Here is a 566,257-nt window from a genome sequence, read left to right on the forward strand (position 1 = left end):
TTTCATCTTTCAAAAGTGTACAAATCTAATTTGAAAATGGCATGATGTAAATTCAATCAAACGATGACTGACTTGGCTCTTTTTGAGCTTTGTTATTATAGCATTGAACTTCTGCAAAACTCTCTGCCGCACTAGGTCACAGTAATACATCATCAACAAGGCACAATGAGGGTCCCAGAAATTATCTATAGAGCCCTGTGCTTTTTCCCCAAGGTGCCTTTATTTCCGCCACCTAATTTGAGAAACTGCCGCTGACGTTGCTCTGTCATAAATTCAGACCCCATTGAAATAAGCACGCCTGCTACATTACTATGCAGCAACCCGACTTTCTGTTGTAGCCTTGTGACTAAGGCTGCTGACTTCATTCTTTGGTCTCCCTGATACACAATGAGCTTCCGAATCAAAGCGATGAATGATGAACCAGTGCCTTTTTACAGGAGATACTTCGCTTCACGGTCACTGACTTTTTGTACATTTTATCTTTACTGTTGCTATGCAACAAACTCTAGGTAACAAGAATCATTTTGTCGAACAGGCCATTAAACTGCACGAATGACGAGGAATGTCCAAATTATGAATAATTAGACCAAGCAGTAAAGAAAACAGAAGAATGCGTGAGCTGACGGACGGGTCACCCACATGACATATAACTGACAACTCCGTCTGTATCTCACATAGTCTGGGCTGGACTTCGTTTTAATGACATCTTTTCATTCAGACCAGCTTGGGCCGGTTTTTTATCTGAAGAATAGAGCGCGATGATATGTTAGGATGTCACTGCGCCACAGGCAATTTATGATATGGCACAGCTAGGAGTTGTCTTGTGTGTATGTGCACAAAATGACCGTATCTTTGTCCCTCGAGACGATGTCCACACCCACTGCCTGACCCATACTGACCCTTTAATCAATTTAGCCCCATTTCCTGATGCCAGCGGCCCTAAGAGATTGAGTTATTATACAGAGTGCTGGTTAGAAAGTATTAGACGGAGAAAAAAGAAACCAAAGAGAGATGGAGACAGCCAGAGAATGAGAAATGGCATATAAATCAGTTCTTATTTCGGTAGACGTGGTCACTCGTTGTTGACATTTCATTAATTGCTATCCACACCGCTGTGTGCAACCTAAAAATACACGACATATAAAAATATATGCATCTTCCTCTCCAAAACCCCCCTCCGTTAACCTTCACCCATATCAAAAGCATAGTTCTGAGTTTACGGTGTACCATTAAGCTTTATTAAAACCACAGGTGATGTTAGTAGCACGTAGATTTAATAGTTGCAATTTTCTACAAGCATTTGTTTAAACGTCTAACGATACCCTTAAGTAAGTGTTCTCATGCAAACAGACACTCGAGGGGCTGCTAAAACACTCGTGTGTGTGCTGTCATGAAGAAATGGGATAAAAAGAACACTGGTGTCAGGAATCTTTGCTGCAGTGCTGGTGTATAGCGAGGGATAATCTGATCCGGCCCTCGGTAAGCGTTTCTTATACGGACAGCACTCCTCAGCAGAAGCACCAGCAGAGCCTACTGCTTGTTCAAAGCCTCATGGGCGCATTTTTTTTTTCCTTGACCTGCAACCTGAGGCTTATTTGCCTAGATTTTGCTTCGTAGTTATAATTCTGTGATCATTTAGTCATAGTCATTTAGTCTTAATGTTGTTCCAAACCGAAGAACCTTTCAGCTCTTAAAAGAACCGTAAAGAAAAGGTTCCATCGATCCCGCTCTGCGGAACTCAAAGGTAATTCATATAAACTTCTCATTTTATATCCATTCAGCGTTTTTCATTTGGACCCAATCGACTTCTACTGTATTCACAAACACAGTTTTCCAAAACTGTGTATCGCAGATAAAATAAAGTCATGTAACTTTTGGAATAAGTACATTCCTATGCTTTTAACAATTTGAAAACCTTGTGGAATTGGTTTGTCAATATTAGTTCTTTTCAGGTTAATTCTCTTTGCTTGTTTTTGACAGCTTGTTCTTTGGGGGATGAGAACCTACACAATGCTTTTATGTGCCTTTTGCTGCGGTCTGCATTCTGGATTCTGTTCTTTCGGGTCATTACGTGTTATGATGTGTGACTCTAATGGGGTTAGTTGCTATTGGGAAGGAGAAACATAGAGCAGTCATTTCCCATGAGACTCCTCTAGTACGCGGGCACACTGATGAGAGAGAAAGAGAGAGAGACATCTGCTCACACATTTCCTACATCCCATGTGCATTAAAAGCACAGATATTCTCTAAATAAACTAAGCTTGCAAAATTTAGTTCAAACCTCCCTGGTGCGCGTTCACATTACCTGTGCTGTTGCAAAGCTGTTTATCGTGTGTATTTTTATGCAAATGTAAATGCAAATATATAGATTTGAGTGGCTTCAGTGATTGGAATAAATCTCCATCCCTCCTGATTGGAGAGAGGTTTTCATACAATGACTGATGATTAAGTCAGCTATCAGACATAGACTGCCAAGCCAAGCCAAAAAAACGAAGAAAAAAGCCTTTTTCTTTTCCAATGTGAAGACTGGCTAAATATGACACAAAGAATTTACATTTGGCAAGTTAGTCAAATGATCCTATGACAGCAAAAATTTGCATACTCAAAAAACCGAGGCTTGTATAACTGCACTTGTAAAGCATGCTGTATATTTACACGAACATATGTTTAGGAAATGTGCACAATCTCACACAAATATATTTTTTCACATAAACAGGACTCATGCCCATGTTGGTATGTTACATTTTGTCCATTAAATGCGATGCAAAAAGTGTAGAATTTTATCCTGATCGGATCCTTAAAGTTTAGTCATTGTAGTCAAGTTTATTTGACTTGAACTTAGTAGTAATTTAGCACTTTGAAGGTAAATTTAGATGTTACTACATTAACGATTTTGTTGTTTAAGCATTATAAACTGTGTTTTACAGTGTCATCCTCACAAAGCTACTTTGAACATATTGAACATACGGAGATAACAAGTCAAAATGGTGATCTCAGCTTCAATTTAAAACTTCAACAGGACCTTCATCCTCATCGAGAGACAAAAGCGAAGGAGCACCGGTCGGGCTTGCGCCACTTCTAAAATTCATGGAGCCGTAGAGTCTGGCTTGGTGCTTGGAGTAAGCAAATGCTTGTCTCCTGATCATCTCCCCTTTATACATGGAGATCATCAACAGGGTTGACAGTACCACACCACCGAGTGTGAGGAGGCACAGTCCTGCAATCACACACCTGTCCAGGTGAGCACCCACCCGGGCGTTCTCTCTCTCCAACCGCTCCATCTCCCGGGCAGAAACGGTATCGGGATTTACTTTGACGTCACGTGGGACCGTGTAGGAGATGACAACCAAGGAAATCCCAGTAACTAGAAAGGTAACAGCACCTATAAATCCATAATCCACCGACTTTTCCGATGAATCCACCATGAAATCGTCAACAGACAGCAGGGAGCACTCTGGGCCGCCTTCTTGGAGATCTTTGGAAGAATTCCAACTGAAGTTATCATAGTTGGTCTCCTCTGCTAACAACTGACCGTCTTTGTGGTCAGTAAAGTCAGCCACACCGGGAAAAGCTGTTTCGTACTGCTCATCGTAACATACCTCAACTTCTTCGTCAAATCCCCATTCATTGAGTTTGCAGAGTCGTCCAATTGGCAGCGTCGCTGTCCATGGTTCTGAAAGCCTGTTCGCCTCATTAACATTCTCCTCCAGATATGCCTGGCAGCACTCTTCATTGGAAAGGGCCCTTTCATCTGCACACACTGAATGATGACTTTGCTGGTGTTTTAGGGACCATTCAAGGTGATCGGTCTGGACAGCGTCTTGACCACAAAAGAGGACTTTAAGATCTGCCATTTGAACTTCTATTCATATGATCGTCTCATAGCATGCTGGCTGTAGCATCCCTGCAGTATGACGAGGAAGACAGCAATCTATAACAGGCAATGAAACCATTTCATTTAAAAATATTTGGAAGAAAAAAATGTCAAAATGTTAATGCCAAAACTATCAGGTTTCATTGTTTACTTTTATATATAACATCTATAGCAGAGAGAGAGAGAGAGAGAGAGAGAGAGAGAGAGAGAGAGAGAGAGAGAGAGAGAGAGAGAGAGAGAAATATCTGACCAGATGGAAGAGGTTGCAACACGTTTCAGTGTAGTTATATTGTACAGAAAAAGATATAGATGAAAAGATGTATAGGTTAGATTTTGCACAACGCTATCCGTTATGTTTTATACGTTTTTTATAATACATTTACGCACGATATTTGAAATGTCAAAATGTTTGACAGCACTGATTATACTTGACATTTACATTGTTTACAAATACGTTAAACGGTACATTTCTAAACTACTTTAATTCGAGGCAGCAAATAATGCGTATTAATATTACATTAAAGTTACATTAGAGATTCCGCTTCAGGATTCGGCGTAAAAATTGATCGGCGATATTGACAAAATTGAAGTAGAGGAAATATTTTCAGCTAAAGGGTGAATAATTACTTTTGATTATCGTCATTAGGATTTAGTGACATTTTCTTTACCGCGATGTTCCTAAAAGTGCGTTTTAACCAATCAGCGATACTTGCCATTATTAATCTCAAGGGCTAAACGCCTAAACACCAGCACCGAGCAGAACAGTGAAGCGTTTCCTGGTTTTCAGCCTCAAAAAAAGTAGTCAGCATGAAAAGCACTCGGAAAAAGATGTTGCCTGTGTTATGTCTCAGCTGTTTTGCCGTCTTTTTGTCACCTTAAACTTACAGAAAATAAAGGCATCGCCTACCTTCTCGAAAGCAGCGCCTCGCTGGCATTCCTGCAGGGCTCGCGCTCCGTTAATTAAGCGAAGCTCGTTCCGTTCCACCCGCGCGCCGCGCTCAGGTCGCCTCGACGCTCCGCGAGCCTCTAAGACGAGCAGCTCAGACGAGGAGAGACGAGGAGGAGAGGTGGAGAGGAGGGAAGAGAAGAGAGGGAGGTTTACTAGTGTCGGGGGGGAAATGAAGTCTGATCAAACACTTTCACGCTGTTCTCCTCGTCAAATTTATGTGTGCGACGCGCCCTATACAGATTGCGTGCCCAAGCTGTGTCCTAAATTAATTATCCCAGAAATAAACATCATTAATACATTCCTGAAAAATACAATTTAGAGTCTTTTATTGCTTTTTCATGACACATCAATAAGACCTATACCTTAAGATTGAGTCTTCGTGCAAAAAAACCCTGCACGCATTATAGAGACCGGGGCTAGTTGTCACGCATTTTATGCTCAATGTTTCTTATGAATATTTTTTATTGTCAATTCCTGGCGCAGACCTTAAAGCATTGACTTTAAAAAGTTGTTTCCAATGTTATTGCCAAAAACGATTCTTAAAATCTGCAGATTAGAGAACTCACTTTTTACACAGAATATATATTTTTGGTTTGTTGTACTCTTTTTGTATAGATGCGAGACTTTTTGTCGTGGTCCAGAAAAGTCCATTTCAACCATTTTGGCATATAGAGGGTCATGTTGTCACGGTACGTGGGGTACGTTGTTAACAAAGGAACCAGATATAACAGATTTTAAGATAAATTAGTTGATTTCATTCAAGCCATAAAAAAATACTAATACCATTTAATCAATGTAAATACATTAATTTATAACGAAACCATTTCATGGCAAAAATAGGGGAAGTAGCTCTTTAAGGCAACAACTGCAGGATGCCACTTTTTACAGTGCATTACAAAACACAAAACAATTAAAGAACAACGATGTGACATCCAGAGGCAACGTCAAAAATAACATACATGAACGCCTATGCATTATATACGCACTTTATGACAGTTCATCAGAATGGCTGTGGTGAATTGCGATAAGTCATGTATTTTTTTCTGAACAAGCACATGACTTCAGAAGCCCGTGATGACCCTTGCTGTTCACTGACATGATGCCAGCCAGTGTAGCGTATGTTTAGGTGGCCATAGGTCATAATCAGAGCGCGCCTCGCTGATTTCTCAGCGAAAGCTCAACGTGTACTAATGCAACATTCTGCAAGCGCACTGAATTAAACAAGACTGGTGACATCAGCTGGTTAAAACACATGAAAGACACCGCCGCGCTCTAGAGGCTGGAACATTACTAGAGCGTAAACTGTGAAATTGACATTTATGAGAATTTGCCCCCTGTGTGTTCAGATCTTAGGTCTCTCTCTACCATGGGCTACACATTGCATTAAGATGACTCGAGAAAGGAGCAGCAAGCGCACTGAGATGTCTCCATAAGTGACAGCTGAGATGGCCTCCGTTCAAAATCAGCCATGAGAGCTGCAATGCTCACAGTTCAGTCGACAAAGCGTGAACATCGTAGAACAGCGTGCTATTGTTCGCGCACACAAGCGGGCATTACAGCAAGAGCTTCATCTCGCGTTTTCGACAACCGTGATCACATGAACACCCAGAGAAGAAAAACGAAACAAACTTTTGCGTGGAGAAATTCAGTGCTACATCACATGGACGCTCTGCGGCGAATGGGTGTCAAACAGCTGATAAAAACATCACTGTAACTTCATTTGGTCGACTGCACCTTGAAAAAGTGAAAAGTGATGCGTTTGGTAAAACCATTAAACCAATGCTTCAGGCTAAAATGTGAGTGCATTATCCATATTGACTCTTCATCCAGTGGAAATACTTACGTCAAAAACCAGAAGCATATTGTTCAGAGCTGTTTAGGCTGTTACTGCTTGTTTTTCATGGCAGCATTAGCTGGAAGCTACAATTTGAAGCTAAAAATGTATTTAACGTCCTAAGCCTTTTACTTCACAGGACATTAAATGATGGACTGGAGTCGTGATGTTTTTATCAGCTGTTCGGACTCTCATTCTGACGGCACCCATTCGTTGCAGAGGATCCATTTGTGAGAAAGTGAGGGAACTGTACACAAAATTGGCAAACAATGCAACCGTATTAATGTCCCAGTGCATACTGGGAGCATGGCCAGAAAATTTTCAGCGTGAATTATGATTGTTCATAAAGGAAAAGCAGCATTAATTGCTGAAAGCTTGCAAGCGATCCAAGAAAACTTTTTAAGGGGGGAGGGGGTTATAGTTCAGATTATTTATTTGATCTAAGAATAATCATTTTACAGAACATCGACAAAAACATGTTTGCCATCTGCGCACAGTATGAAACGTGGAATTGTCTCTCAGAATATGAAACTTATCATACGCTTGACACTTTTCAACCAGACAGAGAATTTTATATCTAGCAGCTACTGTCAGTTACATCGTATTTGAGAGCATAAACCTAAGGATTGTTTGGAACTTGTAAGAGTAAGATGTGACACTTTATTTCCCACTGCGTTGTGTGTTTTGTTTATCTGCCGGCGTCTGATGTGGCATTTCTGCTGATGGATCTTTTCTGTAATAGGGCCTGTAACGGAGCACGGCTAAGAATAGCTATGGAGGAGCCAGCGTGAGACATTTAAGACTGCAGCCCTTCTGTTCGTAAGGGACATACGCACAAAAGCGACCTTTAGTCTCTGGAAAGTTTTGACATCACCAGATACGTGTGTGTGTGTGTGTGTGTGTGTGTGTGTCTCTCACCATGGGAAGACACACGCTGGAGGTTTTCAGAAAGATATTGTGGGCATGCCCTGATTTTTTTGTTTCTGAAAAATATTTGTTATGACGGATTTGAGACTGATAAGACAAGACACATTCACTGTAGGCCTACCCTAACCCAAAGAGCCACGAGTAGTCTGAAGTACGCTACATGCATCGCTAATAGTTTTGTACAGTGCGCATATTTATTTATGCAGAATAGGTTCTTATGCAAAAGTTCTCCTACAGGTGCAGGCTCATTAAAATTAGTTCTTGTTCTAGAATCCTTTGCAATTTTCTAAATGAAGTAGCGGGTTTGCTTGGGAAGTAACATAAAATGTGCCCAAACCATGTCCATGAGGGTTTTCTGTAAGATTTGCTCAGTCAGATTTTGTCAGAGAGCATGTGCAGAATAATTTTCGAGTAATGAAAAGTTACATTTTCAGTATATACATAAAGCACTGTTTTTTTCACACCTATCATTATATATGGTTTTGTATCATTCCCATTTTATTTATTATTATGCAAAAATTACCTAGTTATTTAATTTCGGTAACATTTTATTTTACAGTGCCCTTGTTACACGTTTCATGTAGCCTACTAACTATAATAATAATAATAATAATGCATAATTGCATGCAAGTAACCGGAAAACAAACCCTAATCCTAACTCTAACAAGATAGTAGCTGATTAATATTACTCAGTACATAAATGTATAAATACACTGCAACAAGAATACCTTAAAATAAAGTGCAACCTTAATTTCTAATAATATACAGTATACTTTACTCATAGGCCACTAGGAGGAGTATGTTATCTTTTCATGTATATGTGCATAGCTCTAAAAAATGCTGGGTAATTTTTTTAATATAAAATGCTAGGTTCAATCTATTTGGTAATTTGAATGGGTTGTTTTTAATATTTTTACACAGGTGTTTTTTTTTAGGCTCAACTTGTTGGGTTCAACTTGTCTGACAATTTTATTGCATATATATAATTTTAATTTATTTTATTTATTGCATATATAATTTTTTTTTTTTTTTACCCAGGTGCTGGGTCGTTTTTAATGTTGGGTTATCTTATATACCCAACCACTGGGTTAAGCTTGTTTCTGACAAAACAACCCAGCTGTTAGTTTCAATCAGAGTGTGGGCTTTTTGCGTCCTCTACAGGACAGAGCGGTTCTCAGTGCCATCAAGATCGAGATAGAAGTTTGTATACATTTTATGCAATTCAGTCTTTACTGTTTTGTAAATTATATTGTTTTTTACGCGACGCAACATAAGGACGAGATACGGAACACTTTTTGCCTTGCGTCACGCAACATGGATTTTATAGTACTGAGTTTAATATAATTTAATCTTAAAATATGTTTGCAAAAGAGTTTAAAAGTAATATTGCAAACTATGCTATATTCGCCCAAATAAATATAACTTGTTGTGTATTTTGTCCATGTGTTGTTTAATATCTGATTATTGCTATTGCCTCTAGCATTTCTGCGTGTGATTTTTATTTTACATTTTACATTTCTATTTTAAGCTAGCAGTTAGTCGATTTAAGAAAAAACTAACAAACAAAAAAACATTTAAACAAAATAACCAAAGCATGTGTTCTGTCCGGTATTTACCCAGTGCTGGGTTGCCAAATAACCCCACACAAACACACACACACACACACACATTAAAGCACACATTTAATGACTGTTGTGGGTCCATTCAAGTGGATGCAGCACATAGTTTAAATTGAACCAACTACACATTTTTTTATGTCAGGTACAGTGTATTATAATATGTATAATGAGACATATTATATTCGGTTTGAAAGTTCAGTTAGTTTAAATTTCCATTTTAGTGCGAGCGTTTGGATTTATTGTGCGAAGTTTTCAGAACGAACACGAACACAGTCTGCTCTGTTGCTCGAGCGTTTGTTCATTATGTGCATCCCCAGCTCAATAACATAAACTTTAGTTAGACGACGATAAGGTAGGCTACATGATCATCAAGTGCATTTCTTGTTGCTTTAGCTTGGTGTGCAAAGGTTTGGTTATGAGGCTGCGGAGCGGTTCTTTTATTTTACAAGCCCTCAGGGTTTCCCTTAGAAAGGAAAAGGGTTGAAACAGAGAGTGCTGTTAATGCCTGGCCTTGAGTCATGACTCTGGCGGGACTCTGCAAGACCATACAGCCACTGGCTCTCTGCTTTTGTCTTCGCTTATTTCTCTAGGAAATGGCCCTTAAAAAAGCCTTTAACTCCAGCACCTACTCGATACACTCGGACCGGTTTTACAACCCAGCCGACGGCTGCTGAATTATAGGAACAGTAACATATTCGGCTATGGGAGTAAAGCAGCAATGTAATAAGAACGTGAATTTGGAATAAGTGCGATAATATAATTTAAAATTCAATATTTAGTATTATGTATTTCTAACTGAAACTTTAACATTAAAACAGCAGTAATTGGATCATCAAGATCATCTCTGGAAGGTAAATAGAAAATATGCTCACTTGAAGAAAATATTGCCAGAACTATCAGACGACTTTACAAACTACCAATCATGATCAAAAAAGGCAAATAAGGGTATGGGAGGGAAATAATTCAGATAATAAATACATACAGTAGGTAGGACTGTGTAATTAAAAGACACAATATAATTTATACTATCAGTTATAATTTTTTCCCTCTCTCCTTTTTATGCATCGCACCATATACTAATCTAGTTTACGCCTAAACTATGCTTACTCTGAATATTGTTGACTCTTATGACAAACTGCTTATGGTATCCCTCATTTGTAAATCACTTTAGATAAAAGCATTTAAAGATAACACAGACATTTTACCCACTGAGTACCCGAGAGAGCAATCTGAATTGTTCATTTTAAGATGTACATTTTGGCAAGAGCTTTTTGTGAATTTTAAGCATTTTGCAAGCTCAACACCTAGAGTTTACACACACTTTAAAATCGATTGCTGCTTCTCAGTGTTATCAAATAGAAAGGGGTATTTTGAAATTAGAAAACAAAAATCTACAGAAAACATAACATAATTCCTCAAATCCTGTCGTTCTCATTCCAATATGATGTCACTTCCTGGATTATGTCACAATATCATTAAGGAGATGACAAACGAGAAAAGTGAGGTATTATTTATTTTTTTAAGAAATGAATTCAGCATTCCCTTATGCGTATGTTTCTTTTTTAAACATTTTTATTACGAAACAGAAAGCAATTTCTTGATTCACTGGCAGTTTGTCACGTTAGATGAGCGTGACGCCCAGTGGCTCTAATCAAAGTGTTAAAATAATTTTTGGAATTACTTCCACTTTCACTAATTGTTGCAAAAACCTCATATGATTTTTAAATCATTAAATCACGAGTTTATAAAGTATATATATGACGTATAGCTGAACAGAAGCATTAAAACAAAGTATTTTGTGAAATATGACATAAATTATGTTTTCTTTTTTTTTTTTGCAATAATGTGTTTAGCACATCTGCATAAACGTGTGCGGTCTGATTCATTGGCTGTTCCTTCCTTTGACACAAGGTAGCAGCAAAGCACAAAAGTGGAGCCCGACGTCTCCATCCAAGCGCATTATGCTGCTTTGTCAAACACTAAACATCATTTGCATTGTAAGTAGTCTTCACTTCACACATTTTACCAGAGAGACGTAGTTTTAATCCGCATAGCACTGGTCAGTCCGTGATAGCAAATATCAATTCATTTATTTATCTCAAGCTGTTTTTTGATGAAAGATCTAAGAACACAGATCAATCGGTTTTTTACATAATTGCGACATTGTCCCAGTGGTGCCCCTCCACCAGCTAATTGGGTTGTGAACTCCTCTCTCGGTTTCCCTTGGAAACAGACCCCTAAATAAATGCTGAAGTGGCTTGGCACGATAAGGTCTCTTCTGTCTGTATGCCATAACCACAGTTGGTGAGGAGGAGAGCTTTTCTCATGTTCATAATAGAGCAACTGTGCTGTCCCACATGAGTCAATTACTCTTATAAGGATTTAAAGAAACCTTGCGTGGCTGTTAAAATAGCTGCCAAATGTTGCTGAGTTAAAAAAAATATATATATAAAAAAAGAGGGGAAAAAAAGGAATTGTCACAGGCACGTCACGGTATGTTACATAAGCTAATGTTGTTATTTTAACTATTTGTTCTCTGAGACAATGCACTGAGGGACGACAACGACGTGGAAAGGATAATAACGCTCGATTTATTGGTTCAAATTTGCCATGCAGACTTTTGCTCTCACATGCACCTGCTAATAATTCAGTGAAGTCACATGATTAAATTTCAAGGGTCAAATTAAAGACAGTGACCTACGGCTCAGAGAAGTTTCGAGCATTAACACCGTCATTCTTGTGTCACCTGGAAACAGTTCCTACCTGAGCCAGATGAAAAGATCTCTTGGTCGGCATAACACAGGCCGAGCTATTTCCTTTCCAACAGAGTGCGCCTAAAATGAAATGAATTGAGGTTTTGACCAAAGAGGAGACGGTTTTCTTCTATGAACTCTGGTCAAAATGTCCTGGTTTGTTGTACCAAGATTTTACTTTTATGTGAATGCCGTTTGATCCGTGACAAGTAAAGGCGGTTGCCTCCTCAGGCCTTTTTACTTTCAATTTAACTATCCTTTCTTAGCATTTACGGATGCATTAATCTTCATAACGTTAAAAAGAAGCTGAGAAATCAATACTCAAAAGCTTAAGCATTTAAGTTAAGTCTCCATTAGCCTATTAAATATTTATTTAAAAATGCCTGGAAAACATAAACATGCATTATAGCGAATTAAATAAAATGCGTGTAGGAATCAGACGTTGGTAAATTTCACAGCATGTGAAAAAATATGACAGTTTAAGCACCAAAAGCATTAGACTTTTTTGAAAGTTGTACATTGGAACGCCTATAAGGCCGTTAAAATAAAGGCGCTTCACGATGCCATAGAATAACATTTTTACCTAAATGGATTCATAAAGGACTTTTAACATCTAAAGAACCTTTAAAAAAGATTTTTGTGGCGAAAAAAAGCTTCTTCGGCTTATAAGAAGTTAAGAAAGAAATGGCTCTCTCAAGGGCCTTTGACTGAATGGTTCTTTCTGAAACCATGGTTCTTCCGTGGCATCGCTGTGAAGAACCTTAACCACTTTTATTTTTTAAGAGTGTAGTTAGGTTATATAAATCATCTGTAATATTTTGTGTTTACTAAATAGACGCTTGCAATGCTGCGTTAAAGTAACCACAGCAACACGGGCTCGAGCATTCTTTTCTTTTTATTTATTTATTTATTTATATTTTTTACAAAATAGTAGCTTATACGCTTATTTAACTAAGATGTAGGCTATTATATAAAAAAAATGTAAACGTATCTGTATTTAGTCTGATAGATCTGATGGATTTAAATATTATCTTTTAATCAAAACGTGTGTGACACATTTCAGTGCCACATGGTATTAATCGACACGTGCAGTCGTTAATAAAGATTAATAAATTCACCAAGGTCATAAGATAGTGTATACTACTCAAAATATTATGCCAGGTTTCATTTGGCTGAATTGTACGCGTGCACGAAACGCCCCCTTTTTCTGAGCACGCAGCCAAAGCGAGTCTAAATTCAGCACCACGTTCAGGAGATCCATCATCTGATCTACAGCATCAGCGGAGAGCACATCTGTCTTCGGTCTCTTCCATCAACTCTGGAGATCGATTATGTGATCTACGTTGCGATTTCATATTGTAAATTAATATGAATTAGTTTTCGAGACGCGAAACAGGCACAAGCGAAGTTTTAAGAAGGATGAGTCGCGTTTGAACCTTCAGAATCCGACTTTTTTTAAAAGAACTTTGGAGGGTTTTTTGAGAATGGAGAACTTGACGGTGTTCAACGATACTCTGGAAACTTGGACTGACCGCAGCGTCGAATACAAGGCGATCAGCGTCCTTGTAGTTTTCCTCATATGCGCTCTCGGGATAATTGGAAACGTGATGGTCATCCTGGTGGTCCTCACCACCAAACATATGCGGACCCCGACCAACGGCTATCTGGTCAGTTTGGCTGTCGCGGACCTGATGGTGTTGATCGCAGCCGGTCTGCCGAGCATAGCGGACAGTTTGTTCGGTTCGTGGATTTTTGGGCACGCGGGGTGCTTGTGCATCACATACTTCCAGTATCTAGGAATCAACGCATCCTCGTGCTCCATAACAGCGTTCACTATAGAGAGATACATCGCTATATGCCACCCGATCAAAGCGCAGTTTTTATGCACCCTCTCGCGCGCGAAGAAAATAATTTTCGGAGTTTGGGTTTTCACGTCGCTTTACTGCGTAATGTGGTTTTACCTGTCCGATATCCAACAGGTGCTCTACAAAGATGTGACTATAATAACGTGCGCTTACAAAGTGTCCAGAAACCTTTACTTACCCATATATTTTTTCGACTTTGGCATCTTTTTTGTTCTGCCACTCACTCTTGCTACTGTCCTGTACGGCCTTATTGCGAGAATCCTGTTTCTTAATCCTCTTCCGTCGGACCCCAAAGAAGACAAGAACGGGCACGAGAACTTCTCTAAAGCCCAGAAGAACAAGATAAGGAACTCCAGCCGCTGCTCCAGCACGACCGCGGCGTCCAGAAGACAGGTAGACCGACAAAACCTTCAGAATTAAAACAACAACATATGCTCTAGTCGATAGTCTTGAAAAGAAAATTTACTGCTTTTGAAATAAATGAAATAAACTGATTAAATCCAGCAAAAAAAATCTGCTCTATATACATTTTAAATCGTTTTTCAAGTCCTTTTTCAGGTTGGATGAAATGATAATGAGGTAAATCATTTATCTATCCATCCAGATAGATAGAAAGATCTCCGTTTTTAGAGATAGATAGATAGATAGATAGATAGATAGATAGATAGATAGATAGATAGATCGTTCTGTTTAGATAGATAGATCGTTCTGTTTAGATAGATAGATAGATAGATAGATAGATAGATAGATAGATAGATAGATAGATAGATTGAAGTCAGTCTAGATAGATGTCAGTCTAGATAGATAGATAGATAGATAGATAGATGTCAGGATAGATAGATAGATAGACAGACAGACAGACAGATAGATAGATAGATAGATAGATAGATAGATAGATAGATAGATAGATAGATAGATCGGTCTGTTTAGATAGATAGATAGATAGATTGATAGATAGATAGAAGTCAGTCTAGATAGATAAATAGATGTCAGTCTAGATAGATAGATAGATAGATAGATAGATAGATGTCAGGATAGATAGATAGATAGATAGATAGATAGATAGATAGATAGATAGACAGACAGACAGATAGATAGACAGATAGATAGACAGATGTCAGTCTAGATAGATGATAAATAGATAAATAGATAGATAGATAGATAGATAGATAGATAGATAGATAGATGTCAGTCTAGATAGATGATAGATAGATAGATAAATAGATAGATAGATAGATAGATAGATGATAGATAGATAGATAGATAGATAGATTGATTGATGTCAGTCTAGATAGATAGATAGATAGATAGATAGATAGATAGATAGATAGATAGATAGATAGACAGATAGATAGATAGACAGATAGATAGATGTCAGTCTAGATAGATGATAGATAGATAGATGATAGATAGATAGATAGATAGATAGATAGATAGATAGATAGATAGATAGATAGATTGATGTCAGTCTAGATAAATAGATAGATAGATAGATAGATAGATAGATAGATAGATAGATAGATAGATAGATAGATAGATAGATGTCAGGATAGATAGATAGATAGATAGATAGATAGATAGATAGATAGATAGATAGACAGATAGGTAGATAGATAGATGTCAGTCTAGATAGATGATAGATAGATAGATGTCTAGATAGATAGATAGATAGATAGATAGATAGATAGATAGATAGATGTCTAGATAGACAGATAGATAGATAGATGTCAGTCTAGATAAATAGATAGATAGATAGATAGATAGATGTCAGTCTAGATAAATAGATAGATAGATAGATAGATAGATAGATAGACAGATAGATAGATAGATAGATAGATAGATAGATAGATAGATAGATAGATAAATAGATGTCAGTCTAGATAAATAGATAGATAGATTGATGTCAGTCTAGATAAATAGATAGATAGATAGATAGATAGATAGATAGATAGATAGATAGATAGATAGATGCCAATCTAGATAGATAGATAGATAGACAGTTTATAGAGATAGATGGATGTCAAGAACACGTTTCTAACACTATTACTGTGATTACTGTGAAAGGTTACAAAAATGCTGGCAGTGGTAGTTGTTCTGTTTGCTGTACTCTGGATGCCGTACCGTACTCTGGTGGTGGTGAACTCCTTCCTGCACGAGGCCTACCTGGACACCTGGTTTCTGCTCTTCTGCCGCACATGTGTCTACCTCAACAGCGCCATCAACCCTCTTATCTACAACGCCATGTCTCAGAAGTTCCGCGCCGCCTTCCGAAGGCTCTGCCGCTGCGGCCGAAACGCCCAGGCCAACAAGGCAGCCTATAGTGTGGCACTAACCTACAGTGTTGCCAAGGAAACGTCAACGGTGGAAAGCACAGGGCATTTTTCAACCGAGATAGACGATTTGACACCGACAGAGGAGCTGTTTCCTGATAAGAAGCTTCTGTATCCAGAGGACTGTGACTTTAGGAAGGAGACTTTCAGCCAGGCCTGATAAACTCACTACAGCTACACACACCATAAATCTCAGAATACCAGATATCTGACGTAACAATACATACTCAACTGCAGGGACAGCACTTTGAAAGTTTCACTTTATCTTGATTTAAAAGAAAAGCATGCTCAATACAGTCGAATTTATCTTCCTGTCTCGTTCACTTGCCAAAAAGAACGTGAAATCAAACCACTTAATTAAAATCGCAGTACACTGCATATGTAATGCGGGGTAAACTGAAGTACATATTGATCTAAAAATATCTTTAGGGATTGCCCTTGTGATTAATGTGTGGCCTTTTCCCCCTGCAGACCCCTGGGGGGAAAATGCTGAAACTGCTTTATTCTGCAGTTGCAGTCGTTTCAGGAATGTTCAATAAGAGTAAACTTAGTTTACATCCCACTGTATAGAAATATATATATTTATATAATACAAAATGCTTTCAAACTGCATAGCATTTTTTTGATATGTGAAGATCATTGGCATTCTGATATCCCACTGAAGAAAAATTTGATTTGAAGTTTAATGAGCTGCTTTTTTATGTTAAGGTAATGCAAATAAGCAAATGAACGAAGAAGCAAATGTATGAACAAAAGATGAAATGGGTATAACATTTTTACATCGACGGCATTGATGTAAATTATTTTTAGGCGAGTCATTCTTAAAGCTCAATGTGCCATTATCTCCACCAGCTGGACAGGGTTGCCAGGTGTGCGAAACAAAACCACCCTAATTGCTAATCAATTACCTCCAAACTGGTCCAATTTTACGTTTTTTCCAAGCCTGTTTTTCAGTATTGTCAGATTTTTTCAGTAAATCACGTCCTGGGGGAGGTGGGATCACGCTGCAAAAATTTTAACCCCCGATTTTCGCTCGCTGGCAGGTTTTGCGAAATCACAAACAAAATGCTGGAAATCTGACTGAAAATAAATCAGCGGTAACCTACAACTAATGAGACGGCGACATACATGGTAGCAGGACGTTCAGGTACGAGTTATAGACCACAATACCAGCAAGCTCTGTCGATTTGGACCCAAGAAATTGTGAAATATGCACTTTGTTAGTAACATTTTCAGTCGTGCACATAACAGCAACCGAAAGCTGTGCGAAAACTACAGTGATCCGATGACTTTGAAAATGGTGCAGTGTGGACACGTCATAAAAAACAGTAAAAGTAGCCCGATTCTGTGGGAAATTCAGACTTGGCAACACTGCATAATACTCGTTTCCTCACACGTTGTTGCCAAACACCCCCTTGATTGCCATTGGTCATATAAAATAAACAATCTCGCCCCAAACTCATGCTATTGGCTGATAAAAGCATGCAGATAAAACCTTCAGAGAAATGGCCGAAAAACCCCAAAACAAAACACCACTGTGTGTACTCTGCCTTACTTATGTTTAACAACTACTTAGCATAAAGAACATTTATTGAGCTTAAACTGAAGATTATTAACATTACTAAGTAAATGAATGTTTGAAAAAATGTCTAAAAATACTCCTCATCCGATGAATGAATCCTTTGTTCATTCTCTTGTATCATAAATGGGTAGACAGCATACGATTGTATTGGTGAACTTCATGCTAGTCGATAAGCTAAGATGGTTTGTACATGGTTAAATGTCTTGTTTTCTTCATCTCTGTCGCAACTGACCGTGCATTCAATTATTCTGCATTAATATGTCGTGTTTTAGGTTTTGAATATAATATCTTAGTGTTCTTGATGTAAAAAAAAAAAAAAAAAAGGTCTGTTCCGTTTTGATAGCTAGTCAGGTTTGCTGTCCGGGTGTCAAAAAATAGGCTATTTTAGTGAATTAAATAACTCAGTTTAAATAGGTTCTTACGAAGATACAGTCACACGAATGGGTTTGAATCTACACGCCGAGATGGTGTTCTGAAGTGTTGATGCTTATCATTTTAAAGCTCTTTTCCGCTCGAAACAAATGTATAAATTGTTCAGTATGTTTAATTGTGCTGTAATTACTGTCTCAGTTTGGTGAATGCTTGCCATTAACGTTGATACGCCTGATGCTGAATCACTCAGTCAAACGCATCCATATTATAACTATTGATATTTTGCATTTGTGTTATTATCCAGGGGTTAATTAATGCCGTTACATCTACATCTATTTTAAAACATATTTCTGAATAAAATAAATGTACCGGTTCACGAAAGACTCATTATGTTCAATTCATTATAACTCATTGTCTTACAACAGCGGAGGTTTCTGAAAATCTTCCGATTTACATGAATTTAGCGAACAGTACTAAATAACGCTCTGTGTAATGCTGCACTGATGTCTAATTGGGCTACTTAAATGTAATTATTCTCTGTCTAGCACATTTCTACTGCCGCACGAAGTTAACTTTCAGAAATCGCTATACTGCCAAGTACCGGCATTCACGCGAAACACTCAGCAATTCAACATTGTGGCAAACGGATGAAAGGACGAAAAAAAACAAAAACAAACGGTATTTAAAAGACTGACCACTGTCTTCCTATACTGGCGAGATCAGCGGAAAAAGCACATCAAATATTAAATATAATTAATTTAGTGCAATGTCACCTTGACACAAGGTGGCAAATGACATACGACGTTGTGCTATCCGTCCTTCATTCTGTATCTTGGGAAAAAACACAACCAGTGCATTATCAGATTACATTCTGGTGAATACCCTAGAGACGTTCATCTGTTTAAGTGGATTTAAAAAGGGACCGTCTGCAATATAGGCCTGGGTAGGGTTTTGGTCAATTCAAACTGAAAAAAGAAAACGGTGCTCTCATACCTGAAACTATTGTGGTTTGTATTGTTTTTCAAACTATATCATACAAAAAGCCGTATTTGATAGGACCGACAAGTAAATTAAAAGAGGGGAATTTAATATGCGAATTTAAATGATTATTAAATAAATATTAAATATTGAGCCTAAGCTATTCTGCTTGTTGCAGATCTTTTGGAAACTTAGCTTTTTGTTCATGCTAAAGGTCAAGGCTATTTTACCTCCTGCGAGCGATACATTTTCTATTGGTCCCTTTAATTAGCTATATATATATATAATAATATTATATCCCCCGTCAGGTTTAAAATTTGTGTCGTTGCGTAATGATAGTAATGGACCAATCATCATTTAAACTTCGAGAAGTTGAAGTAAATTCATTGTCAGATTATTCAACTCCGCTGAATAAAATAAGACAAAATGACTTTAGCCTAATTACAAAGCATTACGGTGTTTATGCAACCGTGACTGCAACACAGATATCACGCATGCCGTCCATTTGATGTCTGGACTTCACCTAAACTGAAATCCAGTGGCAATTAAAATTGAAATGTAGACTGCAAACACAAAAATTTAATCCTACAAAAAAAAAAAAGCATCATAAGGGCTTTTAAAAAACCGAAGAAAACTGGAAAGCTCTGAAGTTAAACTGTTAGGCTGTCTTCAGTTAGAACAGAAAGAAAACAGAGACGTGACCATCCAAAAATATGAAAGTTATTTATAAGTAACAGTACCAGTTACATAATAATAATAAAGTCGGCTTGGTGGAAACATTGGACTTTAAACATGTAATTTAAAAAAAAAAGTGGAAGTGAAAATAAAGCATTTTGTTGCTTTTAAAAGGGGACATTTAAGCTTTCTGTACACCAACCGATGTGACAGGACAGATCCCTGTATCCCTGTGCACAAAAGAAGACATTTTATTGAGCAACACAATCACTCTCAGCATTCCCCAAAAAAATAGGGTCCCATAATGATGAGCCACTCTGACGTCATCTCGCTTCCTCTCCACTTTCATTTGTCATTTGTGATTCAATGAAAAAAGAACTGTAGTAGATAACTAGCTCATGCTGTGCATTCCAACGCAAAATCTAGGACAAAAGAAATCCACACACGCTCCAATAAAGCATATATAAGCCTCAAAAAATCTGAAAATTACACTCATTAAAGACTAGCTCTAAATATAAACCTACAACCAGCAATTGTGCAAATTGCTCACTATAGTCTCTCTAACGGCTTTCAAGCTTGTTGAAAGAGCCATAATTTGAAACGTTCAGTTTGATATGATTATCACTGTGCTGTAACCTATCTGCCCTAGACACACACCTTCTGCCACTGTGTGCTGTGTTCATTAGAACAGAGACAGCCTCATTTTGTCATATCCCTTCACTTGGTGACTTGCAAGTTGTTTCACAAACCCTATCAATTTTTTTATTTTTTTTTTATTTTAACAATTCAATATAAGAGATAAAATAAAAAATAAGATAATAAAAATTAATAAATAAAATACAATAGTAAAAAAAAAAAAAAAAAAACATATGCATAGGGACATTAATGCCGGACTACGTCCAACAAGGTGCTATTAAAACATTAAATAATTTTATCAGACAGAAAACTGTGCCAAAGCCCTCAGCTTTGTTCAATGTCATTGTTCCCCTTTTCTCCCCAGATGCAATTATTCACAAAAGATGGATGTGATCAGTTGCAGGGAAAAAAAGGACTGTAATTATTAACTTGGCTTTGGTGTCACCTCTAAAACCTGTGATGAAGTAGCATTCTCTCTTTTTACCACAGAACAAGACCTTATTTTATTACACAGCATTTTCAGTCTGAAATTAATAGGCCAGAAAATAAGTTGTTCTTGAGATTAATACATCCATTACATCTCCTTTTCATACCCCATTTATCCCTGCTTCTTTCTTTTCATCTTTCTCATCAAGTCACGGTTTTTCCCTCGCTCTTTTCTGAAAGCATCTCACATCTAAAATAACTTTATTGTGACACGCAGTTCTATAACCCAGAGCTAATCAGTACAAAACAACATTATTTATTAGACGAGAAAGACCACCAAATAACTCAGAGGCCTACTGGACTAGAAGATTCTTGGATATGATTGCTTGGATTTCTGAGTAAATTGGTCATAAAATATCAAGACAAGCACGGTCTGCTTAAATAAGCACTTCTAAAAACACTCAGAAATTTCCACAAGAAGAATTGCTTAATATAAAGCATGGCTCAAACAAAAGATCTCAGAACACTTAGGCTGTGACTTGGCTTTAGTCAAATTTTTATATTTGCACAATGTATTCTTGATCATTTCAAGAGCGTTGTTTAAGACTGCGTTGTGATCCTTGAAACAAAAATTCAAGCAAATGCAAAAGGGCTCGCATACTTTTTCCTTCGCAGTATGATCAAAGATTTTTTGATCGTGGTTATCGAAGATACATTTGAAGAATAATACAGTAAGGTATTATTGACAATATTACAGACAGTAATATTAAGAAGAACCGTTATTAATAACGGAACACCAATAACCGTGCACCAAATCAGCATATTAGAATGATTTCTGGGGGGATCACGTGACACTGACTGGAATAGTGTGCTTTGCCTAAAAGAAATAAATTAGATTACAAAGCACGGTGTTCTTTTAAAATGAACCTATTTTTAAACATCGGCAGGCTGTACGACGTTAATGCTGTTTTGTCACGCCAATGCGAGTGAAATATGGAATTTAATCATATTCAGAAGTCTTTACAGCTGCTCTGGTGTTTATAGCGAGTCCCTGAAGCTGACAACGCCATAAAGCATATTGTCTACCAAGGTTATTATTTTATTAACATCTCCAGCACCTCCCTTTGAAACTTCACATTCAGAGTGAAACCATGCAGCCATTCCACATGCAAATAACCTGTTTCGAAACCGATACACACAGACATGTAGCAAAACACGAGTCCAAGGGTAACCGATGCATCCCAGAAATCCCCAAAATGCCATATCGACCGGCCCTCAGGCCATGTCGGACACTTGTGCAGTTTAACGGTTAATTTTTATAGATGCTTCGGTATAAATACGTTATCAATATTTCTGTTGGTGTTGTTACTGACGCACTTCGCCACGCGCCACTCTGCAGACGAGCGTTTACTCCTTCAGGACTGTTCGGTAATAATAAATGAATGGAAAAAAGCGTATACTACAGGTGCCGAATTCAAAGAGGAAAAACAACAGCACACGAGCTGGGTTTATAAATATATCAACACCTGAGAGAGCTCGCTCGCTTATTAAAAAAAAAAAAATCAGTTCGCGCCAATCGCGGTCGCGCAGCGCGCGCAGTTGCTTTTTCGCAAGACAGCGACCTCCAAAATGGGTTCCGGAGAATAATTTAAGCAAATGTTGTAGCCCGTTTCCTTTGCTTCCAGCGGCTGCTTTTCTGTTTTCCAATGTCTTGTGACGTCAATGTCTACTTCTGGACGGCCGTGGTTGCTTTGTTCGTGGTAGGAAGGACTGGAAACGGTAAAGAGAATAAGGCTGCGTTCTTATGAAACATCCTATTTATCTTTCTCGTGAGGTTCATGAGATGGCACTTGAGAAGATAGCGAGATTTCTCTACCACAGAAAGAATCTTTTGAATCACGCCAGTGCGCCTTGAAAAGACTAAAAGAACACAAATACACTAAAGCACTTTCCATTTCTCTGAGATTTTGCAGTCCCAGTATAATTTTAGTTTTTCCAACAACCGTACAAGCTGTCAAATGCTATTGTTTTACCAAGAAATTGGGAAATTTGAAATCTTAAATATAGAAAACTGATCACATTTTGTTAAAGTTGAACATGAACAGCTATTCGAAGCCCTTTAGATGTTCATAATATGACATTTCTTAGTGAACCAGTATATTATTCTGTAAGAATAGAAAGATCAGCAATTGATTTTAATTATCAAGACTTGACTGGATTGTAAAAATTGACATTTCATATCAGAATGAAGCTAAACTACTGCTTAAACGGCTGCATGATATAAATGAATGCTCATATTTACAGAAAATTTGGAATTTATTAATCGGTTATAAACGATTGCGTTTGCAAACAGCCTACACTGATGTAAAAACGTCACCCGATGATGACCTTCCACGTACGCCGCAGTCAGAAAGCGACGTCTCCACGAGCGTTAGAAGAACTCACAGATCATTCTCTCAGCTGTCCGGTGATTCTGGTGCAGATAATGAATCCAAACATCACAGGCTAATTTAATCACAAACACATGATTTAATCTGAGGCCTGAACAAATAAGGTTCACCCCACAAAACAAAACAGCTGAGACAGATCTATCTCCCAGGCACATCTCTATGGATCCTGACAAATTATATCTGAAAGGGCAGTAACACAGGGTGAAAAACAAGCATGCGATAGCCTGAACAGACATAAAGGAAATTAATTGCAAAACTCAAGAAAAGCACAACAGACTATAAGAATATGTTGCTTGGTTGTTCTGTTTACTGCTTTAGAAACGGTGATGTTTGATTAATGTTAAAATGTTTCTACATATTTATTCAGCCTTTCATTTGATATGTTTATCTATATATGCTATTTATCAAATTAAAGTGTGTGTATATATATATATATATATATAAATATGCATGCAACCTCATATAATGCTTAATACTGTATACATACAAATAAAACGCTGATTAAATATATACCACATACAAATAAATGAAATGGATATATAGCCCATTTTTCTGTAATGCGTCACACCTGCCTGTCCAATTTTGATGCCATCTCATGGCATTTGGTATCTGTTGGTTTTGACTGCTGACTCATGTCTGGTGAAATAATTGCTTTGTCAAAAAGGGTCGCAGGTTTGTTCTGATGGGGTCACGGTCTGGGAGGAACACAACAGGGGTGAAATGTAAATACTTTCAGTCTCCTGCACTGATTGTGGTCAAAGTGTTAACAAAAAAAACATTAAGAGTGAAAAACAGACAGGGTCTTACAGATGCTTATTTATTTCATGTATCAGTTTTACATTGTAATGGAATGCAATGTGACATTCATGCTATAGATCGTGTCTCTGGAGGAACATGTGAACATGTTTCGAGCTTAATGTTTTATATATAAAGACAAATACTAACACACAGATACATTAGAGAAATTCATACCAACGTGGTCTTGAAATGTTGCCGTCATGTACTGGATAAGTCGAATGTTCGCCAGTGACCTTAAACGGCCTCGGGTCAACCTTTGAGCAGAAGGGTCAACTCATCCAGCAGAAATATTGGAGAATCTTAATTGTTCACTTTGAGCACAAACAGGTTGTTTGCAGTAAGGACGAACAGTCTTTCGTTAGTGGCCCTGAAGCCAAGTACGGGGTCATTGGTGTCCAGGTTGGCTACCTGTTGTTTGGCAACCTGCCCGACCTGCCGACCCTGCTTCCGGTTGAAGAGCACCGTGTCCACCGGCGAGGGTTGGCGGTAAATGAACACGCGCCTGAGACACTCGCAAAGAGCAGCGTAGGAGAAGTTGGGTGCACAGGTTGCAAACTTTTTATCGCGTTTTGAAGCCTGAACATAACCTGAAAAGAAATAAGAATGACTTTCTGTCCAAGAAGAACTGTCTCAACGCCTAAAGACCCATTCACGCCAAACAAGATTAACTATAAAGAAAATGACATTAGCATATAATCTGTTTATTCCAAGCACACGTGCATCTGCCTCTTTCAATTCTCGAACTGGTGTGGAATCTGCTATTTTTTAATATTTAGAATGATTTTCAGAACTATATCTGTATAGTTATCGCTGCTTGGTGTCCACACTAATGTGTTTTCATTTGAAAATGCATATTTTTGGAATTCTGTCCATGATGATGCAGCAAGTAAAATTGAGCTTTTTGAAAAACGCTCTTTAAAGTGAAAACGCTGTTGAAATGTGGACTCATTTTTAGTCACGTGATGCATAATGTACCAATAGATAGGCACGTTTATACCGGTATTGTGCCCGTTATGTACTATTACCTTTCACGCTATTGTTAAAGATTTTTCATTTGTCATATTACAGTCTTGCAAAGATGACAAAAAATTCACTCGAAATTGCGGCAAAACAACGTGAATTATGAGATATTTTCGTAAATGAAATCTTGCCGGAAGAATTCATTAAAAATGTATTTTGTCTGTTCCGTCTGTATCAAACTTTTATGCGGGTTTTACAGACTAATGTTTTCTGATGTTGTAGTACAGAGGAGAAACATTTGGAAAAATCATAAATTTTCATTCATATTTTTAACTGGAAACGCAAACATGCTTTATTAAAGCCCTTTCAGCTCCGTGCGCTTTCTCTCTCTCTCCATCGCCGGCTGAGAACCGCAGATGACACGGTTATTTTAACAACAGAAACACAGTGAGCAGAAAAATTACAGATAACTTCCACTAAAAACACAGCAGAAAAAAAAAAACAATGCTGCAAATACAGTCATTTGTTTCACTATCAGCCTGAGTGTGACTAGCTAACCAGATGTGACAAGACCTTTCTAACATTAAGCATTATTAAGCTAATCTGTAGGCTAAGAACATATTAGAAAATATATATTTAAGAAAATTGTTGTTAGATGGCTAGCATGGAATGAAAATTTTGAAACGGTTATCTGTCTTTTCTTTTCAAGATGAGAACGTTTTGAATATTGTAGCTACACTGTTTTAGTAGGCTAGATACTGCTGATTTTTATGTAGATTATTAAAATAATAGTAAAAGTTTCAATATTTTTTGTCACATCTTTTAATCTAAATTTTGGCTAGACCTTCGCTTTGCAGAAAATATAGAACTTTTATTAATTGCTGGTGATATATCCTAAATAAATATTTTATTTGTATGCTTTTCTAATACCTGTGTCAAGTACTTCTTTATGTGTCACGGTAGAGCAGACGCTTATTATAGAATTTGAACATGGTAATGGATTAAAACATAAATTACAGGCTGGATGCACCAAATCTTTTTTTTTAACAAAGTAGATCAGATTATATACTGTATATTGTCTATAGCCTATAAAACAGCTTTGTAAAAATAAGGATTCTCCAAATTGGATTTTTTTAGCAAGCCATTAAATGACTTGAGACGGCTCAGACTTCAGACTTGACTCTAAGTTAAAGACTTGTGAACATCTCTGGTAAAACCACCATGAGAGGGAAATGTAGGAGCTTAACATTTCACATTATTCACATACAGCTGGCCTTACCGAGAGCGTTAAATGTTGAAATGTGCTCCCATACGTCGCTGTCCTGGTTGGGACGGGGCTGCCAGAGCAGAGCGTCAACGTCGTGCCGTAAGCAGAAAGCGGGCGTCTCAGAGGGGTCGATGTGAACAGAGAAAAGGAACTGGTGGCTTCCAAGGCTCACCTAAAGTACAAGAAAGGGCATGCAAATAATTTTAAATGATCAGTTATATAAATATTGACCATATTATACACCATATTATCCTTTTAAAAATGTAAATGCATATATACCCATATACATATATACACACACACATACCACATAGATAGATAGATAGATAGATCTTAAAGAGGCAATCACACAGATAATCTATTTCTATCTCTCTACATACATACATACATGCATACGGAACTAGATTCTCTATGCGATTGCCTCTTTAAGATTTCACATCGTATCTTCTCAGTAGAAATGGAGATGAATGGACATTGAATTCTTTTGAGTCTGTTTTTTCATTGTACTGTCTGCCTATTATGCCATCATTCTAGCAGAATACGAAATGAGAAAGGAAAAGATCTCTATGCATATTCTCATAAAAGAGCCAATTATGAGGCGCCCATCTGAAACGACAGCAGGATTGAAACGTCAAGAGTAAACAACAGCAATGCAAGACGGTGGCAGCTGTAAGTCAACCACCATTATCGTCACAGACGTGATGTAAAACGTCTCTTACTTTTTATGAATCACGACCGTTTTCATGTTGTACTGAAAATAAGTGTTATGACTTCTCAGTGACGTCTTTGCACCTCTGCGCTTTACACTTAGCCTAAAATCCATTTGGCAGGAGCTGGCTGCCAACACCTCCTTAAAAATGCCATTTTCGAAAATCTCATCTTGCTCCGCTCACTGCTAACTGCATATTAAATTCAAAGTAGTGTGCGGCAGTCGTTATTCACAACTGGTGGCAGCTTCGCATGCTTAAATGCATCTTAAAATGACCACCGCTGTCATTTAGACATAAACCACGCTAAATTACCTTCATAAACCTGTCTTTAAGAATTGGTTTGATTGCTTGATTTCTCAAAAATATGTATCAATTTAGAAAATAAGCGATGCTACATTACAGTAAACAGGTGGATGTCAAAACTGTTGGACATATCCTGCATAAACAGGAAACTGTGACGGTAATGTATATACTCCCTATGGCTATCAAAGATTAATCACATACAAAATAAAAGTTTTTGTTTGCATAAATATACACCGAACACACACATATATTATGTATACATAATTGCACAGACATACAGTAAAACTGCAACTTTAACGGCCGTTTTTTTTTTTCTTTTCAGTATTTAGATTTTTTGCATCCTCAGGTTAATCGCGATTAATCATTAATCATCAGAATTAATTTTTAAGTCAAAAAAAAGAATGCACTGAATTTAATTGTCTGTTTTAAATAAATGCTGTTCTTTTAATAACAATAATTAAAAACAATTAAAATAAAATAAATTATGTTTTTTAACACTGATTAAATATGGTTGTCCTCACAGACATAAAAATTGATTCACAAAATTTTCACATTGAGAAGATAGTCCATATATAGTTAGACTGGAGTATTTCGTTAATGAATTGTAACAATATTTAGTCAGCATTTCTCTGTTTTTGGATAAATAGGTCTTAAAGCACAATGCTGCTGCTTACCTATTTGAACAACCTCTGCAAAAAGAAATTGCGCACAAAGTCAACTTTTCTAGACTGTAATTATGAGGAGATTTTGTAAGGTGTCTTTGTATTGGTTATGAGAGCGAATGTGACTGACCTCATTGATGTGCACGCTTATGGCATCAACAGCAGCACGCAAAGAGAACAGGAGGACCGATAATGAAACACATCTTAAAATAAAGGCCCTTTAAACCTTTGTTTCATTATGTTCAGAGTCACACAACTGTTTGGTCTCTCAGAGAGAGGTCGAAATGTTTATGGCTCTCCACAAATGGGCACCTGGCTGTGCCAGAACTGCTTCACAAGAACATAGTCTTATGTTTAATACTTGAACACGGCAGTAGTAAAGACATCAACGATACGTTTTTTTATGCTGGCCTGAAGTTCAGATTTTTACTTGGCGTGCCAATATTTTCACTGAACAGAAAAAAAAGCCAGCTGGAAAACCTTGGTGTTAAAATTAGTTCAGCACACACACACCTCACCCCGAAAATCATCACAGTTGTTATTGTAATATTATTTAGATATTATACGTTTTTATAGTTGTTATGTAATTGAAGTTAGTTATTTTTTATTTTTATTTAATTTTAGTTAATCATTTTATATAAGTATATCATTTTAATTTAGTTTAATTTAGTAAATTTAGTTTTTAAAACAAATATTTTTAGTGATTTTTGTACTATTAAGAATATGGTATACATGTTTAAAAAAATTCCCTGAGCTCTATAAATTTAAAGGACAGCTAAAGGGTTAATCCTTTATTTAATCACGCCACCTGCTACAAAGATGCAATGCATTGCTACAGATCCTATGGCAAAAAAAAAATTACAATAAGCATCCATCAAACACATCTCCAGCATCATACTGTCTATATTTAAAAGAAAAGCACTTTGCTCGTCTTAAATTGTGGTGAGGAGCTCTTGAGATACACATCATTCACATATACAGTAAATGTCAACCGTCTCCTTCACTTGTTGCGGCGGTGGCTTGAAAGACGAGTGTGTCTCTCAAAGGAGAGGTGCCACTCTACAGGAACAAAAAATGAAAATACAAGTTCTTTCAGGTCTGTTCCTGCATCCAGCTGAGGGACACAAACACGCAATCTGAAATCTCTGAAGAGGTCGACATGGGAAAGCCTCTCAGAAACAGGAGAGAGGCGGCTTTACAATCTGTGAGCGAGTGCACTCAGAAAAAGGTCAGTGCGTTTCACTGCATCAATCTAAGTGATTTAGAAGTGAGAGGAAGACAGGAAATGATGGGGGTGATTCTACATCTGAAAGCCTTTACAAGGGCTGCATGTATAGACAAAATTGAAAAGCAAATAAAAAGCCATAAGATGATAATGATTGATTATTTATTATTATTGTTGTTACTACTACTACTACTAATAAATGCAGAATAAAATGTCTTGAATTAAAGTTTCTGCCAAATGAACGTAAATAGTTACAAATGATTGCCCTGTGTACTTTAAGTGTTAAGCGGACTTCCAACCATTTATTATCTTTGCTTTATCAGAAATATTATGAAACATTTTATATTATATTACATATACATATAAATATACACATACACACACATACATACATATATATATATATATATATATAAACATACATACCTGTTTATACACACACACACACACATATATATATATACATATATATATATATATATATATACACACATACATATATATATATATATATATATACATATACATATATGTATGTGTATATATATATATATATATATATATATATATATATATATATATATATATATATATATATATATATATATATATATATATATATAATAAAATATTGTGAGATAAGAAATGCTGAAATATTATTCGACATAGAATTTATTAGTCAATGGCTTTTTGGCTACGGAGGCCATTTTTCAGAAGCTACAACTGATGCATGATGGCATTAGATTTATGTTTGGTTTCACTGGGTATTAAAGGGATAGTTGTATAAAACAATAATGTAATTATGTACAATAGTTCATTTTGGACCATAGGCTTATAGGTTTCTCATTTTAATTCATGTAATTAACTAACTATCCTAATTAACTACTATATTTTACGTATTAAAAACTAAAGAACTTCTGTCTTTCATAATCGATGAAGTCTTCATATACTCAGATGCATTTAGGCTTAATTCGAATAGGTACAGTATACACTAAATGAATATAGAGAAATGACTTGTTCAGCACAGCTGCACTTATAATAAAAGCCACTATTTGGGGACTTTATCCCTTGCAATTAAATGCTGAGATCTCCGGCATGAAAGAACTGTTAAAATCAATCATAATATCGTTGACTTCACCTTCAGGCGCTTCACGTTTAGGTGATTGATCCTTTGATTGCTTGTAAAAGACACGAGATTGTTGTCGAACCATCAGGTGCAAGAATGTTACTCGCAGCCCGAGACGCCAGAAGAGAAAAATCAATATTGTGCTTCTGCACTCACTCTCTTACAGCACGGCTTATTTCAAGGCGCATTACATCTCAACATAACAGCACGGATCCTGAGCCTCTTATGGGAACTTAAACATGATAACGGCCCAAAGCTATTTAAACGCTCATCTGAAAGCAATTATATTTTTAAAGTGATTGTTCACCCGAAAACAAAAAAATCGGGAATGTTGGAGGAGATTGACCGGAAGTAAAGAAATCGTTGAATGAAGACATTGTTTTTTGTCAGATATCATGTTCTCGGGTAGAGAAGAGTCAGCCGACTCGTCTTATAGGTGATACGCTTGGTACTAATAATAAATCAATAATAAATGAACAGATCTACCAACCTACTAGATATTTAAAGCTCAAATTAGGCTTAATAACGTAATATGTTCATTATACTAAATTAATTTGGTTTAATCACGCTGTACTATACTTTTCAAATTAAAATCGAAACATTAAATGCTACTTTTTAATTTTACTGTTATTTTTTTAAAAGCAGTCACAGCAGCTCATCTGTGGTCTGGCCAATAATTTCACACTTAAATAATGATATTGTGAAATATACCTGACCCACAGCCTATTGTATTGCTATGGCCTTACCACATGGGTGGGCTTCAGAGTGGCACCATCAAAGCGCATCAGCGTAGAGCTGTCCTCTGGAAACATGTCACAGTCCTCCAGTTCCTGGGCGTTGCAGGGAGGCTTGTCCTTCTCTGGGTTTGGATTCTATTAAGACAAAAAAAACCTTTTTCCAATGTGTGTTTTTGCTACATTTTAAGACTATGATAATCAAAACAGAATGTGAAATGCATTATTTAGTATGTGAAAATTATGTGTGTAAATTTTAACTAAACCGTGTTTTTTAAATCCCTCTAAAGTTAGTGAAAGAAACTCACCAGGTCTTCAGCAGTGAGATACGAGAGTCTCTGTTGAAGCTGTGACTTTTGTTCATCGCTCATTAGGTATTCTCCCCTCCGGTCTCCCAGAACCACCTCAGACCACAGCGGCCCTTCACTTCTCTTCTGTAGACTGACCTCCAAACTGCACAAACAAAAACGGTCAATAATAATTCTAAAAACCTGACCGAACACAATTTTCATAGTGTATCACAAGGTTATAATGTTAACCCTTTAAGCTCTGTGCACAAGTACTACTAAGGATGGACATTTCCAATCCATCCGATTGCATTTGATAAAAACAATTCCTTTTATATATTCCATTATACTGTACATGCCTCATAATGAGGACAGCTTTGGGTTCCCATACAAATGCAAATGACGGTTACATTGACTGCAAAAAAACAACAGACAGGATCCATAAACGCACGCATAAACACTCAAATCCGAACTAAGACAGCGTCCGGCTCACACACTCAAGAGCCCAAGAGGGGCCATCAGGGGCCTCTTATCGAAATCAAGGATCTGGAAACGCAGACGAGAGGACGGAGAACAATGCAGAGGGAGGGCTTGTTTGAGTCTCAGGAGGAGGTGGCAAGTGACGAGACGTGAGGTGACGCTTATTAAAAAGAGGAATGGGCAGCGGATGAAGGGAAGGATGTGGAAATTCAAATCAGAACAACTAATGCACTAAACACGTTTCCGAGAAATGACTACTTCGTAAAACCGACACGTGCGATGAACGCGTACAGAGGCACAGTGGCAACTCGCACCTCTCATGAACATACAACACTGTGGGCGGTTGTTCTCCATATGCGTTGCCTCGGTTCAGCGCTTGCCAGAATCCTCTTGTGCATGTACACAATATATTTAGTCTTTGCCAAAACATAATGCCGAACAACAACAGTTCTTAAGCTTTATGTACATTCAGGAAACTGTTAAACACACTGTTGAACTTTCAAGAAAATGCTGTCATTATTTACTCACCTTCATCTTGTTCCAAAACTGCACAACGTTTTCTTCAGTAAAACACAAAATTTCCCGTCTGCTCCTTTCCGTTTAGAGACCAAACCTCATGCATTTGGCAACAATGAGCTTTTAAAAATGTATTTTTATTTAAACCAAATAAAGTCAACCGATGTTTGTCTCAGCAGCTTTGTGAATAAGGAAGAGAAAACTCTTGGCTAAAAGATTTTAGTGTTATTTAGGAGAACTCTTAGTTGTAAGACAAAATGTTTGGTGAATACGGGCCATGGATAATAAAAATTAAGTATTTTATCCAGTCAAGTCAGTAGTTCAGACTTCATGAGAAATTTTTTTTGTGGTTTTTAAAAACTGTAAAACTTTATTTTTATGTGTGCTAAAAAAAATGATATTTTTTATGTAGCACCGTAAATGATTTGCAAGGGAAAAATAGAATTTCCTACAGAATTAACTACAAATTATTAGTTACCTTGAAACAAAGGAAAACAAATTACTACAAAACTAACCAATAAAACAAGATCATTATGTAAAGTAAAAAAGGACACAAATGAATAGATTCTGCACTGAAAGTCTTAATGCATGGCCACAGTGTCTATGTTTTTTTATGGATTAAGTGGGGCATCTTAAAAATGTCCTGTATCAGCATTTTTACTACATCGTGGATATGACTGCAACAAATTTATTTTGATCTATTCTTTTTTTCATTTTGGCGTACTTTCTGTACACCAAATATAAATGACTCTTTACTCCAGACATTGTGCAAAACATCTCCTTTTTTGTAAACTACAAATAAAGTCACAAAGGTTTGGAACAAGTTTAGGGTGAGTAAATTATGACGTTACGGAACATCGTAATTGATGGAATTTCAGGGTAAATTCACAAGGTTCAATTCTAATTTGAACTCTATACTGTTGTAATTTTAACTTCCATCTTTTCACCTCTTATCATCTTTAATGGTCCAGGTGCTGGCCTCGGGATCTACAGGAGCGAACAGCTGCCCATCCAGCAGCGGCGCATGATCTCCTACTCCAACGCGTAGGCAGTCCACAGTGAGCTTGAAGCGGATGTCATCTTTGGTGGTGCCTTCAGGTAACCGCACATTCACAGTCACATCCTCTTCTGTTTGCTGCCAGAAGTAGATGGGATCTGTGAGCAAAACAATGGTGAAACATGATTCAAAGCAGATGTTTATGAACAAATGCATTGTGAAATTAGAAAGGCTTGCACATGATTTGTTTGCTTGATTAACGGGTATGAATCCTTACAGGTATGTCCTAAAGGACCCTCTAAACGATAAAATAGTAACGGTAACATTACAAGACGTTCGGAAACATCACTGAACCATCTGTGTAATACAAAGTATGATGAGTTCTGAGAGTTGTAGGTCAAGGTCACAGTATTGTACAGCACAAATAACCTGTTTAAATGTGAGGGCTAAAATCTGTAAATTTTTATAGAAGCCATGTTAAGCACATTAGTGGAGAAAAAGCTTTATGTGCTATTGAGTTTCAGCCGTGCAGTGACTACATACTTTATCAAACTGGTACCGTATCTGTAAGGTTATAAGTTCAAATCCCAAACATGGACTTTGCAATAATTAGTATGCCATTATGCAAGGCAATAAACCTCAGATTTCTCTAGGAGGAACAGTTTGGATAGGCAGTACATTGACAAATTAGTGATTAGACACGCTTAATGACACCTCAAGCAATCAGAGTCGATTTGATTTTCGGCTTTCCCAGAGATACAGCTGCAAGCAGAAATTAAGATGGTCAAACTGTAACCCATTGTGGGTAAAGATATATAGATTTGTTTGTCTACAGCACCTCCGGTGGTGGTTTTAGGAATGACTTGGTATTAATTTACAGCTATTTATAAGATTTTAACCAAGTTTTGGCTATATATAAATACACACACATACATACATACATATACATATACATATATACATATATACACATATATATATATATATATATATATCTCAGATATATATCAGTATATTAGAATTATTTCTGAAGATCTCCTGAAAAGCTTTGAATCACTAGAAGTAATTAGTATTATAATAATATATTAAAAACACAAAACAGTGAATTTAAACTGTAACAATATTTTACAATATTAATGTTTTCAATGTGGTCCCATAAAAATATGTATTTCTTTTTTAAAGAGAAATGTCCACTAAGTGGCGGTAAAACACAGGTTTAATACATAAACCCTGGCACTTTTATTATTACATTGACATAGTGGTAGTTCAGAATTTAAATATCATGTTGGAAATATGCCCTCGACCTACACTACAGTGTTAACAAATGCAAATATGATATAAAAATATATTTGTTGTTACACAGATCAGAACTGATTTGTCAAACTGTAGTTCCATGAGACTTGAACCAGTGTTCCTCGCCTCTCAAGTACATCTCTGTGCTCCGTGATCTACCAAACAAACCATAGATATGAAGCTGGACATGTGCGACGCTAACGTTCTCTATTAAGATGTGGTTTATTCAGCGCAGCATTTAACTGATTTTTATTAGCAGACATGACTGTGTACATTTTCTATTGATCACACCGTCATCCAGATAATGCAGTCGAGTGCACTTAGCATTTTAAAGAGCTGATTCAGGTGTCTGGATCACAGTGATGAAGTGATGCTGCACAGTCTGAGTAAAGACTGCTAGAGCACGATTGTCTAACTGCAACATAGGGAAGAGCATGAAGCAGATAGTATCCGGCGCAGGTTTTTAGCCATGTTTCCCCATTTAACCTACAAATCGGGTGACACGGTGATAACATACAACACCATAAGCAAGCTCAAATTCATTCAACGTGAAAACATAAAAGTTTGCGGCAGTTGATCTCTTAACTCAAAACTAAGGTAAAAAGAGAGGCGGATGAGGAAATAAAGGATCTGAGACATTCAGAGAGGTCGGAGTCTCACCCACTCAGTCTTAGCTGTGCTGGCAAAACCTTATTAGTAAAATTGGAGCAATTTTCTCAAGCCATAAAGCTGCTTTAGAGTGCAACACTCATTATCTTCTTTTGTTGCAGGTCTAGTCAACTTGCAGCCCAACCGGAATCTTGCTGAGCAAAACAGGATAATGAAGAGAAGAGCAATGATGTTACGTGACACTGCTAAATCACTCTGACTCTGTACATCATGGAAAACAGGATTCGGCTCTTTTTGAGATACAGTCATTTGATATACTACGTAGACATGATCGTAACTTCCTCCTAAGTCCACCAATGGACAATAAGCGGCAAAAATATGTTAATATGTTAAAATCATATTTATGGTTGTGATGTCACAGCCACGCGCACATGAGCACGTTCATGTTAACATTTCTGTATTCAGTAACTTCTTTCGCGCTTATGATCGATAATGTAATCACACGCATCACTAGATCTGCAAAGAAGTATTAATAGAAGTAAAATAGACTTAAATTCTTAAGGAACAGAAATGGTGAAAAGATATAAAAATTTTATTATAATAGAAGATGAACATGAATAAGTGAGCATAAATATAAAATATTCTAAAATATGGTTTGTTTGTTTGTTTGTTTATTGTTTAAGATCACAACCACAGGTACATTAAATATGTTTGCCTATGTTTTGATAATCACATGACCAGTAAAGAGTTTATTTAATCACAATAAACTTTATGTACAAAATAAAAATCTAAGAATTGTTTTTAATTGTAAGCATTAAAGAGAGGGCAAAATATAAAGAAATATTTAAAAAAAATCATGCCCATTTAAGGGTGCAAAAAATTAATGAATTAATAACAAATTAAATACTTCAGGAAAAAATGAGTCAAATATGGCCAATTTTCAAGAATAATTCACTTACAAAATAAATGGTCATAGAAAATGAACCATTTTTAGTGCAAAAAATACATAAAAAAAAAAACTTCAGAGAACAATGAAATGTAGCCAATTTACAGGAATAATTCGGTCTAATATTAATATTAGAAAAGTAAATTATTAGAATATGAGTGCCAAAATCTTAAATTGTATTGATTCTGAATGGCTTAGAAAGACTTGTAATTCTCACATCATTGATTGATTAACCCTTTCATAACAGTGTTCACAGTAAGATTTGGTTTCTTCATGCACCCTTAAATCGACGCACCATCAACAGAATATCAATGTCTGGTGTGCCTATGCCCATTAATAGTCTTTTGTGGCTAAGCAAGGTCGACCTCTCTTTCTGAAACAAGCTAATGCACCTCCATTTTATCCACCTACCAATGGAGTCTCTCAGTACTCTCAGCCTCTTAAAATGGGAGAGAGAAAAAGGAAGAGGATGAGCCGGGAACACTCCTTTATTTCTCAGGGGAAAAAAAAGCTCAAAAAGGATGCATAGGACACAAATGGCCTTTATAAAAGTTCCCTTTCTCACAGGTTCTCATATGACTAATACAGGTGTTACAGAAAAAAACAGGAAATGAGATAAAAGGATAATGAGTTTAAGTATAAATCATTTCCTGTCGATGTTAAAAGCTTATTAGCTGGAGATTTCAAATATTGAGTGTTTTAGCTTTGCCAGAGAGGAAGTACACGAACATGTCACTTCAAAAAAGTGGGAAAAATAAGGAAATAAACAAATACTGGACTTTAAGGACTCTTCTATTTTGAGGCAATTAGCACTTTCTAAAGAAAATGTCAAACGCTAATGAAAATGGGGCACTAGTTAAATCAATATGCCAGACCAGTTCCATCATAGACTACATAAATGCACCGCTTCTAACAGAAATATAGGATAACAAGACATACATGCTATTAATTCATCACAGAAAAGAAACTAAATGTATTTTGTACCAATGTTTCAATCAGCTGAGCTGATTTTTACAAAAACAAACAAACCTACTTTACGTAACCTTCCTTGCCAAAACTGAAAAAAAAAAAAAAAAAAACAACTGCTGACCACGGCTGTGCAAGAAGCACATGGTCCTCTCCAGTCCTCATCAGAGTCTATTCGAGGAATTCTGTTTGAATGATTCGTTCTGATGTTTCTATGGATACCGCTAGCCTGTGAAACACTGTATGAAAGTGCGCTTCTTCAAGACCGCAGCACTTGAGAGTTTCCACGCTGACTGGTCACTGCTTCGAATGCCTTTTCTTGCAGGCTTTCAGAATTCAGTGGTGAAATTTTACTTTCGAGATGAATGTTTGGGACTGGTTCAAATCACACAACATAAAATCTGAAGTTTTGTCTAGCTTGAATGATATACGTTTACGCCGATACGATATTCAGTTTTTCCGTCCGTTTCTTCTCACCTGAGTTCTCCACCTCCATATCTTCAGCGAGTGGTTCTTCAAGTGGAAGTCCATCGATCTCAGTAAAAGCGAAGGGTTTTTCCGAGGCTACTACAATTCCTTTACCCTGAGGCTCCACCGGCGTAGTGTGGGACAGACTTGCCCTTCATCGTCCTCCTCTTCCTCACACCATACTTCCTGTCCTCATCTGCAGGAAAAAAAATACTTTTTTTCAGCATTCTGCAGTAAACTACTTTGGTTTACCCATGCAGACAAATGACTAACTCGCTCTCACCCTGCCCTGCAGAGTTGTCCACAGTGATCCACTCCAGTGAGATTGAGAAACCGCTGCCTTTGGTGTCAGACGGATCTTTTTGGACTCTCAGAAGCAGCACTTCAATAGTATGGACATGAGAGCGCACGTGAGCCAGGCTGTGAACGATGATGAACGGCTCTCCGAGACGCTCGCTGAACATCGGCTGAGAGTGAAATAAATCAGTATACATGCAAAATAGGTAGTGCTTTTCATGCCTGCTTTCTGGAGAAATACAATGCGTTTTCCAAAATGATGTGTGAAAATAGTAGACGCCTTAGGCCAACAATTATAGAGTATAATAAGACTTGATTAGCCAAAAAGTTGGTTAATTTTGCCCCTACCTCCCATTTAATGTGAGAACTCTCTCCTCTCTTGCTGGTGCGCAAAAGGGTCAATTTTCCGGTTCCGTCAGAGAGCGCAGCCCAAGTAGCGGAGGTCAGGCTCAGAGAAGCACACAACTGCTCCCCCTCAAAGGAACCCGAGTCTGATTCGAAACAGAACATCTCACGAGGTTTGCCCAAAGCGGTGTCCTGGAAAAACATCAGATGGACACCCGTCAACTATTCAGTCTCATCTACTCATCAGAAAAAAACGGGACTAAAAAGGACCTTTTTTTTGTAGGCATGATTAAATTGCCGGGAATGAACGACAACTTTCTTGTTACCAGTTCAGACGCAGGTTAGATAATGCAAGTCAATAAAAGAAAGCAACATATCCAAAGTTAACAAATAACAAATGAGACATCAGCAGAAGAAACAATTTAGAAATGAAATTTAATTAGTGCCACACAAGCCTGCGTGTTTCTGAACTTCAAAGCCAGCAATCTGAAAAGGATTACAATGAACTTAATAATCATCAATTACACTCTTTATAAAGGTAGCAATTTTTCCAAAGAATTGGGTAGCAGTCTGCCTTTGGTTGCCATGGAGCTCCATGCACACATTATCAGTGATCAGTCTCAGTTTTCACTTCTTTCCCAGAAGTAAAATGCCCCCTGTCTAGTACCTTTGAGAGAACACAAACAGTCCCCAAGGAGAGATAATTGCAGTATGTTAACTGTAATTATAACGCAACAGGCAGATTTTATAACAAGTAATTTCTTAACCCAGCATGTTGAGAAAAAATGACATCAAATCATCAGCATTAAAGTTAAACTAGCTCAGAACAAATATCCTGTAGAGTCGCTGCGTTTCATCTTACTGAAATTTCCTCTTATGCATTTATTTGATTCCTTTTAGAATGTACTGCAATGCATCCGAAAAAAACAAAAAAAAAACAGCTGAAATTAAGAAAATTTGCATTTTGTTTTGCATACTGAAGTTGGGATGCATTGACATCTAAAAAAAATATACTATTTTGTCTAAACACAGAGTAATATAGAAAATTTTGTCTTAATAAATTAAAAATATTTTTTATGTAGGTAATCTAAAATATTATTCTTATCAAATTTTACACTAATCATTTTTAATTTGGAAATGTGTTTCATCATTAAAAATAAGGTTAAAGCTATGGTTGCTCGCTTGACTATTTGGCCTTTTATGCAACAGAAACTTCCACACGTGTGGTACATACGCCAAAAATAAAATAAAACATTATATGCAAGTAACCAATATTAGCAAATTAAGCATTAAGGCAGTACTGTGGACAATGTGAATTGTGTTCTATCATTTATAACGTGACTGCGCTTTTAATAAAACAAATTATTAAAACAATAATCATTTTATTTATTCTTTTGATACTGTTAGGATCGATGTTTGATAAAAATCTCAAAAGATCTAAAAGAAAATGCCTATATTGACACTGCTAGAAACCGTTAATGCCCTCTGCTGGTTGAGGAAAAACTAAACGCTGTATATCCTGGTCCAAAACTTTCTTTCACGTAGGACAGTGGTAGACAATTTTTTTTTTTTACTTGAATGATCCACCCATTTCCCATCACAACATTCATCTTCATACTGGCTAAAATGTTTCATTTTGTATTCCGTAATTATGTTTGTATTCAGACATTTTAATTAACAAAAACTGAGTGTGCGGATATATTAAATTAACAAAACACGATACGCTTTGACAAAATATAAATAAAACATCAGTTAAATTTTTTTTCAATTAATACACTGCGAATACAATTATATCACATAATTTAAATAACCCTGTGCCCTCTCAAAGCACCTTTTTTCTCTCTCTGACGTTTTAATTAAATTTAGCACTAGGAACGCATGTGGAGTAGTGGTCCAAATGTTTATGGAATAGAAAAAAAGTGCTCTAGGGTGGAAATATAAGTTCTAAATATATGGCCCTTTTAACCAGTAATTTCATAAACAGGATTAACAGACTCACCAGTGTGACTGTTAGATTGAGAACCCGGCCCTTGGTGTCCACAAAGTAGACACTGTCTTCACACCAGGGGTCGATATGGAGGTAGTTGTACATACCAAATGCTTTCACGTGATCCAGAGTGTACTGACTGTCTTTCAGTTTAACCTCAGCCACAGCTGAAAGAATACACGTACATTACTAACTGGGCAAATGACTTGAAGAAGACGTCCAAAACCACAGATGATGTGATGTTCTGTGGCCAAAAGACAGCTTTAGGCTAACGTTAAAATTATAAATAAAATGCACACATTTGGGATTTCATGAGTAGCAATGCACATGTTGTAAAACTGCATTGTTAAGACTGTTACAGTGGCAGTGTACTTAATAGTGTAGTTCACAACAGATATTTGATTTTTACGCTACGGATTAAATAAACGCGTGCATAATACATATATTCAGACAATAACAGGTGAAATTGTTTTTTTTTTCTCACCTACATCCAGTTCTACATTGTAAGTAGGAATAGAGTCCAGTGAGAGCCTGTAACTTTCAAAACTGGGATCTAGCAGCTCTCTGTTCACCTTCAACGAGCAGTTCGGTAAAGCCATATTACATTAAAATTATATTTCAAAGAGGCAGTAATCAGTTTGAGGACTACAATAAAACCGAAATTTAACGTTTCTAGTAACAGGAAATAAGCTTTAACTGTAATGCACGCGTTTCCTACGTGTCGACCCGGACTAGTTTTCAAACGGACCGACCGGGCGGAACTCTGGGAAATCGAGTCTTTGTTGGATCCGTTTTCAACGCAGATAAAGAGTTTAAAATGAAAAAAATAAAATAAAATGCAAAATTAAACTGTTTTTTTGTTTAAATTTTATCTTTCAAAAAAGATGCGAACATTACGAACAATTGCAATTATTATTCATTAGCCTATTTTTAAGGTAGCCTATAGTTTATCGGCGTGTTCAATAAGAGTAAAGCAGCATAAACATTGACATTGGGTAATTTTAAAAACCATTTTAACGCAGGTATTTGGTGGCTGTCATAATCTCTAAAAACTAAAACCTACATGACAGGTGATTTTAAAAAAAGGCAGCACTAACCGCAAACAAGAAAATAATGGCAAGCCTATATACACGTATTAATCAAAATTATATTATTTATGGAAATAAATATGCTGCATAAATCTGTTGCATGCTTCACTATTCAATATTGCCCTATATGCAAAGGAAAGAGTGGGCTATAGAGAACAACAATGAAAAAAAGTTCACATTTGGATACACAAATAGCATGCTAATCACTGAACGTTACCATAATTCTTCCTTATCTCCATAACAAATCTGTCCATATCTTCTACATTCCATCTTGTTTTAGGTCATTCAAATGAATCACGTCTAAGGGACATCAGTTTAATATTCAAGTTTAGCCACCATATAAATATCTAAGTAATGTGGACTCTACAGCACAGAGGTCACCGCGTATTACAAAGGCATTGTTATCTGCGGTGCTTGTTAGGGAACACTGAAAAAGAATGAATGTCTCTCTTGCTTGTAGAATGACAGCAATGCGTGATCACCTGACACACAACGGTGAACGAGGAAAAAAAAAGAGTGTCTTCTTGCCACCCCGTGGGCAGGTAGTATAAAAAGAGTGCGCTCTTCTTAACAAACGAGCCACTCTTGCTTGGATTTCAGAAGAGAGCTTTAACAGGTAGAGTCTCAGTTATGATCAGTGTGAATTTAGAAATTGTTCATAAGTTCTATAATTTTGCAATTGAACAAAGCATTAATTCATCTTTCATTATAAACGGTGTTTACTTATAAATTCAGGATACGAAAAATGTTGCCTGTATTCATTAGATGGGCATAGAATAGCTTGAAAGCTGCTCTGTTCAAAATCGCAAAGCATTTGTTATGAAGTAAATGTAATATTTTTTTTTATTTTAAAATAATTATTTTTGTATGTGCATATCGTTTTTTTGCCGTAAGCTCATGTGTTTTTGCTTTGCAGCGCGCGCCGTGAGTCTATCAGGATGAGGCACGTGCGGCCGCAGCTTCGCCTGCCGCTCACTGTTTGTATTTTACTGTGGACTTCCACAGGTGCGAGTTTTATGCACCTCTTGTGTTATTTTAGTAATTTGAACGTTTTTGCGTATTGATATAATTAATGTCATCCTGAAAGCGTGACAGAATATTTGATCGACTTTCCTACTAATCTCCGTCCTGACAGGAGCGCAGCGTGTCAACAAAGTGACCCCAAAATACGGAAGCCTCAACGGCGGAACGAGACTGACCATAGAGGGTCAAGGTAGCCTTTAAAATAAAAAGTGTTCATTCTTAAACAAAGCTCGTAATTCTGTTCTGGTTCAGTACATTTTGGTTATGTTATAGTTTACGTCTGTTGGTGATTTTGTTTCAGGTTTTGCTCAAGCCAGTCAGTTTAATCTTAACGCCAATGACCCAAACATTGGCAACGCAGTGACACTGGTGTCCCGCACCAGATCTGTTCCCTGTGATGTCGAGAAAGACTCCACTCACTCCACTCAGATCACGTGTTACACAAGGTATGCAATCAATCACGTAACCTTATTCTAAATATTATTTAAAATACTAATAAATACTACTTTTATCTCGACTGCAGTCATTGCACTGTATACACTGTACTTTTGACACACTCGACTGTGAATACCAGGGGAAAACAGGGCTGTAAGTGATCCTGGACCTTGAAATTGGGATTTATGCATAGATACAATCATTTGAATATCTAAAATCTGAGGGTGCAAAAAACCCAAAAAACTGAATGGAAATAACTCTTGTGTGAGAAATTCAAAACCTGAAAGACTTGTTTTCTTCTGTGAAAACCCAAACGTTTTGAGGAATATCCAATCTACGTTTAAGTAATTTAAGTTTTCTGAACTCATAAAAGACATGTATATGAATCAGACCAAAAATAAAATCTTCATTTGAAAGTTTATCATATTATCAAAAAAAATTCTGTCGCATTTTTACATTGATCGTAAAACATGTTCATTATAGCAGTTCGCCGAAAAATTCTAATCCTGTCATCATTTGCTCACCTTCGCGCCTTTTCAGACCTGTATGATTTTCCTTCTTCTGTGGAGCGTAAAAGATTTTTTTAATCATAAAATATTTCTTTAAACGTGTGCTCTGTGTGTCTGTCTGGGATATGCAAATATTAGTTTTTAGAAACAGCTGTACTGCGCAATGTGCTGTAAATAAATATCTTGTGTCAGAGCCCTTGCAGAAGACGACTACGAGGTGCGGGTCAGCGTGGATGGCGTTCCAGTTCCTTCAAGCAGCATTTGTAGTGGATCCCAGTGGAATTACTGGTGCACGTTCTATGTAAGGCTTCATTGTGCTGCCTAATAAGACATATACTCCAATCCTCGCTATAAAATGTTACAATATATTACAAAACCTTTTTGTATTACAGCCCAGATTATTCCGTACACCCAGCATTCAAAGTATCCGCCCGCTCTCAGGTCCACCAGGTGAGCCTGTTTTGTTTTTATCATTACTCTGCCCTGCTTTGGTTTATAAAAATGACACCTTTCATTAATAAAGTACTGAATGAACCTTAGGGACTGTGGTGACATTGCGGGGGAGAATCTTTACTGACGTATATGGAAGCAACACGGACAAAAGTTCCAATGGCTTGGATGTGAGATTTTTAAGGTCTGGAAATATTTAATACAAAAATGCTGCTCGATGCTAAATCCGTTCTGCGCCTTGATATGAGGTTTGCTTGTGTTTTCCACGAATAGAGCGTACATGGGAGGCATGCCTTGTGAACTTCTGAAACCCAATTCAGATGAAAAGTAAGCATTTTTGATATCGGTTGCAAACAAGAGTCAACTTTAATATGAATGCACCCGCCATAAATGCACATTATCTATTTTAGGTATGGGCTTTATTTGGATTCTGAGACCAGCCAGTGGGGATACATGAGTTGTAAAATGACTGGAACGTATGTTGGTGAGGACACACGAATGTTCAAGAGTTATTCGTTCACTAAAGAGTTTTGTTGGATTAAACATCATTACCTCGGTTTTCAGGTCATCACAACCTCAGTTACATTCTAGATAGCGAATTTGGGAGGTGAGAAGAAGTTTGATTTTACTTAACAATTTTATTTGGTGAGAAGTCTTAGTATGCTGTTGAAAGAAAAGCACATAAAATACTTTTTTCAGGAGTTTGCCAGACTTTGGGGTTTTCGGCATCTCAGGGCTGAACCAGATTGCCATGTTCCAGACATATGCAGGTTAAAAAAACACTTAAACAATACAACATGTGATGCATGTTGAAACTTCTTTTTTTTTAACTCGACCTGTGTTTGTTGGTGTTTTTCAGAGGTTACAGGAGTTTTTCCCCCCGAGGGCGGCGTATTTGGTGGCACATTACTGACCATTCAGGGACACAACTTTGATGAGACTGACAAGCCAGCTATGGTCTTAGTAGGAGGTATGTCAAATTAATAATTCTAATTATTAAATAATTATATACATTAAATATACATTTTTTTTTTTTTTTTTTTTTATATATACTGTTTTTTTTTCCTTAGGTCATGAGTGTCAGATACAGAGTGTATCAAATGAGATAATAACCTGCATAACTCCTGGTTATGAAAGGACCAATATGACAGTGTTTCCTGGTGAGAACCTTATTTGATATTCAGATCTCTTAGGGTGACAGTATATTTCTGTAACAACCATTTCCATAGTGTTTGCACGACAATGCAATTCTGTATTTTACACGTGAGAACATCAAACTCTCAGCCAAGACCATGATTCTTGTTTGTCATGTAGCTGACTTACACTGCAGTTCAGAGCCCATTACATATTTTACACCAAGATGACCAGATGAACAATTGCTTTGATAATGCCATAAATCCATCTTAACATCATCTTACTGCAATTACTGTTTCAGCTAAACAACAAAGTACTGTAATATTTTTTTTTGTTAAATAAATACATTTATAATATGTAAATAAATTATACTTTATAATATATTAATAAACTATTAATATATATAAAAAAAAAATATATATATATATATATATATATATATATATATAGAGAGAGAGAGAGAGAGAGAGAGAGAGAGATAGATAGACAGACACATATATTATGTCCAAGACTTTAAGTCACTTGGCAACTGGTTTATATAGTATAATATGTAATATAATAATAATTGTGTTTCTCTTGTTTTTTCTCGTTTATATGCTATTTATGAAACTGCACATTTAACATTCATCTTTTAAACCAGCATGTCCTTGAAATGATGATTAAATGAATATGTTTAAAGGCAGCAGAGGATTTAAAATGGAGATGTGGAACAATTCCAGTCCGTACTATCTAGAGGACGTCCTGAGGTATAATTCCAGTAGGCCTGGGTATTCTGTTCAGTGGGTGGATTCGCTGTCCTATGTGTGGCCCGCTGAAATTGATTACTTTGTGGTACGACTGAGTGGTTTCTTTGTTCCGATGGAGACCGACAACTACTATTTCCGAATCAAAGCCGACGATCGGTGCCAGTTTTATTTCAGCAAGACAGGTCTTCCCCAGGATAAGGTATCCGAATGACAATACAATCAATAAACCATTTCATCATTTCAGTAGTTACCAATGCAATTAAGTAGAGATTAGTAACATACAAGCCTGTTTTAATAAATGCAATATTTGCATAAACTGCAATGGGGTTTTTTTTCAGGTCAAGATTGCATATCAATCTTATTATACAAACAGTTTCTTCACCTACAACACCCAAATGTCACAGGTCATGCGCTTGGAGAAGGGAAAACCGTAAGAGGAATTTTTTTAAATAATACATAATGATCAAAAAGTCATTAATATAGGATTTTTTGTTCATTTTTGACTTTTTTGTGCAATATCTTGGATCTAACATCAAAAACATTTTGCTACAGGTACTACATTGAGATTCTGGTGCAGGAATATGCAGGAGCAGCATCAGTGGATGTGGCCTTTTTCAAAGAGATCAGTCCTTTCACGGCCCAGCAGACAGTAGATGCTGTTAATGAGAAACAGCAGATCAATGCATACTATGATGTATTACCTGAAAAACAGGTAAATGAGCCCACAGGAAAAAAATAAACTAGACAAGATAGAGGGAAGCCTAATTCTTTGTTGTTATAGGTGGTCAGCTTCCAGGGCTGGACGCCAGTAACCCCTGTCAATGAGGTGCAGACTCTGAGGATCAGCAGCAACTGCTTCTCTCTGAGCAGCTGCGAATATACATACTACGCCCTAGCATATGGTGGTCTTAATACAGGTGCATTAGTTCATGTATAACTGTTAATGTGTGTTTGAGGAAATTACATTTTTTTATTTTTTGAAGTTTTTGCATACGCTCTTCTGCATTTCCTCTACTAAGATGTGTTTTTGTTCGTGTGTTTGTAATGTTTACTTGAATTGCTTTTCATATTGCAGGTCCAATCCCAGTTAGTGCTTCAGCGATTGAGTTTCAGAACGCTCTGAATGACCTGTGGACGATTAAACCAGACAGAGTTACAGTCACAAAGCAACAACTGGACACTGAGACACTGTACAACGTGACATTCATCTCTAACAGAGGTGAACATAAAAAAAAAAAATCACTGCTATACTATATTACTTCGGCATCTGACTATGATGATATGTGCTTTAACAACCAATTACAGACCTATGCTGAATATTGGTATAAAAAAATTAAAAAATAAATATATATATATGTTTATGTATAAATGGTTCAGTTAAAACCTAATGTGTTTACTTAATATTTGGCCAATTATAAGACAAATAAGCATCTTTCTGTATATTAAAAATAAATTAAACTGGGCAGTGCATGTAAAATAATGTAATATGCATGTTTGTTTTTTGAAGATTTTTATCTCTACATATATAGACTAGAATTTATATTGTAAAATATAAATTATAATATAATTTATTGTGAAATATGGTGATTCTATTTTTAATGTGCAATTTTGGTTTTCAGAAGTATGTAAAACATCATTTTAGATTACATATTTTATATGTTACATATTGTAGTTATAATTCAGCTTCTTATTACAATTATGCTTTACCTTTTTGTTATGTTGCATTTCACTTTTTATGTTGCTTGTGAAGTTAACAGTATTTTTCTATATGTCTTCTTAAATCTTGAAATGATCTCAGGTAACTTTAAGGCTCTTGAATACGTTATCATGGACTCAGATACGAACATTACAGTTAGTGAGAATGTGAAAGGGCAAGCCAGCCTGGAGACGTTCACACTGCTGTGGGGTGGCGTTCCATCCCTCCCTCTGCCTTTCAATGCTTCTGGAACGCAGGTTTTTCTTAGTTTAATATTTCCTAACATTTACCATTGCATAAAATCTTAGCTTTCTTACAATATTGTGTACAAAACATTCTGAATGCTCTTTTGAAAAATGTCTTTTCTGCATGATGGGTTGCATTTGTTTTTCTTTCTAATTAAAGGTGCGTTCAGCACTAGATGAGATGGTCACAGCTAAATGTCCAGCAGAGATGCCAACAACGGAGAACACTAATGTGAAATTTTTCAGAGATTATGAGTCCACCACCACAGGGGTAAGCAAACCTACAAAAGCGCAAAATCGTACATGTTACAACCTATCACAAGCCAAGTTAGTCTCGCTAATGTGAAGTGACATTATGAAGTTCTAACAAGACAAACATCAATTGTTTTATTGAATGCATCACCTTTATGAGATTTTTTCTTGTTGAAACAGTTTTCAGGGGATCTGAGCCGTAGAGGAATCCAGGTCAATGATTCGGAGGCTTTCTGTGGCCGCTGGTCTCTGAAAAACCCAGAAATTCTGTTCAATGCCAATGACACTACAGCATCGGGGACAATCTATAGCCCAATCCCACTACAAACATACAACACTGTAAGCACCATCGGACACCTCAGTATCTCATCCTCATTATTACATTTTTCAAATATGAATTTTGATTTACAGTACATTTTTTTAATGTACACGTCATTTTGCATATTTATTGTAGCTCTGCTTGGCCTACAAAGGGCCTCTGGTGAATGAACTGGGAGTTTTGTTCAGTTACCAGGGGAATACTTACCGGGAGGAGAACATACGTATTTCTGTGCTATTTGACTCAACGGATGAGTACGTTTAATCTACTGAACAAACATAAAGTAACCTGATGTGTCTATGCAAGAGCAAAATTAAAGCAATGTCAAGATCATAATGTTGAGGGTATATAGTGATATTATAACTTTATAACATTGTCATTCTCAGGTGGAACTACAAGTGTGTGGATCTCCTGGGCTCCATACAGGCAAACTACATAGGCGTCAACTACAGACTTCTTCAGTTCAGTGTGTATGGAGTGGCCGCTAACTCAGTTTACTTCATAGATAATGTTCACGTTGGACGTGCATTGCCTGCTTTGGATTCTAATGGTAAATAGGAATAAGTTATCCATTTCATTCTGAATGATGGAATTAAGAAAAGAGCGAATGAATGTAAAAACACTGGAAAATTTAATTGATTCATTATATATCTAGTGAATCTGCAAAGCTTTATTATGCAATAATTTTATTATTAAAACCTTTTTATTTATTTTGTAAAGTGCTAAAATTGAATATTCTATTTTCTATCTTCACATGTTCAGTTGTAATCCATAAAAGAAGACCACCTGCTCTAGCCAGTTCAGGACTTTTCTTTTCAAACATCTCTGTGAGCAAACAAGCAAATGCTTCACAAGTTAGCTACGAGATCACAGCAACGCCTTACAACTGTGGCTTTGGTGTTCCACTGTTTGAAATAGGATTTCTGGAGGTGAGTTAGTTCACATGAAGAGTTAGTTCAACTGAAACTCATTTATCAATGACTGTCTTGAAGTGATGGATCTTCCTGACCTCTCTGATATGATAGGCAATGGGTGACAACAAAATATCTTTCTAGAGTTTATCAATATATCACTGCGTTGTTTCCTGTTGATAATTGTGTTGTTGGGTGATCCATGTAAGCGTTCTCAATCTTTGTCCCAACAGAAAATGCCAAACAGCACAGGAGACCAACTCATGCAAAGCCAGGGGAGCACCACAGTCACCGTTATGCGCCCTCAAAAAGCCAGCCCACCTCTTACAGGCACATTTGATGTTGAGTTCTTTGGTCGACGCGTTGAAGGTAATCATCTCGTCTGCGGTTTACCGGCTACATTCCTATGTAGCTACAGAGTATTGCATGTTTCAGTCTTGAAATTAATTTATTTAAATAGATACATACCCCACAATCTTTCAAGTGGTCAAATGTTTTTTCACTTGTTTGTTTCTCAGGCCTGGCAGTAGACGTCAGCGCAGCGGACCTGCAATACGCTCTGCAGGGGATCCCAGAGCTCGGCCAGCTGCAGGTGCAGAGATCTGGAGACTGCAGGGGCTACAGCTGGAACATCCAATGGCTCACCATGCCTGGAAATCAGCCTCTGTTAAAGGCAAGAAGGATTGCTGATTCAGATTCAGAGGGCTGGTACAATAAACCAAGGTTCCCTATGTCTGCAGGGCAACTGCTACTGAGAAATTCAAAATGGGAATTTAAATAAAAGTGTTTAGTTCAACAAAATTAATGTGCAAAATTAAAATAAAGCTAATGTATAAATGTAACATTTTAAAATATACTTCAAATATATAATGTCAACTTGTTGTGTGACACTTAAGATTGTATGGCTGCTAAAAATAAGAAATAAAAGATATAATGGAGCACTGTTTTTTTTTTCCTTTTTAACAAATCTTATCAACCCCAGATTTTTCAACAGTTGTGTACATCTTAATTCTCTCCTTATTTTATACTCGGCTGAACTAACGTGTTTTAATCATTTTAACCAGATCAATGCTTCCAATGTGGTTGGTGTGAACCCTTCAGTGACGTCGCGCAAGATTGAGAAAGGAGGCATCTTCAAACAGAGAATTATGGGAGACCTTCTGCGTGTGCCTACAAATAAACCACAGGTGCCTTTTTTTACTCACTGCAATAATCATGTTTGTCCAACATACATCGGTCATATAAACGAAGCTTGTTTTAAAGGCTTTTCCCCATGTTATCTGATGCCGTGTAGCGTGCAGATTTCAATAGTGCTACGTAGTGTGTCAGTGGAAGTGCGTGTTTGGTTGTGTTGCTCTGTTTGAATACCAGGGGATTGTTCAGGGGATTTTGCATGTCGAGAGGATTGTGGCTAAACCGAAGCATGAAAGGTTCATTTGTATTATTACAGACAGACAGGTGTGCATTCTGTAGGCTGAATGTGCATGATCCTAGTCAATCATTTCAATCATTTTAACAACAAAAGCACTGAACAGTATAAAGTAGAAGAAGACAGTGATAGGGATGTATAATGACGGGATAGTAATATTTTAAGGTTTAGGTTATATTCCTAGTAATATTTTATTAATTATATAATTAATAAAAAATCCATTAGAAAATACAATCCATTACATATATGTGTATGTATATACATGTACATAATATCATTCTTATATTAATGAGCAATTTTGCATTTGTTTGCTAATTGCACTTAATGTCTATTTAATGTATTGTATAAAATCTAGATCCTTAAGGAAAAACCAGTTGCAAAACACTGCTTTAGGATGTATAACAACTGAAATGCATATTCCTGTGCTTGTTATCTTTAAGGTGGAGGTTTTCATTAACGGCATCCCATCGTGGTGTTCAGGAGATTGCAGTTTTACCTGGAGTGAGTCAAAGACCCCAAAAGTCACCGGGATTTCTCCTACACAAGGTGTGGAAAACGGTCAAGGCTCACATAAAAGCTATCATCTCCTTTCATATTGGTATTTAGTAGTTTGTGCTACTAACATAATTTGTTGTTCAGGATCCAGCGGTCTGGGAACAGTTCTTACTATAAACGGGTCTGGTTTTGTTGGTGGAAACGTCACTGTAAAGACTGGAGATGTGGAATGCTCTGTTCTACAGGTTACCAGTAAGTCAAACCCAGCAATGTCACCAAATATCCCTTTTTTCATATCCCTTTTGATAAAATAATGCAAAAAAAAAAAAAAAAACATAATATAATTAGTCATTTTTAATAATAATAATTTACTCACCCTCATGTTGAGTCAAAGCTGTTTGGCTGATTTTCACTGTGGAACACAAATTTAGACATAAATGTCGTACAGTTACTATGATATGATAATAAGACTTTCAAGGATTAAAAAGGCAAATTAAAAAATTTAAATCCATATTTTCACAAAAGAAATTATGCTTACAGTTGTGATGTGATGATTTAATTTAAGTGTAATATTTAATTATACCTCTGATCACGTCATTTATTTGTGTTCCAGACACATCTATAACCTGCCAGGTCGGTCCTGCAAGTGCAGGCATACAGCCAGTCTCTCTGACTTTCTCTTTGGTGGGTAATGCCCAAAGCCACAATGACAACAGCTTTAACTTCACACACCTGTTAGGAGTGACCTCTATAAACCCCACTACAGGAAGTGTGGCAGGTACGCATAGCATTACACTTCTCTGTGCACAGTAATAAATATTTTGATGTATATTTACCGAAGTTTTCATTGCTTGCATATGTCTTCCATACAGTATTTTCCCTTTTTTATTAAATGCTTGTTATTTTCTTCATTAAAAATTATATTAGAAGAACAATTTGAACAAAGATGAAGTGGTACATTACTTTTAACAGTAACACTTTACGATAAGGTTTAATTTGATAACATTAGTTCAAGTATTAACATGAACAAACAATGATCAATACATTTATTACACTATAAGCTCATCTTCGTTAATGTTAATTAATAACAACGCAACGATTCATCAATTCATGTTAACTCACAGTGCATTAACTAATATTAACAAACACAAATTGTGATTTTAATAATGCATTAGTCAAGGTTGAAATTAACTTTGGGGAAAACCCGTCACGCACGTGGGGCTATATGACCGAGAGAGTCCTGCACGGGTCCTATTCGGTAAACGTACACCAGCAGAACAACCGATCCGTTATCTAACAGCAGCACTCATTTAATTTTGTACCAGACCAGGGCTGCGATTTTCAAAAGCATCGTTAGCTCAAGTGCGTCGTAGACCCACTGAAACCAGTGGAGCCACGATTTAGTCATTTATATGATGCTTTTGCTAAACGCAGCCAGAACCGTTTGACAGACCGCGAGTCGCGACCCGAACCACACCCGCGTTAGATCAAACCAACATTAGATAAGTTAGTGCTTTGAATAAGAAAAAAAACACACACGCAGCGCAACATAAAAGGAAACAAAAACGATGAGAACGCACTTTCTGTAAATAATGCAAATGTCTGCGTCATGTGATCACTCTGTCGGGCTTTCGATCAAACGTGCATTGGCTAAATCACAATCATTCATATATGAGCTGTATTTTAGAGAAAATTTTAAAACGATATTAAAATAAAACTAATTAAAAACTAATAACCTTGGTTTATTCTTAGGCCATGGTAATTAATGCTGTTAACTAATGTTAACCAGTTAACCTTATTGTAAAGTGTTCAATAAGGGTTTGTTTTGTCCAAAACCTGGTTACCAATGTTATCCCAACATATCTTAAAACATTTAATTGATCTTTTTCTATATGTCTTCACAGGAGGGACAATTCTGACAGTATCTGGCTTTGGATTCAGTATTGAAACTGCAGTCACCATTGGCACTCAGCCATGTTACGTTTTGGAAGTGGAACTTTCCCAGCTGAGATGCATAGTCCCAGCTGTAAGTGCAGATCTTGATTACCCATGAAGGTTTCTAAAAGCAGGCAAAATAAAAATCCTAAATAACAGTTATCATGAGTAAGATTTTATTAATACTTCAAGGTGAAACGTAATTTCATTTTAAAATTCCTGCATTCACATCTTCTACAATCTGACAATGAATCTAAACTTTTATACTTCCATGAATCTTTGTACAACACAGGGATCCGAAGGTGATCAGAGACTAACTCTAACCATGGCAGAGATAACAGCAGTATCGGATGGCTTTTTCACATACAGCAACGAGTTGACGGCCAACATCACATCTGTGAGCCCACAAACTACAACAGTATTTGGTAAGGTATTAACATTTATGCATTTTCAAATGATTTTTACCAAACTCAGTGCAGATATGTTTATAAAGTAGACCTGTTCCCCTGGGAATAAAACCCATGAGCAAGAAGCTGGGACATTTTACTATAATACATGGCAAATAATAAACCCAGACAGTGACATACCCAGACAGTACCCAGACTTGCTTTAGATGTTCAAATATGTTTTTCAATACCTATTCATTTTGTCAAAATTGGTGCCCTATATTTGTTTGCATTGTATGTTTGTAAAAAGCCAACAGCTGATTGTATTCTATCTGACATTAAGCTGTAAAGTGATACTCCGTCTGTTAAATATGTTCTATTTTTAGAATAGAGTTCTCTTGCCTTTATTCATAAGAATGCAGAGTATAAATAAGGATCACTACGCTTTCAGTCAGTTCATACAAAGATTAATCCTTTTGACTTTCAACATGTAATAGCACTTCAATTATGTGTCACTCAAAAAGTAGTCAAATCCAGTCTGATTAGACTTTGGACATGGAAATAATGTCATAATTATATGTACTGTACGTGCAAATCTAAAATTAACTTAGTAGCAACACCTACCAGCACAAAATCTTCTTGGCATGAACATATAATTCTTCTATAAACAGAATTAAATATTCATTCTTACAGTTTTTGTCTCGCTCCCTAACACACATACACGCACAGCATGCAAACCTATGCCTAATAAATTGTATTAATAATATTTATTTCTAATGGGGAAAAACTTCAAGAATTTTAGATGAAGACCTGATGCTAAATTTTCCATTGAAGACGCCCGAGTCACAACATGTTTCTTTAGCAACCGCCTGTATATATTTTGTTTGGTATCTGATTTGAATATTTGAATCAGGAACATTTCTTAGATCAGAGAAGGACAGACTGTGACTGCAAAGTAAACCATGTCTTGTGGACTTTTTTTTAAATAAGGTTACCAGCCAACTTTTATTTACTTACTAAAAACATTTTTACTCACAAGTAAAGGGAGCAAAAAAAAAATTAAAACTCACAAAAAAGTCTCTATTTAGAACAAGTGGCAGATAGTGTGCCAGTCTACAATTATGTCTAAAAACAGGGCCAAGCTTCAACTAGTGTATTTACATATACAAATAAATACTGGTAAGCTTCTGTTGTGAGACAAGATAATGAAGATAAAAGTCATAGGATACAAACAAACAGGTAAAATCACATTCAAGTGTCAAGTGTCTTTCTTCATCCCATTGTTCTGATCTGCATCTTGGTTACAGCTGTAAACCCCATACGGCCTCCAGACAAACCTCTTTCCAAATCTTTTGTGCTGGCCAGATAATTGCACTGGCTTTAGCTTATGTCACGCAATCAGAAAAGCCGGTTTGGCTGCAGTGAAGGACAATCAACGGCGTGACGGTTCTTAAAAGCTGCTCTGAACACTTCAGACAGTAAACAGTCACAGCAGTTTCGTAACCTCCTCATCCCCTCACAATCTGCAATTAATTTTACTTTATTTTCACTGTATCGTTTGTTAAAAAGGACGCAGAATTCTCACCATCTTGGGCACAAATTTTGGATCACATGATAATGGCAGCTCTGTTCTGATTGGCGAGGCCAACTGCGAATTACTGGAGTGGACCAATGAAAAAATCAGCTGCTTGTTACCCACACTCCCCCCAGATGAGTACAGCATCTACGTGAGAGTTGGAAACCAGGGTTACCCATTAACAAGGTCTAATATCACTTTCTGTACTCTATAACATCAGATTTACTGGCACATACATGACCCTGGACCACAAAACTAATCTTACGTCACTGGGGTGTATTCATAGTAATAGCCAAAAATTAAGTTAGTTATAGATTTTTCTTTTATGCCAAAAATCATTAGGACATTAAGTAAAGATCATGTTCCTTGAAGATATTTTAGTAATAACCTACTGTAAATATACAAAAACATAATATTTGATTAGTAGTATACATTGTTAACAACTTCATTTAGACAAGTATTTAGATTTTGTACCCTCATATTTCAGATAGCTGTATCTCTGACAAATATTGTCCTGTCCTAACAAGTGAGACATCAATGGATAGCTTGTTTTTTCTCATTTCTTAAAATTTACCTTTACGACTTATTTATTGTGGTCCACGGTCATATATATCATGCTAAAACTGTGGAAGACATGATATTAAAAAAGTAAAAGTAAAAGAAACTGCACATTTACCATGAAATTTTAATCTTAATATAAGCTTTTTGGAGTTATTAAATGCTTGTTTTCTTTTGTGTGCAGTGCTGGTGTTAGAACCACTATACAGTATGTTCTAGAGGTGTCTGGTTTCTCTCCATCTCTGGGGTCTTTGTATGGAGGAACCACCATCACTATCACCGGCTCCGGGTTCAGTCCTATCGCAGAAGATTACAGGGTCACTCTGGGTAAGACAAGAAGACCACAACAGAAAAAATGAAACAGCATTCTTTAAAACATTCCCTGTGTTGACTGTGTAATACTTAGATTTCAACATTTTTCACAACTCTTTACCGAAACCAATCATTTCCACATCATTTACTCCAGTCACGGTTATGACTCTGTGTGTTTCGTACAGGAGACAGACAATGCAGAGTGACAGCTGCTTCAGATCGTCACCTGGAGTGTGTGACCCAGTCTAGAGATGAAACATTCACTGTGACTAACCAAGGTTTCCACCCCGGTAATATGTCTTTAACTCTTATCTCTTGTGCCGTCACGCACGCAACACCTGAATACATCAGAGAAATGGAAACAATGGCTGTCAACATAATGGCTGTCAACATAATGACTGTCTCATCATGTCAATGACTTATCAAATACTCGAGCTGCCGGAAAGCAGCATTCTTAAGAGCACTGTTTTGAGTTTTTGGATCTTTAAAGAGATATGAAAATATTGTTGACGTGCTATATTTTATATGATAATCTATATTTAGTCAGGCACAGAATTCACACTGAATGGAATTCTGCGCTGCCTCTTGGGCATCTGACATGATGTTTCTGTTACCAGTTGGAATTGCAGATGTATTTAATGTTCTGTTTTAATTACCCTGCAAGAGAAAAGATGTATTCAAATTATTATAAGCCATAAAAACAGATGCGATTTAAACTTAATGAACATGCAACAGCAATAAAATCCTAAAGTGATGGAAATTTATTACATTTTTAAATTAAATAAAAAGGGATGACAAAAAACATTTTAAAGTAATAGAAAATGCCATCAAAATAAATAAAATATTAAAGGCTCATGAACAATTTAAAAAATATATAAATATTAAAGTAAATTTCCTGATGACATTTTTTTATTTTAATGTGCAACCTAAAACATATATATCTAATTTGATAAAGTTATGAAAATTACATTGTTGGATCCATATATTTTGTCATTAAGTGTGCATTTGTGACTGTGTAGCATAACACTTGCAGAGAGCTAATTACATCATATGTGCTCAGTGTATGGTCAGGGTTACGCCTGGAGCCCCTCTGCGTTAATAGTCTCAGTGGGGGACACAGTGGTTTGGCGCTGGGATGCGCCAGCTTTTGTGCCCGGTCTGGGCTACAGGGTCTTCAGTGTGTCCAGTCCCAGCAGCACAAACTATGATGGCGTCGCCTTCAGCAGTGGAGATACCCAAACTGCCAAAGGTACAAACAGCAACAACTACTACTATTCGTGTGAACACAGCTCCTACTTATTTACATTAAGCATTACAAAAAATACACATACTATTTTTGCCATTCTAATTTACATTGAGTAGGACACAAAGCCTCACTGTGTTTGAAATAATTAGCTTGAATACCATTTTGAAAACGAGTCCTTCTTCAACATTGTTCATTTTCTAGCTCTTTTTAAAGGAATAGTTCACCCAAAAATGATAATTCCTCCATAATTTACTTACCCTCAAGCCAACCTAGGTGTATATAACTTTCTTCTACCAGACGAACACAATCTGAGTTTTTTTTTTTTTTGCTCTTCCAAGCTTGGTAATGCTGATAGTGGCCATTATATTGAAGCTCGATAAATCATGTATACCTGTCATAAATCTAACCTATACACCTCCAGGAGGTTAACATGTCATTTGAAGCAGATCGATGGGTTTTTGTAAGAAAAATATATTTTTTTAATTATTTGCTATACTGTATGCACATTCACAAGAGAGTTGAGATCCAGACTCTTGGCTGACCATTGACTCGACGTATGACGTAAGCTGCATTTTGTGTAGTGAAATCCTCAAACTATGGTCCAGATTCATGATTAGATTCACTGAAGTACTGATATTTTTATTTATTTATTAGTCTAAGGTACTTTTCCTGGACACAAATGAGTGTTCTGTTCTATATACTGTCACTTTGGAATAATTTGTATAGTAAAAGTATGTATACAAATAGATAGATACAAATGAATTTAATAACAGTGTGCAGATAATATTTTGAACATAAATTGTAACTTTTTAATTACTTAATAGCCAGCTTGAAAGCTGTCTGACTAAAGTATTTCATTGTTGTGAAGTATACATTACTTTTCTTGTCATGTTTTCTCTGAAAGTGTTTGGCTTTTCTTTGTCATGATTGTTGCTTAGATTTTGTAATGATAGTGTCTTATTTGTGAGAGCGTCAGATTTCATGAAACATAAACTCGAGGTGTCTGCTCTCTACTTAACAACGTATAATTTAAAAATATTTTGCAGTTTACAGTTAATTTGTTAATTGTCTTTTGCCGTAAATGTGTAAGATTGAATTGCTATAAAGGGACTCCAGACAATTGGAGGAGTTGGAGGTGTGGTGGCAGTTTGTTTGAGGAACAAAATCTAATTCTACTGTTTGTGTTTTACCAAAAGGTTTTTTTGCCTACCGTTTCACGTCTCCCGGAGTTTACTACTATAGCAGTGGTTACATCGACTCTGGAAACCAGAAGACACTTCAGGGAGTGGTGACTGTTATGCCACTGGAAGACAGCACTGTTGAGCTTCAGGTGTTTGTGACAGGAATAAAGGCCTCTATGAATATAGGTAAAACTGAAACACTTTGATAAGTACATAAACACATACCACTGCAATCTGCAGCTTAACCCACGGCAAGGAATTTGTAGGTAAATTCTTCCTAATCATCTTTTGTGTCCTCCCTAGTTTCACAACAAATCAACTCATCTGACTCTGCGTGTGTGGCCAATTCTGACTGTTTCCAAGAACAGCTGGAATTTAATGTGATTTCAGACAGTTTCTATCATTTTACTTCCTGTGCCAGTCCCACTGTGAACAACATTACGCCCGACTATGGCACTACTCATGACGTTATCAGAATCAACGGCTCTGGCTTTAGCAGCATTAACTGTGCAAATGAGGTAAACTAATTTTACCTTTTTGAAAAACCCATCCTAATTAAGATTGACAATTTATAAAGATCAATAGATTATAATTCAATACAATTAAATAGATTTTTTTTAGTAATCACACCTAATTATAACAATGAAATAGTTATTTATATAAAATCAAAATGAAGAAGAAGAATGAAGAAGAAACATTGCATAAGATTTTAAGACTTGTTTTCGAAGAATAATTTTTTTGCTTGTTTGAAAAAATCTACTTTAAAAACACAGATTTTCAAGATACAATCTTTGATAAGTCTTAAAGTGTAAAAAGACAAGCAAATATTTACTAACATGACAATTTTTTTTAGAATCAAGATTAGTTTTAAGTACAAAGTGTTTCAATGATTTAAAGAAAGATCTTTCTTTTGAGAGACACACTGCATGAAAGGTCACTGTCAAAAATCCATAATAGGGGCAATTAAAAATCCAGGAGACTTAATAATTAAAATTAATTCAGTCTCTGATATTAATGTCAAAACAATATGCATATTGTAATAGGTAAAATATTTGACCTTTTTTTTTTTGGTGACCAAAGGTAAAAGTTGGTGATTGTCCATGTAACGTCATCAGCAGCACCTCCACTGAGATCCAATGCCAGCTCAGTCCTGACAGCGGCGCACCAGTTGGCATCCCATTACCTGTAACTGTACAAGTCAACAACCTTGGCACTGCCATCCTGACCATGCCGAAAGAGTACGACCGCAGATTTGTTGTTCTACCAGTGATAGATTCCATCTTTCCATTGGTGGGCAGCACTACAGGCCACACACGCCTCTATATCTCTGGTTCTGGCTTCTCAAGCGGTTTGATTACAGTAGCGGGCGTTGCATGCAATGTGGTTTCCATGGACTACTCCCACGCAGTGTGCGATACCTCACCGTCTGAAGTTCGCAGGGGAGACGTAGTTTATGCCAGTTCCATCTCTTCCACATGCAGTTTCGATTGTAAATTTGAATATTCCGACTCCATCACACCATACGTCTCTGAGGTGCTGCCTAACTCAGTCAGTGGAAACGCCACCGCTGTAGTGATCACCGGCAGTGGGTTTGGAAACCAATCTGCCGATCTAATGGTATCTGCAGCCAGCATCCTTCTGGAAGTAATAGAAGCCACGGATAGCAATATCAGGGTTTTAGTTGGTGCCCTTCCCGCTGGTACAAATGTCCTACAGGTGGTGGTGATGAGCAAAGGTCTCGCCACAGGAGATAAAACCCTGACCAGCATAGCACAAGCTAGCATCAACCCAACATCAGGCAGCATTGCCGGAGGAACGCCGCTCTTGATCACGGGAAATGGCTTTGTGTTGGGAAACACAACTGTGAGGCTCAATAATTCCCTCTGCAGGATTTTAGATGTCACTCCAGATACAGTGAGGTGCATGACACCTCCTTTGGCAGAGGGACAGGTGCAGGTGAACATTAAGGTGCTTGATGTTGTGTATCCAACTCAACGTTTTAACTACTCTAAGGGACAAACTCCAAGCATCACCTCTGTTAGTCCTAGAACAGGTATGGGCAAGCATTTACTATCGATGGCATATCTTTGTAGACCAATCCTGGAAGTTAGCATAACCTTTCAAAAAATACTGGATTTTGGATTATTGCTGAAAATCAGCTGTTACCAACAAAAGTTTATGATTCGTTCACATATTGTTCATCATAATATAATTCAACTATTTATGAATACTATTGCCAAAAGTAAAAAGCTAAACGTTGAATTTAAACATGCTGCACCACTGTTGCATGTTAAGCTTCCTTAACTCTTAATTTTCCATGTGTGAGTTGCAAGAATGTCATTATAAACACAATGAGGCTGTAAAAGCAAACTAGGGAATTGATGAATGTTCGCTGTGATAGTTTTTAATAAACTCCTATTTGACCACTTGTGAGGGGATATGATGTATTTTATGTCATAGATTAAAGCATGAAGGATACTGGATATGGTAAAATGCTAACTCGTTTCCAAGTTTTGGCCTACAAAGTCATGTCTGCAGCACAGTACTGAACTATTGAATATCACAACAGATCGTAGTAACACTACCAACATAATACTTTCCTTGCAGGTCCGGTTGGAACACAGATCACCGTCTCTGGTTTTGGATTTGGCACAGATGTAACTCTCGTCTCCTTAGAGATCGGTGGTGTGCTTTGCAGTGTGTCATCTGTCACAGATACACAGTTGCTGTGCAATGTTGGGGAACATGCAGGAGGAACGTTTCCGGTCAAGTTTTACCATAATGTCAAGGGTTATGCCGTGAGCCAGTCTGTCTTTACCTATGAGCTGCTGCTGACAGGAGTTACACCAAATGAGGGTAATTAAAATCATTTAAGCTAAATCACAAATCTAGGGTAAAAGATTTGCTAATATGGATGGAATATATATGTAAACATATGAACATATGAATATATGTTACATGAACATTGCTTAGTTGCTGGTTCTAGTAAATACAATTTAAATCGATTAACTTTAATGCTTAAGGTGACAAGATTTAATTTGTGACATATTTCACCTTCTCTGACTCATACATTTAAATATCTTTATGCCACTGTACCTTTAAGATTTATTTCATATACTCTTAAGTCCCAAAGGTAGAATAGCATATTGCCTCTGTTAATGTATTCAATGGGATGTCACAAAAAAATATCATAGATTTCTATTAGGGCATTTTGCTTCTTGATTTAAATAGTAAATGTAGAAAAAATACTTCGGAAAAAAAATATTTAAATAATTGTAATTTATTTCAATATACTTTAAAAATTAATTTATTGCTTTGCAGAAAGAAAAGGATCTTAGAGATACATATGTTTAGTTCTGCACAATACATAATTTGAAAAAAATATCTGGGTCATGAAGCAAAACTAGATGAGAAACACTCATTTCTACACTTGCTATCATATTCAAATAAGACTATAGAGTAACAAGACACTACAGGATACCTTTTCTCTGTTTGCTCTAGGAAGTTATGCCGGAGGAGCTATTGTTGCCATTCAAGGTTCTGGATTCGACCCAAACAGCACCAAAGTCCTCATCTGTAACAGAGAATGTAACGTGCACCTGCAGAACTCCACGTCTACCCAGCTCAACTGTGAAGCCCCACCCAACAATGGTATGTATCCTTTAAAAAGTATGGCGTGTGTGTCTAGAAATGTTCAGTTAGCAAATCAAAGACTAATCTATCATAGTAGGTACTTCAAAGTCTGAGCAAACATCCCAGTATGAAGTTTTCTCTCTAAAGTAAAACATGCCAGGAATGCTTTAACTGACAGAAGTCAGTCACTGAGAGACAATAACGAATGTGACAAGCTCAGGCCGTCAGGTCACAGGTGGATAGACCTGAATAAAGACTGTATCTTAATGACTGCTTTTGTCTCGTACAGGAACTGAAGCAGAGCGTGCCTGCACAGTCATAGTGATGAATGGAGGCGACGCTGTCAACCTCACAAACAGTTATACTTACAGATCCTCTCTGACACCTGTTATCACCAGTGTGACACCGCGCAGAGGAGGAACCGCTGGAGGCACCACACTCACCATTACCGGCTCAGGTTTCAGGTGCAGAACGGACCAGAAATGCATTGTACTAAAATTGATTGTCCTTCAATCACGCTTCAGTATACAATGTTCTCTGTGGCGTTACTGTTACAAATAAAATACTGTTACAAAAAACATTTCAATGCTCAGTCAGCACTGGCATTAGTTTAGGGTTGTTTATATACTAGTCTAGTTTTTAGTAATATATTTTATTTATTTTCTTATTTTAAAAGTAATGTTTAGTCATTTATATGTGCTTTGATCATTTTTTTAATTTACTTTTTATAGTGGTATTTAGGGTTATATTATTTTAATCTTTAGCTTTTATTTATTTTGATTCATTTTTGATGAAGCAACCTAATCATTCTATAGAATTTTATTTAAAAAAAAAAGTATTAATACAATGTGTTAAAACAAGTATTAAACCACAAAATTATGTCATCATTTATTCATCCTTATGTAATCCCGAACATCTGATTCCAAATGTGACGTTAAGGAAACATTAACATTGAGATTAACATTAAAAGTGAATGGTGACAGAGTATAGCACAAAAACAAAATAAATAAATACGTACATACACGCATCAAAGACGAACCATAAAAATAATAAATGTAATACTGCTTGAAAATTTGTTCTTGCTTTGCCCCAATTTTTTTTAATTATTCGCAATTTTGTTGTTTTTTTTTGAGACAAAAATAAATATTAGCGTAACAATCTTGTCAGGCATATTTACAACAAAGCTAATTTTATGACAATGTGACATGAATTACTTTCACCACAAATACTAATTATTTATAATAATTTTTTTATTTGCCACTATCCTAGGTTTTGCCCCCATTTGTAAGATGTTTTTAACTACTTAATTTAAAACACAATAAAATTTGAAATGCTTTCCTATTCTTGTATATATTTTAATATGTACAAGTCAGAATAAGCACATTGTTAATCTAAATATTATGTTACACTGAATAACAATGTAACATTATTTCAACCAAATTTTTACATTTTATTCTCCAAAAACTTGAAAGTAGACACTTTACTTACTTTTTTGCTATCTATGGATATAAAATCACTTTTGTGAATTTCTTTTGATATGGACAGCATCTTTGACTACCATACATACATACAGTATTATGTCCTAAAGAGTTATAAAGCCTCATTTAAATGAAGAAATAATTACAGAATTTTCCACTGGAAAATTTCAATGGGGTTTCTCTTCCTTGTCTGACCTGTAGCTCAAATGTCAACGAAGTCTCTGTCACAATTGCGGGGTCTGTTTGTGACGTCCAGTCAGCCAGCGAGTCGCAGATCATCTGTGTGACCAATGCTCAGTCCAGATCCCAAGACACTCAAGTGCGAGTTCAGCTGGGGAACAGAGGAATTGCCCGAATGGTAAAAATGCCATAAATACAAATATTACATCAATAATTACAATAAAAATATTCAAAATTGAAGCATCTGCTTGGAATTTTTCTCCTCTCTCTTAGGATAATGCGTCCTTCTTCTACATTGACGTGTGGTCATCTCCCTATACATGGGGTGGTCTCCCCCCTCCTGAGGAGGGCATGTTTGCTGTAATCACTGCTGGTCAGACCATCCTCCTGGACACCAGCACACCAGTCCTTAAGATGCTTCTCATCCAAGGTATGCTCATTTAGGCAAACATCTTTATAAACAAAGCCTTGATAGACTCACAGTTCTGTGAATGCCTGTTTTCTGTTTAGGCGGTCGATTAATTTTTGATGAGGCAGACATTGAGCTGCAGGCGGAGAATATTCTGATCACAGATGGTGGAGCTCTGCAGATCGGAACAGAGCAGGCCCCCTTCCAGCATAAGGCCATCATCACACTGCATGGACACCTGCGTTCTACAGAACTTCCTGTCTATGGCACCAAGACCCTGGGTGTTAGAGAGGGGGTGCTGGATCTGCATGGTGTGTACTATAAATAAACAGCACTACAAACTAATTTTAAGTGAATTGTTATATTGAATGTTTCTAGAACATAACTCGAATAGGTATAACAATTTTATTAAATGTACAAGAAATTTGTTAAAAAACTGTGTTCAGCAAGGATGCATTATATTTATCAAAAGTGATAGTATAATGTAACAAAAGATTTCTATTTCAAATAGAAGAATATTTAATTGCAATAATTGTTCATTGAAGAATATTTAATTGCAATAATTTTTAAGTTAATTTTTTCAAACATATTACAGATCCCAACTATTTTAAATGATGTGAAAAATGCATATTATACTGTAAACTGTATTTTTTATTACTTTTTTGTCTGTAACTTGACGTATTGACAATTCTCAGAGCTACTGGAAAATTTGCATCTAAAAGGTCACAATGTCAGAAACACAATCTTTTTTAGAAAATGTAAAAGTAATCTTCACAAAAATAGCGATGACCTACATATCACTACCAGAAGGCTCAGTTAAGTCAGAAAGCCCCTTAGGTGGGCTTCACAGAAGTGCTCAATTTCCCTGATATAGACACCATAGTGCGTAATCACTCCCCTGCAGTAAGAGGTTTTGTTCAGAGCTTAACTACAATCTTACTTCTGTAGGAATCCCTGTCCCTATGACATGGACTCGCCTTTCTCAGACTGCACAAAGTGGCTCCAACACGCTGACGTTGATGGATGTTGTTACCTGGAAGACTGGTGATGAAATTATTATCGCTTCCACGGGGCACAGGTACAGATCGTCGCCCAAACCTGCAGCAAAAATTGGTTTCAGGTTGATTTGACTGAAGCTACTGATTTACTAGAAAAACTGAACTAAATGTAGGACCAAGGGCAAGGAAAAGTGCAGTTGTTCTTTATAAATGGTATCAAAAGAATTTATTTGATTTAAAAGAAACAAAACTATAATTTGTAAATTTGTAAAACTTACTGTTTTTGCTCAAATTGCAGGTACTAAATGCTCTTCTAATAATAGTGATGTCATTCTAGCATATGTTGTTTTGATGGAATCCACAGACACAGCCAGATTGAGAACGAGCTGAAGAGAGTGGCCTCAGTTTCAGCTGATGGAAGGACCCTCACTTTGACCGAACCCCTGGAATACACTCATCTGGGTGTATCTGTCACACTGCCTGATGGGACAGTTTTTGAAGCGAGAGCAGAGGTGGGCCTTCTTACCAGAAACATTGTTGTCCGTGGATCCAACAATGTGGAGTGGAATGATCAGATTCAGGCTTGCCCTGATGGATTCAACACAGGTTTGAAAGTTGTTTCTCAGCTGTGAGTGGAAATACAGACAAATAATCATGTCATACACAGAATTATGTCTTCCTTAATTCCTTACAAGTCACATGAAAGTCATCAAACTTCACACATCAAACACATGACCCAATTTTCTTTTTTTCCTTCAGGAGAATTTGCTACCCAGACTTGTTTCCAGGGTAGGTTTGGAGAAGAAGTAGGAAGTGACCAGTTTGGTGGCTGCATCATGTTCCACGCACCACAACCAAATAAAAATCTGGCAATCGGCAGAATTGAATATGTTGAGGTGATGTATTGAAACTCTTCGAGACCTTTAAAAGCATTGTTGTCCCAAAAATTTCAATTCTATCATCATTTCTCACATTATTCCAAACCTATTGTATATGTGGAACACAAAAGAAGATATTTTAAAGAATGTTGGTAACCAACAGTCAGGTCTACAAGAACCTACAATATAATAAAACATGTGAAAGGTTCTTGTAGTCTCAGGTAGTCCCAGTTTCAAGTCCCAATTACTTCTATAGTATTTCTTTTTCCATGCAATGGAGATCAAAGAGACCAAAATCATTTGTTTACCAACATTCTTTAAAATATCTTGCATTCCACAGAAGTAATGCATCAAGTAAATGATAACCAAATTTTCACTTTTCAGTAGACTATCTCCTTCAAGACATTAAAAATTTACAAAAAATGTAAATCGTGGCATTATGTTTGTTATTGTCCTCCTCTAGCTCTTTAATGTTGGACAGGCTTTCCGTCTGGGACGCTACCCAATCCACTGGCATCTGATGGGTGATGTTAAGTTTAAGTCATATGTGCGGGGATGTGGCATCCACCAGTCCTACAATCGTGCTGTCACCATTCATAACACCCACAACCTTCTGGTGGAGCGTAATGTCATCTACAATATCATGGGTGGGGCCTTCTTTATCGAGGACGGCATTGAGACTGGCAACATCCTTCAGTACAACCTGGCGGTATTTGTAAAACAGAGCACCAGTTTACTAAATGACGACGTCACTCCAGCTGCATACTGGGTCACCAACCCTAATAACACCATTAGGCACAATGCCGCAGCTGGTGGAACGCACTTCGGCTTCTGGTATCGTATGCATGATAATCCTGATGGCCCTTCATATAACCCCAACATCTGTCAGAAGAGAGTACCACTGGGACAGTTCTTCAACAATACGGTGCATTCTCAGGGCTGGTTCGGTTTGTGGATCTTCCAAGAGTTTTTCCCCGTGCGTACTGGCAGCTGCAGCTCCACAACACCGGCACCAGCAGTCTTCCGCCGGTTTACTTCCTGGAACAACGAGAAAGGTGCAGAGTGGGTGAATGTAGGAGCGGTTCAGTTCAGCGAGTTCCTGATGGTCAATAACGAGAAGGCAGGAGTGGAGTCCAAGAGGATCATCCAGCAGTACGTCAGCGGATGGGGATTGGATGGAGGGGCTGCTGTGGTCAACAGCACCATGGTGGGCCATGTGGATGAGCTGGGACTGGGGAGCAGCTACTGCACCGCTCGTGGTGTTGTCCTGCCTCTGGATGATGGTATGAGCGTCATCAACACCAAGTTTGTGAACTTTGACCGTCCGTCGTGTGCTGCAGTCGGGGTGGCAGAAATTGTTGGAACCTGCATTTTCCGCTGTGGAGGCTGGAGCGCGAGATTCAGTGGGATCCAGTACTATCAGTCACCCAACAAGGCCTGGTTCAGATGGGAGCATGAGGTGGCACTAGTAGATACTGATGGGTCATTAACAGGTAGAGAAACATCAGACATTACAGTATTTAGATACATAATTTGTGAAAGATTTTAATGGGTTCTTTATTGGCATGGTGCAAACAGCTTCAAAAAAAGTATTAGTAATTAAAAAAAGACTGAATATTTATTTATATATATTGTGTTTCTGAAAAGGCAATGTTAGTTACAAGGTGGTAGCGTGGACTAACTTGCTCGACCCAAGACGCTGCTTCCCAAGAACAGAGTGGAGTGTTGGCGTTCCTGCTGGAGTATGTGATAACACCATTAACTTCCACCGCATGGTCGTCGTCAATCCCTCACCGCCTTCACTTGTGTCTAAAGATGTCATTCTAACCAACTCATATGGTATGATGAAATAATAAACTCTGGACAATTGAGCTAATTTAAATGTGTATGAAACTCAAAAATTGATCTAAAGCTAAAAAATAACAAAAAATTTCATTTGAGGGAATATTGTTTTTTATGTTGAAGTGAGCTGTGATGTTTAGAAAAACCTTCTTAGTTCACTTAATCTCAGTATCATATCTCTCTTTAGGGACATGTGTGCTTCCTTTTCTCAAAAAACTGGTGACCCACACATTTGGCTGGATGGCAATGGTGCCCACAGGCCAAACATACAACTGGTACTTTGATGGTGCATCCCAGATAACCAACATTTCATACAATGGAATGGTCTACGGCTTTCGGGTAAAGTATGCACACTACACAATAATCCAGTATACATCTTCAAAATAACTATTGTTCCAATAAAGCATGATTTGCGATAAAATTAGCATTTTATATTGTTAAGATATTAGATTCTTAAAATGATGTAGATATTGTCAGTTGACATGAACAAACCCCTGACTTATTGCATTACTCCAGAAGGCTTAAATGCTAAATGTAGAATTTGTGCAATACACAACATGTTAATCTGACTCTTTCTTAAATGCAGCCAGAACATTATGTAATTATCGACCACAACCTGACCCAGACACCTGACCGGTTCCGCATCATAGATGACAGGAATGGCTCCTCCCAACCTCTGAACCCCACTGCGAATGTAAACGGGGATTGGTACTTTAACAAAACATCCAAAGACGTCTATTACATGGGTAAATTTTTTTTTGCTTTTTTAGCCATGCTGTCTTTCTATTCTATCTTAGTCTATTTATTTCAGTAGTAGTAAGATTTCGAATTTTGTGTCTACAGTGTCTGGAAGAGACCGAATTGTTAGCCGGAGGAAGAGGAACAGTGTGGACCGCTCAGTTGTAGACAGATCGCTGGACTTCAGAGTATATCAATGTTACTATCCCAACTGTATCCAACCACTCCCTGGTCCTGTAGTCACGCCAGCCAATACATCCAACACAACCAGCCGCAGGCCTGCAAACTATGTGTATGTTACCACACACTTTCAGCATTTTATTATTATATATTTCATCTGTTTTCTTTGCTAATAAAATATATCCTGCTTGAGTCAGCCTCTGGTCAAATACATCATTTTGGAGGTCAAGCTCAGTGAACAACTTCAATGTGCCACAAGAAGGCTCTGATGTGATCATTCCAGCTGGTAAGCACCTTTAAAGGTCACAAAGTTCATGCAAAGATAAAAAGGAAAAAATTAAATTATTTTATCAAAACCTCTTTCTGTCTAAAAGGCATTTGGATGGTTGTGGATGTTGTGGTCCCCTCCCTGAACAAGCTGAAAATAGTTGGAGTTCTGGAGATTCCGGACATAAACAATGGCACCTCCACCCGCAGCGTTTCTCAATACAACAACGTTGTTCTGAATGCCACATATATCTCCATTCAAGTAAATACATCAAAAACTACATTCATAGACATACATGGTATAGATATTTTAGGCTCATTACGCCATCTAGAACCAGACTCCTCATGTGTAATAATTTTGTTAATTCTGTTCAACTCTCTCTGTACACGTTTCGCTCAATCAGGGTGGACGTCTGATTGCTGGCTGGCCTGATGAACCCTTCAGAGGTCAACTACAGATCATACTGAGAGGAAGCCATTCCACACCAGACTGGCTACTGCCATCTGGATTAAACCAAGGCTCCAAAGTGCTGGGTAAATGAAGTCAAAGTATCTTGTAAAGATATCTTTATTGAGCATATTTGCATTAGAGATGTTCATATTAATTGACTGCCAACTTAGAAAAGTGTTGATTTCAGTAGAAACCTTGTCTTTTAGGTGTGTTTGGATCTCTTGATCTGTATGGCATGCCACACAATGTGTATCACACCAAGCTTGCTAGCACGTCCCAAGCAGGAAACAGCACTATCTCACTACAGGAATCTGTGGACTGGAAGGTCAGACGCTTTTTAAAAACAGAACAGAGAGATCAAGAAACCACTGAACCTGCTAGTGTGATTTGCAGATGCTATTTAGATTCCAAGATTTGTTTGTTCTCCAAATCCTTTTTGAATAAAACCACTCTTGTATTACCTCCAGGTTGGGGATCAGATCCTGCTGTCCACCACCAGCTATGACCCTTGGCAGACAGAAATCCGCACTATCACTGTGGTCACAGATTATGGCCGCACGCTGACTCTGGACCAGCCTTTATCCTACACACACATTGGTTAGTCTATATTTTTAAATTTTTTATCTCTTTTGCACACCAAAACTGCATTTATTTAATCAGAAACACAGTAAAATAATACTATTACTGCTATTTAAAAAACAAATATTAATATATTTTAAAATGATGTACATGTCTGTAATGACAAATATCTTTGTCAGAAATCGTTCTAATATGCTGCTTTGGTGAATTTGGTGATTTGGTTTACAAAAACATCTTTTTATAATTTAGCAAATTTAAATGCTTTACTGTCACTTTTATTTGATTAATTTAAGGCATATTTGCTAAATAAATGTAATAGTTTATTTAAAAATATCTTACTGACCCCAAACCTTTGTATGGCAGTATGTCATTATTTAACGGTACTAAATAAATGCATTATATTTCTGGTCATATAGGAGAGAGCTACAGTGTGCCAGGTTCTTCCAAAAGTTATCAGCTAGCAGGCAATGTGGCTTTACTGACAAGGAATATCAAGATCATTGGACAGGAGTATCCAGAAATGAACACAGAGTCTTATGGAGCCAGAGTTCTGGTGGGAACCTACTTTAGCGGAGGAATTGATTTCAGAGGTATAAACCGCTGGGCCTCAGTCTTGACGTACAAGCAGGACATATCCTACAAAAAAACCACTCCACTAATGGAAAAAAATAAGAGAAAGAATTAAAAAAAAAAAAAAAAAAAAAAACTGTTTTAAATATGAAAGTATAATATTTGCACATATCATCATTGGCTAACCAGCCCTTTCTAGCACAGCATAAGGATTAAAAAAATCATTAATGCTGATGATATTTGCGTCACAGGAAAAGCCCAGATCAGAAACGTCCAGTTCTACCACACCGGGCAGGAGGGATGGAACGACATCTCCGACCCACGATACTCTCTGGTGTTTTATAACTTAGGAGGGGTGAGAGAAAGTCTTAATCAGTACATGCCCATTCTTTATCACATTCACACATATTCCTGTCAAATACTTTTGTCACACTATATTTTTAGGTGGTTGGTGAATCTTACATCAAGGGATGTGCTTTTCACAATGGCTTTGCTCCTGCTATTGGTGTTTTTGGGACAGATGAGCTGAGTATCGAAGACAACGTGATCCATTACACCGTTGGAGAAGGTACGGATTCAGAGGCAGCTTCGCTGTTCAACGTTAACACAAAAAGAAAATGCTATTAAACAAAAATGTAACCACTTTGCAGCAGGGTGATAGAATTTAGCATGATAACTATTCTTTCTGCAATTTCTATTCTAACTTCCCAGGAATCAGAGTCTGGGGTGACAGAAATGCAGTCCGGAGGAATTTGGTCACAATGACACTGTGGTCTGGATCATATAACGGCAGAGCGGAGGAATTCAACTTTGAATGGAATGCAGCCATCGAGGTATTCTTTATAGAAAAGTACTGTAATCAGATGGCAATACCATGGTACTTCGTTATATAACAATACAGAATGATTACTATATACACGTTTACTATATTATTTAGATGGTAATTCAAGAACACCATGGTGCATGTCCAAAAAACAGCATTATCATGGTATATGTCTGAAACCATAAGTGACAAAAGATACAGACTTCTCTGACATATAATCATCAGTGGATACCAGATAAAGAATTGATGCATTTTTGTTCATTTTCTAGGTGAGTGAGGCAACCAATGTGATTCTGCAAGGGAATATCGTTGCTGGCTATGAACGCGTGGGATACCGAATTGATGGAGAACCATGTCCAGGTACATCAAACTTAAAAGGAAATTAATTGAATACTTTTCTAGACAGCGACAGTGTTCATTCCAAAGCTTAAATACTGCTTTAATACTCATTATAGATACATTATTTTGATACTGATAATGTCTGTATGGTATCACCAGTTACCAAAAAAATGGCATATATTTAAATTCTGTGGTATTTTGTCTACTTAAAAAAAAAAATTAAATACTTAAAAACTAATATTTTCTTAATTGCTACATCACAAAATGTATTAGTCTAGATATAGTATGTACAGCATTAAATGATGGAAAAAGCATGAAAATATAATCCGTTAGCAGATAATTAAGCAAGCAGAAAGTTTCACATTAGCAGAATATCATACTAATACTAATATCTTCTGCATCCCTACTTATGAACCTTTCATATTTAGTGTTTACTGATTCAATTATTTCAATAATATCAAAAGGATCTCCAAATTCAGTGGCACAGTGGAGTCAGAACGAGGCGCACGGTGGTCTGTATGGAATCTACATGAATAAAGATGGACTTCCTGGTTGCTCACAAATCCAGGGATTCACTATCTGGAGAAGCTTTGATTTTGGCATTTATGTCCAAGTATGATAAATGATCCACAAACTTCATACCATAACTCTGGTGAATATTATTGTTTTATAATTAATGTTCTCTCTTCACCTCAAGGTATCCATGAATGTGTTCATTTCCAATGTAAGCCTGATTGATAACGGAATGGGAATCATGTCTCTAACCTACAGTCCTCCCTCTCTCAGCCACGAATACTCGGACAAAACCGTCCGTGTGCAGGTGAGGAAGCACTCTGATGTCTTCAGTCAAAACTAAGAAAGCATTCTTTTAGTAATCTGTTTTTTTTAAATCATCGCTCCAGGGTGCCCTGATTGTAGGCAGTAGCCCCAACTTCAACTGTTTTGATAGTCTATCCTCAACTGCGACCTACGTTGACCTCAGCAAAAGTCACAGGGCCCCACGTCCTCCTAATGGTAAAATACATCATATAGAATCATCCATTCACTCCAGAATAAATTTAAAACAGCTGATCCATTTTCTGAACCAATTATAAATGCATTTATATTATCAACAGGTGGCAGGTCTGGAATTTGTTGGCCGACGTTTGAATCAAACCATAACAATGGCCCACAAAAACCTCTTCCTGGACTAATGAGCTACAATGCCATAGCTGGTATAATGACGGTCTCTGGTGAGTCTCAAAATGTGTATGGATCTTCAGTTATCTACGGTTTATGATAATCTCATACCAGTAAGTAATTTAATTTTTCTCTTTCCGACTCCAGACACCACTTTTGTTGGGTTCAAGAGTGTGTGCTCAACAGAGAGAAATTTCATGTTCATGACCAACCCGGGAAATGAGGATCTTCAACATCCAATCAGTGTTGAGAGGATTTCCCAAATAAACAGCACAGAGGACTCTCTAGCGTTCATTCATCGGCCTGATCTGGGGTAAACTGAACATAGCTATAGGTTTTCTCTCACTCAGAATTGAACATTGATACCTTAATGCAGTAGCATCTCATGATGAATATGACAATTGTCACCAAAAATATGATCAAATCATATCATTATATATGACTATTTATAATATTACAATATAATATATTCTATATGCTGTCAACATTTTTATTAATGGAATTAATGTTTTTTGTCTTATGCTCACCAAGACTGCATTTGTTTGATTAAAACTACTACAAAAACAGTAATATATTTATATATTTATTATGTTATTTATTCCTGTGATGGCAAAGATTATTTTTCACAAGCCATTATTTCACTTCAGTGCCACACAATTCTTCCAAAATCATTCTAATATGATAATTTGCTGTGCTTATATGAGAACGGAATCTATTTTGCCTAAATATTAATGACAAAGTTTAGCTTAAAATGCACACATAACATTACTTTAAGAGTGATTTATTTCTTTCTCTTTTATATCAGCAAGGTGAACCCTTCGGACTGTGTGGACATGGATTGTGATGCTAAGAAGAAGACTTTTTTGAAGGATCTGGATGGCAGTTTCCTGGGTGCCGTGGGAGCAGTGGTGCCCCAGTCGGAGTATGAATGGAACGGGGATCCCAGGCACGGGCTGGGCGATTACCGCATCCCCAAAGTCATGCTCACCTATCTCAATGGCAGCCGGATACCTGTGAATCAAATCGCACCTTACAAAGGTACATCTGAGGACAATTTATTATTCACGCTGCTTTAAGAGAGAGCGTTCTGAATGATAAGCATTGCTTCTAGCATTAACATTGCTGGTTCCCCCGTGTAGGTGTGATCAGAGACACTTGTGCGTACATGAGCACCTGGCAGAGCTACAAGTGCTTTGGGCTCAACTACAGAATGCTGGTCATAGAAAGTCTGGATGCAGACACTGAAACCAGGCGTCTTTCACCTGTAGCCATCCTAGGGGACAAATATGTGGATTTGATAAACGGTATGACTCATAACGTCCCTTGTACTGCTAATTTAACATCTACCAGAAGCAGAGAAATGTGTGTGTGAATGAATTTTACAAACTTACTGTAAATATCTCGTCACAGGTCCACAAGACCACGGCTGGTGTGCCGGCTACACGTGTCAGAAACGTGTATCTCTATTCCACTCCATCGTTGCCACCAATAAATCCTTTGACATCTATTTCACCAGCACAACACCACAGAAGCTGAGACTTATGCTGCTAAATGCTGGACCTACAGAGGTTAGTCAGTAAGATGAATTATATAACACAGGGTACACTAAATTTAAAACAATAAAAGGCCTAGTAAGAAAAAAAATATATATATAATTTTTTCTTATTTATAATTTCTCATGCGTGTTATTACATTTACATTTTACATTTAGTCTTTTTATTTATTATCTACATTATTAAAAAAAGTTTTTTACATTGTATTATTTCTAATTATTTAAATAAATAATAAACACATATACATATAAATGTATACAATATATATATATATATATATATATATATATATATATATATATATATATATATATATATATATATATATATATTATTAATTACAAATAATCACATCCAAAATAAAACGATTTGTTTACATAATAAATATACACAGTACACATAATATAGTATGTATATAAATAAAATATATATTTAAAAATACTGACATATATAAATATATATGTGCATGAATATATATATATATATATATATACACACACACACACACACACACACACACACACACACACACGTAAATGAATTGCTGATGTGATTAGACACTAATATAAAGATTATCTGCAATTATTGTATATTTCTTTCTCTTTTTTTTTTTAGCTTATACAGTATTACAATAGACACTTTATTCAGTATACTAAAGCACTGTATTGTACACTAATCTTCTTTTGTCCTCAGGCTGTCAGGGTGGCTATATTTTACTCAAACCCTCAGCGGCTGGATGTGTATGTAAACAATAATTTGATTGGTCCAACAAATGCTCAGTGGAATGCAGACAAAACAGACTACACACTGCGTGAGCCAACTTACACAGGTAAAGCACAGCATGAAAACTGGTGTTAAACACCACCCCCTGCAGGATAGAGGACCAACATTTTGTCAACATTTTTGCACAGATTATAATTCATATTTTACATCCTCTTAACACTCATCAGGTCAATACGTCCCTGATTTCAACTCCACTCACGGCTCCAACTTTTTTGACCAAAACTACAAAATGATGAACATACTTCTTCGTGGCTCAGAGCCGGTCCAAATCCGCACCTCTCCGGTTCTGTTCCTGGCCTTCAATCTCCCAGCCATGACCGAGGAGGAGTTCTTCGGGGATAATCTGGTCAACAATCTGGCTTTATTCCTGAAAATACCCCCAAATAAGATTCGAATCACCAAAATCGTCCGTGAGGGAACCAGCGCAAGACGGCGGCGCTCAACAGGACTGACGGTGGAGGTGGAGATCAGAGAGCCTCCTATCCAGAACTCCACCAGCAACAGCACTGGTTAGAGCCCGCATCTATAATAAATACTGTGTTTAGTCTCAATACCATGTCTGAAATTGTATATTCGTATACCGTCTGCAGTACAAGACCAACAGTTTGAAGTCCTGAAGAACATTGCTGATGATCTGGGCCGCGCTGCTGTCTCTGGCAATCTGAGTCAGTCCATCGGCTTCAATGTGTCGTCCCTGGGCATCATCCCTCCTCCTCCTTCTTCCAGCGACCCATCCTGGAATGATGTATGATTTTATTTCATATTTTCTGATAACAAGCGCCGTTTCAAAATTGTAAGTGAGACATGTAACACAAAGTTTAAATTAGAAGTAATATTGTGGGTTATTCTCAACTAACCAAGCAAAAAAAAATAAATACAATTTTTCCAATGAAAATGACATACGTACTGTATATATAGGCCAAAATTATTCAGACCCCAGATACACTGTACACCAGATTTGTAATATTTTTCCTAGTTAGTGCAGGATACTATAGTTTATTCATATAAGTGAGGATAGCTGAAGTAAACCGTGACATGGCCAAAAATTCTTCTTAAAGTGGAACTGTGTGAAAATTAAAATTGATAAAAATGTATTATTACTACAAATTATTCAGAAACCATGTTGTGTTTTTCTTCGATTGCTTATGCAACCTTTTTACACAAAAGACTGAACAAAAGTAATCATTGCAAGCTAATAGTTCATTAATTGTGTACTTAAATATAACGGCTGACGTTGCATACCTTTTTACCAAGATGAATTTGTTCTGACAGTTTAACTCGGGAGTTCTTGTCATATTTCTTATTTTGTCATATATATTACCATTTTCTAAACTATAGAGAATAAACTGTGATATTGTGGGAAATGTTGAAGGTGTCTGAGTCTGTATACATTTATGTAAAATACCTTTTTATAAACTTCATGTGGCTTTTCCCTTATTTTAACTGTGTCTCTCTCTTTAAGGTGGCCACTCAGGAAGTGACCCGTGAAGACCAGCAGGTGGCGGTGGTGAAGACGGTCTCGTCCCTGAAGGTGGTGGTCCAGCCTGTGGCGGGACTGTCCCCTGGGCCCCTGAGTGTGCAACCCAGCATTATGGCTGTGGACACAGCGGTGAGACTTCTTTAAGAACACCCGAAACCAGTTTCCAGGCAATTACTAGAAAACTGCACCTGCTATCGAACCAGAAGAGCATGTTTGCGTGTCTGTTTTCAGGGTGACTGCGTGTCTGTGGGCGTGACGACTCTGACCATGTCAGCTGTGCTCAAAGACGCTAACGGAAATCCCATAGAAGGCCTTCAAGGAAACACCACCATCCCATTCAGTGGCTGCTGGGCCAATTACACAGATTTGGCCATCTTTACAAGTGGTGGGTTGACTTTGTTGCACAAATTCAGTTTTTTGGGGGGTTCGCTGTCAGCTGTTATTATATAAGTAAGTGTTTACAGTCATTTTTCTCCTTCTGCCTCTTTCAGGCGAGAACTTGAAGTTGGCCTTTACTCTGAATGATTGGAGATCTGAGTCCAGATCTTTCTCTCTCAGAGCTGCTACAACGCCGTCTTCTGTGATCGTCGTCACGGAGGATAACGGCGGCGGTGGCAGCATCTTTGACTCCAGTCCAGCTGTCTCGTCGCAGTCTGTGTATCTGCTCATGTTGTTGTGTGGTCTACTGCTTCTGCTCATGAGACCCTAAATAAATCACAACACAAAGTATTCTCCTATAAATATATCTATAAAAATATATGTCTTTGTCTATAAACTGCTATTGTTTTTCGTGTGATCATGATCTGTAAGCCACAACTATAAATTGAGCACATTGATTTATAATAAATGTAGAACATGAACAACTTAACTAAATTAAATATTTAAATCTGTTCCTATCAACATTATATCTATATGCTTAAGCTAAATTTCAAGTTCTTGCATAATGTTTTTTTCTATATAAAGTAACAGTGTGAAGTCAGCATGAAATGAAAGGTGTAATAGTCTTTTTTTACCTACTCTAAGATACTGTGCATCCAAGTAAAACTGCATCTGAATAAGAAAAAAAACAGGGTGAGAATTGATTGTATCAGATTATGAGAGCATGTGAATTAAGAAAAATGATATGCACATTATATGAGGTATAATAAACACGGCAATGTTACATAAAAACAAGAATTCTCAGTTTTGATTTCATAGTGATTTTAAATGTCAACAATAATATTCAAAGCTTATACACATACATGCATAACAGGGCGATTCTGCCCTTAAAAAAACAAATATTCCTTTATTTTTTAAACACATAATTTCTCTGATTTATAATGACATTTTATTTCTACATATAGACATTTTATATACACATTAAAACATTGGAAGGATGCGTTGAAAGAAAGAAACAACCCGCTAGAGGGAGATAAAGTCCACAGAGCTCAATCTTCACACTTACACCTGCCGAACTTTGGGAGGGAAACATTCACATTCGTAACGAACGTAATAAACACAAAACACGTGCAAAATTCCGCAGCTTTTATTTTGTAGTTTTTTTTTCGTATTGTACGCAGCAGTTCCATCCGTATTTAAAACGCTATACTTTACCTTGGTTCTAAACCAAAGCAATAAAACATACAACACTGATCTACGTTCTGCTGTTAATCGAGCATATTAAAAATGACTCCGACGTGGAGGACGGTAGCATCATCTGAAAGCTGAGCAGGAGGCTGAGGTCTTTGAGTTTTAGCTGTTTGCATTGAGTTGAGCTAATAATGTCATGACGGTACTTAAGGAGGCAGTTCTTCAGAGGAGCTGCTCTCATTCTGCGCTCCTTCACACACACACGCACACACTCACACACACACACACACACATGTGATGTGTTCGTGTTTTTCCCCAAGCAGGTCCTTCTTTTTTTCTTGTGCATCTGCAAGATGCGTTCTCGCGGAGTCTCGGGGGTACTTTTGACTTTTACGTTACTTTTGCATTTTCTTTGTGTTCACCCCATAAATCCTCTGTTTCCAAGCGCATCCAAAGGCATGAAAGTGTCCAAGTCTGTTCCCGCTGATGGCCACAGAAGGGTCAGACACGGCAAAAGCGCACCGTCGGCATCATCGTTATCAGGAGACGTCCAGTCACAGCGGGCGATCAAGGACACGATTGAACCTCACGACTACATGATCTCCATCTACAAGACCTTTTCCGCGGCCGAGAAACTGGGACTGAACGCGAGTTTTTTCCGCTCGTCGAAAGCAGCGAACACCATAACGAGTTTTGTGGACGAGGGTCAAGGTTAGTCGTTTCTTTATCCTTTAATATCACGTTTAAATTCGTAATAAATCATTTTTGCTTCGAGTTTGTGTTTCCCTTTTCGAAGTAATTACAATACAGGTGCTTTTGAGAAGGAGGAAAAAATACGGTTTCTAATTAGACAAAAAATATCATTCTATATGAATGAATGGGTCACTGAATGTGTCATATGATCCTAATTAAATACCATCTTATTAAATAATGAACTAGAATTTTTTTATCATTAAAGAATAAGAATCTAATTAGTATCAAAACAACTTTTGACATATGATCCAAACTTAATTTTTTACAGTGATCATTCTTTATTCTTCATTTGTTCCTAAAATAATTATATTACAGATGCATTGAGAAACCCAATGTGTCTAATGTATGTGTGTATATTATACATGCATTACATATGACTTTTTTAATGTATATGTATATGTATGTATGTACAGTATAACAATTCATTCTTTTTTAATCTATAACATGGAAACAAATCTATCAAGAATAAAAATAAATAAAAAACGTCAACATTTCTTAGCTGATTGAATCATTCTTCTACATTTGGACGTTTTATCTCCGTTTATGCCTCTGTGAACTGACTTTGTATCTTTGTTCCAGATGACCTTTTGAACTCCCCTCTGTGGCGGCAGAAATACTTATTCGACGTATCGACTCTTTCTGAAAACGTGGAGCTCTTGGGTGCAGAACTGAGGATATACACAAAGATCTCCGGAAGCTTCCGAGCGTCTGAGACGGGCCCGGTGGAGATACAGCTGCTCTCCTGCCAGTCGCACGCCGTCCTCGACTCCAAAACCTTGGATCTGGAGGACGCGCATAAACCGAAATGGGAGGTTTTTGACGTATGGGAGGTTTTTAAGGAACGTCAGCGCCACTCCCACGGGACGCGCTTCTGTTTAGAGCTCAAGGCGACGCTTGATAATCCCGAGAGGGAAATCGACTTGCAATATCTTGGATTTCACAGACATGGCCGGCCGCAGCTAAAGAAAGCCATATTGGTCGTTTTCACAAGGTCGAAAAAGAGGCAAAGCCTTTTCTACGAAAAAAGGGAGAAGATTAAGCTGTGGGGTTTGGATAGTCTTGGGAAGGTGAAAGGACCTCACTCGAAGTCCCGACGGAGAAGACGGACCGCTTTACCCAACCGCCATGGAAAGAGGCACGGCAAAAAATCAAAGTCTAGGTGCAGCAAAAAACCCTTGCATGTGAATTTCAGGGAGTTGGGTTGGGACGACTGGATCATCGCTCCCTTAGACTACGAGGCCTATCACTGCGAGGGCATGTGTGACTTCCCTCTCCGATCTCACCTTGAACCGACCAATCACGCCATCATACAAACTCTCATGAACTCTATGAACCCCAGCAACATGCCGCCCAGCTGTTGCGTCCCATCCAAACTCAGTCCCATCAGCATCCTGTACATAGACGCAGGAAATAACGTCGTATACAAGCAGTATGAGGACATGGTGGTGGAGTCCTGCGGCTGCAGGTGATTGTGAAGGTCAAACTAACGAGGACGTGAAAAAAAAAAAATGTCTGACTTCACAACGGTACTGGAGTCCTCAGCTGAAATGCATTTGGAAATATGATTTTGGACTGGAATCGAGCACAGAAATACTGCTATATCAGCCTTAGTTTTATTTCGCTGGCCATTTTCATACTTAAATTGTATTTTATGGATTGATGTGTAAATGTTTTTCGTTTTTTTTATTTGTACAGGTACAAATTTTAATTTATGTTCAGTTACACTAAATTATTTTCTCATTTATTCAGTAATAATATTTCACACATATAAAATAAGCTATTTTAGTTATTGTATCTACCTCATTGTACAAAGTATGTTACAGTGTAAATGTCTTCCTTTGAGAGATTAACCTTATGAAAGGTTTTGTAAATAATTTATAAAAAAAGTATGAACCATATTATTCCTTCAATAAAAACACAAAATGTAATTTTGTCTTGAATTTTGCCTTGTTATTGCTTGGATTCTTGCCTAAGTATAACAATGAATTACTGTCAGATGTATAGTAATTAATGTTTTTAATATTTGAATGTTTAATAATTGAATAAAGAATTTTAATCTATATATTCAAGTTCGAAAGGTTGGGGTAAGCAGGTTTTTTCTCTTCTTTTATTAAGAATTTAATACTTGTATTCAGCAAGCAAACACTTATTGATGTTATAAATGTTCTACTCAAAGAATCCTAAAAAAAATTGTATTATAATTAAGAAATGTTTTCTGTATATTAGAATGACTTTTGAAGGATCATGACGCTGTAGACTGGAGTAATGATGCATTGCCATCATAGAAATAAATTACATTTTAAAATAAAACTTATTTTAAGAGTAATATTTCTCAGAATTACTTTTTATATTTTTGATCAAATAAATGCAGCCCTTCTGATTTTTTCAAATTCCCCCAAAAATATATCCGACCTCATGATTTAGAAAAATAACATCCCAATAAAAGCATGAATAATAAATAATATTAAATGAATTTAGCTATGAAAATTATGCTTGAAAGCTGATTATAGCATTAATAATGTATACTGTTAAAAAAAAAAAAAAAAAAAAAAAAAAAAAAAAAAAAACAACATTCAAAGAGCAAACAGCTTATCGACTGGCACAATACATTTTAAGAGAAACATTTGTATCTTGTCTACTTCATAAAAAGGTGCATATTACACTTGTTGGGTGCGTATTAAGGGAATAAAAATGATGTACTGTTGAAAAGTACTGTGTCACAAGCTAAAGGTAAAGATACGCCATGCAAAAATGCTGAGAGTGGTAGATTATTAACAGCAGTGCTCCCGATTCTCATCTTTCTACACCAGTACTGGTATGGGATACGCAGTAAGAACACTAACTGACAAGTGAGACGGGACAGAGTAATTCAAAACTGGGTCTACTCAAGAGAAATATCCAGCACCCTGCTTTCCTTTATGCCAGCATGAGATACAAAGATCCAAGAAATCAGTGTACCTTCACTGTAAAGAGCTGAAAGGAGATAATCGCAGTGTTTAGCAAAGGTGAAAACGGGGTCAACAGACACTCAGGACAACCTTCCTGGGTGGCCTGTGTGTCTGCGTGAATAGAGAGAAACACGTACACACGCACGCACACACACACACACACACACACTCTCACATCTATTGGTAAACCGAGAAACAGTTGAACGGATCTGACCCCGGTACCAAAGTTGCATTCATTCTCTGTCTGGGAAAACACAATGACAAAAACCGAGGATGCTAACTTAAGATTAGGCTTGCTTTTACCCTGAGGTCAAAGGTCAAGCATCCTTTTGTCTCTGGCCGCTGTGTGCGTTTAACACATCCAGTAAAGAGAGAGGAAGCAATCAACGCTGCAGAACAAGGGAAAGGAATGAGCGTGATGCTATTACACCGGCTCTCTTGTCAGTCCTCGCTCGCCCGTAAAACACACGAAGATATAAGACAGCTGCTGGACAACAATGGACTGGAATGCCGTGTGGCTCTAAAGGACATCTGTGGACGGACCGAATGCTGTGATTCAGTGATGTTATCAACCCGCGTTCTGACATTCATTAATCTGCATTTGTTAGTACAGTCGTAAAGGGGTAGTCACTAAATGGACACTGACATTCTTTACTCATCCTCATTTTGCTTTAAAAATCATATCGTTCTTCATGTTCAATCTCATTAGTAACAGCAGGTATTAATACATTTAGTTATACATACGTTTGTGGGTTTGCACACACATGGAAACATGCATTATAAAAAAAAACTCTAGAGGTGTAGAAAGATCACAAAATGTTGTCAGTGTTATTGGGTTTATTCTATGACATTAAAGATGTACACTTTCAATACATTTATTTACCTATTTTGACATTATAACATTCATCCTGTTCTGGGGGCAAGTGACTTAAAGCAAGTGACTTTCAACAAGTTTTCTGCGTTTGTCAAGATTGTATTAATATAGAAATACAGCTGACAGTCTCACTTAGCCTGGTTTAACAAGTGACACAGACACTGTGACTGCTGTGTTTGTCAAGACTGTTTGCACTAATTCAGTCCTTTGTCTTGCGTGTTTAAAGAGACGCCATCTTATGTCAAAGAGTCAAACGCTAGCGACCTACGAGTCAACTCAACGGATGGAGAGCTGAGAAAAGACAACATCAGAAAGGAAAGTGGAACGGTGAGTTTAGATGATCGGGCAACACTAAAAGAATAGAAGGCTACAGGTTAATCTGCTCTACTTAGCCTCTGTACACAAACGACTAGTGAAGGATTAGCTCGGTTAACCCAACGCACATTAATCAGACAAGTTAGTAGACTGTCAGATGATCCTTATCTTGATCTCAGTGTCACTGAATAACATTCATTTGTAACGGGACATATGAAGACTTTATTGCTACGTAACGTAAACACAATTTTATGATTTTATATTTATATTTTATATTTTATGATTTATATTCGAGCGAGTTGGCTTAAAAATGAACTAACACACTGCTTATAGCGTTGCAAATAATCAAACATTTTCTTGAACGCTAAATAAACATAAGAATTTGAATTAGGTGTGAAGGTGCACACATTGGCCCAGTTGAAGATCCAACTTAACTTTGAACGAAAGTCCTATGAGGAACAATCAGTGCTTCTAACTGACCTTCATAATCTCCACAAAGCAAGACCAAAAAAAGATTCTCGGTGAGGTTCTGCAGGTCACCATCGACCCACCGGCTCTGCACCATCTATACAGCGACGTGGAGATGTGCAGATGTTTGAAATAGGTAGCGCTCAGGAACATATGGCTTTGGTTGAGGCTACCGCGGCGCTTCGCATACTGGGTTTAGTTATACTTGGATTAGGCTACTTAGTGGACGACTCTGAGTCAACGCTAGACAGGTCTGACCCCGGCTCATGTGTTTTGACTGAATGATAATCAGACCTCTGGACTTCTTTTACACATTAGAAGCAGAGCTGATATGACAGGGGCTGCAGTGTTCCTTTACAGTGGTTCGGTGGAGAAAATGTGAAACAGATGAGGGGAGTCTACAGTGAGGCTTTCTCTCTGCCTTAATTAAAAGTGCCTGTTGAGGACGTTCGGAGAGAGTTCGGCTCCCAGATCATTGCGCCATTTGCACATCAAAAGGAAATGACACTGGACACGGGGTTACCCATTAGCAGAAGAGTTTTATACAAAGATCACAGGCTTTCATTTGGCAGTAATGACCTACAGATTGTCTATCCCTAAACGTCCTTCACCTTGTCACAACAAGGCCCAATCGCAGGTAAAACAGCGGGTTAACCAACTCAATGTCCTTTCATCCAACAGCAAGGCCTTTCTGTTATGTCATGGCTGGTGAGAGTAGTTGTGCAGCCTTCTAATGGCAATTCTTAGTATATACTCGACAGTTCAGACTCCCTGAACTCAACAATATTTATAGTACAGGTCAAAGCTAGTGGTTTTCCCTTAGGATTTGATCAAATCCGTATTCTTCAAACCAAATGTTACTTTCTAAAAAGCTGACCACTAATGAGTTGCACAGAGTCCAACAGTAAACATGAGAACTGGTGAGTCACTGGTTCTGTTCAGAATGAAAAACTGCCTGTTTTTTTAAAGAGGTCATATGATGAGATTTTAAGTTTTCCTTTCTCTTTGGAGTGATACAAGCTGTTAGTACATAGATAAGAAAATTGCAAACCCTAAACTAAAAATCTCTTTGAAAAACAAAGAGATATTCTTGTCCACGGCAGCCTTAAATGCATCATTTAAACACGCCCCTACTTCTCTACATCACAGTGTGCCTTATTTTCAAAATGTTTGTTCAAAGAAAGAAGGCGGAGCTATTATTCTCACTGTAGTGTCGTTGCCTGCCCCATGTTCTGGAGACACGGTGCTTCGTTGTGTTAAGTTAAAGTAATTTTCTGTGCTTCCAAAAGAGGACACAACAAGAAATCATGGTTGAGTTGTATTTACAACACTCAGAACAGTTCAACAAATATGAGAGTGTGTTAAACGCATTTACAGAGGACTGATTCCTGAACCTGTAGCACTTGTGATTCACAAGTTAGGTTTTCTGCTAACCTGCTAATTACTATTCAAAGGTGAGTTTTGCACAGTGTAGTGTATTGCTTGTTGTTTGTCATTTCTTCGATCATAAATACAGACATGGAGTAATGTTTATGAGCCACAATGCAACGCGATATCACGTTATGCGCAACATATCCTTCACACACAATTTAAGGTATTCGGCCAATCACAACGCACTGGATAGATGGCCAATTAGAGCACAACTCACTTTTTTGGAAGACAGGGCTTAGAGGAGAAATACACACGTACACACACACGATTGAGTTATGCACAACAGTCGTCTTGAAAATGTAGCATTGTAATTCCAGTATGTGTAGAAATGTCAATAACGTAAACTTAATTTTAGCTGAAATTTATCAGAATAGACAGTAATCTACATTAAAATATTACAAATAAATTAGTGCTGCCCTGATTAATTGCATACAAAATAAGAATTTGCTTACATAATGTATGTGTGCACCATGCATATTTGCTATGTTTATACAAAGACACACATAGCATATATAAAATTATTTACATGTATCTGCATGTATATATTTATACATTTATTTTTTTATTGTGCAGCACAATTGGCATCATCATCATCATAAACATCATGACAATAACATATCTAACTGACATTCTTTCAAAAACATTTAAACACTTTTAAGTGTTATTATAATTAAGTGTTATTATATTATGGCTAAATATTAATAGTATACTATTCCAAACATAACCATGTCGAACAAGAATTATTTTCTTGCATACCAAAGTGACATTTAAAAAAATGTCTCTAAAAGCTATATTAGCATCTGTGGGCACTATTATAATATCCTTTGATCAGCATACAAACCTTCAAGATGTTAGCATGAATTACATGCCACGAAAGTAAAACGGAACTTTATGGTCAATAAAAATCAGCAAAGTGTTCATTGATTGTGAAACCCTCAGTCCTCTGGAGGAAACCCAAAACCTGTCCTGTTCTTCTGAGCCAGTCTAGTGTCTGAATCCAGGAGGAAAAGGAAATGTGTTATGACATGAACAGGGTGGAAAAGGAAGTGTTTTTGCATTGAATTAAATAGGGGGAGGGGTTTTAAAAAGTTCGATTTACCTACACAAAGATCTGTATGTACACATACATACACAGACACACATAACGGCTGGCTAATTCTTTTCTAAAACCTGCTTTGTCAGGTACTTTAATTCCAGGTGTGGAATTTCAAGATTTTTTTTTTTAGGCTCCTAAATTTCTAACGCATGTTCATTTTTTCTCTCAATAGAAACCCCATCGTACAATAAAGGTTCTTTAGTAATACGAGTCATATGTTACGTATCGACTTAATATGTAGCAGCCTTCTCTGATACTGTCTGGGTATCTCTGGCCATCTTATCTAGAAAAATACACTGATAAAAAAGAGCAGATCTCAACAAACTTGATAAGTCAAGAACACATGAAAAACATGCTTCCAATTACAGCTCGCCAACTGCCTCCAGAAGGACATTAGTAAGGAAGTGTACAAAGGATGTGATAAAAAGTACTTTAACATCTTGAAGTTAGAAATCCTGGGAAAAAAACTAAAGAAAAGAGAGAAAATCTTGTTTTAAGCATGTTTTACATATAATACCACCACCTCTGTTTTAGATTGCAGGCTGATCTGCTAAAAATTCAGACAATTAAAAAAACACCCTTTAATTTAAAATTAAATAAAAATTTTATATTTTTCCGATGTAACTATGTAACTTAACACAGGGGAAGATGACAAACCGTCAAGATACTTTCTCGTGCTAAAAATAGCCCTATAAAACACTAACATAAATTTCAAATATTGTTCTTCAATGCCACATTATTATTGGTTACAATGACATTGGTGTCAGCCAATCAGCAACATAAAACGCTTCCAAAATGAACTTGAAAGGCAAGTGTATTACACAACATCTAGTGCGTGCACATGCACACAGCCAGAGCAAAGACAGAAACTATTTAGCATGCTAGACTGACCACAAGGTTCAGGCTCACCCAACTAACCTCTAGGTGTTGATTGCTCAGGGGGACCTGATCCTGGATCAGGGAGGCCATTCCCATGAAGATTTAAGTATACACTTGAAAGCCGCTCCAACAGGTCGCTTGTAGAGGGTCAGGGGGTCAATTGCCTGGTGGTGCTTAATGGTAGCAAAAAAACGTCAGTCATCTTAAATGGGCCACAGTGAAGCTTGTGGCCCGCAACCGGAGGAATGCATGGAATCCTGGGGGTTAAAGTGGTGCCATGAGGTGGCAGACACCGACACGGGGCTCTGGAAGCTGGATACAATGTCACCGCTTCACCATCACTCAACATTAGCCACCGCTCTCTCAACACCTTGTCCCCGCTGTGGGTATTAACTGTTGTCGGTTTACAGAGAAGAGGGGGGGCGGCCTGATGCTCATCAAAGCGGCGATCATCTTTAGAGCCGAATATTAAAATTTACTGATGTGAGTTTTATCATCAAAGAGTCATAGCTAGATCTATCTTTGCTACTGAACTACCTGAAGTAATTGACTTGTGCAAAGAAAAACAAAAAAAAAAAAAAAAAAAAGAATAGCGCTCCATTTTGAGTTGAGGCCTGAATACAAAACAGGCACTCTGGAGGATTACCTAATGTTATTTTCGCCTCTGTTATTTGAGTGCTTCTCAAAGCTGTGAAAACATATGTCATCATGCAGCCGGGGCCAAATATTGTAATTATTTTCCAGAGAAAATGACAAAAAATTATTTTCAAGTTTGGTCACTCTGCATAAGCGATCATTTATTCGGTCTCCTTATGCTTTCACAAAACGGAAATGAAACATTCTAGAACTTGACATGCGCCTTAAAATCCTTCCTTTGACATCACATTCTTCTTCAGCACTTCAGAGGCCGTGCGCTCACCTGGTCCGCTGACACGGCCAACATGTTATTTCCTCCCTGAGCTTAAACTCATGATCTAACGACCCGCCTTTGGTCCAAAGTCAACACTGAGCAGAACTTGTCAATCATTTGATCCACTTCATTGGCACCGAGGCTTGATTGGGCACAATTAGCCCTTAGAAACAAATGACATCAATCTGCCCTGGATTTCCATTGAGGGAGGCTGATTATTTGCTTTAACCTGGAACGCTGATTTCATTTTCACCCCTCTGTGTCCCCTGGGGGATTAACAAACATTGGAAAACATGTACGACTGACATAAGATCCTTTGGCCTTAGCTAGAGAAATTTTCAAATGCAATTTGGCCAAACCCGAAGGGATTCCAACCACACAACAATTTTGGCACAGCTAATACACTGCCTTGAGGTTAATTTCATTTTTCTACGAGCCGTGTAACACAGAGGTACAGATTGTCAGTTTCCTGTCTGATACGTCTACATCAGACAGACCAACACGTTATTCACTGCTGTGCAAAGCAGCATCCATCAAAGTTAACTTTAATGCATTAGATATTATAAACTAACAATGAATAAGAATTGTATCAATCTAGGCCCATGTTCATTTATAAACACATTTTTTAATTTATTAATGTTTAATTTAAACTATTTTTTTGTAATAATTTGAGAAATGTAAATATATAAATTATCTATTTCATATTAAAAAAAAAACATTGACCAATCTAGGTTAATGTTAATTTATAAATACATAGCAAAACGTTCAATTATACAGTTTATTATTATTTTAAATATTTTACTAAAATAAATTTTAAAATATATAATAAAAATCGAACGATATAAATGTATGAAGTAATATTAAACTACATACCAGAATTCAGTAAAAAATAATTATAATAAAAATAGTAATTAATTAGTTCATGGTTCACAATGTGCAAACTAATGCTGAAGAATTGCATTTGCTAAAAAGTGCATATTTGCGGTGAAAAGCCCCCAAATTTAATTTTTAAAAAGCACTGAATAGACAGAGGGGAAAAAAAATTGTTAATTTTGATCGTATTATGTTCTTAAATTAATCACATTAAATTAGCAGGCCTAATTTAGAAGAAGCCCTTAAGAAACTAGGAAAAATCCAAGTTTAAACTTACTAGCCGTCATGCAAACACTCAGAAGTTTCATGTTTATGTACAGGGAATTACTAATGGACCATGGTCCATTAACTATGTGGATTTATTTCCAACCACGCAGTGTTATGAAAAGGCCAGCACAGAGGCTCTAAACTCAGGCTGTGGTGCTTTTTCTGTTAGACAGCGAGACTACATTTACAATATTGACTCTTTGGCTGCGTTCTGTTACAGTAAAGAGAACGTTGGGTTACGGTAGAGACATACCAGAGTAACTGTGAGTAAATAGAAACATGCAGGACATTCACACCGTGCTCTGAAATTGTGGGCAGAGTTCCCTGCGGACAAACTTTATGATGAACAGCAGCTGTTACACATGTTTTGCACTACAGACTGCTTAAACGGTTGTTTTTAATTGCACGAGCAAAATTAGTCCGGCACATCAAGCGATAATTTCATATCCAAGACAATAAAGTCTATACAATACGCCGGGAAAACTGAATGACTAGAGAACACTAACAAACATTGTGCTGACGCATCAGTACCATTTGGTGAAACTTCTACGTCATTCACACTGAATGCTGTTAGAAAGCAGCAGTCACGGGGCTCGCTGTTTATTGGGTGATGATGCTCGGGCCGAGAGCGGGAATTATGGCGATGACCACACCCCCGGCCTATATGAGGGTCTGTGTGTGGGTGCACTGACCCAAGGTAACCCACGGCTGTGTTCTGAACTCTAAAGGGGAGGCAGATCAGAGCTGGTAATCAGAAGCTCAGCTGTAAAAGTCCTAATGAGCCTCAGAGGCAGCGGTAAAGCAAAGTGAAAGTCACCTAATGAGCCAGGAGTAATCTACGTCTGTCCCATAATGCCTAGCATAATAAACTTTACTTGACTTAAGCTATCAGCCTGCAACGGAAAAACGCGAGTCATGTTTTTGACAAGCGAACATGCTTATAATGCATGCAGATGTTACTTTATACGTTCGATTTTTCAGAGTACAATAAACGCATTCCACTCGTACCCTGCTAGCTTTAACCACTAGAGAATTGGATGCTCGCTCTTCTTTTCCCAGAACGGTCTCCTCCTGGGGTAGCCAGGCTCCAAGGCAGACAAGCGATCTAAACTATTCTTTTATTCTGCGCTTAACCTCCACTACGACAATAAAGCTCTGTTTGCCTATTCACCCGCCTCAGCGCTGAACCTGATAGCACTTCAAAGTCCCGCGCTGGGGACAGCCTTTAGATGCTTCAGGGTGCTGCTTTTCACTGGGCATTAAATGCCAGGGCTGCGTTTCGCCGGGTGAAGCATTAAAAAGACACACGAATGTCTTTTTACGAATGTAAAAAAAAAAAAAGTACAACAGACAGGGGCCATCAAAGGCACTTTAATAATAAGAATAAGATCCTAAGGACCTCTCTGAAGTCTTCACAAAAACTATCACAAAAAGGATAGAGCTACAAAAATGGAACGAAATTATGCATACGTAAAACTATTTCACATAGCCTACTATTTTTTTTAATAATTTGAATAGTGTTTAGCATAAAATGTATACATTGCATTTAAAAAAATAATTATACAGCGCATACTCTTTTCATTAATCACAATTATCATTTATCCAAAATGACTTAAAATCAATCAATTTATACACGATGCCGAAATTCAAATATACTCGACAAATACATGCATTAGCACACAAAAATGAAGCAGCACTTGTCTCTGAGATAGGAGAGAGGTACCTCAGACAAAAAATATTACAAATCACAACTTAACATAATAAATAACACCGTTCCTTTATTTAATGGAAACGTCAACGCTGGCTTGTATGATGTAAGAGCAATCGGCACGCTAAGATAAAACTCTAAATAACTTTGTGAGCAGTTGTTATGAATATTACATGATCTTTCGATTACACCATGTGGCTGCTGTTGAGACTGAGCTGCACACCATAGCAGACGCGCAAGCATCACTGGTCTGCGTGGCGCGGGCGCCCTCTAGTGATAAAACACAATGGCAACTTAATTTGCCCCGTCAATGTCTGGCTTCACTGAAGGGGGCTAACATTAAAAGATGACAGTCGGTGCAAACCTGTCGGTTAAAACAAACCTGACTGGGACTGTGCTTGAGGCTTGTCTGTGAAACCGGGGGCTAGTTCACAAGCCGCTTTAATAATAAAATACCATAATAAGACCGTATCTTAAACCAGTCTTTTATTATCACCATGAAAAGGATGGAGCTGCGAAACGGAACCGAAGTAGACTATCGAAGCCCATCCGTCTGGAAATGGAGATTCAGTTCATTCAAGTCCAATTCAATATGGCGCTTCAACTACTGACTGACACGTGACAGTGTTTTTAGACTCACGTTCGGTCTGTAAGAAGCATTTTGAAAGCTCGTTTGATCAATTCAGTCGTCCGTTTGCAATCTGGCACGACATATTATTAATATTGTCACAAGAAAACATTACGCTAAGCCTGTGAGGCGAGAGAGAGACGTATGTTTGTGTAGCCTCTTCCCATGTTCCCATTAATTATAAACTATACTGAAGAACTTTAGGAATACAACACAGGCCTACACGAACACCTGCAGCAATGACCAAAAACCGTGGTTTAAAACTCACCGTTCTGTAATCGATAAACACTGTCTGCACGTTGCTTGTGCAAAACTCGAACTCTGCGCGTCTGAAGTTCGGGACTTGACACGTCACCGAACAGGTTTCACTGAGGTCGCGTGCTTCTGGTCTCAGAGTCCAGCAGAGGGCAGTCAAACACTACACCTCGCCTGCTCTGCGTTTTATTGGCCCTTGCACGGTATCGATGCTATTGTTCTATATTCATTTGATATTGTTTGTTTCAGGTCGCATCGCTGCGAAAAACCAAAATAACCTATATTTAATTTAAAAATTAATAAAATATTTTATTATGATTTGCATTGTTATTTGCGTGATTTATTGAGATTGGCTGATTGTACTGGGCGAATGCGCTTCTCTTTTACGCTGTAGGTTGTTTTTAAGCTTTTTGTTCATAAAGCTACTGTTGGTTGGTGTAATTCTTAAAAATATCCACATAGCTCACGTCTTTTATATTACAGTTGACCTGGAGGAGATTTCAGTCACTAATATACAGAGCTCGAATATGATGTGGATAAATGGTAACATTTAGATTGCAAAGAAAACTGAACATTAGTTTGTTTTTCTAAGATTTTTCTTCTAAAAAACATTTTTTTTAATTATTTAAAAAAATAAAAAGCATCTCATTGCAAAGCTCTTTTTTGTTCTTCTCACAAGAGAAGAAGATCGTCAATAGGGAGGTTTTTGTACAGCATGTTTTCACTGTGTGAACACTGCTTTACCACTGATATCATGGTAACTCTGACAGTAATAATCTCCTGCATCTTCAAGCTGGGCATCGTTTATAGTCAGACTGAAATCAAGACCATTTCCTCCAGAATGAAAACTGCCTCCACCGCTGATTCTAGATGAAGCGCTTGAAGGCTTCATTGTTGTAAAATATACGAGGAGTTTGGGGCGTTCATCCGGCCTCTGAAGATACCAGGAGATGTAGTAATCTTTAGACACTGAACCCTGTGGATACCTATAAACTACAGTGTTGACCTTACAGTCAACAGAGACTGTTTGACCGAGCTGAACTGATTTAACCTCAGACTGAGACACAGCTACCTGCCCCAGAGAGCCTGTGAGAGAAAGAAAATATTAAAATGCTTCCATAAGAGCGGAAGAAAAAACATATTTTAGCATGATATAAAAAAATGAAATGACCTTGGATGCAGTAAACCGCCCAGACGAAGAGAATCATATTGGTTTGTGTTTTAGAGAGCATAGTGTTGACAGGACTATAAACACTCGGAGCACTGAGGCGTGAGCTGCCCATGCAAAACATCATTACAGTGGAAAAACCCTTCCTCAACTCAAATATCACGCTCGCATATATACATATACCAATTATAAACTAATCGTATGGTTTAATTAAAATTTGAAATCATCTCAAAAAGCCTTGAGGATTTTGTGTACAAATTATTATGGTGTATTTTTGTTGGAGGAACCAATCTGAATGTTAGAAGTAAGTGCCCAATTAAATAAGATGGACCTAAATGGATTACATAGCAAAGTAGCATATTTAGAGATTATTAATATTGTTTTGGTTTAATACTGACTCACCCGATAGGTAATACAAGATTGTACTATATATAAAAGATAAACAAAATATAATTTTATTGACTAAATGCTACTATTATCTTACATTAAAGTATTGATGCGCTTTTTTTGTTCTTGATAGTGCAGTAATGTTTGTATTTAATAATAGAATTCTATAGTATCTTATAGTTGTCTAGTAGTATATTTGGGACATCATTCAAATTAAACTGGTTTGATAATACAGCTTTATCTTAGTATCAGTTGTGAATAGCGAACGGGTCAGTGTCAGTTTTAGTGCAGGAGGTTTTTGTTCAGCTGTTGATAGGGTTTCTATCACTGTGGTACACGTTCGGTGGAGGCACAACACTCTCGGTTGGAAGTAAGTCAATCTCTTTCTATTTTTGAAATAAAACACTTAATTAAAATAGCAAGATATGTTTTTTTAGTATGTATAACACACTTAAAAAATAATACCAATAATTAATATAAGAATAAATGATTGTAAAGCTTAGTTCTAGTCTGACAAACACATGCACACTTCACTTATTTTTTCCATAGACCACTTTTTTATAATCATTTTAGAAATATAGTAAAACTTATTTGAAAACTTAAATTAAATTATTGAAATTTATTTTTGAAGTTATTTTTGATCATGACAATGATTTGAGTTTATTTTTTGGAGTTATTAAAAATAAAATGTATTGTTTAATAATTATTAAATGTTAAATGAATCATTCGATGTATTTAATGATTTTAGAATGCTGAAAACATTTAATGACATTAATGATTTTTTTCATTTGTTTTTGTAATTAATGTCTCATGTCTTCATCTGATTTTAATCTTTTAATCTACCAGTAACTGTAAATAGCAGTGAATTTTTAACAAGAAAAAATAATCCAGAAATGTACTATCAACAATTTTTGCTTTGCAATAAAAGTGTCTGCCAAATGAATAAATCTAAAATTATATTATGATTTTATCAATTAATCACGTTTAATCGCAAGCAAAATAAATGTTTTTGTTTACAAAATATGTGTGTATACTCTGTATATTATGCATATATTAATACAAACACATGCATGTATTGTATAGAAAGATATGCTAAAATATTAACTATATTTATATATAATATGAAATGTAGCCTTATTAATATATAAATGTATATACATGTAAATATTTAAAACATGTATACTGTATGTGTGTCTATTTTTATATACATAATAAATATACATGGTACACATATAGTATGTAAACAAAAACTTTTATTTGGGATACGATCAAACGTGATTAATCGTTTGACGGTTCTAGATTTTACATGTATGTACTCGTTTTGATACGTGTGAGAACCACATGTCCTCACTTATATTGTAAAATACTTTGAAAACCCACTAGTGAGGATGTTTTATTAAAAAGTCATGAAAGTTATAAATCAGCGAAAATATTTTTTTATTTAAAGCATTAGGATTTTTTTTTTACATCTAGTGTTCTACACTTGTTTCCGTGATGGCAATGTTTAGGTGTTAGGGTTTAGTCAGGTGATATTATATATCTGTATATCTATATATATGTATAAATATTATAAACCTGGTATAAAACCGCTGCTCTTCAGATGTGCTCGATTAAGTGTGAAACTCTTAAAGGGAAGTGAGTGACGGAGGTGTTTTTGTCTCTAGCCGCCACTGTTCCCGCTCTCTCGGTGCTGCCTCCCTCCAGAGACGAGCTGCAGCAGGGGAAGGCTACAGTGCTGTGTGTCCTCAGTAAGGGATTCCCCTCTGACTGGAAGCTGAGCTGGAAGGTGGACGATCGCGGCAGGAGCTCCGGTGTCAGTCTGAGTCCCGGTCAGCTGCAGAAGGACGGACTGTACAGCTGGAGCAGCAGCCTGAGCCTCAGTGAGAGAGAGTGGAGCGGAGCAACAAGCGTCAGCTGTGAGGCCACGCACCCGGACCAGAGTGTGGTGACAGGAAGACTCCAAACACAGCAGTGTGAACATCAGTGACACACACACACACACACACACGCTGTCCTAAATCAAACAATGCTTAGCAACTAACTATTCATGCTCTTAGAATATTGTTCAAATATTCTTATCACTTTTAATTTTACAACTGCAACTGTTTTGTTTATTATTATTTCTGCCAAATAAAAGCGTTTCGACTCAAATATGGTGCTGACTCTTTGCTTTGACATCAAAAATAAATATATCACATGCATTCATTGTATTAAAAATGTATTTGTTCTTTATTTATAAAGGGTATATATGATGAGCAGCATAGGATATTTTGATATATAAAATACTGAATGCAATTAAAATAGCATTTAAAATAATAAAGACATAAAACAAAAATTTACATGATGATATATAAGGTATCTAAGAAAATTAATTTCTATGTGTAATAAGGCATACAGTTGGAAAATATTCTAAATAAAAATGAGCTATTCTGCTGTTTCTTACATAAATTTGTTGGTTTGAATGATAAATGATAAAATGCATGAACTATGTGAGTGCTTGTGTCCCATTGTCTTTAAAACCTGACTAAAACTGTAAAAACAAAGCGATGTTTCGGCAGCGGGGTAACAAGTTATTTCAAGCTGAGACTACTGTTGTTTTTTTACGGTGAAGGAGGTTTTTGTACAGCATGTTTTCACTGTGTGAACACTGCTTTACCACTGATCTCATGGTAACTCTGACAGTAATAATCTCCTGCATCTTCAAGCTGGGCATCGTTTATAGTCAGACTGAAATCAAGACCATTTCCTTGTCCACTGCCACTGAATCTTGATGGAATTCCTGTTTTTTTTTCATTTGTATAATACACCAAGAGTCTGGGAGCCTCTTCAGGCTTTTGGCTGTACCAGGATATATAATAACGTCCTTTAGAGACTTTGCCTTGCTCATTTTTGTAAACCTCAGTATCAACTTTACAGTTAATAGAAACAGTTTGACCAAGCTGGACTGATTTATCCTCAGACTGAGTCACAACAATTTGTGCAAAACAACCTGTTTAAAACAAACGATAACAGATTACTGTACATTAATTTATTGCGTAAATATTTTTTTAAAAAGTTGACGTGTCTGTTGCGGCTTTACCATGCATGCTGTAGAGTATCCAAACGATAAAAGGGAACAAAGTCATGTTGGCTGTAGATCTGCTGTCAGGAACAGAAGCTCAGTGAAGAGCTAAGCAAACCTATAAACATTTTTAGATCACTGTCGCTGTCTATGCAAAGCACCTTATATGACCAGAAATTTATAAAAACTGTTCCTTATTTTACAATTATCCAGCTGTAGGCTGGACACGGGTTGCAATTTCATGCCCCATATTTGTTATAGAGCCAAATGAAGTGTTTAAAGTTTAAAGGGAGTGCATAATGTGAAAAGAATTAAGTTAATTATGCAAGTGTCGTACTGTATATTTTTGCAATAATATTGTCTATGTAATGACACACAATTTTTTTCCCTTATAACTTAAGTCAGCATTATGTCTGTGAGATTCACAATACACTTTAAAATGGTTTATTATATTTATGTGAAAAGTAACATTGTGTCACACATTTGGACTCTTTGCTGTTGTTTTCTTGTCCCATGTGCTGTGTTTGCTCTACCTTCAGTTAATTGTCTAATTGTATTCAGGTATGTCTTGTGAAATTTAGTCATTTACTTTGTCATAGAAGTTCCTGTTTGTTCAGATCGTCTGTTCTTGTCTTTAGAAGCGTCTTTGAATACGTGTGGTGCCTGCCAGCCTGTGTCCAAGCACATTAATAGAGAGGCGAAGGGAAGGAAAAGATGTGGTAGAAAAGTGTACAAGCAATAGGGATAACCTCACCTTGTGAAAACAAACCCATTCAAAAATGTGGACTGCAGCTGGAGATGTATGCAAGACATGGGTTTCAGCTGTTCAGCTGTCGCATTCCTTGTGTCAAGCCACTCTTAAACAACAGACAGCGTCAGAAGCGTCTCGTCTGGGCTGAAGACAAAAGGACCGGACTGCTGCTGAGCAGTCCAAAGTTACGTCCTCTGATGTAGGTAACTTTTGCATTTCCTTTGGAAATCAGGATCCCAGAGTCTGAAGGAAGAGAGGAGAGGTGCAGAATTTACGTTGCTTGAGGTCCAGTGTAAAGTTTCCACAGTCAGTGATGGTTTGGGGTGCCGTGTCACCTGCTCGTGTTGATCCCCTGTGTTTTCTGAGGTCCAAGGTCAACGCAGCTGTATACCAGGAAGTTTAAGCTGTATACCAGGAAGTCCATAACTTTATGGAGGTGCAGATTTTATCTTCCAAAAGGACTTGGCATCTGCGCACAGTGCCAAAGCTACCAGTACCAGTTTAAGGACCGTGGTATACCTGTTCTTAATTGGCCAGCAATCTCGCCCGATCTTAATTGTGAAGAGGAAGATGTGATATGCCAGACCCAACAATGCAGAAGAGCTGAAGGCCACTCTGCAACCTGGGCTCTCCTAACACCTGAGCACTGCCGCAGACTTCACGGCTCATACTTTTCAGGTTCATTTCAGTTGGCGAAGATTTCTAAAAATCATATCTTTGTATTGGTCTTGAGTAATATTCATATTTTTGGAGATACTGAATTTGGGATTTGCATTAGTTGTCAGTTATCATCAAAATTAAAAGAAATCAACATTTTAAAATATATCAGCCTGTGTGTAATTAATATAATATACAAGTTTAACTTTTTGAATGGAATTCGTGAAATAAATAAACTTTGGTATTCTAATTAGATTGGTGTAGATATTTCATTTAACCTGAAAATATTATGAACACCAAATAAATGCCTGCGTTTGAACTGAGCTGAAAGCTGTTTTGACGAGCTCAGATGTGCTTCGTTAACTTTTCAGGTGCAAAGGAAGTGAAAGACACTTAGAGTGACTGACAGATTATTTTAAGAAGAACGAAACTTCTTAGTTTCTGTCTTTTCTCTTTGCTTGTTTAATGTAGATACATGATTTACCAGTACCAGCGTTCTGCACGTGGACCGCAGTTACCATGATTTTAGATTAATGCAGATACAAAGCAGCCAAACTAAATATAGAATGCAAAACACTTTCAAAACACATCCAGTTATATCTTGGAATTTACCTAAAAAAACTGCTGCTCAACAATTCATCTTTTATGCTGTTGGTTAATTGTTAATATGTCTGTTTTAATTCTACAACTGCATTATTTTATTCTTCTATACGTCAATCATTTTATGCCAAATAAAAGCATTTTGTCTTAAATATTGTGCTGAATTAATACTAAAATATGAAATGCTGTACCACTTCTACCATGTTTTTTTAATTTTTTGATATTGTGATGGGTCATGTTTATCTCAGGAAGAGTACAGAATTAATAAAAATAATAAATGCTGGATTAATCACATTATGGCCGTGAGCTTTTCTTTATCATCAGTGAGTCAGCAACATCTACAGAAGCTTTTTCAGTCATAAAATCGTGAAGTCACAGATCTATAAAGACCTCCAGAGCACTGAAGCATTCGGTTCAGTGCAAAACTGTTTTCGTTGCTAATAATAATAGTCAGAAATGTTTGTTGAGCACCAAATCATATTAAAATAGTAAAATACAGAAATAAATGAAATGAATACATTTAAAATATATTGAAAAAGAAGATATTTTACATTGTAATAACATTTCACAGTATTCCTGTCACAATCTATATAAAAAAACACACACAGCTACAGTGCTGTGTGTGGAAATATGATAAGCATAAATAATTATCCAGAATAATTATCATATTTAAAGAACCAAGGGCGTAATGGACAAACAACATTTTATTCTTTCTTTAAGCCTGCTTTAACACTATTTTGCACAGTTTTTATTAAAAGCATGTTATTTTGTTGTTTTTATTTTGCCAAATACATGCTTTTTAAATCATTTATTTGCCCTTATTTAATTTTTTTTCTTTCCTCTGTCATAGTATTTCATTATTATTTAATCATATTTTTATTTTATTGGTTCACATGCTTGCAAAATTCATATGAATGTTTAACGTCAACACCACAAGAAAATGAACAGCTTATATATTTAATTTAATATCAGGGGAAACCTGTTGTGGTTGTTAACAAACACAAAATAAAACCAAAATCATCCTGGCTTATTTCATATCGAACTGGGACATTGATATTGTTAGTTAAAGCATCATTTGCTTTGGCCGTGATGAGAGTGCTTTCATCGAGGCTGGATGGATTTCATAGGATTGTAGTTTATGTGTAAACCTGACCGACACGTCCTGGTGTTCATATAGAATGTGGAAAGTGTGATAATAATGAACATCAAGAGCATTAAAGAGCTTCTCTGTGTGTGTTTGTGGGAAAAGTCAGTGAAATGAATAATGATCTACAGGTTTTTGTATGATGATTTCACACTGTGTGAACACCCAGTCTGTGGTGCCAGAGACTCCCTTGTCATGTTTACTCTGACAGTAATAAACTCCTGAATCTTCAGGCTGGACTCCACTGATGGTCAGAGTAAAATCCATGTGGTTTCCACTTTCACTGCCACTGAATCTAGAAGAAACACCTGAAGCTCTGTCTGATGTGGCATAAATGAGGAGTTTAGGAGGTTCTCCAGGAATCTGATGAAACCAGGACATGCAATACTGAGAGCTACCTGTTTCTTTAATACAGTTCACTGCTGGTTCATGTTTACATTGAATAGTAACAGTCTGATCAGGCTTCACTGCTTGATCTTCAGACTGAGTCAGAACCTGCCCTAAAGAACCTGAAGACAAAAAAACAGAATAATATGAAATTGCTAATCACGTTTTAAAGTCTCCTGCCAAATTAAAAAGTTTCAACGTTTCTTATTATTGCACTACAATATCTAAGCATTTTTTCAAATTTAGCTTATCAGTTAATTAATGTACACTATATGGAGGAAATTAGGTCTAAAATTCTAAACTTTTTATCTTGGATCTGTGGATTATTTTTGTTTTCTGTAGATCATCTGATAAATTTCTACTTACTGCAGAGGCATGTTGTGAGTGTCCAAATAATGATGGCTATTAAAGTCATGTTTGCTTCAGGATCTGTCAGTCATAAAAACATACATAGAGAAATCTATAAAGACCTCCAGAGCACTGAAGCATGCAGTTAAATGCAAAGTGTCTTCACAATGTAAATGATCTTTCTGAGAACAACAACCTCTCTTTCTGTCAAGGAACATATTTCAGCTGATAATTTGGCTAAACCAGATAATTGATTTAATTTGATTTAATGATTGCTTCCTAAAGACATGCACTTTTTGTCTACAACTAGGGTACAACATGCAGACGTCAGTTTTTATAGTTTTTATAAACCTATAATTTCCCTATTGCTTAGATCATATTTTATGGCAGGATATATTTATTTAGCCAGAACCAACAAATGACTGTTACATATGTATATATTATGAAATGAATTATACTGCACATATAGAATATTGTGGTTATAAGGAGCATAAATACTTAAAATTTAAAATGTAAGACAATTATGTTAATGCTAGTATTGTCTAATTTTATGTTCATGTTCATATACAATAAAAAGGATGTTTTTGTATCTGCTGCATTTACACAGTTATTGCAGACTTTAAATCTGTTTTTGAAAATTCTAGAATATTGAGTGACGCATTCACGCATTCGAAACTAAATAATTAATCACAGAAACATAGTAGATTAATTATACATTCTGTTCCTGAGGAATTAATTTCTTATTTAAACGTGTACATAGTTGCTGAGTGCATTCACTTTGTCGTTAGACTGAGGAGGTTTTGCATGATTTTGTCTCACTGTGAGAACATCTTCTTCATCCTTCATCTCCTACATTCAAATGGGTATTCTGCAGTATCATATAAAATATTTAGGCACAAAAATAACTACAATATGAAATTAGATAGAATGTAAAATTCATCTGCATTTAATAGGTTTTGGCCACAAAGTCATTGAGGTGAATAATGATCTTTAACATCTGCAGAAGCTCAAAGCTGCATTGCTGCAGTCTCAACCACAGAGGTTTTTGTATGATGATTTCACACTGTGTGAACACCCAGTCTGGGTTCTTTGAGTCTCCTGTCTTACTGTGTTTACTCTGACAGTAATAAACTCCTGAATCTTCAGGCTGGACTCCACTGATGGTCAGAGTAAAATCCATGTGGTTTCCACTTTCACTGCCACTGAATCTAGAAGAAACACCTGAAGCTCTGTCTGATGTGTAATAGATCAGGAGTTTAGGAGGTTCTCCAGGAATCTGATGATACCAGGACATGCATCTCTGAGAGTTATCTTTTGGATTCAAACAATTTAATGCTGGCTCTTGTTTGCAGTGAACAGTAACAGTTTGACCAGGCTTCATCATTTGATCTTCAGATTGAGTCAAAATCTGCCCCACAGAACCTAAAGAGAAAGACAGAGAACATGGTAAGCAGCAATAATATTAACATATGTAAAAGTCTAACACTTTATAGTTATAATGTATCTACCAGACTGAGATCCAATATATCCTACTCTTACATTACATGTACGGTGTTGCACATTTTCAATATGAACACTACTAATGAATGATAATGTAGACTCCGACTTGAAGATCAAAACAAAGTTAAAATAAATTCAAAGTTAATGAATAATAATACAAGTGTTCTCAACAGCTGGGAATCTGTGGATTGCTTAATTACTATATCGACTGACAATATAAATTACTGTATACTTACCGCAGATGCAGGTTATGAGCGTCCAAACAATGACAGATATTAAAGCCATGTTTGATTTTTTATCAAGAATGCAAGCTATAAAGATCTATGAAGACCTTCAGAGCACTGAAGCATTCAATTCAATGCAAAACATCTTCCGTCCACAGTGATGATATTTAATACAGCACAACTGTTTTTGTCATTGATAATAATAATTAGAAATGTTTGTTGAGCACCAAATCATGTTAAAATGGTATAATCTTACCTATCTACCTTTTCTTCTGACACTTTCAGAATGTTACTAGTTCAGGTACTGATCAGTAAATAGTGTAAATTATTCACTCATAAAGACAGTCACTTCTGCCTATAGCCTAATTGTGCTCCGATTTTTGTCATAATTTATGTCTAGGGTTAAGATATGGTTCTTTGGCATACGTATGTTCCAGAGCCAACACATGACATTATGGCTAATATTACGATTTAAATGAGATATGAATGCTTATGTTTTATCTTTTTTTAATATAATTTAAAAGAGAATTTTCACGTAATTTGTAATTTTTGTATAATGTGGTAACATGATTTATGTATTCATGCTGCTGCTCCTTGAAGGTATTAGGATCCTACCATCTGTGAATTTAAGCAGAACTGGATTACAGTTAAGACAGATTGTTACTTCTGTTGTTTAAAATGCTACAGATCGGCAGCTAAAATGACACTTAAAAACTCATGCTTCATGTTTCAGTATCATTGAAAATGAGACTTTTCATGTTAAAGTCTAATTAATTCAACAGTGTGTATTATCTCATGGGTGTACTATCTATATATGCAAATATAATGAATAACTTATCTGAACTGACCGATATTGTGCACTTCTCAGTGTTTTTGTAATTTTTATCTTTTGTACTAGTGTATTTTTAAAAAATATTTCAAAAAATCTGATCTGTAATATGATCACAAGCAATAATTTATTTATCTAATTTGTAAGACATGATTGTTTGTATATTCTTGTTTTTTTATGTGTTTCATATGAGAAATATACCAACAGTATCTTCCTCTTGTTTTAGACGTCACTTTGGACACTAAACAAATATAAAAACATAATATTTAAATATGCTGAATAAAATAAAAATGCTTTTACAAATCAGAATCTGAGAGCTAGATTTTTTGTGAGTAGTTATACGTCTTGTTTTTCTTTTTGTTGTTGTTGTTTATTTTTTTATTAACCAACTGACAATATAATCAGTATTTTAAATATGGTGATAAAAATGTTACTAAAACAATTGTTCATTGCAAGTTGAACAAAATCTAACAAATTCTAACAAACCATATTTAGGTTGACTAAAATCTGATTAATTTCAGTCAAGAAATGTGTTTTTACGGGCCGCTGCTCTTCAGATGTGCTCGATTAAGTGTGAAACTCTTAAAGGGAAGTGAGTGACGGAGGTGTTTTTGTCTCTAGCCGCCACTGTTCCCGCTCTCTCGGTGCTGCCTCCCTCCAGAGACGAGCTGCAGCAGGGGAAGGCTACAGTGCTGTGTGTCCTCAGTAAGGGATTCCCCTCTGACTGGAAGCTGAGCTGGAAGGTGGCTAAACCAGATATTGTTGTTTGAATGATTGCTTCATATACAAGAAGAAAGATTTATCACTCTTGTTAACCTGGAATTATTTGTGAGATAGTTTATGGCAGGATATATTTCTTTAGCATTCACAATGAATGTTCCTGAACCAATAAATGATGTTCACCCAGGAACAGATTAATCATGATGTCTCTATCAAATACCATTTTAATACCAACTACTCTACAAAATTAAATAAAAACTGTTATATTTGATAATTACTTCTATAAAATATTTTGATGTTCATGTAAAATATTGTGCTTATGTGGAGTAGCAAGAACATATACGTTTCAAAAGGGAACATTATGTCTTGAAATGTAATGTGTTTATACAGTTATTACAGACTTTGAATCTGTTTCTGAAAGAATTTCCAGAATTGAGTCAAAGATAATTGACATGGGGTTAACGTTTCTTCATTTCATTTCTTTTCAACTGAATAATGACAGTTAAAATGTCAAGAACAGATTGAATAATTTAGATCTTAAATGCAGTTTTAAGTTTAACTGTTAAACCTAAAATGATTGCACCTTGCCTGAAATTTTTATGTTTAGGATTAAAACAATTAAAATGATCAATTTGAGAATGTTTTGTAGCAAACAAAGGCAGAATATGTTTCATTCAAATTGAATTCATATACTGAACTACTAAGTCAGTAAGACTATTAGTAATTTTGATATTTACTTGTCAGCGTTCACATATTCTCAACGGCGTCTGACTGAGAGGTTTTTGTACGATGCTGTTTCACTGTGTCCACACTTCATCACCGTAATACCCCATACAGTAATAATCTCCTGCATCCTCAGGCCGGACTCCACGGATGTTCAGTGTGAAAACTGGTTCTGATCCACTTCCACTGAACCGATCTGAGAGACTCCAGATTCAAGTTCACTGCCACCATAGATCAGGAGTTTAGGAGCTTCTCCAGGTTTCAGCAGATACCAGCTCATATCATCATCAACTCCGCTGGTCCCAGTGCAGCTGATAGAGACAGAATCTCCTGCTTTAACAGACAGAGACTCAGGAGACTGAACCTCTCCGTGAGACACTGAGAGAGAGAGAGAGAGAGAGAGAGAGAGAGAGAACAAAAATAACATTACAATACTTTCAAATACAAGCAAAGAGGCATTGGTGTCTTCTATAAAAACACTGAATAAAAAGCAAAGCACAAATTCTTGAAAAATAAATTGCACAGGTTTTTTTTTTGTGTCATAATGTAACAATCTATTTTTGTACCTTGAGCAAGCGTCCACAGCATTATAATATGATAAATCATTGTTTGATGTGTTTGCGTGTCGGTGTCACACACTAATAATCATCAGCAGGGTTTTAAGTGCAGTGTTCAGTTAATATGCAAAACACACTGAAAGACTCCTTCAAAAGCATCCTGGAATTTACCTACAAATGATAAAAATACATTTGCAGCATTTTGTTTATTAACAATTCATTTCTGTTTTGATGCAGCTGAATTAGATTCAGATGTATTGTGTGTAGTATGTTTTAGTGTCTTAAGAGCAGAGTCACTGTTCTCGTTGATGTCAGAGTCAATATAATCTGACAACTGACAATATAATCAGTATTTTAAATATGGTGATCAATCATCTTTATTAATGTTACTAAAATAATTGTTCATTGCAAGCTGAACAAAATCTAACAAATTCTAACATACCATATAAAAACTATTATAGGTTGACTAAAATCTGATTAATTTCAGTCAAGAAATGTGTTTTTTACGGGCCGCTGCTCGATTAAGTGTGAAACTCTTAAAGGGAAGTGAGTGACGGAGGTGTTTTTGTCTCTAGCCGCCACTGTTCCCGCTCTCTCGGTGCTGCCTCCCTCCAGAGACGAGCTGCAGCAGGGGAAGGCTACAGTGCTGTGTGTCCTCAGTCAGGGATTTTTCATTCATCATTTCATTAACTTTATTTATAAAGTACATATCACGCAACTCTACAGAAAGCTGCAATCAAAAAGCGTAAAAGCGTCTGCAAAATGACTAAATATAAACGTAAGATCTTAAGGCTCTAGTAGAATTGTTCTTGGAACAGGCTTCTGTAACGATTTAATACTCAATTGGTTGTCAGTTTAAAGCGATCGAACCTTCATCTGCCGGTCAACAGCATAGCGACAGCATTTTATACCATCTGCAAGTGCTTCGGACAGGACTGGCTAATTCCATAATACAAAGAGTTCATTTAAATCTCATTCATAGCGATCACTGGATTCATGTGGAAGCCTCACTGAGATCCATTCTGATGTTTATTGTTAATAAAATATGTAGAATGTGTTGAGGAGTGCGAAACAATAATGAAAATCAACTGCATGCTTAAAGAATCTCTGTTTATGTGTGTGTTTGTGTGTGAAGTCAGTGAGGACAATAATTATCTTCAGCATCAACATCTGCAGAAGCTCAAAGCTGAGGAGGTTTTTGTATGATGATTTCACACTGTGTGAACACCCAGTCTGTGGTGCCAGAGACTCCCTTGTCATGTTTACTCTGACAGTAATAAACTCCTGAATCTTCAGGCTGGACTCCACTGATGGTCAGAGTAAAATCCATGTGGTTTCCACTTTCACTGCCACTGAATCTAGAAGAAACACCTGAAGCTCTGTCTGATGTGTAATATATCAGGGGTTTAGGAGGTTCTCCAGGAATCTGATGATACCAGGACATGCATTTCTGAGAGGTATCTTTTTTAACACATTTTACAGCTGGATTATGGTTACAGTTAATAGTGACAGTCTGATCAGGCTTCACTGCTTGATCTTCAGACTGAGTCAGAACCTGCCCCAAAGAACCTGAAAAGACACAGAAAACACTGTAGAGTAATATCAAACTGATGAGCACATTTGAGTAATAATATCAATGTTCATTAATAGATACAGTACACAGAATTTCTATGTACTTACTGCAGATGCAGGTTGTGAGTGTCCAAATAACGATGGCTATTAAAGTCATGTTTGCTTTAGGATCTGCTATCATGAAGAAGAGCTGTCAGTCATAAAATCATAAAGTCAAAGGTCTAGAAAGACCTTAAGAGCACTGAAGCAGTTTAATGCAAAGTGTCTTCACGATGTAAATGATCTTTCTGAGAACAACAACCTCTCTTTCTGTCAAGGAACATATTTCAGCTGATAATTTGGCTAAACCATATATAGTTGTTTGAATGATTGCTTCATATACAAGAAGAAAGATTTATCACTCTTGTTAACCTGGAATTATTTGTGAGATAGTTTATGGCAGGATATATTTCTTTAGCATTCACAATGAATGTTCCTGAACCAATAAATGATGTTCACCCAGGAACAGATTAATCATGATGTCTCTATCAAATACCATTTTAATACCAACTACTCTACAAAATTAAATAAAAACTGTTATATTTGATAATTACTTCTATAAAATATTTTGATGTTCATGTAAAATATTGTGCTTATGTGGAGCAAGAACATATACGTTTCAAAAGGGAACATTATGTCTTGAAATGTAATGTGTTTATACAGTTATTACAGACTTTGAATCTGTTTCTGAAAGAATTTCCAGAATTGAGTCAAAGATAATTGACATGGGGTTAACGTTTCTTCATTTCATTTCTTTTCAACTGAATAATGACAGTTAAAATGTCAAGAACAGATTGAATAATTTAGATCTTAAATGCAGTTTTAAGTTTAACTGTTAAACCTAAAATGATTGCACCTTGCCTGAAATTTTTATGTTTAGGATTAAAACAATTAAAATGATCAATTTGAGAATGTTTTGTAGCAAACAAAGGCAGAATATGTTTCATTCAAATTGAATTCATATACTGAACTACTAAGTCAGTAAGACTATTAGTAATTTTGATATTTACTTGTCAGCGTTCACATATTCTCAACGGCGTCTGACTGAGAGGTTTTTGTACGATGCTGTTTCACTGTGTCCACACTCCACCACCGTAATACCCCATACAGTAATAATCTCCTGCATCCTCAGGCCGGACTCCACGGATGTTCAGTGTGAAAACTGGTTCTGATCCACTTCCACTGAACCGATCTGAGACTCCAGATTCAAGTTCACTGCCACCATAGATCAGGAGTTTAGGAGCTTCTCCAGGTTTCAGCAGATACCAGCTCATATCATCATCAACTCCGCTGGTCCCAGTGCAGCTGATAGAGACAGAATCTCCTGCTTTAACAGACAGAGACTCAGGAGACTGAACCTCTCCGTGAGACACTGAGAGAGAGAGAGAGAGAGAACAAAAACTAACATTACAATACTTTCAAATACAAGCAAAGAGGCATTGGTGTCTTCTATAAAAACACTGAATAAAAAGCAAAGCACAAATTCTTGAAAAATAAATTGCACAGGTTTTTTTTTTGTGTCATAATGTAACAATCTATTTTTGTACCTTGAGCAAGCGTCCACAGCATTATAATATGATAAATCATTGTTTGATGTGTTTGCGTGTCGGTGTCACACACTAATAATCATCAGCAGGGTTTTAAGTGCAGTGTTCAGTTAATATGCAAAACACACTGAAAGACTCCTTCAAAAGCATCCTGGAATTTACCTACAAATGATAAAAATACATTTGCAGCATTTTGTTTATTAACAGTTGATTTCTGTTTTGAGGCAGTTGAATTAGATTCAGATGTATTGTGTGTAGTATGTTTTAGTGTCTTAAGAGCAGAGTCGGTGTCAGTTTTAGTGCAGGAGGTTTTTGTTCAGCTGTTGATAGGGTTTCTATCACTGTGGTGGACTTTTGGTGGAGGCACAACACTCTCGGTTGGAAGTAAGTCTTTAACATTGAAAAAAATCTGTTTTACTTTGTGTAACATGGCCACAATCGATAATTAACTAATTGGTCAAATGTTTTGAAATTTTGTTGAGTTTCACTTGAGAAATGTTTTCAAATGTCAGTTGCATTACTATATAATTGGAATCTAAACAAATATAAAATCCAAAAATTACATATCAAATTGTAAATTTTAATCTTTAATGATTGTCTAAGGATTTTCTAAAATTTATTTTGGACATTTTAATACAGTAACCAAAAAATGAAGTCTGCGTATGTTATTACAAATCAGAATCGGAGAGATAGGTATCTAAAACCGGTATGTAAATATTAGGGCTGGTTATATGTTATACATCATTATACATTAATAACGCTAGTTAAAAAATATAGCTGTTAATTGTTAACAAATGTTCAGCGCAGATCCGTAAAATTGTGTTTCAAAAAACTTTTTTTAAAATGTATTTTTGTATTAACTAAGATCGATAAATGCTTTTGCACTGTTTTAATGCTAGTTCGTGTTAACTGAGGTAAAACTACCTCAGAAAACCTCAGTAAAGTGTTACCATAGCGAACGCTGATTATCTAAAATCTGAATATTAAGTAAATGTGTTTTTTTACGGGCCGCTGCTCTTCAGATGTGCTCGATTAAGTGTGAAACTCTTAAAGGGAAGTGAGTGACGGAGGTGTTTTTGTCTCTAGCCGCCACTGTTCCCGCTCTCTCGGTGCTGCCTCCCTCCAGAGACGAGCTGCAGCAGGGGAAGGCTACAGTGCTGTGTGTCCTCAGTAAGGGATTCCCCTCTGACTGGAAGCTGAGCTGGAAGGTGGACGATCGCGGCAGGAGCTCCGGTGTCAGTCTGAGTCCCGGTCAGCTGCAGAAGGACGGACTGTACAGCTGGAGCAGCAGCCTGAGCCTCAGTGAGAGAGAGTGGAGCGGAGCAACAAGCGTCAGCTGTGAGGCCACGCACCCGGACCAGAGTGTGGTGACAGGCAGACTCCAAACACAGCAGTGTGAACATCAGTGACACACACACACACACACACACACACTGATTATAGGCATGCATAATCATTTGTGCACTTGTGAACATAAACCTGATTCCAATTTGCTTTGCATGATAATCTTTTTAATGCTTGTTTAACGCATATGATCAAGTCTGTTTGCTTTATTTTTGAACGTTAAATAAAAGCTTTGTGACTCATTAATTGTTTCAATTATTATCTGTTCCTTCAATATAGTACTTAATTAAATGTATTTTTATGTCGTTATCCTATTTTTATCATTTACACGCGGTTGTGGTACAGCACTGTTCAGTGTAAAAAATAAAATAAAATAGTTTACGCAACATTACAAATATAATGTACATCTTTCAGGACGGCACATCTGCCTGTCAACCACTAGATGTCGACATTGCTCCCAACAAACATGTCATTTCAACTAAACAAGCATCTCACAGGACAGAATGATCCTGGATCTCCTGTGTGAAACGTGGCAGAAGATATACTCCCCTTAAAACTAGATCCTGAGGCTCGTTGGTCTAGGGGTATGATTCTCGCTTAGGGTGCGAGAGGTCCCGGGTTCAAATCCCGGACGAGCCCAAGCTTTTAGTGTATAAAATAAATTTTACACATTTACAGTTTAAAGTTCTACGTGTCCGTTTATTAGTCAAAGGTAGCTCCTTCCCGTGGTTTTCCAACAGTTGCAAACTGTTTGGATCATATTTGACCTTATAACATGGGCCAGGTGAAACATAATAGTTATTGTAAGGCTCAAGAGGAAACGTTGTTTCTAACCTTGACTTTCTAACTTCTGTCTTTTTAAGATTTGAACATGAAAAGTAGGGCTCGTCCGGGATTTGAACCCGGGACCTCTCGCACCCAAAGCGAGAATCATACCCCTAGACCAACGAGCCGGTTCACACAAAGCTTGAAGTACAGTCCTGTGAACGTACAAAGTCAACTAGCGCTATTAAGCAGAATATTAAGTTATACTGTAACTAGTCTATTACACGACATCTCATGCATTCAGTTAGCCAGCCTTTGTCCTAGTCCATGAACAAAACAGCACAAGTTTTAAACGTATTTATGCTATTCTCTTATATAGCTTAAATCACGTTTTAACGCACAGGTAACGTTAGCCTAAACTCGCTCTCCTTTGAGCCAGGATTTTTCGAAAGTTATTTTTTTTTAATTTTATAATCACACCTGGGCCACGCTGGTCTTCGCGTTAACAACTCGGTTACGTTATGAAACTAATATTTTAATAAAGCAAAATCGTTTAGCCTATGTCTAAACACTTTATAAAAGAAAAACGTGGCTCAGTTATGCGTAGTTAATTATATTTGCAGTCATATTTTGATGTCATTCAGTTTTCATAACACGCGGGCATCAATCTAATTCATTCGCAGCATTTCAAGCACTGCTATAATGTCGCAAACTAATTATTACATAATTATTACATGGCTGGTATGATTCGAATTTGTTCCAAAGGGCGCCTGTGTAACTGCGGGGTTACGCCACCAGATGGCGCCATTAATCAGTAGACGCCGTCAAACTAATCATCCCAGACTCACTGTATAGGAGATCCTATGCAACGTGGCACATCATTTTGCCCTAAAACTTCAAGGCTCGTTGGTCTAGGGGTATGATTCTCGCTTAGGGTGCGAGAGGTCCCGGGTTCAAATCCCGGACGAGCCCGTTTTTGCATACTTCTATGACCTGATATTAACCACAATTGTATTGCAACTAAATATTACCTATCTCCTGACAAGCTTTAATCGCTTAAACTATATATATTTATCATGCTTGCACACCACTGGTTGTAATCTTGCTTGTTGTAGACCGTCCAATCACTTTGTATAAATCTAAACCAATAATGAAATAAAGACAACAGAAGACATTTTTAATTTAATACTGTAATATATACTCTTTATAAAAAGACATTTGTGACATAAAAATGAAAACACGATATAAGCTAAAAATATTTCACACTGGTACAAGTCAAGAGGGAATATGCATATTTGCACTTTATGCACAACATCTTCATTCTGTTTTGGAGCGCACCACATTTATATAGTCATAGATGGTGTTTTAATACAGTGTTAGATCTACTACCTCTCCTTAGGCTTCACATACTTAGAGCGTGACTGTTTCCATCTTTCTTATAGACGAAGCTGCATATGAGCCAAACACACATGTGAAAGGATTTCCAGTCACCTGTGTTCCCAAAAAAAAAAAAAAAAACAAATATCTACCAAAACGACATAATCAAGACTGGGGGAGTTGATTTCACATGCATGTTGACATTTCAATATCGTGAGCCACACAACAGCACGAGTCTGACGAAAAGAAGCGTCATCTAAACACTTCCAGCTCGAGTTGGATGGAACTGATCAGCGTATTCCAGTTAGAACATACTTCGTTTTCAGGCGTCCTTGTCTAACTCAAGCCAGAACTGTGACTAAACGACCAAAATCTAACATGTGATGAAAAGCCAACCGCGATCCCTGACGCTGAAGCTAGTACTTTTCGTAACAACTGACAAAATCGTTTTAAATGCATGAAGCGGCAAGGAAGCGGTAACGTAAGATAAGGCAGATCGGAGTCGTAGCTAACGTCTGAGATGAAAACGCGTTCTTAAAGCGTTTAAACGGCGCGACTCGCGTGTGAAAATCAAAAAAGGTGCTTGCGTGGTATCGTAAAGTGTTTGACAATCGCAGTGTGCATCGCGCACACCCTCGTCCTAGGCGCGTGTGGTTCTAGCTCAGCAGTATAACAGTCAGCTGTCAGAGTTAGCATATAAAACCGTAGCTTAGTCTTGCTGGGCCAGTGTTGGAAGGGTAACAAGGCGGACGTCAGGGACAGACAGGAGACCGCCGAAGTAGCGCCGCAGGTAACCGTACACCGGCCTTTCGCCGCTAACCTCCTTTTGCAAAGCTGGCACGGGAGATAATCTCCTCGCCGCATTATGTCACGCAGCCCCGGAGGATTACAGACACGCCTGAGAGACGTGACTTCACCAAATCCTCTACGGAAGGCCGAAAACACGCATATTTATTGTGTCGTGTGTTAAAATGCATACGTTTTTGGCCCTTTTGGCCCTTCCACAGTCGCCGGGCGCTCGGTCCGGGCCCGGCCTGTCACTTTTAGGGGTTTGACATGTTTAACATGGCTCAAGAACAGCACAGTGATTTGAAAAAGGCAGTTGTTAAGCTTCGGGGCTATGCTAAGAGCTAGGTACGTTCGCAAAAGTAACACGACCTGGAGTTAGCGGAGGAAACGGGTAACAACCCTCTTGAATTGTGCTCAGGGTGGGATACATCGTGGGTCAAGTTTCAGTGGCCTTTTAAGGGCCGAGTCAAGTTTTTGACGGTTCCAAATATAAACTACGCACAATCAATATGGCATTTCAGCGAAATACGTGCCTCCTGACAGGAAAAATTGCAAATTCAGTGGACTCAAACAAGCCATCGTCTTCCTAAACAGAACAAGAGATCTGGATTAAAATGATACGGATGATTCTCAAAAGATTGTGGTTCCTCATTGTTAACCCTCGCGCCATAAATTGAATTCTATGTTTCATTAATTAAGATTTAAAGGGACAGCTTACTCAAAAATAAAAATTCTTATCTACGCTGTTGATTGATTTTTACCGTAAGGACAATAATTCTTCACAATATCAGAAGTCACAGACGTTTGGAACGAAACCAGGATGACCATTTGAACAAATAATGGAAAATTTCATTTTGGGGCAAACTGTCCCTTTAAACTACGATGCGTAGTTTGCAGTGTAATATATGACATAAACGCTTGTCTGACGGTTTGTAAACAAACTGAATATCGATCACGGTGAATCATATCCACTTATAAAGCCAGTACATTGAGAACAGTGGAGTTTCGTTATTAGTAGGTGACTGTCAACAAGCTTTGTTTTTTAAAGTACGTATCCTGTTGAGTGTGCGACAGACGAAGCTCGTCGCGGAGCTCAAGTTTAAATTTAACCCAAAACATTCCTTTAAGGCAAAGCTTGATTAGAACTCCAAACGTTAACAAATTCTTATGCTGCTAAAGCACAGCAATCAAGTATCATTTTTTGAAGTGCAAGTCTGCTACCCCTTGCGGTTAGTCCCTCCTCGCCCGACATGCATGAAAGACCGGGTTACATTATTTGGCTGAGGATGTGTCACCTCACATGGTCATTACTGTCATCACCGCAGCACTAATCCTATCATTACACAGGGAATCCCCAGGAAGAGTTTAGAAGAGGACAAAAAAAAAATTGAACGGTGAACCGTAGGAGGAAGGCAAACGGGTAACAGTTGTTGCGGTAAGCTCAGGATGAAGCGGATCACCTGCTTTCAGCTTGAGAGTGCAAAATGTTCAGGTAGGAAATAACATAGTACATATCAATCGTCATCAAGTAACTTTTAGCAATGCAAGTCCCCGCAGACACACACCACTCGAAGCGACCGTCCAGATCCGCTCAGTTTATGGGGGGTGTGTCTTGTGTCACGTCCTGAATGATGAAAGTGTCTTGATTTCAATGAAAGTTCACGAATATCACCACAGAGACTGTTTTAAAAAAAAAAAAAAAGTTGTTCTTCTCCGATAACGATTCCCAAACGTTTCCATGCTAATCCCAGAGCAGTGGGTCGTGCCCGTGGGTTGCGTCAGCTTATGGTGAAAATGACTGGAAATTATTATTTTGAAAAAAGCATCCAGTTTCTCAGTTATTTTTTATGCGCGTGTGTGTGTGTGTGTGTGTGTTTGTGTGTGCGTGTCGTTTGTTAGGATCAGGAGGGGGTCATAAGGCCACCATGGTGCAGGGGTGTTTGAGTTTGCAGGGCAGGACGCCCCTGTTGAGCTGGTAGAACTCTACCAGATGGATCAGGTCTGTGAACTTGGTAGAGCCATCATCAAGGCTAAAAAAGACCTGGCCGTCCTCCTCAAACTGCCAGAGAGAGAAAGAGGCGCGAATACAAATTCATTACAAAATGCGCAAACATTATCTATGCAAAAGGGTAGTGTTAATTATTAGGGACTCACAGGTAAAATCTGGAAGTGTTTAATCTTCTGATGATGGCACAGCGTGAGAACAAACGCTTTTGGGTTGCTCTGGCTGTCTCTCAACAGGAATAACCTGCGAGACGCAAGACCGATTAATTCACTGGCCACTTATAAAACAGAAATTAATACTTCCTATAAATGCGGGAAGTGTCATACCCATCAACTTGGCCTTGCTGCATGATCATCCTGTGGGACTCCTCTCTCATAATGCGGCCATGGAACCATAACTGTGTCCTGTGGATCACTGAGGACATAAAAGCAAAGCCCACGAAATATTGTCATTTCTATTAATGTACAACTTAAAAGAAATCATGCTGAGGGGGCTAAATAAATGCTCCAAGACCCACTTGAGCTTAATGGCGAGGGATGTAGAGGACTGGGGCTTCCCAAAACATTCATTCTCTGACTCCGTTTCTGTACAAAGATATTTGAAATATTGTTATAAATGCATGGAGAAATTTCTAATTTAGTATACGTGCCATCTAACTACTCACTCTCCAAGTGTGTCCCTCTTCCATGGCAGCGCTCTGAGCCTCCACAGGGTTATCAATCACACGACCGGTCCTTCCTGAGAAATCCATGGCCACCAGTGAATTCTCGGACACGCTCCGCTATAGTAAAAACAACAGTACACTCGAGCGCTTATTGCATAAGCCTTCATTTACGCGTAGAAATAACTCCTACAGGTTGTCCTGCTATGATCAGCATTAAACCGCTCTAATTAAACCGCTAAAGCCTTATTAAATACCTTCTAGATGAATTCCTACAGCAACCCCTGTGTTCATACATTTCCCCGCATATAATTCCCAATGCAAATCGGCGTAAAGGAATCTATAGCCACACGCTTCATTAGCACGGTTCATACTGTTATGAGCAGATTAAGTCAATTCTCAGCATGAGCGTTCATCAAGAGCACGTGGGGCGCATGTAACACGAGGTGAACTCACAGAAGCATGAAAGCAGCACATTTACACCATCAAGTACACTAGAGAGTCAGCACGGAGAAAGGCATTGATGAGTTTCTTACCACAGGTGTGGTGAAGTTTGATATGGCAGTCTTTCTCTGGTTCGGGCTCTTGTAGTTCTGATATAGGAGAATTCCAAACTGGGGGGAAAAAAAATTAAAGCGTTGGTCTAGGTTAGGACAAATGGACAAGAGTGTTTCTGGGACATAACTGAGGGACAGCAATTAAATAGCAAAATCTAGAATGTTCACTAGTAATAGCTCATAATAATAATAATTATAGTATATAGTTTTATAATTAATTGCTAAATTAACAAATAAATAAAATCTATATTTAATAAAATAAATGAATACAAAATAAAAACATTTAATCGGATGCAAGATTAAAATAAATACATTATTCAGCCAGGATTGTCAGTATAGACAATTATAAATGTACAAAACAAAATTCAACAAATGTCAAATAAACTTTTTATTAATCAGAGAGAAAAAAAAGATGGTAACAATTTATTTTTGCTTTATTACTAGCTTATCAACATGCAAATTGCTAGAATATTGTCCATTTATAAGTAATTTAGCACATATTAATGCCTTATTCTATATCCCTAATCCTACCCAATACCTAAACCTAACAATTACCAAACTAATTATTAATAAGAAGCAAAAAAAAATTTAAGCAGCACTACTATTTTAAAGAATGATACCACTGAACAAAAATTAACAAATGAGCATTACCATTAGATCCATAAATTATACCTTGAGCAGTCTGAAAGCAGTCATCCAGCAGGTTCGGCTCTGCTCGTCCTCGGCACACAGTATCTTTAACTCCTTCAGTTCTGTCCTGCCCTTACTGGGCTGTCAATCAAGCAAGACATCTACTGTCAAATCAAGGCACTCCAGTTAAAAAGGACTAGCATGCACTGTACCAGGTGAGGCACGGGTAGTTATTTATAGGGGAAAATCATTGATTTTGAAATTGTGCCAGCCATGCCCCCTCTATTTCCAATGTCAAAGATTGACGAACCGACATCCTGCTCACCTTAATGCAGAACTGGTAGTCTGTGGGTGCGTTGTGCATCTTTCTGCCCGTCGTCACAGTGAAAATATTGCTCTCATCTAAATCTGACAGTAACTGCAGGTGCCTCGGCTCCTAAATAATCCAAAATTACAAATTAAAAATCACAACAACTCCCGAAGACAGACCTACATAGTGATAGTTATCCTGAAATCCTTCATTTGCCATTATTCTTACTTAATCTGATATACAAGTCTGTGTGTTTGTTTTCACATTACAAACTGAGAAAATGTGAAATTAACAAATGTTTCTTTGCTTATGATATCTGAAAATTGGCAAATTTGCATAAACATATCTCCTTAGCAATTTTCAAAAATCATGTTTTTCATTGTGCATTCTAATTAATCTGAATCAAACGGCAATAGAAAAAAAAAACTAACGAAATAAATCTAAATAATAACATGGTAACATAATAAAAACAATTTTGGAGGGAAAAAAAGTTTTTGGAAATTAACTTAAAGCCTTTTCACTCTGAACGAGAAAATTCTGCCAAAAAGAGCGTAAATAATACTATTTAACAGTGATAAAATACAATTAAGCTTCTTATACATTACAATAACAATACAATATTTATTTATTATTTAAAAATAATAATACTTTTTTTTTAATTGCACTGTATATTTTTACATTCAAGTTTAGGAATAATAGATTCATATCGGCTGTATATATGTTCACAAATACATGTAACATTTACAGGCTTGAATTAATATTCTATTAAAGAGATGCTTGCCTTTGACATTCCTTTAGTAGAGCAGTACAATCCAGAACGGCGCAAGAACATGTAAAGCTTTTTCCAGGACTTGCGGCCCGTTTCTTTCATATAAAGGAAGCCCTGGATCTCTGGACAGCTGCTGGAATTCAAGAAATTCTGTAGAGGAGGGGAAAAAAAAAAAAAAGCAGAGGACCATCTGGAAAATGAGTTTTTCAAACCTGGATGCCTTTCATGCTTCAATAACGCGGCCTCTTTGCTATCACAAGACATGAGTGTGCATTTCAAAAGCTCTTTGAATCCACTAAAATGCTCATTCAGCTGCAAAAGTGTGACGCGCGGGGTTCATAATGTGGGCTAATCCAGATTTTGCTGTGTCACAGATCCATTTACATCTCTTCCTCACCTGTAAGAGCTGGGACTGCGGGATAGAGCCGTTCGTTTCCTGACACCACGCTACCATCTGCTCCGGAAAGAAGTTCTGTGAGAGGAAGATAAAGGATGAGAGGTAAGAAAAGACCGAACATATGCCAGCAGTTTACAAGAAACGTAATGGAACAACAAGTGCGTGTATGAACTAGGGTTTGAATGATTAGCAAGGAAGCCATATATAATTAATCTCTTTTTAGGATCACCTGACCAAGATCAGATACCTTTCTTAGTAGGCAATTACATAAGGTGATTGTTATTAGACTGAGCACAAAAGAAAGGAAAAAAAAAAATCAACCTGTTAAAAAGGATTAAATATGCAACTTTTTTTTTGTTTTGTTTAGTCAAGTTTTAATTGAATATTAACTATCTTCTACTGCATAAATATTTATTATCAGTAGTAATGTATGAACAAATTGCATGATGGAAATTATAGTTTGTAACATAATTTAGCGGATTATACTGTACATATTAGGCTATATATATATATATATATATATATATATAATTTTTTTATTATTATTACACACACATACACACATCCAGATTACATGTAATCAGTTACTACCTGGTACTCTGTGTGTGTGTGTGTGTGTGTATGTATATGTGTATATGTATATGTATATATATATATATATATATATATATATATATATATATATATATATATATATATATATATATATATATAATGTACGTATACACACACACACACACACACACACACACACACATATATATATATATATATGCCATGCCTCTTACAAGTTGAGTTACAGAAACATGGTAATTTACACACACACACACACACACACACACACACACACACACACACACACACACACACACACACACACACACACACACACACACACACACACACACACAAGCTGAAACTCATCTAAAGCTAATTTAGGTGAGTTGCACTAAGCACTTGCCAAAGCCATGGATTACCAAGAGCAGGTTAAGTGCTCTGTCAAACAGACTCGGACTAACTGGTCCAAAGATGCCTCAAGCGCTGACACACTGTACATACCGTACTAAAGCACAGGCTCAAATAAGATTAAGTTTTTGCATGAACATTTTTTCCAAGCGTACAAAAAGTCCATGGCTTACAGAGCAGGATAAAATGTTTCACAATGTTCACACCGTAAGACGCTTATACGACACCGCTTCAAATGCACTTGTCAAAATGCCATCAGTTAAAAGGTGTCGAGTACTGGCTTATAAAAAGCAGGTTACTTGCTTAGTGAGGTGGAACACGTACAAGCTCCACTAGAATGGCTGAAAATGGATTAACACAGAGGTTTTTCTCGCATACGGAACACAGGAATGTTGAAACTTCACGTTTTTTTAAGATATTTACATATTTAAGGGATTTATAGCTTGCAGGCCATGAATCAAGTGTTCTTAGCGAGATATTTGCGGATAATCAGACTTTAATTTCAAAGGGTTTAAGCTTGAAGTGGTGGTCTTGAGAGGCGAGGAAACGCATGGGTGGGCTGGAGGAGAACGGTTGCTCCCTGTGACAACTCACCAGTGGGTTTCTGAAGAACTCGTATTTGGCGTAATTCTTCCTGAAGAAAAACTTGCTCTCTGGAGACATGCAGGCCTGCACAGGAACAACTAGTTCGTGATCTTCCAGGCACCTCTCTGTATTCAAACACAGATGACATCAAAACGGTGTTAGTTACTGGTTAGTGAGGTGCTACATCCATCCAATCTATCAAAATTCTTATGGTATCATATTTTTATTGTGTTTTATTCCATTAAAGTTAGCATATTAATATATATTATATGCTATGAATATAAAAATATATAAAAATTCAAATGCATGCATGTATATAAAATATGTTTAAATATATTTCTATATGATCTAATTTATTTAAATATAAATATATACATGTAAATATTTTCTCAATATATGCTGCGTGTGTGTCTTTATATTATTATATACATAATAAATATTCACAGTACTCGCACATATTATGTAAACGTTTGATAGCACTAATTATATATATATACACAAACACACACCCACACACACACACACATATTATATACATATACATATAAATATACATATATATGTGTGTGTGTCCGAGATATGCCGGAATCTGTTGAACACTTGAATGTAATATTTACATTCATGGCAGAAGCTTTTATCTAAAGTGTCTCGAAGTGAATTCAAGCTATACATTTTTCTCATTATGCATGTTCCCTGGGAGTTAAACCAACGACCTTGGCATTGCTCAGGCTTGCTCTACCAGTTAAACAGCAGAATCAAACATGTTCAAAACTGTCAAACGTTATATTTCCATATCCAGCATTACGTGATGCCCCTATAATGAGAAAACAAGCCACCTTGTGTTGTCTGTGCTCCTTAAGAATAGCAGTGCTTGTATGTCAAAGACAATAAAGCGCTGGCTCAAACCCCATCTAATGTATCTGTTGTGTATCTGATCCCTCATCCTCTAATTCGCTCCTCCGAGAAGAGAACAGGAGGAGGAGAGAGAGCATGACTCTGTGTATGAAAAAGAAAGCGAGGGAAAGCGAGAGGCATTGCAGAGGGATGAGGTCATGTATTTAGCTTGATTGCACCGAGGGCTGATGGCAGCGAAGTCAGCAGAGTCTCTCTGCTAATGGCTTACGTAAGAGCAACGTTTCTAGAAGGTTTCCGTAACGTTGACGCCCTAACGTCTACAGAAGCGAACACATCCAACTACACCACATAATACTTGGCGTCTCTAGAGACGTCAGCTGACCAAAACAGACCACACCCTGTGATGTTATGACATCATAGCATGTGATGTGCACAACCGGCGTCTATGCAAAAGTCACGACTTTCCTCGACGGCATTAAAAGTGGCCGAATTAAAATAAAGAGCCGATTGTGTCAGGCCCAAATTATTTCAGAAGCTCAATAAAGGGCTTTTTAACACCCCGCGAGAGCAGCGACTGCATCTCTAAAGGTCAGGCGGAGTTAAATCTGTTTAGTATGATTTAGACAAGGGTTAATCTGTAATCTGCCTGAGAAATAGGCAGCCACACGTGTCCTCATTGATTGCCTGTGAGCTTAAGCGCTAGTTCCTCGCAAACCTTGTCTTTTCTATGCTCATCTCCTCAAAACTGTCCGCGTTGGGAGCGCTTTTTCTTTCCTTCGGGTTATGCGTTCTACGAGCCACCGTGCATGCAAAATGTGCAGTCGTGCATGATAAAGTCGCTTTTTTGCGAGCCGAGGTGTTAACAGGAGAACAAATATGTGTGCGTGTGTGTGTGTGTGTGTATACATATATATATATGACTGACTCTGGGCTTGCTGTAAGGTGATTTCCTGTTACAAGAAGTGTAGTGCACTGGGAACCCAGCGTCCCCGGACAGAACAGCCTGTCCTCTTAGACTGGGTGTGTGCCGCATGCACAAGCCATATGGACTCAGAAAACTAATGTATACGTATGTTTTTATGTTGGCTTACCCAGACCAAGCAGGGAATGATGCTCCACTAAAGACCAGCAGTTGTCATCCAGGCAGTGGTTCTTGTAGACCAGAAACTGACACACATGTCTGGCCGTCATGTCGGCAGGGACTTCCACAACTTTTCCCACACCATCCTCGCCGAAAACCTTGATGATCTGTTCGAGACACACGCAGAAAGTCAAATACAGATGCGCAAACACTGCTTAATGCGACCTCAAGGCGATGTTCTCCGCAAGTCTAATTTGTCGAACCACAAATTCACACGACGCTTGAGCCGGGATAATGACAAAGCTTGCGGAATCGATTACTTCGCCTTGTAATGGTCTAAATTATGTGCGTCACATACAAAGCTTTCAGTTGGTGAAGGATAAAAACGATGCTTGATGGAGGAAAAAAAAAAAAAAAAAGTTTATTTAAACTTCAAGTTTTTGTTGGTGCAAACCATGCATGTCTCTGTTTATGTGGTCTTTAGATCAATCCACATGGACTCTTATCGGGGTTTAGATGGAGTCCGGCGCTCATAAGCATGACTGACTTGAACACGCACGCACAAGAGGATATACTCCATTAAGAGGCAGAATTCACGTGAATGCCAAAGCCGACGGACCAGGTAAAGAAAAAGAAAGAGAAACTCGGTAATACTTGCAGTGAACGTGCACACAAAACAAGAAATTCTATAAATGCATTTACATGTGCAAGTGCACAACTAGGCATATGCATTCATGCACAAAAACATTTGCAGCTAATTATTATATATGCACTTAAAAAAATAAAATACAAGCACAGAAGAAACTAACAGTAGTGTGCAATATATGCACAGAGATGATCTGCAAGACTAAACTGGAAATGTTTTAGATTCACATCAGGGTTTTTTTTTTTGGTTTGTTTTTTTTTTTAGGAAAAAGTAGTTACTGTCAGTCTTACCTCTACTGCCTGATACAAGCAACAGTCCGGCGAACACGATGGCATTTTCACTCTGAGACAACCTCTACTCACTCACGCAGCGAGAGAGTGAGTGAGAGAGTTAGAGTGAGTTAGAGAGAGAGAGAGAGAAAGAGGGAGGAGAGAAGGGGAGGAGGAAAGAAAGTGAGAGGATGAGAGGTTTGAGATGAGACCAAGAGAGCTGCTGAAACAAGAGAGCGAGAGAGAGAAAAGAAGGGAGAGAGACTCAGCTGACAAGCAGCTTGTGTCTTACAATACTCTAGTGGATTAATCTGAGAGAAAGAAATATAGAGAGATGACTAGGGCTTTAATCTATCAATTAAATTCATACGACGGGTTTCTTTATTCCAAATATACATTTTATTCTTCATAAAACAAAGCGATATATGGGACAGCCTCAACAAAGAAAATGAAAGGGGACTGAGGGGCTGTCTTGCTGTCGAATCAATCAAATTTATTTGACATCAATGACGGCAAGCTTCCTAGATAATGTGACTATGATAACTGTTTTTAACTGTCGTTTACACATGAAAAGTATTCTACAAACCCTACAACTGATTTACAATGAATGAAATGGAAATGAAAAAAAACAGTGTGTGTATTACTATATATTATATTGCTAGAAGATCCTTAATGCTTACAAAATAAGAATGTAACAATGAACATTAGGCAGCAACAAAGCAATTAAATGTATGAAATCTATAAATCTATACTTTTAAATGAAACAAATTAAATTAAAAAAGTGCAAAATTAAACTTACTAATATTTGTATTATGTATCAGGCTTTTGGGAAACTCACATTAACAACAATTCTTTCTCTATATACGCCCTTCCATCCCTTCCTCTCTTCTCTTGCCTTACCTTCCATCATCTCTCCCTTTGTCCCTCCCTCTCTCTTTTCCACAACCTTGCTCTCTCTTTCTCCCCCACATCAAACTTTGCCTTTGCTTCTGTCAAAGTTTCAAATTCTCTCTGGTTCTCAGAAAGCCTTGAGACAGAGCCCCACATCCAGCTCTCACGACACACACACACAGAGTGAGATTTTGTTCTCATTCTTTTTTTTTTTTTTTTCACTCCCATTTCCCCCCTGAAGTTTGGCTTTGAACTCCACAGCCAAAGAAAACCTTTCTCTCTCTTTTTCTCAAAACTCAGCATATCACAACTGGAGAGTGTTTCTTAAACACACACAACAGAGGCCAAGTCCCAGAGAAATCCCTCCTCCCACAACACTTCCTCAGTAAAACTAGCGATTTTCTTTGTCATACTTAACATTCTCAATATCTTACCATTTATCGCTATTTAAAGAAGTTTGTACGTGTTCATTTTAAGTGCGGTAAAGAATAAAAACAAAATCAAAAACACACACCAATCTGTCCTCTCAGACAGAAGAGAACGGTGTCATGTAATCTGACTCGACACCATGAAGAAAAGGATGTTGGGGGTTGAGTTATTGGCAAGGCTATTATAGCAGTGGAAGCTGTTTGCAGGGCATTGTTTCATTGCTCATTCTTAGTTATAAGTGTACCATTCAACCGCTGCAAATGCTATTTTCTACCAGCTTTACGATGCAAGAGTTTACCCAATGTTGTTCAAACGCATCCTCACAATCGCGTGGTTACGAGTAAACGTTTGCTCTGTGCTGCTCCGTCCCGCCTATGTGGGTCACATGGGAGGATCTTTAAATGTTAAATAAAGGTTTTGCAAACATTCTGAGGGTCACATGGCAACAAAGTGTTTGTTTGGAGTTAATAGAGGGTTGTTCAAGTATTGTTCGCAGTTTGTATAACGAGGGTAGAGGTAATCCAAAAATAGAACAGAGGTCACGGTATATGGCCAGTACTTCTAATACATTAGGCTGCGTGATTATATATGCACAGATATGGAGAGAGTTATATACAGTTAAATATAGTTAAATAGACAGAAATACAGTTGGATGGGTAGATGGACAGATATACACAGTTATAGTTAGACTATTTGTGTCCAGACGTATACAGATAAATATTGTTAGACAGCAAGGAATATGGTGAGTTAGAAATGTATACAGTAAGAAACGTGTATAATTTTGTAGTTAGACGGGTGCATAGTTAGATACAGTTTAATATGCTGTATGATACCTAGACCAGTATATAAACACAGGTAAAATTCAAATAGATAAACAGGTATACAAGTACAGTTTTATGTAAATACATAGCTAGAGCCAGACAGACAGATAATAATACAGACAGAAAGACAGATGGATAATGAGAGACAGTCAGATAGCAAGAAAAACAAAGAGATAGGTGGATAGTTAAAGTGACGGACAGACAAAGAGATGGATAATAAGAGACAGACAAAAATAAATATAAACATTAGATGGACAAACAAATAGACAGTCAGATAGTATGAGACAGACAGATAGATAGATGGATAGTGACAGACAGACAGACAGATAGTGACAGACAGATAGATAGACAGACAGACGGACAGTGACAGACAGACAGACAGATAGATAGATAGTGGCAAAGACAGATAGACAGACAGACAGACAGACAGACAGTGACAGACAGATAGATAGATAGATAGATAGATAGATAGATAGATAGATAGATAGATAGATAGATAGATAGATAGTGGCAAAGACAGATAGACAGACAGACAGTGACAGACAGACAGTGACAGACAGACAGACAGTGACAGACAGTGACAGACAGATAGTGACAGACAGACAGACAGTGACAGAGAGACAGACAGACAGATATTGTCAAACAGACAGAGAGACAGACAGATAGTGACAGACAGACGGATAGTGACAGACAGACGGACAGTGACAGACAGACGGACAGTGACAGACAGACAGTGACAGACAGACAGACAGACAGATATAGAGGCAGTAGACCATAAAAGATGATGATAGAAGATGAAACAGTGAAAAAAAAAAATAAATAAAGTGCAATGTCAAAAACAAGTCATACTCATAGTATTTGAGAAAACGCAGACGATGCAGACAAACACATAGATGCATGCATGCATATGTGGGTGAGAAACCACTTAAATTGCCTGCCCACAGAATACAAACACTCTTAACCAAGACCGGCCTCCACAGTGAAAGATCAAAGACATCAGAAACAAGAAACTTTCACAACTGAATAAGAGACTGAACATCCAGAAATGGTCCATCTAACTTAAATAGCCATCCATTTAAATGGTAATAACGTTGAAGTAATGTACAACTAAGCATGATAAAACAGTGTCTAAGATAAGAGTAAATTAGAAAAGTGCAGGAGACTATGAGAAATCTGTGGCTGTCTGGGAACACGGCCCCGCAAGTTCATTTGTAAACAGACCTGTGTGCTGCAATCACTCACCTCACTCTTATTACCTAACTTGACAGAGCAAATTTGATTTTAACCCCACGCAAGCCTGACGCACACTCAAACGCAGGCATTATTACCACCCGCAGTTTACTGAACTCTTGGTGACCCTGCCTTTCAAATGACATCACAAACATACTGTAAAAATCCACATTCACACACAGAGGCAAAAAATATAACCTGCCCTGACACACACACACACACACACACACACACACACACACACACACACACACACACACACACACACACACACACACGCCTTTGTTTAGAGATCTCAGGGGATAAACGTCGCTGACAGCTTTGGAAGTTTCGGGTTTCATGGAGAGGAGCCAGTCTGTGTGTGTGATACAGAGAGAGAGAGATATGTTTGTGCAACCTGATGTGTTTGACAGTTTATCAGCAAGTGGAAACAACCCCAGAATGAATAGAGGATAAAAACAGAGATGAACAGGATACATGATGACACAAGATTATATATGAATATCAGAAAGTAGAGCGCAACACTTAGTTTGTGCAGGTATTTCATTTTTTCAGTTTAACCATGTTAAAAATATTTAATGCAATTAACGCAGGCTAGGGTTGGCCATCTCACTCATAACTCTAATTTCTCAAAAATAATTATGTTTATTTTGATGTAGAACGTCTTTACGACCACATTAAACTGAGATGTCTTATTTCTATTTGCTTGCTCGCATTTTTGCTGAAGGGCAAAAGGTAAATATGACTTATTATAGTGGGATTATGTGAAGATTATTTTAAGATTATTTTATTTTTATTTTATTTTAAGTTTACCTATTAGTTGTTATTTTGAAGCTAAAAACATTTTAAAATCGAGTTAGTAGAGTCAACATTAAATATAGTCAATTAACAATTTCCAATAGAGACATCAGCAGTATTATTTAAAGATTGAATGAATGTGAAATTATTGCAATATAAAGCTTATTTAAAAGAAAAAAAGTAAAATTGGATTTATTTTAATTTCAGAAAAAAAGTGCAATTAATTAGTTATTTCTTAATTTACTGACTAAAATAAGCGCAAAATAATAATTTATATAAATTCTAAATGTAAAATACACAAGTTTAAATTCAGAATTAGCATTAAAAAAAAAAGAATGAACACATACAGCATAAACAAACACTTTTTTTATCCCATGGTTCTCAGTGTCCAACTCGCTCCAAAAAAATATCAAGCACCAGCAATCATCATGAGTCGGTACATTGTTTCTCCTGAAATGTAATTTTCCAATTAACTGACATCAAAAAGACCAGACATAAAGATACCACTCAAAAAGAATTAGGAATCAAGAGGGACAAGGGTAGTTTGAGGAGAGGATTATTTTCTCATGCTGATGTTTTCAGTAATGTTGGCTCATGTCATCTCTCAGGGGTTTGTGTTGCAGTCAGCTGACTGGCCAGTGTGTGTGTGTGTGTGTGTGTGTGTGTGTGTTTGTAGTGTGTCCAAAGGCTCTGGCACACAAACCGAAGCAAACTGGTGTTGAGTGTACACTAGGGTGGAGACAGGATCCACACGCACAGACATATTCAACTCCGCTGCGGCGGTGTCTCATTTCACAGCACAAATCTTTAATGGGTCACCTGGGAGGAGATTTTTGGCAAAGGTTCTGCTAAATGGGGCATTTGAGTTAGTTTGACTGTGTGAACTAAGAATACAAAGTGGTTCTCACAGAGCGTGACTCAGGAGACAGGTAAACAAATAAGTGGATTGTCAGTGGTGTGATGGAAAAAAAAGAAGTATGAATGCACATCGTCATACTTAACCGCATGAAACGAGACAGAGAATGTAAAGTCCTCTCACCCTTTTTTTTAAATATATAAAGAGAAAGTCAAAGTTTCTTTCTCCATACAAATCATGCTTTAGAGGTTTAACAGGTAGCAAGGTATAACAAAGAATCCATGCTAACTCAATAAGAGAAGTGCATATGTAACACAGCTAATTCCAAAACTACCCTGATATTGGGTTTTAAATTAAAAACGACATTTTTGAAGATAGATATACCTAACATACCAGGCAGTCCAAATTAATGTTAATTAACATGTAATAATCCATACATCTGAACCTTTTATAAATTGAAAAATACCGGAATATATTGTAAAGAAAATGGATTAACAATTCCTAAAAGTTCAAAGTTAGAAAGCTAAATGTTAATAACGAGACAACGCTTGAATATGAATCAACCGATACTTATTATCTTAAGTGTACACGTATAAACATACTATTACTATTTATTTTTTAATTCTCATTATCCATAATGATAAAGCACGACTATTTTTCAGTACCTAACAGGGTCATTTATACTCACACTAATGCATATTTAACATTTAATAAATGCTGTGAAAGTTTATTAATTCATGACAGTTATTGAATCAACTAATATTAAATGAACACAAACACACCTATGGATAAATTCTTTAAAACTGAAGACAAAATTCTAAATGTCCCGTTTAATTCAATGTGCTACTTATTTATAGAACTTTTCCAAACTATACATAGCATATATCCATACATCCATGTACATAAAATACACAAAATTATGCTATCACTGCACGCATATAAATAGGACCGCCTCATTAGCATCTGCCTATTATGGAATAAGAAAGGGTGTATAAACAATCACATTAAACTTCTCATAGCCTGACAATGCCACATTCATTAACCGTCAATTTAATGCACTTCTGTTCCAGTTATTTTCTGCTGACTCACTGGGATTTTAGGCATCACACCCAGTAAAGCTCCTTAATGACATTTACCATTGTTAAAAATGCTACATAAATACATGTGAATTAAACCGAGTGACCTTTGCCACTTACAGTCTAACCTTAAACACATAAACGTGACTGACCCTGCCTCAAATACTGAACAGCTGCGTGTGGCAGGTAAACAAGAATCAGAAACATATAGGTGGCGTTTCAATTGAAAGTTGTTTAACAGCGCTCATATAGAAACTATAGCACACACCCAGGTATTTATACGTGAAAGGAAAAGGTCACATGGTAAATTCTGTGGAACAAACTTCTTAGATATCCTTCTTTGATAAGTTTTGGATGGATGCAAAATGGGACAGCGCAAACAAGCCAAACAAAAGACAAGCCATTCGCGCAAACACGTGAGACGAAACGTACCATCCAAACAATCAGCCATTGCGTATGCACAGAAATATTGCGGAGGCGAATTAAGCATCGTATAATATCATACACTCTCTTTGCAACGCGAGAGCCACTTGAAGGAAACAAAGACGACAAGAGAAATTTGATTTTTTCCAATCAGACAAAGCATTCATGGAAAATTTTGTCAGCTGACCGCAACGGCCTGAGGACAAGATAGACTAAAAAAAGAAAAAAAGTGTAGTCCCATGCTGCTTGAAGCAGTTGAGTTCAGTTATAAGTTAACAAATGTCAGCCTATCATCAAAGCAAAGCTAGTTTGAGGGCGTTTAAGCTTGTCTGAACCGTAGTTTAGAGAGTAAGCGAGGACACGGTATACAAAAGGTTCCTTTTACAACCTACATGTGGTCTTCTTTAGAAGTCAGAAGACAAACAATGAAATTCACAAGGAATATCTGATTTTAATATCTAATTTGTGATAGTGTTATCATTGTTATTTCGGGCAGTTTGGAAAAATCTAATTCGCAAAAGATTTTTCTTGTAGAGTGTACCGCCATATTTTAATATCGTTGTGACAGATTTGATTTTCAAGCTAAAAATAATTACAGTGCGAGAAGCAGAAGAAAAACACAGTTTTCTCCATCTAAATACTGATAGAACAGCTTGAAGATATTCCGGACAACCAATTCTTGATATTTACTGACTTCAATCTCAGATCCTAGTTTGCTGCTTATTGATAGTTAGTAGGTAGTTGGTAGTTGTTGGTAGGTAGTGATTAAGTTTAGTTATTGGGTAGGATTAGGAATGTAGAATATGGTTATGCTGAATATGAACTTAAGTACTAACAAAAAGCTAATAATAAGGATGCTAATAAGCAATTATTTAATTGCGAGAATTGGTCCCTATGCTAAAATGTTAGCAAGTATTCAATAAAATTATACTTTTTTTAAGCTAGTTGCCAATACGACATCCCTTGTGTTTCATCTTTACATATTTTTTTAAGTTTTTGTAATTTTAATATTTTATATTAAATCATTAACAAACAACTATAATAGCATCTCAAAGATCCTAAAAAAGCACTTATTTGTACTAAACTTTACCGTGCTGTATATTACACAGCGCTCCAGCTCTGATCAAAAACACCAGAACGAGATAATCAAGATTCTCAGGATTACCAAAAAAAAAATAAAATTACAGGGCAAGTGAGTTTGCTCGGGATTGGAGCTAGAACGATGAGCATCATGTGACCAGTGCCAACTAATAACGTCAACAACAATAAAACCGCTAAGCCATCATCTTTAACCTCATAAATATCGTGCTGACTTCTCAGGCCTCGTTTAAAGCCAAAAATCAATGACGGCGTTTGTCTCTAAAGATAAACACGTGCTGTAAAAACGAGATAGGCTTGTGTGACGGTACAGACGGGTCATGTGATATCATCGCTCTCGAATAGTAGCCAATCAAACAGCCTGAACATTCCGTTCTCTGTCAGCAAGCAAATCTATACCTACATGTAAATATATGACCTGAAATGCTCCATTGAATGCGGCTGTATTGTTTTGAAAAATCCAGACGGGCTAAAAACAAAGACGGCTAGTTCAACAAACACATTAGGTGTCACTGTCGCTCACGCACAAACACACAGATGTGTCTGTGTTGGTTTTGTGTATGTTGCTAGCACTCAATCACTTGTCACTTTATGGTCTGACTTTTACGAGAGTCTTCAGGGCCTGGTGTCGTTTCGCACTGTACACAGACTCACAGACACGCACCCCCTGCGGCTCCGCGCTCTGGCTCACCGCCATTAATCACTCGCTCGCAGGATCCAGCAGAGGTCACGGCAGGTTCAGCGCTTGAAACTCGAGTTACTACATCAGAGATGGATCACTCATGCACAGAATGCCGTATTAGTATTCGTACGTGCACGAGGGGGGAAAGCTGACACACATAAATAAAGAAAAGAGTAAATAAGAAAATCGAGTGAATCCTAATTAATCCCACTGTGGCGGACCTGTGAGCTCTTGCTGTTTTAAAGAAACACACATACAGAACTTACACACAAACTTGAAGTTGATATGCAGTCAAAATTGACCCCATTTATTTTCTTAATGCTTGTTTTGGGTCTTATGGGTGACTTATCAATGCATATCATTCTGAAAAAATGTACATTTATTTGGGTATTTGGGAGACGCAAAGCAACCCCCAGGGCATTCAAAAAAGTATGCACTTTTATCTGTACGTGCATTCTATGGGACTCAAACCTTCAAAAATAGTGCTATGTTCTAAAATAAAAACCCAAACACACATATACACTTACAGATATACATACATAGAAATATATTAATATATTATCTATATATCTATATATCTCTATATATATATATATATATATATATAAAGTTTTGAAAATCATTTGATTAAAAATGGGAGTTCATAATGAATCGTTTTAGCCCCACCAGGAATACTTCAGCAGAGGCAGGGATGCATAAACCCCTACAAAATTGTACCCTGCGCACCCCGTACCCACACACACAACGGTTAGTTCTACCTCCTTACAAACATTTTACATGTCTGTTGCTAAACATAATTCTTGAAAAGTTGTGTTGGTTTACCATTTTGCTACTTATCGGACACAAATCACACACAAGGGCGGCCAAGTACATTTTGGGGTGACAGTAGACTTGTAAATTCATGCAATATATACGAATGCATTCACCTGTCAAAAAAAAAAAAAAAAAAATTCAGTCTGCAGTTGCAGATGCAGGCAGAGTGTAATCTTGTCTAGTCTTGTGGGCAGTGCCAAAAGAAATACAAAGACGCTTAGATAAACGCACATACAGAAAGACCTCTGTGCAGCACGCACAAGAAATTGCAAAAGATTCCATCTTTGTGACGCATATTGACAGATCTCAAGCGCCTGATTATAATCACACTAACGCTCTGTCAGTATCACAAACACGGCAACAGCATTTATTCCATTCCCACGCTAAGCAAGAGACTACATTAGGCAATGCGTGTCGTGCCCATGTCATGCCCGCCAATGCCTGAGCAGTTCTGTCTGATGCCTGCCGGTCAATAAGGGTCAGACGATCCTCGTGAGATCATTAAGAAACCACATGTGTGCATAACCCATCTACAGCATTCTTCAGTAGTATTATCATGTCCGAAACAATGCCCAAAAAGCGCTGCCAACCGTAATAGGCCACGCTTACTGGAAGTGTGACCTTCAAAAGTCTAGAAAACATCATAATCTGGTATTAACTTCTGGGAACAAAGTATAAACGAAGTTCAGAAACATTAGGGCAGGGTGGTTTAACAGTATATACTGTGTGATAGTGCAAATATCAACAAGTGGAAGTGACTGCTGTACATAATTCAGATGTAACTGCAAATCGTCACGTTAATATTAGACTTCTATTAGACATCTGATGTATATCAGCTATTTGACTTGGAATATGGCTCACAATCAGGGTCTAGAGACTGTTTATAATATCATTTTTCTGTTTTTACTCACTCGAGTGTTACATAATGTGAATGTTTGTGCACCGATGCCAGACGTATTCGTTTGTTAATGAATGGTCTTATCTTTTGGTCTGCGTCCACGAATTTCAGCATAAAAAGTAATAAATCACAGAATTCATTGGATTATTTACAAATTGGCAGCACCACACGGCTGTTGCATATATAAACCCTTTTTTAATTTAATTTCCAGGAATAATAACTATAATGTAATATACATGTTTCCATTATATTATTTCTAGAAATGTATTGATCATTCTTAGAAGGAATCAAAAACTATTCTAATACCAGACATCTACCTCTATTATTTTATTATGTATATCCATATACGGTACAATTCAAAAGTTCAGGGTCAGCAAAAAATGCTGTTCTTTTAAACCGTATTAGTCACAGAAACCTGAAAAGAATATCATGCCTTCTACAAACATTTAAAACAGCACAACTGTTTTTATCTTTGATAGTTGTAGGAAAGGAATCTTGACTGAAGTAACGGTGGCAAAATATTTCTGCTTTGTTAATTTTTTTTAATTTAAAACATAAATATATTAAATACGCAGTTATTTGCAATTGTTCAAGATATTATGGTTACTGTGATTTTAATCCAATAAATGCAGCCTTGGTGAGTATAAGAGACCTTTAAAATCTTTTCAACCCCAAAATTTTGAACAGTAGTTAATTAGAAGCAAGCGAACACTCTGCTTTTCTAATAAATAGCATGCATTAATAAATGAAATGTGGTAAAACTTAATTGCAGTACCTAAATCAACCTGACAGCTCAGAATGTCGTATATGTCTTGATAACGGAAATCATTCCTCAGCAGACTGCCTTGAGTTCAACCTCAAAGCTAAAGCTGCATCCTGTTTTCAGATTTTTTTTGGTCGTTCTAGACTCACTCAAAGAGCAGAATCAGGGAGGAAGCAGAAAAAGGGAGGAAGAACATGTTTGCAAACAATTCCAAGTTGCTCCAAACCATAGTCTTGACAAAGAATCTCTTCCAGCTGAACTGAACCATGTCATGCTTTGCGTTACTGCAGTTGGCATATCTGAAATGACTCAAAGTCAAAAATTAAAGAAAGGTGCATAGTGCGTGTTTCAATCATCACTTATACTACATAGCATAGCAAGTACATAGCATGTTCTCAGCATTTCCACAATAGGCGCTATCAGGTATCATGTATGGTCTTTATAGTGGACCAACAGAGAAGCACACACTGTACAGTCAACATCTTTGCAAAGCACATAGAAAGTGATTGGGACTTAAATTTAGCTTAACAAGCAAGTAAAACAAAATACATAGCACACAAATAGTGACTGATGCATATAAAATTTAAAATTTTACATATCAAAACTGAACAAGTTATTTTAAAAAAGGCAACATTCAGCTTCATCTGGATTAAGATTTTCAATGGAGCTTGTAGCAGTGTGTTCTGGGATCAACTTCGGAGTGAAAGACAGAAAGAAAGACTAAAAAAAAAAGAAAGAATTCCAGTAAATAAATAAATTAAAAAAAAAAGAATGAAAGAGTGATAGTGCAAACAAGAGAATAATAAATAAAAGAGAACAAAAAACTGAATGAATAAAGGTTCAATCCATTCAATTTTCTTTTTTTTTTTTACCCAGAAATAAAATAACTACAGAAAATGTGGTTTCTTCTTTAATGGTTTAAACATTGATGAATATGATGAATAGAATAAGCAGTAACAAACAAATTATGCATTATTCAAAATTCTTACTTCATTAAAAATCCTAAAAATGACATAAACCTTGTTTTTTTAAATGTATGTAAATGCCAAGTTTCTATGCAGATACTAGCACACGTTCTACAGGAGAGGGAACAAAACGAATGCAAAAAAAGGTCATTTAAACAAAGGCACTTTGGTGAAGGGGAATGTACTTAAGTGAGGCTTAAAATACAAAAAAGACCAAACTAAATGAAAGACAATGAGAAAACAAAACAAAACAAAAAAACATGAAAGAGAAAAAAAAATTAAATTACAACTGAAAGGAATGAAGGAGGAACAAACAAAAGAAACAACTAAAAGAAAGAAATAAAAAGACAAGAAAAGGATAAAAAAGGCCACAGGTGATTAAACAAGACAAAATGGTGAGAAATAGAATTTAGAAAAGAAGTGATGGACAGACTGTCCTCAGGGTGTTGACAACAACCAAATGATCATATTCACATGAAAAGACGGAAATAGATGCAGGCAGCACGTACAGGACGTCACAAGATGTCACCCCACCCGAGGTGAGGTCAGTCCCAGCGAAGAACTGGAAACACGGGGCCATCCCACAATGACACTTCACTTCTCAAAGCTCCAGGAATGCTTCAGGGGGAGAGGACTTACAAAACATGTGCTCGCACATGCCAACGAGCATAAATAAAACTTGTTATTTTTTTTCCCTTTGGAAAGGGAGCTTAAGGCAAGGCATTGTGGGAAAGGACAGAAAGGATAGGAAAGAGGAAGGAAGGGCTTTGACTGCTGGCACAGACCTGGACAAATATACACATCCACACACACTCGCAAGTGGAAACGCAAGCGGCGTGTGAAAGGAAAGCAACTCTCATCTCCAAGAAAAGAGTCTCCGCTCAGAGGATGCTGAGGAAAGATATGATGGGGGTCGAGGGCCAAAAAAAGAGACTGACACTTTTCCGTTCAGGATTTCACGCTCGTGACAATGCTTGACAAACGCACATATTATCTTGCAGGGGTGCTCATTATACAACAATAGCGCACGCTCGAAAAGTACAGGCTTTACAAACAACCCCTCTGGCTGACCCAGAGAAGTCCGAAGAGTGTGCGTGGGGTGTACAGGAGATTAAAGAGTACGACTGCAACCTGATAAGCTTGTAAGAGTCATTAGTTCTGTACTAAAACCTAGCAAGCTGCTCCACTGTCTACATTGGCTGTTACCTTCTAAGGCAGCATCCAAGTTGAAATTCAACCTTGTTTAGTGACTGATTCGAAGCAATCCTTACGGGAAATATAATGCTCCTCAATATGCGCGCTCGGAAATCTGAAACGCACTCTGCAATTTTAGTTACGCAAGATAGATTTTTTTTTAATCATCTTAGCTCACTTTAAAGGGGTAGTTCACCCAAAAATTATAATTCTGGATTTGTCTGAAAAAAGAAAGAAAGTCATATACGCCTAGGGCGGCTCGAGGGCAAGTAAAACATAGGCTAATTTTCATTTGAGGGTTAACTAACCCTTTAATATATGCATATTAAGTTTTTTAAATAAAGGTTGAAGGAGTGACTATATATATTTCTTTAAATATATATACAGTAAGTACATGTATATACATGTCATATATACATGTCATCATCAAATGCCAAAGAATCTCCAATTATTTTAGTTTCTCTTAACTTTAATGTAGACTTTCAGGTTTCTTGTATGGGCATATGTGAACGCATAAGAGGATGCCAGACATACTGGAACAGGGAAGTGAGATACCTGCAATAAATCACTCATGTAACACCTCATGCGTGTCTGATGGATAATAGCTACAGGGCTAAGAGCACAGTGTCTGTTTTCAACTCTTACATGTGGTTCAGATGGCTGTGGCAGAGATCCAGGACTCAGCACAGGAGATCCCGAGGGGCTGCAGAGCTCAGGGAACGGGTTCGGAATAGCTGGCAAAGATGCCGGACGAACTTGCAACTCTTCTTCTTGAAGGCGCCTACAAAGTGACACGGAGAGATTAGCAAAAAAGATTGTACTAGTACCGAACTCAAAATGACTCAAAAATACAAACCATCCCTAACACTAAAGCACCCAGCATCTCGTTTCATTAAGATCTCATCGGTTCATTAACAATGCAGCATTCTCGATATGATCCCTGTTTTAATCAATATGAAGCCGGGCAGGGAATTAAAGCCCCGAAGTTCCCTGAAAACTTCGTTGCTGTAAAGCGATAGGCTAATGAAAAATAAATCAGAAGAATCCACATGAAATTCTCACCACCGCATTACAGATTCTACTACAGAATATATGAATGAAACCGAGAGATTTGAAACCCACTTAGCCAACCGAGAACCGGTTCATGAACTCTCGTAGTGTTCGGCAGAGTTCAGCAGACAGACACATAGACTGCAGATGCTAAACTCGTCTTCGGGTCTTTGATCTACATCAATAAGACCGGGAATAATACATGACTGCCTCAGCGCAGTTGGAGCGACCATAATAACTGAGGGAATAACTGAGAGAATTTTTAAAATCCGAACCGTAGCAGGGGGTGGGACGTTCAGGGTTCATGGCCGAGTCAGAACGAAAGAAGACTGTGTGTCTGTGTGAGTGTGTAGAGACGGGAACCTCTGAGTGAACCCATCTCGGTGTGTGTATGCGTGTGAAACTACACCCCGCTGTCATGGAGATCAGAGAAGAGCGGATGAAAGACAGCAAACGATACAGAAGCCCTGCAGAAAGGTGAGGTGTAAAAGAGCTGATTAGAACAAGCAGTCTGAGAGGATTCTGCGGAGAGAACGGATTATGACTATGAACAGAAAGATGACTTTAAAAAGCAGAAAGTGTATGTAACATATAATTAACAGTACCTTGGAGGAGAGTATGAATATGGTTTCTTAAATCCAGATCAACTGATAAACAGGACACATTAATAATAAATAAAGAAGGAATATATTATTTAGTATATTATTTCTTATATATTTTGTCATTTGTATAATGAATAATTAACTGCAGTAACATTTTGCCACTTTTTTTACTTATTAAATCACCCATTAGAATAATTACAATGTGCGATGTAAGCAGGGTTTATTGATCGTAAGCGGCAGAATTTTACATGTACAAATAAAATCGATTTAAATTAAATGCAGTAAAACGATTTTTGATATGGATAATAATAATAAGAAGAAGAAATTATTACACCAGTACCAAATCAGCATATTAGAATGACTGTTAGAAGACTGGAAGAACGACGATGCAAATTTTGATATTATAATTTAATTAATAATATTCCACAATATTTCTATATGTTTATTAGTAGCAAAGACGAATAAAGCTTTTATGTGTTTGGAACGATATGAGAGTGTGTGATTAATGACATAATGTTCATTTTGGGGTGGAGTGCACTACCCTTTAAGGCTCGATTTTCTGGAAATCCTAAGGTTTTCATTAGCATACACTTAACTGCGTGCATATACATTACCTGACGGCCTGTATGTGCATTGGCTGTGATCGCCGGAGCTTTTGGGCAGGAGAGTGGGGGGCGGTCACTTTATTACTAGGGGCCCGTGGCAGTGGGGCCACTCTGTTGCCATGGAGTCCACTGCCATCAGTGCTGTGCAAGAGAGGGGCCGAGTCTGAATGCTGGGTCCCACAGGTTGCATAGATGCTCTCATAGGAAGAAAGAGAGGCCATGTCATTCACCAGGGCCTCCAGATCTACATCATCCTCTGAAGTAAAAACAAAACACGCATGGACAGAGATTGAGTCCTAGATCATCCACAAGCCACAAAATTGTTTCAGCAGAAGCCACAACATTAACAAGTAGCCGCAGAAATACACTCAATTTAATTACAATTGGATGCTGCGATCAATCATGGGTTATTATGCATATTAACTGAGAGACTGTGTGCAATTATACTATTAAGCAGAACAACAAAAATATATTATGAAAAAAAGAAATAAATGATGGTCATGCCTTTTTTTTTATAAACTCTGGGAAAGTTTTTTTTCTTTTTGAATAAGAATTGTATTCAGCGAGAATGCATTAAATTAATCATACTGATCAAGGTGAACATATTAGAATGGTTTCTGTAGGAAATTGGAAACAGACATTTTAAACTGTAATAATATTATTATTTCACAATATTATTTTTCCCCAAGTGTATTCTTGCTTAAGAGAGCATTTTTTTAAATCTTGAAATCCAAACTCCAGAAATGTAATATGCATTATACATACTGTAACACCATATACCGTCAGTAAAATAAAAAAATAAATAAAAATAAGTTATAAAAAGTACTTATATATTCTAAAATAAAACATCCCATTGCAGTGAACCAATTTAACTTAACCATTAAATTAATCATGTCAGGTTTTTAGGGAAAGTAAGGCATTCTTCACACTGGCACCACGGTTTGACTGTCGGCTAGATTGTGGAATGCTGTTTTAGCGTCACGCCAGGCATAATGGGATGCATGTCATCCAAAATTCCATTTTTGACTTGCAGAACATTCTTCCAAAAGTCTTGGGGATCAGCCAGGTGTTCTTTGGCAGATGAGAGATGAGCGTTTATGTTCTTGGTTAGCAGTGGTTTCCACATTGCTCCTCTCCCAGCACACATTTCTTTGGAAGAGTTTTTTAGGATCCACTGTGGCTTCCTGGATGATTTTAAGCTGAGCCTTTGGACACACTTTGACAGATCGGCCACAGAACATTCACCACCATGTCCACTTGTTTTCCATATGCATTATGGTTTAGTGGCGTCCCAGAATTTCAGAAATTGATATAACTTTGCGTCGAGGTAAAAACTTTAGTTACTAGTTTTCTGCTGTGTTTTGAGCCATTTTCTTTGTTTAACTTAACGTGTATGCATCTTGAGACGGTGTAGCATTAAGGATCTGTGACATACTGGTCTCATTTTAAAAAAAGTATTTGCATAAACTATGAAAACAATGGACTAAATGTACAATGGCGCTAACAATAAATAGCCACAAGATGGCAGTATCAAATTAAATGAGTAAACACCAAAGTGGTCAGCGCTTTGGTCACATTACCCAGTGTTCCCTGATCTGATTGAATCCCTCTAATCTGAGCAATTCATCTTGAGTCAATGACCCCGCAACGTTACTCGCTGACATATCCAAAACCAAACAGTCCACCAATTTTCCTCACACAGAAACACATAATCACAATACATTCTGTTCTGTGGGAGGAACAGCAGGTGGTTTGTGGAATTGCTCTGTAATAACGGTACATGCCTGTTAAATGAAGCAAGCAGGACAGGTTCAGTAGTTGGCATGTGCATTTTAACTAACATAGTTGATGACTGGAATGCTCTAACCTAGTGATTCTCGACTGGCTTTGGACCTCAAACTGCATTTTTTCATTAGCGTTTAACGTTGTTTTTCCCCTGCCGTCCACAACCTTAACAAAACAGCACTGAGACACGCTTTTGGGTCATGACCCATTAGTTGAGAAGCACTTTGTTTAATCAAGGCCCATAAAAACCGAGCTTTTAAGGCCCTAGAGTGATTTCTTCAAACAACCGGTGCATTTAAAAGGTTAACAAATCATGCGTGATGTAATGCTAGTCCAGTGTGGGTCACCAAAGTGTTTTTTTCTTCATCAGTGTGAATGGTTGCCACTGCCGAAACATGCTGTCCTATTGTTAAGCTAAGGATTTGTAAAGCAAAGAGAAGGTGGCGAGATGGCCACACCATCAGACACAAATACACAGAGACGTAAACGTTTATAGACTAGCTAAAAAGGTTTTGTAACAGTAACTGAGCAACAGAACCACTTCTCTAGTTCATAAAGGGATTCAAAGCCACACCAAGTACGATAACAATATAGTAGGGATGTAACGATATTATCGATATTGTGATAGTCTCGATATTATCGTGGTCACATGAAGATAAGTCTTCTGGCAAAATGTATTTAAAAGTTGTGTTTTTAGCCATTATGCTTTGGTCACAGTATCTGTCAGTTAAAAGTGTAGTTCTGACAGGTAGCAGTTTAAATGCAGTCCAAATTGATTTGCCTTCTGTAGGGTAAAGCAAAAATAATATACCTTATTTCAAAAACGGGTCTCAATCAAAAGATCTGCTTCTCACTTTCTCTTGAGCAGCAGCAGCAGCAGCATCTGAGCTGTGCATTCCTTACATACCCCAGACCCACACACTTCCGCGTGTCCGAATTTAAGTGTTCGTGAACGTAAGGAAAGAGCTCAACGAGTGTCCTGTGTGCAAGGGAAGTCTTCTCAAACGCAAGCACGCGCATAAAAACAGGATGAATGAGGCTGTAAAACAATCAGATACTGCAAGCACAAGATCTTCGAGAGGTACAACGAGTACAAGTGTCAAACGTCATCTTCCCGTTTGCCGCTCTCAATGCTAAATATGCTTTGAGAGCTGTTAAACGTTTTTTCCCCTCACATTTCCAAACACTCCCTTCCTCTTTTCTTCGTTTCACATTCCTTAAACTACAGTCACGTTACTAACAAACACTAACATGAACAGAACATACCACGGTATTAACACGTAATGTTGCTTATTTAAAAACGACTACCATGCTACATTAAAAACGCTATTACCATAGTAACAAAAAAACAATACAGTTGTGGTATGTATATTTTTGCACGTTATCGTGGTAATACCATGTTTTTTGTGTTAGCAACATCACATGCATGCACTGTAGTGCACTCTATAAATGGCGAAGGACAGAGAGGAAATTGTTAAAAAAAAAAAAAGTGTAGTTATTTCTTTGCATATTCTCGTAGTTTCATAAAATGATGTTTTATCCACATATAGCACATGGAATATTTCAAAAAAAGTTATGTTTCTGTGCCTTTGCCCTGTCTACAGGGTCTGTCTATGGAGGGTCAGAAAGCTCTCGGATTTCATCAGAAATATCTTGATTTGTGATCTGAATACCGACGAATATCTTACTGGTTTGGAATAACCTGAGGGTGAGTAATTAATGACGGTTTTCATTTTTGGGCGAACTATTCCTTTTTAACATGTTGTTACAGATTGTTGTAGCGCCTCAGTTCAAGGGTCATGTCAACCAATCATATGTTCATGATGGACAGTTAAGGCAAGAAATGAACATTGGACATCAATACAAACTATTTCAAGTCCAGGAAAGTTGATCTACTCTAGGTATGTTTGTCACACAATATGAATTCTAGAATACGATTGGTCAGATCACCTGTTGGTCAAGCTTCATTCAAAGGGTTAATTCAGTGGCCAGGTCTGACAAATGCTCCAGAACATTCCTTACAACTGTAAGTTTATTCTGGTTTCTCATTTATATTATTAATCATTATTATTATTATTAATCATCAGTTATTATATTAAGATACAATAAAACAAACAATGGCAAGCAATACAGTGCAAATAAGTAGACAATTACCTACAAAACTATATCATTCATTAGCACTTCATAAGGAAGATTCCTAGCCAGCAGTGATTTTTTTTTTCTTTAAACAGGATACAAAGATCTCTTCAGAGGCTTATACAGACTGACTGTCTCTTTCCTGTTGTTTTTCTTTCAGCTCTCTTTCCTCACTGTGGAACTGAGTTTCAGAAGGCGGTCCAACCTCATATGCCCAGCCTTCTCTCTCTCTCCGTGTACTGAATATAGGTCACCTCATATAACTCCAGCCTCAACTTATAGAGCGCAAACAGGCATGTAAGTGCAAGCATGTACACACCGCTCCACCCAACCAGGGGCTGGCCACAGATGACCAGAAACAAACATAACAAGAAAGATTTATAGGCTTTCACACTGTGTGTGTGTGTGTATGCGCGTGTGTGTATCCTCAAGTGTGTGCATGTGTATGTTTGGGATGCAGGAGCACTGCCATCCCTCCCTGCCCAGTAGGAAGCTGGCTTAATACACAGACTAAATAATATCTTCTTTAGCATCTATAAATGCAGAATAGTTTGTGTGAGGATTCAGAGCACAGGGAAAAAATAAACTTCTCATAAACAATAAAAGTTAATGAAAAGTCCCCATCAAGACAGTGCTTACAAATTTGTCCCAAGAAGTTGATTAAATATGACAAACTCTTGATGACGCTGTCATATTATTACTGTAAAATGTAAAAAAAAAACAACTAATATATATATATATATATATATATATATATATATATATATATAGAGGGAAATTATATATAATGTTAGTTAGGTAGTGTTAGTTGCTGTAAATTAGTATTTATAAATCTCTTTACAATTTACAAACAATACACAACCAAGAAGATGTTGCATGTTTCAGCATTTCTGTGGTTTTCTGAAAAATCTATATGCTTCAGGGTAGTGACACGTTAAAGCAAGGCAGCATCTGGGCATCTGGAGAGCAGCGCAGGACACAGACACACACACACAACAAGATCCACGGCCAACAGCCTAGCTCACGGCTATAAAACGGTTAGCGATTCGGGGAAGGCCCTGGCTTGCACAGCTCGTGGAGGATATACAACCCTAAATGCACACAACCACCGCAGCTACAGGAGGGGTCGCCAGTAACCTCCATGACCTTACAGAACCCAGTGACCTCCACAATGCTACAGAGGACGAACGCTGCCTGAGCGATCCATTTAGATGTTGCCACTAAAAAAAACTGCACCAGAAGTAATTGAATGTGCAGGAATAAAACAAAGGAACGACCCTGTAACCCACCTGGGTGGTTAGGAGAATTCCGATTGGACGACTGCTGGAAGCTTGAACCGATGAGATTTGATGGTCTGTGAGAGGGAGTGCGGTCAACATTGTCCTGAAGAGAAAATTGGAGAAGGTCAGACAGTTCAAGCAGGAACATAAAATATATATATATATGAAGAGATGCATGTGAGATGATGTCCCAGCCACTTTATTCCATGATCAACTGCCCCCAATACTTGTTTTAGGCTATAGTGTGCTTCTTTTGATGCAATCATTTATCCCAAAAATTCTGATTTTTTTCATCACTTGCCCACCCTTCTGATATTGTTGCATTATTAATTTTCTCAAGTAAAAAAATAAAAGAAACACTTAAAAAGCTTTGTACAGAAAGGAAAAGCAGAATTATTGTGAACAAAAATATATATAATGCATGTCTTTGACAGTAGCAATTACTTGAGTATGTGTGTATGAAAGTCCCATCCATCATTCCCAATGCATCAACATAGAAAGCAGAACAAAAAAAAAAAAAAAAAAAAGGCAAACTAGAGAAACAGCTCTATAGCTTTTTAAACCGCACACACAATCTCACACCATATAATTCAAAGCAGAATGCAGAAAGCTGGGAGAAATAGTCCAAGAAAAAAAAATAATAAAAATAAAGCCACATTTTCAATTTCCAGTTTTCTAGGAAACCTAAGAACATGGAAGCCGAGTTTCCAGGAACTAGCCTCTGCCAGAGGTCCCCATGCTCTCTTTTCTGCCTGCCTTCTTTCTATTTCTCTCTTCTGCGCTCTCTTCATGCTGCACCAAGCCAGCCGGCTCTCAGAAAAGAGAAAAACATCTATAAAAACGAGAAGGGAAATTTACAGCTCTGAGAAAGCTTCTTTAATGCTTTAGCCAGTCTACTGTTAATCCTGCACGGTGTTAAAAGAGCAAAAATAAAAGCAGTGCAACAACACCAACAGAAAGTATTTATCCACTTTTATAAACTTCTTTAAGTAGGATTTAATTTGGGCCACATTACCTGAATTTTAAACTGTAATGGCTTTTTTTTTTAAAAAACATACTTTTTACTCCCTTCAAGAAAGCTCAAAAGTGGAACGCACCAGGATCTGTAGCAGGGGATGACAGAGGAATGCGAGAGGGTGTGTGTGTGTGTGTGTGTTGTACTTGGATGGGCTCCAAGCCTTGTGTCCGTTATGTAAACCTTAACCTCCCAGCTGATTCCAAGGGGCAACAAAGGCAGCGAATTTCCTAGAAAGACAGGTCACGTGACCCGTGTAGAGCCTTGACTACTGACTAGGCTAAAGAGTGGTTAGAAAGCCGAAGCATTTTGGAGCTGACCTCTAACCTCGAAAGCTATAACTTGGCCATTCTAGGCACTGCAGAGATACACAAACGCTTTGACAAACATAAACACAACTGTTCAACTTTCCCATTTGGCTCTTGGTGACCAGACTCCAAGCTATAAACCTGAAACACAATCCCAAGTCTCCTTTTGACCTACGACCTTTGACCCTAATCGTCAACCTCATTACCCGCAAGCAAATTAAGACTTGCAACTCTCCACGTAACTAATCCCTAACCATAACTAAAAAGGAAGAGAAGTAACAGACATAGAGAACAAAACATATAGAGAAATTCCGGGCAGGAACAAAAGAAAAAGAAGAAAACAAAAAAAATAAGCTAATAAAAATGTCATTGCAGTAAATGCACAATATTAAAAATTCATATAGATCATCTAAATACATAAACAATTAATAATAATAATATCTGTAATTAGATAAAGAGTATTATACAGACATGGAGGACCAAAATTATTTTAAATAAAAATATTAAACAAATATTTCAATTAGATTTGGCTTATTTCCAATCCAATCCATTCGATTTTTTGTGTTTTATTAATGATCTAATTAGGTATTTAACAACTTATTTAAAATGTTTATTGAATGATTACATTTTAAGTCATTCAAATCACATAAATAACTAAATGCTAAAAAATTTTGAATAAGGCCCCTTTAATGGCTTAAAGAGAAAAAGAGCAGAAGCACAGTGCAAGCCAGGGTGCCTGAGTTGTGTATGCCTGAAGTGAATATTTGGGCTGCGTTGCCCCCCTGCTTGGGAAGATCCAGGCCAGGTGCCTGTGGCTCTGAGAAACCCCCTGCAGTGTTATATACAGCAACAGACAGAGGGCGGCCCACACCCCTGCCTTCACTGTATACACTCAAGCTCTGCCACGTTCACAAGCACCAGCCACTAGTACAGCCATCCCTGGTGGGGGCAGGGTAGAGGGAGGAGGGTCTGAGGAAGAAACAGTTTTTGGAAGTGCTGGATAGTTTAGAAAAGTTAAATGAACAGAATCATATTAGACAGCGAGACAACAAGCAGAGTCAAATATAGAGAGAGGCTGACTGCATAGCCCGGGTATAAATAGCAACAGCCGCCACTTTGCATGTCAGCATGTCAGCTGTGCGGCACCATGGCAACGCCATGGCGACAAAAGGCATGCGGACATGCCACAGAACCCTTGAGAAAGCGCTGTGCCGAAGCAACGAGTCCCCTCATTCTGGTTCAGGAGGATTCGTGCATGCGAGCATTCGGCATTTCTGTGCAGATTCCGCTCGAGGAGTCATTACAGCACGGTCAGGAAACACTGACACAGTGCCCTGCTGAACTTGAAAGCTCTGTAGACTCCATTGCTTCGGAAGGAGCAAATCAGATACCGCTAAACTAAGCTTTACCTGGTAGTTCGGATGATGGAGGAAGTAGTCTGGGCATCCAGCTAAGGCCATACTCGGAGTCCCTGCAACTGCTTTGAGATGTCACATGTACCTCCAAACCCCTGCGCAACAGCCTGAGAAAAAAATTATATTTTAATAATGCAACATATTAAATCCCAAAATAACTATGATGACCACTTTGCAACATTGATATGTGTTTTCTAATCGAACCGTTTAAGGTAATAAATCAAACTTTGGTTTCAGTTTCTTCTAAAGTTGGACTTACTGAACCAATATGTAAACAAACTGAATCAGGAGTCAGAGTCAGGTGAGTAAATGATTCAATGAGTCACTCATAACACAAAACTAATTTATCAGATTAGTAAGAGTCACTACTGTTCAGTTAACAGTTAAGACAAACAAAACATTTTGGTAAAGAGACTTTCTCTCAGTCAAAAAGATTTTTGGCTTTTGGTATGAACATGTAAGGCTTAAGATTATCTATAAGCTAATGTGCTTAGCAATGACTAAACAAAGACTGTAATGTTTTGAAGGCTTATTTCTTGTAATACCGAATTTTGTCAGTCACTTCCGCCAATATGGATTTTAAAAAGCAGGCAGGACTTCTTGATATTAAGCGTGTTCAACCTGAAGCGGCCTTGCAGCGATCGACTGTTATATGACGTTAAAGCACCAAAAGAACAATTATAAACAGCATATAGAACCGCAATACTTTGATGTTATACACCGACCGGTCACAGCAACGCCACTTCAAGTCGAACACACCTATTGACTGCTTGACTGACTTCCTGTTTCAGTTCAAATGAGAACCTTTAACAACCTTTACATAAAAATGTCACAATTTAGAAGCAATAATAGGCTATTTCGGTCCTGTTTTGAACTGTCCTCACCAGAACGCAGTTTAAAAGGCTCCAATTTAATAAACTCCAGTGAAATCGGTTTTATCAAAGTCTCTTTTCAGCTCATTCATATGCTCCCTCAAGGTAACTTATAGTAAACTCTTATAGACATACTAATCAGTCTATGTGGTACAAGATTGAAGCATTAACAGTTTGTGACTGTAATACTTTGTCTGCTGTAGCACTTTAACAGCCAGCTTGTTTGACACAGCATGCTACATGACAGAATCTACTACTTAAAATAGCACTTCACCATTTCCAACTTATCTCAGGAGAGCTGGGCGATGGGGGCTACGCTGTGGTAACACTTAAAAAGTGAGCAGGAATGAAACTGATTGGGAAAGAATAAGAGCAAACTGAAATGAAGTTTTGATTTCCATTCTGGAACGTTTTGATTCCAACATGCTTGGAAGCACTGAAGCATTTTTTGACAATGTACTTTAGCACCACATGAAAGTCCAAACTGAGGACCAGTAAGCCCCAACGTGTGGTGCTCAACGCTGGATTCAAAGCTCAACCCTGGAGCAGCTGAACAGCGTGAGCACAGCACCAAAACCTCAAATTAACATCCAGCATTGAAAGACCGTTCAGGCCTGCTACGCATCAATGGCCAAGCTCATTATACTGACAGAGAAGAAAGGCGACACACATTCGCGCACATACACAGATTCTTGCTGATGATTGAGACCGCACTAGGTTGTCACTGTTAGAAGCATTCAGGTGCACTGGGTTTAAAAATGACTAGTCAGCGGGGTCCCCGAAAGACTTGATTCCTAAAGAGGTCATATGATGCTATTTCGAATTTTCCTTTCTCTTTGGAGTGTTACAAGCTCTAAATGCATAGATAAAATACCATAGATAAGAAGTTGCAAAGATTTAAGTTTTCAATACCAAATCACATTTCTTTATAAAAGTCGCTGTGTGTCGTAGTGAAAGTGAAACTACTTGCTTTGTGCAGGACGCAACAAGAAATCAGTGTTTAAGTTGTATTCACAACACTGTTCCAGAACAGTTCAACAAATATTACAGTGTTCAATAAAACCAGAGGAGCAACCTATGCTGGCTGTGCACAGAGACTATAAAGTGAGGCAATACTAACTATTCAAAGACAGTCTGCGCTTCTAACTTACAACCTTTAAGTAAGTTACATTTGCTTATTACAAGAACCTGCTACTTACTATTCAAATGCAAGTTTTCGTCAGTGAAGGGTAACGTTAGTGCTTGTTTTTCACCGTTTCTCCAGTAACGAATGCAGACGTGGTGTTATGTTTATGAGATGTGATCGCAACGAGTCACGATGCAACGGCACGTATAAGGACAGTACAGTCATTATAATCAGCAAGTATGCACTGTATGCAACATGCTCATTTGTAAGGTGTTTTATTGTTTTGGTGTCATGGTGCTGGGACGCAGCATCACGTTATAATAAGGGGTGTAACATTTTCTGTGAGACCCTTGAGGTGTTTGGCCAATCACAACGAACTCGGGGTGGCTGGCCAATCAGACCACACCTTGCTTTATTACAGCAATGAACTTTGAACCCGTTTCAAAAGGTTGAAACAATGTACAGTATGCGGAAAATAATGTGTTTTTTGCACCTTAAACTGCATATATACATTGCATTACACCAAATACACAAAATAATGTTCTTTTTGTCATACGACCCCTTTAAAACAAATAAAAATGATTATCTGAACATGCTCCTCACTTTATTAATATGTAGGGCTGGGCAATATATATTGATGTATCTGCACATCTCGCGAATGCCGGTTCTTTGATTAGCGGTAAATCTCCATCAACTGTTCTGAAATGGAGGGCCAGTTAATACACAGAGCCATAGATCACCGACAAGCTTTACACAGATCACAACCAGCTTTACTAAAGTGATGCGCATGAATATATCAAACAATATATAATTGCATGGCCCTATTGATATGCTTTCACAAATGGTGGCACACACAGCTCACAGACACAATACATCCATCTAAATGTGTTCTACTGTAGTGGGGCTTTAAAATGGATGAGTCGAAAAAGCAGATCGTCAACCATCTCGCTTTGCCTGCACTCAGAGAGCATGGTATTGTCTGAAGTTCCTAGGCACATCGTACATTACACACTAAACTCATGTGTCATAATCTGAAAACCACATGCACTTGGTTGACAACAATGAAGCCATTTTTAAAAGCAAAAACTAATGAATCTTGTGAAATCGTTATGGTTGAGGTTTTAAAGCCTGCGTGAAGACCAGATGCATGACAAATTGACTTTCCATAACTGTCTCTGCGCTTTAAGTTCACCAGGATTGATTCTCTGCATCATCTGGTGACTCGAAGAATAAAAAGAGACAGAATCCCCGACTTGGTGTTGAAATCCACTGCAAAAGAAAGTTCAAGAGGTTCCAGTTCGTTTATCTTCACCTCCCATAGTTTTGAGTGCTGATTGACAGTGACTCTATTGTTGTCAGTTACGTAATCCAACCTGTTATTGTTAAGATATCAGACACTACATAAAGCTGCCACATACCGATATGGTCCACCAGTGTTTTGGGTAGCACTCCGCACAAGAACCGACAAGAACCGTTGAGTATAGAGCAAAACACAACCAGATTTAATGAAGATATATATACACAAAGCTGTTAAAGGGGGAAACTCATTGTGTTTAAGAGATTGGTGAAATTCTTATCATGGAGGCAAATTAAGAGATCCCACCACTGCCTTAGGTATTTCAAGGCCTAGATTATCATTCCAAGTGTGTCCTGTTCTCGTCCTCCCTTTAGTACGTACATAAACAGGTCAAGTGCCCCTTTTTTCTTCATAATAAAGTTGCACCATTCTTTCTGGAACTCTCAATTAGGAGAACAAGACAACCACTCAGTAAAAAAAACCTACTTTTTCTATATCGAGTCACCCACCACCACCGGATATTGGCCTTTGCAAGGTCAGCCAGGTCAGATGGATCCAAAAACAATGATATAAAAAGTACCTGGAGAGCTTCATATCTACTCCAACTCTAGCTATAGTTCATGCAAACAAGTACTGTAATGCATCCTGGGAAATGCCAGGACACCTCATCCAGCTCCCCTGTGCATTCTATTGTACAAGGTTACAGCTGGGCTAATCAATATGTTGGCGTGAAAAGTGGTACACATGTGTAGAATTTGGTGACTTCAATATCCACTTGGATGATAATGCAGAAGAAAGAAACATCCAGAACTTTTTAGCTGTACTCACAGTAGTGTATCTGTCTGTTATGTGAATGAGTAATCAATTCTGGCTGTTGATGATTAGCCAATAACCAATAAAGGACCTATATTTTGTTTAAATAAAATAAAAAATAAAAATCACACATTCTCACATTCTTCCTCTGGAAGTGGTCGAAAATAGACAAGCTCTAAAACTTTCAACACAGAGTCAAATTAACAGAGTCTTCCACTGCACCCAAAACTTTGAAGGAATGTTGCCTGATTTTCTACACAAACGGTTTGCTACGGTTCACTTTTGGGGGGGTTGTCCATTGGGAACAGTATCTGGTACTTTTTTTAGTAACATCTCGGCATACCGTACGGTAACCAAAACGTGACATATACTCTATGCTAAGCACTGATTGGCCTGAGAGAATCATCAATACCCGAGTCACTGAACTTGCAAGCAGACCCGCTAGATTTCAATCAGAACAGCAAGAGAAGGTATGAAAGCAACCGTTTTAAATGAGTGCACCTTCTTTTAACAAACAAAAAATGTTTTGTGCTCTGCTAGGAAGTAAAGACGCTCCTCTCGTTGATAGCCAAGAATCAGATCGAGCGAGAGCTTGATGGGGCAGTGCAGAATTGAAGCGTTTTCCAGGAATCATGGCAGTAGAAGCAGCTATAACGACATGTGGATAATCCCACCCACTAAAGCGATACTAAACTGAAGTGGAAACGCAAACTGAACAGAGCCTTGCCATGCCGTGCTGTACTGTACTGAACTATTCAGAGAGACATACCACGCAGCTGCATGTGTTGGCTACCGGTAGTGGTCAACCAGTATATCAACCAAAATTTGGCATTTTTCAAATATCAGCATCAGACATTACATTTTTCTGTTTGACTTTTATTTTCAAGCAGTTTTTTCACTGGAGATGCATGATCAACAAACCTTAAACTTGTGATTTTTAATTATGCTGTGCTTTATGTGTTTGCCCACTGTCATATTCATGTTATTTTCACTGTGTGCTGTATGTAATATGAGTGTTACTTTGGCTTTTTTCGAAAAACAGAATTTTCAAAGCACACAAACTACTCAGAATACTGAGTGCCCTCTTGGTTACAGTATTTATTTCACTTTTTTAAATATTTATTTGTAAAATCTCTTTGTCTTATGTTTATATTACATATTTATATTTTAATCCATTTTCAAATTATTTCAAAATTTCTTAAATATTAATTAAAATTAAAAAAAGTGCCACCCTGCTTTCTAAGATATCGGCATCTACCTTCAAAAAACCCATATCTGTCGACCACTAGTTACTGGTTACAGTTGTTTTTTTTATAAACAATTTTACACAGACTAAAGAGCAAAAAAATTACATTTGCTACAGAAGTTATTCATCTTTGTTAAAAAAAAAATTAATTTACTCAGGTTTATGTTAGCCTGAGTAAAAAGAAGCAGTTTATAAATTAATTATCTAACGTTAAATAATGAAGCCCTAATGTAAAGTGTGACAGAATAATACATTTTTAATATAAGTAGCCTATTGGGAATAAATATTGAAGTATTTGGCGCTGTGACGAACACCACAGCAAATAAAAAAATCTGAAATGGCATTCAAATATCCATTAAAAATTTGGAATCATATTTAGCAAATTATTCTTTTTAGTATTTTGAAGTGCCCACAATATCATTATCGTGATATATCACATTACCGAATACCGGCACATGCCTAGAAAGAAAGTTAGAATGTTGGACTAGCAACCATCAGAGCTGATCCATTCATAACAGGTCGCAGAAGAATACAGTGGACAAAAGAGAGGAGTGGTGTATTGTGCTGTATTGGATTGCATGGAAGGTCTTTAAGCTTTGGAAGCCAGCAGTGGTGTGGTGGGGAGATCAAAAGAACTAGTGCCCTGTGACGGACTGACGGTCCATCGGAGGCAGCTGGGTATGTGTGTGTTCCAAGACTCCAAAATCAGGTCAGAATCTATCTAACATGGACCACCCGTGTGACCACACACAAACAAAAGAGCTAGCGAGAAAAAGAAAGAAAAAAATCAGACTGGAGACAGAGTCTGAAGCGCAACGCAGACCGACACAAGTTCCCACTAACTGTCTGTGCAAGTCAGCAGAGTATGATCAGTTATGACAGTTCATGTGTAGTTTTAGTGAAATTCTGCTTTAAATAAACCAGCTTCGGGTTGACTGAAACCACTTTTGCATAGACTTCAGCGAGTCTGACCAAAACAAACACAATGGGTCTTGGATCAGTCACCAATAGTTAAATTAAGAGCACATGTAACACTACTCTCGCAGGCAAAATCTCTAATAATAGTGCAGAAACTTCTTTCGCATCATTTCTTGCTGTCTCTCTCGCACGTTTTTTTTTTCAACAAGATAACTGCTGTTTCACAGTACTGCAGAGTGCGCACGGATGCGTTTATTTTTAGGCTGAATACTTACATTTGGTGCGAAAGATTGAGGGAACATAGCTAGATGAAGTAGGATGGTAGGAGCCAATTTCAACATTAGAAGTTAACTGATAGCACTTTATCTTCCAAAATATGCAATCAAATTGAAAACTTTCGGTTGTTTTGTTGTCGCAAACCGCTGTGTGAATGCTCCTCAACGTCATATCGAGATACATCTCAAATCCTAAACTATACACCTAATTATACAACTATACATCTCACTAATCTGCCATCTTGACATAAAGATAAAACCATTGCCCACAACTAAGAGGATAAGCATAAGGAGAAAAAAGGTACAATCAGGGCCATCAGAACCAGAATATGTTGATGTGTTTGATGTTATCAAGTGCCTCCTTTTCCTTACCTCCCTTAGTGAACACTAGATGTATGAAATTGTGAACTGAAATGACACTAAATTGAACCCTCTAGCCCTGGAGGCGGCAATTTGGAGTTGTCGTCTTGCTTCATTGCTTTTTGCAGAATCTCTGCCAAATAAAACCCACACATTTCTAGTTGAGATGTCTGTGAGAGAGGGAGAATGACAAACTCATATATGTGTGCCTGAACATGCCTTTAAAAATCCAACCCCTGCACTCGGCCAGTCTATTGTTAGAGAACCACTGAACAACTTCCCTTCCTTCCTTGACAAAAGAAAACAGATACACCTTCTTTGTGTAAGTGCGTGTGTGTGTGTGTGTGTGTGTGAGAGAAAGATAGCGTTCTCGCACAAGAACATTACATAACTTTTCTGGACAATTTCTTTGGACAGCTGTTTGAAATGAAAAACAGCTCATTTGCATGTGAGACATGCAAATCAAAAATGAGCACAATCCCATAATGTAAGATTAAAGCATTTGCAGTTTTTAGTTTATTAGCACACCATAGAACATCAACATTAAGCATTAGGCTCTCGAATAAGATAACTGTTATCTGAAAGCCAAATATAGCCTATGGTCCGAAACACATGTAAACATAAGGTAAGGCCAATTGTGCAACATTGTGCAAATGTGCATCAAAATTTACAATAGGAATCTTAAGGCCTTCCCAGAAATCATGTCAGATTTCAACATAATTTAAACCAGAAAGTAACGTAATAAAAATCCATCCCATAGTTTCGTTTACATAGGCTTTTTTGAAGCGGCATGAATGCAATCCAATAACTGAACGTAATGCATTAAATAAGAAAAACACTAAACAAACGCGGTAACTTCTAACTTATCAAATTAAACTCCATGTACAACTGCCTAATGAACAGCCAATCATAAACTAACACTCTCACAAGCACCTACCATAACGCAGCAACTTTTCTCGCTTCGTTTCAAACACGGCGAAAGTAACAATTGCTCATCAAATTAAATCAATAACCGCTCCGGTTGATTCAGAATCACAACAAGGAACCGATTCACAGGAGTCGTTCGCTTTGAAATTGCTACACGGCTACACGGTGGCGATCTTATGCTGTTGATTCATTACAAAGAACCGAGTCTTGGGAATCGTTCGTTCAGAAATGCGACTGCAGAGTAGTGCTGAATGTTCTCGATTCACTAAAAAAACGACTCGCAAGATTCATTCATTTGAAGAACCGGAGTACCTTGTCGTTTTTTTAAATTCACCAAGTTAAATACTTTTTTTGTGTTTTGCGCTGTTTTAATAGTACTGCGCTTATTAGTACTGCGTTAAAATCTGTACGGTCCGCATCGTTCGATGTCCTTTACCAGATCATGAAAAGCACACCATGTAAATCATTCTCTTCCAGTATTTAGTCTTTTTTTAAAGAACCGGTTCTCGATTGCTGAACCTAAAAGCATCCACACTAAGATCGACCTAGAAGTAAATCTAAAAATACATGCACTCTTGAAGTTGTTTGTAAACACGCGAGCGCAAACTTTACCGGTATTGGCTGCAAACCTGACCGACTCTGTGATCGAGACTAGTTTCACTCATAAAACTTATATGCATGCATGCATCTCATTCATAAATGGCAAGTTTACTTTAAATCGAGCCTATTGTGAAACTCCTTTGCTGACGGGTATGTTTTGGCAGCGAGTTACATTACAAAACACTAAATAAATGCGCGTTCATACATTGCATCCGCGCACGGAACCATATGTTCTCAAAACAGCCCCCATCTATCCATACAATCTGGAATACTCACCTCCAAATGGGTATTCTTCACGGGGAAAGAACGGCGAAGTGGAATCAAAAGAAAGGGTATTTAACCGGATTGTTTTCTGCACACGTAGGAATGGCAAAAAGTGCACAGGGTTAAACGTCTTCGTTGTGATCCTGCATGTTGTACGAGGTTAGAGCCGCGTCCGCACAAGTTGGGCTCAGCTGACTGCTTCAAACACACGAGGGTTAGGAACTCTTCCAGCCCCGCCCCCTTTACGCGCAAGACACACCTCCTTATTACAAGCCGCCTATTTTAACCCATTGTTCTAAATTTCAGGCGTATACCTTCAGGATGATCTATGACTGGCTGGTTTTATCTGTTTGAGTATCAGCTACAGCACACCATGCATAACACACATTCCCAATGAGAAAGCGGCTGAAAGTATTGCCACTCGCCGAGAGCGGTATATTATGGTGAATTATGAGGTGAACTATAATGTAATAATAATGTTCCGTTCACTGTAATCTCGCGCCGCGTTAAATGCTCTAGCTATCTTGTGTGGGGTTTGTTTTCATTCGGAAAATCGTTCTTAAAGTTACAAAGATTTCGTTCCGGCAGTGTGAACTGACTCGATTTATTTCTAGTAAAATAATAAAACTTCTTTTTTGTTGTTTCCACATGTGCATTCTTCAGTTTACGCTGTGCCGCGCGAGACCAATCCAGTTTGATTGAACGAATGACTCACACGAATCGGTTCTTCCTATAGAATCAAACCCGACCGTAGAAGAAATGATTCACTGATATGAGTCGGTTCTTTTTAGTTAATCAGTAACATACAGCAATAAATCAGATTCAGATTTTATTAGTTCAATTAGTTACTTTTTCGTGCATTAAAAGCTAGTAGCACAGCTCGATTCCTTAATGTCGGTTTTCTTGAATCAAAGAGTTTACAACACAGGGTGTAAATAGTTTCTATATAAAAACGTGTGGTAAAAACGTTTTTTTTTTAAATGAATGAATTTTTTTTTTACATTTATTTACTGGCACTGGATGGCACTGTGGCAGTGTTTTGACAGCATGGATGCTTCAGTGTTCAGTGCATTGGATAACCTTAGCAGCGTAATGATTGTTCGGCTGATGAAATTATAGACAAAAACTCAATATAGTAGTTTTGAAAGTTGTCGACAATTGTGTGAACTGTGACCTTTATACAGTGCGTGCCATTAAAAAAGACTATATATCTATCCCTCTCGGTCTCCGTGTTAAATTCGGCTTCTAATCTGACCCGATATACTTAAATCGAAATCGAAGTTCGTTTTGTCAGTTCGAAACGGCTCACCATAGCAAAGTTTTGGGGGGTGCGTTTTGACTCCTAAATGCCTCAGAGCTATTGGTCAGAGGCCGTTACGCAATCGGTGGGTGTGTTCTGAAACTCCACCTTCTTTGACGCGGGATTTTTTCCCCCGGTTCGTTTCGCAATTAAACCGAGGTCAGGGAAAGGAGTAACATCTCTAGGTCACTATATATATATATATATATATATATATATATATATATATATATATATATGTGTGTGTGTGTGTATATATATATATATATATATATATATATATATATATATATATATATGTGTGTGTGTGTATATATATATATATATATATATATATATATATATATATATATATGTATATGTATATATATATATATATATATATATATATATATATATATATATATATATATATATATATATATATATATGAGCTGCCACAGATATATCCACACCTTTACGATTGCTTATAGGCTGCGTGTGAGAGTCGCGTCATGTTTACATTAATCTATCATGTGTCACAATGTTCGGAAACAGTATACCGTCTCCCAGCCTTTTCAAACTTCTTTTTGCCCTCAAATGAAGGACAAAAAAGAAGTTTGTTTGAAGTATATCGGGGCCTTTAGGTCTATAATCATGTAAGGTCAACCACAACACTGTTATGTGATATGGCCTCATATTCTCCTCTCTTTGAGCTGAAATTCCCATCACATTCTACCAGTACCTTCTGTCTGTGTATTACAGCACATCAGACCTACATTACATCTGATGATTTATGATACTGCCTGGTAATCAGGTTACATCTTCTAAACATCTGCCATCTCTCTGAAATTGCTATACAGTACAAAAGGCTTTCATCGCTTCCAAAAGCTGAAGCGTCACACAATAGAGACCAGAAAAACATTTCCATGCAGGAGCGATGGACACCGGGTGTTGACAGGATCAGGACAGGAGGGTTTGCTTTGGATTACATAGCTATCTCATGAAACGTGGTCCTCTGCCAAACCTGGCAGGACACAGCTCTGAAATTCCAGGAGAAATGGTTATAAGATTCTCCTATGGGACCAATACTCAAAACCGAGGTTGCACAATTCAGATAGAGATAGCATCATTTCTGCCTGGTGAAGTCTCATATAGGAAAGATATTTGAAGATGTATTCTTTTTTTTTCTCTTGGTCAGTTATATCAGATATCGGACATCTTCTTGAATGACACAGAATCATGATGGGTGGCTCGATCTTACAATACAGATACTTAAGATACTGATGGCTTCTAAATGAAATGAAAATATTTTTCCTTCTCAAGCATAAACACCATGTTATATCAAACAACATGGACCATAAAATCCTGATGGATGGATGTAAATGCAACCATAAAACAAGCCATCTCTTTTATATGTTCTTTTATATTTTGTCTAATTGGTCAATAAACAGTTTGATTTTTAAATATTTTTTTTCATATCATATTTCAAACTTTACAGGGTTAATGCATTAGAAGTTAGAAGTGGTATCGATATAAGAAATAACTGGTCTTGGTATTGGATTGGAAATAAAATGTGGTTTTACTCATCCCTAACATAAAGAGTCATTGAAAGTTCTCTAAATTGAAATTTCCCAATGAAAATCTCCAATGAAAATGGTTTAACCACATAAACACACTCATTTCCTACATTGGGAAGCCACGTTATGTAAAAATTCCACTGGTTACTTTTGACAAATGTTTTGTGGACCCTGGTTCTCTTTTTCTCCTCCACGGGAATCGGAGAAAAGCTTAAGTGAGTGACTTTCAGCGTTACCGCAGAGGAGAGCCACAGTTACCTTCCCCTGTATACACAAATTACACATTAGCCATGCTTAAGGGTCTGACAAGAAAACATTTGCACTACTTTAACTTTCTCAAAAACGTTGACTGGTAAGCCACAAAGGGCAGTGCATTACCAGAGCTATTCAAACTATTTGGGGTGGTCAGTGACCCTGAGGGATTTGTGTCAGCATCTACAAAGCTGTGAGGTATGCTTGCACATATGGATGTTGTGGAATGAAACATACCAAGAGTGTTGCTATGTGTTACTAGCAACAGTTGTTACAAAGCCCAGCCTTCAGCCAAATATTGGCACGCTGGTGAAGTGTGCTTCTCTGGATTTATTGTTTGACATCTCGGCTGAAGGTTTTCAGACAGTCCAAACGGCTAACAGCACACGAGTGACTCGATGCATTCAAGTCGTGAGGGAAAGCTTCTGTTTAGATAACATCCATCCTAAGTCCTAATGCAATTGATTTTATTAGCTGTTCTGACTCTCATTCTGACTGCACCCATCACTTCGGATCAGAGAATTTCTCCATTGAAGAAACAATGTATCTTTTATGACCCGAGGGTGAGGAAATGTTCAGCAAATTAGGATTTTTTGGATGAACTATTACTTTAAAGGAAGTTCGTAGTTTACTGCTTGTAATTACAAATTTGTGGTGGCATTTATGTGTGTTTAACTCACCTTTATCCCTGAGATTTCAAGCTGGAGGCATATCAGTGAGAAAATATGGTAGATGCAATGGAGTAGGTATCTGTATTGATGGTAAAGTAGTTGAAATTAATGCATTTTTTTAAATTTACAACAACACTAGTACGGACAAAATACGGTAATATTCCGTAAACTATTCAGATCATGAAAGGCATGACCAAAGTGATTTGAACGGACCGTTTGATTATGCACCACTGAACTTAAGCATAAAGTTGATTAGCTGTAAAGATTCAGCGCTGCCTACAATCAAAAGGTAATGCAAGCATGCACCACTGCCTTTAATCAGAAGAATAATCTTCAAGGGCCTAATATAATCTCTTTATTCAAGTTTTAATTAGACATTAGTAGTCAAAAGGACTTGGATGCAAGTTAGTGAGTAACTAACTGTGCTGCATCTAAAAATCCCCTATCAGTGTGTGCTGACACACAAAGAGGTTTCTATCTGCTTTCTGGCCACCCAGCTCCAGACTGATCGCTCTCCAAAATTCTTCCCTCTCCACTAAAGTTTATGGGCTTAAAAATGTGCGGCATACAGCGTTTCCTCCAAGATACAAAACTACTTGGAATCCGTTAGGAGATCAAAGTATTTTTAGCCGTTCCGCTAATCCACAGAACATGATCTTTCTCTCTCTAATAACTTGGAATTCTTCTCATTCCTGTTGGTGTCTGGCAGAGGGAAACTCAGGAGGCTTCAAACCCACATTGTTCTTGTGCTCGGGGCGCGAGGCCCGCAGAAATGGAGAGCCGAACGGCCGAGGCCAGTGTTTGACTTGGCTTGTGAAAGGGAGACACTGCACCACCCTGCCTGCCATCTGGCTAAACCGGGCCTTTAAGAATAGAGTACTGAGAAACACAAGAACACCATCACTGTTTTTCTGACAGGACTGTAAAATAACACAACGCACTTTCTCTTGCACCTGCAAGTCATTTCACAATATGACTGAAAAAGATGCCATAAAAAAAAAAAAAAAAAAAAAAAAGGGAGACTTGTGCAACAATCAGTTCAGGAATTTAATTTTCACCCGAAAGGAAATTCCTCCATGTATTACAGTCTCCAAGACTAATTTTTTTGCTGGTGACATATTATCCATCTTTGAAGTTTCACAACGAGGATTTATGGCAGGCTTTGTTGTAGTTCTGGCTGTTATTTTACATATTTAATCCAAGCCAAGTAATCATATTTATCATAGGACATAAATCACCTCTTATAAACTAAGCATATTTCATTTTTGGAGCATCAAGAGATTTTTTAATTATACTTATGGAAATTATATTACAACAATATTCTATAGTTGTGCTTGTTCCTAGATGTTTATAATAGATAAATGCATCTATGTAGGTCAAATGATCTGGTTGATGAATTATTGTGTTTAATAGTAAGTACATTTTTTATCCAAAAAGGGAGGAGCTTTCTCCAACCAATATATAGTAATATTTATATTAAAAAAACGTTTGATACAAAAAAATAAACCGTTGATGCAATGCACTCACTAAAGAGCAACAATTAGTAGGTTTAAGAAAAGATAGATTAAATTAAACAGGACCGTATTGTAATCGAATAAAACTAAAGTCAAATATCACATTGTGTCAAATCAGCAATTAAAACTCTAGTTTGGGAATTTTGTTCATAGATTGTTACCTGGATGTCTGATTTGCTCATATCTGTGACAAACAAACCCTTTTCCAGAAACTTTGCAGCTGGTGATTTCACACAGGAGGTTTCCCGTTCCTTCCCCACAGCTCACTCCGAGATTATCAGCATGTAAATATGTGTGACTTTGCATGAACTCTCTCACGTCATTCACATAAGCACAGGATAGAAGGTTATCGCCTGTTATTTCCTTGTTCTCCACCGCCGACTCTCGCTGTGCCTGACCTTTTGGCCTGGTGTTCTGACCAACTCTGACACGTCCTGTATGCCACATCGTTCAGTGAGCTCACAACAACAACACAAGTTATAACATAAGTTATATAAGAACCGCATCTCACAATTCATTCTAATAAAACTATCATGTTAATTAAGTCCTGTGATTGGTTTATCTGGATTTTTACAGCTGACATTTCCGTATGGACCGCAATGGCGCCTCTCTACGGTTGAAATACATTTAAACTTACACTACGTAAATGACAATGCATCTAGAAGGATTCTGTCTCCAGTTTGATTCAATGTTTGTGGCCTTTCAAGCAGCAAAAACAGAAAACAACTGCAATTGCACAAACCTAATTAATAAAAGGACATGGTATGAATGCGTGAAGGCATTAGAAATAGTGATATAACAATAAACAGTAGTTTGGGTTGGGTTGTGTGTATAATACTACAACTATTGCTAAAAAGTATAATATTAATAGTGTGTGTGTTTGTGTGTGTACATACGTGTGTAAAGGTGTGTAAATATATCCTTGTGGGGACTTAAAGCTGAATGCACACAGACTTACGGGACTCATGTCACAGTGGGGACCTAAACAGATGGGTACAAAAAGCTTACGAATCATACAGAATGAGTTATTGTTTGTTTGTATTTTTGCAAGTGCAAATGCAGGGCAGGTTTACACCTATGGAGAGTTAAGGATAACCTGTGTGTGTGTTTGTGTGATATATTCTATAACTATTATTATCCACTTGCAAATACATTGTGTGTATTGTGTGCAAATGTAACTGATCTTTCTGAGATGTATAAGATGTCACGATGTTGCTCGTGTCATGCAGCACACGTAGCTGGGAAATAGTGCTGAGGCAGGACAGAACATTCTAAAGAGCTAGACGTGTCTTTCCCAGAACACTGTGTACCAATGCATGTGTGTGCTTGTGCAAGCGAGCGAGATAGTCTTTCAAAGTTGTTTTAGTGAGATATCTATCCCCAACACTCCCTAAACAAAAGCTATACGTTTCAAAATATAACTCGTAACACTTGATACAACGGAACAATCACACACGCTAGCAAATCTCAACCGGGGGGGGGTTGAAAATAATGGCAGGACAGAGGTTCGGTAAACAGTAACACCAGATAAGGACTACGCTGACGAAGCTACACTGATTAGAATTTCCCCATTTCACTCCTTGTTCTTCCTGTCATCTAATGAAATGCATCACGCTATCAACAGCGGGACAGATGGTTGGAATTCATTCGGAGAGAGATGAAGATGTGTTTCTCTGTATTAATCAAACATAAATGAACAAAAAGTAAAAGAGTTATAAGCAAAACAAATCGGATGTCACGGTGTCGTAATGGGGTATATATTGTTCATCTCATTCACAACAGCCGTTTAACTGTGTATTGTCTGTAAAAGGGTTTTGTCTATACACCTGGTCAAGCCCATTAGTCACAGAAACATTCAAAATGATCTCGATTTGTAGCTCGTATATTATTTCTTGAGGCAAACGCACAAGCAGGCAGAAAGCAGGCTTATGTGTTGTTTGACTAGATCTAGATCCCACTATGGTCTTGTCTTGGCATAAAACGGTCGCATCTGTTTCACCATTTTCTTTCAATGTGTTAGTCACAGGTTGTGACCCCATTTCTCCTCCCTCACACTAATTTATCGTCAGACTCGCCATTTAACAGAAGCTTTTTAGTAAAGGTCAACGTGTCGTCTTTGCTGTAAACGCGACACCACCTGAGCCTCGTAATGCAAAAAGAAAATGAAGAAGTCTAAAGTGTTGGAGACCCTATAGAGAAGAAGTAAAAGAAAAACAGTGATGCGACAGAGACCTCTAGTGGACGCTTCAGGCACATTCATGACGTCCAGAAGCATTGCGTGACTACATTTAATGCACCTTTTTATATAGATCTGTATTCAAAAGCCTAAAGTATAAGAATATTAAACTATGTATCTAGTGACTGTAGAAGTGTATGTTCGGAATCTTTATAAACATTTTATATCAATTGGCTAGCAATTGTGCTTTCAGCTCTGTAACATGTAATGTGTAACTGTAATGCGGTAACTCCTCATCTTTGTCAAAACGAACATTATTTGGAAGATACACAGGATTTTCCCTCTCGCTGTAACTAAAGGTCGAACAGATTATATTTAGATATAACCGTGTAGATGTCCCCAACCATGAAAGGTTACTGAATTACAATTGGCCCGCTCCTCATGTATATTAATGAGTAAGTACCGGAGAACGATAGTGAAAGGTAAGAAACATGACACGACAATCCCTTAAGTTAATACTATAATAAGGATACCTTCTTCAAAACAATTACGAAACTCGTGAATGTACAAGTTATGTTTTGATTGTCTTAGATTTATATGTGTGTGTGTGTGTGTGTGTGTGTGTGTGTGTGTGTGCGTGTGTGTGTGTGTGTGTGTGTCGCGTCTCTCCCTCGTTCCGTGGATATGAAAAATTACTGCTGGTATTTACTTGCCTTTGACAAGAATGTATGTGTCTCAATGGAGGTGAAAGTGTATGGAATTGCCACTTTTTAAGTTTGGCAATACACTGCTATTTAAATCGGGAGGGTTTGATCAAAGGGGGACGCCAAATGTGCGTCGTTGTGAGCATACTGGGACCAAAAACTAGGCTTTAAAACGAACTGGCTAACAGTTGTTCAATCCGAAAGGGTCTTCTAAGCGGCGAAGTAGGCTAAAAGAGTGCATGTTGAGAAACGTAGACTACATATTACCCTATCCTTGGTATACCATGACAAGAAGAATGGTGTCTGAAAAAAAGCATTGCAGAAGTAGAGAAAGCACGTAGCCTATGTTCATAATTAAGGACGGATGATAATCTACATTTGTTCATGATGTGCTATGTGTTGCGTTGCATTTGAAATTAGTAAATGTTATCAGTAATCAGACATCAACAAATGAAGAAAAAAAAAATATATATAGCTTTATTATTATTAGGTTATTTGTAGGCTTTATATTACAAAGTAATATAAAACTTAATTTTGAATTTGTAACACTTCATCATTTTTATAACTTAGTTGACATGTTTCGATTGGATTTAGATGGCTACATTTGAAGATTATTGTGGAATAAAAAAGGAGGACTTGGAGGATATTAAAGATTCCATATCTACTCAGGATCTCCCATCAGCGATAAACACCATCAAGGAATACCTCAAACAGCAGGATCTTGTAGAACTAAACATCGGTGTGACGGGAGAGTCTGGCTCAGGAAAGTCTACATTTGTCAATGCGTTCAGGGGTTTAGGAGATGAAGAAGAGGGCTCTGCTGAAACCGGTGTAGTGGAGACCACTACAGAACCAAAGGTTTACCTTCACCCAAAATACAAAAATGTAAAAGTGTGGGATCTTCCCGGCATTGGAACACCAAACTTTAAAGCCGATGAGTACCTTGAACAGGTTGACTTTAAGCGTTATGATTTTTTCATAATAATTGCGTCAGATCGGTTCAGAGAATGCCACACTCAGCTGGCCGCAGAGATTATGAGGATGGGGAAAAAGTTTTATTTTGTTCGTTCCAAGATTGACTTTTGCATTACTGCTGAGAAGAGAAAGAAGAGCTTTGACCTGAAAAAGACTCTGAATGCCATCCGAGAGGACTGTGAAAAGGGTTAGTTATTCCTATGTTATCTTTAAAATTATTATATTAACCCTGAATTATTTTCTCACATAAAACAATAAAGGATGTATATTTTAATTATTAATACGAAAACATATAAAAATATATTTTTTTGACATTTCATTGTTTCCTGTCCTGTTTATGTCTAGGTCTGAGAAAGATCGGTATAGAGGATCCTGTCGTGTTCCTGATTTCTGGCTGGGAGCTTGGAAAGTATGATTTAAATATTCTACAGGAGAGGATGGAGAAGGAGCTTCCACAGCATAAGAGACGGGTGCTGATGTTGGCTTTGCCAAATATTACGCTGGAGATTAATGAGAAAAAGAAGAAAGCTCTAGAGGAAAACATCAGTAAAGTTGCCTTGCTGTCTGCTTGTGTGGCAGCTATTCCTCTCCCCGGTCTTTCGATCGCTGCAGATATAGCCATCTTAGCAGAAGAGCTGAGAAGGTACTACCGTGCATTTGGTCTGGATGATCCTTCACTGCAGAAGCTCTGTGAAAGATCTGGGAAGACAGTAGAGGAACTGAAGAGTCTGATGAAGTCTCCTTTTCATCAAGGGATAAATCCAAGTTCAATATTAACCTTGCTGGGTGCTGCATCCCTTCTTATATCAGAAGATGGCATTGAATTACTTGTGAGCTTCATACCCATTGTTGGCACTTTGGTGGCAGGAGGACTGTCTTATCTGACTGTCTCGAGAATGCTAAAGAAAGCTCTGAATGACATAGCTGAGGATGCTAGGAATGTCCTGATTGCTTTGTTGGAAACTGAAGTGTAACTGTAAAGAAAATTATAATATTCAACCTCATTACAACTATCTGTTCTTGGGGTCTTTGAAGAAAAATATATAAATTGTTTATCACATTTAATGGGAAAGTGTCATTTATAATTTATGGGTTACACTTTTTTTAAGGTGTTCTTGTGACAATTTAATTATACATTTAAATACCGATTAATATTAATTAACTAACTTGATTAACTTTACAATATAGTTAGGTTTGAATTAAGGTTACTTGCATGTAATTTGTTGTTATTATAATAATAAGTGCATGTAATGTGTAACAAAGACACTCTAAAATAAAGTGTTATAAACATTTTATATCAATTGGCTAGCAATTGTGCTTTCAGCTCTGTAACATGTAATGTGTAACTGTAATGCGGTAACTCCTCATCTTTGTCAAAACGAACATTATTTGGAAGATACACAGGATTTTCCCTCTCGCTGTAACTAAAGGTCGAACAGATTATATTTAGATATAACCGTGTAGATGTCCCCAACCATGAAAGGTTACTGAATTACAATTGGCCCGCTCCTCATGTATATTAATGAGTAAGTACCGGAGAACGATAGTGAAAGGTAAGAAACATGACACGACAATCCCTTAAGTTAATACTATAATAAGGATACCTTCTTCAAAACAATTACGAAACTCGTGAATGTACAAGTTATGTTTTGATTGTCTTAGATTTATATATGTGTGTGTGTGTGTGTGTGTGTGTGTGTGTGTGTGTGTGTGTGTGTGTGTGTGTGTGTGTGTGTGTGTGTCGCGTCTCTCCCTCGTTCCGTGGATATGAAAAATTACTGCTGGTATTTACTTGCCTTTGACAAGAATGTATGTGTCTCAATGGAGGTGAAAGTGTATGGAATTGCCACTTTTTAAGTTTGGCAATACACTGCTATTTAAATCGGGAGGGTTTGATCAAAGGGGGACGCCAAATGTGCGTCGTTGTGAGCATACTGGGACCAAAAACTAGGCTTTAAAACGAACTGGCTAACAGTTGTTCAATCCGAAAGGGTCTTCTAAGCGGCGAAGTAGGCTAAAAGAGTGCATGTTGAGAAACGTAGACTACATATTACCCTATCCCTGGTGTACCATGACAAGACGAATGTTGTCTGAAAAAAAGCATTGCAGAAGTAGAGAAAGCACGTAGCCTATGTTCATAGTTAAGGACGGATGATAATCTACATTTGTTCATGATGATTATTATAGATTATTAAGTTCTCATGACCACGTTTTAAACTACAAAAATATTTAAATGTAAAATGTAAATATATATTAAACAATATTAATATAAATAATAATCCTCTTTTTCATGATGTCCTGTGTTGTTTCTGTGTAGGTCTGAGAAAGATTGGTGTGGAGGATCCTGTTGTGTTTCTGGTCTCTGGATTTGAGCCTAGAAAGTATGATTTAAATTTTCTGCAGGAGAGGATCGAGGAAGATTTTAAACAGTGTAAGAAACGTGTGCTAATAATGGTTTAGAACAGCTTTAGAGAAAAACATTGTAAAAACCAGCAATTAACAGAGAAACCACCTGCTTTTATAATTAATTCATTTTCAGTATTGAGAGACATTTATGTAAATACATGTAGTCTGCATATTTGTTTATACAGTACTCGATGCACAAACCTGTATATATATATATATATATATATATATATATATATATATATATATATATATATATATATATATATATATATATATCTCTTCTGTGACAGATGTAAACCATAATTATTTTCCTTAGTCTTCTTTCAATGTTGATCTATTCTTATGTCATTTAAGTAGGATTATTTATGTATGTCATGTATGCAATATATGCAGGTGTGTATGCACAAATAGCTTCAGAAAAAAACACAACAAATCCTCTTTGTTTGCAAACGCTTGGCCTATAAAGAATATTCGGAGTGTGATTCTTGACATTAAACTTCTGAAATATTAATCAATATTTACTGATAATACCTCAATATTTACCTCAGTGGTTCTCACTTTTCCAAAGCTTTTTTAGTTTCTGATTCCTAAAGTTCGGAAGATCAAATACAAATGCAAAATGCATAAAATAAAATTGTAAACAGTAGGCAGCTGTGTTTTCTTCATAATTTTACAGCACGAGTAGTAGCAGTTGAATAAAGACTTAATAAGGGCATTTGGATTATATATTTTTTTCTTACATTTGTATTTAGTTGCTTAGTTTCGGAATGCTTCCAGTCCATTTCACTGATTTACCAATCCTGTCAAACTCTATCTTTTCAAATCCTCACCCCTTCATCATGGAACCCACACGAAGAAGTTCGGATGCGGCTTGTATGCAGGTGCGGCTTGTTTATTTTTTTATTTTTTTTTTAAATAGAGCGGATGCGGTTTATATGCAGGTGCGCTTTATAGTCCAGAATTTACGGTACTCTTTGGTTGACTTCTAAGTGGAGTAAATTATTTGGAAACAGACCCTCCAGAGCAGTAGGCGGCGCTGTGGCGCCAAACGTGTATTCGCGCTCTCTCTGGACACGTCATGCTAGCGGAAGACTAAAATCATCTGCGCGTGCGTTCCGCTGTCTTCGTAATTTTCAAGCTCGAGGCAGTGGACGAAGGTAAAGTGGCTGTTAAACATTCTTATCTTTTTGTGCGTAATATTGTGAGCATGACCATTAATACACGTTCTGTTTTTATTGCGTGTAAGCAAGCAGTCGACGTTGGCAGTTTAATAAACTAAAACGAATGTGAAGTACACGTAATCTCAGTTTACCTTAAACGATTCTATTAGTATTCATATGCTCTCCTATTTACCTTCTGGAGTGTAACGGTTTTATTCTAGCGCGTTAAATAAAACTAGGCATTACCAGACATTTCAGTATTGACTCTGATGTTTAGTAGGTTGTGTGGCGATTTATGTACACGTAAGCAGACTCGTTGAGCCGTTATTACGCTTTTAAAATATTACATGTCTGTCTTTAACACGTGTAAACGTTTAAGAACACGTTTCTGAATTGTAGAACCGGTGGTTTGTTCTCAGCATATGCTTTGTATTTGGAAAATTCATTCATCCGTTCGTTCATAGCTGCACTGTAGCACAAGTTAGCATTTTCATATAGCCTCTTATAGACTGCTCTCTGTATTCTTATTAGTATTATTATCATTAAACGTGATCTAACTGTAAGAATGACTGTAGATTAATCTGTTTTTACTTTTCGCCCTGCCTGTGTTTTAGCACATCACACAGTTGCAGTGTACTGCAGATGTTAAGTTATTTGTTGAAGTGTGTGTGATGTTTTTTTTTTTTTCCTCTCTGTGTATCCAGTAATTACAAATGTCCGTTATCCTCATGTACTTTTGGGGGCTGTTCTGTTAAACACGCCACTTTTCCCCACAGATGAGGCTGCTCTGTGTATTTGCTCTGGTTGCTGTGCTGGGTCTGGTGGCAGGAGAAGAAGGGGCTCGTCTGTTGGCTTCCAAGTCCCTGCTGAACCGATATGCCGTGGAGGGACGAGATCTTACCCTGCAGTACAACATCTACAATGTGGGCACCAGGTATCGTTCTCTTTTTGAATTTACCGCATCAATAGTTAATGAGCGTAGAGTTAAGTATAAACCCAAGGAGCTGATGGAAATATTTCAAAGCTAGATCATAGCTGTATTTACCCTTTTTTAAAATTTCTTTCTAGTGCTGCTCTGGAGGTGGAGCTGTCGGATGACTCGTTCCCCCCTGAAGATTTTGGCATTGTCTCCGGAATGCTGAACGTGAAATGGGATCGTATTGCTCCGTATCCTTTTTCAAAATAAAATATTACATATACATACTTCCAAGCAAATGCTATATATAGATGCCACTTTTTCACTTTACTTTGCTAAGAAGGAATTCTGAGTGGACTCAAATCCTGGTTTAAACTTTTTCAATCACTTATCTGATAACACTTAACATAATCAGTCCTGTATCAAAATCATGGGATGCTTTAAACTTTTGCTCTTCGGTACGTATTCCTTAACTCATCCTCTCTCCAGTGCCAGTAATGTTTCTCATACAGTGGTTCTGCGGCCACTGAAAGCTGGGTACTTTAACTTTACCTCTGCATCTGTTAGCTACCTGGCCCAGGAGGGCGGACAGGTTGTGGTAAGTCAGGTCTTACGATATCCAAGTTTATTTATTCATTTGACTTAATTTATCAATTTACTTTTTAAAAACCAGTCCATGTAAATGTAGTTACTGGCTGTTAAGACTCTTTTTTGTGCATCTCTCAGGTCGGTTACACAAGTGCTCCGGGTCAGGGAGGCATTCTTGCCCAGAGAGAGTTTGACAGGCGCTTTTCTCCACATTACGTAAGTGACTCGGCAATGCTTTCATATGGAGAAAATGAGTCTTCGATATATGTTGTCTTATGTCAAGTGTTTTTCTCTCTTTAATAGCTGGACTGGGCAGCTTTTGGTGTCATGACCCTTCCCTCCATTGGCATTCCTCTGCTCCTGTGGTACTCTAGCAAGAGAAAATACGACTCACCGAAGAGCAAAAAGAACTGAGTTATCTAATACAAGACAAAAAACAGATCAGGGATCATTGTGGGAGTGGAAGGAGGAGGGGTATTAAGTGAACGGGGTGGGTTGACAATGTTGTTTTTGAATAAATTAAGTACCCATATTGGGGTAAATGGTCCAATGATTTAATCTGTTTTTAAGTGAGGTTGGCCTTCATCAAAAAATTAGTTCCAAGTATGAGAATTACCAACTGCTTTTGATATTTAAAATGGCCATTCTAGGGTCGCTTAAATTTTTTTTTTTTTTTTTTTTTTTTTTTGTAATTATTCTCAAATGCTAAAGAAAAGTACAGCTCTTCATGATCAATGGGGGGGGCTTGTTTGTGGAAATAAAAAGGGTTTTACAGAAATGCTCTTATTGTGTGTCTGGTCACTCACTGAAATGCTCTTTCGTCTGTCTGTTCTGTGATGTTCTTCTCATGCAGTGATTTAATGTATTCTTGTACTTTTATGGTGATAATATCAGCTAAGAGCAACAAACTTTTACAAGGAAGGGCAGCAGTTCACTTAATAAATCAGTGGTTGTAAACCCAAATAGTATTTTTATTTTTTTTATTAAAAGTTATGAAATTATTTGCTGAGCAGGTACATCTTTAAACGAGTGGCTGGAAAAACTGTATTTCCGATACAATTTAAATAGATCAAAAACATCTCCATGGGGAGGTCACTATTAGGAAGCCTTATAAATGTATGTACAGGTTATAAGCAATGTAATGTTTTGGTACACATGATATATGCCATGCTAATATTTACCATTATGCATTTTTTTTTTTTTTTTTTATTATACGGAGTGTTACACAAAAGAAGCTCTTGGAGAATTCAGGTCTACACCATCCTAAGCTCAGCGTTTGGGATTCGGTGGGGGCAGACATGTTCTAGAGCTGCTTGGTCTTTCTGGGATCTGCTCATAAATGGAGCTGGAGGAAGCATTCATATACGGCTGATCTGAATGATGAAAACCGGAGTGTTGAGGTTGAGCTGTCTGAGGGGAAAATCATAAATGTAGCATTTGTATAACACTATACTACACAGAATATACAAAAAGAAATATCTCAAATATTCTCGTGAATATCACCTGCCCGATGAGCTCGGGTCGCAAAGGAGCAGATCTCGGGGGCGGTCTAAGAGGAAGACTAGGCCCGGGTCTCAGTACAGCAACGCCTTCTTGGGCCCCTTTGATGTTCACCTCTGAATACAGGTGATCCTTTGGAAGGTTCACTGAAGAAAAGGTCAAAACATGTATCAATTAAGTATTTTCATGTTTTACCTATGTTTTGTTTTAGTCACTATTTAGTGCATTGTTCTTTTGAAACCATTTCAAGTCATTCTTATATTTGATCTCCAAGACGGGAAATGTTCCGAGCACGTTCGTTTCCCTCATTTCTCACCTTCATCCCCCGCCGCCTGCCTCCTCCACCCGACAGCATAGCAGTCAATTTCTTCTGGACGACTGCGTGTGTGGGGGGTCTCTTCGTAAGTGTGCATTGGCTCCAGTTTCCAGTATTTCGGGTCTGCTGCTGTCGTGTCGAAGTTTGGGATGGATGGAGGGGTAAAGGCTGCTGTTGCTCCCTGAAGGTCAGGGTGGGCAGTGAGGTTGGGGGTGTTTTCTGATAATAGTCTGGGGGGTTTGTTAACTCGAGCATACTGGACATCCACAAGAGAAACTTGATCTCCTTTTAGATTAAGATTTGAGGGGCTTTCAGCAACGTCAGAACTGCCATTCTAGAGGGAAGAAAAGATCGAACTTAAAAAAAAAGTTATAATTAAACTCTTCCTCTCTCTACACTTAGAAAAGTGAACCATGGTTTAGACATTTATTTTTACCATTGTATAACCGGTTTTACTACAAATACCATGGTTAAATTATGAATACTGTTTCAAAAGCATGGCTAATTTATGGATACCATGGTTTATCTGTACTGTAGTAACTATAGATTTTATAGGTGTTTTATTCGTTGTTTTTCATTGATTTATTCATCATTAGCTATAATTGTAATGTATAGTTTAATGCGTTTATTGTTTCTCTGTCTATTCTTATTATATGTATCAGAGATAGATGAGTAGATCAGGGCAGCTAACAAATAATAATACAAATCCAGTTTATACCTACCTTTATTTGGTATGAACATTTCTTTATCATATTAACTTCTGCTATGAAAAAGTCAATTAAGTTGCCAGACTTCTGCTCAGATGTGTCGTAATTATTATTTCAACAGGTGAAGACTTATTCGTTGTTATTGTTGATTTATTGCTTATGGATAATAAATTGCTTATGTTTAATAAAGCAAAGCTAATTTTAAAGGCTTAACATTTTTTTCAGTTTCATCATGGCAATGCTGAGAAGTCTTTTGCTTCTTTTCCTTGTGTTCTCTATGGGGAACGCAGCAGGTAACTGCATTTATTTGTAAAAAGTCATTTTAAAGCTTTTCTGCCAAACCTTTGATGGTTTGTAGGTTTATGGAGAATGATAGCATGTATGATATTCAAACAACTAATATTATATAATATAATACTAAGTTTTTGTTCTGTTTACACTTTTGAGGTCTCGGTTAATAAGGCAGTGTGGAGCTTGTAAAATACTAACAAAAAGAGGATGCGCAACATAGAATCCATTCAAAATAATACTCTGTCCACAGATATGACTTTTTTTAAAAAAAAGTCTATACGATTTTAGTGTAATAACAAAGTGTAATATGAAGAATATGGGAAGGAAAATGTTACTTTTTGTTTTCAGTGCTTGGAATCTACTCACTTCAAGGCCAGGAGGCTCTGTTTCAGTTCCACACTTGCATTCTGGCAGCGAGAGGGTCTTTTTCAGTGGTTTTCTCACGACTGCATACTGCACAGGCTCTTCTGTAGCAGAAGTGATCTCACTGGAGGGGTTTGTGTGTAAGGAGTTCAGAACAGCTGGGCCGATGGCCTCGGCCAGGTTTGTCTGCTTCTCTCGATCTGTTGCTTTTCCATTTTTCTCCTCTTCCTCATCTTTCACCCTCCACCTATTAATTTCCTCAAAACTCCCATCAGGCTAGATAGCAAGAAAAATAACGGGATATGAAGTAAGATGACAGGAAAATAATATGTAAAATCATTTTTAATATCTCCTTCTCTGTATTAAAAAAATCACTGATACACTGTTGCACTTTACTTTGCATAAGACTGACATGACACATGGTTTTTTGTATGTTTATGACAACTGTCATTATGTGTAAGTTGCTCAGTTATGTCATTTTTAATGTAAGGTTGACATTATTTGAGATGTCTTTATTATGGGGTAAGGGTGGGGGTAGGGTTATTTTAGGGTTAGGTCAAATAATGTCATCTTTGCATTAAAAATGACATATCTGAGTGAATGACGCTTAATGACAGTTGTCATAAACGTGCATTAAACCCTCGTTCATATTACGATTATGAAGGTATCCTGTCAGTCTTATGCACAGCCCTTCAAGTAAAGTGTTACCAAAATCACAAAGACTGTGTGTAACCTACCTGCATACAAGGTACAGTCAACATCTCATTAAAAGGCCCCACAGGATTATGGGTGTAGTAGCTGATTAGCTCATCCAGGCTTCTATGATGGCTGTGTTCTCCAGCAATGAGATATACACTACCAGATGATCCATACTCCTCCTCTTCAATTATGAAATGACGACATCGGTCTTCTCCTCTAGAGGTTTTAATGAAATAGAGACGTTGCCAATACATACACTGACACCACAAAGAAGTTGAACACACTATTATCATTGCAGCTGTAAAAAACACTAGTATTTTACTGATGTACTTTATAATACAGTGTTTTAAAACTGTTCAAGCAAAGTCATTTTTTAGATTAAAATAGTTGGTCAGGTTTTGCGAAAAGAAATATTCAAATTGGAAAAAAATGGCACATTGAAGGGAGGTTTTGTACAATCTTGTCTTGTACGACGGTTGATTTGGCTCATTAACTTATTTTACATAGAACAGTTTTTAAATCCTACAAATTATAATTATTAAGATCCATTTACGCTAAGGATGGCAGCTGTAACTAGACAGTGTTATACAGTTTTCTAATTCTATGACAATAAGTCCAGCAACAACAGCAATCTGAAACAACATCATTGAACTATTCGATAAGAATACCGGCAGCCAGTTTAAAAGAAAATACAAAATTTAAAGCGGACAACTAGTATGGATGCTTGTTCTTTATAGTTATGTACTACATTTTTAAGAATGACACTAGGGTTTGTGTGTGTGTGTGTGTGTGTGCAAAAACAACGTACCTGTAAGACAGCACAAAGCCAATCTTTGACTCGCTGAGCCTCAACAGGAAACAGCCTTGCGGCTTATCCTGCAGCAGCTGTTCTGCTTCCCTGAGAGATGCGTTGTGTGAAAATGTGAGTATACGACACTGTTTCACATCTGTGTTTGTGCAAGGTTGCTTGTGCATCTGTTTTTCTGTTATGTTTTTGGAAGAATATTTAGATGTGGCTGTAACCTGCGTGTAGCGAAACCATGGAGCCAGCGAGGAAGAGGCTGTCCGGGCCTGTGCAGTCGAGGCAGCTGCGTTCTCTCAAACCACAGCAGAGTGTGAGCGCGCAGAGACGGAGACAGACACTCCAGGGGCCTCAAGGGACCCAAAACCAGAGCAGGATCTATCCGCTTCACTGTGGTCTTTAACAGAGGGAATCCAGGACGACATTTAGATGTTCAAATGCAGTTTTAAAACATTGAAACGTTGGGTTTTTCGCAGTGCATTACAATGTTTTCGTGGCTATACTGAAAATTTAAACGGCAAAAATCTCATCATGAACATAAACATAGAAATAGACTTCCAAAAAATAATTATTTGTAGATAATGTGAATAAATGCTTCACAAAAATTCAAATCAGCTTGGTGCGATTTTGAAAATGAAAATGAAATGCAAATAATATTTGCAGGGAAGATCACTCTGGTTAAAGACATTAAACATCTCACGAAATCTAACCAGCTACTCTCTCACTGATTATTTGAGAAGGCTTTAAAGTATACTCTTAAGACCCGATGCCTTTACATTGTTTAGAGTGTTAAAAATAATCTGCAAAAATTAAAATAAAAATGATATTTCAGTTAAGTTATGCTACGTTACAGTTTGAGGAAATCGGGACTCAGTTTCTTTAAAATAATGAATGTTATAACAGAATTATTCGATATACCATTTTTCTTTGGCATGTAAGTGGTCATAAACAGGTTGTATATACAATGAATCTATAAACTCCATCTAATTTGCATATTAATGTGTTTTAGGGGAAACATATCATCAAAAAAGAAGTGTAATAATGAGAGTAATAATTGACAAGGTTTTCATAATAACATATAATATTTAATAGAATACTGAAGTATAATTTCTTTTGTAATGGCTTCCAAAATGCGTAATAAATATGCTTTTAGTCCCTTTGTCCTCATATGAGAACATGTATAAAATCAATATCCTGTCTTGTACCAGAAAGGCTAGTTTTGATTTAAAACCTCATAACATTTTCCTGAAGAGAGTCTCAGAGAAATTCACTAAAATATAATTTCCTCATTTGAGGCTGCAGGGTCTTAAGAGGGTAAAAAACAAAAAAGCGTCTGACCAACCGATCAACCTGCTATTTCTTTGCTTCAAAAGGCTCTTTAGAGTTAATGTAGAACGGCTGAACCGCTGATAGAAGTGTTTTTGTTTTGAAGAAATATAAGCTATATAGATCTGTGGTACTAAGCTATGCCATGTGTTGACAGATTCACCTCATTTTCCTTCTGCTGGCCCTGGTCTAATTGCTCTGTCTTTTGTTGTGCTGTGGAACGAATCTTTATGCTCCGCCGGGGTTTTACTGGCGGTTTCTTGGTCGTGAGATTGTTCTCTGGATCCAGAAATGGACGTGGCTTTGGTCTTGGGTAGTGGGCAGAAAGATCGCTCAGTCGCTCCTCTCTCTGCTGAGATTCAGCATCTGTACACAAATAGATTCAAATACATTCAAAAGGCAGTTAACAGTCAGGTCGAAGGTTGAAGGCACTGCTAAGAGAACCATTTTAACAAATTAAATGTTGTTCACATCCATTTTTCATTTAGGCTGTGGGTGAGTTGTTTAATACTGTCCGCTTTAACGATCAAATTCAGAATTTCATTTAATTTTATTTGTTAAAATGCTTCCCTTAACAGTGCCTTCAAACAGCCTTTTGAATGTATTTATCTTTAAACGCATTGGGATATTTAATATTAACCTGTGGGTGATGGTATCTAAAAATGAACACAGATGTCAGTGTGTAAAATTTTGGAGTTGACATACAGTTAGAGTACAGTCAGACTCAAAATAACCCTGAACGGAAATGTCACGTTCTCTACACGCACGCCAGCAACACAGAATATACTAGATATCAAACAATAAAAACCACCAAAACAATATTATGTATGTATTATAATATTACAACATTATATAGAATTCTGTTAAAGGACTGTAGCCTAGCCATGCAGTCAGAATCAGTTGATGTCTGAGCATTATATTATAGTAATATAGTAGTAAAATATCGCGTAGATTTAGATTTCCATTTTATACTACACAGAGTCTAATTTCAGTTTTTTTAAGCTAACTCTCAATTCTATATTAACTCTGTATTGCCTATAGTGTATTTTAACATACTGTATTAAAACTAAATAAGCACAGCTTACACCATATAGACTCGCTTCATTCTTAAACTAACCCTAAAAATACATTTACCTTCCTTAAACGATTCATTAAATACGTATAACCATGTCAAAATAACTGCTGTTTTGACATTTAAATGAATATCGACATTTTAAAAGTATTTCCAGTCATCAGAAGAAACAAGCAAGAGCAACTTTTCTTAAAACTATCAGGTTGTGTTTTTTTGCAAGGATAAGTTCAGAAGGTGTAGAAAATTAGCTGACCTTTAATCTTTTGGTAGTCAAAGTCCATTCTCAAGCGCAGGATGTAAAACGCTACCTCTTCCTATCGGTTCTTGAGTGTTTCTGCCTCATCCTGTTTAAATGCATGTGCGAGGGCGAGAAATAGAGAGCGGAAAAAGGTCACATAGAGCTGATAGTGTGCAGATTTCATTTTGAAACTTCTTGTGAAATATTTAACTGATGTACTAAAGCTCAAATGAACAATCTGACGATCTGCTTTTGAAAGGTTGCCACGCACTGGAAGAAAAAAATGCGCAGAAAGCAAGTTGCATCATAAATCGCTTGCAAATTGCACAAACAATTGCAAAGAAACAGAAAGGAAAGATTTAATTTAAAAAAATAAACATTGCAAAAAAAAAAAAAAAGCAGAAAAACACTCACAAATTTATATTTTTTTAAATCAATGAGTACATAAATAGGACATTCTTTAAAACAAAAGCTTTGAAAAAACATTTATTGCAAAACTGATGTGTAGAAGTGGAGGACTATTTTAATAATGTCATGTTGCTGCAGTTTTACTGGGTGTCTGTAAATTTTATTTGAAGCTTTTTGAATGCCTGTCTATTAAACAAAACCCATGTTGTTTAAAACCGTCTGTATGTTTCCCTCTTCAACACAAATTGTGATCATGTAAATTTAGACCTGCGTATCCTGTATATGTGCATATCCTTTTTATCTTTGTTTATGTTTGAACACAGTGAGTGCGTTGTTAGGGTGAGACAGAGAGAGAGAGAGAGAGAGAGAGAGAGAGAGAGAGAGAGGTCATGCATGTGTGTGTGTGTGACAGAGAGAGAGAGAGAGAGAGAGACAGAGAGAGAGAGAGAGAGAGAAAGAGGCAGTTGCATCACATGACTTGCTCACCACACAGGATGAGAAAGAACGACCACAAAGAAGGTAACGAAAAAAAAGAGATGACAAAAGAAGTGTACAAACGGTAAGTAGAATACTTAGCCCAGTCACCACAGGCCGTTTGTTACATTTTATGAAAATGCCACATTCCTTTATACAGTATTTTGAGATACATAATCAGATTTCTTGTGTGTCTTTCTTTTTTTGTTATTTAGACCTATATGATTTTAATTGCTTTTTATTTTAAGGTTACTCTTTTTTCAGTAATTCTCATTCAACACGATTCTTACTTTTGTGTCCATTGTTCTAATTGTATTAGATTTTGTTTCATACTCTTTCCAAACATTGACCAGCTGGCAGTTGCGGGACACGTCCACTAGATGGCGTACATTACAAGTACATTAGCGGTGAAAATGACATTCGGAATGAGCCAGGGATGAAAATGATCTGTCGTTCGTTGCACTCGACAATAACCACTGACAATTACTCATGCAAAAGTCATGCATACCATAATATGTACATTGGCTTAATTTGACGTGACTTTCATGTAGCTACATTATAACACACTAATCTGATTAAAAACCTTTGCTTTGGAAATCCAGCCATTAGATCTCAGCTGAGCCCGCTTTAATTCCTGAAGTATTGCAATCGCCTTAACTACACCTCTAATAAGTGTGCGACTTCTAACTCTCATTATCACAAATAAGAATTTTTGTGTTGCAGAAACTGATTAACTGAACCTCAGTCTCTCAACCGTGAATTCCAGAGGTTTATGGAGCTGCAGAGAGAGAGAGAGAGAGAGAGAGAGAGAGAGAGAGAGAGAGAGAGAGAGAGAGAGAGAGAGAGAGTTACCTATGATACATCCACCCCCGTTTCTCCTGAGGTGTGTTGTGGCAAGCGGTTTTTACATTTGGTACTTAAAACTCACTAGTGTATGTTAGTACAAATATATGTTTAAGTAATGCAGCGGTAATCAATATATGGTGGGATCTCACTATAAACTGCTGGTTTCCTCTGGTCAGATAAATAATGGCAACTTGACATCTCTTGACTAGTACTACTTTCTAAGTGATTATTTTTCTGGTAGTAAAGAGCTTTGTAGTAAAACCGATTAGAAGCTGATTCTGTTTCCCTTTCTAGTCACTGATAAGAAAACTACTTCAGTTATTTTCTGTAAAATGTTTGTTTTAGTTTTGTTTATTTTAGTTATTCTCTTGTAATATGTATTTACATCCCTGATACCCATTCCAGTTTTCATAGTATTAAGTACTACAGTTCATTATTCAGATACTTCTAACTCTTCAAACCGTAACTATTTATTTATTCAGTATTTATTCAGGCTTTACGACCTTTTTACGGTATAGACACAATCTTTCCCGACAGCAGTTTTCATAGGCCTAATACAAACAGCTAAGTAAAGAATAGTCTACTACTGCCTGTTGGTTAGATACTACTAGTAAAGCTAGTAGAATAAATACATTCTGATGACATAGTTGTTATCCGAGCTCCACATGTAAGTGGTTTATATTCACTTCTGGAACAAGTAGGCTAGTTTTTCTTATTATCGGGATTGGTATTGCTTAATCGAAATTGTGAGAAGTTAGCAAAGTTAGTGTAGAGGAGTGTTGTTAAAACGGCTTGCCACACGCGGGCACTGCACCGACATGGTCAACACGAGCGTTTCCTCATTTCTGTACTAGCGCGTCCGCAGCGAGCAGAGCTCCGGAGGAAATACCGTCCGTCAAGCAGACACGACGCGGCTTCGTGACGGATCTATGCCAGGTACGTCCCGTAATTCAACCCATTCTTCAGGTTGCAGGGGGGGTTCACGCAGTCTCTTCTGTACCAAAGCGGGGGAACAGGATGAAATAAATCGTGAGCGTGTGTCGCAGTACATGATAGAAGTTACCAGTACAAGTAACTGTACATTCGTTTAGTCGTCGCGTCGCGGTCGTGACACCTCGGGGCTTTCTAGGTGCGGAGCTCGGACGCGCACGCGGCGGAATATCGAACTGACACGACGCGCGAGAACGAGGCACGAACAAGTTTCCACACGCAGGTCTCGAGCGCGTTCTGCACTGATCGATTTGGCTTTGCTGTATGCAAATACTGTATATGTGTTGCTCGAAATGTTCTGTCATGGTCAGAAAAGCGAAAACCGGCGCTTTAAACGTTCACTTTTATTCACGTTTGCTTTTAAAATGCCTCACGACCGCTGCAGCGTGAAAAGAGTGTTTCCAAACCGGCCACAGACTTCACTAATGAAATAACCAAGAAACACAGACTGTTGCGTAACTAGTTAGTGATATCCAGTTGGTTAGCACCCAGATGTATCTGGCTAGGAAACCTCCCAGGCCCCGGGGGTGTACAATTAGACCCCCCATCTTTCGTCTGGATTTAGGGTTTTTCAAAAAAAAAAAAAAAAAAAAAAAAAAAAAAAAACAAGAAATGCGAGTTTCTTTCTCCATATTTGGTTTTGCGCGTGGATTTAGGGGAAAGCTGCATTGGAAAGTAGTAGGCGTTAATGATTGCACGAGTGTGTTTTCCTCACGTTGTAAAACAAGTTGTCCGGTAACGTAACGTGATTTATATGATAACATCTGCTTAACTAGTCAAAGTTGCATTTTAACATTACTCACTCGACATTCAGGTTATACTGGGAGTAAAAGGTAGATAATTTTGCACATTACATGTAAGGAAATCAATGTTTTGTATGTCACTCCATACATTGTGTGTCATTAAAGTAAAAAAAAAAAAAAAAAGCGCAGATGTATATCTTGTCCACTCCTTCTTTCCCCATGATTTGCTTTACCCTTTTCTCCCTGGTAGTTTTTCTCATTTATGTTGTTCTGAATGTGTAGCTTTTGGAATTTTGATCTTGATTAAGCATGCAATCATTATTTTGGGCGTTTTATGGCTGGAGATCTGAACCTAGATTCAGCAGGACGGTTTCAGGTTCTGGAATGGCTCTTCTGGTCCTTTCTTTGATCTTGTACAGAAGGCAATGAAAGCAAGCTCACGCTCAAATTTCAAAACTCGGTCGCTTAAACCCGCAGGCGCAGTCACACATTTGACTCAGCCGAGTTTACAAAATAAAGTTGATGGGAGATATAGCCTATGCACGTTTTAAGATGCAATATTGCGAAATGCTTTGGCGACGCTAACGTGACAACCAAACCCAGGCTGAAACTAATTGATGAGCTAAGTTTTACTGGATGTGTGTAATTTGACACAGCTGAGTGAGCGTTGCTCCAATGAAGCGAAAGGGAGGTTTTTTGTTTTGCAATGATGTCTATTGTTCTGCTCTGTGGCTTTTTCCCTGGTATGTTACTGTAGGAAGCTGAAGTGAGATGGGTGCGGTGATATTTTGGAAAAGAACTGTTGATCGATGCAAGCTTTCCGTCTCTGTTCCGCTCCCTCTAAACACAGCTGATGTGCTCTTTAAACAACGCAACCGACGTGTGCTCTAAACACTTTGAATGCTTTGTCAACTTCAGTTTGTATTAATCGCCGCAGAGCAGAGCAGATGGATTCTGCAACACGAGATATGCGTGTTGTGATTTTGTGTGTGTGTGTGTGTGTCTTCGAGATACAAGTGTTTGATTGTATCTGTGTTATGTAAAATAACTTTTTTTCAAAACATACTCAGATAGTCCCTTGTTTGTTTTTTCCTCTTTTTGGCTGACTGGCTCTTCCGGACACTGTTATGAACACTGATTAAAAACGCATTAAAAAGAAAATGTTTTTTGCTTCGGAGTGAAACTAACAGCCGCAGTGTTAGACAGCCTGTTGCTAGGGTGTCGCTAGGGTGGGAGTCCTCCGGCTAGGGTGTTCTTGGTTGTTGCCGTTGCTGTGTGGTTGCTAGGGTGTTTCGGTTTGTTGCTCAGGCATTTCAGGGAGGTTGCAAGGGAAATGCTATGTGCTCGCCATGCCGTTTTTGCTAAGGCATGCTGGTTGGTTGCTAGGGCTATATTCTAGCTAAGGTGCTCTGGGTTGTAAAGAGGACATTTCTGTATAGATGCTAGAAGGTGCGTTCCGGTTGACAGGGTCCCTATGCAGCGTTCACTGCTTCTTGCTCCCTACGCGTGGGATATCTGTTGAAGTGGACTTAGCTGACAATAATCGCTCATTCGGAATGCCCTGCAACGTCATCAAAGAAAATAATAATATTACATGAATAAAATTGCCATTTATTTTACTTTCAAAATGTAAACACATATAAAATACATGTGCAATTATGTATATAATAAATATAGTCAAAAAACATTTATGTTTAGACTATTACAGGTTTCATCTCATTAACTCATTATTTGGTTTCACTTATTCATACAATACAGTATGCAAATGTAACTCACCGCCATTCATAATACTCTAGTTTCTATAATGATAACATTTATTCTAATCTCTCTATTGCAGATCCTTTAAAAACGTCTTTCAACGGCTCTGCTCTATCGTTAGTTCTGACTGCTGACGCGGTATGCAAAGACAGTTTTGTGATTTTTCCACTTCCTGTGAAGTGACGTATCGATGTTCCCTTATTCCCTACGGCGTTCGCAGTGCCCTTTAAACTGAATGTTTGTTCTCTTCGGAATGGAATCTCACTTAAGTCCACTTCACAGTCCACTTATGTTCAAATGTAACGCATTTAGAGTGTTCTGGTTGCCAGGGCATTGCTGGGTGGTTCCTAAAGTGTTCTGGTTGCTAGGGCATTATTGGGTGGTTGCTAGGGTGTTCTAGTTGCTTGGGCATTGCCAGGGCGTTCTGTGTGGTTTCTAGGGCATTGTTAGGATCTTCTTGGTTGTTGTTGCCGGGACTTTAACGTATGGTCATTTAGGTTTCTAGGGAATTTCTAGGGTTGTTGCTAATGGGATCAGGGTGGTTGTCAAGTGTGAAATTTGCTACGTCAGATAGAGTTTGTTCAATAAAATAAAATAAATAATAATAGTCGTGCTTAGTCTATGAGAGAGAGCCTACGTGTTTTTTTTTTCTCGTTTTGAATTAGTGTTCGCTCACCTTAAGACAGATTTGTCCGGCTTGTATTCAAATCAGATAAACCGCCATTTGCAGTCGCTCTCACATCCCACATTTTCCACATTCGCAGCACGTCAACGCTATTTACGTTGATTGAAATAATCTACATTCAATATCGCACCATTTCGATTTATATCGCACATTTTCTCCTCTGAAATGAAGAGATGATATATTGTACGGGGGAACGGGCAGACAGAAATGCCAAAACAAGACCTTGTTTGTCTTATCACATAAATAATCTATCTCCTCCCATCTCCTCCTCATTCATTTTCTCATTTTTTTCCGCCCATAGTGACGAACTGTGTAAGCCATTGAAAACTAATTACACCACAACTCAGTGAAGAGAATGGACTCATTATTTAAGAATGCGTTAATATAATGATGGAAGGGTAACTGAGGTCTGGGCAGCTTTCCACACTATGTTCATGCTCTACGTTGCACATTGTGACCCATTGGTTCGTCCAAACTTGGCTGAACTTTAAAGGACTTATTTACATCTGTTTGAATCGCTGGAGCATTTAGCGCAACATTCTTTCTCATGTATGAAGTTCTAAGATATCAGATGGGTTTACCCTTTGGGGACTCGTAAATGATTTCCAGATATCTGTCCTTTACTCTTCCCAGCTAGTATAGTTGTGACGTGAGGGCTGCCTTTGAAGTCATGAAAAGTTGAAAAACTGAATGCAAATGGTTATGCAAGTTTAGTTAAATTCTAAAAGAAATGTTAAAAGAAACGTAAAAGAAATAGGCCACTTACTACCATCCTGTGTTTTATAGGTGTGGACCCAATGCTAAATCCAGTATGAGCGCTATACAGTAACCCATAGCTTTCCTTTGGACATTGACTGACAGAGGACACTGAAGAGACAGAGAGAGAGACAGCAGCATGGCTGTCTTCAAGCTGGATAATGTTGAAGACCTTTATGAGATCGGAAATGTTTTGGGAAGGTAAAGATATGCGCAGCTTATTCTTATTCTGTTTACTGAAAAAATGTATCAGATGACAGTATCATGGTATATACTGTCCAAAAGTATTATTTTTTTACATCTATCCCTATATAATGTATACTTAAATTTAATATGGATCAATTAAATAGACAGTGAAATAGCAAAAACCTTTACATTGTTGCAAAAAAAGAAAGAAAAACCTAAGAAAATCTAATTATTAGAATGATTTCCGAAGGATCATGTCACACTAAAAGCTAAAGTAATGATGCTGAAAATTTAAATTCTGAAATGATCAAATAAACTAGATTTTAGTATTGAAAAATGTAATAATATTATACATTTTGTTGCTGTATTTTTGCATAGAATAAGACCCCAGATTTTGAATGCTTGTGTATAGCAAAATATTAATCTTAAAGCAATATTATAATTTCATATACATTGTAATTAAAAACAGAAACTTAAAGACACTTCAAAGAATATTTCAGTATTAGCATGGCAATTACTTTTCTTTTTTAATGCGGACTTTAATGCAGAAAAAATTGTAGGTAAAAATGAATAAATAAAATAAAAAAATTAAAATAAATAAATAAACAAATAAAACGGTGAAAATTAAATAATTTACAGTACCATATATACTACCATTTTTACTATTTACACTGTACAGTAGGTTCACTATAATTTCATTGTACAGTATATATGATTATCGTTTTTTTTACCCTTTTTAGGAACTCAGTTGAATACTTAGTTCTTATCTTAACACGTTTTCATGTGTCCTCTGCTATCCTAGTGGTCATTTCGGGCAGGTGCGTGAGGTGCGGGAACGAGTCACTGGTGCTCTGTGGGCAGGGAAGTTCCTCAAGCTGAAGAAAGGGGCAGGAAGCAGGCTGGGCCTGGAGAGGAGGAGTGTGGAGAAGGAGGTGGAGATCCTGCAGGGCCTTCAGCATCAAAACATCATGGCTCTCAAAGATGTTTTCGAGAGCAGGGCAGAGGTCGTCCTCATCATTGAGCTGTGAGTATGTGTAAAGATATAAAATTATGGAGTAAACAACACGCCTAAATGAAGGTGTGTTCAATAAAGGAAAGCTGAATCTATATTGAAAATAATGTAATACAATTATTAATATCATCGTAATTCACCCAAAAATAAAAAAAGCAATATATTTAGCATGATTTAAATAACTGTCATTAATAAATAAACTAGACGGTTTCATGCGGTTTCAACTGTGCATTACATGAGAATCAGTTTTTCATTGTTCTTTCATCTATGGTTCATTCCTTTTTCTTGTCGATCTCATCTTTTTTTGTATGTAGCATAAAGGGTGGTGAGCTCTTTGATTTCATCGCTGAGAAAGAAAACCTCACAGAGACGGAAGCCATTGAGTTCATGAAGCAGATTCTGGAAGGAGTCAGCTACATGCACCAAAAAAACGTTGCCCATTTTGACCTGAAGGTAGGAAGATTTTTACGCCAGCCTCCATGGAAGTCAGAAAACCAAACCAATCAACCACATGCACAGTTTCAACTGACCTTCGAAAGTTAATTTTGACTCTGTGTTGCGAACCTGTCACTTCCTATAAAGATCTCAAAAGGGTAATGAGGAAGTATACTCTACCTTTCTCACTCAAGCTGTCGCCTCTGACCAAAATAAATTCGGCACTTCGAACGTAATACTTTTTTATATATATTTGTTATCCATCTATACTAAGAAATCAAACCAGCATTTCACTGACCTAAAAATATTAGGATGAATTTGAACACGGGTTTAAAAAAACTGTACAAGCTAGTTGTGTATAAGGCAAAAGGCATGTTCTTATCCTGCTCCTTGTTCTTCAGCCAGAAAATATCATGCTGTCGGACAAACACGCTCCCCATCCAGACATCAAGATCATTGATTTCGGCATGGCTCATCGCTTCATTCAAGGAGAAGAGTATAAGAGTTTAGGGGGAACCCCTCAGTATATTGGTGAGTGGTTCAATCTGTGTGGTTTTGAGTTCAAGTGAATGTATTCATCTAAATGGCCGTAAACCTACGGAAATATGCAAACGCAGATCTGAATGCTTGTCCAAGACCACAAGCATGAGGTATACTCTATTATTGAGGCCGGAAAAATAAGAAGATATTTTTTTTAATGCTCGAACAAGGCTGCATTTATTTGATAACTGTATTATTGTAAAATAGCATTTCAATTTAAAGTAATCGTTTTTGGTAAAACCTGTCACCTGTCAACTATTAACTACAACTTTTCTCTCTATAAATTCTTAATTTGCTGCTTATTTATAATTAGTAAGGTAGCTGTTAAGTTTAGGTATTGGGTATAGAACAAGAACATGTAGAATAAAGCATTAATATGTGCTTAGCACTAATAAATGGCTAATATTCTAGTAATATGCATGCTAATAACGTGTTACCCCCATTTTTTAGTTAAATATATTTTAAAATATTTTATTTATTCCTGTAATGGACTGATACTTCGGTCTTCGATGTCGCATGATTTTTCAGAAATCATTTTGATGTGTTTGTTTGCTGCTAACGAATAATGTCTGATCATTAATAATGTTAGAAGTTGTAGTGCTAAAAGTACTTAAAAAAAGTAGTTCTTTTCTAGTAGGAAAAGTAGTTCTTCTGTGCATCAGGTTCTAGTGACATGAACAGCTGAAGACAAGACAAGAAAGAGAACTGTTTTTGTTTTCTTCGGTTAAACCACTGATATCACATGGACTGTTTTAGCGATGTTCTTACTAACTTTCTGTTGCTGTCTATTAGAGAGTCAGAAAGCTCTCAGGTTTCCTAAAAAATATCTTAATTTTCATTTTAAAGGTGAACAAAGGTTTTATGGGATTGAGCAATTAATGGATAATTTTTATTTTTGGGTGAACTATCCCTTTAACTTTCATGTATGGCGGTAACAAACCTCCGCACTCAAGGAGGCGACAGAGTTAGCTTCAAACTTTTGCACTGTTAAACCAGTTTTGATATTATTTAAGCTGCTAACAATAAATATGTCAACAGTTGAGTGTGTGCTTTATATTTATTGACTGATAATAATAGTGCCTGCGTTTACATACCTGTGTACAGAATGTTGGTGAAGTGTGTGTGTGCTCGAGCGAGTGTGTGTTTGTCTCTACACCTGCTTCTGTTTCTGCACGCATTATGTTCCAGCCTTTGGCAATATGCACGATTTTTATTTCTAGCTGTCTCCATGGAGACCAACTTCAGATGAAATGGCAAAGCTCCGTAAGTTCAGCTGAAAATTGAGTGGACAGGAACAGAAATAACTATTGTGAGATCACACATGTAATGTCACTGCTGATGCACTGCAGAAATGTCCTTGAGTCATTTAACAGCTCATCAATTCCTTTAAACCGAAGTGAAATGTGACACAATCACACACTTTTAAATACTGACCTTGACATAATGCAGATGCACACATATTTAGTCAAAGTGTGACCCCAAACTGTGTACTTCATTTGACTAGAGGCCAACATTGTTTTTTACAACCGATACCAATGGTGATTATTTTTAATGCAAAGTACAATTAGGTTTAATTCTGATTTTGGGCAAAATAATTTCAACAGTAAAAATATGCATATAAAAATGTATTAATAACAATATATTACATAAAACAATGTATTTTTAAAATAATAATAATAATAGCAAAAATAAAAATTGTACTAGTTGTTGTCGTCAGATGTAAATACTAGTGTCTATCTAATATTAAATAGTAATAGTAGTACTTAATAATAGTAAATCATTATATGATAACATCAGTATTAATTAACTTTACTATGAGATGTGAACATATTAATGATATTTCCCATAAATTAATTAAAGATAAAAAGATTGAGATATAAACTATGTCCAATAAATATAGCTTTACCCTGCTGAATAAATGTATAATAAATGTGCAGAGAAAATAGTGAATATTGGTATTACACAAATCAAGTTTTATTTCTCCATAAGGGCAAGGCAGAAGTAGTATGCCACTTGATATTAAGCAGACCCTCTTGTTTAAAGTGACTAGCACTTTACTTATCATGAGGACGTCCTTTGTGAACAGCTAGAGCTCAAGTGTTTTTCTAAGCACGTCTGCTGATTGGCTGAATCGTGAATTCAGTAACACTCCGGTTCCTGAGTCAGCCCTACTTTAGGATGAACCTTTTTATCTGCCAAAATCCTCAATAATTAAACTATCACCACCGATTTGTCATTCATAAACACATTTTCATTTGATAGACAAACAAGTCTGTACACTTTAAAAGGATAGTTAACCACAAAAAATAACTCCCTAACATTTTGTGTTCAAAAGTCATGACCATGAATGAGTTATGAAAGCATTTTTTTTTTTGTTATACTTTTTGCTGGTTTCCAGAAGACGCCTTCATGCCTAATTTGCTTGCTAGTCAGCTGCTTTAAAGCATCCCCTGCTGGGTTTTGGGCACCGTGGTTCGTGTGAGGACAGAAACATGTGCTTCTGCTCTCAAAGAATGCACTTAATGCTGCCATTTTGTCATTTTGACATCTCAAACTCTGCTTCCGTCTGGCCAGAGCTCTCTGATACGTTTGATTAATGCAATGAAGTGACTTGACGCGCACCGTTGCAACTGAAAAAATGCAAAGAATTCGTGAGAGCCAACAGAGTTTTCATTTTTGCTTGACGGGCGCATTTGTTTTTCTCCGTCTGTTTCAGGCCCTGAGATTATCAACTACGAGCCTCTCAGCACAGCAGCAGATATGTGGTAAGTCTAACCAAGTGAAATTAGCAATACAAACACTAATACATACATGGAAATACAGTGTTAGAGTGCATAAGGGAGTTCACAGGCGTGTTCAGACTCGATTCGTCTTTCTCTGACATCCCCCCGGTGCTCATTAAAGTGCGCATCTGTCTCAGCGCGTATATGTTTTTTCACGCAGCTGAATATGGACGTCAAGTGCGAAACATTGTCGGAAGGCAAACTATTTTGGCGTTTGACAAAAAGCAGTAGCTATCATCTGCTGCGCCCGAGACAGCAAATCAAGTCTGGTTAGCATAATGTTAGCATAACACGTGTTCGGTTTACATTTCATTCGTTCCTGAAGCCCAGCTGGTACAACCTGGCACAAACAAAGCAGAGGTCATGGGTTCGATTTCCAGAGAAAACTGATAAAAATGTGAAAATTGAAGTCACTTTACGTGAAATCATATGTTAAATCAATAAATGTAAATCTTAGGAATTATGCTTTGAAATTTTATGTTGATTTTAATAAATAGATTCTTAAATGATATGTATTTATTTTTTAATTGAGGTATTTAGTTGTGTCAAATGATTAATCACAATCGCATTGAAATAAAAGTTTTTGTTTGTAATACATGCGTGTGCATTTATTATGTATTAATAAAGACACACACATACAGATACAGCATATATTTTGAAATTATTTTAATGTATTTACATGTATATATATAATTTCTCTTATATACTAATACGTTTAAAACATAAACGTTAAATATATTTTTAATACGTGCATTGGTGTGTATTTATGTATACATAATAAAAATACAGAGGACACACAATATATTATGCAAACAAAAACTTTTATTTTGGATACGATTAATCGTTTGACAACACTAAAAATAACGTGTTTCTGATTTACAATAGTTTGCTAAATATTTTTTTCTGCATTCAAAACGGCTTAGAATTCCATATACCACTTTTAATATTCAGTTAATGACGATTAATCGTGTTCTTGTGATGCTTTTCAGGAGCATTGGTGTCATTACCTACATTCTGTAAGTAATCTTCCTTCGTTAATCAAATGATAACACTCGAATCCTTTAAGAATTAGTCTGCAAACCAAAGTCCTGCTCCAAATATTCAGACATAAATTACCTCTGAAATAAAGCCTCCCTGTTAGACAAGCGGTGTGCTTTTTCAGGTTTATAGGTCAGGTCCTGTGGGATGAGATCAGTCGTGTCAGAAGTGAAGTACACCAGATACGGAGCAGATAACCAACAGACTAGTAATAGCCTTTATCTTCACGCAGGGACAACAAAGTTGCTCGTAATGGTGGTGTGCATATTTTTTTTAAATGTAAACATATTTTTTACACCCTGTTTCAAAGAGAAGGCTTAAGTACATTAAGCTCGCACTGACTGATCTTAAAACATACCAGTGCCTTTGTCTCGTTTGAAGAGGCACACCAATAATGTTTTTTTTCCAAGGCATGTTTATAAAAATGACTTAAATGTCCTAATTATGAAACCGGGCCGTAGTGTCCTAGACTGCAGAGATATTGCAGGAAAAAGCCTGTAGAAACGTTTGGTTTTTTTATGGAATCTATGAAAGCGAAGGCATTTCTTAATCATGTGTATTTATGGCATCAGTTTGAGCGGCCTGTCACCGTTCCAAGGTGAAACAGATGAAGAGACGCTGAGGAACATCGTGGCAATGAACTATGAGTTCGAGCCTCACTACTTCAGCCAAACCACCAACATGGCTAAAGATTTCATCCAGAAACTACTAGTTAAAGACCAGAGGTAATTTTAATAATCAGATTCATTTTAATCATTGGGATTACAAATCGGTTTCCCAAAGCATTTTTTTTTTTTGTAGAATATTTATTCCTTTTATTTTATTTTATATTTTATTTTATCATATTAATTCATGTTTTAATTTTCGAATATATATTTTCATCAAAGGTCGAAAGACTCCCTTGTTGCTCTGCTTTGAGAGAATAATATAAACTGTATTTCAGATTCAAGCTTTACGTTTTACACATTTTTAAAAAATATTTTTATACTACCTTTGTGCGTTTGTGTTTAGTGAAAGAATGACAGCAGAAGACTGTCTCATTCACCCCTGGATTAAGGTGAGATGCGTGAACTCAAGCCTTTCCTCGTATTACATCATTTTTTATTTTACCTTGATCGTTTCACTGTTTCCACCTCTATTCCTCTTTCAGCCTCTCAATAGAACTCAAATAGCCAAGAGAAACCGCTCGTCCATTAACATGAAGAACTTTAAGAAGTTCAATGCAAGGAGGAAATGGAAGGTTGGTATTCGTGTCACTGCTGTGTTTTTTTTTTTTACATGGTCAGAGACACCTGCTATTGGCTGGAGTGTGTAGACCGTCGTTACCCACAAACCAAAACCTTTTTCTGTCACTACTTGTGTGTCTCACTGCATGCATTGTTATTTATGTCTTTTTTTCTCCCTTTGCCTTTTCTCCTATCGCTGCCTCTCCTGTAGTAATAATATACATCTAGTTTTGCTGTTTGTGTCATATCAGCCTCTTATTTCTCATTTCAGTGCCTTTTTACATTAATCGGCAGCTGCTTTTATTCAATGTTATGATGCATGCTCTTTTTTTTTGTTGGGATCTCAATGTCTCTTAAAGGGATAGTTCCCTCAAATATCTGTTATTTATTTCTGTGCAAGAATTTTAGATTTTTTTTTGTTCATGTTTCCAAGTTGTGACACGGCACTCTAAAAAAGCAGCAAAAATGACTAAACCGTTCCTTTAAGTGTCAGAACCGGTTGCTAACACTACCTTAGGTGACTCAAATGACTCACTTCTCTAAACGAACAGACCTATGGGTAAAGAGAGACACCTGCTGTTCAATGAAAACACTGAGTCATAATGCAACTCTGTCATAATGCCCTTTTCTTCTATCTGGGTTGTGCTGAATATTTTGCACAGATATTCTGTAACATTTCTTAACTATTACCAAACTGCTTGTTTTTCTCATCACACAGATGTCCTTTAACATGGTTTCGGCTTGTAATCGTTTTTTCCGAATGCAGCTACTGTGCAAAGCCCGCGGTCCGGAGCAACAAGAGCTGGTAAGAATAAGATACTTTCTGAGAAGTACAGGCTAAATATGCTTAACGCTTTACTTTTCCCGTTTTTTTTCTAATCAGAGGGACTGTGAGAGCGATCAGGAGGACACCGGCACAAAACCCGCCTCTCTCTTACGCAGACGTCTTAGTAGCAGTTCATAAATCTTACCGGGAGAGGGAGATCTCCCTTTAATGAAGCAGCGGCGCTCATTTAACCTGCAGTAGTTTGTTCTGACAACAGGGGGAGTCACGGGGCTGCCATCCACAAGATTTCTTTCCCCATCCAAAGGCCTTGAACCTCAGTGCATGCAATTGCCCAATCACCAGCTGCGTATCCAGTTACAGTGGATGACGACATCTGAAAAAGGGATGGGGGTCAGGAGATCATTGCGGGTTTTCTATGCTAATATGCAAGCGTGTTCATGGAGTTCTACCTCTGATAGAATGAGTGTGATGCTTCTACCTGAAGTGCTGTTGACGGGAGGGTCAGGTGTCTTGAAGGAAGTTCCCACAACATTACGTTTTACTCAAACTAATAGGGTTTTTTCTGATTTATTTTAGTAGGACATATACATGGGTTGGTAAGATTGCCCAGAACGAGTTGAATATTATCAATAATATATTAAACCCCTGTTTATACTTCCAAAAAATGCATCGCTTTGTCAGTCAAACATATTTAGATTTAAAATAAGTATCTAAAACAATGCAGATTATTTAGAAATACACTGAGTGGGCAGTCTTTCACATTACACTACAAATGCAACATGGTCACACACATTTCTAGACTACCTCTGAATGTGGTTTGAGTGAATCGATCATGAAACATTTTGAACCCCATTTAGTACTGACAGGTCTTAAAACCAGTTGTAAACGGGGTCATAGCTTAACGTACTTCAAGGAAAACAAGCAAACCAAATTATAACGGAGCACTTTTGGGCTGAGTGCCTTAAAATACATATTTTCTCAAAAACATGGCATAGACCAATAGATGTTCTGTCCTAAATTAGACTACCAGAGGCCAAACCTTATTTCCTTTATTGATTCCATGAGATTCAACCAGTCGCCTTTTACTCTGTATTGCTGAATAGTAGTTAAAATATTAAAGCGCAAGTTTAATATCAATGGCATCTTCGTTATGGTCATCTCTGAACAACAACGGTATTCATTTACGACAGATATGCACTGTTATAACTGGTATAAATCATGTTTGACATGTAAAGCAGTTAACAGTTTTACAGCTTATTGACTTTCCGCTTCGAGTTTAATCAACAGAGATTTCACGTGAAGAGCCTCTTTAAATGTACTTGAATGGTGTCATGCAGTGTTGAGCTTTATGAAACGCTGCTTGAGTTATTCCAGACACTAATTGTTGCCTTTAATTTCAGAGTCTCAAGAAACTATAAGTTAAACTGGTCTTTTTCAAAGGATACCGGTCTTCCTTGTAGATTTAAAATCACTGTTCAGTTTGAGAAGTCTTCCATTATCTAGACATTACAACATTTTACCCTCTTACACTCTTGCCTATAGAACTTGTAATGTGAATATCGCACAAATTATATTATATATTGTTGTCATGATATATTTTGTATACTATACCTGACTTGCAAGAATGTTACTGTGTCTTCTGTTATGTAACATTTGCCTGAGGGTTGCAATTCCTGTAATATTATTTAGGCCTAACATCGGAATTTAATGTATCAAATATGCCAACAGACCACTGTTTGTATCAGTACCATTTTATTTTTTGTTTTTTTATTATGTTTATTTATGTTTTTTTTAAATGCAGCATGTCAGATTAGTGAGTGAGATTTCTTCTGAACGAGTATGTATCGAGTTTTCTTATGCAGTATTTGTGTCTTACTTTGCGTTTGTGTATTTGTGAACGACGATTTGGTGCGTGTTTGTTTTTTTATATATAATTTGATACTATTGTCTTAGTTATTAAAAAGTTAAGCAAGTTTGTGCATGCGGTTTTACAGTTTAATGTGCGTCATTGGTTTGTTTGATACTGCTTAGTGTAAATTAAAAGCAGACTGTCTTTTAATATGTCTGATCAATTTTTCTTTAACGCGTCATCATTTTGGTTTACAATTTAATTCAATTTAATTAACTTAAAGAAAATCAGCAAACTGGAAAACAATAATAGCAATAAAAATAAAATTGTGTAGCTCTTTACAATTGTGTGAAAAATAAGGAAAATTCAATTGGTCAAGAATGTATAGGAACTCTAACAAAAGCTTGATTAATGAACAATTATTAGATTATGTTTTTTATTAATCTCATTAGCAAGATCATATATTTATATATTCTGTTTTAAACACTTAGGCGTAAATTATGTCCAAATCATATGGTGATGTAAAGTCATTTTTATTACATACCTTTTAGAAACATACAAAACAGGGAAACGATCCATGAATAGAAAGAAAAATAATAATTCTAGATTTGCGAACATCAGAATATGGTATTATCTATACGGGGTTATTAAATGCAGAAATAAAACTACAACATTTTAGCAAAGTTGTCACAGTGCATCAAAACTTTGTGTTATTTGTGAGATAAATACAGCCCTGCAGAGCGCACCTGGGTGATGTCGTCACTGCGGTGGGCGTGGCCACGGCTCCGGTCAGAGGCCGCGAGAGCGAGCGCAGCGATTCATGGTGAACGAGCGCGTGATGATGTACTTTACCGGAGTTTGTCCGGTAATGTCATGAGTGAAAACGTCTCGGAAACCGTCGGGTCTACGGCGCTCACAGCGCACGAACACGCCAAGAGGATTTTAAACGTTTTAAAGTAAACCGCGAGGAGTGTCTGGATGAAACTGACAAAAAGACGTTAGGATATAATACAAACGGAACATCACCGCAGACGGGTAAGTTACTAAAAGTTATTAAAAACCGTTGGTATTAAGTATGAGCATACATTGAGGCAGAAAAGAAAGAAAGAAAGAGTGAAAAGAAAAAGAAAGACGTTATATTGAAATCGAGTAGAAAAGACCGGTTAAGTGTTTAACAAGTGCCTAGTTTAACGACATTACAAGCTTAATAAACGAACACGAAAATGTACACTTGCTTCATTATATGTTTTTATTTATCCGAAGAGTCACAAATGTAAAATGTGAAAATGTTTAATGATAGCTCATGTTGTTTTTAAACGCTTAATTGTGCGTGTATGCAGTTCTGTATTCATCCTGTGAACAATGACAGCAGTTAAGAGTAAAGAAAAGGATTAGGAGCAGGAAATGCTATTTGGACGTTGAGAACGTGTAATTGAGTGTGCGAGAGAACGCTCTTTGTGTCTGGCCCTATATCTGTGATCTCCAGGGGCCCCTGTGCTACCTGAGACCTTTGTGCGAGTGCCTGCTGGGTTTCTTACCTATGGAGTTCTGTTTAAAAACATGACTTCACGGAGAGAGAGAAGAGGGGGAGAGGATGAGCAAAGAGGATTGACCCAAGGAAAGCAGGGGTTAGGGGTGAGGGCCACACAGAAAAGATCATGCTGAGTAGGATCAGGATCATGAAAGTGACAGATGAAAACATAACTTCAAAGACAGCTTCGTTTATATAGAATTATTTTATTTATTTTACGATTATTTATTTAGTAGTTTGCTAATATTATTTTTCCTTTTTTGCAATATATAATACTGATGCTGAGCTATAAATAGCAGTGAAATTACATATATGGCCGTAACGAAATAGGAAAACATTAAACGGAGGTCAGCGAACCCAGTGAATGTGTGTGGCCCGAGTCTGAAGTGTGTTAACAGCGCAGTTGTTGTTGTTAACTGCGTCATTACGTGGGGGGAAGTACCATAGAAGTCGATGTGTCGTAAACAAGGAATCTCTCGTCTTTTTCACGCTGCAAATATGACGGGAATGCTTTTTTGGAACTCTAACTTTAAATCGGTCGCATTTGATCCTGCTGACCTAAATGAGATTCTCAGGAACGCTCGGCCTGATTGCAAATGCCTTGATTCCTTACTTTTGAAGCCAGTTCATTCCCTGCATTCAAGAGTCGTAGCTTTTGATCTTTTGACCTTGTAGAGTTTGTTGGCGCTTCGAATGATTTGGCAGTGACTCGTCATGTTATTTAAATATGATCCGCTGTATATATTTGAGAACTTGAGGTGCTTTTCGATTGTTAATCTTGAGCTGATCAAAGTCTGCCGTAACAGGAAACTCTTAACCTCGGCAAACGGAGATCTAGTCATTAGTAGGAGCTATTCAGCACGCTAAAGAGTCCTGTGTTAGTCAGAACCCCCCTCTGAGAATACATGCGGCCTTCTTCACAGCGAATAAGAAAAGGAAGAGGGGAGAAACTGAATTGGGGTGACAAACAGGAGGGGGTGGAGGGCATGTTTATAGTCACTTGGTGACTGACAGCACACAAGGTGGTTGGGGGGGGGTTATTCTGAATTGTTTTGCTCCCTATTGTTTATATCAAAGATTAAATGTGTGTTCAAAAGAATCGAATATTTTGTTATTTACTCAACCTCACGTCTTTCCAAAATTTTATGACTTTCTTTTTTTTTCGGTGGAACACACAAGAAGATATTTTAAAGAACGCTGTTACTAAACAGCTTCGGATCTCATTGACTTTCATGTAAGCGAAACTAAACAAAACCTGAAACTGCTTGATTACCAACATTCTTCAACGTATCTTTCTTGTTCAATGGAAGAAAGACAGAAAGTAAATACAGGTTTGGAATGACATGAGGGTTAGAGTGCTTTAAATAATACCTCGTATTTAATATAAGGGTCAAAGACGAAAAAGAGTTTAACCGTAAAAATAAAAAGTGTAATACTGCTTTAAAATTGCAATTTTGTTATTATTTTTCTGAGCCAAAAATATCACACGTTTTTCCCTGATTTACTCCCGGTGTACCCACTAAAATGTCATTCAGTGCAACAATTTGTATAATACTTTTACCCCAAATACTAAAGTATTTCTCATTTCTAATTTTGGTTTGTTTTTTTTTGTTTTTTTTTTTTTTTTTAAATTTGCCACTATCCTAGGTTTTATCCAATTGTAAAGAAAGATTTTTTTACTCATTTAAAACACAATTAAATGTAATATGGTTCCTTATTATTTTATATATTTAATATGTACAAGTCAGAATAAGCAAGTGGTTTGAATTTTTACATAAATATTGTGTTACACTGAATACGTACTGGAAACCTTAAAAGTAGACGCTTTACTTACATGTTCTCTATGGACATAAAATTACTTTTGCGAACATCTTTAAATAATAGAGGTTTGCAATGAAATGGGGGTAAATAAATGATGAGAAAAATTTAATTTTGGAGTGGACAGTCCTTTTAAAATAGAGCAGTGTAAACATTATTAAAAATATGATTCTTTCAGAAAAAAGAACTGAGTGCAAAATTACAATCTGAGTGAACTGTCCCTTTAAAATATGTAATGCATTGGCTTCTTGGCCCTGCAGATCACAAAACAGTTCAGAGGCTCCACTGACATGTCAAAAGTGCGTTTGCCTCGGTGTTGGATGATAAAAACTAGTTGCTAATGGTGACAACTTTCGAGTGAGTCATGAACTGAATGCAGCGTGTCAGTGATGCACCTGCAGTCAGCGCACACACTAACACGCTCGCACACAGCTGCCGACCTGCACTTCACCCTTACTCATTGTACACTGTACTTTCTCCTATTGTCCAGCATGTTTGCTTTTTGGGAGAGGGATCCAATGTGAACATGACATCAGTAGATAATGAAAGAAGGGAGGGGAATATCAAAACATGGGCTGCAAGAAAGTCACAGGGCATTTAGAAGAAAGCTTGGAAAGAAAGCTGTTGCTTTTCAGCCATCGCAACAGAATGTTACGTGATTCTTAGAGAGTAATGAACAATACATGCTTTGTTTTACTAGATACAGGTTTTACTTTGCATGTAGGCTTTTTACTTTTGAACTTAAGGTCATTTGTTAGTAATACTACTAACATAAAATAATGCATGTTCTTCTTGATCTAACAATAATAATACTTCTTTCTTCTGCTTTTTCTTTGTCATTTTATGCCATACATTTCAAAGCATACATGCTGAACAGTTTAGTTTTTTTCTTCATCAAACCCCCAAAATCCTAATAAAATCTATATTTACAGTGGTTAGCATTCAACCAGCACTGCTACATCGTTTTAGAGGCAGACTATTTGTTTTTTTGACCAATGGCTGGACTGCAGCGAAAACAGTTATTATTCTTTCAGCCGTGTTATTGCAGTGCAGAAATCACACACTTCACCTTTAAAGACATCAGATATGCTCAATAAAAACTCTGTGGTCCTCTTCCACGCCTCTGTTGAGCAATGAATCAGTAGGTAATTTGATCTATCCATTGTTTAGGACTCTAAAGTTAGGGTGGAGATAGAGAGAGGAGACGGAAGGGGGTGAATGTATGCAAGAAAGAGTAGATGTATCAGTAAGAGGACCGGGAAAGAGGCCCAGGAGCGGCGGAGGAGTGAAGCAGGGGTCGGAGGGTGTATAAAAGACAGAAAGTTGCTGTTCTTGTGTGTCTGGAGGAAAGAAACGCTGGCTGCTTTCGCGGTGACATAATGTGATTATGTTATTATCAGTAATCTTGTGATGATCTTGTGGAATTTTAAAAGCTATGACATCTGTGTCAAGCAAAATAATCCAAAATAATGCCACACCTGCCAAAGGTGAAAATTTAGCCGTGAAATATCAAAACTGTATTTTCCATTATTTTTATTAATAAATATTTTTATTGAATAAATATGTTTAATTATTTCATGATTTTGTCTTTGCATGTTTGTGACTTTAGGCATCCTGGATAAACCAGATTTTCCGCTAACATTTTCTTCTGTTGTCATGAATTGGATCTTTTGAACCGGATCACATGTTCAATCGATGCATGATTTGATCCATTTCACTAAATACAATCGATGCTTTCATGAATCGACTTGATTTGGTTCAAGAGTTGAACTTATTGACTCAGTGTTCCAGTTTCAGTAGAACTGCCCAGAAAATCGTCACTAAATGATGATTTTAATATAATCCACAAGTTGTATGGGCCACTTTTAAGATCATTTTATGGTGCTTTTGTTTTAAGTTAAAGTCATTTAATTTAGATTAACATGATTTTGAATAAACGGCATCCCTCCTTTAAAAAATGGCATAAAACAAAATATGCTGTTTTTGTTTGACCTCTTCAATCTCTATAGTCCCAATCTGTACGTTGTTCTTACTATGATACGTTCACTTTCTCTCATTGTACACGCTTGCACACAAAGGTGTGGAGCAGGTGGTAACGGCCTTATCTCGGCCTGTTGGCAGACTTTGTGTTTGTGACGTGTGCATTCATGGACAAATTATTTGCACAGCATTACTCATTTTTAATGTCTGCGGCAAACAGGAATTCCAGAGAGACACAGAAGCAATTTTACCTGAGAGGAAATGGTTTTATATGCGCGTTTCACAATGCATTCCTATTCGAATAGGAATAAAGAAAAGGATGGAAACGGAACCACTCCAGACGATTTCAAAACAGTGTTACGTAATAAGCGACGACCATAGAGACTGAGGGAGAGGAAAGGAGGAGGAAGGTAAACTGAGAAATAAACAGGCTCTTGGAGTGAAAGCATTCACTAAAGCTGTTCCCAGACCATCGATCACTTTCCACAAACTCCCTGTAACGCTGTGAGGTTGCGACACGTTTTTTATGAATTGTGAAATGGCTTTGCTTTTATGATGGGATGAATTCCCATCTTTTTATTGCAGTTGTAAACTGAACTGTGATATGATATCAGATAACAGGTTTATTTACACCTCAAAAAAGTTGTTACGTATGCTAGAAATACTGGTAACTGGTTTTATGAAAGTCAAAAACTTTTTATATGACCGAATAACCTGACTATGGTTACACCAATAATAGTAATTTTTAAGGTTAAATAAGCACCTTATGGCAAGAACAGACTTTCATCTGGAAAGAAGATTTTCATCTGGCGGATGATAAACACACCAGATAAAACTGCATAGAATTACACTGTTGGCGAGACCTGAGTCATACCTCATGACTTAAGGGTGGGCTTGTTTGACTTTTCGCTTGAAAGCAGCCACCTAGCATCCAGCATACCTTAGAAACCGGATAACAATGCAGTAAAAACTAATCAGCAAACCTCAGCAACCATATAATGCCCTGGTAACCATTCATAGCTTTGTGCACCACTCACATTTACTCTACCTGCACATTACAGGTGCTTTACACTATGTCAGCGTTGAGGAAGCTCCTTTGAACCTGAAAAGTTATTCAGTATTTTTAAATTGAGTATACTATAAACTACAAACAAAATAGTACATTAAAGTAATTAAGCAATGTATATATTTTTAAAAGTAAAAATATAATATACAGTGTGTATAAAATCAGATAATTAGTTTATCCAACTTTATATGCATACTTACAGTGTAGTATATCACTTTGATATTTAGGTGATGTATAAAGTGCTATTAGCTTCCTGGTTGCTTGTATGTTCACAAAATGTAAACTGTATTATTGCTTAGCTCTACTGCTAACTGTGGCTATAAGGCTGTTAAAGAGATTGTTCACCCAAAAATTAGTTTCTTTCAAAAGAAGATATTTTGAACAATGTTTGTAGGCAAAAAGTTGATTATAGCCAATTACTTGGCAATATGTTTTTTTTCATGGCTACCTTTATTTGTTTGGTTACACACATTGTTTAAAACATCTTATTTATTTTGACACTTGGCAGAAGAAAGAAACTTTTTTTAAATGACGTGAAGGTGAGCAAATGATGACAGAATTTTCATTTTGGTGTACATTATTGCAAATTATATATATGGAAAACGTCATAATTGTGTATAAAGCTGCTTTAAAGCAATTTGTATTGTCAAAAGTGCTATTCACATAATTTATTTATTCATGCTTTAGTGCTGGTTTGGATATGTAACCGGTGTAATGGTTATAACGTAAAATTATTATTATTATTTTAATTCTTGAATCATTTTCCCAAGCTCATTTTTCAGAAATAGTAATGTCATATTTTGATCTGTAGGGGGAGCACTGAAGCTATAATCTGAGTATGGGCCCTGAGGAGCTGCCAGACCTTATGGACACGGTATGAATTTGTGCATATGTGTGTCTGTCTGAGGAAAGAACCATATGTGTGTTAATTATGTAGCATTGCGGTTTGTTCTCTCACTCATTACACCCAGATGTCGAGCACTCCTCCTCCCTCTCCTCGTCCTGCATGTTCCTCGTTCTCACCTCCTCACTGCTTTCCTCCGGTCGTGACCTTGCGGTCCCCTGCCACTCGTCACCTGGTTCAGCTCGACCCCTGGAGGAGACACAGCTGGGAACCTGGAGCTGTGGCACAGGGATATCCACCCAATGACACACGCAGGTAAAAAACACATTTAACTTTTGTGACGCTTTAGAATGGTGCGCTCTAGAAAAAAAAAACTCGAAACTGTGGCTAATTTGACTTTATCTGTACTGACATGTATTGATCATGATGGCTAAACTTTTATGTAATTTTTGTGTAGTTAAAACATCATAGAATTCATTTGTAAAATTATAAATATTATAAGTCTTTACTATTTTTTACAGTACAGTTTAATGTATCCTTGCTGAGTTAAAGTGTTAATTTCTTCAAAAACAAAATCTTAGGGACCCCAATGTTTTATTAATTGTGTAATATAAACTTCATATGTTCTTTCCAGCAAACCCACTAAACTAAATTATTATAAATTATAATTATGCTCACTAAAAATGAACGGTTAACCCTGTAGAATTTCAATTTCACAGTTTATTTTATGTATAATTATTATTATTTATTTATTTTTTTACAATAGTCTTTTACAATAGTCAATAGTGCTTCCTTTTTTACAAAAGGAAGCACTAGTTGCATCAGAATTGTACTACATATGTATAAATTAATTAAAAAATACACATAAATATATAGGCTTCCTGGTATTTGGTTTTAGTCTGCTTTTATTCCTCGCTGTGCTGTATTACCCATTCTCTCCCAACACATTCGTCCATGGCTGTCCTGATATAGGGCCTCTACTGTGTCACTCTGTGGACTATTATTGTGAGATCACCACCAGCCAGTGCCAATGTACTCAGTGAGGAGACAGAGAAAGAGACACACACAGATAAGAACACACACAGAAATACATAGGTCTCTCCAGTAAGGATCCAACATTGCACTGCATCGCGGGTCATTTTCAGATTAGCGTTAAAGCTGTCAACTTTAAATCGTCCAAGAGAAGAGGAAAGAGTGAGATTGACATTTTTAAATCTAAAATGTTATGAGTTTGTATGCGTGTGTTTACATATGTGTAGGTTTGTTTATGTTGTTGCAAATGTCCTGTAGAACTTATCATTTGTGGCACTTTGTAATGATAGTTATCAGACAACAGGACAAAAACAAGTCTGACCTTCAATTAGTTATCTTGTTGTATCATGTTACGGAATAGCAATGTATGTGAATTTAATATTCATTCTCCATCTTCTTAGTGTGAGTCTTGAAGATCTGGACCCGGATGAGATGTCCTTAGTGCTAAATGGTGCACTGAGGTCAAAAAGAGCTCGAGAAGCCCGCAGGTCTGTCACTCAAGCGTCCCTGACGTCACTTACTGAGGAGGAAGTTGGAGCAGAGAATCAGGAACATCACCGATCAGCGCTGGAGGTCAGAACACACACACAGCTTCTGTGAGCTACATTACTACTACATACTTACAGCTAGTAGCCACCTTCTGAGCCTGCTGAAATTAAGATGGAGCATCAAGGTATTTCACTGTTGGAAAATTGCACAACAAACAACTAAATGAAGAGTTTTAGCCTCTGTTTTTGTACCTTACTTGGAAATAACTAGACATTAAGTTAAGGACTTCATATTCTTATATCCATTCTTGCACTGCTGTTCAAAAGTTTGAGGTCAGTAAGATTGCTATTACTTGCTTGCTTATTTATAATAAATTATATTTAGAAATAAATACTTAGTGATGCATGAAATTGTTCGAAAGTGGTAATTCTTTTGTGTTTTCAAATAAATGATTTTCATGGTCATAAAAAAATGTTTCATCATTTTAAAACTATCAAGCAAAAATATAATGTTAAAACCACTATACATAAAGGAGCACAGGTTTTTTCAGTATAGTGATAACGAATGGTTCTTGAACACCAAATTAGCATATTAGAAGGATTTTTGAAGGTCTGTGTAATGACTACCGATTATATAATAGTAGTGAATATGAAATAATTTACCTTTAATTAGATCACTGCTTTGTAAATCTGTCCTTCAGGAGCAGTCCAATCAGATGCATGGCTGCAGTGTCTCCGCCCCCAGCCTGTGTATGATGCAGCAGATGCCTAGAAGCTCCGCCCCTCGCCCGCGCTCCTACTGCCATGGTCAGTTCCGTGGGTTTGGGGTTTCCAGCTTGTTCGCAATTCAATTCAAACGAAACCATTCATTTATATTTCCTGTGTGTTTCTTTCCCTCGCTTTTAAATGTTACATTACTGTTCAGTTTTCCCCCTAAAAATAAGTGTTCAAATATTTTGTTGCCTATGCTTCTGACTTATGACAGTTCTGCATGGCTCTGAAATTGAAACCGATATTAAGACAGCATTACGTCATGTGCAATCCAAGTTCTGTTTCCTCAAATCAATGAGAACACTTTTCTTGTCTTGTTCGTTGTGATCTAGAGAATGTTTCATACCAGACTGGAGGATCATCTCACAGGTACGTCTCAGTCCTGGACAGTTTTTTAATTATAAATTTTACCATATTCAGTTGTACATATCCATACTTTAAATTTCTGATACAGTATAGACAACGAGTTTGCTGCTCTGGGCTGGGACATAGACAGAGGGCAAATAAAGGCTGAGGGGCACGAAAACAAAGGGGACGCCTCAGGAAATCGCCTGGAGAGAACACTGAGCTTCCTGCGCAAGATGACTGCTAAAAGCAAGGTAGGGGCCCAGCTTCCTGTCCACTCCTGTGCTTACTGTGTCAAAAGGCAAACCTACGTTGACGACCAGTAGCCTATCATTTCTGGTTGGCTGTTACTTTAATCATTATTTTAGTCATCAGACGTGAAGTGTTAGCAGCTGCATATGGCATATTGCTTGTTTTTGTTCAAGAAAGAGAGGGCACTGTAGTGAAACTGAAAGACAGTCCCATTCCAGTCCAACAGAGGGCAGAGTGAGGCAGGCTTGCTGAACAGGAAACTGGATAATTAAGCAAAAACTCTGCGTCTCCCTCCTCCACTTGTTCTCTGTAAAAATGTACTCTCTGCTAATAATACTCGCTCTATACTTTTATTAAGCTCTCAACTGAAATTCCACAGCTTGGTTTGTGCTCAGCTTCAGACTGTCATGAATCACAGGAGCCTGGCAAACACTGACTCACTTTGTAGTCAGCTAAAATTTCTCAGAAAGTGCCACAGAGTCTGCAGGTTTGACATTTCATCAAAGCCATAATCATTGCTTTTATTAAATTTAGATGTGTTGCGTGCCTTTTTGTGTTTGAGAGACAGCCTTTCTGCTCTAGAACGCAAAAGATATTTTGAAGAATGTTGGTAACTATTAACAGGTAAATATATAATAACATTATATGGACGAAAAGGCAAAGACGTATCTAAAATACTGTGTATTATGTTGCACAAAATTTTGAGGGTGAACTATGTCTTCAGGTTTTAATTAATTGATGTGATATATGGGGCTGGTATAAGAAACACTCTCTGAATCATCAGAAAGTACTGTACAACATTAGTTGTAGAGTGATATGCAATATTATTGGGAAACCTATATGACAGAATGAATAAATCCCCTTTTGTAGTTATTGTAAGAATGGATGGCAATCAAAATACTGTCTTTGACCCAGTTCACTACTATGACACATGAGGAAGCAGGATTTTATGGTCGAGTGATGACAGGTCTGAAGATGACATTGTTTTTGAATCAGTATCGCGGAGCTCGTGAAACAAAGTCCTCGTTTATTCCCATTAGTGTTAGTCATGTTCATAGACTGTCAAATCTTTAGAAGTCTGCTTCAAAGTAAAAAACAAAGTAATTATGAGAACATTAACTTAGAATTCCTAAAGAGATTTGATTTTTGTTTTTAACTGCATAGCCATTTAAAAGTAAGTGATTTTTCTTTTTTTGTTTTTTGAAAAAAATATAGTTGTAGCAGTAATATATTTAAAATTATTAAAAATTATAGTATTTAAAAAGTATATAAAAAGCTGAATTTTCAGTAGTGTGTGTATGTGTGTGTATATATATATATATATATATATATAGTTTATGTTTTCATTTTCCCATTGCAGACATATATAAAATATTAACGTTTTTATTATTTGCAGTTAGAGGAAATTAAGTCGCAGTTTTGGATGAAAGATGCAATTACCTTTTTTATTATTTATTTATGCCTGACAAGGAAATAGGCTTTCATTTATAGTTTCCCATGTGTCGGTTCAAACCAATATAAACTTATAAGGCCAAACTCTTTACTGAGTTATCGTTTAAACTCTTATCATCACAGCTAAAGGTCTGTTTGAATCGCGGGTCTTTCCATGACATCACGCCACTAAAAATCACACACGCTTTCTGTGTAGATCTTGAGGGAGCGTCGACAGAATTGGCACTCGTGATTAGTCGTCCACTTTAGGGAATAAGATTTTCATGCCAGGCCCGCAGGCTCCAACACAAACAGTCCAGCAAAAGATGGGAGGATTTTTATGAGACAGCCTCTTTCTTTATAAAGCAAGCTGGAGCGTTTGCTTAAATAGTCTCGTCTTGTTCCTAAATAGTTTTTCAAAACCACATTACCAAATTTATTGTACAGTCTATAGTACAGGCTTCTCTCTAAATATGTGTTATTAGTAACACGCTTCTGTCAGAGGTTTTGATAAAAAAAGTTTTTCTGAATTATATGGTCATGTGTTTGATAGATCACAACCATATGATCAGCTGGGAAGCACAGACGTTCATGTGACTAGACTTCCTTGGACGCGCTTTCTGCTTCTCTCTCTCTCTCTCTCTCCCTTTCTCTCTCTCTTTCTCTCTCTCTCTTTCTCTCTCTCTCTCTCTCTCTCTCTCTCCTTTTTCTCTCTCTTTCTCTCTCTCTCTCTCTCTCTCTCTCTCTCTCTCTCTCTCTCTCTCTCTCTCTCTCTCTCTCTCTCTCTCTCTCTCTCTCTCTCTCTCCTCTCTCTCTCTCTCTCTCTCTCTCTCTCTCTCTCTCTCTCTCTCTCTCTCTCTCTCTCTCTCTCTCTCTCTCTCTCTCTCTCTCTCTCTCTCTCTCTCTCTCTCTCTCTCTCTCTCTCTCTCTCTCTCTCTCTCTCTCTCTCTCTCTCTCTCTCTCTCTCTCCCTTCTCTCTCTCTCTCTCTCTACCAGTTCCAGAATCTTACATGCGTGTACCCACACAAGGGTCCAGTCAGCTGTTTGAAGCCTGATCTGACCCTATACACACACAAGGAAGAAGCTTGTGAAAGGACAGACCACAGGCACAAACTAAAAGCAGCATGACCGGGTTTGTATTTAACTCCGTCAGCCTTTAGGTATTAATTCTTTACCGTTGAGAGGAAACTTTTGGATTGTAATTTTTAGCTTTTAAAAGTGATTTGAAAACTTAAAGATAACGATTCATCCTATTATAAAACATATTATTTGTAGAGAAAGCTGTGCAGCAAATATAATATGGTAATCATGTATAATAAAGCTCTTTCTCGTTGAGTGGGACCACCACAGTGCAGGCGTGTGTGTGTGTGTGTGTGTGTGTGTGTGTGATGATTATTAGCTGCAAAGTAAACAGTCTGGCAGAGTCATCTCATCGTCTGGCCTATTTCCTCCTCCCATTATCTTTAACTCTCAGCCGTCCCCTCTGTTTTCCTTGATCGTTCAGTTGCTCTTTCTGTCCCTCCACTTTTAAACTCGCATAACTTTCTCTTTTCTGTGCCACTTTACATTTACTTCTTAACGGATGAACGAATGAGCATTAAACATTACCATCTTCCTTTTTTTAACACAGCGCCATAAAATGCATTTAATAAAAAGGAAATTACCCGGCGAGTGGACACCTGCTCTTGAAATATTACTGTCAGGATTTTTTACTGGCAGTCATTTTTCAACAACTGTGTCTCCCCTCACTGTTGGCTGTTTGCTGCACTGCTTACTCCAAGCAGTTGGGAGACTCATAAAAAAGAGCCTTAGGGTGGAGCACAGGGCCTTTTTTGAGGTTATAAAGCCTTTGCACTTGTTTGGCAGCTCAACAACTGGAGCAAACATCTGTGAAACATGTCAGCAGGAGCCCCTCCCACATATATATATTTCATATATATATATATATATATATATAAAAAGACAAAACTGTTACGCTGAATGACATTTTAGTGGCTCTTTTCTGTAAATCAGAGAAATATTTGTATTTTTTGCTCAGAAAATCTTTTTATATTTACCCCCTTAAAAAAGTTTTTTCATTGACGGGGCAACAAGAACAAAATATAGCTTATTAATTCTATGATTGATGCTGCATCTCACTTAGCCAAAATTAGAACTACACTCATGAATACAAATGTGCACACACACACACACACACACATTCACCTTAAGGCATCACGTTGTGTTGTGTGACACAATCTGTGCTGAATGACAGGCCTCGTGGGCCTCAGCCTCCAGAACCTGGTCATTATCTCTGCAAAAACACACAGACACACACAGTCCTCACTATAACTCCGACTGTCATAAACATGCACAGAAAAACACATTTTCCCTTCTGCCGCAGAAAGCAGCTCTGAAGAGAGCCTCCTCTATAGAGTGGTAACCCACAGCAACGCTCCCTCTCTCTTTCTCTTTCATTCTCTCTCTTTCTATCCATCTATTTCAGTGTAGAGTCATGGCCACATCTAACACCCACTATCATTGTAACTATCAGCTTCAGTATAATGCAAATTAATTCAAAATGCATACAACACATAAATGAGCTCCGTTTCTTAGATCTTTTAATCTATAGCTATGTAAAAGCACAAAAGAACCTGTTTGCTGGATCAGAAGACTCTGAGATCCAGCGGTTTCGTTAAATTATCAACTTAGATGTTTAGATGTCTTAGATGTTTCTCTTAAAACAGGATGAAATTTTCAAGTTACATTGAGAGCAAATGTATGCATAAATGTATATTTGAGTTCATATAGAAATTTCTGGCACAAAATGACATTTTACTAAAGAGCAAAAGCTGAAAAGCAGCAGACAAGCTTTCAGTTTGTTCTCCATTTAAATCTAATTCTCGAAATGTATTGTTTGTTTATAAAAATTTGTTTTATTCTGTTCAACTGAATAAACAGTTTAACCCTAATATTTGTTTAATATCTTTTGCCTCCAATGTAGTCTATCTGAGCTTATTATTATTATTTTTTATTGTTGTTATTATTATTATTATTATTATTATTATTATTATTATTATTATTATTATTATTATTATTATTTAGATTTGAAAAGAATTATGCAATGGAAAAATATAAAAGTTGCAGATTTAAAAAAATTAAAAAGCAATTGTTTGAAATTAATAGGTTATTTATTTATTTGTTTGTTTATGTATTTCCTAAATTTATAAAAAGTCATTTGTAAAACGGCAAAAATAGCTTAATTAAGCTGTAATCAAATAATCAAAAATCAATGTAATCAAAATAGCAAAAAATAAATTAGAGATAACATAAATATATCTATATAAATTTGTATTTCTATTTTTTTTAAAAACATTGAAAGCAATTGTAAAAAAGGCAAAAACAAGTAGAAAGTGGAATATAATTTTAAAGCAAAAAATTGTATGCATGTATTATTTGTTTATATTTATTTTTTCAAATATGTTGAAAGCCGTTGTGAAATTGTTTTTTTAAATAAACTGAAAGTAATTAAGTGAAAGCAAAAAATATATAGCAAGTTAGAGATATGAGGTATTATTTTATAATTGATGTATTATTTATTTATTTATTTTCTGAGATCAAATTAATTATGAATAAAAAGTTTGGCCTATTAGATCAGTGAGTGTAGTCCGTGTACTTGTTGAACCAGCACTGATTATGAAGTGGCATCTCACTTATTTTGAATTTGTTAGCATAGCTTGCAGCGACTGCTCCAGTAACATCAGCATTATCCGAGTACGGAGGCAGCCCTCCAATACTTACTGAAGAGAGAGAGTATTCATCATTATCGATTTGGTCAGGAGTGCTGCAGGGGCTGAAATCTGACTGCTAATAAACAACGTAGCTGGTCCCATGCCACATATGTTATTAACAACACAAGGAAGAAAGCTTGTGTGCATGAAATTAAAGAAATCGTGAGTAAGAGGGAGAAGGAGAACAAGTGTTGAAACACTTGTGTGGAAGTCCGCCCACAGTGCAATCTGTCCTTCCTCAGAGACAGTGAACCAAAGAGCAAGCAAGAGAGAAAGAGAGAAGAGCTCGTGGATTTCATAGAAAGAGACGTCATATACTCATTTTCTGTCAGAATAGTGATGGTGATGGGTGGAGGGATGGCTTTTTGAGAGGTGAATAGTGATGTAACTTGATTTTTTTACTAAAGGTCCACAAGCATAGTACATTAAGGTTTTTGAGAATTTATATAACCAACTAATTTAATAAAACCTCTTTATTCCAACACGAGCTGGCTTTGGTGTAACGGTCGAAACATTTTTAACAAATAAAATTCATGGTGTACAGTTATAAACAATGCTAATCTAAGTGCTTTCATTTATACTATAGAAAAAGTGTTTTTTTTTTTAAATATCTATTGTATGTGTGTGTTTATATAGCTTTGTATGTGTGTGTATATATATATATATATATATATATATATATATATATATATATATATATATATATATATATATATATATATATATATATATATATATTATAGACAGTGCACACAAATATATTATGTAAACAAAAAAGTATTTAATATAAATTTTATTCAAACTTATTTAATAATAGACCTATTTTACAGAATTTATATATATATATATATATATATATATATATATATATATATATATATATATATATATATATATAATCTCAACTCTCGACCCCAGCAAATCTAACTCTCTTATCTGTTCCACAACCAGATTATGTAGACCAGATTATGTCGTCTGAGCTACAGTCAGTATTGTTTGATGAATCTAAAATGACTGGATGGGACAGTACATCTGTTGCAAGATTTGACCTGCTTTAATCTTGCTTTAATCTGCTGAGAGATTTGTCTAGCTTTAAACCATGCAACATATTTAAAAAAGAAAAAAGGAAAAACATTCAACCAGTCTTTTGCATGCTTCTGTGAGTGTGCCCGTATGGTATAAAAAACCCAAACCTTGCCGCCCACTGTAAACTTTCCAGGCTCCCCTCATAACCCAGCCAAAGTCTAAGTACACTGTTGGCATGGCGACAGATGTGGCCAAGGCGGGAAAAGAATCTCCCCTCCTCTCCCTTCGGCTCTCTTCCCAAAAGAAAACGTCCACCATTTTCTGCCTTTCCGAAGCACAGAGGTAATCTGCAGAGGTGTGTGGAGAGCCGCTCTAATACCGCAGCGTTTACAGATATCGGATGCATACTCACCAGTCTTATTTATATGTTGTAACTAAATGTCTTCATTATTAAATGTTCATTTGCATAATAAATTAACTATCCATCGTTTCATTTTCATTTAAGATAGTAATTAGTCTGATTTCACTGAAGGGTGTTTTCCGTCTTTCTTGCGCAGACCACAAGCTTTCCGAACATTAGTCTTAGCTGCTACTAGTGGTACAGTCCTCTCTGAGAAATGCTGAATAGGTGTTAGTGCTGAAGTTGACGTCATTGTACAGCCACCGGGTTTGAGAGGCTCCAGTGCTGTTGTTGCTTTAGGGCCATCATTACATCATGACAGATGGTGGCATCTATTGTACTTAAACCACACAGATGTCTCCAACTTGTGACAGGCCTAATATTAATATGCAGATTTTTTTTTTTAGCATTTTGCATAGACTTAAACTGACTGGTGTCGCCATAGCTATTAATAATCTACTATGGGTGTAACACTCACAAAAATGACCATGAAAATTCTATATTTAGAAATGCACATGATTGTTATTGCATTTATTATTATTATTGTTGTTATTGTTATTGACACATGATTGCTGATATGTGAGCATGTCAGTTTTACAGTTTAAGTTAATACTTGTGTTTTTCCTTGACTTATTTAGAAATATTAAGATAAGGCATTAAGATAAGAGACAAAATACCACTCATTTTAATTAAACCATACAGTGATTATGTGCTGTTAAGCGGTCTGAGATACAGTCATCTCGCGCTTCCTGAACGAGGCAACACCGCTTCACTAAAGGGGAGGAGAGAAATAAAGAGAGAGAGAGAGAGAAAGAGAGAGAGAGAGAGAAGGAGAGAGAGAGAGGCTTATTTCCCTCAAAGTTACCGCACCGCGCTGTTCTGTGAATGTATCCTGCCTTTTAAAAACGCTGCTATTAGACATAAACGGCGCCAAAGGAAACTTTCATCTTAATTAATGGGATATACATATGGTTTTGCCGTAAGAAGATTCGTTTTTCGTTGTACTGAAGACGATTAGAATATCGCAATGTCTCGAGTAGCGGATTTGTCGAAACTTCGCCAGGAGAGGATGAGAGAAATCAGTCAGAGGGTAAGTGAAACGACGCGACCTCGAGGACTATCCGTGTTTAAACTATAACCTCTCAAGAATGATAACTATTCAGACCTTCTGTTTGAATGTTTGACTTTTATATTTGTTCGCCGTGCTTCATAGGGGATTTTTTAGCGTTTACGGGGACTATACGTTGTAAGTCGATTCGGTTCTTTTCAATCCAACTTTTTTTGTATTTTGATAATACATATCGTTTTAATACATGCGTTGTTTCGGTGCAAAAGCAGTGAAACACTACTTGTGTTTTTGTGACTATAAAAATACATCAGCTATCAGCATACAGGTTGTATATAAATCAAGGAAATATGATGCAATCTTAGGTATGTCGCAAAGGCAGCACAGAAAGTTTAAGGCTGCTCATATGCTGCATTTATATTTGCACAGAAGCCAAGCAGCATCAGATCTACTTCTGAGAAGTTAAGGTGGGGTGCAGCTGGGTTAAACTTTAATGCAGCTTTTATGTGTTTACACGCAATTTGAAGCGGCACTGAGCAGTCTTAGCTCTAGAGACACCTTGAGTAAGGGGTTGTGCGTTTGCTTTTGGCACTGAATGTGCACCTTTTTTTGTCCAATTATTAGCTTCAGTACGAGTTTGAGTTGTGTAGGTGTTACTGAGTGGGAATGTTGAACAACAGACTGTGTGTGTGCGCGCACAGAGAAAAATTCAAGAGAAGGAGAGCCAAAAGAGAGGTTGCCATAGAAATAGCACTCAGTTAAAGCATCAATTCCAGGTTCACGTCCGAAGGCAAGATTTTTTAAACAGTGAGATGTGTTATTGCTCACACGTACACGCATACACCATCTCACCGCCTCTTCTTCTGTTAAATGGTGATGTCATAGGTCAAACTGATGCCTAACATCAGTTTAAGCATTTTCAATGTAACCAAGAACAGCGGCCAAGGCCTTTCCTAGAATTTCTAAATTGATATAATCCACCAGTCTATGACCCTTTGGTGTTATTTGCGAAATCCAGTCCCATCAGCAACCCAAGAGCAGTTGCCACACTATGCGGGGTAAGTTGTCACATGGAACCCGGTATTAAAAGCAATTCACAAAATTCTAAAAATACAAAAATGTACACCGTTTCTCTCTAATTAAACAAAAACTTACACTCTCTGTGACAGTTAGCCACAGTGTCCCGAGTATTTCCGTCAACAATCCACATCAGTCGACTGCTACTGTCCTGTATTGTAGTTTGCTTTTGTGTAAAAATGTTTGCGAAGAATGTCAGTGTCAACTAATCAAGTCATGGTTCCCCATAGGCCGGCTGTATCCAGGCCATCGGGCCACAGCAGGCTGAACTAAATCTGGAGCTGGGACTATTCGAACTAGAGCACCGACGTTAAGTCCTGCCAGTCTCAGCCCATTTCCTTGACGGGAGATGACACCAAACTTTAGACAAGCTCGTTGAACTCAGACAACAATGTGCTCAGGGCACATAGCGCTCGTGCTTTTGCACAGAAAGTTTGATTCAATGTCAACTTGCAAGTGAACTACGACCACGGAGGTTGTTTTCGTTTCGCACGCTCGAATAAATTTCAGTAGCCTGACATTATTTTTATAAACGCAGACTTCCACAGAGTCATAGTGTCGCTAAACCACATGGGTTGTTCTCAGATTTAGCATGAACTATTGCGACTTCCCAAATCTTCAGAGATGATCGCATATACACACAGCAAACAATGCAGAAACATTCTGGAGGGGCTGGTTTTGAGCAGACTAGGTCATTTTAGATTTTGTAATTTGATAGCAATATCCTGCAGGTTGTGGACCGCTATAGACACACACACTTAACACACTAACCGGTTTTTAATACATTTTCTCTTGCTTACTTCCAACACATGTCCGTGTTCCTATGGCAACCTTTACTCATGCATCGTGCAGATTAGAAAGAGGAAGTGCTCTCTCATTATTTCCTGCTTTGCATGTCAACAGAGAAGCCAATTTTCAGAATAAGCGATCGCAAAACAGGGTCCGGTGTCTTCAGAGATGGGAAAAAATGAGACAATTTTTCATCAGAATTCAGCTGACATTTCAAATTCATTTTTAGAATCACTCGTCCACACGTTTAGCTTTCTCTTTCCTTTATTTTAGCAAATTAACCCGTAATAAAACGTACGTAAAAGAGGAAGACGGTCAGCCTGTGCTGAGTAAAGCTTCAGTACTAATGCTTATGATCAAGAACATTGCAGAAGTACACATTTGATGGGTTAAACTGAGTTTATAGAGTTGCACTGGTAATTGAACTAAATTAATGCCTGAACTTATTAAATTTGCCTAATTTAAAGATGTGTTTTTGAGCTGTAAATGCCATATAATTACTTTGGAGCCACTGGACAATTATTTCACGACAGTGGGGATTGGCGATGGCACCACAAAAACAGACACGGTCTTAAAGTAAACTCTAGCAAATATCCTGTCGGCATGTGAGCGTCAAAGGCAGCAGAACATATAAATGGGGAATATTTCATTACACTATGGAGGATGTTTTGCTAGTTGCCATTTCAAAATATAACACAGCTGAGCTGGTTCGCTAAAAATAATCTTTTCTATGCTGTACCAGTGAGCAAAAATGGCAGGGTTAAAACTAATACAGAAACTATTACGACTGTTAGAAACTATTTTCGAAAATGGAAAACAAGCTGATATAAAATATAAATGTTAGTTGGATAAATGAGCTGGAATTTAAAACTGTTGCTTTGGTAACTCTTTTGACAACTTTTAAACTCAAATAAGTTTAAGTAGTAGTGGCATTACCAAAACTAAAATAAAAATAAACTGTAAAAATAAAAAGTATTATTCTAACACCTGCCTCCATTAAATGCCAATGCACATCAATTGGCCAATTAGCAGATTGGTTGAAAAAAAAAAACTCTCAGAGAGTGAAAGAGAGAACAGAAAAAAGAAGCAAACTAAGCATGTACCCAGCAAAGACACACAAATAGATGAAGTAAATCTCAGAAATGAGAGCCATTGTTTGCTCATGTGACTTTTTATAGTGGCTGATAGGGTTCATTTGTCTTTCCCTCAAAGGCTGATAAGCAAAGATTACCCAGTTCACAGGCATGACTGTGCTGTATGTTTTCATGATGAAATCTTTTACCAGTGAAAACAGGCTTTCTAGACATTCAATATGGCCATTGTTGTAAGTATGTGTTCTTCCGAAACGGTGTCGCAAGTTCTCTTTTCGGTTGTCGGTTGTTTCCCTGAACTCAGCCTGTACCAGTTCGGCAGATGAATCGGTTACACAATAGAAACCGAGCTGCAATAGTGTCATCATTGTCCGTTTGTGTGAGTGTCGATTGTTCTTTGACCAGCTCGACGTTTGTTTGATTGTTGGGTTTTTTTCGTACACCGATAATATACTAATTCTACTCTGTCGGGATGTTTTAAATATAAACGTATATAATGATGCCGGATATGATTTATTCTGTTTTTGTGTTTCGATTAGAATAAAGAGAAGGAGCGCATGAGGGAGCGGGAGAGAGAAGCCAGAGAGCGAGAGGCGCGCTACAGTAATGGCCACCTCTTCAACTCTCTCACCGTGTCTGGAACCACGCTCTGCTCGGCCTGCAACAAGAGCATCACAGCTAAGGAGGCCCTCAGCTGCCCGAGTGAGTCACACACACATATACATCACACTCAGAATTCACAAAGTGCACCGGTAATCCTGTCCGCCAAGTTTAAGCAAATAATTGCGATTTAGCAGTTGCTAGGCTTTTGCCAGTCTGGGGGGCATTTACACAGCACCATTTTCAACCAAATATGGAAAACGTTTTATACATTCGTTCACACGACAATAGCATTTTTGGGGTCTGAAAGCACAAGGTTTTGATAACGGTTTCAAAGCGCAAGATTTTGGGTTGGTGCCAATATATCCTTGTGGGCAGCGTGCTGACGCATAGCGGCATTGCACTACGGGCGTCCCGAGTTTGATTCCTGGCTCGTGGACCTTTCCTGATCCCACCCCCTCTCTCTCCCACTTCACTTCCTGTTATTACGCAACTGTCCTATTAAATAAATAACTAAATAAAACGCCCATAAATAACTAAATAAAAACAAAGTACTGGATTTTGAAAATAGTACTATTATCATCTCTGTAAACATTAATTTGTGATATTGTTGATATTGTTATACACATGCGTATAATAACGTGCATGCAGTGACATCGCCAACTACTGGTCTCGCATGAATAATACTGCATTTTTATTTTCAAACAAGCTGGTGTTTGCTCCATCAGTGATGATAGGATGTTGTGGATGTTTGTTGCCATGTGTTTTACTGAGGTGTTCTGGGCAGCTTTAGCATGTGGCTATGTACTTGCATCTTTTTGCATGCTCTTATTCGGTTGCTAAGGTGTTGAAAGGCCTGCTGGTCTAAAAAGCTGATTCCTGAGTCTAAAGCAGAGGTAGGCAACTTTCTTCCTGGAGTGCCAGAACCGACATTACCTGCCCCCTTGTCTATAGGATATTTTAGTTTTTTTCCCTCATCTGTTCACATTGTTATTTTAAATGTGGCCGATATCAGATTTAAAGTGTGAATGGGCAAAAGACGATGCAGACGGGTCTTCCGGGTTTTCACAACAAAATCCACCCAATTGCTTCTCAAAACTAATCCAAAACTAATCCAATCATGTTCAGGGGGATAAATATTGCTTTAGTGGGGTCACATCAATCCACAAAGTTGAAAAACAATCCACGGCAACAGTAGAGAAAGTATCCCAATTCCACAGGAAAACTGTGGATTTGGCAACACATATGCCGTGTGCTGTCATACAGAAGTAAACACAGAAGACATTAAGCTATTATACATTTTCAGTGTGTCCTGCTGCAGAAGCCAGTCTTATGTGCAGACAATAGGAAAGAGTTTTTAAACTTTTATGACATGAGCCCTCATGTTTTGCTTGTATATAATGTTGTCAGTGTAATACTTATTAGTTTTGGCACATCACGCTTCCACTGATTACCTTTCCCAAGTGCCTTGATAACTAAGGCATGTAAAATCTTTAAATTATCTCCCGTAAATGTTGCATGAATTCTGACATGACCGTTCAGACTACGGTCGCATTGCAAACAGCTCACCTGTATCGGATTTAGCACCACATGTGGAAGTGGCACAAATCGAAATTAGAAAGATCAGATTCTACATGTTTTGCAGTGTTCACAGTCATGACAAAAACTGGTCGCAGTCACACATGAACAAATAAAAACCTCATTTGCCTGAAGTGTGAATGTAGCCTTCGATTCTGATTTTGGCCACTTCCCTATGTAGTACTATGTCTGATTCAGGTAAGATGTTTTGCAAGGCGACCACAGTCTGAACAGCTTTTACAACACACTCGTGATCTCACACTGTCGGCATTACAGTTTTGGGGATTAAAACATATATATAAACCCATAATATACTGGGAATAGAGAAGCTGGATTGGCCTTAAACATAAACAAAAAACGATGAGAACGTTTCTATAGAATATATAGGCATTGGAGGCATCATTCATTTATGACTATCTTATGAATACATATTTAGCTTTGTGCTGATGTTTAATGCTTACGGTTATGGATCTGAACACACCCCTAGTGATAAGTATGAGCGGTAGTTATTGTGATGGGACACTAACTATAATAGCATTACCGTTCTTGATTAATGTATGCTTACATCCTCTGTTGATGGAAATAGTGAGAATAAATGCTCCTGACGAAGCCTTAGGAGGAGCTTGTTTGCGATCCTGCCAATCACAACGCAGAGGCTATAAAAACAGCCACTTACCTCACTCCTTCCGATGATTTTTCCGGCTTTCTTCCCCCATCCCAAGTCCCCCGCTTTCTTTCCATGATTGTCTCCAGGACTTCAAGCCTGAGACGAACATAAGCCTCTTTATTACTTACAAGCCACACCTGTCTGCCCATTCCCTCTCTCACAATTCACCTATGTGTTGCAGCACTGAACTGCTGTCTTGAGACTTATTACGTGGTGGAGAGTATGTGGAATATTTTTAGTGGCGGGTTTACCACAGCATGCCAAGATAACACACACACACACACATGTTCGTGCACATCTTGAAGTTAGAGGTCTGGATAGTTTCTTCATGGCAGGCGTTTTCACACACACACACACCCACCCACACACACATATGTGCCTACATATAAAAAAGCATGCAAATTATATTTTATTTGTGTTCATTTTTGAGTTTCAATTCAAGGTGGATGAACTTATGGTTATTTGTCATATACTTCCAGTGTTTACATTTTCTCCTTTTCCCCTTTCTTGTCAAGGAAGAGTTGAAGTACTAAATCAAACTTTGCACAGACAGGGGCATTAGTGAATTATCACACTAGTCTCATTTTAAAATGCATCATGTCGTATACTGTCCAATGAAACGCTTTTTAATTTTAACAATTTAACATGCATTAAACCCGAACAACTCTAGTGCACGCTCACACCCTTTCCTGTTTTGTTGAGCTCATCTCTCATTTCTTGTTCTCTGTTTTACTATTGTTTTGGTTTCTTCCTTATTTTGTCATCGTGATAAGATTTCAAGACCAGACAGCAGGAGCCGCTCACTGATAAGCTGCTCCGTGCTCGGCTGCTCTGGTCTGGGTATTGATTGCAATGAGAGCTTGTGTGGGTGTTGGAACATGTAGTTTGTTCCTTTGTACACAGCAAGAGAGAGAGCAAAGGCCATTGGAATCGAACACCTTCGAGTGGGATCAGATTTACACTAGATCTTGAAGCGAGTTAGATAAATGTACATGCTTAAAGATGCTGTTTTATGTAATGTTTCGTAGATGAAAAATGTGAAGGAAATATGGATGTGAAAACTACGCAGGTTGCCTGAATGACTTGCAGAGTAATCGTTTTAAGGAAGCACTATATAAAGGGCTGGTTTCACCTCGATCAGATGCACATGTTAGGGGCGTTTACGTCAGAAATGTTATCGCGATCAAAAACAGCTGGACGAAGCGCAGCGGAATGGAACGTAGCACAGGAGTTGCAGTGTGTTTTAATATATTTTTAGCTCGATACGCCCTCTTAAAAACAAAACTCTGCTAAAGTGAGTCACAACTGCACAAGACATCTGTGTGCATAAGGCTACAGCAGGGAAGGTTAAAGGGCATGGATTTCATGATAGAAATGTTCTGTCAGCCGAAGTGTGTGTCTGTAAATATAAAACACACACACTAACATATAGACTATTGTTCAATAAAGCTATAATGAAGTTGATGCTTTTATTCAGCAAAATAAACTAGTTTTTATTCTCCTTCAGTGCAATGAGATTTAATAAAGAGCAAACTAAGAGCTGCTTCTTAATTCTCGATCGTGCCTGTGTTAAGCCTTGCCAACACACCCCATTAGCAATCAGTTATTTTTAAAACCAACTTAAAATGGACATTTCTACTGCAATTTATGTCTACTTTTATAAATTAAACGTTCCTCTTCAGAGCTTCATCTCTAAGGTGCTCTGCTGCTCCTTGGGTGATTATTTTGACTCATGTAGGTGTGTGTTGGGGGGCATTCGGGCCAGGGAAACCCCGCCGGAGACCCCATCCCGCTTCCTTCCCAGCCACCCTCATAACAGGAAGCAAAGCCATTCTGAAACAATAGGGGTTCGGAGACAAAAGCAATATGCTGTAACCAGAGAAAATGTTCAGTCTAGAACAAGCATTTTAACACAGACATGGACAGGGGTCAAGAGGGAGAGAAAGAGAGGCAAAGACTGGGTATGTTACATCTGAGATTTCTTTGATTATTTGCTGTAATATTGAAGAGGAGGTTAGAGTGTGGATTAGAGGATTTGTTTTTTGTATTTCCTTGCTGGATAAACCATTGTAAGCCGCTAGCTTTGTTTGAAAACTCTGTGGTTGGTTTCTAGCTGGTTTAAACTGATAGATCATCTTAGACTAACAATAAACCAGCTACTTATCAGTCTGGCATAGTCAGTATTATTAGTAGGTCAACCAGCTAATGGCTAATTTAGACCAAATAGAAATCAAATTTATGTGACCAAGGAAAGATCACAGTGTTAAGTTTTTATGTACATGTGATTGTACTGGCTGATGAAGATGAAATAACGCTGGTTTTCCTGCCTACTCTTTTTTTCAGCCTGTAACGTCACTATCCACAACCGCTGCAGGGACACACTACCAAACTGTGTGAAAATGAAACAAAAGGTGGGATATTATTACGCACAACATTGCTTACTCGGACCATAGACATCTAGACACTGCTTTTGATTCATGATATGATGCAGAAGAATTGCATCTAAATTGGATGAGTTTTCTCATGAAAAGGATTTAATGTAAATATGCCCTGAATTTAATCTGTCTGTATGTGTCGCAATAGCAACAGAAAATGGCACTGATGAGGAACAATTCAGCTTATCAAAACGTGACACTGAGGAATAAAGGTGAGGATGTGATGGAAACAAGTGCATTGTTTACATCCGGTTAGTAACATTTTTCAGGTAATGTGTCTCCTGTGACTAGATTAATTGAGTACTACCAGGTATAAACATAAATATAAACTCTGTTTGTTCTGCCCCTCTGAAGCCCATTTAAAGGAAAGGCCGAGCTCTGCCATCTACCCATCAGATAGTCTGCGGCAGTCACTACTTGGGTCCCGTCGCGGGAGGTCTTCCCTCTTACTTTCCAAGAGCGTCTCCACCAATAACATTGCAGGGTGAGTGACTGAAATGACAGATGTGCTCTAACCTGTGAGGTATACTGACAAATCACTAAACGAACAAGTCCCTAGTTATAAATACTGTAAAAATGCTATTTAAATTACATTAATTGTGAAAAATATATGCAGTGTGTATTTATGTATATATATATTTTTTCTATCTTTCTCATTTTGTGTGTGTGTGTTTGTGGCTTTTTTAGTTTAATGTAAGCAGTTTTGTTTGAATGTTATACATTAGTCATTATGTTCACTTTATTTTATTCATTTAATATATTTTTATTTTAAATTTGTTATATGTGAATTTTTTTTTGTGTGGTGATTATGATGCCTGCCTCTCATTTTGTTGTTTTTTTTGTCTTGCTTTTTTTGTCTTTTGCATGTGATTGCATGCATATGTATACATCTGTTTGTATGCATGCACATGGTCCGTGTGTGTGTGTGTGTGTGTGTGTGTGTGCATGTGCAAGTAGGACTCTGAATGATGACTCTCCTCTGGGGCTGCGCAGGATCTTGTCTCAGTCCACAGACTCACTCAACTTCAGGAGCAGAACCATGTCTATGGAGTCACTCAATGATGAGGGTAAGCAGTGCGACTGTTTCCAACATTAATAATAAGAAGAAATGTTATCAAATATGTGTATTATAATATCTTCCAAAAGGTTAATGTGACACTGAAGATGTTTTTTATATTAAAATAGAATTTTACTGCATTTTTATCCAAATAAATGCAGCCTTGGTAAACTTTGAACAAATTTTTTAATGGTAACGTGTCTTATAAAGAATAAAAAATATATATATTTCCTATATTTTTAGGAAAATTAGAGCTGCATTTTTTTATAGACGTGGTTGGCTGCTGTTCAGTTCCCAAATTTTACATCTGATCAACCTGTTTGCCTTTAAACTGAAGTTATAATACAGAAATGGCTAATGTTATTCTTTCTCTTGCTTTTAGGAGAGGGCTACTTCACCTCTCTGCTGGATGATCTAGAGTTCGAGGGCCGGGAATTTGAAGCAGATTCCTGGAGCATGGCTGTAGATTCCACCTACTTGCAGACCCACCGTAAAGATGTTATCAAGAGACAGGACGTCATCTATGGTTAGAAAAAAACGCAGATCCAGAATCAAAGCATGTTTATGACTTTAAATGGGCCTTTCACTCTGAAACCTGATAAAGATGCTATCTTACTGCTCTCATGTAAACGTTAATTCCAGTCCAGACACTGTATTTATTTTTTTAAGAATGAAAACGAGGCGTTGAGATATAGGTCTGCTCAAGTATGCTTTAAATGGCCTGTATTAAAATTCTTTACTAATTTGTTGAAAAAAATGAAGCACAAAACAACATGCTATAAGTTAAATATAATGTTGAGATTTGCTTAAGATCACATTTAATAATGATATTAAAGTATTATTTAAAAAAAAGACCTTTAAGGGAGTTTAAGATGACTGAAAAGATTATCTAAATATAAAAATGAAAGAAATGAGCATGCACAATGTTTTGTTGGCTGAACAATCGACATCAAGTACACAGATGGTAGTACAACAGATGGAATGAACTGTACTTCTATGCCCTACTACGTTTTCCTTCACATTAAATTTAATATGTTATCTACCCTAAAAAAAAAGGACATTCGTTTAAGCTACGTCCGACAAAGGTCCATTAAATGTTGTATTTTTCGTCTTAACAACCTCCCCGATGTTGTTTCAGAGCTGATCCAGACAGAGCTCCATCACGTTCGGACGCTGCGGATCATGGACGGTGTGTTTAGACGGGGCATGCTGGAGGAGGTGCAGCTGGAGCCGGGGGTCGTGCATGCGCTGTTCCCCTGCCTGGAGCGTCTGTTGACGCTTCACACACACTTCCTCACGCAGCTCCTCGCACGGCGCGCTCAAAGCCTGCAACCTGACAGCGCAAACAATTTCACCATCACTCAGATCAGCGATTTGCTAATACAACAGGTAGGAGTGCGATTGTTAGTTTAAGTGGGTGAAACAGGGAATAAATGCATTTGGTTACATTTGGCCTGCCTTTAGTGATTTTAGATGAACGCGTCTGTTTTAATTACCAGTTTGAAATGTGCCATAGAAATTACAGACGTCAATTAAATGCATTAATGTAAAAAAATAAACGGTTTGTCATGAAGCAAGCGCAACAATTTGGAATGGGTCTGTTTTAAAAGTGTTTAAAAGCGAAGCGTATTTCATTTCAACTACTTGGTTTTAAATGAGAAAAGCACAGTGTCATGATGGTGCTGAAAAGTCAAAAAGAAAGAAAAAGTGACAAATGGAAATTGAAACGTCATTCTCTCCGAGAGTATAGGAGTGGGAGGCTGAAAGCTTTCAGGTTTCAAGGAGCAAAATGTTCAGAGTGCACTGTCTTTTGTGTGTACGTCAGTTCTCAGGTCAGTGCGCTGACGAGATGCTGAAGGCGTATTCTGAGTTCTGCAGTCGTCATATGAAGGCCGTCAAACTCTACAAAGAGCTGCTGGCCAGAGACAAGAGACTGCAGCTCTTTATACGGGTAAGAACAAGAGAGGCCTACGAGGGTGTTTGCCATCCGGGTGCATTTTGTGTTTGCATAACCGGGTCAGGTGTTGTCTCGTGTGTTGCTAGTGGGAGGACAGAGTGGTACTGAGTGATGAATGATGGTGGGCGGGTGCATTAATGGTTTAAATGCCTGCAAACTCTCATAGAAGTGTGAATCATCAGATTTCCAGGTATCATGATTGTGTTTGGCTCGTGGGCATTATTTTAGCTGTAACAGCTTAGTATGTGACTGTTATGATAACAAAAACAGTGACATGTCACCATTATCCTTACCTAAGCAAAACACGTATTGAATGTGCTAAGTTAAATCAGAACAGGGGTGTGGAAGGTGGAGGGTCGTGTGTGCACTTTCTTGTCAAAATTTTGGCTTTTTTAAATTGTTATAATTTAGGGATACACCAGCAGCAAACATACGTCCAAAACTTGTCCGTGCCTGATATAAATAACTTCCTATCAAAAATAGCATAAAAGGCTATTTTCATTGAAAAACAAAATTCTGACCAAAAATAAAATATATACTAAATTGTATATTGCTACATTATTTATATATTTCTTAAATTTTACTAAAAACTATTTTGTCTGATGCTATTAAATAATAGTATAATATTATAATAATACAATAGTATATTAATATACATAATAATATATTAATTTATTTTCTTGCCATATTGGAATGCAAAGGCTTTTTCTTGGCAGTATCTAAATATTTTAAAACAAAAAATACTGGCTAAAATGAAGTTTGTGTACAATATTGTATGTCATCTAATTTATAAAATAAATGTAAATTTGTTATTAAAAACTACAAGTGAATTTAGACATTACAATATTATACTGTGCAGTATAAAAATGTATGTTCACTTTAACACAATATTAATTAACAACATGTACTTACTGTATGATTATGGTTTGGTTTAGGGTTACTTGCATGCAATTATGCATCATTTATTGTTATTATATTAGTAAGTAGATGTAAAATGTAACAAGGACACTCTAAAATAAAGTATTTTTCCAAAACCTTGTTAAAGATTTCCAGAATTCGACATAGAAATATATATCTTAGTCATTAACTATTTGCTTGGTTAGCTTTAAGCTCGCATAAATTACTTCTAGTCCATTAGATGTGATGTTACGATATCGGTCTAAAATCAGTTTCCTGAGCAGGTGCATTCATACACAAATCTGGCTGACCAGGCATGACAGCTGCTGTAGATTTTGGACACATTTTTAGACTGTGTGTGTAGAAATAGAGCACACAGAGCCAGACTCCATTACCAGTCTGTTTATCCTTGTCTTTGTCCCTCTCAGAGGGTGAGTCGGGGTCCTCTACTGCGCCGTCATGGGTTCCAGGAGTGCATCCTATTGGTCACTCAGCGCATCACAAAATACCCCGTCCTGTTGCAACGTATCTATGACAACACCAAAGGTATATAGACATATACATGTTACATATACAGACATAAACATATAGATGTTGCCAGTGTTAATATTGACTGTATTTAAAGATATGATCTATCTATCTATATATCTATATAATAAGAAATATGTATTATATACATATGTGCCATAAACTGCACCTGGTAATGGACTTTAGACTGACTGTTGTATGTACCAATGCAGACAATCCAGATGAAGCTGCAGGTCTGTGTCAGGTGTTGTCCTGTATACGGGAGCTGCTTTTTTCGGTGGACCAGCAGGTGTTGGAGCTTGAAAGGACACAGCGACTGCAGGAGATCCGATCCAGGGTCGACCCACGGGCCGAGGCCAAACTCCGCTCTGGTGCCCTGTTCAGACCGGCCGAACTGCTGCGCAGGCAGCTGATACACGAAGGCACACTGCTCTGGAAAACGCCCAGCTCTCGCCTCAAAGGTAGTGGAGACCGGCTGTTTATGAGGAAGTGTTATGTGATGCGTGTCTGTGCGAGAGGAAGAGAGACACACATGCTATTATATTAACTGACAAGTAATATGCTGTGGTTGTTTGAATGTTTTTTTTTTCATGTTCTAGATGTTCAGGTTATGCTGATGACTGATATTCTAGTATTCTTGCAAGAGAAAGATCAACGGTTCATCTTTGCCAGTTTGGTAAGTCGTCTTGTGATACCTCCAACTGAGGGGAGCAGAAATCTGTACAACACTTATCTCATTTCTTCTCATTCTCTCTGCAGGATAAATCTGCTGTGGTGTCACTGCAGAGTCTCTTGGTCCGAGACATAGCCAATCAGGAGCGAGGCTTGTTCCTGATCAGCAGCGAGTCCAGCCCACCTGAGATGTACGAGCTGTACGCTGCGTCTAAAGACGACAGAAACACTTGGATACGGCTCATACAGCAAACCATCAGCAGGTGCATGCACGCAAATACATCAGTCCACAAAATACTCAAAGCTGCCGGTGGACTTTTCAGGCATCTCCGTTTTTGGAGTTGAATGGAAAATCCCATGAAAGCACTTTTCTGTATTGTTCCTTTGTATTTTCTTTTGAATCAGGACATTTCGAAGGAATATGTCAGTTCTGTGGAATGCTTGACTTGCCAATAGCCTTTTGTTTACGTTACAGCTCAGCAAAAAACAATTTGACAGCTTTCAAGGGACTCCTTCCCAAAAATATATAGAAAAGATACCATTTAAACTAAAAAAGGAGTGATATTACAGAGGCAGTAATGTTAAATTCAGTAATAATGTTTTTATTAGTAAGCACTAGTCTTATTATTAATATTTATAATTACTTTATGTTATTATTAAATGTTATTTTATTTTTATATTAATATTCATAATATTAAAAAGAATAATGATGTTCTATTAATCCGATTTATATTATCATTAAACAATATTATTAGTTATTAATAAATATTTATATTTATGTTATTTTTTTAATCATGTTTTAGTCAGCTTTTTTTTTTTTTTTTTTTTGCTAAAGTCTCCTGGGAGTCCCCGGACTTCAGATTTAAAACCCCCTAGTATACAGTGACGCTTTCAAAATGAATAAATTCCAACCACTTGTTTCGGGAAAAAAATTAATTAGCAAAGAAAGTACAGGCATTAGTAAACTGTATAGAATGACTAGTATTTTTGGTACATTTTCCCGGAAGAGAAAGACTGTACGTTTTTAATTAGTTTATTTGTTAAATGCGGGGACGCTAGTGTGTAGATGACTGCGGAATTAATGGGCATCTACTAAAAGTCACTAAACTACCATTTCTAATGGTCGTTCTTATTTACCTTCATTGTTTTGTCACACAGCTGTCCATCAAGAGAAGAATTCCCTCTTATAGAAACAGAGGACAAGGCACTTCTGCGAAGACTCAAAGGTTTGCTTTAAACGCTAACGCACACACATTCATGCTCACGATACTGCGACAAACGCGTTTTCATTCAAAAAAAATTTCCAAAGATGAATCACTACAGTGGGATAAGCGTTGAAAGAAGCATTTCGGAAAGCTCACCCATCTGTCAGATCAGTTGGTTACCTATCACAAGACAGTTTCTCGAAACAAATGAGCTAGCTCGTAAAAAAACAAGTCTTGACATATACAGATTTTTGTGCGTTTTGACATCTTTTACGCAGAACTTGAAGGAGGAACAAAGCCACTATCTGGAGTGTAAAGAAGCTGACGTTGGTGTTTTATTCAAACAAACACTTTGTTCCTCCTGCTCTGTGTTTCAGCTGATATCCAGCAGAAGGACAGGGAGGTGTTAGAGCTGCTTCAGGAGCGGGTCACTCTGTTCTCTGACTTGGCGGAGGTCATGGGAGGTTATGAGGTCATGCTGCCGTCCTGCTCCAGAAACCTGTTCAGAGCCGAGTCTCCTCAGGCGCCTCGCGGGGAACAGCTGCTCACACAGGCCATAACTGAGGGTAAGTCAGACAATCAGGGCTAAAGAAGGGCGTTCCACCTGTATGAGGCTGGTTTCACCCTCTAGTGTGTATTTATTTCACCGCCCATGTTAATAGGTTTAAGTATTCTCATTATGAGTAAGCAGTGCATGGCCACAGAAAAGAAGGTTAGAGTCCAATACGGCTTACATGTGTGGCGACAAGGCGATTTCTGTATTATATTTTATTATTCATTTATTTTTTTCAAATCGCACAACCACTTGTTTCATGTTCAGATATTCAAATAAAACCTTCATGGCATCTAAATAAATAATAGACTATTAATAGAATATAGTTTTTTTAATCACTATTTTGGAAAGTTCACAGATTAGTTTCTTTTTAAATTGTATAGAATAATATTAAATGTATTCAAAATAATTAAATAAAATATGAACACGAATAAATAACAACAATAAAATGCATCTTTGTTGCCTGTAGGTCTCTGTCTCTTTGTATTTAAACAAAAAAATATATTTTAGAAAGTTCACAAACCATTTTAGCTAAATCTTCTGAGCTAAATCTTCTGAGCTCATTCTCAGATCTTCAATATTATCTTGTAAGATGTCATGATGTACTTTTTCTCACTCTCTGCAGTGGACAGATTGACAGAGCTGTTATTAGGATCCAATTTCGAGGTTCCTCTGCCCTGCAGTTCCAACGGCCATCACAACCACACTGGAGCGCTAGTAATCAGTAGGTGTCAAATGCACAACACGCAGTATATAAATCAGTGTGCTTTTAGCGTGTCTGATTGGCTAAATGCATTTTTATCTGACCATTGTGTTTCCTCCATTCTTCTAGATGGACAAGAGGCATTAGTCAATGGCTCTCAAGAGAACCAAGCTGCTCAGGTACACGAAACTAACTTTGTTTTTGTAAGAAAACAGGCTTATATATCTACGTTAGTGAGTTGCTTATCACGCTTCTCTAACATCCAGCATTGCCTGCTTTGTAAAATGTAATAATTATGCACATAGTAAGATGGTTCAGTGCTATTGCTGAGTTTTTATGTAATGCTGAAAAAAAAAATTAGTCATTTTTTCCGAGCCCATCTGAAACTCGCAGGTTTCCATAGCAACCTGAATCTACCAAAAACTCTCCATCACGACTCACCACTGGTGCTTGAAAGCTCTGCCTCATCTCTCTTTTCATCGACACATTGCAAGACAGTGCTTTTCAACGTGTGCTGACGAATGAAAGCTTTTTGAATATGTTTGCTGGTTCAGAATTTTGATTGTGCGAATAATGCGAAACATTTCCACTTCTCTACAGGATGGTAATGGGAATCAAATGGAGGACAAGACACCAAGTGAGGTACTGACATTTAGGCTTAATGTGTGCTGTGTAGGGAAGTGTCCTGATGATAACTCATTATTTAAACTTTAAACTGGAGTGACTGGCAAATTAATAAAAACAAAGCACACTTACACAATAGCTTGTGATTAAAGCTTAGAATACGGAAATTGCTTTTAATTTACTTTTAATTAAAAAAATGCCTCCTATAAGTATTACAGGGACACCCTAATTTTCATGCTTATTTGAACTATTGTATATATTTATATTATTGTTATTTTTATTAATATGTATCTGATTGTCTTTGTCTTTAAGGAGGTGTCACAGAGACTGGTGAATCTCAGTATTCAGTTGCACGCTCTCCAGGTATCTGTGCATTGCACATTAACGCATTTATCAGATGTTCTTCTAAGCACTGACATACAAACGGGACACAAAACGAATTGTCAGTGAAAGCAAAACCTCATGCTCTCCTAGGGTGTGGTGATACGACAGGACTCCATCTTAGAGCTCTGCTTACGAGAGAACTCCGTCTCGCCGGTCACCGCGGGGGCTCGTACGGTGCGCTCCCTGTCTCGGGATGGAGCGAGTGACGTTGGCTCTCTGGGAGAGCTGGCCCTGCTTCAACGGCAGCACAGTCTGCTGCAGGAGGAGCTGGGACGCCTCCGGGGAGCCGAGGGCAAACTCAGGGACAGCGAGAGAGCCAGAGCCCAGCTGGAGAAACAGCTCAGGGATCTCAAGACCAATAGCGCCGCTCTAGGGGATGGAGCCAGAAGTGCAGGTTCACAGGTGACTTCTGTCAGGACTTTTGGAATGTTGATTCAGTTTTGCATTCAGAAGCAAATAATGTCACGTGACGCATGCTAAAGTATGAAAGTGCTGCAATCTCATTCGCTTCTTATTTTCCGCTTTAAAGGCCCCATCAAATCGCAGAGAGAGCGATACCGACCCTAATACTGACACGCCATTGGCTAGCCAGGAATCAATGGACCAATCAGACGGCTTGCAGGAATGCAGTGATGTTGAAGTGGATGTGATATCTGATGACGATGATGACGACGAGGTGGATTCGAGGGTGTCTGCCCGTTCAGAGAGTCCCAGAGGTCTGTAGAATGACACCGAATGACATTAGATATGAATACATATACACAGATGTAAATATTTAAAAAAATCTTTATTTATTATTGATCTAAAAAAGTTATAATGTATAACACAAATAAATGAGTATAAACAAATATAATATGTATGTATTCATAAGTAAAAATATCTAATATTAATATATATATAATTATATGAATATACATATTTCATATAATTTTAGACAATTTTATACATGCACACAAATTATATATATATATATATATATATATATATATATATATATATATATATATATATATATATATGTATGTATATTTAAGAAAAATGTTATGTTTATATATTAAATATATTTATATATATAATGTAAAATATCATATAAATATATAAGTGTACACAGAAATATTTTCAAAATATATACTGTGTGTGTTTATATATACATACTTAAAAACAGTATACATATGTGAACAAAAAATATTTTGAATGTGATTAACTGACAGCACTTACACTTATACAAACAGATAGATAGATAGATAGATAGATAGAAATGTATTTCAAATACTGTACTAATATATATATATATATATATATATATATATATATATATATATATATATATATACACACACATATATGATTTATTATAACAACAGAGTGTAAATATAATAATAAAAAATATTATATTGCTACATATCGAATAAATCTGTAAATTGAAATTATTATATGAGGGGAAGAAAAGATACAAGAGATTACTGTTTGCCAGGGAGTTTGTTGCTCTGATATTGTTCCTTTTTTTACATGAAACGATTACATATTTATCAGACAGTCTGCGTAGATGTGCTTCACCTAGAACGCTGTAAACTTTGGCCCTTTGTAACACTAACAGCAGCCTACACACTATTATGCAACCAATGTGAAGAACACACATACACATGGAATTTATCACATTAAACCTTCCACACTCACCCACACACACACACACACAAGGTACACAAACTGTCAAACACACACTAAACTCTGTCAGACAGGAGAACCTCCTTACACATAAATGTAGAGTTCTTTCAATTTAGTCTGTTATTTGTAGGCATGTGTGTTATAGGTGGATATGGCAATAAACTGTGGGTTGAGCGTCTCAGTAAACTCACTCAGAGCTTTAGTGTGTCATTCACTTAAACATACGGAAGGCTTGACTTTTAAAATCCTAAGATCATTTCAGTCTTTCAGTGAAAGGGTTTCTCAAACAGTATCGTTTTTTTGTACAGCAACTGAAACTTTTACTCATTAAGGATGCACTAAATTGTGATAGTAAAAATATTTACATTATGATTTTGATATCAAATTCTTTTTTGTTAATTGTCTGTTCGTTAAAGAATCCTGAAATAGTGATCAGTTTTCAGTAAAATATTTAGCGGCATCAGTTTTCAGGATGAATAATGAGAAATGTTTCAGCAGCAACTCCATTTATTAGAATAAACTATATCTATATATTACTAACCCTAAACCTTTATATACATTTTTATTTCTTAATTCTTTTCTTTTTCTTTTCTATTTTGTGTTATTTTTAATCTATATAAATATTAACTACCTAGCTTTTGCATATTTTCACTGAGGATCTGACGTGATTTAAATCATGTTAAGAGGTTGCAGTTCCTAAAGGTTACAGGCTAACTGCCCGATTTTACCTTGGATGTTCACTTTTGTTGATTTTGAACACATTTACGGAAGCAAAGATCGTTTGGTAGAAATCCAAAGCAGAAAGCTCAAACCTGCCTCGATGTCGGAATACAGCTGGATTTTTCCCAGTTCTTTGACTGAATTGTATTTTCCTCTTGATCTTCTGCAGATCTGCAGGACATTCCTGAAGAGAGTGAATCTGCTACAGACCCTCGGGATCGTGACGCCTCACACTGCTAATGTTTTCTTCAATCTCAACCCAAGACTGGCCTGTTGTCTGAAGGAACAGACTATAGACTCCATGAGCAGGTCTTCCCCTGAACGGGGACGTCTCACGTAGTTTATGAATATTCATTTCATTATATACATACAGTATTTAGTTGTATCCAGTAATTTCGCTTACAGCTTCTGTGTGGCCGTTTATGACATGTTAATATTCGACATGTCTTCTCCTTGAAATCCAATCATATGGCTTTTGACATCCACGGACCAATAAGGATATGCCAAAGCGTCATGATGGAGATGGAGACAGGAAAATAATGGGACTTTGCACTTGATAGCGGCATGAAAGGATCCTTTAAGAGTAAGCATTCTTGAAGGATCTTAAGATCGATCAAATCATAATGATCCAGCTCAAGGGTACCAGCAGAAACCATTCAAAGTGATGTACTGTATGTGGAAAAATTCATTATAATGCTTCGTACCAATTCTACACATGCTGGAGCACGCAAAACCAGAATAGAGCTTCTGTTTTGTTAAGTTTTTTTTTTTTTTAAGTGATAAATGTCTGTGAGAGGTCATTGTAAAAAAAAATCTTTCTTGCTCTTTATTTTAAATTTATTTATTTTCTTTTGTTTTTAATGGAAAGTTAAATTGTCTTTTGAACTCGTTGAAGCAGTTAGAAAGAAGCCATAACTTGAAATACACCGACATAATATACTGGGACCAAAACTACTGGCTACATAGCAGGAAAAAAATATTTTCAGAAACTTAAGTGATTTTTTATGAAGGAATTATATTGCCGTTTATAGCAATATATAGAAATATATTTACACCTATAGCAAAGAACTTAATAAACCCAGGAAGGTTATTATGATTGAGTATTATGATATTATAAACAGTTCCTCGGCCCACAGTGTGTGTTAACGGGGAATTTTTTTTTGTAAATAGAAGATTTATTGACTAAAATAAATCAGATCGCCAAAATCTGCCAGTAACACCGACAACTTTTGATGTGTCTTACTACAGTTTTGCTTATGTTCCAAATTTTGTTTCAGAATGTTTTTTTTGCAGTTACTTGACTGTGTGCCAAAATTTGCTTGGCTGAATATTGCTGAGATATATTATGCTTTTACTTTAGTCAGTTCATCATTTCAGGAAGCAATGTCTTAGAATATATCGTAGGATGATGTTCTTCATGTTTTGAAGCAACTATAAGAAGCATAGGATTTACGAAGTCACACATCAAAATGTTTGTATGGAAAATAACGACAGAAACATTGTTGAAGTGTTCAAACGGTGTTTCAGATATACTAAAGTGGATATAAAATACCGTCGAAGAATTAAAACCGTTGATATACAACATGACCGGGATTGGTTCGTTCTCTTTCGTGTGTGTGTGCAGGTAAATCAAAGTTGAAGGTGGGAAAAATGAAAATTGTCATAATTTACTCAACCTCATGTTGCTCCAAATATCTATAAATCACAGATGAAGAAATCTTTAACCAATTGCTAATTGCTTGAAGCCATTGACTTCCGTAGTATTTTTCATACTTCATACTATGTAAGTCAATGTTTCCCAGAAACTGTTCGGTTTCCAATATTCTTGAAAATGTATTCCTTTATATTTAACATTAAAAAACTACAGGTTTGACATAACTTGAGAGCAAGTTAAACACGACAGAATTTCATTTTTCAGGGATTGTCTCTTATTCAACCAAGTTCCTCAAAAGTCATTCTCACTACAGTCTGACAATTTTAAGTTGTGATTATTGGTGGCAAATTTATATATATTGTAGGAATTGATTTATTAAATTAGATTATTTTGAAAAGCTAGTCCTAAAGGTCCACCCTTAAAACTAACCACCAATGAGCCAAAAGCAAATAAAATCACATGAATATGAGTTATAAATATAAAGTTATAAATTATGATTTGCCATGAAAGTGTGTTTATACGAAACCTTCATATCTATGCGTTTACGTGAATCGTTAATTGACCTTTACTCGATCAGAATGAAGTGTTCCAAAGCTGTCTTTGTCATTTCCAGATTTTTGTTTTCTGTACATTTAAATTCTTATGTGCATTTACGTATCCGTCCTGTCTAGCAGCTAATCCACGAAACAATGTCAGCCAAGAGACAAGTATTATTAGCTTGGTGGCACAGGCAGCATAGCTGGCATTCAGACGAACGCGCACACACACACACACACCTCATCCATCACTTCACTGTCCTAAACTAAAAGAATGTGTTAAAAGAATGAATAAAATTACAGAAGAAATCAGAGCACTTTAAAAAGTGATACGCTGACTAGCTATATGCTGTGCAACAATCGCCTTTAATCACAACATACCGGAGGAATTGTGTGGTGCATTATTTATCATAGATTGTTAATATAAAGAGAAGAAGAGAGAAAGGGAGAGAGACTTATTTACACTTTACATTTGTGCATGGTACACAATATAACTTATTTCTTTCTGAATACACAAAGTAATTCTTAATACAACTCAGTTTTATCTGTTCTTAAACAATAAGTTGCAACCTTACACACACACACACACACATCTCTCTCCTGATTGAAAATAGTCCAGAACCTGACACCATCATTGTCCCTTTACATCAGCAGAGCTCAGTGGAACTTACAGTTAAAGACACACATTCGCTATTAGAAAAATGTGTTTTCATATTCAAATTCATATATCATACGTATAGTATAGAACACTGATGGATAAATGAGAAAATGTGAAGAATTTTGACAGAACTGTGTGTATAATCACAAACAGAATGATGTACAATCGTGTGAAAGAAATTGTATTAAAAAAAAGTGAAAAACAAAATCAAAATGATGTTAAGAAAAATTCAAAATGATGCTTTACAGTTTATTAAAAACCCTTATACTTACTTTTAATGAAATAAGCCATTTGCTCTATGCTTAAATATAGACATAAAGAGATAAATCATCTAGATGGCGGCGTGTTTGGATTGTTGCGTTCCAAAGGCAATCTTACCACATCAAGTGTGTTTCCCCAAAGCCTTGTTATACGTGGTCAGGCAAGTTAATGATAGAACGGTGTCTCACATTAGGAAAAAAAAGCTGTTAAGCGATCATTGTGGCGACTGACGAGCCATAAAGGGAACAGTGCAGCTGGGGATGCGAGAATGTAATGTACACACACACACACACACACACACACACACCTGTGCCTGTCACAAACACAGGGGCTTTGTCTTATAATAGCTGAACCCTAGCTCTGTCCACTGGCGTCCATTCTCGTCTTTGTTGTGTCATATCTTCCAGGTCATTCTTTCAGAATAGAATCATCTATCAGAAGAGAATGATGAAAACAATGGATATACAAGAAAAAAAAAAACTAAATATGCAAGTAAAAGCTGTCTGGATTGAGTTTATAGTTGCTGACAATTTTATTATGCTGTTTATGATATAGTTTAATGAATTTTAATAATGATAAGGTCCTGAGAACCAATATTACATCAATACATCTTCGCCGCTTTAGACCCATACAGGACTTATGACTGTATTAGGTAAGCTATAATGAGTGTACAGGTGGGTGGAGTTTATTAGAAACTGGGCGGGGCCTGATGCCCCCAGATATAAATGCCCTCCCACTATCCCTGGCTGAGTTTGGTCTCTCTCCACTTTACTCCCTCTCTCTCTCTTTCTCTGTCTCGTTCCTCGCTCGACCAGCTCCCGTTCCTAAACCACTAGCCCTCATCTACTGCACTGCCACTTTCTGTTTCTTGTACCGTGAGCCCCACTCACCGACACCAAGATGGAGGCCATCAAGAAGAAGATGATGATGCTCAAGCTGGATAAGGAGAACGCTCTGGACCAGGCCGAGCAAGCAGAGACCGACAGGAAAGCAGCAGAGGAGAGAAGCAAACAGGTGAGGTGGAGGTGGAAAGGTCAAAGGTTGAGAAAACTTGTATTGACTAAATAGCACAAGCTGGAGATGCTTCATTTCAGTGCTGATGTTAAGAGTTTTTCCATTTGGGGGACCAAATGTTCAATAATTAAAGATGTGGTTTGACTGCTAATGCACCACAGGACCACTTTTTCCATTCTGGACCGAAACCGATCTAAATATGAGACAAAGATCACTTTACAGTTTCACCCAAAAATTATTTACTCGCAAACCTGCATGACTTTTGTTCTTCTGTAGATAACAACGTAAAATACTACGAATATTGATTTCCTAAGTATTGATTTTCGTTCAGTCAAAAACATTTGGCTACCTACAGTCTACAGAACGAAAGTCATACATGAGGGGAGAAAATAATGCAAGAACTGTCCGTTTAAGAATATAAGGCAAATATATAAGGAATCATCCGGCCAATTCTGTCAACTGTTTTAAAACCCTTCTAGTAAAACAAGTGCCCACCACCGAGGCTTGATATGTGAAGTCTTAAATACTGATCCCAGCGCTAAGTAGCAGTTGCAAGGTTGTGATCTGCCACTGAAAGAACGCAGGGTGGATAAACAGAGTCTTAGCAAGAGGTGGAGAAGGGAGTAGAGGAAAGGCCTGAGGATGTGTGAAAGTCTTGGGTTGCCTGTGAGCGTATTTATATTCACATTTAGACAAGTTGTAGCTTTGGTGAGCTCCATATCTGAGCTCATCACCTCAGGAAGGTGGGCAAAAAGACACTGGAAAGTGTTGCTTCGTGCCAGCTTCAGGCAGAAGTGATGAGGGCATGAGGGTATGTGTGAATATGTATTACAGTGGATGATTTCATAGCGATAATATTTCTCTCCCCCTCTCTTTCTGTCTCCTCCACTCTCGTATTTCCTTTCTTTCTTTCTCCCAGCATGAGGATGAGCTGATTCAGATGCAGAAGAAACTGAAGGGAACTGAAGATGAGTTGGATAAATACTCAGAGGCCCTGAAGGACGCCCAGGAGAAACTGGAGATATCTGAGAAGAAAGCTGCAGATGTGAGTGATTGACAATCACAGAGCACCGCGTCGCACACAAAAGACAAAGGCAACACTTTAAACTTCATCCTGGGATTCTTGTTGGTCCCTCCCCTCCATTCCTCTCATTCTCTCCATTCACTCCTCCACAGCTGAAACTATCGCTACCCCCTTTTTTGACTGCGATGTCAGTTAGCCAGACTAACTTCTACACATAACTGCTTTCATACCGTCACAATTTTTTTAGAGGCAGCATATATACAGTGCAAACACTGGCCTAAACGCCACATAAACAAAAACTAAACAAAAGACAGATTTTATTTTATTAACTTCTGGCAAAAAACACAATGTCATATAGCTAGCAATTTTGTTTCACGTTGTGTGTATGTACCTGCATGTGTTCGATTCGCTAAAAATAGTCAACCCACTGGGAACAAAGTGCTATCTGCAAAAATTCAAACACAATTCAGAAAGAAATGATTTGTACAGAATCAGACCACGCTGCTCTGCATTGGTGTCGATTCACTAAAAACAATCAGCTCTAAGAGTAATTTCTTTGAAAACCGTAGGCCTACTACACTTACAGAGCCGCATTTTGTCGAGTCACTAAAAAGAACCGGCTCGTAGGAATCATTCGTTCGAGAATCGGACAACACTGGAAGCGCTACACGTTGTTGATTCACTAAAAAGAACCGGCTCATTAGAGTCATTCGATCGGGAATCAGCTACACTTAAAGAACGGGTCACTTGTCACTTGTTTGGAAATCGCCACACTTTATTTTGCGCTGGAAATTCAGTAGCTAGAAATATTTTAAATATTTAAAATGCTGTTTTGTGGTAGGATATTTCGTTCACACTGATAGACAAATTAACTTTGGAGAACTGTTAACTGAATGTCATTTAGTCCCGGTATTTTCACTTTATTTTAGGATGGTTCCCAACTTATCCATAACTTACACATGAGGTGATAAAACGTGTGGGCGACATTCTGCGTACTCTTGTCTGCAGGCCTCAGTGAGAAAATTACTACCTTGAGACACCTGATTTAGCAGCAAGGGCTGTAAATCAGTGTTTGTGAAAGGAACAAAATGAGCAAAGAAAGAACGCTCAAGAAAGAGCAAGCATGAACATATCTTAGAGGTTTAAAGCTTTTTGAGTCTTGCATTTTTTGTATTATTCTTCTGGGGTGTTTATGAAAAATACTAGCTTTAATCGACATGAAGTAGCCTATTTGCAAATGATTTCATGCATATGCATCTTAAAGAAAATGGCAATTCATTGTTTTAACTTTCTTGCAACCATCGTGTAACTTGACTCCCTCTTTGACTGCTAAACTAAGGCTGCGGCATCACGCTCAACTCTGTTACACCATGTATGTCTATCTGTTGCCTGTCGTCCCTTTGTTCTAGGCTCCAGATATAGCAGGCACACCTGTTGTCATAAAATTCGGCCTTCAGAAGATGGACTGAATACCACAGGCTTTGAAGGCTGTGTGTAAAAGAGAGAGAGGGGAAGAGATATTGAATTGTTTTATCTACAGAATGAAAAAAAGTACATGGAACTGTCTAAGTTGCTCTGTTGGCTGGTTGTAGAGAGGTTTTGACCTTTTTTAACCAGTTCGTTGACCATCCAAGCCAGCTGAATACTAGCTTTAGTGGTTTGTTCTTACAGAGAGAGAGAGAGAGAGAGAGAGAGAGAGAGAGAGAGAGAGAGAGAGAGAGAGCAGAAAATGATTTCACGTCAGTAGCTACCATAGGGAGACCCTCAGTAATATAATGTTGTCATATGAGGAGGATTTATTGTTCTGAATCTGGCAACCCCTAATCACACACGCAGCATGAGAACAGTAGCTCCAAACAGAGGGCGAGTGTGGGTTGCCTCTATTACAGCTGTCGCTTTGAAATCTATTTTCATCCCAACCTTGAGTCAAAAGTGTACCACCAAGCTACCACTTGCCGCGCTACCCCACACAGTTAAAATGAGTTTTGCAATAAACCCAGTTGGATTTAGTGGTAATTTGGAGTCCAATTAGTCACTCATCATCATGCAGCGTGACAGACAGGCCGACCAGACACAGTGATCCGGTTTGAAACTGGGGGTGGATCCTTTAAATAGAGCTCTGAGCAAGCAGCCTGGCAGTGTCCAGAGCAGTCATAACGAAAAAGTGAGAGGTTGAGGATAGATACAACCTTTGTGCAGAAATCTATGCATACGTCCAACAGAACGTCGCCACAGTTCCTTGGGCTTTCCAAATGCTTAAGTAAATATGTGTACAGCTGCTGCGGAAGGATGAGTGGGTCTTACCGCGTTGATGTAAGTGAGCATGTGTTTATGGTCGGGGTTAAGGTGCGTCTTTGTGAGTGCGTCTTGAGGTCAGAATGTCAATCCTCGAGCCTCGTCACCTATAACCTGTAGTCTTAACAGGCCATTAGAGACGTCTCAGTTTTTCCGTCAGCCCAAACTAAGACAAAAACAAATGACCTCTGCTCTCAGTAAGAGTTAAAACGCTCAGTTCTGACACACTTATACGTCTTTCATCTCAGTCCTTGTCACAGCAGATTAAATCTTAAACAACCAAACAACCACAAAAATAAATGAAAAAAAAAAACACACGCTTTATAAAAACTTACTTGATTGTGTAACTGTTTTTAGCATTAATAAGAAAAGTAACTATGCAAAATAAATTACCTTAAAACATATTCAAAGTAGAAAACAGATATTTTGAATTGCAATATATTTAATCAGATAAATTCAGCATTGTTGAGCATAAGAGACTCTTTCAATACTTCAAAAATCTCCTTTCCCCAAACTTTTAAACATTCTCTCCCCAAATATATATATATATATATATATATATATATATATATATATATATATATATATATATATATATATATATATGTGTGTGTGTGTGTGTGTGTGTGTATTATATATATATTAATAGTATTTGATCATATGAGTGGGGCTTCATTTTGTGTCAATCTAAATAATCTGGCGCCATCATCTGGTGAGAGATGGTGGCAACGTAAAATAAAAAAGGGCTCGTTCCAAATTATGGAGCCTGGAACATGTTTCAGTGTAGGGAGGCAGGAAGGGTGCAACAGGAAATGATGATGCAACATGATTTTGCGGTGATTTACTACAGCAGAAAGATTGAGGATCAGTCAGCATTCCTTTAACATTGATCAGAAGCTAAACCGTCAGGGTCCGTCAATATTAAATGTCTTTGAAGTAAGAATTACAAAACCAACTTATAAAATCATTGCCTTGGGCGTACTTTAAACAGTGTTCAGGACACAGCGTACAGATAACAGAAAGACTGCACAGACGGACATGCAGCGTTACTACAGTCTTGTTCGGTTTTGCCCGGGCCTGTGACTTCAGCTTGTTCACTGGATTCTTGTTTATGACCTCATGTAATCCTCTGGATAAATTCTTTAGTGCAATCTTTCAATACTCTTCAATCGAAATCACAAAGTCAGACTACTTGAATTAACAGAAAGATACAGTTACACGTTGTTCAAATCTCTCTGTTTCATAGATAGCTATAATACAACTTAACACAGTTCAGCATAGATAATAATTATAATAATTATGACGGAGACATATACTAAAAATCTACTAATATGTTTACTCCCAGTATTGGCAAATTTTCCTTATATACCTATACGCAAAAAGAAATTTTGATAATTGATTCATCTTCACTGCTTTGACGCAAAAAGTCAATTATCATTAGACTAAAACAGTAAAAACATAACACAATAATAAAATATACGATTGAAGTGTTTATAATAACTGATATTATGAGTAATCATCGATGTAGCAAAAGAGATTATTATTGTTGTTATTATTATTGCTACTAGAATTAAAATGGTAATTTCGGTCTGAGTATTAGTTAACAATATAAGTCAAGTTTCTGTTTATCAATGTCCACACTTGTGTTATCACTTCTGTCAGACGTATTGACTCTTGAAAATATATGACTGGGGTTTTGTCGTTTTTCTGAATCAGGGTTTGTTTGCTCAAGAGCACAGGAACTTACCGCGACTCCAACAATAAACGTAATGACTAGTGAAGGATCTGTAACACTCCTTGTTCTCAATTGCAGCCTGAATATGCCAGACATAATTCAGAGGATGCTGATTCTGAAGCATCACAGATGACACACGAGAACCGAGTTCAATGATGCCGCTATTGTCTAGTTGCTTTACAGCTGATTCAGATCAACTGGTACTGAACTAAAACGAACTGCCACTGAACTGACTCAAGCTGAGTAATATTGTCTTACATTATTGTCTTTTAGGGCTGCTTTTACAGCAGAATTTAGATTTGTATTATATTTGATTTTGGCATCATTCTGTTACTTCCCTTTTTAATACCGTAAAGCTGCTACAAACAATTTGTATCAAATAAGTCGCTTCATAACCAAACATTATTACTTTTTAAAAGTGAAAAAGCTTATTTTAAACCATTTAAAACTGTCCCCCCAGCAGGCCCGCCCCCTACCGAGAAAAACCGAGCTACAACGAACAAGAACGGCCAGGGCAAATCTAGACTTTTATTCCAGAATACAAGAATTTAAGATAATCATTTACTATTAAATAAATAGAATGAACTCGAAAACCTTTTAAAAATTCCTAAGATCCCAATGACCGGAACACTGAAAGGTTTCCCACTGATCTACGAGCACATTCCTGGATTTTAAGGAGTGGTCTGGAATGCCAATGATTTATTTGCTGTACGTCATCTACCTGGCCAGGACACGTGTAAAACAAGGGCGGCTCTTCCGTAAGAATTACGCAGACCGCGCAACAAAAAAAAAAAACCCCGCTGACCGGAGATCAACCGTGAACCCTTTCCGCTGGGACGTGCCTCTGCGCCGCCGCTGATCCAGAATCAGCCGACAACACATTTCTCGGTCCTTAAACCGTTGGGGACTGGGTGGGGTATCCGGAAGTGAGACGAAAAAAAGGGAAGAGTTCAGGCAACTGAACAAATTGGGTGAAGAGAAAGCAAGGGGAGGGCAGAAAGACTTCGTGACATTAAAACTCATTCATTAATTCGAATAAGAAACCGAATGCTTGCCTTAACATCAAAGCGTTCAACGCGTCCTCGCTCGCGCTAAATTCAACTTTCATAACCTCCTGGCCGAGATAATACATCTCGTTCCTGGTTTTTTCCTCTTTTTACGAACACTATTATTTGTATCTAGTAAAATTCAAGAAGGCGTCGGTCCAATCAAAGAGACAAGCGCGTGAAGCATCTGATCCTCACGTTACTTCCACTCGCTCTGCGTTTGACTTGTTGGCGGGGCGTTGGTGCCTTGGACTTTTTTTTCTTCTCCTCTCTCTTTCTGTCGTTGTCTTCTTCGCGGCTCGGTCCACTACGCTGCTCGGGAGGAATCCGATTCATTCGACTACACTACTCCTAAAGTAACACGTTAAAAATGGCCGGATCCAACAGCATCGATGCGGTGAAGAGAAAGATCAAAGTTTTACAACAGCAGGCAGATGAGGCAGAAGAAAGAGCCGAGATTTTGCAGAGACAGGTCGAAGAAGAGAAGCGTGCCAGGGAGCAGGTAAGTGTATCGATGTATCCACCGCGATGCCTTTATTCGGGTCAAATCGTCTAATTTCGCTACGTTGTATCGCACGCATTTGTGCGGGGGTCGTGCGTTTTTACTCTCACGCCCAGGTTCAACGCCCTGTGCGAAGAATTGCGCGTTTTGAACTTATTTCGATATCTAATAAGCAATAAGCATGCGTTTGGGGTGGTCTGCGACTACGATGCGCTTGTTGTACCACCTAGTCTAAGAAAATATGGGCCGGTTAGATGGATATCGCAAAAGCTAATGCGCATACTGACTCGTCTCGCTGAAGATTTTCGTTTGTACACGCGTTTGTAGTTCGTAAGAGAAATGCAAAACCCAGAGCGAGATGTATTGGCGTGTGTAGATGTAAAAATCGTGCGATGACATGTCACTTTGCGTGCTTGGATGTGCTAACCTCAAATGGGTTTTAGCTCATCCTTAGTCTCACATTGTTTGCTGGATTTTTTTGCGGGTGAGGCCTAAAGGAAGTAACAAAACGCTCTCTGCTGAATCGTTAGTTTCTTGGTCGTTCCTGTTAAGAATCGTTCGTTTGTGTAATAATGTGATAAAATGGTGCTTTTCGCGTTATCTGTACGTTATCATTCGAGCGCGTTAACATCTGGGTCATCAGGTGCTCATCTCGGCACTTTGAGTTGTTCACGCGTGTCACTTGGGCTGTTAGTAGCTCGTTTTAACCTTTGGCGACTTTTGCGAGCTCTAATTGAATTAGACACTCGTCTGGCTGGGATTTATTTTACGTTTTATTTCGCTCGAAGACGCTTATCACTCAACCATGCCTTCCGTCTCATTGGCATTGCGTGAGATGAACTCACCCCACAGACTTTAGATTCCTCGGTCCTTATTAGGAGCGAAACTCCAGTGTTTGTTAGCGGTGTCGTCATATCCGGAAGCCGTGCACGAGCGCCGTTTCTCAGCTGACGAGGCGCGGGCTGAGCGCTGTTTAACCTGGTTTTGCGCCTCAGGCCCACCGAGTAAAACTTGTTAGTGGTCTTGCAGTCGGCCATGCAGATCTTTAGTATTATTCTTAAAATGATCCTTTTATTCAATAAATTTGTAGAAGTGCTTATTAATCCGTAGTGATGAATGAAATGCACAGTTGCTTCCTATACAAAAATTACCTCAGGATTCGTAGCCTCTGACATGATATTAAACTCTTCTTGAAATAAATGAAAGAATCTGACATTGTTCAAAAGAGTTTAGGTACATATTAACTAGATAAGGCTGTGGCCCCAATAGGCCTTCATGCACTTAAACTCGAGCCTATTCCCATGATGTTTTTGGTTGTTATAAGGTTGCTAGGGTGTAGTGTCTTGTTGCTAGGGTGTGGCTAGGAAGGTGCAATGGTGTGGTGAATGAATGCTTGCTATCGGAGTCAAAAAAGCCCACTACTACACCTCTACAATATTGTGATCCACGGATATCAGTTTCCTTTATGGCTGGGGGATTTATGCCCTTTTTTTCCCCCTCCATCCACTGGTTGAACATTAGAAAGTCATAGAACACCTTTCCTCAGTAAGCAGCACGTTTGGAGGCATCATTCATGTCCATAAATCAAAGAGTGCAACATGTTGAAGTTTTGTTTGGAACAATTATATTAATAATCCCCATCCTTAGTCAGTGTTGTTAATAGTGCCGCCTTGCTAAAACAATTTTAGTCACTGTGTACACTCACTCATCGCAAAATAATTGCCCATTGCAAACATAGTGGTGCCTCTCCGCTTAAGCAGAAGCTCCCAGATGATTCCACCACAAAATTTTTCCATTGTCTCATTTGTTCCAGTTTCTCTTTTTGACGTTTGTCGCCAAGTCGTCTTGTCCAGATTATCGGTGTTTCCCCACCAGCGTTTCTTATCTCGCACCCCTTCACGCTCCCCGTGTGACCCTTGAAGATCAGTGGAATAGTGTATCTGTACTAATCTGTTGTGTTTGCTTTGTAGGCTGAGGCAGAGGTGGCCTCTCTGAACAGGCGTATCCAGCTCGTTGAGGAAGAGTTGGATCGTGCTCAGGAGAGACTGGCCACAGCCCTGCAGAAGCTGGAGGAAGCTGAGAAGGCCGCAGATGAGAGCGAGAGGTATGTCCGCCTAGTCAGGCACATGCATTCAGAGTGATGATATATCTTAATTTTTTTCCACCTCAACTTGCCCTACTTCTGTTTAATTCGCTCCCTCTCTATGGAATAGAGGGATGAAGGTGATTGAGAACAGGGCTCTGAAGGATGAGGAGAAGATGGAGCTCCAGGAGATCCAACTCAAGGAGGCTAAGCACATTGCTGAGGAGGCTGACCGCAAATACGAGGAGGTAATTTAATCAGTGTTGTTATATACTGTTTGTTAATATTTCAATTAGATTTCCAATTTTTTTGATTTTCAAAATTTCTAATTAAATTCCCAATAGTAATTAATTTCAGATTTTATAGTTAACAAACCTCTTTTAAACGCTTATTTAGCTACATCATATTCCTCAAATTTAGACTTAATATTGATTATAAATGTTTAAGTAATTGTTCAATAGCTATGAGAAAAAACAGTGGAGTATTGATGTGTGTTACAGGTGGCACGTAAGCTGGTGATTGTTGAGGGAGAGTTGGAGCGTACAGAGGAGAGAGCAGAGCTTGCTGAGAGGTTAATTTCAGATTCAAAATATACATGCACACAATCAAACACTTATTCGGAGTACAGACCACACATACTGTCCTCTTTAGCTCATTTTTATTTCTAAGTGTCCATTTAGTCCCATTAAAACTCGAATTCATTGTGTTCTCAGCGTGAGAAAATGCCTCATTTTGCATGACAATAGGAATGCTCTATCATAACCATAATCCTCCTTTGTGAGTGTGTGTGTGTGTGTGCGTGCGTGCGCGCGCGTGTGTGTGTGAGTGAGTGAATTCATTGGCTTGACTCCATCTTAAATTCATATGCCCCCCTCCCTTCTCATTTGTGTTTGGGCATGTGTGACCTTTGACCTGACATACCTTCCCCTCCCCACTCAAACTAACAGCCATGTCAAGCAGATGGAGGAGGAGCTGAGAGCTCTTGACCAGACACTGAAGACTCTTCAGGCCTCAGAGGAGAAGGTATACATGCCAGTTGCAAAATTCTGTGTTTATATGTCGGACACTTGCGTGTTTGGAGATGTGGGGTGTACAGACAATCGGGAGAATGATGCTTTATATCTGGATCTGAATTTTGAATACTTGAGTGAAAAGTGAGCAAGCAAACTAGCAAGGAACAAGAAAAGAGCCTAAAAACAGGACTCCTCCTTCCAGCACTGGTCGTTTTTAATCTTATGCTTCTACTGTTTTTCCTGGTTCAACTTTCCACTCTATCCCTTCATCTTTCCATCTTCCTCCCACTCATCTAACCATCCATTTCCAGATATCATTCTTGCGTAAACCGCATGAGTTGTTTACTTGATAGTGGCATGATGTGCATGTTTATGTAACGCGCTTCAGTCGCTGTACGTTTTCGTCTCATCTGTCTAAAGCCAAAGCGTATGTTCATGTTCCAAAACAAACTGCTCAAAGCAGCTCATGACAGCTTTCAGTTTTAGAATCACACTACTTTTGCCTTCTTGACAGTTCAGATCTGTTCGCACCACCACACAGTAGCGTATAATCTGAGGGTTACTAGATAACCCAATGTGCTTGGTTCAAAACCAAGCACACTTGGTATAGGAAAGCACAAATGTATTACTTTTTAACACGCATTAAAGCCATAATGTAAACAAAAATCGAATGAGATGAAAGAGAGCACATGAGATTCTTCGTTTTTTTTTGTTTTTTTCCTCTCCCTGTTTTTCATATAATGATGGTGAATGATGTGGGCTGTAAGCTTCAGAAAAAGAAAAACTAAAATTGTTTATACAGTGTGCACTATATTCTTTGAATCATACATATGCCATTGAGGAACAGCATTTAAATTAATTTGTCATTTTATTTAATCAAATTCATTGTAAAATTAATGCAGTGTAAGTAACTTTTTTTAATTAATGTAAAAGTAGTGTTTTTTTTTTAAATAATACTTATAATAATTTGTTTTATTTGCAAAATATCATATTTTAGAATTTTCTGAAGAAGGTGATACTTGTTTTAAATGACATGGTCAAGTAAACAACAGTATTATTTTTAAATGAACCTTCTCTCACAGACTCTCTCTTCTGCTGTTCATGTGTTTTAACATCATCTCTATTACTCTGCCACTGCTCCTGGCTTGTCTTCATGTCTTTCCTTTGCCCTGTGCCCCTTTCTTTTCTGCTTCCTCCAAAATCAAAATGGCTACTCTGTATATAGCAAATGCGCTGAGCTGGAGGAGGAGCTGAAAAATGTCACCAACAATCTTAAGAGTTTGGAGGCCCAGGCTGAGAAGGTAGGGAGTGTGTGTGTTTCTTTCTGCACGATCTCTGACTGGTTGCAGTGTTCATCCTTTTTTTTTTTTTTTTTTTTTTTTTTTGCCTTTAACTGTCAAAGGAACCCCCACAAACGTGCCTTGCAAATTGCCTTCTAGGCAATCAAATATAGGCTTTCTAATTACCAAACCAGTGATCTAACTGGTCATGTGAGCATAACATGAACTGGTTCATTTACAAATGCCCTTTTGCCTGGTGTATGGCTGTATAATATCATCTGAAGCAAAAGGCCAGATATGTCAGACCAGATTACAGCGGTAAACCATTCCATCGACAAAAAGCTGTAATTGGCCGAAGGGATACAGTGAAGACACCCTCTCATTTTCCATATCCATATAACCAATAGGGGAGATGACTTGAAGCACTGTTGCGTAATAAAATGAATGAAGTGTAACCATTTCGGTTTCTTGCAGAATCAAGCGCAACCGGTCTTGAGTGCCTTTAGACTAATAAAGCAGAAGTGACGCTAATGAATGCTGTGTTGCATGAGATCAACTTATGACAGAAACACATTCATTTGCATGTGATTCTGCTGCATGCTGTTACAGTACAGTAGAATTTTAGATGGAATATTTTACTGGATCTCATTATTTAATTAGTATGCAAATGAAGTATCAGGCATTTATAATGTATCAGCCTTAGCATAAAAAAATTTAATTAAGTGTGTGTGTGTATTAAAAATCACACACCATATGAGTCCCTCCACTTTGAATTCTGGCTTTTGATTCCCTTTCTATCATGCCTGGTGTTTTGTTGATGTTGCAGCTGCATTCCTGCACACATGTCCTGATCTGTTTAAAGCTCTGGCAGCACACAGCGGCAATCTCAGCCATCGTGTCACAAGCCTTGCACAACAGCAGCAGGCCAGGACTCGGCCAGCCTGCACAGAAATTCAGATTCGAAAACATGCCTCGCAATGTCAAAACATAGCGGCTGTGTTACTTTTCACCCTGAGAGCTGCATTAAAGCAGTTGTCTGAAGGGTGCCAAACTCGCAGGGTGGGTGTGTGTTTGCATGCTGAGTTGTAAGATTCTTAGAAGACCCCTCCCTGACTTATTCTCCTCTTTTTCCTTACAGTATTCCCAGAAGGAAGACAAGTATGAGGAAGAAATCAAGATCCTCACTGATAAGCTGAAGGAGGTGAGAGAGTTTGGTTTCTATTAGGGTGACAAAGTTACTAATTATCTGTAGTTATTTACTACATTTGTCCTGATAGCTAGTTTATTCAGTTCAGTGACTGGTCAAACCAGTTGAAACCTTTCCATCAGCACCAGCACAGATGTCCATATGCAGGGAACAAACATTAATCCCATAATCATGCTTCATCAGAAATGGAGAAATCAGTTACTAGGACTTCCCATTACATTTACATTTATGCCATTAGCAGATGTTTTTATCAAGGAGCCAACCATTCATGTTTAGTGCCAGGTTTATATGACCCAGGTTAAACTAAGTGTAGTTTCAGTGATCTTAGTTGCTGTTTATATATATATATATATATATATATATATATATATATATATATATATATATATATATATATATATATATATATATATATATATATATATATATATATATATATATATATATATCTCTCGTACACACACACAAAATGGGTATTGCCTTTTAAATTTTACTCAAAAGGTAGAGTAAAAGTTCATGACCTATTTTGTATTACAAATAAAAAAACAACAACAGAACATCAAATGTATTTTAAAATTTGCTGTCTCCAACAAACTAGTAGTCCTGCCCTATAATTGTTTGTTATATTGCAACATTTGTGGCATGTTACATTTTCTCTTAATTTTTGACCTGAATGGTTGACCTGAATATTTTTGTTTTAATAAATGTATTTTCATGTAGTTTCTTTGAGTTTTCGGTAGCTTTTCTGTTTTATTACTTGCGCAGGTTTTTGTTCATGGTATGATCACTCATGTATTTCTCTGCTAGGCCGAGACCCGTGCTGAGTTTGCCGAGAGGTCTGTGGCCAAACTGGAGAAAACCATTGATGATTTGGAAGGTATGATTGTTGTTCTCTTTAACACTTTCCTTCTGTTAGGATTCCATATGATCTTTTTTTTTTCTTTTTTGGTCATACTCTATTCATAGCATTATCTCGGTGTCCTCTTCCTGTCTGCTTTGACGTTCATAATCTTTATTTGCCTTTTTTTCCCCCTTAATATTCTCTCCCTCGTCTGTCATCTTTCTTCCTCTTCCTCCTTTCTGTGTGTGAACAGATGAGCTTTACGCTCAGAAACTCAAGTATAAGGCCATTAGTGAGGAGCTGGATCATGCTCTCAACGACATGACCTCTATGTAAATATAGGCTTGTGCATGTGTGTGAAGCTCTGCTACTTACGGTTTGCTTTTGCTAGGTCAGCTGAGTTCTGCTGCAATGGCAGATTTCGAGTCTCGTGACTGAATTGGTAACCTAACCTTGAGCTTCCTAATCTCAGATAGTATACTTTTACTATACAGCATAAAGCTCAGCCTGCAAGGAGTTAATAGTTTACAGGAGCCATTGTTTCGAGTTTCTTTTGCGTAAATGTCACAACACGGCCAATAACTTTAATATGGTTCTAACTTGTACTAATATGCTTACAGTTTTAAGTGGTTTCGTATAATACTACAGAGAAAGGGGACATTTTCTCTCTATTCAATCTGATTTTGCTGTGCCTTTTTAACAGCTTAAGAGACGCAAGATGAACCAACTCAGTGTTTGAATACTGAATAGTGTTGATATGCAAATGTGGGTGGACATATGCTAATTTGCTAATAGTTCCGACCTTGTAACCATGCAGCAATATGAATGGCCCATTTTATGACTTGCCTTTCTATAAATTGGCCTTTCGGATTGTGGTAGGATTTCCTGTTGTAAACCTAAACCGATCTGTTTTATAAAGATGATTTTTTTTTTTTTTAATGCTTGTTAACAATACTAAGAATTAGGCATAAATTGGTGTTTTGAAAGATAAAGAGCTTTGGCTTTTATTGACGTAAGAATTAACATTTGTTCTTAACACTCGCATGTTCAGTTTGTGGCTGTCGTTAATCTGAAACGTAGAAATATTGTCATGAGGTGTTCACCGTTGGTGTCTGTTTACAGATAAAGAGTTTCTGGACTTTTCTGCGGCTGACTGTGACTTCAAGAAATTCTTCTCCGTCTTTTCTGACTGTCCATATCTGTTGCTTACTACTTCTCTGATCTCCTGTGTACACTTCCGTTTTCATGTGTTTTTCCATGCTCCTGTGTCTATAGTTTCAGTTTATATATTTAAGCCCTGTTCTGTTTCTGCTTTCTGTGAATTTCTGTTCTTTAGATATTCATTATCTACCCCGACATCTTCCTCTTATCTGGATCTGACTGTATTTAGAGACTTGTGTTGTTCACTGGTTTTGCTCTCTTGTGACCTTTGCTGTATTTTTCATGCTTTGTTGTGTCCGTGTTTATTGAAGGGAGGAAAAAAAGCTCTGCTCTCTTTTGAATATCTGCTCGTCTCTCTTTATTACCATGGGCTGGTGTTGGGCAGTCAAGCATTTGCCAATTTTTAGATGGCACATGAATATCCTGTGGTTGAAAGATGAAGTTCTCCTTCGCTATGTTGAGATATGAGTAAGATTATCACTGGTGCATAAAGCCACATATTTGAAGGTCTGGGAAAAAAATCTTATGAGACTTATGAGCTTTAACATTAAGTTTGTGTGCAAGTGCACAACATAAGCCAACAAGAAGTTCTTAAATCAATTATGCTTACTATAACACTTCATGCAATGGGTTTAATGTATTAAGACGCACAGCTTTTCACACAAACATGTTTTAATTCAAAAGGGATAGTTCAGCTAAAAATTAGGTCATTAATTACTCACCTTGTCATTCCAAACCCATTAGACCTTTAACACAAAAAGAACATAGAACACAAATTAATATATTTTTGATGAATTATGAGAGTTTTTGATGGATTATGAGTGACCATTCATAGATGATCAAAGCTCAGAAATGTAGCATTATTAGAATAATCGGTGTGACGTCAGTGTTTCAACCATAGGTATATCAAGCAACGATAAAGCTTTTTGTGCACAGATAACAAAAATAATTTGAACAATTCCATCTTCTCCACATCACCCTGTAGCACCATTTCAAAGAGTATCATCAAAGACCATAGAATACCCAAGACTTGTCGCTCGTATAGTTCTGAATGGGGAAAATGCGATGCTTAAAATGGCCGATCAATCACAAGAAGCCCCGCCTTTTAGATAAAATCTGATGATAAATGATCTGTGAAGTCGGCACATCACCTCATCTGCCATTAGAAGTTTCAGTTGCTATAAAAACAGACGTGCACCTGGGACGGCTGATCTTAAATGAGCTTTTTATAACGCTGTTTCAGCAAAAGAAATGACAATTATTTCACTCTTGGCGTCAGATATCATTAGTGATTTCAAATATGCAATTTCGTGAACAGTTTGGTAGAATTTATTAGAAAACATGGACACAGAGTGAAATGTCTCAAAGAGACTTTGGTATCATATTTAAACAGTGTAACTTGATACAGAACAGCATACTCTTTGATCTAAACATAAACAGTGTGTCTTGTATACATGTTTACGTATGTGATAGTCTCCAAAATGGAGCTATAGTCTTTATTTTTGTTTTCATCTTGCACAAAAAGCATTCTCGTAGCTTCATAAAATCATGGTTGAACCATTAGATTATCAATGATCTTGTGTAAAGATCCTTGCTGTCTATGAAGGATCAGAGGGCTTTCAGAATGCATCAAAGAAATCATAATTTCTGTTCCAAAGATGAACAAAGGTTTGGAACGACATGAGTGAGTAATTTCAGAATTTTAGGTTTTGGGTAAACTATTCCCTAAACTATTTTGCAGTAGGAGTATTAAAAATGTATAAAGAGAAGTTGAACAATGACCATTTTTTTGGAGTTCTAGTGGTTCTTTTAAAACTTTTCTCTTTTTAAACAGAGGGGGAGCTAGAAAAGCAGATGTAGTCATGCAGATATAGTGGTTGTTATAGATTATAGATGGTAGGGGGCAGGCAGCTGGACTTTACTTTAGGCTAGAAACATTGATTCTTGCTGGCCATTCAGATCTGTCTCCCTTTTCCAAAAAGGCCATTTTTTTTCCATTTTAAAATGGACGCTGGCTGCCAAAATGGCTGAACAGCCGTCAGCACTTCAGAGAAGTGATTCGGATCATTCAAACAACAGCAGTGTGATTGTTTTACCGAGGTGTGAAATTAATAAAGTAAGGAGTGTTTTAGCCATTCAAAAAAAAACTATCCAGTGGCCTTGTTGCAAGTGACTGGAAAAACAAGTCCATATTTTTCTGAGGTCTCAAAAGATGGCCTTATGCCAAAGAGCAAAATTAAAAGCCTCTAGTTCAGCTGCGAGGTCTCTAAAAATTGGTTAATCGTTTAGTTATGTTTACAGTGCTGCGGTGAAAGCAAAGAATTGACATGCCAGTGTTGTGCAATTTTTAACACTGTGGGATACAAAACCAACATAGTTGAGATGAATGTTATCTACAGTCTCTGTCACCATAAATCTAAATGATTTCACAAGTAGTATTTGTTAAAACTGAACAGATATGAAAATTATAATGCTAATACAGGGGATTTGTAGTGGTAGCTCAACATTGAATATATACAGTTATGTTATGGTCTTAAAAAGCTCTAGAATTTCCAACCTAATATGGTTGCTTAGAAAATAATTAAGAAAGGTTTTCCAAGGAAGTCTTAACTTTTATTTTTATTATTAATAATAATAATAATAATAATAATAATAATAATAATAATAAAGAAAATCACATACCGTGTTAAATTACAATCTGACTTTCTCCGTCGGGCTATTTACTTTTTTTTTTTTTTTTTTTCATTGCAGAGAAACTGAGAGATGCTAAAGAAGAGAACATCAAGATCCATGCCACTTTGGACCAGACCCTGAGCGAGCTCAATAGTTTCTAAGGAAGACCCGGAGCAGGAATAAAGCCTCTTCTTCCCTTCCTGACACCCTCATCTCGTTTGGTTTCTTTGTCTCTGCACATCTGATTCTTCTGTTTTTCTGTTTCCCATTTCTTTTCTTCTTTTTTTTTCTCCTGCTGGAGGACGGTCTCACCAAGCCAACCAGCAAAAATGTGGTGCCTCTCGATGTTTCAAACCGACTTTAATCTTTCAGGAGCACTTATTAAGCTTCACTGCTCATCTCCTCAGAAAATCCCAAGTGATTTCAGGAATGATCTACTATGGTATTCCTAAAGTGTCAAATTGTATATGCTAACCTTAGGGTAGCGGTTTGTTGCTTTGGTTCTTGACCAGAGCTTTACGATTGTGGCAAGTTTTTTTCCACACGTCAGCCAAAAGTCTCAATAAATATTTTTCATTTTACTGTATGCTGATTACGTAACATTTTGTGCCATAACAGCCAGTCTCAGCTTGGCTTTAGATGCATTTTTCCCCTGATGATCATGTGACACAAGATGTTTTTTGCTGGTCTTGTTGGAGCCTGATCCACTGCTCTCCTCTTACCTCTTTACACTCTACGTCCTGCACAAGTTTCTGCTGCCTGTTTGTCGGCGTCACAGGTTTTGGGACCAAAACCACATCATGTGGTCTGTAACAGTATGCACAACAATGCCGCGAGGACCTTTTTGTTTTTTTATTATTAAAAGCATTTGCTTCCAGTTGGAGTTTGAGTAATATATGCGTTCTTTTTTTGGGGTTTAATCCCTCTGCATTTTAACACACAACTTTACTTTGCAAACCACTATTTGATATCCTGCACTGTTATGGGCTTATGATGGACATCTTTTGAGCAGAGGAGACCAACTCGTGGTCTCTTCAGGTGGCCTGTTTTGTTGTTCCTCAGTTTTATTTGCTTTAAGGAGCCATATTCTACCCAGGGAAGAAAGGTTGAAATTTTATTTTATTTTTTTTTTACAGTGAGTTCAAAGCAGTGGCACTGCCAGATTCAAAAGGTCCAAAAGCCGTGCAGATCTAAATATGTATTATGAACACAGTAAATGGGAGCGATATGTAACACTTAATAGTATAAAGATCGAAAGGGGTGAATACATAATTTTAACTGGAAAAAGCCCACAATGATGTGTAATCACTTTGTTACTGTCTGTGTCTTGTGTAACGATACCCAAAAAAATTTTTGTTTTTTTTTTTTTTTTTTTTTTTATAAATAAAGACCATGATTTTTACTGTCACTGAACCCCAGGATCTGGGTCTCTTGGTTTTCTTGCACATGCATGGTCGTTTTATTTTATGCAGCGTTTATCTGTATTGTGGTTCTTAGAAACAAAGGCCAAGAAACGCTTTCTCAAACAGTCACTGATATTTATTGAGAGACGGAAATATTTTGTGATGGACATAATTGCTGTTTGTTCATCATGGGGAATGCTAGTTTCAGCTTTTTAGTTTTAAGTCATTATAAGCAAAAATGCTAATTTTTAGATGTGTAAATGTGTGTGCACTCTTCAAACGTTTGGGTCAGTAGGTTTTTTTTTTATTATTATGATTGAATAATCCTAAAAATCCTCTGCAACTATTTTAAGCAGCGATATGAGATGTTACTTGAGCACCAAATATGTATTAAATTGTTCACATGACACTGAAAAGTGAAGTAGCAAAATGGCGTCACAGGACAAAATTACACTTTTAAATATGAATAAATATAACAGTTGTTTCAAATAAATAGACTAATTAAAAACATCTTAAAGACCCCAAACTTGTGACCAGTGTGTGTTATGCGTTTCATGAACAAGCTGTATGTTTAAATTAGTGTTTTGCATGCGTGAATGCAGTAATGCAGTCTAAAAGAGCAGGTCGTTCTCTGATTTCCAAAGGCGGTTCTTCCCCCCAAACAGACAGGGAAGTTTATGGTTGGCCTTCATCACCACAGCAACCGTGCAGGAATCTGGTTTCCTAACGGCTTCGCACCAGGGCGGGTAATCGACTGGCTGCTTCCCGCTAGAGGACAGTAAAGAACAATGAGCTTCAACACTGGCTGCGTGCATGCGCTGAGCGCGTGGAGTCGTGTCGATGTGCGCTTCTGAAACTCACTGTTCACAGCAGCCCACTCCGAACGGCTCGAAACACACGCACTGGAAACAGTCGTCATTTACCCAGGCCTCGCCGATGTCAAATACGCGGCCTTTGTGTTCACAGCTGGCTGCAGCGAAACGGTGATCATTAACGCTTTAAAGTCAAGACTCATATTTAGCCCGACCTGTGCCGCGTGGCGTCGTCCGGTTTACCTTTTGAGTTGAAGTAGCATTCTCCGCTGCTGGACGCTCCGTGACAGAGCCGGAACATGCTAGTCGCGCAAATCACAGCTAGTAAAACATTCATCACGTTTGTCTGCATGTCTGGAAGAAAAATGGAGGGTAAATCAGAATGAGCTACTGATATAATTATTTTGATGACTTTAAAACAATATAAGCCGATTTCACTAATAGGATACTTCAACAGGTGTGCTATTAGGAGTGATTTAAAAATAAAGTGTTTTTAATCTAAGCAAAGGTAGTACAAAATGGATCATTACAGGGCATTAATAAAATATATATATATATATATATATATATATATATATATATATATATATATATATATATATATATATATATATATATATATCATGTCACATTATTGTTACATGGTGGATAAAAATAGTTTATGGTTTATTCCATATGCAATGTTTACAAAACAACAAAGTGAGAAAGAATTGTTTTAAAATCGATTCCTATTTATCACTATTTATCTTATTTGTGTTCCTGAGTTATTTAGCATAAAATGTAATATCTAGCTATGCATTTAGAACACATTACCAACAGATATCAGGGAAGCCAGATATGATTAAAAAGAAAGCTAATAACTTTCATTTTATCTTTTGTTGTCATTATGAAGTGGGTTTCATATTTAAATGTATTTTATTCATTTTCACATAAGCTATTTGGTGAACGTTATTAAGGTTTTTTTTATTATTATTATAAAGCACTTTGTATATTGTCAGAAAATAAAAAGGGATGTCTTTTTTTCAATAGAGTACCCTTATGGTAGTAATATATACTTTTATGATACTGTTATGAACCCCTAGGAGTAAAGAAGGTACAAAGGTGTCTACTGCCGTTGGACCTAAAAAGTACAACTTTTGCATTTTTTTTTCAGAGACCGTATTAAAGGTGATATAGAAATAAAGTTGATTATTATTTCACATATTGTGCTCTTAATAATGTTAATAATCACATCAACACTTTTAGCGTCATATAATACAAAAAGAAAGCCAAATCATGATCTACCTTTCAGGATTCTTCCCGGTTCCCTCTTTTCTCGTTTCCGTCCTCTGTCCTAGTCTGGTGTTCTCTGTCTGGAAATGTGTTCATGTGTTTTGCCTGATGCTCTGTCACACAGCAGCTTTATATACCTACTTCTCTCTCCTCTCATCTTCACCTCTCCCCCACTGTCATTTATGTTTATCCTCACTCTATTCTTTCGCTCTTTTCTTTCTTTCTGTGCACACAGAATGTTTTACTGCTGATAAGACGGGTGAAATTAAATTGCCTTAATTACTAAGTTTTCTATTCTATTCTATTCTATTCTATTATTATACACATTTCTACAACCATTACCATTGGCAACACTTATATTATTATATATTATGTAACACTATATTCTATATATTAATATATCATTAATATTATCAGTAAATGGCAAAAGAAAAATTTTAAAATACATAAATTGGCTTTAGCGACATTTTTTATATTAGAACGTATTTTAGAACGACAGCTGCCAACATTGCATATTTGTACTGATGTACAAGTCTTGTTATTATATTATATTATGTATTTTTATTACCTTAATTGCCAAAAAAAGGCTTTAGCCATGAATACCTGTACTATATAAGATCTGTTTCAGTATTAGTTAAATGTCCTTTATAGCTTTTTCATTGCTTACATAATTGTAAAAAAGATGTCTGCACGTTGCCTTTTCAGAGGTCAGAGGTCACATTATTTTCTTGGATGCTGATGTTATTTGACTTGGTATTGGAGAGGTCACTCCCCGGACTGTGTTTAATCATCAGGCCTGACGTCACTGTATGACTGTGCACGTGTGTTAAACAGCATCTGTACACATGCTATTAGCTGCACGCGCTCAGATAACACGCTGCTGTGTGTTCCGTACACATGCACACACATGCAAACATGCCTGCAGAGCGTTTGACGTCATCGATCACTCTTGCAACCTCTGCGCGTCTGACCGAATGTATTTTTTTGTCATTCATTAGCGAACGCGGAAATCTTTCTGGATGTGTATTGTTGTTGCGGCGAGATGTGGAGAAACTCATTCGCTCAGGAGCTTCAGATAACCGAGTGTGCGGAGATGTTTGGGAAGACAAGATTGTGTTCGTTCAATTGTCCTTTATTGTCTGTCTTGTCTCAGTCTTTACAGCACCGCTAATGCAAACACACCTGCTGTGCAGAATTGTTGTGCGCACACATTCACGCTAAACTCTCTTGCTACAAAGCTATTACGAGCGTAAACATTTTAGACAAGTGTTCACTGTGCAGAATAAAATGTTCTTCGAATAGAACCTAAAAAGGGGTAATGAATGTTTTAGAACTTAGAATCATTTAATGCTACCTTTCAAAATATTAAGACTTTCAATCAAAAAAAATCTGTTAATGAAAAAAACTCAAAAAACTGCACTTTGGATACACACTAACAAGTTTTGCCCTGACTGATAATCGAATTATTATCTTTTATTGGTTTGCAGACTTCCACCGCTGCAAGCAAGGTAGGTGCCTTCAAAACAAGATGTGTGTTTTTATTTTTTTAATTTTATTTATGAAAAATAAGCATGTGCATATCTTTTCAATAAAATGTTGCATTCGGAAGATTTTATGTTTTGAGATGTAAAAAAAACAACAACAACATAATTTAGCAGTGCTGACAACCACTGTACGATGCAGAACAAACCAAAACTAAATACTTCTGAATATTCATAACCTAAATTTTTTTACAGACGTCTGAAGGAAATCGAAGTGAATGATTTATAGCCTGCATATAAATTAGATCACCACTGACATTTTAAACTACTTTTCTGTAATGCACTGTCACGTGACATGCGCGATAATTCACGTAAAAAAAAATTATTTTGAGTTGTGTTTAAGCATTTAGTAAACTGTTCTTTCTGTCCTTGGTTGCTTTTCTACAGTGGTACAGTAAGAATCGGTCATTCGAGACGAGACTGAGAAGAAATATGTGTTTGAGATTTGAGTTACAATGTTTGTAAGGAGGCTTCGAAAGGATAACTTGCATATTAGTAGTGAGATACAAGTCGTTCACATAGTGAACTTCAGCCATAGCATTACAACAACTCCTTAAATGTGTTTCCATTTTTTGCACATTTGAAACACTTGTGTTACACCGTTTCCCAGTTTCAGTTAACCACTGTTCAACTTTCACAAAGGCATTATAATGTTTAGAAACTGAATCAAACCATTCATTTTGTTTGGTTTGTTCCTCACAAGGAAGCAAAGGTAATACATCTCTGTGCAATATATCAATCAATCAATCATTTTTATTTATATAGCGCTTTTAACAACACAGGTTGTATCAAAGCACTGAACAGTATAAAGTAGAAGAATACAATGATAGGGATGTATAATGACGAGATTGAACAATTTGTTATCTGTAATCAATTGGACGATAATCGCTAGAAGTTAAGTGTCCCCAACAAAGCAAGCCAGAGGCGACAGCAGGAAGGAACCAAAACCCCATCCATACAGAAAAAAAAAAACCTCGGAAGAAACCAGATTCAGTTGGAGCCAGTTCTCCTCTAGCCAGACGCCCAGCACTTAACCTCCAGTTCAATTTTAAACGCAACTGTGTCAGATAGTGTAAATGACTTAGTGTGTGTGTGTGTGTGTGTGTGTGTGTGTGTGCATCAGGATCTGGTGATCTGTCCACGAAGCACTTCTAGGTGTTCTGGTCTCTGATGAGGATAATCTCTGGGTGCTGATCCACCATCTAGTCTGGATACAAACTGTGAAACAGATTAAAAAAAAAACAAGACTAATATTAGCGTAGATGCCATTCTTTTTACGATGTCACAAGTTTTATGAGTAGTGTTCCCGGTTCCAGCTGATCTAATTAATGCAGCCTAAAAATCCTTTAATGGATTTGAATAATAAAAGTATGTTGGTGTGCTATGTGTAGGCTAGGTTAAAAAGATGTGTCTTTAATCTAGATTTAAACTGGCAGAGTGTGTCTGCTTCCCGAACAAAGTTAGGGAGATTGTTCCAGAGTTTAGGTGCTAGGATCTGCCGCCCGCAGTCGATTTTGATATTCTAGGTATTATCAAATGGCCAGAGTTTTGAGAATGCAGTGGACGTGCAGGACTATAATGTGATAAGAGCTCGCTCAAGTATTGAGGAGTTAAACCATTCAGGGCTTTATAGGTAATTAATAAGAATTTATGATATATGATATATAATTTAATGTTATTCATTGTGTTCACAGATGCGCTAAATGGTGTTTTAGAAGCACAGTAATGTGACTGCAGCCCTTGGTAGGAATAGTCTGCTAAATGTTTATATGGATATCTGTTTTTATAATGTCACATCTTTCCACGCCATCTAAAGGGGACTAAAGGGGAGATGAAAATGTTAGCATCTCAAATATGTAAGGAGTACAGGCTAAATAATAGCATTTTAAACTTACTGTTTGAAAATCATATATACAGTATACACTATATTTGGACTGATTTTAAGTTTGTCTACAGATAGATGAGCAAACTTTCTCTGATCTGAGGACCAAACAAAGCACACAAAATCCTTATCCCATCTGCACTGTTATTAATATGCACAGCAATGTTCATGGCCTAAAAGCAGGTTGTATGTGTTTTCTCTGTTTGAGACTTACTCTGTTCTGTTATAGAAAAACGATTAGTTCCGTGGCTTTAAAAAATAAGAAAACATGCGATTTAAAATCTCGCCAACATCTATTACTCTGGTGTCCATGGCTGAGCATTAGTGAATACCAGGCTGCTTTAAAGGATGGAATACCACACGTTCACAACATAGTGAAGACCGTAGATGAAGTGTGCTAGAAACTCACAGCATGATCTTATGTATTTCAGAAAATCTGAACGAAGAATAGAGAAGAAAAAGATGACTGTTCAAGATGACACACTATATATCTGTAGCCTGCAGTCTTGCTGGAGTCAGACATGTGACATGTGTTTTCTTTTTATGAGCCTAATGTTTAATGCAAAACTCACTTTATTTCTAATGCATACTGTAATTTGTTTCTGTAATTTAACCTGTGCTCAGAAGAGTCAAAAAGAACAACTTTATTGGCTATTTTATATGCTGATGATTCTTACTTTTAGAGCATTCGTTCTTTAATTAGGAGATATGGACTGTCATAGTTAAATGCTTAAAGTTACTTTGTGGATCTGGGGGACAACAAACAACTTGACAACATGACAGGTGAGCAAAAAATCTAATACTTAATCTCTTGGAGATTACCTACAAATTTCTTAAAAGAGGTAGTATGCTGATTCTGGGATCGCCAATAATGCACCTTTTTTTTCCATTGCTGTGCAAAGAGAGACAAATTGACCTCATTGTCTCACTCGATTTCAGTGAGAATGACCCATTCAAGGTAGAACAACTGTTATTAACCTGCATAGTGCATAATTACTAACAATATCCCTTCTTCCATGCCTACGTACTCTTTAACATTCTGTTTTAATTCAGTCACTTTAATACAGTTCTTGCCCAATAGATGGCAGCAAAAAACAGGTGGTTAGAAAGAAACAGCTTGTTCACTTGAGAGTCTCAAAAATCAACATATAAAAACATTTTGTGGAAAATATGTTTATATGGAATTGTTTTTTTTTGTTATTTTATTATGGGTGCCTATTATATGCCTATTAATGCAATTCTTTAGCCACTAATGTCTCTGAAATAAAACGTTTTATTCAAGTCATATCAAAATATGCCTTTGGCATGAAAAATGATTCAGCCTTCATCCAAAGCACACGTTCAACAAAAACATATGTGGCTCTTTACATTGCAGCTTTTTTTTTTCTTGTATTTTCATTGATTAGTGCATTGGTTTTTCATTATATAAATCAATTGTGATGTTACACTTTAATCAAATCCAATGTTTTTAACAAAAAAAAAATGATTCAAGGTAAAACGTCTTTGGTTTTCTCCATACATTAACATACACATTTAGCAGATGCTTTTATTCAAAGCAGTTTACAGTTTACCAACAATATATCAACCAATTTATAGCAGGTAATCAATAATTTTATAAAATAAAAATTTGGAAGGTTACATCAGAAAGGTTACATGCATATAGTTCAGTATAAATCCATCATTTTTAAGCTGTCAGATGGGTGCTAACCTGTCTAAAAGACAAGACTTTCCTTTCAGAAAAAACTTTTTCAATTATGTAATCTGCTTAATTTTAGAAATAATTTAGAATTCCTGTTATAAAACGCTGTCTTGAAATCAGGCTGCTGTTGTTCTTTCACACTTTAACTTCAACTGCATTTTGAGCGCAAAGATCCCTGTAATGAAGAAAGAAAAGGCAGATTTTAAGATGAATTCAAACTAAGATCAAGATTCATTTAATAGCATTCATATTGTGAATGCATTCACATCTGTAGGAAGAAAAAAGTAATTCTTCAAAAACTCACTTCATGGTAGGTTCTTTCTGTAGGACTTCTGAGGTGATATTCACAAAAGCACAGACTGGACTTTGGTTCTCGATCTTCTGTTTAAGACCATTAATTTCCTCGACCCATTTTGTCTTTTCACCTCAAAAGATCAAGAAAGGAATATAAGCATCCATTTTCTTTGTTGGTCTATGTTTGCAATCTAAGTGAAGATTTATATTAGTTTCATTTAAAATGTACTGATGCTCTAGAAGGCAATGCAATTATGAATCATCCAGGTAACAACACACTGCATTAAGATTCAAGGGTATGCAAACTTCTGAACGAGTCGTCAGTTATGATTTTGTTGTGTGAAATAGCTTATACAGCACTAAATAAAAGTAATTATATCTGTTAAAACATTTTACATATTCTGGTAGGGAAATGTCAACATATGAGGAGAACTGTAGGTGTATATATTTATTCACACAGTATGAGTAGGTTTCTAAACGTGAAAATATTGAATTGCCTTAATTTTCGGTTTAACTATATACGGTAAACATATAAACATACCCTCAATCTCACTCTTCTCCTTCTCCACGGCTGCAATGTCGGTACTCAACGCCGCCTTTAAAACACAATAAAGATATTAAGAAATGATAACAGAAATAAACTACAGCACGTGTTACATAAAAACCCCCCATTTTGTCTTAGCATGCTACATTTCCCGTGCACTAAAGCAGATACCAAAAGAAAACAACAAAATAATTGAATATATATACACACAAGACTGACTAGTAGCCTGTTCTTTTGAATTGGCTGACAGTAATGTTGGTTATACTCGTCTGGTTACTGTCAGTCAAGCAGGTCTTGTTAAACCTGCTTTAAATCTGAGTGCCATGGTTTCCACAGCCCATATCAAACAATGTAAAAATACTTCACAATACTGTATCATAATGCCATATGTCATGTACATTTTTCACTCACCTTTGAATCCGTGCACGCTTTAACTTCTTTGTCCTTTTCCTCCTTAGCAGAGTTCAACTTCCCGACCTCATCCTGAAGTTCCTTGACTTCCTTGTCCACGTCGTCAAATTCCTTCTGTGTGTGTTCAACTGCTAAGCCATAATTTTTTATATCCATATCTTTTTCTCTCACTTCTGCCTCTGAGAACTCTACTTCATTTGTTAATGTGCTCACCAATTCCTTTTTAAAGTGTATATATCCAACCAGGCCCATGATCAGAAATATTATTAAACACAGGTTTAGGGACCAGCATGACTTCCTCTCCATTGTATATGTGTCCAAAATCAGCTTTGTCAATTAATGGGTTTTATTCTCAAATTTCCTATCAGTGTTTTTCTTGTGTCCGTTTTTATATTACACTAATCTCTTTTTTTCAGCCAAAGTGACGTAGGCCTGCATGTTATAAAAATGGGTGTTCGGTTCCTAAACGACAATACAAACAGAAAAACGAGGTGAAAACAATTAGATTGCAGTCTTGAAGGCACATTTAAAAAGCTAATTCACAACCATGACACATTTAATAATATATATATATATATATATATATATATATATATATATATATATATATATATATATATATATATATATATAGGCCTATTGAATAATATTATTTGATCATTATTATTACAAATGGTCTTAGTCACAGTTCCTTCCCATACCTTAGATATTTATTTTACATAATTGTTGATAAGGCTGCCCTTTGTTGGCTAGCTAGTCTAGCTAGTCTCCCAGCCTCGTCAAACTGTAGTTCTCTAAGTAGGTCACAACGTTAATATGCAAAACATACCGTTTCTCGCTTATTATTTTGTTTAGTATTTTTGGCATACAGTTAACTCGTTTGATAATTATTGACTATCAGTGGCGTGTACTTGTCCTTAAACGCTAATAGGAAAGTGCCCCGCGGAACTGAACGCGCGAGACTCCCGGAACCCCGCGATTTCGCCTTTTCCCGAGTGAAGTCTGTGCACGCCGTTGTACGCAAATATCTCAACATAGAAAAGGCTATGTTGGTTCAGATTTTAGCACTGCACATCCCAAAGCATGAATATGTAATTCAAATGAGTATTAGAAAATAACTGGACTCACCTTTGCCAGGTATATAACAGAATAAATATAAAACAACAAAAAGACCAAGAGTAAAACAACAACTTTTCCTCTGTACGCCCTTATTCCTCTTACATCCTAGTACTATAGGTTCATCGTTACCTTGCCTTCTCAGTCATTCACAGATGACCAGTTTGACCAGTTAAGCAAGAAGTTTCATTTCGGTTTTCCCCTCCTCACTATGAAAAGCAAACATTTCAATAAAGGTCACGTTTGATTATCACTGCCACGAAAAAACACATTTGATCATAATATAACAGCTTTCGCTTTTTTTTATTGCTGTGCTACTGCTTTATGTTGTTCAAGTCTGACTGGATTTTGTTCGCTGGAACAGTTTGTTCTCATTTGTATCGCACTTTTTAAGTATTTTTGCATCGCTGTAGCCCGTAAGCTGGCTGTAAAACATCTTTAAACTGTAATAAGAGGAAGGAGGAGTTAAGGAGGAGTTGTACATATAATAAAAACACGTGGTCGTGTATATGGACACAAGCGGGTATGAACAACGCACGTTGTGTGACACCTTCAGCCTTTTACTGTTCTGGTCTTCCGCGTTTCCTTCAACGGCAGCTGGCACGCTCAAGGAAAACGCTAGAGAGACTTTCAATGAAATTGCAGCTCAGGTCTGCCCTCTTCTACAAGTCACAGACTCCATAGAGACGGTCAATAAACATGTATGTGGAGGTTTAAAACACGCATGGAGGAAACCAATGCATGTAGCGCATATAGCAATGCAACCAAAACCTATAAAGCGGTTAATCATTATCAAGATAATAATTTATTATGAGAGATAATTATTTTAATTTCTTCTAATTTATATTTTATTGCGTATTCCATTCTGAAAACGGACAAGGCAAGTCAAATACACAATTTGTCTGTTGCTGGCAAATCTTTTCGTCCTATAAAAGGCTGACAGGTAAGCTGTAAAGTAAAATGTAAAGTTCATTCAACTGTAAATTTGTAGCATAGGGATGTAGAACAGACTAGTTTGCTGTCGCGACCCCAACTTCGTAACACAATGACACATTTGCATTGCTCAGGGCCATTGTGGCACGCTGTCTCAAAGTAGTAGGCATACTGGTTCAGATGTGAATGCTTTGCAGTTGGATCTAAAAACATACCTTTTGTCGTTTTGTAACACGAAACGCATCGCATTCTTTGTCCCTACAGCTTGTGGCCCTAACTGGTTCTCCTGACTCACACAGCCTGGTATGTGCTGTGTTGATCTGCACCACACCTTGTTTTGCTGTTTACTGAATTCTCAAACTGCTATCAAAACACCTTTACTAAGGGTGTGTATTAAAGTCTGGATTTTATGCTGCATTCCTGCAGATAAGGGTTATCAGTACCAGACTGAACTTTACCGTGACGTTGTCCAATGATGTGACATCTGATTATTATTCAAAAGTTTCAGCCCTAGTAACATGTTTATTAAAGGACAATAATAGACTGTGCCTAATGTCAGATGAATGTTGACAGTGGCTTTACCCCCGAACAATAACATTAAAGTTCAACTGTCTGGAAATATCAGGGTGACTGAAAAGGTACATCAGAAGATTTTTCACTCAGTGTTATTGAGCAGATGGCAGTCACATTATGTGAGTTTAGCATATCTGTATTAAACCAACCACAAACACCAGTGTAAAAGATTTTATTGTCTGTATGCAACCTAACCTAAAAATTGCCAGCGCAATATTGCACCACTAGAGGGCACGTGAATCCCACCAACCATCACATTAAGACATTTAAAGGGTCAAATATAATCAATAAAAGGTTAAGCTCTTATAAGTACAAGATCTTGCCATTCCCAGTGTGCTATATTCTGTGTATATAAAGACTAAAAGACTAACACAAGAATGATATATCAATACAATTTGTGGTGCAGGTTAAAGCCAATTTAAAACAGTGTATAATCAGTTAGTGTTTCTTCAGATTCACATAGTTGTCATTTAACTATCGTTCTTTCATTTAAAGAGACAATTCACCCAAAAATGTGAATTATATCCTTGTATTCTCCAAACCTGTGTTAAGATGATGCTAGGAGAAGAATTGTTAAACAAAATTATTATTTAGGTTTTCTTTGTGGACAAAATGTATTCCTGTAGTTTTATCAAATCACGGTTGAACCATATTTGTCACATGGGTTATTTTAACAATGTCTTTACTATATTTCTGTGCTTTAATCTTGGTAGTACCCTTTCTGTCTTTTAAGGTTTTAAGGGCTCTTCATTTAAATATCTTAATTAAATCTTAATTAAAAATATCTTAGAAGAACAGAGGTCTTAGGGGTTTGGAACAACATGAACGAGAGTAATTAATAACAGTATTTTCATTTTTTGGTAAACCTCCCTTTTAAAATAGCTTATCTATATTGACAGTTTTTTCAGGTTAATTGGAAGATATTTCTTGGAGGAAAGACTTTTTAATTCAGTGTATTGTCCCAGTATCAAGATCACCCTGATCTGTAAATGGATTTAGTTTGTTCATGCTTCTATTTGGGTTTCCTACAAAAAAAAAAAAGTTTCCAAAAGTTGATATGATCCATTTCTGTGGTGAGATCTTAACAATGCTTTTGATCCAACTCTCACCATCTTCTAAATAACTCTACACTTTGTTCACACACATGGACATACATATTTATTGTAACTTGTTGAAAAATCTTAATAATGACAATTATTCTGATTAAATGATATCTGATTATATTATGTGTGCATCTGTAAGATGTAGGCTAGTATACTTTAGACAATAACCAACAAAGTCATAAAAAAAAGTATTGCTGGGCCAAGATTAATTGCGATTCATTGTGCTTTCACACTGGAGTCTGAAACTGATCCTTTTCTATTTACTACAAACACTGCATTTATACATTATTTCAATTTAAAATCCAAACATTTTCTGCACTGGCATTCTTTTTTACACCGTATGGTAATACAATCTCCTAGTGTTTAAACCCAATAAATATAAGCAATTTTTTTTACTTTTACATTTTAGATTTACATATTAAGTTGCTCAAGTGGCAAAACATTTCAACTATAATGTTAATATAATATGCTGTTCGTTTTGGGTAATTCTGCAGTTAAAAAGAACTTTGTTTTTCCTCCACAAACTGTATTTATATGATCCAGCATGTCATAAACTCACTTTATATTATTGTACTCTACTTCAGTAATTTTGCATGTCAAGTAGCATCTCATTTTTTTTATTCAGTCTAGTGAAAAATAAGGGCTGCAACATGAAAAAAAAAACCTAAATCTAACTTCTAATCTAACTCATTCATCAATGTTTACAAGAAAACCCCAAATAAAAAAGTAAAAAAGAAAAGAAAAACATTCAGCGTAATAGACGCCCTAAGTACTACTTTTTAATACGAACTAAAAAGATACAGAGAGGAGACTGGTCTACGACTTATAACATGTGTATCACATGATATCACCTGTTTCCCTCATCTATCGACCTTGAAAAAGCCGGATTGATTGGCCATTGCATTCATAAGATTGTGATTGGTTATAATGCAGAACACTGTAACACTGCGCAGCGGCGTTTTGGCCAAGTTTGTAGTCAAAAATATTGCCGATATTACGTCATTGATGACCGTGATTTCTGGAATTACGTCGATGATTCCAATTTCTGTAATTTCTTTTGGAATAAGGTAAGTACACAGCTGCATGAAATATATATCACTGCAAGTGGATTTTTCTGCTGGATATATTTTATATTTTATCGCTAAAATCTTACATATTGTGTCTTTGACAACAATAGATAAAACAACAAAATTAGTGGTTTATTTAGCTATTTCTTTCACAGCAGTAGTTCATTTGTTCACTGTTTCATTAATGGGAAATTTCACAAATCGGTAATCTGACTTGGAGGGAGTATTGATCCCTTACACTTCAAAGAATTTCTCACTACTCCATGCGAAAATTGTATTTGTCATGCTTTGTTTAGTAGTGGAATACATCAAGATATTTTATATTTTTCTAATTGCACTTCTTTACGCACGATTGCATCCCGTTATTATCAGAAGAACTGATTGGTTTGCATTAAGCCATGGGAGTACTTCTCTCATTAACTTGAGCAGCCCTCAAGAACATTGCTGCTTTGACTATCCGCTGTTTTGACGTTTGAATTAGTATCATGCAGGAGTTTATATAAAATAAAGGCAGATAACATTAGGCCCTTATCTCCTTTCTTCAAGCTCTGCTTGACCCACCAGCTTTGACCCGCCTCTCGTTCCTCTTCTCTTTTATATCCATACGCAACCTCGCAGTATTTTATAGCTCCCAATCAAGACCGAAGAACAGAGTGCAAATTTGCAAAGAGGAAAGAAGGACCTTTTCTTTAATTTCTTTTAAAAAAAACAGTCATGGTTTGGAAAAGCGCACTTGCTGCTTTGATTCTTCATCTAATTTCATTGTCAGGTACGTGTTTTATTTCTGAAAACGCTGTCTTCTAATTTTACAGCATCTGCTAAAAGAATAAATGATAGATAGATATAGTTCTCTAACAGTTTCCATTGTGGCACGTATGTTGAGGCTGTCTCCACCTAACGATTTTCTGTCGTCTCTATACAGTCCCGTCCTAATAAAAGTCATAAAAAAGATATGTTGATTATGCATTTTCTGATGCTTCTTGTAGTAACACATTTAATACAATGACTTTTTAATAATACTTATATGTCTTTATTCCATGAAGGGGGACAGATCATTGATCCTAACTTACTGATAGAAACATCCTTCCCTCCAGCCAGACCTTCGTATAACAATCTCAACGCAGCCTGTCTTTACGGAAACGGTCGTCCCCGACATCCTGCCTTCTGTTTCCCTATGAACAGTTACGCGTACACTCAGCGCGCTGGCAAAGCAGTGAACAGAATAGAGTCTTGGTTGGGTCAGTGTTGCTATGCCGGTTTGGCCTTTGGAGCTAGACAGATCCTCTGCTGCGCGAAACAAGCAGTGAGTACACAGAATGAGAAATGTGAACCAAACTGAAGTCATTTCAGAAACTCAGAAACATAATCATGTTTTTTTTCTCTTTGTGTTTGCAGTGGAAAACTGCCTTGTCCTATTTCTGCATTGAGGAATATTCCACTATGACTTTGGTTCATGAGTGCTGTGAGAAGAAAGGAGAAGAACGGTGGAAGTGCTTTGAAAAACGGGCTCCTAACCCTTCCTACCAACCAGTGTGTGGGTACATCGCTCCCCCAATACCACCAGACGATATTTTCACCTGGGACCCCAAAACATGTTAAAGATCTTATTGCCATGTGTTTTTTATTTCATTTAGCAGCACACAAACTGCGTCAATTAATCAACTGTAAATCACAAGAGTCAGAATATAGCATCAGTACTTTTATTTTGTAATACACGTCAAAGTTGAAGTTCAAAACAAAGTGCGCAGAGTGAAGCCAAAGGGGCCGAAGGATATAAAGGATTGATTGACATTTGATTTTTGCTTTGGGAAAATAATTTGTGATATTTCATTTCACATTGTCTGCATGACAGATGTCTTTGGGGGAAAAGATCACGAATAAATCACAGATCATAAATATAGCTGCCCTTCTGTCTGATTTTTGGGGTAATTTATTTTTCCAAAGAATCATTGAAATCATATAGGTTTTGTTACTGCCTTCAAAAGTGAATGAAACACAATTACCAGAAAGAAATTGCTGTCCTTAGATATCTTTTTTTTTTTTTTTTTTTTTTTTAATAAAATATAGTTTAATACTGCTGTGTATTTTTCAAGTATTTATATAAGATTGCTTTTAAATGATTCCTCATTCAATAGAATACCAAAGATCAGTTAGTTATAGTTCTGGCTCTAAAAATCGATTGGTTCATATTTTCTTTTCCAATACATTGTGCATAATTAGTAATAGATGTCATTATTTATTGACCATTAAGGTTTTTTATCACAACTGTTGTTATTGTACAAAAAAAAAAAAATAGGCTGTGCATTTCAGGTCATTCAGGTAATTTATCGTTCGGATTTATTTCATAAGGTATAAGTTTATGAATGAACAAATATGTTTATTAAGGCCAGAGAACAGTGATTTAACCCTAAAACAGGCAAGGGTGAAAACGAGCAACAAAAAAATAAATAAACAATAATAATTTCATGTTAGCTTTTATTTTATCTTGACTACAAATAATAAATAAATAAAACGTGAAGTGAATTTTTGTTCGATTTTGAAGACGTGTTTAATCATGGTTGGAACTAAAAACATCTAGCTTAAATATATTAAGATGTAGTCAACTATACATAATAATAATAATATATATATAATAATTTGCACAACTCAAATAGATAGTGGACTGTGTAAGGGCCGTTGCCCCTGGAATATCCTCTTGATGAAATTTACTATCCCCACCCACTCCTCAGAGTTGTTTTTAGCAAGGGGCTCACCCTTTTTTAATTTTATGTCATTTCTCTGATTACTGTGTATTTTCTGTGATTTCTACACCCCCATAACCACCAGGGGAACACCAAACCCTCACACACACCACCCCAGAATGAATAATAATGAAATAAACAGAACAGAAGCAGAAATCCTTTTTTGCACCCTAATCTGTACATCCAATTTACCTCAGGGAATAGCATAATTAAAATAAAAAACAGCACAAATAACGCATGACTTAATTTTTCAACCTCTCAGGACAGTTTTCACAATTAATGCTAACAGTTGGGGGCTATTGCATTTTTTTCTGCTGAAAAGGGGTAGGTTTAATAAATGCAAAATTTCTCAATTTTTTTGAACGTAATTTAGGTCAAACTGACAAAACGAGCACAGAAAGTGTCATAGAATGTCATATGACCCCCACACTCCAAACAAGCTCATCTATAATAACGATAACAGTAGGCCTATTGGATGAAGAATATTTCCTCGCGCCTCCTAAAAAAGACTAAAGAATAGGGATTCCGTGGTGCACGTCGCCTGTTTAAGGATTAATTGGACATTTGGACTAGTCTGCAGCAGAGCCGTCTATCTGTTCTGTAACAGCCCAGCGCCCCCTGTAGTGGAGAAAGCCGGTTTGTCCAAGTTCAACGGCCACCGCGCCCAGCAGGACAGTGCGGTGCAACGACGTCACTTCCGCTCGTTCGGGAGGCTCGAGGAACGAGGACTCTTCCGTGCGTTTCAGCTGGTTGTTTACTTCGGATGGATTCGGTAAAGTAATAAAACTAAGAAACCGAGTGCCTCAAAGATTCGCACGAAGCATCAAGCGGTTCGAAACGTAAATAAAAGCCCCGTTTTTGATCCTCGAGTGAAAAACAAAGTGAATAAGTTGAGGTAAGTTAAGCGCTTTTGACTGTTGTTATTATAGGTCTCTAGCCAGTAAACCTTCAGCATGCAAGCGGTTTTTATTTATGTTTAGCGATTGGTTTAAATGAGAAACTAAAACTACGATAGGTATTGTGAAGTAACGTTAATGTGGGACTAACTACCACGCTGCTGTAGTACATGTCAGGGTGGAATATTACCGCAATAAGTTAAGTAACTTTTGTAATCTTTCGTCAGTAAGTTTTTTTTATATATATAACAGGCTTTATCTGAACATGTTCCAGGGCTGTGGGGCTTAAACCACAAGTGAAAACAAACAGGACCATATGAAACTTCCGCCAGAAAATGGCTACGCCGGCTGTAGTGTCCACGGATGGAACGAGCTCCAGTAAGACAGCATTTTATTTCCTCTTGGTGTTCATGGCAAGTTACAGATCAAGTTATTGTGCTTTGAATTTCAAAGAATAAATCGGATGCAAGTCAGCTTTGTGTTTTAAAATAAGAAACAAATAACTAGATTTGCTGAGCCCTTGAGGAAACGGTGGCCACACAGAGCTTTTTATAGTTGTTGTTGTTATTATTATTATTATTTCCTGGTGAAGATTTTGATGTGTGCTGGCAGGACTTAAGTTAGTTCAATAACTAACAATGTTCTTTTTGCACCTTTCAGTTTAGCACACATGTTAAGTTTCTAGTCACTACATTTTAACATGCATGAATTTTGCAGAGATTCGGTAGTTCCCTAAGCTTATTGGGGAAAAAGCACAGATAAAATATACATTTTTGTTATAGATCCCAGATGCTTTTTAATAAAATGAGATACAAAAATGGTGCTCACTTTAAGTATTATTTCGTTAGTATGGGAGCCTGTTTCTGTAATTTATGTTTTATCCCACAATTACTTTTTTAACGACATAAGCTATGAATTTAAAGATATAAACTCTGTTCCCAGAGGGAAAAGTATTCATTGTGAAATACAAAGACAATTTACATTCGTGAAAGTCTCATATTTAACTTTTTATATTTTGATTTCACGGCAAAAATTGCCTTCCGTATTAATGATAGTAAAGTTAGAAAGAACTACTGTTTTTTGAACTACTGTTGTCGCTCTTCAGATCTCTTTATTTTGGAGGTTTTTCCAGCAGAGAGGTACATGCATGTAAGCCGTTTGCATATGAACTCAATTTAAATATCAGTGTTGAAGACTCTGTAGTAGGCCTGTGACTGCCTGGGTTGTGCTTGTCTTTGTTATTTTGAGCGTAGTGCCACCGCGCACTCAGCTGGTGTGATTGGGTTGCAGTGTTTTCTTGAAAGAACAAAGGAATTGAAACCCAGGTGTCTGTGCATACTGCATGATTACATTCATAGCTGTGGTTAACGACACATCTCAACTCTGTGTGAACAGCTTTCTTTGGCTTTAGCATTTGCATTTATTTTGCATTTTATTTGTATTGTAGTTTTTCACACAAAATAAAAAAAAAATCGTTTAAGTAGTAAATGAGTTCGGTTCTTTCACAGAACAGTTTTGGAGATTTAGCATTACATTAATTGCTCATCGACGGGTCCTGTCTGGGTGAATGGGCGACGTGAGAATTAGAGTTCAAAAAGCTGTTAAATCACATCATAATCCACAACTAGTCAATCTGGTAAGGTCTTGTGAAGTGAAAAAAACCTGCTTGTAATAAGAAAGTCTATGAAGATGTTTTTAACTTGGATTTTGATCTGAGAAGACTTTTTCACTAAAGGACTTGTCATTATATTATATTATGCACATGCATTAACTGATGGAGTGGAGTGGGTTATTGTGATGTTTTTGTCAGCTGTTTGGATAATCTTTCTGACGGCACCCATTCACTTCTGAGTAAGTGATGCAATGCGGAGTTTTTCCAAAGCTGTAAAAAAACACGAAAGAAACTTATCAATACCATGGATGGGTAAGTAAATTTGAAGCACATTTAAAATTTGGGGTTTATGCTTCACGTACTTGACGTTTGTGCTGCACATTCTTGAATTTTTCATGTGCAAGAATCGTTAAGCTCATTATAATATAGCTAGCTACAAATCATAAGTCAGTCAGATGTAATGGCTTTTTCCAAATTTGTGTGAAACACTTTTTTTTTTGTACTCAGGTACTCCTGGAAATCGAAAAATGGCTTCCTCGGAGGTAATTATATGCTTCTATTGCTTTAACGATAGTTTCACATTCACTTATCTCCTCCACTTTTTGTGTTTTGGTTTTTTTTGGCCAATTTTATTTATGGCTCCACACAGCAACTGTTTTCCTAATTGGTGCTAGCAGACAACTAAATTGTCTATAAAGTGACTCTCATTCCTCTTCTTTTATTTATATTTATTTATTGTGAATCAGCATAGCTTTCGACACAGGACTTGATTTACATCCATTAAAGTTTTCACAATATATCCTGCATGTCTTGTGCCACTTATGTTACTTCATTCTTGAAATTGAAGATTTCTTTTTTTGTAGTTGCATTAAGAATAAAGTGCTTTCTGTTTTTAAAATTTATTTTGAGCTTAAATCCATTGATGTTACTTTTTAAAAAAGAAATTAAGAATATATTATAATTGTCTATCAACCAAGTACAGAAACCTACCCTAGTAAAATGAGTGATGCTAAAATGTGTTGTAGAATCATATTGTTGGATAATTTGTTCAAATTGATTTTAACATCTTAAACGATTTAATAACTGAAATGTTTTTCCTCTGGTGTTTTTGCCGTTTGAGTTTACTGAGCAGTTATGTCTTTTAGCTTCTCAGCATCTCTGGTGCATCCCAGACGAACAAAAAGACCTTGGGCCACAGAGGAATTGACCCCACTGGGGAAACCACATATAAAAAGGTACTAGCTGTGGATATCTAGGTTTTTTATCCTCATTTTGAGTTCTGCTACATATACACTGTAGGTATTTAAAAATAGAAGTTTGTAAGATATGGGTTCAGATCAAACATGCACATTCCTGAATCTGTCAGATCTTCCTGCAATACATAGATTGTGTTCACTGTTCTTTGTATGGCACCATGAAGAAGATAAAGCCTAATAAATGGGCAGGTACATACAGATAAGAGCAGCGGGCCTTGAGTTATTGCTAATTCCTTTCACTTTTATTAAATTACCCGTGTCTTTTGTAGGCCTTCAAACAAGACGCATGTATCAATGTTATATGCAATTTTAAAATGAACCCCCGGAGCCTTAATATATTTTCTGTATTGCACACTAACAAATTCTTATCCTCCACTTCATGTGCCCTCCATTGGAACTCTTTAGACCACATCATCTGCTCTGAAAGGTGCAATTCAGCTGGGCATCACGCACAGCGTGGGAAGCTTGAGCCAGAAGCCAGAAAGAGATGTGCTCATGCAGGACTTCGAAGTGGTAGAAAGCATCTTCTTTCCCAGGTATGTGTGCATGCGTAAAAGTAACCCTGAAGAACCTTTCATTAGTAGTCGCACTGTGCACATAAATGTTTGTTGTTTGTCTCCCTCTCAGTCAAGGCAGCAACTCAACTCCTGGTCATCACCACGGCGACTTCAAGTTTAAAACATACGCTCCCATTGCATTCCGCTACTTCAGAGAGATGTTTGGGATCCGACCTGATGACTACCTGGTAAACTTTTTTTGTTGTTGTTTTATAATAGACATTGGAAATGTTTTAGGGAAATTATGAATATTAATTTTTCTAACTGGTCTGAAATATTGAATAAGCCTAAACTTGCTGTCGTGTAGAGTTAAACTCGTGAACGATTCATTATCACATTATTCTGAATCAAAACAATATATAGAAAAGCCAAAAGCGCTTCTCAGTGACGCTGCATTTAGTTGCATGGACACATGCAAGCCTCTAGTCATATATTAACTGCTGTGCATGTGTGTGTTTTCTGCAGTACTCTCTTTGTAATGAACCCCTTATTGAACTGTCTAATCCTGGAGCGAGCGGGTCTCTCTTCTACGTATCTAGCGATGACGAGTTTATCATTAAGACGGTACAACACAAAGAAGCAGAATTTTTGCAAACACTCCTGCCAGGTTACTTTATGGTAGGTGTATATTCATATACATTTGTAAAAAAAAAATTTTTTATCATAATATTAGTGCAGTAGTTTCCACTACATAATTCACTTTTCATCTTCTAGAACCTGAACCAGAACATGCGTACGCTGCTTCCTAAGTTCTACGGCCTCTACTGCGTTCAGGCTGAGGGGAAAAACATCCGAATTGTAGTGATGAACAACCTGCTGCCTCAAGCTGTACCCATGCACCTTAAATTTGACCTGAAGGGATCGACATACAAGCGACGCGCTTCACCGAAAGAAAGGGCCAAGAATTTGCCTACGTGCAAAGACCTAGACTTCATGCAGGACATGCCTGAGGGCATATTGCTGGAGAGTGACCACTATAATGCTCTATGCAGGACTATTCAAAGAGACTGTCGGGTAAGAGTGTGTGCGTTATAGACTAACATTATAGTAAGAGGAAAAAAGCTTATTCCAAATTGTGAATTGCCAAAGTTGCTCTGCCTTTCACATGGTTCATGTGTGGTTGTAGAATAACATCTTGCATCTGCTGCATGTGCCTCTCTAAATTTCCTGTATGTTTAGGTACTGCAGAGTTTTAAAATCATGGACTACAGTCTGTTGATGGGTATCCACAACTTGGACCGGGCAGGTGAAGAGGCATCTACTGCAGTTCCTGATACCCAGAAAAAGGCACAAGGCCAGAAGCCCCTGTACTGTACAGCCATCGAGTCTATTCAAGGGGAAGCCAAAGGAAAGTCTTCACCACAGCCATATGAAAGGTTAGTGATTCACCTTTGGCTGGCATCTTGGATCTGCAAAATCAGCACAAGACTGTCTAAATGCATATGGCTGTAGAGCCTGTTTTACAATAGCATTCAAAAGTTAGTGGCTGGTAAATATTTTTTTAAAATGGGTTTTGTTATGCTTAAAAAGACTGCATTTATTAACAGTAAAACAGAGCAATTTCAAATGTAAAATACAATTGAATATATTTTATGCAACCTTTGTGTAGGGAAAATACATAATGGGTAACAATATTATAAATATTGCAATAGCAAAGCTGTCTCTATAATTTATCTAACCCATGAAAATCCAACATAAATGCTCCTAGTAAATATCTGTTATTAAAGCATCAGCACTCAAAGAGCAGTTATTTTTATCTAAAGCTTAGGCTGCTGCGCACATTGTTTGGCATGGCCCAATGCCAGCAAATAGTGCTGCTTAATATATAGTATAATCTCTAAAAAATGTACACCTCAGGTCATCGCAATTTTATAAGGCTCCATTATTATATCAATGAATACGAGTATTGAATCATTCATAATGTCTACAATTTGTGTGTTATAATGAAAGTATTTATGAGCACGCACATTTCATTACTGCACTCATGACTGGCCATTGTGTGCTAGAAATCAACATTGTTCAACTCCGCATACACATTCAATTTAACTGTTAATATTATTATTATTATTACTGTTGTGAAATTATTACTTGTGCCAACACATTTGTTAATGTGAGATTTATTGATTTGCAGCATGGGGGGTATTCCAGCATTTAATTCAAAAGGAGAAAAGTTGCTGGTTTTCATCGGCATCATTGATATCCTTCAGTCTTATAGGTAAAACGTATTTGCATATCTTTGCATTTTTTTTCAAAATAAATTCCTATACTTGGCTAACAACTGTGTGTTTAGGCTTGTGAAGAAGTTGGAGCACTCATGGAAAGCTCTGCTGCATGATGGGGTATGTGTCGCACTTTATATCAAACATTGCATGAAAACTAACTATACAAACATGTTTTACCCATTTTGTTTATTTTTTATTTTTCTTTCTCCGTTATTTTGATGTTCCCTCTGCAGGACACTGTATCTGTGCACCGACCGAGTTTCTATGCAGATAGATTCCAGAAGTTTATGTGCAGTACAGTCTTCAAAAAACCCACTAGTAAGTTCGATAGTGACATTGAAACATCTGCAATGCATATATTAAAAGGCTAATGCGTTAAAAAAATGTGTATTCTTCTATTAGTGAAAACCTCTCCCTCAAAGAAAAGTCGAGGAGGAGCCGTGTCTATTGGGAAGAAGTCAAACATTTCAGTATCTGGACTATCACAACAACAGTCCCTTCCTGTAGCAGCAGAACAAACACAGCCACAACAGACTACAGCGCAGCTGTGCAGCAGTGGAGCGGTGTCCCTCAGCCCAGACACTCAAGGAGACGGCGGTATGAGAAGACATTGAGAGATAGGAGGGAAATGGGAAGGATAAACAGGATTGCCTACCGAGATAGCAGTTAAATGAGCCTTTCAATGCTTGTGCTTTCCAATATCGTTCTCTCTCGATAAGAATATCTTCTAAATGCCTTAAATGTAAATCATTAGCCATGTTTGAGATCGCTCGAGAGTCATTCCATGTCAAGACAACCAAATTTCAGAAACCTCCCCAGCTCAAATTTTTTAACATTACTTTTTTTTTTTAGATGTTCTGCTTTAAATACAATATGTATCAGCTGTATACATATATATCAGGCTTTCATCACTTAAACAAACATTAGCAAAATCATAAATATGAGCTGGGGACCTCTGCTTGAGTCGACATGGTATAACCCTCAAGGATATATTAGAAGACCGTATTAAATATTGGCCTAAAGAATGAACCTGAAATGTTGTGCATCTCTATTTGTGTTGTTTTCATGATCGCCAATGACCGTTTCCTCCTGTGCAGAGTTTGCTTTTTGCATTCGAGCCACTTGAGGGTCTCAACTCTTAAGTCCTGGGTTGCTCAACTTGTCCTTGAGAATACGGAAGGCATTGTTCATGCTATGCTTGTTGATTTTTAGTGCTAACAGAGGTTGCATGATAACTTGATAGTCAGATGGCCTTTTGTGGCGATAGCAGAACAAATAATAGCTGCTAACGTCTGCCCCCTACAGCACATGCACGGACAACGTCAGCATTATTCTCATAATTTCATAATTCGTAATAAGTCTATATTGTCGTCGTTTATTTCAAATAATTACTGATTAAGGAGTGCTTACCCTTACTCTCTCGTCTTTCCTCAGGTGTGCAGATAGCTCGTCCTGACCTGCTCCCACAGCAACTAAATGAAGATGAGATCACTAGTAGCTCAGCTGACACGACTCTGTCAGCAACCTCTCCTCTAAGCTTTCGACCTTCAAACACTGTAGCTCTGAGGTAAGCGGTTTAAAAAAATCGGTTGAATTAAAGAAAGCAAATAAAGTGAATTGTGTGAACTGCTGATGCACTGATTCACACAATATAAACATTTACGTACTTTTCTATTGATCCAAGCTGATTTCATTCCCAGTTATAGCAGTATAGCTGCCCAGTCGTCAGGGGAAAGCTCGGATGTGGAAGCCAGTTCACTCAGTGAGATTGTTCCTCAGACAAGCACGTCAGAAGTAAGGGACATTTTTGTTCTGGGCTGCAATCTGTGCATGCTAATATTGATACAGTTTGATTTTAAGACCGTTTTGCTACAGTATTGGGTCACCAGTAGATATATAATGTAAAATTTGAAACCATTTGGGCAATGCTGCTCATATCATGCCAACAAATATGAAATGTGAAAAGTTTCCTTTGTCCTCAGTGCATGCACATTTACAAATTCCTGATTGCACTGTGGTCTTTGCGTCATTTAATAGCTTTTGTGTGCCGATAACGGCAAATGAGAGCTGCTGGATTATTATTTTAGTCATTCTACTCCATTCCGCGGATGTTTAATTATTGTTTGTCTTGCTGTTGCAGTGAAAGACTTTGGGGTGAACAGGACAAAATAAAGCCCTCGAGGACAAAGAACTCTCTTTTAAAGACACGAGAACAGAAAAAAAAGACCCGGGGAAGTGGAAACCAGAGAATCTGGAGAACAAAATAGAGCAGTGCACATGTTCATAAAACTGTAAAAACATAAGGATAAAGATATTCTTTCCCTTTTTTATAAATGTGTTTTTTGGGGATGTCAACAGCACAGCATCCAGTATCGCTGCTATGAAATGGAACCAAAAGAAGATGCCACTGTAGTACCTCAACAGTGTGATATCGCTGTTCTCGAACAGTGCCATATTTACAGGAACCTCCAGAACCCGACAATGTTCACAGCAGAAGCAAAGAGACGAACATCGTGTGACCAGGTCTTTTTGAGTACATCTGTGAGATTTCTAGTGGACTTCATTTGACCATCATCTTTTTTTTTTTTTTTTTTTTTTTTTCCTCTTAGTTTGCCAAGGAGACAAATCTACAGGAGTCATATTATATACTTTTACAATGGGAAGAACGGAAATCTGGTTGATTGTGAGTTTTTAATGCCTATTTTAAAGACGTTTTAGGAACATGGCAAGATTATCAAAAAAAAACCGTGTAGGATGAGTCGAGCCAGATCAGATTGCCTGAACAATCATGTTATAAGACACTTTCAAATCTGTAAAATGTATTTGACTTGTTTTTATGAATTGATTCGATTGCAGTACTGTGATATTGTATCGGATATTTAAACGTGCCTTAATCACAAGAGTTATTTTGCCTTGTCATGAGCAGGAAGCCTTTTACCACGCATGATGACTGCGAGTTAACTCTGCACAATCGCATGGTCTCAAGTATGTAAAAAAAAAAAGTGTCTGCTGATGTGACTTATATAATTATTTTAAAAAAATAATAATTTGGAGCATACCAAGAAAATGTTTCTCTTAGTTTTATTTGCTTTGCATTGTTTGCAAAAAAGAGAAACGTACAAAAGCAAACACAGGGTAAAAAGATGCCACATATAAAAGACCAAATTCAGTATTTTAGCATGCAGGGCAATATTTTGTTTCTTTAGCATTGAATTAAAAAAAAAAAAAAGGTACAGTAATACTTCATACCTGGCAGACTAGCTACTGTAAAACACAGCATCTGTACTGTCTTCAGTATCTTTTTATGTTTACATGAACTGGGTAAAATAGGAACCTATCTTAAGGCCTTGGTTTTTTGTAAAGAGAGATTAAATCAAATTAAAATAAATCCTAAACCAAAACATTTTTTTATTATTTTTGTATTTGTATTCATGCTAATCTGTAAGTCTAAATGCAGAGATCTTGGTAATGAAGATGCAAATGTTTTTTAATTTAGATGGGTAGAGTTAAGGGAACATTGCTGGATTTTTTTCTGTGACTTTTTTTTTTTATAAACAAAAGAAACATTCCTGTACAAAGTCATATATTTATTTGGATGTTTGCATGTAATTTATTTCTTTCTCAACTTTTTAAGTGTCTGAAACTCAATGGCTGTGTAAATTTTTTAAAATTTTTTTTGGGAGGGGATGCTGAATGCGTTTTTTACTGTACACTCACGATCTGGGATTCTTGTGCAATTGCTGTTTATTCTGAAAATGCTGCCTTCATTCATATTGTCTTATTGAACTGAGAAATGGTCTTTAGTAGCTTTAAATGAAAATATTCCCTATTCACTTTTGCAATGACATATTCATGTATTACTGCTCACTTTCAAAGAAGATTAAGATCGGGGAGTAGAAGATATTGCAACATTTCGTGCTGTTTGCGAATGAATGAAATAAACAACACTGAAAAAAGCAATTGAGTGTCTGCTTACATTAAGTGCAAATAACCTGCCTTGTTTTTATGCCAACCATACGTTCCTGGAACATTGCAAGATGGGTTTTTTTAAATAAGCGTAAAATAACCTATAGAAAGTTCTTGGAACCAAGAATTTTTGGTAGGAAATTGTCTTAAGATGCCGTTTAATAATTTGAAGGAAATTTACATACATTACAACTGCATATAGTTTTTTAGTAATACTCAGGTGCAGATAATCGCTGCCACTATTTCCACTAAGTATAGATAATATCTTAAATTGTTATGGTTTACATCTGTATTTAAATGGTTTCAAACCTTTTTTCTGTGAAAAAGTTTCACATTAATTTGTGTGTAGTATAACAATGAATTTGAGTAGTTACTGCTTGTTGTCCCTAACATTTAGCGTTTTCCCTAAAATATCCTGATGTGTTTTGCGTAAAGTTTGGGACAACATGAGGGTGAGGAAATTAGGACAATGTTTTTCAGTCTTTTCAACTAAGTCCTCAGCAACGCGAACTCCCACCACATGTGGGCGCTAGAAAATACTTTTCCACACCGAGTCCGGTGACAGAAATATCGACGAAACTGTCAGCCAATCAACGTCGCTGTTGCAAATCTCGTCAGCATCCTACATCTGTAAGCCAATCAGCGACGTCGTGACTTTGGGAAACAGACTAGAGGATTTTCAAGATGGTGCTCGAAAGTACTATGGTCTGGTAAGAAATAAACAAAAGCGTTATTTTAGACGTATTTGCGCTTTCCACACAGTTGATGCTCCTCGTAATTACTGTAAATACCTATATATTTTTTTTTGTTTTGTCACACTTTCGAGACCTTAAACGAGATGTAGATAATTGAATAGCCGGTTTCTGATTAGAATGACATTCTCCTGAGTCATTATTCAGCACGTAGCATTACAATAAACAAAAGGACCGCGGACACAAAAACAAATTTATGACGCTTTACCAATAATCACTAACCAGTGATCTCAGTCTGATAGCGTCTTATTTAGTCTTCTAGGACTGTCATTAAGGGCTGTGTCTCAGACATAACGTTAGTGAGCAGAATTGCTTGTATAACGCCCTCAAAAGATGGGTATGTATAGGCAGCTTACTTGATTTTGATTCACGGATGTTTATCTAAAACAGTTTTCCACTGCTGGGATCCAGTTTACTTGCTCTGGCTGTTGAGTTAATTAAACTAGTGCTTGATTTTTTTTAATCTCTTGTAACTTGCAGCACTCAGGTTATGCACTTAATGATTGTCTCCATGTCTTAAAAGCGTGGACAACAGTGAATACATGAGGAATGGAGATTTCCTGCCCACCAGATTACAGGCACAGCAAGATGCTGTCAACATTGTCTGCCACTCAAAGACCCGTAGTAACCCAGAGAATAATGTGGGTCTAATCACAATGGCAAAGTATGTCGCTTAAGTATTTTACTTCATACATGTATGATCTTTCAGACAGTGGGGTTGTTTGTACGTAATGTATCTTTTGGTTGGGTGCAGTAATTGTGAGGTCCTCACCACTTTAACACCAGACACAGGCCGCATTCTCTCAAAGCTTCATGCGGTTCAGCCGCTGGGAATAATCTCGTTCTGTACTAGCATACGAGTGGCACATGTAAGTACATTCATAGACAGTTGGTACATTCTTTGGGGAATTTCCTTTAAAAAACGATAACCGGCTAACATTTACGTTTGCGTATGTCTAGTTGGCACTAAAGCACAGACAAGGCAAGAACCACAAGATGAGGATTGTCGCTTTTGTGGGCAGCCCAGTAGAGGACAACGAAAAAGATGCAAGTTTATTTATTTTTTTAATTATTATTCATTAATGACAAATGCTTTTCGTCTTTGATTTTTAGTCAATTGTAAATAGTTTGGGTAATATAATTTGCTTATTTTTTTCATCAAATCTTTTCCAGCTGATAAAGTTGGCAAAGCGGTTGAAAAAAGAGAAGGTCAATGTAGATGTGATAAATTTCGTCGAAGAGGTAACCGGCATGAAACTTTAGACTACTTTAAAATCTTTCCTATTTCCTTACTTGGATTTTTCACTTTCTCTCTGTTAATCAATCTGTTCAGGAAGTGAACACAGAGAAACTGACTGCATTTGTGAACACTCTGAATGGAAAGGAGGGCACAGGTTCTCATCTGGTCACAGTGCCCCCTGGGCCCAGCCTGGCCGATGCCCTTCTGTCTTCTCCCATCTTGGCTGGTGAGGGTGGTACCATGATGGGCCTGGGTGCAAGTGATTTTGAGTTTGGAGTAGACCCCAGTGCGGACCCAGAACTGGCCCTGGTAAGATACAAATTATTCTTTTGTATAATTGCTCAGAAGAACGAGTCCATAACTTTACCTGGTGAAATGTATGAGGTAAAACTAGTGATACTAGTATGCGGAATTATCATGAGTGAAACATATATATATGTCGATTCCTTCAAAATGTGTGATGACCAAAACTGTGATGCTTTAAATTTGTTTGTTTACCAGCAACTTTATTAAGTCAGAATCTTGTTTTTGCATTTGCACTTTGTTTACATTGAAAGGGGAAAAATGTAGTTGCTCTTGATCCACAGGCTCTGCGAGTATCAATGGAAGAACAAAGGCAGAGGCAGGAAGAGGAGGCTCGAAGGGCAGCCGCTCAATCAGCAGCTGAAGCTGGCATTCCCACCTCAACAGCTGATGGTACGCTTGTGCATAAATGTTTGAAATAGTGAAGGATGATAAGCATAGTGGCTGTGGGCTAGTACTGGGTAGATTGCAGGTTCAAAAATGTTGCCAAAGGCTTTCGTATTAGGTCTTAATGGTTAGTACGACTGTTAGCCCCTGCTGGTAGATGCTGGTACTACACAATCTGGCAGCATAAAGCATTTTTATAACCTTTAATGGTGACTTTAACATGATCTTAGTTCTGAATAACATTTTCATGTATTAATTTGTGTAGCCTGTTTATTAAAATTGACTTTTTAAATTGACTTTTGGATTATTAAACAGATAATTTGTCAGTAAATGATCAAAAAGTATTGAGGTAAAGACTATTTAGCACTTTTCGTCCTCCCCTTCAGAATCAGAGGAAGCTCTTCTGAAGATGTCTGCCTCTCAGCCTGAGAGTGGTGTGGCAGCACTGCCAGACTTCAGCAGCATGACAGAAGAAGAGCAGATAGCCTATGCTATGCAGATGTCTCTGGCAGGTGGAGGTTTGTGCCTCCTCCTTGTACTCTCTTAGTCTTAGAATATGCTCTGTGCCTGACATGGTATGTAATATCAGCCGCTATCCCTCTTTTGTCAGAATTCGGAGAATCAATGGATACGGGTGCTCCAATGGACACTGCAGAATCTAAGGTAATTCAAATATTGTCTGCTAAGCAGTTTTTTCTAATTATAAATATGGTACCCTTTTCTTTTCCTTGTGAGAGAACACCGTTCCTTTATATTACCTGCTGACTTGTCTTTTCTCTCGTACTTTGTAACCGATTCTACAGGAAGAGGACGATTATGATGTAATGCAGGACCCAGAATTCCTCCAGAGTGTCTTGGAGAATCTACCTGGTGTTGATCCCAACAATGAGGCCATACGTAATGCCATGGGCTCCTTAGCCTCACAGAGTGGTAACAAACAAGAGGGGAAAAAAGATGATGAGAAGAAGAAATAATGAATAAAGTGTCCTGCGACTGATTGTGATTGATGTACAAGCCCGTTTGACATGTGAAATGAGTTCATTCAAGAAATGGCCAATCAGAAGTCCTTATAAAAGCAGTTTTAGATGCATATGGAGTTGGTAAGACATTCACTACCAAATTACTGCAATGTTGTGTGGTACCTCAAAAATTCACACATAGCTTGCTAATAATCCTTTTCCCCTTCTGCTCTGTACACAATTGACTGAATATTTGATAAACCAATGCGAAACATGTAAACTGAATGGTTTCTGCTTTTTCTATTGCCATTAAAACACATGAGATCTGGTCACAAGCCTTTCAGCTTATTTTTTAAACACATTTGACCTTAGTTTGTCAGTAGAATTTTTGACTATATAAGTAAAAATGACACGTCAATTAGCATGTTTTATTTAAAAACAAGAATCCACTTAAAAGCATAGAATCTTTTTAGATCATTTTTGAAGCCATTATTTTCCAGAAATATTCTAATGTTCTCAAGTTCTACACATTTTTTTTTACAATAAACTGTATATTTGTGTCCCAGCCAGACATTCATATATGAACGTTCAAGGTTAATCTACATTTAACATCTTCTCAATATTACAAAACTGAATTTTAAAAGGTGTTGAAAATGCAACTGTTAGATTTTTACAGAGTAAGGATTAGAAGGTTTTGGAGTTTATATAGGATTATGTATATGTATGTACAAATCTTTTACATAACCAAAACTGCCGCTGAAGGCACAAAAGAAGATGACAAATGGCAATACAGAGATAACTGAGGTAAGGCATAATGATGACCCCGGTAATACAGTATCTAAGAGTGGCTAGTGGACAACTACTTTTAAACTGAAGAAACCTGAGGGTTGAAAAAGCGTTGAATGAAGAGTCATAATGCTTTTTTTTATGAGCACTTTTTTTAAACAAATATTTGTTTGGAACTCTAAAACATAAGTGTCATCAAGTCAAAACATTCATTTCAAAGCATAATATATGCAGAAAATGTCTACCTTTTAACAATGATTTATCAATGATCAGTGTACTTGTACATATGCATCTCCCATTGCATGAAGTATGTAATGTTCATAAAGGCCTAACACACTGGTTAGTTTTTCAGTACAGTCTGCACATTCAAAACTCTCCTCTGACTCTTCTTGAGTAGGATGTTCTACTTCCATGTCAACACTTGTCTCCACAAATGTAGGGCTTCTCTGACAATTGAAGCTATAATTACGTTGACCATTTACCATCATCTTTATGCTTTCACTTGATTTTAGGTTGGTGGTTTCCTGAACTGATGTGGCCTGAGGTAGGTGTGTGCTGTCAAATTGAGAAGTGATTTCTCTATTTGGAAGTTCAGGACCAGGATTCTGAGAGTCTGAGACCTCTCTTTCATCAGGGTCCAAATTAATTACTGGAAGCTGTACTCTGCGACTAGGGGACACATACAGCTTGTCAGGGTGGGAATAAACATACAGGCTGTCATCATTTGGCATGCCATCAAGTTTGAGGTTTGATATATGATTCCTGTGAGTGGAAGGTGGGGTAGATGGTGTGTCTTTACAAGAATCAGACAATTTTGAGGTAGGTAATACTGCTGGACGGATATGAGTCTTTGCGTCTCGAGAATGGCATATCTGATGAGCGTAGAGCAAATCTCCAGTTGAAAAGCTAGCTTTACACCTTTTGCACTTGTGAGGAAAATCAAGCGGCTTTGATGGAATATCAGGGAGGGCCCGTCCATGGTGGGTGGTGTGCGTTTTTAAGTGTTCCTTTAAGACTCTTGTATTTGTGAATGACAGATTGCAAAGGAGACAAATGTGAGAGGTAGAACCATTGTGCAGAAGACCGTGCTTAGTTAGGTTTGTTAAACTACTGAAAGTCTTAGAACAGACATCACATTTCAGACTTTTACAAAGTTTATGAGACTCACATTGGTGAGCATGTAAGCTTGCCTCCTGAATGAAGGTTTTGGGACAGAGCGGACAAGCATATGGTCTCTGCCCGGCATGGTCAATCATATGCTCTCGAAAAGAGCTAAAGAAACGAAACTGTAGATTGCACTGCGCACAGGAGTAACAACGGCTTTTTAGGCGATGACGATGCTGATGTAGCCATAATTTACTCCACCTTTCAAAGAACTGCCCACAATGTGCACAAGTATATCTGAAACCAGGAGCATGCGTTTGCAGATGAGCACTCAAATCCCTGTACCTCTCAAATCGCTGACCACAACGTGAACACTTAAATTTACAAATACTCTGAGTGATTTCAATGCATTTTAGAGAGCCATTTGGGGAAGTATAGTTAACATCAGAATGACCATGTGATTGGGCATTTGGGAGCTTGATGGGTGAAAGAGCAGAATATTTTTTAGGAAGTTTTGAAGGATCTGCATCTCTTGGTTGTGCAGGTTCCACATCCATCAATTGAGGCAGATGAGGGAGCTGTTCTGAGCTGGTTTGTGTTTGGGAATTAAGCTGAAATCCTATACTTGGTAGACTCTGAGATGAGGTACTCCTTAAAGGATAGATATGGGTAACACTTTGCATGATTTCAGTGAGTGATGCGCCACAAATCTTCTCCTCCCCACTTGATAGGCAACAAACCTCACAGTGCACATTCATCTCTGAATCCTTCTCATAACACTGTCCACATGAAAAACAAATATATGGGGGATAGCTGGTGTGTGTCTGAAGGTGAAGAGTGTATTGGCACCATTTCCTGAAAAGCTCTTTGCATATTTGACACTTAAAGAATACTGGTGTGTTCACTTGACCATCAATTCCTTGACTTACAATGAAGCCCTCAATGTTATTGCTCTCCTCATCATTTTTCCTTGCGATGCATGTTTTGGATGCTTGGTGCATCCTTAGTGCAGATAGGGCACTGAATCCATGACCGCAGTGGAAGCAGGAGAATGGTGTCTCACCAGCATGGTGTTGAGAATGCTTTTTTAGGGCTTTTAATTGGTTAAAGCCTTTTCCACAAATCGAGCAAGCGTATGGTTTAACAGGCCAGTGGGTTTTTTCATGAGCTGTGAGGCTTGACTGTTTCCAAAATGCCTTCCCACAGCCTTTACAAGTAAAGGGCTTCTCCACTTCATGCACTTGCATGTGATCCTGTAATTTGACGTTTTCACAAATTTTTTCTTGCGAATAAGGCACCCATAATTTTGGTGGGTTTTAGAAGAAACATTTGATGAAGTATTTCTCTTCCTCTTTATGTGCTTCTGTGATTCACTGCTTGCTTCTGATTTCTGTAGGTGAACTTTAAAATGAGATAGCAAATCATCTTTCTGCAAAAACCTTTGGTTACAGCAAGGACAAGGAAAAGATGTGTCCTGTTTATGTACATTATGGTGAGACTTCAGTTTAGACAACTGAGAAAAGGGTTTCCCACAGATCTTGCATTTGTAGGGTTTGTTCCCTGTATGAACACGTTGATGAATGGTATATGCTGTAATATGCCGAAAGGAAACTTCACAGTATTTGCAGGTGAGAGGTTTCTTCACTATTTCTTTAGGTTTGGATCTTATTGTCCAGTTATTAGTCACTTTTCTTGCCATTACAACACAGTCTTCACTATCCTGTGTGAAACTATCCTCCTTGCATTCTGTAGAAGGCTGGAGTGCATTTTCTGTCTTTAGTGGGATATCAAGTACTTTTTTCCTTGACGTTTCCACAATTAGTCTATCTGCTTCCTGAGTACATTTCAACTCAATGTCAGGTTTCATTTGTGTATCCAGAGAAATTTGTTCCGACTCATCCTTGACCACATTACTAAGAATTAAATTACATATTCCTCTTGAGACTCCTGTATTATCAGTATAGGGGTCCTCTAATGAATCTCTTCTGTTCGATTCAGCACTGTGTTCTTCTACTTTACACTTCTTGACTTTTTTCATTAAATTAGAGGACAGGTCATTGGGAAAACTGCATAAGATTTCTGCTTTTGGTTTTATCTTGCAGGTCCCTGCAGTTATTGGTGGAATCATTTCAACACTGTCTGACTTGATTTCGTCAGTATCATTTTTTTTGGGTGTGACTATGTTTTGGTCCTCAGTGGGACATTTACTGGTCATACTGAACTTTGTCAGTAAACCTTTGGCTGGTTCACAAGCATCTTGTGTTTTTAATATTTGAAGCTCTCCATCTTTAACGTTTCGTCTCTTCCGACCACGTTTTCGTCCCCTTAGTACTTTAACTGTTGCCTTATTCTCTGTCTTTATATCTGCCAACACAATGCCATCTTGTGTAGCAGTTTTTTCTCAGAATTTCTTCATTGTCCTAGACACAGGCAAAGATGTTTTTCCTTCCTCATTAAACGTATCTGTGGAATTTTGTGGGAGGGAAGTTATGTCTGCTTTTTGAAAACCTTTGACTAATGTTAAACTTGTTCTGCTGGATACTCTCAAGCTTGTTAACTTTTGGTCTCTTGTTTGTCTTTTGAGGTCTTTCTCTTTTTTAAGCTCAGATATAGGGATGCTGTGTAACAAGACAGCATTAGCACTTTGAAGGGATTCAGAGGTATCAGTCCCACACTGTTTAGTAACAATTAAATTTTTATCTGTATCATTTGGACTTGCAGCTGCTTTGACAGTATCTTCTGTGCTGTCTTGACATAGAGAGAGATCTGATTTCTGGACAGATGTAGATGTGTTTTTTTCTAAATGTGCTACAAATAATTTCTGTTTCTTGCTTTTCTTTGAAGGTGGTCTTCCTCGTCTTGGTATCTTTTTCTCAACGGTGTATTGGTCTTCACAATCAGCACTTTGCGTGGAATTTGAAAGTGTCTCTCCAAGTGTTGTGTGACACCCAGTGATGTCTAAAGAGACTTTGCTCTTAACGTGTGTTAACAAATTCTCAACAACTGGACCTGAGTTTATTTTTTGTGTCCTTGCTGATTTTCTTGATTTCAGTACTGGTTCTTCAGGAATGTCTATACTCTTCTGTGAAATTTCTGAAATTTTAATTTGTGTGTTGTTTTGAAAATCAGAAGTAATTACGTTGTCAGAACATATATCTTTATGTTCCTCTGTTTGAGTTAACAGATAAGCCATCTTCCTCTTCTTTCGTCCAGGTCTACCCCTTTTCTTAGGAGGGTTTGTGGCTTTGAGGTCTTTTTGATTAATCACAGCATCATCTTTTTCAGACTGCTGCGATCCTATGGTCTGACTATCAGGCAGTTTACATAAATCTGCAACTTGTGTTAAAGTAAACATGACACCTGCCTCATCTGATCCAGTAGTTTTCTCTTGAGAGAAAGAAACATTAGTAAATCCATCTGCAATTTCCATGGATTTTTTGGATTTCTTTTTAACTACCTTTAAATTCTGATTACAGCTGTCCGTTTCCGAATTCTCAGAGACTACCCCACTCACAACAGAAGGTAAATCTGACATTTTATCCTCTCTGTGAGCCAGCTCTAGAATATTGCTTTTTTCATTCTTGTTTCTCATTTGTTGTTTGTTTTGTGTTTTCTTTGCAGCCTTCGGTGAGCTCTGAAGGCTGGCAACATCTTTAGTAGTGATAGAAACCTGGTTTTCAACATGACTTTCAGCTGTTTCATTTACATTGTATGTCTCTATGCAGGGGTCTTGTGTTGCATCCTTACTCTGAGATACTGTTGATGGCAGATCTACATCCTTTGTTTGATCTTCCAGTGACGATGTTCTCTTTTTTTCACATTTCTTTGTCATGTCTTCTGACCTTGAATTTGTCTTTCTGTTTGACACTGAATCGCTGGCTCCTTGGGACTCCTTTTTAGGCTCTTTTTTCATCTTTACCTTTGTCTTCTTTTGTTTGAGAACATCTGAATTAGTAATTTTTGTGGCTGATATAGAATCCAATGGATGGATTCCTTGTGCCATTGTTTGGTCTGCTGAGGGTGTATGTACTACTTCACATTTAATGGCAGACATTTTCTTAGATTTTGTTGCTGTGCTGTGAACTGAAGTTGAAAGACATTCTGTTTGCTGCAGAGTGAGTGTAGAAGCTGGCATTTTCAAAAGTTGAACTGAATTGTCATCTTTAATTTCCTGCCTAATGGCCTTTTCCACAATCGTTTTTTCTTTTAAAGTCATTTGTGAACTGGAGGCTACCATGTTTTCATCAGATTTTGAGGGTATTGCAGCCAGATCTTCATGCTGGTTTACACCAAGTATTTCTGCTACATCATTTTTGATTTTGGTTACAGTGTTTCTTCTTGTCTTTTTCAGTGTGCTGCTTAGTTTAAAACAGCTTGAAGATTCAATCTTTGTAGGTAAAGTAGAACTTTCTTGTGTCACAGTTGCTAATAAAGATTTTTCTTCAATCAAATTACCATATAAGTGGTTGTCATTTGTTTTGCTTCTAGAAAATCCATTGGCTTTCACAGTCTCTTCTGGATTTGAAACCACAATAGATGAAAAATCTTCTGAGGATGGTAAAGTGACATTGTCCTGCTGGCTAGTAGTGGATGATGGTGCCTCTATCAACTTAATGTCTGTCTTTCTCCTCTTACTTGATGTCTTTTCTGTGTTCCGTTGGTTGACACCCAAAAAGTCAGTTTCTGTAACATACACAGAATCAACTGAAGAAAGAGTTGTATGATCAGGTTCACAGTTCTCACCAACTGTGTCATGAGAAATGTTTTTGTCAAGTGTTTTTCTTCCGAATCTTTTTGTAGTTGGCTGCACAATGTTAGATTCTGAGGGCGCATTCAAAACAGTTTGTTGAGCTGTTGTTTGGTTAACTACAGGCACTTGTATTGCATCACATTTAATATGTGACAATTTATTTTTCAGCGACTTTCTTGGTGTGTTGAGAGACTCAATTTCATTTACTACATTAAAAACAGAATCTGGTTGTTTAGCAGTGGCTGTACAAGGCTGTGTATCTGAAAGAGTAGTTTCACTCTCATCTATTCTAGTTGCCTTTTTTAGAGGACTTTTTGCTTTAACAGTTTTTGTTTTGGGAGTCATCACGTTTTCCATATCCTCTTGTGGACACACATTGGGTGTTTTTGCTGGTTTGTTGATATGCATTCTTGTCTTCTCCTTTGATTTCTTTGGGTTATTCTGAGGGCTTAGAATTTTTAAAGATTCAGTCACTGAGGTTGAAACTGTTTGACCCTCAGAATCTTGTGAAGACTGCCTATCCAGCAGACTGGTTGCACTCTTATTCTTTCTTTTAGAAGCCTTGAAAGGAAATCTTCTCACCTTCTGATGCCCTTTGACATCCACGTCTGCCTCACTTTCTGAAAATCTTGTGGGCACATCTTTGTGTGGATTATCTTTGCTTTGTAGTGTTTGCTTTGTGGTCTTTTTCATGGATTTTTGTATTTTTTCTGGAATGGACTCTAAACTAGAGATGGCATGTTCCATTGCTGCTGGATTACTTACTCCTTTTATTGGAGTTGTGTCACTGACCTGAAAATCTGATTTACAGTCCTCTTCAGGGGACAAGACAGTGCTTTGAGACAAACACTGGTTGCCAAAGGTAGCGGATTCTTTTGCCTTTAAATGTAGCGTTGTTTTTTTCTTCAGTTTCTTTCTAGAAGTAGCCTTCTTGTTGATCCTAGCATTTGATGGTACTTCTTCCTGTGAAGCACCAAAACAGCTATGATCTGGCTTTTGTGAGGTCTCTGCTGTATCTCCAAGTAGTTCAGGTTGTGCCATCTGACATTTTTTCCAAGGTGGGTTTACATCACCATTTGTTACTAAGTCCTCCTGTTTTGGTTCAGTGGTGTCATGATCAGTGTTTTGATTAGTTTTCTCACATCCTGTTTTGTCTAGTTTCACAGTACTGTCTAATACTTCTGATACATACATAGAACAGTCATCTCTTTTATTAGATTTGTATATTGGTCCTTTTAATGCTTCAAGCTCAGTTTGTTTTCTTTTTCTTGCTTTCTTAGGGCTCAGCAACGCTTTCTGTAAGACAGGCTGAGAGGAGCAGTCCATCCTTTTGGGAGAAGGTGGAGCTTCCTGAACATTCTCAGTAGATGGAGAAATACTGCTTTGTGAAGTAATGTTGAGAAGTACTTTCTCACTTCTTTCAGAGTTTTTTCCATTCTCGTTACAAGGCAGACAAACCGTGCTTGGACTTATTGGGGTTTGTTTCTCTTGGACATGAATATCACATTCATCTGCAGTTCTTTGAGTAAGCACAGAAGATGAAGTAAGTGTCAGTGTCGCATTTTTTGAACTGCTCTCTTGAAAACAAAGCTCATTTAAGTTGCTGCTTTTGACTGATTCAAACTGAGAATCTCTGCATTCATAATCAGTGTGAATTCTATTGGGTACAGCAGATAGATCTGGAACCGTCTCTGATACTGAAGAAGAGTTCTGAATTTCAGGAGAATTTTTTGTTTCTACCTTTTGATTAAGTTCAGTTTTTGTGTTAATAGATGTCTTTTGGATATCAGTAGTTTTACTGTTTCCTGTCACAGGTAGACTACTCTCAGAGATCCTGTCTTCTGTTGAGGTAAGCAGTTTTAGGTTTTCACGTTCAACCTCAGTTGTGTTTTGACTGCTCACTGAGGCTGGAGTGGGTACAAGATCATAAACTTGTTTTTTTAGCTTACTGCTAAAGTACTGACTGTTGGGCAGATATGCAGGATTCTCTTTTATTACTGTAGTCCCGGAGACATGCGGATTGCTTGTGTTTACTCTCTCATCTTGCACACTATGCTGTAAGGAATGATCCTGAGAATTGACTGAAGTTTTTCCATCTGTAACCTCTGCTTGGTGACAGCCTTTTTGAAGATCAAGAGGATGATGACCATATACAATAGAACCTTCAGTTTCATTTTTTACTTCTGCTTGCTTAAACATAGTGGTAGTTTTTTCAGGACTAACATCTTTGCACACTTGAAGGGTCTGATCAACAGACTGGTTCTCCAGAGGATTACATGGAAACTGTTCACTTTTCATAAGATCTTCTGATGAAGAAAAAGGAGTGTATGAACTCCTGTCCAATCCAGGTTCTCCGATTCCAGTAATTCCATTTTCCTTTTTTTTTCTTAAAGATGATCCAACATCTAATACGCTTGGCTCCTCATGTTTCCCCTGAAAACAGATGAAATATGTGACAATATATTAATTGTTTGTTCTTTAATGTCTTCTTTTGAATGTAGATTTTAAAATGTATGTAGAATGTAAAATATTTTTTTTTTTATATCAGCACCTACCATTTCCAAAACACCTTTGTTTTTAATAATGTCATCTGACAACACTGAAATAAAGGAATCCGATTCTTTTTTTACTCCTTGCCCATCCATCTTCTCATTTAGTTTGGATCCTGCAATCTTAAAGTTGTCCTTCAATCTAAAATTTGCCTCAGTTTCAGATCCTTTATATATAGGATTATAGTCCATTAGGGGGCCACGTTCATTCATAGATAAAGTCTGTTCCATTTCCGTTCCGTTACTCATTTCTAATGCATCTTTGATCACTGATGTCCAATTACCATTCCCCTGGTCCATTTCTCGATTCTATGAAAATACAGATATTGACGTACACAAGTGACAACAGAGAAATAATGTTTATTGTGGTCATACAACGTAGATGTTACATACCTTTTCATGTGTCACATATTCGCCACATCTGAGAGGAAGCATATGTGTGGCACTAGCTAATGTTTTACCCAAAGGGTCTTTAAAAAAAAATTTTTCTTCCCTTCTCTCTACTGCTATCTTTTCATCCACTGCAGTGCCAGGTTTGATGAAACAATGATTTTCAGGAGAATAGGAATATTTATCAGAGTTTGTTAACATTGCTAAAGAAGTTCCATGGTAATCTGGTAGCAAGGCCTTAAATGCACCACTCGTACAAGATGACAGTGGTGTTATTCGTTCCCCAGCAGCAAAGCCGTCTCCTATCACGTTATGCTCCTAAAGAGATATTTGAGTTTAGAAGCGAGGACCTAGATGCAACTTAACATTGTTGCTCTTCAACCTAACAATTGATTTTTCACCTATCTTTGGCTTTATTTGGAACCAGGTACCATGAGAGAACTCCTGCTCTTTCACAATAATTCTCCTCAGTCACTTTATCATAACGTGCAAAAAAATAAAATGACTGTAACCTACCTCCTGACGTTCCCCTGTTGTATCACTTCCATGTTTATTCCATGGTGATAACTCACCATCCATGGTACCCAAATGGTTTCCTGGAGATAAAATGCTCTTATGAAACGCCTGTGAGGGGGAAAATTGTTCAAGATTTGAGCATTACTTATAGATCAAAAATGGTTTTTCTAAAATGTATTTTTTAAACAAATATAATCTAATTTTAGTTACATATCTGATGTGTCAGCAAATAGATAGCAGTTTGATGGCTGCTTAAGATAACACTCTCTTTTAAATTATTTACTCTTATTAAGTCTAAAACTGCCTAAACATATCTGGCATACCTCTATGGCATAGAGTAAGGAAGTATCTGTAAGCCAAATCTTTGTAATATATTTTTATCCATCCATTTAATAGTAATTTCTCCTTGGTTTTATAAGCTACAGTAAAATTTTCTTCATCCATTTGTTTTGCAGTGTGCAGAATGATACATTAACTCTTTATTAATTCTTAAATATGCTACTGCCATTATGATTGTTGTACATATATATTCTCGTAAATAAATACTTGTGAAAAGGCGAAAATATTTTATACATTCATAGTAACTTTCGGTTTTATGCTTCCCTACCCAAATTAATATACACACCGAGACAAACAACTCTGAGAAAAGCTAACTTGTCGATTACTTTGATAGACAGAAATTGATCATTTCAGTGACTAAATGTAGATTTTAAAAGCAAGGGGGAGTGTTTATTACGCTAACTTGCAAACGAAGATGGGTGGAAGGACTCAGTCCGAGGTTCTTGTGCAGTCGACCATAAAGTATTAGTCAAAAGCGTTTTTGCTACTAATGCACAGTTAGTATGCGAATAGTAGTAAGAAGGTTTTGATTAACAGTGCTTGTTTGTTGGTCGGTTGTTAGCTTTGTGCTAATTCGCACACTAAACATTAATGCATTTATGCCCATTTACATGAAACACGACTTTACTGTTAATCCAAAGCCCTTGTAGTCTTCTGCTCGATAGACAGTGTGAAGCAGTTTGCGTAGGTCAGTTTTTAATTTCAAAAATATTCTCGTCAAGCCGCTGCAAGAAAACAGTGGGCTCGTGCACTCACCGATGTGGTCAGCGTGCTTAATCCCTGGCTCGCGCACGGTCATGTATTATTGGTTATTACGAGCATGTCCATTTGCCACAGAGAGTTGCAACGGTGTGAATATCCGTGTCGTGTAATTATTTTTCCTATTTAACGCATCTGCTTATGCTCCTCGTGGTGGTCTGTTGTGGGGTCCTGGTACATCCAAACACAACATCCGTAATAGACCGGAAGACTGAGAGGTCTGTGTGGCGTGGGACACTTCTCGGGATGTTATTGCTCTTGCACTGCGAGTGCATAAAAGTTAAATATTCCTATATCATAGTATTGGAAACACCCACGAAATATATCGTCATGTGTAATATGGGTAAATGAGAAATAATGATGTTTGATCAAATCAAAAGCAGAATCGTTTTAAAATGTACTTTTAAAAGTTCTAAATGTTAATCGTTAGAATTTAGATTTTGAATTGAATGTTTTATGCTGTTTAAGAAATGTAACAAGTAAAGTGTTTTAAAGATTCATAATAAAAGTGCTGACTGCTAATACTAATATAGGCCTATTAAAAAAAATATTTTTAATTTGTTCCCTTTTCTTTTTTTTAACATTAAGACAGTAGCCTACAGACATTTACAAGACCTATACATTTTTAACTGTTGAGATTCAAAAAGAAATGAAAATGACTTTAATTCAGAAATGTATCATGTAAAGCAGTTACCATGTAATTTCTTATGTATTTGTTAATAAGAGATTCGGACAAAACTAAGTGATGTGATCCACGTACATGTTATGCACACACAGTTCATTTAACCAGGATACTTATACTCATTGGTACATGCTGGTTTTATTGAACTTTATATTGCATAGCTTACATCTGTTGTTACATCCATGTAGTACAAATGGTATATTTCACTCATAACTTTGACGTTTCCAGTACTTTCATTTCTGGAAGCAACGTTTAGTATAAAAGTTAATCTATTAATTTTCCTATGAGACCTCATTTGTATATGCTGTTATTACAAGCCCTCCATGACTGTCTCTAGTTGCTTCTGGACCTGAGACACATAGGGCTCTAACCAACTTTTTATCTCCTCTGTCTTTTCCTGAATTGTGTTACGCATATTCTCTGTGCTCTTCTCAGCTTTCTCTTTAAGGTCCTGCATCCGTGATTCCAGTTTCTCTTTCAGATCTTCTCCCTGGCTTCTCAGCAGATCTGCCAGAGTTGTGAGCTTCTCTTCAGCACGCTGACGCACTGAGGTGAAGTAAGGCTCGAGACGATCCTTCACGTCCTCCATACCCTGAGTAGCACGAGAGCGAACCTCCTCAATGTATGTTGACATTTTCCTTTAGACCAGAGAAGAAACATTCAGAGAAATTGAAATTGAAAATTCGAGATTTTCATATATGGGAAATATTTAGTGCTGTCAAACAATTAATTGCATCCAGCACGACAGTTTTTGTTTATATAATATATATAATATATAATATATTTATATATAAATATATTTATTATATAAAATATATTATGTAAGCAAAAACTTTTTTATTTTGGATGCAGTTAATCATATTCTGAATTATTATTACAGTTCTCATTTATTTAAAAACATTTAAATATCTAATTTATTCCTGTGATGACAAAGTAGAATTTTCTGCAACCATTATTCACATTTTTATATTTGCCACATGTATCTTCAGAAATTCTAATATGCTGATATGCACTTACAGTATCATTGATTGTCTTCTCAAGAAACATGTATTATTATTATTATTATAATAAATGTTGAAAACAGTTATGGTGTTTAATATTGTTGTGAAGACAGAAAATGATAATTTTTCATGATTCTCTGATGAATAGAAAGGAACAAAAGCTATGCAATAGCTGAGATTCACTCACTTGTTGATCTCTTGGATGTCCTTGTTAAAACGCTTCCTTAGTTTCTTGGCGTAGTTGTTGACCTTGTTCTTGACCTCATCACTGTTCTGTTCCACAATGATCCGGAACTCCTCGGTGTATTCACTGACACGATCCTTAGCTTCCTCCATATGTGCGCGGAGCTTATTGACCAGCAGCTGAACATCTTCATTGAATTTCTGGGCAGTCTCATGCGCATAAGGGCCCAGCTTGGAGCGCAAGTTATGTTTGTACATGTCCACCTCCATCATGGTGTCAATGATCAGTGTGCTACAAAGCAATCAATTTCAATGTCATACATCAGCTTTCTTGACTCTGGACTTCAATTTCTAGCATAGTCTAGCATTTTCTGCATCTCTACAGATTCAAATGATCAAATATTTTCTCTGCTGTAATGTTTTGTAGCATTTACTCACTCTAACTCTCTGCCCAGCTTGGTGGCCTTGATGTTGTCCTTCATCTCTTGAGCCTTAGTGGTCAGCTCGGACACATGGTTCCAGAACTGATCCACTGCCTCTTCCCAGCGGCTTTTTGGCTCATCCTGAAACAGGAAGCGCCCCTGACAGCCTGCAAAGTGAAGCGCAATTATTCTTTAATGTGTCAAATATTTGCTAATGTAGTCCATTGTTGTAGACACCTCATCTCTACCATCAAGGTCTCAAAGAATGCCATCACATATTCTGTTCAAATGATCAGCCGAAGTAATCCAAGTTTTATTCACATTTTGAATTTGTGAAGATTTGTGTTCGTTGGTGGTTTCTTACCTGAAATGACAGCGAGAGCAAGGATTACAGCCGCAAACTTCATGATTGTTTTTGGACAGTACACCAGACAGATTTTCCAATGTGTTCTGTAACGGGAGTTTGGAAGCAGCTGGTATTTATATGATTTGGATCACAGTCATGTTGATAGCCATAATATGACTGTGAACAGGTGAATTGGCAGCTTGCGTCCAAAGTTCTTCTCTTCAGATACTTGTTTATCACAGTCTTCCATTCCACGTTGCACGATTAAGGTTCCAAAAGGACAAGATGTGCTATAATTTTAAAATTGGCTTATTAAAAATAAACATGGCTAGCCAGAGGTTAAAGCACAAAGTCACAATGTCATATTTGAACATCCATGTATTTTTAAGAAACACAGTTCAATCGCTAATATCAAAGTAATCATGAAACAACAGAAAAGAGATGGTCCAAAGCATAAAAAGTAGCAAAAAATACATTCGCTGCATAATAATTAATATTTCATTGTTATGCAACAAGATATTTGCTACTAAAAAGCATCTTGGCTTGCGTGATTCAAGGATCAAAGCTTATCATTTATCTTTCTTCAAGTTGCAGTTCTATCACTGTACTTCACATTCACCCCATTTGGAAAGAGTTGTAACTTTAAGCCCAGCAAGCTATAAAAACACTTGACTCATGCAGTAGCCATGTTTTATTGTGCCCATGCGTTGTTGGCTTTTTTTAGGTAATTTTCTTTTTCAACAGTAAATCTGTTTTACAGTTATAGATCAGTTAAGGGAAAATGTCATTGTGTCGCAAGATATCATGTCAGCAAATTAAAATCAGTCTGTTATCTTGAGCATTTCTTGCATGAAGACTTTGTGCAAGAGGACTACGATAAATTGATGTTGGCTCACATACCCCACATAATAAATAGATTAAATAATAGTAAAAATAAATAAATGTCTGTCCTCGGTTCAAATAAAAACAAATATCAAATGCGTAATTGACACTGCATCAGTGTTGTTCATCACAATTAGTTTTATATTGTTGTTATTACCTAAGATTTTATGTTTATTGGGTGCAACCATGAAAAAGGGATTTTTGGTGAGAATCAATAACTGATAATGGCCCTATATACACACACTTTTATCTAGACTATCTTAATTGAAAATTTAAAAGTAGGTAAAATTCCTCACAGGGTTCAAAGGCCACATGACCTTAAAATGTGTAAAGTAAAATGGCTGGGTGCTTGGTGACAGAGTTTTGTCAAAATGTACCCTTGTTTTTTTTTTGCACAACTTGGGTGCTTATCAAATTATCATTCATAGTCTGCTACTTTGTGACTGGAATACATACACGATTTGTATAGATATTTGTAGTCTGGACATGTAGATGCTACAGTAGTTGCTGACAGTAAGAGCCATTCTGTAGATTTTGGGCAGTCAAGAGTCGACAGAGTTGATAGAAACTTGCATTGTGTGTGATAAACATAGTCTTACTTTTTTTTTATTGAGCGTGTCCTCGCAAAAAGGCAAATTGTTTTGTGCGATTTTGGTGTGTTCATGACTTGGTGTAGTGTTATGTTCCTTAGTAGTTAGCAAGTCAAGTGTATAATGCTGTCCAGAAATCTCACACACATTTCTTCAATTAAAATCTTGCACATGAACCACAGCATTACTAATTTATTACACATAGTGTAGTATATTAATAGTGTTTTTATTTTTTAGGTGACCACCACATTATAAATTAGTGTTTGTATTATTTTATTACATTTTTTGGAAAAACATACATGAGCAACATAGAAATATATTAAGTGAAACCACCAATAATAACAGAAGTGTCCTTTTGCAGTTCCCAGAAGTCTCTTAAGACTGCTTGTCCTTGGCAAAGGACTCCCAGAGAGCTGTTAACTGGGCCTTCAGGTTTTGGGCGTATGGATCCAGTTTTCTGAGCTCCTCTGAATAGGGAGCCAGATTCTTCTGAAACTCTTGACTTCTCTGGGCCAGCTGACTCTGAAAGGTTTGGGCTAATGGCGACATGCCCATCTGAAACTCCAAAAAGTGATGGTCCAATTTCTGCTTCAGCTCCTCGGTTTGAGGACCCATCTCCATCAAACTTCTCTCCAGCTTGGCCTTCAGCTCCTCAGCACCCTGGACCAGAGTAGATCTCAAGGCCTCAGAGTTCAGGGCCTCTGCATATGGGGCCGCATCCTTCTTCAGCTGCTCAACCTGCTTCTCGATATCTCCTCTGATCTCTTCAAGGTAAGGCTTGAGCTGGAACTGCACAGATGTCATTTCCTGTTCCACACGCAGTTTTAGTTGATCTGCCTCTTGAGAAAGCTTGGCCATCAAGTCTTGAGTCAGAAGATTTACCTGACTTTGAACGGCCAGGGTGTATTTGTTGATTGCATCTGTACTTTGAGAGATCCTGTCACTGAGGAGAAATGGAGATAGATGTTTGTGTTTTTGAAAGTTTTATAGCCGGATTATCAGTTCATCATTTTATATGCTTACTTGATTTCTTGACCCAGTTCTGAGTTTCTGATCATCTGTAGGGTGTCCTCAGTTGTGAGGGTTGCCTGAGACACATAATTCCAGAAGGCGTTTTTCACCAGATCCATACTGGGCACTGACTGGTCCTGCCATGACATATTGGCCTGACAACCTAGAGGATTCATCATAATTAGAATACATATATATATATATATATATATGAGCCTCTAATTTTTATCCAAACACTAAAACACCTACCAGTAAAAACTGCGATGACAAACACTGTCAAGACCTTCATGATTATACGCACTCTACAAGAAAAAAAAATTGAGACGAGACATTTATGAATATTTCTGACTAGCTTGCATTTAACTGAAAAGAATGTAAGTATGCATTCGCTTTTGTTTCTGTCCATTTCCTTACCTTGCTCTTGTCTTCTTCTGTGTGTAAGTGTTGAGAAGGTATCAGCACTGTATTTAAATGGGTTGCTGAGCTCTGATAAAGGCAGTAAAGTCCAGAAGGTAGTGCCCTGCTGTCAGCTATACGTGCCATGTCACTTACTCCACATCATGAAATCAACCGAACTGAACTGAACTCAGACCTGCGACTCACAATTATTCAAAGTCAGATATAAGTACTGTATGACAAGTAAGTCTAAAATTAGTGTCCTATAAACTTAAAAAAATCCAAATGAAGGAAAAGGGAAAAAATATGACTAATTCATGTATTATTCATTTTGGTTTAGGGTAAAGTATTGTTTTGGAACATGGTTTTGAGGAAAATTGTCTTCATTATTGGGGAAAAACTGTTTTTTTAATCACCATGTCAGTATTATTGAAAGGACAAAAATCTCTACAATTATAATTGGTTTAACTTAGTTAAAAATATTTCAGAGTGTTAAATGAATAAACAAAATCCCTGATATGACGTAATGTTTTTTTGCCCATATATTCTTCATCTACACCACAATTCTGTTTACCTTACATAACATTTTAGGCATTCTCACAAGTTACATTTAGCCACAGGAAGCCTCCTGTGCATGCAAAATTACCATATACCTTTCAAAATGAAGTACACGTTCTACTATTATTTTCTAATAAAATGGCTGCCTTCTAATGAACCTAGTACAGGATGTGCAGCTAGACTTGATGTGTTTATTGGTTTGACACGCGGTCTTAAAAGATCAGCAGTATGTCAGTGAGGTAAAAGGTTGCTTTAAGCAGTATTGTAAACCAGTCACCATCTTGTCTAGGCATTCATCCAGTTAAACAAAACCGCCATCGAGGCATCAAGACTGTCTGCATTTGTGCTTATCAGTCAGGTCAAGGAGAACACAGAACTGACCCCTGAGCTTCTGTCATATTGATTCACTTTCATTCCATTGAACAGCTCATTATGGCTGCATTCCAATGCAGATAATATGCTGTGCATTTAACATCACTGTTGCTCAAATCATCTGTTATAAAATGGGCACATAATTTTGATAAAAATGAAATGATTTTAAGGTACAACTCAAAGGAAAAACATTGTAGTCTTCATATTTTTTGATAAAAGTATTTTCATTAAAAGAAAATTAAATTCAGCATTACTATAGTCCCAATTAAATAATATTTCATATAGACAGAAAGTATAAACTAGCAATAATCTCTCGTATGGCTGTCTTTGCATGTTGGTCTGCACGTATTAGTGCAAGGTTATTGTAATGATTATTGATGAGTCGGGTATTAAAGAGGATCCTTTTGGACATTGCCCTCTTCATCACAACACTTATCTACATTTTTAAAAAAAGTGATATCTGCTGAACATGCAATCGCTAAGGAAAAGTAAGCAAGGGGCGTGGGACAACTAATCCTTTTTGACATTTTTTTATTTTTCTATGCTATGTTCTGTCATGTATTTACCTAAAAAAACAACTAAAAAGACAAAAATAATTAAACACTGGACAGGGTTAATAAGCTTGGAATAATAATAAAAAAAAATAATTGTGTTAACATAAGTAAAGCAATCATCAGTTACAGACACAATATAACCATTCAGTATGTCTTATTAGTAATTTATATATTTTATACTTAATCATACTTTAATTATACACACACACTATACTTGGTGCGGAGACATTTTTAGACAATACACAATATACATATTTATAAAGTGTTTATGAAGGCACTGTAAGTGGTGGGGAAAAAAAACGTGGTAAATGTAATAAATGTAGGATTTGGTAATAATAGAATATCGCACATGAATTTAATCTCCTTTTTTAGGCTTTTATGTTTATGCTTCTCATCTATGCAACAGTGTATCAGATTTATTAGAAAAGTGATTCTACCTCAAATTTTTTTTTAAAACAAAAATACATTCATAAACATGCATCTCAGTGTGACGAAAAGATTTTAAGAATTTATCCATGTTTCACAATGCTTGCAATGCATACGTTTTATTTATATAGGTACCTATATGAATACAGAGATACAGCAACTTAAAATCATTAGGAAAATAAACCATCCAATCCAAAACGTCTTTATTAAACACAAAACAAAAATAAACAAGGAAATAATTTATAGTTTTAAAAATGAACATAAACAACTAAATGAAATCGTATGTGTATTTGTTCTTGGTTTCTCTCATCATGTTTTAATGTAAATTTGTTGTTGTAAATTTTGGAATAATCACTGCCAAAAAAAAGGTTGGTCTGATACATGGAACTGACAACAAATTTGACTTTTTTGTTTTTCTTCAAGTTTACTGACTGATTTTGTACAGATGTGCAAAAAAAGGAAGCGCGTCCAATCTTTACCATTTCACCAGTAGCAGCAGCATTAACCAAGAAAGAAGGTAGAATTAACCAATGTTGATGCCAAACCCACACTGGAACTTGTTTTTTCTGTGGTTAAGGAAAGCGCTGAGGGCCAGGGACAGAGGCAGAGGCTGCAGCTTTTTTTCAAGCGTGGCTCCAACCACCCAGTTACTGTCTAAAGAGCCTACAGAAAGAGTGAAAAGTTAACTAAACCTCATGCAGATCGCAAGGACAGAATAACGATTTTGTCAAAAGTAAGGTATCTGGGGTGGATTTTCATTGGAATATCAGGCAACACTCTTTGGAACGATACAAATGTTTTAAATAAGACTGAAGTAAAATGCTGCTCCATGAATGATGACAAACATTTGCGGCTAAAAATAGGAAACGTGCAATAGCTGAATTCATAATAGCCCTACGAAACGATGAAACGATGTCTGCTGATGAATGCCGTCTGTACGCACAAATGAATGCATATTTACCAACCTTTAAAGACTAGATCTGCTTTGGGGACATCCAGCTGGTATCCAAATGACACACTAGTGTCCTGCATACGGGTGCTTGCTTCAAACTCCACGCCAACCTGCAACTAATGCCCAACAACAAAACAAGATGTCATTATAAAGCGGTTAAACAACAGTAATGAACAAACACAGCCAAGACACGCTTTTACCTGATCATTGGCTTTGTGGTAATACGACCCATGCGCTCCAGCTCCTCCTAGTGTCAGCGTAGCGATGAAGTTGCTGCCTGTTTGCAAAAGACCGTTCAGAGATTCAAAATTCGCTAATAAAGCTTACAGACTGAACATCTGTCTTCAAATAAATGCTGCCCTGTAATAATGTTTACAATATATATTTACCTTGCACATTGCATTTCAAAAGTTCTATTGTAATGTTATTACAAGGCTACATCCATATTAATCTCTGTATTTTCCAAAACAACATTAGGATAAATAGATACACATAGGTACAATATGCATTTCTATGCCCTTTCACTGGACAAAAGGCCAAAGCAACCAGATTATTGTGGATGTAGCCTAGGAGAACACTTGTCTGTCCTTTCTACTTACTTCGTCATGTAATTCATCACTGACCTGTATATCGGCCTGCCAGAGACATGACTGTTCCTTCCTCCCCGGACCGTCGGTGGTACACCAGCTCTCCCCCTAAAGCCAGCGACGGAGTGACAGACTGAAGATAATGAGCTACAACTACTCCTGAAGAGAGATGGAGGGACAGGAGGAGAGAGTTAACGAGACTATAACCGATCAGATAAACATGGATGAAACAGAAGACAATTACCTGACCCAACCAAGACGTCTGGGTTGCCAATGGTCACGGCCGCAGTGAAATCTTCTCCTTTGAATTCGGTTTCTCCTTGCCAGTTCACAAACTTTTGCTGCTGAGTCTGAATGTATGTCCAGTAATGCATTGATTTTACATCAGAAGCCGTCGTAAAAGCACCACATATGACTCTTTGAACAAATACACACCTGGAACACAAATTTCGAGCGCACTCTGTCTGTGATCTGATGAATAATCTGTGCATTTAGGCTCCCCGTGTTGTCCATGTCACCAACCATGACGGGAAAGGACTGATAAAAAAAAAATGTTTTGAGTAAATGGCTTTTTCATATTAAATTAGGCAGCCTTTGTTCTGGAAAATATATTTATTTATATTGCAAGCTAAATGCATGTACCTCTGCTGGTCCTGTTTGTTTGGTCCCCACATAAGTAGCTCCAAACCTGTAACTGGAATCTCCTAGAGTGCTTAACAACACTGTGTGGTTGACCTGTAAAGTAAAACAAGAGACGATCTGGTTGATGATCAAGAATACTTCCTTTAATGAAATGGCTCAAGAAAATCTACCATTGGACGCACTGGACTGACCTGGAAGTGGTTGCTCAAGCCCTTGTTCACTGTTAGTCTCACACCCTCCATCTGCATGGGAAACACCTCTGAGGGAAAAACAGACATTAGTGTAAATGCATTTGAATTCGTAATTAAGAAAATTCAGAGTAAAGTCATACAAGATGCAGCCGAATTGAGGATGGCCTTTCAATTTCCACGGAAGCAGAATATTTTTTATGTCACATGTAATTTTAAAAAAATATTAAAATTGAATGAAATCCAAAAATTAAATTAACTAATTTGCTGATTTTTTTGGAATAATTTTTTTTTTGAAAGTGCATCTTTAAAAAAAAGTCTGCAATAACATTTCCATTAATTTAAACTAAAACATTTTTATAGTTTTTTTTTAGTTTTTTTTTTTAAGTTCTTTTAAATAGTATTATTATTATTTAATTTACTTTCATTTTTCTAAAGTTTAATCTATGTCAGTGATGGCAAAAATGAATTTTAGGATGCCATTCCACCAGTCTTATCTTCCAATTCTAATATTGATCATTTTGACGCTTGAACATTTCTTTTATCAGGGTGGAAACCGTGATAAGTTTTTTAAAAGTAAGTTCAAAGCGAGGTCAAGCTGCAATTATTTTAAATGGACATCAAAGAGAAGAGTTTTCTGTTTTTATCAAATACAAATTTCTGCATAAACTGTTGTACATAAACGACACCTAATCACTTAAAAATCCTATTTTCTTACCTTTGCATTTGCGATGGCACTCTTCAAAGCCACCGGGGTTTGAAAGGGGAGGCTCGGTCTCCTGGTGCCCAGATGAAGAGCTGCCAGGCACAGACACGGGAGAGACGGAGGGCATCGTGAATCCTGGGGGTACTGACACTAAACCCGCTCCACCCGGCCCTGGTGCAGGGGGGCTGGGGGCACTGGCAGCCAACACACTGCCCATTCTTTAACAGGACACAGGAGGTCAGAGGAGAAGAGCAGGTTAGCACAGATGGAGAGCAGATTATTATCGGAAATAACATAATGTTTGGACATTTGCGAACGATACGATAAACAAGCAAGTCATGTGTAGGCAGCATGTCCCTGAAGGTCTTTTGCATAATAAAAATGAATGAACAACTAGATTTGTACTATTAGAATCCGCTGCTGTTTGGTTAAGCATTCGGGTTAAAATTCAATGCATACATTTTTGACAAATTAGCTTGAAAGCTAAAAGCCACACGATTTTCGCTATTCAAACGCTGGAAATATAGAGGCTGTTTAGAGTTAACAACTAGCGATATTTCTAGCCGAGGGGTGCTGTGGATTGTTTGAGAAAATAATCTTAATAACAATGAATCGATGACAACTCACGTTGAGGTTCACAGAGGACGGGGTCTCCAGATTACAAAACCACGTGTTCTAACGACGTCCGTTTTGTGAATGATTCATTCAGTCGGAGTCGGATCTTCTCAATGAGTCGGTTGTACCGCTTCACAAACCGTCTACTCGTTTACGAGTCGGGCAGAACGGTTAACGTAAGAATCAGTCCGAGCGGCTCTCGTGTCAAATATATGCAGTAGGTCTTAAATAAAGGTAAAACTAAAACACCCTAATTAGAAAATACGATAGAAAAAAGTTTCTGCAGAGCGATGACGCAATTACGTCAAGACGTAAAAGATTCCATAGTGAGTTCATTCAGATGAACTGTTCAAAAGAACCGATTTACGAAATGAATCAGTCTCCCCTTATGCCTCAGCCATATAGCCCTCCTACTTTCAGCTCGACAAAACCGAAGCTAAATGGCTATTGGTCTGTTTACTTGTCAATCAGTACGTAGAAATGAGCGGGTTTGAGAGAGCGATACAAAGTAAAAGGGCATTTGCGTGAAGGTCAAGGAATGGGCTTTGGAGGTCACTTGGGCTCCTGTAACGGAACTGTGAGATATTGAATTAGAAAAACAACCAAACAGAACTAAGCATTCGATTTATGCTTAGTGTTTAGATTTAACAACCAGTCATTTTAAAACTCTCCTCTAATAAAGAGCAATGTTTTCAATTAGTAATTTCCACATATCTGGAAATAATGTTATGAAGTCCATTTATTACAAAATTTATTAAGAAAAAAAAATCATTTAACATAGCTATACATTTAGATGTGAGGATCAGAATGTAATGTAAGGATTACTGCATTGTGGTGAATATTTTAAATCTCTCCTTCATGTAATAGTATGACACCTTTCACATTATGCAAGGTTTGGCATGCCCGTTAAAAGTTACTAATGCCTAATATAACAGTTATATATATATATATGAGCAGTCAACATTTAAAGTGGTTCAAAGTGGTCCTAAAACAAACAGTTCAAGAGTTAAAAAAACAAAACAAAAATTTATGCTCTAAAATTATAACTTTAGTCATTAAATTTATGCAATATATACTAAATTAAATAATGACTAAAAGCCTGCATAAATTTTTTTTTTTAACTCTCCAATAATAGACATCAGTTTCTAATTATTAATTATTAATAATAATAAATTAAATAGGACATAGGTATAGAATAATAATATAGGACAAAAATAGTATATAACTTGAAGATCAAGCTGAAGATTTATGAACATTCAGGTGACAAATTTATACTGAAATTCAAAAAAAAAAAAATCAGAAAAAGAAACGTGGATTGACAACAATTTATTACAGCCAATTCAACAAGAAACAGTTAACCAATTTAAATGCTGTTTCTCCTCACTTTAAAAAACAAAAAAAATTATAAAAACCAAAAAACATCCCCTGATATAGATTTTCCACATTCACAAAGAAAAACCCTTCTGTTCACTCTCATATGAATGTATTGAAGTTTGGGACAAATGGCACATCCATTCTATTTCAAGCTACACTACATAACCTTGAGCTATTCAAATGAAATAAACAATAGAGATGAAAACATAAATCACTAACATTAAACATGAGCATTAAACCATTCTTGCGTAAATTACAAAAAAGGGTTTCACACATCACATTTTTTTCTCTCTCCAAGAATCCTATACAAAATTTACATTAAACAATTGTCCCCATAACATCTGCTCCTCTGTTTATAAACCACATGAAAGCTAAAGGAGGAGAAAAAAAAAAAAAAAAAAAAATCACCATCACTGCATGACAGAATGGATGAAGAATTATTAACGTTTTTCCAGTAAAATACGATTTTGAAGTATGCTGAGTCTTAGACAAACAAAAATCTCGAGTAGCACAGGATCATCAGCAGAAATTGTGTCAAACTCAACTCCCGGAAGGCTACAGCCCTGTAGAGTTTAGTTCCAACCCTGCTACGACACGCATACCATCTAGCTTTTAAATAATTAGGGTTGCATCTAAACCAGTAGCTCTCGATCTAGTCCTGGGGATCCCCTGCTATTTAAACACACCTGATTGAGATCAACAGCAAGTTAGGAGAGAGCTCCATGAACTAAACTAATGAGCTGATGATCTCATTCAGGGGTGTTACATAAAAGAGAGATGCAAAAAGTGCAGAGCAGGAGTCCCCTGGACTGAAATAGAGATCCACCGATCTAAACTCTGCAGGGCCTGAACGGAGTTTGACAGCCCTGGTCTGCACAGTGCGTATTGGCCTGGGCTGCGTTTCCCAAAAGCACTGTAAGCCTAAGATGGTCGTGACTCCATTGTTTTCAGTGGGTCTACGATGCACTTAAGCCAACAATGCTTTTGGGAAACGCAGCCCTGAACTGTGCCTCATGCAAACTGAGGTTTCTACTCTAAAGCTTTGGGCTACATGCCACATATGCCTGCATAGCGAGGAAAAAAATATTTTGAAGAACATCTTTAGGAGGAAAAAAAAAAAAAAAAAAAAAACAGCTGCCACCGAGAAGATGCTACAATTCTGCTGTATGAAAATACTTTCTTAATGAAAATATCTCAGATGCAACATGAGGTTGCAAACATCCAAAAGGGAATAAAAAGAACATTTTGCCTCCTATACATACACATGCATGGGTAGTTGAAAATTCAGTGTCCTATGATATGACAGAAAAATGTAGAAACCCCCCACAAAAAAAACTAACATTGAAGATAAACCTCCTTCATGCTATTTGTAACTAAGAATGACAATATATTTTTACATTTTTGCTGTCACACATAGGACACAATCCAATTTTTATTTCTAAACATTTATACCACATATCTGGAAATAATGTAATAAGTCTGTTCATTACCAACTTTATACATTCATTTCAAAATAAATGAAAACTGTGAAAGATGCTATTTAAAAAAAAAAAAAAAAAAAAAAAAAAAACATCTTGACAAATCCTTTACCAGATCCTCACATTTAAATGTATAACTATGTTAATGTATAAATCACTGCATTGTGGTGAATATTTTGAATCTGCTTTCATGTAGTAGTCTGACATCTTTCACATTATGCAAGTTTTGGCATGCCTGTTAAAAAGTTACTAATGTTTAATGTAATATAGCTTAAAAAAAAAAAAAAAAAAAAAAAAAAAAAAGACGATTCAACTATTGAAGTGGATAACTTTTTTTTTGACCCACTTCCAATGTTGACTACTCTATACATCTAATCACAAAAAATACCCCCGCCAATTTAGTCTCTGCTTGAAACCATAATTTACATCTATATTTCTTTATGAATTCCAAATTTACATTTGTCCATGACTAATGAAACTACAAAAAAAGCACCAATTTTAATGCAGTTTTTTTTTTCCCTCAGGCAGTTTAGTGCAATGGTTCATGTTGACACCTGAATCCTGAGCTCTGCAATATATCTATAGATGCTGGTTTCTCTAGCTGCCTCAGTCTGAATATGAAGAGAATTTGAATATGCTTCTCCTCATTCCTTCACAGAATCCAGTAAATCCTGTGTTTAGTCTTTGGGAATACTTTAACATAGTAACGATGTTAATCTAAGACAGAGACTATAATATAATAATAATATATTTTTAAGGCACTTAGGTTCAACAGGTTTTGCATGTAAATTCTCAACCAATGATGCAAGTATGCTAAGCTCTATTTTCACCATTACCTTAGTTTATTGTTTTCTATCAAACAAGAACTTTTGTCTGAATGTTTTGTTTTTATTCTTGTACGTTTCAACTGGAATGTGTATGGTCATTTATATGTATATGGTCAGTTATAACCCCTCCCCCCAAAAGAGCAAAACATTGACAGCAACTGAAAACGAAAAATACTGTGGAGGTGGAAAAGGTGAGGAAACTTATGAGCAGAGAAGTTACTGGTTTGTGCAAAAGCAGATGCAAAAGTCTGGTTCAGTTTCTCCAACTGTCCTAGAAAGAGCAAATAGTAAAGTCAGTCCAATTATCACTGATTCAACATGGTAATGGGGAAAATCATCTAACCTTTGTTTATTGTTCTGAGAATACCTCATAAGTACATATAGTCTCTCTACTGTTTACCTTTACCTGCTCTCTAATGGTGCTTCCTATTGGACTTCAGAGTCTTCGCCGGGCTGAGGAGCCTCTGCCTCACAGTCAGGGTTCAAAGAGTGAAACTCTGCCACATAGAGGCTCTTATCAATGCTGCCAGGAATGGGCTTTATGTCCGTCATCAGCTGGTCCTCAATGGTCTTCAGGTTAAAGCGATCCTCAGCCGTAATGAGATTGATCGCCAAACCCAGATGTCCAAACCTTCCTACAAATTAAACACAGGGACCATATAATGACATCAATATTATAAATGTGTAAATCATTTAATATAAAAGCGTAAGGACTACATGATCCAAATTTAATCCAACGCATCTTTGTTGTTTGTTAACTTCACCTGAGCGTCCAATGCGATGCAGGTATGTTTCCGCATTCTTGGGAAAGTCAAAGTTGATGACCACATTTACTGCCTGGATATCGATGCCTCTAGTGAATAAATCTGTTTCAAGTGCATAAAGTCAGTCAGAACCATTCAGACAAAACATACAGTTTATTTTTACAGCGGAGGTTATTATTACACATATAGGAGGCATTATGCCCTACACTGACCTGTGCAAACAAGGTTCCTGCAGAGCCCGTTTCTGAAGTCGTGGAAAACACGGTTTCTGTATTCCTGCCATGCGAACGAAATGATGCACAATATGTTTGCAGTCACAAGTATTTGACTGAAATGACTAAATCATAGTCAACAGATCTGAATTATACTGGAGCAGCGGAGTACATAGTACCTGCATCATCTTTGCATGAATGTAGAAGCAGGAGTATCCCAGCTGCGTGATCTTCTTGGCCAAAAGCTCCACTCGCTGAGTAGAGTTGCAAAATATAATAGACTGATTTATCTGCAGCTGTGGAGAAAACAAGTGCTTGGGTCATGTCCACTGCAGAAACAATGCCATTTTTTATCATTCAAACAAAATTACAACAGCCAATGCATAAAAGTTCACCCTAAAAAGAAAATTTGCAGAAAATTGACTCTCCCTCAGTCCATCCAAGATGTAGATCATTTCTCTCACTTCAACAGATTTTGAAATATATAGTATTACATCACTTGTTTACCAATGGTTCCTCTGCAATGAATTGGTGCCGTCAGAATGTCCAAGAGAGTCCAAGCATCAGAAAAACATTACAAGTAATCCACACTCCAGTTCATCAGTAAGTGCCTTGTGAAGTGAATATTTTGGCTAAAGTCCTCAATCTACAATTTTACATGATATATGAGACGTGAAATATGTTTAATTTTTACATGCAGCTTTTCACTTCTCAAGACATTAAAACATGAACTGGAGTCATGTGGCTTACTTGCGGATTATGATGATGTGTTTATCATCTGTTTAAACACTCCCAATAACACACAATGTACTCATTATATCATAAAAAGAATGGCATCTATGCTAATATTAGTCTGTTTCTTAGTTCGTATCGACATCAGATGGTGGATCAGCACCAAGAGATGACCTTCACTGGAGACCAGAACAACTAGAGGAGCCCGTGGACAGATCACCGAAACCTGACACACACAAAATAAGTACTTCACACAATCTGACATAGCTGCATTTAAAATGGAAGTGGAGGTTAAGTGCTGGTTGTCCAGCCATAGGAGAACTGGCCCCCAACTGAGCCTGGTTTCTTCCAAGGTTTTTTTTTTTTTTTTTTTTTTAACCTCCATTCTGTCACAAAAGGGGTTTTGGTTCCTTGCCGTCTTTGCATTTAATAAAAATTAAGTGCTTAATCTTGTCATTAAACACTATCCCACTATTCTGTTTGGTACTGTTCAGTGCTTTGATGCAATCTGTATTGTTAAAAGCGCTGTATAAATAAAACTGATTAATTGATTGCAAGTGATGTAATACTAAATTTTGACTAATCTTTTCTGATGAAAAAAACTCATCTAGAGCTCGGCTAGCCTGAGGAATTCACTGTTGTGAAATGAAATTTTACCCATCCTAAATAATATATTATTTAAACGTTCTACAAGCCAATTGACTTTTTACCCTGGAGAACAGCGTGTTAAGGCAGTGGACTTTCTGTCTTTCTGTGACATAAGCATAGTATTGCGTGATGCCTTTTAGGGTCAGTTCCTCCATCAGATTAATCTCATAGGGCTTCTGCAGGTGCTTTGCCTGAAGAGATACAAAAAAAGTGTATAAATGTAAAATCAGCAGATGTAGAAAGAGTAGAAACAATGAAAGAGTAGAAACAATGAAAGCATAAACGTGTTAAAAATGATGCACAAATTTCTCTAACCATGAACTTCTGTACGCTGATTGGGAATGTGGCTGAATAGAGCAGAATCTGTCGGTTCTTTGCAAGGAAACCAATGATGTCCTCAATAATAACTACAAAGTCCTGAGAGAGCAGCTTATCAGCCTATAATAAAACAAGCAATGAAGTTTAAACTTAGATAGTGGAATTGATAACATCCAAACACCAAACAACCCAAGATGTTCAGTTGTGACAGTGCAACAGGATACAATCACTTTATTAATCATGCGTTTATTCACATTCCCACAAGTAATGTACAGTAAGCATGTGCAATACTCACTTCATCCATAACCATCATCTGAACTTTATCCACTTTGGCTATGCCCTTTTTTATCAGGTCCAGAATTCTTCCAGGTGTTGCTATAACAACATGAACTGCAAAAAAATAAAAAAATGTTTGAACAACGTTTTTAATGCAGAAGGGGATTACATTGTAATCTCTTTATAACAGTCAGTCGCTGGACATCGAACATTACCCTCCTCATCCAGGCGCATGATATCATCTCGGAGGTTGGTCCCACCAGTGGTTGCCATGACCTTGACGCCACCCAAGTGCTTGCTGATCTGAATGCTGATCTGACTGACCTGCAGAGCCAGTTCACGAGTGGGAACTACCACAAGGGCTGCAAGATAAACACAAAGAAAAGTACAGTAAAAAATATAGGGGGTGGGGGATATGAGGCGCTTCTTGTGTAAACTGTTTTGGGAGAGAGATACCTTGGATATGATCCTTTTTTATGTCAATTCTCTCCAGAAGGGGGATCAGGTATGCTCCACTCTTTCCGGTCCCGTTTTTAGCACGAGCCAATATATCGCGGCCAGAAAGGGCAATAGGAATACTCTCCTCCTAAAATAAAATGTAAAAAATAAAAAGGAATAGTTTACCCAAAAATAACTTCCATTTTTTTCTGAAAATGTACTCATCCTAAGGTCATCTGAGATAAAGATTTTGTTGAATTTGTTTGCTCCATCATCAGAACGGATGTGGAAATTTAGTATTACATTATTTGTAGTGATAGTAAATGGGTGCCATCAAAATAAGAGTCCAAACATCTGATTAAACCCATCACAATAATAATAATAGCAACTATAATTATAAGTAATCCAGATCACATTTCATCAATTCAGATTAACTTTAAATGGTTGCTTCTGGCCAAAATATAGTCCATAATACATAAAATTCATCCCCTGTTGCCCTCTCACATCAAACTCCGCCAATGTATTTTTTAGAACGGCTTTGGACTGTTTGTGCTCATATCACGTGCTTTGACTTGTGAATAATATCCTTATTCAGACAACTGTGGAAATATTGTGGCTATTGTCTTACCATTACGTGACTTGCCAATATAGGAAGCAACAGTATAAAGTTAAAAAACGTCTTGAAGGGACGGTTCATTACAAACACTATTCCTTCATTGATTGACTAGAATCATGTGGATTATTGTTATGTTTTTAATCATCCATTGCCACCCACCGCAGAGAATTAATTGGTGAGAAGGTGATGTAATTCTAAAAATATGTTCTCATGAATAGAACTAAGTTACATTATGGATTGCCCAATGTAATTAAAATGTTAATTTGTAGGTGAAATATTCCTTTACACAGAGGATACTCATGTTGTACAGAAAGACTGGTAACTTTATGATTTGAAGTTCTTGCATCAATTACCTGAATGGGGGAGGGTTTTTCCCAGCCCATCTCAAAAATGCCCATCAGCAGCTCTCTTTTAAGACAGTAGTCCTCAAACTCATTCCCTTTGGTTGCAGTCACATCCTTGTGAGAAAGAAAGAGTGTGAAATTGGTGGATCATTAGGAGATTTATACTTATACTTTAAAAATTGAAAAACAAATCACTATTCATCAAAATGCACATTGCATTATATATGAAATCTATATTGTGTCTTATGGTAAAAAAAAACAAAAAAAGTCATCCTTATAATGACATTTCATTATTTGGGAATTTATATGTTTGAAGAATTGTTTTTCAAAAGTGAAGGTTTAAAAATTTCCCTGAACGACTTACAGACGTTTTGACTCTATTGTCCTTAGCGGGGAGCTGTAGGCTTTTTTTCCAGTCGTCACCAAACCTGTGTGTCAAATTATTATTATTTTGAAGATATTTTTATTCAGCAAAGCCTAAAATGACCAAAAGTGACAGTAAAGCCAGCTCACCTGATACCAGGTCCTTCCTGAGTTACATTGGCTGGTTTCTGGGTCCCCATGGGCTCTTTTCCAAGCTGAGCACTCACAGTTTGGGGTCCTAACTGAGAGGGGGCTTTAGGCTGTCCAATAAGCTGCCTGTTGTGTGTGTTAAATCCCATAACACCTGGACCAGTGTTCTCCATCTTTGTCGCCATTTCTTAAGCTTTTTCACTTCTCTAAATGCCTTCCTAAGGTCTGATAAGACCTAGTAAACCATTCACAGTGTCCACAAGGTCTCAATAAAAAGTTTCACTAAAGAATCTTATGAGATATTTACAAATTCTACATACAGCTTAGGCTCTATAACTAAGAGCAATGCTGCCACACAAGATATATTTACAAGGTCTCTTCTAAAAGAAGAGAAATAAATATTTGTGTGTATAAATATTGCAAACCTGCACACATTATAGAAAATTATACCTGAAAGGGTGTAATAAAGAACTAGTCTGCGAAGGCAATGTGAAATACGGAAATATCTAGACAAGAACTTTCTTAAATGTCCTGAATCCTGAGATCATTCGATTAATTTATCAATTTATCTGGTAGGTAGGATTCACTCCAGCACATCAGCAAATTAACAGACAAGAAAACACTTTGCGGTGACTACAGTTTAAATGTCTGATTGGGCTGAATACAAGTCAGTTGTGTAAATAATAAAGTTAGGTGGAAATCTTGTGTTTATCCCTTCCTCTGTGTTGACATCTAGTTGTGCCCACGGCTGTGCCACCTGCAGAGGAACAATGTGAAAATCAAAGACAATTCACTATACGAAACGAAAATGACGTTAAATATTCTGAATGATATCCAGTATTCATTTATTACCATTTTACAGAAAATTTAGATCATTTAAAAAGTCTTTGGTTAGTTTCATAATTTCTTGCAAACATAGTGGGTTTATATATACTTACACACACCTCTAACGCCGATGTGATAATGGGGTCAGAGCTTATTTAAATACTCCCCTATCAGAAAAATCACTGTTTAACAAAGTTATAAAATGAAAACACTAAAAAAAAAGGTACCTCACCGTCTTGATACTGAATGTTTCACATATGAAAAATCTATTGCAATTTACTTTTACAGTGAGTGTCATTAACAGTACAGCTTTATCTCTGTATAATTATAAAAAATAAAAATAAAACGTTACTTTCTTACAGGTGGTAAAAACTGTTAAATTAACCCATTTTTACAGTCGCTTGTTTACAAATTACATTTCACTTCTAACCAAATGTTTTATATTATGACCTTTAAACGAACGGATACAAAACCCGACAGTCAGTCCCTTCGCAACTCTACACGCAAGTTACTAAAAGTCTAATGTTTAATAAAAACTTTAAGCACACGCATTTCGGACTTACAAACGTCGAAACTGATACTTGTTTCCAGTTTATAGATAATTTAAACATCACTTCGCTTGTTAGTTCCTTCAGACAGGCAAAACATAATCCCAACAGAGCGAAATTAAACAGTTTAGTTAGCAGGTGAACTGTGCTAAGCTAGGCTAATCGTATAGCATTACCGCGTAATATTCGACAGTTAAAACCAAACATTTACCTTTAACTTACTTATATCAGTATCCTATGTTGCCATATGCGTGATATAAATTGGTAATCAACGTGGTATGTATCATGTCGCTACAAGCAGCTCGTCTCTTTGTTGTATTTCTGTCAACACGGTCGACAGAGAGGTTCATATGAGGTGCTGCCATCAGCGGTACGGAGGCTCTTCACAGGCCTATCAGACAGCGTTTATTTACTGCATTTCTTTCTTTGAAAGGATGTCTTTATTCCCTCAATTACTCCATCGACAACCAGACTTAGCCATAATAACCCTTACGAAAAGTAACCATGGTCTTTTTGTAGTAAGTTTTTTGTTTTGTTTTTGCTGGCATATTGATTAGCATTTGTATATTGAGTTTTAATACAAATACCATGGCTATACTATAATTAGTGTATCAAAATTAATTTGTAGTCACCATGTTTTTTTTCTGTTTAATCTGTGGTTAATTGTAAGGGAATATTAATAATACAAGAAAATATTAGCAAGTAATTCAAAAATATTAGTAAATGAACAATTGGATTCAGACTCTCTCACTCTCTTTCTTTTACTTGAAAATGTATAAATTATCAAAAGTCACTACCAAAGAATCCTGTAAAAAGTGTTTTATGGTTTCCACAAACAGTTACACAAACACTGATAAGGAATGTCACATGAGCAATTCAGCATGCTAAAATATTTTTCTTGTGGCAAAATGCAAAACAGCACTGGAAACATTACTTGCCTTAAAAGTAGTGCATTATTTATTTATTGCATTTGATATTCAGTTAATGAAAATCCTCTCAGACATGTACAAAATAGAACAAAGTCTTTGGTGTTATAAGAAAAAAAGTATAGGTCTGAATCTAATTTGGTTATGGTTATGAGCACCCTTTACACATTTAGTTTACTGCACGATAACATGAACTGGTAACAAGTCACAGTCACAATTTCTGGTGCATCTGGCCAGTTTTTCATCATTAAATGATGAGGTAACCTGATAATATAAAGGTAGACAACAGTACTCTATGAAAAGACACAATGTTGTAAAGCTTGTAACCACATCCTCAAAGGCCTAAAAAATGTTTTGTCTGATGTATATTCATATCACACGCAAATATCCTTGTCAAATTGATTATACATTTACAAATGTTATAGCTGATATTGTAATACAAGCAGGGGTGTCAAAGTAATTTCAGATCATGAGCTGAACTGGACTTAATGCCACTTTATGTGGGACAATTTAAGTCTTTTTTTTTTTTTAAATACAACTGTAGAACAAACTTTATGCTGCTTTGATAACTGATAAAGATGTACAAAGAGAGATTCACTAAATTTAAAAAGGTTACATTTTTAAATTAAACAAGAGAGAAAAACTAAGGCGTTGTGTTTAACAACCTTCTCCTTAAACATTGAAACCATTTTCATTTCAGATAAAAACTTCAGAAATGGTGGCTTAAAATCCAGTGCAGTTTCTTTTAAAAAATTAGTTTGCAGTGCACAAGCAGCTAGGATTGATCTTATTGCATCTCTACAGGCACAATGGTGAAATTTTGGTGGATGCTGAGACATTCAGTTTGGTCAGAACACAACAGTGAAAAGTTATTGTGAATACCTAAAAATGAGTCACTCTGATGCAAAACTGCACATTCAGCCTATAGGTTTGGTATTGCAAGCTGGATCTACAATTGCTTCCAGGAGTAAAACTGGTGGATTGACTCCTTTATTTCACTGTTATTTAGATTCCTGGAACTTCTTGTACCTTGATGATCCTAAGCCTAAACTGTCTAACTGAGCACCGGCTGGCTCTGATCAGCAGGTAGCTCCTCTAGCTGGAAGACTTCTCTGATTCTTTTCACACATATATTAGATGCTTCCTGGGTTTCTTTGGAGAGCTGTAATAGGCTCAGGAAGCCATGAGGAAGGTCTTCAACCACAGTGAGCGTCACAGGCTGGTTCATATTCCTAAGTTTTTTGGCAAACATCACTGAATCATCTAACAGGGCATCCAAAGCAGAAGCCTGAGAAAAGCAATCAAAAGCATTAAAATAATAGTTTCAACAGTTCTCTTGAAAATGCATTTTTACAATTTCTTACCACTATATGCACTGGTGGAAGCCCCTTGAGAAGACTTTCCGGAGCAAGCAGAGGAGAAACAAATGGGTTCTTCATTATTGGTGTGCAAGGTGTGTGTATATCCACCAGACACCTAGACCGGAGTGGCTCGAAGTTTTCTGGATATTCCTGGACTTCCTGTGGTTTCTCTTCAGAATTGGACTTGGAAGGTGAAGGACCATTTGATGGTATGGTTGAAGAGGATGATGCTGATGCTGAAGCTGGTGCTGATGCTGATGATGCTGATGATGCTGCTGCTGCTGGTGCTTTTGTTTCTAATAAAGTCTGAATCCAATTTGTCGCTCCTTGGGCGAAGTTAGTAAACATTTTTACTGTGTCCTGTCCCAAAGCGGCCAAGGTGTCTATCTGCTGAGCTGGCTGCACTGACTGGCAACTCGAACCTAGAGAGACAGAGAGAGTGACCAAGAAACAGTACAATCATGAAGGTGCTGTAGATAAAGCTGCACTGTATAAGCGCTGTATGCAACATGACTTGACTCAAAAGCTCACCAGCATAGGCATCAATACACTTATAGAGCACGCTCAAAGGCAGCAGAGGGTCGATTAAAGTGAGCAGTCTGGATGGTGAGGCGTCTGTTGTCAGAAGGGTTGCGGGGTACGCTGCCACAATCCCATCAGGAACACGTACACCATGAGACATTGCCCTCATAGAGACGGTTATGCACAGGTTACCACCTGCACTGTCTCCCACCAAACAAACACGCTCTGCAGATGAGCCTGTGAAAACAAGATCAATATTTAGAGATTCCTGAGGTATGGTTGGCATGGATTGCTAGTTCACACCTGTTATTATACTCACGCACTTAAAGGTAAAAATAAAGTTCAAATGGTTCTTTCCCTCTTTCAAAGGATTTGTGAATGGCTTTATGGTGGAGGTTTATTAAAGTTATACTTCTTCACATCAACATTTATTTGACTAGACAGTAATTTTCTCCTTTTTGTAACCTTAATATTTAGGAGTGTTCCATAAAACAGATGATACATTGGGCAAATTTGGTTAATGTTGCTATCAACGGGCAACCAGGTGAGCCTCAGGGCCCACAACCAATCCAGAAGTATCCAGAGGGAAATCGGTTACCCATTCTTTATGGGAAAGTGCCCAGGGAACATTCCTGATAAAAAGTTGCCTGGCAAAATTGCTCAAAAGGTTGCCCTGTGTATCATCAGCCTGTTATTACTGGCTTTCTTACTCAATGATTGGATTGAAAAAGTTTGAATGTCATTTCATTTGTCAGTATTTGACAAAAAAAACTTTGGGATGTTTTGTAGTGTGAAATTATACTTAATCTAAAATAAGTTTACAAATTATTTTATAATTATTATACACTACTGTTAAAAAGTTTGGGGTCAGATTTATTGTTTTATAAAGAAGTGTCTTCAAAGCTGCATTTTATTGACACTGTACAGTGCTATACTGTCTGTAAATAACGGTTTTCAATTTTAACCCATTTATAATGTAATTTTTTTTTTTAAAGTCATTGCTCCAATCTTCAGCGTCACATCATTCTTCAGAAGTTATTCTAATATGCTAATTTACTTCTCAAGAAACACTTCTTGATGTGTAAAATATTTGTGTTTACTATTTCATTTGTTGCCACATATGACATTTTCTATTTAGCCCACAATATAACAACTGACTAGCATATTGTAAATAGTTATTCCATTTGTAGAAGAGCGTGCTTTACAAACCTAGTAAGTGGCAATTCTTTAAGGCCCAACAGTAGGCGTAGAAACACTCTTCTAGTGCCCGGGGAAACGGGGCCTCCGGAGCCAGTGAGTAATCCACAGAGAGAATAGGCACATTCAGATCCTTTGACCAGCTCTTCAAGTAATTCTACAGTAGAGAAAAAAATCAACAGAAATTATTTAGTTGAGAAAACTTATATAGAAAAGGTAAAACTGCCACAGCCATACTTCATGTGATTTTGAAGTTTGTGCGACAAAGCCTCCTCCATGAAAGTGTATGAGCAGGCATGGAGAAAGAGGAGCTGTCTCACGACTGAAACCCCCTGGCAGAGAGAGCTGAGGACCCTCAGGACGAGAAAGGGCCAACAGTTCTGCACTGTCCTGTGGGGAAAAAATGATAATATGGAGGACAAGTGACAGAATTGACTGTTTGAAAGAAAATCCTTCAATGTCATTCAACATCATTGTAAGTCTAACAGTTTGATCTAAAAATATGTAAATAATTCTTTTTCATGAAACACACAAACCTGTCCTTGTCTGAGTGTGTGTGAGATCAAGCGCACTTTGATGGGCCCAGGGCCCCAGTGTGCAACTGGAGGATTCACGGAGACTGAGAGGCTGGGGTCAGAGGCCAGTGGCAGACTCAGGTTTACGGCTGGTATGGTTAATATTACATTCACTTGCACCGCAGTGGAAGCAATCCTTGTCAAACTCTTTTGAAGAGAAAAAAAGAATGAAAAAAAGATAAACTCTTCTGGCTTATTTTAACTTGCCATTCAAAAGGTGTGGTCAATAGTATATTTATTCAGAAAGAATGCAACTCATTCATCAAAAATGACACATTCTGTTCATAAAAGTATCCTGATAAAGAAATATTTTCCACAAACGTATTAAGCTGCACAACTGTTTTTAACTTAGTTAATAATAAGGTTTGTTTCTTGAGCAGCAACAAGAAAAATATAACATGGTACGGATGTTGCTTTATCTGCTCTTATAGATGCACACCACATACTTGTACTTACTGATAATAGCTCAGTCTCAGTGAGGTTCCAAAAGGTTTTCCAAAACTGCATATCTAGATTTTGAGTGATGCGCTCAAACTCTGTTCCTCTCAACTCAGGATCTACTACATATTTGCCCGATGTGAAGAAAGAAAGAGCAGCGATGCCTGTAAACAAAGTACACTGGTCAAATGAATATGTAAGAGACTAATTTCCCCACAGCAGTGCTTTATGGGAACAGACATAAACACATCAAAGAATAAATCGTGTAGTCCTAATATCATGATGCACTGTATCCGAGTCTGCATTTACCTAAACCAGACTGCTGTTTCTTATAGTTTTCACCAAAGGACACCATACTGATGACCACTGTCTGCAGAAAAGGCCTAAGAGAAGGGGAAAACTTGGAGCAGAGACAAATAATAGAGACTTTGTATTCCTGGAACCAATTTGCACACGTCAAACAGCATGCACCAATGAAACGATAAAAACGTTTATTCATAGGACATTCCTGGTACTGCTAAAAAAGAAAAAACTCTTTATGCAAAAGAACGAATTATATTATCTCACCTGAAAGCCCAAGCAGCGGCCATAAAAACAAGCTTTGTGCATAGAGATGTACTCTTGCACAAACCTCTCGCTTAAACCCCCTTCCTCCTGTGAATAGAGCTGACCGTGGGGATTGTCATTAAGTAATATCCGTGCCAGGTAAAGCAATGCCCTCAGCTGGCAAAGGGCACTACAGTATGCTTCCATTTCCGCCATATTATGGTCCGTCCTGAAAAATGCTCCACTGCAGTTAAATGCGATGTAACGGCCCTTCTGAAGGATGTGGCTGATGCAGGAATGGACCACCTATGGAAAACAGAAATCATCAATCGACTCTAATTGTGCTAACTAATATTACATCATTTTCTACAAATATTTGTTCAATTATTTCTATATATTGGGTGCCGTTTCCTCCGAGGAGGCAAGGGAGGCTGCGCCTCCTCAAAGTATTGGATGAGAAAAAAAATTAACATTACACAAAATAACATTCACGAATGCATAAATCACTAGTCACATTACAAAAATAGTTTATTTTCTTTTTTAACCGTTACCTTGACTAAGGTCCGATATCCATTGCCGGGTGTCTGTTCATCCAAATCAAAATGGTAATAGACAGCAGTAAAGCCACCGATCAAGGGTTCAACAGCACGACCATGTTCCTGAATCTGCCTCATGACCCCTATGAGACGGTCAGTGGCCTCGGCATTTGAAGCATTGCTGCGTGATCCATTAAGAGCCAAGATGACATCCGAACACACCATCTGCAATGCTGCGAATACATCCTTGTGATCCATGTCTGACGAACTGAGGACAGAGATATCAGCAATAAAAAAAACGCGAAACAACCCAAAAAACCTTCAAAGAGATGCAGCAACGCTCTGAAGGTAACAAAACACAAAGCAACAAATGACGAACAAAACAAAACACAGTCTGGCAATGGCCAAACAATGTCATGAATAAAAACTATTGTGTTCTAGAGAGAGCAGAGAGGGACAGATACCGGCCTGTGTCAACGGACACAAAGACTGAATGTAGGATCGTAGTATATTCCTGCAGCATCTAACCCTTTCGTCATCCAAGTCCAAAAGAATGCACAAAACCTACTTTCTGAAAACATATGCTGGAAGGAACTATATTTTTTTGGTGGTATGATGTGCGACACAGATTTCAAGAAAAAGCTTTCAAAAGGATTTCATTATCCTCGACTATAATTACTGGAATAGGATTTCCAGACTAAGATGAGAAAATGCAGTGCAAATCGACCGTGTTAAACATGACACTGGATCACAGTAGACAAATAAAAGACCTGCTTTATGATTAGATACAGTGGACTAATTAGTTGTGACCGAGAATACATTTCAACTCTTTGCTCCAGGAAATGCAAAATTTGCAAAGGAAACCAAATTCAAACCAGGCTAGGGATCATAGCTTGGAAATGAATTATTCACTCACACGCTGCAGCCACTGTTACAGTTGAACTTATCCCTATACAGCACTTTACTCAACAAACACTTCAACACTCTCAAAATCCAAGTCACTTTCACTGCTTTTCACAATTAGATGTGTGTGCTGGAAGATAAAGATCGAATCCGATCAATAAGACAATCTTACAAAGCCACTTTGTACTTTTAATCCAATGTCATTGGAATAGTATTGGATATTTGCATTTTATAAAACTAATATAGTATAGTGTATTGGATCATTGATTCTTATATATATATATATATATATATATATATATATATATATATATATATATATATATATATATAGATATGATAAATGAGTTTAATAAATAAACTCAATTAAAGTATGCCTTATTAGTAAACAGAGTTATAATTTTTTTAATAATACATTTATTTATTATTGTTATTAAAAACTATAATTGACGTTTTCATGAAGTGTTTTACAGCTAATGTCAAATATTTGTTTAGAGAACGTATTAAGGTGGTTGCACCTAGATATAAAAGCATTAAATATTTAATCAGTTATTACTTTTTAACAAAACAAACGCTATGTGGCCTATTATAGTAGCGGTGTTGCCAATTTAGCAATTTTGTAGCTAGATTTAGCGACTTTCCCATCACTTTTTTCAAAAGTTTATAGAAAAATAAAGCAACGTCTTGGACTCAGCTCTCATCTTCCACACTGATCTATATTCCTGCTTTCAAGCAGTCAATTGAAAGCAGTTGGCAACACTGTATAGTAGCCCAGTACAGTAGCTTAAAACAACACGTAATACAAAATGATCTGGCAACCCAATTTGCGCGACGTAGAGCTGGCCAAACGGCTCCAGGCTGAGATAGGTTGCTCATTAACTTTCAATGGGATGAAACGGATATCCCGAAACGTTTGGGAAGGCGGCCCCCCACTCACAAATTTAAGTGACGACGGTCAAGTCGCCAGCTAGCCCACAGAAAAGTTTAACCCGTGCAGACTTGAAAGGTTTCGGTTTGTTAACCAGGCGCTTACCTGTCACTCATTGTGCTCCGCTGCGCGTGCAAGTTGCGCCTGTTCCGCGGGCTTTCGCTGACAGCAGCACAGCATACTGCCACGGCAGAACTATCGGCACTCGAGCATTTTCATATCCAAACACAGCGGGGTAGGTGATGTCGCGGTTCGGCTGGAACTTGCTCGTGTCTTCTTCCGTGCCTGTCAAAGTTTCGACAATCCCACAGCATCATGGGTACACGAGTTCAGTGCAGAGTCCTGTCGACGTAAACGCCAGTGACGCGCCTCGAACGCTTCCACTGCAATCAACACCTAGTAGCCTATGTAGTGTTCTAGTTTAGTCAGTAGCCTATATAGGGCCGTATAAAGAGATCCATATAAATAGACAACATTATGCCTTAATATCCTGCACAAAAACATAATAATAAATATTTTTTTGAACATCAAGTGGTATTTATTATACTTTCATAAATATCACTTGTGTTTAAAATATTATAAACGTATATATTAATTGCAATGTTTGTAGTACAAATCAATAGTTTTGTTTTGTTAGCCTATATCATTTGCATTTGCATGTTTGCTTTGTATATTCTATAGCACGATCAATAAATGAACAATTAATGAATGAAAAAATAATAATAATGATAATAAATAACAAAATTAAATTTCTTTCTTTCTTTCTTTCTTTCTTTCTGTCTTTTTCTTTCTTTCTTTCTTTCTTTCTTTCTTTCTTTCTTTCTTTCTTTCTTTCTTTCTTTCTTTCTTTGACTCTGAAGTAGTCACAGTGAGCACAGAGTGGCAGTCATTACTAAGATATTTGACTCTTGTTAATTTGCCATATCTTCACCCGGTGATTCCCTCTGCTGGTCAAACTCTGGATAGCACTAAGGAAATGATTCCTAAACTTTTAAGTGAGCAGCTGTCAGCTGTGAAAGGATCAACTTGCAGAAGTTAACTAGAAGCTATCTTAGAGTCTCAGTAAAGGACCGTGATTGGAGTTTAAAATAAACGCTCATTGAAGTCTTTTTTATCTTCTTTATTTATTTATTTATTTATTTATCGAACTACTAGCTAACACTGAAAAATAAAAATCCAGTACAAGTACAATGTGGTCAAATGCATTTTTGACTGCCTAAATTTGTGGTTGGAAAGATCACATTTAGTCCTTTACTGTTTTTGAGGTTACTGCGGTTTTGTACTTGTCTTGTAGTGTTTTGGCACTATTAAATAAAAAAAAGTTTCATTCGAGCTTTATCTTATCTTTCTTATCTTTAAATAGGGAGCATCCAGTTTGTCTATTTTTAGTGTTACTTTTACAACTTACTGCACTGTAATGGTTTTAAGGGCTGTAATTCTTCCATTGTTTAACAGTTTCTTTAACAAACAGACTTTACGAAGTCACAAAGCACTTAATCCCCGATGTGTGGTGCTCGCTCTCACGCCATCCACAAGATGTAGATTTGTTTCTTCATCGGAACAACATTGGAGAAATCTAGCCGTATCCACCTTTCTCCTGAACGTGGAAGTCAGCCTATGGGCTTGGGGTTGGTTAGACGCTGCAGGTAAATGACGAGGACAATAACAACGTGCAGTAAACAGTAAAACTGTACTACAAACCAGTGTGTTCATAATTAAGACAATAAAATAAAATAACATGATAGGACACACCAATTTTCAATATCGAGCGGCAAAATGAACTGTTTTGTTCTGCTGAAAATAGCTGGAAGCAGATGAGAACGAAAGCTATACCCATAGTATTTACAATCGCCGGCGCACACTTTGATTATTTTTTATCAGCCGTTTTTATTCTTGTTCTGAAGGCACCCATTCACTTCAGAGGATCCTTTGGTGGTCAAGCAAAGTAATGCTTATTTTCTCCAAATCTGACATTCTGATGAAGAAACAAATTCATCTACATGGGCTGAGGGTGACTAAATTTGCCGCAGGGACAGAAAAAGCTCATAACAGATGTTTTTTCATGTTCGTATTTTCACGTTTCATGTTCATATTTGCTCATAGTCCTAGAACGTCCCGAAAGAAATTAATCTCTGACTTTAAAGCATGTGTTCAGCTTTGCGTGATGCCTTGATGTTACACTCTTAACACTCTTCACACCTACAGTGCCGTTCACCAGCTGTCACCAGATCAGGCTCTTGTTGTCTCTTTAGTTCTCACGTTACAGATTACGTTACAGATAATACATCTGTAGTTTTTGTATTTAGCATGCTCTGACCTGGCATCACCTATCTATCAAAAAAGGGGTTGCATGCTAAATAAGCAGCACGTTGCTGTGCCATTGGTTAACTTCAGAGACGCTACCTGGCTTCAAATAGAAGTGTAGCTGAAACAAATTCAAAATGAAGTATTCCTCTTCCAGTCCTGTTTGTCAAAAGTTATCCACCATTGAGATGACAAATGATCAACGAAATTTTCATAGGTACTCACAGTCATGGTCAAAAATATCGGCACCCTTGATAAATATGATCAAAGAAGGCTCTGAAAATTGATCTGCATTGTTAATCATTATGAAATTATTCATTTCGAATCAACATAAAATGTAACAAAGCTGCCTGTGTGTCTATATCGTCCTAATGCATGGTGAGGACGGTTTAAGTTGCCAAAGCCTCCCCAATGACCACAGCTGGAGAATCGCATAAAATAGTCGAGTCTCTGGGACAGAAAACCTCTTAAAAAATCACCACGTGTTGTTCAGGAGGGTTTCAAGACAAAAATATAGCTTATCTGAAAACAAACTCCAGTATATACAGTTATCAGACACAACTGGAACTTGGCCCTGGCTTCTATGGTCAGATATAAAAAATTAGTTTTTTTTAGCAGCAAGCACTCAATATGGGTTTGGTGAACACAGGGATAAAAAGTACCCCATGTGAACAATGAAATATACTGCTGTTTCTTTTGATGTTGTGATCCTATTTCTGCTGGAGGTCCTGGACATCTTGTTTAGACACGTGGCATCATGGTTTCTATCAATCAATAAGTGACTGACTCTGACACTGAATCTTCTAATGGGCCGTGTTTAAATCTTCCAATCATACAATAATCCGAACACAAACCTCGAAAACAACACAAAAATGGGCCACTGAGCACAAAACCAAGCTTCTGCTATGGTCATTCCAATCATCTGACCTAAACCCTATAGGAAAAGATTGAGGTGAACTGACGAGAAGAAACATCGTCATGGAGCTGGGAATCTAAAGGGTCTGGAGCACAGACTGTAAAAACTGGTCTGGAGCGATTCTGGGTGAAGGAATGAACTCATGTCAGACGTTCTCTAACCTAAAACATTTTAGAGCTGTTAAAGTGGCATATGAAGGTCTCAAAACATATTGAATAAAAGAGTGTTGTTAATTGTGACCAATGTATATTAGAGAAAAACCTACACACAATCTATCTAAAAATAACGACCTAAATGGGCGTCCTTGTTCAAAAAAGCAACAATGAATAATTAATTTTGTTAACACACTACAAGGCAGAAGCTTGATTGATATGTGTTGGTTTGTTTTACACTACTGAAAAGAAACCAGTTAAATACATGCCAAACCATCAACCCTTTTAAAACATAAACTAAAAAGAAATCTCATCACAATAGTCAGTTTAGCGACTCCATTGTGATTTTTTTTAAACTGTCAGTTCAGTGAAGATCTCGCAGGACAGTTATGGGTGAGGACATATCATGTCAATGAGATTCTCTTGCGTGGGACAGGGCTAAAGGATTGGCGCCCTTTGACAAATGCTGTCAATGTGAAATTCGCCCAGCCTACAACGGCTTAACATCCCAAAACTAATTACTTATTTCATCATGATATTTCCCCCCTTTTTAAATTCTTTTTATCCAGTGAAATGTTAGATATTTTTGTGATTTTTTTAAATAAAAGATCAAAAGGATTAACAATGCAGATTAATTTTCACAGCCTTCTTTGATCATATTTACCAATATCCGCCCACATTTTCGGTACATCTGTGCATTATGTAAAAATAAGGAACGTACTTACTTAAAGCCCTCTTTTGTTTTTGTTTACATAATACATACATAAATAAAATATTTTAGGATTGTGTGCATTTCTATTTCTATTTGTACTTCATATTTATTCATTTCTTATCATTTATTATGCCAATAACCCTTTCTTCATTGGATTTCTGAACTCATATCCGTCTTATCTTATCTTAAAGGGCAATTGTCTATTTTAGGATTTTTAATGGTCTCTATTTTTCCATTTATTCGCTACTTAAAATGAAAGCCTTTGTTTGTTTGTTTTTTAACAGTTACTAAGCATTCAAGTCGGTAACTTATAAGTCCCTTACAGTAAGTCCAGCGGTTTACTGATGTTACCGTGATTGCTTGAGAAGTATTGACCATTGCAAAGTAAGGTTTACTATACCTTGTAAATAATGTTTGTTTAGTGTCTGTAAAAAATAGGACAATTCGAGGCTTTTTTTGGGCCAGTCAACGATCAAACCCAAACACCACTTGACTAAAGACTCCAGATCAGGAACACCGTGATGCTGACTTGGCGAACGCACCACTAGAAAATCCCAAACAAGAGGTCACGATTGCAACATTGACCAGCAGCGGCTAACTACATCACGCTAACTCAGCCAAACCTCAGATCTAATATCGCTCCCTTTGGTTACTTTGAGGTTTTTGGTAGTTTTGTGTATGATTTGTATATGGGTATTAACAACACAGTGGTCTGAATGGCCAAGGTGGGGCAGGGGAGCGGTTCTGTGGGCACTGCCCATCCTGGGCTATCCATCTTTGATCAACAACACAAAGCGAGAAGCACAAAGCTTCACTGCCAATGATGACCAAATGGAATTTTTTGCTCGTCCATTTATGGGGGCAGCAGCCCCTACAATTGTGCAATTACAAAAGCCTCCTTACCTTTAACTGCTGCACAAAGCGCTAATTGTTGTTATTTACTGAAAACAAACTTGCCTTCCATCCTTGGTCTGAAATCTCACGTGTGTTCTTGGACGTTCAAACCCGAACCAATCAGCCTTTTGTGAAGCGTCCTCTCCGCTATCTCCTCGTTCTTAACGCAAAAAAACAGAAATGTTCATAAATCGCATTGTGAATTTTTACAGGAAAATGATCTAAACAAAAATTATCTCATTCTTATTTTTTTTTTTTTATTTAATCATTTTTATAGTATTTTTGACCAAGCATATATTATTTAGGTCAATGATCAAGTAACAAATTGGCTACCCATAGCTCTACTATGACACTATTGCCACAACATGCTATATTATGTAAACTTCACTTGACTGCCTGATTCACACACGTCACACGTGCCTTTTCATCAAGTTGTAACTTTTAGAATATTTTCTCATCGCCAAAACGTTCCCTCAGAAAAGTAATGACATTCTGCATTTTTAGCAATGTTCAGGTATGTTTCACCCAATGCATATGTCGCGATTGGGAATTTTTGGAGACGGGTCCTCAATGACTTTGCCATATATTTTACTATAACGTATAACTATTAATATGTTCCAGTTTTCTAATGCCTTGAATTTGTTTCCTTAGGGTTTTTAGGAAAAATGTCACAGAAAATGCTTATACACGAGATACTTAATACCAACTACCTTAAATTCCACATAACGTTGTAAATAAATTTCGACTTCAGCCATTTCCCGGTTAATTCAAAATGTTACTTACCGTTTCTTTGTAATACTTTTTTTTAGCAATTCCTGAGTGAAACCTGTTCAAAAGAAAGTCAATTTTCTGTCAAAGTGCCTTTTATATGCCCGCATTCCTTAAAGGAATGGAAAAAAAACAGGTCAGTGCTTGTTTCTTCTTTAAAATACAGGATTTGTACACTCATGGATTTTCTTAGAGCATACAGGGAGGGAAATTTCTGCGAAAGTGATATGCTACTCATCCCAGTGAGTCATTCTTTTATATTCCTGTCAAAGAGATGTTTTCTAAAACTGAAGTGAAAAACCAGATTCGATTTTTAAAATGATGAAATCAATATATAGTTAGTGTTTATTGCGCCGATGTTTGATTGCGCCACTGATTTACAGGACGGTAAAATACATATAACAGGTGTGTTCACGTGTAAATACAGGTCAAAACAGGTTCATAGCGTTCTGACCTTCTTAATTAGCTGTAAAAGTACTTTCCTGCTAGCTGAGAAGTCCTTCACTGGCAACAGTAAATATTAGCAAGCCACTCAGGAGGCTTGTTAATGGCCAAACCTTTGTTCCTGTCACACTACGGGTTTCATGAGGCCTGTAAAGTCAAAATAGTACATAGCGTCTCCACCTTCAAACTCGGTCTGAATGACATACGCTCAGAAGACGTGGAGAGACCGAGCTATGTCTGAAAACGACAGACAGCATCCAAACTTATGTGCATTGCCTTACAAGTCAGTCCACTTAGCAGGAAGTAAAAACGAAAAAGAAGAGAAAGCGTCTTTTGTTGGAGTGTCAAGAAAGTCCCAGAATTTTCACCGTACTAGAAAATTAATTATTCTTTATGGGCATGACAAAGCTTTTTTAGGTGCATTTTAGCTCCTTGGGATTTGGCATGCATTTTTATTAAAGGTAAACGGAAAACATGCCTTGAGGTTTGCCTTCTCTTTGGCTGCGGATTCAGCAGCCAGTAAGAGAGAATGCGTTTTCTTTTTTAATTTTTTAATAGAGAAAAATTTACAATTTTTAAAGGAGAACAAAAAATGATACAGACAATACTGTCGGTGTCCTGTTTTATGACGTATGCAAACATGTACAGGTGATTGCTTTGAAAATAAACAGTCTGCAAGCAAAACAATGGGAGGATGTTACAAATGACATTTAAAAGTGCTGGAGAAAAAAAAGGTTGCACTGTTATGCTTTAAAACAATTTTATGCTTTCATCCCAAGAACTTAATTATTTTAAAAATTATAAACCACTGAAAGATGATGTCCTCAAAGCCTCTGAACCAGCATGGAACAACATGTTACACTACCCTTGAGCATTATTGATCCTGTAAATGTTTCCTACCTGCATATCATGGCAAAACACTTTTTGCAGACCCTGAACTTATAGTAGGCCTTTTTTAGTGTTTCATTTTGAGGGTGAACGATGACATTGCTACATATTACATTGCACTTTTTCATAGATGCATGCATGTTAAATGAAAGAAAATGCTGGCTAAATAGTAAGTTTTTCTACTCCATGCAGCTCTTTAAAGGCAACATTGCTTAAAATTCATCAGTTATCTTAAGTAAAGAAGCACACCTAGTTTTTGAAGAAAAATATACAATATTACACACCATTCTATTTCGATATTAAAATGTAATATAAATAAAATATACAGGAATTATACAGAATATTTAAATAGAATACAAACAGCCTTATTGTAATAAATCCTATCTGAATAGGAAGCAGGCCATTTAAAGGTCTCACTTTGGGACTTGAACTTGCCCAAAGCGCAATGGTGCTAAATGTTGCCAAAATTTTCTTCGTGATAGCATTTGGGTTCTAAAATAATTGTATAAAAATACTCTGATATCAAGACAAAGGTTATAAAGTAGCAGGAACAATGAGGTAAAGGAAACTGGTCTCATCCGACACATTACCAGTGATTTAGACACTTCATGACCTACATTAATGGAATCCTACAAACAGATCAATATGTTAATTAATAATATGTGTCTGTATTTGTCTGGAATCTGTCTTATCACAGGATTCAGTGTAAAATAGGTCAGAAGACTAATTCAGGAAGAGATCTTGAGTATGACTTTCTGACATCACACAGAGTCCTATAAACACAGATCTATGGGGGTTATAGGGGCTCACGGACGTTATCTTCCGGTGTGATGAAGGAGGACAGTGGGTTTTTTTGGTTTTTTACCTCAAACACAAACAAATTAACCACACATTATAAACTTGCTGTAACGCAATAATCTATACTTTCAGTCCAAGTCTTAATATTGTGAAATCAGCTCAAAAATGGTGTAAAAGAACATTTTAAAAGTTAATAAATAAGATACGTTTTGAGTTCATTTTCTTACCCTAGCAAAATATCTAACAAAAAAAACGGGTGAATGAATGAACAAACATAACCAAAAGAATTTTTAGTTAGTTCTTCACACAAACATACTGATTAAATATGTTTCTGCAGTGCAGACTAAATAAATAAAGTTAAATAAAGTAGAAAGGCCTTAACTTTGTCATAAGTTTTTTTTATGTTCAACTGGGGCTCGTTCTAACAGTAGAAGCTTTCACGACATTGATGACTGAAAGACAAAGGTTTGATTATCTGTCTTTACCGTACAAACGAGCCTGTTATTTTCTCCTGACTCCTGGCCCAAGGTGTTCAGAGCCTCCCACTTCAATAAAGAAACACGTCAAACAAATCTTTTGGATGAGTCCCACACAAATAAGCACACACCTGTGAAAGACAACAGGGAGGGGTCACAATCTACCTCCAAAGTGAATCTCTATTTTCCTAGAGGAGGGACCAATAAGAGAAGGAATGTACACCATATGAATGTCAATCTCAGCCCGGCAGAGCAAGGAGAAAGACCACAGTCACTTGACTACATGGTTACAGCATCATTAACAGCTAATAAATGCAAGTAGGCACAAGCAAAAAGTGAAATACGTATAACGTTCCTGTGATCAACAAAAATCTGCGATGGCGATTCTACAGCAGTTTGCACTTCTGGCATTATTAATCATTTTCTGCACTTCATGCAAGGCTGGTACATTAGAAGTAAATAGTGCTGAAGTAGGCCTTAACTATTCTTCGAAGGCATCAGCCGCTGAGGATACTGGTACCTCTACCAACGGTTCCACCGGTGGACATGGCACTTCGGTAATCACTACATTACCTATTGTCATCTGGAAATGGCCTCATGTGGAAACTCCATACCTGGTGGCCCTCTGGATTTTGACCTGTTGGCTCTGTAAATTAGGTAAGTTCCATAATCGAACTGGTGTTTTTTCAGTATAATAATGGAAAAGGACAATAAAAATCTACTGTAAGCATTTTTGTCTGCACAAAAAGTTTACTCTGAAGCAAATTTCAGTTTGATGAATGCTCCCCAGCAAAAACCAGTCTAGGCAGTAGTAGGTTTTAGCTGGTCGTTCAAGCTGGCCTCCAAGCTTAAACCAGCTAAGACCAGGCAAGCAGCTTAAGATGGTTTTAGCTATTTTTTCAGCAGGGACGCTGTATTTTATTTATTTATTTTTTAATCATTAGACACTAAAATGGTACAATAAAAACCTATTAATTGGTTCTTAGTAAAAACTTAAACTAGCAAACTATGGAGTGAAAAAAGCAGCATAAATTGAAATAACAGTTTCTTCTTATTTTTATTTTTATGTTATTGCATTATTTTAGTGTCATTACAAAGATGGCATTTTGTATTTGTCTATATGACGCTGTGTGTAAATCTATATATTACTATTTACCTCAGCTGTTGTAATTTATCATATTGCTTTTTATTACATGAGTTTTTTTCAGTAGGTTGATATGCTAACATTACAACTTAGCATAACATTTTTTTTTTTTTTTTGATACCTTTTCATGACTCAAATGTTCGGCAAAGGGGGGCGTTATTTTGCTAAAGAACACTAAGGTATTGGAATTATAGCATTCTTTCTTTACCAGAAATCTTTCCACCTCATTTGCCAATCTGAATCATGATGTTACCTGTTCACCAATTGAGCTTGTAATGCAGAAAAAGTACAAGGTAAAATTCACTCCCACCGAATGGCACTGAATACCAGTGAATGGGCATGTTTAACAGCTTATTATCAAATGGGAATCAAACAGGTTATCTGATATCCTCAATATCGGATTACAGGCAATCTCTCGATTTCTTTTCTGTACTTAAAACCCAAATAATGTGTGGCAAAACAAAAGCACAATCTTCTGTTGAATGCGCTTCCAATAAAAATACTAGATGCAGTTCTTGCAAATACAAGATTTTTTTCTTTTAATTCCTAATCTCAGATATCAATACACATTTAAAAATATATGTTTCAGTAAAATACTGCACTATGAATAAAGCTGGCCAGTTTAGACATACTTCTCCAAACCAAACAGTTACTGAGTTGTCTAAAAAACTGTTTCATAATAACTTTGTATTTATGCCTGCCACCTAAAGGCTTCATGAAGATACTACAGAATGAATTATATTTACATTACATGTTTTTAACTACAGTGATGGTTTTGAATGCGATGGACGCAGAAGCATGCAGCATCAACAAAGAGCCAATGACTGTGCAGTTTTATGCTGAATAGTGTTAGATCAGGTTTCGATGTAGGTGTAGATGGCATTAAGGGATTTTAATGGTGTAGCTTGAATAGTCTTGTCGAAACATAACTGTACAAAGAACTGGGCAGAGATTTTGCTTCTGGTGCTGACATAAAAGACGGTAATTTTAACAGCTTTAACAGGAGACACACTCACAGAAATAAAGGTACAAAAGCTCTCACTGGGGCAGTACCTTTTAAAATTGTACACTTTTATACCTATTAGATTCAAATATGTGCATTTTAAGTACTTATATGTACCTTTAAGTTACCAAAATTTACCTTTTAGGTACAAACCAGTACCAGAGAAATGAGCAAAGAATACAAAGAGCACAGTGTTATGAAAACTGATTTAAAAAAAAACAACTGATAAGCAATACAAGCTGAATGTTTTAAAAAGGTGCATTATCATCAAACAAAACAAGAACTTTTGCAATAGTATGTCTAAAAGGTTCTCGTTACATTTTAACCAATAAAATAGACAGAAAACATACAAAGAAAAAACAAATTAACAAATGATTATAAAGAAATGTCAAACAGGGCATTTAATTAAACACGAACGGTAAAGTAAAATGTGCATTTTTAAAAGTAGCGTTTACAGTAAAGTAAGCACATTTATCTGTATTATCTGTAATTCTGCATTTGAAAGTCAAGTAAAACCAGATTTATCTTGTTTGTCATAATGAAATTTTTGATCTAATTGTCTAAATGTATTGCTGCACTCTAAGTCAATGACATGATTAAAACGGATAAACGAACACGCAATATATTGACTGCTAAAGACACTTTTTATAATGTCTTTTCAATAATTCAGTGAACGCCATCTAATTCAGTTCAATCAATTAGACTCAAACTTAACATCTATATTTGAGCGCTAACTGTATTTTTTCATGTTTCATGTCAATGTGACCTGCTGTTTTACGTCCAAGTTCTGTGTGTGCAAAGATCCCATGTTCATAAACTCTGTTAATTGCTGGTTGGCAAGAAGCAAATGAGGTATATAATTTAGATTTAGTTCCAGGACATGATCTGTAACACATCACTGGCAATCGTGGACAAAGCTGGAGAGACCTACTCTTTGAGAAATTACAGCGCTGAAACAATACCTTACTGCTAGTTAATAATGTACCACATTAAATAATTAATGGGCCGCCTGAATCTTTGACTTTCCTCAAAGGCACAGTGTCAGGTCAGCGTTAGTGCATATGTGAAAATCAGACATAATATAATGTTTATTTTACATTTAAATTTGAATGAATCCACACTAAATGATCTAATACAATAAATAAATATATATATATATATATATATATATATATATATATATATATATATATATATATATATATATATAGAATAAATGCATATTTATAAAGATAATGATTGTGTCCCTTTTTGAAAGTCACCCGTGTGCATGCATTGCAATATGCATCAAAGAGGCAGCATAAACATATTCATGACTCTAGAATGTTGATAGAGGTACATACTGTTAGACCATGCCTCCATGCCAGATAACTAAGATCCAGTATGCCATACTCTAGATCACAGTTTTGTCAGGTAACAGAACTCACGAGCAAAGCATACATAACTAATCATAAATAAATCACTCAGAATATAAATGGCTATAATGATAAATTATTATGATTAAATAGAATAATAAAAATGCTTAAATAATACATGATTAAAAATGGATAAGTGAATGAAGAATAAATTAATGAATACATGAATATAAAACAAAGAAATTAAAACACAACACAAATGTATGGTTGCTCTCTTGGAGCAAAACACACACAGGCTGCATTTGAGGGTCCTCTGATCCTTCAATACTCACTTAAAAGTCGGCACTACTGATCCCAAAGACATTGAGAAACAACTACATCAATCATTACTTAACATTTCCATAAAAGATGCATGCGACTACTATTTTAGTATTCGCAATTGTTAAATTATTTTAGCTCACTCGTAAAAGCATTCAGTCAAGGTCACCCACAGCCTAACGGACGTGTACGTCCCCTGAAGCCGTAACTTTCCTGACAATTTTTTATAATGGGTGTAGTTACAGAAACATATACAAAAGAGGGGTCAACAAGGTGCAGAACAGTTTGCTAGTTTAGGCCAGCTATGTTTGTTAAGCATTATGTCTTTTATTGCCCAATTGCACAGCTAGCGAGATTTAAACTAGCCTACTTAACTTCCCCCAAACCCCAAAGCAAACACATATTCCACATAAAAATCTAATAGTGTAGTCTGTAATTGTTGGTTGGCTGAACAATTGAAGCTTTAAAATATGCCACGTTTGAATAGACCATGACGAAATAACACGGATCAAAGTGAAATAATCCTGTTGCGTAATATCACTTACGTGCGACGCAGACATTGTTAAGTTCAGTAATTGTGGGCATTCAAATGTATAATCACATGGACATGAAAGCATGACGGACCTTGTCTGGCAGTGACGAAGCTTTTAAAGGACTCGTTTCTCATACTTCGTAATGAGAGCAAACGTGTTTTTAATTTCAAAAGTTCACACACGTCTCAAACGGTACGATCAGTCCGTTCTGTGCTTGAATTAAATATTTGTCATCCCACTTGAAAGAACAAATGAATAAGGTGTAGGTGAAGTGATATTCTGTTCACTCCATTGTGGCGAGGAAGAAGATTCAAACAATGCAATAAGACCGACACAAGATACACACTATGTTAAGCCTCACTATATTAACCAGCTTACCTTAAACATTGAGCAGGATGAGCTGTCCATCCGCCTCTAAGTTCCTTTTCTTGCGGAAGAAGATGAAACACCAGTCTGTGGGACAGCTTAATTTTTAGCTCAAGTAACTGATGTCAAAAGATTCACATGAAACACAAAGTTCCTGCCAAGTAAATTGTTTCAGTTGTTCATTGTCTGTTTGACAGGCAGTTTTGAAGCTTTTCAGAATCTCACTAGTTCGTCCAACAGTGACAGTTGTTTTTTGAAAGCTGTGAACATTACCGCATCGTCAATTCTGATAAATGTAGTGTTATACAGTTGTTACAGAATTAAATCCAATTAAAGAAATGAAACATATTATTATTACAACATACACTACCCTTTGGGGAACGTTTTTTAGAGAAATTAATACTTTTGTTCGAGAAGGACACATTCAAAAAAGGTGAAAGCAGTGGAGACACTGCAATAAATCATATAGCATAGCATATTAGAATTTTTTGGAAAAACCCTGTATAACCGAAACCTGAAGTAACGGCTGCTTTTAATGATCTGTTGCTTTTTTTCTCTCTTTCTAGTTTGTGAACTGAATCACAGCATCACCAGTGTGATCCCAGAGAGCGGTCTGCTCATTATCCTGGGCTTTGTTTTGGGAGGAATCGTCTGGGGAGCAGACAAGGCGCAGACTTTCAAACTGATCCCCGTCAACTTCTTCTACTACTTGCTTCCCCAGATCGTCTTGGATGCAAGCTACTGCATGCCAAACAAACTGTTCTTCAGCAACCTGGGAGCCATTCTGGTCCATGCTATTATCGGGACGTGCTGGAATGCGGGCACAGTTGGCATTGCACTATGGGGCTGCTATGAAGGGGGTGCAATGGGTAAATCTGGGTTCACCCATTTACAAACCTTGATAAGAAGAATGTTTTTTCATCACATTAGAATGATTTCTAAAGGATTGAGCGACAGTGAATAATTAATTAATGAGTAATACATTCTAAAATAACTGAAAGCATTTATTTTAAATAGTATGCAGTTTTACAATATTACCGTTTTTAGTGCACTTGTGAAGACTGAATAAATGCAGCCTTTATGCGAGCTTGAGTTTCTTTTAGTTAATAAAACTAACAATTTCACTAACCCTCAGGGAACTTGAACATCGGCCCTCTACAGTTCCTGCTGTTTGGTGCACTAATGTCTGCCGTGGACCCTGTGGCAGTGATTGCCGTGTTTGAGGAAGTGCACGTGAATGAAGTGCTTTACATCCTGGTGTTTGGAGAGTCGCTGCTCAATGATGGCGTCACAGTGGTGAGTCTCCACTCGTGAACAATCACAGCACGTGCACATAAAATGCATTTGAGTCAGTGTTGGCTTTTACATCCATCTAATATTATACATCGTTTTGTTAACAGGTGCTTTATAACGTGTTTGATGCATTTGTGTCTCTGGGGGGCCCAAAGATCAACGCCGCAGAGATTATCAAAGGAATAGGTATGAACACAGATTTTCAATGAAAATGAGAAATGCTTCTATGGCAACCAGCTGAAATAAAATAAGTTCACAGAAATAACCCCAACTGACACCTTCTCACAACACACTTTTTTCGTTCTCCTAGTTTCATTCTTTGTTGTGGCATTTGGAGGCTCGTTTCTTGGTGTTGTGTTTGCCATCCTGATATCAATGCTGACCAGGGTCACCAAGAACGTCCAGGTCATCGGAGCCGGCTTCATCATCGTGCTTGGCTACTTGTCTTACCTGACGGCTGAGATGCTCTCCCTCTCTGCTATACTTTCGTAAGATCTTCTTAAGGAACTGCTTTCCTGATAAATGAACACAAATGTGTACATTTATAAATGATAAAATGAATTTAAATCATTCTTATAGAACAAAGTTTACAATAATCTTTGATTTGCGGTTTGGTTTTGTGTGTGACAGGATCACATTCTGCGGTGTCTGCTGTCAGAAGTACATTACCGCAAACATGGATGAGAAATCTGTCACCACGCTACGTTACTCTCTAAAAGTGTTGGCCAATGGCTCAGAGACAATGATCTTTGTCTTTCTGGGAGTTTCAGCTATTGACAAAAACATTTGGGTGTGGAACACTGGCTTCATCCTCCTCACAATCCTCTTCATTGTTGTATTCAGGTTCATGGGTGAGTTAAAGTCATGAATTCCTTCTAAACTCTGCCTAAATCTATTAGTATGTTCACAAAAACTGATATCGACTGTGTTTTTTTTTTTATATGCAGGTGTTTTCTTCCTCAACTGGGTGCTGAATCAGTCTCGCTTAATTCCTATTGACCTCACAGACCAGTTTGTAATGGGCTACGGTGGCCTGCGAGGAGCAGTGGCGTATGGACTTGCAGCCTCTTTAGATGAGAAGAAGATCCCAGAGAAAAATCTAATGCTTGGTACCACGCTCATTGTAGTGTATTTCACTGTCATTCTTCAGGTAGGACCCTTCAAACACTCACTCCGACTATGACTAGTGTATACTATTTTTTTTCCCCCAAAAACTTTGATTATAAAATTATAAGTGGGAATTTTGTGATGTTTTCAGTTGTGCTCATCTGACAATGATCATGGTTCAGCTACCTTTAAGTAACTGTATATATTCTTTTTGTAGGGGATCACCATGAAACCACTGGTCCAGTGGCTGAAGGTTAAGAAAGCAACTCAGTCGGATCTGACTCTAAATGGAAAAATTAACAACAGGGTAACCAGGAATCCTCACACATAATGTATCTCTCTTGTATAGTGCTTCTTAATTTGATAGAATTTGATCCTGGACCACAAATCCAGCCATAAGTAGCAGGGGTATATTTGTAGCCTTTTGTAGCAATAGCCAACAGCTTTTTATGACAAAAATCTTTAACCCTGCTAAAAAAAACAGCATATGATGGTGATTTTTCAAAACATACCTAACCAGCATATGCTGTTTTTTGATTAAGTAAAGGACAGTTTTATGAAATTGCTTCAGGCAATTTTCTAAGTAACTTATTTTGATCCTTTTGCACCTTTAGATTGCAAATATTCAAATAGCCTAGTTGTATCTCAGCAAAATCTAGTCCTATATCCTAACATACATAAATGAAAACTTGTGTATTCAGCTTTCAGATAATGTATAAATCCCAGTTTCAGAAAATTTACCCTTATGACTAGTTTTGTGGTCCAGGGATCACAATAATGCGATAACACACTGTAAAGACAAAAACGTAACAATAATGCTTCTCTCTTAAACACTATACAATGTATTTTGTGGCCAGCTTTACATATTAGCGTTGTGCTTTTACCATTATCCTGTGTCACCTCACCTGAATGTATCTGTGAACAGCGTTAACGCCTATAAGCATTTAGATTACTTTTTGCTTATTTCCGTTAATCTTATACAATTGGCAAGCTATGCCGTGGTTACTTATTGTTAAAGTCTTTGGGTGATGTAACAGGGACTAGTAATACCAGACAGGAAAAAACACGTGAAGCAGCCTACACTGATTTGGACCGAGATACCTCTCATCTTTTACACTGAAACCACTCCGAATGATTCAAACTCATAGCCTGTGTCCCAATGTGCATACTATCCAACCTAAATTTTGTGGGATATTAGTATTTATCAAAGCTATTTAGAGCAAATAGGGTGGATAGTATGCACATTGGGACACAGGGTTAACTTGTGACGTTTATGATTCAGACCGGTTCAACCGATTCTGCATTAAATGAGTCATTCATAGAGGAATCGGATATCGCTTGTTCTTAAATTGATTCTTAACAACTGACAGAGTAAATAAGAACGTAAATTAACGTAGTATATAAACGTATAGTATATATTTAACGTACATTAAGGATGTACATATTGTGTATGATTATTTCAATAGACCTTTGAACACATACTGACAGCAATGGAGGACATCTGTGGCCGAATGGGAGACAACTGGTGGACCAGACAGTAAGCATTTCACTTCAGAAAGATACTTTTATTAAAATTTATGTTTGAGAACTTCTACTTAGTTGTTTCTCTCTTTCTTAGTTGGAACTATTTTGAAGACAAGTATGTCTGCTGGCTGCTAATGAAGAGCGATGCCAGAAAGCACAAAGACCCAATCTTTGGTGCCTTCCACAAACTCAATCTGGAGGATGCCACAAAATATGTAACTGAGGTGAGAGCACAACGGCTGATTTAATATAGCATCATCAGTTTCTATTTCCAGCATTCAGTACTGTTCTGATGACATAGCCTACATGGCTTTTATAACACCTCATAATATTTCACCATTATTTTATCAACTACCGTATGTAGTGAATGACCTAAAGAATGAATGTGCTTAATATATATGGTTTTTTTCACATTTAGGGTGAAAGCAAAGGTTCTCTGGCTTTCATTCGTAATTGTGACAGTGCATCTGTAGACTTCAAGAAGAAGCTTGCCTTAGAGTATGCAGACATCATGCCCGATATCATGGCTGACATGTCAGAATATGATTTTGGCATTGACAATGTTCCAGTGACCTCTGTCATGTAAGCGTTTAGTCAAATTTTCGAAACTGAATACAGTTGACAACACAAATACAGCAAGCTTCTATAACAAAAATTGAACTGCAATTATTTGACAGGAAGAATCCGATTCCCTCTGTATCCCTGAATATCCATGAGCTAGACAAGAAAAGCGTGTCTGATGACCTCAATGCCCATCATATACTAGATCAGCACCTGTACAAGAGCAGAAGATATGTAAGAACTGTCCTTATCCCTCAAACCATAATAGTTTTTTATTGTTGTTGGTTCTTTTTATATACAAAATACTGTTTCCTTATCAATATTTGCATGTCTTATCGCAATACATACATGTCATTTACGTACCATTCCATCCAAATCAGTCTATTTCTCCTGTTTTTGACCAGAACCGTCCCACTTACAGCCGCAGTCACTATAACACCTCCGAGAATCCAGATGAAATGCAGGAGATCTTCCAAAGAACTATGAGAAGCCGCCTTGAGTCCTTCAAATCGACTAAGATGGGTGTCAACCCCGCCAAAAAACTCTCCAAACATCCTAAGAAGGATTCAACACATAAGGTATTAGACCTGCATGTGCTGCTGTCTACTTTTAGTTATCTTGAAAGGGATTTCGGTGTATGTTGTTTGCAGTCATATTTACATAAATAAAAGGGAAGAAAAAAACTTAGATAACATAAAAACTGAAAAAAAATTTAAACTGGTAAAAAGTTATTTTTGTTTCTAATTAAACTCAACACTTGTATTTTTAGCCTAATGGAAAGCCAGCAGACCCACACAGAACCCATCCATATGGAGATGAAGGTATATTTTTTATGTTTGATATTACTTAGAAGTGTGGAATTGCAATTATTTTAGCATGAAAATATATGAATGGTATTTTGCTTTGTTCAATCAGATTTTGAGTTTTCTGCGGACAGCGCCTCTAGTAGTGAAATTGCTGGTCACTTCCCTAGAAGAAACACAAGCACACCTGGTGGTAAGAATCATTTTTGTAGCTACACATTGAATTGTTGTGACATATTAACATCATATTGTACATGGGACCGTTTCTTTGAAGTCTTCGTCGCAACTTCTGTGGTGATGAATGAAAACAGATTTAATTTGACATTCCCGTTTGTTCCAATAGCAAAATAAAAATGATAGTTTTATGATGTCTCATTTCAATATCGTAATACCTCTAATTACTGCAGCTGGTGTCGATAATCCAGCGTTCATACCCGAGATGGACACGTCTCCACCCATGCGAAACCCACCTTGGCAAACAGAGACAGGAAACAACACGGCTGTGGCACCTTCCCAGAGAGCTCAGGGTCGACTGCCCTGGACGCCCACCAACCTGAGACACCTAGCACCGCTGAGAATGAGCACCCGCTCCACAGACTCCTTCGCGATGGCCGATGCTTCAGTTGATGACGAGACTCCTGAGGAAAAGCCCGGAGCACATACTAGATTGTAATCTGATATATTTCCATCCACCAGCATTCACCTGCCAAACCTGCGATTAGGTTAATCCTTTAAAACCGAGACTACGTTTCATTTGAGGCAGTTAATATGTCATGAGCCTAGAGATTAAGGAATCATAGTGTTGATTCATCATATATCTTTAAATAATTTAGAAACACGTGCAGCAGTAACCTGAAGTCATGCTGCTGCGGGTTTCTTCTCTGTAAGGCTTTATCTACTTACATGAAAAATCGAAGGGAAGAAAAGAAAGAAGAGACGTTGTCAATGAAGTACTTATGTGTGTGGTCACGGAGTGTTCTTGAGGGTTTCTTTATACAAATCCACGTTTTTGTGGAAGCTGTTATGGCACTTTATCACTAAAGAAGTGAATGCTAGAGAATAGAAAACACTGAGCTCAAAAGACAAAATCATTATACTCATATTTTCTTTACGAACTGAGTGACAAATGAGAACTAAGAAGCAACTGCTTCTGTGCTCAGGCACATCTTGATATTTTTTGACCTTGAATATGTTGGTCTATATACATTTTTAAACTCAGCGTGTTGTGTATTTATTATTGCATAGCCATTCTGTGGGTGCTTCTTTGTAGTATCACAATATCTGTTCATGCATTTCTGTAATCTACAATGATTTATTTTTGAGTTTTACTCAAAGCTTTTTTAGTCGAATGAAGACTATTAAAATGTAAGTCATTAAAAATAATAGTTTAACAGTAACTTATTCATGTATACATTTCTTGCTTTATGAGAACTGGTGAAATCTGTAATTTAAAATCATTTAACAGTGTCTTATTTGATCTTATTTGAACTCTGACTCTATGAGTAATACATTTTAATTTGTTACAAATGAACAAATAAAAATTTACGAACAAAACAAAACCGATTGGTCCTTTGAAGTTTAAGCTGATTGATAAGCTCACATGAATACATTCTGGCACAACTGATATCAAGTTAATCCACTCATTACACAAAGATGACAGCAAACAGCAAACACACAAATACCTATATACTCTTAAAACAAAACATTTCCCATAAACCCCAGATTTATTAACACAAAACACAGCGTGACTTAAAGCAACATGTAACCTAAACGATAGAATTACAGTATTTACTCAGCTATAAAAATGGCAAGTTATTGTGTCATTAAAATTTTATAGATTTAAACATATATGAAGAAAAAGTCTTTTTTTTTAAATTGGGGGTTGAAATGCTAAACAGTTCACTCTCAAGGGAAAGTTATTTTGCCCTTGGCCATTCCATTTATTTTTCAGCTCAGTAGGCAGTACAGCTGTCATCTTTATTATTAAAGCCGACACACACACACACACACACACACACACACACGAGCACAAGCCGTACCAGTCACTTCCTTTTTTTATGTCACACACAGACAGGGCCAAGCAAAGTAACAGTTTAACTCAAATGTGTGGAAACTTTTTTTTTCTACTAGCATATACTAAAGCCATTGGAACTTTGTAAAACGGGTAAGGAAGGCTTAAAACATTTATTTAACTAAAAAATAAAGCTGTAGTTTTACCCAAATACGACCAGTCTGTCATTATATTTACCCTCATGTTCATCCAAACCAGTTTGACGTCTACACAAAAAGAGAGGTTTAACAGAAAGTCCAAGCTGCTCTTTTAGAATGACATAAGTGTGAAAAAAGAACGTCAGATTTTGGGGTGAACAATCTCATACGTTTGACTGAATGAAGATATTGTTTTTTGGAAGTCTGCCATTTTAAAAAAAAAAAAAGCACTCAACAACTTCCACTGTCCTGTCCTGTTATAAGTCTACATGTTTTAGTAGGAAGTCTCATAATGCAATTTACAATACTCACAGTGTAGTGTCTGGACAGAATACTTGTACCAAAAATTGTCTTCAAAGTAACAATGCAGCGGCACAGCCTGTTAAAGTTGGCTGAACACTAACCAGTGTGAAGTGCAGGGGAAAGTTTTTAACGGAAGCAGAAAGAGTAATCATCATAAACGTGACAAAGTAACAACAGTCCAGTGACGCAGATCTCAGCCCCCTTTCTGTGTAACAAATTAAAGGCTGACTAGAAGTTTCAGCACTGCTCCTATTACACTCTTACATCACCTTGATTGAACCGCTGCTCTCACCTGAACCACAAACACAGAGGGTCAACTGATGGAAAGACAGCCAAGTCACTTAGAGAGGGATGAACTTTGAAAATGACCACAGATTTAAGGGAAAACTAACTAAAAGGGGAAACTGCAAATACTTTTTCTTACCAAGGACTTCAGGACGAGCAAGCAGAACAAAGCAGACCAGGAAGCTCTAGTGGACTATTGTGAGATTCTGTGAAAGCCTACACACAGTCTGGAGATGAGAATGATACTCTAAGTGTATCTTTACCACTCATCCATCGCAATGGCAAGCTCCGTTTATCTCTGTCTGCCGAGGGCAGTTTTCCTGCTGTTTTTAGTTATCCAAGGACTAAGTGGAGATGGAAACTTGGTCCAGAATCCTCGTCATCGAGTGGAAGGGAATCTCACCGGACTCCCAATTGTCACGTTTGAATGGCATCATGTACAGACTCCATACCTGGTGATAATTTGGGTTTTTGTAGCTGGATTGGCCAAACTGTCAGGTATGTAGCTTGAACTACGGACCGGCAGTTAACAAGTAGGAAATTAAGTTTGCTTAACATTCAGAAGCTTGTACAATTGAATACAGTTTAAGGCACGAGTGATATTCCTCATGGATGAATTAAATAGATTGATCTGAAGCTGATTTTTTAATGAGAGGTTGAATTTCAGTTCAGTTCTAAGAAAGGAAGATGATCTCTTGATGATTACCTCGTACTAGGAAGTTTAAAAGCAACACTGTAATTTGACAACTGCAAATACTGAAGGCAGAAACACAGCTATTCAATTAAAACGAAACAATGTTCAACAATTCTCATGTAGAGTATGGACTAATTAGTATCTGTTCTACTCATATGCGGTTATATGCATTTTGTTGATTTGTAAAAACTAACAAACAAACTAAAAATATTTGTTTCATAAGTTTGATGTTAAATATGGATGCTTCTGGAAGAAAGGGATAGAACAACAGAAAAATAACATGGGCTGTTATTAATCAAATTATCATGTTAAGAAAATAATCACAAATAATTGCAATTAGAATTTAAATTAATTGGATCTTTCCGCTCCGGTATGATAATCGTACATGAACCTTGTTAGTTTTACATTTACATTACTAATGATATTTGGCTATTAAAAATATATAAATGAAATTTACTTTAGTTCTGGTGCACATCATCACCAAATGAATAAATGTATAACTGTATGGCATTTTAAACTGCATAACCATTTTGGTGATTCTTTAAAAATGACTCTTGACAGTTAAATCTTGCAATTATATAATATTTAAAGATTGCGATACATAATCATGGATATTGCAAGAATGCTTGGATAATCTGAGAAGATGCCCCAAATGACTTCATAGATTAATCTCAGGGAGTGCCAATGTTAAAACAATCATCACTTCATGTTTAATGTGCATCATATTTACCTCATCCACAAATTGAACATAATTGGCTATAAAAGATCAGGTCATCTTTTTCCTCTCGTCTCTTCCTCTCTATCCAGTGATTGAACTAAACCATCATGTCACCAGTGTGATCCCAGAGAGCGCTCTCCTCATCATCCTGGGCTTTCTTTTGGGAGGAATTGTCTGGGGAGCAGACAAAGCACAGACTTTCAGACTGCGTCCTCCCACTTTCTTCTACTACTTGTTACCCCAGATCATCTTGGATGCAAGTTACTTTATGCCCAACAAGCTATTTTTTAGCAACCTGGGTGCCATTCTCATTTACGCCATCTTTGGAACTTGCTGGAACGCAGCTACAGTGGGCCTCTCGCTCTGGGGCTGTTACGAGGCTGGAGTAATGGGTACATTTGTGCATAATACAAACCTTTATTTTTAAAAAATACACTGTAAAAAATGACTGAAAAAACTGACAATTATACAGTAAAATCTTGTTAAATGGTTAAAATTTACAGGGGGAAAATCGAAATTAAATTCATGTTTATTGCATATTTTAGTTTAATGCACCTTCTGAGAGCACTTGAGCACCTTCTATATATTTTCATGTTTAAAAAAGCTGCTTGTGGATTTTTTAAACATTTTTAAACATGTGGTTTTGATTCATCACGTGACTTTGATGCAAGTGGTGATGAGAGTGTATTACAAATGTACAAAACAGATTTCAGTACTTTAATAGGTCAGTTATTTAACATTATATCAGTTAAAGAAATTACGGTATTTAACTGTACATTTAAATTAAAACCGCAAAACCTAAAATGTTGTTACCGTATATTTTAGTTCTGGCAACCACAGCTTGGTTTTTTTCCCCCGTAAATTTTACAGAATTTTTAATTAATTTAACTATTTCTATAATCATCAGGCCCTTTGGACATCGGTCTCCTGCAGTTTCTACTGTTTGGTAGTTTAATCGCTGCAGTGGATCCAGTGGCCGTGATTGCCGTGTTTGAAGAAGTGCATGTGAACGAGGTGCTCTTTATCCTGGTGTTTGGAGAGTCATTGCTCAATGATGGCGTCACAGTGGTGAGACTCAATACCCTTAAATGCTCTAAATGCCATTACGCTTAATTAGTATATCTATGCGCTATTGTAATGCTCTTTTTGTCTCTTTTGTAGGTGCTTTACAATGTATTTGATGCTTTTGTTACTCTCGGAGGCCCAAGCATTGACGCTGCAGAGATTTCTAAGGGCATATGTACGAATGCTTAACTCTTTCTCTCATACAGATGCATAATTTTCATTCATTTATCTTTAACCGTATCAGACTGTTCATATGCTTTGTTTTTCCACTTCACCCTCCTGTAGTTTCATTTGTTGTGGTGGCATTTGGAGGCTCGTTTCTTGGCGTTGTGTTTGCCATCCTGCTGTCCCTGCTGACCAGGTGCACCAAACACATTCAGATCATTGAAGCCGGATTCATCTTTGTGGTGGGCTACCTGGCTTACCTGACAGCAGATATGCTCTCACTCTCTGCAATACTTTCGTAAGCGTCTCTCTCTTAAAGAATGCAACACAGTAATACAACTGAACAAATTTAGGCTTAATGCTTAATTTTTTATAAATAATGCATTCATATCATGGAGACTTTCTGTGTCACAGAGTCACCTTCTGCGGTATATGCTGTCAGAAATATGTCAACGCCAACATGGATGAGAAATCGGTCACTACGGTTCGTCATGCCATGAAGGTTCTTGCGAATGGTTCGGAAACCATGATCTTTGTATTCTTGGGTGTTACAGCGATTGATACAGAGATCTGGGTTTGGAACACAGGATTCATCCTCCTCACCCTCCTCTTCGTGTTTATATACAGGATCATAGGTGAGTGCAGTTGTGCAACAATGGGTTGGTCGTGCTTGACAAGATTAGTAATACTATTTAAAATAGTCATGATGTAAAAATCTGTTAAAATCACATTTCTCTTTCAAAGAACAGCTCTCAAAATCGTTTTATTGCTTTGATATGATATGTGTTTGTTTTATATTTGCAGGTGTTTTCTTGCTCACCTGGATGTTGAACAAGTTCAGATTGGTTCCCATCGAGGTCATTGACCAGGTTGTAATGAGCTACGGTGGCCTGCGGGGGGCAGTGGCGTATGGACTAGCGGCCATGTTAGACAAAGAGAAGATCCCAGAGAAGAATCTCATTATTAGTACCACACTCATTGTGGTGTATTTCACTGTCATTCTTCAGGTTAAAATTCCATCTGTCACGCTTATCATTACGAGATTCTAACAGATTCCATTATTTTGAAGGTGCCATCTAAACTGAATGTCTATGTGGTTTAATTTTAGGGAATAACAATGAAGCCTTTGGTTCAGTGGCTCAAGGTCAAAAGAGCAGCTCATTCAGACTTGAAACTCATTGAGAAACTAAACAATAGGGTAACTATTTGACAGTATCTGATTTCCACACTGCATAAGCACGCTGTGCTATTTATATGTGTATCGAATCCTGTGTTAATTGGAATAGTTATAGAAAATATATATATGGTGTCTTTATAGGCATTTGACCATATTCTAGCAGCAGTGGAGGACATTTGCGGACGTATAGGAGATAATTGGTGGACCAGAGGGTATGTTTTTCTTCAGTTCTGTGAATTTTACTATAATAGTAATACAAAAAAATAATAATATAAATATTTTAACACACATCTCTGCTTTTATCTGTCTTCCAGTTGGAACAGGTTTGAGGAAAATTATATCAGCTGGTTTTTGATGAAACCTAAGGCCAGAAAGAACAGAGACTACCTATTTAGTATCTTCCACAAACTCAATCTGGTGGACGCTGTTAACTACGTCAGTGAGGTAAGAGCATAGACTGGTGCTATACTGTATATTGCGTAATATTGTAATTTGTTTGGTGCATGTGTTCGTTATAACAACAGAGTTTGTGATGGTTTCACATAAAATCATGGTAAAAAGATATAGTGATATAGTAATGCAATCCATGTCCTGCTTGTGCACTGTCAACAAAAAAAAGCTCGTGAGAAATGTATGTAACCTCGTTCTTTCTTCATGTAGGGTGAACAACAAGGAACTCTGGCCTTCATTCGTGGTGATGAAGCGGCCAACGTAGACTTCAAGAAACAATTTGATTCAGAATTTGGCGATGTGATGCCTGATATAATGGTCGATATGTCAAATTACGAAAATTTTTCAATAACCTCCATTGTGTAAGTGAACTGGCTGTTTAAATCACATTTAAACACAATTTCATAATGAATGCACCAGTTGTAATCAAACAGTTATGAGTAATGAATTAGACAGAGATTTACATGCTAAGAATCTAAGAATCTTTGTCAGGTTAAACAAAGCCAAAAGTGCTACAATCTGACATGTACATTTTTAGATGGTGAGATGGGATAATAATTAAAATAGTTTTGTTTCTTGTAAATCAGAAAAGACACTATTCCCTCTGTATCCCTGGACATCCATGGGCAAGACAGGAAGAATGGATTGGATGACTTCAATGCCCATCATCTTCTACAGCAGCACCTGTACAGAAGCAGAAAGCATGTATGCATCTCTCTTCCCACATGGACATGCATACCGTTTACATCTCATATATTTTCTCATATTTTTTTCTTTCTGAGCAGCACCATCATAAATATAGTCGCAGTCAATTTGGCATCAACCAGAGTGAGGACGAGGTGCAGGAGATCTTTCAGAGGACCATGAGGAGCCGCCTCGAGTCCTTCAAATCGGCTAAGATGGGTATCAACCCTGCCAAAAAGATCACAAAACACCATAAGAAGGAGCTTACACACAAGGTAAGAGACCTCTATGATGCCCTGGATTACTCAATTATAGCATTGCCTCTCTAAACTTATACACATTTTCAGATAGCTAATGGACACCCAGACGGTACAGGCCATCTATATGGAGATGAAGGTAACAATATTTTAGAATTCATGACACTTAGCAGCTAGTTAAAAATGTGCAATTAAATATCAATATATATTAAGAAATATAGCTGCAAGCAGCAGTTATGGGGCCAAACACTCCAAAGGCAAAATGAGGAGTCAATATGCCAAAGCACTGCAGAGATACTACCTTAAGTGTTAATTTAGCTTTATGCCTCAAATTTGTTGCTGTGGCATGTTAAAAAAGTATTGTCTATCAAGAAAAAAATCTAATGTTTTTTGCTTCCAATGCTTAAAATACATTGGTACTTAAAAATACATTGGTATTTTAAGTGCTAAAATGTAACGCTGCACAAACCATAAGGCAAAACCTGACATGTTTGTTATCGCTGGACTTGGCAAAGATTCAGGAACCTAAAAAGGCGACTCCTGTGAAAAGAAGTTCACCACACCCAAAGTTATAACCATGCGAATATTAGATTTTACCAGTAGGTGACGTTGGCTCAAACCTTCTCAGACTTTTTTAGGGCATTGTGCTGATGACCCCCCCCCCAAACAATTTTTGTAAATATACGCTAATGCGTTCATAAAATATAGCATTTGACTACAAAATTCAAAATGACGCCCAAAATGGCTGACACAGGTATCATTCTACTCGGCATGATGCACCGAATTTGTGATTTGTAGACAAAGCATATTAAGAGTTTATAAAGTAAAATAATGTTTTTTTCGTATCTCCTGACAGCTAGGTGACACTGCAGGTAGTCTCAGGTTATGCTTGTTATAAAACTCTCTAAGTTTGATCTCAATACACCAAACCACTGCAGAGATACAGAGACAGAGGCATTTTTTATTTATTTGTTGGAATTAGTTTGCCCTTAATTCGAGAACGGTTCGATTAATCGACTGGAATTCCATAACTTTTTACCAGCATAGTCTGTAGATGAGCCAATTTTGGTGAAAATCGGATGAACCATCTAGGATGAGTTCAAAAAAGTAGATTTTGCTAACAATTAAGAATAGAGAAAAAACTAATTTTCATTCTGTGGCTTGTGGTTCAAAAGTTAACATGCACATGAGTGAAACTTTGGACAAGTGTTGGCGCTAGAAAGTTTTCGATATTTGAGAATCAGAGAGAAACTCCAAAGTTGCTATGGTTAATGTTAATGTGACTGTCCTCTATCAGCCAAATTACAACTTTCCTACAAACGGTTCTACAGTCAAAGAACATTTCTCTCACACAGAGCAGACAGACCCAGCTGTACAGAACCTGTAACCTTTGACCCTAAGTTAACCAATGCTTTTAACATTTAATCAGTAAAACCAACAAATCAAAGCAAAGGTCAAAACAGTTTTAATAAAAGATGTATAAAAGATATATAAAGCATTTCTTTGACAGTCTTTTTAAAAATGGCAGTTTTCCACTATTAAATGTTCTTCTCTAGTTTTCGGCCTTTGGCTAAGCCTGATTTTGTGTTTTTAGTTGACAGTGCTGTGGGGAGTGAGACTGGTGCTGTCAGTAGTACTTTCATGAGAGACATGTATACAATGGGAGGTAAGAAAAGGGTCCGCAATGAATCAGTATGCTTACAATATAGCTTGCATAAGTAAGAAGTTGAATGTTCGTATACGTTTCTTTCACTTCTCATTGAAGCTGGAATAGAGAATCCAGTGTTCTTGTCAGATATGGACAGTCACTCTCAAAGCAGCTTACCCTGGCTAATGGAGACTGAGGCTGTCGCACCTTCTCAGAGGGCCCAGCGGCACCTGCCCTGGACACCCAACAGACTCCGGCGTCTGGCACCCATGAGGATCAGCACCTGCTCCACAGACTCCTTCCTGATGGCTGATGTTTCTTTAACTCTGGAAGAACACGAGGAGCAGCCTCAAACAGACCATGAAGAAATGTGAGTTTGCACACACTTATCTGAAAAAATACAGATGTATTGTTAATGACCACGTGTTTTTATGATTACAGAAGACCGGTCTTTGACTAGATACTTCAGTACAATTATGAGGCATGTCACAATGCATGCGTCTACAGATTTCAAACCTCCCCACCATAAAAAGAATAGCTGCTGAAAATCCCACTGAAACTAAACAGCATGGACCAAAATATTTATGTACTACTGAGTGCGTGATGTACCTTGCCTTTTCAAATTTTATGTGATTTTTAAAGTGTAAACTCCTTGTGAAATGGTATGTCAAAAAGAGTTTCCTACATTTGCTAAAACATTTCCCATCGCTAAAGGAAGCTTGGACTTTAAAGTAGCCAATACCTTCAGTTTACATCACAGTCATGATGAAAGTTATTTAACATGTGCTATCTATAATCGGTTTTAACTGCTGAACGTTTTTTTTTTTTTTTTGTCGACTTTTAGGACTAGACTATAGATGGTCTCAAAGATTACAGACACTAACTGTAAGCTTCCAATTATGATCTTTTAAAACATTATGTTATGGGAAAACGGTTGAGAATGTGTTTTGTGCAATAATTCTTATGTAATATTGCGGAAGCTTGTTTCTGCGACAGAATGCTAAAATAAAGTAATTGTGACTACTAGCTAATTTCTCTTCAGGATGTCCAGATATAAACAAAAGAATCTACCTTCTTTTCTCAGCATTAAAGAGTTTATATCTCAGAGTTATAACACTGTGAAGGTGAAGAGTCAATTAATTTTTTTCATTTTATTCGTAGAAACAGCTTCCTTACACTATAGAGAGAGAAAAGCCAAGTAGTCTTTTACTTGTAGTTTCATTTTGTAACGGCACTTTACTACTGTAACGTCACCTCTATAAGGATGATCGTTCCCTGCATCGCAAGGTGCAAATACATGAATAAGGAAGATATTAAACATTTTATATGAAGTGAGTTTTTAGTCTGCATGTGAGTGAACTGAGGTGGTAACTGTTACAAACTGTGTTTATGTATGGAAAAGGTCACATTTTCAATAGACTGTATATTGTCATTTAAATAATATATTTCTCCCCGCATTGTTCTTTCCTTTGTAGGATTAATAAAGTATTTATCAACATTTCTATTTATCTAATCTTATTATGTTAGCCATTCTAACTTCAGTCTACATCTGTATACATCTTTATTTTTGTATGTATAAATAGTACATATACATGTTCTATTTATATTCATGTTTCAGTTTTAGTAATATTTATCCTTTTTATTTAACTGAATCATCTAATGTTCCTATTTTATTTCAAATAACCAAAATATGACTTTTGACAGTAACGACACTGAACTACATCTTTCTTGCACAGTAAACGGAAATGCATGTACATTCAGTATTTATTCATATGTATCATTTTTGTCCGGGACAAACAGTTCAAAAGACATATCCATCAAAGTTTGCATACATACAGTTTTAATTCAAATATTGACAATTAAATAGAACAACCAAATAAAAAGACCCAATGAAAGACCACAATTAGAAGGGCTGAGACAAAACAAGAGACAAATATATATTTTTAAAACCGGACAGTTGTGTTATCATTAATATTATTTCATCACACTTAAACTAAACCGTTAAATCAGAGCGCTGAACATCATGTTGCATCACAATGGAAAGAGTGCTGACTTTAAAGAATCCTATGAAGCTCCTTCAAGATGAGAAGAAGCTTGCATAGTATGATAAATCTGATACATATTGTGCTGTATTTAATCACAGATACAGATATCCTCGTTTTATAAATCACCAGATCATTACGTTTATAAATGTAACAGTTGGATCCGTGAAGTTCATATGAAAAAGTGTCTAAAACTGGAATTTAAGCCCAATATTAGTGACACTACCAATTCCGTTATTGCTATTTCACTACGTATAGAAAACAAAGATTTGTTAGAAATGGTTTGAAGACAAAAAAAACAATAAAAGGGATGAATTTCCAGGCTTATTTTGTATAGCCTGACAGGGTCAGTGCTTGATCTGTTTTGCAGTGCCACAACCTTACAAAAAGTAGCTATAATCCTTGTAGAAAGTTTGGTCCAGAGACCCTGAAACTGGCAAGCTCTGCGATTTAATGTGTTCTTGGCGAATAAAGAGGCACAATCACACCCACACATACAGTTTTAACACTCTTAAACACACATTATACAGTATATCATATTAATATAACTTCAATATAGCCTTGTTGGGCCCTTAAAAATGTTGTATATTACCTGTCTGAGAACAGCACCATCAGAAAAGGCACATTCCACTAATCGCCTGCCCAAAGGATGAATCTTCGCCTCAACGGTCAGAAAAATATGCTCAAGCGGCAAATACTCCACGCTTGAGGAAAAAAGGTTATTAATATATCGAGTTCAAGAGGGCTTGGCGCCTACAGGCATTTTTTTAAAATGTGCTTGGGTGTGAATCGTTCTGTATTTAATTAACCACAAGGAAAAGTTTGAGGTGGTACCTTCATGTTTAAGTCGATAAAAGTATAATAAAGCGAGAGGACTGAAGGTTCATCCCTTTGTGAACTACATCGTTTTGCTCATAAATACCGTAGGACAACGCAGAGACACTCACAAACGACTTCCTTTCGAAAAACAAGATGAAACGAATCTACTAGTCAATAGTCTATTGCATATTAGCCCAATTTATATTAGTCGCTATCATGACTAAGATCGCTATTACCATCTTCTGCTTATCTTTTATAGACTTTGTTAGCAAAAATAATTGATGTGCATTATGTAGTTCCGTTATTTAAAAATATACAAATATACTTCTCTGAATTTAAAATGCTTTAAGGTATCCGCAATCCAGCTTTAAGCCAAGGGGTGGGGAGTTTCACGTCACAGTTTCAGTGGGAGGTTATATTTAAGCCACTCCCACCAATTCAATAGCCCCACCTACAAGACTTTTTTTAGCGATTTAATCCGTGGCAACTTCAGAAGGCTGTATAAACGGTCATCTAAAAGCCAAGCATGCATACGGGTGAAGGGTCTACTGATCACTCCCCTTATTCAAGTAAGTTCAAATGCTGGTAGCGGCAGAGAAGTAACAGTTCTCAACATCGAAACAAACCAAAAAGAGCACCGAAGCCATTCGATTGTTTTTTTTTTTTTTTTTTTTTTTTTTTTACAGAGCTAAACTCCAGTTAACTCGCTAAGTGTGACATTTTAATTTAAACTGTTTGGATATAACGTCACAACTGTGGGTTTGGTAATTCGCTAAAAACTCTCGAAAAATTAGCGAGCTAACCGAACGTCACACTCTGGAAAAAAATAACAATGAAAAAAAATCCAAACGCATCTCTAAAGATCTACAATTTTTCACCGTGTATGTAAAACGCAAACATTTTCGGAGTAAATGCGTAAATGCGAAGCAGATACATTAGCGTAGTTAACATCCCCGAATTACAGCACCACACCTCTTAGCACCAAATCTGAGACCGTGCAGCCTTTCAAGTGCAGCAATATATTTGTCAGTCATTTGTCAGTTCTCTCTCCACATATAAAAGCAGATGTAATTTACGTAAAATAGCAGCTACACTGGTCAACACATCTTTGTGGCTATAGGGCAGAAAGACCACAGTGCCATTCACATTAAGGGTGATGTGAAAGTATGCCAGAGGCCATCGAGTTAACAAATATAACCCTCCACCTACCCTACTACAATCCAATTGCCTTTACTCAATACTCCCTGCTACCCCTGTTTTCCGAGGCACATTGGTTTGGTCTGTATGGAATGCAGCTGAATATACAGGGGCTGTGAACGTGCAGGGGTTTGAAGAGGCCAAAAAAAAAGTTCAAAAGAATGTTTAAAAATTTAAACTTGGTTTAAAATAAAGTCCGTAAGATCTAAAGGCCATTTAAAAGCTCAAAGGAGAACGTCCAAATGTTTCAAAAAAAGTTGAAAGATAGCTTTTGAATGAGTTCAAAAGATTTAACTAAATTCAAAAGAAAACGAGCCAGTCTGTTTTTATATAGGTATCAACTGTTCAAATTGCCCTTAACAACAAAAAACCTTAATAGCAACCGTTTCAATAGCTAAATATCCGTCCAACCTATGTACACGCCACTTACTTTAAATATCTATTTAAAAATACCCCAATAGAATTGCGTTTTAGGGATATTTCCTACAAAACAGGCACTTTGTCTCATTTGACATTTTACATGAAAGGTCTCTTGACAGCAAACTGATTCTTTCCCATAAAACATGAGAGCCATCCATCTCCTCTGTAAACGCAACCCAGCATTCTGGCCTTAAAACACATCTTTCATTTCGATTCAAGTTCTTTTACACAATGCCACATACAACAATGTTTTTGTTTTGTTTTTAAATTAAAGCATTCACTCATAAGGTACGGTTTGCATTGTATAATGAAAGTCTACGACAGAGCAGTCAATAATTGGCTTATTGCACTAAAAGGCTTATGGGACAGTGTTTGTCAGAGTTCACAGGGCTAAAACGCGAAATTAAGAAACTGATAAGTTAATTTACAGATGCGCTATTGACAAATACAAGTTAAAAGCAACGTTATAAATAAGCTCAGAGATCATAAGTCAGAATGAAATGTCTAACAGCTGTAAAGTTAATATTAATGGATGACGTAGGCCTCTGGTGGAATAATACGTGCACACACATTAAATGTGTTATGGTCACGCTCTGACTGATTTGAACGCTTGCGTTGTAAGCACACTCAAAACGAATGAGGCACAAAGCATTCAACACACACACATAAACAACTGACTACGTGGAAACTTTTCGCCAACCCTTGAGTTTCAAAGTTCATCTTTTGGTGATTCTGCAGCCCTTAGCTAATCTGTCACCTCTGCTTAATGAGCGAGCCGAAGAGAAAGCTGCCGGGAACCGCAAAGAACCAATAGTTCAATGGCAGGCGCAGTATTTTCCAGACAGCGCATGAACTAGAAAGTTAATGTATCACAGAGGTATACAGAATCATTTGAAAGACTGTGAAACTAGTAGAAAAGCGGCGCCTCCGATGTTCAAAAAGCAGATAAGACATGAAAAAATGAGATGTGAAAAGAACAAATATGGATTTCTGACTGGTTGGAATGAAATGGAATGACATTTCAATTGTCCTTTTTGAAAATGCTCAGATTTTGCTGAAAAAGCATGATTTACTAGTAAAATATCAAGAATGCTTTCAGATTAGTGAAGGAAATGTCTAGAGGAACAGTGAAGGACCTACAGTAAGATGTCATAGCCGACTTTGCACTGCCCTCTAGTGGCATTCCTCCAGCGACCGACTTCATCAAACCTTAAAAAAATAATAATAATAATAATAATAATAATAATAATAACAATAATAATAATAAAATACTAATCCTAAATCCAAGGTGGTTCCAAAGATTAGTTCAAACATGCCTGCCTGTCATTTTCAACTAAATCAGAAGACACTGATGTTTAACTTAATGTGTCTTTGATCAGTTTTGAAACACAACTAAAAACGAGAAATCCATCTGCTCCTAAAGAAATAACACTGCCTCATTTACTGATCTAGTACAAGTTCATCAAGCAAACCTTCTTAAACTTGGTTTTGTGACCTAAATTAATAGTTAAACAGATCTACGAATCTAATAAATAATGGTATAGCTGCAACCTACACATTAAAAACAATTAGTTAAGCGAAGCAGAATGGAAAGATTGGCTGTTTTTCTATTGCATAACAGTGCTAGTTCCTCCTGTAACGTCTACATTTGGTTCTCTTTAGCAGCCTGTGATTGGGAGAAGCCCTCCTCCGCTAAGTGCACAATGACCAGCGACTGACAGGTCTGTGGAGGCGGGGCTAAGCAAAGTACATGGTCCTCAGAGTGTCGTGATGGATCTGCACAGCTTTGGCCAGGGCCTGGGGATCTCGGCCATTACTCTGGCCCGACACGTGGCTGCCTTCCGCACTGTAAAAGACGAGAAAGACATGAGAAGACGCATACAGTTATACGATACATTATTGTATGCCAACAAATATTTTTACTATTTGTGAACTACGATTAAAGTTAAGTTCAAGTTCACTCAAGTTTTTTACTTTTTGAAAGAAATGCATCAGCAATGATGCATTAAATTGAACAAGGTTGACATTTCAAGGTTGTTGGCTTGAATAATTCAGCTTCCTGAAACCAAAGCGTCACTCTGAATGAGTGAAATACTGGCTCACTGCGGCCAAGAAACACCTGCGGCGACCAAGAATATGCAAAGCCTATTCAAATCCAAATGACTGACAGCTTCTAGCCTTTAATTAAAAATCAAATAGAACATTTCTACTTCTAGACGTCAAGCCAGCAACAGTCAGGTCAGTAAATCCCTCACCTGTCGTGCTCTTTGTCCACTAAATGGTAGCGGGCTCTAAAGGCCACTAGGTGGGCATAGTAGGCAGGAGCAGGGATGGAAACGGAGCGGGTACAGCGCACATATGTGTGGCACAGCTGGTAGGTCAAGAGCTGGAATTCATCGGCTGTAAAGCAGTTGTCGTCCCATAGCACATGGTAGTGTGAAGGTCGACTTGTACCCTGGGTAATAGAGGTTAAATAATCATTTTAATAAATAGTGTCTAGAATTACAAACAGCGTAATAACTCAATTAATCAAATCAACTGATTTAACAGGCAATAATGCAGAAAATGAGGCCTAAAATACACAAATAAATTTGAGCTCATGTCTTTGTGTGTTCATACCTGTATTCCAGCATGGCTGCACAGATAAAAGTCAAATTCGTAAGGATGGGTGATATCAGTGTCCACTGTGGTGCCTGCTGGTATGTTACCACTACGGCCCACCTTTACAAATAATAAGTAAAGTGAGTGTGCAAGTAAAAAAAAAAAAAAAACAACAACTGAAGAACGCATAACAAAGCTTTTAGGAAAGGCCCTCATATTCACCCTCTCAGTACGGTCAGCGCAGAAGAGACGAGTGTGGTGGCGTTTCTGCACAACAATGTAGGTAATTCCTGGTTGATATTCCTTCTCGAGGCTGATACAAGCTTCGCGTATGGCCAACAACTCATAGTACAGCACCTAGAAATAAAGATGTAAAATATAGTTCAAGAATACTACCGAATACGCCAGGGCTGCATGATAATGGTTAGACTGATAATCGTGATTATTATAGTCATTTTAGAAATTCATTTTTATATTTCATTAGAAATTCAACTTGAATGGGATATTTTTCTGTATTTACCATATAACTGAACACATAAAACATGTACGAAACAAGTTATGTCAAGCTATACCACAGCAAACAGCAAGTTTAATCAAATTTTTAAAAAAACTGGCAGTTACGCTTTCATTTAAGAAAAACAATGCAGAGGAAATTGCTCCAAACTTAAATTTTTTATAACTCCAGCTTATATTTTTGTTAGTGTTTTCAGCTCATCAGCGTGTTTTTTTTTTTTACATAAAGAAATGTGGGCATTGTTAAAAGTTTGCAAAGAAAATGTATTCATTTAAGAGAAAAGCTCAGAGTGAGGGACTTTAGGCTCTTCAGATCTGGCAACCGCAATCATTCAAATTTGTGAGATTTTGTTACCATTGCAAGACAATGCAAATGTCAAATGAAAATAAAACATTTTCTGATGTATAAGCAGCTGGCAAATATCACAGACAATTTAGCTTAATTTAATCAAGAGAATTACACGATTAAAATACATTTTTGCCTCATTAGCGCTTATGAGTTTCGACACATGCAATGGAGGGAAAGGGAAGAAAGAGGGCGCTGGAGAGCCTCACCTGTCTGAACTGTCCCTCAGACACACCGTCTCTGTAGAAGATGATTCTGGTGGGTTTGTAGTGGGTGGATTTGTAGAACTGGATGAGCAGCTCTCGCACCATGGACGCCAGATCCTGAATCACCTCCTGTCTGGGCCTCTGAACACGGACGGTGGCGCAGTACCTGCTGGGGTGAGCGTCCATGCTGCCCACCACCTGTTCAGCATTTGAAGGAGAAGCAGAAAAACATCTGTTATTAATTTGAAATATCCACAGCTGGTTTAATTACATTTTTCTACACAAACGTGCATGATGTATTTAAACGGTAAGGAATATGACAAAAAAGGTTTGTATGCGTGGTCTGTCTTTCTCACAGCTGCAATGGAGGGTTTCTTGCCGTCTCCTGCGGGCGGATGAGTGACATCAGCTCCCAGGAAAATGACAGGTTGCTGGAATACAGATGGCCTGAAAAGCAAATACACAAACTAGGCGTTTAGTACATTTAGAGGCATTGTGTCAGTGTAAATGGATTGGGTTTAACCTCTTACCGCTGATGGGGTACCAATATGTTGTTGATGCCGCCCAGTTTGACATTAATCTTGAGACAGAGGTTAGAGAGGGTCTGAGGGGATGTTTTCACCACGTTCTTCACCTGAACGCACTGAGTGGCCATTCCCAGAAGAGTGTCTCCAACACGTTTCACTTCAGCTAAATAAAAAAAGCACAGATTTCAGTACAACGGTGAGGAGCTCAAACGCCAGAGCAGACGCCATATTTAATTATAAAGTGAACTAAATCCAAACTCAATGACCAAATAAGCATCTGTCCATAAATAGTTACCGTAGACAGGAGTCTTCCCGGGCAAAATGACAATGATGAGTTGGAGGCCAGCGTAGGTGTTTTTCAGGTGGCGGAACATGGGCTCCACGTTATCTGCTCCCTGAGCGTATTTGCAGAAACATGGTTGGCCCTGTATGGGCATCCCTGCATCCTTAGAGATCTTCCGCAGCTGGTCTGTAAAGCCCCTGCAAAAAGAGAGGAGAGGCACTTTGGCATTTCTGTTTTAATAAATGGTGCTTTTTTAAAGACCAAAAGTTGGAAAAACTTTACTTGAGAACTTCCTCTCTGCATTGTCTCTGAGTGGCAAAGCAAGCAATGGCCCACATCTTGATCTCCACACCAGTATGAAACTGCTTGCCTCTCATATCCCACACTCCATGACTTGGGGTGGCCACTGTGCGATTCTGTAACACATGGATACAAAGGTTCTCTTAACTTGTTCAAATTAGTAGTATATATGTATATCAAATAGTATATGAATCCAAACAGTATACGGTGTTAAATGCTTGGCCATACTTACAGTACAAGTACTTTTATACAGCTGTTACAATGAAAAAACATCTCTTTCTCACTTTGGGATCTCTACAAATGCTCCACAACGTCTCATTTATGTCTTTTTTTAAGCATAAATTAACTAGTTCCATATTAAAAGTAATCATCATTTACTCAAACTGTCGACATTCAAAACTGTTTGAATTTCTTTAGAATTTTTAAAACGGCTGTCTAAAGAATACCATAAATCAAAAAAATCTTGCTCGGCAATCATAATCCATGTTAACTTCTAGAGAATGAAAAATTCAGCTTAGACATTCTGTTATGAATTTTTCCTTTTGTGTTTCACAGCAGTAATTCATCCAGGTTTGAATTTTTATATTTTTTGGTGAATCCCTTAAAAAACGTCAAACAAATTCAACAGTTTTTCATAAAAACAACAACAGCAACAACAACAACAAACAATAATGCCTATAAAGCCCTTCAAATAGGCACACATTTTCATAATTAAACAAAAGCAAATGCAATAACCCACAAGCAACAAACCTTATTACACTAAAACAACACAGCAACTCATATAAAAATTAAAGTGCCCTATTATGGATTTTTTAAAAAGACCTATGAGTCTATATTTTTGCATAGAAATATTGATTCAGAATCATGTCAATTAATCACTGAACAAATAAGGTAAAAATAAATGCATATTATAAGAAAAAGAAAAACATTTTTTGACCTTGCACACGTCAAGCTGTTGTTTGGGACTCCCAAAACCAAAATAGGAACTTTTCGAAACCTATAATAGGGGCACTTATAAAATGAGCATGCATTAATTATAATTATAAATGTTAAAAAAGGCCTCAAACCACGACCAATTTCTAGCCTTCTACTCAAACACAAACACAATACAGTGCATGAGTGAAAGGGAATGGGTACCATAAAGTGTTCAGAGCTCACCCTGCCGCCGTACTGCAGCATAGGGGCGGGCAGGACACGACCCGTCACCTCCGCCATCTCGTCCCGCACACGGAACTGAAACTCCTGCACGAAGGGGTCCGAGTTGTAGTTGGCACTGCGCACCTACGTTTTCGGAAAGATTGAGAGTTGAAAATCCTTGTAACAGTTTCGGTTTTTGCTTGGCAGCCATGAAGAATTTTTTACGAAAGACACATTTTGGTATAACTGCAGCATGACACTGAACTCACCAGTCTACTGATCTCCTCTTGTCTGTCCGGTGCAGAGCGGGCCGTGGCTTTGATCATGGTGGAGGTTTGGTTGTCTGTTAATTTTTTAATGCAGCGCTGGCCTGCCACAATGTTGCACACCTGAGTGATAGAGAGGACGGGTCAATTTTGGCACTGTTAAAATGAAGATATCCGAAAAGCTTCTAAAAAATGTCTAGACTTGATTGCATAAATCAGTGAAGAGGTGCTGGCTGAGAAAAGAAATGGCAGCTAATGTAACTGAACAAATAATTCGACGCTTACCTCTAAAGGCAGGTATGTGTGCTTCTGCTCCTGTCCTACTTGCAGGCAGGGGAGATGGGGGTACTTGAGTTGTAAGTTGTACTTTTCCCTGAAGTATTGTGCCACAGTTCTCTCCACGGTCTGTCCATTTTCTAACTGTAATGGAAACCTGACAAAGCAAAAATTCAAAAAAGGTTATTCGAGAGCTGGGCTGACTAACTTTAAAGAATAAAAAAAGTATGTAATTTTTTTTTTTTTTTAAATGTCCTTTAAAGGAACAGATCACCCAAAAATGAAAATCTGCTCAAGTTTGTTCATCTTAACAGATTTAGAGAAATGTAGCATTACATCGCTTGCTCTCCAATGGATCCTCCAGTAATGTGTGTCGCCACCATTGATGAGCAAGTGATGTAATGCTTCAATATAACAATAAAGACAGTAAAATACTGAATCTTTCTAACACAGTACATATTTATTGGCCTGTTAACTGAGACTCAATTAAACCTCATATTATCATAAGATAAATTGGAAATGATGCAAATGTAGTACACTTACGTCTGGTGGCTGGCCGGACGACGAGTGACATTACACACCCTGTACTTCCTCCGCATGGTGCCACAGTGGGTGACCTCCACCTTTAGACCTGATGGGAGGAGAGGATCGAATTTACACCACTATACAGATGCAACTGGTCAGTTTACAGCTCAGAGGATCCTGACTATTAAATACAGTACAGGTAAATATAATGTTTAAAACCCAGTTGCAAACTAATTCCGCAAAAATTAAAGAAGTCATTTGTAAATAAAGCAGAATTTCCTGTCCACGTTTCTCACAAACAAAACGGTCACTTACACATCTTTGCATTTCCATCCAGATGTTTTTCCCAGAATATGGATAAAAATACGTAGATATGTAAAACCCCGGCTACTGGTCTACAACATTTACATTCATGCATTTATTTATTTTTAAAGAAATGTCTGCATTTATTTGTTCAAAAATAATTTTAGGAAATAGTGTTGACATTTCTGTGTACTTTTTTCCTGTGATGGCAAAGCTGAGTTTTCACTATGATGTTTATTCAGGATTCTTTAAATAGAAATGACTCTATTTTTCCATTGGCACAAACCTTTGATCTCTTTGGTGAATTTGACTCTATGGGAATCAGTAAGAGGTCGAGGCTGCTCGTCGATGTTGTGGATATCCAGAACCTCACACATAAACTGAATCACAGGTTGAGCTTTGTAGAATGCGGTGGCAGACACTGGAGAAAATAAACCATGGTCAATGCTTCACTAACAGTTAATTAGATATTTAACAAGTCATTTGCAGGTTAAATCCCCCAAATATAGACAGTACGATGCTTTTAAAAACTGGGACTGGGATCTGTTTGCCTGACCAATGACATATACGAGTGAAATAAAATGAAAGGCATTATTTGATCTTTTTAAAACTACTGTCTAGATCAAATAACTGGATAATTCAGAGCAAAATGGTTTGACCTTTCATAACTCTCTGACTTACCATCAATGTTCAACATCATTTTCCACATAGCTGGACGCACTGATTGGTGGAAGCCAAACCACACCTCCCTCCCCCCACCCAGTGGGTGATCATAGCCCTCGGGGGAGGAGAAAAAAGATCGTCCCACTGGGGTGTACCTGAAGAGAGAGAAGACAAACACAGCCGTTACCTGCAGAACAAACATGTGCACGGCTAAATTATCCTCATCCAACCGCTACACTAGTCTACAAAAAACATTTTCAGTCTCATTTTGCTAGTTATGCACTGTATCGTTAAAGACAACAGTGCACAATCACTCTATGCTTTTCTAATTGTATTACATGCACTTTATGATCAGGTAACAGCACTCATGGGAACTCTTACCTCATAGAGGGCAGATGGCGCATAACAACATCTACAGCATGTACGGGATTGGTGCTGATTGGCTTATCCAGGTTCAGAGGATCAGGTGTGCTCCTCCCGGTGAGGACCTCATGCAGCAAGTGCCAGCTGACCAGTGACACAAACTTAATGGTGACCTTAAACAGCCTGTCCTTCCCACCTTCACCTGGCAAGGTCACATCCAGGTCCACCTTCAAATAATACACACATTTGCATGTAGACAAATTTACTAATGCGTTTCATTTAGTCACAAAGGTTAAAATCACAAAAAACATGATCACAAAAAAAATTTCAGGAGTGTGAGATATTCTGCTAAAAGGAAAATAAAGAAAACTGCTTTCTGCCATCTCGTTTTTTTCCGTGAACTTTGGAGCAAATGACGAGTCACAATAAAACTCATTTTATTAAGTGAAATATATTTTGTGTGTAAGCCTATATATTTCGCTTTATGCATAATGTTTTATTCTGTTTTCTCTGTTAACAGTAGCCCTGCAAATGCATTCGATACATGTTCTGTACTACAAAATAAGCTGTATAACCTGCCATTAATATTCACTTAAATACAGGCCGAATGCTTGGCAGTTCTTGCCGATTTTTCAGTTAAGCTTACACCAGGGCACTGCCATTGCGATATGATGAATTTAGAGCTGAGCGGTGGGCGTTCATTTGTTGGTATTAGCATTAGGCTACTTAAATTCAAGACTGGTGATTGGTTGCCTGTAAAATGAAAATATTAAACGGATTGATTAAAAAAAAAAAGTGTTAAAAAGTGAATGTCCATTATAAATTTTCAGACTGTTCGGTCCTATTAAATTTGATTTAGTTCTTTACAGTTCTGGTTATGTTCCTGTCAAAATTTAGTTTGTTTTTCCAGTTTTCCTTCCGTTCCTTGCACCGGTTCATATGTCTTACCCCCGCTGTGGCCACTGGTAACGGCTGGGCTGTGTAGAGGCTTTTCTTGCCATCATAGACTGGTCTTCTGTCCCCAAAGATTGTCACCTTAAAGTGCTGCACCATGGAATCCACCACCTCCCTAGAAACCGTTACAGAAAGAGTTATAACTGTGGTTATCCTGAAATGAAAACTCGCTAAAAATGTACTCAACCTTAAGACATAAATTATTTTTTTCTTCATTGGAACAGATAGAAATTTAGCATTATTTCACCAATAAATCCTCTGCAGTGAATCAGAGTTCAAACAGCTGATATCACAAACATCACAATAACCCAGAAGTAATCCACGCATCGACTTCAATCAGTTAACACCTTATGAAGTGAAAAGCTGAGTGTTTGTAAGAACATAATCATCAAAGCATTTTTAACCATAAACCACCTTTCCCGGACAAAATACAAATCTGTAATCTGCATCCTCCAGTGAAAAAAAAATGTGTAAACTTGATTGTGCATACGGTATTTCTGCCGATTCAGATGAGATGAACGGAGAAAGCAACATTACAGACTGTGGATTAATTAAAAAACATCTCATTGATAGATGTGTTATCTACACACACGTTGCTTTTAACTTCACAAGATGTTAACTCATAGACTGGAGTCATGTGGATTATATGTGGACAGTTGTTATGTTTCAATCAGCTGTTTGGACTCTCATTCTGATGGCACCCATTCACTGCAGAGAATCCGATGGCAAGCAAGTGATGTGATGTTGAAATAATCCTAAACCTAAAAATTTGACTATACAGACTGATTAAGGCATACGTCTTTGAGGAATTAAACGTTCAAAACAAAATAATTGTCACAAACTGTGTCAATTATTATTACTGCTCGGTGTTTGGCACCTGTTAACACGTCGAGGGCACTTTTCGGGCTTGATGTCCACTTCGTACAGGTAGACGTCCATTTTGGGGATGTCCACCTGGAAGCAGTTGGCCAGTAGCTTGATGGGCTTCCCCATGGTGCCATAGCCTGGCCTCCGAGGTACGGAGAACAGGGGCGCAGCCCCAACGGCTCCTGTCATGAAAATCAGGGGGGATTTCCATTCATATTAGTTTTCAGAACATACCCCATTAGACTTTTAGACTCAGTTATTACCACTAAATTGAAAATGAAAACCACAGAAATATGAGATATGTAAAATCAAATAACCAACACATGGTGCCAATGTGCCATGATAACAATCATGAAATTAAATCTGCATATAGTTATAAGGGTGTTATTTTTTTATTCGTCAATACTGACATTTCATGGAAACATGATTAATATCTAAATAATAATAATACATTTTTCATTCTTGACACCGGCATTTACACAGTGGGTGTAATTTGTCTTATCAGGAAATTTCCTCTAAATGCCTACTCAGTGGAAACAACATGACACTCAGATTCATCACAGAACACACATTACCAATAACCCACGCCTTTCATACATGCACTACTGTATACGTGTGAAAAAATTTAATAAATACAGTGTCGCCTGAGACGTTTAATTGCGATCAATGGGTTTTTTTGACATTCTTACAATGTTAAAAATGATTGTTTTAATAATTTTTCACTGTATATCTGACAGTTTTTCTGAAAACAGAAAGCAAAACAAAATCCCACAAACTGTATACAAACCGTATGCATGACCTAACCTAAAAAAAAAACAACCAAACAGATACAGTAAAATACACCTTGAACAAAACCATACTTAATCAGACTTCAACAGAATATAGCACATTTTAGCGAGCTTTTTTTACTGGGTGGTAAATTGGACTCTCAATCTATCTAAATCACACTTTTAGCCACCACCATACCAAACATTAGAGACAATTGCTGAGAAGATGGCAATCGATTTGACTTGCAAATCAATTAGAAGGCAGCTTTTTTTCCATAAACTCAAAAAGTGTGCATTTCATATACTAGGTGTAGTCAAATAAAATGCTTAATTTTTAGAACATCAAGCAGCAGAATGTTTGGTTTGTTAAAACTGTTATTTTAAAAAATAGTCGTTAATGGCTACAGTTGACTGTTTGGTCAACGGTAACAATCTTTAAAAATCTCTGTGTTTGTACAATGACGATTTTCGTTTTTGGTTGAAAAAAAATCCCTTTAAACACTTCAACCAGACGTCAGGTTTAAAGGAACACTCCACTTTTTTTTGCAAGTAGGCTCATTCTCCAACTCCCCCGAAGGTAAAAAGTTGAGTTCTACCGTTTTTGAATCCATTCAGCCAATCTGGCGATAACACATTTAGCATAGCTTAGCATAGATAATTGAATCTGGTTAGACCAGAAGCATCTCAAGAGTTTCGATATTGTTCCTATTTTAACACTTGCCACGCCAACTTTTCATTTCCTGTCGATCTTAATACACGACGCGTATACAGGATAAGTAGCATACAGGTATAAGTTTTAAACAGGAAAGATATCGAAACCCTTCTGTAACTACAATTTCAGATGACCAAATCAACATCTCCAAATGAAAACCGTTTTGGCAGAACCGGCGTTTGTTGACTCTTTATATATTTTAATATTGACTAAATAAAATCTAATCAAGAAATGAATATTGTAATATTTCACTATAAAGCAAAAATATATAGTATTTAAAAATAATAAAATAATTATTTTACACTATATCTGTTAAATTCTAATACCCATAGATTCAGAAAGCAGTTCAAGTGAAGCGGCCTTTATTGCAAACACTAAAGTGAGCTGCTCACGTTTAAGAACACAATGCTGTGCTTCACTTTTTTTTATTTCCTTAATTAAATCGCAGCCTACACGATTTGATAATCACACTAAGCCATATCGTGATTTCGGTTTTGTTTCAATAAATCATGCAAGCTTATCTTGGACACCTGTCTACCCCTCTTTACAGGCCCCAGGAAACCGTTATATGTTGAGTAAATGACAACCTTTCTGCACTGCCATTGCCTTCCTTCATAATTATCTTTCACTCCGAATATCATCTCTGACCTCACTTTTCTTCGAACATCATGTCACAGATGGCAAGACTGTTACTGATACCGTAAAGATGCTTTAAAGGGGGTTTACAGAGAGAAACTGTTACTTAGAGAGGTGTATAAGGGGAATTCGACTGCAACTGCTTCTTACACTTCCCAGTGTGCCGTTGCTATGCCGGTGGCACTCACGTGGCTTCCTTTCACCATGGCAACCAAGACTACACTTACTACCAATTAAAAGGAAGAACAGCTGTTTCTATATATAGGCACAGGTACAATTGATCTTGTAGCTCACACATAGGCTTTTACTCTGCAATGTTCGTTAAATCTCAGAATTAAACATGACTGTACTGGTGGTCATACACTTTCAGGCTCACATGAGTCCACTTTTCTCACTTTATTTGAAATCCCTAGCAGTTTCTTGACATCTTAGAGTAAGAGTAACTAGAGGTTCGACAGTGATCAGTCTGAAAGGCTATTGTTGGTCCGGTGCTCGGAGAGTAACGCTCACTTAACTGGCAAATAGGTGACTGGCACGTTTACAAGGGTTTCACTCATTCAGGGCATGAGACACATCTCCTTTCTCATCATTTAATTATTTAAAGCTAGTCAAGCAAAAGAATTTCAAGTTGTCTGAAGTTGTTCGGTCGCACCGGCACAGTTAACACTAACTTTAAATGAATAAATAAATAAATAAAACTGAGAAATCTAGTCATAAATATGGAATGCACTGAATATCACAAAATTTTTCAAAATATGAACAAATAAAATTTAAGGCAGGCCTGTACACAATCAAATTATGATGCATGCATTTTATATTATTAAAACAGAATTCAAACTAATTCTGATATGTTATTTAGCAGACCTAATAAGACAAAAGTGAACTATGTAAAAACCTTTTAAACAAAACACTAACTTTTCTTGAAATGTCTTAATAAAGGGATAAACAATGAGAATTGCTGAAACAGTACTGTTAGTGTAGTTAACTTCCTGGCTAGACAAATGGGCTTATATATATATATATATATATATATATATATATATATATATATATATATATATATATATATAGATAGATAGATAGATAGATAGATAGATGTCTAGCCAGGAATATATATATATATATATATATATATATATATATATATATATATATATATATATATATATATATAAAGAGTTATGTAAATGAAAAGATATGTAAAAACTTTCCTTTCATGATTTGATAAATGTACCGTTGCTATAGTTACCTCCTCAAACAAATGCAGCGAGTGTAAGTTTACTGATAACTGCAAGTAAAATTAATATCCATTTTAAGATATCAACCTCTTCCTTTCTAGGGACTACAAAAGGTGCCGCCCCCTCCTAACGCCCCGACACGCGTATCATCTCGCCATCTTTATAAATTCCGAGGAAACTACAAATGAATAAATGAAGTTTCTCGTGAACTTCTGGTCACATTCAAAACGCGTTCCACTTGAGAATCGCGCCCAGGGCCGTTCAGATTGATAAAGCGGTGATTCTGTGACGGTCGTCATGGCGACGCGCAATCAGAAACCCGCCCCCTCCCCCCGGCGACTCGAAGGCTGCCGCACCTGACGCACGCAGCACCTGTGCGTGACAGCTGTGCCACAGCGGCGTGACGTCAGCAGAGCAAGTGAGTCAGGATCTTCCAGACTCTTAAGATAGCCCCAAAAAAGCCCAAAACCACATCCAAACCCTCACACTCATTCGGTCGCTACGCCCAAACGCACGCAAGCGGCGAAACTAATCTAAAAGCTCCTTATTACATAAAGAACGAGTTATTTATTAGCAACTCGCCGAGAACGTTTGCTTAGCAGTGAACGTGTGCCGACGGCGGACGTTACAAAGTTAGACGTCATAGTTCGGACAGAAAAAAAATCCCAAATCGTTCCGAAATCGTCGAGGGCAACGTACCTGTAGTTCCGATTTCCATTCATGAGGTCTCTGTCCGGATTCTAGCCGGCTTCGAGGGATCAAATACTGAAGGGTTGCTTGTTTGAAGCCGCCGAATGTCCTCCGTAAACCGCGGCTGTCGAAGCGGGCCGCTCCGAGGTTCTGCTCCCGTCGGAGGTCCACCCAGCCAGTACCGAGTCAGTCGACCAAAAGGCACGAACTCCCCGCTGTGTCCCCTACCGTGTGTCGTTGATCCGCGATTGCCACCAGCTGACAAGCCAAAAGACCCCGAAGAAAATATTTTTAACAGCCGTCGGAAACAGAGTTTGTCAGGAGCCTCGGACCATTCGCGGCGTCTTCTAAAGTGGCAATCTATTGTAATTTAAAGGCATACACACAGATATGAAGTTAATAGATCAATATCTGCTGCCGAGTCGAAAATGTGTGTTTTATTCCAGTCGCTTTAGTCCGAGTTTGCCAGCGGCCGTTGACGTCTCATCGACTCTGTCGGTGTGTTACCGGTTTGCCTTGGGTTTACCATCTCTGTACAGGCAGGGTGTGTTGCCAGATCTGTACTGAATAAGAAAGTTGGTTTGATAAAACTATCTCGGAACACGCTGCTTTGCACATTCAAAATCGACCTAAAAAAGCCTAACTTTTTGTTTATTTATTTTCGAGTCACTGAAAAACTTAAACAATCCCCGAAACTGAAATCGCCTTTGTTTATGAGCAAAAGAAAAAAACCCCATCAAATTAAAATAAAGGGACATGGCAACACTAAATTAGGGAGACCCACAGGAAATACCAAACGCAGGAAACACCGTCACTTCCTAGCATAATGTCATTTATTTGATCCACCTTTGATGGCTAATTGATTAGTGTAAGAACAAAAATGACAAATGAACTCCCTATAAAATGTTTTTATTGTGAATAAAAAAAAAGTCTGCTACAACTATCATTTTCTCAAATAGCTGAATATAGCTTTTAGAAAGTGTTTTAAAGTATTTAAAACTATAAAGACGAAACTTTATGCAAAACAATATTTAAGTTTCGTTTTGTATGTTGTTATCTTAAATTTAACGTACCTCATTTGATATTATTCTTTGTCTTTTTTATTATTATTTTAGTGTTCATCTTTGTTCTAGTGTGGTATATATTTGTTTTATAAATTGTGAAGAAGAAGAAAAACCCACAATACAAGTAAGACAAACAATACAAACTATGATCTACAGATGGCAGCAGTGTGCTTAGCATTGTATTTCATTACCAGAGAAGAAGATTGTACAGGATGTATTCTGCACTATAAACGTGAGAACAGTAGGCTCTGCTGGTTTTATTAATCCTTTTGTTGCACTTCGGTTAAAATTAATACATTAATAAAAAAATTATTTTCTTAAATCATCCCATGCGAAAGATTAAACCATTAGGGCACAAATCAATAGCTTACATATTTAAGTAACGTAAATAGCTAGCTGCATAAAGTCGTGACGATAAACTACAAAAAGCTCAAACCCTGTTTGCACGTGCTGTTTTATTAAAATGTTATTCTCTTATATGCATGTGATTAATTAAGCTAAAATTAAGTTGAACGAGCATTGAGATCAATAACATAAAAATCATAACATGTGGAATATTCTCTCCAGGTAAATAAAAGCACTGCAGGGTACATTCAATCCTTTTTCATGTTTCTTTTCTAGTCTTCCATATGTGGCATCAGACCATAGGCATGACCAGATAACTGCATTTCATATATGTGTTTTATTAATTGACAGTTTTGCCTAGGACAAGTGATTATTAATTCATGTCGTAATGTTTCAGAGGAATGGATAAAGTCATAACCTGCTTCAACAAGCACCCAGATGCTTCGGCCCGTCTCATCTGTTTTCCCTGGGCGGGTGGAGGCTCGATCCATTACGCTCGCTGGGCCAAAACTCTCAACAGCTCTATTGAAGGTAACTCCACTACTTAAAACAATCAATCGAACAAATACATTTAAATATGAATATCAGTTGCGGTTTTTGCATTCGTTGTATTTTTTTTTGTCAGTGTACTCAGTTCGACTGCCAGGCAGAGAAGGGAGAGCCAAGGAACCATTTTTCCAAAATATGCAGGAACTCATTGAAGAGGTCATTGGTGTGCTTCTTCCACATCTCAAAGAAAAGCCGTTTGCACTGTTTGGACACAGGTTTGTGACACTGTTAAAAGTAACAGGAAAATGTAGCCAAAGTAGCAGGATATAAAAGGTATATATAAAACAATAACATCATTTTATTCAAGTTTTGAATTTTGCTATAATTTTATTCAAGTGCAATCTGGTGATAATTAAAACTGATTCTTATTGTACTTATTTTTTTATCAAAAAGAAATTAAAAAATGAGCAGATAGACATCTAAGTCTTAAGTGACTGAAGGAAAAAATAAATAGAAGAAGTAATGTAGGACAGAGGCTTTAAGACTGGATAAAATAGGGATAAAAAAGTGGCTTGCTATATATATTGTTATATGTATTATATAGTATATTAAAATGAGACTTTTTATATATTGTTATATGTTATTATATGCATTTTTGGGAAACGCACTTGAAACAACATGGGCCAGAGCATGACAGATATTATAAAAGGCGAATGTATAGCTGTTCATTTTCAACTTCTTTCTGTAGCTTTGGAGCTATGACCTGTTTTGCTTTTGCTGAGCACGTAAAGAAAGTCTACAACCTTGAGCCAATCCACATGTTTCTCTCCGGAGCCTCTGCACCATACGTAAGCCTCAGTGTTGTGCATTGTGGTTTATTTAAATTATATTTCATTATCAGCCTATTGTTAAACTATACCTCTGTGTCTACGTACATACATTTAAATGCTTACGTCTGGGTTATAAATACATGAAAGTCTGAAGCAAGACTGGAGGCGCCAAGAAGAAGTCGTCTGTCAGATGAAGAGTTTCTCGCGTGGGTCACGTCTATTGGAGGCACGCCACCAGAGATACTGGCCAATGCTGAGCTCGCCAGACTCTTCTTACCTGCGCTGAAAGCAGATCTCTGTGTAGTGGACAATTATAGGTGGGCACAGTGTCTTTCTTTATTGTAAGAAAACAACATATGTTGCGTGGAACGAAATTACATATAATACAATCTGTCCGGCAGATGTAGTAGACCATCAACACCCTTCCTGTCGTGTCCAGTATCATGCTTCGACGGAAAAGAGGATGCACCCCATGACTTACAAGGTGACAGATAAATAGTTTCATAAAGTGGTAAACTACTTTACATGATTTTGCCATAATCTACAAGCATTTAGTTCTTGCATTGTGTCTCTTTTTCTTTTTAGCCTGGAAGGACGTGACAAGTGGCGAATTCACTGTGCAGATGCTTCCCGGATCTCATTTTTACTTGAAAGAAGAAGCAAATGAAAAATATATACTGAACCACATCACAAAACATCTCGAGACGGCAGAGATGGACTATCTGTAGAAACTCCGTCTTTTATTATCTAACTGCAAACGTGATACATTTACAACTACAATTTATTTCTAATTCGTGTTCACAGGTGGAACACATTTTCTTGTGTTTGTGAAACAAATTTGAATAGACACAAAGCAAACCAACTGATAACAAAACAATCATTCAGTGAATTGTGCACAGAAATATTTATGAATCATTTTGACCAATTAATAACGTAGATGCATACAGATACGGTAGAGGATTAAAAAAATGCAATATGAAAATAATTTGCATCGCATAGCTGTAAGTATATAGATAATTAATTGTATGTATATTCAAACCGAATGAATGGGCTATGAATAATATTTTTTAAAATAAAGTTTGTACATTTTCTAAATAAAAAAAAATGAGAAGTGAACGTGTTTGCCATGGTTACTGAGTGATTAAACGTTTCTGGAAAAATGTAATTGATCAAACCTCAAGTAATTTTGGGATTTCTGAGTGGTCATGGGCACGTGTCACGGTGAGATGATGACTCAGTGAGTGAGTGTCGCTATGCTGTATAAATGATTCAATAAGCTGCAGTCGCTTCGTCCCGTTACCAAGAGACCCGCTTACTGTGTTTACTGCTGCTCTCACAACAGCGACTGACAACACTTCTGAACGCTGCATCAGTTTCGGTAGGTCAAGTGGTTTCCAAATGACATTTTACTTTTAAATGTGCATGAATATATAAGTCGCGGTATATTTTAGGTGCAGAAACTATTTCCATTCACGTTTTCCTAAGTTTAACTTAAAATACACACAGGCGTAGCCTATATGATAAACGCAGGAAACACGGTAAAAGTAAAACTTATTTGCATGTAATGTCACATCGAATATCAGAGTGCTATTGCTTTCTCTGACAGATTTTTTTTTTTTTTTTTGGTCTTTAATCGCTCTGATGATTTATGCGTCAAATGCGTTACTAAACAATGTGTCATCATTTGCAATTGTTACTAGTAGCATTTCTTTTTACTAAAATGTGATGCTTCTTAAAATGCAGAAAAGAAAAGTTTACCAGATTGAATTTTAATTGATGGGTTGATAATGTCCAATAATCAATTAAAAATATTTGCACGAACTTAGGCCCCATGTAAGACTGTCTTAAGAATTAGTTTGACCAACTAAAAAATAAATAAATAAAAAAATAAAAATAAATAAATAATAATAAAAATATATATATATATATATATATATATATATATATATATATATATATATATATATATATATATATATATATTATAGTTATGAGTAGTTATGAGTTTATGCAACTCGCCAAATCAAGAGTGGTAAAAAGAATCAGATGATTAACCATTTGCCTGTTTACTAGAGCTTTTTTTTTTTTTTTTTTTGTCCTTTTGTTTCTATGATACCAGCAAACATGGCCACTCTGAGCTCGAAGCCAGGCTTGCGTTACAGCGTGTCCGACTGGGCGACTAATAATAAACAGATCTCACACACTGCCGAGAACAAGCGCGACATTTCACACGAGACACGCCAGGAAGGAAGAGCCCTGCGTAATGAGACGACCATCAAGGTAACGGTCCGAGAGCCGTTCGACAGGGTGCAAAAAAGACTGTAGCGCTAATTATATTTGACTGTAATTGTCATCAGACGAACTGGGACGAGTATGACAGCAGCAGGCGGCTGAGTGACCGGGTCGATGACGTCACGCGCTGGAAGGACAGTCTGAAAGCTTGTGCCCAGCAAGTGGACGCAGAAATGGACGCTCTTACTCTGGTGAATCAGTCCTTAAACCATATTCTTTCAAAGTTATCTTAATGCAACTATATGTGCTTTTGTTATGGACCTTGAAATGCCAGTTTTAAAAACATTCCGATGGCAATCTAATCAGAGGAACTGGTGCCTGTGTCTTACAATATGTGACCCTGGAAACTGAGTGTAAATTTTTCGAAACTGAGAACATCTTAAAACTGAATAAATTATCTTCCCGTTTGGTGTAAGGTTCGCTAGGATCAATATTTGGCAGAGATACGACTATTTGAAAACTGGAATCTGTGGGTGCAAAAAAACCTAAATACTGAGAAAATCACATTTAAAGTTGTCTGACTGAAGTTCTCAGTAAAGCATATTACTAATCAAATGTTTGATTATTTAATCACATTTTTAATATATACATTTATATTAAAATATTTTAATAGAACACAAACCTTTTAATATCCTAATGATTCTTGGAATAAAATAAAACTTTATTTTTGGTTATTGCTACAAATATGTGACCCAAACACACGATTGCAATTCAGTCCAAGATTGCAATGTTTTATTTAGTTTTTTACACGATTATGAAAATGATATGTGTATATATATATATATATATATATATATATATATATATATATATATATATATATATATATATATATAAGAATCTCAGGTGTAATAATGAGCCCAAAAAAACCATTGCATTTAGTCCAAGGAGGAGACAGAGCGAGCCCTTGCTGCCACTGTTCTGCCCCTTGAAGTCACAGCGGAGTGCTTGAACATCAGGGAAGGTCGTCGAGGCAAGGAGCTGATCAGTGACCCTGTAGAAGCTGAACTGAAGAAGGAGGTAGAGGTGATTGATGGAGCACAACGCATCCTTCAGCAGTGCATCGATCAGTCTTTTGAACAGCTGTGGTAAGTACATTCAGATAGACAGTAATCGGTTTGTAATCATCCATCTGCTTTGTTTAATGACAGTCATACTTACCTTGACTTTTGTCTGTTGATATGAAGACTATGTGGTCGCTAATCTCAGCGTATCTTTTTAGTCGCTTACAGGAAGCACGGCAACAGCTGACCACTGACCTTCAGGATAAAATAGAGGCCCTTGATGTGGACATGTCATGCTTATCTCTCACTATACGGTCACCTGAGATCTCTCTAAAGCCAAACCCCACGAGAGTGCCCCCCGGGTGAGATTAAGAGTAACCTGTAAAGCGCTGTCTTAACATATTAATTATATTTAAACATCCAGAGACTATATTAAAAGCCAAGTTCTATAAAGGGATCTCAAATAGGTATTTAGTATAAACCTTCACTTTTGAACGTCAACCCTATTTGGTAATGATATTGTTGAATTACGATATCATAATCATAAAGTAAAAATGTCTGTAGTATTTTTCCTGTTTTTATATTTTGTACGTCGACTCAAAAATGTTCATGTATATTTTTTGTCTGCAGTTCCACAACTCCTCAGCAGTGGGAGCAGTTTAGCCGATACAATATTACCCGAGCTAAAGAAGAGATGCAGGCCTCTGTGCAGATAAGAGAAAACAACAACATCACAAGAGCGCAGGTGCCACATCTGAGCTTTTATTACACTATTTTGAGACTTTTGAGATGTTCAAAATGACTTGCAGTTCAACTTTGTAACAGGACAAACTTTTAATATTATATACATCCACTCCACGCATCATCTCTCTTAGGTGCAGAATGATTTGGAGGCCCAAAGAATGGCAGTGGAGTTTGCTCTCCGTAAACGAACACACCACGAGGAACAGGCCTATTACGAAATGCAATGGCAGCTAAAAACAGTAAGGCCTCTTCTTTATTCTCCCCCTTCATTACGGTGTTTCTGAATATGCAATAAAACTGAAAATGAACTCTCATTCAGAATAGGGGAGTTAAAGGAGTTGAAGAAAGTGCTTTACGCACAACTAAATATGGGTCAGTTGGTCTTTATTCCCAAATAAACCCCACAGGATGATCAAATGAGGTGTAAAAGATTTTGTATTACCCTGAAGGGGTTTATTTTGTAATAATGACCAGTGGACTGCAAAATATCCTCCTGTTATATGACTTCCCGAAAAAAAAAAATCAATACATTGACACTGAATTGAGTGTATACTATGTAAGAAAACAGACTGTGGAGTGATACAAAAGATGTGTAGCTAGCGTAGTGGTTGTTGGGGGCTGCGTAAGTGATTATTCAAATATTTCTAGAAGTGTAACAACAGAAAGTAGCAATCCAGAGTGCTATGTGGTAATGAATGAGCAGAAGAAATAGAGCATTTTTCCTTCTTTTATTTTAGTATGTGTGCCGATATCTTTCAGACTCAAGAAGAGATCGCCGAGCTGGAGAAGGACATTTGTGGCCTAGAGGAAGATATGCAGGCCAAGACGGCTCCTCTAAAGCTGGTCCACACACGTCTAGAGAACAGGATAAAGAGGCCTGGCATGGACCTGTGCCGAGATGAGGTAAACTCCACAACCAGCTGATTGTCAACTTGCGTAAAGGTGCAGTCTCAATAGTAAAAATTTGTCAAAATTTTGTAGGCAAAAAGGTCTATCGTGTGAAGATGCATAAAAGTTCTCTTTCTTTGGTCAATGCCTCAAATTTCGAAAGATGAAATTAAACCTAATCGTAACATGGATAAGGAGGATAGTTAAATATCTAGAATAATAATGAAGTGTATTATTATTTATGATTGTGATAATTGAAATATAATACGATATTAAACGTAACATTACAAATAACAGTTTGCAACATCAAGCCAGAAGCCTTGCAAAGTTCCAAATGGTTACAAAACCCATCCTTACGTTAAAAAATAAGATGGACTGAAATGACGATCCATCTTAATCTGCTGTTTTAATTGGTTATTTCATTACCTGTTACTCCCAGGTTCAGTTTGGTTTGGTGGATGAAGCCAAGCAGCTGGAAGCCACCATTCTGGCACTGAAACAGAAGTTAGCACAGGCCCAGTGAGTCTAGTCACAGCTTCTCTTTGTATTTTATATACATACCGCGAATTCAAAAAAGTCTGACCTGAGAACACCTTTGATTGGCAGGCACTCTCTGCAGTCTCTGAAACAGCACGAAGCTCAGATGATAGAGGATTTGTCTCGTAAGCACGACGCCCTGTCGCTGGAGCAGCGCAGCAGCCAGACCCGGCAGCGCCTGACTCTGGGGGTCCAGACTGAGGGTCTGCCCTCAGCTGTGGTGCCTCTCACCAATTCCAGTGGCAGACACAAGCTGGACCTTGCTTGAGCCGACACACTGTTTCGTACCTCATACTTAAAGCGACGTCACATTTTCCATTGCTCAGCAAAATTTTATGGGAAAAATCCAGCCATTCCCACATGAATACAGGAGGAGTTTCACATGAGGGCATAAAAATAGGTGACCAGATGTGCCACTTCGCGGAAACATGCTCTGCCAAGGATTTTCGGATTGGCTAAAATCTGAACATTTTCTAAAAAAAAAGTCTTGACATAAAAATGTGTGCACCCATTTGTAAATTCTTTGGGTTCTGTGGTTTAGCTTCCGCATCCAGCTATTTTTAGTCTTACAAAACTACCCATAGGCTTACTTCTGCATTGAAGAAAAAGGTGGATAGAGATATGTAGATGTGGATCCTTTCACAGCACCCATATATAAAGTCCTGACAGAAATAACCATGTTTTGCCACAGGTAGACTGTTGTATGACATCTCAGTGCTCTGCTCTCTATAGCTCTTTTGGTACTTAGATGTCATGGGAAGTGGCACGTCTTGTCACCTTACCATAAAAGTCTCCCACACAGACTTCACTTTTCTTTAAGTTGAAAGTGTTAGGATTGAAAATGATTGATATCTGTGCAGTTCTTTATATATCTCTACACTACTGAGAGTGGATGTTTTTTTTGTTTTTTTAGTTAAATAATGTGACCAGACTTTTATTCTAAATAGATTCAAAGAGCATGAGAAATCAAATTTTACTTCATCTCTTGAAATAAGCAGAAATAACTCAAAACTTTCTCTAGTCTAAAATATGACGTACCTTAAATACATCTTTTACAGTCAGTCACTGCTATGCATTATGCACAGTTTCAATTTGAATATCACTATAAAGAAGAAAACAAAGTCTGTTTTCATAAAGTGCCCAATTACTGAAAAACCTCATCATCCAGCACAATCGGTGGAAAAGTATAAAATGAGCAAAATGTTTAAATACACGCACTTCAGTGAAATACAATTCATGCAGTATGTCAAATCTTTAAAACCAAAAAAAATACATAAATCAACACGTGGCAACATTGTAAAAGCAGGCCAATTACACGAAAACTATGGACACATAAACATCCACAACATTTTGACGTCAGACAAATGAACATATTGACACAGGATCATACACAAGTCAATTGCGTAGGTGTGACATTTAGCAACTTAATCTAGCTCAGGGTGAGGTAATGAAGAGGAAGTATAGTAGATAGACCCTTTTAACCAAAGAGGTTTACAGTGTGATCAAGGGATACATTTTATCAGTACTTGTATTGTCTGGGAATTAAACCCAAACCTTTGGTGCTGCCAGTGCTACGTTCTACCAGTTGAGCTGCAAAAATGGGCAATTTAATTGGTCAGAGAGAGGATGGAAACTGTTTATTAATTGCATGGTTTCTAAGTATGACATTTCAAACATTTATTTGATTTTTACGAGTAAGAATGGAGCAAATATCTTAAATATGAAAACATACTAACATGTTTTAATAGTTGTATAAATGATTATGTTCTTGACTCATAGTAAACTGCATGTGAAGCATTGTGTTATATTGTTAAATGGCCTTTTTTGTTTTCACAGACCTTTACAACAACAGCGTTAATCCATCTGTCAACAGATTTCGGTTTTATGTCTGGGAAGAGAAGATAATGTCAAATGAAAGCCTCTATTTAGACTGGACTTTGACTCTCAGTGATGAACATGATAAAAGAATGGGTGACACAAAAATCTATGCCTATCCACTGGTGAGGATTTATCAGTTCTGTTGAAGTTAACTGCTACACTAATGTATCTAAATGGGAGTCTTTACGTCTATGCGAAATAACAAGGAGGAAGGTATTTTTTAACAAGGTTAAGTGCATGGCAAATATGACAGAGCTCAAATCGTGGTTGGTCACAAGAGTATGATCAGTTTAGATTTAAATGCCATTATATGAAAACTAAGGTGCTACCTTTGGTGTTGATATAGAATTGTTGTTTTGCCGTTTATAAATGTTCTTATATACCAAAAATTGAGGCTTGTACACAGTTGATGAGCTTTCTTTGTTGTGGTTACGCATGCATGCTTGGTTTGAGCTGGTATTGTTTAAAATGTACAATCATTATTACTGTGTTGCTACCTGAATGATCCACCGCTGTTTTTTTGTGTAATCATCAGTCCCTTGCGTGTCCTGAACAGTTAAACTGCAGGTCCCAAAAATTTGGTTTTCCATCATCTTTGTGTATTTGAGTCCTTTTCAACAATAAGGGGGTGAAAACATTTGAAACAAATTAAATTTTTAGTTAAAAATGTTTTTTTTTATTTATTTAGTACTGCAGAGACTACAGAACAAAAGACAACATAAGTTAAATTTACCCTGATCTTCAATTTCCAAAAGTTTTCACCACTGGATGTTAATACATAATTTTTCAGTGGGTGTTTGATCCTTCTGTAATAATTGGAAGTCTCTCAGTTTTTGGGAACTGAAGATTTTTTTAATGAAGAATGGCAGGCAGTTCAGGACAAAGAAGTTTTAAGGATTAAACAAAAAAAAAAAAAATTAGGATCAAGTGTATGCAAGTAAACTTTTGAATGGGGTCATTTTTATAACTTCAACTATTTTCTCTTGTGGACTTTATGTAAACATCTTTTATGGGACATATATTATTTAGGTCAGTTCTGCACAACATGGATTTTGTATGATCCCTCTCATTTTTGCAGATTGTAAAGTTCGACTTCGACTGTACAGCCAGTATGATCAAACTGATCCAAAGGCTTTTTGCAAGGTGCTATAAAAGCATCAAGTTAATTCGTTGTATGCAATAGCCTTTCCTGAATGACATCCCCAAACAGACTCCTAGTGAGTTTACAGCTTTAATGGTTTAACCGTCCAGTTCATTTCAAGTGACAGCGTCACGGCTGGATGGGCTCAGCTTCCTGCAAAGCTCAATTATTCTGAATCATTTCACTAAAGGGACCCGATTGTGCGTGTGCACCAAGGGCAAATAAGGCAACGTAAGACCATATAAATGGCATTTTGCTGCATTAAGTACCCATCCCCTCACCTCATATCGGACCAATTCAAGCTCTTAGATGCACTAACAGCCCATCTAACGCCCCTTCCACGCCCCCCATCCCAAATAAATACGAACTTTTGTGCAAATACGAACTTCCTTATTGTCTTCATGTTTTTTCTTCACGCAGATTGGAGAGTGTTCAGCACTTTATTTTATTCAGGAACGGCTATTCCTCCATATGGAATAAACGGGAATATTTGCAACCAATGGAGAGCCTGTAAATAGGAGGCATTAGTTAACTCAACTAAGTGAGCTACGAATCGACAAACTGATCTGACATGGAGTTGACAGCGTCCAGCTTCGTCTCATTGTTTATCTACATCTTGACCTTCTTGCTCGGACTTCCCGGCAATCTCCTTGTTCTTTTCGTGTACATCCGTAAGGCTCGAAAACACGGTGCCACCCCCAACGTAGTCTACGCTCTAAACCTGTGTGTGGCAAACCTGGCTCTAGTCTTGTGGATGCCAGTAAAAGTGGCCGAGACGCTTCAAGGTTGGGCCCTTCCAGCTGCGGTTTGTCCCGTTTACAGCTTCTTTCTGTTTTCTTCGGTCTATGGTAGCAGTTTGATCCTCACAGCAGTCGTCGTGGGCCGTTATCTGAGTATTGCTTATCCCATAACTTACAAACTCTACCGCCGGGCGCGTACCTCATGCCTGGTGAGCGCCATCTTGTGGCTTTTAGTGCTTGTACACTTGGGTTTTGCTTACATTGCTGAAGGAGGGGGTCATTTTGTGTCTTTATCAGGGGAGAATGTCTCGGCATGCTATGAAAACTTCACCCAGGAGCAGTTGGAAGTGTTGGTGCCATTACGCCTGGAGATGGCACTGCTGCTCTTCCTGGTGCCGCTTGTTTTGTCCGCTTTTTGCACACTGCGCTGCCTTGTGCTCGTCAGACACTCTGCTTTGCCCTCTGTTGGGAAAAGAAGGGTGCTAGCCATTGCACTGTCCACTTTAGTAGTATTCGTGGTCTGTTATTTGCCATACAATGTTTCCCACGTGGTGGGCTTTGTCTTGTACACTAATGTGGAGTGGAGAAGTGAAGCCATGCTTTCTTGCTCCTGCAATGTGTTTCTTGAGCCTGTGGTCATGTTGATGCTTTCGCCGTGGACGCCGAGGGATTTAGTGGACCGAGTGTGCCACAAACGAAGGAACGAATCATGCAAGTATCATCAGAATCACTGCAACAGGGCTTCCAGCAACCCTCAAACAACAACGACACAGGCTGCCTCAGTATTAAGCCATGGTCAACCTAAAGATGACAAAGCAAGAGCAAACAATGCAGACACATCCACAAAAGTGACCTGATTAGGGTAGAGCAAGAAACTCATGGAAATAAATGAACATGGATTTTTTTAAACCTGTCAGTGTGGTTGTTAAAGAAAATGGATGCGAGTGCTTGTTCTTATAATATTTTCCAAGATGGAAGCTATTTACGCACAGCTTGTTCTTTTCACTTATGTTTGCCTCTGTAATATATGACTATGTTTTTAGGGATTTTAACCAAAAACATAAACAATAGTAAGTTATTATAATTACTAAGAAATGTCAAATACCAACCTCTAATGGATCTTTTTAAACACGAGGAAAGGTCTATATTAACTTTGAAGCGGTTCTGTGGAGACTTGTAACTATTCTGTGAAACACTTATTCTGTAATACTTGTACTATAAAATGTATAATGTGGATGCGTAAAATTTGAATTGCATTGTATTGTTGTATTGTAAATATAAATTAAATTGCTCTTACATTCTCCGGGACTATTTGCAGGACCATAATGATCCATTTTTTTTTTACATTTAAAACATTACATTAATTTTGGGCCTCATATTATTACCACCGAGAGGTAAACAAAACAATAGTCCTTAATTTTCATATTGAGTAAGCATTGACAAACATCCATGTGATGGTCCATGACGTTCCAGGAAGGGTTTGAGAACTGATAAACATCTATGTGAGTGTTTTAAAATGAGACGGAAGCCTAAGGCATAACCTGAGGTGTTTTGGTGAGTAATAGATTATATATATATATATATATATATATATATATATATATATATATATATATATATATATATATATAAAAATTGTGTTCAAATTATGTTGTATTATGACTTGAATAATGAATCGCTTGTTGTACTCTCAATTGTAAGTCGCTTTGGATAAAAGCGTCTGCAAAATGACTAAATGTAAATGTAAATGAATATACCTGTTTCACTTAGAAAAATAAGTTTTAATTATAACTAGAAAACAACTATAAAACTGGTCATTCATTAGTCATTTTTACAAAACATCTCCAAAGTTTGTACTAAAATATAAAAAGCTTTCTTGAAATAACATTGTTTCAAGGTTCTGACGTGATATGTATTTAGTTATTACTTTTATGCATTTTATGCTTATTTTGCTCTATTACTTGTAGAATCTTACATTTAATGATTATTTAAAAACACCTACACCTGATTTAATGAAGACAAAAATGAAGATTGTCATTTATGTTTTTGTTTGGTACAGTTAGTTTTGTATAATCGATAAGTTGTTTTTTTTTTTTTAGCAGATCAATATTAACTAATTTAATGCAAAAGCCACTTAAGCAAAGAAATTATTCTAAATAATTTTTAGGCTGATCTTTCCATACTATCAGTTCATAATTCACATTTGTGCAACTGTAAAAAAGGAAAGATGTAAGTAACTTAATGGTGTTTTTGTGTCATTTTGGAAATAAACAGACTTAGATTGTCACTAAGACAATCGAACTTGGTAAGAGCTGTACAGCAATGCTTAAAAATTAATTTAAAAAAAAATTAATTATACAGGTGAATGAATAAAAATAACTATCCCTTCATTTAAGGCTCCAGACTTTAAATAATTGCACTTTACACTGATCACAGATGTCTAAACCAGTCGGATGATCTGTATTTTTAATTAGGTAAGCTCATAAGGTACAACAATGACTCAATTCTAAACATATTTTCATATGAAATGAGAGAATGAGAGAATGCAAATCATACTATGGTTTACTGTATTTACGCCATCTAGGTGTCTAGATCATGTTATGGAAGCACATTTCAAAAGAATCCGTTGATTGTATCAAGACTAGAAAAATAACTTTTGGTAAATATAACTTTACTTGTTTTTAGTATAAATCTACTACTTTTTCATGAAATGAAAAAATTTAAGAGAATAGATCTAGAAATTGTGTGTTTATATATTACAGGCGCTGTTTTAAGAACTTGCAGGTGATAACTTCACCAAAGGCCAACAACAATGTCAGAAGATTCAACAGCATTTCTCGCCATATACATCATTACATTCCTGATTGGTTTTCCTAACGCTGTGCTGGCGTTCTGCTTATGTATACGCAAGATCCTCCGTAGACCCATCCCCATTGACATTTTCGTGTTGAACCTCAGTCTTTCCGACCTCTTCTTCCTCACATTCCTGCCTTTAAAGATGAAAGAGGCCGCAGATGACATGATTTGGAAGATGCCTGACGCCCTGTGCCGCTTCAGCGTGCTGATGTTCTTTGCTCCTCTCTACTCCAGCAGCCTGTTCTTGACAGCAATCAGCGCCGAGCGCTACGTGTGTGTAGCATTTCCGGTCAAGTATAAAAGTCCAAAGAGGATTATTTATACAACACTCATATGCGTTTGCATCTGGGTGCTAGTTGTAGTTACTTCAGTATTTCCATACACGGCGGCATATTCGGATTCTGATGGAGTGGACAACACCACTAATATAAATAATCTGGTGGCAGAACCTCAGAGATGTTACAGTAACTTTACAGCAAAACAGCTGAAAGCACTGCTACCAGCGCGTCTGGGTATAGTAGTGATGTTTTTCCTTCTACCCCTCCCTATCTGCTGCTTCTGTTACATCAGTTTAATTTGTAATTTGATAAAGTGCCCTCTCTTCAAGCGACAACGTAAACTCCGGGTAATTGGACTGGTTGCGGGGACCCTCCTCGTGTTTGCCATTTGTTTTGCACCCTACAATGCGTCACACATAGCAGGCTTCGTCAAAAAAGAAAATCCTGATTGGCGCATGACAACTTTAATGCTGAGCACTTTAAATGCATGTTTTGATCCTATTATATATTTCTGTATCTCCAAGGATATGAGAAGGGTCATTAAAATATGTGCTAAGGCCTTGCGTACTTATATACCCATTTAAAGCAATTTATTGTTCTTGTAAACCTGTTAAACACGTAACAGTAGTACAAAGACATCATATTGTAACCTACTCTACATAAGCAAGGATCCTACACCTTGAAAAAGATCACTGAAGTAACGGACCTTAACTAAGTCACAGCTCTCTGTTAAAATTCACTTCACTTGACAAACCCTTGCAGCATCATATAAAGAAAGTTTTCTGGTTTGATGATATACAGTTATAAAATAATAACTTGTAATGCTTTCATTTATACAAAAGCCTATAGAACGTATACAAGTTTGTTATTATTCATATGAAGTGCGTACAAGTCAAATAAACGCTAAATGTCTGTTTTGATGTTTAATACGAAAATAAACGTAATTTGGTTATATTAAATGTGTATTTTATCTTATTTAACGATAATCCTAAAATTTGCGCTGTAGCCACTCTAGAGCGCGTGCCCGCGACAGGAAGTAACGTCCCAGGTCTTTAAAACGCCAAAGCGTCCTTAACGCGTATCATGCATCATGTCCTGGCTATAAATCGAGACGTTTTTTGCCCCAGACCTCGCGATTTGTCGCCGAAAACTTCCCGTATATGTTAAACAATAACATGAAATGGTTGTTTATTGTTCTCAGCCAGAGAAAATTTATTTTACATACCCTTATTTCAGAAACGTACACTTACAGGACCAATGAAATGAACCAAATACAGGAAACGCGTCATTTAAGTAGTCGTCAAATGCAAAGACCGCAGGTGTAGGTATTTAGCCAAAGCCTGAATCATTGGTTCACAAATGAATTACAAACATCACAGGCTTGCGGCTCCTGCTGGTCAATGCGGTATAATGCAACAAAAACTAACTTCAACTTTACTTTTTGGAGATGTTTTAATGGAAGTGCAATGTATTTAATCTACAAATTAAACGCAATATGGTAGCTACGTCTAAATTTAATATGGTAATATTTAATACTGTAGTTCTGTAAATGTTCTTTTGAAGTTCACACAAAAGTCATCCATTCGAAACACTTCTGTCGAACATAAAATCACACATCTTGGAAAACTGCTATATTTTTTTAGTCTATACAAAACCCATTGTGTTACATTCTTTAAAATACCTGCTGTATGTTCAGCAGTTCAGCAGGTTTATAACAATATGAGGGTAGCCTGAGTAAATTACAGATAGGCTATAGATCAGTGGGTTGAACTGTCCATGTAAGCTTTAGGAATAAAGCAATACTTCATATTTCTAGAGAGACCACTTCTTGCAGATTTTAGTGTAATTGATTGCAACTGAATCAGACAGGTCATTAAGTGTACTTGAGCCAGGTGTGGAACAAAACTCCACAGGAAGTCATTTATTCAGGAGAAGAAATGCGTAACCATGAACTACAGGAAACAGGCTCTCTGGTGGAAGCTGTAAACTGAAATATAATTAGTCTCTTAATAAATCAAATTGCTCATATTTGTGATGTTTTGCTGTATGAATTAAACTGAATTAAAATTCAATTGTATTCATTAAAAAAATAATTCTACCTTCATCTAGAATATATTGCTGAAAAGGATTCACTCGGCAAACACATAACTAGCAAATGAAAAGATTTAATAGAAATATAGCACATTTTTATTCTGAATTTGAATGATACACAAATCAACTCGATATACACCAGCCTTGCCATGGCCTAGCACCTGACTTCTTTCTAATTAATATAACATTTCCATGTACACACACACACACACACACAAAACAAACACTTGCTCCTTATCTTTCCGGTATGTTCCATATGACAAGATAGTGTTCTTGGGGGGCCTCATATACCCCATATAGAGCAGTTATGACAACTTCCTGTGCTCTTCTCGCTGACTGCTCCCAGGGTTGCCAAGAGACATTGTTTGATGAGTCTCGGTGTTGCAGATCATTCTCTGAATTGATTAAATTTCCGCTGTTTTGAGACGTTGCACCCATCACGTAGTTTAATCACACATTCAGAATGTCTAGGGCGGAGGTGCAGGAAGCTCGTGGATACCTTGTGTGAAACTGGGGAGACACAAAATGCTGAGGATCTTTATTTTTCTACATTGTGAAGGTCAGTATTTTTTATACTTTTTAAACAGAGAATACATATTTAACTTCAGGAATGTGTTTAAAAGCTTGTTTTTTTTTAATGAACAAATTTAATGAACTATTTTTTGTCATACAAAGATCATATTAAAACTATATTGAAAATTTGAAACATTTTTTGGTTTCCAAATGCCCTATATGCACCGATTTTAGTGCTGTAGACTAAATGTTCAATCTTAAAATGTAAAAATCTATTATGAAATTGATAATAACTATACACTATAAAAACTTTAAAACTCATAACATATTATTTAGCATTTTAAATTGTTGGTGAAATATTTAGGGTGCATGAAATAAAATTTAGTTTTTACATTAATTTACAGAATAAGAAGTTAGAGCCAATCAAAAATTTTAAACTCGTAAAAACGAATTAAATTAATGTTTTCTTAGTCAATTATGCCATAGTTGAATCTCTTTAAAATGACTTTTTTTTTCATATTTTATAACATGCATAATGAATTGTTCTTTGGATATGCTTTACATTGGTTAAAACCATTACTTTAGAGCTCCCTACACGATCATTTAATTCAAAACGGGTTTTTAAAGGTTTTTCATCATTATTAACTTCAGACAATGGCAAAAGCATATCTGTATTCCCATACTTTGTACCTTATTGACTTCTTCTGTTTCTTCTGTTTCTCTGCACAGTGTTTCTGTCACCTGTTGACCATCTGTGAGGTACGGACTAATGGCCAAGTTAAACTACAACCTTTTCTTATCAGTCTACATCCTCACCTTCCTGATCGGCCTTCCCGCCAACATCCTAGCCTTCTTCACCTTCTGTCGAAAGGTTCACCGCAAGCCAACCCCCATCGACATTCTCCTGCTGAACCTGACAATATCTGACCTCATCTTCCTCATGGTCCTGCCGTTCAAGATGAAGGAGGCCAATGACAACTTGAACTGGAGCCTGCCTTATTACCTGTGCCCCATTAGCAGCTTCCTCTTCTTCTCCACCATCTACACCAGCACGTTATTCCTGACCGCGATCAGCATAGAGCGCTACCTAGGTGTCGCGTTTCCGATCCGGTATGCTCTAGGCCGCCGACCGCGCAACGCTGTGATTGCGAGCTGCTTCCTCTGGCTTCTGGGATCTATTAACCTCAGCATCGTGTACATTGTGCCATACATACCCTCAAGTGATAATTCGAGCTACAGCAAGCTACAAGCCAATCCTCACGTCACAATTTGCTACGATAACTTCACCACAGAGCAAATGAACATTCTGGTTCCTGTACGGCTGGAGCTTTTTCTCGTGCTTTTCTGTATACCTCTCCTCATCTGCTGCTTCTGCTACATAAACTTCATACGAATCCTCTCCAATCTGCCTCATCTGGGCCGACGGCGTAGACTCAGGGCCATTGGGTTGGCGGTGGGGACGCTGCTGGTTTTCGCTATCTGTTTTAGCCCATATAACATCTCGCACGTGGTCGGTTTCATTCATGGTAACAGCGAATGGTGGCGTCATTTTGCTTTGATCTCCAGCACTCTGAACGCCTGTTTGGACCCCATCATCTTTTACTTTTCCTCGGCTGCTGTTCGCAGTGCCATACGCGCATGTGTCAATGGTCTAAAGGAGAAAATTCACATCGTAGGATGCAGAAACAGCCGTTCTGCGGGCCCTTCCAAAAACGAAGCCTGCAAGGAGACAAACCCACCTGTTAACCTGGGGTGAGAATCGAGCTACAGAGAGCATTTTAGTTCATTTAGGCCCGCAGAAAGAAGTATTGATCGCGTGTACTTTTTGAGAGTTGAAATGACATAAACGTGACGTGAGAAAGCACATTTTATTCAGATCTTTTAATGATCATTTGGATAAAAATTGGATTTGAAAACAGATTTATTCATGCGAAATAAATACATTTATGGATAAACTGGACTTGTGTTGATTTCCTGGAGATGATTTTTCTGTTTACACTGTATAAATATACCAAAAGTATGTACTTTTCTGTAGCTCAGTTTTTATGTATCTCGCTGCACATTTCGAGGCATCCTGGCATATTTTCATTACGTTGATATAGGTACGTATTACTGTATTTTTAATATGTTGCCTCGGGTAGGTTCAGATTTCAAATACTGGGGACTGTCTGTAAAACTTAATGCAAAAACCTAATACAAACTGTAATTATTATCAAATTATGTTATTAGTCCACATAAAGTGATATTCTCTATGGTAAAAGCTGTAAGCACAGCATCTCTGACATAAAAACAGCAGCTGATAATCAGTTTACACAGACTTCAGTGTATATAGCCTTTAGTCTTTTCTTTAATGTGTATGCAGAGGCCATATATTTGCTGATTTAAAATGTTAAATCAATATGATTGATTATACAAACGGACAATAAAGTCACAAAAAGACAATAAAGTCAATAAATCATATTTATTAACATATTTAATATAAATATATACACATAAAAATATATAAATATTAAATAAAACAATAAATACATTGGGTGACTCTCTTTGATGAAAACCTCGAGGGTTGCTGCGTGTTCAGCTCCCATACCCCAGAAGCCTATCTGAAAAAGAGCCACCCAATGAGAGTGTCCTCCAGTGTTCAAACTGAGGACGTGACTTTGAAAAGATTGCTTCTTTTTCCCTCATCGCTCATTATTTTCTTAGCACAAAATAAAAGGTTTTCTTGCTCTTTCTGTAAAACCTTTCCTGGAACTTTATCTTTGCTCTGATGTTTCCATGAACCTCCTGTTACCATGGGATGATAGTCACAAAACTCACTCCATGATTTATAATACTCCATCAGAAGAATGTTGTGGAAAAACATTCTAGGATACCTAATAACTTCGGAGAACAAAACGGCGCATACTGCAATGGCGTCTTGAGGTGTCAGTACATAAGATTCAACTTTGTCATGGTTCCCCGTCATGTAGTTCCAAATCGTCTCAGAATAGTTTTTAGCAATTTTTTGCGATAGTTTCAATGTTGCATAAGAGAGTTTTTTATCGTTAACTTGTATCTCTTGCTCATCTTTTTTGACTGGACAACAGTATAAATTGCTTGCTTGCAACCGTACTGAGAATCTACCAACTATAAAGATGATATCCCGCCTGTCCTGCTTTTCCTGTTCGTACCAAGCAAAGAGAAAAGCAATTATTTTGGCATAGTGGAAAAAGTCGCTTATTCTGATTGTGATTGGTACACTGTTGTTACTGTTAAGGTCTTCGATGCTCCCATCAGCAAGGTTTTCAATTTTTTGAATAGCAAACTCTTCCCAGGACGTACGCACTCCAAACGGCTGATCCGGCATTTTTGCAGTGGAGTTTCCGTCTTCTGAATTTTGAGCAAATGTTTCAGGAATCTCATACAAAAACCTCTTCTCTTTCATTTGCTCTGACTCGAATGACAGGTTGATGTGTGGCTTGTTTTCGTTCCCCTCGCGATTGGATGTCTAGAACGTTTTAATACAAAAATGAGCTTCGCAATAGGTGTTCGTGTTGATAGTTAAAACAATAATTGAACAGATCTAGCTTACATTGTTCTCTTTGTCCTCCAAATCTTGGTTGATCTCAGGCCTTTTGTTGTCCACGGGCTGACTGTTGTCACTAAAATATAAATAAATAGTTAAGTTGTGTAGTAGACCATCAAATCCAGTATCAGAATACTCTTGATCAACACTGATATTCTGATATTACACATTAATGTTAATCATGAAAAATAGTTATTTATCATTTTGAATTAATTTAATGACTAACAGATTAAATTGTATTTTTACAGGACTTCTATATTGATAGGTGGTATATATCTTTGATTCAAACCTTTTTCTCTTTTTTTTGCCATTTCCCACAATGAAAGTCCCATCTTCAGGTGGACCATTAAATAAAGGCCTCCTGGTTAAAAAAAATAAAAGTTCAGTAGAAGCAGAAACGATGAATATCATACTGGTTAACAGCTACATTTGCAGTATAGTAAAGCATTACAGTAAAACGGTAAAATAATGTATTGATTTATTTATTAAACACAAAATGATACTTTAATGTAAACTCTAACATGGATGTATCTGATTACTGTAGGTAATGAAACTAACGTAAAGAACCTACTTTGGTGATTTGAGAGATGGCTGCTCTTTGCCAGAATGTAAGGCAATCTCGTCAATATCTGTTTTATAGGCAAAAGAACATGAAATTAAATGAAAATTAAAATGAAATTTATTCTGCATGTTCACAGCGCAAACAATAAAATGCTATCTCTCCAAGGTACTAGTTTAATACTACACATGCGCTGATAATGTTCTTATACTGTGTTGCCTGTGTTGTTGAAAGGGCTATATAAATAAAAATGATTGATTGATAATGTATTGAGTGCTCATTCAATGATATGAAACATTTAGCTAGTAAAATATCAGACCTCGTATGTTCTGTTGTGTTGTGTCATTCTTCACCGCAGAAGGCCCAGCGTTCTGATTAATTTCATGAAAACACACTTCAGCTGAATCACACCGAGGACTTCTGTCACAGACCTTAATAATGAAGTAAAGATTACAATGCCATTTTCATCACATTAGTCACGTGTGGATAATGTTAACCATTTCAACAAAATTCATCTTTTTTCTTAATGTCAGCTAGATCGTGTCCTAAAACAAAACTTACTTTCAGGCTTTTGGCAGAAGAGTTTTCTTCTGGGACTGCATATTCAGAAGAGGTCTTTGCATCTTTGATGATGCTGTGAAAATATTTGTAATAATGTTTACATATATTCTTTTGTTGATAATCACTCATGAGAACTGTACTTGCCTTGAAACGGTCTTCTGTTTTTTGTGTTTTTTGTTTGATACGCGGAACGTGGAAGGCGGTGTGGATGTTTGGGCGGTCGTGTTTCTTGACGTGTCTTCTCCTTTGCATGTTCTTGAGAACAAGTAGAAGAGAAAATGTTCAGTGCCCATGCTGCCACAACGTCCACTATTCTTCTCAGGTTAACGATGTAGACATTGGAATCCATGAAAGCAGAAGCAGAACATTTCCTCAAGTAAAATGAATTACGATGTGCATAATAAATGCTGCTCTTCATTTTCTTCAAAACAGAAGAAGAATCCCATCCGATATTTTTTGGTGGACGCTTTTGGATACATATGACCATCAGAACGCAGTTACCAATTAAGCTGATTAAAAACATCCCTTTGAGACAAATCCTGAAGAAAATTCCATGTGCTGTCATCATCTCAGGCATTTGCATCAAAATGAAGGTTTCTTCGGGTTTGTTCTAATAGGCCACGTGTAATATTGATCCTTACAATGACAACAATTCTTGATCTGACAACTTCCCTCCAAAAACTCTTGAAATAATCTTCTAGGATTTCTTCCTCCATTCTACTTTTGCCTTATAGTGCCATGCAATGCATGACATTGATAAATCCACTTAGTTTCCATATCACACATGTGACTGTGACAAATTGGTAAACTGACAAGTTGTGATGAGAAAGATGTGCCAATATGAGCATTATTCATTGACACATTGACAGTGTGGCTTGCGTGTTGCTAGAAGTTCTCCAATATTCATGATTTCCGCAAAGGTTTCCACATAAATAATGGCCTTATTTGGCATATCTATCTTTGACTGGAGAGTTTATCTTCATCCATCACAAATCCATTGCAGCATGGGCTACTGACACATTAGCATACAGCAGAACTGTCCTTTTAAGCTGATACCAAATGTTGATACACTTACTGTATCGCAATTCTTTTCCTGTGTGCAGACACGCCGTTGGACCGCTTTTTTCGATTGCATTGTGTGACCGCCGCGTCCGCTGAAATCCAATCCAAACGAAGTCGACAGAGAAAACGTTTTTTTTTTTTTTTTTAGTGATCACTGCTCATTTTGTTGTAGTTTTTTATTGAATTGTGTCTTTAACGGTGGTTCCATTTAAACAAATGCAGAATGCAGCTTGAATAGAGTATACCTCCAGAAAGTGTTCACTCTTATAAAGTTATTTTAGTATTCAGTGCTTGAAGTGAAAGTCACCCACTGTGCCGCGCACAATACCCAGCGTGTCCCCCCGCTACTATGAACAGCATAGCATAGAATTGCCAGTACTGCATAGCGGTGAGTACCGTCCCACTTCAAGCACTGCACAACTAATATGATTTGATAAGTATTCTTAAACCACTTGGTGTAAGTCCGGTATGAACGTTTGACCATCACTGGCAATTCTTGTATCATCGTTGTTCCTGCTGCTGGCAGCACATGAGAATGTTGTAGGCGAAATCAGTCGTTAACCAGTTTTGCATTTTTTGTTTTTGTTTTTTTGTGTTTTTGCTTTTTTCCCCTCAGTCATTTCTGTAGCCAGACACCCAGGGATATACGTCAAAGCTGTCAGCGACCACCAGGGAAGTTCCTCAGTCATTTGCGGCCTCAGTTGTCAAGTTTAGAGGAAGAAGCCTTTCAATTGAAGAAGCCTTGTCTTGTTCCACCAATTTTTCTCATACGAATCTTCTGGTGGATGGATCGTGACTTTGAGATGTCAGGCGTCATAAGAGGTGTGGTTTGAATACTCATCAAGCCATTTAATTTTTTCAAAGATTTTTACTACCAGAATTAGGCGTCTTCATTTAAAATTGAAAAAACCTTTTTACAATTCATTCATATTTTTTTACATTTGTATTATTTTAAAGAATGATGACTCTCTGCAGGCACTTTTGTATTACGTACATCTGGCCACCAAAATCTTAAATACTTGAAAATACTTGAATAGATAAATATACAGTTTCACATTTAGCAGCCAGAAATACATAATCTCCATTCAAACACACTCTCTAGGAAACTGGAACCACCCTTGAAACAGTTGTTACAGAGTATAAAACATACAAAGATAGCATTTAAACCATCGATAAGATGAGACAAACCCGCTGATTTACTCTGTGCACTTTTGGATGAAACGTGATGGCACATCTCATCCAACTGTGGTTTTTCTGATTTGAAAAAAAAAGACATTATACAGGTTGTACGTCTATTGAGATGTACCTGAAGAACGCTAGTATAGCTTTTGTGAAACTACGCATCACTGTGTGAAGCTGTTTTGGTACCTGATGGTGTTGTTTCAGTGGTGGTCCTGCTCTCTTCTCTCAACTCTCCATCTTTCATGGCTACATTCATTTTTCTGACTTCCAGTAAATCCTGCACAGGATTGGGTCAAGATATTAAATGCCACATGCAATAAAAAATAAGTGAAAAGCTTTTTTTCTTTGACAAAGCATATTTGCATTTATTTAATTAAAATTAAATAGTTTTAACAATTATAATTTGTCCAGATTACGTTGTAGCAATGCATGTTACTAATAAAAACTTAAGGTTTAATATATGTATGGTATGACATTTACAAAATATTTTCATTAAACATGATGTTTAATTAACATCCTAATGATTTTTGGCATCAAAAATCTATCATTTTGAGCCACACAATGTATTTTTGGCTATTTCTACAAATATACCCAAGTGACTTAAGACTGTTTTTGTGATACAGGGTCACACACACACACACACACACACACACACACACACACACACACACACACACACACACGCACATACACACATATGTAATAAAATAGTTTAAAACAATACCATTTTTTCAGCCATGTATGAAGACTGTCCTTTATTGTATCTGTAAACAAGATGTAGAGCTTCAACTATGGTTACAAACTTTGCAAATATAGGCCTAGTTAATATTGTATGTCATAATAAATGACCATTTACATTAAAATATTACATTTTATAGCCTACATAGTTAACTAGTCTGTTACTGCCGTAAGTTCACTGTTAGAAACCGTCAAATGCATTTGATTTATAATTATACATGGAAAGATAACAAATCTGCTCAGTCCAAAATCCACCGATGACCCAGAAATTATATATTGAAACATTATTTTGTCAAAAAAGTTAGCCAGAATAGTAAAATGTCTTTACTTCCTAGTTATAGTATATAGGTAGGGTGAAATGCCTTGGACATTTTTTGCCTTTTAGACTTTTAGACAATTCACTCTACTATAACTCAATGTCACACCATTAAATTCCTGTTTACACATCTATACAATGCTATTCTACCTATCGTTTTTTCAAAACATCATTTAAATCCAAATAATAGATAGGTAATGAAACTAGTGATTTTCGACAACCTACCTGCTCGTCGAATGCATTCTAATGAGAGCGTATAAGCCACGCCTCTTTTATTTCCTGTCACAAAGTTTCGTCTTCATAGACTACACTTGCATTCATGAGATTTTTCCCGGAATCAAAATGACACGAATTAAAAGCTTTTTTTCCCCCCTCCAACATAGCTTGTGTTTTCTAAAAAGCGGGAAGCGATCGAATCTTTTTTTTTTTTGTCTTGGACCAATAAAAATAATGAAGTAGCCTATATTATAAAATAAAATATGATTGAGTAAGAAAAGATGACCAGATAACTCTATTGCATACTTAAAACAAACGTGTTTACACGGGATAAGCTAAAAACGGGATTTGTAAATTGTGTGCTTTAGAATACCGTGCAATGCTTAAGTTTCCCTTTCTCGAGAAACGAAACTTAGCTTTTTATTGCAGAGGAAGTCCTCGCTTTCGAGCAGCACGGGAGCGCGCCCTGTATTAACGCGGGAGTACATCACAACATATTTTGGACTTGATTTTGATTTAAAAGTTCTTTTCTTCGGCTTGTCTTGTTATAACCACAGAAAACACATCCCACGTGATTCTCCAACCCCGTAACACTTCAACAATGCAGTGCGTAACAGGGTGGACAGCTATGAATCACAAAACCGCCTAGAAAAGAATAACAAACCAATATAAGATTTAACATTTTTTAAGAAGTTTAATAGATGTGTAAAATATGACACATTCACGTCCAGTATAATCGAACACTATCTTATAAACCTGTTAACATTTGCTTTAAAAAAAAAAAAATAAAAATAAAAATAAATTATAAATAATTGGTTGTCCATTCTTCCAGGCAGTTGTAACAGTCCCTCTGCTGCTTCGCATTTGCCCCACATGAGTCTTTAAGCCAGCTCTTAAACTTCTGCTCGTCCTTGTTCAGGACCAGGAAATGGCCCAGGACGTCTTGCGCTCTTAATATACCCCTGTTCTGCAATCGTCCACCCAGCACGCGACCAATTCGTACACAAATTTATTCCCCATTGGCTCAGAACAGAAACTCCTGTGTTTCTGAGACGTTGTCATTGCAGTGAATTGTGGGTCAGCAGTGGCATTTGCTGCAACGCCTGCCAGAGAGAAAACAAACAAGATGAGCGAGATCTGTAGATATATATATATATATATATATATATATATATATATATATATATATATATATATATATATATATATATATATATATATATATATATATATATATACAGCATACAAGTTGATATAAATTACTATTAGAAAGATGATAAAGTAAGATTTCTATAGACTATTCTGTTAAGTATATTCCCAATGGTTTAACATGCATTTAAATCTATATTTTAATATAATTTAAATAATTAGAATTTTGATACATGAAGCATATTGAGTTAAATCACACCTGCTTTCTCCACTGCTACAAAATCAATAGTTTTATCCTTAAAAAATGCTACTTAATAATTCAGATACACGCTCACCGAGTGTTTACCACACTTGTACAAATTTGTTTCCTGCCTATGCTGCTTTGAATTTCTTTTGGTTTGACGTAATGCCGACACACCTACGTGAACAGACCATATATAGAGTTCCAGTGAAAACAAAATAAGGTCGTCACAATGAATATACACAGTCTGACTGAAATAGCAGCGTGTTAGAAAAGACACCATTTAAATGCATGAGTTTTTTTCACAACAGTACCAGAGGCGGAATATTTTATTAGCACTGAATTTGTATTTAAAATAAACATGGTTTATTAACAAAACGTTATAAGTTGCTGATTATGATTCCATTTCCAGTTAAACGGCGAAAAACGGATAGGCTACAGAAAGCGAGCGATTTGTGGAGCGAGTTTAGGCACTATCGTTATTATAATCACTGAAGCTGTACATACATCTGTACTTTATGAAGTTTATGAAGAGAAAATTAGCAAGCCCAGAATTTATTCACCTGATTTTTAGCAATGACTCACCTCAATGCTAATGATTGGCCATTGCATTCATAAACTCAACAGAATAGTGGGCGATTGGTTACAATGCGCAACGCTGTATCACGTGTTAAAAAGAAATACGATGCATCTTGAGAACTATTTCAGTTTGCTATCAATTTTTTTTTTTTTTGCTCTATTTTTAAAATAATTTGATGTTTGGCTGGTTCAACACTTGGTTTGCTATTGTTTTAAAGGTGATTTAAAACTTAAGGCTTTTTTTTTTTATAGCAAAACCAGAGAGGTGGCGATAAATGAATGAGCAGTCGTGAATATAGGTTATATTAATATAGTAATATTTTTTTTGTAACCCATTATTATATCATTCGAGCATTTCCACAAGCCTGCCGAACTAGGAAGGGGGAAACACATGCATGGATAGACTATAATCATGTTATATTGAATTGAACAAATGAAAACAAGACTTTGTAACAGCACTGTATAAAGGCTTTAGCAGTGAGTGAGAACCAGTGAAACACAATAAGACTGTCAAAAGGTATATACATAATACACGTCTTTTCATGCGAACGTACTGTAGTTGTTTCAGATTAAAAAAAAAGTTCAACTGCGCAGTTATTTTGAATTTATTTCAGCACTTTTGTTTGTCAAAGAAAAAAAAAATCATATTGTAATGTTTTCTCTTTTATATAAGTACATACATAAACATCAACAGTCATCAGGTATAAAGAAAGCAACGGTGTTGTATAGCTTATAGATATCAAACCAGTGGTAAGAATGCCATGCTAAGGGTTCTTCAATTCAACCAGACATGAATGAAAATGTTCTTTCTAAGCTTTGATTTAAAAGCAGCAGTGCATTAGACTACAGTTGTTGACTCTGTAAATCAACAGTTATTCAAGTACAGCGTAATACTGTGAGGAGGACAGAGCTTTTAACAAGGGTTATCTGTGCACTCTGTATTGCTACGTGGAATATTTGAAACATATACTGATGTTTCACTGGTTCAACACTTGGTTTGCTATCATTGTTTACGGTCGTTTAAAATCTGATGCCGTTTAACCAAAACCAGAGACAGGTGGAAATAAACTAACAGGTACTAGCAAACAATCAAAAGTAAAAAAAATTATATTATTCAAGCTTTGCAATAAGCCCATTTGACTAGGAATCGAAAAACACAGGCCTTAAGAGACCCTAAACAAGCTAGACACCATATTGAATTTAACACGACTCAAGTCTTTATGATGGCACTGTATAGAGGTTAGATCACGGAATTCCTGCAACTTAATTGTTTTACAGTTCTTATCTCGTTTTTTTTTTTTTTTTTCACGTTTTGTCAGCTGAATAATTGCTATGTTGTTAAACAACAGTAGAATCCATTGAACTATTGTTTTCATTCCTGTCAAAGATTAAATATACAGGTCTCCTGGCCATAAAACCGGGGAAATAAACTGGTAAAAACTAAAACTATCAAGAGTATATAAGAAAATAAATCTGCGCGCTTTTAAACTATGTATTTCCTATGCATAGCTCTTTAAAAAATAGCTCCCGTTGATGCTCGACGTTAATGCTCGTACTCTTGCAATTAAATGGAGTTTGATCATTTTTAAAGCTCATCTTCGATTTTATTGTTCAGAGTGTTGCCGTTGATCAAATGTCTCAACCCAAATTAGGACGGTCACAAAATAAGATGGAAGATAAGCTCCAACAAAATAAGACGTAACACTACTAGCAGTAGCAATCCTATTTGTTTCTATTGTGCATCTTCCATTTTATTTGCTGCGGATAAACGAGCCTGGGAATTAGGGCTTATAAAGTACATTTCTTTGACTTATTTCAAGACGCAAGAACAACTGGTTGAGATACATGATATATACAGTACATTTTTTTCTAGTATGTTAAAGCCAAAGGGCAAAAAGTGCAGGGTTACAAGGTTAGTGGGGAGTTCCAGAGCCACGGCTATTTACCTGCACCTCAAAACCCTGAGCTACTCGTTCATCCTTCACTAAAATCACAGTGCATTAAATATAATGGACTCTGAAAACTGAAATTTATAGGTAATGCAGTTTTAGATATCGTAAGTCTCTATTTTAAATGAAAACATACTCTATGCACTTTCAGTTACATTCTAAGCAAATTTATACCGTAAATTAGTCTCGATGTGCCACGAAGTCTCTGATCTGCCAGACGAACGCATTTCACAAAGTCTGATATACGGAAAGACTGCAGGACCGAAAAACAAAATGAAGTTCAAAATATGAGCCAAAGTTTTGTATACCTGCTGCCGCGCAATTTCTTGAAAGTTAATAAATACAATACCCCAGAACCCTTCGAAAAAAAAAAAGACCTCCTGTCATGTTAGAGACAGTAGTAACATTTGTACGGTGTAGCAAAAATAAAATCCACAAAATGTTTCAAACAGAACAAATATATGAGCATTAAGCATGAGCAGGCGTATAATTGATTCACAAATCCCAGATTCAAACTAAAAGACAAAGACTTGTGGCAAGCGGGAAACTTCTGGAGGAAGAGGGTTATTCCGTATCGACCCGGTCCGGGTTGCTGAGTTCTCGCGAAAGTGAAGGAGAAAACAAAATGTGCTTGTACAGCAGATATTATTTTCACAATGGTCATAGAGTCTCTTGTCAGAAGGATGTGTCTGTGTATCAAATAAGCATTCATACTCTACTTGAGTTGCAGCACATCTTAAGTCTGTGATGAATTGCGAGCAAGTGTGTCAATGAGGGGTTATTTCTCCACTTGAGACTGTTTATTCGTGAGAATGTTTTTTTTTTTGTCACTGTGATGTAGTTTCACTGATTTCCAGGCCGTGCTGTTGTAGTTGAGCTATGAGCAGTGCGTTGTCATTCTTCAGGTCTTCAATCTGCGGGACAACGGACATTCATCATCTTACCATTTGCCCAATCAGACTTGATCAGTAAAACACAGAACGTCTCATATATTTACTACTTAGGGAGGGTTTACACCTGCCATCTGTTTTGACAGGAAAAAGTTGAAAAAGAGCGCCTTTTTAATAATAATAATAAAAAAGCTGGCAATACTGCAGCCTAGCACTGTTTTTTTATACTAGACAGAATTTTGTGGTCATGTCATACAACTCCTTGTGCTGTGAAAGGCACTTTTCCTGAAAAGTTTGAAAAGACGCCAGGGCAGACGTTTTAAAAAGAGCTCAGGGCTCTCTCAAAATAGACACCAAGTATAAACATAGCCTTAGGATACATCTCTTGAGGTATTTTTTCCCCTCAAGGACATCACACAATATCATAATTTGTCATCCATGTTTTAATTGAATCTCTTTACACTCTTTTGCAGCACTTTATTTGCCAAAAAAGGAAAGTAACTAGTGAAAAGTCGTGTGGTTTGACTTTGTGGCCCCACTGTATATTCTACAAAACTCCCACCAACAGAAATACCTGTTGTCTTAGTAGCTCATTGTCCACTTGTATTCTCTCCACCTCCTTGTAGCTCTCCTGCAACCTCTGGTTAGTCTGTCGGAGTTCTCTAATGTAGTCGCATGCTTTAGACAGGATGCCTCCTTTACTCTAGAGAGGAGGACAAGTAGTTCATTAACATTAGCAGGTGTAAAGTACAACAGGACCTGGTGCTATGTAAGTTACTTACCGCTCCTGTTTTGGTATTGTCCATATTGCAGTCTGGGATGATTTTAGACAGCGTGACAATCCAGTTGTTGATTTTGTCTCTTCTTCTCCTTTCCACTGCAAAATCAGCAAAAAAGCAATATAGAAGCAGTCCAGACTGAGCTACTTCTGTTTTACACACTGAATTACTTTTGTTTTTATAGTCGATATGAAATCCAAATCCATTTTCTTTTCCTAACGCATGCTCCTGGTTCATGAAGGAGTTATCTGTGTATGTTACATGTCTTTACAGTGTTTTATGAAAGTGTGATAACGTCCACCATTTCCACACTCCATCTCCACATTACAGTTCAATCAATTTCTGATGGACAATGTTCCAGTTCTACATTTTTCGAGTTTAGCTTCATTTTGACTTTTTCAAATGCATTTACATCAGAAAAAGTTGTTCACTGAAACCGTACATATTCTGAGCTCTAAAAACACACGTATAAGTTCACCTTCATTGTGCTGTGCTCTCCTTCTCTCGTCACGAGGCGCCCGGGGGCCATCAATCTTCCTGCGCAAGTAAGAGAGACAAAAGAAAAACAGGAGACTTGTGTTAGCTTGTTCTACTGCACCAATAAACTACCAAAAACACCAATTGAACCTGCACGACACAACATTTGAAAACAAATATTTCCTCCGGCCGTTTACTGATATAACAACAGTTCATTATCGAGTCAAATTTTAGTCTGGTCAATTCGATTTCACCCAAAGGTTTGCTTAAATCTGGACAAATAGTTGAGCCTAAATGCAACAAATACCCTTTGATTTTTCCTCATTTCGGTTTTTAGAGGCTGGAACCGATTCAACTGATGTCTTCCGAACATGAAGAAAACTCAAACACCAGTAAACACATCTATAGTATTCATACAGTACTGAATTAAAGCAATTGTTCAACCAAAAATCGAAATTTCTTTTCAATTTAACCACCAACAAGCATTTAGCATTACATTTCTCACTCACCAGTGCAGTGAATGGGTGCCGTAAATATAAGTCAGCTGATGAAAGCAAAACAATAATCCACAAGACGTTAACTGTTGTGTGGATTACTTGTGAATGACTGCAATGTTTTTATTTGACTGTTGGAATTTATTCTGACGGCACCCATTCACTGCAGAGGATCCATCTACATCTTAGATGGCTTGGGGGCGAGTAAATTTTCATGAAAATTAAATTTCTAGTTGAACATTTCCTTTAAAAAGCCAGCTGCTCAACAGCGGCAGTATCTAGAGAAATACAATCTGGCAGCTGAAAGGGGGTGGGGATGTAAAAGGTCTTCCTCACCAGTCTGATCTGCTGTGTTGAAGAGTCTCACGTTCACCAAGGTCTCTGGGGATGGCAGGCAAGTGGGACAAATTTTTTCGGTTGTTTTTCTGACTGCACTTGATTGGACAATACTTTGCATATTCATATGTAAAATCATTGCATTTTAAAATTAATGCCACACTCTCGATTTGAGACGTTTTTTTAAAGGAAAATTAATAGGGATTTGATTTGAAATTCCATTCTTGTTGTTCTGCAAACAAATTAATTTGGGGGAACGTGAAGGGATCAAATCATTATGTACATAGCACTGGGATCAAAAGGGAGGACTGGGCTGTGCAGACTGGGAAAACTTATGGATGTTGACCCATGATCACACTTACGTAGAGTACGTGTGTGTACGAGGGGCGATGGTCCGTGGTGTTCCGGTCTGCAAAACATCTGGTGGACTCATCATCACGTAAAACTGACCTGGGGTTAACAAAAAAGGAAATTTAGTTGAGGAATAAAGTTAAGGAAACACTGTACGTGTAAAAAAAAGCAGATTAACATGCTAACGATTTTAACATCTATTATGCAATAATACTTCGCAAATGCTATGAAATCAATGGGGACCATAAACTGTTCAATAACCAGCAATTTTCTAAACATCTTTTACGTTTGACATAAAAAAGAAACTCAACCAGGTTTGGAACGTGGGTGAACTATTTCTTTAAGCCAACAGCATGCATCGCCATCCGTGTTACACTATTTTTGCTATTAACGGCTTAATTATAAACCGACTGAAACATTTTTATTTGTCTTTGACATGTACACTTTAATGTGTCTTCCGTCGGATTGTAGAATATGCAGGAAAAGCAGTTACAGGAAAGCAGCTTTGCAGCAGATTTAAGTAGATACGGCCACAGTGAGTATTTTGCAGCGGGCAGAGATGATATTAAAAATTCTGAATCATTTCAGACCAAAGAAATTCTAAAACATATGCATGTGAGACTGACCTCCAGCCTGTGTGAGGGTCGGATCAGACGTGGCCTGCACCGAGACAGCTGTACCGTCACTGACAGTTGCTGCTGGGAAGTAGGCGAAGCGTGTTTCCCCCCCCACTGTTTCCCCCGCTGGACTGCCTCCATTACTGAAAGGGTTCTGGATGACAGCCTACAGAGAGACAGATGTAGAAATATGAGAGACGTTCATTTCTTGCTTTTCTCCAAGCTTCCGTCCAGTCCGCTCCATACACACCTGTGCTACTGCTTGCTGTGCGCCCGCAAAGGTGGCTGCGGACACTACACTGACTGCTGCTCCTCCATCTCCCGCTGCCTCCAAATGGTCCTCTGTCACCTGGACCACGCGATACGTCACCTGTGTCAGGACAGAACACAAAGGGGAACTTTGTAAGGACAATTTGTACATCATTTTATTACGTGGACTTAAGTCAAAAGCAAAAAAAGCTAGCATGAATTACCGTGTGAAACTTACTTTCATAGTTTGACATTTCTGAATCACACAGGATAGATATATATATAAAACAAGCAGGGCTAGACTTCTTTCTATCATGAATGAAATTATAATAAACAGTAAATTACATACTACAAAGTAAGCCTGCAAAAATAATGCCAATACAGCCATATGTCTAGTGCTTAGCATCATCCAATGCCTGAATAATGATGCAAGCAAAAATAAAAAAGCAATTTAAGAGGGAGCAATTGTACTTTTATTTAAGGAATATTCAATGTAAACAACAATTTCTTGTTGACTTTAAAGTTATAATAGAGCTATAAAGTGCAGTGCTGTTTTTGTTAACTATTTAAAAAATAATTTTAAAATATATTTTGTTAACTGACACAGAGTACAATAAAATACAAATAAATAGAAATAGAAAAATCTTCAAATTTTTTCTAAAACGGGACAGAAATTAAGGCTAAATAACAAAAATAAAAGCATGTAAACCTATTAAAACATTTTAAATTTTAGTTAACTTATTAATTACTAAAACTGAACACACAACTGAAAACAAATGGTAATTTGATTTTTTTTTTTTAATTACAATAATAGAATATGGAAATCATTTTTAGTTCCACTTAAAGGTATCCTTGTTACAGTGTAATTATACATTTATGTACTAAGGAATATTAATAAAATACATGTTCTTATTATATTATATAGTTTGCTTTTTGGGTTAAAAGTATTTAAATTGTGTGACAATTCTAAATCTAAATCCAATCTAAATGCTAATACACAGTAGATCCACATATAACACTATGCCGATGTTGTTAACATTAATAATCTGAGATTAAAGTATAACGTATAAAAAATATATGAGAATAAAGTATATTATGGCAATGCTTTGTTTCTCAGTCTGACAATTGTTCAGACGACAATACAGACTACAGTGAAAATTCTTATTTGGGTCATATATTCCAAGACGTAAACACCACTGACCGACAGCTACAAATTCATCTCAAAACATTACATTCATCCTCGTAGTAGCCGCGCCGCAGTACAGCTCATGTACGAAAGACAACTCCACAAGTAACTGCAATATCAGCTATTCAAACATAGATGCTGACAAAGAGGCAAACCTTACGGATTTAATAGCAATAAACACCACTAAATTCAACAGCAGGCCTAGACTGGCAGGCATGAGAAGCATTATACAGACATTAAAGCATTCCCGGAAAAGCACTCAGCTCATGTTTTATTACAGAGCAACCCCGGTTTGAACCATGACAAGGTCAAAGGTCGTACTGACCTGTCCACCAGTATTCTCTGTCCGGAACTGGTATTGAACATTGTGGTCTGCGAAAGCTGCTGCTTGCTGGACACTCGCTATGGTAACCGCAGCCTGCTCCTCCGCCCCCACCCCCTCTCCTGAGATATGAACCACAAACAAACATTGATGTATGCATCACTCACTGCATAAAAACTTCACTCAGGGCCGCGTGTTTTTACTTACCCTCCTGCAGCTGAACAACCTCCTCAGTTTCCTGTTTGTCGTGACTGCACAGAGAAAGCGCAGGTTATGGGTCAGCGTACGAAACTACTCAAAGGAAGCTCTAGAGATCTGGATCAGATCATACAGGTTTTCGGCGGGAAGGAAATTTGGCAGTGAATTCTAAACGATTATTTCAAAACAATGGCTCAAAAATAATAAATATAACTTATAATAACAGCGTTTATAATTTAATAATAGTGCAGTATAATTTGTGCGTTTCAGGACCTGAATATAATTTGCATTTATAATAAATAATTATATTTACAAAATAATTATAAACATATAGATATAAGAGAAAACGCATTTCGCGCTTTTAAATGTAGATGACTATTTCATTGTGATTTTTTTTTTCATACTGATGCATACTTTTTATTTTTCACGAAGATGTCTAAAAGAATCGCGAATCGATTCATTGAAAAGATCCGACTCCACGAACGATTCGATAACCTATCGGACACATCTACTACATTCAGTCTTGATGAAATTAATTAAAGCGGCTTTTGAACTATTAGGAAATCAATTAAAAATGGCTTGATAAAAATGCTGTAGATATAAATCCGACCTAGATCATCAAGATATCTCTCCTTAACTTGGTGAACGCCCCCCTTCTCATCACTAAAACTGTTCGGTTTTTAAAGCGTTCTGCCAAAAATACAAATAAACTAATATCCGCTTTCTGAGGGTAAAAAAAAATATATACAGACAAATAAACAACGCGGGATTAAACAAGCAAAGATCTAAACATAAAGTCTCTGGATGAAAAGACCGGGGGTGGTTTGCAGGGTGAAGGGAATTTAGTGCTTAAAACTGCAGAAGAGCTTTTGTTTCGCCAGGACTAAACACGACATTTATACTTAAAAAATATTAGCTAAACGTCTTTTATATTCCAGAATATATTAATATTGAACACTATTGTTGAAAGGAAAAATACACCGGCTTGGAGTTGTTGTTTTATTTTCATACACCAAGGATACACAAAAATTGCAAATTAGCAATCGGGCTAATAGTGATATAAATATGTCGACCGTCGTTGTTAAAACGCCTGCGATCCGTTGTTCCCTTCGTGCTTTTCGTATCTTACGTTTAACTTACTATATTAAAGGCATGCACAAAACTTAATAAAAGTCAGAAAATAAACTTAAAAGATGATTGCTAACTGCCCCGCTATAAAAACAGAGCAGAAAATGGTTGACTGGGGCCTTGAGGATGGCCGTGCATAAAGGACGCGCTCTCACCTCGTCGAGGTGTCCAAGCTCTGATCGAGCATATCCATGAAGGCGAACGGATTTTAAAATGCGATATTCAGCGACACTTGAAATACGGGAGATGGAAGCGCTGATCACGGGGACAAACACACGGGTCATGTGAGAAAGACAGTCCAGGACACGTGAGGTGCAGGCTGGGCGAGGAGTTAAAATGGAGACCGCTGTGGAGGAAGACGGAAGGTGTGCCGGTTGCTGCTGCGCTTACTGCGCGGCTTTGTTGCGCACGTTACGCGCTCCCGCCCTTCTGTCTGGATGAGTTCTCGACCTGTTGAGTCGCTTAGTGGTTTCTTTTCAAACGAGTAGCTCCTGCGCAACGCTGGGTTTATGTACTGGTTTATTTCGCAGCGTTTGTCACCGTAAAATCCCATTTTCGCGGTATTTCCGAACCGCGACGTATTGCTTCGCTATCGATCTTCACGTATCCATCCGCGGGAGTTCTAGCGGCCACATTTTAGCGCTGCCGTTAATAATATATGGAGTGGACTGCTTATTTTAAACAAAGTGCGATTTAGGTTTAAATAAAAGGAACAATAAAACATTTGGGCTACACGCAAATGTAAGGACGCGCTAATGGCTGCGTACGTATTCTGAAATGGCTTGCATTTTGCAGGCACGAGGTAGAAACGGAACAAATAGGGAGCCTAAATTATTGCGATAGGCTTTCAAAGCTTGAACCGTAAAATGAAGTTCAAATGACATCTAACTAGCCTACCGCCGTTACAACACAGCGAGTTTCATCACGAATGACTTGACGATTTGAAATGACATTTAATAAACGAGAGAGCTTACCTTGCGCTTTCGCCATGACTTAGTAGCCGTCCGCGTGTAATTCAAAACCCGTAAACCCACAAAACATACGATTTTCCTCGGTCACATCAGCACGGGGAATCACGAATATGACGAGTGGTGATTTTTCTCAGGTGACCCCCGCGATCCAATCCGGGTTTTTGGTCAAACCACATGACACGAATGCAAGAGTGGTAGATGGGAATTAGGAAATAGACGTTTGTTTATCTCTAATGTGAATAAACTGGATAAGATCATTTACACACGCGTTCAAACTATTTACTCGACACTTCATAACATGATTTTATTAAATCAGAATATGAGATTTTGTTGGTAGTGAAGCGTTGTTTTCCCAATAGTTCTGGTCTACTCCATGTTCCTGAACTTGCACTGCTGTTGCCACGAGGCTGTGCTCTATGGCAAATTGAGATTGAGCAAATGTGTGTTTTTTTTTTTTTTTTTTTTTTTTTTTGTAAAACTTTTCATAACTGCGCAGTATATTTTATGTACGTAGCATGAGAAGTTAAGGTGATAAACGCAATAATATTTAATGATCTGCTAAAGCCAAAGACAATCGACATTTAAACATGTGCATTTGCTCACAGATCTTAAGGGTTTATTGTTATTATTTTGCAATTAGAATAATGTGTAAAAGTGTGTTGTTGTCAGTTATTATAAAATCTACAGTTCATGAGGAAAAAATAATTTAAGTATAATTTTGGACATAAAAGATACTTGCATTGTCACTAGCGCTTTCCCCTACGTTAAAATGTTTTTTTTTTCATTCAGCAATAATTAAAACACCCAAAATAAAAGTTTAAAAGTTTTATTTAACCTGACATTTGACGTGAACAACCTGATATAAAATTATTTGGGCTAATTCAATTGAATGGGTATGATTTGGAAAAGCGCATACATCTTGATAAAAGGCCTAACAGCTAATGCATATCAGAGCAAAAACCATGCCCTGAGGTCAAAAGAACCGCCTTTGGAGCTCAGAAACAGGTTTGTGTCAAGCCACACAAGAGTTCAAACAAAAATTCTGCTTCACTGAAGGGTCACAGAACCAAGTGGTCTCTGCTACCCTTAATGGAAGATAAGTTAAAATAAGTTTGACCTCCTGTCCAAACTGAGCTAATGACGGAAAAGAGCCTTGTCTAGACTGGGGACCAAGAAGCTGATGATCATGTGTGTAGATGAAGCCTTTAGGAGAAATATACAGAAGGACAAACATCACTGCAACATTCTACCAATCTGGGCTTTATGTTGTTGTGGCAAGATTCAATCCTCTCTTCAAAAACAATTATATTAACACCTAGGGACCCTTATTCTCTGGTCTGATGAACCTCAATTCCAAGCTTCATATTTGAAGGAAGCCACTGCTTATCACCAGCAGAGTACCATCTCAGATGTAAAGTTTGCTGCGGTACTGTTTTTAAGAGAGAGGGACTGAGGGACTCGTCAGAGTAGAAGAAAAGCTCAATGCATTAAAATATTGAGATAGCCTTAACGAAAACTGAACCAAGAGCATTCAGAACCTTACAACAGGAGAATGATCCTAAACACACAGCAAGAATGGTTTATGTGAATGTCTTTGAGCGGCCCAGCCTCATGCCAAACCTAAAAATGTGCACTTGAATCCATCCGGCCACTCAGGTGAACAGGTGAAGTGAACAATGACAGGTAGTTGGTAAATGCTGATGAGCAAAGCAGGTCGCATCAGACAAAAAAAGACTTAAATATTTAGTTGAACTTGCACTTAATGTACTTGCTTCTGTTTTATTTTAAATGTACGTGTTGTGACGTGTAAAAATAATTGGAAAAAAAAAAAATTCAACATAAGTCAGCAACATAACACAAAAAAAAAAAAAAAAAAAAATTTGCAAGACACTATATATACATGCATATAGTGGTGGCCAAAGTTATTATAACTAAAAGTCAGTTATTTTTTTATCTTTTGCTATATGTCAGTATGGAAAATATCAGTTTACATTTTTTTTTTCTTTTTGCAATTAATTATAGTAATCCACTGAGATTTTTGTTTGCACAAGCAGTCTAAGAACAGGATTTGTTAACTTATGCTCCAGCACTGCTTCTGAACCTATAAGCCAGTGTAGAAAATGGGTTCTCTGTATATAAAAGCTTGTTCATAAGCATTGACTTGGTTCGTTAACACCTTTACTAATAAAATTTTTATCCAAATGGAGTTTTCCCTTGTGATCGAACTGTTATTAAAAATGAACCTAGTAATTTGATTCGGGAATTGAAGTTTGAGTTTATTGCACTTTAAACTATAGGTATGCCATGGGTATCCACACTGTGGCCCCTGTCAAAGCAAGCTTGCAACTCAGCGTTTTGCATTGACAGCTGTACCAAAGCAATCCTTTGAATGTGTGCAGCTACAGAACAGTCTACTCTTCAAACAAAAGGAGGACCATTGACATCATGCATACACATAGTGAAAAGTCAGACTCACCAGGGCCCCTGCCCTAACCAGTTCAAGTGTATTTGTTTCAGGGACAGAGGAGGTAGCATTTAAAGGATTTTGCCACCATCAACAAAAAGGGCAACACAGGTTGTCTATTTCTCTTTTGCCTCTTAACATCTCTCTCTCCCTCTCCACTCTCTCACTCCCTCTTTCCCCAGAGGATAAGCAAAGAGGGATTTGCCTCAGAAGCAACAAGGTAAGCGATGAAAACTTTTATTTATTTTTTTTCTACATCTTTAAATCCTAATATTTAGTTTGAAACATCAACGCAGTGTGAATGGAACTGGTAGTTATCTTAAGATAAGCATGTCCATTACATATATTACAGAAATGTTTTCTCTATCTAGCTTGAAATATGATAAATAATTATCATGTTTTAATAAAACAGGCTTCTCAGTTTCAATATGTTGATACTTAAAAGATTGTAACGTCTTCATTTTTTTCTGTGAAGTTTCTTGTGTGAAGAATTTTGATGCACAAAATGAATTATGCAACTATAAAGAAACCTGTAAAGCCTGAGGAATGTTTTTAAAGACTATATTTTTGTATTATGAGCATGCATATAGTAAAAACTAAAATGCTTCTGTGTTTAAATCAGGTAATGCTGATGAATTATTGTTTGTACATGTTATTAATTAATTTAATATAATATGTTAATATCTATCAAATTAAATTTTTTTTATAAAAAAGATGTCAACATTTTTATTTAGACAAATGTATTTAGCCACATATTGTTTAAAGACAAAAATGGTTTGATTTTAGAAAAATGTGTTAATTTATATTTTTTTAATTTATTGGCTTGACAAGATTTTTCAGCCATTCATGAATGTGGATGTGAGAATCTGTATGTGTAAAAAAAAAAAATTCCTTTCTGTTTATTTCCTTTCTGCTTCCTGTTCTCTGTGTGAAAAATTGTGCAAGATTTGTGCAAGTTCGTAATGCTATTTTGATCATTTATTTTTAAAGCATGCGTAAGTGCTTTAATGTTTATTTTTATATAGTAATATTTATACGTTTTATCCGAATGTTAGTTTAAAGGGAAAAATTGCTTGATTTTATGTTTTAATTATATTTTAGTTTTTTAATAAGACGTGCAAATAAGCATCTGCGTGTATAAAATTAAAACATCTCTCCTGTTTGTTTAGTGCATATCTCCTTCCTGCATAGTCACAGCGTGTGTCAGGATGTACAGCTTTATGGGCGGCGGCCTGTTCTGTGCCATTATTGGGAACATCCTGATAGTGGTCTCCACAGCGACAGACTATTGGATGCAGTATCGCCTCTCAGGCAGCTATGCCCACCAGGGCCTGTGGAGGTACTGCATGGCCAACAAGTGCTATATGCAGACAGCAAGTATAGGTAAGCAAATGTATAAACGCAAAGCCGTCTATAATATGCATTTTCATGGCTATTTTAAATCAATGTGAACTTACACGTTCATACAAGAAATCTGGCACCTGCTTTTAAGCTTCCAGACCATTTTGGCCTGTAGATGGCAGCGCTTTCATATTTTTATTTACCATACAGAGCTCCACACTTTGCTTTGTGTTGTCTGAGCCTTGCACAGTCGTATTCTGAACAGGTGCATCAAAGTTGTACCCCTGGTCTAATAAGATGGCATCTGAGATTACAGGAGCTGTACTCTGGTTCGTTCAAGGTGATTCTACAGGGACAGTTCTAAAAAGATCAAATAAGACAAATCACATAAACAGTGATAAGAATTGGCTGGGACGGGAAGAGTGTGAACATACCTGCCTTGACTCTTGCTTTATGATCGTTTCTTGTGTGTTTCCCCAGCATACTGGAATGCCACACGGGCATTCATGATCCTGTCAGGAATGGCGTGCTTTGCTGGAATCATGGCAGGCATCCTCTCATTTGCCCATTTTTCCGCTTTTGAGAGATTCAGTCGTTCCTTTGCAGCAGGAATCATGTTTTTCATCTCCAGTGAGTCACAAACACAGGCAAAATGAGCTGTAGAATGTGAAACGTTACCATGTTTATAATTCTAACTCAAAAATATAGACGGCATATTGACGCATTTCCTCTGTCCATTTTTAACCCATCAACTTTTTTTTCACACCCAGCTCTGTTTGTGCTGCTGGCTATGTCGATCTACACTGGCGTAACCCTAAGCTTTCTGGGCAAGCGGTTTGGAGACTGGCGCTTCTCCTGGTCCTACATACTGGGATGGGTGGCCATGCTCATGACTTTCTTTGCAGGTGATAAAAAGCATCATAGAATGCTATTTAACACAACTGTATGTAGTTTTGTGTGTTTGCAGACATCTGGTGCTACCGTAAAGAAATCTGCCTTTTTGGTGGAATTTCATACCCCAGTGAATTTTGTCAGAGTGCTATCAGAATGAATTTGAAACTGATATTTCCTTATAGAGTTCAAGTGGTAGAACATAATGAATTGAGGTTTTTATGGCTTGCTTGAAGTTCTGAAATGTTTTCGTGGGGCAGAATGGAAATAATATGCCTAAGGATGTGGGTGAAAGGACTTTGATTGACTGCATGATAAAGTTCTGCCTGTTCTCATTATTTAAAGGGAAAGTTCCCCAAATAATATAATTTCTATTATTAATTACGCAAACCTGTAAGACCTTTGTTCATCTTCAGAATACAAATTAATATATTTTGATGAAGTCTAAGAGCTCTCTGACCTTCCATAAACAGCAAAACACATATTCACCACTTATTTAAATGTTTATGATTTGAAAACTGTTTTGTTTTGCAGGGATATTCTACATGTGTGCACACAGAATGTATGAATCTAGGAGAGTGGTTGGAAGTCGCTAACCTGAAGAAGGAAAAACTGCAAGCAGCAGAAATTTTTGGCTCAGAAATCATCAGGAACTTCATCACACTTTAATGTTATATAACTTTAAACTTCAAAAATACACCGACAAATTTATAGTTTAAAAACTGCATTAAAGGACTCTTTTTTACACATGCACATATATTTGTATAATTCTGCACAGATGAAAATACCAGTCTTCAAAAATGTTTATTTCACTTTTCATAATTTTTTTTTCAATAAAATTCCACATCAAATCATTTTCTGTGAAATGTATGTCTTGATATTTTGTAGTGTTGCATTACACCATGACTTCACATTAACAGAGTACAACTTCATCTGTGTGCAATATAATTTGACTTTTAGTGTTGCATCATACTTGAGACTGTTCATAAGCATTTCTTTCACCATGTGGCCACGAGTATCAGACTTACAGTTTCACACCAGCTGAAATGCATAGTCAGCAAATATGGCACATCCTGTGTTTATCAGTTTCGTGACAAAAGAAAAACAAAAAAAAAGAGCTGGTGCTATATGATGCATTAATGCAGTGAGCAAATGACTTCAGAGATTAACATAAGGGCTTGAGTGAGGCTGATTGCAGTGGTTCGGTGCATGTCCGGGTGTCCAGGACCAAAGTCTAGTCCCAGGCGAGGATTGTGGTCATGCAGGTATAGGGTTGAGCCTGCTCGCACCACTAATAAATTTAGCCACCAAATGCTATATGTAAAAATGACAGGATGAATAAGATCAGGTTACAGGTAAGCTGTAAGCAGGTAAGCAGGTTACTGGATCTATGTTCTCTGAGCTGCACCAACTGGTGAAAAAGCAAACAGCCAGAAAGCGACAGATTGTGGTGCCAGATTGAGCCTTCTTCCTGGAAGAGGAGGGCCCTCCTCAGAGGAATGGGCCAGGGAGGGCTCGAATAACATCTCGAGAAGGTTCGGGAACCAGGCCAGAGTGGAGGGCACGCTCATGGAAAAAAGCTTCGGAAAATGAATGTTCCCCGCTGATTCAAAAAGGTCTAACTCAGCTCGTCTGAAAACATTTCAGATCATGGCCACTGTCACAACTCCCTTTAAGTCCCTCTTTGCCTTGATAAGATGTCCGCGCTGTGGTTCAGGTGGCCTAGGATATGGACGGCCAAATCTAAATGACATGCTTCTCAATCAGTGGGAGTTTTGAAATAGCCGCATAGATTACGCCATCCACAGATGTCAGAAGTGCAGAGCTGAAGATGTGGGCATGAGCCGAATACGGGGAGCACCTCATCTTGGATACCTCCTTGTGCACTTCAGGGAAGAATGGGGCGGCCCTTTGTGGGCAGGCTTAATGGGATCGACTGGGCTGAAGTATCCATTCATTCAACCTGTTTCGCTCAGGTTCAGAGGAAGAGGACCACTCTAGAGTCGCATGCGCTCGTTGGGGGGCAGAAGTGGGGTTTCGGATAATATCCACCAGAGAAAATTGGTCTAGAGAGCAGGGAGCATGCAGACGTTGTGCCTGTGTGACCTCGCTGCTGCCAACAGTGCTGTTTCCATAACCAGTGGCCATTGCTTGTATTTCTGCGGCTCCTACCAGAGCGTACTGACACTCATTGAACAATGCAATATATATATTGTATATTGCAGAGAAATGGTGTTAAGTGAATCAGGCTTCAGTTTTCTAAAGATAAAGCTTTCCCCAATGCATCTATCTCAAGCATTTCAATATGTATTTTTTTTTTAATAAAAACATGAGCTGCTGAAAATGAAAGTTATCAGTATAACTGATATTCAAAATGGTAAGCAAGCTTTACTTTGTTTACATTTTCTATATCTGTGCATAACTTGTGTATCCTTGTTTTGGTTTCTCATTTAAATAACGAATACATACTATTGATAGCTGCTGATAAAGATTAATTCCTCTCATGCAGGTGCAGAACACCCTGGCTGGCATCAAAACATATTACAAAAATTATTATTCAGTGTATTTTCTCATTATTTTAAAAATAAGATCATGTCAAAAAAGTGGCCTAGAAGAGTAATTTAGTATCAATACAAATACCAACTTTAGCCAAAATATTTTTTTTCCCCACAGTAACCTGAAAACACATCCAGCTTTTGTAATATTCAAACAAATTTTCTACAATTATTTTTTAGGATAAATAAAATACAGTTAGGTCCATATATATTTGGACACAGGCACACTTTTTATTATTTTAACAACCAAAACGTATTGAAGTTACAGTTATATAATGAATATGGGCTTAAAATGCACACTGTGAGATTTTTGAGGGTATTCTTATCACATTTGGAGGAATGGTTAAGGATCATAAGTAACTGTACAATTGACTCAAAAGCCATTTCATGGCCAGATGTGGGCTATTCCTTCATTTTTTTTAAGCTTTTATGCTTTTGGAATGACATGGGGCTAAGTGATTAATGACAAAATCATTTTAGGATAGACAGAAAATGCAGCAAAGTTGATTGGACGGCACTTTATAATACAAATCAACAATGGTGGCATACAGAGCCAAAATTATGAAAATTATGTTAATGCCCAAATACTGTAGATATGCACCTAACTGCATTTTATCACCTTCTCCAAACATGCAATTCACTTCCTTTTTTTTCGTATTCTGTTACAAAACTATGTAACGCAACAACCAACAAACCAACATAGTTCCTCCAAATGTTGTCCCAGCAACAAAAAGCTTCATATTAAATTTACTTGTTCTGTTCCATGTTGGTTTACACACACACACACATATATATATATATATATATATATATATATATATATATATATATATATATATATATATATATATAAATCTTCTTTATTTATGTATATGCAAACAAGAACAGTTCCTATTTATTTGTATAGTGAAGGCTGACTGATTTTTAAAAGCTTTTTTTTTTTGACAAGATTAGGTTTAAATATCGTATTTCAACTCTATGCATATTTAACTCTATGCTTCACCTTGCATCTGTGATACCTTTTTAATTGAAACTGCAGAGGATACAGCGCATGCAGCAAAGAAATGTTTTCATGCTATCAGTCAAAAATGTGCTTATAAAAACTTTTATTACACTTTAGATTCACACCCAGTATCTGCATTTCTTGAAACAGAATTATGGCTTTCTTCTTTAGAGCCTTGCCGTGAGAGACTTTGGCCTTCTTCCGTAAGCGCTCTGTGAAAAATCCCAGACAGGTTTTGGTTGCATCGTCGACGAACATCCAGTCCCATGCAGAAATACAGAACCGGGTTAATGCAGCTGTTGAAATAAGCTAAGTCTGAAGCTATAGTCCATCCCTCTTTTACAGCCTTGTTTTCTTCATTCATCAGCTTGACCAGCCCTAGAAAGTGGTATGGAGCCCAACACAAGAAAAAGGCACAGACCAATACAGCAAGAATCCGAAGAGGCCTCGATTTTCCAGAGAGCCGTGTTCTGCGTATCCCAACAGCAGCTAGTATGTAACAGATAAGGATGACCAGGAAGGGCAGCAAGAATCCACAGATGAAACGAATGCAGTAGTAGACATACTTTTCATCTTCTGCTCCTTTCTCCTGAAATTCAAATTATAAATAAATGTAAATATTATTATAAACTATTACATATTTGCTACATTTCATTATATAATTAATTACATAATAATGTGAAATTTGATTCATGCAGTAACCTTCAGAGAGCATTGGTTCAAATTGTTCTCGTTCTCGTCAGAATAAACTTGTCTGTACACAAAGTACGGTGAGCTAAAGATCACCGCCATAATCCAAACTCCCACGCTGACCACCCGAGCAGCACATAACGTCCGTCGTTTTCTGGTTAACACTGGACGCCAGATGCAGAGCACTCGATCCACGCTGATCACGGCCAGAAGAAAAACACTGCAGAACATGTTGGCGTACTTGAAGAAACCAGTGAACTTGCAGAGAAAGAGTCCAAAAGGCCAAAAGTTTTTGTAGAACAAAACTCTGATGAGTGATAAGACTCTTGTCAGGGAGAAGATCAGGTCTGCTACGGCGAGATTGACCAGCCATACATTAGTGACGTTGGGCTTCATACGGAAACCAGCCACCCAGATGACCAAAGAGTTCCCGGTGGTGCCAAAGAGAACGATCGTGGTAAGGAAGACAATGCTGACCTTATTCACAATGTCTTCAGTGTCTGTGTCCACTGTAGTGTTCCCATGGTGAGGGGAGTGAAGAAGAAGAGTTTTGTTGGAGGTCATTCTACAATCAAGATAAAAATAAACATAAATAAATGATAAATAAATCAATAGTGCACAAATATAACCAGTAATATATATAACCAGTATTGATGTGGGTGTTCTTACCTGTTTTTACAAAACCAAAACACTGCTGCAGTAATCTTTAGTGAATGAGGTAGCAAAAATTTTATGCAACCAAAATTTAATTTTTTTTCATAAATCAATCAGTGGCTAGTTCTTTGGGTGGTTCTCTTCAGACAAATAAGGCACAAACCAGAAAGGGGAGGAGAACAAAACATATCTACATTTTTCTATGTCTCCTCCCCCTTCCTTTTTCCTCTATAATGAATTTGTTCTAAGAAGGCTGAAAGATGTATTAAAGGTAAATGTTGTGTGTCCTGTACGTCTATAAAAACATATTCTAGTTGGTCTGTTTAAGGAGGGAATCAACTTCTCAATCCTCTCTCCAAAAAATCTATTGTGGTTTGATAATATTCAAGTCAACTTACTAATGTTAAAGTTTATCTTGGTGCTCCAGCTGTAAAGGTTTTATAATCATGATATCAGTTTTTTCTTTTTAGCAGTGATAGTTTCGCAGCTTTTTCATTGATGTTGGCTTTGTGAAGTTTTTATGTGACAACAAAAGGTAAAAATTGTATATTGCTGTCACTTTGATGTACTTCTGTATTGTTTGGACACAGTCCGCCTTTGATGGTCCCATCATTTAGTTTCAGTTTTGCTCAATTCAGTTAAATTTCACATTTTTTCTTGCCATGCTACATGTATGCAGTCATAACATTAAAAAAGACTGTTGCTCTTAAAACACAAAACAATTAGTACTTTTAAGGTTCTAAATATTTACTCTAAATATGGCTGGGTTAAAAAAACCCAATTGGCAACCCAGCGCTGGTTAAATATTGGGCAGAACACATGCTGGGTTAATAGGTTTATTTGGGTTGTTAAGAAAACCCAATATTTTTTTTTTTGCCAGGTTAAATGTTGATAATTAGTAACTCAAACCCCTTTTTGTAAACCTCTCTACCAAACTATGTGGCGCACATCCGCCACGGTTATTGTTTTTCTAACACGTTTTATTCATGTTAGTAGTTTTGGACTAAATCTTTTGCCAAAGCGCAATGGTTTATTGTGCAGCTTTATCCATTAGAGTCCTTTTCAACATACTATGGTCTCATGAAAATATGTATAAATAGTATGCTAAATAAAAATATTTGCGTGCATATGATACGCATCTACCCCACAAACCAAATCGTAGCCGTCGCGTAGCATACATACACCAAAATCTATTTTTGCATATCTATTCTATAACTTTTTTTTTATTCGTACTATTTATACACACTTTCATGTGATTGAGTAGGCTTTGGGACCTTCTGATCTCACATACTATTTAGAGTGGATAGTATGAACATTGGGACGTAGAGATTTTTTACCATTTGCATGCTGGGTTATTCTCATAATTTTGCTTATGCTTAACATGACAATCATGGATTAATAAATAAATACAGGTGATTTAGATTCACAAATTTGCATATTTACCATGCATACTGCTGCAATCATTAAATTAACGATCTGAATATGGAAATTGCTGCCACAGCTGCACAAAAGTGCTTAAAATTGCTATAAGCGTCTTTATTAACAAGCAAACAGAGTCAAATAATGTTTCACATTAAAGAGTTCACAAATCTATAGTAAGCCCTGCTAAATATGCAAGGAAATAAAATGTCTATTTCACTTTACAGGGGTTACTTACTCTGTGTATGACTGACATTTCAAACAACCAAAATACTCCCTCCTGCCTCTGCTTTTATCAACAATAAATTGATTTTCTGCTGCTAAAATTATTTCTAACATTGCGTATGGACTTGATACGCATACTGCTGTTTGCTATATTCATCTGAATAACTGCATACTACTGCTTAAGAAATGCTATAAGCCCCTTTTAAAAAAACCCCGAAAACGATGACTGTTTGCTTATTGAGTTCCCATACCATCTGTTTTTCAGACACTGAAACTTTAGCAACTACTGTCTGCCCACTGCTGCCACGACTAAAGCATAAAATGAATTGCTATGCATACTGATATTAATAACTGGCTTAAAATGCAAGCTGAACTTCTATATGTACTTCTGCTACATTCCATGAAAGTTCTTGTATCGCTGTAAGCCGTTATAATGCATTATAACTAATAATTTACGCAACTATCCGCTCCCCCTGCTGTATTAGTGTAATACTATTTTTAACAGGCACAGCGTGATATGGTACAGTGAAAAGTTCCTTGATTATTATGCCGGAATGACAGCATAGTTTATAGCCATATCAGCCTAGAAAACTGCAACTTTTCATTTTCCTGTCTGTAGCTACAGAAGAGTCAAATTTAAATAAGAAAAATATCGCAACTTTGGTCATTTTTAAACGAGATGCTTCAGGTCTAATCAGATTCAATGGCCTACGCTATGATACATGTTCTATCTCCAGAACCAGAGATCGGCTGAATGGTTTCAAAAATGGCAAAACTCAACATTTTAACTGGGGGAGTTGGAGACTGAGTCACTTTTAAAAAAAAGTGTAGTGTTCCTTTAACGCACCTCTTATGAGTGTCATTTCTAGACCTGGTCTGTTCTGTTAGCTCATACTGTACAGCCCCCTACTGGATGCATCAGGAACAACAGTGGGGTGAAACGGTCAGAGCCAGTATAATGATGAAATAATTAACTGAAACACTGGGAAGGAGCTGTTGGGTAAGATTTTTATTTTTATTTTTTTGGTTATTTTTGTGTTGTGTTACTGGCTAACCCCAACTCCCTGATGATGTAGTAGGAATGTATTAATTATTATTTGCTAATAGGTTCACTTTAGAATACTGTTTCGGGTTGCAGAAGTCTTTATTAATTACTAATAGGTTTATTTTCACCTACTGTTTCAGGTTCAAAAGAGCCCTGCAGAATTATTTTATAATGCTTTATTTTGGAATATTTTGGAACAAATTCTCCCACTTGACATAAGCTGAAATTATTCAATTTAAAATCAAAATAAATTATCCTGACATTTATGACCAAAAATCATGTCAACTACAAAATGACTCACTCAGAGTTAAGTGACATCTTGCTTCCATGAACATTATTATTTGGGACTAAGATCTCTTATGTTGCTGCACAGCAACCAGATGGACTCCAATCAATTCCTTTGAATAATGCTTAAATCACGGCCAGGAGGATTTCATCTCAGTCACAGAGAATGCACCGACAACAGGGATGCAACAGGAAATTCTTATAGGAAAGGTACATTGCATAGGTAACAAGTCACATAAATTTCCTCTGAACTGATTGGTTCTCTTTATGTGAAAAATCAAAACTCCTACTTGGTTACTGATTACTTCAGCTTATTCCTTAAATCATTATTTGTAGTCTCAGACACATTATGTCAGGTGTGTGTGTAGGAGCAAGAAGCAACACTTTGAACAGTCTTTAACGAGCCACAATGAAGTCCACACACATACGACAACACCAGACGATTTGAACAAACAGGAACTTATATAGCACAAAGGAAATTACTTAATTAACTAGACACACCTGAACACAATGAGACAATCAACTGGGGAAAGAACAACAGAACAGTCCTAACATGTGACACATTATTAGTAGTCTCAGGTCAGACAGAGAGTCTCAGATCATGTTTCATTATTACAGTGCTGATAAGGCTAGATCGTATCTGTTCCCTAGCACATGCTCAAAAGTCAGGCCTACAAAGAAAAGATGCGCCAGATACGACATTATTTGTAGGGATGCAACGAATGTTCAGCCATTGAAAAAAAACTAATAAATTACACAGAACAATGATAATGCAGCAAACATGTCGGCTGTGTAAAGGCATTAAAAAGTGTCAGAGAAAGACGCTACAATCATTATAAGCTCAATTTGCGTAATGGTAAATGATTAGTAAATAAACTGCAGACCGTCATGTTTTCTAATACATGCGCGAGTTGCTTGTAGCTTATTCAAACAGTGCCGGATGAGCTTGCGGTGTATCCAGGCGGATATTGCGGCAATTTGTACAAATTGTATGAGGTGGCTAATTCGTATTCTTATGACCTCACTCAATACAAATTCTTACAAGTTTTGCTAAATCGTACATATTTTGCGAGATGCCAATTCTTATGAATTTCATATGAACCTACCCGCCACTGGGGTTTTAGACAAATCGTACAAAATCAAATGAGCGAGGCCGTATGCTCTTGTATGAATTAGCACAAATTAGCCACCATGCAAAATACGTACAAATCGGTCGTGAGATTGTGTTGGTGTATCTGCTTGTTAGCCAGGATCAAAAAACAAGTCTGCACTAAAACAGTCATCTGCTTCGTAACATTTTCAAAGTTTTTTTTAAATAAAATAAGAAAATTAAGACAGAAATGATAATCATAATAGTTGTAATGGAGGGATTGAGGCTTCAAATGAGCAGATCCAAATGCAAAGCTTTGTAAGGAGGTGAATCAAAACCTGTATATGCATTAAGACTGATCTGAGAAGGGATATCCAAAGGAACAAAAGGACTTCAAAAAGAGAGTAAACGCCCCCAACGATCGATGGATGGAGCCGTTTTGAGATCTTGACTTCTGGCCACCAAACTGGCTTAGCATGCTATTACTTAGGGAGCGCATAAAAAATTGCTCTTTTTGAGTCGAGGAGATGTCTGCATTAAGGTAAGCGATCTACGGGGTAGCCTCTGACTAAGACCTGGACTAGCCCAGATGTGAGAAGAAGAAAGAAGGAAAGATGAAACCAGGATGTGCAAGTAGAGCAAACTCATATTTAAAATGCATCACTTCAGTCATCTTTATGACAACCACAGTAAAAATATAAGTGTGTCTCATTATTAAATATGGTGATCACAATTGCTTATTCTTCCGTTTTTTAATATTCAAAAAAACATTCACATTTTTTTAAAGGTTTATTATTTAATAACTGTCTTTTACAGGGTGTGCCCACAGAATAAATAGATAAATCCGGGACGTAAAAAGAAGAAAAAACTGCAAGCAGCAGAAAGTTGGTCAGAAATGACCAGGACCTTCACCAGACCTTAATGTTGACCGTCTTTATGCTGATGGAAAGTAGAGCCCGCACATGTAGTAGCCTATATGTAACTATTGTCCAATAATTTTACCTTTAATGTTGCAGCCTCTGTGCAACTGTTCATAATCATTGCCATGGGGCCAAGGAGGAGACTTGCAGTTTCACAGCAGCACACATGACACATCCTGTGTTAAACACTTCAGTCTTATCTGACCTAGTTTTTTCCACTCTTTCAAATTTGAATTTCCACAAAATGTTTTTGGCTTTTCCTCTTTAATTAACAGAAATGGTCCTTCCTCATCTAAACAATTCTTGAAAAAAAAGCTTAGTATTACCAAGTAAGGTGCAAAAAGTAAAAATGGCCTTCTATAAAAAAAAAAGTTTAGTTCCTTTTTTATGTGAAGAAAAAGATTTACACTTGAAAACTACAAAAAAGAGAATTCACCACAAATCAAAAACAGACAATACATCTAAATATATGATACACAATGCATGCAGTAACAAAACATTTTCATGCAATCAATCTCATCGTAAAAGCGTCCTTGTAAAATGTTTTCTACAGTACTACATATCAGAACTATAGTAACACTCTAAGTCTTGGGAATGGAGCTTTCTTTTCTAGTGCCTTGCTGTAAGAAATTTTGGCCTTCCTCCATAAACGCTCTACGAAAAATCCCAGACAAACTTTGGTTGCAGCGACGGCTAACATCCAGTCCCATGCAGAAATAAAGAAATGGGTTAATGCAGCTGTTAAAATAGGCCACTTTTGAAGACATACTCAGTGCCACTTTTACTGCCTTGTTTTCTTCATTCATCAGCTTGACCAGCCCTAGAAAGTGGTATGGAGCCCAACACAAGAAAAAGGCACAGACCAATACAGCAAGAATCCGAAGAGGCCTCGATTTTCCAGAGAGCCGTGTTCTGCGTATCCCAACAGCAGCTAGTATGTAACAGATAAGGATGACCAGGAAGGGCAGCAAGAATCCACAGATGAAACGAATGCAGTAGTAGATATACTTTGCTGAATTGTCACGTTCTTCTGCTCTTTTCTCCTGAAAACATGATTATAAATATATGATTACATATTTGCTAATGTTTTATTGTATAATATTTACATCACATCATTATTATCATATGCAAGGTGATTTTAACCTTCAGCGAGCATTGGCTCAAATTGTTCTTGCCAGGAAAGACCTGTCTGTACACAAAGTACGGTGAGCTAAAGATCACCGCCACGATCCAAACTCCCACGCTGACCACACGAGCAGCACATAACGTCCGTCGTTTTCTGGTTAACACTGGACGCCAGATGCAGAGCGCTCGATCCACGCTGATCACGGCCAGAAGAAAAACACTGCAGAACATGTTGGCGTACTTGAAGAAGCCAGTGAACTTGCAGAGAAAGAGTCCAAAAGGCCATTTTTTGTAGAACAAAACTCTGATGAGTGAAGTGATTCTTGTCAGGCAGAAGATCAGGTCTGCTACGGCGAGATTGACCAGCCATACATTAGTGACGTTGGGCTTCATACGGAAACCCGCCACCCAGATGACCAAAGAGTTCCCGGTGGTGCCAAAGAGAACGATTGTGGTAAGGAAGACAATGCTGACCTTATTCACAATGTCTTCAGTGTCTGTGTCCACTGTAGTGTTCCCATGGTGATGGGAGTGAAGAAGAAGAGTTTTGTTGGAGGTCATTCTACAATGAAGACAAATGTAAATGCATTAATGTTCATTTGGTTTTTCTGTTTGACAGCATATATATGTATGTTTGTGACATCAGTTTGTTGGCCAACTACAAAGATTAAGTTTATAAAATGCTTGATTTTCATAATTTTAATAATTTTGCACGCATAAGGTCACAGCAAAAATCTGTACTATAATCAGCAAGGCTGATGGATTAATGTGAGTGTTCTTACCTGTAGACAAGTACTTTTACAAAACAGATGCACTGCCGCAGTAATTCTTGATGAATGATTCTCAAGTGTCTGGTTCTTTGAAATCACACCAGTGTGAGCTCACCTCTGCTTTTTAATGTCATTAATTTGGTCATTTATTCATTTGCAGACGAACAGGAAGTGGGAGTGGAGATATTTGCATATACATTGGTGTATGTCTCCTCCCCTTTCCTGTTTGTCTCTTTTATGAATGCATTCTAAAAAGGTTGGGAAATGTATTAAAAGCAAATGACACATTCTCACTCTTCTCTGCAAAACTATCTTTAATGGTTTGAAAATATTTAAGTCAGCTGATTGCGCTGCAAACTCATCTTGGTGTGCCAAATATTCAAGTTTTATTATCATGACACCATCTTTTTCATATTTAGCATTGGTGTTTTTTTTTTACTTTTTTTTTCTCTTCATAGATTCTGGCTTTGTGAAGTGCTTTGTGGTCGGTATTTGCAGAAACAAGGTGGTTGAGGTTTGCTGTTTTTGCTGCAGTAGTGCTGTGGTTTAGACCCCATCCTTCTTAGTGTCCTTCTTCCTATTATAGAACATATTAAGGGTTATGAACTTTACAACTAAATTGCTCTAAATACGAGTAAGGACTATTTGAATTGCTTTGCAATTTAAGTATCATAATCTGGCCTGCCATCTTGGACAAAGTCATTGTGAAAATCTCACTATGATCACAGTTCATGCCATCATCCTACACATTGACGTGACACCCGCCCCTTTTATTGTTCTTTTGCACTTGTTTTGTTTTCAGGCAACCGTGATATGCTTCATGTATTAGAAATCATGTTGCAAAGTGAAAACTAATGTACTCTTTGGTCTACAAGAGCAATCTAAGTAATTACAGATATTACCCTTTTAACACAAGAGACCACAAGGTTTAAATTTGAACTGGGAAAATATGTTGCTGCTAACAAAGTTAAGCTTTCTGCATAGTCATGCATTTATTGCACAGGCAGATATTATAAAACAAACAAAATGAAGGTTGATAGCTTCTTTTTCTTTTTCATTGGCTTAACATCATCGTATTATTTACTGGACACAAACACAAGTCATACTATTAGATTAACATACATTAATTTAGATTACATAGACTATACCATTACAAATGATCTAAAATTAAATTTTACCACATATATTTTAAAGGTTCCACATAAAAGCTAGCCAGAAGACCAAACACTGAAGTACATACATTTTTCTCTCTGTTAAATTTTAATATAAAAATGCTTTTAAATTGTGTAGTATCTGATGGGCCTGACAAGTAAGTTTAGTTTATTGTTATATGTAGCACATTTCTATATATATGTTATGCAAAATATCTTAAATGTTATGAACACATTTAGTATCTGCAACCTTTGGAATGGAGCTTTCTTCTTTAGTGCCTTGCCGTGAGAGACTTTGGCCTTCCTCCGTAAGCGCTCTACGAAAAATTCCAGACAAACTTTGGTTGCATCGTCGACGAACATCCAGTCCCATGCAGAAATACAGAACCGGGTTAACGCAGCTGTTGAAATAAGCTAAGTTTGAAGCCATAGTCCATCCTACTTTTACTGCTTTGTTGTCTTCATTCACCAACTTGACCAGCCCTAGAAAGTGGTATGGAGCCCAACAAAAAAAAAAGGAACAGACCAATACAGCAAGAATCCGAAGAGGCCTCGATTTTCCAGAGAGCCGTGTTCTGCGTATCCCAACAGCAGCTAGTATGTAACAGATAAGGATGACCAGGAAGGGCAGCAAGAATCCACAGATGAAACGAATGCAGTAGTAGATATACTTTGCTGAATTGTCACCTTTTTCTGCTGCTCCTTTGTGCTGCAAAACATAATTATACATTTTGTCATTCAAAATGACAGCATACATTTACTAAATAAAATTATGCAGATATGATTATTTATATTTTTGTTATTCTAACCTTCAGCGAGCATTGACTCAAGTTGTTCTTGCCAAGGTAGACATGTCTGTACACAAAGTACGGTGAGCTAAAGATCACCGCCACGATCCAAACTCCCACGCTGACCACCCGAGCAGCACATAACGTCCGTCGTTTTCTGGTGAACACTGGACACCAGACGCAGAGCGCTCGATCCACGCTGATCACGGCCAGAAGAAAAACACTGCAGAACATGTTGGCGTATTTGAAGAAACCATTGAACTTGCAGAGAAACACTCCAAATGCCCAATGGTCAAAGAAAAGACTTGAGATGAGTGATATGACTCTGGTCAGGCAGAAGATCAGGTCTGCTACGGCGAGATTGACCAGCCATACATTAGTGATGTTGGGCTTCATACGGAAACCAGCCATCCAGATGACCAAAGAATTTCCAGTGGTGCCGAGGAGAACAATGACGTTGAGAAAGACAATACTGACCTTATTCATAATTGCCTCAATGTCCGCTGTAGTGTTTGAGACCTCAGACTGGGCGTAGGGAAGAAGAGTTATATTGGAGTTCATTCTACAATCAAGAGAGAGAAATCAATTAATGTTACTTCAGTCAACTAATGTAATTATGTCACCTCGAAAAAATCAATTCACAAAAATTAATTCACAATAGTCTTAAAAATTTCTCAAATGCTCAAAGAGAAATAAAAACAATCAGCAACCACAATGTGTATCAGGCTGTAAAAAAATATTGTCCTCAGCTTTTTTATATATCACTTGTACTAAAATCATACAATCATTTATTGCATTGCAAGACAATAGTAAAACCTATAAAGATTTGCAGATGTGTGTGATGTTACCTGTACAAATCAGTGTTTTCGCAAATCCGATTAAACCATCAGTCTTGAAAGGAACAACACCGGACGATCCTTTGAGAATGAGTCAACAGCTGTGTTTGATAAGGTTCACTGACATTACCTGCTCTCTTCTTGTCTTTCTGGTGTAATGGATCTTTTCATTCATAAATGTCTTCAATGCAGACAAAGAGGTGAAAGGCAGGAAGAGGGAGGAGACATGCAGCGCAGCTCTTTACGTAAACACAAATGGTGTAAGTGAAGTGTGGTTTTGGAAAGTTCATATATAATTCATGTATTTTTATTGTATGTTCAAGTTACAAAAAACACAGCTAACATGTAACAACAAGGTAGATTCTGGAAGATCACTGTGATGTAGGGGTCCTGTGGAGCTACAATCTGCCCGCTATTGTTGAACATGAAACAAAATTTTGAGAAACAAACAAAACTTGTCATCAATTCATTTAAATAGATAAATAGAGTCAAACTTAAAAAGTTAATGTTCAGGTAAACAATTAATAAAAATACAACCTTTTGAGGAAAATGTGAACGTTAATTTTAATTAGTCTGCGCTTAAAATAGCTTAATGTATGTAAATATTTAAATTAGCCTACCTTTACAAAACGCTATTTATGTTTGCTCATGTCTTGAGCTCATCTTGCTAACTTGTAATAAAAATGTCTGGTAACTGAATCATAATTGTAATCAACTGTTTCTTACGCACTATGCAAAATTGCTCAACCTGTAATGTTGCAGTGTCACTGCAGATGTTAGTAAAGTGTGCTCAGTAATGCTATTAAGAGCTGGAGGTTTAGGGTTTTCAGTTCACTATTTAGTCACAGATGATATCAGAATTTGAACTACTGAACTATTGAAACAGATTTTTGTTGTTGTTGTAATTAATAGTAATTGCATTAGACACCTTTTTTCATACACTGGGTATTTACTGCAAAGGGCAAATATTACAGGAATAAAATGAACAATAAAAAATTGCTCAGATTAAACTCAGTCGAATTTTGCTTCCTGCCAATGTCATCCTGTTAAATGACTTATCAAACAAACGTTTAAGCAAATGTTGCCCATCATAAAAATGTATGATTGTTGCATAAACATAATATAAAAAAATTGTATATTGCAAAAGTATATTGATTATATTAAGTATGAGTATATTGAATATATTAAACATATATTACAAATGACTAGTATTCTGCAAATTTTTATCCATCTAAATATTAAAACAGTAAGGTTTCAATCTGTTGTAATCTTTTAAACTTTAGTGACAAACTCAGTGTCTGCAGTTTTTGGAATAGAATCAGGGCTTTCTTCTCTAGTGCCTTGCTGTGAGAGACTTCCTCCTTCCTCCGTAAGCGCTCTGTGAAAAATCCCAGACAGGTTTTGGTTGCATCGTCGACGAACATCCAGTCCCATGCAGAAATACAGAACCGGGTTAATGCAGCTGTTGAAATAAGCTAAGTTTGAAGCCATAGTCCATCCCTCTTTTACAGCCTTGTTTTCTTTATTCACCAGCTTGACCAGCCCTAGAAAGTGGTATGGAGCCCAACACAAGAAAAAGGCACAGACCAATACAGCAAGAATCCGAAGAGGCCTCGATTTTCCAGAGAGTCGTGTTCTGCGTATCCCAACAGCAGCTAGTATGTAACAGATAAGGATGACCAGGAAGGGCAGCAAGAATCCACAGATGAAACGAATGCAGTAGTAGATATACTTTGCTGAAATCCCACCACCTTCTGCTCCTTTCTCCTGCTAAAGAAATTATAAAATACATAATACTAAATGTAATCTTTATGCAATGTAATGAAAGTTTGTGCATGCAGTAATTTGTAAAGCCATTCTGACCTTAAATGAGCAGTGGCTTAAGTTGTTCTCCCCGGGAAAGACCTGTCTGTACACAAAGTACGGTGAACTAAAGATCACCGCCACGATCCAAACTCCCACGCTGACCACCCGAGCAGCACATAACGTCCGTCGCTCTCTGGTCAACACTGGATGGCAAACACAGAGCGCTCGATCCACGCTGATCACGGCCAGAAGAAAAACACTGCAGAACATGTTGGCGTACTTGAAGAAACCATTGAACTTGCAGAGAAAGAGTCCAAAAGGCCAGTGGTCGAAGAAAATGCTTTTGGTGAGAGAAATAGCTCGTGTCAAGCAGAAGATCAGGTCTGCCACGGCAAGATTAATCAGCCAAACGTTCGTGACGGTGGGATTCATACGAAAACCGGTCACCCAGATGACCAAAGAGTTTCCGGTGGTGCCGAGGAGAACAATGATGGTGTAGAAGACAATGTCCACTGTCGTTTTATCATGGTACGTTGAGATTTTGGAGTTGGAGTGAAGGGAAAGAGTTGTGTTGGAGGTCATTCTACAAGCAACAGATAAATCCTTAAAAGGTGCCTTTTCAGTTTTCCTCCTAACTATGCACTCAACTTTGATCTGTCCACACAATCTGTACATCATAAGCGTGCGGTTACCAAGCTAGTCTCACAAGCTTCACTTCACAGATAGATAAACATGAGGAGAGTTGTCTGGCAACCGGGGGTTATTAAACTGATAGCGTTTAGAAGTCATAATAGGAACATCGATTTCAGATATATATTTTAGATTTTCCTGCTAAATCATTTGCAAACTTTTTTGGCTTTCATTACATTTTGTTTTCCTTTCACTTTATATTTACAGTTTAATCAATTTGTGTATGTAGATTATTACATTTTTATTAAAATAAATTTTTTATTTAAACAATTATGATTTTATCTTAAAATGTCTTTCTAAACTCAATTTGGTGATGGATTGCTATGTTCTTACCTGCAGTGTTAGTAGTCGTTTTTGCAAAATTCAGCCCAAACCGTCGTTCTGAGGATAAACAGCATGGCATGGCAGTTAAGTCCTTATTCAATATGTCCAGCGTTGACTATGTTTGAGGTGTTAGCTAGTCTTTGTATCATCAGCGTGCAATCAGTTATTCAATTATTTTATGCTGATTCTCACCGCATCTTTTGCTCGGTCATAAAGTGTGCTCTTTAGCAACAAAGGAAGACAGGCAGGAAAGGGGAGGAGATGTGCACATTTATCTACCAACACATCAAATTCTGCAGTTGTCTGAGTACAGAGAATTGACAAAGTCACTTAAAGTGTATAATATATATATTTAACTGCATGAAAATTCTCAGTGTCAGTTACATAAAATGGTAGATTTGTCTAATTTGAATTTGAAAAGTACGACTGATTACCACTTGGTTAACTGCTAGTAACCTTTCACAGAAGATGTGACCTGATTCTGATTGGTGGTGGTTGAGGAGTGTCATAAACCGTGCCTCTGTGGCTCTCTCTGATGGTCACTGGAGGGAACCTTCTTCAGATTGCTAATTCTCTCAAACTACATTTCCCATCATGCCTTATACCTGAGACTGATTACCTGCCCACGTGAAACCCATTAACCCCCCTTTATAAGCTGTGCTCGGGCTCCATCCCATTGCAAAGCCTGCCTTTTGACTCCTTTCCTGTGTACCTCGACCTTGACTGTTTACTGCCTGCCTCGACCCTTGCTTGATTCCCTTTACGATTCTGCCATTGCCTCTAAAACCCCTGTCTCTGTTCTCATTAAAGAGCTAGCAAATGGATCTGACCATCTCTGGCTCCTCATTACAAGGAGAGATCCCCCCACGTGATTATAAAGGGCTTTTGGTGTATGGCAATACACAATAAAGCATTATATAAATGCCTCATTCATTATTTAATTTATTAAATTAACATTTTGTAGTTGACATTTATTGCAGTAAGTAAAAAATACTGTTTTCATTTGCTATTCTTTGTTTTTTTATACAGCCAATTCTATTTGTTAAAGACAATGCTTATGCACAAATAACATAAAGAAATTGCAAATTTATATTGTTTATATATTGAATGTTGCTGACTGATGTGGCTTTGTCGCATTACAATTCTGGCTTTTTAATGCAAACAGTCTCTAAAAAAACTAAAGCAAATTGAAAACGTTTTGCAGTCGTCCCCAATCTCCCTTATTAGTTTCAAACAGTGTAATGGTACGATTCACCCTGATTCACCCGGGTTAGATGTGACATACCCTGGCTTATAACATTATCAAAAGGGACTATATGAAAAGTATTTTATTTAACACTGACTTTTCAGGTGCAATCCAAACTTCTTATTTTAATAATAACAAAAGCAGAAGGACAATGTAGAATCACAGAGACGAAACAACTAAAGACAACTTAGTTACAAACACAAATGAGATTTGAGATTGAGAATGAACAAATCAGGCAACTAAGAAAAACTGTTTAACGCAGGAAAATGACCAAATAAGGGCGAACAGGAACTGACCCGGAACATACACTTTACAGTCACTGGCCATAATAAACCTGTACTTGAACACTCAAAATAAAAGGAAACAATTTAATAAAAAAAAAGCTTTGAGTAAATTATAATGTCTCATAACCTATAGTTCACCTAGCATCTATAACACTGACACAAACAACTTCTGGTGGAAATGTTGACGACTTTGCTAGATAGTTTACACTATCATTTTCCCCATGGTTTTATCTTTACATTTATTTTATCAGCTTGTGGTCAATTGTGAGACACCCCATTGTAAATGCTGGTGGTAAACAGTCTCTGCATGTTTTGTCCAAGTAAGAATAATGACTAATCTAACAAATAATATTTTCCAGGGTTCATTTATTCCAGGATATAAAAGACCAGAATAGCCGGTGTTTGTGGATGTGTGTTTGTGCGTGCTTCTTGGGAAATCTGAACTGATAGCTTTCAGTTCTTCATGCTTATCAGCTGCGGCAGAGGTGGTGTATAATAGTTATGTGAGAAAAATACCATCTTTCACAAATATAGCTGACACCCTTAAAAAAAGACTAGTAAAACCTTAAACACGCAAATCCCATGTTCTTCAGAAAGAGGTAATGATTTTAGATAACCTATTATTCAGAATTATCAGAACATAAAAAGTACCTTTCTTAGTGTTGACTGGATTCAACAAACTTAACCATTCGTGTTACCAAGGTTATTCTAAGAAAAATGATCAAACATATTTTACTTCATATTTATGTAAAAAAGATGATCAGTAACTACAAACAAACTAATTAACCACTTATGAGGAACAGATTAATTAAGGCTAAATCTGCATCCATACTCATACAAATCAGATTCAGATCAGATGTAGTGGTGCAAAAAAGCTATTAATTTAGCTTCATATATTGATTAAAGTAATTACATTTTCAAATATGCAAATGAATAATTCAGTAATCATAATTTAAATATATATATATATATATATATATATATATATATATATATATATATATATATATATATATATATATATATAGTCAATCCAATAATTTTTATAATTTAAATAAATAGAATTTAAACAATTCAATAATTTAAATCTGGGACCATCATCAAAGAATCATAGGATAGATAGGCACCCAATATCTAATGCAAAATGCGAGAGAAGAAAAAAAGTCCATAAATTCTTAAATCTTCAGCAAGATTTGATAAATGAAGGGTATAAAGCCCCTTACAATCGTGTTTGATCATACTTGTGCATATATTACCACCATATCCTTGGCCTTGGTCACGTTTAGCCTGACATATGGTATTATTAATATATTATTTATCTCTACTTCTGCAAAGCATTCAAATGTATTGTGGGTTTTGACACCTTTAAAAGATAAGAAAGATAAGATGAGCAAAGATCTTCTATGTGTCTGAATCAAAAATAAATAGATCAGAATTTGATGTGACTTCCAAGAAAATAACCAATTCGCAGAAATGACCTAATCTTGACCTACAGTAAAGAAGATAGGCTTGAAGAGAATTATCTTCATATATGACACACACTCACACACACAGCTGAGTAATATAGAATGCATAAACAATATATGTTAAGAATAAATAAATAAAAGAGTAAATAATAAATGAATATATGAAAAGTAATAATCAAGGAATCATACGAGTAAATTCATAATGCAATTCATAATACATAACACATACCGATTATCAGGTTTTGTATATATTAACACCGAAATTCTTGGTTAATTTTCTTCTTTATATATCTTAAATATTCTGTGTTTATCATTTTGTTTGTGAGATGGTTAACTAAAAGCAAAACAAAAATGACCACACTGTTGTGAAAATTCACTTCCTCTTTGAACTTTCACAGAAGGCCACATTTAATGTGCAAAAAAGATGGGCAGGAAAAAAGTGGCAGTATACAAATAACATCATCCACTGGGGCTTTTTTATTTCCTGTGACTCATTTCTATAGAGAGATTTATACTGTACTATATTTATAGAAGAAAATTCTTCATGACAGCGATTCACACTTTTTTTTTCAATCAAGTTTATAAGGAATTATTTTTTAAATGTATGATTGTTTTTAAAGGATATGAAAGGTTTCCAATTAGATAAAAGTTCTGAAATTGCAATTAAAGAATATAAATAAGGAAGGACAAAGGGAAATGTTATGCAAGAGAGAGGGATGTATGGGGTAAACAGAAGTTCTTTCTTCCTGTCTGCGTTCATCAGGAGGCTTCGACTTTCTGTCAGGGAGTTTCTGATGGTTTGATTTGTGCAGCTTACAGTTAAAATACATTATAATTCCAAAGTAAAATGAATTAAATTAATCAAACTTACTGCATGTAATCAAACAAATAATATAATTGCTGGCTTAAATAATAATGTAATTCAAACTGTTATGCAAAGCTTCCCAATAACATTTAAAAAGCTCTATAGAGTAATAAACAGCAAATACTGAAAGTATTAGACACAAAAGTTTGTATCAAGGACTAGACTTTGCACAATGAACAGAAGCTCGTTTACAGTCTACGTCATATTTTGAACGGTTTTCTAGACTGAATGTATCTCATGCATGCATCTAACTGCTTAACTTAAAAAGCTGCATTTTACTTCATTATATTTAGCTTTAGTTTTTTTCACACATTTCACCCTGCCAAAAGAGAAAGATGACCTACTTTTAGGCCACAACTCACTGGCGGAAAACCACTGCAAAAAGAATACATCAACAACATTAGTAGTAAATACAGACACTTCAGAAGAAATGGGACATTTAATTCATGCTATAAACACAACTATTCTGACTGATGTGACACTTTTCACTTCTATGCTTCCCCTTTACAACCATAAAAAAATGACCGCATCTTTCTCAGAATCCATTACCACTTAAAAAAATCTACTGCATGCATGTGTTTAAACCATTATATGAAACACTTTGAGGAAACTGTTAAGTTTGAGCCACCGTGCTGGAAAGTGGAACATTTTTAATAGTTTTGTCTCCTAAAAAGCAGAACTCATGACTTATGAGATAATGTTTAAAATAAAAATATCCTAAGTTTCAGAACCCGGAGCACTTTTCTTCATAGATGAATAAATGAGAAATAATCACACAGAAAAGGCAGGAGCTGAAAGGTGGGAAACTTTATTTTATCGATACCACAGACAGGAAAAGAAATGAGTTGAGGTTTTGTATTCACAATTTTTTCCCTTGTAATTTGGCTTTGAAGATGTTATCTGACAAAAAAGTATATAAAATTAAATTAAAATGATCAAAATAAGCTGCTTTAACAATGTCACATCTTTCTTCATGTAAATGTGCACACACACACACACGCACACACTAAGTCATTTACACTATCTGACACAGCTGCGTTTAAAATTGAACTGGAGGTTAAGTGCTGGGCGTCCGGTCAGAGGAGAACTGAGCCCAACTGAGTCTGGTTTCTCCCAAGGTTTTTTTTTCTCCATTCTATATGCATGGGGTTTTGTTTCCTTGCCGCTGTCGCCTCTGGCTTGCTTGGTTGGGGACACTTAACTTCTAGTGACTATCGTTGAATTGACTACAGAGACCGTCTCTGCATTTAATAAGAAATTGGTCACTCTCGTCACTATATATCCCTGTCATTATACTGTACAGTGCTTTGATGCAACCTGTGTTGTTAAAAGCGCTATATAAATAAAAATGATTGATTGATTGATTGATGTAAATTCAAATTGTAGATTCAAATGTAGTTCAAGCTTTGCACAGTATGCCTTAAGATGCACATTTCATCAGAAAGGGAATTATCAGCAATAACAGCTCAAGCTGACTTAAGTTAATATGCTGTTCAGCAAAGCCAGAAACCATAGCAGAAACCTAACCACAGTTTATTGGCTTTGGATCAAGGAAATATAGCAGCTGCTAAACAGTGGTTTTGATTTTAAAGGGCACAGAAACAGGCCATAGTTTCCCTTGACGATTGAAAACCAATGTTTCCGTTGTTTTTTATGTACAAAATTTAGCAAAGTGTTAAAAATACAAATATATACATGTTAATTTTGCTATTACTGGATGTTCTCTCTTTTAGGTTTTGTCAGTAAAAGTTCTTAACCGTCTTATTTTAAAGACAGTCTGATAGTATAACTGTCAGCAAAAAAAGAGTGATTTTTCACATTTGGACTTGATCAGTGTTTACATATATCGGCTTCCTCTTTATATTTTCCCAATGACTGGTCCTGTTAAAAAGCAAAAATGACATTACAATGAAACTCTTTTTAAACTTTAGTCATGCCCTCGGGTCTGTCTCGAATGATCCCTGCAGTCTTTGGAATGGAATTACAGCTTTCTTCTGCAGTGCCTTCCTGGGACTGCAAAGTCTGGCCTTCTTCCATAAGTGCTCTGCGATAAATCCCTGATAGGCTTTGTCTGAAGCGTTGCCTAACATCCAGTCCCATGCAGAAGTACAGCACTGGGTTTACGCAGCTGTTGAAATACGCAAAGCCTTTAGCGATAGGTAGGCCCACTTTAACAGCATGGCTCTTCTTGTCCACCATCTTGGCAAGCAGTAGGCAGTGGTAGGGACCCCAACATAAGAAAAAAGCACAGACCAGTCCGGCGAGAATCCGGAGAGGCCTCGATTTTCCAGAAAACCTTGTTCTGCGTATCCCAATGCCAGCTGTAATATAGCAGCACAGGATGACCAGGAAGGGCAAGAGGAATCCACATAAGAAGCGGATGCTGTACAAGGCGTTCTTTGCTGAATTGTCACCCTTCGAAGCTTCTTTCACCTGCAAAAAGTAAATCAGATGTCTGAAAGATGACAAACTATTTCATATTTACTATCCTAAAATAAAGTTTTTCCTCTCGCGAAAAGTCATGGCAATTGGAGTTGATAGGAGTTGTGTAGGATGCTACACACACCCTCTTTAATTCATCTGTGTGAAATTTGATAAATTTGATAAATCTGACGAGGTCTGTTTGTGATTATAATCATAACCACAATCGTCCAAAACAGATAAAAAATACATTTGACAAGACGAAGTGAAAAAGTTCAACCAAAGTGCTATTTCTTCTGTCAAATCTTAATTTACCAATATAATAAGACTTACACTTATACTTCAGACCATACACACTACAGTGACACACAGCTCATACCTACATCTCTGTAAGAAACCACACACGAAAACCCGCTCTTGAACTGTAAACCGTGACATACAGTACTAGCTGTTCAGTACAGTTTTAGTAAGTTCGGTTATAGAAGGCTGTAAATCCCATTTATATCCGAGATGTGTATATTCTGCTGCTGTGTGAAAGTCAGAGGATGAGTAGACAGAATTTTTGGGGTATATTATTTCCCTAACTTTCATATTTTTTGCTTAGAATGTATGATTTATATAATTCATTGACTCAACTCATGCAATATTTGAATATATGCACATGTAATTACTTGATAAGATACTTGAGTTGTTCTGACCTCCAGTGAGCACTTGCTCAGGTTGTTGTCGCCAAGGTAGACCTGTCTGTACACAAAGTACGGTGAACTAAAGATCACCGCCACGATCCAAACTCCCACGCTGACCACACGAGCAGCACATAACGTCCGTCGCTCTCTGGTTAACACTGGACGCCAGACGCAGAGCGCTCGATCCACGCTGATCACGGCCAGAAGAAAAACACTGCAGAACATGTTGGCGTATTTGAAGAAACCATTGAACTTGCAGAGAAAGAGTCCAAAAGGCCAGTGGTCGAAGAAAAGCTTTTTGAGGAGCGAAGTTATACGGGTAAGACAGAAGATCAGGTCCGCTACGGCGAGATTGATCAGCCATACGTTAGTCACGCTGGGCTTCAGACGCATGCCAGCTACCCAGATGACCAAAGAGTTCCCGGTGATGCCGAAGATTATGGTAATGGTGTAGAGGACTATTGTAACATTATCCATAATGGCATCAATGTCCACTGACATTTTCTGAAGATGGGTTGAGCTGTCTGAGTGGGGCTGCATGAGAAGTGTTGCATTGGAGGCCATTCTGAAAGACAAAAATAAAAAGTATATATGTCTGTTCAAATTAAGCACTTTAAGTAATTCACAGATCATCAAGTCATCATTTCAGTTCCTTGTGAATGCATGCTGGTAATGATATCTGTAATGTGTATGAAGCATACTTAAATAATACTACAATACTACGCATGAGTAAATATGAGCACAAAAATATAAGTATATACGTGTACGGTTTCCTTGTGTATTTATAGGGTGGTTATTAAAATATTAAGTACAGTTGGAACGGTAGTTTAAATATTTATATAGATTTTAAATATAGTTTAATCTAGCCATATTGGGCTCTCACATGACAGATGCCACCCAGGCCTTACTCAGAGTCTGTTTCAAAATATCTGTCTGGAAAAGGGGGAAAAAAAACTGAACCTTTCACCTTCAACATAATAGAGAAGTGGAAAGAAAATCAGTGTTTTTAAATGGCACTCATCTGCAGAATCGGAAACATCTTTGTGCACCTGATTTGTGGTTTCGTGATAACATTTCATAAAACTTACAGCCTTGATGTGTTTCACTTAATGTTAGCTAACATATTTCTGGTGTGCTGCCATTTAGTGAGCAATTCATCGTAAGTGTCACCGCATGCTCGTATTTGAGCGACACCATATACTAAGATAAATATGAGTTGTCTGGCAACTAAGAGGCTGTAGCATATAAAACTGGTTTAAAAGCAAAGCTAATGCGAGCTATATATTTTAAATTGCTCTGCCGACTAACGAAAGGTCAGAACACCTTATTGTGGTATTTCCATTACATTAAGCATTTACTCGAAACTAAAGTTGTGCAATTCTGGCAAGAAAACAGTAAATTGGATGTACTTCAATAAACTGTGTAAAACCCGATGACACTTCTCGAAAAAGAAAAACTATTGTTTTGCGACAGAGCTAATTGTGTTTCTCCTTTCATGTTGAAACAGAAAGCAATAATGCATGTGACTAATAAGAAAATAAGGCATAAGAATTTAAGGCAAAGATAATGGCATTTTAACAGCTTAAATAGTAAAAAATATCAAATTAAATGTGTAGTAAGATACAGAGATGCTATAAAATGATTGCCAAGAATATATTGCATTGGAAAATTTTATAAAAAAAAATAGGATAATGAATTGCTTTGGGTGTTCTTACCTTAGTGAAAGTCTTGTCACAATCAGGGTTTGGGGAAACACCACTGCATAGTAATTTGTGAACGTGTCCAGCAGAGACCGAGTATGAGTGTCAGGTCATGTTCAGTGTGCAGGCAAATAAATAAGTGACGGGTTCGTTGACATCATTTCCAGCTCTTCTCCTTCTCTCTGAACCCTTTTCTCCCATTTTTGTCATGTGATCATTAAGTGTCTTCTTTACAGACAAAGAGAAGACAAACAGGAAGAGGGAGGAGTCACAGATCAACAAGCACAGAAACATAATTACATATGTGTGTTTACTCCATTAAGCCTCTGGGGGATTATTAAAGGGATTTTGTCACTCTCAGGCCATCCGAGATGTAGAGTAGGTTGTTTCATCATTGCAACAAGTTTGGAGAAATTTGGCATTGCTCACCAGTGGGTCCTCTGCAGTGAATGGGTGCCGTGAGAATGAGCCCAAAATCTTTTTTTTTTCCATGTATTTTGCCTTTTATTTTTATAAGGACATAGAGACAGGATGTACAGTAAGAGAGAGAGAGAGAGGGTCTTCGAAATATCTGGGGATTAGCATGTTTGATTTGGTTTGATCATTTGGAAAAAATGACCTAGTGCACATTTTTGGGTTACTTAAATTGCTTGTGGATTACATTGATGTTCTGACGGCACCCATTCACTGCAGAGGTGAGCAAGTGATGATCTGCAGAATTTATCCACATATGCTATCATCTAATTACATTGCTGTTTATAAAGCAGACATGCTTTATACTGTACATAAAAACATTGCATTCTTTTCTGACATTTCAAACAATGAATATGCTAATATTGACAATACTACTACTAATAATGATTTTTATAAACCACTAGTATATTTAACATGTAAACACTGCTTGCACTAATATTTGCACATAGTTTGCGTGACGGATTCTCTTTGTCAATGTGACCTATTTTATTTATTTATTTTTTCTCAATCACATATAATCTAAAATTAAAATAGCCGCATCGGTGGTTTTCAAACTTAGATATGAATGGCTGAATGCTGGTTGTGATCATATTTAATACTATAAACTAATTGACTAAAATCAATTTGTTGTTAACTGTTAGTATCAGGTCGCTGAAAAAGGACTGTGATGTTTTGTTGTTGTTGTTAAGTGTTTATTTTATCGTTTTAATTCGTTTAAATTGAGCGTGATTGTGTGTGTAATTAAGATGTGAGAAAGTGGCATTAAATATTGGTCTGTGCTGCCACCTACAGCTGAGATGTAAATATAGATATATAGATATATACAGAACAACATTTGAGAATCTGGCCTGGCAGTTTAACAGTACAGTTTAAGGTCACACGTAAAAAAGAGAGATGTCCAAATTCCCTTATGTAAAATCTCGAATAACTCCAATGTATCAACAAAAAGGAGCATTCTGAACCTAGCTTTGTCCAACGTTCAGATTTAGGTTATTTTATATAAAATTTATGAAGATGTACACAAAATTAAATAGATGCTTCCAATTTAACACACTTAGAAAACTGTCTTTTAAAGAAAAACATGTACGAAGCATAATCAGTTAAGGAAGTGTGGTGAAATTAGAGAAAATTGTATAGTAGTTTTTATGCCATTCACCTTAAGGTGCCTTGCTTTAAGAGGCCTCAGAGTATACACTAAATAAGGTATTATAATTCCTTTTAATACACATTTGACCTAAGAAAAAACATTTCTTTAATAGTAAATTCCCTTTTTTCACAAAACGTCTGATGAAACTCCAGTGTTCCTCTTTTGTTTCATTTGTTAAGATGTTAAGTGAATGTCTGACGGCTCCACATCAGGTTTGTGTTTATTATTTATTAAAAACCTAATATTTAGAAATCTAGAAGTAATTTAATAGGCAAATTTTCTCAGATTCAGTGTTTCTCTAATGTATGTGTGCATAGAAATCAGATGATATAATTTTACAGTTAATTAATAGCAAATGATAAAATGCCAACAAACATATAACATTCAAAGCCGCATCTGTTTGACTAAGTGAACATGTATTTTTTCCAGATCTCTCCAACATGAGTTCACCAAAAATCCTAGTTGTCATAATCTGGATATTGAGAGGTAAGAGACTTGCTTCTGTTAATCTGCAGGGTTTGAAATATTAGTCTCTGTGTTATTTATGATGATGGCTTTAATCCAACTTTAAATAACGTATGCCATTTATTGCATTGTTAGGTCACTTGCATGCTTTGGCATTTGCCGGCCTCCATTATATTCAACTAATGTAGAACTGTGTGTTTTTTATGCATGCAGATGCTGCCAGTGACAAATGGGAAATTAAAATGCCTAAGAAAATAGATGCAATAAGTGGCTTCTGTGTACAAATTCCATGTCAGTTTGAGATCCCCGACTCGTTCAAAAAGTCCCTAAACAAATCTGTTGAGGCAACTTGGAAACAAAAAACCAAAGATGGACCAGACGTCCTTAGTTCACATAGAACAGGGTTGTCTCTGCTAAAAGGAAATGTGGTTGGCAACATCTTAAACAACAATTGCACAACTGTGTTTCACAACTTTCCAGTTGGATTTAGTGACACTTTATTTTTCAGACTTCAGGGTCCAGAACCTCTCAAGTATACATTTGAGCCAGGAGTAAACATTACAGTCCATGAAGGTTGGAATATTTATTTGGAATGCTTTTTTTCCGTTATTTTGAAATTGGGTTGCATGCATCATCTGAAAGCAAAAAATAAGATTTCCATTGATATATGGTTTATAAAAATATAATATCTCAATGAAACATGAAAGATTTTTTAAATGTTAAAAATGTATTATTCTGTATGTTGGCTATTGCTACAAGTATACCTTTGCTACTTAAGAGTGGTCCAAGGGCTCATACACACACACACATTCTAGATTTATTACATGTAAAGCTTAGATTTATTACATGTAACCATTTCAAAAGTTTTTTGTTTGTTGTCATTTTGGTGGTTAGAGATTCCATGAAAGTAAAAAATCTAGTATTTTAAAATAGAATATTTACATCTGAGTTTTATTAAATGACCATCACTACAGTAAAGTCAGGGTATCTCTTTAATACCAGGGGAAGACTGCTGAATGAAAGTGCTGTGTTAAATCATATTAAATGCAAGGTTGACTGGAAAAAAGAAATTGGGTAGGAAAAGATCCACAAGCAACAGGGGTTACTCGTCAATATTGTCAAGCAAAGCCTCTTTTCTGATAAAAGCACATTTTGCATTTAATTTGGAAGTTAAGGTCTGGAGTCTGGAGGAAGGCACAGAATCCAAGCTGCTCAAAGTCCAGTGTGAAGTTTCTGAAGTCAGAAATGATTTGGGTTTGGTGTTGGTCCATTGTGTTTTATTAAGTCCAAAGTCAACGCAGCAGTCTATCAGGAGATTTTGGAGCACTTTTTGCTTTCATCTGCTGACAAGCTTTATGGAGATGCTGATTTCCTTTTCCATTGGGAATTCAGCACCTACCCAGAGCCAAAATCACTTCCAAGTATTTGCAGGCCATGATATAACTCAGTTTGACTGGACAGCCAACATATCAGACCGGAACCCCATGAGGAATCTACTGGATATTTTCAAGAGAAAGATGGGAAACAGTCGATGCGTCACGCATGTGGTTTGTGAGAGAAAGGTCAATTTAAACACTCTTAATCTTCTATGAACAAAACAATATCTTTACAGGTTGGCAGACAGGACGGAAAAAAAACCCACACGCATTTAAAAACGAGAACCGACTCAAACTAGAACTTAAATACACACAGGAATTGACTAAACTAATAAGACACACCTGAAGACAATGATACAATTAGCAGGAATGGAAGGTAGGGCACACAGAGCACATGGCACAAGACCAAAACAACAACAAAGGAGTCCACATGTGTGACACGATCCAACAACATAGACGAAATGAAGACTCAATAGTGCCTCAGCAGAGTCAGACTGATCACTTCCTTTCACTCCTCACTGATGCTAGAGCTTGTGCTAAAGATTACGGAGTGCATTAATGAACATGCATTAAAGAACTTGAACTTTTTTCTAGGCTAGATCCTTTGGAATGTTTTTTTAGATACTTTTTTTTACTTTCATGAACTTTCATAACAAACAAAAATCATTTCAGATGTTATACTTTACATGGAATGAATCTAGAATGAATGAAATAAAAAATAAATAAAATAATATTTGTACTGAATGAGTCAGGATATATAATTACTCTACTTATTTCCACTCTCTCAATACAACGGGATACATTTTGCATTTTATTTTTTGCTGTTTAGTCTGCTGAACACACAACTGTGTTTACTCTCTTCTTAACTATAAGGCGTTCCCCCACCTCTCTTGAGCTCATATGTTGAGGTGATGGAGGTTCTAGAGGGCTCCAGGTTGACACTGACCTGTTCCACTGTGGTCTCATGTCCTTTAATCCAACCTCTGATGCGGTGGAACCCACAGCTGGGAGAACAGCTCACACCAGCCCTACAGGTGAAATGTAACATGAAACAGAACACGGTTAAACTACCCAGCTTTATATACTGAAATTTAATAAAAACCCTGTTTTATTTTTCTTAAGATGGATGAATTTGGACAGACACTGTTAGTCTCCTCTCAGACGTTCGATGTGACTCCCCTGCTTGACCACCTGAAAGTTTCCTGCTCTGTTTTGTACTCCCAGGACAGCAAAAAAACGGCACAAACCGGCGTCACCCTTAGAGTGCTGTGTATGTAAAAGATAAAAAAAACATCAAAAAGCATAAAATCAATACTTTTTTTTATGTCTGAATGAATGCGCTTTGAATGCTTTTAGTGTTTGTATGTAATACAAACATGATGATATTCTGCCTAATTTGGGAAAATATTTTTCCTCTTTGGACCCAATTATGTGTAAGTATAAGTATAAGTGTATAAGTATAACCAATGAATAAAACAGTTTAACCTTATTTTTTAGATGCTCCCCAAAACACCATAGCCCTGGTCAGTCCATCGGGTCCAGCGTCTGAAGGCAGTGTGGTGATGCTGAGCTGTCGCAGTGATGCTAACCCTGCGGTCCAGCGTTATGAGTGGTACAGAGACAGCGGATCTGGACAGCTAGAGTTACAGAATCAAGGACAGAATCTAACAATGATAGCCAGAAGTACTGCTCAGGGTCTGTATGTCTGCAAGGTCTACAACACCCACGGGACCGACCAATCGAGACCTGTCGCTCTGACCATAAATAGTAAATATCCTCCTATTAGCAGAAACCTTTAGTTTCTTTTTTTTTTTTTTTTTTAATAACTCAGGTATTTGCAAGCTAATAAGCTACTTTGTCCAACAATTATGATGTTTTTCCTATTAGCTGCATTTTATAAGTAAGCAGCTGCTTAAGACTAAAAAATGATCTCGATATCAAAAACAAGACACAACGTGCCAAACCATAACATGAGCAATGGAGCAAAAAAATATTTCTCTTGTACACTCATATGTATTCAATTCAAGGGGTTAAGAAATACGCAATTTATTTGCTTACACCCGTTGACGTCAAATCAAAACTTTTTTTTGTTTGCTCGTTTACATGTCGAGGAAGCTTAACGTATGCTTTCCTTTCATCATCTTGGACATCTTTGTGTGTCACTGACCCATAATCACTTTAGTAGAGTGATTTAATCTATGCTTGACTAATGATGAAGGTGATTCATGGCAGACAGGCTCTTTGAAAAATTTGGTGGCAGTGTTGATGTGGCTTCGTAGGGGGCAGTAACTGGACACATGGTCAGTCCCCGGGGTAAACAAGCAATTAAATAGGAGTCTACATCAGAACCACATCAATACATTCATAAGAGTATCAGTGGGCACTTAGGCCTAATTGATGTGAAAACTCGCTAACTTTAAGAATGTTCATTCTCAGACCATTCGTAATGTGCAAAGCAATATGTTTTAAGTGAACTTGAGTTATGTATCTCCTTGGGTGTTCTTTTAGTGGTATGCAAGTAAATATCATAACATGTGTCTGTGTGTGTCATAATATAGTGATGGCTTTTGGCTTTTATGGCTTTTTTCTTCTGTTTCTGATTCAGGTTGCTCCATTGCACCGTATGTTATATGTGGACTTCTAACGTTTTTCTTAATTCTTGTTACCGCAGTGGACTTGGTCAAATACAAAAGGTGGGTTAGATGTTTGCCATCCATAATATGTTATAATATCATTATATCAGCACAAGAAGATCAGCTGTGAAGTACAGACACTAATTTCCTTTAAACAATGGGTTCGGTTCAATTCAGATTTATTTATAAAGCTCATTTAAAACGAACCTTAATTGGCAAAAAGTTAACAGATGCATACAAATTACAAATAATTCAAAGCACAAGAAAAAAGAAAACATAAGATGCCACAGGCTGGCGTAAGGATTAGGAGAAATTAAGCATTAAATCATTTGCTCACCACGCACTGTGCCTGAATGGGTGCCGTCAGGATGAGAAATCAAACACAATAATAAGAACACAAAATCCACAAATAATCCACATAACACTATCAGTGAGCATAGCGTCAAGTGAAAAGCTTTGTGTTTGTACAAAAATGAAATTCACCACTAAAGAGTTTTTAGGAGTTATAAAGAGTTTCTTCATATTTAGAAACAAACTTGTCTATATCTTGGATGAGCTGTGGTAAATTTGCTACTAATTTTCATTTGATAAATTTTTTTAAGGAGGTCTGTGATGTAGCTGTATAAAGCTGTCCAGCAGCATTGGCAGTAGCCTCCTAGACAGTATTGTAATTTATATGTTACTTTCCAAAAAAAAATTTAAACAACGATTAATTCTAAAATGCCCCTATTATCGGTCATAAATTGATCATATTTTGGTTTTGGGAGTCCCTAACAACAGGTTGACATTCATGCAAAAGTAAAAAAAAAACACTTTAATTTTCTTATAATATGCATTTATTTTTTACCTTTTATGTTCAACAACTCTTAAACAATTCCTTTAACGATTCATGTTTCCAAACACCTCCTTTGCACGCCGCTAGACGACCAATCAACGCAGCTTTTAACACTGCAAAAGCAGTAGTGGCACAGAATGAATTAACATTTCTATTCAGACCGACACCAGGTCCCAGGTCTGTGTGCGGGGAATATGCGAATGTTTCACCTTGACATCACTCGTTCACATCATTCTTTTGAGAGACGATAATTTAAAGGTGCATTTTCGGTTTTAAAACACACTGCATGAAAGCTCATTTTCAAAATCCATGATAAGGACACTTTAAATGACTACCATTAGAGAGACGCTCGTTTCCTAAAGCTGCAGTGTTGACTATTTTCAAAAAGCTTAAAAGCATTGGCATATTAATTGTTACTTAATTTATAACCATGTTATATTTTTTCATCTTTTTTTTCAGCCTGTTAAAAAGACTTCAAGTAAGTATGACATCATCATAAATCGACAGATAAACAGCATACCATAGCTCAAAATTTGCTTTCAGGCCAATTCATAGAGCAAATACTAGGGTGGGGAAGATTTATTACCTAAATTATATGAAACAAATTCATTGGATGCCAGATATTTGTGATTTTTAAAGATGCTGCAATTGTATTTGTCTTTCGTACTGTTAGGCATCTGAAAGTTTGCGCGGACCCATGACCTACACCACCCTCCACGGGACAAGTGAGTCAGTGTATGATGTAATACAGGTCAGTGTCCTCTTATAAACTTTTGCTCTTTGCGTATTACATAATATCTCAATATGCATCAACTAATTCCCTTCCAGAACCTTAGTATTAAAAGTTTTGTTAAGCTACACACAGAAAAACAACACGCTTCTATTTGAACTTGCATGCGCATCTTTGAAAGCACGTGACCTTTGATAGATGCATTAAACACAGCTGTATTTCATATTTCTCTGGAAAACAGCAGTTCTATTCCATGTAAGTTGTGTTTAGATACTATGACTGTTTTAGTGACATTATTCAATCAACCGTTAAATCAACTGGCAGAGTGGTTATCAATTTCCTGAGACAGGAAGCAGATAGAAATTATTTCTCAGAAAACAAGAGTTGTGCAAGCATATTAAGCACCGATATGCTGATCTTTACATGCTGACATGCTGCATGTGCAATTTTTTTATGCTTTGGAGAGTGTGCTTATAAGATAGAGGGGAGAAATATGTCCTGATTTCATATGAATTGTGATGACACAAGCTGCTTTATCACAGTTCATTAGAAATAATATTAAAGATGCCAAATTGTCATATTTGTCATATCCTGGTGTTATTTAAGCTTTTGCCCTGAAACGTGCTAAAATTTCAAACAGTTTTCATTCAAATAATCATCTTAGTTTAGTTTTTTTGTTGCGTAATCATCTGCATATTGGTGCATTATTGCACTGAATAATATATAAGTACTTAATGCATACAGTAGAGGATTTTATAATAAATGATGTGTATATGATGTATCCTTCCCTTTGCTGCAGTCAAGGGCCAGCAGAAGCGAAGACGACTATGAAAACAGAAACTTTGGTAAACCTCAGCCCAGTTAGGAGTTGTGGCCTGGAATGAAAATTATACAAAATACTTTGGTTCTCGGGTTCATATGGCTGCTTGACAAAAGTAAAAGCAATTAATTAAATCAAAATGACAGAACCGGCATCAGTAAGATTAATACTTTAATTCAGCGAGGGTGAATTACATTGATCAAAAGTGACAATGACATTTATAATGTTACAAAATCTATAAATCGATAAATCATGTCCAAAATAAAGGTTTTTGTTAACATTTTGCACAGTATTTATTTATTATGTATATATAAATACACACAGTTAAAGCATGTACTTTGGAAATACACACACACTCGTATATATTTTATATTGTTATATTATATATAACATAACATGTTTTGTGTGTGTGTGTGTGTGTGTGTGTGTATCTGGCCAGACAGAAAGGGTTGTAACACTTACCAACAAGTGTGAACAATTGCATGCACACACACACACACACAAAACTATTAGACTAAAGTGGGTTAAAAAATTCCCTGGGGTTGGTACTGACGCATCTGTCATCATCTTTTACCACAATATTAAGTCCCTTGTGTTTGTGCATCATGTATGTTTGTGTGTTTTACGTAGGTTAAAGACTTGTGACATCTCTTCATAAATACATTGGAAAATAAATAAGATAAAGATTTTTCTTCTTACTCTCACTTTCAGTCACTTCTTTAATCGCTTTCTCTGTCTTGTCTGCTAAATTCTTCACATTCCATTAGTCACTGGCAAGCAGATCAAAGTGTGTCGAAAACGGAAATCACACTTCCCTCTCTGTCAGCTCTTTGTGATGATGCCGGTGAGTTTGTGCATCACAGAAAAGTCACTATTTCACAGACAGTGACTGGTGAATTGCACTTAAGTAAGGAGACGTGTTTGTATATTTCCGTCTAGAAGTAAGATTCATAATTTGAAATAGATGAGCCATGAGAGGCCGAAGAAGAAACGCATCAGCATGTTAAAAAAGGGTGCATTACAAATATTTTAAGTAAAAAAAAAAAACATTCTTATCCAATTTGCTCTGTCCAGCTCTTTGAAATAACATCATAGCTCATCAGCCAATCAGAAACAAGCATTATTACAAGCTGTGGTAAACACTTGGAAACTATTAACCATTGTGAGCTGGAAGGTTTTAATATTCATACACATAAAAGGAAAATATATAAACGTACGCTACTGACTGGCACCTATGAATGATGGCTTTTTATAACCCAGACGTCTGTACTTGGAAATAACAGAGTGAATGGAAGTGTAACACTTTTAGGAGACACGTCACACAGCATCGGTAGATCTGAATGGGTTAAGGGTCATGGAACAATAACAATGGTGCTCACGCTACAGGAAAAGTCTCGTGATGATGTCACAGATGACCGGAGCCTGGCTTGGACTCACTGATGATGACAGGTGCTTGGATCATGCTCGAAAAATGTGCGCGTGAGAGCAGGTCTGTCTCTGTGAGGCCGTAGTGAGACATAGAGTCATAGTAGACTGCTATGACTAAAACTATCCTGCCCGGGCTTGTTGGCCTACGTCACTCAAAATATTAGCTGGATATTTTTTTGGTCGTTCGCTGTTTCCCGCAGTTTGACTCCGCTTAACTGGAAATAATGTAGCTTTGCCAAACATAACAGTGGTCGGCCACAAAAGAGATTAGGGTCAGCAAAGACACTGAGGTATGCGATCCACCGCCTTGAGATTTGTTATGGGATTCCCCTTTATTCACAGATCTAGGAGTTTGTGGATGGTTTTTGTAATATTAACCCTTCCTCCTAGCACAGCTCCTCAGAAAAACATTCTGATGGGAATTCTGTGCTTTTACCTCTGTATAACGTTTCCTTGTTCAAAAGAATAGAAGGAAATGGGGACAAAATACATCTATTGCTGTAACACAATATCCTGCTTTAGCGATTTTATACTATGATAGGCGGTGTGTGAAGCACATTCATAATTTTGCACTGTATATGCATGATCATATACGTACAGAGTACCCACAATTTTAGTACAGTGAAGGAACAAATTAGTAAGCCATGGAAAAATGTTATGAATTCATATGGGACGAGAGAGAAAGAGCATTATATTATTTCTAAAGATTCTCGACCACATGATTTTTATGAATGGTTCTGTTCTGTGCAAAAACTCCCTGCCTATGCAGCACGTCAGGAATGAGCAGGAAGAGCAGCATTAAAATCCCCCTAGGGTTAACAGAACAGAACAAGCGGATGTCATTAATGTATTTAATGATATTTAAGTGTATCAGAAAGCCAAGCCCTGACTGTGCAAAAGGAGGAGAAAAATCTGCTGATTAATAGCGTTAAGAGCTTATATAGGAATGCCGTGATATGTGTTATGTTCCTAAAGTTAGTTGAGAATCAGCTGATGCAAGCTTGACTTGATCTGCTAGAACTAACCGGTAACGCTTGATTTTTTGTTTACACGATAAATGTGTGTGTACTGTATTAATTTGTTATGTATATATAAATACACACAAATGCATATTTTTAATAAAAATATATTTTGTTTATACACTAAATATATATCTATATAATATCTAAAAATGTAAATATGTAGTTGTAAATACATGTACATATTTTTAGGATGCACATCTTGGTGCCAGATACCACAGAACACCTTCAGGGGTCTTCGTGGAGTCCATGTCTTGAGGGGTCTGGGATGTTTTGGCAGTCAAAGGGGGACCAACACAACATTAAGAAGGTGGTCATAATGTTATGCCTAATGTGTGTATATCACATATATATAAAGCACAAGTTGGAAAACGGAAAGAGGCAAAACAGAGTGTTGAGTTCACAGATTCTATGATTCATTAATAGAGGAAAGGATGTTGTTTCTGCTTGATCATGCATTCCTTTTAGGAATTTAAACACCTCAAAGAATCCACCCACTTGGTCTAAAAGTGGCTTGTCTTCTAGTATAAACGCATTCAATTACACCACAATGAACTGCTGCCTATTGAGCATTAACAATCCACCCCCCCACCCCAGCGCTATGAAAAGGCTGCTGTGTCAAAAAACATGATGCAACTTCCGATGCTGCAGAAGAATAGAAGAATGGTTTCCCCCAGACAAAGCATGTGCTTCTAAACATTCAATGAGGTGCATGACTAAAGCAGAACATTGGAATATCCTGTGGTGAGTAACGAATTATCCCCACTTTTTGGGAAGGGCACTAAAGGTGTGTTCTCCATCCAATGATTTCCGACCTGTTGCATCGGATAAGATGATATCATCATCCATGAGATCAACCAAGTCTATTACGAATCACTTAATCAAAATGATCCATTTTCCCATGTGCTATTGCCGATCAGCTCGGCGTCATATCATGTTAAAAAAATAGATTAAAATATACAGAGGGCCTGAATATATGTGCTAAACCGTGATTCATCATACTTCTAAACCTTTTTGGTAACCCCAGTGTAGAAGAGCGTTAAACACTATCAGTATGCATTATTTCCACTGACCTCTTTTTTATATTGTGTGACGTTTACGCTATGTATGCATCATTGCAATTGTTTTTATGTTTTTTTTTTTTTTTTGTAACTTGCTGCATCGTAAAACTGACCTATACAGTCAGGCACGATTCACTTATAGTGCATGGAAAAATGTAAAATAATGAGTAAAAATGTTAGAATGTTACTCGTACTTGAGCTCGAGTCACTGTTGCTATAGTAACAGTTACTCTATGCGGCGCAAGCCACGCGCTCACGTGTTTGTGTAGTCAAGGAAACACCGCGCGCTGTGTAAACGGATAATTTTTTATTTTAATTTTTTTTTTTTGTGAAAATCGCGTCCGTTGGAGTGAAGATTCCGCGGAAGTTTTAACTTTGTAACCCGAAAATCTCGTTCAGGAGCAGTGAGAATTCAACAACATTCAAACAACGCCAGAGCCGTTATGTAAACAAAGCGTGCAGCTTTATGTCCGACTGGTGACTTACTGTGACGACTATGAAACATAAAGCAATATAACCCCGTACAATGACCCCGGGACAACGATTGCAAGTGTGAAACGTCCCAGAGAGCTTAATCTATCACTGCATACTAACTATACTACACCACAAGATTCTAGGCTACCCTCACCACTTCCTGAAGAAGCACAGGATATGACCCCACAGTTATTAACAGTTATTTCTCTTATCAACATGTCACTCCATGCCTCGTAGTCGTGGGCTAAAGGAAAAAAGGAAGACACAAGAATGAGTGGGTGATGGAGAAAATGAAACGGGGATGAGGAAGGAATGCATGTATGTGCAATCAGGCATGAGGACACTTGATGTGCACGCTGGATGTCTGAGTGAAAATAACAGCGCGATGTGTCAGAGGAGGCCAAGCGGATAAATGTGGGGAAAATGCAGACATGGGTTGGGGGCTTCAGATCTTCTAGATTAGTGTATGAGCATATTATGACTATGTTCTGTTGTGAATTGCACCTAATTTGTGGAGAAAAAAAAAAAAAAAGAAGTAACGTATCATCTCGGTCCATCATCTTTTCGTAATTTGCCTATGGTGAACTGTAATCTGATACGTCACATATTGTGTGTGTGTATATATGTATATGTATATATATGTGTGTGTGTGTGTGTGTGTGTGTATGTATGTATGTATAAAAAAAGATAACCTGCCTATTCTTGCTAAACTTTGTAAGTATCAGATTCGGAGATAAAGAAAAACATCATCCCTCTGAGTCTTTTACATACATTACAGGAGATGCTTAACACAAGGTTGTTTATCGGGCACAAAGACCACCCAAAAATAGAAACTCAAAATTAGGAACACGAGGGTCTTTAGGCATCAAGTTGTCGGAAATAGCAAAAACTGTTGGAGTTCTTCAGAAAAAAGATATGTTTAGTAAGGGGGTGTGTAGGTCTACTTTTTTTCCCTGAATGCGAATGACTCAGAGTAGTGTGTCATGGGCCATACTATAAAGGAGAACCCTTTCACTAGTTCAAATGTTAGTACAGTGATAACACAAGTTTGTACACTGTGTTTACTACTTTTTTGGGATTACCATGAAATGTAAGTACTTTAATTTACTTTATTATTTACATCATCAGCTTTACAGCACAGGCATGGGAATGTGTTTTAATGAGGGCAGACATGGAAATTGTAGAGGGATGGGACTATGGAGTGGGTGTTTTTGGCTGTCTATGAATTTTGTTTGAAAAGCCTTTTCAGAATAGAAACCAAAATAACCACTAAATATAACAAAGCAGTCTGCCTAGTTAACCTCAAGCTAATTCAACTGATGTTAGTGATGGGTATGTTATTATGATGACAAAAAAATATTTTAAAATGTAAAGCATTTAGTTTAACTTTAAAGAAAAGTCATACTTGTTTATTATCATACTGTTGGATTACTGGATGTTGGCACTTAACATCCAGATTAGGTTTTTCAATACTTAAATGTTGGTTCTCCAAATCATGATTATGTGGTAACATTATGGTCAAGGGGAAAATAAAACTGATAGCTAAATCAGATATTCAGTTACACTCTATAATATTATGTAGATAATACTAAAATAATACCGACTGAAGTTTAAGATTTTAGGGTTATATAATTTACTTCAGGGTTGAGTCGTAACCTCTGTAGACATGCTTGCATCGCTTTTGCACGATTGACTCGGATTGACTCAGTGCATCAATAATGACTTCATTTCAACAATATTAAAGCAGCGCTTTTTCAAAATAGTGTTGACAGAAGCAAAAAGATTCTATCGATGCAAACGGAGGATGTCTGCCAGTGAGTCAATGGCTGGTCGCAGGTCTAATTGAGTCACTATGATCTTTGCATGCCTGCAACTGTTTTGACGGGGATCGCCACCACGCCATCAAATCTGTAGAGGTTGCACGCAATGGTTATCGGTGACCCAAACAATTTCTGCATTTAGAAAGCTTTCAAAGGATGCTAATTGCCTAAATAGCCATTCATTTCCTTTAAATGCTTATCATAGGGTTAAATCGCACAGTTATCACATATCTGCTGCATGTATTTGAAGGCCTACGACCTTCACACAGACTTTGGTCATGGCTCATTTGAGTTGCTGTGGTTAAAGACTGGCGCAAAAAACATCAAACGGGCCATTTACTAGTGGGTAAAGAAAAAGAAGTGCATTAGGTTAGGCCTAATGTTTTAATTTTCTCCCTAATGTTCATTTAATGTTTAAAAATAACCACACACACACACAAACACACACATATATATATATATATATATATATATATATATATATATATATATATATATATTTTTTTTTTTTTTTTTTTTTTTTACTATGCATGTCTCATTCAGTAATATGTGAAATCAGTAAGACAGACTTCCTGGGAGAACTCTGAACTGGAAATTCCTGGATTTTGCAATCCTTTGCTTTTATTTTCAACAGCTTTGGTGAGATTGTGTGATCTTGCCTCTTGGGAACAGGCTAAACAAGTGCATCAAAACTTGCCACCATACAAAAACATCACTACACCACAAAATTGCTGACTCACGTCCTTTCAAACAAACAGCACCACCAGTGTGAAACTGATCACAACAAACCCAGCAACTGTTACAAATGTGGGTCTTACGGGACTTGGAAATTCCTGTGGGGTGAAATCCTGCTCTAAATCAATCCTATCCGGTGTAACCATTACAAACCAAGTGGAAGAGCTCTGTGTGCAAATCCCTCTGCTTAGATACAAGTTGTTATAGAGTAAAACAGCTGTTCGGCACACACGCTGAAACACTTCTGACTCAGAGCAGCTGCTCCAATGACATTAATGAGAAATCCTGCTTGTTTTTATGCTGACAGTGTCGCCTGACTCCACCTTTCCCGTCATCGTCTTGATGACTTGCGTTGAGCTCTTCGCCTTCATCACAGCCCGTCCTGCTACAATACCGCAAGGAAAAAAAGGTCTGCAGATGCTGTATCAAGATATGCGTACGCTGCTGAAAGTCGTATCTCAAGAAAGGCAAGGGGTAAGTGCCAGTAAATGGGTTTTGAGTAAATGTCCCGTGCAGAATAACACATATTTACATTTGGCTCAATAAGCTTATTGTTTGTCTAATAAAATGCTTGGCATTTTTCAGAATGAGATGAAAGACTTTGAGCAATCACTCACATCCCTGCCCTCGCTGAACTACAAAACAGCAGACCTGAAAACACTCGAGGTAGGACCTCCACATCTCTGCCTATTTTTCCGTGTTTCAAGCACATAGACTTTCTTTTGACAGAATATTTTTACGACTAAGATCCAAAATCGAGACCAGACTGTTCACTGTTAACCCCAAAATAAAGTTAATCTTCTCCAAAGCGAAAAGCAAAGACTGAAACAAAAATTCAAAGGCATTTATACAAGTGTCACAAGTTTGCTAAGAGAATGATGGAACAATGAAGAGATACACAGATAGAGATATATTAAGAATTAAATGTGAATAGTGTGTAACAGCTTGCTTCTTCTGACCCGCAGGCCAGCAGCACATTAGGACAGCTGTACTCTGGTCTTCAATCCTTCAAGTTCCATCTTGACTGGATCCAGCAAAAACAGGAAGAAATGGGGAGCGGTTATTCTAAGACAAAGAAACTCGCTCATCGCATCCAAGTCATGAGCCACATGGTGCTCACACAGGTAAGAACCATCAAACTCAATTACAGGAGGAAATCAAACAATATTTAAATATCTTAAAAGCAGCTGAAATGGATGTAAGAGATTTGTCAAGATGCTTTATGAAATAAAACAGACCTAAACTAAGATACATGGTAAAGTTAGAAAGAGAAAGACTTATTTTGCTGTAAATAATTGCTGTTCTTCTGATTTATATATATATATTTATATATATATTTATTTATTTATTTATTTTTAAATATATATATATTGGACAATATTATGTATTTAGATCTGTTCAGATTACAAATATATTTTACAATTGCCCAAATATATAAGGGGAAATATTATGTTTATAATATGCTGGCTGAGAGACAGCAAAAATTAAATAAAATAGGTAGGAATTTGTTTAACAGAACTCTTCTGAACCTTCTCACAGATTGAGCCGACACCTTCTGAGATGGTCCACCCTTCCCTGACGCCTTTGAACACAGCCTGGAACGTGTACCAGGCCAATGTGGAGATCCTCGACAGACTCTACTTCTTTTGCCTCTGGTACACTAGAGCACTGGGAGAACTGATACACAGACAACAGTGATCATCAACACCATCTATGACACCAGTAGCCCTCAGCTTATCTCCATGATGCCTGACTTGCCTTAATGTTTGATAGGATAGAATGAACGTTCCTGCCTTTGTAAGTCATCCTCTATTGTGACAGCGTTCTCCTGTTAACCTTTCCTATGTATGATGTGTTTATTTAATTAATTAATTAATTGCGTATTTAATATTTATTGAACAGTTTACAATGAAGGTTTTTTTTATAGAGAGTGAATGAGAAAACAGCACTTTATAAAAACGTATAATTTTAATAAGTGAGTTTGTATGCAATCAGCTGCGGGCAGTTGCTTATAATGACCAATAGGTGTCGCTTACAAACCTTTCTGTGGTTAACGTGATATTAAATGCAGTCAAGGTGGTATTCTTATATATATTTATCTATTTTTTAGTTAGTAGGTTTGCAGAAGCCCCGAAACAACATTCTTGTTTAACAATAAAACTGAATGACTTAAATTGTTGATGATAAAATCGGGCATTGAACACAAAACATATTAGGGCTGATGGATGTTATTGCTGCTGCACCATGTTTTTTTTTTTTTTTTTTTTTTGTGAGCATACTGTAAATACAGTGGCTTGAAATGCACTCACTGCTTATTGTTTGTTTAGTCTAAATTAAAAGTGCCACCATATTGCAGAAACGCACTGAAAACAAGAAACAAAAGGCCATGCGTTACTTGAAAAGAACTTTGACATTGTTCATGATGTATTTGCAGATATATGCAGCGCATGCTTGATTTAGTGGTGTTAAATTATGAGAATTATTGGTAAAATCATTAAGGTGAATAGGAATAAACAACCAAATTCGCTTTGATTTACCTTTTTACAAGGCCAGTGAGATGGATGAACATAGTGTCCTGAATGTTGTATTGTTTTGTATACTTTTTTATACATATCTATATATTTATTTATACTTTTTTATTATTTATTTGCTTTTGTCATTTTAATTTCAATAAAATGATTTTGCATCAAGCATTCACAGCTTTTTTTTTTTTTACTTGTTGATCTGCGTCAGCAATTACTGAACCTTTAATAAAACAATAATCCAAATCACATCATTTTTGATGTTCTGTATATAATCGGTTATATTTGGATTTTAATATTTGTTCCTAAAATAAACCTGTGCATCTTATTTGTAGGTTTGTAAATCATTTTCCTGCCCTGGCTGACTGAGCATTTTCACAGATAGTTGAGCTAAACTAGATCCAGACAGTTAGAAATCGCCAGTAATAGTGTAATCAGCCGTGAATGTCAAATTCTTTGTCACGATGACTAATACCAAATGCTGCAGAATACGGAATAGGATATGGATAAAGGATATGTCATATGGCTGTGTGAGAGAGAGTTTAAAAAGCTGAAAAGTCAGGACTTGGCACGTCCTGCAGAAAGAGAGATCTGCTATATAAGCGTTTTGTGTACGGCTCTCTCACAGCTGTTGGATTTGTCATGCTCACTCAGAGAGAAATCGATCATGCTGGCTAGCATCATAATACATTTATCCGATCCATGGCGCATGAATATAAAGGGAGGTCAAACGATTTCCGCGATATGCTGATTGATCAAATCAACTGCAGTTAAATCAGAGATTCTAATGTTTGCTGTAAATGAGGGGGTTTTGGTTAATCACACTACTTTATGTATTACTTTGACGATCCAAATGAGATGCGAAATGTGTTTGATAAAAAGAGAAGGTACGAAATGTGAGAGAGAAGAACCGAGAAAAGTTTTAATGTCCAGTAAAATGACAAATTACCTGTTATACAAACCCTACAGAACATACTGTCAGCAATGAATACCATAACATTCAAAAGGAGGGGTAATGGCAATGAGACCGTGTGAGTGGACATACTGGTGAATTTGGATAGACAGAGATAGAGTGAGAGAGAGAGATAGAACGAGAAAGGGGGGAGTACAGAGAGAGACTATTGAACTATATAAAGCAGAGGACAGAATCAGTAGCAATCAGGATATGTACTCAGAAGCAACAGTATCTGTTAACTGTAAGCTGATTTATGACTCTTTGACCTGCTGTTGCCCGTTTGACCTGCAGCTTTCAGTGCCTAGAGTTTATGAACTGCACCTCTGAATTCACTTTCAGCCTTCAACAACAGCAAACATGACAGTAAGTGTTTTCATTTCTTTCAAAAGATTTTATACAGCATGTAATGTAATTTAAAATAAGACATAGTACATATTATGTACACTGCCATTCAGAAGTTTATTAAGATTATTCAGTGTTATATATATATATATATATATATATATATATATATATATATATATATATAGAGAGAGAGAGAGAGAGAGAGAGAGAGAGAGAGAGAGAGAGAGAGAGACAGATAGATAGATAGATAGATAGATAGATAGATAACCAGCAATACTTATGTTTTGTATTGTTAAATATTTTTTTGGTTATTTTTGTGATGTTCTTCCTTAAAAGAGTAAAAAGAGGTCATTTTGAGAAATGTTAAAATAAAGAAATGAAGTCACTGTGAAATATAACTATATGAAAAAATGTCACAATTAAGAAAAACAGTTGCATTTACAAGGTATAAAACATATTTGTTAAATATGTTTAGTTATAGAAGAGCGCTTTTAACACAAAGTTTATCAAATACAAACCACGCGGTCAGACTTTGTAACTAATCATTTATTACCTTTTACATATAGCACATACCTGATAGAGGTTTAAGAACATGTTATGTAATTCAGCGATTTACAACATTCGCAACTAATCCTGAAGAACTTAGATGTGCTGCCTAAACCGCTGTTCTTGACAAGGGGTTAAGCACACACAACTTCTGGTGGGCTGTCTGTCCTCACACAACTGATGCCCAACAGGTGCACCTTATCCCTCTTATGCAACACTGTCCCCCATCATTCTGAACTGCTGCTTCAATAGAGAGTGTAACCTTTCTGCTTTTGGGACACCAAAGCATACACAGTCTAAAAAAAATGCTGAAAACTACATTCGGTCAAAGACAAATTACGTATGATATTCGATCGTGCTGCATGAATCAATTTTGATCAGTTACCAATACTATTTCTGAACAGAACACATAATCCTATGAAGCTCAGCTGAACAGCACAGCTGTCTGGGGACAGTTAAGATGTGTTGACAGAATAGCCAATCCTCAGAACTGAGGCCCAAATCACCCTTTTGCTGTAGCAACCTTATAATAGTATGCAGTAACAGATCCCAGCAGTATATCTTTGATCCAGCCAGATACTCTTTACTTTCAACATGGTATTTTGTGGTATTTGACAACTAGTGAAACCTTGTTTGACATGCCGCGAAAAGGTAGAAAATAACAATGAAAATGTATGGGAGCCATGTCAACTAAGACTTATTCCATCTTACAACCTCTTTTATTTAGTGTCTGTGAAGCAAAGAGGAAAACGAGGCATGCAAATCCTCCCTCAAATTACATTAGCTGTTGAATGTTTGGCATGTCCATCTGCAACCCTGACAGCCTAGTTTTTCCTCTTACAGACTGCCACAAGACTTCTGGATGAGCTCTGTCACTTAACGGCTCAGTCTCTAGAATCACTGGAGCCATTAGATCACTATCAAATAATTAAAGTTCTTGGTGAGGGCTCATACGGAAAAGTCAAATTAGCAGTGCACAAGAAGAGAGGTAAGCTATCATGCTTTGTCTTTCTCTCATCTGATCTTATCCAGGCTATATCGCATTTCTGGCAATTGTGATTATTACTGTATACTGCTTCCTTCTTCCTTTCCCTTTGACAATCTCACCATTATTCCTCCATATCTCCACGAAATCTAGGAACCCCGATGGCTCTTAAATTCTTTCTGCGAGATGACACATCTCTACTGTCCTTTCTGAGGGAATATAACCTGTCTTTGGCCTTCTGCACCCACCCCTCACTCACCTCAGCTTTAGGCATCGCATTCTCCACTCCTACTCACTATGTGTTTGCCCAGCAACCTTGCCTTTATGGTGACCTCTATGATGTCATAGTTCCTGAGGTTGGTAAAAGTTTGACATCAGTTTCACGCCTCTTAAAGATGACTGCTCATATAGAACCGATGTTCTGCAGATTTTAGCTCCAGTTTGCACCAATACAGTTTACTAATACTAAAGACCTTGATTAGCTGTATCAGGTGTGTTTAATTGGGATCATTGGGATTTAAGTTGGCAAATTTGTGTTAGATCAGGGGTAGGGGAGTTTAGACATAGGGACCTGCTGTCCTGCAGAGTGTAGCTTCTAAGGTAAAGATTTTAAATAAAAAATAAAAATAAAATAACTCATATCTCAGCTCTGGTCATCAAGATCCACTTTCCTTAAAGGTTTTGCTCCAGCCATGATCAAATGTACTTGCTTTTGTGATCCTGAAGACCTTGCTTGTTTAGTTTCTGTTTGATTAAGGTTGGAGAGCAAATCTGCAGAAAAAAGTGGACCTCAAGAGCCGAATTGAGAACCACAGCTATAGGCTATCTAGGGCTGAAGTTGCCTACCCCTGTGTGACTATAGAACCATACAAAATAAATATGTTTAGCAGCAGGGTTGGGATAAGGTGACATGGTGACGTCTGGTTGGGACCTTAAGTTGGGAATCACTGATTTAGCTGAAATAAACAATGAAAGAACAGAAAAAATGTATGAACTGGACACCCTTGGCCTAAAGTGATTTCTTCATTGCAGGTTGGTCTGGTAGAGAGCCGTGCCCAGATAGTGGCTTCCCAGATCAGCGGTGCCCTCTCTCATCTCCATTCCCTTGGCTTTGTCCATCGTGATGTCAAGCCGGAAAACATCTTCCTATGTGACCGTGAGTGCCGTTGGGTTAAACTTGGTGATTTTGGCATGGTGAAGGCTAAAGGCACCAGGGTACCATGCGTGTGGTACAGCTCCCCTTACTGCACGCCTGAGGCTGAGATGGCAAGAAAGAACGAAGACAGCCATTCGAGCCACTTGGGGGTGGACAACAATGGGAACAAGCAACAAGGGACGGACTCTAGACGGACTGACAGGATATTGGTGTCTGTGGATCCCAGTACAGATAGCTGGGCATTAGGCATTCTAATCTATGCCATGCTCTTGGGGAGCCTTCCATGGTCTGAGACCGCTTCAGACAACACTGCATATAAAAGATATCTACAATGGACCAATTGGGAAAATTCTGCATCACAGGAGAAAGGATCAAATCAATCTGAAATCTTCCTCCAGATGGCACCACAGTTTGTGGCGTTCACACCTCTTGCGGCTTGTCTTCTTAGGTCCCTGCTCCACCCGCAGTTCAGGCTTCGTGGCAATCCAGATGAGGTGGAAAGATATCTGGGAGGAGCCTGGCTACTGGACAAGGATGTCAGTGGGTGATGCATCAAAAGAATGGCAGGACAGATCAGTAGTTTGTCGTCATCTGGTCATTTACTCCATGGTGGGAACAATGGATAGCAGTAGTAGTAGTTGAGTTGTAATGGTCGTTTTAACCATAAGCCTGCTGTGTTTATTAATACGCATTAATAGTTGCGTTTGTTTTCCCAAGTGACCACGTAGCTGTAAACACTAAGGACCAGATTTACCAAACAGGGCAAATTAACATGAGAGCGCAATTCCATAAACTCACAAATGGGAGTGGAAAGTTCTATGGTTTATCTACTGACAATGCCATTGGTCTTACTGGGCCTGTATTCATTAAACATCTTAAGGCTAAAAGTAGCTCCTAACTTGTTGATTTAAAACACAATTTTAAAAACATATCAGTCCTAAATTTAGGACTCCTAAATTTCTTCTCTAGATGTCACAAACTAGCTCCTAAATCTGTGAAATATTAGGGAAGAGTAGAGAAGAAGACCAACTCACAAATATCCTAAAATGGCTGTCTCTGGCAATTTGCCTTGAAATATAAACATTTTAGAAACATTTGACGATATTGAGCCTTTAAGAAGGTCATTCCAACTCCAGATTTTCCTTTAATTATATATTTTTTATCCAGTTAGTCAAGAAGTAACAGCTGTTCTTGTGTCCAGTTTGCACATCTCAATATCAGCCATGATTATTCTACTGTTAATTAAAAGGCCTTTTATATGCATAATATATATATACATATACAATACACTTTTTAATAGTTTATTTAGTTTATTCTTTTTATTTGAATATAGAAATAAATCTTTATATGAATATGACAACAAAACATTGCCCTCTAAAATATTTTTATTAGTAAACCTCTGACAGAGACCCCTCTCTTCTCCTATAAGCCAATCACGATGTGCATAGTTAGTAAGCATGCTGACATTACCCATAACAATAAGGTGAATCGACTCTTAGCTTAAGATTTCTCTCTATTCCCTAGTAACAAATTGTCTCTGCAGCTTTGTGGATAGGTTTGAAGCGAAAACTCTTAGGTAAAAACTTTTACTGCTATTTAGGAGAACTCTTAGTGGTAAGATGAAATGTTTTGTTAATATGGGCCCTGCTGTCTACCAAGAGCCGTGCAAATTAAATGCATCTGCTTTAAAACATGCTTTTACTGCACAAATACCATTACTTGACTAGTGCTAACCTTAATAACCTTTTGTGCCTAAATGGAAAACTCCTACAAATGCAATAAGGTCAGTGGCAAAAATGACTGCCCACTGCATGTCTTTAGTGAATCCTAAACATAGCTTTTTAATGGCAAAATAGAGTGTGCGCTGGTGCAAGCCGTTAGGAAATTTGCCCTTAAAGGTTTCAGAACACCTCAGAAGAGTTATCAAGTGTTATATAACTGAAAAGGGGTTTCTGAAAACTTGGGCCTCCATCCACAGTCCAGCGACATTACTACACTACAAAACAATGTGCGCCCTACAAAGTTCACTGTAACGCTATATCATGAAATCTGTACCAAGAATATTACAGTGACAGCTAAAGATCAGCTGGCATCTCAATAATATCTGTGTTTATAGGTCTAAATAAATACCGCTGCCATCTCCACTTCTCCACAAATGGACTTCTTGAAAGAAAAAAGGAGGGACTTGATTTTGTTCATCTTGTTTGGATGATTGTTTGCTAATTGCTGCAATCTCAAAGTGAGTTAGAGGTTGTTGGATGGGATAGATTACTGCTTTACTTCTAAGGCACAAATCAAAGAAAAGATGTTGTGAGAGCTTGTTTTTGGCAAATATATGATAAATGTTATATATTTTATGTGGACATCTCACATGCATAAGTGTCCATTGTGGAAATGCAGTAAACCTGAGATGGAAATAAAAATGTTAATGTAGGATTCGAAATTTCTGTTTTGTCTGGTTTAAAATACAAAAATGAATCGTTAAACAATCATTTTCACCGACATTTTGAGCTGTTTCTATACATATTTTGTTTTGTTTATACATATGTGTGTATACATAAAGTTTGGAATGTTCACTCCCGTCTTAAAATCATATTTATGCTTTTAACAGCCTACAGTATGCTCATGAAATGTCATCTTCACGTGGAGCACTTGTGAGCACAGGAGTAAGAAGAAGCACGACTCTCAAATTTCAGCAGAAGACATGCAGACACATACAAACACTCAGACACTATGTGTCCTAGATTTAAAAATAACCCCCAGACCATTAATAAAACTCTTTCGGCTATCATCACCTCTGTCAGATGCACACTTGAAATCACATGCATGGGCAAACACACAGTCTTTGCTGATCTTTAAGTGTCTCACACTTCTGCATTCAAACCTGTCCCTCCATTCATCAGCACTGTACACACATACACACACACACACAAAGTGTGAAGTTACGCGGAATGGATAGGTCTTTGGCTTATCTTCAGACACCTTCAAATGATCCATGAAAACATAACATTGTAAACTATGGAGTAAATAAGACGACCGGATTTGCAAAATAAAGAAAGTATAAAGAATTTTCTGGAATATCAAATAAGTAATAAAAACAAATGAAGACCATCTGACTTTCCAAAAAACTGAAAAAAATAATTTTTTAACGCCAAATATTTGCACAGCAAACTGAATTAATACAGACTAGGCTGCTAAATTAAGACATCCAAAAACACTAGTGTCAGATTTTGCCATTTCAATCTGAAGTTATTTGCGCACCTTGTTAAGAGATTAACAGCTGAAATAGCTCATTACATGAAGGGAGAAGATCCACGAAGATCATTTGACAGCCCTACCAACTATTCCAGCCGCTGTCTGTGTGACCTTTCATTTGATATACTGCATTAAAACACATTTATGTGCAATTATGCAAGTGTTAAAGTATGCTGTCATCTTGCATATGTTAATTAGTAAGTAAATGCCCGTGAGAGAAATATCTTTCTATAAGTTTGATGAATGTAAGGCACTGGAAAGCCAAAAATACCAACTTTTCGTTTGTAAAGTTTCTTCCTAACAAAAACTATGTTCACAATATAATCTTCCTGAAGCTGCAGCTGCAAGACTGCTGTAGAAGATCCTATGGAGATCTATTAGCTGGGACAAACTTAACTTTAGAAGAAATATTTAAGACTGATTAGCATATGTATTTTAATTGCATAACATTTCTAATTATGGGATTACAGAGTTTTAATAAACTACTAAATTAAATGTAATGCATAAATCCTAATATAGTAATAATCATGCATAAGTAAACCAACAAGATTGTGTAATAGTAGTAGTAAAACAAATATGTATTAAATACACCATGTTTAAACTTTTTTTTTTTATTCAATATTTTATACATTAATTCAATCTTGCACATTTGTACTCATACAATATTTATATACATATTTAAACAGTGTTTATAGTAATTTTTGAATTATATTAATTGATTACATTTAATAGATTTATGGCAATATGTAATTTAAATAAATATACTTTATAAACATGATTATTTAAAAAAAATTAAATCGACAAAAAAATAAATTATGCCATTATTTTTTCGGTGCCTTTTCATAAATTCAATGTAAATTGGTTTTCCATGTATTTAGCAAACTTAATGGTTATGCCTTTTTAAATTACACCCCACATTCTTAGCATCAATATATGCTTACTTTACAGTATGCAAAATATATTATGTGAAATGAGTAGGGGTGTGCAATATTGACAAAAAAGAAAGATAATATTTTGCTGAGTGTGTTATTGTGCAAATATTGTGTTATATTTGAAATTACTCAAATAATAAAATCTACTCTGAATGTGAACCGCAAAAACTGTAAGTGAGTCATCCCGATTGAACCGAATCATTTACATGGATGATTCGTTCAGGAACGAAACACCGTCATGTTGCTCCGAGACGCATAATAATGCTGTGGTTGCATTTGGAATAATTTTTTGTTGTCGAAATAGCGCTAAAACAGCAAATATTGTTTCTAAAAGCAAGTCTCTTAATTAACTTATTATTGAACTGTTGTTTAAAAGAAACAATACCACATTTGTAATCATGGAGATTTTTGGAGAAAACGGCACTCTTCGTGTAATTGATTAACTAGGCTATATAAAGTGGCATAAAAATATTAATATTAATTTGTGATCAATTTAAAGGCATTTAATCAAACTGGATCATTCATGATTACTGCCATATAAATACTGCATAGAAAAATAGTATGCTATTTTGGCCAAAATCTTTTGATTACCGCCAAAACAAGAGATCATGATAGCTCACTACATATTTGATCAGGCACTGAGGAAGGGAAGTTCGCACTGGCCTACAGCAAAATCATTTACAAGCAGAGAGTGTGTCCAATTTGCTAATAAAAGCAACTTTTAAGCAAAAGAAATGTGTGTGAGAGAAAGCTCAAGTCCACAAGGAGCAGGTGTGGATGTTTTCTGAAAATACTCAGCACTAGTGTGACAGAGACGTTTGCTGGTCAAAGATGGTCTCACAAAGGACTGATGAGAGTCTTAGCTACCATGGTCCGCTGAACTGGATTTTGCAGCACAAATATCAAGTGACAGATAACCGAGTAGCCTATTTGCAATGATTTTATTTACTTTCCAAATATATATATATATTGCATGAAGATTAACACATTACTGTTAACACACAATTTAAAAGCCATAAGAAAGCTAAGAGAGTTCACTACCTCTGCTACAGCTTTCAATGCCAAAACCATTTTGTCAACAAGAAATATTTGCGCGATATGCTGCGTTATTTAATACTGAATAGTTATAAAATACTAAATCCCTCCGCGAACTCTCGCAAGGTAAACATGTCGTCTGCCTACGATAAAATTAGTATTACGTTATTGCTTCTACTTTAAAGGAATAGTTCACCCAGAAACGAAAACTGCAGCATATTTTACTCACCCTCAAGCCATACAAGGTGTACATGACTTTCTTTTTTTCAGACGAACACAGTCTGAGTTTTTTTTAAATGTTATCCTTGGCCATTATTTTGAAGCTCCGTAAGCCTGGTATATCCTCAAGTACTGCGATGTAAAACTAACCTATACGCCTTCTGGGGGCTATCACATGTCCTCTGAAGCAGATTGATGGGTTTTTGTAACAAAAGTACTTTTAGTTTTCTAATTATAAAGTAAATAACTGACGTCCCTACTTTATATATACAGTAAGTGCTGGTCTGATTTGTTTGTTTTATTTGTTTCGTAATCCTTTTTGGATTTAAAAATAACTGACTTCCGGTGGTAACCCCCTGAAGACGTATAGGTTAGTTTCACACCATCCACAGACATTACCAAGCTTGGAAGAACCAGGATAGCTTTTTTAAAAACTCAAGACTGAGTTCGTCTGAAAGAAGAAAGTCATATATACACCTAGGATGGCTTGGGGATGAGTAAAATATGTCGTAATTTCATTTTTGCATGAACTATTCCTTGACAGAATAAAGAGCAGAACATTTTTTCATGACAAGGTGGTACTGTAGTAAATGTGGTATTTTGATGGAACATTAATAACTTTTTATATTTAGTAAATGGGGTCAAGGGAGTGATATCTAGTAATAGGCAAAAAGCTATCACATGTTTGATAGAGCATATTTATATATTTTTTAGCGACTGCAAGGGCAAACACTACTATTTTTGAGAATCACACTCCACAGGTTTTATATTATTTAAAATAATCACATTTGAAGCAATGCGTGTTGTAGCTCTTTTGTATATTTTATTTTTGTTTAACACGTAAATGACTCCGTTAGTCAAGTAAATGACAATATGGATATGTAATGATATCTAGACATAATCCCTTTGTTTGAGGGACATATATTTTCTACATTGTGGCCTTCGGTCAGTATTGTTTTGAATATTTATACTGTACAGCTTTTATATATTCTTATGATATACAAGATGTTAAGCTCTTAACATATCCAGGCCTCAATTCAATTCTACGCTTTCAAACAAAATCTCCGCCATTTTTTTTTTAAACACTCAAACACGTATATTCACATCCTCCGAAACCTAAGACGAACATATACAGGTCATGACAACAAAATGGACACATCCAACACCTTGTGGACAAATGCAAAGATACTGAAACAATAATTCAAAACATTACCATAAAGTTTTACATATAACACCCATGGGATGTTCCTCTCTTTTATACAATCTTTTCCATAATTTCATTTGGTTGATTCTAACAGAATTCTCAATAGCCTATTTCTCACCTCTGTGCTCTGCTATGATTAGCAGCATGACATACAGCCTGCCTCTAGTTTTCCATACAATTATGCAGTTTCTTTTAATTGCAGTAGTTTTGATGGAGGAATGGGAACAATGATGGAATGGAGGAGGATAAAACTTTTTCAGAACTGGACCCAGTTCCCGGAAGAGGGTTCTTGGCGTGGTGCTGGAGGAGCAACGGAGCTGAAACAAAGAAAGGACGGACGAAAAACCATTTACGTCAGACCAGTTTAATGAATATGAATATTTAGTGACCAGTAGAAATGTCTGAATACTGGATCTTATTCGTTGGTCAGGAATCAAGGTGGCTAATTACGTTACCTTGCAGAGCTGGAGAAGTCACCCCAAAGGTCAGAGCTGGGGTTTGACTGAACCACTGTATTAGAGTTACTGCTGTCCAGTTCTAATAAACATCCTAAAAGTAGGAGGAGGAGGAGGGAAGGTCAAGAAAAGAACAGAAAAGTAAAGGTAGTGTGTAATTAACATTCTTTTGTATGAACAATATCTGTAATATTTGTCTGTCTTTGTGTGTCCGTATGTTTAGAGTGGGCTGATATATTAAAGGAATAGTTCAACCAAAAATAGAAAAAGAAAGCTCTTTACTTTATCGGAACAGATTTGGAGAAATTTAGCAATGAAAAGGTCTAACTCCTATTGTTCTTTCACAACAAAACCTGACATACTTATTTTTCTCCTTTGTAGAAGGGTCTAAGCAAATATCTCTCCTGATTTAAAAAACACAGCTTTATTATTAGAGAAATAATATATTGAATAAAGGAGTCGTGTTTTAGACAAATGTTTTCTAATGAATAATATTTCTTTCTTAGAAACACACTTTAAACATCATTTGTTAACTGATGGACTGGAGTTATCTGAATTATTCAGAGATTATTGCGATGAACCATGGGTGAGCAAGTGATGTAATGCTGAATTTCTCCATATCTCCAGAAATATTCTCCAAACTTTATCCATATCTCATGAAGAAACAAACTTGTCTACAACTCAGTAAATGGGTGAACAGTTCCTTTAATAAAAAAAAACAAAACATTGTCAGATTTTACTTCACGGAATATATAATACATAGCTAATCCATGTCAACAAAGAGAATGTTTTAGTTTGAGCAGTGATGATGTTAAATGATGTACCCGTTTCTGCTCCCCCTGATGGCTGTACTGTGTTGTGATTGGACGAAGGAGGAGGAGCTATCTTTCCTCCTGGAGGTGGAGGGAGGAGCCCCAAGCCCCCTGAGCTCTGAGGGCGGGGCTTGTCCCTCTTTTTACCTTGCTAAATACAAAGAAACATTTCTCTAAATTTATCACAAACTCATGTTTATTCATGATATGAGGGCATGAAAAATCACTGTGTATTCTTATTAAAATGCAAGACTCCTGATTTACTTATTTTTTTTAATCCAATTGCAATTTTAGCCGTTCTGTGTTTTAGTTTTGTTTTACCCCGATATTCAGTGTGATGGTCTGTCCCTCTTTGAAGCCTAGATCCAGTTTGGGTCCTGAGTCTGCAGCCTGAGAACTTTTGATTTCGTTTTCCTGTTTCACCCACCTTACAGAGGAAAAAATGGATTAAGATTATTGAATAAAATAAAAAATAAACAAACTGCATGTATACACAAAACTAAAGGTTCTTTATTGGCATTGATGGTTCCACGAAGAATTGTATCATTGCAAAAAACAAAAACAAAAAAAGCATCCATCGGCATCCAAGATGTCACTACAAACACAAAAGCATTACCAGTCATAACATTCACATTAATTTTGTTGCAAACTTACTTGAAATGATCCTGCAGGGCAACATTAAAGTCAAAGGCATCCCCTCTGTCCCCAAACCCAACGCCAATGAATGCACTGCGACCTAAAACACAGGCAGCAATGATAATGCATGTCTATACTGTAATACAAAAGTGATTTGAAGAATTATTTGCGAGACATTCTATTATGGCTGGGTATGCAAACGCACTAACCGTTGTCATCCTGTATTCGGAGAACAAAATAGCGACTGGAATCACTGACTGTCTCCACTGCAATGCCAGGGTATTCCTTTACTGGAGCTTGAGCAAACAGCTCACCTGAGGACAACCACAGAAAAAGGAAAACTGGGAGCCTCTTTTGATGCACAGATGTCTTTGACAGCCATTCAATCAAACATGCGGGTCATTGTTTTCTAACCTGAGACTTTGTCCTCCAGTTTGATATAAGCCACCTTCCCCTTTGCTGTAATGCGCATACGGCCTGTCCAGTCAGGAGTGTCTAGCTTCCAGTCAGCCGCCCTGCCATTATCACAGCAGAAATGTCATTATAGGTCCATCAAATCAAAAGGCTTTTACGACTCTTTGTTGTTCTTTCTTTTACGAAAATATCTTTTGGATGAGCTTAACATCAAAAATAAGACTAATTATTTTCTGATGTAGTCAAAAACTCACTATACACATCAAAACTATACTATATAAAATTAATTGTCAAAACATTTATGTGAATATGAACATTCAACATACTACCTCATCCATATGCATATTGCTGATCTTATTGTAAAAGATTCATTTCAGGTTTCTTATCTTATTCTGACCTGGTAGTTTGAATTAAAATGGAAAGGGATTAAATGGTTTCTGTTCCCACTGTCTTCTGGCAAATGGAACCTGAAGGTACTGACTAGAAAATGACTGGTGAAAATAAAATAAAACTAAATAAAAATCACAGTGGGAACAGAAAAGATTTAACACCTTTCAACGGTTCATGGCAAAAATCTGCAGTATTGTTACAATTCTCAGATCCGTTACAAGCCTTCGAGCTCCTCATGAAGGAGCACAAGTGGGATTTCTCCACTAAAATGTGTGCCAGTGAAGTATAACATTCTCTGTGGGCAAGAGCTTTCAGGACTAATTATACACCAAATTGGATCACATATACGACCCTGAAAACACACATCTCGCATCAACCCATTTACACAACAACACATCACATGTAGCCAGAAATGCTCTATGCACTTCATTAAAATGGAACGAAATAATTCTTAGGTGTGATAAAATTGTATCTGCTTTCCTGGTCCACTTCCTGTTGGAGGATGAGTCGTGAGCTCGTAGCCAAACACGCCGAGCATCTGACATGGCAATATGTTTTGCTTTCTATCAGCAGATGTGTGTGATGATCCTATGCGGCGTAACGGCGCGCACAATAATAACAAAAGTGCCACAAATGCATTATTTATTATCTAATGTCGTTCGTAATAGCAGCGTGGTGCTGACACAGCCCGACAAAATGGTATTCCGAGATTATTTACAGAACAGACAGCAGCCAAGGGCTCGGGCCCGCACATCCTTTAATTCACCTGTATCCGCGATTCGACGCCCGCGGCGGGATGCGGTAAACATTTACATCTGGTTTCACGCACAGAATCGACTCGTATTCGCCCTCGGACGCCATCTTGAACTGATTTCAATGGATGCGAGTAATATTTCTGTCTTCATCCAATTTGTTATTGCGGGCCAGCCGCTTCCACGAGCACTGGAGCGTCAGTGACGTCAGCGATGCCTCAGGCAAGAGCTTGAGAATCACGCATCACGCGTCATCAGATCTGAGGACGTGGGGATCGACTCCTTGTTATGGAAACCAGGCTCCGTGCGTTAGCAAACATGATATTGGGATTAGCGGATTTGTCATCGCCTGTTAGTGTCCCCTTGGAATTTCAATAGACCAAGTAGAAGATTTGACGAACCCTTTAATTTAATAATGTGTATATCGGTCGTTCGTTGTCTCTTTTTACGATCTAATGGCTTTAATGCGAAAAGAAAGAAAAAACGCAGGTTTGTTTACCCCGTGGGTTCCAACGTAAACCGCAAAGCCACGCCCACTCATAAATATTCACTTACACAGCGGATTACTGCGTTCCACGCATTACAAGCCGCACCTCCCATCTCATGAATATTTATTAGGAGGCTTGGGCCGTGTTCGTTTTTTGACAGGTAGCCGTAAACGGAAGCGGAAATTTCCGCTAGGCTCTGGAAAAGCCTCCCGTCGTCTCTCCCGTTCATTCTCCCAAAAGGTTGGTATATAAAAAATATATTTGCGTGTATTTGTATACATCAGTCAGAATCTTTGTCCTCGAGCCGACGTAAGAAGCGATGCTCTACGTAAACCTTTTGCTAGGGCGCAGTATATGATCATGCATTATTATTATCCTCCTGTTTTTAAGGCGATGGCTCTTCATTCACCAAACCAGAATCAGCTTGTGCAGGTGTCAGATTACAGTCAGGGCACGATCAGATCTGTATGATGCGACAGTATCGCAGTTTATTGTATATGACAGCGCACTAGCGCCGTAATTTCATATTTATTATAGTGATTGACATCAGATGATGCTTTCAAGCACACATCACCTGAGAGGTGTCTGGTGTCTGCAGCATTGGTAAGACGTCTATCTGCCCTACTGCTAAATAAATAAATCAGCATTTGGACCACAGAGCATTTGGCAAATATTCACAGCACAGGCTGGATTTGTGCTGAAAATAGCATAAAATTAAATTGTTGGCAGGATGATGCTATTTGAAAAGGCTGTTGTTGGCCGTTGATATTACTTTTACCAACAAAAAAAACCTATATGCGTTAGCTATTACAAATTACTAAAACTTGTAAATACCAGAGAATAACATAAAATGTAAATTCTTTTTTTTTCTACAACGTTATTAGAATTTTTGGGTGAACTCTTACTTTAAAACAGCACCATATTACAGGCTTTCTCCTCATGTTTATGATCTATAGGCCATAAAGGTACTATAGGGAAAAGCTCATGGACTGAAGTGCCTGTCAGCGATTTGAGAAACTCAGTCAACAGCCATTCCTACATCCTTTATTTAGCAGGTAAGTAGAGCAAAATAAATTACATGGTATATCCTTTTCATTTTATATATTTGTAATAGCAAGTGTATGAAATCTGACCAGTTATTATAGTTAACTAATAAACAAAAAAAAAACAACAACCAGTTTTTGAAATGAAATATTTAAATATATTTTTGTCGTTTGCATTGTTTTTAATTTAACACAAAATTACTAAAACTAACTAAAATTCAAATGAAAACTCTTAAAAACTAATTCAAATGTTAATAAATGTCAGTAGTATAGCTATCCTGAAATAAGACTCCTCTGAAAAGTCTTTTATTATAAATTGACTAATAAGACTTTTTCCTAATTATCAAAGTTATCAAACAATAACTGTGATATAAAAGAAGTTTATTTTATGATCACATCCTATTTTAGCATGATTTTACACATTGTTCAAAAATGACTTTCTTAAAAAGGTCTAGGACAAAACCGGCATCATGACTCACTCAATGCTGCGACGACAATTGAAAAATCTTGTTCAGAATTTCTCCGAGGCAGAGGTCAAGGTGAGTATCGCTTGCTTTTTTATTGCACAGTTTATTCTCAGTCTCAGCCTTATTCAAGGTGACACTACTGCAGTAATTTTGTCACTTAAACTTATATTTATTCAGTCATATTCTGCCTCTTATGTTTTTAAATATAGTATATAAAACAGTATGGAACAATACAATTTTTTTTACAGTTGCATGCTTTATTGTGGTCCCATGAACGTGACCCCATGTTTTGTTTGCGCATTAAATTTGCGAAATTCACTGTAAATAAATATTACATACATTTTTAAACCTCTGACCAATAAAAAGAAGAGTATAGTGTATTCACTGTATATAGAGTCTTTCTATTATGCAACCTTTACATGTAGGATATGTTATGTAGGTTCGAGAAGCGACTTCTAATGACCCCTGGGGGCCGTCGAGCTCCCAGATGTCCGACATCTCGGATCTAACCTATAATGTGGTGGCCTGTAACGAGATTTTGGCCATGCTCTGGAAGCGTCTCGGTGATGACAAGAACTGGAGGCACGTGTACAAGGTGAGTGAAGGAGAGAACTAAAGAGAAGTGTCTGCAGGTTTACGGAACCAGATTCTGTGCTTGCTTGCCTGCTCAGACTTATTGAATATTTATAGCAAGTGATCGTTTTTGTGACTCTATTACGCGGCCGATCACGTTACCTGATCAGTGGCTGGCTTTTTTTCTGTGAGCAGGACCGTTCTTGCTGCCGCTGCAGTGTTTGTTTGCCGCAGGCAGGATTTTCCATTCAGTTTCACTGCCATGTTTTTTCCTCTATTGTTTACTTTTGGCTTTTGTTGTTTTACTGGGAGAGAGAGAGAGAGAGAGATTGAGTTATGCTTTATATTTAGTCACGTTTGCTGGTGGCACTTCACATGAGTGGTAACAACCTTGAATTATAATTTTTTTAATGTTAGTATTTAAAGTGCAGTACTACTATTACTGGTTTTGCTTTGGTTTTGTTTTTAAACGAGACTTCTCCCAAAAACATTAAAACTACTGATGCTAAGCTTTCATGTGTTAAGGCTTGTCAAAAAAACACCCGACAGATCATATTTTCTCTTTTTTTTCCCTCCACAGTCTTTAACTCTTCTTGAATATCTGTTGAAAACGGGCTCAGACCGTATCCCCCAGCAAAGTGTGGAGAATATGCACATTATCAAACCCTTGGCAGAATACCGCTTCACAGACAAAGATGGAAAGGACCAGGTACTGCAAAATACTATATTCTACTGCACTCGTTACATTAATAATGGCAGATTGTCACTGATCTATTTACACATTGTAGGGGGTGAATGTGAGAGAAAAGGCTAAGATAGTGTTGGTGCTGATCGAGGATGAGGAAAAGAGGAAAGAGGAGAGAGATTTTGCCATGAAGACAAAAGACAAGCTGACAAAGGCTCCCAATGGTAAGCTGAAGGAAAAAAAAAAAAAAAAAAAAAAATATATATATATATATATATATATATATATATATATATAAATATGGCAAAAGGTGGAAACCTCTAAAAAGGACATAAGAAGCACCATGACTTGTATACCATAAACAAGTTATATAATCTGTATTATACTACAGGGCCATTGAATGCTTGAATCTGATTGGCTGGAAGAGAATTTCAGTTCCATATCAATTTGCCAAATGATTTCTATTATTTTAAACGATTGATACATGTCTACTCTTACAACAGCGAAATATACAAAATCCACAACGGCACTGGCCAGACAAATAAATATAGTAATCGATATGATAAAAATGACAGATCATTACCTTGTTTTGCCACAAAATGATGTTTTATTATGCAGAAAGCACCTACTACCTCTCGCTCTCTCTCACTGAGAGAAGCACACACTTAAACACGCGCTCTAATGTTGTTAGCGCTACTCTGACGACTTTATAACATCAACTTGGAAACAATTTGACTTCTCACAAACAAGGTAACAACGGTGCTGTTACTAAAGAAAAGGAGCTGAAAGTTTCACTTTTAGCAAAACACTTTTGAGAGATTTGGAAGTAATTCACACACTCTCTCACACACACACTTACACTCACATTTATAACTTAATTATTAATTGCGTTAGTCTGCTATCATCAGTCAAGCCATAGTATAACCTTACTATAAGCAGAATATTGCTGAATTATTAGAAAAATAATGTGCAATTCAACGACTTGGAGTCAATTATTCCTTACATAACAAATGCCTGTTGTATTTCTTTTTGGGGGGTTTACCTTTGAATTTAGAAACCCTTTAAGTCTGATATAGAGTTTGGTCATTTTTACGTTTTACACACATTTACATCTTTTAACATACAAATTCTAAATATATAGACTACCATTCAAAGTAAAAAAAAATTCAAATGTTTTCCAAAAGAAGCCTTATTTGCTATTTTTTATTAATACAGTAAAAGCAGAAATAATGTGAATTATTATGATTAAAAATAGCATTACTTGAATATATTTCAACATGTATGTAATTTATTCCTGTGATGGCAAAGTCATCCCTTAAATATTTTGTGGAAAGAAAAAAATAGAAAGTTTAAAAGAACAGTTATTATTGGAAAAAGAAATGTTTTGTATCATCAGAAATGTTTAAATACTTTATAAGACATATATTTTCTATATTTCCCACTGCAGACTTTTTTTTCCAACGGTAATGTATTTTTTTCATTTTTTAATTCGTATATTTTTTTTCCTCAGCATCCTCTGCTACAGGGCCAGAAAAAGAAAAGCCAGAGATCCCGCCGTATACAGGGTTACCCTCCCTAGACAACATCCCATCGGTGGCTGACCTGACCGCTGCTATGGCCAAGAAGAAGGAGGAGCAGAAACGTCTGGAGGCCGAGAGAAAAGAGGCAGAGAGACGGGTGAGACGGACTGATCAATTACTTCATTGGAGTACTATTAAGTAAGATCATATTATCTGTCCAAGCTAATATAATGGAAATTTGTGAATTAAGGCTAAGGAGGGTGACACAGAGCCAGATCTTTGGGAAAAAGCAGCGACAGCAGCGCCTACGTCCAGTTCAGACCCCTGGGGCGCCCCATCTGACGCATCCAACGATTCGGCCTCAGCTACCAACGACCCGTGGGGGGCACCGTCTGATGAGGCGAAGGAATCCAATGATCCTTGGGGTGGATCTGCTGATGGGACAAACGGATCCGCACCTGCATCCAATGATCCATGGGGAGAATCTGGCAGTGCCAAGAACGATTCCCCGCCTGATCCTTGGGGAGGATCTATGGATGCGGAGAAAAGCTCTCCACCTGCTGCCGGTGACCCATGGGGCGACACTGCTGGATTTTCAGAAGATAAATCCCCGTCGACAAATGACCCGTGGGGGGCCCCAGCTGAAATGGCTAAAGACTCTGATGCGGCAACATCGGATCCTTGGGGTGCACCTGCCGATAGTGTGCAGGAATCGGCACCTGTGACCTCTGACCCCTGGGGGGCGCCGCTAGAAGCGTCAGCAGCTACGTCTGATCCATTTGGTGATGGTTCAAAAGCAGATAATGACCCTTGGGGCACAGCAGGTAAGAGAGCGACTGGACTGAAGAACCAGGAAGGTACAAGACGTCTCAGACATCTGAGAATTAATTTTGAGAAGTTTGAACAGTAAGATTTTTTTAAAAAGATTTTAAATTGACACAAAAAACATTTAAATTGTTACAAAATACTTTTTTAAATTATAATCCTTTTTAAACTTTCTATTAATCAAAGAGTACAAAAGGAATTGAGACATGAGACATAAAATTATGCAACAATGATTGAACGACAGTGTAAATGTAAATTACAGCATAAATAAAACTGTGTTTTGAGATGGTATTATTGTGTGTCAAAACAATGTATTTTCACACTTGCTATCTCATCATTGCATCGCTTATTCCCAGCATCTTCACCACCTACTGCAAATGACCCCTGGGGTGCTCCATCAGCTCCAACTGATGCTGTGACAACTGATGACCCTTTCGGTGATGGAGGCAAATCAGATCCTTGGGGTTCCTCTGAGAATGGTAGTATTGGAGCAGGATTTATTTTCTGTTTGTTCTCGCGGTCTCATGTTTTATTTTTTTCTGGTCATTTTTGAACTAGTCTTAACCTCATTAGATTTACAAACCAGCATTCTCACAATTTCAAGCTGTAATCTTGCTGAGATTTTACTTTAAGTCTTAAATGTTCATATGTTTTAATTTACTTAGTGTGTTTGAGAAATTAAACTTTATAAACAGGAACTTTCTATGTTTAAAATTCCTATTTGAGTATTTCACATCACTAAATTAGAAAACAAATATGTGTTGCGGTTAACTTCCAAATTAATTTTGTTTCTTTAGTGTTTTTTACTTTTTTTATTTTATCACTTTTAACGAACTTGTTTTTCTCTTCTTTCATTTTGTTCAACAAAATGTATACAAATAAACAACATTAACACTACCTTGCAAAAGTTTGATGATTAGAAAGTAGCTCTTTTAAATAAAAAAAACTGTAACATTATAAATGTCTTTACTGTTACTTTTAATTAATTTATTACATTCTTGCTCAATAAAAGTATTTTTATATTATCAGTAAAAATCTTACTGACTCTTAACAAGTAAGTCTATAATATTAAATGAAAAATAAAAAAAACAAATAAGGCTCATTTAAGACTTTTTTTATAATTATTGTTTTTTTTCTATTGATAGGTGACGCTGCTACGAAATCTGCCGATGAGACCAAAAAGTCGGCGTCGTTCCTTGGAGATGGTGCTTCTTTGGTGGACTTGGACTCTCTTATGTCAGTCAAGCCCAAACCTAAACAGCCCCCCCTCAATGCCATCCCCACCCAAAAAGCCCCGGGTAAGGAGGGCTGAGAGAGAAAGAGAGAGACAATGACAATAAGAGCAACTGAGAAAGAGAGAGACTGTATAGTATCTGTTTATTTTTGAGTGTTTGTGACTCAGTGTTTTCATAGTCATGTGGAACATAACCTGTACGTAGTCGATGTAGATGCCATCTCACCCTTCTTTATCCCTGCTTCTATATGCTATCCACTTCCCTTCTCCCTTCCTCCCCGTCACCCTTCATCCCTTTTTGTTGGCACTTTCAACTGTCATCCTTCCCAGGACTTTTGCCAGCCGCAGGTATGACCTGGCCATTGGGCGGCAACGTGTCCAATGCGAGTGGTTCAACAGGACAGCCTTCGAACCCAAATTATTTTGCTTTTAACTCCATGCCACCCTGTTCCAGTGGCCCGTCCCCTCTAAACACAGCCTTTGGGGTGCCTGCCGCCCGTATGGCATCTCCAACCCAAAACACGAGCCATTCAGCTTTTACAATGTCCAGCATGGGATTTTCCATGGCTAACCCTAGAATGGTACGACCCGGCACTGCAGGCACTCTTATTGGTGAGTTATCTCCTATGTCACTCGCAGGAACGGTTACCCAACAAGCTCCAGTTCTTCAGCGCCCTCCATTGGTTTGGAGCACTGGCACTGGGGCGGCTGGGAAAGGCAATAGCATTTTTTGAGTTCTCCATTCAGCATCCATTAATTCAAAGCCTTCTCCTTTCCCCATCCCCTTCATCAATCCTAGTTGATTATGTGTGTGTGTGTATAAGTGTGTGCAAATATTTAAATATTAATGAGCAACAATATACTGTTAAGTATATAAAACAATATACTTTATGTTTTGGGGGAAAAAAGCATGCTTACCCGGCCTTTCCGATATGATGGACTGAGAAATCGAAGCAGATGATGTTTTAAAATTCAGAAAGGTGTCGTTCTTAAAGGCTTTAGATAAACTGGAGCAGATTTTGGATATACACTGCTGTTCAAAAGAACGGGTCAGTGTTATTTATGTACTATACTGTAGTTCAGCAAGGATCCATTTAATTGATTAAGTGACAGTAAAAACTTTTACATCGATACATACGATTCCATATATAATAAATATTGATAAAATACATGCTGTTGTGTTCATTAAAGACTTTTTTTCACAAAAATATTAAGCAGCACAGCTTTTTTTTAATAGAGACTTTTAATTAAGACTTAATTAAATAAATGCAGCCTTGCTGATCATAAAAATGTGAAAATATCAGCAGTAGTGTATATTTTTTTTGATAACATACCTGAATGAACATCTAGCATTAAAGAGTGAACAATCAGATGTCTATTCCCAAACTCATCTGAGTAACCAAGGAAGCCGGCAAATAAGAGACACACTTTGGCATTTAATTTGTTTAACCTACATTGAATATATTTGTTTTTGTTGTTGATGTTGTTTTATTTGCTTTCTATTGCATCACTGTAAAAGTTTCCTTAAGCATTTTTCTCAACGCACAGAATTATGCATTTTGGAAAATCGAAATGTGGCTTGTAGTGAATAATACGAAAAAAGACATTCCAGTCATAAACATTTTAAATGCATTAGTTAGTTATGTTATATGAAGAGGTATGGGATGTATAAAAAATGTAAGGGTCCTGATACTTGACGACCACATTGCTTTTTACTTACATGCATATTTATTAATTGATTGGTTTGTATTATTGATTGTTTTTACATGTTTGAATATGTTGTTTGGCTTGGAATGGATCTGTTTTGTGGACAATTCGGCTGAAGTCAGCAAGTGGCGATCATGCACAATGTTTGTCGTCAATTGTTTACTGCAGTAAATTAAAAATAAGAGAAGATTGGTGAAGAGACGTTTGCTGATCTAAAGGTGAAAATGGTTTATTAAGATGCATCTTCATCAGACATTTATTTTTATTAGTGTAGTTTTTATTTATTTATTTATTTATTTGTGTATCTATTTTTATTTCTGTCCTGACAGAATTTATGTAATTCTGTCAGAATTACTATACCGCTATTCTGTCAATGAAGAAGGTATGGGAAGATAAGCAAAATCAACATAATTAGAATCAAAAATGTATGAGGAAAGCGTACTTTTCAATATTAACCCCAATTATAGCTTCAGTTACAGTTTTATTTTTTATTACGAATACATATATTTATTTATTTATTTAGTCAGCTATGGTAAACCTGTGGTGTTACCTGTGAAAGTGCACAATTCAAGAATAAAGTGACAAGATCATTGAAAAGTGTATCCTGCATTCTAGTGACTTTATTATTTATGTTATGGCATGCTCCAAGTTCGGTATAATATTTGCGTTTAATTAGCAGATGCATTTACCCAAATGTGGCTTTGAAAATAGGCAATGCTTAACAGTTATATACTTGTAAGAGCATGTTGGTTATCCACAGAAAATAATTCTGAATGCTTATTGAAGAGCCATTGCACTACTGTGTTTGAACCAGCAGGGGGATCATTACATTCAGGGAAAGTGGTGGTGTATATGTATGAGGCAAAGATGCAAAGGCTCGCTGCTGAAGTTTCGGGTAAAAAGCTATCAGAAAATTATTCTGAGCAATTTCCTGCATGCAGACTGCATTGTTGTGATGTCATTTATTGGCACTGAACCTGCGACAACTGGGTTAGCAGCACATATTCTTTTAACCATTAAGCTATCGTATCCCTTAACAGATGACAAAGACAGCATTTAGGCACTTCTGTAGTTAAATTGCTTGGTTTTGGGTGCAGTCCAGGACAATACAATGTAATCTGTAAAGCTCTTAAGATTACAGAAAGGACAAATAACATGTGCTTGGGCATACTCGACGCCGTGTACGTCTAAAGAGAACCGTTTAATTCAACAATCCCACATGGAGGAGATGAATGTAACCTGGTTGTAGGCGAAGAGAGAGGAAGAGATTTAAATGGAAGTATAGAAAGAGGCAGAATCGAAGGAACAGATGGACTTGGGCGGATTAAGTGAAATCTGGGTGGGTTTGTCGTAAACATTCGCTAGAGGTTGAGAATGAATAAAAGAAAGCGCACAGCGAGAGACAGTGAGGTAATAAAAGTGAAACAGAGGTGAAGTGTCTTTACGGCTGAAGGTGGGTAGCATTTCTTTTTTTCTGTCTGTTTTATATTTTTTAGTAGTGCATATAATATTTTTTAGGAAATGTTATATCCATTTAACAACTTTCATGTGTGTGCAGTTTTACTTTTTAACAATAGAAAATCAATAGAAGCGGCATATGTGCACCACATGTATCAGCAAATATGGTAAATGTTATTTTTTCCTAATTTCCATATGCTGTTCGATCATACTTATTTCAAAACATCCATGTGAAATGTTTGTTTAAAATATTTTATATAATTAATGCTTAAATTGTTATTACGTTTATAGATCAGGCACGAAGATCAACGTTTCGATTTACTTCATGATACTTAATCTGTGATGATATGGTTTGTTGCTTAGGTGTCTGGGGGGCTCTGGACGGACCAGGAGAGACAGATGTACCTTTCTCCCACAGATCATGAAGGATTACAAAGAAAGGATTACAAAGAAATGGATGTTGGTGATTAAGACGTACAATAAGAAGGGAGTTCTCAGAAAATCTGACTAAACCTCTCTAAGAAAGAGACCAGGTGAGAGATGGGCAAAATCAAAGAGAAGAACAAGGTCGTTCTCGATTGACTGCGCATACATCTGGGATGAAGAGCGTACATCTGGGATGAAGATTCGTGATCATCAGCCTCGTCTCCATTGACTTTGAGGACGTATTGGCCACATTTGTTGGTTGCAGACAAAGGGAACATGTTTAACACCTTCTGAGCCGTTTCTGCATTTGACCCAAGACATTTTTATATGGAAACCTAAGGCACTGGCAAGTGTGTTTTCGCATGCTCACATCGGTCTAATTTCCTTTAAACCCTCTGCTCGTCATCTCCATTGACCTTTAATTCTGCCTTTGCATCTTCAATTTCTATTTGTTCCCGCTCATAAACTCCTCCTCTCTGACTTTTGACATTTTGACATCGGTCTGCCTCTTCAATCATTTCTTCTAGATTTAGTAATCTGGCTTTTCCGTATACTACTGACCACATTTATGTCGCTTTTCCCTCGCCTCATCTAATTCTTTTCATATGTAGATGGATACGCAAACATAGCTTGTTTCTTAGTATCTGAATGTTGTCTTTTCTTTGTTAACTGCAGTATCTGATCCTGTCTGTATCAGTCCACCATGTTGGAGCATTTGTCCCGCAGGAATCGGTCTTTGCTGTCTCTCTCGCTGACCTCTCTGGCCCTAGCGCTCTCTGTTTTGGCCTTCTGTACCTCATACTGGTGCGAGGGGACACATAAAGTGGTCAAACCTCTCTGTCTGTCGCCTGTCAAAATGAAGAACTGCGGGCAGAACAACAGCCAGCCTTATACTACTGGTAAGAAGTGTAACTACTCTCTTAAAATAAAGATTACAAATAGAGGGTTTCACAGCGAGGCCATAGAACCATCCTTTTTGGTTACCCAAAGAACCTTTCAGTGAAAATAAAATATCTTTTCTCGGTTTTATTAACATATTATCTGAAGAACATGTTTTAACTATAAAGAGATTTTTGTACAGTGGATCGTTTCCATGGATACAGAGATGCCTATACAGCACGTTTAATTTTAGGAGTGTGCACTGTAAAACTATTCAAAACTATATAATATAAATACTAATGTTAGCCTACTGCATTGTTGCATTTTTAAGGAAAATCCAAATTGCATTAGAAATGACTATAAAAATATTAAACAAATACAGCCCACAATAGCTAACAAAGTGATATTGGGATATTTCATTTATTATTCTACTAACAAAACCCATAATTTCCTTTTGAACAAATGGTAATTTACACTCATTTAGAATCACAATGATTGTGCTCTAGTGTGGAATCCCGAATAAAAAGTAAAAATTGTTTTAGTAAAAAGACTTTTTTTCTCACAACTGCAAGTTTACATAATTCTTACAGTTGTTTCAGAACTGTGAGATATAAACTCACAATGGCGATTTATATAAAGTTAGATACAAAGTTTGATATAAACTTGCAAATTGTGAGTTTGTATCACAAAATTCTGAGAAAAAAAAAATCTGAATTTCCGTTTCTCACAATTCGGACTTAATTTCTCAAAATTGTGAGTTCTCCCAATTCGGAGGGGAAAAAAGTCAGAATTGCAAAATATAAACTGGCAATTGTGAGAAAAAAGTCAAAGGCTTCCATACTATTAAGATTGGGTTACAGTGTTGAATAAAACTCTGTCAGGGTGTTTTAGCATGACACTGTGTTTGCTTTGACGGGATACGTTTGTAAGAACGTGTAACGAACCCAAACGTCATTCTGTACTAGTATTTCTTTAAATTAATTGCATAACACGCTTGACTAACATTTGGTAGGAAGTGTGAAGAGTGCAGCCTGTTTACAGATGTGTTCTTTGGTAAAACTACAAAAAAAAAAAAGAAAAAAAGGGCATAATCCCCTGAAAATAACCTACTGCACTTTCAAACTGTAAAGATCAGAGATTTACAGGTCAGTACCCGCTGTAGTGTAATCTGCCAGGTCAGACCTCTACAAATCTAATAGATCATTTTAACCCCTTTTACACTGAGGGAGATTATCACTAAATCTGAACATTACGAAGGATTCAAAATGAAATGTTTTTCTTCAGATTAGGTAAGCACTGAATTACACGAGAGATCTTGGAAAACACAGCTATGAGTCAGTTGTGCAGTTCTAGTCGGTTGGTGTAATCTTTTTATTCATCGTTACTTCATTCAGTTCTCCAGTCTCCTCACACTCAGTTCTTCTTTCCGCAGAGGTCCCAACAGCAGACCCCAAGAAACCAGACTCCAATGTGACGATGTCCCCCAAGCAGAAGGAAGAGCTGGCCCGTATGAGAGCCAAAAATCTGGCAAATGCAGTTCACTACATCTGGGAGACGGGTGAAGACAAATACATGCAGCGCTACTTTCACACTGGCTTCTGGTTGTCCTGTGAGAAACACAGTGACGGGGCCGGTGAGGGGAAATGCTTCAGTATACTTCTTTCTGATATCTGTTAGCGTTTACTGATGATTTCACTTCCACATTCACTTTTATTGACAGTTATTTTGCTGCTGTTTGTCTGGAGACTATCGCAATAAATCAAAGAAAATTAGTACAAAACACAATTAAGATAAAAAGCAACTACTGTCATATGGCCAGCGGTCAAAGCTGTTATTGAAACTACTGTCCTGATTCAGTCCCTTTGAACATCTGTTTCCTGTTGTGGCCTTTCTTAACACTTATTCAACTGCATGGGGTCATCCTAGTCCTCAACATCTGCTACAACAAGACAGTCTTACACAACTCGCACAACGTGGCTGCTAGTTTCTTCAGTTACATAATGTACCTCACTGTTTTTAAAGATGATAGATGGATTCCACAAAAAACAATTGGCGAAGACTGCTTTTCTTCACAGGTGAGAAATGTCGGAGCTTCATTGAACTGACACCTGGAGAAACGCAAGGTGAGCTAGATGTGTTTATGAGCTACAGATAAAGAAATCGGCACGAAATAGCTCGTTTATGATTCCGTTTCATATCCTGTAGGAGTTCTGTGGCTCTCGGTGATCTCAGAATTTGCATACATCAGCCTTCTGGCGATGGGGTTTCTTCTGATGTGGGTGGAACTGCTGCTCTTGTGTCTGAATAAGGACATGTATGCGCTCAAGATCAATGCTTTCGCTGCCATGTGTACCGTGCTGTCTGGTGGGTTTCTGAGAGCTTTGGGATAAAAATATGGTTTTTCACCAGTATGTAAGAGAGACAAACAGGAAGAGCAATAACTTTTCTACGTTTCAGGTATGATGGGAATGGTGGCACATATGATGTATACAACAGTATTTCAGATGACTGTCAGCATTGGGCCCAAAGACTGGAGACCTCAGACGTGGGATTACGGCTGGTCATTTGCGTACGTCTCCATCTTTGTGTAATCCATCTTTATTATAGAATTAAATATTTTTTTCAATGAGTAATTATATATAAAATTAAATTTGGGGTCAGGAAGATTTGTGTGTGTGTTTACCTACGTAATATAAATATAGTTACATTATACCTACTATTTATTTTATATTATGATCATTAGTTATTTATAAATATATTTTGGGGACCAAAAAGTGAGCAAAATCTCCAAAACCCAGGAGGGTGTTTAATTTGTGAAACCTGCATAAAAATAAACAAATCGTAAAAATGTAATTCAGTAAGTTAAGGGGTAGCTTAAGGTTGGATAATGTATAACTTTATACAAAATATATATATATAAAACAGTCTTTGTAATGTCCCCATTCAGATAGTAAAGCAAGTGTGTGTGTGTGTGTGTGTGTGTGTGTGTGTAATACTTTTATTCAGCAGGGCAAATGAAATAGATTAAAACATAAAGATATTTACATAGATACAAAAGATTTCAATTTAAAATAAATTCAGTTTTTATACTTTCTAATAATCAAATATTATTATTATATATTAAGACAATATTATTAATATTATAAATTAGCATTGATAATAATATATTTCCTTACCATCAAATATTACAATGATTTTAGTTTGTGTGAATTTGAAGACTGGAGTAAGAAATGTACAAAAAAAAAGACGTAGCTTTAAATTATAGGAATAAATTACATTTTACAACACATGAAAATATAAAACTGTTACTGTAAATAATAATACTATTTCACAGTGCCGCTGTTTAAAAATGATTGCAGTTTTTGGTGAAAATAAGAGTCTTTTTTTTCAAAAACCTTAGAGCAAAAACTTTTGATGTTAATGGTGTTAAGTCAAATCATTTGAAACATTGGTGCTTCTTCCACAGCATGGCGTGGATCTCCTTCAGCTGTTGCATGGCAGCAGCTGTATTCACCTTGAACTCTTACACCAAAACTCTGATTGAGATGAAGCACCGAGCTCGGATCCGTCTGGAGGAGGCCCGTGCTGCCAACCACGCGCCTCCCTATGATGAGGTCATCACCACCGGCGGTGGGAGCCTCTACTCCGTCAGCCGACTGGTTCAGCAATGCCAGAAGGGTGCGTTCATCGACACCACGTGGAGCCCCAGGGACGAGGTGTCCGGTGGGGGTATGGTGGGGGCTAAGAGTCCTCATGGACTGGTACTGGTGGGGGGGTGCGGGAGAGAGGGATGCGAGGACTGTGACAGAGAAATGGATGAGGTGGAGGATGCGTTAGAGAGGGAAGGGAACGATGAGATGTGCTGAGGAGAACACCTTCAGGAAGTCCTTCATCGTCAGCAGTATCAGTGACCAGGCGTATCATTTTCTACTTTAGATTCATGTTTTGCTTAGGCCTTTAAAAATGAAGTTTACATGCTCCGCGGGTGTTGAAATATCCCTGTATTCATGTAATCAGCATACTAGACCTGAGTCATTTTGGACTGTAATTTTATTATTCAATGTCAAACATGTCCTACATGCAAGAGTGGGAACCTTTGTGTGAATTTGAAACGTAGGTCTCCATGTTTCTTTTACTGCTTGTACGATAACAGTAAAAAAAAAAAAATGTTTGCTTCAAATATGTTCACATTTAGGTTTAGAGTTTTAGCTCAATGAGTTCTTGGAACATTTGCGCTTTCAGTTTGACTCTCTAGGTTGTGTCAATCTGCGCAGTCTTTACCGCTTCATTATATTTTGGGTTTTCAATAAGATCTCCAAGCGCAATATATCAGATAATCTGAATATGCGACAAGATGGAGTAATGGACAGATTACGAAAAAAACAGGAACGCCAGCAGCTTTAGACAGATGCTTTCAAAAGCTGGACAGAAGATTATGTGAATAATCTCCCCAGTAAGAGACGGGGATAAAGTGAGAGATGGAGAGAATGAGAAACGGTGAGAAAGAAAGTCAGAATCACGAAACAAAGAGGGGAGAGATGATTTTTTTGCATGTTTTTAAGCAAGTTCAATGTTCACACATAGTCAAGTTATGGTAAAAGCATACACTTAATTGCATGTGTTACTAATAATGTTCCATTCGATCAATAACTCGCGTTGAATATGCTGTTTGGAGAAAAAAATCATAACTTTTTTGCAATAACACACTGTAACATAGTGCAAATATAAACCATAAGAAGATTGTTTTGAATTTACATACAGTGAAATGACACCATAATTAGAGAATAATTAAATAACGGCATACATCAACTGAACGATCTATAAACAGACTACTGGAGATATAAGGTAAGTCTATGTGCCAGACAAAACTCTAATTCAATAAATGCATGACAGAAATCAAACATACAGAACAGAATAGAATATTTCAACTATTATATTAAACTGGTATCTTTTACTTAAAGCAACTGTATGTAGTTTGGGGTTTGATTTTGGAGCCCCCCTGCAGTTAAATGAGAAGACTTCGCTGTTGCGTTAATGTGAGTCTGAAGACGCTCGAGATTCAGACGGAGGTCAGGAAGTGAAAAGCAGAATGGATGAGATGGAGGAAAGTACGTACTCTGCTGGTTTAGACACTATAACAAGAGAAAGGTATACACAGAAACTCACAATGCTTTTGTAATGAAGATGAGCGAATTTTCAACTACATTGTTGAAAACGCTTAACAATGCCATAGAAGAACCTTTTTGTCTAAATGGTTCCATAAAGAAAGGTGCTTCAAAATGATAAAAATCTAAGAAAGAGATTATAGATCTTTTGACTAGTAAATGGTTCTTTGTTTAAAACCAAAACTTCCTTTCCAAAAGATCTGAAGAGGATTTGAAAGGGACTTTGATCTTGATATATTATTATATCGTATATGAATTAATTTCATACAACTTTTTTTAGCCTTTTTCCCAGTCAATTTTCAGCCTTTTCACCCCTAATTTCAAATACCCAACTAATTTTCGTACACTTTGTGGATCCTCAGACCAATTTGAGCATAATCATAATCCAAAACATAGTCATTGAGATTCTGCTAGATTCCTTTACAGAAAATCACTTCCTTGCCTCCAGCTGTATTTCACGCCACAACAATGATGCCACGTACAAAAAAAACTATTACAGCAGACATTCATCTACATGTGCATTTGTTGCTGACATAAATCATGGGAGTGTGGGAAACAGGAGCCTTTTATCTTATTATATGTGAGTGTACCATCGGAATGATTTTGAAACGGACATTTCAATGTAAAAAAAACCTTACAGTTGCTTTAATAAAAACATGTTAAACTAGCAGAACACAATGGTGACACACGAGTTAAGCATGGCGAATGTTTAATGAAAACAATTAATATACAACAAATGCGCAGGAAGTCAAGCATGACAAAACCACTGTGTGCATGAACGCGGTCGTGTTGGGTCATTTATGGTCGTACTGAATGAGACGCAGGGCCATGTCGTTTGACTGAATGGCCTCGATGAACTCTCCCTCTGCGACTCGTTCTGAATGTGTAAGAGAGAATTTACTTTATAGATGTTTTTTTCTGCATGCTAACGGCCAATCAACAGAATCTTAAGTTAGCTTTCTTACCGTTGTCCTTTTTCTCAAAGACGGCCCAGAGTTTCTCTGCTCTCTTCTCCGGCGTGTTCTCATCACTGGGAAGACTTGCCTGCTTCGCTTTTGGTATGAGATTGAAAATCGCCTGACGGCAAAAGAAAGAGAATAGGATCAAATGATGAAGTTTTCGGGTTGGAACGAATTCGCCAAAGTCACCAAAGAGAACACAGATTTTTATTTTGAACCACTTTATGTTTAAGTGGCAAGACACACAATCTGAATATTTCGAGTAATACATTTTACCTTGTAGATTTCTAATATTTGAAATGTTTCAGTTCAGTCAGAGTTCAGCTGATGTTATAATTGCTGTACAGGACATACTAGTTTTTTGTTTAGTTATTTTGTATGATGATGTCGTTGGCCATTACATGCACCTATTCTTTGGATAACATCTCATGACGCACAAACCTATTTCCAAATCTGTTATTTTGTCCTGTAATCCATGCTTAGCTCAGTTTTAATGGATTGTGTTTAGGCTATGTGCTAAATTTATTTCTCCCTGCTTTCCCTCAGCTCTCTATCTGTCTGGCCTCAGTGCTATATATGTCTTACTCCTTCTTTAGAGCTTAACTTGCTTGTTTGGTAATTTGTTTGCATGCTGATTCGGCTCAACCTAATATAACTGAAGTTACCTAACAATAGGCTAATACAAATAGATGAAATGGTGCCAGCTGTGCCAATCTTACTTTAGAGCTTTAGTAGGATAAAGAGGACAGCCTTGTCTGAAGTGAACTTCTAACTCAAAACATGCAAGGTAAATAAGTGTAATAAATAAAAGACTACATTTAACAGACATTCAAATAAATGAATGCCTCTGCAACCAGAGCAATAAATATTCAGAACATTTGTTATGCTGGAACAGAAATGAGAAATGTTTCAATAACCGTTTAAATTTTGGTCTGTTGCAACTACATTTTAAATAGTGCTGTCAAGCGATTACTAGCGTTTAATCCCATCCGAGATAAATGTGTTTATATAGTAAATTTGTTTACATAGTATACATGTGTGTTTTTTTATTATGTATATGTAAATACGCACTAAATACATGTTTATGTAAATACGCATTATATATATATATATATATATATATATATATATATATATATATATATATATATATACACAATTCACATAGCCAATCAGAATCCAAACAACCTTAAAGGCCTCAAGCAGTTAACGTTTCAGATAACAAAACTGCCATGTGAACTTTTAATTAACAGAACGTTATAATACGTTACGTTATAATACATTATCATTATATTTATTGTCTTTCTTTGAGCTGACCGTATCAGTTTTGGAGCTCAACAACCCTTATTACTTTTTACTTCATTCAGTGATAATCCTTGAAAAAGCCATGTTTGGAACGACAAGAAGGTGAGTAAATACCAAAAGAACTTTCATTTTGTGGTGATCTATGCATTTTTCACTCTAATAAACCATTTGTATTTGACGCATCTGAGAATAATCAGCGATCGTTCTCAGTGATGCTGCAGTTCGTCGAATTAAACACAGTAATGGCACAGATATTTGATTAAAAACTCTTTATCGTACTCGCGTACCACGATTAACAAGTAGGCCTATTCACAACAGACTCATAATCCATAAGACAGCCCTGCTTTGATGTAATATCACACTATTTTTTTAAGGAAAGTTTATTGTTTTCGGATGATATAACATACGGGATATCATTTATTCTGTTGATTCATACTAAAACATCTCTGTCCAACACTTGACACTACTCCCTGGGAAATTGATCAGCCATTTCTAAGAAGGCTTAAGAGTTGACATGTCATTGAATCCCCCTGCACCCGTGGTCTTAAATCCTGATTGCACACTGAAGCGCTTATCTCTCTCACAGTACCCACCACCCAATCCTTCTGCCTCCCGCCGCAATGAGTCCTTATAGAGCTCGAGCTTAAGGATGATGTCACTCTATGCTTCTAATCGCTGTTCTTAGATCAGCTTTAATGTTAAATGCTCCTTATGTTTTAATAATCATTGTCAAAATGACCTGACTCAGAGTCTGAGACGCATACATTCACGATCTCTTATGACTATGATCCCTTATGGGGTGTCCCACTACCAGGCACTTAACTTAACTTAAGTAGCAGTCAATTTTGCAGGCAATCGTTCATTAACAGTAGATGTTTAGCAAGATCATATTAAAAAACGTTTAACCCACACTTGACTCCCTATAACATTTACGCATCAATCGCACGGCTAATATTAAGTTAAAATTATGTGAAGATTTCAGCTATTGAATCGACATCGACTCAACTGATGTATTTAGGGGCGGAGTTATATGTTTGTCTGACCAATGGCAGATGGGGGCGTGCTCAAGGTCATCATTCATCATTCATCATTCATGACATTAAACTGGTTAGTTTAATGTCATGAATGATGACGTTGGTGGCACATAAATGACACGCTTCAAGCTAACAAAATCTTTGAGTAAATAAAAAGCATAATAATACCTGGAATATATGTGTGGAAACTTTTTAGCCCACCCTCAAAAATCCGAGTTTTTCTTTTATTTCAACCGTGACTGCATTTTTAAGTGTTAAGTACTGTTTATGTTAATGATGCTTTATGATAACGTATTTCCGTTTTTTTTAACTATAACTGTAAATTTTAAATGAATGTTTTAATTCTGTAGTGAATCCACAAGCATTGTGAAGTCCACAACATATACAATAACAATAATATGCAAAAACTTTAAGAGAACTTTTAATTTTTCTCCAGATAATTTACGACAAAAAAAAAAAACGCTGACAGCCAATCAGAATCTGACTTTTAAAATCCTTGAGTTTCAGATTTCTGCATTTGCAGATTCGTAAATGCTTTGCAGTTTTATTTGTAATTCTTATTGTCTTGAGTTTACGTCAGTAATGTTTTATATATTTTGAATATTATATTCAAAATATATAAAATTTTGTGATTAAATTAACATTGACTCAACCAATGTATTTGGGGGCGGGGCTATCTGTTTGTCTAGCCAATGACAGACGAGAGTTCAAGGAAACCTGTTTGGTTTACTAGTGGTTTAGAAATGGCCCACTTTAAACTAAGAATATATCAAGTAAATAAAGAGCATGGCAATATATATTAAAGTGTACTATAGATATATTGGGAACAGATTAAATCTGTTTGTGTACAATTTATGTGAAATGTGCTCATTTTCTTACCTGGCTGAGTTCAACCACTTCAGGTTTTGTGACGTAACCATTCTTGTCCACATCAAACAGTGAGAAGGCCCACTCCAGCTTCAAGGTGGACTTGCCCGAGGAGGTCATGTGAAGTGCGACAACATACTCTTTAAAATCTAGTGTCCCATCATCATTGGTGTCAAAGGACCGAAAAACGTGCTGGGCATAAGTTTTGGCATCACTTTCAGGGAAGAATTTCGCGTAGATCTCCTCAAACTGCTGTAGCGAGATGCGACCTGTAGGACACTGCTTCTGGAAGTTCTCATACCACTGGGTTATCTCAGACTCTGAGAACCTGGTGGTCAGCTTGAGGTCGTCCAGGATCTCTCTGGGAATCCCTCCGCTCTGTGCGTTTCCCATGACCTCCCTTTGAGTGATAGAAGAAGAGAAGATAGAAGAAACTGATGTACTAACAAAGGTGTGAAACTGTGCCCTTAGTAAGGATGTTGGTTAGTCAATGTTTCCATTCAAAACTCTAAATCAACACAGCAAGGTGAAAATACAAAAAATCCGAGAAAATCTGACACACAAAAGTGTGGAATATATTTCACCCCAAAAAGATATTTTTTAAATAAAGCAAAGGTATGATACCAAACATCTTAGTATTCCTGAAATATGGCATGTAATGTGTTTTTATATATATTTTCTGTTGATTATATTATTAATATGCTTTGTGTGAGACTGGACCATTGACACTTAATAGATGGTTCCCTTTCATTTAATATCCTGACCTATGTTTATTGTATTTCATATAAATATCTGAAATTGCCATTTAGTTGCTCTTTATCACACTTCACTGATAAATTTGTGACACTTTACTGAGAAATGTGACTTAATAGTATCTCTCTAAAAAGAAAAAATAAACACACCTCTTGCATGCTTTTTTGCAATTAGGAAACTGTATCTACAATTTAAAGTAATTAAATCATGAAAGTGTCTTAATATACTGCAGCAAACAAAAAGCTATTTAGTTTTTGCACAACCTATAGCACGGACTAAAGTTTTTTTTAAAAGGTTTTATTTAATGTAGACAGAACTCAAAAAAAATATATGCATAAATGAAAATAAAGTGAATGAATGAACCGAGATGTCACTGAAAAAAGTATGTCGTTGTTTGGGATGCGTTTATAAATGCGTTTATAAGTGTATATTAGTATAATAATTAATATAAATAACCAGTAACGTATATGCAAGGTCTGATTAAAATAGTTGTGCCCTAGAGAGAAATCTAAACTGTATCTAAAATGCACAAATAGAAAAGAATATCCTTACCTGTGGTTGTGGACCAAGAATGAAGAATGGAGTTATCAAGGCAGTGTTTGGAAGAGTAATGAGGCAGTGTTATAGGAGGCGGCTACCTCTCCATACTGGGTTAAGTCAATTAAACAAGATTCCACAAGGCTCAGCCAAAACAAGATTTACATATCATGTTTTGCACAAGTTTTTTTCTTCTGTTCTGCACTTTTTTCTAACACCTTAATTACGGTCATTATAGAACAATTTATAGTTCCATTCAGAACCATGCAGTCAAAAAATCTTTAAAGAACCATCTTTCTTACCTTTTTATAATCTGAAGAACCTGCTTCTGCAGCAAAGAACCTTTTGTGAAACAGATGTTATTGGTTCTTAATGGAACCATTTAGACAAAAAGGTTACTCTAAGGCATTGTAAAGCACCTTTATGTTTAAAAGTGTAAATCTCATTAAATTGAGTGGTAATGGTCTTCTCCTCATGTTGTGCTCTCCAGATGTCCAGATCGTAATGTATTTTAGTGACTTTCGAAAATAAAAACTGATAAATTTGCAGTGGCTGATTAAAGAAATTATCTGGGCAGTGATATGACTATCAGCATTATTAAAAAAATAACAGCTTTCCATTAAATATCTGCACACCTTTTTATTTTTTATTGAAGTTTTTACTTGTGGTTGATAGGGGACTGCTGTGACCTTGACCAAAGTACTTAACCTTTGGGAAGATTGTCCATACATACGCAATTGTTTGAAAATTATTTTAGGGGGGGGGAAAGACCCTTCCGATTGACTGTTGACATACTGTGCACTCTATCCTTACCTGTCATCTGTATCCTTCCCTAACATCAAATCTTTTATTTATTTATTTGGGGTTTTTTTTACCTTTCCACCGTTTTAAGTGTTGGATTTTCTCTGGGTCATAAATACAACCTGATAGTCTTATTCTGATCAGCTTACTGTCCCTAGTCTACCTTCTCCTGCCGACGATAATGTCCCCGTACCAGACAATCCCTCCATCTATAATGAGAGAGAGAACACAGAAATAAACATGATTGGAAAAAGTGAAAGAAGGAGGGAAAGGACCATAACACGTGAAACCAAAGGTAAGCCAAGCTTCTGCGCACAGGTCTTTAATGACTAGTATCCAGTTAATTACATTTCCCTATGCTTAATTAAGTGCAAACCCAAACATAATGTCAATTCACTACAAACGCTCCCCAGTGGGCATGTCCTAAGACTCAACACAGTGAATGCCTATATCCTAATCTATTGTGACTAATGCCTGTGGACCAGCATTTGCCTCTTTTATTTTTTTACAGCATCTGCTTAACCAATAAAACTGTTTTTGTTTTTACATTTAGTACGATTTGACAAATTAAATAACATATCTAACATTCAGTTATGTTATGTACTCAGTGACAAATCGTTGCATCGCAGTTCATCATCTTTTCCATAAAAAGTCTGGTTAATATTGGATGGACAAATGGTCTTAAATTGTGCGTTAACAAACATAAAATGTTCTTTTTGTGTGTAAAATGTATAGAAAATAGCTGAATCTCTATGAAATGAAATCTATAAATTAAAAGTGTTATAATTATTGTGCAGCTCATATTAATTCAGATGCATCATTATTTACCCGTATTTGTATTATAGAAATAAAGAATAACATGCATGCTGTATAGCATGAGGTTCGTATCAAGCACAGGTGTACAATGCATTAATCTTATGTTTAATCTCATAGATTTGAATCTTTTTGACCTTTGAGATCTAACTACGTCTAGCTTGTTTTTCAGTTTGCTTTCTGTCACACCAGTTTATCGATTTAGAATTGCATAACCATTGATCTGTATTTGTATCTAACATTGTTTTTTTTTCCACTTTGTAGGCCTACTTTTCTCACACCAAGTGCCAGTTTCCCTCATGCACTCCAGTCTGTACCACACACATAATACACCACTTTTAGACCACATGTGCTAATAAGTCCCAATCCCATTAGACGGCTTAAAACAAGAAAAGCCCTCAGAGATAAAGTGTAAAACGGGAAAAGACCCTAGAGCTAAATAAAGCCCAGTTTTTTACGTCTTAGACTAACCTTAAGCTTCTTTTTTTTGTTTGCTGGAGGCACTTTTAGAAGAGGCAGAGAAGAAAGCTGATCTACAATATTCAGGGTTTAAGATATCTCTCTTTCTCTGTGTTTTTTCTTTATGTGTTTATATGGTCCAAATAATTTACTCATATTGTATTGTTTACTTATATTGCATTTTACAACTCTGTTTATTAATGTGCACTGCCCCTGTAAACAAATAAACTAAATTAAAAAGTAACAAATAACAATAATAATGCAGTTTCATATTTATCAAACTTTTTTTGCAATGTGTTTTTTTTAGTTCACAACTGTCATACCACCTGTAGCAAAGAACAACATAAAGGATACATCATTTAAAATGTTTTTTAAACAACATTTTATTAGTCAAAAATGCTATTTTTATTCATATAAAAAATATGACCGTTAGCACCCTTGCTATAACATGAAATGTTCCAGTTTGTCTCCACCTAGAGATCATATTAAGTACGGCAAACGTCTAGATATATAAGCCATTTGAGAGTGTTAATTTAATATAAAACAATACTGACAATTTTCCAAATATTAATCAAGATCACATACATTTTGTAAACACATTCAATGAAACTATTTTTGACAAATGTAAAAAAAAAAAAAAAAACACTTTACAAAGAACAAACTCCGAAATCAATAGCAAATAAAAATATGTTAAAACACTGCACTACAGTACAATACAACTGTAACTGTTTAGTAAAGTTCTTAATGATTTGTTGTTACAGTAACGGAACAAACTACGACAGTAGTATTGTATTAAATATAATGTTTATATTTTAAATGTACAATAGAGTTATTTAAACATCTATTAGTCTGTTTCCAGGCAGTTTACCTAAGCAGGGCGTAAGATCAGAATACTTAATCCCCCCCATATTTCAAGCACAAAAAATTTGGGTAAAAAAACAGAAATGACAAATGAAAGGGCTAACAGAATCAGGGCCCTCTGTGGACACGATGTGTGTGTATTTTCCTGCTGAGGCTCCGAGCCAGGCGATCCACTGCATTGCCGATTCCACTCAGGTCCTTTTGTGTTGGCTCAATGTTGCCGCTGTACCACATGACCCAACCTCCAAGAGATATCAGTACCAACACAACCCCGGTGTAGACAAGAAGGTCCCCGAAATCTCTTCCCTTCATTTCCAGCGGTGCAAAGATCCCCAGAAACAGGGCCGTAAAGCCAAAAATGTCAAATATGACAGCAAAGCCCAGGGCCACTTTGCAGTGTTTCAAACCAGCACGCGCCATGTTAGCTGTTGGGGACAAATAGACAGTAAATTATGTTTTTTGTAGAATAAATGAATGCATTCATGAACATTATCAAATATAATACCTATTAACAGTGTAAAATTGCACAATGCAAACAGCTAGTGAAAAATTAAGGTAAATTCACAACTTTTTCCCTTTCCACAAAACATTTTGTTACTCAGTTGAGCCTATTGTAAAAACACTGGGGCTTGAACCCTCAGGTGTGAAAGTAAAGTAACTTTAAACCTTAAATCGATCAGTATAACTACTCCAACTTTATTTTACATTATTGTATGCGCTCAGAAAGACCATGTGCGAATGTCAACGACCGAACAATAGACATATCATATCTACTCACGAAAATGATACAAACAGGGCTTCATCGATCTAAAATGCATTATTAAATGCACTGACCTTTATTCTCGTATCTTCACTTCATGAACATTAAACATTTCATCGCTTTTCAGGTGTGGTTCCGTCAGGTACGAGCTAAACCTGTCTGTAGCTGTTTCCGGACCCACCCAGACGTGTTGATATTTGACACCACCGGAACGCTGCCCTTTCGAACGAGTCACCATGGTAACCAATTTTCCGCGAAAATAGCTAAACCAATTATTCATCACGTGATCACATCTAAACAAAGTCCATCTCACAATGTTTGACTAAATAGCTTTGACTATGCTTTAACATATATATTTATTTATTTTATTTTATTTTTTTTTATAACGATGCAAACTGTGAAATGCAAATTGTGAAGTACTGCAACGTCTCTTGTTATCATAGCTGTACATGCAAAATTACCAAAGAAAGTAAATAAAATCCTTAATATTTTTTTAAACAATAAAAGATAATGCTGTTTTAATACCATAACATAATAAATTAAAATTATACATTTTAGATTGCGTTATTAAGTTACTATTAGTGCTACTTTGTAGGGAAAAAAACACTTGGGATCTTGTTTAATTTATTTTAAAGTGTCTGAAAACATAATTTATTGACAGAAAAAAATACATGCACAACTAAACTTTTTTTAGGATCTGAATAAACCGCCCCGATTTGTGGATTTATCACGTATGATTTCTAAAAGAGCCGGATAATCTTGTTCTGCAGACTATCGTTCAGTCAGTCAATCCTCGTGATGCAGACATCGACACAGACGCAAAACAACAATCAAGAACCAATCAATCAGGTTTGGGGCTTGGCTGCTGAGGTCTTTCGCCTTGCGTTTGTAGGTTTATTAGGTGTCTCGCGAGCATGCACTAAAAGGCTCGTGTGGTTCAGTGGTTCTATTCGGTGCGACTTTATATTACAAAGCTAATTTAAGTATACTTACGCTTTCCTTGTTATAAGAAACATATGCAATATTCATCCGTTGCTTTGTTTGACAGGTCGGGAGATACACAAGCAAATTAATTAATGTTTAATTAACTACTTGTTAATGTTAATGACTAATTAACTACTTAGTCGTCCCTGGTTGTTATTAATTGCATCACGCCCCGCTCTGTGCCATGCATTCACTCCGAAGTTTTGCATAGGTTTAGTTTAGTAAGAAGTTGGAGTCGTGGTTTTGAGAGAATTTATGTTTTGTTGTAGATTCGTGAATATCAGCCACATCGATGCCACCGAAATCATGATGACCGATGCTCAGAGAAGCACGAGGAGCTGCAGAGGTCAGGCCTTGTTCGTTTTTACAAGCCTTTAAACGGGATACGGTCGTAGCTTATTTGAGATATCTAGTTTGAAGGTCATTTTGGGATATGGAGCTGATTTCTGGTTAGTCCACGTTTGAACACGCTGGTTATTATTAGCTGGTTGCCAGCTGGTTCCACAAACCAGCTTAACCGGACACGTGTTTGCTGGTTTAGGTTTACTGTGGCGAAGGTGAGGTAATAGACAGAAAAGTCATTTCAACTGAGCAATTCATTGAAACATGTGACTATATATCTTGTCATGTTACAGTTTTATGGCTCATAGAGCTCATATTCAAGGAAGGAAAAGACTTAAAAATTATTCAAAGGCCCAAACTGAGCAGAAATGTATATTTTGATAGTTTATATAATAATAAACAATATAACCATATGACTAATACTTGCATAATGTAAATATCAGTTGCCGCTATATCTTAATATCTCTTAACGCTGTACAAGTAAACATTTCACAAAAATGTGCTGCATCATATATGAACACTTTTTTACATAATTTCTCTAAAAAGATAATTAATATGGATCATTTTGGTTTCTTTGGTAGATGATCTTGTTGAAACATTCCAACATGAACATTATATCTGCATAAAGATAAACGTGGGCGGTGTCAAAATATAAATAATTTTATCATGTTGCTCATTTAGAGAACTAAACCACTTTAGAGCGACAAATGGCCAGTTTGGACCTTAAAACCAGCTACCGTCTAAGGCCAGATTTGTCTTTTTCCTGGTGACAGGTTTGAAAAATGAAGATGGGTATGAAATTTCTATTCCCTTTGAGGACAACAGTCTGGATGAGTCTGGTTTCTATAATCAAAATGACCACACTTTCGATGGTACTTACCTCGGTCACACTGTAAAATGTTCGATTATCGCAATGAAGGTCTATACCGTAGTATGTTTAAATGCTTCTGCAGAGTCCGTATCAGGTCAGATTCCTACTTGCAGTCCATACCTTCTGATTACGAGCCTCCGAGCACAACTGCAGATTTCCCTGGAAAAAAACTCCTGGCTTCAAAAACGCATAGAAGATCTGGAGGAAGAGAGGGACTTCTTGCGGTGCCAACTTGACAGATTTATTTTCACCACCAAGAGTCAGGAGGGCAATGGCATAACTGTTAAAGGTAGCTTTAAGCACTTGTGGAAAGAAAATAGTGTCTTGCAATGTAATAATCCAGTTTTATGAAGTGTTATCTTTATTGAATTTAAGAAACGGAAGCAGAAGCTGAGCTTCAACCCACCACTGGGAAGCAGCCCACCAACCTGAAGCCACCCACCCGGAAGACGGCTATTACTTCTCCATCATCCATAATAACCCGCTCTGGAAAAATCACACCACGCAACCTGAAGCGTGGCAGAAACAGTTAATTATTATTTTTTTATCTATGTATAATTACAGTTTTAAAATCACTTGCACCTAATCTCACTATTGTATTCGTTATCTGTAACCAGTATTTTAATATAATTAAAATAATATTGTTTTGGTAGTATTTTCTTATTTTCTAAATTTTTTCAATATTATATAAATATTTAATATATAAATATTTATCTATTATAGTTTAATATATTTTTATGTTTTGGTTATTTTAGTGATTTCTGGACTTTTAATAAAAACAAGAAACGTTACCATGGCTAAAATCTTACATATTTTTATTTCAGTTAATTTTTTTTTTTTTTTTTTTTTGGTTTTAGTTTTCACTTAGCCAACAATAATAACCCTATAATGAAAATTGTTCTGCAAAATTGTATTTTTAATTTTTTTTTTGCTATTCACCCCAGATCAAGAAGACGAGGAGGTGATTGAGGAGGAAGAGTATATAGCAGAGGAAGATTTTGTGGAAGAGGAGCATGTTGTTACAGATGATGATGCCGAGGATTCAGACGGTAAAAACTCACGTAAGAGCCGTTCAGGAAGGCAGAGTGGCCAAACAAGGGTGAAAAGACGACGCGTTTTCCGTATTGCGCGAAGCATGGAAAGACAAAGAGGTGAGTTGTTTTCAGTTTCCAAATATTTCAAAGCTGTTCTCTACATTTAATAAATATCTATCGACTCCAACCGTATTTGCAGTCAAAGACCCTGCAGGTGTTCTGCTGCGCTACAATAAGATCCTTGTCACCTATCAAAAGTTGAAGAGCATGTCAAGAGCGTTCCAGGTCCATGGGGTTGACCGTAACACCGTGGCCTCCACCACTCCTATTGCTGAAATGCTTTTGGTTGCTCCTGAGAAGGTATCTGAAGTTGGTGAGTTCGATTCCTCCAAGGAAAAGCTCCTGGATTATGCAAGACGCTGCTATAAAGCTCTTGACGAGAGCGCGCATGCTAAGGTGCAGGCCTTGAAAAAGAGCAACCTCTTGCTGCCCATCTCGTACAGGTTCAGACACTAAATTTCCACAGATAGTCCTTTTTTGGGGTGGAGAAGCCTGCACTGTTGATTTATAGGTATTTGGAGTCCATTCATTGACACTTTATAGGGTTTTTTTTTTTTCTAGATCGACACTTTTGGAGGGGAAAAAATGTTCAAATCTCAACACTTTGCCAACTCTGTTAATAACGATCATTTTTCAAAATGTGTAGATTTCAGGAATGGCTATTTGGCCAAATACTATACTGTAAGAACTTGTGAGTGAAGAAATAAAGGGAGAAGAACATTTGTGAGATTTGTAGTCAGCCACTGTATGTGAAGGGTTACATTTTCTATTTTTCTAGATATGCCCAAATTCTTATTGTAAATTCCGTCCTTCAATTAAAATGTACTTTTTGTTTGATTTTCATGGGGATCACACAAGGTGCCATTTTCTTTCGTATTCTGACCTTTGTGATCACATTTGGGTGATACGAATCGGGCTAAAGGTTATTGAATAATAATAATTGAAGTTCTCAGCTTGTTGCATCATCTTCAGAGTTTCAAAATGTTCTAAATTTGCTGGAAAAAAAAAACAAAACTCTTTCATTAGTGGCCTTTGCTTTAACAAGCTGTGGTTACTTTCAATTAAACAATTAGTGAGAAAAACTCAAAGAAGTAGTTTCAGTGTTCATCTGTTTATTAAAGTCACTAGGTTTGAAGTTCTGGTGCAGTCTTGTTGGCACAAATCATTTCAGATTCCACAAATAAAGCCTTTGTTTATAGAAATGCAAACCCTTCTTTTCGTCGTAATATGGGACTATTTTTGTTTTTGTAAAATGGCAAAATAAATTGTGTATAAAAAGTCAATGTATAATATTGGAGACGTTTTACGAGTCCTACTCAGGAGGTTACAAGCAAAAGTCAAAACTTAGAGATTGTTTATTGATTTAAAATATTAAATGTTGTTCACGGCATTCCTTACTAGTTGATGGTATGCCTGTAAGATTAAATGTAATGCTAAAATTGTTCATACATCGGACCAACCGTTTAAAGGCTTTATTGATGTTTTTGTGATTGTGACCCTATTATTTTGCATTTTCACTGTTCATGTAAAAACTGTGCCCTGCTGTTATTAAAACGCATCTCCAACACCGTAAGGAAGAGCATTCAGTCATTTCCAATATGAACTCCGCTATATTATTTTAAATTATGTTTCTATTTAAAAACAACAGCTAACATGACTTGGATGAGAAGTGGATTAAAATGGAAAAACGTACCTCCAGGCCTGTAGGGGACGCACGGCGCCAAAGTCCTCGTTCAGAGTGAGTTTCGGGCCGTGAAGAAACGGTCAGTGCATCCGCCAACGCGGAGTAAGCGGTTAGCTTCTTTGGCCGAGACGGACTGGACTTTAGCACAGTTAATAATGACAAATAACAGCGTTTGACTATCAGGGGATATATCTAAAGAGCAAGTCGTTACATATAGGCGATTTAATCATCTTTTTCGCCGAAGCGAAACTATTATTTCCTTGCGTCCTGCACCAGTTGGAGTTAGCATTAGCAGCTAACAACCATCCGAAGCAAAGCGTTTATTTTCCTTCTGCACGACATTTACGTGTCTCGGAAAACTTTATATGCTGGTGTTGCATTTTAAAACGTCTGTATTTTTATAGTCCGTCCCTTTAAAAGTGCGTGTGAACGAGGAAGCTATTTATAAGCGAAAGAGCGTGTTAACTGAAGTTTCTGCTTCAGATCAAAACACCAGGATGTCTGATTTTGACGAATTTGAGCGACAGCTTTCTGAAAACAAACAAGGTGAGTATAAATATTCATTAATGACTGCCCTGGACAGTTATCACTTGCATACCATCGTAATAAATAAAAATGGTGTCTGTTGCCAGTATAAATACTCACAGAGTGATGTTTACGGTAATGAAAATCATTCGGCATTTGAAGTATATTCTTGTCTTATTCTTAACATATAAAGAAAACAGATTTTAAAAGCTGTGAATATGATTAAACCTTTGTGTGTTGGTAATTGTTAATATTTACTGACCGCGTAGGCTGCTACCTTTTTAAATTATGCCGTTTTTTTGGTATATAAAGGTTTCAGCAACTGCTTATTTATAAAAAAAGTTTTATGTTGTGTTCATTAGTCACATTTTTTTTAAACATACATTTATAATACGTTCTGAGGGCGTTTTGTACGTGAAACCTCAGCTCACGTGACTTGTGATAACTTCTAGAAATTACAAGCCTTAACTTTTTGTCTCGCATGAGTTTGTAACTTTACTGTTGTCCGATCGCCTGTCATTAGTAACACATTTTGCATTCTGTTTGTAGGATTTATAAGACTTATACAATAAGTTGCAATGACTTCCTCTTTCCCTCCAGTTCGCAGCATTTTTTCTGTTGTTTTCCCGATTATTATAATAAACCGGCTTTGAAACAGTCTGTATTGTGTAAAGTCACATATAAGTGATTTAACCTCTCTCATTCTCTTCTACGCAGGTGACAGTCTAAACGGTCATGGTGGGTATCCCAGAATGAGGTGCAGAAAATCATGCACATGCTGTCTTCTTCCTTTCCATCTAATCTTCCTTTTTTTTCCTCCAGATACTCACTGTGAAAAGCTGCATAATCTCTCTCTCTCTCTCTATCTTATTTAATTCTGCAACTGGATTGGGCTGCTGCTTCTTTTCCTTTTCCTTTCCTCACTCCTGTTTGCTTCAGGAACCATGTCGAGACCTTAAGTCTCATGTTTTGCGTGTCTGTCTTCATTCTGTCTCAGAGCGGGACAAAGAGAACCGCCACCGGCGACGCAGTCCGTCACGGAGCCGCAGTCGAGAGAGGAAAAGGAGAAGCAGAGAGAGGAGAAGCAGGGAACGCCGCAGCGACAGCAAGGACCGCCGCCATAGACGCAGGTTAGAGCCGATGTCATGTTTTAAAAGGATGGTCCAGCACAGAGTGAGAGCTTTACGCTTGTTGAAGTGCATATTTAAACGTCGTATTTTTTTTGCACTTTATTAAAGCCTTGCAAGCAGAATAAAATCTCATTGTTCTAATAGATGCTGTTATTACAATATGAGTCACTTGATGCTCTGAATGTAAAACTGAAGTAGTTCACAGTATTTAAGAATAAGGCAAGTTGAATCATTAGTCCAGCTCTTAAACCTTCTCCCTTATGTTTATGTATGTGGTTTAAGCTACTGCAAAGTAGCTACATGTCAAACCCTGTTCTTAAATGTCATTTCAGTGATCATACTCAGAATCATCCCCAAGAAAATGTCAGGTAATATTGCAGATGGGCTGGCCCTGTTTTGCCATTTATTATTTTTTCTTTTACGTTTGACAAATTCAAGATCAATTACTACTCTGTTTAATCTAAAGAAATGGTTTACCCCAAAATTAATATTGCTTTTAAGACATGTATGACAAGATACAGATGAGTTTGTTTCCTCATCAAAACAGATTTTGAAAAAAAGTGTTAGATTTCCTTGCTTTGCAGTGAATGGGTGCCGTCAGAATGAGAGTTCAGACAGCTGAATAAAAATATAATCCATGCAACTCCAGTCCATCAGTTATCGTTCCGTGAAATAAAACATTGAGTCCTATTTCTAATAATGCTTTAAAAATGTTTTCTTGTCTGAATTAGAAGAGAAAAATCAAGTGCTGTTTATAAACAGAAATAGTCCAAAACAAATATGTTGGTGGATTTTTGCATTTATATGGGCTGTATTTTGGTTAGACTTAATAATGGATTTGTTTCTTATAAACATGCAGCTTTTTGCAAAAGTTAAAAGTCAAACAGCTGATTAAAAAAAAAAAAAAGACCTCACAGTAATTCACATGTAAATCCTTGTAAATGATTGTGAGGTTTTTATCAGCTGTTTGGACTCTTATATTGACGGCATCACTGCAAAGGATCTATTGGTGAGTGATTCGATGCAGAATTTCCCAAAATCTGTTCCAAAGAAGAAACGGACTCATTTAGTTTTTGGATGGCCCAGCGCAGTGGTTTTCAAACTTATTCCTGGGGACCCACAGCTCTGCATATTTTGCATGTCTGCCTAGATTACACACCTGATTTTGATCATTAGCTTATTAGGAAAGAGCTCCATGAACTCAAAATAGTGTGTCAGATAAGGGAGACATGCAAAATGTGTAGAGCTGTGGGTCCCAAGGAACGGGATTGAAAAGCACTGGCCTAGGGAGTGAGTACATTTAAGGACCTTTTAATTTGTTTCTTCTCTGTGTGTGGTATTGTTATGTTAGGTATACACTTTTTTACTCAGTACTAATTGTAACGATTGAAGGTTATTACTATGCATTGTATTTGTTTTTTGTTTTTTTGTGTGTGTTTTAGATTTGTCTACTTTTCACTAGGATTTAGGCATAATATAATAAAACTTAATCCTCCTCATACTATTAAACATTTATATCGCAGTTGCATTAAGCATTTATATAGCATACAATTGAATTCACTTTAATTACGTTACTTTTTCTCTCTGCCTTTCTGTAAATCAGCCGTTCTCCTCACCGGGAGAAAAAGAAGATAAAAATTAAGAAGTATTGGGATGTACCACCCCCTGGTTTTGAACACATTACACCCATGCAGTATAAGGCAATGCAAGGTAAGGGGCAGTTGCAGTGATGCACAGAAATGTTTTATTTCTTAGCAGGATTTTTAAATTCACAATTTCTATAATCATGCTATATATTATTTTCAGAAAATATTAGTTTGTTTTTAACCTACCTGTACATTACCCACACAAAATGTATCATTAAGATAAAAGACTCTTGTATAATTGTTATTGATTTTGTTATTGTTATTTTATTATATGTATGTATTTGTTTATTTTCTATTTATGTCATATAAATGTTTTCTCTTGCCATGATTATAGCCACTAATGCTTTTGGTTCAGTTTTTTTTTTTTTTTTTTAAAGAAGGTCTCATTGATGTATTGTTGTTAATGCCGTTATTTTCTGTCTCTCCCTCAGCTGCTGGTCAGATCCCCGCTACGGCTTTGCTGCCCACCATGACGCCAGACGGCCTGGCAGTAACGCCGACCCCGGTACCCGTAGTGGGCAGTCAGATGACTCGCCAGGCTCGCAGACTTTACGTTGGCAACATCCCATTTGGCATCACAGAGGTGTTAAATGAACACTATTTACATACTAGAATTACTCTGCGGGGCTTTGGAGAACAGATCCACATAGAGAACACTGGCACGGTTAAATATATTACGTAGAAGCATAATATTGCATTATAATATTGTTTTTACTTTTAGATTGCACTTGCCATTATTCACTGCTCACTTAAACGCAATCCTAAAACCACTTCTAATTTAATAACACTGTTAAATGAACGGCTAAGAAAATCTTATTTAATCTATTCTATACACAACTTTTATAAATGAATAGTAAACACTTTAAAATAAAGAGTTTGTTTTACTCTGTAATTGTTTACTACATTCAATTAAATATCTGTATATTAGTATTGGTGCAACACTATTAATGTCCTTGCGTTATGTAACAAACTCCAAGCTTTTTCTAAAGCTCACTTAGAATTCTTTTTCATCAGGAATCTATGATGGACTTCTTCAATGCCCAGATGAGACTCGGCGGTCTGACTCAGGCCCCAGGAAACCCTGTCCTCGCCGTCCAGATTAACCAGGACAAGAATTTTGCTTTCCTTGAGGTGAGAGATGCCTATATTCCCCGACACAGGCTTTTATTTCTAATAAATAGGTTTCTAATAAATAGCTGGGTTCCTTACAATTTTCCTCCCATCAACTCTTAAGTTCCGATCAGTGGATGAGACCACGCAGGCCATGGCTTTTGATGGCATCATCTTCCAGGGGCAGAGCTTAAAGATTCGTCGACCGCACGACTATCAGCCATTACCCGGCATGAGCGAGAACCCCAGCGTATACGTACCAGGTACATAGATTTTACCTTTCCCTCTTTACTCATTTTCATTTAATTACATAAAGCTTCAGAATACATTTGATTTGCATTTGCAGGTTAATTCATTTTATTTAAACTTAAACCGGTTATTTCTGTTCTTTTGATTTTTAACCCCTCTCGTTTTGGTCTTTCAGTCTATTATTTTCTTCTGCCAGTCAGTTGTCTGTTAATGGCTGTTCTTCATCTGCTCCACAGGTGTGGTGTCCACTGTTGTACCAGACTCTATTCACAAGCTTTTCATTGGTGGTTTGCCAAACTATCTCAATGATGACCAGGTTGGTTACAAAAGGTTTCTACTAGAAAGTCTATATATCAGACATACTGTATCAGAGCAAAATGTATTAAGCCTTTTTAGATAAAGAGTCTAATATACCATGAAACAGTTATTATTTTTGGTTTAAAGAAAAATAGAATCTTTAAATCTATAATTAAATCTAAACCAGTGTTTTTTTAACCATGGGAACCAAGCCACATTAGGGGCTTTATGACTTGAGTGGGCCTCAAGATGCTTTAAAATAAGATAAACAGAAAAATAAGCACCAGTGGTTAATTTTTTTTAAAAGGCCCCTAACTATTTGTGTGAAAATGTTGTTGACACAAAAATCCTTTACTAATGTTTTTACTAAACTTTTTTTTTCTGTTGTTTTTTTTCTTGCTTATATTAGGTGTGGTATAGTAATTTGAATTTATTTCTTTATGTCCTCAGGTTAAAGAGTTGTTAACCTCATTTGGACCTCTCAAAGCCTTTAATTTGGTTAAGGACAGCGCTACCGGCCTCTCAAAGGGCTACGCTTTCTGTGAATATGTGGATGTTAACATCAATGATCAGGTGATTTTCCACGGTATCCATGGATTTTAACATCCTTTCGTCCAATTTAACGAAAGTTAATCTCTTAATTTTTTTCCCCCCCAGGCTATTGCAGGACTGAATGGTATGCAGTTAGCAGATAAGAAGCTGCTGGTTCAGAGGGCAAGTGTAGGAGCCAAGAATGCCACACTGGTGAGCAACTTTAAATAATGCATTCAAAATACAACCGTTTTAATTTCTTAATATACTGCTCAAATAATATTATAATATTATGCTCACTAAGGCCACATATATTTGATTGAAAATACAGTAAAAGAAAGAGGGAAAATTATCACTACAGTTTAAAATTAAATTTTAAATAAAATTAATATTATTATAATGTATTTTAATTTCAGCTACCATTACTTTTCAGTTGTCGCTATCTAATTATCTTTCAGAAATCATTAATATGCTGATTTACTGCATAAGAAACATTTATTATCAATGATGAAAACTGAAATATTATATACACACCCACACACCTTTTGGTGAATAAAAATTATTTCCTTACTAAAAAAAATACTGACCCAATACATTTGAATGGCCATTTCAAAGCAAAAAGTCTTTAATAGGTTGCACGTCCTAGGAGAAACTTTGTTTCATTATTTTAAATGAGATAAATTGTTACTCAAGCTGTCCTTTTGTTTTTTTTCCTTTCACTAACGTTTTGTAGACAAGTATAAATGAGACTCCAGTGACGTTGCAAGTGCCGGGTCTGATGACGAACCCAATGGTGCAAATGGGTGGTGTTCCCACCGAGGTCCTGTGCCTGATGAACATGGTGGCTCCAGAGGAGCTCCTGGACGATGAAGAGTATGAGGAGATAGTGGAGGATGTCAGGGACGAGTGCTCCAAATACGGCCAGGTCAAGAGCATAGAGATCCCTAGGCCTGTCGATGGCCTTGAGATCCCTGGGACCGGCAAGGTAAGCTTCACCAGACCAGCTCAAGGATGGATGGTGGCCATGGACTTGGTCAAACTCTGTGGTTCCTCAGTCCTTGCATAGGTGCTGATTAGAGCACTTTGACTTTAAACCCTCCAGCAATGAACACATGGTAGCGCTGCACAAACATATAACAATCCATCTCACGATCTGTTTTATTTTTCCAGATTTTTGTGGAGTTCACTTCTGTTTTCGACTCCCAGAAAGCCATGCAGGCCTTAACGGGGAGAAAGTTCGCCAACAGGGTGGTGGTGACCAAGTATTGCGATCCAGATGCTTACCACCGCCGAGACTTCTGGTAGAGGAGAAGAGCAAGAAAAATAAGATGGAGGAATAGCAGCTTTGTGATAACTCATAAAAAGAGAGAGAAATTGAGGCAGAGATGACAAAAGGGGGAACATTTTTTTTTGTACTCTTAAAAAAAGAAAAAAGAAAAAGGAAAAAAAAAAGCCAAAAGATGAATGTTCAGTTTTTTTTTTTTCTGGCTGAGATGATTTGTGAGCAATTACGGGAGGGCTTTTGCTTTCATTTGTATTTTAAGAACATTAGCAGGAAATTCTGTTATACTGATTATACTTATTCTGTTAATAAAAATGACTATTTTTTAATTGTATACTGAAACAAATGATGTAAAATTGTGACCATCAGAGAAGACGAAAAAACTATTGATACCCAACCTAAAGTTCATATTAGCCAGGTAATTCAAATCAAAACAACGTATTTCGGTCTCTTACCTTGATTTTATCTCTTTTTATTTCTCATTTGAATATCCTACTGTGACAGGAAGTCATTCGTCTTCTCTGTTGGCCAACTCACAACGTTTCCCTCCCATTTTGTAGCTTTTTGCAGTTCATATCTCCAGGTATTAGATTGTCCCAGTTTTTGTCAGGTTTTGTTCTTAAACTTAGTCACTTCCATACATATCACCAACCCATTAGACGGTGATGGCATTTGTCCAGTGTGGCACCTTTTCTGTATGCGTGATGTTTTTTTTTTTGTTTGTTTGTTTTTTTTCTCTCAGTATAATAGGCCACTTTTGATAATAAAACTCTTGGAAGTATGATCAGCTGTGAATCTGGTTGTCATTGATTTGTGAGGCGACGCATGCTACTCTGTTAAGAAGCAATATGTAACATTTTTGGCCGGTCACATGACCAATTTCTAAACTGAATCTATATTTTCTTCATCTTTGGATCTGAATATAGGTATTTATTCCCTCTGCACATCATCTTTGAAGTATGTTCATGCTGCTTATTGCTTCTTACATAGTACAGCACTATCAGACCTGTATATCTGCCGATTTACTAAAATAGAAGCGTTTAGTGAATGCTAAAACCTGAAATCAGTAAATGGAAAAATACACTCATGTACCACAAGTGTCTATAATCAATGACAGATTTTCGAATGTTTCTCATTTAAGGACTGTTTAGTGTTACCTTTTTCAAGACCACAGACGTTTATTTGCTTGTGGAGGTCGTGATTGCTCTATCATAGTTTTTTTTTTTAGCTTGTTAGAGGGCATCCGATTGAACTGGGCTGTGTTGAGATGCCGTGGATGGACTGTGGTAGTTGTGTTGAACTGGTTTTATGAAGTCTTTTGTAATTCTGAACCAAAGTTTATCAGTTCTTTCTCCCTCTCTTTCTCTGTGTAAAGTGGAAAGGTTTATCACTGCCGTGCAGCAACATGCTGCAGATACTTTTATTCTTACTAGCGTGTTATGATTGAAGACGGTTTTTATGTTGTGCATTTAATTCTACTCTTATCATGTGGTTTCAGCATCAAGGAGTGTTAACAAGCGTGTTTGGTAGAAATGAAATTAATAGGCCTATTGTGTGTTTTTATGTCAGCTTGGACAATTGTTCATAGTGTGTTATGTCTGTTTCCGTCTCAATCTCTCTGTTCATTGAATACATTTGGTAATGTCTTGATTTTCTCATGCAAACAGTAGTAAAAAGCTTTTACAATCAACAGTCTTTTAATGGAACGGTTTTTTTAAAGCATTTAAAAATCATCTTATTTGATAAAGCTGCTCATATTTTGCAAGTGATTTTAAGATCTAGTCCAAAAAGCAGTGCATACGTCATCAGCAAATGAAAGAATGGGTTAACATTTGGAATTGGCTTAATATTTTGTATCTACGTTTTAATAATTGTTATTTTTACTGCTTGATTTTCACTTTTAGTAGTTTTAATACATCAAATTATTTTGATGTTGTTGGTTTTTCATCTAGCATTTACATTTTCCTTTTGCTTTAACAATAACAATGTTGCAGATTTGAAATTCAGGTTGATATTGGGTGTCAGAGGAATCTGGTGTGTTATGTTACAGTAAAGAGATAAAGGTAAATATATATTTGCATTTATTAAAGCAGATCTGATGTACTATGGAGTTTACATTTTTTCACTTTTGTTGACTTTATTGATAGTAGTCACTGCTAACTGAGCAGCACCTACAAATGAAGACTTGTGTTCAGAAATTATTTTTCAGGTTTCTACAGTCTCATCAGCTTTTATGTTGCTTAATACACCATCCGTTTTCCAAGCATGCTGGTTGACTAGCATCACTACACTGATTGTGAACAGCATCTTTGAAAGAGTGCTTTGAAGCTACGCTTTCTGTCGCCAAAAGCTTAATATATTCGTGCAGTACTACTTAATAGATCACGTAGTAAGTCGGAAAATTTCAAGACATCCCGGTACACCTTTAACCTCTTCGTATACACCAACCATCACTCGCTATGCACGGAAGCTGTCAAGCGCCGCGAGTTGATCGACAGCTCGTTTTATCCAATAAGAGAAAAGCGACGATCGCGGGTATCCAATGGCGTTTTAGTGGGCGGGGCCACAAGGCTCCAGCGCACCAGCGGAGGAGGTGTTCCTGGCGGCCATCTTTGATGCGAGAAGTGATTGTTTGGCGAATAGAAATAATAGGAAATAAAAATATAGCGTGAAAAGTTGGGGAATTGTGGCGGAACTGAAGGGGTTTTTAAAAGGAAGAGTGAAACTCAGGAAAATCAGGTAAAACATCCTCGCAGCGCTGGAGCGTCACTCCAATTACGTGCTGCTTTTTTTCTTTTCCTTTCCAATTTGTATCCCAGCCAAAAAAAAAAGCTCGAGCCGGTCGCGTTCACTACAGGCTCGCGAGCTGCTTGCTGGAACGGAGCTTTCTAACTCCTCCGAAGTGTTAATATTATCGCGTCGGCGTCTCAGCGCGTAGAAAAAGTAGAGTGCGTGTAAATTAAGTTGGGTGAGAAGATACAAAAGAAGCCGCATGCAAGGAAAGACAGTGGCAGTCTTTGGTTTCATATTCCTGTAATATTATTTAGCAAGATTCAGATTGCTCTAAACGAGATGCTATCGGCAGGACTGCGAGATCTGTGTTTTGAGCCTCACTTTAAACTGTTAACGCATCTGATGGAGGCTCAGCTCTCGAACTGCCAGCTGTTGTGTTTGCACGCGCTACATTGTTGCGAGAACTCAATGGATGCGCGCGACGGTGTGTGTCAGAGGATTTTTTGATTGACATGCAGCTGTCATCCAGACTGTTTATATTTTATATAACGATCAGAACGGTGGTGAATGGATAGCCTTTTCTGATGCGTTATTGGCGTCCGGCGTCAGTCGCACACGCACTAACTAGTCATTATGGAAGCGCATGGATGCATGAAATCACTTCTTTCTTCATTATGGCAAATGAGGCTGATGCGTCTTGCTCAGTGTACTTATAAATCTGTTTCATAAAATAGTTATATATATAAATCTGAATGCATTGTTTTGCAGCTGTTGTAATTTAATTTGGCATTCGTTGTCATTGTCTAATTGGTCTTATGGCTTTTAAACTTGTTTGCATCGCATGTTCTCACTGACCAGGAGCAGATATATTGGTATTTTGTCAACAACCAAATCCATTTCTGCATGCACTGTAACTTGTCTTAGCTTTGACAGTGCGCTCCTAGAGAAATCTGTCTGCGATAGTCCTTTAAAAAGACCTAAAGGGGCTTTTTAATCGATTATAAATGCAGGCTTTAAAGTATTGTTCTTGCTGTCACGTGCCTTTACATCAAAAGCTTGTTTATGTGCTGAAGAAACATAGGTGACAACCTTCATTAAAAGGTCTTCAGATCTCTACATCATAATTAATTGTTAAAGAAATCTTTTTTCCAAAAATTAAAATGTGCTCAACTCCCAAAATAAAATCTGTACAATTTAGCATTACATAATTTGCTCACTAACAGATCTTCTTCATTGAATGGCTGCCCTCAGAAACGAGACTGTAAACAGATGATAAAAGTATCACAATACAGCAAAAAATACATAGAGCAAAAACCTGAGTGTTTGTAATAAATTTGTGATTAAGATGTTTTTACTTGAAACTGTTGCTTCTGGTTAAAATAGGGAGTTCTCTATATATAATATTACTTTGAATTTGAATTATTATTTATAAGTTATTTGGACTACCGTAATGTATTTAACAGCTGTTTAGACTCTCATTCTGATGGCACCCATTTACTGCGGAGGATCTTTTGGAACACTGCATTTCTTAAAATCTTTCCTGATAAGGAAACAAACTCATCTACATCTTAGCTAGCACGAGGGAGAGTACGTTTTCAGCAAAGGATAGGTTTTCAGCGAACTGCTAATTTAACAAGCAAGTCTTGTATGCCCGCTGCTTGTGTTGAGCAACGCTCTTGAACTTTCTGAATCTAATAAACATGGATAACATGTATGCATCAGTGCAAGTCTATGTGGGATGTGCAAAGGACAGATTAATGCATTCGCTAAATTTAGACCGCGATAGCGCATCTTTATGTTTCACACTGGCGTGCATCTCAACACGTACTTTAAGCATGAAAATATACGTTTGACTAGACGCCTCTGTCTGCACATGATTGGTATACGATGCTGAGAAATATTATTTATTACTATATTTGATGGTTTGAGTGGAGATGTTTAAAGACAAATTGTAAAATTGTGCACAGCTCTCCTGTATAATAAGGGTTGGTCTCATGTAGATAACCAGGACTGGATCATTGCCCTTTGCGTTGGTGGTATTTTCCGTAAAAATTCATAACATGTGTAGCAGATTTGCATAGAATGCTTTTTGGATTGTGTAGGTGAAAAGGTGTGTGTGTGTGTAAGCTATTCAGTGGATTCATTGTTTACGTTATTACGCCGGAAAAAGAGTATAGTTCCTAGTCATATCAGACTAGAAAGCGTTTCGTTTTCCGTCAGGCTTAGTAAACAATGTATCTACAGAAGAGTCAGGCTTTAAACAGGAAAGATAGCGAAACACTTTTTAAACGACATGCTTCTGGTCTAATTAGATTCAATGATCTGTGCTAAGCTATGCTAAAAGTGCTATCACCGGACTCTGAGATCAGATGAAAAGATTAAAAAACAGTCTAGGGGGGAGTAGGAGAATTTTTTTAACCAATGCCGTGAAGTTTTTTATTTCTAATGGCAGGTTAAAACAAATTTTAGTTGCTCTGCATATGTGAATAAGTCTTCAGCAGAGCTTATTGACAAATTAAGTGCGCCACTTGGTCCAGTTTTAAAGCTAGTCCCAGAATTACCAAATAAAAAGAGTATTTGCATTTTTATATTCATGACAAACCTGTCTAAACGGTCCCTGCACAAATCACGAGCCATTTTGTATGTCTGTAATGATGTCATTGCGTCATTATAATAATTACGCTAATAGTTCAGGGGAAAAAACATGTAATTATAAAATAGACCATCAGTCTGAGAGGCCCGTGTTCTTTTTTTGGATGTATTGCATTGAAGGACATTATAATGAAAGTCTTGTATCTTGCAAATCCACATTATTTCTGTTTTCATGTTAAGAACAACATTGGTTCACATTTTATCTTCTATATTTGTCAGTAGAAGACGGCATGAAGAAAACATCATAGTCAAGAATCATGGCTGATAAAAGAAAACTTCAAGGTATGATAACAGGGGCATTTATTTCTGGGCCATATCTGTTTAATGCATGATATCTCAATTCAGCTTGGTTTGAGGAGAATGCTACATGAGCAGCTTAAATTATTCAGCGCTATCTGCTGTTTCAAAGCACGCTTGCATGTGTGTCTCTGACGATTACGGCCTGGTCTCACCTCGTCCCATCATGTACCTAAGGTTCGCTTCTCTCTCCTCAGGTGAAATAGACAGATGTTTGAAAAAAGTTGCAGAAGGGGTAGAGCAGTTTGAGGACATTTGGAAAAAGGTAAGGAATCTAATGTTAATTAAAATTGGGTGTAATTAATTTTTTTTAAGAATAGTGTTATAATATGTCAAATTCAAAAGACAAAATGATGAAAAATATTAAGCAGCATAACTAATTAAACACTGATAACAATGTTTCTTGAGCACTAAATCAGAATGATTTCTGAAGGATCATGCTGACTAAGAATACTGGAGTAATGGCTCCAGAAAATTCAGCTTTGCATCACAGGAATAAATTATTTTGTATAACTTTTTAATAATATTTAGAATTTAAATATTGTAACATTTTTACTCCTACATACTCATACTTGCTTAAAATCCTAGCCCAAACCTTTGAACGGTAGTGTGAAATTGTCAAATATACAGCAATAATGCTATGCTTGCATTAAAAATGACTCTGTTGCCACCTTTTAACTTTTGCACTGTGTGACAAAGCTAACAGCTAAATCACACACCAAAGCAGATTTGCAAAGTAATACGCACCCACAGCAACAACCCTGCTCAGCAGTTACATTACACCACAACAAAACACAAAAAAGTCCCTCTCCCATGATGAGCAAATGTAGTCAATGAAGACGATAAGACATTTTTGAATGTGTACTACTTTTAAGACAGGCTGCCTAATTTATTGTACCTCTTTCTCATTTATATTTGCTCTGATCCATATGGATGTGATTGTATTTATCTTTTTCTTGCTGAAAATCTGGGCAGTAGTTCAGAGATAAATAGACCTGAACCTCTGTTGTGATTTTAAAAAAAAAAGAAAGAAAAAAAACTTGATGTCTTAGGAAATTGCAGTATGTGCACAATAAACCTTCTTCATGAAGCATATTTGTTCATTAGGTTTTCATTTAAATACAGTAAAAACTAATATTGTAAATATTATTGTAATTTAAAATATATAATGTAATGTAATTTTTTTTCCAATATTAAAATGTCATTTAATACATGTGATGGCAAAGCTGAATTATCAGCAGACATTATTTCAGTCTTGCTGATAGGGTGCTTAATGCTTTTGTGTGAACAGAAAGTTCAAAAGAACACTGATTTAAAATAGCAATAATGATATAACAGCTTTTCCTCTTACGCATCAGTTTAATGCATCCCTGCTGAGTAAAGTTATTTCTTTTTTTTGTTTGTTTAAATCATACTAACCTCAGACTTGTTCAGTAGTTCTGAATGGTAGTGTAAAAAAAAAAAAAAGCAATTTGACAATTTTATATATGCCATACATTGGACCATGTAACACATAAATTGTGATTTATTTATTTATTCAAAATTTTTCCAGCTCCACAATGCAGCCAACGCCAACCAAAAAGAGAAATATGAATCTGACCTCAAGAAAGAGATTAAAAAACTACAGGTGAGAATTTTCTCTTGATCACAAGCTGAATGCGCCGTAGGCTGTAGGTGAACCAAGTTTTTCTTTAACTTATAAGACAATGTCCTTTTTCACTGTTCAAGGTGTGTTTTTCTTTATTTGCAACTTTGAGGGCAAGCGCTACCCACGCCGAGGGTCATGTATGCGCGTGTCCACTGTGCTTGGCGGCACAGGATGAGTTTGGCACGCTTGATTTCAGGCGTCCGGCTCAATTTTCTTTCATTCTTTGTTTCTACATGCTCTTTCTGTTTCTGCCTGCATTCGTTCTGCAGCGTCTCCGTGACCAGATTAAGACATGGGTCGCCTCCAATGAGATCAAAGACAAAAGGCAGCTAGTAGAGAATCGCAAACTCATTGAGACGGTGAGTAGATGTCTGTTTTAATCTAACAAAAACACCCTTATACTAATAAATAATGGCAGATTTGTTATGCTCTAAATATGTGCATTAGCAAAGTGACTTTTGAGATGTAAACTTTGAAATGTTTTTGTCATTTTCTTAGGTTTATACGTAGGTCACTGTAAGATTAAGATAATGTATGCCTAATAAATATTAAATCTAAATAAATCTGTATGATGCAATTTCCCCCCCACACACAGCAAATGGAGCGGTTTAAGATTGTGGAACGGGAAACCAAAACAAAAGCATACTCTAAAGAAGGACTCGGCCTCGCTCTGAAAGTCGATCCTGCGCAGAAAGAGAAAGAAGAGGTTGGCCAGTGGCTAGCGGTAAGAGCGCAAGCATGAAGCACTCTGATTAAAGTCACTGTGAATTGTTCCAAATCCATTTGACTTCTGAAAATGGAGAAAAGTAGGATCAGCCTTAATTTTTTACCCATTTCTTTTCTTTGGACTGATGCACACACTGATAAATCATTCACAGTAAGACAAGAAATGTGCATTAAGAAAGCGAATAGGATTTTTTAATTTAATGTTGACTGTCATTCTAGGAAGATGTTGTCTTGATTCAATACGATAAAACATTAGGCTCATTTTAGGTGCCAAATGCCTTGTTTTTAATGTAGATGATAGTGGGCGGCTTCTGTCAGGGGAGGAGTGAAAAAAGAGCAGCTGAACTCCCACTTCTTATAGTGGTCCAGGAATACAAGCAAAGGAAATATCATAATCGCAGTCTTTGTTGCCAGTTAAAGTGGATGCATTTGACATTGCTTTTAGATGGAGATTGATACCACGACCAAGTGATCCAATGTATCTGTGTTTAATTATGCTAAATCTGCTTCTTTTCTGTTCATTTCTGGTTTAAGACATTAAGTTCTGAACTATGGCACAAAATTTTGGTGAAACCAATGTGAATCTGTTGCTGAAACGACATGGAGAAATCAGCTTTAAGCAAAATTCCAAATTGCATGGATTTCTGTTGAAACCGCTTTATTTTGCCCATGAAAGTTTGTCAGCCAGCGGCAAATGTTAGCGCACAGTGTCATTCTCCATCTTTGTTGGCGAAAGACACACTCATCTAGACTGTTGCTCTCTCCGCATCATTTTCTGATGTCATCTACTTCTGCTTTGTACCTCGGTTCTCCTAGAACACGATAGACACGTTGAACATGCAAGTGGACCAGTTTGAAAGCGAGGTTGAATCGCTTTCTGTGCAGACCAAGAAGAAGAAAGGAGACAAAGAGGTAAGTTACATTTACTCCAACCTTCTTTGTTCTCGTCCTTTTCATCTTTTACAGTGCAAATGTTTGATGTGGGATAGTCTAGCCTAACAGTTAAAGATCTGGGTTGGAAACTAAGTGGTTGGTTCAGCGTTTGGTGACTCACGAATGAGCCTTTTTGTCTTCTTAAACAAGGCGCTTATGAGGTGATTGGCCTTTTGTAAAAGTACAAGATAAGTGATAAATTAATTGGTGATTATTTATGCTAAGTATGCATTTTTTTTGGTCACATTTTAATTCTTAAAAAAAGGTAATATGGTATCAGTTGGTAATACTGTGGTATTTACTGATTTTCATATTTAATCTACTGTAGTATATAGCATGTACTTTATTATTTTGGTGTTTACCACAGAAAATGATGGGATTACTATGGTACACACCAAAAAAAGTTTTGCCATGTCAGTACTTGCACTAGTTCTGTTGACATGACTGCTTGTTCACATTGGTAGGCCATTAGTAAGATATTTTTCTCATGCTGTGCCCTCAGAAGCAGGATCGGATCGAGGAACTGAAACGAATGATTGAGAGGCACCGGTATCACATCCGCATGCTGGAAACCATCCTTAGAATGCTGGACAATGACTCAGTACAAGTGGATGCCATCCGCAAGATTAAAGATGACGTCGAGTACTACCTTGATTCCTCTCAGGATCCTGACTTTGAGGAGAATGAGTTTCTCTATGATGACCTTGATTTAGAGGACATGCGTAAGTACTATCAGAACTGCACATATCAGAATTCTGTTGTATTTTGTTGTCAATCATTAATCTTTTTTGGTTTGGTTTTGTAGCCCAGCCACTAGTTGCCACATCTCCAGGTCACACAGAGGATGAGATCTTCCAGCACTCCAGCTCCACACCGACCTCCACAACGTCGTCATCTCCCATACCTCCCTCTCCAGCTACTTGCACTACGGTGAGCATCAGCATTTAGCAGCAGACCAAAAGTTTAATCAACATTATCAGAATTTTGGATATTATATCAGTTATCGGTTAAAGGATTAAATTTGATTTAATTTGTCAAATGTAATTTTTAGCAAATCTAAAAATTAATATAAGATTTTCTTACTACACTTTTGAATGCTGAGATGTCTTAATGAACTCATAGCATTTAAAAAATGTTGCTTAAAAATGTATTTTTATTAATAATTATTGGTCAGTTAATCTTTAAAAACAAATATTTATTTAATAGTCTTATTAAATAATTTATTATTTTAAACATTACATTGATTTATATAATTGAAAAATTATCTTAAAATAACAAAATATAATTACGTTCTGAGCTGATTTGTTCATTTTTTATTTATTAACTGTTTTTTTTCTTAGTGTTTTCTTTTTACAGGTAAATAATTATGGACTTATCAGTGTGGAGTTTTTTTTCTCTTTAGAGCAATATAACTTCACTTTTTAAACCTATTTACCAGCAAGCTTATTTGTCCAATCAAAGTTTATGAAAAGTAATTGTGAAAATGTATCCCGAATCTCACCATATTTCCTAAAAATAAGGCACATTAGGTATAGGAACCTGATTTGTTTAAGCACAGTGACATTTAAAAGGAAAAAAACCACTAAAACACATTTTACATGAATTATTCTGTAGATGCGTTTGGTTTACAAAAATACAACCGAGTAATTAGTTTTGATTTTTCTTTTGTTTTATGTCATGTTCTCTTCATTTCTGCTTATGAGAATTCGGAAGATGATAAGAAAAGAGGTCGTTCAACAGACAGTGAAATCAGCCAGGTGAGAAAAGAAACCCCATGTCACTTATAATATAATACTTTTGAACTGACACCAAGCTCAAAAAATCCTGTCATTTTGTTGCAGTCACCTATCAAGAATGGAAATCCATCTTCGTCTCTATCCTCCTCTTCCTCATTGTCATCCTCGTCCTCGGGAGCCTCTTCAAACTCTTTGATCTCCATGGCGACTGTCGCCAGCAGCATTAGCTCGGCATCAGGGAGCAGCAGCCTTTTAGGCAGCATGGGTGGCCCCCTTCAGAACTCTGGCAGCTACAGTTCAGCAACCCAGCAACAAACACAGCAATCCCAACAGCAGCACCAGCCCAAAAACTTAGTCTCCTCTCTCTCCAATGCCATCTCGGCCTCCTCCAGCAACTGTACCTTACTCCCGACATCCACCTCCACGTCACCGCCCAACACCAGCACACCGGGCCCACTGACACCCAGCTCGCAGAGCCAACCTCCACTGGGAATGGGCCTTTCCTCCAGTCTGGGCCTTGGGAAGGTGACGTCTGTGACTAGTGGCACAAATCATATTCCCGGTCTGGTTCTTTCAGGGATGCCGGCATCCTTGAGCAACATAACTGGGTTTTTGAGCGGATCCACTCCGGCACCTTATGCACAAGCGGCTGCCGCAGGTTGCGTAGGCAGCGGGCTGTCAGCGTCGATTGGAACGAATATTAGCAGTACAAACTCCAGTGGAGTCGTAACCTCAGTGGGGACTAACGGAAGTCTAGGCTCCACAAGCCTCTTGAGCTCAGGGACTGGTGTTCTGGGTCTTGGGTCCACACAGTCTGTTGTGGAGCCTCTACCTTTGGTGGCTCCCAGCTCTGTGGGAGGCACACTGACCTCAGGGAGCAACGTGGGAGTTATTGGAAGCAACGGAGGAACCTCTGGGACAGGAAGTGCAGTGGGAAGCGCCGTGCTACCACGGCCACCCAGTGGGCCGAAACAAAACGGCGGTACAAGTGAGTGCAGAATAGCTGTCTAATCAGGAAAAAATTTGTAAACAGGGTTTCTGCAGGTCTTAGAAAATGCACATTTTTTTAAAGTTAAGAGTTTAAAAAGGTCTTAAATGGCATTGAATGTTGGATGCATTGCAAAAAAATGAATTACTTGCTTAGTATATTTTTGTCTTGTTTTTGAGTACAAGTAACATCTTTAAATCAAGATTTTTACTAGAGGTAAAAAATATGTAGGACATCTTTTTATTTTTTTTTAAGAAGATAAAATTGAGTTTTTAAAAAAAGGACAAATATTTTCAGTGGGGTAGGAAAAATGTTAAAAGGGTCTTTAAAACGTTTTCTGTTTGAATTAAGCATTTCTTACTCTAATCAGAAACTCAAAATGCATAAAGAAATGACGGAAATCTCTTAGGTGTTTCTAATTCAGGTCAATTTGTTCTCTTAATATAATTGTCTATAATGAGCTTTAGTCCTCTTTTTTTTTTTTCCCTCTAATCTTTATTTGAAAGGCTTTTTTTAAGTCTTAAATTTCTTATAAAACCTATAGAAACCCTGAATAAGACGCTAAAATATTTATTTGTTTACATTTTTACTTTAATTTTCCTGCATCTTTCAGGTTATAGTGCTGTGGTAGCAGACAGCACGTCAGACTCCGCCCTCACCAGTGCCAGTCAATCACAGAATAGCCAATCCTCATCTCTAAATTCCTCAACAAATCAGCCGTGAGTACTTCTCGCTTACACTTTAGCAACCACCAAGACCAACCTGTTAAAAGGTTTTGTGAGGTTGTCTTCTGTAGAGCTGAAATAATTGAATTCTTCAAAATTCACACAAATTTTCCTGTTTATTGTTGTGAAGCTGCTTTAAAACAATCTTATTGAGGAAAGATCTGAATTGCAAATTAGTTTTATTTCTCATTTACCTGGTTTTCTAAATGCTCTTCTCCCTCCTGTGAAAACAGTAAGGACAGTGGGTCCAGCCTTCTAGGGTCAATAACACTGCCGCCCAGCTCACCCTCACCGTCGTACAGTGAGAGTAAAGCAGGCGGTGGCAGCCTGCTGAATGGCCCGCACTCATACACACAGGCTGCCGACACCATCAAGGTCAGTCACATAATGTTTGGACGTACACACTCAGCACATTGTCTGTCATTACATAGCACTACACCTGTTTGATGAGTGGGTGAGCATCTCCACATTCCTGTTGCCCAGTAGTGCCCTGTAAATTGTGTGATTTGGCCAAACTGAGATTAGACGGGAACAGGCAGAGAAATGAACACATTAATTATTAGGACACCACCTTAATGCAAGCTTAGATGAAATAAAGTAGGTGAAAAGCAGTTCGGGTTGTTAGTTGTGTAACGACACAAATACTACTTTTTAAAAATGTGGGGGTTTTGAAAGAAACTGAAGCTGCGATTTAAATTGATCAAAATTGACAGTTAAGATGAAAGAAATTCTTTATTAAATTCAGCTTTGCCATCAATGAATATAGATTGTAAAAAAACTTTTCACAATATTTTTGTGCGTGTGGGGCATAAGAGACTTTAAAGATTTTTTTTTAAGTATATAATGTGCATAAATTCATACAGTATTCTATAAATTTATCACATTTATATATATATATATATATATATATATATATAAAAATATTTGTGTGTGTGTATGCACATACCTATGTATATAACAAAATCTCATCAAGGTATATTTATATACTGTGTGTGTATATATTAATATTTATATATTTCAGCTGTGGCGGGTAACACGGCCACTCCCACTAGCCACTCTGACGGGTTGAATTTTATATACGGTAATAGAACTCAACATTAATGCTTGTCTGAGACAAGTACATTTATTTTTGAAGGCACAAAAGAAGAGAATTTTATTTGCCTGACCTGACTAATCTGATTAAAACATCTAACTGGTTTGATGGTTCTGATTTTGAGTACATAAATGCCGATTAATAAGATAACAAGTAACAACAAGGTAACGCCAATGAGGTTCACACAGCTTGTCTATGTGAGTGAATATTGTGGAGAAATGGGGAAAAAAACGCAACTGCACACAGAAGAAAAATAAAGATGTAAGACAGTCACTGATTCAGTGGTCCATTCATAAGGAGATTATTTATTTATTTATTTATGTATATGTGTATATATACATACATACACGCACTATTTTGCCAAAAGTATTTGCTCACCCATCCAAATAATCTGAATCAGGTGTATAAAATCAAACACCCAGGCATGCAGACTGTTTTTACAAAAGTGTGAAAGAATGGGTCGTTCTCAGGAGCTCAGTGAATTCTAGTGTGAAACTGTGATAGGATGCCATCTGTGCAACAAATCCAGTCGTGAAATTTCCCCGGTCCTAAATATTCCACAATTAACTGTCAGCTGCATCATAAGAACTTGAAAGCATTTGGGAAAGACAGCAACTCAGCTACGAAGTGGTAGGCCACGTAAACTGATGGAGCGGGGTCAGCGGATTCTGAGGTAACCAACTTTCTGCAGAGTCAATTGCAACATACGTGCAAACTTCATGTGGCCTTTAGATTAGCTCAAGAACAGTGCGCAGAGACCTTCATGGAACGGCTGAGCAGCTCCATCCAAGCCATATATCACCAATGCAAAGCATCGGATGCAGTAGTGTAAAGCATGCCGCTACTGGACTCTAGAGCAGTGTGGATGCATTCTCTACAATGACGAATCGCACTTCTCCATCTGCTAATCTGATGGACGAGTCTGGGTTTGACGGTTCCCAGGAGAATGCTACTTGTCTCACTGCATTGTGCCAAGTGTTAAGTTTGTGGAGGGGGGATTGTGGTGTAGGGTTGTTTTTCAAGAGCTGGGCTTGGCCCCTTTGTTCCAGTGAAAGGAACTCTGAATGCTTCAGCATACCAAGACATTTTGGACGATTCCATGCTTCCAACTTTGTGGTAAGAGTTTGGAGCTGGCCCCTTTCCTCTTCCAAATTGACACTGCACCAGTGCACAAAGCAAGGCCCATAAAGACATGACAGAGTATGGTGTGGATGAACTTGACTGGCCTGCACAGAGTCCTGACCTCAACCTGATAAAACACCTTTGGGATGAATTAGAGCGGAGACTGAAAGCCAGGCCTCACAAATTTGTGTGACCTCACAAATGCGCTTCTGGAAGAATGGTAATAAATTCTCATAAACACCTTCTGGACAGCCTTCCCAGAAGAGTTGAAGCTGTTATAGCTGCAAAGGGTGGATCGACGCCATATTGAACCCCATTGTTTTAGGAATGTTATGTCACTTAAGTTCATATGTAAGTCAAGGCAGGTGAGCGAATACTTTTGGCACACACACACACACACACACACACACACGTATACATATATATATCTCCACAACCTTTCAATTTCAATGCAAGCGACTATGTCTTGGTTTTCATTAGGCATTCTTGTAAAATCCATTTTAAAAATCTGTATATGCCAGTGTGTTATTCATTTTATGATTTGCCTTTGTTGTCACTATAAAGCTGCCTTGTTTCCCTGCATAATCGTTTCTTGGAAGCGATTATGCATAGTAACTGTTCATCATACCTAATTATTTGCCCATGGCACTATTTTAGGAACATGCTAGAGCAACTTTTAATTGACCATTGTTTCAAAGTGCGTTTTTTTTGTTTGTTTTTGTGTTCCATTCTCTCCAGCCTCAGGAGCCTCTGAGCTCTTTAAAGTCGATGGCAGAGAGGGTTGCCCAGGGCTCAGGGTTAGAAGGGGAGCTGTCTGCACTACATATCTCAAATGGTATGTATCAGCAAGTACTCATTACTCTTATCTTGCACTGTGTTCTATTGTTTGGCTGGATTCTTTCTTTCATCCTCTTTTAGATATATTCCCCAGTTCCACGGCCCCTTCAGGCACTCCTGCAGCTCCTCAGTCTGCTCTGTCGGAAGTGAGCATCCCCCCATCGCTGGGCGTGTGTCCACTGGGCCCCGTCCCCCTCTCCAAAGAGCAACTCTACCAGCAAGCCATGCAGGAGTCCGCCTGGACGCACATGCCTCACCCGTCCGACTCGGAGAGGATCAGGTGAGCGCACACACAAACACAGTTCCTTAGCGTTCACTGATTCTGACAGGTGACTAGTCACATGCCTTCAAGTCTGGGAGATTCCTGGAAACTTAACTTACTTTACAATATGACCATGTTTTTCATTAGTTTGCCATCATTTTTAATATGAGTATAAGTATAATGCATTGTTACTGTTTTGGGGCATTGCAGAATAAGGAGTATTTGTGTTGTTTTTCAGAATTTTTGAAAAATGTTTGCTATTTAGTTAACTATAATAATCAAAATTAAAGTAAATCAATAATAACATTACAATCTACCAGTTTACTTGATAATATTCTATGGAAACCTTATTGCACAAACATTTTATAATATCTGCTCTCATAAAACAGACACTGGAATTAATAAATGTAAATTAATTTTCAACTTTTCTTTTTATTAAATGTAACTGTATCAAAATTACATATATTAAAAAAAAAAATGTTCCCACTTGTCACTTCAGCGGCTCATTGAGTTATTTCATTGTTTTAAAAGAGGTACATTTAATTTGTTTACACATTATATTAATTTTATTTATCAGTGTATTTTTATTTTTTGCATGTATTTCGGGGTTCATAAAATGTATTTAAAATTTAATGAATGAATGTAGTATTTCTTTTTTGTTTTATGTATTAAAATCTGAGACATTTTTGAAATTTATGTTTTTGAATTACCTAGTTTAAAATGCATTGGTACTTCATATTAAAACCACACTAACCTCTTTCAGATTATCAGGGTCATTTGGCTTCTTTTGAATGTTCTCGTCGATCATTTTTTTAAATTGTTTCCTCTCTTTTGGACACACAGGCAGTACCTGATGAGGAACCCCTGCCCAACACTGCCTTTTCACCACCAGGTGCCACCTCCTCACTCCGACACTGTGGAGTTCTACCAGAGACTGTCTACAGAGACCCTCTTCTTCATCTTTTACTACTTAGAGGTGTGTGTGTGTGTGTGTGTGTGTGTGTGTGTGTGTGTGTGTGTGTGTGTGTGTGTGTGTGTGTGTGTGTGTGTGTGTGTGTGTGTGTGTGTGTGTGTGTGTGTGTGTGTGCTCGCGCGCGCGCTTCTTTACAGTTAACGCCCCCAGTGGAGCCCCAGTAATTACAAACGGGTTGTTTTGTTCTTCAGTAAGCACATATGGTATTTGATTGATAGATAGTAGTAATATTGATCTTAGAGTGTGATTTCAGGATTACTGCCTGTTTTTTTTGTTATTGGCGCATTGCTGGTGAATGACAATTGCATTATACTCCTTAGGGTACAAAAGCGCAGTATCTAGCAGCCAAGGCCTTGAAAAAACAATCATGGAGATTCCATACCAAGTACATGATGTGGTTCCAGAGGCACGAGGAGCCCAAGACCATCACAGATGAGTTTGAGCAAGTGAGTCACGCTATTACGACCCGAAGCTTGGGACCGCAATGGCCCGTTATATTTTGGCCAAGAAAATGTGCCTGACCACAATATGTGGAGTGTGCCACTACTAAGTTTCTGAAAGATCATGTGACACTGCGGCTGAAAAATCACTTTTGCAATCACTGCAATAAATAATATTTTAAAATATTGTAAACGGCAATGATATTTTACAGTATTACTGTTTTTATTATATTTTTGGTGGTGAGATTACCAAATTTTACCAAACCAAAAGTTACCAAACTCAAAACCGATCCCAAACTGTTGAACAGTAGTTTATATGTGAGTAAAACTTAATAATTAATAACTTAACATTTCTGAATGATTAATTTCAATTATTATTTTTGTCTTTCTACAGGGGACATATATTTACTTTGACTATGAGAAATGGGGCCAGAGAAAAAAGGAAGGATTTACATTTGAGTACAGGTACCTTGAAGACCGGGACCTCCAGTGACGGATGGTCAACTAGAATGGAGGACTACTGTCGACATTCCGGACTGAATCAACACACATGTACACTCTCTTTCATTCATCAGGGAGGAGACCCAGATGCACGTGCGAGGCTGTTTTATGTCTCGCTGGTGCATAATGCATCTGGAGCCCCTCCCACTCTTTAATATTATCCTCACCCACCAGCCACTCCCTTTGTGACTCCGCCCTCTCATTCAATCAGACTTAACCCCAATAAATCAACCCTTTTCTGGAGCATTTTTGCGCCAAAAAAGAAATCTGAGTGTTGTCAAATAAAACATTCAACCTGTCAGCAAGATTACAAATACAAATCAGTGTGGATGAATTATTTATCCTATATTTCTGCTATAATATTTACGACTTAAAGCCAACTAATCCAGATTCTCTGCGCTACAGTTGTGTTATTCAGAAAATATTTTGTTTAAAGTAAACATAAGCGGTTTAATTCTTGTGCACAATGATTTTCTTATACCTGTCCGCCAAAGCTGCTGTTTTCTTCCCAAGCTTGTTAGCTCTAATCAAAGCACAGGTTTTGACGCAGATGTGCTTGCAAGTACGCGTCCCAAACTCTAACATTGACGTTCATAATGGTGCTTAACATTGTGGCACCGAAATAAATGCAAGCACACTATTTTTGTTTATAGGTAACAGACAACAGGAAACCAAGTACACGTCACTCAACTTGTGACTCTCATGAGAAAAAAAAAGTTGTTGTTTTTTTAAGACTCAGAAAGGGAATTAATGAATGTTCATTTATTAGGGTAAATGCACATTTCCATCTGTCATTTTTTTTAAAGTGTTGAGAGCTCCAGGTAGACTTGCATGTCTTTCAGATTTCACTAAAACTTCACCATTTAATTTCAAAGTGGCACTCATAAATTTTCCAGGAATCTGTTCCCCTTATATGTTTGTGCTGTATAGATTAACGTCCAACGAAATAATTTTAATAAGAAAAAAATGCTGTAGAGGTGAATTAAGCCAGTCATGAAATTTCTTTACAGTTCAGCAAGAACGGGGCGTTTAAATATCCATTCTTACAAAATGTCCACGCACACAACCTTGTTTTTATCTTAACCTTTATCTTTCCTGATGAGCGTGTGAAAGAGAGCAGAAATATGAATTATATATATATATATATATATATATATATATATATATATATATATATGAATATATATAAAAAAATTTTTTTCCTAACTGGAAAAGTGTTGTACAGAACATTTGTTCTCCTTCTGTTGACCCCTTCCTTCCCCCTTCCTTTTAAACGGCATGGAAAATCACACTTGCAAAGTGGACTGGACTAAAAAAAAAAAAACTAGCAAATAAAGCATTGCAAAGAGAGTAAAGACTGTAAAATATAAATAAAAGAACTACTTTTCAAAAAGAGGGCATGTGGGTTTTTCATAATCTCTGAGCATGTGTTTTGAATTACATTGCTCTCGTGAGACTCTCTCCAGTAACATAATTTATTGACTGCCTTGTGAAGAAATTGATTATCATTTTAATTTAGTCCCATTATGATTCAGTTAGTTCCGGTCCTCGAGTATCGCTCAGAGAGCGCTGATATACAGTACAACAGCTCTGGGACTTTTCGCAGTTCATATCCTTCTGCTTGTATTTGTTTGCAGGGTAGAAGCAGAGCGAGGGGCAGGTGTTGAAAGTCAGAGCATCTGTGTTTTCTCTTGCTTTATGATCGCTTATGGTTTCTCACTAGGAAGGAAATGGAGCTGAAGCAGCGGCAGAGAAGAAATCTGTCATTCCGCATCACTCACAGATACTCTGTTTTAGACTGCCTTTCAGTCTGTGCTTTGTGCTCAGTGATGGCCAATGCTTAAATCTTTGGCTCATTAAGAATATATATATATATATATATATATATATATATATATATATATATATATATATATATATATATATATATATATATATATATATATATATATATATATATATATATATGACTGCTACAGTATTTCACAGTATTATTGTTTGCTGTGTTTCTGACCAAATATATGCAACCTTGGTGAGCATAAAAGCCCATCCCAAAATTTTTGGAGTTACACACTTTTTCATATACAGTTGCCCTCCTAAAAAATTAGAGACTTGTATGATTGTTGCACTATTAGTAAACAAAATTTCAAACCAAATGACTTAATTTTCTCAGAACTAACTTGGATTTCCTGGCTACATAGATTTTTTTTTTTTTGTTCTCTTTTGTGAGAGTACTCATTGTGTAAAAGATGTATTTCAGGCAAGTACACAAAATACACCGACGACATATTGACGCTTGGCAAAACCTCTTGGTAGAAACAAATCATTTTTTTCTTTGGTGTTAAAGCGCTTTTAACAAAATACCATCCTTGAACTTGCCCCACACCTGATCCCGTTTTTCACATTTTTTCATCCGTTCACGCATGTGTGAGCGTGTGATTCCGTGTTTTTGTGTCTGCTTATTTTTGTGTGTGGCTCTGTGACGCATTTGGTTTGGGCCAGCGGCTGCAGGAGTGTTTGAGTCATCTGGCTGTGTGTGAGAGCACGTTTGTGTGTGTTTACATGTGTGTGCGAAGGCTACGAGCACTTCTGGCAGGTTCACTACCATGAAGATCCCACAGCGACAAGACTGACCCCACCATTGCCTCCGGCAACACAGGGAGTCATGTCATGCCCCAAATACAAACATTCGCTCTCACGTCACTGCAGATTGGAATGCTCATACCCCAATGTCCTAGAGTGTGTTGCCTTCAGACTGTTGTATGATACTCGAGAACAATGCTGTCTCCTCCAGAACGCCTCCTGAAACCATCTAGCCTTTTCCACAATGTGAGATAACCAATGCCAGGTTCTGAAGACTTCACATGCATGCAGCATGGCATCTCTGCTACTGGAGGAGCCACTAGTGAGAGAGGTAACGTGTTCACTATACCAAGTGACTTCACAAACCAGCATTCAACTCTTTTTATTACTTAGGAGACATTCGTCTAACATATAGCACTTTAGTAATAATATAATAATAGCCCTGTGTTCTATTGAGGAACAATCTCAATATATTATATCTAGAAGTGTAATTAAGATACAATAATTAGTAAAAAAAAAAATTTTTAAAGTGGAGATGGAGTAATGTATACTTATTTTATGCTTATTACCTATTTCATTTTAATATTAATGAATAATATATATTTTTAATAGTAACCTTAATATTATAATTTTAAGGTGTTCTATGTATGCTTATTATTATTATATATATATATATATATATATATATATATATATATATATATATATATATATATAATTATAATAGCAATTAATTTTACATAATTTCATGCAAGTAACCCTAAGATTAACCTTACCCTAATCATAAATACATATAGTTAGTTAATATTACTCCGTACTAAGAGCCACAATGAAAATAAGTTTTCACCATCCACCATCATGTTTTCTGACGTTTTATTTCATTCATTGTTATTTTCGTTTTCATTAAAATCATTTTCAGTAATGCGACAGGGTAATTTATTTTCCATTTAAATGACAGTAAAAAAAGTAGGGAATTATTATACTGTCATAATAGCAAGCTTAGTCCATTAAAACTCTAAACATCAACAAGATCCTTTTTGATTATTATTATTATTTATATTCAAAACTGACCAGGACATGTTCTTGAAAGATTTCTTAAGATACTGTATCAAACCAGATCCGTCAAGGGATGCTGCGGTTACCACAGCAACCATTGGCGCAACACTTTTAATAGCCGACACATTTCTGTAGCGCAAATGGAAGAGCTGCACTCTATTAGTTCAACTCATTCTGTTTTTCATTTCTCTCGTGCACAACTAAGTAAAAAAAAAAAAAGTAGCCCTCGTTAAGGAGTTCTGTGAATTCTCGCGCGCTAGATTCTCGTGAGCGCGTGCCGTTCTGCGCGCGAGCGTCAGTTGATTTTCCCGAAAAACCCAGCTCGCGCAGAAAAGACGCTTTCGGCCAGTGACGCGTGCCAGCCATTGGCAGATCATTTCCAACATTTAGCAAATGAAACCACGTGCGAGCATCTGTTCGCTCCAATCAATTGATGTAAACTGAGCGGAGCGGACCTTTGTGGGAGCAATTGCGTTTCCGTGGCGCGGAGGTAGATCTCTATTAGTGAGTGTGGAGCCCATTGAATTTGTGGTGAAAGCGGAATAATACGGTCATTTAAATAGTAGGGAAACGGATATTACCGGGCGCGTCTAATTAATCAGCTGTGTTTTATGCTTATTTGGCAACACACGGATTAGGCTGTGCATAGTCAATAGCGTTTTATATGAAAAATAGCCTATTTGTACCTGGATGCACGGGGTATTATGCGCTTTCTTTTCTCGTTGGACTGTAAATTACGCATGGTCGATATTTTTGCTAATATTTGGACGTCCACTTATTCCTTTCGTCTTTTTATGACTTGCGACTCAATGAAAACTATATTTTGAAACCGACATTTTTTGTAGACCATCCAGGATTTATTCGCCTATAAACGAGACGGTCCCCCCCATCGCCAATGCCACAAAACTGCGTCTTTTTCTACGAACCAAGAGCTGTAAAGAAACGCAAGACCCCGTCTCTGTGAATACTGCGAGTGCTGCATCATCTCGTTCAATTTGCTTGTCAGCCAAGAGGGGGTCAGCGATAACTTTGAACGGTTATCGTGTCACATTGTGTCTCCGCATCATTTTCCACAGATTCGAAGCGGGCAGCTGTTGCAACACACGCAGGTAAGACGTGCCTTCATTTTGTTCCCATCCGGTGCCGCTGCTGCTGCTGCAAAGTGCGCAAGGATCGCACGCACGCACAGGTCGCTCATTACAGCCCTCGCTTTGCGGTTTTTGCTTATTTTCGGTTTGTGAAGCCGTTTTAGCGGGCTAAACGGCGAGCGTTCATAACCGACGTAAGGTTTGGGAATGGATGCATGTCATGGGGATTGTTGTCGCACAGCGTGTGTCGTCCGCCACTGGAATTTTAATTTCCTCGCTGAGATCTGCCATGATGCTGCTGTGTATATCTTCCTATAGTGTTTGTGAGTGTGTGTGTGTGTGTGTGTGTGTGTGTGAATTCTGGACTAAATACTCTTAAACGAAACCCTAAAGCTGCGATAAGGTATCTTAAAAGGATAACTTCAGTGGTAAGGGAATAAAAAACAACAATAGAAGTCAATGCAAAGTGTGATTGAAAAGCAAGCATGTTTGTTTGTTTGTTTGTTAACGGCTTGTGGCGCATTGTGAACACCAGCGTCCAAGTGTCGCAAAATGCAGTAATTAAGTAATTCGTTCACTTATCGGTTGGTTATTACACGTCTTTGTTCGTTTCTTTTGTCCGTGTCCGTCTGTAAATAACAGCACAAAGCTTTTTTTGTGCGTGTACTGGGACTTGTTGCTAACTACCACTGCACTTTTCTTAAATCCTACTTTCATTTCGTCTGCCGAGGCCTACTGTCCTCTTTCTAACCTTCATCCCTCCATCCTCATTTCAGTGTGTGTGCTCGCTCGTAAAATGGTAATGGGCTGCATATTGCCCTGACATCTGTCATCTGCACCTGTTTGTGGATGGGACGGATGCCTCCCATCCTCCTGAGTCAGAGAAACAGGGCTGACGGTGATGATGAGGAGGATGAAGGGGGTGGGGAAACGGAGAGGAAGAGGCGGCTGAGTGGAGATGTGTACCGTGCTCGCTTATAGGAAGAAGCATGTAGGATATTTACCGCAAAGGGAGGATGAAGCGAGCGAGCTAAGCGAGGTGATCCATCTGCCCATCTCTGTGTCACATCCCTCTCTATCTCGCTCACTGCAGCAGAGCTATTCTAAGAGAACACTTTCGACCCACGCTCTGACAAACAGATTGGGAAAAATAAAGAGTGCATGAGAGAGAAGGAAGGACGAGAGGCGCGTAGCGTGGCGCTCTTTTCGGAGAGTTGGTGTGCATGTGTGTCGGAGGAGTATGTGCAGATGCTGTACAGCACATCTGTGAGGCAGCCTGTGCTTCCAGGACCCTGTCTCTCCGCTTCACATCATTAGCCACACAAGGCGTTGCCGATGGCAACTCCGGAAAAGAGGCGACTCGGTGAGCGTGAAGCACGCTGTAAAACGAAAGGGCACGAGATGCACTTGGTCGCTGCAATGTGAGGGACCGTGAAAAGGTGCGTAGCCTTGCTCTTTTCCCGTCGTCCCTTCTTCCATAAGGGTGCTAAAGACCCTTCCTCCCCCATCCCTGCATCCTTCCTGTCTTCTCTTCTCCTCTCAGTAGGGTCTCTCTCTGCCCTGCCAACCCCCCACTCGGCACACATCTGTGGCTGTGTCACCCCCCGCTTCCTCTCTTCCTTCGTCCAAAGCTGCACCTCTTTGAATGTATCAAGCCTTCAGTATGTTCCCACAAGGCTTTTTAGTGGCGTTTTTAGACTGTCTTGCAGCAGATTTTGAGCCTGGTGCTGTCACTGAGGGTTTAAGATTCACTGTGTTGCATCAGCTATGCTAACATGTGCATGTTATTCACTGGCGTAACGTGTGACTCAGTATGTGAGAAAGCTGAGGTCGCACTACTATATGCTGGAAATATGGTGTGCATATTGCATATGCTTTGCACCTTGTTGATCGTGGAGGGTGATGTGATTCACAGCCATATGATTTTGAATGACTTTGGCTTTGTTGAAAAGAAACAACATACTAGTGTGACTGAACTTGAATGCACAAATCTGATAGAATTGTTAGAAATTAAATAATTTCTTGATTGTCGTAATTGTGTGGTTGAATGAGTGTGTGTATATATATATATATATATATATATATATATATATATGTGTATATATATATATATATATATATATATATGTATATATATATATATATATATATATATATATATATATATATATATATATATATATATATATATATATATATATATATATATGTATATGTATATATGTATATGTATGTGATGCTGGATCACAAAAGGATCTTTTTTGAAAGTGAGATTTATACATCATCTAAAAGCTGAATAAATATGTTTTTCATTGATATATGGATATGACAATATTTGGCTGAGATACAACTATTTGAAAATCTGGAATCTAATCTCAAATAATCAGTCCTTACATATGCATATTACATTATAAAAATATGTTTTAATATATATATATATATATGGTGGGAAATTTACAAAATATATTTGATATATGATCTTTACTTTACTGATTTTTGGCATGAAAGAAAAATAGATAATTTTGACCCTTGCAGTGTATTGTTGTTATTGCTACAAATATACCCTCTCTACTTTATGGCTGGTTTGTGGTTCATGGTTAAATATGGCAGTGTCAGAATATTAACTAAAATCTTTTTTCACACAGTGAGTAATTTTATACCACGGTTATCATGGTGTGTGTGTATATAGCTATTTTAATTGCACAGTATGATTACTTTTAGTGGAAAAATGTTAGAAAATGATTTATATATTATATAACTATATGAGGTAATGTATCATTTGAACAATTCAGTAAAGTACATTAAAAAAAAACTGTGTTTAATTTAAATTATTTTTACTTAAATTTAAACAAAAAATTGTCTGGAATCAGCACAGCTACTGCTTCACATAATGCAATATTTCAGTTAAAAAAAACATTGAAACAATTGTGATGTTAAATTAAAAGAGGATGGGTTACGTTTAAAGCAGGATTATTGCATGTTGTGACAAACTGGCACTTGTAAACACATGCCTAAAATTCCCTAATATCAATATTCTTCTGTTTCCAAAATAAGTAATAGGAGGAATACTAATAAGATGTTTTGGTTGTGAATACATAAAAAATAATTTAATTAATTCATTAAAAATTTGTTTAGATGTTGCCAGTGCATGCACTTAATATGTATTGCATCTGTTAATTTCCTGTATGTTCTTCCACAGTGCCGTTTGCATATATAATATATCATGTTGGGCATTTAAGCTTATCGCAGATAAGGTATTAAATTCATTCTTAACTTCCTTTTGTCTTTCAGTGAAAATCCAAGACTAACAAAGGAAAACTGAAGCCAAGACAAAGAGCCATCAGCCTGGATGAACGACTGGAGTCCTGGCCAGGAATACAAGTCGTCTTCTGTTTCTAAAGCAGATGAACTCTCACTGTTTTTGTGAGCCAGGGGCTTTTTGAAAGGATGTTGATTTGCACAGATTGAAGATTTTCTCTTTGACTTTTTGCTACCAAAACCAGTGCCAAACACTAACCGTGCCAACCAGAAGCAAGAAATTATTTCACTAGTATTTTGGAAATTTTATTGATGCATTTAGGCCATTGAAGCTCAATTTTCACCGACATTAGTTCACAATTTTTACCTTACCCTCACTATTATTCTTTTTTTACTAGAATAGCATGTAACGGTTGCCGAGGTGGAAAGTTTATATGTTCATCACTGGGTTTAAGTCAAAAACAACAAGCAGCTTTCACTCCCCAAAAATAGGGAAAACAGTGCATTATTGGTTAAACATGCTTTATGTAAGAGTGGCTGTTACGAATGCATTAGCCTGAGAGAGTTTGACTCCTGATCGATTTGATCAATGGATGGACGGGCTTATGGATGGCTGGCACAAGCCTCATTAAACTTTCCAAAGTGAGCTGCTGCTAATTCTGTTGATTAGTCGTCCGTTCCTACCGCTAAGGCCCGTTTAACTCATCCTCTCCATCAGATCTCTTTAGTTATCCATCTTGTTTGCTCCTCCCTCCTCTACAGACTCTGGACATTTAGAGCAGAACCCTCAGAAGTCTCTAAAGGGTTTAGATACCGAAGCCATACGTCTCATAGCCATACTAACGTCAAGATCTCTGCCATCACTGCGAGGTTCGGTCATTTAGAAAGAGCAGGTGCATGGGTACATTCAGGAATATTTTTAGAGGTGTGCATGTTAAGTGGTGGTCCAGGTTTGACGTTCCGTAATCTGCCATATTCACCAGCGAGCCATTGACGCGTTTACTGTGTTGACAGTGGGACGGCGTTTGAAGTTGTCCCACTACTTGAAAAGACGCTCTTTAACACTTAGGATAGATCTTTTGGTGCATTTGTTTGACGATCTCCACGTGGTCCACATTGACGGATGAATCCTGACTTGTTCATGCCTGTTCAGTGGGCTCAACCATGCTGTCCTGCCAGAACTGGGCCCAAGCCCCCGTTTGTTTTATTCTGTTGGGTTGAGCTAAATCCAGAGCAGAGACACTCACGCAAGAGGGTCCAACACACATAGACCCTCAAACTTTACCTAGACTCAGTCCATCCTTCCATTTCCTTTCTTCCTTTCCTGAACACTTCTTCCTTTCTGGCGTGACTTGTGTCATCAAACCAGAAACTAATATATACTGCTGCTTGTTACACTTTGTGAGTGCCCTAACCGACCTACACTCTTCCAAAGCCTTCGTAAAGAGCCTTTGTCCCGAGGTGCCGCCTTTAGAGAAAAGATCAGCTCTTCCCCATTTCTCTTTAAAGTTGCTCGTTCATTGCTTCGTCCTACCTTTATCTCTAGCCTCAATGACTTCCTCCTGAAACTCGAAAAGATGAAGTACTTAGTATTTTTCTTGAGAACTGACACTGTTAGCCTGATTATGTGGACTGCACAACAGAACCTCAATGACCTTGAAAGGTACTCTTGTTAGTCTCACAAGACATTCTCATTGACGATAAAAGCCTAAAGCGGCAACCAACTGAGATTTGTTTACAAGACAACATCAGTTGTTGGAGCTGACGATGACAATTGTTTACAAGTCACACAGAATAGTTGAGTACTAGTTTCTTTCTATACAGTTGACAACTGAAGTGCCAACCAGAATAGAAAACATTTGGCGAGACATAGTTTACACTCGATCAGAAATGTTTACATGTTGCCCATAAGGTGAACTCAGATTGAGTCTTGAATGAATTGTTAGTGCCATAAATCAGTTAAACAAAACCACCTTTAACAAGAAGCTTGTGACACTTTAAAAGGTTTACACTGGTAAAATATACATTTTGTTTACAGGACTAAATTGCTTGCGACAAAAGTGTCAACTATTTGTTCATTTCATCTAGCATTTGATTCATTTTCATCTTTTTACAGCGGTTGTTTTTTAGAATTTGCTCATTGAGAAGATTCCAAATACTTAATTTTGTGCCAAATCAAAAATTTCAAACATTCCAGCTCTCACCCATTAAGCATAAAACTTGTATATAGATTTACCTCATTCTAGTTAATTATTTCCTCAGAAATATGTTTACACCCTAACTGAGAGTTTCATGCTTATTTTATTTAACCCGAACTCCTGCACTTGGATGTGCATTTTGCATATTGAATAATTTGCATACTAGTGTATGCACGCGTGAAAGAGAGATTATCTTGTCTACATGTCTTATATATTGCCACACTGACTTGCAACTTTTGATAGACGTCAGCTTTTTGTAGTCCTCTGAAGTCTTTTGTACGAAGGCTTCACGTTTTTTTCATCTTTGATAAAAAAAGAAATAATAAAATAAACGCCCGTTGTATCAAGATGCCACCCGCTGCCATCTTGCTTTTCTTCCTGTTTGGCCCTGTGGTCTCCACAGTGACTATTACCTCGGAACGCTCCTCTGTGAACGGGGGGCCGGTGCTGCTTCTGTTGCGAGGACGCGGCCGCAAGTTCCCTCAGCCTGATGTGAGGGGCAAGGAGGCAGCAGCCATGGCGGCAGAGCCAGAGGCAGCCGAGGTCCCTCCGAGACCCCTGCCGCAGATTATGCTACCCCGCAATGTGACGGCCGATGCTCTGAAGCCCCCACTGGGCGCCGCAGCGGTGGCCCCTCCTCCTCTGCGCCTGGTGGATGTGGACGTGTGTCAGGGCTACTACGACGTGATGGGACAGTTCGACAACACCTTCAACTGCACCAAGGGCACCTACATCTACTGCTGTGGCACCTGTCATTATCGCTTTTGCTGCGAGCACCAACGCAATCGTCTAGACCAAGACTCCTGCACTAATTACCGCTCACCCGACTGGGCCGTCACGGCGGGACCCATCACCCAGCCCCCGGTCCGACACGACCCAGATTTCGACCCAGTGCAGCAACAGAGCAACAACACGGCTTACGTCATCGGGGGAGTCATCTCGTTTACCATGGCCGTGGCCATTGGAGTTAAAGTGGCCTTCCATAAACTGTCTCGACGACCGAGGAACAGAGACATCAACATGCCTAGGTGAGTGAAAGGCCCATTATGACCGGGCTCACGATGTGGAAGGAGACAATGCTGCACACATCAGTGACTGCCATCTGAAGAGATGCGTAGTGATTTCGATGTCAGGCTCTTTCAGCTCTTGCTCTTGATTCCGTCATACACTCATGTTTCATTTTTACTGTTTATCTCTCTCTCGCTCTTCAGAGCGCTGGTGGACATTCTGCGTCACCAGTCCAGTCCGGTCCAGCAAGGAGAGAGGAACAACAGCACGGTCCTCACAACCGCCACCTCCAGTGAGGGAACGCTGGGGCGGATGTCGAAAAACTTCTACACTCCCGTCCTCCAGAGCAAAGACAACCGGAGTGAGTCTGTCTCACCCACTCGTGAGAGTTGCAGAACGAGCGAAAAGCTAAAAGGGCATAATGGATGTAGTCGCAACTTTTATACATTTGCAGAGGAAAGAATAGGCAGATATTGAGAAAAGGTTTGAACTGTAGAATCAGCTGGGCAGAAATGAAATCTGAAGGCATGATTTAGTCGACAGATCGACAAGCCTGAGTGTATGAGGTAATGTAGAACAGAGGATGTGTCAGAAATGAGTCAGATTAATTCTGCTTCAGATGCTATGTAACAACATGAAACTAGAGCAGCAAGTAAAGGAGGAGGTGTTTTCCACCTTTAACGCTAAAGAATCCTAGACTAACATGCAAAATGGAAACGCTTAATGTATGCAGTTCGGGGGCTGCTTTTAGGAAGTAATCAGCGGCCAGTGAATAAAACAAATCTTGTAATACTGTTTAGTTGTTTATCTGCTGGGTTTGAGGATTGCAGTAACCAACAATTAGAGCTATGTCTTAAACCTATTTAGTGATTAACAGATGCTTTTCATTTTACAGGGCAGAGTCGTTAGTGAATTTAAATTGAAATGTTATGTACACTTCAAGACACGTTCACACTATACGTTCAAAAGTTTATGTGTAAAAGTTTGGAAAGAAGCCTCTTGCGCCAAAGCTGCATTTATTTAACAGTTAAATCAGTAATTTTGTAAACTAATAAAACATAAAATATTCTCATTCTCATGAACTCCAGGTTTTATTTTATTTTTTTTAGACTTCAGTCAAAGCCAGTTGTGCATCTTAATATTTTTGTAAAAATCATGATACAATATTTTAGGTTTCCTTGATTAATATTAAGTTTAAAGAACATAATTTATTTAAAATAGAAATCTTTGGTTACACCTATTGATTGCTTGTTAGCATGCATATTACTACAATATTAGCCATTTATTAGTTCTAATTAAGCACAAATTAATGCCTTATTCTACATGACCTTATTCTATATCCCTAATCCTACCCAATACCTAAACTTAACAACTACCTTACTAACTATTAATAAGCAGCAAAATAAGAATTTATTGAGGGAAATGTTATAGTTAATAGTTAACAAGTGTTACCTATTCTAAAGTGTTACCAAATTTTTTTTGTAACAACATTATAAATTCATTTATTATCACTTTTGTGTATATATAATATTTATTAGTGGTAAAAATGACTGTCATTGAAAAAATATATATTATTATATTATAGTCCTTGTTGTTTGTAGTACTTATTCTGTTCTTTTTAGGATTGACTCCATTTTATCATGATATGTCTGTTTTCACTCTCAAGTTTTCAATGTTTGGCTGCAGTTGCTAACAGAACACATGCTTTTTAAATGTGCTGCAGGTGGTCTGTCCTATCAGTGAGTCTTTTAGTGGCACCAATCAGTTGTAAGAATATTGAAAAAAAAACAAAAAAAAAGATCACCATTATTGAAACATGACTGAACTGCAAGAAAGCAATGTGGTAAAAGCAAGAAAACTGCATCACTGACATAAGTGCTTGCAGCTGTTTCATTAGTTCTAACCGGACCGTCATTTTTGCGTCGTGTTTTTCACTTGCAGTACTGCTAGATATTTCTTTTAAAAAATGGGGTGCAGGCCACTGAAAACCATTTTTAAACATGCTAAGAGGCCTCACATTTTGTGATCTGGGAGTGGAACAGTGTTCACTCTGCTCTTTTGCAGCTGGGAAACACAGTTTTGGCCAGACTGGGTCCAGTCCTAAACACACAGCTACTATCGGTAAGCCAAGGAGCTTAGGCAGAGTGTGCAAATGTGTCACTTGTGTGAGAGCGCCAGTAAGAAAGCTTCAGATTTTTCTGTGTGTATTTGTCGCTGCCTTTGCTTTGGCTTGGTCTCGTTGGTTCGAGTGTGTTTGCTCGTGCCCTCCCACTCTGTCGCTACCCTCAGCTATTTTCTTGTTGTTTGTCCTGCACCCAGCACTGTTTGCACCAGTCACTAAAGCTTCAGTAAATGTGCTGGCATGCATAGTAGCAGAATGCCAAAATCATGAAGAAAAAAAGTGTCTTTTCTTCATGTTTATATATGTTACTCATTTATATTTATCTTAAGCACTAGTTCTGTCAAACTAATAATCACATCTAAAATTGTTGTAAAAATGTTTTTTCTTTATTTTATATGTGAATGCGTACTGTGTATATTTATTATGTATATATTAGTACACACAGTATATATTATATATATTGAAAATATTTGTTTATACATTTATTTATTTATTCATATACATATATTTAATGTATAAACCTTACTTAAATATATACAAGCATGTGTTTGTGTTTTATTTATATATATATATATATATATATATATATATACTTCATTAAATAATTGACAGTACTATTAAGCACATGGATATTTAACAAATATAAAAACTAGAAAAACACTTTGGATTCCACCTTCTGTTTTCACTTTGGCAAAATCTTTATCTATCTGTCTATCTGTCTATCTATCTATCTATCTATCTATCTATCTATCTATCTATCTATCTATCTATCTATCTATCTATCTATCTATCTATCTATCTATGATCTGTCTTCCAGACACTTTACTTTTTTAAAGTAAAAATTAATTTCTTGAAATGCTACCTTAAATTAAATTCATTCTGGAAATTTCAGTTGAACTTAAAATGCATTCTTATTTCAGTTTCTAAATGTCTCGCATGCCAAACAGAATAATATCATTAAGATCTCTCTTTTCTTTTCTTTTCTTTTCTTTCTTATTTTGCTTCTGAGAGTGTGGGAGATGGAAAAATAATTGTAAAAACTGAAAGAGGAAGTTTGTTTATTAACAAGTATTTATAAATAATGTTTTCTTTGTTTTTACACACACACACACACACACACACACACACACACACACACACATATATATATATATATATATATATATATATATATATATATATATATATATATATATATATATATATATATATATATATATTATGTGGTCATTAAATATAGCATATGATATTATGTATTATATGTGACCCTGGACCACAAAACCAGTTATAAGTAGCACCGGTATATTTGTGGTAATAGCCAACAATACATTGTATGGTTCAAAATGATCTATTTTTCTTTTATGCCGAACATTTTTCGGATAAGAAGTAAAGATCATGTTCCATAAAGATATTTTGTAAATTTACTACCATAAAAAAAAATACATTTTTCATTAGTAATACATGTTGCTACAGATTTCATCTGGATAACTTTAAAGCAGATGTTCTCATTATTTCAGGTTTTTATTTATTTATTTATTTTTACCCCATTTAGATTCTACATTATTAAATAGTTCTTGAAACCATACATCAATGGAAAGCTTATTTATTCAGCTTTCATATTATATAAATCTTCAACATTTCATTTTACAAACTGACCCTTATAACTGGTTTTGTGGTCCAGTGTCATCTTTATATGCTATATTGTGTAACATGTATGTGAGAAACGTAACAATTTTTATTCTCAAGTAAAAAATAAAAGCCTTTGACAAATGTTGCATGCCATGGTGAATTGGAGCCGGTGAACTGAACTGGACTGCTAACTCCAAGGTACTTAAGTCCAAATCTCAGCAAGGATGATCTATGAACTATATAGTTGCTGAGTTCCCCTGTGTCCACTGTGCCCTGGACTACATTTAATCTGAAGTGCTTAACCCAAGGTTGCTCCGGAGGGACTCTCTCTGTAGTATGTGCACTGCAAATTACTTATAAAAGTGTGGAACAAATCACTGCATAAGTAAGGATACTATCATTATATAAGCATATAAGAAATTTAAGGGAACGACGAATAAGACAATATTGTAGTCGCACATCTCTACACAAATATTTCAGCTCCATTGTATTTTTCTCCACAAGTAATTTTCAGACATCTGCCATTGTCGTTTAGCGATTTGGGATGCAGCTTCAGTGTTCCAGTCACCCATATTCTACAGTCGACCCAGATAGATATTCTTTGAAAACATCAGTTGTTGCTGTTTGTCTTATTGTGTTTTGTTCTCCTCTCCTAGAGCGAGTTCCACGCATGAACAACACCCAACTGGCCTCAACAGGAACATTGCTGTCCAGCAAGCACAATAATTCTGGCTTTCACCCCTCCTTCTCTCACTCCTTCCACAACCTTGCCCAGCTACCTCCATCATACGAGACCGTCATGAAACCAGAGCTTAACCGCTACAGCTCACTCAAGAGACTAGGTGAGTGTGCATCTGAAAAAGAGTCATTTCAGAACTGCTGCTACTCAGAGGGTCTCTGTGAAGGAGTGTAGCATGGGGTCAGCCGCTACTGTTAGGAGGGATGCCCTGTGCCCCAGAAGCATTACAAAGAATGAAAGTACAACAAAAATTGACTTGCAGTCAAAATGGCTTTTTTTAAAGGGTTGAGATTAACCTCTATTTATACCTAGAATTACCATACATTTTGTGTCTTGATACTATCTGTATTTTTCCGTCAGATTACATTTTACACCTTAAACTTGAGTGTGACTGATTGGTGTGATCTCACTTCACCACACAAAATGGCAGTCTCCAAATACATAATGTAAAAGAGCTTATGTTAAATTGAAATTGTCAGTTAAATGTGAATTTAGAATAATTTTATAAACAGTCATGGATAATTCACAATTCCTTCCATCATGTCATGCTTTTCGTTTCTTTACGAACCCTTATATAAGTATATAAGTATCTAGATATTGACTAAAGATAAAGCACTGAGCCTCATGGTCTTAAAATTAACAATTTTACAGCATCTAGTTCAAAATAAATAAGCTTTAAGATATTACATTAACATATAAATTGTTGATATAAAGACAACATGATTTATTAATATTAAATATTAAGTATAGTGACAAAAAATTAGCATTAACCACTGTTAATAAATGCTGTAAAAGTACTGTTCAGTGCTATTGCATAAGGACTAATGCGTGATCTTTTAACGAACTGAGCCTAATTGTTACCAAAAAACATTTTTATTTTTAGCACAGCAAATAACTTGCATAGCTGAATGTAAACTTGCATGTTGCAACTTCATTAAATGTTGTTAACATCCATTCCAGACAATTTCCAAACATGTATTCAGAATCACATTGCATCATTGTAATGCGGTCGAGTGTGATCCAATCACATAAACGCTTGTTAATGACATGAGTAATGGGTCTAAAAGATGCTAATTTTCGTATTTCCTTACTACAGAGAAAAATTTGGATGAATATTCTGGATATTACACCTCCAAGCGAAGGCCAGATAACGCTCCCCCCAGTTTTCACTCCTCCCAGCACCACCTTCCCTGGGGTGGAGACTTCACACTGGGGGCCCGGGGTACCCTCCCGCTAAACACGTCCCGCACGCGCATCCACGTGCCCACTTCCACCCCCAACCCTTACCCTCTACCCCAGACGCAGTACAACCCCACGTTTGACACGATGAGTAAACCGCCTCGCCGGGTGATGTCCCAAGACCAGCTTCTGGCGCTGGGGGAGGGGAACACTCTCTCACGCCTCTCCAAGAACCAGCAGCATCAGTACTACAAACCCATGACCACCAGCAAGAGCTCCAACACTCAGACTTTACGTAAGTCTCATGAACGCCTCCTGGTCTCTCCGGACCGCCTGGAGGAGCGAATGATGGGTGATTACGGCGGGATGGCGCCCAACATGTCCCGTCTCACGCACCACCAGAAAACGCAATCCCAGCAGAACGTGTGCGTGACGCCCTCGCTCGACCGCCATCACATGATCAAAATGAATTCGCACCCTACCTCCGGCCGCGAGAAAGACCACACGGTGGCCACCATGTCCTCCGGCCACGGGGCTGGGACTATGGGATGGGGGGAGGTCCATGGCTCCGGAGGAGGACCCGGAGTGATGGCGCACAGTGCTCGCCGGATGGCCTTCGCCACGAAACGCCAGAACACCATCGAACAGCTCCATTTCCTTCCCGGAGGAGGTGGGGGAGGGGGCGCAGGGGGTGGAGGTCAGGCGCTGAGGACGGGGAGCAAGAACGAAGTAACCGTGTGAGCGCAAAAAGAAAGATGGTAAGGAGACGATGGATAGATGAGGTGTGATTGCACAAGCCGAAGGGAGGGAAGATGGTGGAGTGTAAAGAAGGCTGAAGAACGGAAAGCAGGAAGGAAACGAGAAAGGGGTCCAAAATTAGTCCCAAATGAACGGAATACACAGTGCATTGCTATTGAGAGAAGGATGGATTTAAAAACCACAGCATAAGTGAATCTGTAGATCCCTAAATTCTCCATAAATAGAAATGTGAAGGGCCCAGGTCTCCTCTGACCTGTGATTAGCATATAGTGTCTCGATGGCACTATTTAGACATGATCCGAGGAGATGCAAAAAGGAAAAGGTTCATTATTAGAATAGGCCAAGTTTTCTCCATTTAGTACATTCCATGTAAAAGCTAATTGGTTTAGGGGTTAATTTGTTTTATTCCTGAATCCAATGATGCAGTTGACCTTGCCTCCAAATGTTTGGTTTAGTTCAATGCAAAGCGTTATTCTCGAAGAGGTGTATCACAATTGTCATTAAATCATAAATAAGGGAACAATGAGATAAACTGGATGAAACGGACCAGTGTCCAATAGTACACTGAATTACCTCATAGAAGCTATGATTTGACCTGTCTCAAATCACATTGGACTCGACTTGGGAATGGATTATTGTGCACGCTAAACAGTTTGCCATCAGGTGAAGAAAACGCTGGTAATTCGTCAAAGAGAAGAACTTGAGGACTTGAAAAATGTCACTCGTTTTGTGACCTGACTCTTTAGTCTGCACTGTTAATATAGTCCAAATGCCATCAGCCATATTAGAGCTTATTCATATGGAGTATAATGGAGGAAAACATCTTCATTGGGAGACGGGTGTTATACTGATGATCAGATTTTTAGCCTCTTATACTGAGACTGTGAATCAAAGCTGACATGAATACTTGTTGGTTTGATTTTTTTGCATTGTGGATACAATTTTGGCTGTTTTATAATATGATCAAAAGGCTGTCAGATTGATGGGGAAATCGAGTCTGAACTAAAAATGCCTGAGCAGGCAGGCGTTTGGAAACTGAATTCAGCCATTGAGATCTGATAGAAGTCATGCCTCTTTCTTGCATGTTTGACCAATCAGAGAACAGCTTTGTATGACGCCCTGGAGTCATTACGGTTGTTCTATTATTTATAAGCGTTTAAGAGCTGAGATTTAATCATGGGCATGCAGTAATGTCAAATAAGACAGCATACTCTTCACACTTAATTAACTACTCAAACTGTTGTATTGAGGGGGAAAAGGAAAGGGTTGGCCATACAGTGGACAATTTAATCCAAGGGCTATTCTGAAACTTCTTCATTTGTGTCTGTGCTTCCGTGTTCTGACGGCTTTTTATCTTTTCCTGTGACACGGCTGTGCAGAACATAAGAGTGTACAAAACAGAAAAATAGAACAAAATCTGCAAAGCTACTTCAAACACTCTGTGTCACTCTAGGATGCATTATTATCTAACCGATGAGTTAGGATTTAGAATTAAAAGGTGTCTTGTTTATCTATACTATATTCAAGAAAAATGTCTTTTTTGTTAGCAATTTCTGTGTTTTTCAGCTGTCTCCACATCAAATGGACAATGTTGTGGTGGAATGTCTGAGAACGACCTGGCTGAGCAAGATTATTGGGCCATAATATAGTATTTTAGATCACTCTGCAATGTTTAAGCTTTTATTAACTTTAACTCAATTTAAACGCGTTGAAAAAGAAAAGGTTAAAAAAAAAAAAATTATTAAATCCCGAATGTTCAAATATGTACACATGCCAATTTATGTGCATATATATATATATATATATATATATATATATATATATATATATATATATATATATATATAAAATATATAGTAATCATTATTATTCATATTCTTGATTATAAACATTGTTTTGTTTTATTTTTCTCTGTGACTTTAGAAATTGTTTTTATTCCTGTTTTCTGTTTATATTTGAGTTTCTAGTGGATTCTTACCTTTGTAACTTGACAAAAAAAGCAGATGCAATCATAGTGAAAAGACAAAACGCATGAAGATGTCAAAGCCAGTGTTGATGATGTCATATTGCTGACTTCTGATGTCAAGGTGTGTATGTGTCCAGTTTGTGTGTCTGTATTTGTGTGCTTGTGTGTATTTCAGTGTCTATTTTGGAATGCTTTATCTCGCATTTTATCTGACTTTTGCTTTGTGTAAAAAGTCAGAGAATGTGCATTTCAGAAAACCCAAAATATTATTTTATTTTTAAGTGAGTGTCTCTTTGAATGCAAAATAAATAATAAAATAAAATAAAAAAAATTCTAATAATAAAAAAATATTTTCCATTGCTGCATTCACCAAAGTTATGGAAAACAAAATAACCATAAAAGTATTTAGTTTTTTTTTTTTTTTTTTTTTTTTAAGATTTACATTTTTTTTCATGAGCTGCATAAACCTTGTTGTAAATTTTCTGGGGGAAAATGCCAAAATGCCATGCATAAAATATTTACAGCAAAAACTTTAATTATTATTATTTTTAAATAAAATCCTCACCATTTAAGAACGACGTTTCCTGGATATTTATGTGTACTTGTGTACTCTCATGAATGATTAAATGTGTTTGTTGGTTTTATGTTTTTGGGATGTTTACATCTCAATATTCTGTGTGCAAAGTATTTTGATTGTTTGCATTAGATAAAACAACCAGTTGTCTTTTAAACACATGTAACTTATTTAGAAACTTTCGACATATTACTCATAAGATCTATTGGAATTAGTATGTGTGTATGGTTTGTTACCAATGAAAGAGACTAATTTAGTGGCTGATGTATTATCTAAAGTGGGTTACAAACATCTACCACAAATCTCAGCTCTTCATTCACTTGCATTCATTCATCATCTAAATCTTTATTTAGTGGTCTAAAATAGTGTATAAACCTAGTTTTTTTTTTTTTTTCTTTCTATGGTGTGGACTTCTATATAATTTAGTTGTCATCCAATCAATTTCTGCAGTATCATGTTGTTTTATTATATATTTTTATATAAAATGGATCGTTTCGGGTTTTTAAATGGTTCCTGAGGGAGACGGACGAAGCATCACCGGCATTCGCCATTTTGAGGGGCAGGGTGGGCGAGGACCTTATGTTCGGGTAGGGTGGGGGGGAGAGACGGCGGCATGTTGGTAAAATGGCTTCAGAGAGGTGCTGTGCCCTGCATCCTTTCCAAAATATATGTGCCGTCTAAAAATGCTGCGCGCGTTCTCTCTTTCTCTCTCTAGCAACGTGAAGCTATTGTTGTAATTAATTTGGCTCGCATATGGGCGGAACAGCTGTTCCTACTGACTATTTTGTATCAGTCAAAGCGCAGCGAGAGAGATTAAACGTGATGTTTTTGAGTCTGGCGCGGGAACGCTCGTAAAATGCGTTTTGAGAATGTGTTACTACGTCATACGGCAGGGGAACATTTAGAACGCGCAGCGCGCCATTTGTTTTTGTTTTTGGCGCTTTTAGTTACCGGTTTACTAACCCCGTAACATTACGACGAATACCGTCAGTGGTGTTTTTAAAACTACGTTACGCAACATTTCCCTGTTACCCAACCTCAATAAACGCAAATACATTACAGAAAGAAAAAGCCTTTCTTTGACCCCACTTATTCATCACACACTGGTTTCAGTGCGCCAAGCAGGACAATGTCGGACGTTTTAACAGGTAACACCACCCGGAACTTGTATCACTGGCCGGAAACGACCACTGTGAGGCGAACAGAAGTACCCAAAGGAAGACGGGGGCACTAAAAATTGACACGGGGCGGAAAATATTTGGCCGACCATAATCCGCAAAAAAAATTAGCGGAAAACGAACTCGAAAGGCAGTTTCGGTCGAAATTCTAGGACGAGTACGATCTCGCGCGAGGTTGAGCGTTAGCGAGCGCCGCCAGCGGAAATTGGGGTTTGTTTAACGGATCGAAAGCGATGGAGAGGCCTGCGAGAGTGTTTTTCCACGGGATGAGGAAAAATGACCTGCTAACCTGAAATCGGAAACCGCCTTTGTGCACATCTACGCTTTCGGCGCCCTTTTTACCTTTATTATTTTCACGCATTGCTCTTCGAGAGGACTTTCTCCGTTCACGAGCAGGTGGGATAGCAAAGCTTTTGAATGCATTCTGTTGCAATGTGAAAGGGTACGACGTCTTTATTTAGCTAGCTAAGAGGCTAGCAGAGTGAAGTGGGCTTATAGGCTGAATTCATCTGACGGGCTGTCTGCACTCACGGTCACTTTCTTGTTTATGTTTCTGTTTTTCTGTCATGTTGTTAGCCTCTACGCAACGAGTAGCATGCGCGCATTTAGCTAAATTAGTGCGCGATGACGCCAAGTTGTTTGCACGTTTTAAGAGCTCTGATTTCGCTGTGAATTTTTATTTTGAAACTTTTTGCTGTGCCATAGAGGGATGTGATTGAAAAAGGGAATTCGGCTCTCCCCCTCTCCCTCATCCCCCTTCACAGTCCACACCATCCCGGAGAACAATCGGCGCTTTTCTTTCAACCTGCAAAGGCTTCGGTAAGTTTTAACAGTTCTACAGTTGAATTTAGTTGTAGTTGCGTGGATATTTTTCTCCTTTGTCTGTGATGTTGACATTGCAGTTATTTGATTTTCTTTACTGAGCTCTTGATTTTCATGCTTTTTTCCCCCCTCTGTGAATTGCTGGTTATTGATTATCTTTCCATGCATGCCCTCTCATTGGAGTTATTGGTGTTAGAATCACCAGCGTTTTTGTTTCGTTTTAGTAACATTCGAAATTTCTATTTTATTATTATTATTTTTACAAAAAGCGATTTGTTTTTGTCACATTTTAGGACCTGTGAAAACTCGATTGTATTGGAATGCGTGAATGCATGCCTTTTTTATTTTGCATGTTCATTTTTATATACTTTTAATAAATTCATGTATTTGAGTATCTGTGTTTTTCATTATACGTTAAAACATAAAAAAATATATAATTTTAAAATAGATATTAATCTAAAAATCTGTTGCTTAATACAAAAATTGCTGTACGAATATGAATTTGGTCACCTTTGTTTACATTAAGTGAAACAACCATTGTTATTTTTAAGTAGTTTCAGTTCAGTTACTTTTGACTAATATCTGCCCAAATCAAACCTTTATAAGAATTTAATATTGACAGATTATATAGTCTATAAACACGTATTTTGGAATGTGTGGATGAATGTTTTCAGCACTGTTTTGGCTGGTCTGGATTAATTGTGTTTATTGATATACCTGTCTTTAGAAATCAATTCAGTGTAAATTGGGTCACGTTTGACTGTTCAAGTTTGGGTGCTTTTTTTTTTACATGGAGTAAAATAACCAGTGTTCATTTAAGTAGATTTATTAGAGTTACGTTTGACATAATATCTGTCAAAATCAATTTTTAATTAGAATTTCTAATGACCGCTTTTTGGAATGTATGAATGTGGACAGTTAATTTTTTTTTTTTTATATAGTTCTGCTTAGTTTTGCTTAGTTCTTATTTATTTATATTCTGAAGAATACTTAACACGTAGTAGAATACATTTTTTCTTGTGTCGTATCTGACAAAGGGATGCACCGTTCACAATAGTCCTAGATGCAGCTGATAGCCTCATACTGATTTTAACCTGGTATCATGTTATTTGGCTTAACTCTCAGACGTCAGGCATTCTAGTTTGGGTAATCTAGTATTACTATTACTATACTGTAGTGTTGTTGTAATACTATGTTTTGAGTAGTTGTTATCTCCAGTGAAATTTCATGTTATTTAATACGTATTTTGGATATTACAGCAAATCAGAATATACTGTTGTTACATTGCATGTTATATGCTAACATTCCTTCAACTAAATATTAAAGTTATATTTTTATTTTTAGATATGCATGCGCTTGTGACTAATTTGGTGGCATTTTTTTACGCTGACTAAAAAATAGTTGCAGCTCATTTCCTTTTTAAAGCTAAAAGGACTTCTAAGGACTAATTTAGCTTACAGAAGTATAAAATGTATGCTTTTTGTTTACACAGAGTAAAAGAACCTTACAGTAATGTGTGAATGAATTTGAACCGTTTATATGAACAAAGTAGCTTTTTTCTTCAGTTGCAGTGCGCATGTTATCCATGAATAAAGTTTGCATGTCATAGCAGTGCTATTTAGCAACACGGATGGAGTTATTACGCTTATACAGATTTTTTTAAACTTAAAAATTTGTGTTTATGGTTTATTTCTATGCTATTTTATGGTAATTAAAATGTAGAAGTTTTTACCAATACCAGTGAAAATCCCCTACAAAAAATGTAACTACTGAAAAATTAAATTGAACATGCTCCTGTATGCAAGTAGTTCTTAAAGCAAAATCTTAGTGTGTGTGTGTGTGTGTGTGTGTATATATATATATATATATATCTATATATATATATAGTTGTGTTTTATTTATTTATTTAGATGTTTTTTATTACATTTACCATTAGAGTTCTACAATTCTTTAGGATTTTTGTCTGTTATCTTGTTGTGTTTTATGTCTTTTATCTTCATGTTTTTAGGATTTTTTTGTGGTAGAAAGTGATGTTCTATGAATTGTTAGAAAGTTATGCTTTGCATTTGCTTTGAGTCATTTCTTCTCATGTCATGTTTTGTACCAGTCTCTTCATATTCTTTTGAAATATTTGTCCTTTGATTAAAAATCTTCAGACTTTTTTTGATCTCTCTTTTCTCTAAATTAGGACTGACAGGGTGCCCACGGCAGAGAGGAGGAAGAACTACTTGGTCATACCACTGTGCTGTATCTGTGGTCTTCCAGCTGAGGTGTTCTAGACAGAGGTTGGATACACCCTGTGGACTATCTGACCTTTCACCTTTTCACTCCAACTTGGAACAATTGGGAGAAAAATTGTTCAGCAGAATTTTCTCATTACATGAAGACATTACTGAGGAAATCAAAAGTGGGACCATATTATTCAGAAGTTGTCAAAGGAATACACCAATATCAAGAAAGAAAGACATTCCCTCGTTGCTTCAGTTTTAAGTGGCTTTCAACACTAAATGGTTTGCTTTTTAGTGAAACACATTTTGTGAAGCAAATTTTCCTATGATATTAGTAGACATGTTTTTACTGTTTTAACTGTAGATATAGTAATTTTGGAAGACTAATGCAGACCTGTGTTTATTGCATGATATTGTAAACAACCTTTACCTTTTTTTATATTTATAGACGATTATTTAATCCAAGACTTCCAGAGTTTTATCACATGTAGTGGCCTACTACTATAGCCAAAACTCTGTTTGTTTGGGATGGACGGTCATAACATCAGACAAATTACTCCCACACAGGCATTTTCTTTGTAAAAACTGGAGCTGCTAGCAGATTGCTTTAAAGCTTTATATTGATTATTAGTGGCCCTAGTGCCAGATATTTTTTTCTGTACATCTTTTAGGTTAGATTACATTGTCCACTTTACTGCAGTAACAAGTGAACAGGGACAAAGAAATCCTAGGAACACCCCTCAACAGTGAGAGGGAGATGTTCCAGTTTGGAAAGTACCCTATGGACATTTTAGAAATGCTCAGTGGACACCAGGCTCACCAGTTCAAAGGACTGGGGCTGGAAAGACAACTGCAGCACCAACAACAGGTCCAACTTCAGCACCAGCAGCAGCTTCAACAGCAGCAGCAACAACAAAGCGAGGCATCTGGTGGCCTCCTGTCTGGTCTTGGCCTCGGTTCCCTTCAAGGATCTAGAAGTAATGCATTTGCGGATTCTTCATCCTTATTTGCCAAAATGAGTGCACCCCCTCCACCCCTTCCACAACAAACTCAATCCTCATCATCACAAAGCACACGTAAATCAAGCAAGATGAGCAGCAGCAGCGGGAGTGGCAGTTCCGCCTCTGGCTATCCACAATTCCTACGCACATTTCACCCTGCTGAGGCTGCTCTTGCACAGGAGCAGCTTCACTCAGGAATGGGGCGTTTCGATTTTGCAGGGGGAAGTACTGGAGGGGGATCTGGGGTAATTGGAGGAGTTGTAACCTCAGCACCACCACCACCACCCTTGCACCCTGGGCTCTCTGTTCCTCAGCCATCTCCTGGGCCATCCTCATCATCGCCCTCCCCTTCAAGTTCAACCACCACTTCTAATAATCCCCCCAGCAGTAGCAGCTCAGTGGCTGGATTAGTCGGAGCCCAGTCTGATGCAAGAAGTTTACACCAGCAGTTTAGTTGCATGCTCGCTGCAAACCAATACCTGTTTTCTGGAGTGCCCACAAACGCCAGTTTAGAACAATTTCTAGTTCAGCAGGGTCCCCATAATCATCTCGGCCTTGCGGATTCGAATACAGGCCTTGCTCCTCCTCCAGCCCTCCATCCTTCCCATGCCCATGGCCATCCAACTCCTCAGCCCCAGCAACAGCAGCAGCAGCTTCCACCTCATGCGTTGTCCCACCCTCACAGCCATGCGCATCCACACCACCCTCTACACCCTGCCCCCCAACCTTCACCTCTTGGTGGTTTTGATTTCCAAGGTATCCCTGTTCTTTCATCTAATCAGCTGGCTTCTCTAATGCAACAAGAAGCAGGCCTGCCTTTGCCACTTCCACTCCATCTCTCCGTACCAAAAGATGATGGGAAAGGAGATAGTGGATCTGGGGGTGGAGGAAGTGGAGGTAGTGGCAGCAGGAGAAAGAAAGCCATGGCTGGCTACCTGCCCCAGAGGAAGACAGATAATAACAGTAGTAGCAGTACAAGCAGTGCTAACTGCCATGCCAGCTCTGGGGCACATGGTCATGATGGGTCCTCTGGTCTTGTGGGAGGAGGTGGAGGGGTTGGTATGAGGGGTCTTGGTGGTGACCCCTCCTCCATCCTCTCCTCGTCAACACCGTCCTCCTCTTCTTCAACTGTCTCCTCCTCTTCTTCCTCTGCCCCATCTTCAAATTCTGCTTCTGTGCTCGTATCAAACATCTCTCAAAACCCCAAACCTGAAAATCAGCAACCAATGACTCCCAATATAACACAGCCAGAGCAAGAGCCTCTCTTTCATTGTGGAGAGTGTGGCAAGTCTTTTACCCACCTCCCAAGCCTTCGCCGACACATACGCTGCCATGAGGAAGATGGTGGTGGTCCCAACAGCAGCACAAACGCAAACCCAAGTCATCAGCATCAGTCAGATCTCCCCCACTCAACACAAGATGGAATTTCACAAAATGCTCACCATCAGCATGAGAACACAGACCCTATGTCTTCCGCTTGCTCAAGTCCAGATAAGTCATACTGTTGCAATGAATGTGGAAAGGGGTTCAAGAAGAGAGGGCACCTGCTTCAGCATGGCATTATCCACTCTGGAGCTCGTCCATACGCCTGCTCTGTCTGTGAGCGTTCATTTAACCGCAGAGAGTCTCTCACTCGACATGAGAAAATTCACGAAGAGAAGCCCTACCGCTGCCCTGCTTGTGGCCGCTGCTTTAGAGAGAGCACTTCTTTGCTTAACCATGCTGCATCAGGTAATTGTGGCAAGCCAGGGAGGAGATCTAGAAGCAGCGATGGTAGCTCAATAAGTTCAGTAGAGGGCAAGGTTGAAAATGACTTTGCAGGTGGACAAATGGATGACACAAAAGAATTGGTATTTTGCAAAAACGAGGATAGCACAGCAGCAATGTCTTGCGACAGTCTGTATTCACAGGGTAGAAATGTTAATCAAAATCCTGTAGGAAAAACTGAAGAGAAGTATAATCCAGAGTATTCAAGAGATCCTTACCAAACGTCCTACAGAGTCGAAGATTATCGTCGTCAACAGGCCAACCCACCATCCTACTCTGGAGACACCTGTAACAACAGCATGTCGAGTCCGGCCCTCAGAAAAGCTCCTTTAGCCCCCACCCTTCATCCACACCCTCAAAATCAGCAGCACCATCACCAACCGCAGTCTCATCTGCCTCTCTCCTCTCTTTTGGATGACTCTGAGGATGAAGTCACCAGTAGTGCCATGTCTGCCATTGCTGCAGCTGCCGCCGCCTCTGTCTTGCCTGCTGAGATGAACAATACAGGGGGGCGAGAGGAACGGAGAGACATTATCGGAGGTCTGCTAGGAGGGCTTGGTTTCGGGTCTATGGGTGCCTCTTCATCTACATCCGCAGGAAATGGTGGGAATGAAGAATGCCTGAGTGGTTCAATGATACCTTTATCTCACCCCACCCAACAGCAGCAGCCTAACTCACAGAATGCCAACAATCCTAATGCCAAACCCAAGCGGCCACGCAAGCCCAGACAGAAAAGAGAGCCGAGACCTGGTGGGGCTCCAGGAGAAGGAGTGAAACGTCGTAGAAGCAATGGTGCTGCTGGAGATGGTTCTGAAAGGCCTTATTTATGCACTGTTTGTGGGCGGGGCTTTAGCAGACGCGAAACCTTGCGTCGGCACGAACGCGTGCACACAGGGGAAAAGCCGTTTCATTGTGACATCTGTGGTAAAGACTTCCGGGAGCCGTTTCACCTTACCAAACATCAGACTGTTCACTCGGGGGAGAAGAACTACAAATGTACCCTTTGTGGAAAAGATTTTGGATATGCACAGAGTCTGAAAAGGCATGAAAAACTGCATCTACGGGGAGATTTCAAGCCGAGGCGGAGTAAAACCAAATCTGCTACAAATCAAGGGGCACCTGCTAATCAAGATCAACCCGATCAAACCAATCAGACCAACCCTGGCGCTTATTACTCCTATTCTCAGGATAAAGTTCAAGGATCTAACGCTAGCACAAGCAACCAACCCCCTCCTAAGCTATATACATGTGAGATTTGCTGGAAATCTTTCCGCCATCACTTCCACTTGACAGCCCATCACCAAGCCATTCACGAACACGGAGGGGAGAAACTGTTTTCATGTGAAGTGTGCGGTAAGGCATTTTCCTACTCCAACAGTCTGACCAGACATAGATTATCTCAACATGGTTTGACTCGTACTGGGCCAACGACGCAACCAACGGGAAGTGAATCTATTGGAACTGCCCCATCTGTCTCCGAGAGCGAGGCTGCAACCAATGCACTCCTTCATATAACACCCGAAAGTGGAAGTCACGGAGTACAACAGCCCCATTCAACCATCGCTCTCACACAGCATCCTCAGCCTGCTGGCTATTCTCCGCTCTTTTACACTCCAGAATCAGGACATCACAGTTCAAATGTGACTTCACACCCCCAACATCTGCACTACTCAAACCCCCCTATGGCCCCCCTCCAGATTCAGCAACAAATCGGTGGGAAGCAGTTAATTTATCCAGGGGTTCCAGGTAACACTGTTCATTCCACTCCACCTCATATCCACATTTCACCACCCCAGCACTCTCAACACCACCAGCAACAGCACCCCTTTTCCATGCAGTCTCAACATCTACAGCAAAGCCCTCAGGCCCAGGGAGATGTCACCCAGAGGAAGAAGAAAAAAAAAAAGAAAAAATATAAACTGGCTAGTAGCATGCAGATGATGGCTGGATTCAGTGCTTACGAAATTGCCAGGAGGCATATGTATTTAAAACGAAAGAAGTGCAGGCTTCAGCAGCAGCTAAAGAGGAAGAAGTGGATAGCTCAGCTGAAATGGGCCAAGTTTACTGGAGGAGGGCTTGGTTTAAATGTAGGTGGAGGCACATGGCGTGTGGGGCGGTTAAGGTTTAGAGGCCTGCGGTCTCTCATCGTTCCCTTAAAGTCATACTCTTGCCCTGTCTGTCCCTTTACCACTTTCTCAAGCCGCATAACTCTTTCAGTGCACCGTGTGATCAGGCATCCACCAAGAAAACACGGCCGTCAGACTCGCCTGCGCTGCATAGTCTGTGGAAAACGTTCTCGAAGGCTACTGACAGCTCTCCGTCATCGGGCCCACCACCTGTCCCAAGGAGCATTTTCTTGCTCTCAATGTCCCTCTCGATTCTGGAACAGCACCCTCCTGCAGCGCCACAAATTTGCTTGTCGGCGTGTCAGTAGAGGAATCAAAATGTCAATAAAGGGGACTAATGTTCAGAAGGCAGAGGACCAGACTGAAAGATCAACAGTTGTGACAGGTTACAGGCACTAGGTAAACTGACATCTTAAAAAGCAGAAGGCCTTAAAAACAGATGTTTTCAAGGCAAGGATCACGTGAAAGTAGGCATAAAGGACTTTGGTGGAAAGCGCCACACATTCAACTCCTTAACCATGGTCAGACTGTAACCAAGGGAGTGCCTCATAAAAATAAAAGAGTCTGTTGATGTGAAAACAAGCCTGTACCTAAAGAACCATCCATTATCGACATGGATCTCTTAACACGGTTTCTCCAAAGGGGAAGAATATTCTAGATTATGGAACTGTTTTTTGGTAGCACCTTTGTTGTAATGGTAGCATCTCTATCCTCTACAAATGCATTCATTATGTATTTTCGTAACTTTATTTGTGCTGCAATGATGGATGCATACCAGTGAAAGTGAACTAATTTGAACAGTAACAATCTATTCTCTAAACTAGTTTCCCCCCCCAGTACTCAGAGCTTAACGGTATAGCCTTTGTTTACTCTCAATTATACGTAACTTTTTTTTCTTTTCTTTTTTTTCTTTTTTTTTTGTTCATTGAGGTGTTGTGTTATGTCCACCCCCAGCCCCCCCCCTTTTGCTGTCTTCATGTTAAAATGCAAATGTTTGACCTGGAACTGAAAGTTACTGGTTTTGGGAGGAGAATCAAGTACATAGCGTGTGTATTCCCTATGAACAACCTCAATTATGACACTCCATGTTGAATTGAACAGTGTCTCAAAGAGGACTCGCTGCAGTAAAACTGTCAAAACGTGCAAAATATTCTGCAGAGCTGATGCAGAGGGGACAGAATGGTGTTGCTAATGCCACGTTCCTGTGTTTAATGTCATCTGTTTTTTAAGAAATATGTAAAGAAACCTTTGCAGGTGTTTCTATGGCAAGTGTTAATGTCTTTGGTTGTGAGATTGGCTAGAGGGAGCGAGGAATAGCCAGTCTGTACTGTACAATGCGTATTATATTTTATTATGTAACAGTTGTGTTCTTTCTTTTTTTTTTTATTATTCAAAGTATACGTTTTTTTTTATTTTGTTTTTTTTTTTTTAATCATTTTTACTATTTTAGGGGTGGGTGGGTTTGTGGCAGGGTCTGTCATTGTAAGATGTGGGGAATATATGTATCGGTGTGATTTTTGTTCCCTGCCCCTTTGATCTGTTTAACCCAAACCACAGTTTAGCCCAGCTTTCCCAACACTATTGTATTCATTCTCAATACTTTACTTAGCTCTACTGTCCCAATGTTTTCCTCTCAGTAAACTAAAATACAAAATATAAATACTAAACAACTGTTTTCTTTTTCTGAGTCAACAGAAATGTTGAGTCTCTCAGAAAGCAAATAAAAAGATAGAAAATGTACGGTCTTCGTTCGGAGTGTTTCTTCTGAATGTTTATGGGAAGCAGAGCTTTGCCTCTTCGTGACGGTGAGCAGATTGGGTTAATTGGTTATTTATGGCATGAAAGTTAAATGATTTATAAACATCAAATGAGAGGATACGACCAGGTGTTACGCACCTGGTGCCATGGTGCCTAGTTCTGCTGGATGTGGCTGTTTACAGCTCACATGTGTTGGCACATGCCCTATGCAGTGCCATACACTATTAGAGGTGGAGGGAAGAATGCCCTTAAGGGTACTTTGGTTTGGTGTGTCAGAGGAACACAACCGTCTGTTCACTTAGTTTCTCTCTCGGGTGTCTCCAAGCAAAAGTTTAATGAGTTCAATACAGGACATCATCTCACATGACCTTAATTGAAATCAACATGATTCTGCGAGTTGCAAGCGATGCCCACTAGGTGGCAGTAATGTTCTCTGTGTGGCAGATGCCTCGGAAATCAAATCGGCTCGATTTGCTTTGCTTTGCGAGGCTTGTGCAGGGCATGCTGCTGAAAAGAATCATGCAAGATACCGACCATTCAGTCCCTCCCCCCCACTCCAGGATCTCCTATATAATAATTTGTCTCCAAATCTGTTACGTTGTGTTAATATTTTCCGAACGCGAGTATAAGAAATGTTTTGGAACTGTTCTCCCTAACCGGGATTACCTGAAATTTCAGGAGCAGTGCATTTTACATTAATACAAAAGACCGGTGCTTGCCTTGTAAACAGAATCGAAATATTGTGTTGAGAATAACTAGAATAACTATAGCGTCCGCTATAGACATTTCAATGCCTTTCAGAAATATTCTACGAGGCCTGAAAGTTTCGAAATTCTATCATATTTCTAGGTTCTCCTTTGAAGGAACAAAAGCCGCCGAAAATCACTTGTGAAATATGTCGGGGCTTCGCGCATGCATATAAGTTACCATTTAGTTTATCAGGCGGATCAAAAGGCATATTATCGTAATTTTACACGCTTTAAATCGGCTGTGTGGTCAGATCTGCAGCCTGTGCAGAAGAATCCCCGCGGACGGAACCTTATTCGTGTTTGTTTTCATTTTTAAACACGCAAAGGCAGATTCCATTTGATCTCTGCGTCTGACAAGAGTTGCCGGCACTAATCCACAAAGATCTCACCAAGCCGCCTTTGCATGTTGTTTTACTCCCATCTCACGCGGCACTAGCATGGGGAGAACTCTGGGAGGAGCGACTGACCTAGTTTTGTCCAATCGGATCTGGCGAAGGGCAGATACTGACCTACTTTAGACCAATCGCGTGAAGGAGAGGCCGCCGGTAGGTAGCGATCGCGCGTGCCTGAGCCATGTGCTTGCTACGAGGTCTAGTGCTGGCCTTAAGGTACTGTGGAAATACATTTGTGTCGGCCAAACCGACATGCTCACGTTTTTTGACTTATTGCAGCCAATGACAGCTAGCAACAAATTAGAGAATGAATGAATATGATGGTTAGAAAAAGCAGTCGGGGTTTCAACTTAGATGGACGAGACGAATGTTATTGCGATTCCCATAACAGTCATTTGCATCTACTGATTTCGGTCGTGTTTACATTGAAGACACGTTACCACTGTATACTTTTCATTGCAAGATCTTGCAAGGCAGCTTCTTTAGGTAAACGACATGACGCTGTGTGAAAGTTACAAATGCGATTCTTGCATGCGCATCTGTTACGCAGAGCGTCGATTCAAAGTCCGAATTAAAAGTCATTTTGGCATTTTTAGGGGGTCTATGAAAACTCCTTCGTATGATTAAGACTGTTTAGAGGGGGGACAAAGCAAAGCAATGAGCGAATAAAGCATTTCAAGTCACGAAATCAAGATTTTTGTTGAGAATGCCGCAAAACATTCTTCAGTAAAGCCTATATAAATAACGAAGAGTGCATTTATGACAACCGTGCGCTTTTTGTCGTTGACACGCACATGTGTTATATCGAGCTCTGTCCTTTGTCCCGCTGTTTGGATGCATGTAGCCTCCCGTTCGAATTAGTTCGATCCACGAAAATGTAACGGCACAGAAGAGGTTAGTGGAAACAGGGGTGGTCTGATATTAATATGTAAACAGGGGCGCTTTTGTATTGGCCAGAGCGGCTCGTTTATCATATTGTGGGCGTCGATCGAGGAGGTGTGTATAATGAATAATAAATAGCCCCGCCCTTCAGCGCCGTTCCCCCGTGAGAGGTGATGTCACGAGCGCTGCCCGTGTACGTTCCAGCTGACTCTTGCTACGATACGGAGCGCTCGCTTTACCGAGTGCCCGGAGAAAGAAAGAAAGAGAGAGAGAAAGAAAGAAAGAGGTTGCAGAGGTTAGCTACAAAAATAACGAGAGAGAGAGAGAGCAACAAAGAGGGTAGAGGAATAATAACAGCCATCAGTCTTGACCGTCACCGCTCACGTTTAATTTGTTTATTATATTCCGAAGAGGGGAACCGTCTTTTTATTTGCAGACGGAGTTTTTTTTTCTCCCCCAGCTCTCTGTTCATTCGATTCTGTTTGATTTTATAGTTTACTCGCAGTTTCCTGCCGACTGTGTGGGACTCAATCGTATCTCTGCCTCCATGGACGCCCGTCTAATCCAACTCATTCGTTTTTTCGGGGAATATTTCTGTCCTGGCCGCGAGGAGCACCAGTTAAACGCGATGACACACGTCAACAAATGAGCGGCGACCCCACGGAAGGTTTACTGAACGCCAAACAATCGGCACAATCTTCTTTAAAGGGAGCCAGTGCGCTCGAAGAGGATGAAGTACAACTCCGGCATCTTTCTCACTTGAGCGGACCCTACAGAACGCCAGTTCGCTTCAGGTTCCTAATGGGAACGCGTTAGGGCTTTGAATTCGAATTTAAATGCTCATGAACTTCCATACGCGCGCCGCTACCCGAGGTTCGTTCGACTGCCAAACTCTGTGTTTTTGTACGTTTCTACTTTTGATTGGAACACTTGATTCAGTCAACCAGCTCAACTGTCCAGTGATCTGAAAAGTTATTAACTGGTTAAACCTGGACTAGGTGTTACACCGAGGAATGTCCAGGCCAATTTCTCAGCTATTGCCACCTGACCTTCCAGCAGGGACCAGTCCACAGCTCGGTCCTGCTAACCCTGCAGGTACCACCACAAATGGCCACCTGAATAATTCCATGGCCAGTCTAAAATCCCTTCTTCAGCTGCCTATTAAAGGGGACCAGAGAGGGAAAGACTGCTGTGCAGAGATGAAAGGTGACTCTCTCTCTCTCTCTCTCTCTCTCTCTCTCTCTCTCTCTCTCTCTCTCTCTCTCTCTCTCCTTCTCTCATCCACTAATCTACTCTTACAGTCTCTTAAATAGTGTCTCTGTTAATATAATATGCTATCCACATAATATTTTTAGCTTATAGTGTAGTTAAATCACAAGTGGAGAGCAGCAGTATAACTTTTGCTGCCTCGCAATCTACCTCAGTTCTGTGCAACCAGGAAACATCTTCTATTCTTCACCCAGTCGGGCTGTTTCCTCGACTCCACGGTTAAATCGTTGACAAATGATGTGAATTGACGGGGTTCTCTATAAATTAAAGAAATTAAGGGCCTCTCCCCTCTCTTAAAGGGATTTCTGAAGCTCCCATGGCTGCCATTAAAGGGATGCCATCCTAAAATGCATTGAGGTGTTGTCTTAATACGGATGTACACATTACTATTTGCTCAGACGCGCACTCTCGTGGATAATACTCGCCACTGCAGGTTTAGAAAGGTTAAAAGTAATCAGTAAGAGGAGGATGCACACTCTTGACAGCACTTTTACCAAAAGGCCAGTGTTCAACCGTCGAAACATCTTTAAATGCGTTACGTTATTGGTAAATCTTTCCAGTGTAATGACACCTTCACCGCTGCGGTTTGTCAAAAAAACCCGCACTCCATCCATATCGTTTTTTTTTTCCGTTTGTTACCGTTGTTTCCCCTCTTCCAGTTTATTGGTAGCTACCCCTTGAACGTTCCTCCGCTTCCCATTTGTCGGAGCACTGTTGTTGTAGAGTGAAACACAGCTTTTTCCAAGCTATCACTATGCAGCGCATATTCCCCAGCTCGGTCTTCAAAAGCCCCCGTGCTGAAGATGACAGCTCAGTTCCCTGCTTCCCTCAGAAGCACTCATGCAGCACTCTCATTTGCCAGCCAGATCCAACACCCCCACCACACACACACACACATATCTCTCATCTCTCCATCTGAGCGACGGGCAGAGAGAAAGAGACTTCCATCTTGGCCCGTGGCATTCCAGCCGTGTACATGGCATTGTGTGTTTCTAAGCCCATTGCAGCTGTGATACCGCAGCAGTTCAAGGGTCGTGCACTCACGAGATTTGTTTATTCGTTAAGCACACTGTACGCCTTTACGCATGGGCGGCGTGTTTATTTGTGGAAGTACGTTTGGATGCACCAGGATTAAAACTGATAAGCATCCTATTAAAATTATATACTGTATTATCTACATAAACAGAAGGAAAGCACTAAAGAGGCAAACATTTTAAATGCCACAAGTGAATTCCAGCACCCGAACATTGTAATGTACAATGCGTTAAAGGGACATTCATCTTGAGATTTGATTAAGATTACATTTAACAGCATTATTAAATTATTAGTATTTTAAAGGTGGACTTTTAGATAGTGGCAAAGATAATCTAAATGTAAAAATAACAGACATTAGCATGCATAATTAAGTACTCCATTATATCCAGCGGTGTTGCTATCTAATGCTAAAACTTAATAAAAATGACTAAAATAAACTAAAAATATATATGGGTAGTATTGGTTAAATGTTACAAATTAAAATAACAACACTTAACACTGAACTAAAACCTTCTTCATGCTATTTGAAGCTCTATGAACAAAGATACTTTTTCTCACGCTATTTGTGTTAAGGTTTTTTTTCTACATTTTTGCCATGTCACACCATAGGACACAGTCCAGTTTTTATTTGACAACTACCCATTTATATTTAAAAGCAATAAATATTTGGATTAAAACACAACAATCCCACACCAATAAAAGCTAATAAATGCTAAAATCATAAATTGACTAATTACTGTTAGTAGTAAAACTGTGTGTAGTTAATATAAAATACTTTTAGCTGTTTTTGTTGAGGTTTCCCAAAGTATGTCCATAATCAATCGACTAAACGGTGTTTTTGTCTTATCCTTGACCGCTACAGAATGCCTACATTTATATTCTAATTATTCTTCCGCAAAACACATGCAGTTTTATTTATTAACCACTAGAGCTCCAAAAGTTGCATAGGGTGCATAGTGTACACATCCTCAATCTTGACTCGTACTAAGTTGATATACTGATATATATAAATGCGTCCCTTGAAATTTTAATTTGCCCAAATTTTTGTACTACGGTCAATTAAATATTTTTTTTGTGTGTGGTTAAATCCAGAATATTGCAGATTTTCTTTCCGTGACATGTATGCAAATGTATTCACCTTGAAATAAAAAAAGTGAACATATTTGATGCATTATTGTTCTTTTTTGCCACTCTCAGATAAAGACAAACCCCTGGACTCCGATGAGGATTCATTGGGTGGAGTTGGGGGCATGAACGGTGGGAACGGCTCCCTGCGTTCCACTAACCAGTCCGCCTTCCTCGGCCCATTGCTATGGGAGCGTACATTGCCGTGTGATGGCGGCCTGTTCCAGCTACAGTACATGGACCTGGAGGAGTTCTTGACAGAGAATGGGATGGGGTGTATGCCGTCAGGAAACACCTGCAGTACGGCTGCTCAGGTCCCTTCCCAAAGCACGCAATCGGCCGTACCAAGTCAGAGTTCCCAGTGCCCACCTTCTTCCTCTCCGCCCTGCTCTTCCTCTGCATCCTCCATCTCTTCCCTCTCCTCATCATCTTCATCATCTTCTTTGCTGGGTCTGGACGTGCCGCAGGGCCCTGGACTGCTCGGAGGTCCGGAGTGTCTGCATGGTAAGAACCCTTTTCATTCAGTTTTGTGAGGAATCATAATGGCTTGCTGATGGTTTAGTCGCCCCACAATGTGTTTTTAATAGTTGCATATCACACATTGGATATTGTTTTTCTGTATGACAACACTATTTTGTTTTCACCGCTTTTTTTGGTGTATTTTTGTGTGCGCATTGGTGTGAACATGAGCAGGACAGTCTCAGCGACTTGTGTAGACTGCAGTGAGGCATGATGGGATGTCTAAAACTGTTGGCCTCTGATGCCCAGGGCAGTGCAGCCTTTGAAGCTTTAAGGGCACAGCTGTGTGTGTGTACTAGTGTGTGTAGAGTGGAAATGCTTCTTTACAGCATAATCATCAGAGCAAATAATAACCTCATGTAATATTTGGGAAAGCACCAAATTTAGCTTTGTCAAGCAAAAGATAGCCTACCTAACAACCTGATGGCATTATTGATTGCACATTCTTTATATTTGATATTAGTTTTGGACATTGTAAATGAAACTAATATAAAATATAAATTATTGTACAGTAATCTGCACTGTATTTACTAAAAGATCCATTAGAATTTTCAAAATGCTGCACAGAAAGAGGGAGAGAGAGGACCGCTGGAGATGTGGGTGCATTTCTATTGCATGTTTTGAAATCTCTCTCTCTCTCTCTCTCTCTCTCTCTCCCCCTCCTGCTCTCTCACACGTTGGGGCCATGTGCAGTAGACTTGTCACGTGCTGATGCAGAGAGCAATGGAGAGAGAGACTGAGGGGAAAGAACAGACAGGGGAGGAGAGGGAGGGGTAAGAGGCATAGAAAGAGAAAGCTAAAAAGATAGAAGTTTTAACAGATATGTATTCCTATGTCTGGTATTTCCTTTTTTTTCTTGGTAAAAGAAATGTTTGTCTGTTCTTAGATGTCTGATACAGATCAAGCTGTGTGTGCTGCGTAGTGATATGTGTGGCACAATAATGTGGTTATAATTGTACAGTTATACAGTTAAAAAGTACATTAACTTGAGTGTATAGAACAATATATATATATATATATATATATATATATATATATATATATATATATATATATATATATATATATATATATATATATATAGACAGATATGTTGCATTTGGTTTGTCTGTATAAAATGATAAAACAATATATAGAATGATAAAAAGAGTGATAGAGACAGACAGAAAGAAAGGCAGATAGATAGATAGATAGACAGAAAGGCAGATAGATATATATAGATAGATAGATAGATAGATAGATAGATAGATAGATAGATAGATGGATAGATATAGACAGCCACAGACAGATAGATAGAGACAGATAGATAGAGACAGACAGATAGATAGATAGATAGATAGATAGATAGATAGGTAGATAGATAGATAGACAGACAGATAGATAAATAGATAGATAGACAGACAGAGAGATGGGCTTGTCTTTGTATGGTAATATAAACACTGTATGTCATTGTGTGTTTGTATAGCTTGTACTATGTGAATTGTGCACACAGCTGTGTCTCTTGTTTATGTCTCCTCCCGCATAGAAAGGAAGAGGCCCAAAGGACAGCTGGTCTCGTACATGCTCATGGGAAAAAACACTTTTTTTTCCTTGATAGTTTTGAGATAGACGAGGATTAGTACAGGAACTGAACAATACGTCAGTTTGGTGGGAGCACGCTTTACGTAACGGTCTTCCTGTATCACTTTGTGTTGGTCTTTGTGCGTTGTCTTAATGAATGAAAAACAAATCTTTGGCAGGCCTCCTGAGTGCTCAGGCTTAGGAGCTCATTATTAAATTACAAAGAATTTGATTATGTTTACATGAGCAAATTGGGCTTTCGAGAGCTGTTTTAAGGCTGAAGCCGGATTGTTCTGTTGTTGAAATAAACAGAATTATCTTATTTCAACATTTACAAGCGATGTTTAAAGGTGCACACAACAGCAAATGCTTACTCGCGTATAATTAGCTCTTAATTATATGTGTACATCCCAAAATACATTATATCTGTGCAGGAAGTTACTCTGGAACAATTTAAAGCAGCCGCTCAGAACCTCTAAAGCAGAAACCGTCATTACAGCTAATGTATCATAATTAAAGTCAAGTGCTCGCCTTCCAATCGTAGCGCTATCAGCTGCTCTAAAAGCATATTTCACACTAAAAAGAGGAAGAATATACGAGAAGTGAGCAACGTAAAGTGCTGGAAAGCGAGGCCCAATGAATTTAAACGAACAAAATGCAAGTGTTTTCAGGGTCAGTTTTATGGTGTTTCTCTGGATGTTTATAACATGAATTGAAACTGCAGGTTGGCTTGTCCACCTTGCCTGCCAGCTGCTGAATTTGGCAAGTGTCCACATTGGCTTTTGGCGCAACCTTGTGGCTAAAGCGAGCCATCGCATCCAGCCAGGGAACGTACACTCGTATTGTTCGTAATCCTCTTTGCTCTTAGCCCAGACGTGTGGTGTTTTCATCTGTCTGGTAACATGTGGTTTGCGACATGTGAGAGGCTATTTGTTCCCGACACTTCTTTTCTTTCTCAACAGGGGCTCAAACCGTACCACCTGACCCTTCTCCGAGCCCGTCCTGCCCACCCCCGCCGGTGGTGCCTCCCACCAATGCGGCCGATGTCATGGTGAACTTTGATCCCGACCCCGCTGACCTGGCCCTGTCCAGTGTGCCAGGCCAGGAGGCGTTCGACCCGCGCAGGCATCGCTTCACAGAAGAAGAGCTCAAGCCTCAGCCCATGATCAAGAAGGCACGCAAAATGCTGGTGCCAGACGATCAGAAGGTACTACAGATAATTCGATTTTTAGAGATTGTTTGGCAAATGTCTTATCGTGCTGCTATAAATAATCAATTAAATAAACCAATAAGAATTAAATATTATAATAATTTATAAAGCTTAATATGCAATTTTAATTAACATCCAAAGAGTCCATTTGATAAAAAAAAAGAAAACATCAACTGTATTGTTATTAATATTGTAACTGTATGGTTTAGTGCACCAGTGACAAATTTTTTAATTATCAAATTACAAATTTTTGGTTTGGACAATAAAGCTAATGAGTGTAAAATTGATGAAAATTAGCATTGCACAAATATCTATCTATCTATCTATCTATCTATCTCTCTCTCTCTCTCTCTCTCTATATATATATATATATATATATATATAAATATATATAAATTATATTGCCTAATAAGCATATATGGTGCATGTATCATGTATCTATAATTCTCCATTTTTTCCCTCCAAAGGATGACAAGTACTGGAGCCGACGCTTCAAAAACAACGAAGCAGCAAAGCGTTCTCGCGATGCCCGCCGACTAAAGGAGAACCAGATTTCAGTCCGAGCGGCGTTCCTGGAGCGGGAGAACGCCGCCCTTCGCCAAGAAGTCGCTGATATGCGAAAAGAGCTGGGCCGCTGTCGCAACATCATCAGCAAATACGAGACCCGCCACGGAGACCTATGAAGAAGAAAAAGGAGGAACGGAAGGAAGAGAAAGACACAATTACTGATTTTGAAATGGCGTTTCAAGGGCTGTTCAACTCATCGCGGAAAGGCATTTTCTCGTAGCGTTTGCTTCAAATAAGCACTACGATGTACTCTGTTCGCCGATTTACGTTTCTTTCCATACCTGCAGGGATCGGTCGAATTAGCCGGCGTGGTGCTTGGTTGAAACAAATACTCGAAAATAGTGGTTCGAAGTTGAACAACCCCCAACGCGAGAGATGTGCACAAGGTCTACCTGTACTGTAAGCACAAGTGCATTTCATAAGCATCGGCTCCTCTGCTACGATACACCCCAAACCTCGACCGAGGATGTGCAATCCGGTCTCATAAATACTCACGGATCATAAAGGCAGACCGTTTATTATGTCACGTAGCCCTTGTGAACATCCTCTTTCTATACGGGATGATTTTCTCAGAGAGAGAACTATACAGGAGGCGGCAGAGATGTAATTTTTTTCTATGACAAAAAAAAACAAAACACATTGTATATTTTTGAACTGTTAGGGTCAGCTATAATAGAGCAGATGAAGAGGCGGAGGAGGAAGGCGGACGGCGGGGAGAGTGCGAAAGAGATTTTGACATAGGAAAACTGTATATTTTTATACTTGCGGAAGCAGGCAGGCGATGAGATTTTGGAAATAATCTTTTTTGTATATTTTATATATGGGTGGGAGGGCGCGGGGAGCTGGACCGAAAGAGGGCTATATGAAGAAAAAGTCAGGATCGTTATCATTAAATGATATAATTTCAACATCAGGAGCAGTCAGGCCGGTCAGGGAGAACAAGGCTAAAGGGACGAACGTCAATAAGAGTTACGAAAAGAAGCGGAGCTGATGAGAAACGAAAAATAACTGTATAGTTTCAAATTTTCATCATGGATTTGTTCAAGCACTTATTTAATTCCTTTTCTTAAAATTCAGTGTGTGTGTTTGTTTTATCCTGAGGTGAGAGAGAGAGACGGAGAAAGAGAGAGAGAGAGAAAGATGGCGTTACATCCTGTCATTATGTCTCTGGGAGTCGTGAAATGTGTACAAGATTTTTCTGTGTATATATTTAAATGTCAAAATAGACACGCACTCACACACACACTCTTTTGAACACAAACTGGACGTGGGTTTTCATGGCCAGTATGTTTTATATATATATATATATATATATATGCACAGACAGACTCTTTGAAGACGTGAACCACAGAACTGTTAAACACAGCAATATCCTTTCTCTCTCTTTCTCTGTTCCTCGAGCTTTTGACGTCGTGATCGGTGCTGGTTTGGCATTTCTCACCCAGGTCGAGTCGGCAGCAAGTGGGTTTGCATGCTGGCGCATGCTTGCGTATTTTTTTCCGCCGCAGGAAAAAACACTCTTCGTGTTTACGACCGTCATTTTATATGGTGCTCACCCAGTCTCTTGACCCAGACGCACATAACCCAACAGTTATAACCTGTTTGCCTATAACCTTTGCTCTCTTATGATTTCTTATGATTATTGATCATTGTATGAGGGATCGTATACATATATATATACATAGACCTACACAAGTATATCTATACATTTCCTCAAAATTAAACCCCCCCCACCCCACCCCCCCAAAAAACATGCACCCTAATACTACTGTACCATACAAAGTACAATATTATATTATATATTAAATATTAAACTATTCTCTCACTAGATATATGTGTGTACATGAGTATATGCTTGAATATGTGACTATAGATGTAATTTGCATAACTTGAATATATAAATGTAGTATCTTTCCGATAAAAAAGACAGATCTGATTTCTTATGCGTTTTCTCAGGTGTCTGGGATGACTATAAAAAAAACACGCCACGCTGATCAGCGATACTGTGGCTTTTTCTTGCTCGATTGTTGTCCGATTTTTTCGAAAAGCCAGCTAACGGTGGCTGTATGATTCCACGGAAACTAATAGTGCACTACCAACTATTTTTGGAAGAAGATTCTGTTAAAAAAAAGAAAAGGACAAAAAAACAACAACAACAACAACAAAAAAAAACAGTGCTGGATATATAACTTTATTACTTTACAGATAGGAATTTAATGTCTTTTCATTTTGAACCTTGTTGCTCTATTATTACGATTGCTTGCATTATCATTGCTGTTGTTATGATTATAATTCTCACGTTTCTTTTCAGCGTTTTCAACTTACTTTTTGAAGGAAATGTATTGCTCTCTTACCTCCCTTGTAACTGCAAGACCATCTTGAATTACTCAGTTGAGCCCGTTCACTGTTTTGGAACCATCCACCGAGACTGTGCAAGGCCTCAAGTGCAATGGGGGGGCCGTAATCTTGTCCTTGTGTGTATGAATTTGATATAACCTGAAACAAACAAATAGTAGACTGACTGTTCCTTTCTCTTGACAGAACTTCTTCTTCTACCACCTTTGACTCGCTACTTTTTGATGCCATGTCAAAGACGTACAGTTTGTTTAAAAGAAGCTTAAAGCAAGTGAAGGTTGAATCCTTAAAGAGCTTAAAAACTTTTGACAGTGCTATTTTTCTATGTAACTGTGTGCACATACTCTTTCATGGGCATTGGTAGCCCGTCGTTGCTTT

At 37.3% G+C, this 566,257-nt stretch overlaps 52 protein-coding genes, 3 long non-coding RNA genes, 3 other non-coding genes and 7 gene segments (V, D, J or C); 34 read left to right on the top strand and 31 right to left on the bottom strand.

The window, feature by feature from the left end:
• Positions 1-2,489: 2,489 nt before the first annotated feature.
• LOC122323461 (transmembrane protein 74) lies at positions 2,490-5,761 on the bottom strand. 2 transcript variants are annotated; one of them, XM_043217301.1, is made up of 2 exons: positions 4,782-5,761; positions 2,490-3,904 (listed from the first exon to the last, which is right to left on the bottom strand). In XM_043217301.1, the coding sequence occupies exon 2, from the start codon at positions 3,852-3,854 to the stop codon at positions 3,000-3,002; it is 855 nt and encodes a 284-aa protein (XP_043073236.1). In that variant the 5' UTR covers positions 3,855-3,904; positions 4,782-5,761; the 3' UTR covers positions 2,490-2,999. The 2 variants fall into 2 exon arrangements, with proteins under 2 accessions (XP_043073236.1, XP_043073235.1); XM_043217300.1 differs by having other exon boundaries at positions 2,490-3,931; positions 4,782-5,758.
• Positions 5,762-13,191: 7,430 nt separating this feature from the next.
• On the top strand, positions 13,192-18,464 carry trhrb (thyrotropin-releasing hormone receptor b). Its single transcript, XM_043217213.1, has 2 exons — positions 13,192-14,214; positions 15,886-18,464. The coding sequence occupies exons 1-2, from the start codon at positions 13,441-13,443 to the stop codon at positions 16,309-16,311; spliced, it is 1,200 nt and encodes a 399-aa protein (XP_043073148.1). The 5' UTR covers positions 13,192-13,440; the 3' UTR covers positions 16,312-18,464.
• A 5,602-nt stretch (positions 18,465-24,066) lies between these two features.
• Positions 24,067-40,988, bottom strand: nudcd1 (NudC domain containing 1). Its single transcript, XM_043218519.1, is given in 11 exon segments — positions 24,067-24,655; positions 26,308-26,467; positions 31,068-31,193; positions 31,364-31,508; positions 33,286-33,493; positions 37,627-37,745; positions 37,747-37,813; positions 37,901-38,084; positions 38,263-38,451; positions 40,259-40,413; positions 40,731-40,988. Coding segments are annotated over 11 exon segments (1,755 nt in total). The 5' UTR covers positions 40,846-40,988; the 3' UTR covers positions 24,067-24,368.
• Positions 40,989-41,899: 911 nt separating this feature from the next.
• pkhd1l1.1 (PKHD1 like 1, tandem duplicate 1) lies at positions 41,900-77,702 on the top strand. The gene is made up of 77 exons (XM_043217633.1): positions 41,900-41,950; positions 42,251-42,339; positions 42,470-42,547; positions 42,659-42,803; positions 43,494-43,602; positions 43,694-43,751; positions 43,842-43,935; positions 44,025-44,078; positions 44,162-44,235; positions 44,316-44,358; positions 44,451-44,521; positions 44,611-44,721; positions 44,822-44,911; positions 45,565-45,830; positions 45,970-46,061; positions 46,184-46,343; positions 46,413-46,548; positions 46,707-46,850; positions 47,430-47,584; positions 47,733-47,843; positions 48,005-48,163; positions 48,279-48,397; positions 48,530-48,693; positions 48,906-49,072; positions 49,288-49,423; positions 49,573-49,727; positions 50,119-50,241; positions 50,924-51,029; positions 51,123-51,230; positions 51,592-51,756; positions 52,883-53,004; positions 53,206-53,338; positions 54,869-55,061; positions 55,618-55,760; positions 55,931-56,035; positions 56,806-56,994; positions 58,188-58,358; positions 58,476-58,690; positions 59,253-60,225; positions 60,780-61,028; positions 61,674-61,823; positions 62,095-62,269; positions 63,485-63,641; positions 63,737-63,893; positions 63,974-64,183; positions 64,821-64,950; positions 65,235-65,476; positions 65,630-65,766; positions 66,212-67,241; positions 67,396-67,587; positions 67,778-67,929; positions 68,177-68,336; positions 68,434-68,620; positions 68,706-68,794; positions 68,883-69,037; positions 69,180-69,309; positions 69,433-69,551; positions 69,694-69,823; positions 70,222-70,395; positions 70,627-70,730; positions 70,820-70,943; positions 71,087-71,208; positions 71,468-71,558; positions 72,002-72,150; positions 72,235-72,357; positions 72,440-72,551; positions 72,653-72,769; positions 72,864-73,029; positions 73,522-73,754; positions 73,856-74,020; positions 74,127-74,284; positions 74,963-75,098; positions 75,220-75,561; positions 75,643-75,797; positions 76,515-76,661; positions 76,764-76,917; positions 77,024-77,702. Exons 2-77 carry the CDS (start codon positions 42,273-42,275, stop codon positions 77,239-77,241), a joined length of 12,645 nt encoding a protein of 4,214 aa, XP_043073568.1. The 5' UTR covers positions 41,900-41,950; positions 42,251-42,272; the 3' UTR covers positions 77,242-77,702.
• LOC122323643 lies at positions 63,479-76,593 on the bottom strand. 5 transcript variants are annotated; one of them, XR_006247035.1, is made up of 13 exons: positions 76,458-76,593; positions 75,634-75,787; positions 75,295-75,419; positions 75,095-75,137; positions 74,108-74,276; positions 70,838-70,966; positions 70,562-70,720; positions 70,371-70,460; positions 69,688-69,809; positions 65,397-65,496; positions 65,149-65,313; positions 64,813-64,970; positions 63,479-63,614 (listed from the first exon to the last, which is right to left on the bottom strand). It is a non-coding gene; the product is annotated as an uncharacterized LOC122323643 (long non-coding RNA). The 5 variants fall into 5 exon arrangements; XR_006247033.1 differs by having other exon boundaries at positions 70,371-70,720; XR_006247036.1 differs by having other exon boundaries at positions 63,481-63,614; positions 64,906-64,970; positions 70,371-70,720.
• Positions 77,098-91,640, bottom strand: LOC122323645. The gene is made up of 3 exons (XR_006247038.1): positions 91,520-91,640; positions 77,546-77,582; positions 77,098-77,237 (listed from the first exon to the last, which is right to left on the bottom strand). It is a non-coding gene; the product is annotated as an uncharacterized LOC122323645 (long non-coding RNA).
• On the top strand, positions 77,934-80,718 carry gdf6b (growth differentiation factor 6b). The gene is made up of 2 exons (XM_043217634.1): positions 77,934-78,812; positions 79,434-80,718. Exons 1-2 carry the CDS (start codon positions 78,455-78,457, stop codon positions 80,321-80,323), a joined length of 1,248 nt encoding a protein of 415 aa, XP_043073569.1. The 5' UTR covers positions 77,934-78,454; the 3' UTR covers positions 80,324-80,718.
• A 587-nt stretch (positions 91,641-92,227) lies between the features above and the next one.
• Positions 92,228-92,715, bottom strand: LOC122323321. The segment is given in 2 exon segments: positions 92,228-92,592; positions 92,678-92,715. Coding segments are annotated over 2 exon segments (402 nt in total).
• A 604-nt stretch (positions 92,716-93,319) lies between these two features.
• LOC122323322 lies at positions 93,320-95,212 on the top strand (the record flags this gene model as incomplete). The annotated part of the segment is given in 2 exon segments: positions 93,320-93,431; positions 94,726-95,212. Coding segments are annotated over 2 exon segments (435 nt in total), but the record flags the coding sequence as incomplete, so codon positions are not given.
• A 3,857-nt stretch (positions 95,213-99,069) lies between these two features.
• On the bottom strand, positions 99,070-100,115 carry LOC122324114. The segment is given in 2 exon segments: positions 99,070-99,783; positions 100,028-100,115. Coding segments are annotated over 2 exon segments (453 nt in total).
• An 817-nt stretch (positions 100,116-100,932) lies between these two features.
• Positions 100,933-101,822, bottom strand: LOC122324112. The segment is given in 2 exon segments: positions 100,933-101,431; positions 101,746-101,822. Coding segments are annotated over 2 exon segments (525 nt in total).
• Positions 101,823-105,112: 3,290 nt separating this feature from the next.
• Positions 105,113-109,310, top strand: LOC122324116 (the record flags this gene model as incomplete). The annotated part of the segment is given in 2 exon segments: positions 105,113-105,217; positions 108,887-109,310. Coding segments are annotated over 2 exon segments (348 nt in total), but the record flags the coding sequence as incomplete, so codon positions are not given.
• On the bottom strand, positions 105,349-106,384 carry LOC122324113. The segment is given in 2 exon segments: positions 105,349-106,131; positions 106,243-106,384. Coding segments are annotated over 2 exon segments (462 nt in total).
• LOC122324115 lies at positions 107,236-107,842 on the bottom strand. The segment is given in 2 exon segments: positions 107,236-107,545; positions 107,721-107,842. Coding segments are annotated over 2 exon segments (342 nt in total).
• A 321-nt stretch (positions 109,311-109,631) lies between the features above and the next one.
• On the top strand, positions 109,632-109,703 carry trnap-agg. The gene has a single exon. It is a non-coding gene; the product is annotated as a tRNA-Pro (tRNA).
• Positions 109,704-109,945: 242 nt separating this feature from the next.
• On the bottom strand, positions 109,946-110,017 carry trnap-ugg. Its single transcript has one exon. It is a non-coding gene; the product is annotated as a tRNA-Pro (tRNA).
• A 712-nt stretch (positions 110,018-110,729) lies between these two features.
• trnap-agg lies at positions 110,730-110,801 on the top strand. Its single transcript has one exon. It is a non-coding gene; the product is annotated as a tRNA-Pro (tRNA).
• A 209-nt stretch (positions 110,802-111,010) lies between these two features.
• grb10a (growth factor receptor-bound protein 10a) lies at positions 111,011-153,764 on the bottom strand. Its single transcript, XM_043217586.1, has 17 exons — positions 153,570-153,764; positions 144,854-144,966; positions 142,131-142,224; positions 136,930-137,176; positions 135,309-135,444; positions 120,822-120,978; positions 118,885-119,000; positions 117,325-117,399; positions 116,940-117,077; positions 116,174-116,284; positions 115,891-115,989; positions 115,198-115,275; positions 114,665-114,781; positions 114,518-114,584; positions 114,327-114,414; positions 114,150-114,243; positions 111,011-114,054 (listed from the first exon to the last, which is right to left on the bottom strand). Exons 2-17 carry the CDS (start codon positions 144,902-144,904, stop codon positions 113,908-113,910), a joined length of 1,815 nt encoding a protein of 604 aa, XP_043073521.1. The 5' UTR covers positions 144,905-144,966; positions 153,570-153,764; the 3' UTR covers positions 111,011-113,907.
• Positions 153,765-161,349: 7,585 nt separating this feature from the next.
• On the top strand, positions 161,350-164,003 carry LOC122323882 (interferon-inducible GTPase 5-like). The gene is made up of 3 exons (XM_043217991.1): positions 161,350-161,511; positions 162,328-162,895; positions 163,054-164,003. Exons 2-3 carry the CDS (start codon positions 162,328-162,330, stop codon positions 163,680-163,682), a joined length of 1,197 nt encoding a protein of 398 aa, XP_043073926.1. The 5' UTR covers positions 161,350-161,511; the 3' UTR covers positions 163,683-164,003.
• Positions 164,004-166,131: 2,128 nt separating this feature from the next.
• ssr2 (signal sequence receptor, beta) lies at positions 166,132-168,478 on the top strand. The gene is made up of 6 exons (XM_043217992.1): positions 166,132-166,274; positions 167,054-167,211; positions 167,346-167,444; positions 167,683-167,791; positions 167,920-167,997; positions 168,085-168,478. Exons 2-6 carry the CDS (start codon positions 167,054-167,056, stop codon positions 168,193-168,195), a joined length of 555 nt encoding a protein of 184 aa, XP_043073927.1. The 5' UTR covers positions 166,132-166,274; the 3' UTR covers positions 168,196-168,478.
• Positions 168,392-175,356, bottom strand: si:ch73-109i22.2. Of its 2 annotated transcripts, none has more exons than XM_043217990.1 (9): positions 175,111-175,356; positions 173,949-174,151; positions 172,681-172,856; positions 172,466-172,555; positions 171,696-171,873; positions 170,962-171,234; positions 169,598-169,931; positions 169,285-169,427; positions 168,392-169,187 (listed from the first exon to the last, which is right to left on the bottom strand). In XM_043217990.1, the coding sequence occupies exons 1-9, from the start codon at positions 175,136-175,138 to the stop codon at positions 169,140-169,142; spliced, it is 1,473 nt and encodes a 490-aa protein (XP_043073925.1). In that variant the 5' UTR covers positions 175,139-175,356; the 3' UTR covers positions 168,392-169,139. The 2 variants fall into 2 exon arrangements, with proteins under 2 accessions (XP_043073925.1, XP_043073924.1); XM_043217989.1 differs by having other exon boundaries at positions 168,392-169,191; positions 175,111-175,350.
• A 2,259-nt stretch (positions 175,357-177,615) lies between these two features.
• Positions 177,616-191,821, top strand: si:dkey-240h12.4 (death-associated protein kinase 2). Its single transcript, XM_043218127.1, has 12 exons — positions 177,616-177,759; positions 181,786-181,956; positions 182,744-182,965; positions 183,268-183,406; positions 183,790-183,919; positions 186,645-186,693; positions 187,701-187,727; positions 188,322-188,474; positions 188,761-188,806; positions 188,900-188,989; positions 189,694-189,780; positions 189,859-191,821. The coding sequence occupies exons 2-12, from the start codon at positions 181,895-181,897 to the stop codon at positions 189,937-189,939; spliced, it is 1,086 nt and encodes a 361-aa protein (XP_043074062.1). The 5' UTR covers positions 177,616-177,759; positions 181,786-181,894; the 3' UTR covers positions 189,940-191,821.
• A 602-nt stretch (positions 191,822-192,423) lies between these two features.
• On the top strand, positions 192,424-230,220 carry arhgef1a (Rho guanine nucleotide exchange factor (GEF) 1a). Of its 9 annotated transcripts, none has more exons than XM_043217712.1 (29): positions 192,424-192,646; positions 198,818-198,880; positions 198,978-199,165; positions 200,284-200,455; positions 201,072-201,177; positions 201,474-201,510; positions 201,596-201,740; positions 212,928-213,090; positions 217,577-217,644; positions 217,817-217,919; positions 218,023-218,152; positions 218,356-218,361; positions 218,626-218,735; positions 219,108-219,251; positions 219,864-220,114; positions 220,551-220,676; positions 222,008-222,125; positions 222,320-222,568; positions 222,707-222,783; positions 222,867-223,042; positions 223,938-224,005; positions 224,362-224,550; positions 225,163-225,261; positions 225,370-225,419; positions 225,841-225,882; positions 226,177-226,227; positions 226,339-226,650; positions 226,778-226,964; positions 228,803-230,220. In XM_043217712.1, exons 2-29 carry the CDS (start codon positions 198,845-198,847, stop codon positions 228,871-228,873), a joined length of 3,474 nt encoding a protein of 1,157 aa, XP_043073647.1. In that variant the 5' UTR covers positions 192,424-192,646; positions 198,818-198,844; the 3' UTR covers positions 228,874-230,220. The 9 variants fall into 9 exon arrangements, with proteins under 9 accessions (XP_043073647.1, XP_043073649.1, XP_043073650.1 ...); XM_043217714.1 differs by having other exon boundaries at positions 218,662-218,735; XM_043217715.1 differs by having other exon boundaries at positions 192,425-192,646; positions 217,817-217,880.
• Positions 230,221-232,479: 2,259 nt separating this feature from the next.
• On the top strand, positions 232,480-250,499 carry tpm3 (tropomyosin 3). 9 transcript variants are annotated; one of them, XM_043217311.1, is made up of 10 exons: positions 232,480-232,756; positions 233,676-233,801; positions 241,329-241,462; positions 241,572-241,689; positions 241,942-242,012; positions 243,680-243,755; positions 244,873-244,935; positions 245,749-245,818; positions 246,036-246,114; positions 246,905-247,284. In XM_043217311.1, exons 1-10 carry the CDS (start codon positions 232,643-232,645, stop codon positions 246,906-246,908), a joined length of 855 nt encoding a protein of 284 aa, XP_043073246.1. In that variant the 5' UTR covers positions 232,480-232,642; the 3' UTR covers positions 246,909-247,284. The 9 variants fall into 9 exon arrangements, with proteins under 9 accessions (XP_043073246.1, XP_043073247.1, XP_043073248.1 ...); XM_043217312.1 differs by lacking the exons at positions 243,680-243,755; positions 246,905-247,284 and adding exons at positions 242,389-242,464; positions 246,770-246,780 and having other exon boundaries at positions 232,481-232,756; XM_043217313.1 differs by lacking the exons at positions 243,680-243,755; positions 246,905-247,284 and adding an exon at positions 242,389-242,464 and having other exon boundaries at positions 232,481-232,756; positions 246,036-246,118.
• A 716-nt stretch (positions 250,500-251,215) lies between these two features.
• msmp2 (microseminoprotein, prostate associated 2) lies at positions 251,216-252,230 on the bottom strand. The gene is made up of 3 exons (XM_043217318.1): positions 252,075-252,230; positions 251,881-251,989; positions 251,216-251,787 (listed from the first exon to the last, which is right to left on the bottom strand). The coding sequence occupies exons 1-3, from the start codon at positions 252,181-252,183 to the stop codon at positions 251,631-251,633; spliced, it is 375 nt and encodes a 124-aa protein (XP_043073253.1). The 5' UTR covers positions 252,184-252,230; the 3' UTR covers positions 251,216-251,630.
• A 5,549-nt stretch (positions 252,231-257,779) lies between these two features.
• Positions 257,780-260,860, bottom strand: si:ch73-347e22.8. 2 transcript variants are annotated; one of them, XM_043217136.1, is made up of 5 exons: positions 260,723-260,860; positions 259,475-259,936; positions 259,061-259,115; positions 258,530-258,650; positions 257,780-258,400 (listed from the first exon to the last, which is right to left on the bottom strand). In XM_043217136.1, exons 2-5 carry the CDS (start codon positions 259,778-259,780, stop codon positions 258,361-258,363), a joined length of 522 nt encoding a protein of 173 aa, XP_043073071.1. In that variant the 5' UTR covers positions 259,781-259,936; positions 260,723-260,860; the 3' UTR covers positions 257,780-258,360. The 2 variants fall into 2 exon arrangements, with proteins under 2 accessions (XP_043073071.1, XP_043073070.1); XM_043217135.1 differs by having other exon boundaries at positions 260,603-260,757.
• Positions 260,861-264,907: 4,047 nt separating this feature from the next.
• Positions 264,908-266,269, top strand: ecm1a (extracellular matrix protein 1a). Its single transcript, XM_043218264.1, has 3 exons — positions 264,908-265,035; positions 265,310-265,569; positions 265,662-266,269. Exons 1-3 carry the CDS (start codon positions 264,981-264,983, stop codon positions 265,863-265,865), a joined length of 519 nt encoding a protein of 172 aa, XP_043074199.1. The 5' UTR covers positions 264,908-264,980; the 3' UTR covers positions 265,866-266,269.
• Positions 266,270-267,696: 1,427 nt separating this feature from the next.
• On the top strand, positions 267,697-277,510 carry pip5k1aa (phosphatidylinositol-4-phosphate 5-kinase, type I, alpha, a). Of its 4 annotated transcripts, XR_006247070.1 has the most exons (17): positions 268,172-268,281; positions 269,412-269,827; positions 270,023-270,057; positions 270,661-270,750; positions 271,177-271,307; positions 271,399-271,516; positions 271,794-271,946; positions 272,043-272,342; positions 272,508-272,704; positions 273,460-273,543; positions 273,619-273,667; positions 273,784-273,868; positions 273,953-274,147; positions 274,985-275,117; positions 275,251-275,344; positions 275,691-276,073; positions 276,160-277,510. XR_006247070.1 is itself a non-coding variant. In XM_043217974.1 (16 exons), the coding sequence occupies exons 2-16, from the start codon at positions 268,239-268,241 to the stop codon at positions 275,691-275,693; spliced, it is 1,710 nt and encodes a 569-aa protein (XP_043073909.1). In that variant the 5' UTR covers positions 267,697-267,902; positions 268,156-268,238; the 3' UTR covers positions 275,694-277,510. The 4 variants fall into 4 exon arrangements, 3 of the variants coding, with proteins under 3 accessions (XP_043073909.1, XP_043073908.1, XP_043073907.1); XM_043217974.1 differs by lacking the exon at positions 269,412-269,827 and adding an exon at positions 267,697-267,902 and having other exon boundaries at positions 268,156-268,281; positions 275,691-277,510; XM_043217973.1 differs by lacking the exon at positions 269,412-269,827 and adding an exon at positions 267,697-267,902 and having other exon boundaries at positions 268,178-268,281; positions 275,691-277,510.
• Positions 277,511-278,135: 625 nt separating this feature from the next.
• psmd4a (proteasome 26S subunit ubiquitin receptor, non-ATPase 4a) lies at positions 278,136-281,487 on the top strand. Its single transcript, XM_043217745.1, has 10 exons — positions 278,136-278,226; positions 278,792-278,932; positions 279,023-279,137; positions 279,229-279,315; positions 279,442-279,510; positions 279,602-279,817; positions 280,096-280,204; positions 280,585-280,716; positions 280,809-280,861; positions 281,002-281,487. Exons 1-10 carry the CDS (start codon positions 278,201-278,203, stop codon positions 281,170-281,172), a joined length of 1,119 nt encoding a protein of 372 aa, XP_043073680.1. The 5' UTR covers positions 278,136-278,200; the 3' UTR covers positions 281,173-281,487.
• Positions 281,488-281,571: 84 nt separating this feature from the next.
• On the bottom strand, positions 281,572-292,784 carry si:ch73-347e22.4. 5 transcript variants are annotated; one of them, XM_043217739.1, is made up of 5 exons: positions 292,348-292,784; positions 291,253-291,332; positions 290,740-291,054; positions 290,353-290,655; positions 281,572-290,230 (listed from the first exon to the last, which is right to left on the bottom strand). In XM_043217739.1, exons 1-5 carry the CDS (start codon positions 292,388-292,390, stop codon positions 285,449-285,451), a joined length of 5,523 nt encoding a protein of 1,840 aa, XP_043073674.1. In that variant the 5' UTR covers positions 292,391-292,784; the 3' UTR covers positions 281,572-285,448. The 5 variants fall into 5 exon arrangements, with proteins under 5 accessions (XP_043073674.1, XP_043073675.1, XP_043073676.1 ...); XM_043217740.1 differs by having other exon boundaries at positions 291,253-291,360; XM_043217741.1 differs by lacking the exon at positions 290,740-291,054 and having other exon boundaries at positions 292,348-292,782.
• A 366-nt stretch (positions 292,785-293,150) lies between these two features.
• apoea (apolipoprotein Ea) lies at positions 293,151-295,157 on the bottom strand. The gene is made up of 4 exons (XM_043217746.1): positions 295,003-295,157; positions 294,655-294,805; positions 294,221-294,508; positions 293,151-293,670 (listed from the first exon to the last, which is right to left on the bottom strand). The coding sequence occupies exons 1-4, from the start codon at positions 295,043-295,045 to the stop codon at positions 293,343-293,345; spliced, it is 810 nt and encodes a 269-aa protein (XP_043073681.1). The 5' UTR covers positions 295,046-295,157; the 3' UTR covers positions 293,151-293,342.
• A 1,506-nt stretch (positions 295,158-296,663) lies between these two features.
• apoa4a (apolipoprotein A-IV a) lies at positions 296,664-297,991 on the bottom strand. Its single transcript, XM_043218462.1, has 4 exons — positions 297,882-297,991; positions 297,717-297,769; positions 297,480-297,630; positions 296,664-297,399 (listed from the first exon to the last, which is right to left on the bottom strand). Exons 2-4 carry the CDS (start codon positions 297,754-297,756, stop codon positions 296,832-296,834), a joined length of 759 nt encoding a protein of 252 aa, XP_043074397.1. The 5' UTR covers positions 297,757-297,769; positions 297,882-297,991; the 3' UTR covers positions 296,664-296,831.
• Positions 297,992-299,859: 1,868 nt separating this feature from the next.
• Positions 299,860-303,746, bottom strand: tomm40l (translocase of outer mitochondrial membrane 40 homolog, like). The gene is made up of 10 exons (XM_043218461.1): positions 303,476-303,746; positions 302,861-303,066; positions 302,146-302,213; positions 301,955-302,047; positions 301,748-301,849; positions 301,557-301,662; positions 301,349-301,471; positions 300,926-301,002; positions 300,739-300,841; positions 299,860-300,436 (listed from the first exon to the last, which is right to left on the bottom strand). The coding sequence occupies exons 2-10, from the start codon at positions 303,063-303,065 to the stop codon at positions 300,297-300,299; spliced, it is 1,017 nt and encodes a 338-aa protein (XP_043074396.1). The 5' UTR covers position 303,066; positions 303,476-303,746; the 3' UTR covers positions 299,860-300,296.
• A 1,028-nt stretch (positions 303,747-304,774) lies between these two features.
• Positions 304,775-313,752, bottom strand: LOC122324173 (probable ATP-dependent RNA helicase DDX6). 7 transcript variants are annotated; one of them, XM_043218417.1, is made up of 15 exons: positions 313,599-313,750; positions 312,948-312,995; positions 312,004-312,760; positions 311,855-311,918; positions 311,500-311,604; positions 310,549-310,678; positions 310,308-310,454; positions 310,112-310,206; positions 309,814-309,936; positions 309,561-309,689; positions 308,298-308,414; positions 308,119-308,182; positions 307,907-308,008; positions 307,549-307,777; positions 304,775-307,413 (listed from the first exon to the last, which is right to left on the bottom strand). In XM_043218417.1, the coding sequence occupies exons 3-14, from the start codon at positions 312,186-312,188 to the stop codon at positions 307,569-307,571; spliced, it is 1,470 nt and encodes a 489-aa protein (XP_043074352.1). In that variant the 5' UTR covers positions 312,189-312,760; positions 312,948-312,995; positions 313,599-313,750; the 3' UTR covers positions 304,775-307,413; positions 307,549-307,568. The 7 variants fall into 7 exon arrangements, with proteins under 7 accessions (XP_043074352.1, XP_043074350.1, XP_043074351.1 ...); XM_043218415.1 differs by having other exon boundaries at positions 312,942-312,995; XM_043218416.1 differs by having other exon boundaries at positions 312,942-312,995; positions 313,588-313,750.
• A 428-nt stretch (positions 313,753-314,180) lies between these two features.
• Positions 314,181-334,436, bottom strand: lipea (lipase, hormone-sensitive a). 2 transcript variants are annotated; one of them, XM_043217731.1, is made up of 12 exons: positions 334,392-334,436; positions 321,414-326,446; positions 319,493-319,745; positions 318,963-319,247; positions 318,705-318,795; positions 318,414-318,559; positions 317,919-318,104; positions 317,620-317,772; positions 317,395-317,539; positions 316,195-316,422; positions 315,667-316,085; positions 314,181-315,590 (listed from the first exon to the last, which is right to left on the bottom strand). In XM_043217731.1, exons 2-12 carry the CDS (start codon positions 321,422-321,424, stop codon positions 315,357-315,359), a joined length of 2,151 nt encoding a protein of 716 aa, XP_043073666.1. In that variant the 5' UTR covers positions 321,425-326,446; positions 334,392-334,436; the 3' UTR covers positions 314,181-315,356. The 2 variants fall into 2 exon arrangements, with proteins under 2 accessions (XP_043073666.1, XP_043073665.1); XM_043217730.1 differs by lacking the exon at positions 334,392-334,436 and adding an exon at positions 329,670-329,798.
• slc9a3.2 (solute carrier family 9 member A3, tandem duplicate 2) lies at positions 329,899-341,226 on the top strand. Its single transcript, XM_043217728.1, has 16 exons — positions 329,899-330,317; positions 334,946-335,248; positions 335,515-335,675; positions 335,780-335,858; positions 335,983-336,160; positions 336,303-336,523; positions 336,620-336,822; positions 336,997-337,086; positions 338,246-338,316; positions 338,398-338,527; positions 338,722-338,885; positions 338,981-339,098; positions 339,269-339,442; positions 339,634-339,685; positions 339,780-339,860; positions 340,075-341,226. The coding sequence occupies exons 1-16, from the start codon at positions 330,038-330,040 to the stop codon at positions 340,338-340,340; spliced, it is 2,571 nt and encodes an 856-aa protein (XP_043073663.1). The 5' UTR covers positions 329,899-330,037; the 3' UTR covers positions 340,341-341,226.
• A 1,185-nt stretch (positions 341,227-342,411) lies between these two features.
• On the top strand, positions 342,412-350,823 carry slc9a3.1 (solute carrier family 9 member A3, tandem duplicate 1). The gene is made up of 17 exons (XM_043217729.1): positions 342,412-342,961; positions 343,965-344,267; positions 344,783-344,943; positions 345,037-345,115; positions 345,226-345,403; positions 345,520-345,740; positions 345,910-346,112; positions 346,214-346,303; positions 346,424-346,494; positions 346,597-346,726; positions 346,943-347,094; positions 347,320-347,437; positions 347,518-347,691; positions 347,764-347,812; positions 349,268-349,339; positions 349,439-349,691; positions 349,763-350,823. The coding sequence occupies exons 1-17, from the start codon at positions 342,742-342,744 to the stop codon at positions 349,779-349,781; spliced, it is 2,493 nt and encodes an 830-aa protein (XP_043073664.1). The 5' UTR covers positions 342,412-342,741; the 3' UTR covers positions 349,782-350,823.
• Positions 350,824-351,067: 244 nt separating this feature from the next.
• ago3b (argonaute RISC catalytic component 3b) lies at positions 351,068-368,509 on the bottom strand. 2 transcript variants are annotated; one of them, XM_043217733.1, is made up of 19 exons: positions 367,982-368,509; positions 363,940-364,111; positions 363,057-363,177; positions 362,127-362,335; positions 361,764-361,900; positions 361,369-361,503; positions 360,798-360,885; positions 360,264-360,411; positions 359,982-360,101; positions 359,734-359,856; positions 358,558-358,691; positions 358,288-358,472; positions 357,996-358,155; positions 357,822-357,912; positions 357,469-357,663; positions 356,623-356,757; positions 356,419-356,520; positions 356,055-356,254; positions 351,068-355,645 (listed from the first exon to the last, which is right to left on the bottom strand). In XM_043217733.1, the coding sequence occupies exons 1-19, from the start codon at positions 367,998-368,000 to the stop codon at positions 355,537-355,539; spliced, it is 2,583 nt and encodes an 860-aa protein (XP_043073668.1). In that variant the 5' UTR covers positions 368,001-368,509; the 3' UTR covers positions 351,068-355,536. The 2 variants fall into 2 exon arrangements, with proteins under 2 accessions (XP_043073668.1, XP_043073667.1); XM_043217732.1 differs by having other exon boundaries at positions 359,713-359,856.
• Positions 368,510-369,139: 630 nt separating this feature from the next.
• On the top strand, positions 369,140-371,816 carry olah (oleoyl-ACP hydrolase). Of its 2 annotated transcripts, none has more exons than XM_043217209.1 (7): positions 369,140-369,268; positions 369,779-369,912; positions 370,007-370,145; positions 370,619-370,718; positions 370,848-371,017; positions 371,102-371,184; positions 371,286-371,816. In XM_043217209.1, the coding sequence occupies exons 2-7, from the start codon at positions 369,783-369,785 to the stop codon at positions 371,426-371,428; spliced, it is 765 nt and encodes a 254-aa protein (XP_043073144.1). In that variant the 5' UTR covers positions 369,140-369,268; positions 369,779-369,782; the 3' UTR covers positions 371,429-371,816. The 2 variants fall into 2 exon arrangements, with proteins under 2 accessions (XP_043073144.1, XP_043073143.1); XM_043217208.1 differs by lacking the exon at positions 369,140-369,268 and adding an exon at positions 369,275-369,603.
• Positions 371,817-372,012: 196 nt separating this feature from the next.
• Positions 372,013-378,148, top strand: tekt2 (tektin 2 (testicular)). Its single transcript, XM_043217001.1, has 10 exons — positions 372,013-372,078; positions 372,820-372,980; positions 373,058-373,183; positions 373,875-374,080; positions 374,215-374,358; positions 374,627-374,741; positions 374,872-374,979; positions 375,500-375,643; positions 376,068-376,147; positions 376,235-378,148. Exons 2-10 carry the CDS (start codon positions 372,825-372,827, stop codon positions 376,431-376,433), a joined length of 1,278 nt encoding a protein of 425 aa, XP_043072936.1. The 5' UTR covers positions 372,013-372,078; positions 372,820-372,824; the 3' UTR covers positions 376,434-378,148.
• Positions 373,935-376,343, bottom strand: LOC122323277. Its single transcript, XR_006246988.1, has 4 exons — positions 376,212-376,343; positions 376,055-376,121; positions 374,154-374,251; positions 373,935-374,075 (listed from the first exon to the last, which is right to left on the bottom strand). It is a non-coding gene; the product is annotated as an uncharacterized LOC122323277 (long non-coding RNA).
• A 1,587-nt stretch (positions 378,149-379,735) lies between the features above and the next one.
• On the top strand, positions 379,736-381,225 carry si:dkey-211g8.9 (free fatty acid receptor 3). Of its 2 annotated transcripts, XM_043217003.1 has the most exons (2): positions 379,996-380,133; positions 380,222-381,225. In XM_043217003.1, the coding sequence occupies exons 1-2, from the start codon at positions 380,127-380,129 to the stop codon at positions 380,779-380,781; spliced, it is 567 nt and encodes a 188-aa protein (XP_043072938.1). In that variant the 5' UTR covers positions 379,996-380,126; the 3' UTR covers positions 380,782-381,225. The 2 variants fall into 2 exon arrangements, with proteins under 2 accessions (XP_043072937.1, XP_043072938.1); XM_043217002.1 differs by having other exon boundaries at positions 379,736-381,225.
• Positions 381,226-382,697: 1,472 nt separating this feature from the next.
• si:dkey-211g8.7 (uncharacterized protein LOC794123 homolog) lies at positions 382,698-383,740 on the top strand. Its single transcript, XM_043218412.1, has one exon. The coding sequence runs from the start codon at positions 382,737-382,739 to the stop codon at positions 383,640-383,642; it is 906 nt and encodes a 301-aa protein (XP_043074347.1). The 5' UTR covers positions 382,698-382,736; the 3' UTR covers positions 383,643-383,740.
• A 2,691-nt stretch (positions 383,741-386,431) lies between these two features.
• Positions 386,432-387,974, top strand: si:dkey-211g8.6 (uncharacterized protein LOC794045 homolog). The gene has a single exon (XM_043217995.1). It carries the CDS (start codon positions 386,432-386,434, stop codon positions 387,416-387,418), a length of 987 nt encoding a protein of 328 aa, XP_043073930.1. The 3' UTR covers positions 387,419-387,974.
• Positions 387,975-388,109: 135 nt separating this feature from the next.
• si:dkey-211g8.8 (uncharacterized protein LOC108004533 homolog) lies at positions 388,110-393,358 on the bottom strand. The gene is made up of 8 exons (XM_043217994.1): positions 393,316-393,358; positions 392,778-392,868; positions 390,348-392,663; positions 390,106-390,217; positions 389,799-389,856; positions 389,517-389,588; positions 389,234-389,303; positions 388,110-389,149 (listed from the first exon to the last, which is right to left on the bottom strand). Exons 3-8 carry the CDS (start codon positions 390,597-390,599, stop codon positions 388,301-388,303), a joined length of 1,413 nt encoding a protein of 470 aa, XP_043073929.1. The 5' UTR covers positions 390,600-392,663; positions 392,778-392,868; positions 393,316-393,358; the 3' UTR covers positions 388,110-388,300.
• Positions 392,778-394,962, bottom strand: si:dkey-211g8.4 (barrier-to-autointegration factor). Its single transcript, XM_043217999.1, is given in 4 exon segments — positions 392,778-392,868; positions 393,316-393,355; positions 393,871-394,863; positions 394,866-394,962. Coding segments are annotated over 2 exon segments (258 nt in total). The 5' UTR covers positions 394,924-394,962; the 3' UTR covers positions 392,778-392,868; positions 393,316-393,355; positions 393,871-394,663.
• A 1,455-nt stretch (positions 394,963-396,417) lies between these two features.
• usf2 (upstream transcription factor 2, c-fos interacting) lies at positions 396,418-405,692 on the bottom strand. 2 transcript variants are annotated; one of them, XM_043217996.1, is made up of 11 exons: positions 404,962-405,692; positions 403,688-403,731; positions 403,484-403,602; positions 401,974-402,093; positions 401,733-401,889; positions 401,118-401,205; positions 400,756-400,800; positions 399,927-399,985; positions 399,452-399,546; positions 399,244-399,372; positions 396,418-398,693 (listed from the first exon to the last, which is right to left on the bottom strand). In XM_043217996.1, exons 1-11 carry the CDS (start codon positions 404,997-404,999, stop codon positions 398,607-398,609), a joined length of 981 nt encoding a protein of 326 aa, XP_043073931.1. In that variant the 5' UTR covers positions 405,000-405,692; the 3' UTR covers positions 396,418-398,606. The 2 variants fall into 2 exon arrangements, with proteins under 2 accessions (XP_043073931.1, XP_043073932.1); XM_043217997.1 differs by lacking the exon at positions 400,756-400,800.
• Positions 405,693-409,099: 3,407 nt separating this feature from the next.
• On the top strand, positions 409,100-411,312 carry lim2.4 (lens intrinsic membrane protein 2.4). 2 transcript variants are annotated; one of them, XM_043218232.1, is made up of 4 exons: positions 409,100-409,624; positions 410,063-410,212; positions 410,353-410,487; positions 411,008-411,312. In XM_043218232.1, exons 1-4 carry the CDS (start codon positions 409,450-409,452, stop codon positions 411,067-411,069), a joined length of 522 nt encoding a protein of 173 aa, XP_043074167.1. In that variant the 5' UTR covers positions 409,100-409,449; the 3' UTR covers positions 411,070-411,312. The 2 variants fall into 2 exon arrangements, with proteins under 2 accessions (XP_043074167.1, XP_043074168.1); XM_043218233.1 differs by lacking the exon at positions 409,100-409,624 and adding an exon at positions 409,722-409,922.
• Positions 411,313-414,117: 2,805 nt separating this feature from the next.
• On the bottom strand, positions 414,118-415,521 carry LOC122324047 (C3a anaphylatoxin chemotactic receptor-like). Its single transcript, XM_043218228.1, has 3 exons — positions 415,391-415,521; positions 414,734-415,286; positions 414,118-414,620 (listed from the first exon to the last, which is right to left on the bottom strand). Exons 2-3 carry the CDS (start codon positions 415,283-415,285, stop codon positions 414,138-414,140), a joined length of 1,035 nt encoding a protein of 344 aa, XP_043074163.1. The 5' UTR covers position 415,286; positions 415,391-415,521; the 3' UTR covers positions 414,118-414,137.
• A 5,181-nt stretch (positions 415,522-420,702) lies between these two features.
• LOC122323323 (C3a anaphylatoxin chemotactic receptor-like) lies at positions 420,703-422,045 on the bottom strand. The gene is made up of 2 exons (XM_043217068.1): positions 421,503-422,045; positions 420,703-421,402 (listed from the first exon to the last, which is right to left on the bottom strand). Exons 1-2 carry the CDS (start codon positions 422,043-422,045, stop codon positions 420,941-420,943), a joined length of 1,005 nt encoding a protein of 334 aa, XP_043073003.1. The 3' UTR covers positions 420,703-420,940.
• Positions 422,046-423,201: 1,156 nt separating this feature from the next.
• On the bottom strand, positions 423,202-428,031 carry LOC122323474 (C3a anaphylatoxin chemotactic receptor-like). Of its 6 annotated transcripts, XM_043217330.1 has the most exons (6): positions 427,859-428,031; positions 426,893-427,418; positions 425,373-426,799; positions 425,042-425,268; positions 424,671-424,755; positions 424,292-424,416 (listed from the first exon to the last, which is right to left on the bottom strand). In XM_043217330.1, exons 2-3 carry the CDS (start codon positions 427,415-427,417, stop codon positions 426,302-426,304), a joined length of 1,023 nt encoding a protein of 340 aa, XP_043073265.1. In that variant the 5' UTR covers position 427,418; positions 427,859-428,031; the 3' UTR covers positions 424,292-424,416; positions 424,671-424,755; positions 425,042-425,268; positions 425,373-426,301. The 6 variants fall into 6 exon arrangements, with proteins under 6 accessions (XP_043073262.1, XP_043073265.1, XP_043073268.1 ...); XM_043217333.1 differs by having other exon boundaries at positions 424,671-425,268; positions 425,373-426,796; XM_043217328.1 differs by having other exon boundaries at positions 424,671-425,268.
• Positions 428,032-432,956: 4,925 nt separating this feature from the next.
• On the bottom strand, positions 432,957-436,734 carry LOC122323367 (C3a anaphylatoxin chemotactic receptor-like). Its single transcript, XM_043217163.1, has 3 exons — positions 436,533-436,734; positions 434,830-435,382; positions 432,957-434,143 (listed from the first exon to the last, which is right to left on the bottom strand). The coding sequence occupies exons 2-3, from the start codon at positions 435,379-435,381 to the stop codon at positions 433,631-433,633; spliced, it is 1,065 nt and encodes a 354-aa protein (XP_043073098.1). The 5' UTR covers position 435,382; positions 436,533-436,734; the 3' UTR covers positions 432,957-433,630.
• Positions 436,735-438,306: 1,572 nt separating this feature from the next.
• On the top strand, positions 438,307-445,277 carry si:ch211-171h4.5 (sialoadhesin). Of its 2 annotated transcripts, XM_043217158.1 has the most exons (10): positions 438,307-438,350; positions 438,568-438,624; positions 438,817-439,176; positions 440,853-441,013; positions 441,102-441,249; positions 441,477-441,746; positions 442,585-442,672; positions 443,907-443,925; positions 444,121-444,198; positions 444,977-445,277. In XM_043217158.1, the coding sequence occupies exons 1-10, from the start codon at positions 438,329-438,331 to the stop codon at positions 445,040-445,042; spliced, it is 1,269 nt and encodes a 422-aa protein (XP_043073093.1). In that variant the 5' UTR covers positions 438,307-438,328; the 3' UTR covers positions 445,043-445,277. The 2 variants fall into 2 exon arrangements, with proteins under 2 accessions (XP_043073093.1, XP_043073094.1); XM_043217159.1 differs by lacking the exon at positions 438,817-439,176 and having other exon boundaries at positions 438,312-438,350.
• A 4,702-nt stretch (positions 445,278-449,979) lies between these two features.
• On the top strand, positions 449,980-454,225 carry il11b (interleukin 11b). The gene is made up of 5 exons (XM_043218147.1): positions 449,980-450,069; positions 451,842-452,008; positions 452,120-452,200; positions 452,500-452,658; positions 453,074-454,225. The coding sequence occupies exons 1-5, from the start codon at positions 450,063-450,065 to the stop codon at positions 453,230-453,232; spliced, it is 573 nt and encodes a 190-aa protein (XP_043074082.1). The 5' UTR covers positions 449,980-450,062; the 3' UTR covers positions 453,233-454,225.
• Positions 454,226-455,125: 900 nt separating this feature from the next.
• On the top strand, positions 455,126-461,840 carry si:ch211-171h4.3 (serine/threonine-protein kinase SBK1). Its single transcript, XM_043218072.1, has 4 exons — positions 455,126-455,374; positions 456,746-456,890; positions 457,041-457,243; positions 457,920-461,840. Exons 1-4 carry the CDS (start codon positions 455,369-455,371, stop codon positions 458,589-458,591), a joined length of 1,026 nt encoding a protein of 341 aa, XP_043074007.1. The 5' UTR covers positions 455,126-455,368; the 3' UTR covers positions 458,592-461,840.
• A 2,445-nt stretch (positions 461,841-464,285) lies between these two features.
• On the bottom strand, positions 464,286-468,374 carry necap1 (NECAP endocytosis associated 1). The gene is made up of 8 exons (XM_043218073.1): positions 468,162-468,374; positions 467,006-467,106; positions 466,801-466,905; positions 466,610-466,691; positions 466,277-466,382; positions 465,968-466,106; positions 465,144-465,237; positions 464,286-465,005 (listed from the first exon to the last, which is right to left on the bottom strand). Exons 1-8 carry the CDS (start codon positions 468,254-468,256, stop codon positions 464,945-464,947), a joined length of 783 nt encoding a protein of 260 aa, XP_043074008.1. The 5' UTR covers positions 468,257-468,374; the 3' UTR covers positions 464,286-464,944.
• Positions 468,375-468,738: 364 nt separating this feature from the next.
• Positions 468,739-477,289, top strand: epn1b (epsin 1b). Its single transcript, XM_043218070.1, has 10 exons — positions 468,739-468,875; positions 469,592-469,690; positions 470,128-470,217; positions 470,585-470,740; positions 471,299-471,427; positions 471,507-471,627; positions 472,914-473,080; positions 473,174-473,747; positions 474,105-474,227; positions 474,894-477,289. Exons 3-10 carry the CDS (start codon positions 470,149-470,151, stop codon positions 475,058-475,060), a joined length of 1,506 nt encoding a protein of 501 aa, XP_043074005.1. The 5' UTR covers positions 468,739-468,875; positions 469,592-469,690; positions 470,128-470,148; the 3' UTR covers positions 475,061-477,289.
• A 1,233-nt stretch (positions 477,290-478,522) lies between these two features.
• Positions 478,523-483,634, top strand: si:ch211-232m10.6 (uncharacterized protein LOC572203 homolog). Its single transcript, XM_043218234.1, has 6 exons — positions 478,523-479,472; positions 480,885-481,085; positions 481,528-481,575; positions 481,658-481,816; positions 481,910-482,021; positions 482,919-483,634. Exons 1-6 carry the CDS (start codon positions 479,277-479,279, stop codon positions 483,316-483,318), a joined length of 1,116 nt encoding a protein of 371 aa, XP_043074169.1. The 5' UTR covers positions 478,523-479,276; the 3' UTR covers positions 483,319-483,634.
• Positions 483,635-483,957: 323 nt separating this feature from the next.
• rcvrn3 (recoverin 3) lies at positions 483,958-490,109 on the bottom strand. The gene is made up of 4 exons (XM_043218221.1): positions 490,088-490,109; positions 488,795-489,182; positions 485,583-485,694; positions 483,958-485,494 (listed from the first exon to the last, which is right to left on the bottom strand). The coding sequence occupies exons 2-4, from the start codon at positions 489,173-489,175 to the stop codon at positions 485,412-485,414; spliced, it is 576 nt and encodes a 191-aa protein (XP_043074156.1). The 5' UTR covers positions 489,176-489,182; positions 490,088-490,109; the 3' UTR covers positions 483,958-485,411.
• Positions 490,110-494,652: 4,543 nt separating this feature from the next.
• ccdc106b (coiled-coil domain containing 106b) lies at positions 494,653-498,621 on the top strand. 4 transcript variants are annotated; one of them, XM_043217294.1, is made up of 7 exons: positions 494,653-494,719; positions 495,020-495,096; positions 495,866-495,964; positions 496,046-496,252; positions 496,339-496,491; positions 496,908-497,114; positions 497,197-498,621. In XM_043217294.1, the coding sequence occupies exons 2-7, from the start codon at positions 495,057-495,059 to the stop codon at positions 497,511-497,513; spliced, it is 1,023 nt and encodes a 340-aa protein (XP_043073229.1). In that variant the 5' UTR covers positions 494,653-494,719; positions 495,020-495,056; the 3' UTR covers positions 497,514-498,621. The 4 variants fall into 4 exon arrangements, with proteins under 4 accessions (XP_043073229.1, XP_043073231.1, XP_043073228.1 ...); XM_043217296.1 differs by lacking the exon at positions 495,866-495,964 and having other exon boundaries at positions 494,654-494,719; XM_043217293.1 differs by lacking the exon at positions 494,653-494,719 and having other exon boundaries at positions 494,945-495,096.
• Positions 498,622-498,801: 180 nt separating this feature from the next.
• On the top strand, positions 498,802-506,295 carry u2af2b (U2 small nuclear RNA auxiliary factor 2b). 3 transcript variants are annotated; one of them, XM_043217753.1, is made up of 13 exons: positions 498,804-499,287; positions 499,984-500,004; positions 500,264-500,396; positions 500,729-500,764; positions 502,000-502,106; positions 502,474-502,625; positions 503,057-503,173; positions 503,277-503,415; positions 503,638-503,717; positions 504,149-504,271; positions 504,356-504,442; positions 504,963-505,214; positions 505,400-506,295. In XM_043217753.1, the coding sequence occupies exons 1-13, from the start codon at positions 499,239-499,241 to the stop codon at positions 505,532-505,534; spliced, it is 1,431 nt and encodes a 476-aa protein (XP_043073688.1). In that variant the 5' UTR covers positions 498,804-499,238; the 3' UTR covers positions 505,535-506,295. The 3 variants fall into 3 exon arrangements, with proteins under 3 accessions (XP_043073689.1, XP_043073690.1, XP_043073688.1); XM_043217755.1 differs by lacking the exon at positions 500,729-500,764 and having other exon boundaries at positions 498,803-499,287; XM_043217754.1 differs by lacking the exons at positions 499,984-500,004; positions 500,729-500,764 and having other exon boundaries at positions 498,802-499,287.
• A 1,797-nt stretch (positions 506,296-508,092) lies between these two features.
• Positions 508,093-524,570, top strand: cnot3b (CCR4-NOT transcription complex, subunit 3b). 2 transcript variants are annotated; one of them, XM_043218255.1, is made up of 18 exons: positions 508,093-508,250; positions 511,116-511,178; positions 511,391-511,458; positions 512,746-512,820; positions 513,111-513,200; positions 513,437-513,565; positions 514,384-514,479; positions 515,003-515,222; positions 515,306-515,430; positions 516,204-516,257; positions 516,342-517,224; positions 517,838-517,943; positions 518,183-518,324; positions 520,903-520,999; positions 521,083-521,281; positions 522,107-522,239; positions 522,557-522,682; positions 523,071-524,570. In XM_043218255.1, the coding sequence occupies exons 2-18, from the start codon at positions 511,154-511,156 to the stop codon at positions 523,167-523,169; spliced, it is 2,667 nt and encodes an 888-aa protein (XP_043074190.1). In that variant the 5' UTR covers positions 508,093-508,250; positions 511,116-511,153; the 3' UTR covers positions 523,170-524,570. The 2 variants fall into 2 exon arrangements, with proteins under 2 accessions (XP_043074190.1, XP_043074192.1); XM_043218257.1 differs by having other exon boundaries at positions 508,095-508,250; positions 511,119-511,178.
• A 2,604-nt stretch (positions 524,571-527,174) lies between these two features.
• Positions 527,175-542,589, top strand: shisa7b (shisa family member 7). Of its 3 annotated transcripts, none has more exons than XM_043218345.1 (6): positions 527,175-527,925; positions 531,196-534,388; positions 534,572-534,729; positions 536,433-536,489; positions 538,776-538,961; positions 539,955-542,589. In XM_043218345.1, exons 2-6 carry the CDS (start codon positions 533,709-533,711, stop codon positions 540,776-540,778), a joined length of 1,905 nt encoding a protein of 634 aa, XP_043074280.1. In that variant the 5' UTR covers positions 527,175-527,925; positions 531,196-533,708; the 3' UTR covers positions 540,779-542,589. The 3 variants fall into 3 exon arrangements, with proteins under 3 accessions (XP_043074280.1, XP_043074282.1, XP_043074281.1); XM_043218346.1 differs by lacking the exon at positions 527,175-527,925 and adding an exon at positions 528,927-529,343; XM_043218347.1 differs by lacking the exon at positions 536,433-536,489 and having other exon boundaries at positions 527,176-527,925.
• A 1,914-nt stretch (positions 542,590-544,503) lies between these two features.
• Positions 544,504-554,198, top strand: znf865 (zinc finger protein 865). Its single transcript, XM_043217589.1, has 3 exons — positions 544,504-544,910; positions 545,220-545,333; positions 547,525-554,198. The coding sequence occupies exon 3, from the start codon at positions 548,322-548,324 to the stop codon at positions 552,855-552,857; it is 4,536 nt and encodes a 1,511-aa protein (XP_043073524.1). The 5' UTR covers positions 544,504-544,910; positions 545,220-545,333; positions 547,525-548,321; the 3' UTR covers positions 552,858-554,198.
• A 2,227-nt stretch (positions 554,199-556,425) lies between these two features.
• The window catches only part of dbpa (D site albumin promoter binding protein a), a 10,086-nt gene continuing 254 nt past the window's right edge, over positions 556,426-566,257 (top strand). The window contains exons 1-4 of the mRNA XM_043218222.1: positions 556,426-557,445; positions 559,741-560,172; positions 562,710-562,954; positions 563,425-566,257. The exon at positions 563,425-566,257 is cut by the window's right edge and continues 254 nt beyond it. Coding sequence (XP_043074157.1) covers positions 557,253-557,445; positions 559,741-560,172; positions 562,710-562,954; positions 563,425-563,640 — 1,086 coding nt within the window. The 5' untranslated portion in view covers positions 556,426-557,252 and the 3' untranslated portion in view covers positions 563,641-566,257. The remainder of the gene's footprint in view (positions 557,446-559,740; positions 560,173-562,709; positions 562,955-563,424) is intronic.

Source organism: Puntigrus tetrazona, chromosome 19 (assembly GCF_018831695.1).
Source record: "Puntigrus tetrazona isolate hp1 chromosome 19, ASM1883169v1, whole genome shotgun sequence".
NCBI classification, from domain to species: Eukaryota; Metazoa; Chordata; class Actinopteri; order Cypriniformes; family Cyprinidae; genus Puntigrus; species Puntigrus tetrazona.

What these genes read in the sequence shown, in the direction of transcription:
- si:ch73-347e22.8 (XM_043217136.1), bottom strand. Translation starts at nt 259,780, where the DNA reads ATGGAGAGGAAGTCATGCTGGTCCCTAAACCTGTGTTTAATAATATTT. An exon ending in GGAGAAGAGTGAGATTGAGG is followed by an intron (nt 258,651 to 259,060) that starts GTATGTTTATAT and finishes TGATCTTTTGAG; the next exon opens with GTGAAAAGACAAAATGGGTC. An exon ending in CAGAAAGAACCTACCATGAA is followed by an intron (nt 258,401 to 258,529) that starts GTGAGTTTTTGA and finishes TCTTCATTACAG; the next exon opens with GGATCTTTGCGCTCAAAATG.
- trhrb (XM_043217213.1), top strand. Translation starts at nt 13,441, where the DNA reads ATGGAGAACTTGACGGTGTTCAACGATACTCTGGAAACTTGGACTGAC. An exon ending in CCGCGGCGTCCAGAAGACAG is followed by an intron (nt 14,215 to 15,885) that starts GTAGACCGACAA and finishes TTACTGTGAAAG; the next exon opens with GTTACAAAAATGCTGGCAGT.
- LOC122324173 (XM_043218418.1), bottom strand. Translation starts at nt 312,188, where the DNA reads ATGGCGACAAAGATGGAGAACACTGGTCCAGGTGTTATGGGATTTAAC. An exon ending in AAAAAAGGATCATATCCAAG is followed by an intron (nt 310,455 to 310,548) that starts GTATCTCTCTCC and finishes TTTATCTTGCAG; the next exon opens with CCCTTGTGGTAGTTCCCACT. An exon ending in CATGCGCCTGGATGAGGAGG is followed by an intron (nt 310,207 to 310,307) that starts GTAATGTTCGAT and finishes ATTTTTTTGCAG; the next exon opens with TTCATGTTGTTATAGCAACA.
- pkhd1l1.1 (XM_043217633.1), top strand. Translation starts at nt 42,273, where the DNA reads ATGAGGCACGTGCGGCCGCAGCTTCGCCTGCCGCTCACTGTTTGTATT. An exon ending in CAGGTCTTCCCCAGGATAAG is followed by an intron (nt 45,831 to 45,969) that starts GTATCCGAATGA and finishes GTTTTTTTTCAG; the next exon opens with GTCAAGATTGCATATCAATC. An exon ending in TGGTATAATGACGGTCTCTG is followed by an intron (nt 72,770 to 72,863) that starts GTGAGTCTCAAA and finishes TTCCGACTCCAG; the next exon opens with ACACCACTTTTGTTGGGTTC.
- LOC122324047 (XM_043218228.1), bottom strand. Translation starts at nt 415,285, where the DNA reads ATGACCTCCAACAAAACTCTTCTTCTTCACTCCCCTCACCATGGGAAC. An exon ending in TGAACCAATGCTCTCTGAAG is followed by an intron (nt 414,621 to 414,733) that starts GTTACTGCATGA and finishes TTTGAATTTCAG; the next exon opens with GAGAAAGGAGCAGAAGATGA.
- LOC122323882 (XM_043217991.1), top strand. Translation starts at nt 162,328, where the DNA reads ATGGCTACATTTGAAGATTATTGTGGAATAAAAAAGGAGGACTTGGAG. An exon ending in CCGAGAGGACTGTGAAAAGG is followed by an intron (nt 162,896 to 163,053) that starts GTTAGTTATTCC and finishes GTTTATGTCTAG; the next exon opens with GTCTGAGAAAGATCGGTATA.
- si:dkey-240h12.4 (XM_043218127.1), top strand. Translation starts at nt 181,895, where the DNA reads ATGGCTGTCTTCAAGCTGGATAATGTTGAAGACCTTTATGAGATCGGA. An exon ending in ATCGGAAATGTTTTGGGAAG is followed by an intron (nt 181,957 to 182,743) that starts GTAAAGATATGC and finishes CTGCTATCCTAG; the next exon opens with TGGTCATTTCGGGCAGGTGC. An exon ending in TTGCCCATTTTGACCTGAAG is followed by an intron (nt 183,407 to 183,789) that starts GTAGGAAGATTT and finishes CTTGTTCTTCAG; the next exon opens with CCAGAAAATATCATGCTGTC.
- ccdc106b (XM_043217293.1), top strand. Translation starts at nt 495,006, where the DNA reads ATGTTTTGTTGTAGATTCGTGAATATCAGCCACATCGATGCCACCGAA. An exon ending in AAATGACCACACTTTCGATG is followed by an intron (nt 495,965 to 496,045) that starts GTACTTACCTCG and finishes ATGCTTCTGCAG; the next exon opens with AGTCCGTATCAGGTCAGATT. An exon ending in CCTGAAGCGTGGCAGAAACA is followed by an intron (nt 496,492 to 496,907) that starts GTTAATTATTAT and finishes TATTCACCCCAG; the next exon opens with ATCAAGAAGACGAGGAGGTG.
- lipea (XM_043217731.1), bottom strand. An exon ending in GAAACAGCAGTCTGGTTTAG is followed by an intron (nt 318,560 to 318,704) that starts GTAAATGCAGAC and finishes CTTTGTTTACAG; the next exon opens with GCATCGCTGCTCTTTCTTTC. An exon ending in AAACTTCAAAATCACATGAA is followed by an intron (nt 317,540 to 317,619) that starts GTATGGCTGTGG and finishes TCTCTACTGTAG; the next exon opens with AATTACTTGAAGAGCTGGTC.
- si:ch73-109i22.2 (XM_043217989.1), bottom strand. Translation starts at nt 175,138, where the DNA reads ATGGACTTTGACTACCAAAAGATTAAAG. An exon ending in TGACTGTACCTTGTATGCAG is followed by an intron (nt 171,235 to 171,695) that starts GTAGGTTACACA and finishes CTTGCTATCTAG; the next exon opens with CCTGATGGGAGTTTTGAGGA. An exon ending in GACCCGAGCTCATCGGGCAG is followed by an intron (nt 169,192 to 169,284) that starts GTGATATTCACG and finishes TTTTCCCCTCAG; the next exon opens with ACAGCTCAACCTCAACACTC.
- ssr2 (XM_043217992.1), top strand. Translation starts at nt 167,054, where the DNA reads ATGAGGCTGCTCTGTGTATTTGCTCTGGTTGCTGTGCTGGGTCTGGTG. An exon ending in ATCTACAATGTGGGCACCAG is followed by an intron (nt 167,212 to 167,345) that starts GTATCGTTCTCT and finishes ATTTCTTTCTAG; the next exon opens with TGCTGCTCTGGAGGTGGAGC. An exon ending in GGCGCTTTTCTCCACATTAC is followed by an intron (nt 167,998 to 168,084) that starts GTAAGTGACTCG and finishes TCTCTTTAATAG; the next exon opens with CTGGACTGGGCAGCTTTTGG.
- ecm1a (XM_043218264.1), top strand. Translation starts at nt 264,981, where the DNA reads ATGGTTTGGAAAAGCGCACTTGCTGCTTTGATTCTTCATCTAATTTCA. An exon ending in TCATCTAATTTCATTGTCAG is followed by an intron (nt 265,036 to 265,309) that starts GTACGTGTTTTA and finishes TATTCCATGAAG; the next exon opens with GGGGACAGATCATTGATCCT. An exon ending in TCTGCTGCGCGAAACAAGCA is followed by an intron (nt 265,570 to 265,661) that starts GTGAGTACACAG and finishes TTGTGTTTGCAG; the next exon opens with TGGAAAACTGCCTTGTCCTA.
- arhgef1a (XM_043217712.1), top strand. Translation starts at nt 198,845, where the DNA reads ATGGGCCCTGAGGAGCTGCCAGACCTTATGGACACG. An exon ending in AAGTGCATTGTTTACATCCG is followed by an intron (nt 217,920 to 218,022) that starts GTTAGTAACATT and finishes GCCCCTCTGAAG; the next exon opens with CCCATTTAAAGGAAAGGCCG. An exon ending in GCGATTTGCTAATACAACAG is followed by an intron (nt 220,115 to 220,550) that starts GTAGGAGTGCGA and finishes TGTGTACGTCAG; the next exon opens with TTCTCAGGTCAGTGCGCTGA.
- LOC122323323 (XM_043217068.1), bottom strand. Translation starts at nt 422,045, where the DNA reads ATGACCTCCAACAAAACTCTTCTTCTTCACTCCCATCACCATGGGAAC. An exon ending in TGAGCCAATGCTCGCTGAAG is followed by an intron (nt 421,403 to 421,502) that starts GTTAAAATCACC and finishes TCATGTTTTCAG; the next exon opens with GAGAAAAGAGCAGAAGAACG.
- pip5k1aa (XM_043217972.1), top strand. Translation starts at nt 269,767, where the DNA reads ATGCGGAGTTTTTCCAAAGCTGTAAAAAAACACGAAAGAAACTTATCA. An exon ending in TCCGACCTGATGACTACCTG is followed by an intron (nt 271,517 to 271,793) that starts GTAAACTTTTTT and finishes TGTTTTCTGCAG; the next exon opens with TACTCTCTTTGTAATGAACC. An exon ending in TCCTGCCAGGTTACTTTATG is followed by an intron (nt 271,947 to 272,042) that starts GTAGGTGTATAT and finishes TTCATCTTCTAG; the next exon opens with AACCTGAACCAGAACATGCG.
- LOC122323474 (XM_043217327.1), bottom strand. Translation starts at nt 424,754, where the DNA reads ATGAACTCCAATATAACTCTTCTTCCCTACGCCCAGTCTGAGGTCTCA. An exon ending in TGAGTCAATGCTCGCTGAAG is followed by an intron (nt 424,115 to 424,214) that starts GTTAGAATAACA and finishes TATGTTTTGCAG; the next exon opens with CACAAAGGAGCAGCAGAAAA.
- msmp2 (XM_043217318.1), bottom strand. Translation starts at nt 252,183, where the DNA reads ATGCAGACAAACGTGATGAATGTTTTACTAGCTGTGATTTGCGCGACT. An exon ending in ATGCTACTTCAACTCAAAAG is followed by an intron (nt 251,990 to 252,074) that starts GTAAACCGGACG and finishes GTTTCGCTGCAG; the next exon opens with CCAGCTGTGAACACAAAGGC. An exon ending in GGAGTGGGCTGCTGTGAACA is followed by an intron (nt 251,788 to 251,880) that starts GTGAGTTTCAGA and finishes ACTGTCCTCTAG; the next exon opens with CGGGAAGCAGCCAGTCGATT.
- si:ch211-171h4.3 (XM_043218072.1), top strand. An exon ending in AGCAGTGCACAAGAAGAGAG is followed by an intron (nt 456,891 to 457,040) that starts GTAAGCTATCAT and finishes CACGAAATCTAG; the next exon opens with GAACCCCGATGGCTCTTAAA. An exon ending in ATGATGTCATAGTTCCTGAG is followed by an intron (nt 457,244 to 457,919) that starts GTTGGTAAAAGT and finishes TCTTCATTGCAG; the next exon opens with GTTGGTCTGGTAGAGAGCCG.
- gdf6b (XM_043217634.1), top strand. Translation starts at nt 78,455, where the DNA reads ATGCGTTCTCGCGGAGTCTCGGGGGTACTTTTGACTTTTACGTTACTT. An exon ending in TTTTGTGGACGAGGGTCAAG is followed by an intron (nt 78,813 to 79,433) that starts GTTAGTCGTTTC and finishes TCTTTGTTCCAG; the next exon opens with ATGACCTTTTGAACTCCCCT.
- cnot3b (XM_043218255.1), top strand. Translation starts at nt 511,154, where the DNA reads ATGGCTGATAAAAGAAAACTTCAAG. An exon ending in AATTCCTCAACAAATCAGCC is followed by an intron (nt 517,944 to 518,182) that starts GTGAGTACTTCT and finishes CTGTGAAAACAG; the next exon opens with TAAGGACAGTGGGTCCAGCC. An exon ending in AGGCTGCCGACACCATCAAG is followed by an intron (nt 518,325 to 520,902) that starts GTCAGTCACATA and finishes CATTCTCTCCAG; the next exon opens with CCTCAGGAGCCTCTGAGCTC.
- necap1 (XM_043218073.1), bottom strand. Translation starts at nt 468,256, where the DNA reads ATGGCGTCCGAGGGCGAATACGAGTCGATTCTGTGCGTGAAACCAGAT. An exon ending in GCCCTGCAGGATCATTTCAA is followed by an intron (nt 466,383 to 466,609) that starts GTAAGTTTGCAA and finishes TTCCTCTGTAAG; the next exon opens with GTGGGTGAAACAGGAAAACG. An exon ending in GACTTCTCCAGCTCTGCAAG is followed by an intron (nt 465,006 to 465,143) that starts GTAACGTAATTA and finishes TCTTTGTTTCAG; the next exon opens with CTCCGTTGCTCCTCCAGCAC.
- si:dkey-211g8.9 (XM_043217002.1), top strand. Translation starts at nt 379,756, where the DNA reads ATGGAGTTGACAGCGTCCAGCTTCGTCTCATTGTTTATCTACATCTTG.
- psmd4a (XM_043217745.1), top strand. Translation starts at nt 278,201, where the DNA reads ATGGTGCTCGAAAGTACTATGGTCTG. An exon ending in GGTCTAATCACAATGGCAAA is followed by an intron (nt 278,933 to 279,022) that starts GTATGTCGCTTA and finishes GGTTGGGTGCAG; the next exon opens with TAATTGTGAGGTCCTCACCA. An exon ending in TAGAGGACAACGAAAAAGAT is followed by an intron (nt 279,316 to 279,441) that starts GCAAGTTTATTT and finishes AATCTTTTCCAG; the next exon opens with CTGATAAAGTTGGCAAAGCG.
- apoea (XM_043217746.1), bottom strand. Translation starts at nt 295,045, where the DNA reads ATGAAGTTTGCGGCTGTAATCCTTGCTCTCGCTGTCATTTCAG. An exon ending in AAGCTGGGCAGAGAGTTAGA is followed by an intron (nt 294,509 to 294,654) that starts GTGAGTAAATGC and finishes ATTGCTTTGTAG; the next exon opens with CACACTGATCATTGACACCA. An exon ending in GACATCCAAGAGATCAACAA is followed by an intron (nt 293,671 to 294,220) that starts GTGAGTGAATCT and finishes TCTGGTCTAAAG; the next exon opens with GAAAATGTCAACATACATTG.
- olah (XM_043217208.1), top strand. Translation starts at nt 369,584, where the DNA reads ATGTGGAATATTCTCTCCAG. An exon ending in TCTCAACAGCTCTATTGAAG is followed by an intron (nt 369,913 to 370,006) that starts GTAACTCCACTA and finishes TTTTTTTGTCAG; the next exon opens with TGTACTCAGTTCGACTGCCA. An exon ending in TTTGCACTGTTTGGACACAG is followed by an intron (nt 370,146 to 370,618) that starts GTTTGTGACACT and finishes TTCTTTCTGTAG; the next exon opens with CTTTGGAGCTATGACCTGTT.
- si:dkey-211g8.7 (XM_043218412.1), top strand. Translation starts at nt 382,737, where the DNA reads ATGTCAGAAGATTCAACAGCATTTCTCGCCATATACATCATTACATTC.
- shisa7b (XM_043218345.1), top strand. Translation starts at nt 533,709, where the DNA reads ATGCCACCCGCTGCCATCTTGCTTTTCTTCCTGTTTGGCCCTGTGGTC. An exon ending in AGAGACATCAACATGCCTAG is followed by an intron (nt 534,389 to 534,571) that starts GTGAGTGAAAGG and finishes CTCGCTCTTCAG; the next exon opens with AGCGCTGGTGGACATTCTGC. An exon ending in TAAACACACAGCTACTATCG is followed by an intron (nt 536,490 to 538,775) that starts GTAAGCCAAGGA and finishes CTCCTCTCCTAG; the next exon opens with AGCGAGTTCCACGCATGAAC.
- grb10a (XM_043217586.1), bottom strand. Translation starts at nt 144,904, where the DNA reads ATGGCCTTAGCTGGATGCCCAGACTACTTCCTCCATCATCCGAACTAC. An exon ending in TCCATCATCCGAACTACCAG is followed by an intron (nt 142,225 to 144,853) that starts GTAAAGCTTAGT and finishes TTTTCTCTTCAG; the next exon opens with GACAATGTTGACCGCACTCC. An exon ending in CTACTAAAGGAATGTCAAAG is followed by an intron (nt 116,285 to 116,939) that starts GCAAGCATCTCT and finishes TGGATTATTTAG; the next exon opens with GAGCCGAGGCACCTGCAGTT.
- rcvrn3 (XM_043218221.1), bottom strand. Translation starts at nt 489,175, where the DNA reads ATGGGAAACGCACAGAGCGGAGGGATTCCCAGAGAGATCCTGGACGAC. An exon ending in AAGTGGTTGAACTCAGCCAG is followed by an intron (nt 485,695 to 488,794) that starts GTAAGAAAATGA and finishes TTTTGCCGTCAG; the next exon opens with GCGATTTTCAATCTCATACC. An exon ending in CTTTGAGAAAAAGGACAACG is followed by an intron (nt 485,495 to 485,582) that starts GTAAGAAAGCTA and finishes TTACACATTCAG; the next exon opens with AACGAGTCGCAGAGGGAGAG.
- slc9a3.2 (XM_043217728.1), top strand. Translation starts at nt 330,038, where the DNA reads ATGGCGATTCTACAGCAGTTTGCACTTCTGGCATTATTAATCATTTTC. An exon ending in TCAATGATGGCGTCACAGTG is followed by an intron (nt 335,676 to 335,779) that starts GTGAGTCTCCAC and finishes TTTTGTTAACAG; the next exon opens with GTGCTTTATAACGTGTTTGA. An exon ending in ATGGAAAAATTAACAACAGG is followed by an intron (nt 337,087 to 338,245) that starts GTAACCAGGAAT and finishes TTATTTCAATAG; the next exon opens with ACCTTTGAACACATACTGAC.
- si:ch73-347e22.4 (XM_043217739.1), bottom strand. Translation starts at nt 292,390, where the DNA reads ATGACCGTGCGCGAGCCAGGGATTAAGCACGCTGACCACATCG. An exon ending in CAACAGGGGAACGTCAGGAG is followed by an intron (nt 291,055 to 291,252) that starts GTAGGTTACAGT and finishes ATATCTCTTTAG; the next exon opens with GAGCATAACGTGATAGGAGA. An exon ending in ACAAAGGTGTTTTGGAAATG is followed by an intron (nt 290,231 to 290,352) that starts GTAGGTGCTGAT and finishes ATCTGTTTTCAG; the next exon opens with GGGAAACATGAGGAGCCAAG.
- si:dkey-211g8.6 (XM_043217995.1), top strand. Translation starts at nt 386,432, where the DNA reads ATGGCCAAGTTAAACTACAACCTTTTCTTATCAGTCTACATCCTCACC.
- tekt2 (XM_043217001.1), top strand. Translation starts at nt 372,825, where the DNA reads ATGGCCACTCTGAGCTCGAAGCCAGGCTTGCGTTACAGCGTGTCCGAC. An exon ending in CAGTCTTTTGAACAGCTGTG is followed by an intron (nt 374,081 to 374,214) that starts GTAAGTACATTC and finishes GTATCTTTTTAG; the next exon opens with TCGCTTACAGGAAGCACGGC. An exon ending in TGCAATGGCAGCTAAAAACA is followed by an intron (nt 374,980 to 375,499) that starts GTAAGGCCTCTT and finishes GATATCTTTCAG; the next exon opens with ACTCAAGAAGAGATCGCCGA.
- apoa4a (XM_043218462.1), bottom strand. Translation starts at nt 297,756, where the DNA reads ATGAAGGTCTTGACAGTGTTTGTCATCGCAGTTTTTACTG. An exon ending in TGTCATCGCAGTTTTTACTG is followed by an intron (nt 297,631 to 297,716) that starts GTAGGTGTTTTA and finishes TGAATCCTCTAG; the next exon opens with GTTGTCAGGCCAATATGTCA. An exon ending in GAACTGGGTCAAGAAATCAA is followed by an intron (nt 297,400 to 297,479) that starts GTAAGCATATAA and finishes ATTTCTCCTCAG; the next exon opens with TGACAGGATCTCTCAAAGTA.
- usf2 (XM_043217996.1), bottom strand. Translation starts at nt 404,999, where the DNA reads ATGGATATGCTCGATCAGAGCTTGGACACCTCGACGAG. An exon ending in ACAATACCAAAACAGGAGCG is followed by an intron (nt 399,373 to 399,451) that starts GTAAGTAACTTA and finishes CCTCCTCTCTAG; the next exon opens with AGTAAAGGAGGCATCCTGTC. An exon ending in ATGAGCTACTAAGACAACAG is followed by an intron (nt 398,694 to 399,243) that starts GTATTTCTGTTG and finishes GTTGTCCCGCAG; the next exon opens with ATTGAAGACCTGAAGAATGA.
- tomm40l (XM_043218461.1), bottom strand. Translation starts at nt 303,065, where the DNA reads ATGGGCAGTGTGTTGGCTGCCAGTGCCCCCAGCCCCCCTGCACCAGGG. An exon ending in GCTTGAGCAACCACTTCCAG is followed by an intron (nt 302,048 to 302,145) that starts GTCAGTCCAGTG and finishes TTTACTTTACAG; the next exon opens with GTCAACCACACAGTGTTGTT. An exon ending in TCTGGCAGGCCGATATACAG is followed by an intron (nt 301,003 to 301,348) that starts GTCAGTGATGAA and finishes TTTTGCAAACAG; the next exon opens with GCAGCAACTTCATCGCTACG.
- slc9a3.1 (XM_043217729.1), top strand. Translation starts at nt 342,742, where the DNA reads ATGGCAAGCTCCGTTTATCTCTGTCTGCCGAGGGCAGTTTTCCTGCTG. An exon ending in TGGATTGGCCAAACTGTCAG is followed by an intron (nt 342,962 to 343,964) that starts GTATGTAGCTTG and finishes CTCTCTATCCAG; the next exon opens with TGATTGAACTAAACCATCAT. An exon ending in ATTTCACTGTCATTCTTCAG is followed by an intron (nt 346,113 to 346,213) that starts GTTAAAATTCCA and finishes GTTTAATTTTAG; the next exon opens with GGAATAACAATGAAGCCTTT.
- znf865 (XM_043217589.1), top strand. Translation starts at nt 548,322, where the DNA reads ATGTTCCAGTTTGGAAAGTACCCTATGGACATTTTAGAAATGCTCAGT.
- il11b (XM_043218147.1), top strand. An exon ending in TATCTCAAGAAAGGCAAGGG is followed by an intron (nt 452,009 to 452,119) that starts GTAAGTGCCAGT and finishes GGCATTTTTCAG; the next exon opens with AATGAGATGAAAGACTTTGA. An exon ending in GCCACATGGTGCTCACACAG is followed by an intron (nt 452,659 to 453,073) that starts GTAAGAACCATC and finishes ACCTTCTCACAG; the next exon opens with ATTGAGCCGACACCTTCTGA.
- LOC122323367 (XM_043217163.1), bottom strand. Translation starts at nt 435,381, where the DNA reads ATGGCCTCCAATGCAACACTTCTCATGCAGCCCCACTCAGACAGCTCA. An exon ending in TGAGCAAGTGCTCACTGGAG is followed by an intron (nt 434,144 to 434,829) that starts GTCAGAACAACT and finishes TACTTTTTGCAG; the next exon opens with GTGAAAGAAGCTTCGAAGGG.
- si:dkey-211g8.8 (XM_043217994.1), bottom strand. Translation starts at nt 390,599, where the DNA reads ATGCAAAGGAGAAGACACGTCAAGAAACACGACCGCCCAAACATCCAC. An exon ending in CTTCTGCCAAAAGCCTGAAA is followed by an intron (nt 390,218 to 390,347) that starts GTAAGTTTTGTT and finishes TTCATTATTAAG; the next exon opens with GTCTGTGACAGAAGTCCTCG. An exon ending in TGGAGGACAAAGAGAACAAT is followed by an intron (nt 389,150 to 389,233) that starts GTAAGCTAGATC and finishes AAAACGTTCTAG; the next exon opens with ACATCCAATCGCGAGGGGAA.
- tpm3 (XM_043217311.1), top strand. Translation starts at nt 232,643, where the DNA reads ATGGAGGCCATCAAGAAGAAGATGATGATGCTCAAGCTGGATAAGGAG. An exon ending in CAGAGGAGAGAAGCAAACAG is followed by an intron (nt 232,757 to 233,675) that starts GTGAGGTGGAGG and finishes TCTTTCTCCCAG; the next exon opens with CATGAGGATGAGCTGATTCA. An exon ending in AACCATTGATGATTTGGAAG is followed by an intron (nt 245,819 to 246,035) that starts GTATGATTGTTG and finishes GTGTGTGAACAG; the next exon opens with ATGAGCTTTACGCTCAGAAA.
- si:ch211-232m10.6 (XM_043218234.1), top strand. Translation starts at nt 479,277, where the DNA reads ATGTTGGAGCATTTGTCCCGCAGGAATCGGTCTTTGCTGTCTCTCTCG. An exon ending in GAAACACAGTGACGGGGCCG is followed by an intron (nt 481,086 to 481,527) that starts GTGAGGGGAAAT and finishes TTTTCTTCACAG; the next exon opens with GTGAGAAATGTCGGAGCTTC. An exon ending in GATTACGGCTGGTCATTTGC is followed by an intron (nt 482,022 to 482,918) that starts GTACGTCTCCAT and finishes CTTCTTCCACAG; the next exon opens with CATGGCGTGGATCTCCTTCA.
- lim2.4 (XM_043218232.1), top strand. Translation starts at nt 409,450, where the DNA reads ATGTACAGCTTTATGGGCGGCGGCCTGTTCTGTGCCATTATTGGGAAC. An exon ending in TATGCAGACAGCAAGTATAG is followed by an intron (nt 409,625 to 410,062) that starts GTAAGCAAATGT and finishes GTGTTTCCCCAG; the next exon opens with CATACTGGAATGCCACACGG. An exon ending in GCTCATGACTTTCTTTGCAG is followed by an intron (nt 410,488 to 411,007) that starts GTGATAAAAAGC and finishes TTTGTTTTGCAG; the next exon opens with GGATATTCTACATGTGTGCA.
- si:ch211-171h4.5 (XM_043217158.1), top strand. Translation starts at nt 438,329, where the DNA reads ATGTCTGACGGCTCCACATCAG. An exon ending in CGTCACCCTTAGAGTGCTGT is followed by an intron (nt 441,250 to 441,476) that starts GTATGTAAAAGA and finishes CTTATTTTTTAG; the next exon opens with ATGCTCCCCAAAACACCATA. An exon ending in TGTCGCTCTGACCATAAATA is followed by an intron (nt 441,747 to 442,584) that starts GTAAATATCCTC and finishes TTTCTGATTCAG; the next exon opens with GTTGCTCCATTGCACCGTAT.
- epn1b (XM_043218070.1), top strand. Translation starts at nt 470,149, where the DNA reads ATGACTCACTCAATGCTGCGACGACAATTGAAAAATCTTGTTCAGAAT. An exon ending in TCTCCGAGGCAGAGGTCAAG is followed by an intron (nt 470,218 to 470,584) that starts GTGAGTATCGCT and finishes TATGTTATGTAG; the next exon opens with GTTCGAGAAGCGACTTCTAA. An exon ending in TGACCCTTGGGGCACAGCAG is followed by an intron (nt 473,748 to 474,104) that starts GTAAGAGAGCGA and finishes GCTTATTCCCAG; the next exon opens with CATCTTCACCACCTACTGCA.
- LOC122323461 (XM_043217301.1), bottom strand. Translation starts at nt 3,854, where the DNA reads ATGGCAGATCTTAAAGTCCTCTTTTGTGGTCAAGACGCTGTCCAGACC.
- ago3b (XM_043217732.1), bottom strand. An exon ending in TGAGCTCTGAACACTTTATG is followed by an intron (nt 358,692 to 359,712) that starts GTACCCATTCCC and finishes CATGTGTTACAG; the next exon opens with AATCGCACAGTGGCCACCCC. An exon ending in GCGCTGACCGTACTGAGAGG is followed by an intron (nt 356,521 to 356,622) that starts GTGAATATGAGG and finishes TTATTTGTAAAG; the next exon opens with GTGGGCCGTAGTGGTAACAT.
- u2af2b (XM_043217753.1), top strand. Translation starts at nt 499,239, where the DNA reads ATGTCTGATTTTGACGAATTTGAGCGACAGCTTTCTGAAAACAAACAA. An exon ending in GACCGCCGCCATAGACGCAG is followed by an intron (nt 500,397 to 500,728) that starts GTTAGAGCCGAT and finishes ATGTCATTTCAG; the next exon opens with TGATCATACTCAGAATCATC. An exon ending in AGATCCCTGGGACCGGCAAG is followed by an intron (nt 505,215 to 505,399) that starts GTAAGCTTCACC and finishes TTATTTTTCCAG; the next exon opens with ATTTTTGTGGAGTTCACTTC.